Source organism: Mustela erminea, chromosome 19, assembly GCF_009829155.1.
Source record: "Mustela erminea isolate mMusErm1 chromosome 19, mMusErm1.Pri, whole genome shotgun sequence".
Lineage (NCBI taxonomy): Eukaryota > Metazoa > Chordata > Mammalia > Carnivora > Mustelidae > Mustela > Mustela erminea.
In genome coordinates this window covers 33,775,457-34,306,504 of record NC_045632.1, presented here as the reverse complement: position 1 = coordinate 34,306,504, position 531,048 = coordinate 33,775,457, and the positions used below count along the sequence as shown (strand labels likewise).

Genomic DNA, 531,048 nt, shown 5'->3' with positions numbered 1-531,048 from the left:
TGCTTCCCTCTCTCTCTCTCTGCCTGCCTCTCCGTCTACTTGTGATCTCTCTCTATCAAATAAATAATAAAATAAAATAAAAGTAAAAAAATAAAAACCCTCGATAAGGGGTGCTGGGTGGATCAGTGGGTGATCCTGGGGTCCTGGGATCGAGCCCCGCATTGGGCTCTCTGCTCGGCAGGGAGCCTGCTTCCTCCTCTCTGTCTCTGCCTGCCTCTCTGCTTACTTGTGATCTCTGTCAAATAAATAAATAAAATCTTTAGAGAAAAAAAAAATTTATAAATTCCCCATTTCTATGAAGATGAACACCAAACCCTTGAACCGGCCTTCAGGGTTCTCTGTGTGGCCAGCCTTGCCGAGCACCATACTAACCCTCTTTCCTCTGCCTTGCGGCTACTCTGGTCTCCTCCCACAGTCATATACAGAGCAGACTCTCTTCTGCCACAGGACCTTTGCACCTTCCCCTCAACCCAGAACACTACCTCCCTCCTCTCTCCTCCCGCTCCACCTAGTTAACTTACTCATTTGCTTTCATCACTTCCACAGGACGCCTTCCTAGACAGGTCAGCTCTCCCTGTATCTCTTCTAACTCTGGATAACCTCTTTTTTTCCTTCTCTGCCCTTCCCACAGCTACAACTGAGTTCTTAGGTCAGTGCCTGTCACTTTCACTAGACCATGAACTCCTCAAGGGCCAGGTGGTTCTGTTGTGCCCGTGCCTGGCACAAAGTAGGTGCTCACGTGTTTGTTGAACGAGTGAATGAACCAGTGAGGGAGGGAAGGCTGGCCCAAGCACTCAGCCTCCCCGGTCAGACTTGCTATTAGCATATCACACAGGCGCTCAGGAAGGCAGCCTGGGGAGAAGTGCGGGTGGAGCCAGGGTGGTGTGCTGGGAGGCTGGGACGCTGCCTCCTTCCTGAGAGCTGCTCTCTGCATCCATCGGAAATTGCCCCTGGCCCAGCCTCCTTCAGAGGAAGCAGAGGGAGCAAGGGGGCCCCATCTCCTTCCTCTCCACCCCCCTCCCGGTCAGTCCCCTTTGATGTGAAGGTTCCTGGGGAGCCTGGTTTGTGTCACTGTGGAGCTGGGGGAGGGAGGGAGACTGGGGCCTCGTGTCAAATAACGAACTGCCTCTGGTCTCTGTGCTGCTGGACGGCAGAGGGCCTGGGGCTCCCCCAAACACCAGCCTCCCACCAACACCATTTGAAACGAAGCCATCAGTCTGAGGGCTGCGTCTGGTTTGCCCCGGATTCTGGGGACTCCTTGAGCCTCCAGATTTCATCTTCTCTGACACTGGCTCTGTCAAGCCCACCGTTTTTCCAAGAGCAGGCAGAGATGTGCGTGGTGGGGAGGGCCGGTGAGGAGCTTACAGGTGGCCCCCCGAGGTGGGACTAACACGGGCAAGGATTCCCATCCTTCTAGGTAATGTCAAGCCCCCAAGAAACAGAGATCACACAGTCCCAAGTTCTGACATGACCTGCCTGTCTTGAAGAGGTTCTTCTGTTTACCGGGCCTCAGTTTTTCTACCTTTGAAATGGGGGTTGCAATGGATACCCTGGGTTGCTACTGCGGGGTTTAACAGGCTGGCACGGGGTTTCCGCAGGTGTGGACTCACACCACCACGGTAAACAGGATGATGTGGGTCACACTCCACAAAACGGCCCAAACCAAGGTGGGTCGCACAACAAGAAAGCAATAGCCTACTCATTTTTTTTTTTTTTTTCACCCTCTACCGGTTGCCAAGGAAAGTCTCAGACAAATGGTAGTGTGGGTTTCGTTCCTACCCGCTCAGCTCCTTTTTAACAAGAACTCATCAGGCAGGCAATGCTAGCCAGCATGTGTTTAATGCATTTGTCTTATTTCTTAGGTATTTTATTTATATATATTGTTTGCAAGGCAAATAGAAAAATGCGAGCCGAGTTTTTAAAAAAGTATTGAGCCAATAATAGTACAGGAGATGCTTGGATCAGGCAAAATACCGCAAAGGGGCTGGAGTGGCTGGGGCTGTCCTGTTGTAGCACGGGTGAAATACTGTGTGTGTGTGTGTGTGTGTCTGTGTTCTTAAGATTTTATTTATTCATTTGACAGAGACATCAAGAGAGGGAACCCAAGCAGGGAGAGTGAGTAGAAGCCCAAAATGGGGCTCAATCCCAGGATCCAGGCATCAGGACTGGAGCCAAAGGCAGACGCGTAAGGACTGAGCCTCCCAGGCTCCCCTGAAAATACTTTCTAAACTGTCAAGGGGTGTGCCAACACGGAGCTGAGGTGAGGGACCGAAAGGGTCAATTCAGGAGAAGGGCTTTGCAGTTCCTGGGAGAAAATCTCAGGCCTGAGGGACTAAGGTCAGAGTGATTTAAAAATAGTAACCCGAGATAAAGCCCCCCTTCCGTCCTGTGCCCCAGGCACCGGCAGATAGCACCACAGACAGTGTTTTCAGTCACCTTCATTGTTCCCGTTTCTGGAGGAAGAAGTTGAGGCTCCAGATGGTGAAGGGTCTTGCAGCGGAGCTGGGATGGACCCCCAGAGGCTTCCCTGCCTCTGTCTCGGGATTTTCAAGTGCCTGCAAAATGCCCCCCTCCTTCCTGTGCTCTCTCCGGGGCTGGATGCCTGGGTCAGGCAGGTCCTGAGGCCTGGGTTGTCCTCATTTCCCCAGGGCGGTGATCAGAATCCTGTGGAGGAAGCCTCCCAGAGCACTGCGCCCACATCTCCACCCCCAAACAGCCCCCTCAGAGGGAAGGGAGTAATCACACCCCTTAACTCCAACAAACAGATTTTTGCACTTAAACAGTTTTGGGGTTTTTTTTTTTTTTTTAATTTTATTTACTTATTTGACAGAGAGAGAGATCACAAGCAGGCAGAGAGGCAGGCAGGGGTGGGAGGAAGCAGGCTCCCTGCTGAGCAGAGCCTTTGAGAGAGAGAGAGGAGAACAAGGGGGAGCAGGCAGGAGCCTGATGCGGGGTTCGCTCCCAGGACCCTGAGACCATGACCTGAGCCGAAACCAAGAGTCGGACGCCTAACCGACTGAGCCACCCCAGCGCCCCTCAAACAGTCTGGTTTTTGTTTGTTTGTTTGTTTTGTTATTGAAAAATTCACACTTGGCCATCTTAGGAAATCTGGGAAACTAACAGACAATAAACAAGCACTGTGGGTGAGGACAGGTCTGTCTGGGGAGCCCCCCGGGTGCAGGGTCCCCTTCCAACAGCTTTGTGTGTATGTCCTCAGAACCGATCACTCGCACTTTACAGAGGGTGAAACTGAGGCACAGAGGAGCTAGGTCAGTTCCCCAGCAGTGAAAAGAAAGCATGGCTTGAACTAGGTAGTTGGTTGGTTCCAGAACCCACGTGCCTCAGCCACAACCCTTCTCTGCCTGAGGTTTCCTGTCCCTTAGAGCACAGCCTCTCAGCAGGCCACATGGGGTCTGTATCCCCTCCCCTCTCCATCGCCAGAGGGAAATAGAGGCACGGAACTGAGTTCACACAGCCAACCCCTTGTCCCTTATCCACTGCCTCAGTGTCCCCTAGGCGGCTCCTTCTGAAGAGAGGTGCCCACTGCATGGGCTTTGTTGTTCCCTCCTAGCCCAGGAGGACCAGGGGAGCCTGAGGAGGAGGCAGGGCCCTGGGTACAGCCGGTGTTGCCTTCACAGCTCCTGGGCTCAGCCATTTACAGCCCCGGAGAAGAGCCGGAGCGCAGCCTTGTCCTGCTCTCCGCTCTCCGTTATCCACGCGGCATGTCATACCCTCTCCCGTGGATCCGGCCTGAGCCGCTGAAACCCTGAAAATGCTCAGGCAAGAAGCAAAGCTGCTCTCCCAACCTAGAAGAGTCTTGGCCGCAGAACGAAAAACAGCAGAATTGAAAGCAGTCCTGCCTAGTAGGGCTGAGCGGCCTCGCAGCTCAGCAGGCTTCGGTGTGAAGGAGCTAATAATCCAACACCGCCGGAGACCAGGATGCTGCCCAGCCCGGCCAGCCCCAGGCCCAGTATCCACCCCAGGCCCAGTATCCACGCCAGACTGAGGCAGGCTGGAGACCCCGGCCTGGAGCCCGAGAGCAGTGCCCACCTGGCACGAGCCTCACTTCAACCCCCTGGTTGTCGCCGGAGGACGAGCCGGGCATCTGCTTCCTGAAGCTGATTTTAAGCATCAGGACCCTGAAGTTCTGGGACGTTCTGGGAAGCGAAAAGATTTGCCAATGACCTCACGGCCAGAGGCCTCCAGGCTTTATTGAAGGCTTTTCCCCCTGACCCACGGCACCCCAGCCTCTCCTCTCTGCACCTGCACCCAAGGGTTGAGCCAGCACCTCCTGGGTGCAACTTCGGAGTTGAGATTTGGAAACCGGATCTTAGAGATTGCTCAGCGTAGTAGTTTGCAAGTACCTGATTTTGGGTAGCACGTGTATGAACAGTTCCGTATTTTGAGATGTGATGGGCGTGTATGTGTTTATAATATGTTATAATATCTGTATAATAATATAGTCTGTTGTTATATTGTTTTATTTATTTATTTTTAAGATTTTATTTATTTATTTGACAGAGAGAAATCACAAGTAGTCGAAGAGGCAGGCAGAGAGAGAGAGAGGGAAGCAGGCTCCCTGCTAAGCAGAGAGCCCGATGCGGGACTCGATCCCAGGACCCTGAGATCATGACCCGAGCCGAAGGCAGCGGCTCAACCCACTGAGCCACCCAGGCGCCTGTTATATTGTTTTACATGTGTGTTTGTTATCATACAATATGTACTCTTTGTCTGCCGCTTTTCACTTTCAGCATAATTATTTAAACTTTTTTTTTAAGATTTTTTTTTAAATTTATTTGACAGAGATCACAAGCAGGCAGAGAGGCAGGCAGAGAGAGAGAGGAGGAAGCAGGCTCCCTGCTGAGCAGAGAGCCCAATGCGGGGGGCTTGATCCCAGGACCCTGGGATCATGACCTGAGCCAAAGGCAGAGGCTTTAACCCACTGAGCCACCCAGGCGCCCCCCCCCTTTTTTTAAGGTAGTTCCACACCCAGTGTGAACCCCAGCGTGGGGCTTGAACTCACAACCCTGAGGTCATGACCTGAGCTGAGATCAAGACTCGGACGCTTGACCGAGTGAGCCACCCAGGCGCCCCTCAGCAAATTATTTTGAGATTCCTCCGTGTCATTGCCACTATCCATGGTTTGTTCTTTTCTTACTGCTGTGGTTCACCCATGTGTGAATCTATAAAATCGGCAAAAAGTGCAAACTAGTACCTAACGACAGGAAGCAAACAGAGGGTTGCCTGGGGACTGATGGGGGTGAGGGATGGCAGAGGAAGAATGAGAGGAAGGAAGAAACTGGAAAGACGAATGTGTTCACTATCTTGATTGCGCTGATAAGAACACCTACGTCAAAAACGTATTACACTGTGCATTTTAAATATGTGTGGCTTATCGTAACTCCATTACACTTCAATAAAGCTTTAATGTATATGTAATACACATATACATTGTATGTGTATATAAGTACACATAGAGTACATTGTATACATACACACACACACACATATAAATATATGAATATACGTTTTATCTGAATACTGGCACTCATCCGATCTGTGATCTGATAAATAGCATTACTTAGTTCAAGGGCAGAGCAGGGGTGGTGTTTACATTTTTTTTTTACCTTAAGTGAGTTGGCACTTTTGCTTCTGGAGAGATAAAGTAGTCCCACTTTTCTCTATGCCTCCCACTAAGTACTGTTTAAAACCCTGGCACTTATGTGTAAGACAAACACAAGAAGACTCTGAAAAGCAGCAAAGGGAAGGCAGACAGGCCACCTCAGGCGAGGTGGGACCCAAGCAGGAACACAGTGGTGAGTTCCCTGGATTCCCTGCAGTGCCCTCTTGATGCTGAAGAAGTCAGCCACCAGGAAATGCCAGTGAGCACAAACCCAAAGAAAGCTCTGACAAAAGCCTGCTCTGTCTGGCCTGGAAAGGGACATCCTGGCAAGACAGAAAATTTTAAGATGATAACCATCTATGCCAGCCAAAAACCACACACAAAAAAATTGCAACCCCCGCCCTCACCCACACCAGCAAAGGCTCAGTAGGGAGCCCAGACTTCCACCCTCAGCAGGCGTCCCCAACCAACAATGAGGCGCCCTTGCTGCCATGTGAGTGGAGGCCGCATGGGGAGCCTCAGCTTGCACTGGCAATAATGAGGCACCCCTCTCCCTCTACTCTGAGATGATATCAGAGGAAATCTAGTGGAAACTCAGGGCTTTCACCACCACCCAGTGGCAGTGAAATCCACCCCCCCCCCCCAATACACACACACTGTGGTTTTAGTTGAGAACAGCCCTACCCAGCAAGAAACGAGGAGCACTGCCCTCCTTCTCGCCAACAGAGGCCAAATAGAGAATCTAGACCTCTCTCTCCACTTGGCTGTAACCAGGTGCTGACCAACCCCCATCTCCATTCCCTACTGGAGCAGAATCAGAGAACACCAGCTAAAACAGAAAGCTTAAATAAGATCTAGAGTCTCATAATATGAAAGTGTCCAGAGTTCAAAACATCACTAACACCAAGAACCAGAATGATCACAAATGATTACAAAAAGACAACCAAGGAGCACCTGGGTGGCTCAGTCCGTTGATCATCTAACTCTTGGTTTTGGCTCAGGCCATGATCCCCAGGGTCATGAGATCAAGCCTGTTTCAGGCTCTGCACTCAGTGGGATGTCTCTTTGAGATCCTCCCTCTCTCCCTCTTGCCCCTCCACTGGCTCATTTTCAATCTCTCTCTCTCTCTCTCTCTCTCTCAAATAATCTTAAAAAAAAAAAAAGGTAACCAAGAAATTTCAACACTGAGATGACAGAGATGTTAGAATTCTCTGACAAAATTTTTAAAGCATCTGTGATAAAAAAAAAAAATGGTTCAATGAACAATTTCCAAATATACTAAACACAAATGAAAAATAAGTCTCAGCAAACAAAGTGTCAAGAAAACTAAATGGAAATTTTAGAACTGAAAAGTACAATCACTGGAAGAAAAACTCAGTGGGTGGGCTCAACAGTAGATAAAGGAGACAGAGGAAAGAACCAGTGAACTGGAAGATGGAACAATAGAAATTGCTCAATTTTGAACAACAGAGAGAAAATAGACTGAAAAGTAAAATAAAATAAAAAGGAACAGAGCCTCAGGACGTGTGGGACTGTAACAAAAGGTTTAATACTCATTTCATCCGAGTCCCAGAAGGAGAGGAGAAAAAGGGCAGGTCTGAAAAGTACTTGAAGGTAATGGCTGGAAATTTCTCAGGTTTGGTAAAGGATATAACCTACAAATTCAAGAAGCTGAATGAATGCCAAAGAGGACAATCCAAATAAAGCCACTCGGAGAACCCATCCAAATTAAACTTCTGAAAGCTAAAGATGAAGGGAAAAAGTCTTGAAAGCAGCCAGAAGGAAACACCACCTTACATATAAAGGAAAAACAATTGAAACAATAGATTTCTCATCAGAAACCATGGAGGCCAGAAGAAAGGAGCAAAATAATTTTTAAGTGCTGAAACAAAAGAACTGTCATACCAAGAGTCCCATACCCATTGGCAGTGTTCTTCAGGAATAAGGGAAAATCTAAACATATTCAGATGAAAAAAAAAACTAAGAAAAATTATACCTATCCTAAAAAAAAAAAAAAAAAAAAAAAAAAAAGGCTAAAGAGAATTCTCTAAACAGAAAGACAATAATGAAGGAGCCTGAGAACATCAAGAAGGATGAAAGAACACATTAAGCAAAAATATGAGCAAATACAATCATCCTTCTTTTTCTTTCTCAAGTTTTCTAAACTATGTTTGAAAGTTAAAGCAAAAATCATTACACCACCTGGTGTCGTTCTAAAATACATAAAGAGAAAAATTTAAAAGATGATTCAGTTATAAATTGGGGAGGGTAGAGGGACCTAAAGGGAGGTAAGATTTCTCTATTTCCTTTTTTTCCCCTAAGATTTTATTTATTCGACAGAGAGTACAAGGATGGGGAGAAGCAGACAGAGCCAGAAGGAGAAGCAGGCTCCCCACTGAGCAAGGAGCCTGAGGCAGGGCTCCATCCTAGGACCCTGGGACCATGACCTGAGCCAAGGACAGATGCTTAACTGACTGAGCCACCCAGGAGCCCCAGATTTCTCTATTTCATTCAAACTGGCAAAAATGATCACACCAGTAGACATCAAGTTATAGCTTGATGCAATACCTACAGCAACCACTAACAAGCTGTACAAGAAGATACACTCAAAAACATAATAGGTAAACCAAAGTGGAATTGTAAGAAATGTTCACATAACTCATGCAAAAGCAGGAAAAACAAACAAACAAAAAAAACAAAAAAAGAACAGACAAAACCAGAAAATGAAACAGCAGATTGAAGCTCTAGCCTATCAAGAATTACACTAAATGCAAATGACCTAAATACAACAATTAAAAAGTAGGTATTTGCCAGGTTGGATTAAAAACCACAACAAGGGGCGCCTGGGTGGCTCAGTGGGTTAAGCCGCTGCCTTCGGCTCAGGTCATGATCTCAGGGTCCTGGGATCGATTCCCGCATCAGGCTCTCTGCTCAGCAGGGAGCCTGCTTCCTCCTCTCTCTCTCTGCCTGCCTCTCTGCCTACTTGTGATCTCTCTCTCTCTGTCAAACAAATAAATAAAATCTTAAAAAAAAAAAACCACAACAAAATATATGCCATCTCCAAGAGACTCACTTCAGATGGAATAATAGAGACAAGTTGAAAATTAAAGAATGGAAGAAGTTGTATCATGAAAACACAGATCAAAGAAGCAATTAATTAATATTAATTATCAGCAAAAGTAGACTTCAGGAGAAAAAAAATTGCAGAGACAGAGAGACAGTATACACTACTAAAAAGATCAATATATTGGGAGGATGTGACAATCCTAAATATGTAAGTACCACAAAACAGACCTGCCAGATATGTGAAGCCAAAACTGATAGAACGTGGGGAACCCGGGTGGCTCAGTAGGTTAAGCACCTGCCTTCAGCTCAGGTCATGATCCCAGGGTTCTGGGATCAAACCCCACATTGGGCTCCCTGCTTTGTGGGAAGTCTGCTTCTCCCTCTGCCTCTGCCACTCCCCCTGCTTGTGTTCTCTCTCTCACTCACTGTCTCTCAAATAAAGAAATCTTAAAAAAAAAAAAAAGACCTGATAAAACTGAAGAGAAATAGACAAATCCACAATAATAATTGAAGACATCAATAGCCTTCTTTCAACTATTGATGGAAAACTAGATAGAGAATCAGCAAGGATATAGAAGAACCCAACGACACCATCGCCAAATATCCAATTGATACTTATATGACAATTCATGCGAGAAATTGAATGCTCTTCCCCCTAAGATCAAGAACAAGGAAAGGATGTCAGGTCTCACTACACTTTCTCCACATAATGTTGAAAATTTCAGCCAATGCAAAAAGGTAAGAAAAGGAAGTAAAAGACATACAGACAGGAGAGAAAGAAATAAAATTGTCTCAATGTGAAGATGACATGATCATGTAGAAAATCTCACAATGGTGCTGGAAAAATTGGACATCCACAGGCCAAAGGGGAAAAACATCACCTTATGTCTTGTGCCTCCTACAAAATTTAATTCAAGAGGGATCACAGACTTATATGTAAAACATAAAACTTACATGTAAAACACACTTATATGTAAAACTTACATGTAAAACTGAAACTATTGAAGTTTTAGAATAAGACATAGGAGAGAATCTTTAGGATCAAGGCTCGGCAAATAGTTCTTAGACTCTGCACCAAAAGCACAATCCATTGAAGGAAAAGTTGATCATTTGGACTTCATTGAAATTTTAAAATTTTGCTTTGTGAAAGATCTTGTTAAGTGGATGAAAAGACAAGCTATAGACTGGGAGAAAATATTTGCAAACACATATCCAAAAAAGGACTAGTATCTAGAATATATAAAGAACTCTCAAAATTCAACAACAAAAAAAAAGCAAATAATCCAACTAGAACATGGACAAAAGACATGAAGAAACATTTCACGGAAGAAGATAGCACACAGATGGCAAATTAGCACATGAAAAGATGTTCAGCAACATCAAACCATTAGGAAAAATGCAAATTTAAGCTGTAATGAGATATCATGACACACTTACCAGCATGGCTTTAAAAAAATAAAAAAGGGAAGCAGTGACAACAATAAATGCTGGCAAGGATGTGCAGAAATGGGATCATTCATACATTGCTGGTGGGAATGTCAAATAGTATAGCCACTCTGGAAAACAGTTTAACAAGGTTGGGTTTTTTTTTGTTTTTGTGTTTTTTAAAACTAAATCCAATTACCATATGACCCAGTAATTGCACTCTTAGGCATTTATCCTGGAGCAATAACGACTTGTGTCTGCACAAAAACCTGTACATGAACGTTTATAGCAGCTTTATTCATAAGAGCTCTGAACTGGAAACAACCCCAATGTCTTTCAATGGCTGTACGAATAAGCCAACTGTGGTACATCCACATCATGGAATACTACTTGGCCCTGGAAGGAATGAACTAGTGATACACGCAGGAACTTGGATGACTTTCCAAAGAATGAGGTGGAGTGAAAAAAGGCCATTCCCCAAAGATCACATACTTAGGATTCTAATCTTATAACATTCTGGAAATAGAGTATAGAAATATAGTACAAAAATAGTATAGAAATAGAGAACAGATGGGTGATTGCCCAGGGTGAAGGAGGGGGTAGAGTGGGAGAGTGGGAGGGCAGTGGGTGTGGTTATAAAGGGCAACATGATGGATGGATCTTGGCAGTGATGGACACATCTGTGTCTTGACTGCTTCCCTGTCCATATCTGGGCTGTGATACTGTACAGTGGCACAGATGTCACCACTGAAGGAAACTGGGTAAAGGTACATGGATCTCTCTGGACTGGAGCTTAAAATTTCACACGACTCTTCAACTGTCTCAAAATAAAAGGTTTCATTTTAAAAAATCTTTTTTTTTTTAACTTTTTTTTTTTTTTTTTTTTTGACAGAGAGAGAGATCACAAGTAGGTAGACAGACAGGCAGTGAGAGAGGGGGAAGCAGGCTCCCTGATGAGCAGAGAGTCTGATGTGGGGCTTGATCCCAGGACCCTGAGATCATGACCTGAGCGGAAAGCAGAGGCTTAACCCACTGAGGCCACCTAGGCGCCCCTCATTTAAAAATATATTTTTTTTAATTTTTAAAAAAGAGTTTATTTATTTATTTGCCAGACAGAGATCACAAGTAGACAGAGAGGCAGGCAGAGAGAGAGAGAGGGAAGCAGGCTCCCCTGCTGATGTGGCCAGATGTGGGGCTCGATGCCACAACCCTGGGATCATGACCTGAGCTGAAGGCAGATGCTTTAGCCCACTGAGCCACCCAGGTGCCTCTCATTAAAAAATCTTAAGTGACAATAGTCCACTTGGTGAGTGGATTGGGTGAAAATGATGAAGATAGAGAAGGAAGATATTTGTGAAACCCCCTCTAGAGAAGATGCTTTTTTTTTTTAAGTTTATTTCTTTAGACAGAGCGTGCGTGCATGTGTTTGCGTGTGCTCCTGTACTGGCAGGGGAGGGGCAAAGGGAGAGGGAGAGAGGGAACTTCAAGCAGATTCCCTGCTGAGCAGGCACTGACCCCCATGCCCCTGAGACCATGACTCAAGCTGAAATCAATAATGGGACACCTAACCGACTGAGCCACCCAGGCACTCAGAGAAGATGCTTTTTATCGTGAATACTGTTGTTGTTGTTGACCAAAAGTCCTCCAGAGGTTTCTGTCAAAAACAGTTTGCTGTAATGGATCGAGTGCTGGGGGCTCTATCGGCCATGGTCTGAGGGAAAGCAGGTGGGGTCAAGTCTGGGAGATGCGTGGGGAGTTCAGAAGGGCGAGACCAGAAGGGCGAGACCTAGGCCAGACCCAGACCCAGCCCCAGCTTGGCCCGCAGGGACCAGGGCAGCAGTTTCCTCCTCTGGCCTTGTGGGGGTGGTTAGCTCGGGCCCACGGTGGGAGGCTGCCAGGGTCCTGGGGAGCACTCTTGGTGGTCCCCGGCACCATAAGGACTATCCAGGGAAATGGAAGCAGCCCCTTAAAAAGCTTCCCGGGGAAGCCTGGGTGAGGCTGAGGCCCTGTGTCTCTGGGGCAGGGGCATGGAGGCCGTGGACGCCATGGGTGAGTGCCGAGGTGATTCTTGGCACTTCCTTGCCTTGGGCCTGTCTCTCTGAGGACACCTGAACAAGGCTTGGACTTGGAGGTGTTTTCATCTCTCAGGGTTTTCTGTTGTCCAGGTGCAGCCTTTCGTTTAGTTGTTGTTGTTGTTTCTGGGTTTTGTTTTGTTGTTTTTTGGTGGCAGCAAAGCTAGGTTTATTGAGCATTAGCACAAAGTGATGGCACAAAGCTCCGAGGAGGGAGGGGACACGAGGAGGGAGGGGACACGAGGAGGGAGGGGACACTGGAGGTTTTGCCCTTCTGTTTTGTATATTTGGTCTAAAGCTGTGGCTAGTGTGTGGCAGAATCACCTAGGAGCTTGAGAAACAGAGTTCTGGGGCGCTACTCCCAGAGATTCTGATTTCATGTGAGGTGGGGCAGAGGTTTGCATATCTAATAAGCTTCAGAGTGATGCTGGTGATGACCCTTCTGGCCCCAGGAGCACACTTTGAGAACCACTGGTGCACTGGGTGGGGGCGGTGGCGTTGTACAGACACGAAAACCAATGGGGTGAGGCCTTCCCGCCCCAGGAAGTTCCCCGGGTCCTCATCCCTGCCCGGCTGAGAAGGCCTGTGGTTTGAGATTCCCCTGGACGAGCCACAGGGCACCGGCCCAACAGGCCCGAGGGGCAGGAGGTGAGTGCGTGTGCTGGAGGGTGACAGCGAGGAATGGGGTTTGGACTTAAGGCCAAAGTCTCAGGGGGGACTGAGATTGGGGGTACTGGGTGTTCTGAGGGTAGAGCGGAGGCCAGGGGAGGCAGAGGCTAGCAGACTGCTAGAGGAACTGACCTTGGGGGTAGAGGTGCTGTTATGGATCCCCGAGTGTGTGTGTGGAGGGTTGGGGGGACCGCTGAGGAGGCTGCGGGGAGGCTGGACTTGGAGGAACCTGGGAGACCTATTGAGGATAGGGGAGCAATGGGCGTGTGTGCGCGCGCGCGATTCCTGAAGGGATTGGGGGTTGAGATTTGGGGGCTGGAAGCTGTTCTAGGGTTCAGCTTTCAGGGTGGGGAGGTGATAGGAGGCTGGGATTGGGGACCCAGGGAGGGGTGGTGGGGCTGGGCGGGTTACCGAGGGCGAGCTGGGGGGGGGGGGGCGGGGGCGGTAGTGGGTGTCCCGCGGCTCGGAGGAATACGGCGGGGGCGGGCCTCGGAGCGGCGGGGTGGGGCGGGCCCTGGGCGGCCGGCCGGCCGGGGCCACGCAGTCGAGTCTCCGCCGGAGCCAAGACCGGCGGCCGCGCCTCCCTCGAGCTCCCAACCCGGAGCCCGGGACGCCACCGCCCCGCTGCCCCCGCCGGCCGCGCCGTGACGCGGGCATGAGCCTGGCCCGCCGCCCGCCGAGCAAGCGCCCCGAACCCGGGCCTTGGCGCCCAGGTAACTTGGGGGGCGTGAGGCGGGGAGGGGGCCTTAGGCCGAGCCCGAGCCCGCGAGACCCTCAGGCGACCCCAGCTTGGGAACTCTCCAAGCTCATGGGACCTACCTACTCTGGCGGCGGAGGGGCCCTCAGGGACCCGCCCCCAAATCCCTCCCCTGGATCCCCCGGGCCCCTGAAACTCTCCCCGAGCTCCACCTACCCCAGCTCTCTTCTCCAGGGAAGCCCAGGTCAGGGCCTGCCCTCACCCCTGCCCCACACTCGCCTTCGGAGAAGGCCAGGCTCCTGCTCTGGGCCTGCCATCCCCAGGGGGCATATCCCAGCCCCCATCCTCCCCACTTTCCTGCTCCCCATGGGCTGCTGTCTCTCAGCGCCCCCAAACTCCAAGAGACTTCTCTACCCCAGCTGCCCACTGCCCACCCCCACCTGCAAATGGTTGCTATCCTCCAGCTTGAAGCTCATGGCCAGCTCCCCTCCTTTCCTTGAACCTTCCTCCCGTAGCTCTGGGGGACAGTCAGCCTTCTCCCCCAGAGTCCCCAAGGCCCTGCTTCCAGTGAAATGTTTTCTGTCACTGCAAAGTGGGATGAGCAGAGGCTGAGCACCTGGGTGATGTGGGCAGAGCAGGGCCTCTGAGCCGGCCAGCACCAACCTGCGGGGGCCGGTTAGTTGCCGGGATACTTGCATGGAGCATGGGCTTTAGGGGTCTGCAAGTCAAGGGCAGTGAGAGGCCCCAGCGCAGGCTCCAAGGCAGTCGTTAGAGGCTGGTCTTGTTTAATACAGATTCTTTTCTTGCCCCTTGCGGGAAAGCTGGGTCTCAAGCACAGGCCATTTCTGCTCCTCTTCAGGGATGGGTTGTCAGGAGCTGTGCCCCCTCCCACCCAGTTGCTTGCCTTTCTGTGCTTGGGCGTTGGTTACTTTTAGCTCTCCCTTCCTGGGCAGGGCACAACCCTGACCAAGGTGGGGCAGCCTGGCCAGGCCTGGACACAGTGTCAGCAGTATTCTGTCCCCCGAGGCAGCTTTGAACTGAACTGGGTCCGGGGTCTGGCTGTTTTTCCAGGAACAACAGCTTGCTGGCCTTGGCAGTCAGCCCTCTGAAAGCCCTGGGACCCAGCGAAGTGGGAGCCCATAGCTGCTGACACGCCTCTGGAAGTTGAGCTGGGTCCTGCCAGGTGGATATGGTTGGTGGTGGGAGGAAGGATGAGAAGGACAAATGCTGGAGAGAATTAGCTTTCAGGCCCCAGTTACTGAGCACCTTCTCTGCACTAGGCACCAGTCTGTGCCCTGGGATGGAGCTACGTATAACTAGACTGACAAGGCACTGATGTTCTAGAGTGTTCTAGGAGACTGAGAACAGCCAAGTAGGAAAGGAATAAATAGATGAAGGAACAAGACAATTCTGTAGTGATGTGTGTGATGGAAGACAGTGAAACTGGATGGAGACTGACTGGCAGGCTTCTTTGGCCAGGTTGGTCAGGGAAGCCCTCTCGGAGGAGGTGACATTTGAGCTGAGACCTGAATGAGGCGGTGGAATGAACCTTGGACCGTCTGAGGGAACAGTGTCATAGGTGTGGAACAGCAACTGTGGGGTTCCTGCGTGGGGAGGATTTAGGCATCTTGAGGAACAGATAGAAGGAGGTCATGCACATGAGCAGCAAGGAGATGTGGCCAGAGGGGTGGGCGAGGGACCAGGAGAGAGCAGAGCGGTGGTGTGTGCCCCCGTAGCATCACTTTCCCAACCTAAGGGCCCAGGACACCATGGCTATTCTGATGTTCCCTCCCCCCTCTGTTCCTCTCTGTCCAGGTCTGTCTTTGCCGCCCACCTTGGGTAAGACCTGTATTGTTTGAGTTGGTGGTTCCCCATGAGGGGTTTGCAGGGGTGGAGGCAGAGGGTGGGAGGGGAGAATCCTCTCCTGGCTCCTGCTGACAAACATACCAGGGCAGAGGGGACCTGAGTACAGGTGATGCGAGATGTCCCTGGTGCCAGAGAGAATCCTGCGATAGGATCTTTGCCAGGGGGCGAGACAGCTAGATGACAGCTTGTCCAGGTAGGGCTGTCCCTGAAGCCCGGATAAGATCCTATCTGGCACGGGGCGGGGAGGCCCAGCCAGGCAGGCAGCCGCTCCTACTCAGCCATTGGCTGCCACCAGCAGCAAGTAGCGTCTGTTCTGGAGCCAAAGCCTCCAGGCAGAATCCAGGTGCGGGGAGGGAGGGCTTAGAGCTGGCTGTCCTAGGGGGGCAGGTGGGCAGGGGGCGCCCTGTCCCGCAGCTCTGCTGGGCACCAGGGAGTCTCCCTGCCCCTGCCCCCCAGGACACCTGCCCTTCCTGGAGAGACCTGGGGAAAGGGGCCTTGGAGTCTGGCTCTCTCCGGACAGGAGCCCTTGGTGGCCCGGCTCAGGGTGGGTCCTGTCTCTCGTTGAGTGGCCATGTTGATGCCAAGCTGGGTAGGGGGAAGGGTGGCCCTGCTCCCCTCCTGCAGGACTGAGGGGGCTGCTGGGTACTCTGCTTAGCTTTTCTGGGTGTTGAGAGTGGAGCTTCCAGGTTTGACACCTCAGGCCTTGAATGAGTGGGGCATTCTTCCCAGCTGCGGGTGGGCTCGTGAGAGGCAGAGCAGATGGTACCGCTCATCAGTGATGGAGAAAGTGGCCTCAGCCTTGTTCCTGGCCTTCCCAGCAACAGTGCTACACTCCTTGATGCCCCCGTGGACAGGGCACAGGCCCTGCGGGCACCCCCTCTCCAGCTTCACGCAGTGCAGTCCCTCAGGGGGATGTGCGTGTGCTGGGTTCTGATCCCACTGCCTGTCAGATTTGTGGGTCCACCTGTTGGCCTTTCCCCCCTCCCCTTTGCTGTACCACCATGGGTTCCGGGCTGGGTCTTGGTCTTGCAAACTCCACTAGGGACTGAGTGCGGCCAGGTGAGCTGCCAAGCCTTTTGCCACCCAGGCTTCCTGTGGAATTTTGCTCTTTTGCTGGTTTATTTCTGCGGGGCTGACTCTAGGGCTTGGGGAATGGGCCTGTGCTTGGACAGACACAGCAGTGGTGCTCCTGAGAGTGTGGCATCACAGTCACCTGGGCAGGTAGCCGGTTGGTGGAGCCCTGACAAGAGGCCTGCGCCAGGCAGGTGGAAGGTTTGGTTTTGGCGGTTTCACAGCATTCGAAATAAAAATAGCCTTAGTTTTTAAGGCAGAAGCTCTGGGTCCCAAGTGGGCAGACAGTTGCCCATGGATTTATTTCCTCTTTTAAAGTAGGTGGATTTATTCTCATTTTTTTACTGATGGGGAAACTGAGGCACAGAGAAGCAAAGTGGGTGCCCAGAGCTTCCAGGTCACTAGATTCACATTCCTGACTGTGCCACTCCCCAGACGGCCTTGAGTGGACTCAGAGGCCTTGTGGCCAGTGGCCAGCCTGCTGTCATCTTGGAGAGGAATTTTAGGGAGCTGGTCCTGGCCATGGGGGCAAGGCAGCCCCACGGGAAGGCAGTAGCAGAGAAGCTGGCCAGAGCCCAGGTGTGGCAGGGCTGTTTGGGATCAGTGCTGGGGAGGGGACCCTAGGCAAGCAGAGCCCTTGGGTGTCCCATCTGGGAGGGTCTTGGGCCCCAGAAGGCTAGGATAGAGGGAGTGAGTGGGCAGAGAGGCAGCTGAGGGTGTGCGGAGGAGGCTGTCAGGTGCAAATAGGCTAGGGGAGCAATCCCCTCTCTGCCCGTCCCCTTGTTTGTGTGTGCCCACTGGGGTAGGCCCATCTGTTCCTTGTTAGGGACTCCACAGACAGTCCTCCCAGAGAGTAATTAATGCCGCGTTGCTGGCAGATCCAGCAGCACGCCAGCCCCAGGGCTTCATCCTGGTAGCACAGATGCCCAGCTGACCCCAGAAATGCTGCTCCGTTCCCACCTAGCAATCCTGGAGACACAGTGTGTGGGGAGGTGGCGGTGGGGGAGGCACGGTGCCGGCCAGGCCCTGCTGCTGTGTCTGGGTGGCAGAGAGGGTTTCGGTGCTGGTAGGCAGCCAGAGATGGCCACAGGACCTTCTCACCACCCTGGGCCTGCCTTCATCCATCGCCTGCTCTGAAACTTCTCATTCATTGTTGGCTGCGCCCTAGACTTGCGGTGTGACCTTAGCCATGCTGCTTATCCTTTCTGGAGAATTTTCTTTTCCCCATCTGTAGAATGGGTGTGTTGGGCTGCGTCATTACTGAGACAGCCCTGCCTCCCCTTGTCTGAGTCCCAGCTATGTGTTTATCTGCCCACTTCTGAGCGGCCCTGCTGGCATCCCCGTCCCCGCCACCACCCCCCCACCACTCCGTGTTGACTTCCCCTTGGTGCTCCTCCTGGCTCTCTGGCTGTGTCCTCAGCCCCAGAGGCAGTCCCCAGAGCCAGATGACTGCCGGTTCTCTCTGTAATTAACCCCTGCCCATGCCCAGAACGAGGGGCGCTGCATTCCCTGTGCCCTGCGCAGACCAGCCGGTTTTCCTAGCACAGGGCCGGGCCGAGGTGACTGCCTCCACAGTGGCCACCTCCAGCCGGCCCAGCACATTCCTCAGGCTTATCTGGGGGCCCGCCCCGCCGGACTCTGCCCTCCCACCCAGGAAGCAGCACCCAGCGGAGCTGCTGAAGAGTTCCAGGGGCCGGGAGGAGAGCCTGAGTGGGCTTGATTCGCAGCCTGCCTGGGGCTGGAGAGAAGCAGGTATAGAGTGGGGTGGGGCAGAGGGGCTTCGGGGAGGGGGTCTGCTGAGCCTGACCAAGCAAACTGTCCTGAAGGAACCCCAGGGAGTGTGGGGTTCACTTGATCCCAGACTCTGTGCCATCTCCTGGGAACCCCTGCCTCCCCTCTCTTGGAAGGCTCTCCTGTGAGGTTCCTGAGCATAGGAGGGGGCCAGGCCCTGGGCCCCTCAACCGGAGTCCACTCCAGAGTTGTAACGGGAGATGGGACGGGACTGCAGCTCCCAGGCCACCTCCCTCTGTCCCCAGCTCCACAGCGGGAGCCAGTGCCAGTCCTCCCAGGAAGGGGTTAACCGCCAGTCCCAGCCGTGAGGGAGGGGACTGGGCTGGACCATTTTCCTCGCTGCTTGCCTCCACCTCGGTTTTCCTGAATGGTTCTGCCGTCCCGGGGTGGGGAGGGAAGGGAAGGAAGGAGGGCGGGGGGAGGGAGGGAGGGAGGAGTGTGGGAAGAGGAAGGAAAAAAGAGCGAGACAGCCAGGGGAAGAGAAAGATGTCACTGTCTAATCTCCCTGTCATTTTCATTTCCAGCAGGCGCCGGGCAGAGGAGCTGCTAGAACAATGCTGAGGCGGGCGAGGTGAGGAGCGGCCGGCGCGGCCCCCCCGACGGAGCGTCGGGAACAGGTGATCGGAGGAGCCGGAACCCCCGGCCACCTGGGCAGCCCTCCCCGCGCCCGCCCGGCGCCCCGGAGCCCCAGGTCGGGGTGGGGGGCAGCCATGGCGACCAATTTCAACGACATCGTCAAGCAAGGCTACGTGAAGATGAAGAGCAGGAAGCTGGGGGTGAGCGGCGGGGCGGGGTGGGGGGGGCTGGCCGGAGTCCGGGGGGCGGGGTGGGGGGGGCGGGGGTGCCCGCGGCGCCGGCGTCGCGCACTTGTGGTCTCGAGGCTTCTGGCCGGCGGCCGCCCCGCGTGTGCCGCCCGCGCCCCCGCCCCAGCCGGCCTGGCCGGCGTCCCAGCAGCCGGGTCAGCGGTGGCCGCCGACGGGCAGGCGGCTCCCCGGCCATTGTTGAAGTTGCGGCTCGGCCGGCGGCGGCGGGAGCGGCGGGAGCTGCGGTGCCGCGTCGGAGCCCGAGACTCACCTCGTACTTCCCCTGGCTGCCCGCGGGCCGCCGCCGCCGCCTCGCTTCCCCGCCTCTCCCCTCCCCTCTCCTGGCCTCTTTTCTTTTAAGTCCCTCGTCTCCCCCAGCTGCCCGGGGCTTTCTGTGTGCGGGCTCTTGTGCATTTATCTTAGTTATTGCTTTCACTGTTAAAAAGAAGTGTTTCGAGCGGAGAGTGGTCGGCGGTGGGGCAGGGCAGGGGTGGGAGGGCTCAGAGGTTGGGAAGCTGGTATTTATGTGGTTTATGAATGGGAACTGAGGGCAGGATGGCCTGTGGCTCTGGGACAGGCTGCTTTTCTCCGAGTTGTTGGCGGTGACTCCTTGCTCACTTGCAGGGTGCTTGGCCCGGGGCTGGGGGCTCAAAGGGTCTGTGGGGATGAGGCCTCCGACACACCTTACCGTGATCCTGGTGTGGATGGCCTCCCCCCTCCTCCCCAGAGGGCCTGAGGAGGGCCTCCTGGGACCAACATAATGATCTTGATGAGATTGTCCTAGAACTGCCTCTATTCCCCTGCTGACCCTCTCCCACCTCCAATGAGGGGTCCTGGTAGCCGCACCCTCCCCAGCTGGAAGGTAACCTCTTGAAAGCGGTGGCCCAAGTCTGTGTTTCTTCCCGGTCTCCTGTCTCTTTCTTCCTCCCCTCCCCCATTGCCCCGGTGGGGGTGGGGTGGGATCAGACTGCTCAAGGCTTCCTTGGCTCAGCCTGAGTGGGGTGGGGGAGGAATAGGGCTCTGATAGGGCTTCCCTGCCTGATCACAGACGGAACAGGACTAGCCTTGTAGAGGGATGGTTCTTGCCTTGTAGAGGGATGGTTCTTGCTGGTCCTCCCCTCCTGTGGCCTTAGGCAGGGGGTGGCAATGGGGTGTGTTCCGTCCTGGCTGAGTGCAATGGCCGAGCTAAGCTCGAGCTTGTCAGGAAGCTTAGCTGGATTTGAATTTGTATCCCAGCCTGGGTTCCAGCCCAGAAGATGGGGCCCTGATGGGCATCACCTGCCTTGCTGTTGTGCTGAGAGAGGGATGGAGCCCATTTGGAGCACAGAACAAGGAGAGAAGCTGAAAGATGAGGTGGGGGGCCATGGGAATAGGGGCCCAGCTTCTAGGATGGGTCCTCCTTCCTGTGGACCCAGGGGCCAACTGGGCCACGGCCCTGTATAGGCAGAGCTTACCAGAAAGGGATGCCCCTTGAGGCAGCCACTTGGGCTCAGTATCAGACCTGTTCCAGGAGACCTGGGAACCAAGTGGCCTACAGGTGGGCAGCCAGAGGAGGGGCTGGGAGCCTGGGTGTGGCTGGCAAGGCCGAGTTTGGGTCTATCTGGGGGGATTCAGCTTCCCCCCGCAGGCCTGATGTGAGGGGCTCAGCCCCCTAGCCATTCTTGTCCCAGGGTGGCTCTTGTCTCAGCTCCCAAAGGTGAGCTGGGAGGGGCGGAAAGAACCGGCGAGCAGACCCTGCCAGGGCCTTCCTCTGGCAGAGCTGTGGTAGAGTGTTTCTGGTTCTGAAGTGCTGATCAAAGACCAGGAGAAGTGGGGAAGGAGGGCTCTTGAGCATAGTGGCTCCCTGGGGCTGTGCATGCGTGTGTGTGCGTGTGTGTGTGTGTGTGTGTGTGTGTAACCAAGCAACCAGGGTGCTCAGGCCCCTGGGCCTTCTGCCCCAACACTGCAGGCTGCACGGAGCCCAAGCTGGCATATCTGGGTGGGCTGCCTTCGTTCACTCCTCCATCCATTCATTCATGAGCTCCTCGTATGGTCACTCACTTGTTCAGCAGAGCTGTGCTAGCAAGGTTGCCAGGATGGGAGGGAAGATTCTGAGACTAGAATACAGCCTCTGTCCTAAAGGAGCTTCCCAGCAGAGAGCTGAGGCTGCTGCGGTTTGGGTGGACAGGCCAGGGCGGGAGCCAGGGCCACGGGTACGGGGACAGAAATGCCTCCTATAGTCCCAGATAGGAGCCATTAATGGCCTGGTTCTGAGTGGCTTCTTGGCATGGGGGCCGCCTAGGCCCACCAGGCCTGGGGTCCTGCCTGTCCAGGACCTGGTGTACGCATGGCAGAGCAGAGCATGGAGGGGCTGTGGGATTGGGGCTGTGGCCCCCTTGCTTCCTCCACTCTGCTCTGGCAGCCCTCAGGCTCCCTACAGTTTGCCAGTGGGAGAGTGAACCAGAGATTCCTTGCTAGTGGGCTCTGCCAGGCTTCTGGAGAGCTTGCTGGTGGTGGGTGCATCCCAGCCAGACTCTGGGCTGGAAGAGCGCCTGGGATGGAGGAGGGGGCCAGGAAGGAAGAGCCAGCAGCCTGGGCAGGTGGCTAGGCCAACCCTTATGGGGTTTGACAAGCAGTTTGCCCCGTAGCCTGGAGTGTGGTCAGCATCCTGCACCCTGGCTCCTTATGTGTCTGGAGTAGTGTGTAAAGCTACAGGAAATGTAGGTGACTTTAGGCACAGGGTCATTGGCAGTGGTTGGACAGGAGGGAAACTTGCCTGGAGAGGCACCGTGCTCTGGAATAACCCCAGGTTCTAGACTCTGCCCCTTTATCTGTGAGAGCCTCTGGTCTCCCAGCTGGAACAGGGAACGAATCCTTGGCCCCCCACACTCCAGGGCCTCAGAACAAAGAAGGGGCAGGCAGAGATTCGAGGGGCAGGTATGATGCCCATCCAGAGCCCTCCGCTGGCTCCGAGAACAAGGGCTGGGGCGATGTGCAGGCCATAAGCCCCAGCAAGGGTCTATTCCTGCCCCTAGGACACTCCTCCATCGTGGCTGGCACAGACGAGCCCTAGACAGAATGTTTATTTCATGGGCTCTGAGTATCAGCTCTGGGCCTAGCCAGCCTTTTTAAGATAACGGTCCCACCATTGTATCAGCTGGGACTTAACTTTTTGGTGCCTCAGTTGCCCCTTCTGTGAAGGGCAGATGATAAACCAACCTCAAGAGGGACCTGAGGTTAACTGTGAGGAGCACTAAGAAGTACAAATCAGAAGCATTCAGTACGTGGTGGCTGTTTATATTAAGCTTAGAGCCAAACGCACAGTACATGGTGATTCAGAGCACCATTTGGGGAACAGCCTTTCAGAGCCAGTGAAGAAACAAACCCCTATTTTCTCAATTTGGGGAGGGGGCGTCAATGCCAGTGGTGTTCGCCTTCCCCAGGTTTTCTCCTGGGTGGGTCTCTGGGGAAGGCTGTGTAGCACTGCCCCCTGTGGTAGGCAAGGGTAATTTCAGGGTCATGTTGGGTGGGAGCAGTCCCGGGAGCCCTGATCCCCTTGCCATCTTGCCACCTCGCAGATCTACCGGAGGTGCTGGCTGGTGTTCCGGAAATCCTCTAGCAAGGGGCCCCAGCGGCTGGAGAAGTATCCCGATGAGAAGTCCGTGTGCCTCCGAGGCTGCCCCAAGGTTAGGGGTCTTGGGCCCTAACTGGCCCAGGCTGTAAGCAGTGATGATTTGCAGAGTCCTGAGGTCTGGGAGCACCCTCCTGGGGGTGGCATAACTTGGGGGGCAGGGATGTAGTGGGAGGCGCGCCAGCCTGGCTTAGTCCCTTGTGGATGCTGTCCCAGGTGACCGAGATCAGCAACGTCAAGTGTGTCACAAGGCTCCCCAAGGAAACCAAGAGGCAGGCGGTGGCCATCATATTCACTGACGACTCGGCACGTACCTTCACCTGCGACTCAGGTGAGGAGCTGGGGCTGAAGTCTTCCATCCATCCATCCTTCCCCGGGCCAGTCATGGTCCAGTGGTCCAGCGGGGAGGAGGCAGAGCAGGACCAGCCCCAGCTTGGTATGATGTGTGGGGGTGAAAGTAGGGGAGGAAGCAGGTCCCCAGGACAAGGGGAAACAGGCCAAATCCACTGGCCTTGTCCTCCCTGCCCTGCACAGCGGGACACTTCAGGCTGAGGCAGATAGGGTGGGCTGCTGGGGGACCCTGGGCTGGCATGAGGTACCACTTTCTCTAGAGCTGGAGGCAGAGGAATGGTACAAGACGCTGTCTGTGGAGTGTCTGGGTTCACGACTCAACGACATCAGTCTGGGAGAGCCAGACCTCCTGGCCCCAGGAGTGCAGTGTGAGCAGACAGGTGAGGCCTGGTGCTGGCAGGTGGCCGGGAGGAGAGGGGGAGGGAGGAGAGTCCTCCCCTAGGGAGGCTCCAGGCCTGCTCCTCTCCCACTCCAGACCGCTTCAACGTCTTCCTCTTGCCCTGCCCCAATCTGGATGTGTATGGCGAGTGCAAGCTGCAGATCACCCACGAGAACATCTACCTCTGGGACATACACAACCCCCGCGTGAAGCTTGTCTCGTGGCCCCTCTGCTCACTGCGTCGCTATGGCCGGGATGCCACACGCTTTACCTTTGAGGCTGGCCGGTAGGAGACTTTCGCCTCCCCCTACCCTGACCCACTGTGGTATGTTGTTGGCTGCCATTCACTCTGTCACGCATGGTGCTGGGAGCTTTAGTTCTTTATCAGCATAGAAAACCAGAAGGGAACCTAAGATTCCCATTTTACAGCTGACGACATTGAGGCTCACGCCAGCCAGGTCAAGTGCAGCTGTTTACCAAAAGTCAAACTGTTTGTGCTCAAGTCAGAGCTGGTGCTGGTGCTTAGAGGTGTGGACCAAGGCTTTGTTTCTTCACTGTCAAATAGGGGATCATAAAAGTACCCACTATAGAATGATGGTGAGGATTGGGTAACCTAGAACTTGAACTCTGGAGCCAGCGGGCCCAGACTTACATTGTGCTTGATCCTCTGTATAACCTGGCTTCGGTTACCGACCTTCTTGTGTGCCTGTTTACTCATCTGCAAAATGGTTTGAGAAAACTTGGAATAGAGGAAACCGTGCCGGTACACAGACCAGAGGGTGAGAGAGAAGGCTGAGTAGGCGGAGTCTTATAAAGCACTGAGCTCCTCTGGGACCCAGAAACCGCCAGGCAGGTTGGGTCTGTGTAGACAGCCCCACCTGCTCCCCAGAGGGCACGGGATGCAGCCATCGGGTGGTGCCGGAGCGCCTGGCCAAACACGAGTGTAACCCAGTCCCCAACACCTTGCCCTCTGTGCCTCTCGCATGCCTAGGATGTGCGATGCTGGGGAAGGGCTCTACACCTTTCAGACCCAGGAAGGGGAACAGATCTACCAAAGGGTCCACAGTGCCACCCTGGCCATTGCTGAGCAACACAAGCGTGTCCTGCTAGAGATGGAGAAGAACGTGCGGGTGAGGCTCTGGGAGTCAGCCAGTCTGGGGTGCCGGTGAGGCTGGAGGGTGGGCGTCTAGGAGGGAGCCACGGCCCCCAGAGCTAATGGGAGGGACCCGCCCTTCTCCACCCCACAGCTGCTGAACAAGGGCACGGAACACTACTCGTACCCCTGCACGCCCACAACCATGCTGCCCCGCAGCGCCTACTGGCACCACATCACAGGCTCCCAGAATATCGCTGAGGCCTCTGGTTATGCCGGTGAGTCCCTGTGGGGCCCCCTGCTCCCTGGCCACCAGGATCTGCGGAAGACGGGGCCCCGCTGACCTGCACCCAAGGCCTGAGCCTGCCTCTGTATCCACAGGTGAGGGGTATGGGGCAGCCCAGGCCAGCTCAGAAACAGACCTCCTCAACCGATTCATCCTGCTAAAGCCAAAGCCCAGCCAGGGGGACAGCAGTGAGGCCAAGACCCCAGCCCAGTGACGGCAGGGCTGGTGCATGGCAAGGAATGCTGTGGGGCCCTGTGGTAGGGCCGCCTGCAGCCTACTGAGGACAGCCTTGGGGGCTGCTGGCCAAGAGCCTGGAGAAACGGAGCAAGTGGTCCTTTCCCTCCTCCCACGGGTGAGGCTGGACCAAGGCACAGGGCTGGCCACACCAACAGAGCATGTGCAAGGGGCTGGAGCTACTGTGGGACTATATACTGTTAATGATTTTAATATATATGGCTTATGACATATTCTATATTAATGAGATTCCCTCCCCCCTACACATTTTTTAATCCCATGACCAGGTCCCAGTCAGGCTGTTTTTGAACATGAGGGCAGCTGTTCCTGTCCTCTGGGACAGCCCTCCCTTTCCCCCTACTGCCCGGACGCGCTGGAGCTGCCGGGGCCTGAGGTGGTAGCCAGCTCTCCCCAGGCAGCCCAGCGGCTACAATGGCAGGTGGCTCTCCCTTCCTCTGGGCCTGGAGCAGCAAAGGAAGGATCAGAGCTTCTATGGTGCCACTCGGCAGCCTTGCACTTGGGAGTTTTAAACAGAGATGACATCTGGTTGATACCTCAGGTGAAAATCTGGTTTTAAAATGTAGTTTTTGCCAAGACTCCTTCCTGCTTAGTATGCTCAGAAGATACCCCAGGGTCAGGGGTGCTGGTTCCCTCAGCCAGGCAGAGGGTGGCCAGTCCCAAGCTCTTCCCTGCCTGAGGGCTGGCCGGGGAAGGCAGGACTGCTGTGGGGAGCACCCCTGCTGCCCCCTCTCACTGACCGAGGGCTGGCGAGGGCCCAGCAGAGGGAGCCCCTCTGCCCAGTTTGGCCACCCTCTGGTCAGCCTAAAGCACTCAGAAACGGAGCCCTTCCCACTTCCTCTTCCCCACATGGTGCTGAGGCTCCCTGCTGAAATGCAATTAAAGCAATTGATTTTCTAGTGCTGGTATTTATTGACTACCTTGCAGAAGGGCTATCTTTATATTCCCATCAAACCTTTGGTTGCGTGTGTGGGTTTTTGTTTTGTTTTTTAATACTTTGGGGTTCTGATTTGTGGGAACAGACCCTGTTGTAAATAACCACTATTCAAGTTGTGGCAGGACGATCCAGCCAGAGGCCCCTCCTGGAGAGCCCTGGATCTGGGGAGGGGGCCACAGCCAGCTCGGCTCCAAACCTGACCCAGGGAATGACCACCCAAAGGCCTGGGAGAGGGAGGCAGGGCCAGGCTGGCTCAAGTTAGTGGCACGATGACGCATGAAGGAGATTATGTTGTGCTCTTTATTGCCAAAAATAAAAACTTTTAAAAAAGACAACTCCTGTTAATAAATATCCCTTCCTTTCTGTAGCAGGTCTCCAGTTTTCTCCTGGCTTCTCCTTCTAGATGGCCTAATTAATTGCTTTGGGGGTGATTCTACCTCTAGGGTTAAGGGGTCAAGGCCAGACCTCCCTTAAGGCCCTTGCTCCCCAGCCTGTGAACTTAAATAATCAGGCCCCTGGCAGTGAATGCAGACATACAGGGTTCATCTGGGGAGGTGGACAGCCACAGTCTTAACACCATTTACTAAGGGTTCTCAAGTCTGGGCCACTCGGGGGTTTGAGTGAAATGCCTGTAGGCTGGCTTGGGCCGGAAGCTGGACCGATAGCTCCAGCACTCAGTCCTGACACCAGAAGCCCAAGGTACAATGGTGAGAGCTTTTAGAAAGGGGCTGAAGACCTGAAATGACCAGAAGAGGTGAGTCTTACCCTGCAGTTCTCACCCTACTCAGGTATGTCAAGAAACCGGCTGAAAGGGTGATTTGGGGGTACTGCTGGCAATCAGGGGGCAGGGCCAGGATGCTAATGTCTAGTAAAACCTGTCTGGACTCAGATACCAGTGGCACCCCCGGGGCCATCTGTCCGCAATGGAGCAAAGCTGGGAGGGGACCCCTCGCCTTCAGTTCTACTTTCCTACGGTTACTGATGGCTTGCCAAGAAGCCTGAGCAACAGCTGGCCACCCAGAGGCTACAGGGATCTCTGGAGAGACTGGAGAGCAGCTGCCGGTCTAGAACCCTCTTGCTGGAACAGGTGAGCTGCCACTAGTTTATGGTCAGAACATCACTCTGGATCTCGTGGCTTTAACTGGGTCTGTAAGTCACTCAGCTTTTTCTTCAATCCAGAGAGGGCTGAGAGGACAATGGTTTCAGGACGCGAGAGCCACAGGACTCACATTGTAGTAAAACCTAAGAGGAAAAAGTCGGGTTAAGAGCCTCATGAGGCAGGCTGGCTAGCCCAGCTTCAGCCTGGATCATGCTCTCTCACTTCTGGGTCCTGACTCCCTTTCAGCCTAGAACGTGGCTTGGCCCAGATTTGAATTCCAGCCTTTTCCTAACAGCAAGTCCTACTATACACTAGAGGACTTCAGGAAGGCCAAGCCGCCCTCAAAAAGCTTGGCTGTTCACCATCAGAAGACTGGTCCCTTTCTCGCTCTGGGCTGGTCCCTTCTCTGAGGACTGAGTCAGTAGCAGCAGAGTCAGAGTGGCTAACTGGAGGGCTCCTCCGTCCCCCAATGATGAGGGGAGGATAATCTGCCCTGGGACGTGCACACGGCACGGGCTCTGCAGTTCTCCATTCTGCCTCAGCTCCCAGGCACCGGGATGTCTCCCCAGCTCAGGGCCTGCACCAAAACCCTATGTTCTTCCACGCTTCACCTTCAGGTGCCAGATGAGGGTCTTACCTCTCTGGCTTGCCATTGGGGTCGTAGGGAGCCTGGGACTCATCTTCATCCAGCTCGGAGTACTCACTCTTCGGCCTGAGACCAAACATAGGTCAGCAGGGGCAGCTACTGATGCCACCTGCTGTGAGGCCGCCCCCCCCCACCCCACTCCCTCGGAGCCAGGTCCACACCAAACCCCTGTAAAGGCCTGCCCTCCCTCCCAACGAGAACTTACCACTCCTCGGGCTTGGGGTACACCGTGTGCCGCAGGGCATTGTCAGGATCATATTCAAAAGCCACCCCTGCAGTAGGGTTCCACTTGGCATGCTCCTTGCCAAAGCCCTTTTTGGCATAGGCTCGAAGTCTTAGCTCCTGGCCTTTCCTCAGCTTGACAATGAGGATGTCTGCGGGGAGAGGTGTAAGTCAGCCAAGGGCCAGCAGACACACGGTCCCCTGAGTTTTGACTTGGAATGTCACTGGAAAAAACACAGAATCCGGAAAAATAGCTCAAGGTCAGTTGACAAGGAGACCAGTCACTGTAAGAGGCTGTGTCAGGTCCCTGTCTCCGACTGGCCTGCAAAATGACAGATCAGTAGACATTCGCACGCGCCTTCCAGCCCCTTACCATCCTGTTCCACGTAGTCATTGGGGTCATTATCTCGGTTCCGAGAGGTCACCTAAAGGGAGCCCAAACAGACGGGGTTAGCGGCTCATCTTCCCAATTACCTCTTCCAGCAACAATGTTTGAGCATCTGCCAGGCCAGGAGGCCTAGGAATGGGGGGGGGGGGGGGAAGAGAAGTGCCTCCTAGGGCTAGATCGGCACTGGGGCTGGACTCTGATCCCCATCTCCAGGCACGGGGACAACTTTCTCAGTCAAAAAGGTACCATGGCCTTTAAAAGGGTGCTTGGGGAACACAGGACCCCAACAGTGCTACTGTCCACACTAGCTAGTATCCAGAATTATTAGTACTTTTCAGACCCCAGACTGAGAAGAAAGCAGAGGGTAACACCAGGGAAACCGCATCTTGTTACCACCACCCGAGTCTGGCCCACTTGGAGCTCAGAGGAGGAGGATAAGGAGGATGTGGTGAGACACTAACTGGAATGACCCGGGGGCTGTTGGAGATGAGGTCTCGAGATGTGACGTGACGAGTTTGGTCTTCATTGCACCGCACATCGAGGGTGAACTCCACTGAGCACTCGGGGCAGAACTCCTCACACGTGCAGTCCTGAGGGAGGAAGAGAAGCTGGAAGGGGTCCATGGAGAGATGGGGAATCCTGAGCTCCCCGTTTCTCATACCGGTTCCTTTCCTTTCTCCATCTATAAAACGGCCAGCCATGGGTGAGCTGTGTCCATCTGGTACACATTCTCAGGGGCTGCTCAATGCAGGCACTTCCCAGTTTAGAGACAACCTATACCCACTGATGCCCACGTTCTCCTTCGCGGAGTGCTAACAGCCCACCCTGGCCCCTGGGGTGCTCTTCTACAGAGAATCAAGGCGCTGAGGGAACGATGCTTTCATGCTTCATAGGGCTTCCCCTAAACTAAGTGGACTGACTTGGGCAGGTCACCAACGTTTAAAATAAAATGATCCAGGGCACAACACAAAAAAGTACATTTCAAGTTCTAAACTACTTACCTTTTCTTAAAAACAAAATCTCTCCCTTATGGAAAATTTCAGATTCAAAAGAACAGAGCGAGTATGAAAGGCTATGACCATGTAACCATCACTGGTTTCAATAACTATCCACAGTTCTTTAAGCAACTGATGCTGGAAACAACCCATTCCCCTCGTAGGGACCACCACCTACAGTGTAACTTCAGGCAAGAAGAGTTACTGGAATGTAACTAAGCCAACTGTTCTCCCCCTCAAACCAGCAGGAAACTTTAACCTGCTTCCGATGTTTTTGAGATGAGAAGGAAGAACAAGGGGCCACACCTGGAGAGTCTGCAGTCATACACAGGTGAGGCAGGAAGGCAAACTACAGCTTTAGCAGAAATATGAAATGGAGGGGGTACCTGGCTGGCTCAGTCCTTGGAGCATGCGACTTTCGATTTCGGGGTCACAAGTTCAAGACCCACATTTGGTAAAAAATTAAAAAAAAAAAAAGGGAAGACCCATTAATATGCTGTCTGCAAGAAACTGATTTCAGAAACAAAGACACCCCTAGATTTAGAGTAAGGGGCTGAAAAACCATCTACCATGCTAACGGACATTGGGAAAAAGCTGGGGTGGCAATCCTTAACACAAATTAGATTTTAAACCAAAGACTAGTAAGAGATGAAAAAGGACACTATATCATACTTGTTCTTAAAGGTCTATACAACAAGATCTAACAATTGTAAATACTTTTGCCCTTAACATGGGAGCAGCCAATTATATAAGCCAATTAATAACAAAATCAAAGAAATCCATCAACAATTATACAATAGTAGGAGACTTTTAACAACCCCCTCATTGAAACGGCCAGATCATCCAAGCAAAAGATCAACAAGGAAATAAGGGCTTTAAATGACACACTGCACCAGACAGACCTCACATATATTCAGAACATTCCATCCAAAAGCAACAGAATACAAATTCTCTCATGCACATGGAACATTTTCCAGAATAGATCATATCCTGGGTCACAAATCACATCTCAACCAGTACCATAAGACTAGGATCATTCCCTGCATATTTTCAGACCACAATGCTTTGAAACTTGAACTCCATCACAAGCGGAAAATTGGAAAAAACTCAGATACATGGAGCTAAAGAGCATCCTGCTAAAGAATAAATGGGTCAACCAGGAAATTAAGAATTAAAATAATTCATGGAAACAAATGAAAATGAAAACACAACTGTTCCAAATCTGTGGGACACAGCAAAGGCAGTCCTGACAGGAAAGTATATAGTGTTAGAAGCCTTTCTCAAGAAACGAGAAAGGTCTCAAGTATACAACCTAACCCTACACCTAAAGTAGCTAGAGAATGAACAGCAAATAAAGCCCAAACCCAATAGGAGAAGAGAAATAATAAAGATCAGAGCAGAAATCAGTAAAACAGAAACCAAAAGAACAGAACAAATCAGCGAAACCAGCAGCTGGTTCTTTGAAAGCAATAATAAGACTGATAAACCCCTGGCCAGACTCATCAAAAAGAAAAGAGAAAGGACTCAAAAAAATAAAATCATGAATGGAGGAGGAGAGATCACAACCAATACCAAAGAAATACAAATAATTATAAGGACATATTATGAGCAACTATATCCCAGCAAATTAGACAATCTGGAAGAAATAAATGCATTCCTGGAGATATATAAACTACCAAAACCAAACCAGAAAGAAACAGAAACCTGATCAGACCCATAACCAGTAAGGAGATTGAAGCCGTCATCAAAAATCTCCCAAGAAACAAGAGGCCAGGGCCAGACGGCTCCCAAGGGGAATTCTACCAAACATTTAAAGAAGAATTAATTTCTATTCTCCTGAAACTGTTCCAAAAAATAGAAATGGAAGGAAAACATCCAAACTCATTTTTATGAGGTCAGCATTACCTGGATTCCAAAATCAAAGAGCCCACCAAAAAGGAGAATCACAGAGCAATACCCCTGATGAACACGGATGCAAAAATTCTCACCAACCTAGTAGCTAATAGAATCCAACAGTAAGTTTTTTTTTCTTTTTTTTAAAGAGAGAGCACAAGTAGGCAGAGAGGCAGGTAGAGAGAGAGGGGGAAGCAGGCTCCCCGCTAAGCAGAGAGCCCGATGTGGGGCTCGATCCCAGGACCCTGAGATCATGACCCGAGCTGAAGGCAGAGGCTTTTTTTTTTTTCTTCTTAAAAAAATTTTATTTATTCATTTGACAGAGATCACAAGTAGGCAGAGAGGCAGGCAGAGAAAAGTGAGAGGGAAGCAGGCTACCTGCTGAGCAGAGAGCCTGATGCAGGATTCGATCCCAGGATCCTGAGATCATGACCTGAGCCGAAGGCAGCGGCTTAACCCACTGAGCCACCCAGGTGCCCCCCAACAGTAAGTTTAAAAGGATTATTGACCACAACCAAGCGGGATTTATTCCTGGGCTGCAAAGTTGGTTCAACATCCACGAATCAATGTGATACAATACATTAATAAAAGAAAGGACAAAAACCACATGGTACTTTCTATAGATGCAGAAAAAGCATGTGACAAAGTACAGCATCTTTTCTCAATTAAAACTCTTCACAGTGTACAGCATCTTTTCTCAATTAAAACTCTTCACAGTGTAGGGATAGAGGGTACATACCTCGATATCATCAAAGCCAACTATGAAAAATCCACAGCGAGTATCATTCTCAATGGGGAAGAACTGAGAGCTTTTCCCCTAAGGTCAGGAAAATAGCAGGGATGTCCACTACCACCACTGCTGTTCAACACAAAGTATTAGAAGTCCTAGCCTCAGCTTTCAGACACTAAAAAGAAAGAAAAGTCATCCGAATTGGCAAAGAAGAAGTCAAACTCTCACTCTTCGGAGATATGACACTTTATGTGGAAAACCCAAAAGACTCCACCCCCAAACTGCTAGGACTCCTACAGGAATTCAGTAAAGTGTCAGGATATAAAATCCACGCACAGAAATCAGTTGTATTTCTACCAACAACAAGACAGAAGAAAGAGAAATTAAGGCGTCGATCCCTCTTACAATTGCACCCAAAACCCTAGGAATAAACCTAACCAAAGAGGCAAAGAATCTGTACTCAGAAAACTGTAGAACACTCATGAAAGAACTGAGGAAGACACAAAGAAATGGAAAAACGTTCCATGTTCATGGAATGAAAGAACAAATATTGTGAAAAGGTCTATGCTACCTAGAGCAATCTACACATTTAATGCAATCCCTATCAACATACCAACAACCTTTTTCACAGAAATGGAACAAATAATCCTAAAATTTGTATGGAACCAGAAAAGACCCCAAATACCCAGAGGAACGTTGAAAAAGAAAACCAAAGTTGGCAGCATCACAATTCCAGACTTCAAGCTCTATTACAAAGCTATAATCATCAAGACAGTATGGTAGTGGCACAAGAACAAACAAACAAATCAATGGAACAGATTAGAGAGCCCAGAAACAGACCCTCAACTCTATGGTCAACTCATCTTCGACAAAGCAGTAAAGAACGTCCAATGGAAAAAAGACAGTCTCTTCAACAAATGGTGTTGGGAAAATTGGACAACCACATGCAGAAGAATGAAACTGGACCATTTCCTTACACCACACATTAAAACAGGCTTAAAATGGTTGAAAGACCTCAATGTGAGACAAGAGTCCATCAAAATCCTTGAGAAGAACACAGGCAGCAATTTCTTTGAGCTTAGCCACAGCAACTTCTTCCTAGACACATCGCCAAAGACAAGGGATGGAAGCAAAAAAGAACTACTGGGATTTCATCAAGATAAAAACCTTCTGCCCAGCAAAGGACACTTTTTTGTGGACAAAAAGTGTTCCTTTTGTGGACAAAAAGTCAACAAAACCAAAAGACAACTGAAATGGGAAAATGGGAAGAGACATTTGCAAATGACATACCAGATAAAGGGCTAGTATCCAAAATCTATAAAGAATTTATCAAACTCAACACCCAAAGAACAAATAATCCAGTCAAGAGATGGGCAAAAACCACGGACATTTCTGCAAAGACGACATCCAAATGGCCAAAAGACATGTGAAAAAGTGCTCAATATCACTCGGCATCAGGGAAATACAAATCAAAACCACAGTGACATACCACCTCACAACAGTCAGAACAGCTAAAATTAACAAGTAAGGAAATGAAAGATGTTGGCAAGGATGCAGAGAAAGGGGAACCCTCGTACACTGTTGGTGGCAACGCAAGCTGGTGCAGCCACTCTGGAAAACAGTATGGAGGTTCCTCTAAAAGTTGAAAACAGAGCTACCCTATGACCCAGCAATCGCACTACTGGGTATTTCCCCAAAGATAAAAAATGTAATTTGGAGGGGCACCTGTACCCCAATGTTTACGGCAACAATGTCCACAAGAGCTAAACTATAGCAAGTACCCAGATGTCCACTGACAGATGAATGGACAAAGAGATGGTGTGTATATATATAGTACATACACAACGGAATATTCTGCAGCCATCAAAAAAAAAAAAAGGAATCTTGTCATTTTTAACAATGTGGATGGAAATTATGTTAAGTGAAATAAATCAATCACAGAAAGACAATTATCATATGATCTCACTGATATGTGGAATTTGAGAAATAAGGCAAAGGATTATAGGGAAAGAGAGGGAAAAAAATGAAACAAGATGAAACCAGAGGGGGAGACAGATCATAAGAAACTCCCAGGAAACAAACTGAGGGTTGCCGGAGTGGAGGGGTATGGGTGGGATGGGTGGTTGGGTGATGGACAATGGGGAGGTAGGTTCTACGTTGAGTGCTGTACCCCTGAAACAAATAATACATTCTATGTTAATAAAAAACAAAACCCCAAAACTGTTAAAAATATGAAATGGAAAAAATCAAAATGTCATGGAAATTAAAAATATGGAAAGGTAGACAACCTCAACAAAATGTATGTATGACAAAAGGGGAGGAATCTGAGATTAACAGACTAAAGAGGTTAACCACCAAATGCATGCATGAATTTTGGATGAATGACCGACCACAAACAAAAAAAATCAAGAAAGCCTATGTGGGAAACAACTAGGAAAATCTGGATAAGGACTGTGCACAAGTATAACAAATTATTGCTAATACTCTAGGCATCACAGTGTGGATGTGTGGGAAAATATCCTTACTCTACGGACAAGCATACTAAAGTAGTGAGGGGAGAAGTGTCATGGGCTCTGCAACTTTCTTTCAAATGGTTTAGCAAAAAAATGGGTAGGAAAAATAAAGCTAATATAGCAAAATATTAACAACTGGCAACTAAAGGTGAAAAATAAATAGTTGCTTATTATTGGAGATTTTTAACTTTTCTGTAGATTTTGAGAAAAAGCCAAAAAAAGGGTAGAGGGATCCATACCATCTTTGTTCAGTAAACACTAGAAAAAAATGTAATGGATGGAATTGCTAGGTCCTGGGGCATGCATATCTTTACCCAAGACATTGCCAAACTGCTCTTCAACTGGTTGTAAAACTATCCTCATCAATATCTGTGAGGTTTCTTTTTATTTTTCTTAAAAAAAAAATTATTTAAAAAAAATATTATTCTGAGAGAGATAGAGAAGAGAGGGAACAGAAGGAGCGAGAATGGGAGAGGAAGAAACAGACTTCCCAGGGAGCAGGGAGCCCGATGTGGGCCTCAATCCCGGGACCCTGGGATCATGACCTGAGCCGAAGGCAGACAATCAACTGAGCCACCCAAGCGCCCCTGATGTTTCATTTCTCACAAACAAAAACCTGGAGATGTGAAGCAAATAGTGCCAAAATGTTAGACTATGAAAAGGTATTTGACAGGAGCAAGAGTTCTCGTCAGATGTCAGATGAGCTCCATAGTTCTGTGTTCTTAAACTTCTCTTTATTTTTTTTTTTTTTAAAGATTTTATTTATTTATTTGACAGAGAGAGATCACAAGTAGGCAGAGAGGCAGGCAGAGAGAGAGAGAGGAGGAAGCAGACTCCCTGCTGAGCAGAGAGCCTGATGCGGGACTCCATCCCAGGACCCTGAGATCATGACCTGAGCCGAAGGCAGCAGCTTAACCCACTGAGCCACTCAGGCGCCCAAACTTCTCTTTAAAAAAACAGGGGCGCCTGGGTGGCTCAGTGGGTTAAAGCCTCTACTTTCGGCTCAGGTCATGATCCCAGGGTCCTGGGATTGAGCCCCGGGATCGAGCCCCGTATCGGGCTCTCTGCTCAGCAGGGAGCCTGCTTTCCTTCCTCTCGCTCTGCCTGCCTCTCTGCCTACTTGTGATCTCTGTCAAATAAATTAAAAAAAAAAAAAAGAATTAAAAAAACAGATTTATAAGGTATCAAATTAGCTACCACAAAATGACGTGCCCCTGGGAATATTAGAGAATGGGCTGATTCAGGATCACCCAAAGCCACCAAGAGGGAAGAGTCTCAAGCTGTTACCTAACGCAGCCCTGGAGAAAGGAAGCAGGGAACCTAATCCTGTCCGGCTCCTGCCCAGTACAAAGCCTGTTAATGTATCATCAGAGAACAAACACAACCCTCGAGGAAGGGGCCATGTTTAACGAGCATCATGTAGGGGAGAGCCACAGACACCAGCCTTCCAGTCCCTCAGGTCTTAATGTGGGGAACAGTTCTCACTCCCTTTGTTCTCACCCTCATGCCTCCCTAGTCCCCCAACCCTCCGCTGACTTCCTTTAGCTTCCCAGGCTCCTGTCACTGGGAAGACAAACCCTGGAAAGCAGAGTCTGAACATATCAGAGTCTGAAAAGGCAGTCCCCACCGTTCAGTATAAAGGGGTATTCTGGAGTGTACTCGGTCTTGTGTGGCTGGCTGGAGAGACTCCCCAATGCCCTGGAGCCCCACCAATCTATGTCCGCTTGGGGACCCATGTCCACTTAGGGTCTGGGCAACAACCCCAGTCTTTGTAACAGCTAGAAATAAGAGATCGGGACAATGCCTCTAAGAGCTCAACTCCCCCACGCCCTGCCCCTCGCCCCCCTTCACCCAATCACACAGCATACCCGGGAGTACTGCAACTTGTCCACAATGTCGTCACTAGTGAGGGGGATTAGTCCTGGAAGAAACAAAGAAGCGCTTTAAAGAAGTCCAAACCAAGAGAGAAGGAGAACCTAGAAAGACCCCTGGGAGTGAGGAGGCTTCCTCCTCTGATACCAAGCACAGTCCCCTCCCTTTCACCTTCTAAAACTCACACTATGGGGCGCCTGGGTGGCTCAGTAGGTTACGACTCTGCCTTTGGCTCAGATCATGATCTCAGGGTCCTGGGAATGAGCCCCGCATCAGGCTCTCTGCTCAGCAGGGAGCCTGCTCTTCCCCCACCCCGCCTGCCTCTCTGCCTACTTGTGATCTCTCTCTGTCAAATAAACACATAAAACCTTAAAAAAAAAAAAAAAAGGAAATAATATTAAAAAAAAAAAATCTGGTACTCACCAAGTCTGTGAGCAATGAACTCATCATGAAGGACTGAGGAATTGGCATCAATCTGAACCCAGTCAATGGCTAAAAAATAAAGAAAACAGACATACAGTTTAGCCACCAAATTCACTTAAAGACTTACAGCAGTGGTTCAACATTTAAGAAACACCTGATGCTTACTAAATCACAGAAGCGTAGGCCAGGCTGCCAAAGGCTGATTCTGCAGCTCAAGTGGGGACCAGGGATCTGCATTTTAACAAGAACCACATGCAACACCCTCCCCTCTTCCCTACTCAGGCAAATTTAATGCAGAGGAGGCCTCTTTCCCACACAAAATACTGACTTAGAAAATACCCATGGGAGTGGGAACATGTTTCTCTGAACTGAGTATCTCTGTGAGAAGCATCTACGTCTGCTATTCATGTCAACACCAAATCCAAGAACAAATCCAAGAAAATCCCTGCAAGGGATTTTCCCTCAAAGGGAAAATCTCAAAGACAGGGAAAATCTCAAAGACAGACTTATGGCCCGTATCTCATTTTATGATGCAATGACCAGATTACCCAACTGTAACACTTTAGTGTCACTCAACCAACTAATGTTTAGAGAATTCCTTTAATGGGCACAGTACACTAAGTATCAAACCGGATTCTTTTTTTTTTTTTTTTAAAGATTCTATTTATTTATTTGACAGACAAAGATCACAAGCAGGCAGAGAGGCAGGCAGAGAGAGGGGGAAGCAGGCTCCCAGCCGAGCAGAGAGCCCGATGTGGGGCTCAATCCCAGGACCCTGAGACCATGACCCGAGGCGAATGCAGAGGCTTTAACCCACTGAGCCACCCAGGCACCCCAAATCGAATTCTTACCAGCAATGACTAAAAGAAGGGTAAGAATTGTACTGTCACACACACTTGGCTTAAGCACATACTCATTCATTCATTCACAAATAAACATCTGCATTCAGACAAATTCATAAATCAAATGGCCAACCACCAAAGGGCATGGACACTAGGAATGGAGGAAGTCAGAAGAGGACCAGCCAGTTAGGTCCCAATCTGCTTTGTCCTATGCTTTTTACTGCTTCCCCAACCCAAGCCAAAGGACCATGAGCCAAGCATTTCTGACTCTGCCTCCTTACTCCCGCCAAGCCCCTCCCCCAATCTCACATGCCCTGACGCTCTCCCTTGCAGGTAAAATCCTGAGCCTCCTATAAAGCTTTGCTTGACTTCCAAGATACAGATACCAACACTCCCTCCCTACAAGCTCCTCCCTCACAAAACTGTCCAGACTAAAGACACTTGTCATATATACAGATATTTTTTAAAGATTTTTTTGAGAGAGAGATGGAACGAATGCGGAAGGGGCAGAAGGAGATTCCACGCTGAGCAGAATCTGATGAAAGACTTGATCTCACAACCATAAATTCATGACCTGAGCCAAAAATCAAGAGGTGGGGGGGGGGGCGCACCTGGGTGGCTCAGTGGGTTAAGCCTCTGCCTTCGGCTCAGGTCATGATCTCAGGGTCCTGGGATTGAGCCCCGCATCAGGCTCACTGCTCCTCGGGGAACCTGCTTCTCCCTCTCCCTGCCTGCTGCACCCCTGCTTGTGTGCTCTGTCAAATAAACAAAATCTTAAAAAACAAACAAACAAACAAAGATCGACTCCCTTATTTTACTCATGATGAAACTGAGGCGCAGAAACATGAAGTGATTAGGGAGGGGGAGGACCAGCACTCTAAGCTCTAAGTGAAGAAGTGACTGGACATGTGTAGCAGTGGAGACTAACTAGTGTTCTCTTGTTCACCAATCATTCGGCCTGCTTACTTCCTTAGGAGTGCAGCAGATAGGAATTACATTTCTTTTTCCAACCCAAACTCTGAGCGGACACTCAGAAAGTGTAACATACTTATAAATGTGAAAAACACCTGCGGCAGGGTGGCTGGAAGCACAGCAGATCCTCCTTCCTCTGGGCACAGCAACAGCCCTGTGTTTCTACTTCTGAACTACTTACTGATCCACGTCTATCCCGCAGTACTATTATCTGTGGATTCGCCTTTGTCCTGTAACTGCACTGTGCGTTCCATGAGGGCAAGAATCCTGCACTATTTAGCTCTGCATTCCCAGTTCCTAGCACACTGCCTGGCACTTACATGTTCCGTGAGTGCAGCTGAAGGAACGGGCTCGTAAAAGGAACTTAACTGGGCACTAAACACAAGGCATTTAGTAGAAATTCCCTCACTTAATCCTTGCCATCACTCTGTAAGTACTACCAATGTCCCAACGTTACGGAGAAAACCACAGCAATGTAAGAGTGGGCCCTAGTGTCCCTCAGCCAAGGTTACAACACTGCTGTCTTCTCAGAGCCCCTCCCAGCTACCCGCCCCCACAACCAAGCGCTAGGAGCAGGAGCCCCAAGATGTGCGGAGGGATCTGGCCACCACAGGCGGGTTTTACTTACCTATTATGGGCACCTCGGCGATGAAGACCCTTCGTATAGAGTTGGCTACCCTGAGGGATGAAAACCAAGCGGCATGAAGGCGCCGCATCTTGGACGCCGATGCCCCGCGCCCCCGGTTCCCAAAGCGGAAGCCCCACTACGGGGACCCAGCTCAGAAAGGACCCGACCCGCCCGGCCCGGGCTCCAGCCCCGCGCGTCCCACAGCCGCCGGCCTCTTTCCTCAGGGGTCTTACGCCAGGTCCGTGTTCTCGATGATGAACTTGACATTCTCATCGGTGAGCTCCGTGATCCGCACGGTGGGCTGGTTGGCATACGGCATCGTGCCTCAAGACCCACCAGCTCCTGGGTTTCACCTGCGCTGCGCCACGGCCTCCGCCGCCGCCGGAAGTGGGTCAGCGCAGGCCGCGCCGCTTCCGCCGACTAGCGCTCACATCGCCACCTGCCGCCCGGAGGCCGCCGCTTCAGAACCCACGTTTTACACTTCCACCTGCTTTTTAAGCGCACCAGGTTCAACCCGGGGGTGGGGCGAAGGGGGGGGGGGGCAGTGGGAATTGGCAAAACCTGTGCCCGCCCTCGACTCAACAATAACATTTATAGGAATTCGTATTACGAAAACGGCTGCAGTTGTAAGCAAAGATACACGTGCGGGGGCGTTCCCTGCAGCACTGTAACAAAGATAACAAAACTACTTGTCTGTTGACAGAAAGCAGGTTAAATATAGGAAACATATTACCACGCCTTTAAGAAAATGAAGTAAGGGACGCCTGGGTGGCTCAGTTGGTTAAGCAGCTGCCTTCGGCTCAGGTTGTGATCCCGGTGTCCTGGGATTGAGTCCCACATCGGGCTCCTTGCTCCGCAGGGAGCCCGCTTCTCCCTCTGACTCTGCCTGCCACTCTGTCTGCCTATGCTCGCTCTCGCTCTCGCTCTCTCTGACAAATAAATAAATAAAATCTTAAAAAAAAAAGAAAGAAAGAAAGAAAGAAAGAAAATGAAGTAAATCTGCACACTTATGGATGAACATAAGTATGCTTCAGCAAAGTCTGGCTCACGCCCTCCTGAAACTTCGGGAGGTTACAAGACCTTTCCCTTCAGTCCATCATCAGCATCTGTGTGGTTGCGGCAGGTGGGTGGGGGCTCATCTCCGCATGCCTGGCAGTGTGCCCCTCATCAGTGGATGCTCAGTAGAGATTACTAAAGCCCCCAGCCCCCCAACTGTGTAGAGAAAGGTTTGAATGGGCAGCTGCTCCTAACAGAGAAGAGGCTCTAAAATAGAACTTAGCAGGAGCTACATTTAAGGGGCAGAAGAGTAAGAGAGGAGATGAAGAGTTTGCCTTAGCTGGGGGTGACCCTCTTCCTGAGACAGACAGAACTGGCACTGAGGGGGCGTGTGCTTCCCGGCCTGTGTCATCTCAGGAAATTAAGGAGTAAGGTTGCCTGCTGAATGCAAGAATGCTATGAAGGAGAGAATGGGATAAAATTTGGAATAGCCACTGTAGGGGACTTGACAGGAAGTCATGATACCAAGAATTAAAGAGGTACAAAAAGGGGCGGGTGGAAGGCCAAAGGACTGGAAACAACTATTAGCTAGTGACTTCCCCCCTCAGTACCCCATCAACTTAAGTCGGACATGGCAATGCAGAAGACAGATGCTCTGGACAAAATTGTATTCCTCTTAAATGTTGAAGCCTAACGCCCAATGTGGTATTTGGAGAAGGAGCCTCTGAGAGGTCAGGAGGGTGGGAAGGGTGCCTTTATAAGAACAGGAGACACTGGAGCTCGCTCACTCTCTGCCTTGTTAGAACATAGAGAAAACGTGGCATGTCAGAAAGACTTCACCAGGAACTGGATGGCACCTTGATCTTGGACTTCCAAGCCTCCAGAACTATGAGAAACAAATGTCTCCTGTTAAGTCACCCCATCTATGGTATTTTGTTATAGTAGCTCAAGAAGACCAAACAGAGTTAACCAGACTTGCAAAAGGAACTCAGCCAGTGTAGGGAGAAAATCATTAATGCTAAAGAACAGAGCACCGAAATGATTAGTGATAGGAAACAGCAGCCAAGGGAGCTAACGGTGCGGGGAAGGCCACCATCACCCACACTTCTAGAAGGGAAGCTGGGCCCAGAGAGGCAGAGCTGCCATAACCACCCCCTGGTAGTAGTCCTCACAAAGACCAGAGCCCAGGTATCCGGGCTGCAAGCCTCAAGCCTTTCCGGCCTCACTGCTGTCCTCGCTCTGGGGTCCTGGATACCTGCTGTGGCCCACATGGAAACTGCCAATATGAAACTGCTTCAAACATATTTATTACTATTTTTACACTCTTAAGTTCACGAATAACCCTGCCACATGAGCTGGTATAATGTGACAGCGGGCCTGGGTTCCCACCTCTGGCCGAGCTGAGCACCGCTGTCCAGAGGCTCTGGTCTCAGGTGCGGCAGCTTTCTGATGGGTTCCCAGGTGCAGCATCTCGGATACCAGAGAGGAGAGCGGTGCAAGGACCACCTATGTGCACAAGTCTGTGCTGTGCCGGGGGTGGCCAGCCACCTTGAACTGGTTCCACACCGTGACTCTGATTTGGGAGCCCCAGAGAACACTCCAGGAAGGTTAAGACGTGATCAAGGAATCCGTGAGACCATGACAGGGATCTGCTGGGTTTCTGTGGCTCGAAGGCTTGGATTAGAGCTTCATTTTCCAATCACACGGCTGCAGCGCAGAAAGGCATCACAAGGCCTGGCCTGGTATTCGGAACCGAGGAGGTGGCCCAATGGCAGGCTACAACAGTAATGAGAGCCTGGGTGGCGGTCGCAGTGACTAAGGAGTCCTTCAGTGTCTTTCCATTAACACCCTGTTCGTGGATGGCACTTCTTATTTTCCAAAGCCCTTTCAATGTATCTGTAGCTTTTCTTCTGGGCACTCTAGCTCACACCCCGTGATGCTCACCGGCGCTGGTTTAGACCTGTCAAGTTCTTGAGCTGATACAGGGCAGAAAAGGGAAGGATGAGGCCTTGCCCTGTCCCCAGGACTCCCGTGGGAAAGACTGGGATTTCCAAGGTGGCAGGCATGACTGAGACCCACAGATTTGACATGCCAGGGACCCGGGAGTCAGCCATGATTTTTAATGGCAGCAAAAAAAGGAGGTGGGGAATTTGGGATCAGAGACTAGGACTGAACACTCTTAGTTTTATTAGTAGCTTTCCAGTATAAAGCTTTTCGGATCCTTGACACATGCTGTAAGGACCACAGGGCTGGAGTGAAACAGGAGGGCAGGCGTGAGTGGGGCGGTACTCACCGTCACTGCTGCACCCATGAGTCCCTGCACCAGTGCCTCTCCAGTGGACTTTACCTGGAAGGAGTCAGGGTCAGGTTCTCTTAAGTCCCCCACACAAGCTCAAAGGTCAAACAGGCAGGACAAATCATGAGGACCCTGTGGACTGGAGGAAGAGCCTACGGACACAACCACAAGTGGTCCAAGTGTGGCTCTTAGGGAAGGGCTGGTATGAGGAAGAGCCAGCCCAACTCCCTGGGCAGGCCCTCAGGACTGTCCTTTGGGGCCAAAGGGGAGCAAAAGGACAGGAGACCAGCTGTGGCTTGAGGAGGGTGGTGTGCCTGACGAGGTGGCTTCCCAAAGGGCTAGCCCCTACTACCTGCTTGGCGGTGTGGCCCATGTTCATTGCGTCATTAATCCGGTTATCCAAGAAGCGCCAAGTGTCCTCAAAGTCTGGGGAGGAGTCCTGCATCATCACCAGCTCTGTCGTGTTATAGATGCCAGCCAGCACAGCTCGCCGGGTATACCAGTTAAACTGCAGAGAAACCCAGCCAAGAAGGCAGGTCACCATTATTGCTGTGGACTGGGGGAAGTCTGGGGTGGCTCCTACCCAAAGCCACAGGCTCATGTGGGCTCCCTCCTGATCCCTTCTTTCCCCTAAAGATACATTTGCCCTCCCTGGATAACACTACTGTTCTCAAACTTGGCTGGGCATCAAAATTACCCGGGAGATTAAAATGCAAGCTCCCGGGCCCAATCTCCTAGAGCTTAGAGTCAGGGGGTCTGAAGAAAGTACAAGGAGTCAGAAAAGCATCCCGGGTGATTTTTGCTACAGCCAGTCCATTTCGAAACTGCTGGTGAAAAGACTAAGTCTCAGGCCACCTAAACGCTGGAGAGGCCCTATGGTTAGCCAATTACGAGCACACTGTGTTGTGTTTATCAATCATGTGAGGGCGGAGACAGGACCGAGGACAGATCAGAGCACCTGGGCTGAGCTGAGGGTTCCGGTCCCTTGGCCACTTAGGCGGGCCCAGCAAACTGCTCTTTGCGTACTAGCTCAGCTACTTCGTGTTTTATTCCTTTAATTTCTTGGGTTTCTAATTTCATTTTCTCACCACTCTGTTGGTGGTTGTACTCCCACGCAGGGGAAGCTTATTAAAGTCCTTTGTTAGAACTGTGGCAGGAATATTTCTTTGCCTCCCCAGCGTAGATTCCACAAGGCACCATCACAAATTAATTTCATCTATGAAGGTGTACTTTTTATTTTTTAATTTCCTACCAGAAATATGATAGCATTTGCAAGTCAGACTCTTTCCTAGTGCCTATTTAAAGGCTTATTGATCTCTTAGCAAAGCAGGCCAAAGTGGCCTGGGGGAGGGAGTTTCTTTTCAAAGTGATAGGTGGCTCCATGGCATTCTTTTTTTTTTTTCAGGTAGGCTCCATGCCTAGCGTGGAGATCTCATGACTCTGAGATCAAAACTCAAGGTGAAATCAAGAGTTGGACATCTAACTGACTGAGCCATCTAGGCCCCCCCCCCCCCCCCCCCGCTTTTTAAATCAATCTCATGCAAGACACACACTGAGAAAGCTCACTGCAGAATCTGAATCTTAGGAGAAAATGTTTATAAAATGGCAGTCTAATCACCACTGGGGTCAGAGGGAACAACTGCTTATTTGTGGCTAGAGTGCTGGCCCTTGGGTGAGGACCTGGCTCCCACTGTGGCTTGCGGAGGGACCTTCCCCCCCTCTAGCCTCTCCTTCCCTAGACAGGAATAGCACCGCAGGCCCCTGAAGGGATCTGTGACCTAAGAAATTTCACAAAGTTCCTGAAGAAATGCTTAACCCAAGCCTTTCCCAGTATCCAGTAGGTTTGCAGAAAGCACTCACGTCAGTGGACTGGTCCCCAGCGTAGTGCCACATGTCATCCACCATACTGGTGAGCAGGCTGAGGCTGGACGGGATGTTGTGAGGAAGCATGAGGATGCTGAGGGCCTGAACACAGAAGGACAGAGAAACAGGACACAGGAATGACAGCGCACAGGCGGAGGGTGCCTCATCCCTCCATGGAGGTGTGTAAAAGGGTCTGCCCAACTCTCCTGCTGATGCCCACCATCTCCACCCAGCTGTTGTGAGCTCCTGGCAGTTGACCAGCCTGGCTACAGCTGATAGGAGCCAGGGATAGATCCTACCCTCAGCTGGCCGGCTCAGCTTCTCCATCCCCAGCACATGGCCTTGGAAAGGCCAGCAGCCAGAAGGTCTAGCCTGGTCTAACAGCCCTGAGAGCAAAGATGAGGGAGGGCACGCCATTCTGTAACATGCAGGAAGAGGCAGAGATGGGAGAAGGGTCCAAGTGGTTTCTAGGTCCAAATGCCAGGCCATTCCCAGGGCCCAGCAGCATTCCTGCCCTCAAAGCCCCACCGCAGCTTCTCTGGTGTTTTGCTTAACTCAAGTTGGTTTCTCATACCTGAAACCAAAAATCCTTCAACTCATACAAGAAATGGCACCCCCCAGAGCTGCTTCCTTAGCAGATATAACTTCTGAGAGGACAAGGTCTTATCACTTTACCAACTCAAAAATCCATTGGCTGTGGCCTAGTCAGGACTTGGCTGGGAGCTAGTCAGAGGCCCTGGATTGGCTGGAAAGTTTTCTCTTATTGAAGGAGCCCACAAGAAAAACATGCTGAATCAGAAGGCAGCTGGGGCCCAATCCAGACTTCCACTGCTTTAACTGCAAGGTGGAATGAGTCAAGGCCAGAGGTCTGAAGATCAAGTGTGGCAGGCACAGGCAGGGGACGGGAGTTGACTCACTGTACTCCCTCCACACAGAGCCCGGGGTTAGGCACAGGTGTTCTCATGCCTGTCCACTGACTGACTGACACCACAGGCTCAGTGGTACCCCAGCTGGGTGAGGGACACAAGATAATCTTGGCTGTCCTCTTATCCCTGATGTGCTTGGACTCAATTTTCTTAACTAAGAGGATGGCCCATATGGTGACATGCTTGGAAACCAGAAAAAGGAAGCTTCCGAAAAGGGGATAAAAAGCCCTTGGAATGAATACTCTAATTCTCAAGCACCACATGGACAGCTGGCGAAGCCATCCCAGTCCTCTGACACCCGGAACACCTCAGGCCTGTTAAAGGCGATGGCCAAGAAACTCCTCTCGTTTTCTAATCTCTGTCCTGGATTCCTCCTCACTGAAGAGCTGGTGGCACGCTTGGGCCACCAGGACCCAGCACAGATGTGACCTAGTTCCCCGGGCTACTCAACTTTCTAGGTATTGAGACCCAGGTGTTCCTCCCTCTGGCACTCCCCAGTTTGCACTCCTTAGCTCTACCGAGTGCACTGAGAATCCCAGTATCCCCGGGTCTGTGCAGATAAACGAGCTAACTTCTGCAGAATGTGCAAGGTCCTCTGAGGGCTAGGCACTGAGAACTAAGCCCATGAATACACTGTTGCCCTGGGGCCTAAATATGGACACTGTACCCGGGGCCAGTGCTCAATGTACGGGATCAGCATTCTCAGTCTGGTTTCCACTGCGTCCCTCAGGAACTGGTCTGTCTTCCTCTTCCTGGAAGAGGGAAAAGAAAATAGTGTGTCTCCAGGTCAAAGGCATGGGCTCAGTGCTACACCACTTACTCGGCTCTGGGTTGGTGGGGGGCCCACTGGCCCCTGATGCTGGCCTATCACAGACGGGTGGCTGTGTTCCAGGCCCGTCCAAGCAGCAGGGCTGCTCCATGCTCCTCTCTTCTGGCTCTGCTTGGATTGGCCTTCTGGGGCAGACAGTGGGGCCTGAGCCTCCCCCCACCCCGATCCCTAGCTGCCACCCTGAGCAGACTTACTCTGCCTGGCCCAGCTGTACCAGCTTCTGCTCCTCTTCCAGCACACGAGCGAGCTTAGCATTGCACTGGGTCACAAAATGCAGGATCAGCTCACTGCCGTCATTCCCAAACATGCTGGCTGCCGCACTGGACAGACCTAGGGACTACAACAGAAGACAGGGAAAACAGGAGAGTGGTAGACAGATGTAGTGGACCTGTGCTGCCTGTTCCTCACTAGTGCCTCTTTATCTAGCAACAGCAGATTGATTCTTAATGGGCTAACTCTACTCTTTGTTTCTGGTCCCTGTGGTTTGGGTAAAGCAGATCAGAAGTTCCACCGTGCTCCATCAAGCCCCCTGGTGTACGGTAGAGCGTGAGGTCCGGGCGTGGACAGCTGGAGTTCACAGCGACTAGCTCGGGGACCTGCCAGGACCCAACCTAGGCCCTAAGAGGCTGCCTCTGGGCTTCTGCTAGTGCTGATGGGAAAGAAGTGCTCTCTTTCCACTGAGGCTGCTGAACCATTTTTAGTCCTGCATGGGAAGCCCCTGCTGAGAATGAAGCTCACAGAGAGGAAAGCAAAGGAGACAGGACGAAGAGACGATTCCCAGCCGCAAAATCCAAGAACACTGTGCCAGAACTACTTCCAGACTTTTCTGTTACTGGATGACCCCAAACACTCCCTTTCCTGCTAGAACTGAGCTCCGACACTAGTAACCTGGAGCCTGACAAAAAAAGGGGCTGGGAAGAGCACTCAGCAATTCCTCACTAGTTCGCTTCACCTAAATCTCCTGGAAATTAGGCCTCTCAGTTATTTAAAAAAACCCAAAAACCAAAAAACATTTCTCTTAGTGAGTTATTAAGGAGTTAAGAAAGCCACGGAGATCCTCAACTCTTCCTGATATATGGCGATCATTGAGCCGCTACCAGAGGCAGAGCCCTGAAAGCACCAGGGACAGAGGACAGAGAAGGAACAAAAAAGATGATTAACTCCAGTCACCAATGCTGGGAGTGGAGACAGAGCTCATGCTGACCCAGCCTTCCCAGACCGCAGTACAGCGGGCTTCACAACACACGGGCAGCGGCATCACTTCTAATGGAGATGTCCGCTTACCATGTCAGGCGTTCCACTAAGCACGTGACACACACCATCTCACTGTGGCCTCGCGGCAACACCCACTGCTGGGACTTATCCTCACCCACATTTTAAAGACCAGGAAACTGAGGCTCAGAATTCATCACCACCAGGTTATACTGCTTCTACTACATGGGTTAACAACAGGCTCAAAAATACGCACACTTGGGCACCTGGCCAGCTCAGAGGGTAAAGCATGCAACTCCTGATCTTGGGCTGTGGATTCAAGCCCCACACCGGGTGCAGAGATTCCTTAAATAAACCAATATTTATACATACACGCACACCCATATCCATATGCACTCTGGACTAACACAGTGAGTTCGCGTCTCGGCCCCAAGGCTGCCCTCAGCTTCGTGAGGCAGGGGCTGCAGCCCCGCCAGCCACCCTCCTGGCCCCGTGCTAGGCAGGGTCTGCAGAAGGATGGGGATGGGACTGCGAGGCAGGAGGAAGACTGCAAGGCTGAAGGGGAAGGAGAGACCCGGCAGGTCCGCTAGGGGCTCCAGTGGGCATCTCCCCAGACTCACTTCTTCAACTCGGCAGCAGCACCCTCTGGCGGCCCCGCAGGACTGGTTCCAGCCAGCCACCACCCTCCCCTGCCCCCAGGGACCCTGTGTCCGAGTTCCCAGAGGGCAGCACTAGCAGCAGCCCAGGAGGCCTGAGTTCTGTCTCCACAGGGGCTCTCCTTCAAGCTTCTCCTTTTAACAATTCCACTTTCTCCCCCTGTCCTCTTAGCCCTGGAGATGGGAGCCATTTCTGCAGCAGCAGCCTGCATAACACCGTAGAGGGTGCTTACACTGCCAGTGGCCTGGTTACCAACCTTCCACCTAGCTCCCCCTTCTCTCTATCTGGGGGCGCCTGCGTGGCTCACTCATTAAGCATCTGCCTTCGCCTCAAGACATGATCCTGGGGTCCTGGGATCAAGCCCCACATCAGGCTCCCTGCTCAGCGGGAAGCCTGCTTCTCCCTCTCCCACTCCCCCTGCTTGTGTTCCCTCTCTCGCTGTGTCTCTGTCAAATAATTTAAAAAACAAAACAAAACAAAAAACTTTAAGAAAAAACAAATTCTCTCTATGTGAATAACTTAACTGACAGTCTCTGTCCCCTGAGGGATACGCTCCCTGAAACTGCAATTCCACTTCTCCAAATGCACTTAAATGTGTTGCACAAATAGGTTTAGAACACTAAAAAATCGGAAACAACTCAAATGTTTATCAGCTGAGATCAAGTAAACACAAAGGGTATTATGCAGCCACTACAAATGAGGAGATACAAAGTGAAAAGGACCAGTCACCCACAGAATAATTCAGTATCTTTCCAAACAATCCTGGTACATTTCTCTCCTCTGCTTGCTCCACCACTTCCTCTAATGGTTCTTTCAAATGTTCTCCACCACCCTCAAATCTCTGTCTCCTCCTACCCTTTCCTAACTTCAGGTTCATGAGACAGTCACACCTGCTTCCCAGAGAACAGAGCTGTCTCCGGGGAACTCCCTTAATATTCCAGAAACGAAGCCTGCAGCTGTCTTCTCCAACCTCACCCCAATACACCTAAGACTGTCCTCCCACTCATTTTCTGGATCTCCTAGTTCCTGCCTCAATAGACTTTGTACTTTTCTTTTGCCACTTTCTCTTGTACTTTTACCTCACCCTTGTTTCTGGGTTCTTCCGGCCAGTGTTCAAGCATGCTCACCCTTCCAACCCATTTCCCCTGCAAGCCTGAGACAGGAGAAGCGAATCCGGAGTTCCTCTGCTCACTGCTCTCACAGAGCTCTTGCAGGGCAGTATGTGGCCCTGCCGGACAATTCTGTACACTGCGGCCTCAGCACAAGCCTGTGGCTTAACCTAAAGCAGCTATCTGCTCCTGTGCAGGAGGCATGTACTGAGAAAAATCAGGCGAGTTGGTCTCTTAAATGGTGCCTTCTGGAGAGTTTTCAAACAACCGATTTCATCAGTTCTAAGATGTACCTATTTTATCATTTCTTTCAAGATTTTTATTTTTATTTTTAAGTAACCTCAACACCCAACATGGGGCTCAAACTCACAACCCCAAGACCAAGAGCTGCAGACTCTACCAAATGAGCCAGCCAGGTGCCCCCGTTTCTTATTTTGTTCAAAGATTTATTTATTCATTTGAGGGGGCCAGGGGGAGGGGCATAGGGGGAAGGAGGGAATCTCAAGCAGTCTCCTGGCTCAGCAGGGAGCCCGACTCAGGCTCAATCTCACAACCCCAAGACCATGACCTGAGCTGAAATGAAGAGCTGGGTGCTTAACCAACTGAGACACCCCACTGCCCCATTTTTTTCAGTATGAACAATCAGTGTGAATTATACACCTGACACGTCCTAAGTAGCTTTTTCTCTTTTCAGCGATGCATACTATAATGGTGCTTCTTACAACCACTGGCGTCTTAGACTCAAAGAAATGTGGTAGTTGTGATCACTGGCAACGCTTCCCTAGTGCGCCGCCTTTAGAACTTAGCTCCCAAGAACCAACTCTACAGTATGATCTTTCTGTACTAAAAATAAAACCATTTCACCCTATTGGGGAAAAAAGCCTCCCCTCGCAAAATCCTGGAGCAGCAAGGGGCTCAAAGCTGGGCCGGAAGTAAGCACGAGGCCGTTTGCTCGGGCTGATCCCAGCCAGGCCACCCCATTCTATCCCCTACATACCTGGGCTCCTTCTGCGATGGCCTCTGCTGTCCACCCGTGTGCAGGTACGAAGTCCAGGGCTGCCGTCAGGATGCGGTGCTGCAACTGCTCCTCGCTCTCATGGTCCTCCTCCTCCTCACCGCCCTGATCTGTGTACCTGAGACCCACACACAACAGAAATGTGGCGACAGAGCCCAGCACACCTCATCTCCCCGCCTCCTGCGTGACAGGCAAAATGTGCCTGACCAGGAGCCAGAGGCTCAGTGCCTCCTCTGAGCACGTGTCGGGAAGACATTAACTTCTGTACCAGTATTGCTATTTCCACACCAATGGGACAAAAGTGATATTGTTGGGGCACCTGGGTGGCTCAGTGGGTTAAAGTCTCTGTTTTCAGCTCGGGATTGAGCCCCACATCGGGCTCTCTGCTTGGCGGGGAGGCTACTTCCTCTTCTCTCTCTGCCTACTTGTGATCTCTGTCAAATAAATTTTTTAAAAATCTTAAAAAAAAAAAAATAATAAGTGATATTGTCTTTCTCTTCTCATATAGTCACTGAGAGAGGGGATCCAGGGAGCAATGAGGCCAGGTCACAGGAAGGCAAATGCCCTTAGCACTCTGGATTTCTTTGTTCATAGCCCTCAGCACACTGTTTCTTTTTTTTTTTAATTAAAGATTTTTATTTATTTATTTGGCAGACAGAGATCACAAGTAGGCAGAGAGGCAGGCAGAGAGAGACAGAGGAGGAAGCAGGCTCCCTACTGAGCAGAGAGCCTGATGTGGGCCTCGATTCCTGGGATCATGACCGGAGCCGAAGGCAGAGGCCTTAACCCACTGAGCCACCCAGGTGCCCCAGCACACTGTTTCTTTATCTGTATTGGTATCAAATGATAACTCCAGGGCCTAGCACAAAGCAGATCTTAAAAACATATTTGCTGAATTGAAATAAAAGGTATTTTAATCAGGAGACCAGAAAAATGACAAGAACACCCTAATTTCAGAGTTAGAGGAACTTCTCAGTGGCAGGATTAAGAAGAAAAAATAGGCAATGGAAGTATAAGCTATTATCACCTTCCTGGATGGTGACTTGGCCCCACGTATGTAACAAAATCCTAAATGTGCAAGTCCTTTGATTCAATGCTCTCACTGCTGAGAGATAATCACATTATTTTTTTATACCAGTGAAGGAAATCTAAATATTCATCAATAAAAGATAGGTTATGAAATTTTATTATTTTTTTTTAATTTTTAAAGAGATTTTATTTATTTATTTGACAGACAGAGATCACAAGCAGGCAGAGGCAGGCAGAGAGAGAGGGGGAAGCAGGCTCCCCGCTGAGTAGAGAGCCCAATGCAGGGCTTGATCCCAGGACCCTGGGATCATGACCTGAGCTGAAGATAGAGGCTTTAACCCACTAAGCCACCCAGGCACCCCACGTTAAGTAAATTTTAATACTGCCATACCACTGGAATATTATGCAACCATTACAGTCATACAGACTGAGAAAACATTAAAAATGTACTGTTGAGTGAAAAAGCAGCTTCTGGAACAGCACGTATAGTGTAATTAATTAATTACTATATATAGATTTATGTATGGAATATACTTAGAAAAACGTCTAAAAGGATATTCACGAAAACATTAGTTACTTCTGGGTTTGTTTTTGCTTTATTTTTCTGAACTTCTTTGTATTGTTTATATATTTTAGAATGAACAGGCACAATTTTTCCCAAAAAACCCATAGATTCCTTTCATAGCAAACCTGAAAAATGATAGAAGGTGAAAAGGGGGATAAAAAGAAGAGTGGAAGGAGAGATAGGATAGACATATCCGAGCACGCAAAATGGCCAAAAATGGATGAATGGGGGTTCTGGCGCATACCTGGGAGGGGAACGAGAAGATTCTGGATTGGGTTCTTCTGCCTCGTGTGTCTCAGAATGTTGCTGCGAAAAAGATGGAGGAGGTTGTTGTTTCTGCTCATCTGTAGTCTTTAGCTGCATGGCTGAAGCATGGAAGGCACGTGACACCACGGCTGATTGGCAACGGGACACTGAAATAAAAACTGGGCTGGTCAGTCAGGGACACTTACCAGAGAAGACTCTCTGAAACTCAGAATGGTGCGAGGGATGGGGAAGAGGAAAAGCAGGGCTGAGTCTACTCTAGAGCCACTTATCCAACTGCTGAGTGCCAGGCAAAAATTTTGGGTAAGGTGGCAACCTTGTGATATGATGTGGGGGCAAAAGCATGAGCCAGGTAACTGAAGACCTGGCTTTTGGGCCTGCTGCTATCATCTGTTAACTGTCTTTTTTTTTTTTTTTTTTTTAAGATTTTTTATCTATTAATCTGACAGACAGAGATCACAAGTAGGCAGAGAGGCAGGCAGAGAGAGAGAGGAGGAAGCAGGCTCCCTGCTAAGCAGAGAGCCCAATGCGGGGCTTGATCCCAGGATGCTGGGATCATGAGCTGAGCCAAAGGCAGAGGCCTTAACCCACTGAGCTACCCAGGCACCCCCATTTGTTAACTATCTTGATGGACAAACCACTTCGCCCCAATGACCATGATTTTTAAATATGCAAAATAAGAGTAAAAATCTGTTTGCTCAATGGGAGTGTTGTGAAAACCAATCAAAAAGTGAAAGTGTCATATTTACATCATAGCAAGAGCACTGGTCTAGAAATGAGAAGGTCTGAGTATTGGCTCCCATAGTGGTTATATGGTGTCATCAGATGTGTCATGCAGGACTTGAACCCACTACCCTGAGATCAAGACCCGGGCTGAGGGCACCTGGGTGGCTCAGCTGGTTAAGCATCTGCCTTCTGCTCAGGTCATGATCCCAGAGTCCTGGGATCGAGTGCCACATAGGGCTCTCTGCTCAGTGGGGAGTGTGCTTCTCCCTCTCATTCTCCCTGTGTTCTCCCCTCCCCGCAAATAAATAAATAAAATCTAAAAAAAAAAAAAAAAAAAGACCTGAGCTGAGATCAAGTCAGATGCTTAACTGACTGACCCACCCAGGTGTCCCTATTATAAAAAAACCAATACAACAAGTTGAAAGAACTATGGCATGAACACCTGTTTATCTACCATCTAGGTTCTACAGCTCTATCACACTCTTCATTCATCATTCCAGCTTGGTTTTTTAAAATCCAGCTTATTTTTTTTTTAATTTTATTTATGTATTTGACAGAGATCACAAGTAGGCAGAGAGGCAGGCAGAGAGAAAGGAGGAAGCAGGCTCCCTGCCGAGCAGAGAGCCCCAGGACCCGATGCGGAGCTCGATCCCAGGACTCTGGCATCATGACCTGAGCCGAAGGCAAAGCTTTAACCCACTGAGCCACCTAGGCGCTCCATAAATCCAGCTTATTTTTGATGCATTTGTTGTAGCCCTCGGTACTCCTCACTCTACACATTCTGGCATGCATACCATTAACCAGAGGTTCAATATTTATTTACTGTTCTTTTATTGAGGTGACAGTTATGTAAAATGAAACACACAAATCTTAACTGTGCCAATTCTAAGTTTTGACAAAGGTATAGGTACTTGCATAACCTGAACCCCTATCTAGAGAATATTATCACCCCAGAAAGTTCCCTCATACTCTTTCCCAGTCACTCCCCACTTACACTGTTCTGAAATTTTCACCCTAGTTTAACCAGTCCTACAATTTCATCTTAGTAGAATCATACAATATATTTTTTGTGTAAGAGTATATTTTTTGCAGTCTTTTTTAGATGAATTAATAGTTTTGTGGAAATTATTATTATTTTTTTTATTGCTGAGCCGTATTCCATTAAGAAACACTATTCTGCTGGTGAACACTTGGATTGCTTCACCCCCGTCTTTCATGAACAAAGTTGCTATAAACATACTTCTGCAAACCTTTTGGTGGACATATGCTTTCATTTCTCTTGGGTAAATACCTGGGAGTGGCTTTACTGGGTCACAGGCATTACTTTAACTAAACATACGTAGTTTGGAGTTCTGTATAAAAACAATAATATTAATACTCATTTTTGTAAAAAAAAAAATCTGGACTAACTCAAGGAACAATGATCTTAAAAGAAATGCAGAACAGTTATAACAGTGTTATAACAGTTATAACAGTGTAAAAATATCAATATTTTACTATTTGTCCAAAAAAAAGTGGAACAAATACTCATAAAACTTTGAAAAGGAGGGGGGAAGTCCCCAAGCACAACTGTGGAACCACTGAGGTTCGCAAGAAGATTTCTGATGAAATGCAGGAAGTTGTAATTATTTCATTAGTTATATATTCATGCTAATGCGTCAGTGTGTTCATTCTATTTATGGATGTGACACTGGTTTTCCATTTACAGTAATAACATAAGGTAACCTCTTCTAAAGTAGACATCTATAGTTTTAAGAACTCGGATGTACAAACGAAGATACAGGTTCTGTTGTGGGAATAATCATAGAATTACTTTAGTGGTAAGAAGTAACTGACTTGGGAAACAATGGACTAGGAGCTCTTTGCAGCTGTTTCCAACTCTATCCCCCGAGTGGCCCTGCCCGGGGACTTGGCAACAGAGTTATTGAGACTGGGTCCGGGTCTGCAACTACCCAGCTGTGTGACCTTGGGCACCCACAGCCCTCTCTGGGACTCCGTTAACTTCGCTAAATGGGAGTGACAGGCCCTGCTCCGCTACTCTTTGCCCCTCACAGCTCGAGAATCGGGGCAGAAATCATCCAGGCGACCCCTTCGAGACCAGGACGCCGGCAGATCCGCGCCGATGCCCTTCACGTCACCTTGGTCGCGGGCCGCCACGACGACCTCTTCCGCCCCGTACCCAGCCCAGTCGGCTTCGTGCCCTCTCCCTCCCCCTCCACGCTCCCCGGCTCGGCCGTCCCCTCACCCGGCAGGCACCGTAGCTGCAGGAGCCTCCAGCCCGCCCGTCCGAGCGCGCCGGAGATCGCCGCCGCCGCCGCCGCCATCTTGGAAGCGGGCACGCTGCCGACTGTCACGCGGCATACAGCCCCAGGAGCTCGGTGAGGGCACTTCCGCCCTGCCCGCGCTCCGGCAGCCTCCTCTTCTCGCGAGAGGCGCGAGGTGCGAAGCCGGTGGCGGCGGAGAAGCCGGGAGCGAACGAGCCCCGGGAGGCAGGTGAGCGTTGTGCATGCGGCCCAGGAGCTGGATATCCCCAACCGTCCCACCCTTATCCCTAGAACCTCATGTTTCCTATTCCCAGCCCCGTCCCTCGGTGAGCACCGAACCATGATCACTTCCCTGGGGAGCACGACGGGCTTTTGCTCGGGGAAGCCGGTGTAGGGCACCAGCCGGCCCTGCGTGTCCCGTGCTCCTGGCGCTGTGGCTTCTTCCCCTTCCGGGACTTCCTCGTCTCCAGCGCTGCTGGCATCGATCTGAAACCCCAGAGACAGCTCGCTGATGGGGTAGAGCCTTGATGACCGGGGTCTGAGATCCGCTCCTGCTAATAGCCTGCCGTTGTGACCTTGGGCCTCAGTCCCTCGTCTCAAAACACTGGGGGAGTAGAAGTCTCGTCTTTGGGGGTATCTGAACCCCCAGGTTGTAATTTTGAGGCAGTGACTTACCAGACCCTCCGAAGTGTGGAGTTGTTTGTTAAATAACAAACTTTTAACTGGGTAACTTGTAAAGATCTAGCTGGCTTTATTCAACTATTCATGAATCCGGCAGCATCCCATCTAAGTAGAGAGGAGCTCCAAAGAGCTACAGAGAAAGAAGGGTTTTGTGTTTTTGTGGGTTTTTAAAATTTATTTGACAGAGAGATCACAAGTAAGCGCAGAGGTAGGCAGAGGTGGGGGCGGGGGTGGGAAGGAACAGTCTCCCTGCTGAGCAGAGAGCCCAAAGAGGGGCTGGATCCCAGGACCCTGAGATCATGACCTGAAGCTGGAGTTAGAGCTTAATTCACTGAGCCACCCAGGCATCCTGAGAAGGCTTTTTTTTTTTTTAAAGGCAGAGAGGCGGTGAGACAGGGAAGTCATAAAGGGGAGTAAAGGGTTATTTCAAGCAAGGTCACCTTCCTTTGGCGGACAGATGGGGGTCTGTTAGCCAGATTACCTTACTAATGCCGACCAGAAAATTTCAGGCTGACCCCTTAAGATTACATTCCTGAAGAAAGTCAAAACTGCAGTTAGGTTAGGTCTTAGGTTCTGTGTGGTGATGATGTGGGCTTAGCACCACTTACTCCATTTTGGGCCCGTTTTCCTCTTCTTAACAGTTTAACTGAAAATATCGCAAACTTGCCAGATCAAAAGAACCATCTAGGGTTTATAGGTGATTTGTAGGATCTGAAGTTTGAGAAAGGCTGGTGGTGTTCATTCTGACATTGAATGCTAATCTCTGAGTGACTCAGGGAGGTCACGGACTGGGCACTAAACTGAAAGTATAAATGCAGAGTGCCTCACTGTGATCTGTCATCAGGGAAAGCTTCCTATTAATACGGAGAACTAACTGGTTTGGGGATTCGGGATAACTGATGACAGAAGCTAAGCATGTCATTCCGTAAATTTTGTGTTTGCAGTTGGACCCTTGTTTTTGTGTCTGTTTTGCAAACCCTTATCAACTCTAGTCTTTCCAAAACATCTTGCCCTCTCCTACCTCAGTTGCAGGGGAAGCCTTCCTAAACCAAAACTACTCCCCAAATGTGAAAATTCCAGATCCACATCTCTGGATTTCATTAAAACACTACTGATCTGTCCATGAGGTTTTGTTTTGTGAGTTCTGCCCACCCATCTTCAGTTGAGCCTTTCCTGTGGAATTCTAGCTCTGGGGTGTCCTTCCTAAAACCCTCAGTTCTTGACACACACACACCTAATTGCCTGAAGACAGTCTTCCATTTCTTTCTTTTTTTAAAAAACAAGTTTGTTTGTTTGTTTTAATATTTATCTGATAAAGACACAGTGAGAGAAAGAACACAAGCAGGGGGAATGGGAGAGGGGGAAACAGGCTCCCGCTGAGCAGGGAACCTGATGTGGGGCTCAATCCCAGGACCCTGGGATCATGACCTGAGCTAAAGGCAGACGCTTAACAACTGAGCCACCCAGGCGCCCTTCCATTTCTTTTCCTTCAAGTTTCTTGTTTCCTTGCTGATGATCACCTTTTCCCCCCTGTGTGTGTGTGTGTATGTGTGTGTATGCACTTCAGCCAGTTCATTATACTTAAAATTTTCCTTTCTGATAGCGCTCAGTAGTCTCAGAATTTTTTTAGGCACCTGACTCAAGAAGATTTGATCCTTGATTTGAACTGATATGCTAACTTCAGTCTTACTTATTTTTTTTCCTTTTGGCCCTCTTCATCCTTGAGAGGAGCCAAATGCCTCAAGATTCGAGGTTTATTGGGTGCCTTGGAAATAAACAAGTGCATCTCCAGAAGGTACTTGCAGACCTCTGCTTTCCCATGGGCATGTGTGTAGGGCAGTGAGCACCAGAGAGGTTGTTAACAAACAAGGCCTGTGACATGACAATGACGTCTTCAACTCCACCTCTTTCTAGATATGAAACTAGGCTATGAGTCACTCTTCTAAGTATGTTGACTCAGACGCCAGACCTTTTTTTCCTTCTAGTTTTATTGTCAACACCACCAAACTCTGATGACGTACAGTGTTGTCCTTTGGCTTTTGGATACTCAGAAGAACATTGTCTCCCATTTTATTTGGAAAATGCTGACCAAGAGGGATGGCTGTGTCTGTGTTTTGAGGGTTAATGTTTAATAAGTGCATTTTATGAGCTCTCTCTTGCCACAGAAGATTAGTTTGGGGTGAGGGGATATGGAATGCGAGCCACTTTACATTCATCTAATGTACTGGCACAGTCCCATGGGTCCAGTGTCTACGACGTCATAAAATACAGCTCTTATACTGTGTAATTCTAAAAATGAAAAGGAAGCTTCACATCTCTGCCTAGGGAGTCCTCAGCAGGCATGGCTGAGGAGAGAGAATAGGTTTTATAGGGACTCTTTGAAGTAGAGGCAAATAAGCTGGCCACCAAGAACTAAGAGTCGCCTTAGAATATCCATTCCTTGATAAGAAAAGAACAGTGGACCCATGATTGACAATCCAGTGGTAGCTAGAACCCCAGTTCATCTGTATTCAAAACCCGTGCTCAGTAAAACAGCCTCCATTAAGGTTGTTGGAGAGGTCTAGACACCTGGCATTTTGTTTTTCTCTGGCTAACAGCTAACCTTTTGGTCCTTTCTTTCATGATGGTTTTTCTGTGCGTACCTGTGAGTACAGTGCAAGGTTGTAGCTGGTGGTGGTAGGCCAGGAGCCTATTCCTTTCTATTGTCCTGGGCGAACCTGTGTCAATATCATTCTGGAAACAGGTCCTTTATTTCTTATAACTTAATGCCCAGCAATCCATATTCCTGTTGGCTCATAAATAGGACCTTGATCCTAAGTTGCCTACCTGAAAGATTGGTGAGAGTGTCCTTCCTCAAAGGTTTTAGATCTTGATTATGCGCTTTTTAAGGCTTTAAGAACAATTCAGTGACTAAGGAATTCTGCTTATATGATAACACTTGGCTTCCTTTCACTGGGGCTTGCAGTCAGGTCAGGATAAAAAAAGAGTAGGCATTCCACATGGAAGCAAATAGATAAAAAGGCATGATTGAGGGGCGCCTGGGTGGCTCAGTGGGTTAAAGCCTCTGACTTCGGCTCAGGTCATGATCTCAGGGTCCTGGGATCGAGTCCCGCATCGGGCTCTCCGCTCAGCAGAGAGCCTGCTTCCCCCTCTCTCTCTGCCTGCCTCTCTGCCTACTTGTGATCTCTGTTAAATAAATAAATAAAATCTTTAAAAAAAAAAAAAAGCCTGATTGAAGCAAAAATGAGGTTTTTCATAGAACAAGGAGGGATTCCCTTTGGAGAGGTGGGAGATCCAGAGGGAGCCAGATCGTGGAGCCTGACTCCAGAAGAATGAGCTTTGGTTTCTCTGTAGAAAGGAAACTTCTTTAGGAAATGAATGACAAAATCAAAGTCCTATAGTATTTAAAGATGACTGGCTAACATGACCATGTTTTATAGACAGAGGAGCCAGTCATTTGAAGAGAGAGGGTAACGGACATGGCTTAAATTCAGTCCTAGAGTGTGGTGGCATCCTTGGGACCAAGTTAGCGACTTCTGCAGAAGCCAGTAGTGTTCAGCCCAACACTGATCCATGCTTGACCTCTCTACCTGGCTTCTGCCTTTATGCCATTTATTAGAGCTATTTTAAGTCGAGAACTTGATGGCATTAAAGTTGAAGAAAGAAAGGAGGAGCTAAGTAGAATGCTGTCGCCTGACCTAATTGCATCCTGAGCGCATTCTATACTCCTCTTCGTATCAGGTGGAAAAGAAAGTTGACCCATGGTGGTGGCAGCGGGCAGGGGCTCTCCATCAGGTAAAAGCATGGACTTTACAGTCCCGTAGATTTGGATTCAAATTCCAGGTCTTGCTTTATCCCACATTTACTAGTGTATGACCTGGCAAAGTCAATGGCTTCAGTGTTCTGTCCGTAAAATAGGAATAATACCTAGTTTCAGGTTGTGCTGAGGTTCAGTTGGAATAATGTATCCAAGGTGCTTTGAACAGCCTGGGTAACAGTACATGTGACACGTGTGGTAGGTACTATGATCGTTGCAGATTCAATGGGATTGAATTTTCCTATTTTGCTGAAAGTGGAACCATTATTTGATTTGCCAAATTTAAATATGTTGTCTCTTTTTTGAGAAAATCTTAAGCTCGGGGTGGCATTATGTCTGCCAATTTATTTGCTTTCTTTGCTGAGTCATACTTTTGCCTAATTAATATCCCGTGTGTTTTATATTCTGTTCAAGCTTAGTTGTCCCAAATCAAAGCAGAAATAATCTTTCTGCCTTCATCCTCCTTCCTTGACTGCCAAGTCAGGACTCTCATCAAGGAAGCAGCCTGCGTCATTTGGGAACATTGGGGTTATGAATCCTTGAGATAATAATGGGTTCATTATTTTTAGTCTCTCTGGTGTCTACACAAAGAGGTTCTAACGTGGACAGAATGCGCGGTGGGAGGTGAGAATTAGGTGGTGATTCTAATGGTATCTGCTGGTACATCATGGTACATCACGGGTTGAATTGTGCTTTTCACTCTGCTCAGTCCTCACTCTCCTTCAGCCCATAGGTTTTAGGTCCATCAGCACGGCTGGCATGGCAGAGTATGGGATCTCAGCTGGCCAGTCTGTGGCCGTGGTCTGGGATAAGTCGTCCCCCGTGGAGGCCCTGAAGAATCTGGTCGATAAGCTTCAAACGTTAACCGGCGATGAGGGCCAAGTGTCTGTGGAAAACATCAACCAGCTATTGCAATGTAAGTCCCTGTCCACGTTGTCTTTACAGGGCCGGGGGCGTTGATAGGGGTGCAAGGAATGTGGTCCTTGATAATCTGAGTTTTTGTTCTGGATGGCCCACAATGGCAGTGGGTGGTCACCCTGCTGTCTTTCAGTTGAGATCCAATGGACTTAGGAGTGTAGTTGATTTATGTAAGTATGTTGTTTCTTATTAGATATTCCACATTTTTAAAAAAGACTTTATTTATTTGAAAGAGAGAAAGAGAGCACGAGCAGGAGGAGAAGCAGACTCTGCGCCAAGCAGGGAGCCCAGTGTAGGGCTTGATCCCAGGACCCGAGCCGAAGGCAGATGCTTAACCAACTGAGCCACCCAGGCACCCAGATATTCTACATTTTTACAAAAAGCTTACTCTTCAGCCAGCTTCCTTTGTTATTTCTTTTCCTGAACATGTAAAAGGATATGAAATTACTAAGACCAAGGGAGAGCAGCAGCTTCATTGCCCCTTTTGCCAGTAATGGGGGTCTGATGGCATTTCCTGGACAGCTAGCTGTTCAGTCTTCAGGGCCAGGCCCAGAACCTCTCCAGGGTCTCCGGAAGGCTGGGCAGATTGCCTTGGGGGCCCTGGTGATTGCTGATTAGAATTTTCCTTCTTTTCAGCTGCCCACAAAGAATCTAGCTTTGACATTATTTTGTCGGGTGTAATTCCTGGAAGCACCACTCTGCACAGTGCTGAGATTTTGGCTGAGATGGCCCGGATCCTGCGGCCTGGCGGATGTCTTTTTCTGAGCGAGCCAGTAGAAACAGCTGTAGGTAAGGAAATCTTCATTTGGAATACAAGAATTTAATAGCCTTGACTCTTCAGGTATATTTACTGCATGTCTGTGAGCGGGAGCTGTCATCCGGAGAGCCTCCTCCTCAGTGGTGAGTGATGATAAAAATCGGAAGCAGCTCATCTGAGGGGACTGTGATCTCTGACCGACCCAGGTTGGATCATGCCTAATGGAAATTGATCACAGCCAATCCTAAAAGGATGCATGCTACGTGATTCTGTTCCTATAGCACTCTCGGAATAACAAAGTTCTAGGGATGGGGGCCAGACTGATGATTGCCAGGCATTGGGAGTCGAGGGGGAGGGATGTGTGAGGCTGGAAAGGGTCATAGGAGGGCTCCTTGTGACTGTGGGAGCATGCACACTCAGCCACGCCTGCACACACACACGCGTGCGCATGTGCCTATGAAACCAGTGAGATCTGGGGAGCTCTATGGACCCTCAGTGACCATCCCCCGGTCTTCCTAGCATGCCGCACTTGTGGAAGGTGTTCCCCTAGGGGGAAGGAGGCAAAGGGTCCTTTTTTTTTTTTTTTGTAACTTTCTATGATTTTATATTGATTTCAAAATTTAAAAAAAAAAAATGACTGGAAGTCTGGGAGTGATGAGTCTTATTGACTCACGTGAAACTAAGGGTGGGATCCAGGAAACAAAACCTCTCTTTCTTGCTTGGTGGTAAAGCTGCCAGAGAGGGCTGCCAGAGAGCCATGCGGTTCTGAGCTTGTAAACTTTTCCATCTGTATGTGATGACTTGATTTGTAAATACAGTCAGAGAATGAAAGGATTTTGTAATGTGTAAAGGTGGTTGTGTGGAGATACTGACTTGTGACACGGACCCTGGACAGCAGCATCCTGTGTCGGCGGCATGGGCCGTGGGCGGCCGCACACAGTGTCTCTTTGTCAGAACCAAACAGAGAGAACACTCGTGTGCTTTCCAGTTAGTTCCTCAGCCTCCTTCTCACTCAGTGTCCAGCCACCCTGGGAAGGTCTTCCAAGAAGCCGAGGGGGATACGGCACAACAACAGTGGAATTATTATTATTTTTTTAAAGATTTTATTTATTTATTTGACAGACAGAAATCACAAGTAGGCAGAAAGGCAGGCAGAGAGAGAGGGGGAAGCAGGCTCCCCTGCCGAGCAGAGAGCCCGATGTGGGGCTCGATCCCAGGACCCTGAGATCATGACCTGAGCTGAAGGCAGAGGCTTTAACCCACTGAGCCACCCAGGCGACCCCAGTGGAATTATTATATGACCCTTAAGGGCATAGGTAGGAGCACTTTGAACAACCAAACGGATTTGTCCATTTAAAATACCATCCCTGTTACTGTTTATGGCCTCTCTGACCCAGATAGGTTGGAGCCTTTATGATTTTCCCTGTCTTTGACCCATAAAGTCACTAACTAGGGTTTTCCTCTTGGCAGTTAACAACAGCAAAGTGAGGACGCCCTCGAAGCTGTGTTCGGCCCTGACTCTTTCCGGTCTTGTGGAAGTGAAAGAGGTATGTTGGTAAATGAGGTCATACAATCCATCATTCAGTCACTAGTTTTTACTCCCACCTTTAAATATCTTCCACATTTATCCACCTCAGCATGTTGGCCCTCACTCTTCTTAACCATCTAACAATATCAAGAGCTGTGGAGGGCCTGGGACTCATGTAACCATTCGGTAGCTGTTGGACACAGAGGTGGCACTCCTCCATTTTTTTCCTCCCTTAGCGTCTGCTCCCTTTTCCCAAGAAGACATTTCCATCCCTCTGTGGTTTCTTTTCTTTTGTTTCTGCTGTGTTCCTGGTGGGTCTGCTTCCCTGCCGGAGGCTGTGGTCCTCACCAGCATGTCCGACTCACCTGTGTATTCATAACCGCTACAGCCCGCGGAATGACTGGCATGGTGCCGTGTTCCTCACAGACAGCAATTTGGTAAACACTTTAAAACTTTCCAGAGGGTTGGCTCAAACTAAGCACATAGACAAAATGACACTCCACGGTACAGAGCCCTGAGAAACCGAACATGAGGCATGAGGCGACATCTGTCCTCTCCCGCTGCCATACGCTTACCAACACTGAAACGAGTATTTGATGCCCGTGTGGGTGGACACAGTTCCTCATCATTTTGAGGAGAGAGTGTGGCCTCATCCTTTCGATGTCTTGAATTCCAGCTGCAGCGGGAGTCCCTGAGCTCTGAAGAGATACAGTCTGTCCGAGAGCACCTGGATTACCAAAGCGACAGCCTGCTCTCTGTGCGCATGACAGGCAAAAAACCCAACTTTGAAGTGGGTTCTTCTAGTCAACTGAAGCTTTCTCTTGCCAAGAAGACTTCTCCTCCAGGTAAGACTGGCCCAGGGGCGTTGTGTCCAGGTGGGCCTAGAAGGTCATCTTCTACGTTGAACCTGAGATCTAGATAGAGGCGGTGATGTCCCCAGAGTATCAATATTTCCTTCATTTCTGTCATTTCCAAAGGGAAGAATATTTAATGTTCTGTTGTCCCGGACATATTCAGATCCAGATGTGAAATAATGCATAGTTGTTACCTCGCTCAGCCCTTCTGTGCCAGAAGACACTGAGGCCCCCAGATTCTAGAGGCCTGAGCCACATGGTTTAGCTGACAACATCTTGCCACACCCTAGAATGACGACAGTCGTCCTCAGGAGACCTCACAGTGGCGGTCGTGGTTGATAAGAGTGACTTGCTCCTCTTCCTTTATGTCCTTTCTGTGCTAGTCAAGTCAGCTTTTCTTACTGTGAGGAGCTAAAGCCGCTTGTAAAAATATTTCTTCTCAAAAAGTTGCACCCGCCCTTTGCCACTCCCGCCCCTCATCACCTCATCCCTGTTTCACGATGCCTGAATTGAGAGAAATTGCCCCAGCTTTGAGGTACATGAAAATTTGCAGGTACAGTCACACTATTCTGCCTTGACTGGCCAGCCGCAGTCTTTTAAGAAATACGCCGGAATCCCAGCCTTTGGATTCGTGGTTCCGGAATGGGCAGGAAGGCGTCAGAGGAGCAGTTTGCCTTGGGGACAGTCTGAGCCTCCACCTGCAACAGTGGTCTTCACGGCTGTGCTCACCCCCACGGTCCGGCCGAGGGCCTGCCTACACTAACTCCAGGCTCAGCTCCCAGGGCATTCTCTGCACAGACAGGGTCGGGAAGGCTGAGGCTTGTGTCTGCCTCTGGTTTGCGTCACACCGCCACCCCCGGCTCTGGAGCTGGCTTTCTCATATGTGACAGGTTCCTGGGAGGCAAAAGCTTTGGCACACTTCCTCGCTTAATCTTCAATCTCTTGCAGTAGATCTAGTGAGGACGACCAGCTCCAGGTTCTAGGGACAGAAACCAAGATGAGGACAGAGCAATGTGGAGTAAAGTCAGGCACATCAGACAGACCCCTCCTCTGTGTGGCTCTGTGGAAGTGGCCCAAATGTCAGAGCCGGTTTCCTCATCTATAAAATCGGGACAGCACATACCCACCTTCAGAGGGTCTTAGCAGGACTGACTCACACAGCACATATGAGATCTTTACCTTAGTGTCTCCGAGGAGCAGGTGCTTAGCAGATCTTGGCATTGGTCACCACACAGCTACTGGCTGCAGACCACGGCTTCTCCAAGCGGCACAACCGGGCCTCAGACCCAAGCCCCCTGACTCCCAGTCCCGTGCGCTCTCCAGTCTTAGGAGGGAGCACACACGTGGGCCTGTGTTTGGTTTCTGCTCTTTTGATGGACTCTTTTTCTTTTCTTGGTCCGACTCAGCAAAGCCTCCCATGGACCCTGCTGCGGCCAAGCTCTGGACCCTGTCAGCCAATGACATGGAGGACGAGAGTGTGGTGAGTCAGCCTGCGGTCCATGGACTGCTTTCCGTGTGGCCTCGCTCTGAGGCAGCCTCTCTGGACACAGAGGGGTAAAGCCCAGCCTGTGGCTCGGCCTGTGGCTGGCAGTTTTGATTGAGAAGGAAACTCTATATTGGTGGCATTTTGAGAGCCTTTTTTGGCATCTCTTTTCCCCACAGATTTTCTTGTTCTCACTTCATGTGATATGTTAAAGATTCTGGTGGGTGTGTGTGAAGCTGAAAAGAGTCTGTCAGCTAAAGTATGTCATTGGCTCCTTGGTCTGGGCAAGTCACTGCACACTCATTGTCTTAAGAGCCTTGCTTGTCCGTCTTTGATCAATATTGTCTGTTAAAAAGTTCTTCATTTCTGCAACTGTTGAAGTTACAGTGATAGCAAAACAGGTTATAGTTCATGTCCTTGTGGAATTTACAGATGAACTGTCCACACGTTTATCAAAGAATTGTACAAATGTATATGTCATTATTTGCCTTCTTCTCTGGAATTCTATAGAAAATATTTTATTGCTTTTTTCACGTGGCAGCACTTCATATATGCAAATAAATATATCTTCCTGCTACCTCCCCCCCCACACACACACACACACTCTCTCTCTTTCTCTCTCTCTCTCTCTCCCCACATCATAAATTACTTCCCAGTCCCCTACAACCTAGTGCATCTTCTGGGGACCCAGTCAAGTTCCCCGTGGTGGTCGGCTTGAATGTGGTGATCAGCCCAGAGTAGGTCAGTGGATGCCCTCTTTATACGGGCCGGAGAAACCTGCTACCACAGCCCTTTATCCGGCCTTCGGGCAGCAGAGACCGTGACCGTGTCCCTCACTTCTTCAAACACTCTCTAGGATCTCATTGACTCCGATGAGCTGCTGGATCCAGAAGATTTTAAGAAGCCCGACCCAGCTTCCCTGCAGGCTCCTTCGTGTGGAGAAGGGAAGAAGAGGAGAGCCTGCAAGAACTGGTAAGTGTTCGCAGAAGCGGAGTCTGCCGGGCTGCCTCTGGTGCCTCCTGAGTCTCAAGGAATCATAATCCTTGACTATTATTGCAATATTTATTTTATCATGAAATGCGTACTGATGACCCAGGTTAAGAATCAGAAACATGACTGATATTGGGGCTCCTGGGTGGCTCAGCGGGTTAAAGCCTCTGCCTTTGGCTCAGGTCGTGATCCCAGGGTCCTGGGATTGAGTCCCGTATTGGGCTCTCTGCTCTGCGGGGAGCCTGTTTTCTCCTCTCTCTGTGCCTGCTTTTCTGCCTACTTGTGATCTCTGTCTGTCAAAGAAAGAAAGAAAGAAAGAAACATGACTGGTATCTTAGAAGTCCCCTCTCCATGCTTCCTCAGCGGCATCTTGCTCCCTCCCCCTACAAAGGTTACCATCCTCGCAAGTTCGTGTTCATTGTTCTTGGCTTATTGGATAGTTTCCCACCTAGTGTGAAGCTCCAAAAGATATATTCTTGAGTGGTGAAGAACAGGGTAGGTAGGAGGCCCAAACCTGGTGAGGCAAGGAAGAGTTGGTATTCTCCGTCTGTGAAGGCGCCCAGTGATGATCTGGGCTGAGCTCTTCGAGGATCTCCCACAGTCCCTTCCGGGAAAGTCAGTAGGGAGCGTCGTGGGAGGGCTCTGGGATACCGAGGGCATGCGCAGAGGGAACACCCAGCAGGGCTGCAGTGTCATGCGGTGACCTGGTGGCCAGCGGAAGTGTGGTCAGAGGGCGGGGACTGCTCGGGCTGTTTGGCCCTAAGCTGCCATAGCCCGAGTCTCCTCCTTGGAGCAGGGCAGAACACCATGTCCTCAGCAGATCAGCAGGGCGGGCAGGGACGGGAAAGCCGAGGGTAGGCAGCACGTGGTCCAGATAAGCCAGGGACAGGGTCTGGGCTGGCTCTCCTGTGCTCGGGGACAAAGAATGATGTGGTGGCGGCTTGGTGTGTGACCTTGGCAGCCGCCAGCCCGGCCATCTACTGGGCCCCTGCTCCAGCACTCTCCTATGCCTCCGTCCACGGCAGAGCTGACATCTGGGGGTCTGTCCCACTGTGCCCCTCAGGGCTCTCCCCTTTCTGTCCTATGTTAGCTTTTCTGGCTTTTGTAGCACCTGCTGCTTTCTTGGTTTTCTCTCTCACTTTGGTGGACTCCATTCTCCAGGAATGCTTTAGAAAGGCTACTTGAGAGGCAAGTTTTGTTTTTTTAGGTTTTCAGACTGTGTGTGGCTAATATCTTTTTTCTGTTCTCATAAAGGATTGGACATTTGGATATAGACATTTGAATATAGAAATTAGGTTGGAAATAATTTCCTTACATGATATTGAAGACATTTCCTGTCTTTTTTTCCAGTGATTGTGACAAAGGTATCTGAGACCATTCTGTTTCTTGATTCTTTCTATAAGACCTCTTGTTCCATTTCAGAAGTTTATAGAATCTTCTTTATCCCTGGTATCATTTTGTAGTATGTCTCGAATAAGGGTCTGCTCACATCTTTTGCACTAGCTATTCAGTGCGGCTTTTCAGTCTAGAAGTCATGTTCATAGGCCTGGGAAACATTCTTTAATTTATATGTGAGGTTTGTCTTCTCGATTTCCTTTCTCTGTCTGTGGCCTGTGCCGCAGACACTGGGCCCCTGTAATTGGCCCTGTCATTTTATTTTCTTCCACATTTTCTTTATGCTCTACTTTTGGGGAAATTTCTGCGGGTTTATCCTCCAAAATTTCCATTGAGTTATTTTATTTCTACTGTTTTTGATTTCCATGATTCCTTTTTTTTTTTTTTTTAAAGATTTTATTTATTTATTTGACAGACAGAGATCACAAGTAGGCAGAGAGGCAGGCAGAGAGAGGGGGGGAAGCAGGCTCCCCGCTGAGCAGAGAGCCCAATGTGGGGCTGGATCCCAGGACCCTGAGATCATGAGCTGAGCCGAAGGCAGCGGCTTACCCCACTGAGCCACCCAGGTGCCCCTCCATGATTCTTTGTTTTGTTTTGTTTTTAGCATAGCGTCCTTTTTTTTTTTTTTTTTTTTTAAAGATTTTATTTTTTTATTTGACAGACAGAGATCACAAGTAGGCAGGGAGAAGAAGGGAAGCAGGCTCTCTGCTTGGCAGAGATCCTGATGTGGGGCTCGATCCCAGGACCCTGGGATCATGACCTGAGCCAAAGGCAGAGGCTTTAACCTGCTGAGCCACCCGGGTACCCCATAGCGTTCTTTTTTAAATTTTGCAGGTGTGATCTCTTTTCCCTTGAGGTTTGTGATAGTTCGTTGGAGGTTTTTGCCCTCCCTGCATTTTCTCTGTTTCTTTCAACTTGCTCTTTTCTTTTCAAGATTTTATTGATTTGAGAGAGAGGGAGGAGAGCAAGCAAGAGAGTGCAAGAGCTTGGGGGACGGGGGAGAGGGGCAGAGGGAGAAGCAGACTCCCCAGTGAGCAGGGAGCCCGATATGGGACTCGATCCCAGGACCCCGGGGTCATGACCTGAGCCAGAGGCAGACACTTACCTGACTAAGCCACCCTGGCGCCCCTAACTTGCTTTTTCTCTTTTAGGAGACCTTCCACCTCCCAGGAAGCTCCGTTGTCTCCATGATTAAGAGGGGAGGACAGAAAGCTGGGAGCCCTGAGCTTAGCGCTGGGATTTGCTGACTGTGCTTTAGCAAAGGGAGCCTGAATGGGCCTGTGGGGAACACCACAAAGTCAGCATCTTTGGGTCTTTGCCTTTGGCGTGGTTAGATGTTTCAGAGAAGGGTCTTTCTGGTGCCCCCTGTTCCTTTGGAGGTTTCAGGGTGTGATGTGGGTTGAGAGTCGGCCTCCTGTTTGACCGGGGCTACCTCCCCGCCTGCTCGGAGTTCAGCTCCCCTCAGTTAGAGCCACAGTTCCCAGTGCCGCATTGCTGTTGTCTCTTTTCCCGTGGTCCCTGTCTTTGCGGGGTTAGGTCTTTCCTGACGTTTTGGTGGGACCTCGAGGGCAAGGAGAGTAGACGCTGCTTTCAGTCTGTCCTCTTAACCTGGAAACCTCAGTGCTTGGTGTTTTTGCATTCATTCTATGGATAGAAAGAGCAGTGAACAGTTTACTGGTGGTGTGTGGGTTTGCCGAGTCATTGGCGTTTTTTTTAAGTGTGAAAGTTGCCAGCATTCACAAATCAAGCGATTTCAAGTAAAAATCCAAATTGTTTTCTGTCCTTTGCTTTGGAAAACGTGGTAACACGGGGTCTGCTTCCCCCTCCACAGCATTAATGAGCTGAAGCTGGGTAGCGGCCAGCCTGTGTAGACAGGGCATCTCCCCTCCAGGTCTCCCTTGGCCCACCATTCTGCCTCCCTGAATAGCCTCAGGCACTTCCCTTGTCCGCCCTGCCCGGTGGGTGTTTGTGAGCTGGCTCTGTCAAGGACTTGGAGCCCCCGGGGGGTGGTCCGTCTCACTCACAAGCTCCTGATTTTCCCCCAGCACCTGTGGCCTTGCGGAAGAACTGGAGAAAGAGAAGTCAAGGGAACAGGCGAGCTCCCAGCCCAAGTCGGCCTGTGGAAATGTAAGTATCCGGATCCTTACTCAGGACTCACGAGACCTCACTGGTGTTGGTCCTCATCCGAAGCCAGCACAGCCTAACTCCCGTTCCCAGTTACTGCCCGCATATTTTAATAACGGGCAGATTTCTGACACCGTGTATGCAGGAGAGCGCTCCCCCCCCCCCAGGGGGTTAGCATGCTCATGCCCGTAGGGGAGGCTCCTGTTCTTCCCAGCTCATAGTGGCCTGATGCCATTCGGCCATTTGGCTGAGCTCAGCTGTGATGGAAACACAGCCTCCCAAGGAACTTCTCTAGACCACTGTTTCTCGTAAAACCAGAGCCCTGCAAACCTCTTTGTATTTGGGTTTCAGATGGACCCCCATCTGCGCCCAGCCATTTCCACCAGCTGACCGTAGGCATGTTACAAACTTAGGGGTCCCTTTCCTGCCCTTGTATCTGGGACGCCCGGACACGGAGCTTCCCCGTGTGTGTGATCATCTCTTCTCTCAACAGTGCTACCTGGGCGATGCTTTCCGCTGCGCCAGCTGCCCCTACCTCGGGATGCCGGCCTTCAAACCCGGCGAGCAGGTGCTCCTGAGCAACAGCAACCTGAGTGACGCGTAGGAGGGAGCCGGCGTCCTCCGGCCAACCCCCGTCCCTCCAGTCCCGCCGGCGTGCTTCTCCCACCCCCTCTGCACTCGCTCGCTCTCTGCTTAGAATCCATTTGCAGGGGGCGTGCTTGGTCAACAGAGCAGAGAGGGCCCTGGGGTGCAGCGGTGTGCGGTGCTGCTGTCTGGCAGAAGACCTAAGTATAATGGGGCCTGCTTACTCCGAGTGGGGGGACTGTTTCTCCACCTCGTGTTAGGGCACGCTCTCCTGACATCACTATGCTGACCTGTCGCTCGGAGCCCAGACACCCTGGAGTGGTCACGCTCTGGGACAAAGAGGGCCCCCGCCCCACTTCAAAGCTCAACCACAGTGCCACGAGCTATCTTCCAGAGGTGGCGATCTCCTCAACATGCAGTTGGTGGTAACGGGAGTCACGTGTCTCATGGCCTCAGGGCACCAAAGGACTCACCCATTGGTTGCTGTGATCATACTCCGTGTCCCTCTGTCCCTTCCCCACCTCACCCCTGTTTTACTGTATTATATCCTTCTTGTGGTTTCTGTTCATCTACAGTTATTAAAGTTGTGTACTTCACGTACATTGTGGCAAGGGGTGTGTGTGTGTGTGTGTGTGTGTGTGTGTGTGTGTGTGTGTGAAAGCCCACCAGCAGGGGCCAGGATAAGCAAAAGCAGACTTAGAGAATCAAGCCAAGTTTCAAGGACAAATACCAATGAGCATTCACTTCCACTTATTGGTAAAATATACCAGTCCTGGTCTCTCTTTTTTTTAAGTCATCTTTATGCCCGATGTGGGGCTCAAGCTCAGGACCCTGAGATCGAGAGACACATGTTCTACTGACTGAGCCAGCCAGCGTCCCCCACCCCCGCCCCCGCCCATCCTGGTCTCTTAAATCCATACAAACTCTCCAACTATTTGGCGAGGTCAGTTCTAGTCTGTGTGAGCGAGAAACAAAGAGAATGAGAGGTCTCCTCTGGTCAGAGAGATTTATTGTTTCAGGTTTCTGTCCTGCTTTCCTTTAAATCCTTATCACCTTGGTCTCTTAAGTAGATGAAGAGAGGCCCTGACCCTAAAGTTAGGACTGGCCCCACTGGGGTGACACCAAGTCTCTTCAACAAAGGAAGTTTTGTGGTCCAAGCTGTGGTCAGATGGCTGTGTCAGACATCACACACACACACCAACCCCTTGTGTCATCCCCAGCCCCTAAGTGAGACGATGTGAGCACGACAGGACATCACTGCTGGGACTGGGTTACATCGTATGGCAAAAGTAAAAGGATTTGGCAGATGTAATTCAAGTCCCTAATGGGCTTCAGTTCAAAGGGAGCTTACCCTGAGTGGGCTGCCCTAATCAGGTGATCCTTTAAAAGAACCAGAGAACCAAGAGTTTCTCCTGCTGGTCTAAAGCTACCATGTGGAGAAAAGGTCCTAGAGGGGCCCCTGGATCTGAAAGCAGCCCCTGTCAGCCAGCCAGGAGAAGGGGCCCTCAGCCCTGCAGCTGGGAAGACCCTGGGCAGGAGCCCAGCCTCATTATGTCTGGAGTCCTGAGCCACAGAATCTTCAAAGGTAAATGTGTATGGTTTTAAGTCCCTAGATCTGTGGTAATCTGTGATGCCACGAGAGCAAACAAATTCAGCCCCAGACTACATTTCACATTTACAGATACTTATAACCAGTATTTACTGAGAATGGCTGGGATGCTGTTCGTGGCCTCCGTTGCAGTCACCAAGTGAAGGACAAAAATTTCTAACTTTCAGGTTGAGCACAGGAGATTCTGAACCAAAGAGCTTCTTGGGTTGGGTATAACAGAGCCTGGGGCAGCTGCCACCGGCCCTTGCTGACCTGATTCTTGGTCTGCCTTCCTGTCGCTGCTGTTAAGGCTGACGTTAGGTCCTGTCCTCTACACTTGGCATAGTTAGCGGTCCCTTGTTGGCAGCTGCTGGGCCACCCCCATGAAGGCTCTGGCCCCATGAGTTGGGCCAGCAGGCTGGAGAGAGGCCTTGCCAATCAGCGGCACACACCTGTCCTCGGAGCTCGGCACAGCAAGCAGACACCGGAGCGGGGATCGCTAGTCACACCTTGTGACTTTGGAAGGCAGCACTTCTGAAGGAGGTTTTAGAGCCAAAAACAGACTCCAATATCACTGACTGCAACCTCGGTTTCCATCTGAGAACACTGGGTGAAACAGAACGTGACCTGCCACCAGCCGAGGACCTTTAAAGCTGCAGGTGCCTGATGCCTCTGGGCGTTCTGGGTCAGTCATGAGTCTTGAGATGGTGCTGGGAAATCTTTTTTTTTTTTTTTTTTTGTAAATACTGTAAGGTCTTTTGCTTAGAACTTCCCTCTCTCCCTGAAGCCACTCTAAAGCACAAAGAGGGAAGGACAGTGGAGCAAACCACACCTTCCTTGGTTGTCAGGGGCTTCCAGCGCCCTGGGAGAGAGTGGGGCTGAAGGAAGAATCCCACAGAGAAGCCATGAGCAGGAAGCAGGATTCTGTGAGCAGGAAGCACGGGCTGTTGGGCAGGAGAAGAGGGGTTTTGCTTTGTGACCATCCTACAGGCACCCATCTGTTGTGTGGGGAGGAAGGGGGGTGCTACACACGGAACCCTTACCAAGAATCCGTGAAGGTGTGCCCAGTTGAGGCCATTGGTTTGGACAGTTACGCCCTAGCGTGTCAGTTTCAACTCTGCTTGTAGCTTAGCATCCCTTGGGTGGCTTCAAAAAACCAACAAAACACTTATGTTTGGGACCCCTCCTTGCCAAAGACCAAACAAGTCAATCTTTTCAAATCGGGCTAAGGGTGTCAGCGTCTTTGCAAAGCTTTCCCAGGTACTCATTCTAAAATGCCTCCAGGACTGAGAATCCCTGCCCTAGAGAAGTTCTTTTCCGCACGCACCAGAAGACAAGCTCTAAAGTGGTTAAAGCGGCACTAACTGTAACAGCAAGAACCTGGAAATGGTCCAAATGGCCTTTAACAAGAGGACGGATGAACGAGTCATGTCATCGCATGGTGGAAAGTGGCGTGCTGTGGCCATGCATGTCAGCGTGGAGGGTCTCCCACGACAGCCACAAGAGCAAGTCATGGGAGAGCGTGTGTACACAGTGTCACCCCTCCCACGGAGCACAAGGCTTGAAAACACACAAGAGGCATCAATGAGAGGGATGTATATTATACATACTGTGTATACACACACATATGTGACAAACAAGAGGAAATCAAGGAGAATGATACAATTCAGCCACATTATTGTCTCTGGAAGTTGATGGGAAGATGACATTCTATAAAGAGAGGAAATGGGGCTTCTAAGCAGAAGGAAGTTTCTGTTTATTGAGCTGGCTGGTAATTATTCTATTATCGGTTTATATACCTTACATATATATTACCTACTTTTGTATTTATAAGAAATTTCATTAAAAAAAAAAACTAGGAAGGGGTGCCTGGGTGGCTCAGTTAGTTAGGTGACCCACGTGGTTTCGGCTCAGGTCATGATCTCAGGGTTGAACCCCTGATTGAGCCCCACATCAGGCTCTGAGCTGGGCCTGGAGTTTGCTTAAGATTCTCTCTCTCTGTGCCCCTCCCCCCACCTCTCTCTAGAAAACAAACAAACAAAAAACCCAAAACAAAAACAAAAAACTAGGAAAACCCACACATAAAACCCTGGGGTTTAAGGAAAATGCCTGCCAGCCCAGAACACAGTCCTGCACCTCTCTAATGCAAACCTCCAGGAAATATTTGGCACAGTTAAAATCCCTTTCAAACCAACGCTAACCTTAATCACAAAGCAGATGAATATTATCCGTGACCAAAAGAACTTGCTGCAGGTCACACATGGATGGAATACAGTGCAGACACAAGAGCACAAGGCGATGACTGACAAGGCTTAAAGAGGGAGGGATTCCTGCGGCAGAGCCCTGAAATGTCGAGCTCAGGCAAGACTCAAAGAAACATAAAACCACGGAGGGGAAGCAGCGGTGGGGAAGAGCGCTAGGAAGAATGGAGAGCGCTAAAAACAGGGTCAGTGAGGACAGGAATAAGAGAACTAACCAAAACGAAATGGACACGGAGAGAGAAGGATCCGGAGACAAGAATAAGTCACAGAAGGTAAAAGAAACACAGTATCTCAGAATCACCTCATGAAAGAGACAATTCCTAAAAGTTTCCAGGAAGCAAGAGTAGATCTCTATGTTGAAGGCAAAAGTGGTACAGAATGTTCAAGTCTAAAAATAATGGCTTCCTGGGGTGCCTGGACAGCTCAGTCAGTGGAGCTGCGGACACTTGATTTTGGCTCAGGTCCCGATCTCAGGGTCCTGAGATCGAGCCCCACCCAACAGGCTCCATGCTCAGCAGGGAGTCTGCCAGATTCTCTCTCCCTCTCCCTTCTCTCTCTCTTTCTCTGCCCCCTCCCCCTACTAGTGCTCACGCACAATCAACCAATCAATCAAAATCTTTTTTTAAAAAAGTACGTTTTTCTTAGCTGTGGTGCCTGGACCTGTGCAGGCCGAGTCCCCTTACCTCTGAAACAAGGTGACACTCTCCATAAATAAGTGTAGTGAAGATTTTTGTGGTCTCGAAAAGTTGCTGGCTTGTGCTGTGTTATCTTCTCAGTTCCCTCCGTCTGTCCTGGCTTCCATAGCTGTCCCGTCACAGTGACAGACCTGGAGGGCTCTGGGGGCGCGGACAGCGCAGCTCTCTCTCCTCTCGCTGGACAGCGAGCTACGGACGCAAGGCTCCGCTGGGCCCTCGGCGGCCTCACTTCCGGGTGGTGCAGGTGTGGACGGAGCGAGGCTCACACCGACTACCGGCTGCTCCCATGAAATCCACACCCGCCGCCCCCCCAACAACCGGGAAGCTGCATGAGGCTCTGCAGGGCTCCAAGGCGCTAAGCCCCCCTCCCTCCCTTTCTCACTTCTCCCCTGTTGACCATCACTTAAACATTTTTTCCTTGTACATCACTGCAGTTTTCTTTTTTCTTTCTTTTTTTTTTTATTTGTTTATTTGACAGAGATCACAAGTAGGCAGAGAGGCAGAGAGAGAGAGGAGGAGGAAGCAGGCTTCCCGCCGAGCAGAGAGCCCAATGTGGGGCTCGAGCCTGATGTGGGGCTCGATCCTAGGACCCTGGGATCATGACCTGAGCCAAAAGCAGAAGCTTAACCCACTGAGCTACCCAGGCGCCCCTACAATTTTCCAAAATAGCGTTAGCTATACTGGGATACAGGTGGATTCATTGTTTTCATTAAGATAACTCTACTCTTTAATACATGCAGGGTTACAGCTGCGTTATGCCTTTCCTTCCCTCCTCCTCCCTCCCCAGAGGGGTTTTATCTCCTGAAGTTGATGCCCAGCCCACCCTCACCTCTTCTATAGTGTTTCTCTGCAGAAAAGAGCTTATGTGATGCTTGTCCCCCCCCTTTTTTTTTCTGAGGTCAAATTGATATAACACAAAATGAGCCATTTTAATGGGAACAATAAGTACGTCAGCAATGTTGTGCAACTCTCACTTTTGTCTAGTTCCAAATGTTTCCATCACCCCCAAAGGCGGCCCTGAACCTGTCCAGGAGCTGGGCTTTCTCCCCCACCTCCCCCGGCATCGCGCAATGCCCATCTGCAGTCTGTCCCTGGAGACTTGCCTATTCTGGGTGTTTGGTATAAATGGAAGCATACAGTGTGTGACCTTCTGTGTGTGGCTTCTCTCTGTGTATTTTCAAAGTTCATCCACCTGTAACATGTGTCAGTACTCACTCCTTTCTGTGGCTGAATAATATTCCATTGTACGCAAGAGCCACTATGTATCCATTCATCGCCCTGTGGACATTGGGGCTACTTCCGTCCTGGCTTCCATCTTGGCTGCTATGATCACGGGCGTGTGTGCACTGAGCATGCCTCCCCCGCTTTTTAAAAAATTTATTTATTTGACACAGAGAGAAGCCATAAGTAGGCAGAGCAGTAAGCAGAAAGAGAGGGAAGCAGGCTCCCTGCTGAGCAGAGAGCCTGATGCGGGGCTCGATCCCAGGACCCTGAAACCATGACCTGAGCTGAAGGCAGAGGCTTAACCCACTGGGCCACCCAGGCACCCAATCCCCCGCTTTTCTTTAATGACTAAAAAGTTTTATTAAGGAACTATCAAACACTTCGGTCTAAGGGGGGAGGGATGAGCAAGGGCTAACACCTAATAAATCAGGGAAACCTATTAGTTACATAAGTGAGAGACAAGTAATTAGTCTTGATCAATAGGCAGGTTTTACAAATCAACAAAAGTCAGTTCAATTAGAAGGAAACTGCAGGTTTTCTCAGACTCTGATCCCCTGCAGGCAATGTGGGAGCAGAAAAGCAGCAAACTGAGCCCTCATTCTCTTGACAGGGCACATCCTCAAGCCGCTCAGAGAAGGATCCAATTTATCATTTTAGGGAGAAACGGGCCCACGAAGGTGGAGTGATTGTGCCAAGACCCCACAGCCAGTCAGGGGCAGAGCAGATACAGGGCAAGTCCCTGACCCCCATGTTAAAATGTACCTGTGGGGTTTTAGTTTATGGAAGGGACATTGACAGAGAGGTCAGTGCTAGTCTGACTGCTGACATTTCCCAAGAGAAGGGGCTGTGGGCATCGCTCAGGGCAGAGGAAAAGGGAGAAGAAAGCAGAGAGGCCAAAGCTTTTATTGGGGTCCCCATGGGAAAAGCACGGGTCTGGGGAGCGGGGGGCAGGAGAAGCTCCTGAGGGTTAGCTAGTGTGAATAATTCCGAAAGGCTTTGGGCAGGGGGCTATCCCTAGTGGTCTGGTCCCCGCCACGGATGATCTGGGGCAGGGGACAGAGTGGTCTGAGGTGTGAGCTACAGAAAGGGGGCATTTAGATCAATGAGCTCCAGGTTGGTTGGAGAGTTTGTCCTGTGACTTTTGCGTGCCTTCCAAAGCTGGAACGCAGGGGAGGTGTAACTAGCTTCGGCCATGACTTCGGGCCTGTGATGACTGGAGGCCAAACACGGAAATACGGAATCAAGAAGACACAGAGAGAGGAGCCCCTCTCCTGGCATGGTGCTCCAGTCGCTGGCCACGGCGCGGCTAGAACGCGGGGCACTGTAGGTCCCAGCAGCGTTTTTGCTTCTTCGTCTTCATCCGGATAACCCTGGGCAGAGCGATGGTAGTGCCTGTACCTCTGCTCTCCCAGGAGAAGGGCTGGCCAGCTGCAGACACCCTCACCCGGGCCCGAGCAGCTACCGTCGGAAGTGGGTAACCCAGTCCCTGGGACCGCCCTGAGGAGGCTGGAGGGCCTTGGCGCTCAGGCACCTCCCGCTCTAGCTTTATGGGGGCGCCCTCTGGTGGCCAAGCGCAGAGCAATTCAGTTCGTGGCCACTTAGAGGCCAAGCTTGAAGCCCTTAATCAAGGTGTCGGCTCCTCCAGGATTTTCTCCGTTCGTGCTCCTCATGAAGTTCAGCCCGGGGCTGGTTGATCAAGATGTGTATATCGCATGCCCACTATGCACAAAACACCCCCCCCCTTATAAATAAGTCATGTACTGACTTGCCTGACCCAAATACCAGTGCCCGTGAGCTCCCTGGCGCGACCAACGTGCAGTAAGTATAGTAAAGGGGGCAGTGTGGTAGAGGTGAGGCTGAGACCGGAGGCGGTACCTGGCAGAGGGTCAGTGCAACCAAGCTGAACCCCGAAGGGGGACTGGATTTCAGTCGAAAAGGGGGACGCCCCTTCCAGGTGGAAGGGACAATGTGATGCCAGCGCCCCCACTGTTCTCTGTTCTCTGGTCACTGCTCCGTCCTCTTTTGTGTCAGTCAGGGGAGTCCCCAAGTCACCGTTCCTTCAGATGGCTCCTTTTCAGAGGGACATGGTGGCTGATCCCATCTCCTGCATCTTGTCCCCTCCCCCATCCTGATGTTAAACATCCTCACAGTTCCCCACGAACCTCCACTCCTCTGAGCTTACAGATGGGCGTCTGAGGAAGGATTTCACTCAAAGAGGTTTTGCTTCTTTTAAAATGCTATGCACATGGATGAAATACGTGTCCTCTTGAGCGTCTTTAAGCTCCAAACTGCAAGGTGAGGAATCTGGGCCCCCGCCCTTGTTGTCCTTTGCTGTCACAGGAGCTCCTTCTTGCTTCCCTCTATTTGGAAATCATCTTCCCTCCCATCCCCACCCCGCCCCCACACAGTGGATCCAGAACTCAGAGCCCCGCTGCCAGCAGGATTCTGCGTCCAAGGCAGTTGTTGGAGGGATACGCCTCGGGTTCAGAGCCAGGGAAGATCCCAGCTGCGATCCAGGAGACCCTGGGGTCACAGAGAAGCCAGTTCATTATCATCAGCCTCATTATTATTGTTGTTTGTCCTGTTTTATTCCTGCTTCTACTGTAAGTGAGCTTGGGTCTGTCATCTGGCCTGTAATAAGATGACTGGCCACAAGGGGGCAACAGGAGGCAAAACTTTACCTGAAAATCACTTCTAATTGCAGCCTTCGCAGACTGTGAATTACAAAATCCTAGCAAGAGAAGGATCCCACTCCCCCACCCCCCAGCACCGTTGTCCCTAGACAGTGTCCCAGAGAGAGAAGCCACAAGGCCATGGCTGGTCAGAAGAATGAGATAGAACTAGAATCCAAAAACCCTGCTTCCCCCCACACCCAGCACACTATGGCTCAGGCCCTGAGGGGGGCCTTGCTCAGAGAGGTCTGGGAGGAGGGAGTCCGTAAAATCCCCGTCCCCCATCCGTCTTAGGACTTAGGCTGTGGGGTGCTCAGGGTGGTTCGTGGAGCTCCCGTCTAACGGAGGAGCCAGGACTGACATACCCACATAGCAGTCATCTGGGAAAACAACCGCATCACAGTGGGCTGCCCTACAGTCCCTAAGAGCAGGAGGAATCAGAGCAGGAGAGGCAGCCGGATGGGCAGCTTCTTGGGGAAGTCCTCCTGGAGGCTGGGCTCATCCCACAGACACCCTCAGCTCCCCGGCCGGGGCCTCTCTCACCAGGACCTTCTCTTGCCCCTCACATGTGCTCTGCAGTGGCCATGCACCCCTCTCAGCCTCAGTTTCCCTTTATGGCCTGGACAGGACATAACAGGACCAGATATTCTTCCACTGTGACAGGCTGGGTGGGCAGAACACGCTGACCCAGACTAAGGTATGAAGAGAGAGACTTTATTTTTTTTTTAATTTTAAAAAGATGATGTTTATTTACTTGAGAGAGTGAACAGGAGCAGAGGGAAGAGGCCGAGGGAGAGGGAGAAGCAGGCTCCCCACTGAGCAGGGAGCTCAATATGGGGCTCAATCCCAAGACCCTGGGCTTATGACCAGAGCCGAAGGCAGATGCTTAACCAATTGAGCTACCCAGGTCCTCACAAAAAGAGAGACTTGAATCTGGGCTATTTCTGCTATGATTCCAGTCTAGAAAAGGAGGCAGGGGTCCCCTTTGTCCGTGTAGGGCCTCCCCTGGACTCAGAAAGCTTGGGGCTGGAGTAGTGAACACTGAAGCTGGAGGTCTCCAAATAGTCCCAGCAGAAATCAGGATTGCTGGAGCCCAGGGTTGTGCATGCGTTTTAAATATCTGACTGCCTTCTTCACCCTGGTGTCCTTGGGGTCCGAACAGATGGGCTTGTCCTGGACACTTATAAGCCTACACGAAAGGGAGAGGGGAAAAGTCATCAGTGGGTGTCAGGGCAAGAAGGACTCCCACAGCCCTGGGATCACTCCCACAGCCCTTGCTCTGTAGCGACCAGGCCCCCAAGGCCCCCAAGAGAAGCAAGAAGTTGCCTGAAGTCACACAGCCCCTCAGTGACAGATCTGGGAGATCAAGTTTGTCAGCAGTGATGCTTGACTCCCAAGGCTCCCTCCCGGGGAGCCAAGACATTCTGCCCCTCACTTCAGCTGGCTCACTCCCACAGAAAGCCTAGGAACTAGGGGTGCCCAGGAGGCGCCCGGCTCAGATCCAAGCCATGGGAAGTGACCACAGTAGCCTCTGAGGACCAGTGTGCCAGGGGGCTGCCCTGTCTCTCGGGGCTTCTGGTTCCCCATCAATTAGAGAAGAGGTCAAACCTCACAGCCCGGGGCCTTTCGGGTCTCATAGGGTGGGGTGCAGGAACCGCCAGGAGGAGCAGGGCTGGGGTGGGAAGGGGGCCATGAAGGCCCCACTCTCTCTTCTCCCCAGTGCCCCTTCTATAGCCCTAGGGGTTGCCTTCTCCCAGACTCCTAGGAGCAAAGATGGTGGGAGAGGGGAAGGGGGCTGGGCACACTTACACGATGGCTTCCTTGGGACACTCCCTTGAGGTCCTGTACCAGCCTTTGAGCCTTCTGAGAGGAATGGCTCCTTTGAAGTACTCTAGGCAGCACTCCCGGCCCACGTTGGTCCCTCGTGCTATGGAGAAAGGAGGCAGGAGTAGGTACGTATGTGAGTGTGAGTGTGAGTGTGAGTGTGTGTGTGTGTGTAGTGTGTGTATGGACAAATTTGTGTGTGTGAGGTCTCTCTGTGTGCTCTGGGGGGCCCTGAGTGTGTGTACATGTGTGCACGCATGTCTCTGTGTGTGTTTGGGGGAGCCGTGTGTATATACTGGTGTGCGTGTAGGCGCAGCTGTGTGTGTCTGCATGTGTGTGCCTCTGTGTGTGCACACACTCAAATGCCAGCCAGGGAACCACCCAAGAATGTCCTCTGGACCAGGCTCTGGGCTGAGCCTCTGCCTGCAGGAGCTCGTTCAGCCCTCATGGTGCACCCAGAGACAGGCTCTGCCACTACTGTATTTCACCAATGATTATTACACTGGAGCCCTGGGCGCGAGGACCCTTTCCTGGGCCTCAGCTTCCTTCTCTTGCGCAAGAAAAAAGTATCCAGCACTTGCAAATAGGCCAGCTGGTGATGTGTGCCTTTAATCAATGCCACGGCTGGAGTGTTTTCTAAGAAGCCCCCAGCTGTCCTCCGGCCATCCCCCAGGGTATAACTAACTGGGCTGGACTAATTCAGAGAGCTACCCCGACCTGCGTTTTGCAGAAGTGAGAGCCACGGGTGAAGGCTGGGGAGCCGTGGCCGAGCGGGGCGCTAGCCAGCTGTGTTCCCACATCAGCTACCTTTCTCTTCCAGCTGCGGATAGACATCCCTCTATTCACGTGCTCCGGGAACCAGCGCTCCTGCCATCATGCTGATGCCCTCGGTGTCAAGAAAGACCCGGGAGCAAAACAGACGCTAACCAGTGCTTCCGAGAATAGGTCATTTTCCACTGTCAAAACCCAACCAAGGTCATTGCCTCTCAGTCACTGCAGAGAGAGAAGGGCCAGCACTTTGCTCCTCACTGAGCCAATCCCAAGCTCTGGGGTGGCATCTTCCCCACACACCCCTCCTCCTCATCCTCATGCCTCCCTCAAAATCCTACTGCTGCCAGCCTCCCCTATCCCTAGAGGAATCACCGGGCTGTCCCTAATGCATAAACAGCGGTCATTGTGGCCGTGATCTTGGTGCCCTGCCCCCTCCTGTCCCAGACCACGTCTCCTTGGCTCTCACCTGCATGTAGGACCTGCAGAGAAGCCCCCAGGAGGAGCGTGAGCAGGAGCAGCATCTTCAAGGGGGTCATGGTGCTGCGAGCCCAGGAGAGGACCTGTGAGTGTGGGTCCTTCTGCTCAGGGGGAGGTGAGGATGGCCGCCAAGCGTGGAGGTGACCTATTTAACCTCTGGGGATCTGCCCCACCTCCTGCCGCCTCCCCCATACATTCTTCCCTACACCCGTGGAGTCTGAAGATTTTGAGATGATTCAGCACAAGTCCAGTCCTGGAATGTTTGTGGCTTTCCAGAGAATGGGCACTCCGTTGGGGACAGAGGTGGGGGGTGTGTGTCCGGGGGCCATGACAGTGACACTTCTCCTTTCACAGGGACATTTCTTAGTTCCTCTATTAGCAGAACAGAAGAGCCTCCCCTACAGGGGGTTAAGCCTCTGCCCTGAGGCCAGTGAGCCTCCTTCATGCACCGTGTCCTGTACGGGTGTGGGGGGTGGCAGACAGGCGGGTGGGAGCCAGTGGGGCTGCCTAGCCTGGGCCTGGAACGGGCTCCTGGGCTCCTGGCAGGCCTCCTGGGTTTGGGGGTGTCTGCAGCCTGCATAGGCATGGGGGCATCTTCCCGGGGGTACCCCAGCTCCACTCATTCTGAGAAAGGCCTGAGGCCCAGACGACTTCCGCTCTGGGTGCTTCCCCAAGCTGGGCCCTGAACCACAGGAGACCAGAGCCTGGCAGGTTTTAATCATCATTTAGTCCAAATTGGCCCGCTGTAGATTGGGAAGCCTAGCTCCCCAACATGGGGTCCCTCACCCCGGGCTGCAGAAGGGAAGGCAAGGATCTGCGAGCGCCCAGTCTGCCATGGACACGTGGCCAGGTTCCAGCGTGAGCCCCGAACAGACTTTCCATGCACCATGGGCCACAGCATCCCTGCCTCGGGCCCCTCCCCAACCACCAGAGAAAACGGCCAACAGTCTGCTTCGGGTTCCCCTGGGCCAAGTGGCAGGAGCCCCTTCCTGGGAGGAGTGTCCTGGGCCCACTTCCAGGTGGCAGCATCTCAGCAGGGTGACCCCAGGCCCCGCTCTGCTCTGTCCCCGAGTGACCAAGGAGATCAGACGACACCCGGGCCCACACCATGGGACACACGTGTTGCCCTCCCCACAGCCGGCTCTGTGTCAGCCTGACACACCACTGTGGCATCTTATTAGCAGGGATGATAATGGCAGCAGGTGCTGTCTGTGGAAACCCAACCTACGGAGGGGGAGGGGCGGTGCTCGCTGCCACATTGCCAGTCCTCGCAGGGCATCTGGGAGAAGAAGCTATGCATTGGACAGGGGTGCTGGAGGGCAAGACCAGTGCTCCTCCTCCTCCCCTTGCCCCCACCCCAGGGCCACCTTGGCAGGCTGGTGCCACTTTGCATCCTGGTGGTGGGCGGCACGCCTGGTCCATGGCAGGATGTGTCCTGAGCAGGGTCCTCTGTCATCACCTTGTGTGACTTTGGGCAGCTCACAGACCCTCTCTGGGCCTCACATCATCACCCATCAAGGGACGTGTGGATCATCCCAGAGGCCCCACCAAAACAGCCAATCCGAGCCAACTGGGGTCCTCTCAGTGGATCTCACACCAGCTTTCCTCTGCTTCTCAGGGTCACATCACCCACTCCTCAAGCCACCACCCGAGGGGTTCTTTGTCCCCAGCTTGTCTGGCTGGGCCCTTCTTCCTGTCTCTGGAACAGCCTGTAATTTGCACATGCAGCAGGGGTCCTCCTGCCTGTCGTCATCTTTGGCACCAGCTTCCTGCACGAGGTGGGGACAACCTCCACCCCAGAGGTGCACTGATCAGGCTCCATCCTGCGAAGTCAGAGGATGCCAGCCTGGGCTGGGAAAGGGATGCTGGTGCCCTCCGTGAGCCCCCCTGGGAGAGGGCCACTTTGACCTGGAGAAGAGTCTGGGCTTGGAGGAAATGTAAACACCCTGAGGTGCTTGGGGAGGGCCTGGTCCTGGGAGGGGCAGAGGTGGTCCCTGCCGATGTTGCCCCTCGTGGGTGGAGTGTCTTCTGACCCTCTCATCCTCACGCCCTCCACCCGGTGGCTTCTCCACCGGCCACAGGGGTCACGGAATGCTCTCCTGTGTTGGACAAGAGGGGACTGTAAGGATGATGATAAGCAACTTTACTAACAGCCAGACTGTCCAGCCCCTACCGCTGGGGAAAGTCCCTGATGGGGGTTTGAGTCCCCCTTGTTCTGCTGCAGACTCAGAACTTTTCTCCAGAAGGACCCAAATTCCCCTGTCCCTTCTAGGGAATTGGTTGTGACAGCAAGAGCAGAAGGTTCTGGACTAGCTCTCGGCTGGTGCAGGTTGCCTGGCAAGGGAGGGAACAGAGGAGCAAACATGCTGTGCCCAGGGCTGTGGTGGGACAGGAACAGGGCCCAACCCCAGCATAGGAATTTGCACGTTAGATAAAGGGCTGTCAGACCTAGAGCAGGGAGAGAGGGTCCTTCTGGCTGAGAGACCTTGGAAGGCTTCCTGGAGGCAGTGGTCAGTGAACGGGTCCTTGTGACTGGGAGGATTCACACCAAGAGATGGAGTGGTGGGAACTTCACAGAAGGGAAGCGCTTAGCACGGGCACAGAGGAGGGAATGTGCAGATAAATGAGAGAAACAGGGGCACCTGGGTGGCTCAGAGGGTTAAGCCTCTGCCTTCAGCTCAGGTCATGATCTCAGGGTCCTGGGATGGAGCCCCGCATCGGGCTCTCTGCTCAGCAGGAAGCCTGCTTCCCCTCTCTGCCTGCTGCTCTGCCTACTTGTGATCTTTGTCTGTGTCAGATAAATAAATAAAACCTTTAAAAAAAAATGAGAGAAGCAGTGCAGAACTCTGGTGGGGGACACGGTTCTGATGTGACAGAGAGACCATAATCTCCGTGAGGACAGGGACACATCTGCCACCCTGTGTGTCCCTAGCATCTGCACACTGTGGGGCTTTCCGTGAGGCTTGACCAAGACAGAGGGGACGGGACGAAGGACAAGGACAAGGAGCCCGAATCCGGGGAGAAGCACTGGAGTGCAGAGCCCACCTCTCCACCTCTCTTTGGAGGCAACACAGACCAGGGACATTTTTGAGGTGGTTTCCTTGCCAGGGGTTAACTGGTTCATTCCTCCTCAGGTCTCCCAGCTATGAAATGGGTTCCCAGGGACCTTCCAGATGGGATGTCCTGAGACTATGAGTCTGGGACTATGCTAAGGGCCTCAAGAGACCTTTACGGTGTTGTGCAGACTCTAGAGCTCAGAGGTCGGGCTGGGAAATCAGGAATGCTCCCTGGAGGAGGCAGTGGTGAGGCAGAATTCTACAGAGGGCAACAGAGGAGAGGGTGGCCAGAGGAAGGGCAAGGTCCTGGGTGGGAAAACAGGCCAGATGCAGGCCTAGTAGGACCACGGAGTTAAAGGGGAATTGGACCAGAGTGGGAGACAGAGGTTGAGTGACTGCTTGTCTCAACACCTCTGACTCCAGCTGACCAGACATACTGCCCATGCAGCGGCCACCCTTGCTGCCCCAGGACCGAGACCACAGCCATGGGGAGTCCCTTAAGGACTAGAGAAGATCAATATTTCCCCCACCATTGCTTGAAGGGGGTCCGCCAGCCAGATTCTGGGTACCTCGCCCTGAAAGAGAAGGAGGAATTTCTTCTGCCCTACCTCTGGCTCTGTTGTGGGCTGGGGCAGCATCAGCGATGCTGTTGTCACAACCCCAAGAACTTAGCCCTAAGCCATGGAACTGCACATGAAAGTAATCCCTGAGGTGGAGCCCATGTCAGCTGAGGCTCCAGGAGGAGAAGGACTTGCTGGGAGCATCCCAGTGAAGATCTAGTATTTTGTCCACAGAAATCTGTCCTCTGATAGCTGAAGCTAGACTTGTCTTATCCTACCTATGGTGGCTAAGATGTGAAGGTCCCAGATGTTATTTGCAGCCCCCAATCCCAAAATACATCCCACTGCCCTGTCCCAAGGGCCTGATGGGCTCACTGATGGGTCAGCCTTCCCTCACAGGTTGTCAGTCTGCTTGAGTCCATGGGTCAGTAAAACAGGGGTATCCTTACCATGGGCTTTCCGTCCCCTCCCATGGTCAATGGGAAACACTTGTTCAGCAGGCCGCCTGCATGTGTCTTGAACCAATCCCCTTGTCACCATCCACATGGCCAACCATCTCCATCTCCCTGCTGGACCCCAGCCCCACGCTCATCTCCTAGCCCTCAGCCTTGCCACTCCAATGCACCGTCCTCTCTAAAGCCCCGAGGTCTTTCCAAAACGCGAATCTGAACAAGGCTCTCCCCTTCCTCAAAAATCCTTCCATACTTGCTCCTCGCCCTTAGGACGAAGTCCAGATTCTCATTGACCATTCCAGCCTCTACTTCTGCCTCCAGCCCCACCATCATCTCCTTTCTTTGTTCTAGCCACATGGACCTTCTTTCAGTTCCTTGAAAATGCCAGGCTCTTTGTATAGTTCTTCCCCCTGTCTGGAACTCTCTCTCCTGCCCCCCCACAGCCCACTTCCTTCCACTCCTACCCTCCTCAGATCACAGCTTAAACCCTCACTTCCTTCCTTCAGCCCTCACCTTCCTCTGTGAAGGTCCCTGGCTTCCCTCTCCTGCTCTCCTCACATTACACTGCGATCACTGGTTTGTTTGAGGGGTCTTACATGGGAGACCGTGAACTCCTTGAAACCAGGATTTCTTCTGTGTTCCAACTTGCGGCTCTAGGACTTAGCACCCAGTAGGTCCTCAATAAAATATGTTTATTGAATGGGTAAGTGGTGGATGGTTGGACGGATGGATGGGTGGGTGAATGAATGAGTGGATGATGGATGAAGGATGGGTAAATGGATGGGTGGATGGATGGACGGACGGATGGATGGACACATGGATGGATGGATGAATATGCAGATGAATGAATGGATGGATGGATGGACACTTACTAATTTCTGAACTACAGCTTGGGCACAGCTTACATTCTAGCCCAGGGCCTCCTTCGCTCCAGAACAAATTATTTTTTGTCAAGTGTGTCTCACCAGTGTCTCAGTATCATGAGACACACCTAAATTCTCCTGTCATGAATGAGGCAGAAGAGTCCAACCCAGGCACTCATTGACTCTTGCCCCATCTAGTTTACAACCTCCTTGTGGGTTGTGGCCATTTCCTGCCTTCCGTCAAACCCGGATTTCTTTGGCGGTGGCTTTGCTGTCATTCCTTCTTCATCCCAGGAGGTTCTCCTTCTCTTAGTTTCATGCCCACCTCCTAGCTCTTTGTGTTTTCCCTTCCCATGGTGCCCTCCCCTCTGCTGACCACATGAGCTAGGGTCTCTACTTCTGTAAAACCCTCTTTGACCCACTCCCTCAACACGCTGTCCTTCTATTTCTCCTTTTGTTCATGACCAAACTTCTCCAGTGTGTGGTCTGCACCTCCCACTACCATTTCCTCTCTGTTCGTGGGTGATTTAATTCTTAGCACTATGGCCCTCACATTCTGGGGAAGCCACTTTGTCGGTGCCTCTCAGCCACGCATGGCCACTCTCTGAACTTCCCATCCCCTCACAAAGGGCAGTAAGGGACAGTGGTTACCCACAGATGCTCTGAAAGCATTCTCCACAGCCCTGGGTCCCAGTCCCTCTTCGACGGGTTCCTTAGTGGGTGACCACGAACAACTCTATGATACTCACAGTCCTCATCGGAAAAATGGGCTTGTTGATAGATGCTCCCCTATGACATTGCTGGGAAAATTAACTGAGATGATACGGGAAAACTTCCTGGTCTCCAGCTGGTTTGATGATCTCCTTGTCATCACTAGAAACCTTTTCTCTTTGTCACATTCCTCCCCATTGGGATTTGGGAGAGGGTTCTTCCCTGAGCCTTCTGGGGGTTCCTTTTCTTGGTAACATTTCCAAGCTCTCACCCCGGAGTTGGGCAGGGTTCTCAGCAATTACCCCTATTAGTTTACTTTGTTCTCACAATAACCCAAGAAGATAAGAATTATTATTGTCTACATTTTACAGATGAGGAAACTGGGGACCAACCACAGTGGTTAAGAAACTGGTCCGAGGGTCCACAAGGCTGGTAAGTGGCTGAAGGGTGCGTGGGTCTCTGTCCTAGGGTTTGTTTTTGTCTCAAGCAACCCTCTCTCACTCCTTTGACCTTGAGGTCAGTGCTTCCTAAATCTCTCTCTCCAGCCCCTTTGGACCTCGCCCCATCCTCTGGCCTCCTCTTGAGCCTAGCCATTCTGGACTGTGGGCTCTTAAGAAGCAGAAATGTGGCCCTTTGTGGTTCACAGTTCAAGAAAAGAAAGGCAGCACCAAGTTCCTCTCAACCAACTCCCCCCACACACACCCCCCTTTTTTTTTTTTTTTTTTTCGTTCAGGCTGGCGTCATTCTCCACCTCCCATCTGCCCCTCTGGTCTGAAATTGTACCCTTGACTCATCTCTCACCTGCAGGTCCTATGGTGCATCAGGCAGAGACCCTGCCCAGCAATGTCTTCAGGGAGCACTCAGCGTCTTGACCCCCTCCTCATTCCCACTGTCTGGGAACCAGAATCCTTCCCACCTAGACAGTACTGACAACTTCCAGACCTATTTCCTCCTCTCTGGTCGTCCTGCATGCCTACCTAGGATGGGTCTTTCTCAAGGGCTGCTCTGACTACGTACAGCCTAAAAGAACCATTAGTGGTTCCCTAGTCCCTGAACCCTCCACTCAAAACCCTTCTGGCTAGTCTTTAAGCCCTATCATCCCTCCAGATCAGTCTCACCTTGAGGATCGCGGTGCTCAGCTTCTGGGAACGTTGAAGGTTGCCCTCACTGGGCAACTTGGTTTGCTATGTCCTCCTCTTTTCCGGATCACTCACCTTTCTGAGCCAAATTATACCCACTTCTCATATAGGACATGCCATCAAAGATCAAACAGGGGGGGTCCCCGGGGAAGGGAGGAGTTAGGAGCTATGACTCTTGGTCGGGTAACCCGGGTTTGAATTCAGCTCTGCCATCAATCAGTTGTGTGATGTGGCGCAAGTGACTTCTCTCCGAGCCTCAGTCTCCCCACCTGCGAAATGGAAATAATAACAGTAAAGTAGGTGAGCAGGTTTTGGTTCACATCCACCGCCTTCAGGCATATATCTGGCAAATAGTACCGTGTTCCCAACTTTAAATATCATCTATATGCCAAAGACTCCTGACTTTTTCTTGCAAGCTCCAGACTTGTATGTCAGCTGCCTCCTGAACAAGACGAGCCAGCGTCTCAGAACCCCCAAGTCCAAAGCCGACTTCCCGATTCCCATCCGCCCCCACACATGCTCCCCCCACCCCCCGCCCCCTTTCTTCCCCAACCCTTCCTTCCCCGTTACTTGGACCAGAAACCTGGGCACCATCCTGACGCCTCTTTCTCTCGCCCCACTCCTTGCCACCATCTGTCAGCCCCTCTCCTGGCTCCGCTTCAGAATCCCTCTGGAGCCCACCATCCCGCCCCTGGATCCCGACGTCGGCTCCTGGCGGAGTCCCTGCCTCCATCCTTGCGGGATATGCTCTATTCTCAGCACAGTCACCAGGGGAACGTGAACCTCCTGCGCTCACGCCCCGCCCGACTCTGCCCTACACCCTGGAGGAAAGGCCAAAGACCCTGGAGCAGCCTCGAGGCCCTGCCTGGCTTAGGGCGCTGTGGCCTCGGGGAGCCTCCACGGTGCCCGAGGTCCCTCCCGAGAACGCTCCACAGACCGTTCTTTTGGCCTGGAATATTCTTTCCCCAGATACATGCATGACTCACTCCTTCACCTCCTCCTTCTCTGCTTAAATGTCACCTTTCAGGGAAGCCTACCCTGTTTGAAAATGCAGCCCACCTCACCTCTTCCTTGGCTCTATTTTCTTTTTTTGCAGCAGTCCTCCCCAGCCCCTAATAATGACACCGTTGACATGCTTCTTCCACGCGCGGCTTGTTGCCTGTCTCCCCCTGACACCCCCACTGGAACCTTAAGTGTCACGGAACCAAGGCCCTGTCTCTCTTGTGCTTCATATCATCGTGGCACATGGGAGGCCCTCCGTATACAGGGGTTGATTTCAGTGACTGGACGGCTAAAAGGCTGGTATTGTTCTCGAAGCCAAGTCCGTGAACACTTCTCATGGAGTCTCCCTCTTACCCGTGGGCTTGTCTCATCTCTCTTCCTGTCTCATGTCTGGGGCTCAGCTCCTCCTCCTGGGACCCTGCCTCAGCCCTGTAAATCAATTACTTTCACTCACTGCTAAAGTCCAACTCTCTCTTTCCAGGGAGCCTTTGCCCCTGGATCCAAGTATCTCACCTGCAGGTCTTTGGTTTCCAGACGGCACTGGGACAGTCCAGAGTTGAACCGCCAAGGGCCAGTTCAAGACTCACCCCTCATGGTGCCAGGATGGACCCTTCCTTTAGATATGAGAGGTCTGCTGCAACCTGTTCCAAACCTGGCAGCCTGCCTGGAGGCGGGGTGGGCAGAGGAACTTCCTGACACAACTTTCTTCTCCCAAGGAAAGTATGTTCGACGCCAGGGTCAGCACCAAGAGCCCAGCATCCTGGAAGCACGCACTTCTAGAAAGGCGCCTTTTCTAAGGAGCCTGATGGATCTGGGTCCTTCAAGAGGCTGAAGCTCTCCCCGCTTTGTTGTCCAATCCCACAGCAAATAAGCCAGCCCAGGGCTGGGCCAGTAGCATTCGGCCATTTGTGACATGACACAGTCCTACCTAGCTTGTGGCTCACTTGCGGGGAGCCCAGGGTGTGGAAGGGTGTGGCCACTTCTGAGCAAGGTCCAGACCTGGGAAGCAAGTGCCTCTGGAGGCAAATGACTTCCTGCTCTCTTTCTAGAAAGAAGCAGGTGCCTTGGCAGCCCTCTGGGCCCTGGCCAAAACAGGCCAGGGCTTGTCCTTCCGCAGGCACGGGCTTTCTCCTCGAGCCCACATGGCTTAATACAGGTTGCTCCCTTCTTCCTACTCTGCCTGGGCTTCGTACAGCAATCGGGACTCATTCCTTTTTTCTTCCCCAGTGAAATGAAAACTACTTAATCTAGCTCCAAAAATAATTTGATGTTTTTATTGGCATCAGGTTGACTCTAGAGACTTCTTGGGGATCTGTTCTTTCTATCGATTCCCATCTACTCCTTGAAGTCCTTCTCACTTTCCTACCCCTCCCCCCTGCCCACCAGGGACTCCTTATTCTGGACCCCGCAGTGGGCTGCAGGCTGGGAAGCACGGGGACAGGCTCTCTCCATTGACTGAGGTTGGGTTCATTACAGACACACTCCTGTGGGAGGTGGGGAAGAACAGAGGAATGAAGTCAGAGAAAGAAGTGAAGCCCAGTAAAGGTGTGACCTCTGGTTAGTCCCTGGGGGTGGCTTCCTCCTGCTCTCACAGGGGCTCTAGAGCTCCAGTTAGAGGGACGCTGAGGTGGCTCATGCATCTGACTTTTTTTTTTAAGATTTTATTCATTTGTCAGAGAGAGAGAGAGAGAGAGCACAAGTAAGGGGAGTCACAGGCAGAGAGAGAAGCAGGCTGCTCCCCAACTAAGGAGCCTGATGCAGGACTTGATCCCAGGACCTTGGTACATACCATAACCTGAGCTGAAGACAGATGCTTAACAGACAGAGCCACCCAGGTGCCCCCTAGTGTCTGACTCTTGATCTCGACTTGGGTCTTGATCTCAGTGTTGTAAATTCAGGCACCGCACTGGGTTCCATGCTCCGGGTGGGCACATGGGTGGCATCCTGGGATTAAGCTCTGTGTCAAGCTCCTGGCTCAGCAGGGCCTCTGCTTCTCCCTTTGCTCCCCACCCTGCCCGCCCCTGCACTCTTTCTCAAGTAAATAAATAAAATCTTAAAAAAAAAAAAGTGTCGGTACTAAAAGCAGCTGAAGGGAGTGGGCTCTGGGTGGGCCACTCGAATGCACCCAGCACTGGGTTAAAGGGTAAATATTACCCTCCCTGAGGCCCATGTGCCTCTCCTAATCCATCCCTCCACAGACTGAAAGACACAGAATTGGGCAGACGTTAATCCCAAGCATTTCTTTATCTTACTAACACACGTGCACGTGAGCGTATTTGTCCTTAAACAATGTACGGCATTGTTTGTGCATTCTTAAGCTTTATATTAATATTATTAATATTATCGTAGAGCATCTTGCTTGCCCGTTTTGCAATGTTGAACTTAAGAGTCATGTGTGTCTGGAGGAGTCAGCGTATTTCTTTCTGGTCACCATTTATGCGATCCCGTTCAATGACTATACCATACTACAGTTTACTAAAAAAAAAAAAAAGTGGGATCTCCAGTGTGGGATTGCCTGATGTCTTAGTCACTTACTAGCTCTGTGACAGTGGGTAAATTCCCCAGTCCCCCAGCGCCTTGGCACTTCTGTGTGGAAAATGGGACTCCTATGACTAGAACCTATCTTAGAGCTGGGGCAGAAAATTCATTCAAAGGCTCCCGGTGGTATGTGATAGAGACAATGACCTGCACGAGGGGAAGGCTAGTGTCTTATTCATCTCTGGCGATAATGGAGTGACTGATTCCTCCCTCTCCCCCTCCTTCCCCGTAGGGACCTACTCCTTCTGCCCTTGATACCTTGGGAAAAGGAGCGTGGTCTACCTAGCTGCACCCCAGTCCTCACGTGGATGGGACCACGATCATGGTCATGACTATATGGAAAAACTGGGAAATGGGCCGCATAGGTACAGATGAGGCCCTGGGGGTGGGGAGGAGGAGGGGAGACCCAGGAAGATGTCCAGGGGGGCAGAAGCTCCCATACTCAGAGACCCCGGAGACCCTAGGGCCATAGATTCCCCATCTGCCTGCTCAGTCCTCTAGAGAATCTGGGGGACCATCAGGGCCGTGACCCAGGCCAGGCTTCCCACGGCTCTTAGCTGGGCCTGGGGAGCAATTTCATGACCAGGATGTGAGGGCGGAGGGCCAGAGGGGTTCAAGGGTGACTTGGATGCACCTTCACAGAGGACCCCTTTCAGTCTCTGAGACCCCTTTGAGGCAATTCAGTATTTTTTGCCAGGAAGTGCCTTAAAATGCAGCACACACACACACGCACGCACGCCACAGATCGATGGCTTTCCATAAATCAGAAAGCCATGTAGTAGGGGCACCGCGTCAGAAAGTGCCCATGGGACTCAGATGGCAGTGGGTGCCAGCCCTTCCTTGCTTTCATGTCTCCTGAGACCACGGTAGTCACTGGGGCACAACGGGGAACAAGACGTACACATCCTCGTCCTCATGGATCTTATAGCAGCTCCGTGAAGCCAGCATGCACGCCCAGGTCGTGTGAGAGCTATCATGGGTGCAGGTGTCCTGAGTACCCACAGCAGGGAGCCTTCAGGAAACCAAGAAGTTAGGGAAGGCCTCTTTGTTCCAGGCAGGGGACTAGCCAGTGCAATGGCTCAGAGGAACAAGAGTGAAGATTGACTCGAAGATGGAAAAGGATGTGCGGCCAAAGGCATTGCTGTGGGGAGTGGGTAGCAAGACCAGGGGAACAGTATCAAGAGAGCCAGAGGGAGGGCCAGCCGAAGTCCTCCAGGTAAACAAATACACTGAACACGACCTGGGTCCCTGTGAGTGTGCAAAAGCAGCCCACTCCTGTGCCAACAGGTCCAGGTTACCCTGGTCGGACTGCCTGGCTTACAAGGTGCACGAAAGACTGGTTGATCCATATCCGCTGGCCAACAGCAGGCACTCAGTTATGTTCATACTCTCCCCTTTTACTTCCGAATCTGCTGAAGCGATCACCGGCCTATCTGAGCCAGGCGAACTCCTAAGCACCAGCATATCTCAGAGAAACTACGAAGTCCTTCTTTCTACCGCTACTGGGAGAGAATTCCAGATAAGCCCAGACAGCTGGCCGGCCACCATTGACCTTCCCCTGGGCAAAGAGAGAGAAGGGAGAGTGGCGAGCTAAATAACTGAAAATCTGCTTATTCCCCATTAAGGGAATGTTTTCAAGCCTTTAACACCATCACGAGGTGACTGAGAAGTCATTCCTACTCAGCAAGTAATGACCTACTTCTTTTTCTCGATTGCTGTATCCATCAGGATGGACTAGTTTGTGTTGCAATAACCAATGATCTCGAACTTTTCCTAGGCTTAAAACCACAAAGGTTTGTTTCTTCCACAGAGGTCAGGGGAAGCTTTTCATCACTCTGAGACCCAAGGTAATGAAGTGGTCGCTTTCATTACCCAAGGTAATGAAGCTGGAGAGGTCGAGCCAGAAGGATTAAAAGTTCTGGAGAGTCTCTCAGCAATTCAATGTTTGAGTCTAGTGATATGCATGACTTCCCCTCCCAGCTCACTGGCCAAAACAGGTCATGTGGGCCCATGCACCCCAAGGAGGCAGGAAGAACAGCCTCCCCTGTGGCCAGCGGGTAGCCAGCCAGAAATATGCAGGGAGAGGGACAACCCCAGGCCCACAGACTTGAAACTCACTAACTTCTCTTTCTTTCCAAGTGTGAGATCAGAGGTCCTGCTAGTCTGGTATCAGTTAATTGGGATTCATGAGTTTTGACCTTGTCAAGTTCAAAAACAATTTGTAGGAGAAAAGCTACCTCAACTTGAAAGGCATCTATATAGTTTAGGGGAAAAAATATGCAAATTACAAATTACTCTTATCTGCTTAATGGCACCATAACATTTCTTCACCCTACTCTCCTGAAAACCAAGAAGACTACTTTTCTATGTAGGTATCTTATAACTCCACAGTCTTGCTTGGGTCTCCAATAACAAAAATGAATAGAAATAGGATGTTTCAAACCCTTTGGAAACACCTATTACGTGATCAAAAGTTCTTTTTACCGACAGCTCACTATGGGCAATGGAGAAAACTGAGCCCAGAGAGGTTAAGCAACTTGCCTAAAATCACACAGCCAGAAATCTCCATGCTATATTCTGCTCCTGTATTGGTAAAACAAACAAACAAACAAAACAAACAAGCAAAAATCCAAGATGCTCATTGCAAATAATTCTACTCCATCCTTTGGGGGCAAGAAATCCCTTGAATTTAAGAAAGGCATATCTCTTCCACCAGTTTGGGTCCAACCACTGGGTCCAACCACTGAAGTTGCAGTGAGTTTGAGAAAGTCAGCCTGGCACTAGATCTTTTCTTAAATCCCAATAGTTGCAACATTCTTTCTCCGGGAAAGCATATGACTAAGCAGAATTGAATGGGACACGAGTGGTGGTCCCCTTAACTCCTGCACACATAGGAACAGCAGGGCATGGTGCAAACACACACACACACACACACACACACACACACACACACACGCACACAGGAGCTGTTACCAGGCCCCATTATTCAGCCTCACCCTGGAAATTCCCGGCCATTCATTTCTTTGTTTTTCTGCCTGGCCTCACCCATTCGGGGAATGTACAGAGGGCACATGGGAGGGAAGGGGACTTGTGGTAAAGAAAGGGCAGAGAGTGAGGAGTCTGTAGGTAGCTACTGCCCACAGGACCCGGCAAGCCTTGTGGGGGATGGAGTGGGTGGGCCTGGTGCAGGGGTGGCAGGGGTGGGGGTGTGTGCTACATGCCAAATCCCCAATTTGGAGGACAGTCCCAGGCAAAGGAGGGTAGGCTGGAGAGGAAAGGGGGGTGGGGGCAGGGACAGCAGCCTCAAGATGCAGACCTCAGCCCTCCCACCCCTGGAGTCTGGGTGCAGTAGCTCTGAAGTGGGATCGGGCATCTATACTTTTAAGAATCTGTGGCTTGGGGTGTCTGGGTGGCTTGGTGGGTTAAGCCTCTGCCTTCTGCTCAGGTCATAATCTCAGGATCCTGGGATGGAGCCCCGAGCCCCACTTTGGGCTCTCTGCTCGGCAGGGAGCCTGCTTCCCCCCTCTCTCTGCCTGCCTCTCTGCCTACTTGTGATCTCTCTCTCTGTCAAATAGATAAATAAAATCTTTTTTTTTTAAGATTTTATTTATTTATTTGACAGGCAGAGATCACAAGTAGGCTGAGAGGCAGGCAGAGAGAGAGAAGGAGGAAGCAGGCTCCCTGCTGAGCAGAGAGCCCGATGCAGGACTCGATCCCAGGACCCTGGGATCATGACCTGAGCTGAAGGCAGAGGCTTTAACCCACTGAGCCACCCAGGCGCCCCAGATAAATAAAATCTTAAAGAATAAAAAAAAATCTGTGGCTCATAACTTCAGCAACAGCGGCTAAGATTCAAGTGCTGCAGGGTGCGGCGGATGGGGTTGCTCAGTCGTCAGTTGTTAGGTGTCTGACTCTTGGTTTTTGGCTCAGGTCATGATCTCGGGGTCCTGGGATGGAGCCTGGGGCTCCCTGCTCAGTGGGAAGCCTGCTTCTCCCTCTCTCCCTCCCCTTGCTTGTGTTTCATCTTTCTCTGTCAAATAAATAAGTAAAGTCTTAAAGTGTTGGAGAAAGACTCCAGGTCACATCCCGTCTGCCATCTCTGCTCTGTGACCCTGGGCAAATCACATGAGCTCTGAGAGCCTTACTTTCTTCACCGCTAAGATGGGGACGTCCTAGGCAAAGAACTTAGCACACTGCCAGGCACGGGGTAAACGTTAAATAAGTCTTGACTATTATTATCTCCTGATGGTGCTGATGGCTGATGGCAGATCAGAGACCCAACAGCCCAGTTGAATATTTCTGAGTCTTCAGCAAATTCTATATGAATCAGCATCACCTGGACTGGAGCGTGGCTCCCTGTAAGCAAGAGAACATGGACCGCTCCAGGATCCCTGGGGAACTGCCCTGACCTGAGCCCACATACAGGTTTCTCCCACTTTCCATCCTCTTGTAGAGCATGAGGAATACAAACTTAAGGATGTGATAAAAAAAAATCAACAGAGGAGAGGGGCACCTGGGTGGCTCAGTGGGTTAAAGCCTCTGCCTTCGGCTCAGGTCATGATTCCAGAATCCTGGGATCGAGTCCCACATCGGGCTCCTTGCTCAGCAGGGAGCCTGCTTCTCTCTCTGCTTCTGCCTGCTGCTCTGCCTGCTTGTGTTCTCCCTCTCTCTCTCTCTCTCTCTCTCTCTAACCAATAAATAAATAAAAACAAAAATCTTAAATAAAAAAAAAAATCAACGGAGAAGAGACACATAAGTTCACTGTAAAACCTCTGGTGGTGTTCCAGGGGGATTGGGGAGAAGCTGGAGGCCTGTGACCTCATCTCTGAGCTCCTTGTTGAGGGTGGAAATGGCCAAAAGCAGGAGGAAATGGGTTGGAGGGGGCATGAGGAGAGCTGTGGCTTGCTGCTAAGGAAAATACTAGAATTTACAGCTTACGCAGGGGCAGCAAACTCAGACTCCCACAGGAACCTCAAACCCACATATCTATGGGGTTTGGCAGGTAGTAAAATGAAGGAGGAAGCCAGCAGAGTAGAAGCAAAGTCATGTGCCCATCATGATCTGTTTTCCCTTGTCCTACTTTTGGTGGAGACTCAGACTGAGACAAAAATATCCTTGCTCCAAGACAAACGAGAGAAGGGTGATCATAAATGGCACCTCACATGGCCATAGGCTCCAGGAGCATGAGGGGTGGAGGGGATGCTAGAGGATGGCGGTTTCACCCCTGCCTGGCCCCATCTCCAGAGGCAGCTGCTGCTTGCGGCCCGCCCTGTCGATTAAATTATGACAAGCCTTTGATTGTTAGACAAATCCCAATCCCAAAGATATCCCAATGTGGAAAAAACGCACACCTTTGGATCCACGAAATACTGTAATAAGAGCCTGGACTTGCCTGTGCCCCCTGTTGCAGTTCCCAACCTGCACAACTGTACATAGCAGCTCTTAATGCCACCCTGGGACACTGGAGGACTTGGGAACCACCAGAAGGTTAGTGTTTGGGTGTTTAGGTCATATCTATGAACACCCAAGCCCCTTGAGAAATAATCCCTTTTCGATCTTTATCTGGACCAACAGTGAGTCAAGGCAGCAAAGAGGACAATGTGACCCAGTTTGCTCCCATGGGTCATCAGATCGCTAATGGTGATACCAAGGCCCCTGAGATGGTGCTTTAGAAGGTATGGGGAAGGGCGGGGGTGGCTTCATACGAGATTCTGATTCCTGTAAGGGGTGGAAGCCACTAGGAGAAACCTCACATCTGATTTTACACAGCTCAGAGAGAGAAAGGCCCTGCTCAGTGTCACACAGCTGGGCCGAACAGAGCCAGGCCAGGGGCTCAAACCTCCTCACCCCATCCCCAGTGCTGCTTCTCCTGATGACTGTAGAAGTTCCCACCACTTGGCCCCAGAGATTCTTGGCCCCTCCTTGTTCCAATACCCCTGAGGCTCCCGTTGCTGAGCCTGCCTCAGAAAAAGCTACGTTATTTGATTCACAAGACTTTTCCATTTTATTAGTAAAATACAAAATGGCACAGACATTGGTGATAGGGTTGGAAAAGCAAAAGGATCAACCAACACCTTCTGAAGTTCCCCCCCAAATTGTCCATGCCCATGTCCTGCTTGGGGGAACTAATCAAATCCGTGGAAGGGGGACTAGCTGCTCCCAGCTACTTTCTCATAAAAAGTAGGGGAACCCTGTCATGGGGGCTCCACCCCTTGAAGGCTCTCCCACCAACCTCAAGGAGCCCAAAAAAGTGCATTCAGACCTGCTGCCAGCCTTCTGAGCTGTCGGAAGTGCCCCCCACTAGAGCCAGGCCCTGCCCAGTAGGGGGTGCAGGAGGGCAGGGAGGACCCACGTGGCTGCCCCGCTCTGTGGACCAGAGCTGTGTCTGCTTCCTCTAAGCATCTCTCTGCGGAGTGTCACCCACCCTGGGCTGTGGGAGGCTCCCCGTGTTGAGGAGGGCAAGGGTCACCCACGGGGACCACGGAGAAAGGTGGGGTGCTGCCCCCAGGGACCCTGAGGGGTGAGGCCAGCAGCCAAAAAGGGAACCCTGACTCTGTGCCCACAACTTCCCTCCCCCGTGGATGGCGTGTCTTTCAGAGGTAAACATGAAACCTCAGGTTTCAATGGTGCGTTCTGATCTCGTGGAAAAATGTCCTGGAAATTCCTGGCCCTGCCTGTGGTGGGCAGGAAGGTGAGGGAAGATCCTGGAATGGGGTCAGCAGTGTTTTCAGAGAGCAAGAGACGGGGAAGGGGAAGCCAGGTCACAGGAAAGAAACAGCAAACAGGGGGCCCGGGCATGGGGCTGCTTCCTGCTGCCTCCCCACCCCCGGGGGGCCTTTCCCCTTGAGCACCTCAGCCTTCCTGGAGCCTCGAGGGTCCTCCCTCCTCCTCAGCCTGTCCCATGTCACTTGGGCTGTCCTCAGGTCCCTGCGAGCCTGGTGGATGCTGGGAGGGCTGCTCTCCAAGCTGGGCACGGGCCTGCTCCTCAAGCACCCCCCACCCCAGTCCCCACTCAGGGGGGCCCACGGAACTGACTCCCCCCACAGAGCAGGACCTGCGCTTTCAGATTCCTTCCGTGCACACCCCTCGCCGCCCCCCCAATCCCGGCAAGGCACAGGGCCCACCAATGTGCCAGGCTCCCCAATGGGTGAAGACAGGCTAGGTGTTCTTTTGTGAGACTACAACCCGGGTGTGGGAAACCGGGTCTGGAGCAGTGAGTGAGGACTGTCAGGGTACAGGTTACTGTCACACATTTGCCAAGTCTCTTTCCTTCTGCAGACGGGAAAGCAGAGGTACGAATGCTTTGCTGGGTTGGTGGCAAACCGGGCACGAGTACCCCAGCCTTCAGACGCACAGCCGAGGTTCCGCCAACGCATGGCATCGGCTGGGGAGAAGAAAACCCACCCAAGCCACCAGGTCACTTCATGTCCCCTTCCCACAATGCCTAACGGAGGGCAGAGTCTTCCCAGGAGCCGTCAGAGGGAACACCACACTAGGCTCATGCAAGAAAAGACAGGTCCCCGGCTGGGTGTGGGCTCTGTACAGGGGACGGGGGGAGATAGCACCGCAGGTTGCCGGGGTGACTGGCGACTGCAGCGGGACCAAGAGACATGAGGAGGTCTGAGGGAGTGGGCAGAGAGGGCCTGGCCTGAGGCTCATTTGTGAGATGGGGTGACCGTGGGCCACCTGGGGACGTACCAGAGGGGCTGGGCGTTTTCCAATAAATAATTGCTCATCGGGTCTGGGACGGAGTCAAAGGGAACCTCTCACCAGCCAGCAGCAGAAGTTTCCTGACTTAGGGACATTAGGGTGAGTTGCACAGGCCACCACTTCTGTCCCCAGGGGGTCAACAGTGGTCAAGAGGAGCCTCCTGGGCTATGCCCGGGAGCCGGGAGCCATTGCGTGTGGAAGATCCTGCCTCCTTGCTCCAATCATCCCAGCTTAGGTCAGGCCCTTGGGGACCAGTGGGTGTGAGGACGGGGGACCCCAGGCAGCTGTCTGAGTCGAACAACTGGAGGCAGGCAGGTGAGCAGCTCACACCGGCACCAGGACATAGGAATTGCTGCCACAGCTCCGGGGGACATAGCGAAGCCCCTCCACCATGTCCCCTGCCAGCTTGCGGGGGCAGCCCTGGAGGCTCTGGTAGGCAAACATGGCCACGCCCAGGCAGAAGAGGAGGCCGAGGAAGGCCAGCAGCCCTACCGCCTGCCTCCGGGTAGCTGCCTGCGAGTCGGGGACAGGAGTGATGAGAACACCCAGCCTCTGGGGGTCCATGGTGGCATGGATGGGCTCCTCTGCCTTGGGGGTCCAGCTACCGGAGGCTACTGGCTCCCTGCTGGGAACCCCTTGAGAGGAGACGGGGACGGTGGAGAAACGGGGAGTGCCTTCAGGCCCCCCAAAATCATCCGTGTGAGCTGAAATAGGACCCATCTCCTCAGGCTCTAGAGGGTTCTCTGGCGTGGGATCGTTTCCCGTGATCCACACAGGTTGGCTTTCAGGGCCAACACTGTCCTCTGAGGCTCTGTGTGAAACAGTGGGGACGTGGGCAGGGGGAGCCTGGGTAGGGAGGGTCTGGGTGGAGGGGGCCTGGGTAAGGAGGGTCTGGGTGGAGGGGGCCTGGGTGGGGGGGGGCCTGGGTGGGGGGGGCCTGGGTGGAGGGGGCCTGGGTGGAGGGGGCCGGGGTGGGGGAGGCCTGGGTGGGGGAGGTCTGGGTGGGGAGGGCCTCAGAGGCCTTTCCCTCAGTCCAGAGGCCTGACCCGGGCTTGTAGGCAGCAGAACTCTGCCAGGATGTTGCGGTGGTGAGGGCAGCAGCGTTGAAAAACTCAGTTTTCTGGGAGCCAGCTGGCGCTCCTCCATCTGGAGCCTTGGGAGTGGAGGGGAACCTGGTCCCCCAGGAATCAGCCACTCCCGCTGGCAGCTCTGGGGAAGTCCCCGAGGCGCTCTGTGTCTCCTGGCCACTGTTTTCCTGGGTGGCTTTGGGCTCCGTGACTGCAGGACTGTCCATTCCCACGGTGGCCGTGGTGGTCCTGGTCTCACCCCCACCGATCTGCATCGCGAACCTGCCGCCATCTCGAGTCGGAACAGAAGTCTGGCGATCTAGATGTGTTATGGCCCTCCGAACCCATTCCGCCTCTGGATCGGCACAGAAGATTCTGTTCTTTTTCGTCCTCAGGCTACAAGGAAGGAAAACAGGGACCCAGTGATGCCCAGATGCCACGTGGAGTAGAAGCACCATATATAACGCTCTGCCAGAGAACAGACCTAGCTGGAAACCCGCTCCCACCACTCAGGAGCTGTAAGCTGTGAGCTGATTAGCTTCGGCTGCTTGCCTCCTCAAACTTGGGTGTCCTCACCTGAGAAATCAAGATCGCAGACCTACCTCCTGTAGGGTGACCAGCCTCCCCGGAAGAGCTGGGACTGAGCGGGGTGGGGGGTGGGTCCTCACGATATAGGATGTCTTGTGAAAGTCCCAGAAAACTGGGGCAAGCTGGTCACCCCACTTCAGTGTTATTGTAAAAAAAAAAAAAAAAAAAAAAATCTGTAAAGCACCTGGCTCAGAGTAACAGCCAAAAATGATAATAATGTTAATAATAATGTCTTCACCATAAGGCAGGGGGCTCTGGCCTGTATCTTCTGATTGGGGGGAGCTGTCCACTGGTACTCCCTGCTGGCAGGTGTGTGACTGGTGAGCTGGGGGTGGGGGGCTCCTTTCTCTGGAAGGAACTGACTCAAATGTCCTCTTTCCCACTCCCTCAGTTACAGGCTGCCCTCTGGACCTCTACCTCTTAGTGTGTATCATCAGGCCAAAAGCACACTGAGTGAGCTCCGGCCACATCTATGGGGGTCCCGCTGGGACCCCGAATGCCATTCAAATCTCGAGCTTCCTCCGAAGCTGTGTGTGGCTGGCTCTGTGCCAGGAGCACAGCTCAGAGCTGACGGGAGCTTATGCTCCACACCGCTGTGTTAGGCATTTTGCCTGTTTAAACCTCCCACCCAGGAGAAGTGGCTACCATGACCATCCCCATTTTACAGATGAGAAAACTGAGGCTCAGAGAGGTCATGTGAAGGTGCATGGCTCTGGTTCGCTGGGGAAGCCAGAGAAGGGCAGGAAGCAAGCATAACCCTTCAGGGCCCCAGAGGCAAGGTGTAGCCCAGGGCGATGGCCCCCTCCCTGGGGCTTCCCACTTCCTCTTTACCTAGAAAACAGAAGCAAATACGTGGGGGACCCTGGGGGAAGCAAGCCTCAACGGGCGAGGGGAGAGGTCAGGGCACTAGCCCCTGAACCCTCTTAGCAGCTGCACCGTGGGTAGAATGAAGCACACAACTTCTTTCCTGAGCCCTGTACTTCAAGAACCTGCCGGCCACTTCCTGATGAGATGACAGGCCTAAAGGCCAGTCTGTAGACTAGCCCAAAGTCTCACGCGGATCCTGTTTCCTCCACTGTCAAGTGTGGATAATAATCTCTGCGTTTCCTATTGCAACAGCTCCCAGGCACCCTGCCAAGCTGCTTATCTGCATTATCCCCTGTCATCCTCCCAACTACCTATTTCACAGATAAGGAAACTAAGGCCCAGAGGGTAGATAACATCCACAGAGCCACCCCTGCCCCCTGTAAGGGATGAAGCCAGGATTTGCACCACATGGGGTGGAGTCTGGAGCCTGCGCTCTGCTCCGAGGCCACCATGCTTGACGTCCCCAAGAAATCCAGCAGGTTCCACAGTCCCTGAAACACACCCCCTCAGTAGCTGCCCCAGGCCCCAGGCCTTTCAGGAAGCTGCTCCCAACCTTTACCCTGGGGGACAGATATTAAGGTCAGTGAAGGGCCAGGAGGCCAGGAGCAAGAGGAGCAATTTGCTGAGGCCCTTGGCAGGAGCCCAGATGAGGAAGAAGGATGTGGATGGGGATTGGCAGAGGCCCAGAGGCCAGTACCTACATGATGGCAGGCTTGCCGCAGGATTCTTGATTTCGCTGGTAGTGGTCTAGTAAGGCCACGGGGATCTCCGAGGTCATCTTGTTGCAGGTGACGCTGCATTTCTTCACACCATGGTGCTGTCCTGAGCCCACAGAGGCCCCCAGTCAGCTGGACTGTCCAGGGGCATCTGACTTTCCAGTCCCAGGCCAGCTCGTGCCAGCCACACCATCCAAGCCACGGCCGCTGCCTAGCGCAGCCTGGGTCTTCAAGGCCCTTGACCTCAGCTCCCCTGCCCCCCTCCTCAGCAACCCCCTCCAAAAACAAAAAAACAACCCCCCCCACAACTCTTTATGCCTCAGTTTCCCCACCTGTACATGAGAGTATCTACCTCATAGGGATGTTATAAAAATTAACGAAAATGGATTCTTATTTAGGAAGCTTCTACTGCCTGGTTAGTAGTGAGGGTTTAATTTTTTAAATTATGTTGTCCTGGTTGGTCAGTTGTACAGAAAGGAGGACAAGCCTGAGAGTGACAGGGATCTGCCCGAGGTCACACAGCCAGCAAGTGAGGGAACGGGCTCTCCTACCAGGCTGGGCTCTGGTCCCTTCTGGGCCCGTGGCTCTATGCACCCCCAACCCTCCCTTTACCCCAATAAGTCACCTTCTCAACTCTCACGCCCCCCAACCCTCCGCCCACCACATACACAGCCCCTTCCTCCCTGTCAGGCTGATGATATTTGTGGATTTCCCTGGGCAAGCTGGGGGGACAGAGGTCAGGAGGAGGGGTGGAGATGGGGCTTGTACAAGGGGTGGGGGGCAGAGGAGGATGGCTAGGGGCCTGAGGATGGCACGGAGCCAGACAGAAACCCCAGAACAGGATGAGGAGGGGTGACTCAACAGACAGTTGAGAACCCAGACTTTTAAAAATATTTATTTATTTATGTGTGTGTGTGTGTGAGACAGAGAGAGAGAGAGAGAGAGAGAACTAGGGGGAGAGGCAGAAAAATCTCAAGCAGATGCCCTGCTGAGCCTGACGAGGGGCTCAGTCTCACGGCCCTGAAATCAGGACCTGAGATTAAGAGTCGGAGGCTGAACCACCCAGGTGCCCCAAGAACCCAAATATTTCATATAAACATCTGAAGTTGTTTGCATTGCTTTTCCTCCTTCCTCCCTCCCCTAAAATGTCCAGCAAAATTTATTTGACTTGGTGTCAGCTCAAAAGGGGTAGGTAAAAAATAAGGAAGAGCTTGAGTTTCAGCTCTGGGTCCAGGTCTTGGCAGCAGAAGCAAGACCTCAGAGGGTTTTGCAAATTCTAGAGGCCAGGACTTCCAGGGCAGTGGAGTTCCTGAGAACTAAATGATCTTCTCCAGCCAGGCAGGGCTGGGGAGGCCCCAGCTGATCCTTACTGCTTGTGCACAAGCATTTACATGGATGTGGATATGCAAACATGCTCTGCCTTCCTGAATACAGGTGCTTGCATCACAGACACACACACACACACACGCACACACACACACCTTCTAGAATGTGCCATCTCCTCTGCCATCGCTTCCTCTTAGCCTCAGCCCACTCTGACTACGGAAGGGTGGATCGGGGCCTGCAGGGATCTCTGAGATCTGGGCCACCAAGGGGCAGCTCTAGAAGTTCCCATGGTAGGCAGAAACACTCTGGTGCTTGGTGCCTGAGTCACGGGCTGCCTTTTCTCTCTGAGGAACCAGTATATGAAAGTTACCTTGCTGCCTTTCACCTGCCTTCTCCCCACCCCCGGACGGACTTTGGAAAGACTCAGCTGCGCCCTCCCATTGGCCCTACTGAATAGAGCCAGGAAGCCGCCCCTGGATTGGTCTCCAAGAGTTTTAGGCTACCTGGAGCCAGGGGGAGGCTGCCAGTGGACAGGAGGGGTGGTTAGGCATGGTCAGTCTGTGCTCTCAACTCTATGTCCCAGGGTGGGGAAGGCCACTGCTCACATGCAGGGCTTTAAAGACCCACAAAGGCAGCCTGTCCCCAAAGTCCCACCCTCTGCTATGGTGCCTGCATACCCTTGGCCAGTCTCTATTCTTGATTTTGCATGGGGAAGAGCTATGTAACTAACCTGAGGGGGTTTTTCTTTTCTGAAGTTTCTTTTCCATAATTGGAAATAATGCCTCTAGCCAGCCATTTACTGTCACATGAATTTCAGGAAGGCAGGCCCCTTGTCAGTCTTGGTATCACAGTGCTTCCCAGCACAAAGCAGATACTCAGCAAGTAGTCACTGAGTGAAATAATGTCTCATTCTACTTACCCCTTCACCTACCTCTCCATCTACGCATCCATCCACATCCATCCATCCATCCATTGGTCCGTCCATCCATCCATCCATCCATCCATCCATCCATTGGTCCGTCCATCCATCCATCCATCCATCCATCCATTGGTCCGTCCATCCATCCATCCATCGGTCCATCCAACCAACCATCCACCCATCCATCCATCCATCCATCCATCCATCCATCCCTTTCCTAATTCGGCCAACACTTGTCTGAACTATCTTTGAGTATCTACAAAGACCCAGGCTCTCTTGTCCTTGACCCTGAGATCTTTCTCCCATTGGTGCTGAGCTTAGAGAGAATACTTCAATCCCAATAAACACCATCAGCTTGCAGTGTTTAGTCTGTCAACCAATAAATGCTGATGTTCCCTCTTGCCTGTGCTGGGTGCTATGAGGCATAATGAGATGGAGGTCTGTCTCTGCCCTCAGAAGCTCTCAGCCTGAAGGGCAGCCAAGACAGACCCAGAGTACCAGAGTACTTTGTACCAGAGTACCAAAGTACCAGAGCTTATCTTATTGAGTATCTACTGTGTCCTGGACTGTATACTTAGCACAGGCACAACTGCTCTCATTAATTCCCAGCGTCCCTGCAAAGGGAGTATTGCTACCTCAATTTAACTGATGCAGAAGCTGAAAATCAGAGAGATTAAATGCCTTGCCCAAGGCCACACAGCTGCTTCATGGCAGATTCTGTTTTCCTCCCAGCCTCTAGGCACCCCAGTGTTCTAAACAGCCTTAAACACCAGGTAAAAACACCATGTTCCAGAATAGACCCCCAAATGTGCCGAGATTTGCACAAGGGAGAGACCACTTCCCACTGCCAATAATCAGGGGAGGCTTCTTGGTAGAAAAATCCTTTAGGCTGGACCTCAAGGGCTGGTAAGAGGCTTACAGGCAGGAGAAGACTAAAATGTTCTGGGTCTCTCAGCAAGGTGACAGAGAGAGGGCTTGAGCCATTGCTCAGGTGTGTGTCCTGGACAAGTCACTCAGATTCTCTGAGCCTCAGCTCCCTTACCTGTAAAATGGACATGATAATATCTGTTTCACAGGGGGGTTGTGAGAATAAAGATTTTTAAATATCTGGACCCTTTAAGTAGGGTTCACGCGACAGCAACACCATTGACATTTTGGACCAAATCATTCTTTGTCCTGGGAACTGTCTTGTGCACTGTACGATGGATGTTTCGCAGAATCCCTGGCTCTACCCACTAGATTTCTAAGCATCCCCCCACCAAAACCGATGGGACATCTGTAATAACAAAAATGTCTCCAGAAATTTGCCAAATGCCCCTGAGAGGCCAAATCACCCACTGAAGACCACTGCCTTCAAGATAGTCACAAGGCTCTTCCCTCATCTCCCTCAATATCCTTTTCTCCAAGGGCCTTCCCTGACCCTTACTTAAAATCTCAACACCTCCCCTACAACCTTCTCTCTCCATTCATTTTGTTTTAAAATCACAGCCTGTTTTTCTGTTCTTTCTTTTTTTTTTTTTTCTTAAGATTTTATTTCTTTGTCAGAGAGAGAATGAGAGAGAGCCCAAACAGGGGGAGCAATAGGGAGAGGAAGAAGCAGGCTCCCCGCTGAGCAAGGAGCCTAACGCAGGACTCATCCCAGGACCCCGGGATCATGACCTGAGCCAAAGGCAGTCACCCAACCGACTGAGCCACCCAAGCACCCCACTGCCTGTTTTTCTAAAAGACCAAATCATTTACTGATTTATTTTCTGTATTGTCTTGTCTTCCCCCAGTTGGTTCTCCACACTCTGAGGTCTGAGATCTTTACACATCAGCCCCTCCAACAGTGCCAGGCACGTAGCTGATGTCCACTATTTGTTCAATGAATGAGCAAAATGCACAAGGAAGTGCTTTGTGACACGTAAAATGATAACCAAGGAAGGAACAGAGGAATTTTTATTTAAATTCTACGGGGGCCTGGATCTGACGCTCCTGAAGTTCGCTTTCCCTGCCATCCCCATCCGCCTCCACGGCTGATCAGGGGGCAGACTACAGTAGCTTAAAACGGATTTTTTTTTTTTTTTCCCTCTTTCTTGCTGGGGCTTGAGTAGGAGTGAATGCGTCAGTGCTCTGGGAGAAAATTCTCTGCTCTGACTTGTCTCTGCAGGCTGGTTATATAAAGCAGAGGAGCCTCCCGCCTCACACAGCCCCGCAAACCCACATTTGGGGACTGACGCAGCCACCCTGCACCAGCTAGAACCCCCGCTTCCTCCACCCACCCCCCACCCCCGCACCACCACCCCAGGGCCTTGCTAGGGACCGCCCCCTCCTGCAGGGGCTCCCAAGGGGGTCTCTCAGAGCCACAAAGGACAGTGTGAGCCAAGGTGAGCCTGGCCAAGTGCCAGCAGGAGGAGGCAAAAACTGAAGCTCAGAGAGGCTGAGATAGTGTATCTTCCAGCGAAGTCGGTGACCAAGATTAGGGCACAAACCTGATATCCTAAAGCCTCAGGCTAACACACAGAGTGTCCAGGGTCCCCCTGCCCCCCCAACATCCCCTCTTCATCTTATCCTAGAAACCTTTCCCCCTGCACCCACCGCCAGGTTTCCTATAAGTAATCCTTCTCCTCCTACTTCCAAAATACCTTCACAGGAGCCCCACTGCACCAGCAGCAATGACTATATTTAAATGTGCAGCACCTGGGACCAAAGAAGGCAAGACCTCACTCAGGGTCACGGCTATGGCAAAGCAACCTCCATCTGACTCCCTGTCTTTTAGTGCTATCTCCAAACATCTCTGGCTTCAGGGTTCCGACCCAGGAGCCCTTGGCCCCTTCTGCAACCCACCCCCACCCCCGACCTGCTTCCTGGCCGGCTGCTTGTTTTTTCACCCCATAGAGGGACTCAAAAGGCAGTGTGTTCCATGGGGGGGTCCTGGAAGCTTGAGACAATTTTCATCCTCCCAGACTTGCTGTGTGCCCTGAGGCAGGCTCCTAGCCTCTCTGAGCCTCAACGTGCGCGACGGTCTGGCTCAAAAAGAGTTCTCAGAGGCCGTGTGGCCCACAGAGGTGGACAGCACGCAGCCAGGCTCCCTCCTGCCCTCCTTGCTGTCTCTGCGTCCTCAGGCAGGTTTCTAGACCTCCCTGGGCCTCCATTTTAATCATGTCAGTGGGATGAACGCACCCTGCCCTACAGGTTCTGGGCTCTGGAGAGCCAGTATCCGGAGGTGAAGCATTTTCTGAGCTGTGCTTGGAGGAGGAGGACGGCAGCATGGTCGAGGTACAGGCAGAGAGACTGGGACTACAGACCAGAGCAACAGCAAGAAGCCCACTCCGTGATCTGCAGTGACCTTGATCTCTACTGGTCCTAGGTCCCCTATTGGAAATCAGGGCAGGAGAAAACCCTGACTGTGACTTGAGACTCAGGAGTCAGGGTTTCAGGTTACACATTAACCCCGGGAAGGGAGACCCAGCCCACTGTCAGCCAGGGCCTCCCACCCAGCGCCCCGCAGGAGCCTCCTCAGCCTTCGTGGTCCCCCACCCCCCCAACACCCCCTTTGTGCCTGGCACCCTTGTGCCACCCACACCACCCCTTTGAGCTGCCAAGCAGTAGCCGCCTTGCTCACTGGGCCAGGGGGCAGTCCCTGGAGATTGGAAATCTTTCTAGCGGGAGGGGCAGTCCCGAATCTGGGGTCAGGGAAGAGCCCAGCCCCCTCCACCACACTCTTCGGAAGGACCTACTGTGGACCTTACCCAGGTTGGGTCTGGGGGCCCCCTCCCCGGTATCGGGCCGGAGGGCAGGAGTGGGGCCGGAGGCTCCGAGACCTAGCTCATGCAGGAGTCCTCCCCACTCACCGGCCAGCAGCATGGTCAGATGGCAGAGGGCAGCCAGGCGGAGTAGCCACGAGAGGGGCGGAGGAGCCATGGTTCAGGGCGGGCGGAGGTCCGCGCGGGGGTCCAGGCAGGGCCGGGGCGGGTGTCTGAGCTAAGTGCTGTCCCCTCGCTGCCTGAGCTCTGTCGCTTTTTATAATGGCTTTTTATAATGGGGCTTGCTGCCTCTGCCTCCGCCTCCAGCAGGCAGGCGGGTGGGAGGGGAAAGGAAGGGAGCCAGTGTGCAGCGCTGGATTCCTCAGGATGTTGCCAAGGAACCGAGCCAGCTCAGGCTCCGGGCTCGGGCCTGGCGGGGGGTGGGGGGGTGGGGGGTGGAGTCTGGACCAGGCCTGACAGCATTCAGAGAGCCTTCTCTCCCCGCATGTGCGGGGGCCACCTACCTCGGGAGCTGGCACCTGGGGCCCTAGCCCTATGTGAGCCACAAAACAAAAGGACAGGGTAGACAGAGCTGGCAGCCAGTGAGCCGGGAGGGACTCAGGACCCTGGAGTCTGGGTCTGACAAGCTCTCCTTTGGTCTGGAAGAAGTATTTCTCCCACATCATGAAGGACCCCCCCCCCCGCCCCCCGCAACCTTTCCCCCTTGAAGCCCTAGCTCCTAGGGGGACCTCATTCGTCCACATATCCCTGAGCCCAGCACGGAGCCTGGCAAAACAGTAGGGGCTCGACTCAGTCAACATTTGCTGGAAGAATGATCCAGCCCGATTTCAGAGGGACAGATGGGGAAACGGAGGCCCAGAGAGGGGGTAGGGTCACCTCAGGTCATCCAGATCACCAGGGTGGAGAACAGACTGAAGGCCCGCAGGGACGTGTACAGTTTAGGACACAGAAAAGAGCCCTGGTCTCCCGGCCTCCAGCTCCTCTACCTCTCCTTTCCACCTTTGCACCCATAGCAAGCCCTTGCTCTGGCCCCTGCAAGGCATGTCAGGACTGCCAGCCCCACCCTGGGTCACTTGGGGCCTCACCATTTGTCCTTGACTCCGCAGGCACCCTAGGGAAGTCCTGCCTCTCCTGGGGGCCTCAGTTCCCCATCTGCACAGGAGGGAGTTGGGCTCGCCCACTGGGGAGGCAGAGCTCTGCAGCTCTGACTTCTCAGCTCCTCTCCCTGTTACAGGTCTCTCGTTCCCCCTGCCCCCCCCTCCACCGCAGGACCAGGCAAGACCAGCCAGTTCCCACCAGACCCGGGGATTCGCCTGCAGGGGTTGCGACAGACAGCACAGCCCGCTTTCACGGCGGCCTTCCCCAAAGACAGTGGCCACAATCCCTGAGACTCCAGAAGACTCAGCAGTCGCCTAGCCCAGTCTAGTGCCCGAGTTAACCATGAACCCACCACTCCCATCTAGGTGTCTATGGCAACACGCCAGCCGGAAACCAGTGTGCCTGTATGCCGCTGCTCCAGGCTATGGAGCCAACTGGTTTAGAGCTCCCCAAGGCCAAAGGCTCCCTCTCTAACCCAGCACCGGAGACCTACTGGGGCATGGAGGTGGGAGGCTGGACACTCCTTGTTGGGGAGGAACAGCCCTGGCATGGGCCAGTTGTATTCAGGCTCAGGGAATCCATCCCAGCCCATGCAAATATAAAGCAGGTGACCTTCACATTGCCGTTGTCCAGCCCCTCATCCTATATCTGGGAAAACTGAGGCTCAGAGAGGGACAAGATGTGATAACACCTGCAGTCCAAGGTTCTTTCTGCTCTGTCCACGGAGGCAGGAGCAGATGGAGAAGGGGGCAGAGGGAAGGGGAGAAAGAAGAGAGGGAGGAAGGGAAGGGCAGGGAAGGGGGAGAAGTGGGAGAAGAAGGGACAAGGGACAGAAGGGGATGGGCAGAGGAAGGCAGGAGAGGCAAGGGACAAGTCCTGGGAAGCCCCGCACTTCATGAGGCCAAGAGCCAGCTCGCGCAGGGATTTGGAGGGTTAAAACCCTTGTTCCTCTGGCCCCAAACTCTGCTCCAAAGAAGTCTAGAAGTTCAGAAAGCAGGAGCTTTGGAATCCGATGGTCCTGGCTCTGGCACTGCTGTGTGACCTTGGGCAGCTTCCCTACCTCTCAGAGTTCACACTTACTGAGACAGGCACTATTGGAAGTGCGTTGTGTGATTAACTCGAGTCACTATGACCTGGCGTGAGAACGAAACACCACTATCATGGCCCGTTTTATGGATGGGGAAACTGAGGAACACAAGAGTTAGGTAATTTTCTGAGGATCGCCAGCCAGGAAGTGGGGGAGCCCGAGTTTTCCCCGGCCTGCTGGCCTTGGAGTCTGAGTTCATGACCAGGAGTCTACACCACCTCCTCCATCCCCACTGTGAGGACGGCTGAGAACGAAGTGAGTTGATGCCAAGAAGATGTCAAAACACCAAGTACAGCTCTGCTTTTCCTTGTGCAGCCCTTGGGGACATCCCCTACCCTCTTCCAGCCCAGCACCCCACGCCCCTCCCCTGCAAAATTGGAACAGTCAGACACACTCTCTTATCAAGGCATCAAGAACTGAGTTTAGATGATTCAGTTTGGCCATGGTAACTAGGCTTTCAGATCAATCAAGACCTGGAGGCAAACGTGACCCCACCACTTAGAAGAATCACCTTTGGCAAGTTATTTAACCTCTCTGAGCCTCAGCTTCCCCATCTATAGAATGGGATGCTAATAGCCACGTCACCAGCTCACTCACTGGGGGAGTTCATAAAAGGAATGACTTTCATAGTGCCGGCTCGCAGGGGCCATTAGTGTTTGCCATTAAGTCCCACTGTGTGCCTGGCGCCATGGTGGGACCGGGGACCCTTCAAAGGCAGATACATCGGTTCTCGCTCTAACGAACCCCAGCTCAACAGGAGAGAGAAGTCCTACCAGAGACTCTGAGGCTGGGAGAGGGAGAGAGGCCTTTCTTCTTTTCCAGGAATCAAGGAAAGCAGGAGTGAAAGATGACGTTTTGATGCAAAGAAGGGCAGACTTTTGCTTTCTTTTACGCTATTGTCTTGAAAATTCTAAACCGAGGTGTCCGGGTGGCTCAGTCAGTTAAGCGTCTGGCTCTTGATTTCAGCTCAGGTCAAGATCTCAGGGTCCTGAAGTCAGATCCCCCCGCCCCCCGTCAGGCTTCATGCCGGGTGTGGAGCCTGCTTGAGATTCTCTCTCTCTCTCTTTCTCCCTCTGTCCCTGCTCATGCGCGAGCCCTCTTTCTCCAAAAAAAATTAAGAGATAAAAATAAGTTTTTAAAATGATAAACAATAAAGAAGAAGGAATGCAACAAAGACCTTTCATATCTCTGGCACCTAAACTCAATGAAATGCATTTTCCCATATTTGCTTCATTTGTGGAGGGGTTTTTGTCTTCTTGTTTTTGGTTTTTTGGGGTTTTTTTGGCCAAGCCATTTCAAAGTGAATTATGAGTGTCTGAAACTTTGCCCCTAAATCTTTTAGCATGTATTTCCATAGTATGAAGACGCGCTCTCTCACATAAATATACTATTATCCCACCTAACAAAATTAACAATAATTCCTATACATCATGTCACATTCAGTTAATAATTAATTTTCTCCACTGTCCCCTAGATGTACTTTATAGCTTCACCTTCTTTGTCTGTCCTTCCCTGCCCTCCTCCTCTCTTACTTTTATTTTTTGAACCAGGATCCAGTCTGAGCTTTATGCCTTGCAGATTGTATTTCTTTTTGGTCTACAGCAGACCCCCTGCTCATTTTTCATGGCATTGACTTTCTAAAGAGCTTCAAGACAGTTGTCTTACTTTTTTTTTTTTTGGTCCCAGATGTATTGAAGATATTAAAGCACAACAGAAGAGATTTAACTGCTAGGAAAAGACTGTTGTCTTATACACTGTTCTCATTCTTAATTTATGTAAATGGCTTTCTTGTGACATCATCCAAGTCATTCCCCTAACCTGTGCTCTTCCTGTAAACCAGAGTTAGATCTACAGACTCGATTAGACCCCGGCTACATATACTTGGCAAGAACCTGGTATGAGTAATATTGTGTAGTTCGCGGTGCACCTTACATCCACCACGGCAAACAGGTTGTCCCGCCCTCATGGTGAGTTGAGGCACAGCCAACCCTAGATCTCTGGGTGGAGAAGGGTCAGCCCCCTTGTGATTTGTAAGTAACCTGCCGTGTGTAGACGGGCTGGATTTTGACATACTGTTCCAGGCACAGGGCAAACCCAACCTACCTTTAACCAAGGTAAAAAGGGAATGGGGAATGGTCTGATGCTATGGGCTCTGAGGGAGGCTGTCATTGGACACCTGGAAGCTGGAGTGAGGAACCAGAGTCCTATTAAGGGGCAGAGGGGAGCTGGGGAGGTTCTGGGCTGAGGACTAATGAGAGCAACAATCAGAACAACCCTGGGCAGCAGGACAAAGCATTTCCTCGGGCACTTAGTAGACAGCAGGGGTTGGGGCATCTCCGCCCACACCTTCCTTGGGCAATCTGCCAGCCTGCCTGGGTGCCCCAGGGAGTAGGCAAGCTTGCATATTCTTGTGGAACATGAGGGACTCCCCTAGCCCCTGAAGCAGAACAGAAACAGCTGTGGGGAGCACGGCAGAGCCCCCAGGACACTCCTGTGGGGCCCCAGGACGGAAAGAGGGACAGGGTGACCAGTGAGATGGCCACCTCATCCCAGAACCCCCCTGGGGGAACCATCCTTCCTAATTCTTCCCCGCTTCACCCCACTCTGCTCAGCTCACCTCTTTGGTCCATAAGGAGAGCTGCTCACATGCACTTGGCCCTCCTCCCTGTCTGTGCACCTGCCTGGCCATACCCTCTTTTATACTGTGGTAAAATATCTGTATCATGAAATTTACTCTTTGATCATTTCTAAGTGTTCAGTTCAGTGACATGGAGTACATTCCAGCATGTGCAACCATCGCCATCAACTGTCTTTAGAACTTCATCATCTTGCCAAACTGAACCGCGGGACCCATCAAATCATTAACTGCCACATCCCCCTTCCCCCAGCCCTGGCAGCTGCCAGTCTGCGTTCTGTCTCTGAGACTTTCCCTACTCTAGGAATCAGACAGTGTTTGTCTGTCTGTGACCTCCTTAGTTCACAAATCATCAGGGCTCACCCGTATTGAAGCAGGTGCCAGCATCTCTTTCCTTTTTAGGGCTGAATAATATTCCGTCGTACATGTACACCACGTTTTGCTTCTCCATTCACCAGTCAGACACTCGGGTTGTTTCCACCTTTTGGTTATCGTGGAGAATGTCGCTGTGAACACAGATGTACAAATGTCTTGTCGAGTCCCCGCCTTCAATTCTTTCCTGTTTATCCCCAGGAATGAGATTCTGGGGTCACATGGTAATTCTACCCTTAATTTTTTGAGGAACCGCCGTTCTGTTTTCCACAGTGACTGCCCCCACTTTACCTTCTCCCCAATAGGCAAAGGTTCCCATTTTTCCGAACCCTTGTCAATCTTGTCTTTCTTTATTTTCAAGTCATCTCTATACCTAGCACGGGGCTTGAACTTACAGCCGAGATCAAGAGCCATGCTCCTCACACCAATAGATTGAATTTAAATAAAAATAAATAAAATTTAAAAAAAGACGAAGGGAAATAAAACTTTTTTTGTCTTTTTTAGAATAGCTTCACATCATAATTTTTTTTTTTAAGATTTTATTTATTTATTTGACAGAGAGTCAAATAAGTAGGCAGAGAATCAGGCAGAGGTGGGGCGGGGGGGGGGGGGGAAGCAGCTCCCTGCTCAGCAGGGATGCTGAGGCAGATGTGGGGCTTGATCCCAGGACCCCGACCTGAGCCAAAGGCAGTGGCTTAATCCACTGGGCCACCCAGGCGCCCCACATGGTAATGGTTTTGATTCTCGCTCTCCTGATGATGAGGGATATGGAACCTCTTCACATGTGCTTGTTGGCCATTTGAATATCTTCTTCAGAGAAATACATATTCAAGTCTCTGCCCGTTTTGTTTTCTTATCTGCTTGGATCCTCACCACCTTGTGCACGGATACCTGCTTTTATGGCCCTCAGTTCACGGAGCGAGAGATAGAGGCTCACGGGGACCAAGCCGCTTGCTCCAGACACCAGTCAGTGAGAGTTCCTGCAATTGTCTGAATCCATGACGCATGCCCTTCCCGAAGCTTGTCCCTGCCTCCCAGACAGGTGCTCTTGGTGTCTGAAGCCACTGCCCTAGAAATACCTTCATAAGAGGGCTGCCTGGGTGGCTCAGTGGGTTAAAGCCTCTGCCTTCAAATCAGGTCATGATCTCAGGGTCCTGGGATCAAGTCCTGCATCAGGCTCTCTGCTCAGCAGGGAGCCTGCTTCTCTGCCTGCTTGTGATCTCTGTCTGTCAAATAAATAAAATCTTTAAAAAAAAAAAAAAGAGAGAGAGAGAGAGAGAAAGAAATATCTTCCTAAGAGCCAAATCTAAAATGAAGCAAAGGTCACCAATGCCAATATGTCTGTGGAGCGATGTTTAAATTGACCTAATAAAGACGTCCCAAGGACGGAGGAATCCTTTTCTGTTGTTTTGGCAGAAAGAGCTATGTCTAGTCCAGGAAACTAGGCCCATTTGAGAGTCCAGAGGAATCAGTACCACAGGAACTAAATGCTCCCATACTCACTCCCTCCTTCTCCCAGACACATGGCTTGGCTCTACTTCCCAGCATCCCTTGGGGCCAGGGTGGCCACATGACTGAGTTCTGCCAACAGCAGGTGAACAGAAGCCAGGAGCCCTGTTCCCGGCCTGGCTCCCACCAGCCTCAGCCTCCTGGAGAGGAGTCCAAGTCCTGGAGGAGGGAGGGGCCATGAGAAGGAAAGAGCCTGGGTCCCTGAATGACCACATGGAAGGTCACCCACAGAATGGTGTCAGATGTCACGGGAGAAGAAAAAAGCTCGTATGGAAATGAACGACTGAGATCCTGGGACTACTTATTGTAGGAAGCAGACTTTCCTGAGTAATACGCTCTCCTCCTCCTCTGTGCTGATGCTTCAAGGGGGAGGGTTGAGGTTGGGTTATTGAATCCGTGACTGACAAATGAATAAATGAATGAATATGCGGCCTAAAGCTCTAGACTTGGGGACTGAATGAGTGACTTCATCAGATCCTCCCAACAAGAGGCTCGGCAGGGGCCTGGCCTGGCGGACAAATGTCTGGGATTTGGCACCCCCACAGCTACTCCCCGGGTCCTCATGTCTAGTCCTGGCTCCCCATCACCTCACAGGGTGACCTTGGGCAGGCCAGCTCACACATCAGTAACATCAAGGGCTTCCCCGTTGGGAGTGAGCGGGTGACGGTGTCCCCCTGCCCCACCTTACCAGGCCAGCAAATGCCAAGGAAGCAAGCAGATATTGTTGTAGAGGATTTATTTTTTTCAGAAGGCCTGGGGGACAAGGTCAGGACAGGAAGGGAGGGGAAATCCCAGGATGTTGGAGGGCCCTATGCATGGGCCGGGGGTAGGTTAGCATTTTATTCTCCGTGTCCTGGACCTAACCCCACAGCCCCCACAGAGAATGGTATTCTCATTCTCAAGTGAGGCTCAGAGAGGTTCAACGGTCTCAGAATTCCAGAGCAATGACCCCCCTCCTGCGCTGCCCCAGGCCACCTCAGAAAGAAACAAGCCACGTGTAAAGTTTCTTTCTTTTGTCTGGTGAATCTGTGGTCCCCAAGAAAGTGCAGATAAACCCCAAATCCCAGTCCTTATGCTGACCCCTGCCACCCAAGAACAATCTTCACCCAAGGCTCTTCCATTTAACTATGCCTGCACACTCCTAGGACCAGAAAATTTCCCCCTTGTCCCCCTCCCACACAGTTCCTAAAATTCCTCCATTCATTCAGTTGGCCCCTTAAACATTTGCCCTCTTTTCTTATAGAAATATAGCTAGAGCTTGTTAATACCAAGCCAAGTGTAGTCATTCACACCATAGTGAAAATTAAGTTACTGGTTATTAGGGAAAAGAGAGAGGGAAAGTGGGGGGACTCTGAAGAGGTCAGGCCTGGGTGTTGGAGGTTCGAGGAGCAGTCAAGACTAGAGGGAAACAAGAAGAGTAAACGGACCCAACACATAACTGAAATGGGGATGAAAGGTGAATCTGGGCAAATTTGAGGCTTCACAATTGACTCAGCTGGCTGCTTTCTAGATGCACTTGAGTCTCTGTATTGATGTGTGAGGGTCTTTGGGAGGTGGGAGTTGGGAGCTGGGAGCTGGGAGAGGAACATTACTTTTATTAATTCAGTCTATAGCCATTCGTTGAGCCCTGATTCTGAGCCAGGCTCTGTGCTCTGCACTCGGTGTTAGAGGCCAGGAGACAAAGTAACTCTGGCATGGGACCTTGGTCCAGCCAGTGGGGCTGGAGGGCAAGCCCCCAAGTCCTGAGAATTCTGGGCAGACTGCAATCAGGGCTGTTAAGAGAGGGCAGAGGGTCAGGGGACATCTGAAAAAACAAAAACCAAAACAAAACTCAATTGCTGGCTGCTTGGGCTGTGCAATGCCTCAGAGGGCCGGGAGGGTTGGATACGTGCAGGTGATGGGAAGACATTCTGGGCATTGGGAGCAGCCTAGAGAAAGACCTGGACAGCATATGTACAGCATGAGTTTGGAAAACAGGGAGCTGGAGTCCAACATGCGCGAAGGGAAGTGAGGCAGGGCTGGAGACAGGTGTCAGGCTCCCCAGCTTTCACCAGAGCCTGGGGCAATGGGGAGCTGTGGAAGGGTTTTTGAGCCAGGGAGTAACTGAGCAGGACTGTGGCCTCTCTGGCTGTGGTGGGGTAGAGGATAGGTTGGAGGCATAAGAGGGGAGATGAGGGACAGTGTGGAGGCTCGTCTGAGTGTGACAGCTTCAGGGACAGAGATAAAAGATGGTGGAGAGATTCGTTGGCACAGGCTTGTGTTGGGGAACAGCTGTGATGGCGGGGAGGTGGGGCTCTGTGAGCCTTCCCGGAGGAGCCAAGGCCACGGTCCTCAGGGCAGGGCCCTTCCTCATGCGCTCAGTTTCTGGAGAATCTTTTTCACCCAGGGCATTCTGGGGTCAGCACAGATCTCCCGGTCCTTGACAGTTAGGAAGCTGGAAGGAGGAGGGAATGAGGGAGCATTAGCACGCAGCAAGGATGCTACAACTCTTCTCAGGAAGCTTAGCATTTATGAGTCACTTACGGTATGCAGAGATGCCTACCATACAGAGTCACTTAGCATTTATGTGGCCCTGCCCCGGGCAGGAGTACTTGCTACATAGAGTGTCTCAATTTTTATGAGGCCCCTGCTGTATGTAAACACACTTCTTCACGGGGAGAGGAGGAGACAGAGGCTAGGACTTCCCCGGACTCTCAGTTCCTCAGCCCCAGGCCTGAATGCCAGGTCAGGTCAAGGAATAAAATGCCCAGGAGTCTCACAACCATTGCTCACATCACCTTGGGGGAGAGGATATTGGGTAGTAACCCAGGAACTTTGGAGCCTGCTCATCTGGGTTAAAATCCTAGCTCTACCATTGCTGGCAAGTCCCTCAGTTACCACATCTGTAAAATGGGGATGATAATCATGGTCCTTGAATAAAGATTAGATGAGTTAATACAAACTGATGGGCTCAGAGCAGCTCCCAGCAGAGAGGAACTGAACTCTTCACAATGATTTTCTTCCTAAATCCTATGGGGCCCTATTATTCGACCCATTTCATAGGTGAGGAAAGTGAGGCCCAAGAGGGTAAAGCAGCTTGCCCGAGTGCCAGAGCTGGTAAGATCTGATTCACTATGCCCCCTAGAAGCCCAAAGCACAGAGAAGAGAGGTAGGCACTGACCCAAGATCACACAGCAATCGCAGGCTAAGTCTCCCACCCTCACAGCCATTGTTGGCAGAAATGGACTTAAAGCTGGCTAGAGGTCAAGGACATGCCCACAGCCCTACTCCCTTCCTGCCTCTCAAGAGCCTGTCCATGGGGCCTAGAAGCTCCAAGCTCCCCTACTTCTCAGACCTGCCCCCACCCCACAGACAACCAGTGAACAGAAAGAACAAAGAAGGCAGCAATGTTGATGTTGGCCACGTGGGCAGCCTGCCCTGGCTGCTGTGTGACACTGGGCAAGACTCAGCCCCCTCTGAAACTCCATCTCCGCATTTGTCAGGACATTCTTTCTAGAGCGCCTTCTGGCTCAAACTCCAATAATCACGTGTGCTGTCTTTTACTGAACATCTTTATAGGCCAGGGACCATGCCCTGTGCCGCTCGGGAGGTTCCACAACCTCTCTGTGGCCCTGGCCTTGCCTGGCAAAAGGTGATCAGAACAGCACCTACAACATAGGGTTGTTTCAAGGATTAAATGAGTTCAAATTTATAAAGCGGTTGTAAGTGCCTAGCCTTTAGCGAGCACTCTTTACAGATTTGATAAATAAAAATAAATGAAGGAGGGCTGTCTGGCTGACTCAGTGGGTGGAACATGCGACTCTTGATCTCGGGTTTGTGAGTTCGAGCCCCACATTAGGTGGAAAGATTACCTAAAAGTCAAATCCTTAAAAAAAGAAAAAAAGAAAGTGGGGGCGCCTGGGTGGCTCAGTTGTTAAGCATCTCGGCCTTCAGCTCAGGTCGTGATCCCAGGGTCCTAGGATCAAGCCCTAAATCCCCGCAGAACAGGGAGCCTGCTTCTCCCTCTCTCTCTCTCCCTGCTTGTATTCCCTCTCTCACTATGTCTCTGTCAAATAAATAAATCTTTAAAAATAAATAAATAAAAAAGCCTTGGGACGCCTTGGTGGCTCAGTTGGTTAGGCCACTGCTTTCGGCTCAGGTCATGATGCCGGGGTCCTGGGATTGAGTCCCGCATCAGGCTCCTTGCCCAGCAGGGAGCCTGCTTCTCTCTCTCCTCCTCTGCCTGCTACTCTGCCTGCTTGAGCACTATCACACTCTCTCTTTCTCTGACAAATAAATAAATAAATAAAATCTTAAAAAAAAAAGTCTTAAAAAACAAATTGATAGATAGATAAATGTGATCGCTCCTGTTATACTGATGGGGAAACTGAGTTTCAGCGTTGAAGTGACACAAACCCACTTCAGCCCTCTTTGTTATTCACCCATAGACTCCTGTGAGGGATGGAAGATGGGTGTGGAGGAGGAAGGGGAGAAGATGATGGAGCCCCAAAGGGGGTCATGAGGCCCCAGGCCCAGACACCCCCACTGAGCGAGTTGACAGGTAGCAGCCTGTAGGGGCGGCCCCAGGGACAGGCCAACTCATGCGGCCAGTGGCAGGTGCAGGCCCCAGGCTCCCAGCCAAGGAAAAGGAAGCAAAGACATGGAGAGACAAAGGCAAAGGAGAACAAAAACCTCAGGAGAAAACCCTGAGCGGGGACCCAGGAGTTCTGATTCGAGCCTGGCAGCCTCGAGCAAATCACTCCCCCCACCCAACTCCCTGCACCTGTTTCTCCATCTGCAAAATGCAGATGACCACACGCCTTGTAGGAAGGCTGTGGGGTGACCTGAGTTCACACAGGAATGCTCAGAACCGTGCCCGGTTGCCTGGCCGTGGGACACTCTCTGTCGGCTCTGTACTCCTCGGGGAGCAATGGGCTGCCTCAGATAACTCCCAGGGCGCTGGGGAGGATTCCAGATGCTTCTGCTAGGAGCATCGCTGCTGACTCAGAGGCTCTGGGCACACTGCCGGCACGCTGCTCCCCACGCTACAGCTCCGCACGGCCCACGCGAGCTCTGCCGTGCAGACAGACAGCCGGTGCCTGGTTCATTCAGATCTGCACCCTGGGGACCCGGCGCGCCACCCAGCACCTGGCGGGCACCCCATTAGATTTGTCAAATGACCACAGGATTTCTTTTCTGAGCCATTTCAAGGACAGACTGTACGTCCCCCATCCCTGGGTCTGTCCCCCGCCCCCCCACCTCTCCCGGATCCTCCTGGGCCAAACCCACCGGGCTTTCCAAGGCCAGGCCCTGCCTCCCCAGCTCCACACTCACACCACGCCAGGCCTCCGGCACGAGTCTGAAGTCCAGTAGAAAAACCTGATCATGCGCAGAGGCAGAGGGTGACGGAAGTACTCCCGGCAGCAGACGCTGTCTTCCACGTTGGTGCCATAAGGACCTGGAGGAGAAGGTTCCCCAGCTGCGCATAGGCAGGTCACCCATGGCCCCAACCTCTGAGCCAGCACTTCTGTTCTCACGTGGAAGGTTGGTGCCAGGGGGACTCTGGACCCTCAAAGTCCCCAGGCTCAGGGTCTCTGAAGGGCCCAGTCTGCGTAGGTTGGCTCCAAGGAGAGGGACTTACAGTGACTGAGAATCAGTGAAGCCCTAGGCTTCTAGGTGGGACCCGAGACTGCACAGGAAGGAGCCCAGCTGTTCAAGGTGAGGCCCGTGCACCGGCACCATCAGCAGCACCTGGGGGCTTGTCGGGAATGCCCGGCGCACGGCCCCAGCCCCGCTGGGTCAGACATGCATTCCCAGGCAATGGCAGAGGTAGACTTCACCTCACACCTACTCTAACCTTCGAGGTGTACGTGGGGGAAGCTGAAGCCCAGAGAGGGGGATGTCTTACCCGGAGTCACACAGCATGACTCTGGTGAGTCAGGATAAGGGCTCAGGCAGAGTCCAATGGTGCAGACCTGGGTTCGAGTCTTGCTCTGCCCTGTTACCAGGCCACCCTGGGCAAGTCCCTCTAGCCTCCCCCAACCAGAAGGGTGATAACAGTACCAAATTGATGGGGACTTCGAAGAGTTCCCAGGAACCCCCAAACCTGAGTAAAAGAAGGTAGGGACTCAGTGTCGAGGGCAGGCTCTGGAGCACATGAGGTGATAGGAGAGCAGGACCCACTTTCCAAGCGAATATCCCTTACCCCAGCTCTTGCCTTTTCCCATCCCAGACGGCCCCATTTGGTGGCTCCTTCTCCACACCCCAAGGGTCCTATGCTTGAGTTCTCTGGTTTCCAGAGGACCCCAGGCCATGCCCACCACAAACCCCCAACCCAGCTGAGACAGATCCTAGACTCCATGCCTTTGAGACTACACATTTCACAGATGCATAAACTGAGGTCCAGAGAAGCAACATGACTAGCCCAGAGCCAGAAGTGAACTGGAGTCACTTTCTCTCAGTCTGGTGCTCTTTCTGCTTCATGAGGAAGAGACCGCAGTGTCTGATCCTGGCCTCTGCAGGGAGTCCTCCCTCTCCCCAGCCTTACCTGCCTCAGTTGTTTGAAGTATCAGAGCAAGAAAGACAAGGGCAGCCAGGAGTGGAGTCTTCAGGCTGGCCATGCTCTTGTCCTTTGTGTCCCAGTCCAGGTGTCTGTAATCACCGGATGACAGGGAGGTCTGGTATTTAAACACTTGCTTCACCCACAAGCTTCAGACACTCTTAGTCACCAGTGGGCTCAGAATCTCTGACATTCACATTATGAAAGAAGAACTCCCGCTTCCTCCAAATAAAAGGAAATTCTCTGTGGCTGGGAACAGCTCAGAGGGGACCCCCTATCTGCCCTCCCCTCGGAGTCTCAAGAGACTTGCAAAATCCCCCGTCAGCTGGGTTTAGAGGCCTGTGCTCTCCAGGGTCCACTGACTTGATGGCCTTCACCATGTCACTGGATGTCTTTGAGGATCAGTTTGCCCATCTGGAAATGGGGGAGATGGTTTCGCAGCCCTACCTATTTACCTCCGTGGTTGTTTGTAAGGCAGTGAGGATGTGGACAGGGGCTGACCGGTCCTAAACCCTCACCTTGTAGCCTTAATGATCTTCATCACTGATGTCTCCTCAGAAGGAGAGGCCTGAGAACGCACGGGGCTGGTTTCTGCGCCCTGCATCAGCCTCTTCTGCCGCTTCTCCCAAAATCCCAACTTGGGCCAATGCATGATCCCTTCAACAGTTGCAAAGAGCTTCCACACATTTCCCTCCTGCCTGTTCTTCCTTCCCAGCTGTCTCCGGTCTCTTCCTCATCCACCCCCTTCTCGATCTCTCACCATATCCCACTGACTACTTCCTACATTTCTCTTGAATCTGTCCCCTCCCTTCCAGTCCCGTGGTCCCTGCCTAGTCCAGGCCACCCTCACCCCGGGCCAGCTTCAGCCCTCAATCCCCTCTTGGGGTGGCTGGAGTGGCCCAGATTCAAAGCTGCACGGGCCTCTCTCCTGCTTCAAAACCTGCTGTGACCTTTGACCCGAGGGCAGAGCCCAAGCCCCTAACTGTGGCCTTCAAGGCCTCCTTCCCAGACACGCTCCCTCCCACACTGGCCTCCCTCCTCCGAGGGATCACACCACAGTCCTCACACTTCCTCAAAGAGCTCTGTACTCTGTCCTTGGGCATCAATGCCCTTTTTACTTCTCTACCGCATAAACTCCTACTCATGCATTAAGAGCCATGTGAAATGTCACCTACTAGGTAAGCACACCCCCTCAGGACTTGAAAGTTCTGCAGGATGACCTAGAACATGGCCCTGTGCAGACGATGTCAAGTTTTCCCTTTCTCAGACCCCTTCCCAGAAGCCAAACTCCATGCTCTTGGAAGACAAGGGTCTGCTTATGTCTGTCTTGGCATTCCCAGTGTCTACTGAGAGTGGGGTCCCCAGTGGACGCTCCGGACACATGCAACGAAGGAGGAAACTGAGGCTCAGAGAATAAGGGGACTTGCCCAAGGTCACACAACCAGTCAGTGACTGAGCCAGCCTAGAAATTCAGGACCCAGCACTACATTTGCAAAGGGCCCCACCCATCCATTTATCATTCGTTCGACAAATATTTATTGAGCCCTGTGGTAGACAAGATAACAGTGCCTGCAATGTGTCTTATTTCCTGAAATATGTGCATATGTGACCTTACATGGTAACTGGGACTTTGCAGATGTGTTTAAGTTAAAGACTGTAAAATAAGGGGTGCCTGGGTGGCACTGTAGGTTAAGGCCTCCACCTTTGGCTCTGGTCATAATCCCTGTAAAATAGGGAGGTTGTCTGGTTTCTCCTTTTGGGCCCAACAGCTTCACGGAGTCATTATAAGATTGGGTCAGATTCAGAGCAGGAGAGGAGATAGAATGATGGAAGCAGAAGTTTGGAAGATGTAGGATCATGAACCCAGGAATGCAGACAGCCTCTAGAAGCTGGAAAATGCAAGGAAACACACACTCTTCTGGGACTTCCAGAAGGAATATAGCTCTGTTGATGCCTCGATTTCAATCCCACTGAAACCGTCTGAGGACATCTGATTTCCAGAACCATAAGGGAGTCGGTTTGTGTCGTTTGAAGTCCCTACATTTGTGACCATGTGTTACAGCAGCAGGAGGGAACTAATACGAGCCCCTGTCATGGGCCAGGGACAGTACCAGGGTCTGGTATGTGACAGTGAACGTGTCCCTGCTAACATAGATTTTACCCTGGAGACGGATGATAAACAGGCAAATACCAAACAGGGTCATATCAGGCAATCGTGGGTGCCGTGAAGAAAATCAAACGGAGGAAAAGAGACTGTGACGATAGAGAAGCAGCTGTGGTTGGTCAGTAAAGGCCTCTGTGAGGAGCTGAAACACACAAGATACCAAGGAGCCTGCCAGGGAGGAAGAGGCAAGTGTGAAGGCCCTCGCGGGGCTAGGGGCGCCTGGGTGACTCAGCCACCAGGGCATCTGACTCTTGATTTTGGCTCATATGTCATGATATCATGGGTCATGAGATCGAGCCCTGTGTCGGGCTCAGTGCTCAGCACAGAGTCTGCTTGAGGATTCTCTCTCTCCCTCTCCCTCTGCCCTTCTCCCGCTCACAGGCTCCTGCGCCGTGCACTCTCTCTCAAATAACTAGGTAAATATAAATAAATAAATAAATAAATAAATAAATAAATAAGGCCCTGCCAGAGGGCAGAGCAGCGGGGACAGAAAGGGTGGGGGAGCAGGAGGCAGCTGAAGGAGAGGCAAAGAAGTACACCGCACCCCCTGGGAAGACCTTGCGTCAAGGGACGTAACCCAAAGCCAGTCACTGTGTGACTGTCACTGTGTGATTCCACTTCTGTGAGGTTCCTAGTCATCAAATTCATAGAGACAGAGAGTAGAAGGTCGGTTGCCAGGTGCTGGAAGGAGGAGGGAATGGTTGGTTAGTGTTTAATGAGCCCAGAGTTTCAGACTGGGAAGATGGAAAAGTTCTGGAGATGGTTGGTGGTGATGGGGCACAACCACCTGAATGTAATTAATGCTGCGCAACCATCAAAAAACCATCAAATAACCATCAAAAATGGTTAAAATGGTTAATTTGATGTTGTATATATTTTATCAGTTGAAAAAAAAGAATGGCTCAGTTGAAGGAGTGTGATCTCCGGGTTGTGAGATACATACATATGTATGTATGTATGCATGTGAGATCACATACATACCTACAGTAAAAAAAAAGAAGAAAGAAAACAAATGTATATGGAAAGATACTCCACATTGTATGTCATTAGGGTAATGCAAATTAAAACAACAGTGAGGCATCATGACACACCCATTGGAACAGCCAAAATCTGGAACACTGACGCACCAGATGCTGGCAAGGGTGAGGACCGAGAACCCCAGTCCACTGTTGGTGCGGATGCCAAATGGTCCAGCCACTCTGCAATGCAGTTTGGCAGTTTCTTACAAAACGAAACATACTCCCAGTATGGGATCCAGTGATCACGTTCCTTGGCATGTCCCCAGAGAAGTTATTTATGTCCACACAAAAGCCTACATTCATTTTCATAAATGTCACAACTTAGAAGTAACCAAGATGTCCTTCAGTAGGGGGATAGATCAACTGTGGCCTATTGAGACAATGGAATATTCTTCAGTGCTAAAAAAGAAATGAATTATAGTGAGTGAGTTATCAAGCCATGAACAGGCATGGAGGAATCTTCCATTTACTTAAATATGACTAAGGGAAAGAAGCCAATTTGAAAAGGCTGCATATTGTAGGATTCCAACTCTGTGACATTCTGGAAAAGACAAAATTATGGACACAGTAAGAAGATCGGTGGTTTCCAGTGGTTAAGGGGAGGGAGAGATGAATAGGCAGAGCACAGAGGATTTTTAGGGCCGTGGAAATACTCTGTATGATACCACAATGAGGGATACGTGTCATTAGCGTGTTTTTCTCCAAACCTATAGAAAATACAAAGCCAAGAGGAAACTGTAAGGTAAACAATGTGATAAGGGTGTGTGTGTGTGTGTGTGTGTGTGTGTGTGTGTGTGTGTGTGTAGGTTGACCAGTTGTAACAAACGGACCACTCTGGCTGGGGATGTTGATAATGCGGGAGGCTGTGCACATGTGAGGGCAGAAGATACAAGGAAATTCTCTGTGGCTTCCTTTCAATTTTGCCATGAACTTAAAACTGCTCTAAAAAAATTAAAGTCTTAAAAAAGGGGGGGGCACCTAGGTGGCTCAGCCGGTTGGGCATCTGCCTTCGGCTCAGGTCATGATCCCAAAGTCTTGGGATTGAGCCCTGAATCGGGCTCCCTGCTCGGCAAGAAGTCTGCTTCTCTCTCTCCCTCCTGCTTGTGTACTCACTTTCTCTCTTCCTCTATCAAATAAATAAAATAAAATAAAAAAGAAGGAAAACTTGTTACCCAGAATCTAATCAAGCTTCTAATCCTAACTTCCAGTCTGTAAGAAATACAGAGGCTAGAAAAAGATGAACAACCCCATGAGAAGACAGACATCTCCAGAAGGTGGGTCCTTCCAGTGCCTCTACAAGATTACTATCCTGGGATCAACAAAAAGTCAATGTTGTTTAAAAAAAAAAAAAAAAAAAAAAGTGAATAGGGATATTTAAGGTTAAAGAGATTTAAGAGACATCACAACCCAATATGTGGACTTTGAATCCTAGTTTTGGAACAACTGCTACAAAAGACAATTTGGGGACAGATGGGGAAATATAAATATTAGATGATATTAGGGCTTTATTGTTGATCTTAGGTGGAATAAAGACTTTAAGAAGATGTAGGAAATGTCCTTATTCTTTTTTTTTTTAAAGATTTTATTTATTTATTTGACAGACAGAGGTCACAAGTAAGCAGAGAGGTAGGCAGAGAGAGAGGGGGAAGCAGGCTCCCCGCTGAGCAGAGAGCTCGACTCAGGGCTCAATCCCAGGACCTTGAGACCATGACCCAAGTCGAAGGCAGAGGCTTAACCCACTGAGCCACCCAGGCACCCCGAGAATGTTCTTATTCTTAAGAGACGTAAGAGACGGGGTGCCTGAGTGGCTCAGTGGGTTAAAACCTCTGCTTTTGGCTCAGGTCATGATCTCAGGGTCCTGGGATCGAGCACTACAGCGGGCTCTCTGCTCAGCAGGGAGCCTGCTTCCTCCTCTCTCTCTCTGCCTACTTGTGATCTCTGTCAAATAAATAAATAAATTCTTAAAAAAAAAAAAAAAAGACGTAAGAAACGCATACTAAAGTGTTTAGAGGCAAATGTCATGAAGACCTTACTTTTGAAGAGTTCATGTTTAGGGGAAATATGTCTGTGTGTGTGTATACATGCGTAAAGTTAAGTGTGTGTATATATAGATGTGTGTGTGTGTGTGTATGTGTATACATGTGTGCTTTTATCTGTGAGTGTATATAAATGTATATGCTTATATATGTGTGTGTGTGCATATGCGTGTGCTTGCATATATGTGGTTGTGTATGTCTATGTACTTGTATATATATACAGATATCCCAGAAAGGGAAAGAGAGAGACAAAGCGAATATAGCCAAATATTAACAATGTTGGAGCTAGGTGGGGGATATGCTAGCCATCACTGAACTACAAAACTCCTGAGCATTTAAAGTGTTTCATAATAGGGGTGCTTGGGTGGCTCAGTCATTTGGGCCTCCAACTCTTGGTTTCAGCCCAAGTCAGAACCTCAGGGTCAAGGGATGGAGCCCTCCCTGCCTTGGGCTCCATGCTTATAGGGGCATCTGCTTGAGATTCTTCTCCCTTCCCTCTGCACCTGCCCCTGCCTCTGCTCCTCCCCACTCCCCTCCCCTGCCCCACACTCACAGGCACATGTGCACACATGCACTCTCTCTCTTTCTCTCAAGTAAGTAAATAAATTAAATCTAAAAAATAATAATAACAAAAATAGTAATAAAGAGTTTCCTAATAAAAACATGAGGAGGGGCGCCTGGGTGGCTCAGTGGATTAAAGTCTCTGCCTTCGTTCGGCTCAGGTCATGAGCCCAGGGTCCTGGGATCGAGGCCCGCATCGGGCTCTCTGCTCAGTGGGGAGCCTGCTTCTCCCTCTCTCTCTCTGCCTGCCTCTCTGCCTGCTTGTGACCTCTGTCTGTCAAATAAATAAATAAAATCTTTAAAAAAATAAAAAATAAATAAAAACATGAGGAGAAAAGAAGAAATACTTTTTAAATGTGGAAGTCATCCTGTGGAAAATTAGCTGTCATTGGAAAATTGCAAGTGACAGGCAGAGAACCGGTCTGGTGGTTCTTCATCTGAACTTGGGGTTTTCTTACATGGAGGCCCTCCGGGGTGGAGGCCCCTCCATGGGTGGGCTCAGGGGCTGCCCCTGGAGAGCACCTGTGTCCCCAGGGACTCAGCAGGGCCCCAAGGCCCTTCCTACTGGCTCAGCCTCTGCCACCTCATCACCCTACTTCCCTGGGGCTTGGAAGGAGGGTAAGCCACAGGTGCAGCCAGCCAGCCTCTGCACTCCAGGGCTCCTCAGCCTTCTCTGGAACAGGAGCCCAGGCAGGGACAGTGTTCAAGGATCCCTGAACTCCCAGGCAGGACTCAGGGGGCCAGCTTTCAAAGAAAGGAAAGGGGAGTTCCTCTCGGGGTTGAAGGTGGGAATCACCAGCGGTTGCCCACGGGGCTGTTTTCTCCCATCCTAGGGGGTGGGTGATACCCGCCCCTATCCTTCTGAGCTCACTCTGAAAAGCTCCCGGATCAAATCCGCTTTTCTCCAAACTTCCTTCGCTTAAATGAATTCTTGCATATTAAAAGATACATAGAAGTGGAAACAACTCAAATGTCCACTGACAGACGAACAGATAAACAGAACGTGGTCTGTGCCTACAGTGCAATACAATTCAGCCTAAAAAAGGAAGGAAATCTTGACACGTGCTACAACAAGGATGAGCCTCCAGGACATTAAGCTCAATGAAACAACCCAGACACAAAAAGACAAATGCTGCAGGACCCCACTCATAGGAGGCACCTAGAGGCAGTCACGTTCACGGAGACAGAAAGGGGGCTGGTGGGTGCCAGGGACTGAGGACTAGGCTGTTTGATAGGATGGGTTTTTGGTTCAGGAAGTTGAGAAAGTTCTGGAAGGGATGGTGGTCACACAGCATTGTGGATGTACTTCTTACTATAGGGCTGTGCACCTGAAGCAGTTAAAATGGGAAATTTTAGACGATCACGCTGAGCTAGTACCTGCGCCTGGAATCGGGTGGCAACCTCAGCCGCGCCTGCCGCCTGCTACTGTCTCTGGACCATGGACCCCCGCAAAGTGAGCGAGCTTCGGGCTTTCGTGAAAATGGGTAAGCAGGATCCAAGCGTTCTGCACACCGAGGAAATGCGTTTCCTGCGGGAGTGGGTGGAGACCATGGGGGGTAAAATACCACCTGCCACTCATAAAACTAAATCAGAAGACAGTATCAAGGAAGAAAAACCAGATCGTAAGAAGGCGGAGGAAAACATAAAGACAGATGAACCGTCAAGTGAGGAGAGTGATCTAGAAATTGACAATGAAGGTGTGATTGAACCAGATACCGATGTCCCTCAAGAAATGGGAGATTAAAATGTAGAGATAACCGAGGAAATGATCGATCAGGCAAATGATAAAAAAGTGGCTGCCATTGATGCCCTCAATGATGGTGAACTACAAAACGCCACTTGTTCACAGATGCCATCAAACTACATCCTCGCTTGGCCATTCTGTAAGCCAAGAGAGCCAGTGTCTTCATCAAATTACAGAAGCCAAATGCTGCCATTCGAGACTGTGACAGAGCTATTGAAATAAATCCTGATTCAGTTCAGCCTTATAAGTGGCGAGGGAAAGCACATAGACTCCTGGGCCATTGGGAAGAAACAGCACATGATCTTGCCCTTGCTTGTAAACTGGATTAGGATGGAGATGCTAGTGCAATGCTGAAAGAAGTTCGACCGAGGGCCCAGAACATTGCTGAACATCGGAGAAAATATGAGCGAAAACGTGAAGAGTGAGAGATCAAAGAAAGAAAGAATAAAAAGGGTTAAGAAGGCTCAGGAAGAACATGAGAGAGCCCAGAGGGAGGAAGAAGCCAGAGGACAATCAGGAGCTCAGTATGGCTCTTTCCCAGGTGGCTTTCCTGGGGGAATGCCTGGTAATTTTCCTGGAGGAATGTCTGGAATGGCAGGGGGGATGCCTGTGATGGCAGGAATGCCTGGGCTCAATGAAATTCTTAGTGATCTGGAAGTTCTTGCAGCCATGCAGGATCCAGAAGTTACGGTGGCCTTCCAGGATGTGGCCCAGAACCCAGCGAATATGTCAAAATATCAGAGCAACCCAAAGGTTATGAATCTCATCAGTAAATAGTCAAGCATAATGCCCTTCTGACAAATAAAGCCCTTGCTGAAGGAAAAGCAACTTCGCTTACCTAATGGATGTCGCAATAATACAAACCAGCGTACCTCCGACCTTCTCATGAAGAAAGCTGGGGTGCTGTGAAGAGAATCCCTACCCCTCTGCTCCCCATACAACTGAAACATTCTACAATGGTTTGCCGCCATTAGGGTATTCATTCAGATAATGTTTTCCTACTAGGAACTACAAATTTTAAACACTTTTTAAACCTTAAAAATATTTAAAAACATATTAAAAGGGTGTGTTAGTCCCTACATTCTTCTTTACTAATCATTTTAGTTTTTTTCCTTTGGATTAATTGGACAAGGAAGATATTTCAGTGTGGAAGATTCATTGCTCAGTTATAACGAGTGAAATAAAGGTTTATTAGTGGGAGGCAAATAATACATTAAAATAGATGAAGTTTGAGTTGGAGATACGGTTTCTGAGGCATTTTGACTTGTCTTTTTAAATGCTTTATTTTTAAAAAACAATTTATTTTGATAGAACCATTGGGACCACCAGTATTGCAGTCGGACCTGCGTAGGGACCGGAAGTGCTTGGCCCGGCAGCAGCAACCTTACTCGTTTTATATAGTGTGCACCTTTGTGCAGATGCATTTAAATCTTACACTGTGGTGAAGGGATAATTTTTATAATGCTGCAGTAGATTTGGATTACTTAGCTGTGTTCTTTTCTGATATAGAAAATAAAAGTTTTGAATTATTTAAAAAAAAACGGGAAATTTTAGGTTAATGTGTATCTTACCTCAATAAAAATATATGCGATTACATCCAACTGTGTATTCACACGCATACCTAGTTTAGATCTTACTGGTCATCCTGGAGGCAGGGACAGGGTAGTGGGTGGGGGCCGGTGTTCAGAGGAGGGAGACTTAACTTTCCACCAAATAGCCTTTTTTTTTTTTTTAAGATTTTATTTATTTATTTGACAGAGAGAGATTATTTATTTGACAGAGAGAGAGATCACAAGTAGGCAGAGAGGCAGGCAGAGAGAGAGAGAGAGAGAGGAGGAAGCAGGCTTCCCGCGGGGCAGAGAGCCCGACGCAGGGCTCGATCCCAGGACCCTGGGATCACGACCTGAGCTGAAGGCAGAGGCTTAACCCACTGAGCCACCCAGGTGCCCCTCCACCAAATAGCCTTTTACATGGTTTGAAACTTTTTTCCCATGTGCATGATGGACTTTTCAAAAAGATAACATCTATAATGTATGCACACAAAAGCAGTAGACTGAGAAGTACTTCTCCCACTTCTGACCACCAGCCCTCCGTGGATCATTTCTTTTCCTCAGAGAAAAACAGGCTGAATGATTTCTTGTTTGTCCTTCAGAAACAATGTAACCATATGCAAGCACATATATAAAGGTATTCCTTTGAAAGTAATAGAAGCAGGGGAAAAAGGAGAAAAAAAAAGTAATAGAAGGGAGGGAGGGAGGATGGGCAGGCAGTATATAGTAAACACGAAAATACTGTTTTGCACTCTGCTTTATTTACCTAAAGTGCGTCTTGGAAGCAGTGCCCTGTAGTACACTTAAGACTGGCCTCATGCTTCAGTGGGTGTGTGGTTCTCTACTGGATGGATGGACCAAAATGTATATAGCCAATCCCCCCAATTGATGGATATTTTGGGTTTTTCCAGTCTTTTCATTTAAATTTAAAAAAAAAAAATGCCGAAATAACTTTCCTTGAGCAAACTCACCAAGGGGAATGCAAGTGGTGGATAAATTCCTAGAAGTAAGATTGTCTGGGCTTTTGCTTCCAGAGAGATGCAAAGAGAAAGTCCCTGCCCCAGACAGCTGCTTCGGAGCTTCCCCTTTTCAGCAAATGCAGGAAGGGGGGGGTGTCCCAGGAAGGGGCTCCACATGGGGCTATGGGGACTCACCAGGCCCTTGATTTTGGAGCAGCTGGAAGCCCCACTCCACTCTGAAGCCTTCCTGGAGGGCATCCTGCCATCCCCCGCCACCACTTGGCTGGGTGAAGATGAGCACCCCGGCTTCCCCAGGAGCTGGAAAGAAGGATGGGCACATTTAATTGAGGACAGCAGGCTGGCAAGTCTGGGCACTTGTGGGCAAAGAGAATTGGTCAAAAGCTCAATCAGGAGGCAAGGTCTTTGAAGGTCCTGACCACCCCTTGGGCCAGACAAGCAGACTATGAGGCGAGTGGGAAATCTTGATATGGGGAGAGAAGGATGAGGAGGAAGAAGTAAAAGACTTTGGGGCTAACTGGCCACAATAACCAGGATGACAACGGCGATGCCAACTGGTTCTTACTGAGTGCCAGATGTACTCGGTCTTGGATTTTACATTCACTAGCTCACCATCTCCCCATAGCAACGCTTAGAAGGGGCCACCATCATCATCCCCATTTCTCAGATGAGGAAACTGAGGAGAAGGTCAGATAAGGCCAGAGACAGTCCCCAGAGAGTGGCAGGGCTTATATTGGTGCTCAGGTCTGATCCTAGAGCCCAGCTGCACCCTAACCGCTCACCCTCTGCAGCCAGGGTCAGATTAGGCCCAGAGGCACCAGGGAGAGTGACAAGTCACACGTGGAATCCACAACAGACTGAGTTACTGATGCCTGATGGCTTGGATGAGGAACCAAGGCTCAGAGACCAGAAGCCATCTGCTGGGGCCACAGTAGGGCGTCTGGGTTGGATCCCAGGGTTTGTTCATTTGTTTTTAAGATACATTCCACATACCATAAAAAGTCACCCCTTTAAAGGGTAGATAATTCAGTGGTCTTTTAAGATATTCACAAGGCATGTAACCACTTCACTATTTCATTTCTGAAACATCTTCGTCACCCCAGAAAGAAGCCCTGAGTCCAGCAGCACTCACCCTCCATGCCCCCCTGTCCCCAGCCCCTGACAACCACGAATTTACTCTTTGAGTTGGCCTTTTGTGGGCATTTCACAGAAACGGAACCACGCAACATGTGACATTTTGTGTCTGGCTTCTTTCGCTGCCTAATTTCTCTCAAGGATCACCAGGGCTGTAGTACGCTTCAGTAGTCTGTGCTTGCTTCCGACTGAATGATATTTCCTAGTGGAGACCATATTCGGTTCATCCATTCATCTACTAGCAGTCTACTACTACTAGCGGTCGTTTCCACATTTCGGCTATTCTGATGATAGCCAAATGATAACATGATGTCCACACTTATGTGTGAGCATCTGTTTTCAACTCTTTGGGGTGTTTAAGGAGGAGTGGAATTGCCAAGTCATAGGCAATTCTATGGTTACCTGATTTTATTTATTTATCTGAGAGAGGGAGGTGGGGGATGGATAGAAGGAGGAACACTCGCTGCTGAGCAGGGAGCCCGATGCGGGGCTCAATCCCAGGACCCTGAGATCATGACCTGAGCCGAAGGCAGATGCTCAACAACTGAGCCACCCAGGCGCCCCTCTATGGTTCACTTTTAAAGGACCTGTCAGGCTGTTTCCAAGGAGGCTCCCCCAATTTCCAGAGCGACTGGCAATGAAGCTCCAATCCTTCCACTTCCATGTCAACCCTTGTTACCATCTAGATGTTGGTTACAGCTCCTAGTGCGCATGAAGTGGTATGTCATCGTGGTTTTGATTTATGTTTTCCTAATGACTAATGTGGCTGAGTATCTTATCACGTGCATATCTGCTGTTTGTATATCTTCCCTGGAATGTCTATTCATGTCTCTGCCCTTTTTCTTTTTTTTTTTTTTATTAAAGATTTCATTTATTTATTTGACAGACGGAGATCTCAAGTTGGCAGAGAAGCAGGCAGAGAGAGGAGGAAGCAGGCTCCCCGCTGAGCAGAGAGCCCAATGCGGGGCTCGATCCCAGGACCCTGGGATCATGACCTGAGCCGAAGGCAGAGGCTTTAACCCGCTGAGCCACCCAGGCGCCCCTGCCCTTTTTCTTCTTTAAAGATCTTATTTTCAAGTAACCTCCACACCCAATGCAGTTTCAAACTCGCAACCCCAGGATCGAGAGTCGTATGCTCTTCCAACTGAGCCAGCCAGGCACCCCCATCCTTTGTCCATTTTAAAATTGGGTTGTTTGCCAGAGCATGGGGTGGCGAGGGGGCGGGGTGGCTCAGTTCATCAAGTGTCTGATTTCGGCTCAGGTCACGATCTAAGGGAATCCTGGGACTGAGCCCCGTATGGAGCCCAGCAATAAGCCCTGCATGGTGCTCCCTGCTCCATGCGAAGTCTGCTTCTCCCTCTCCCTCTGTCCTTCCCCTGCCTCTCCCCCTGCTTCTGCTCCCTCTCTCTCTCAAAAAAATAAATAAAATCATAAATAAATAAATAAATAAGTAGGGTCAATTGTCTTTTTGTTGTTGAGTTATAACTGCTTTGTGTATGCTGATACCATCTTTTATTTTAATTCAATCAATTAATATATGAAGTATTATTGGTTTCAGAGGTACAGGTCTGTGATTGGTCAGTCTTATATACACTCAGTGCTCATCACATCATGTGCCCTCCTTAAAGCCCATCACCCAGTTACCCCCTCCCTCCTCTTCTCCCCTCTGACAACCCTCAGTTTGTTTCCTATGATTAAGAGTCTCTTATGGTTTGTCTCCCTCTCTGGTTTTATTTTATTTTTTCCTTGCTTTTGCTATGCTCCTCTGTTTTGTTTCTCAAATTCCATGTATCAGTGAGATCACATGATAATTGTCTTTCTCTGATTGACTTACTTTGCTTAGTATATGCTGATTTTGGATCCTTATTTTCTCCCATTCTTTGGCTTCTCTTTTCACTTTCATGATAGTATCCTCTGGAGCACCAAAGTTTTTAATTGTGATGACATCCAATGGATCTACTGTTCCTTGGGTTACTTTAGGTGTCATCTCTAAGAAACCATTGCCTTATCCAAGGGTGCGAAGACTTATCCTTATATTTTCTTCTAAGAGTGTTACAGTTTCAGCTCTTTCTTTCAATCTTTTTTTTTTTTTTTGAAGATTTTATTTATTTACTTGACAGACAGAGATCACAAGTAGGCAGAGAGGCAGGCAGAGATTGGGGGGGGGGGAAGCAGGCTCCCTGATGAGCAGAGAGCCCGATGCGGGGCTCAATCCCAGGACCCTGAGATTATGACCTGAGCCGAAGGCAGAGGTCATAATTCATTTCAATCTTTGATCCACTTTGAGTTAATCTTTGTATATCATGTGAGGTAGGGGTCCAACTTCATTCTTCTCTCATTGTGCCAGCATTACTGGTGAAAAAGACTATGCTTTCCCCCATTTCATTGACTTGGCACCCTGTCAAAAGTCAATTGTCTGCGCTCATTTCTGGACTCTTGGTTCTAGTTCACTGATCTTCACACCCATCCTTATGCCAGTGCTAGGTCGTCTTGATTACCGCACTTCACAGTAATCCCCTCTGGGCTTTTTAATCTTTAAAACTTTCACACTGAAACCTTCCAAACATACAGAAAAGTAAAATAAGTCTTGGGACTCACAACCTAAATTTAACGGCAGTTGATATTTTGTTATGTTTTAGTTTGTACTGTGGTTCATCTCTCTCTTTCTGTTTCTTTCATTAAGAAATAAAATATTTTCGATACCACCAAAGCTACCTTACCCCCACCCTTACCCATTTCCCCTCTACCGTTTTCCATGGGTAACCACAAAACCACCATACTGAAGCTGCTGGGGGCCCCTCCCAAGGAGGTCATTATCCTTTTATAGCTTTATAAATAAAATATAGTATTGTTTTGTGGGTCTTAGAGAGGAAGCATCACACTTGATGGAACGTTTTTACAATTGCTTGTTTCACTCAAGTTCACATTTATAAACTTTATTGATCCACATGGATCTAGCACATTTCATTTTCACGGTTGCATGTAGCAAATTCTATTTCAGATGAATCTACTGTTTATCCACTCCCCTGGCAATGGACATTTAGGTTGTTTCCAGATGTTCACTATTACTAAGAGTTCTGTAATGAATGGACATTCTTGTCTGGGTCTTCCTGTTGCCTTCATCTTTTTGCTCACTTTTTCGTTCTATAGTTGGTTCTCCTCTGAGGACCCTGGGTCCCTGTAGCTTTCTTCGCAGTACCCATTATCACCATGGGGCCAGGGGTGGGATAAGCATCCTCCATGTTCTTCAAAGCTACTTCCCAGTCAGCCATTCTTCCTCTCTCCTCCCTAAAGCCCCTAGATTCTTTGAAATGGATGTGGCCAGACATTACCACCCCTTACCAAACCCCTGGCTGTAGCCCTCTCCACCACCCTTGGCTGACAATTTTAGCTCCCAGCTCATAGTCACTCTCCCCAGTGTGATTGTGTCATAATCCTGGTAATTTCGATAACCACCCTCTCAGTTCCATGACCTCCTTTGTGCTGATGAACTTATCCTCCCCCTACCTCACCTCCTCCATCCCAAGATCATACCCTTGACCACATCATTACCCATAACTGTGCTTGCATAATCTCAATTTCAAAGACCCCTCACGAACCGCCACCATCAATTAGTCTAGTTTACTACTTGAGTATCCAATTCCAAAAACCCTTTGACCCCACCCAGATCGATCCCATCCTCTTTCCCTGTCCCTTGCTACCCCCTCAGGTCCTTACTTCTCTCCTCACTCAGTTCAACTTCCACGGTCTTTCATTACAAGCATTGTCTGCCTATGCCCTCAACTCTCTTGACCAACTAACTTCCACTCCCATTCTTCTTGCTACCTCCTGGCACAACCATGACCAGAATGAAACCCAACACTCCACTCAGTGCACCTGAACCCGTGCAGCCAGACATGGCTGGAGAGAAGTACCAAGTCACACCAACTGTCCATTCAAGATCACCAGTCTCCCATGGTCCCTAGGTGCTGCCCAAAAGTCCTATTAAGTCTCCTTGGCTCGTTCACCCTCCCCTTCCTCCAGACTATTCCATCCTCTCTTTCCTCCTCTTAAACTTTCAACCCTTCCTCCCTGATCCAGACTCTCAACCGATGACCCTTATTTCCGATTTTCCCAAAAGAAGAGAAGTTATCAGAAAAACGCCCACCCACAGCTGCAGTATCTGCCCACAGAAGTGCATCTCCCTTGCTCCTGGCCTCTCCGACTCAAGGGCATTCTCATTCTCCCACGTCTTCCCGGCAGCATCAATTTCCCCCCTGGACTGTAGCATCTCATCTGCATATATTATACTGCTGTTTCTCCTATCGTAAGAAAACAGTGCCTTGATCTCCCATCTCCTCCAGATAACCCGCTGACCAGAATCTAGACACGTGGCTTCACCTGACTGCCAAGGGAGGCGGGAGCCATAATCTGGCCGGGTGCCCAAGAAGAGGAAACGGGTTTGATGAAGAGTTGTTTACCAGTCTTTGTAAATGATGAAACATGAAAGTCCTCCAAGAAGCAGTGGCCAGAAGAGGAGAAGATGGTTTATCCTCCAGTACCTTATTCTGAATGAAGAGCTAGCTCTGGCCTGCCATCAGAGAGCAAGCCCCATTGCCAAACCATCAGTGCTTTCTTTTCCTCTTAGAAAAGCAAACAGTCCCACACATACCATCCATCCCTTCAGCCATTTGCTATGTTTTTGCATTTCCAATCTGGCTTTTCACTGCTCCATAAAATGAGAGGCACCTAAAAGCTTTAGAATGTGTCTCCTGTGGCTATTCCCTAAAGTTTCAGAGATCCCCACTCTGGCTCGGCTCCAGCACCAACTGGCAGTGAGAGTTGGGCTAAAAGCCTCATACTCCTCGGGCTCAGGCTCCAGTTCTGTGAAATGGGGAAGAGTAACGCTTGCACCACCAAATTGTTTGAGAACCAAAGACTTGTTCATTCTCTGCTTCAAATGGTCCTCACCATAGCCCTTTTGGGGTTGAAAGAGCATAACGGCCATTGCTTATTTCACAGATGGGAAAAGTCTGAGCTGGAGGGATTATATGCCTGGTCCTGGGAAATCCCAGTAAGCAATCCCCAGACAAGAGGTGGTGGCTGGAACTATGAGGGGACGTGACACCCTCCAAGGAGGGAGGCAGAAGAGGGTGAGGAATGATGTGGAAGGAGGAGAGGAGAAAACCCATGGAGGTACATCTCCAAGTTCAAGGTTCTTTCCATGATGGCGCCTAACCCTCATTTTCTTGTCACTTATTTGCCCTGATGCCCAGCGATGTGGGTGGGAAGAGAGGACTAAGAGATGTGGGGGAGCTAAGAGTACCTGGAATGCCCAGGAGCTTTCAGGTAGGAGGATGACTGAGGTCCGTATCTCTCGAGAAGTATCCTCCAAGACCACCCACGAAGGAAAAGGATGCTCTCCCTGCATCCTGTATCCTGAGCTCCAGAAAGTGGCTGTACCGGCGATGCTGTCTCTGCCGCATGGGCCAGGATGCCTTATCTGGAAAGAGAGAAGGATTTAAAAAAGAAAGGTAGCAAAATGTTAACAATGACTCCGGGTGATGGGAATACAGGAATTTGTCATACTGTTTTTGCAAGATGTCTAGAAACTTGAAAACAAAAAGTAAAAAATAGAAGATTATCAGCACTCAGAAACCCCCTCACGACCTCTTCCAACCACGAGCCTCTCAAGGGAAGCCACCTTCCCAGCACCTCTGCCAAGACCAGTGTTTTGTCCATCTGCACCAGGCAGAAAGCATTCTTTCGTAGGTGCCTTCTTTCCTCCACACAGTGTTTGTGAGATTCAGCTACGTGGCTCCTTTTCCCTTCAGTGCATTTGTCCTTATGCCTAGACTGTATTTCATTGTAAGAATTTACCATTTACGGCTGGGATTTCTGGAATGACTGACAAACTCTGAAAACACTCCCCACCAAAGAACAATGATAAAACAGTGCAAGGTCGTCAGAAAGAACCAATCAAAAACTGCAAATTGGGGAATGTAAGCTGGTGTGGCCACTCTGGAAAACAGTGTGGAGGTTCCTCAGAAAGTTGAAAATAGAGCTATCCCATGACCCAGCAATCAGACTACTGGGTATTTACCCCAAAGATACAAATGTAGTGATCTGAAGGGACATGGGCACCCAAATGTTTATAGCAGCAATGTCCACAATAGACAAACTATGGAAGAACCTAGATGTCCATCAGCAGATGAATGGATAAAGGAAATGTGGTATATATGTATATATTGGAATATTTATCCAGCCATCAAAAAAACCCCAAAAAACCAAAACCTGAAATCTTGTCGTTTGCAACAAAGTGGATGGACTAGAGGGTATAATGCTGAGCGAATTAAGTCAGTCGGAGAAAGACAATTATCACATGATCTCACTGATAAGAGGAAATTAGGAAACAAGACAGAAAATCATAGAGGGAGGGAGGGAAAAGTGAAACAAGGCGAAACCAGAGAGGGAGACAAACCATAAGAGACTCTTAATCTCAGGAAGCAAACTGAGGGTTGCTGGAGGGGAGCAGGATGGAAGATTGGGGTGTCTGGATGATGGACACTGGGGAGGTATGGGGAGCGCTGTGAATTGTGTAAGACTGATGATTCACACACCTGTGCCCCTGGGGCAAATAATACATCATATGTTAATTAAAAAAAACAAAAACAAAAGCAAAAAACCGCAAATTGATCAAAGTCATATACAGTAGACAGATTCACAGCCTCCCAGAAATGCTCATGTCCTAGTCTCTGGAACCTGGGAGGGGAGGGGATTAAGTGTATTAATCAGACGGCCAGACATTAAAGAGATTATTCTGGGTGATCTGGCTGGGAAAAGCAGCAGACCAACAGAGCAACCAGAAATGGAACAGGGAGGCCAGGGGAATGGCACAGCCAAAGCGGACAATTTTATTTTAAAAGATACAAAAGAATAGTGGGTGGCTCAGTCGGTTAAGCGTCTGACTCTTGATCTCAGCTCAGGTCTTGATCTTACAGTCCTGGGATCCTGGGTTCAGGCCACACATTGGGCTCCTTGCATGGAGCCTACCTTATTTATTTATTATTTTTTAATTTAAAAAAAAACTTTTTTAAAGGTTTTATTTATTTATTTGGCAGACACACAGAGAGAGAGAGAGAGATCACAAGTAGGCAGAGAGGCAAGCAGAGAGAGAGGAGGGGAAGCAGGCTCCCTGCTGAGCAGAGAGCCCGATGCAGGGCTCGATCCCAGGACCCTGAGATCATGACCTGAGCCGAAGGCAGAGGCTTTAACCCACTGAACCACCCAGGCGCCCCTAAAAGAAATTTTTTTAAAGATTTTATTTATTTTATTTGACACAGAGAGAGAGAGAGATCCATTTGGGGCTTGACCCCAGGATCCTGAGATCATGACCTGAGCCCAAGGCAGAGGCTTAACCCACTGAGCCACCCAGACACCCCAAAAGGGAGCCTACTTAAAAAAAAAAAAAAAAAAAAAAGTACAAATGAATAAACAGTGAACATTTCTCCATTCCAGACTGGTTTCTTTCCCCAGAGGCAAGCCCTGTTACTGATTCCTCATGGAGCCCTGAGGAGTATTTTCTGCTTCTGCAACCGGATGTATACAGCTCCCTCCCCTCACCCCTCCTAATGCTGCAGTCTTCTCTGCACACTGTTCTGTTCCTTTTGTCCCCCCATTGTACCATATAATCAGTGGCTTGCAAAAGTACATGGTTGTTTTATTTTTGTTTTCAAAGATTTTACTTTGTGTATCATATTTTTAATTGAAATTCAATTAATTAACATATAGTGTATTATTAGTTTCCGAGGTAGAGGTCAGTGATCCATCAGTTGCATATAACACTCGGTGCTCATTATTTCTTTTTTAAAGATTTCATTTACTTGACAGAGATCACAAGTAGGCAGAGAGGCAGGCAGAGAGAGAGGAGGAAGCAGGCTCCCCGCTGAGCAGAGAGCCCAATGCAGGGCTCCATCCCAGGACCCTGGGATCATGACCTGAGCAGAAGGCAGAGGCTTTAACCTACTGAGCCACCCAGGTGCCCCCTTAGTGCTCATTATTACATCAAGGGCCCTCCTTCATGCCCACCAGCCAATTACCTCATCTCCCCACCCCCGCCCCCAGCAACCCCCTCCAGCAACCTTCAGTTTGTTTCCTAGAGTTAAGAGTCTCTTACAGTTTGTCTCCCTCTCTGAGTAATTTCTACAACCAGCGTGAGGCTCAAACACATAACTCTGTGTTAAGAGTCACAGGCTCCACTGACTGAGCCAGACAGGTGTCCAAGAGTACATGGTTTGCAAGACTACATGCATACCTGTAGAATCAGGTCATTTCACAAAAGGGGAAACTGAGGCCCAGAGACATCTAGAACCCTCTTGCCTCCTGTTCTGAAGCCCTTTCCTCAACAGAGAGGGTGAAATCAGCAGGGAAAAACTGCCCCTGCTGAAACATATTATGTAAAACCAACCAGTCACTGAATAAAATAAAACAAACCAATCTTTATTTGTTTGTTTTGGGAGCCTTTGGCTTCTCAGAAGGAGGAGAGGAAATCAGACCTTCCCAATGCAAACTGGAAAATGGCATCCCCCTTCCCGGGGGGTCATCTGAGAGCCAGGGCCTGCCCCCCTCATAGACTGCTACCTCCCAGCCCAAACTGGGGCCAAATCTGTGGAGGCCCTTTCAGCTCTGCCGCAACAGCTGTGTGGCACGGAGCAGGTTACCTTCCCTTTCTGGGCCTTCGGGCCAATCTTCTCCAAGGAGCCCCTTTCTCCGCCTCACCAGCTGGAGTTTGTTGCTCTTCAGGGCTCCCACACACATGATTTACAACCACCCTCCCTCTGCCCCCACTTCCCCTCTCTTAAATAATCTTTAATTAACTGAGCACTTAGAATGTTCTGGGTCTACGCCAAGGATTCCTCATGGGCTGGAGTCATAGAACAACACTGAGAAAAAGGGAGAATCTGGACACTTGATAAAGAAACAGAGTTTTCAAGAGGTCAAAGAACTTCTCTCTGTCACATAGCTGGTTACGGTTAGGGACAGAAATCAGACCAGGTCAGCTCTGCCAACTGCAGAATGACTCCAGTGACCCACCACTTGCTTGGGCCTTGATATTAAAGTGTCAGCTGAGACAACTTCACATCCACCCCCCAGACAAAGAGGGCCAGCCCGGAGAGGGAAAGCGGATTGCCCAAAGACACACAGCCACTGAGGTAGGGCTAAAAGTGGAACATTTCCTGAGGTCTTTTGGACATTTATCATGTGCTCAATGTTGCCGACGTGGAGGTGAAGAGAACACCTCCTGTTTGGGGCGCCTGGGTGGGTGGCTCAGTCAGTTGGGTGTCTGATTCCTGATATCCGCTTGGGTCATGATCTCAGGATCATGAGATCGAGCCCTGTGTGGGGCTCCACGCTCAGTGCGAAGTCTGCTCATGATGCCCTCTCCCCCTATCCCTCCGCACCCCCACTCCCACCTCCACTCCCACTCTCACTCTCTAAATAAAATCTTTAGGGGCGCCTGGGTGGCTCAGTGGGTTGAGCCTCTGCCTTCGGCTCGGGTCATGATCTCAGGGTCCTGGGATCGAGCCCCGCATCGGGCTCTCTGCTCAGCGGGGAGCCTGCTTCCTCCTCTCTCTCTGCCTGCCTCTCTGCCTGCTTGTGATCTCTCTCTGTCAGATAAATAAATAAAATCTTTAAAAAATAAATAAATAAATAAATAAATAAAATCTTTAAAAGAAAAAATAGAACACCTACTCTTTGCACCGAAGCTGCTCGCAGATCTCATCTCTGGGTTCTTCACAGCGATCCAGGAGGAAAGGCCCTCTTGTCCCATTTTACAGATGGGGAAACTGAGGCTTGGAGAGGGGAAGGAATAGCAGCCCTGGAGCTGGAGCTGTGACCCGACCCCAACCTATGGTCCTAACTGTCCTGCTGCCCAGCTTCTCTGGCTCAGAAATGCGCAGAGCTGGGAATGGGTCGGGAAGAGGTAGTATACAATACTTCATAATAATAATTATTATTATTATTTACAATTATTATTTTTTAAAATATTTATTTATTTTAGTGCTAGAGAGTGTGCGAGTGGTTGGGAGGCAGAGGGAGAGAAACTCAAGCAGACTCCCCACTGAGCGAGGAGCACAACCCGAAGCTCAGTCTCACAACCCTGAGATCACAACCTGCGCTGAAACTGAGAGTCAGATGCCTGCCCAAGCGAGCCACCCAGGTGCCCCTACTTCGTAGCAATTTATCAGTAAGTTGCTGTTACTAGATGACCCTCCAGCTGAGGCCTGGGCAAGAAGAGTAGAGCTTGGACAGAGGACTCAGGACCTTTCCTGGCCCTTCATCACCCCAGGGAGAGCAGCCAAATGCTTTCCTCAGACAGGAAGGTGACTCAGACATTCCTCCAGGACATTCCAAGTTCCAGAACGTCAGGACTGGCCCAACGAGCAGCTCCCATCTCTCTCCCAAAGAATGGTCTGTGGAGGGAAAGTCCTCAGGTGATTTCCCTGGCAGGGAGAGATGGGGCTTTCAGGAGCTGAGGAACAATTAGAGAAAAAAGCTCAGTCCTGGGAACCACGGAGATGGTTCTGAGGTGAGAGAGGAGGAGTGATTTATCCCAAGTCCCATGGACTTATCCAAAATCCCACAGGAGCCAGAAAGGCAGAAGCTGAGGCGAGCCTCGTCTGGGACACTGAACAGCTCTTGGATGGGTCTGCTGCTACGTGCTGGAGGCTGGGACACCACAGTGGACAGGGCCCAGGGCCTGCCTGGAAATGTTCATGGCTCACTGTGGAGCGATGTCATAACTGGGCAAAGCCAACATGGCGTGTCCACGCCACAGTGGAAAGAAGGGGCAGCCTGGTGGTCTTGAGGAGGATGCTTGGAGCTCTGCCTGGCTCGAGGGGAAGCACTGAGCTAGGTCTGGAGGGGTGCATTTTGGGAGGTGGAGGAGGGAGGAAGGGCATTCCAGTAGGAGAGAACAGCATGACCAAGAGCTCAGAGGTCCCAAGGGCTGGAAGAAGCAGCAGATTATACGAGTCGAGAGCCCACATTCTGGAGTCAAACCCCTTGGGTTTGACTGGCTCTATCACTTACAGCTGTGGACCTTGGCAAGCAGCCTAACCCGTTGGTGCCTATTTCCTTCTCTGCAAAACAGGGAAAACAAGAGTACCCACCCCAAAGGAGTTCTGTGAAGATTAAATAAGTCAATCCACATAACAGAGAGCCAGGCCGAGTTATCACCTGCTGCTTTCACAGGGACGATGTCCGTGAAGTCCAGTGCTCTTTCCTCTGAGCTCGCCTCTATCTTGCTCCTTTGGGGCTCCATGAAACCTTCCCCCACTCTCGCCCATTGTTCAAGAACCCTGAAGGGGGGCGTGGAGAGGGGAAGATGCTGGGAATAGGGCTAGTGGAGCTTCTGGAAAACCCCGGCTGCAGGATTGGGGTCCCACCTCAGGGGTTAAGGACAAGACAGAAGAAATTCTCTAAGGAAGGTGGGGATATAGGAATGGATGGAGCAGACAGACGCCACCACCCCAAGGCATGCAGTGGCCCTCTTGCCTAAGGGCTCCGGAAGACTCTTGCAGGACAGGTCGGTTGGAGGAAGTCACAGACTTACGGCCATCTATAACACAGAAAGAATTTGCCTGGACCTCCCAGGCAGAGACATGGAATTCCCACAAACAGCTGGGGTGGGGAAGAATGGGCAAGGGCAGAGGGGCACCAGGGCACCCTTGAGCAGCTCAGTCCCCTCCCCTGGTCTGGGGACAGCAGAGGGTCTCCAGTTGCCACCCCACCTTGACCATGCGGCGGTTTGGAGCCGAAAGAGGCAGCCCCCTTCTCCAGTTGACTCAAGGGTCAGTGGAAGATCTCCATCAGACCCGGCAGCTTTGAGGAACAGGATGTGCTCATGACTTCTGGGACGGGGACATGCCTTAAGGACACACAGGAAACAGTACTTAAGGAGATGAATGGGACTGCCCCAACAATCCCATTGTTGGGGGGGGGTCCCCTGCCCTCAGGAACGCAACCTCCAGCTTCCTACGCCAGATGCTCTGCCATCTAGGTGACTTAGCTTCTCCCTGGGTCTGGATCTTTCTCTGGAGCTGCTGCAGTCTCCCTAGGTCAGCCGTGGCTCTCACCACCTCACATCCCTCCTGGCGCATGGGCCCTACTCCCAGCCTTCCCTCAGGAGGCCTTGGTTTCCGTGCCACTCTCTTCCTGTCAGAAGCACAGTGGGGTTTGCGGACAGAGCTAACACTTCAACACACCTCCTTCCAGAGAAGAGCTTTCCCTACATCTGTCTTTTTAAAAACTTAGAAATAAAAAGTTTTTTTTTTTAAAGGATTTTATTTATTATTTTGACAGACAGATCAGAAGCAGGCAGAGAGAGAGGGAGGAAGCAGGCTCCCTGCTGAGCAGAGAGCCTGACACGGGGCTCGATCCAACGACCCTGGGATCATGACCTGAGCCGAAGGCAGAGGCTTAACCCACTGAGCCACCCAGGCGCCCCTAGAAATAAAAAGTTTTAAATTAACATATAACGTATTATTTGCTTCATGGATACAGGTCTGTGATTCATCAGTCTTACACAATTCACAGCACTCACCATAACACATACCCTCCCCCAAAACTTAGAAATAAATCTAATCAAAGTTATGCAAGACCTCAATGCTGAAAACCACCAAACGTTTTGTTTCCTTTTAGGATTTATTTATTTATTTATTTATTTACTGGAGGAGGGGGCACAGAGGGAGAGAGAATTTCTAGCAGTCTCCTGCTGAGAGCAGAACCCAACACAAGGCCCAATCTCACAACCCTGAGGTCATGACCTGAGCCAAAATCAAAAGTCAGAAGCCCAACAAGACTGAGCCACCCAGTCGCCCCACACTGAATGAAATAAAATTAAAGAAATTTAAAACTAAAATTAAAGAAAATTAATTAAAGAAAAGTTAAATGAATGGAGGAATATACCATGATCACGGACTGGAAGTTCAAAATTGTAAAGAAGTCTACTTCTGACTTATTCACATTGGTCTATAGATTTAATGTAATTCCAGTCAAAAATCACAAGATGGTTTTTACTACATTAAGACTCTAAAATTTGGGGCACCTGGGTGGCTCAGTGGGTTAAAGCCTCTGCCTCAGGTCATGGTGTCAGGGTTCTAGGATCACCCTGCATCGGGCTCTCTGCTCAGCAGGGAACCTCCTTCCTCCTCTCTATCTGCCTGCCTCTCTGACTACTTGTAATCTCTGTTTATCAAATAAATAAATAAAATTTTTTAAAAAGACTCTAAAATTTATATGGAGAGGCAGAAGACCTAAAATGACCAAAGCAATTTGAGGAAGAAAAACAAACCTGGAGGACTTACCCATCAGAGTCAAGACTTATTTTAAAACTGTTAAGCTTTGGAGCACCTGGGTGGCTCAGTGGGTTAAAGCCTCTGCCTTTGGCTCAGGTTGTGATCCCAGGGGCCTGGGATCAAGTCTCTCTCCTCACCAGGGAGTCTGCTTCCCCCTCTCTCTCTGCCTACTTGTGATCTCTGTCTGCCAAATAAAAAACAAACAAACAAAACTGTTGTGCTTAAAAAAAAAAAAAAAAGTATTGTATCAATCAATGATCCAAATGGGAAAAAAAAATATGGATCCCCTGCCTCAAACCATATGTAAAGTCAATTTCAGATTGATTGTTGATCTGAATGTGAGAAAACTGTAAGTATTTTAGAAGAAAACAGGTAATATCTCCGTGGTCTTGAACTAGGAGACAACCTCTTGACTGGGGATATTAAAAAGTATTAACCATAGGGGCAGCTGAGTGGCTCAGTCTGCCTTCAGCTCAGGTCATGATGCCAGGGTCCTGGGATGAAGCCCTACATCAGGCTGCCTGCTCAATGGAGAGCCTGCTTCTCCCTCTGCCTACTGCTTCCCCTGCTTGTGCGTGAGGTCTCATTCTCTCTCTCTCTCTTGCTCTACCTGAAATAAATCTTAAATAAATATTAAAAAAAAAAAGTATAAACCATAAAGGGAAAAAACCTGATTAGTTAGACTACACTAAAACTAAAATTTGTGTTCACCAGAAAACGCTGTTAAAATGGTGAAAAGTCAAAAAGTGGGATTTAAAGTTTTTATCTAGAATATATAAAGAACTCCTCTGAAACCCAATAAGAAAATGACAGACTACTTAAGGAGGGGAAAAAGGGCAGTAATGCTTGAACCAGAATTTCCCAAGGAGGATTTCCAAGTGGTCAGAAACACAATCAAAGAAAATTTGAAATGACTTTCAATTTTATTAGTCACCAGGGATATGCAGATTAAAACCAGAATGAGGTACCCACTACAAACCCATCAAAATGACTGACAAGAAAATGACAGACAATCCTAGTTGTCAGCAAGGATGTAGAGTAATGAGAAAGTTCATACACTGCTGATGGAGAGTAACTTGGAGAAAACTAGGGAGAATTCCTCGGCAGTAGTTACTAAAGGTGAGTGTAGTCATACCCTGTGATCCAGAATTCTACTGTTAGATACATGCCTAAGAGAAATGTGTACCTATGTCTACCAAGTGACATATACAAGAATGTCCACATTAGCAGAATTATAATTGTTCCAAACTGGAAACTACCCAAATGTTTATCAACAGTAGAATGGATAAATAAATTGTACATTCTTTTGTTATCATTGTTGTTTTGTTCTCCGAAGTGTACAATGCAATGGTTTTTAGTAAATGTGAGGAGTTGCGCAACCATGACCACAATTACATTTTAGAACATTCCATTAGAAAGAGCCCTCATGCTGATTTGCCATCACATCCCTTTCTCTTTCTTCAACCCCAGACAACCGCTAAACTAATTACTGTCTCTACGGCTTTGTCTTTTTTTGGAAAATTCATAGACATGGAATCATCCAATATGTGGTCCTTTGTTTTTGTCGATTTTCAGTTAGCGTAGTGTTTTTGTTTGTATGTATGTCCTACATTTTGTTTATTCATTCATCCATCCACGGACGTTTGGCTATTATGAATCCACTCTTTGGCTATCATGAATAATGCCGCTCTAAACATTTATATGTAAGTCTCTGTGTAGACCTATGTTTTTATTTCTCTTTGATAAATATTCCTAGGGTTATATAGAAAACTTATATTTGACTTCTTAGGAAACTTGCCAAACTTCTCCAAATAGGATGTACCATTTTGCATTTCCATCATCAGTTTATGAGGATTCTAGGTTCATCCTTGTTAATACTTAGTATTATCCTTTTTTATTGTAGTAATTCTTGTGGTATGAATTGGTATTTCATTGTGGTTTATATCTCACTAATGACTAAAGATGTTGAACACCTTATCATATGCTTCCTGGATGTTTATACAGCTTCTTAGGGCAATATCTATTCGCTTATTTTGCCCATTTTTAAAGAGTTTACTTTTAAGTAATCTCTACACCCAGCATGGGACTCAAGCCCACAACTCCAAGATCAAGAGCTACATGCTCCACCAAGTCAGCCAGCCAGACACCCCAATTTTGCCTATTTTTGAATTGGATTATTTGTCTTCTTTCTGAGTAGTGAGCATTCTACAAAGTGTTCTCTGTGTCTTTAATCACATGCATAAATTAGGAATATTCACTTTTAGTGATTAGATTTTCTTTTTTAATTTTTTCAAGATTTTACTTACTTATTTGACCAAAAGAGGCATCGCAAGAGAGGGAACACAGGTAGGGGGAGTGGGAGAAGGAGAAGCAGGCTTCCCCCTGAGCAGAGAGCCCCATGTGGGGCTTGATCCCAGGACCCTGGGATCATGACAGGAGCAGAAGGCAGACGCTTAATAACTGAGCCACCCAGGCGCCCCTAGTGATTAGATTTCCTTAACGGTGAGACTCATAAAGTTTTAAATTTTGATGAAATCAATTTGTTAATTTTTTAATTTTATGGATTGTTCTTTTGCTGTCATATCTAAGAAACCTTTACCTAACCCAAGGTCACAGAGATTTTCTCCTAAAAGTTCAAGGTGGGGGGGGGCAGGGGAAAGAAAAGAAAAAAGAAAATGAGTCTCCCAGGGGTACTTGGGTGGCTCAGATAGGTAAGCTTCTGACCCGTTTTTGGCTCAGGTCACGATCTCAGGTTTGTGAGATGGAGCGGAGTTGGGCACCCTGCTGGGTGTGGAGTCTTTCCCCCTCTGTTCCTCCCCCCACAAGAAAAGAAGAATGGAGGAAAAGAAGAAAATGAATCTTCCAATCCAGAGACATGGAATGTCTGTCTGTTTATTTAGATCTCTTTAATTTCTCTTGGCAACAACTTAAAATTGTCACTGTGCAAAACTTTTTCTCACTGCATTTGTTAAATTTATTACAAAGTATCTTATTCTTTTGGGTACTGTTCTAAAAGGAATTGTTTTCCTCATTTTTATTATTGGCTTGCTCGTGAGTGGTATACGGGAATATAGCTGGTCGTTATATATTGACCTTTCCTCAACCTATAGCACTACGTTTGTTTCTAGTGGGGTTTCTAGTGAGGGTTGTTTGTTTGTTTGTTGCTAATTCCCTGAAACTATTCTGTGTATAAAACCATGTCATCAATAAAAAATTAAAAAAACATCATGTCATCTACAAGTAGGGACAATTTACTTCTTCCTTTCCAGTCTGGATGCCTTTTACTTCTCTTTTTTACTTATTTCCTGGCTATAACCTCCAACAAAATGTTGACTAAAGGAGAGCAGAGCAGAAATCCTTGTCTCATTTCTGATCAGAGGGGGAAGGCATCTAGTCTTTTGCTATTAAGTATGGTGTTGGCTGTGGGTTTTTCAAGATGCCCTTTATCAAGTTGAGGAAGTTCCCTTCTATTCTTAGTTTGTTGAGTTGTTTTGGTTTTTTTCTTTTTAATCAGGAAAGGATGTTGGAGTTTTTCAAATTCTTACATTACGTATGTGTAGCGCCTGCTAAAATTTTTAAATATATATATAACGTAAAAATGTCTAAAGTATTGAAATTCAGCATTTTTGTATTTTTTAAATGATATAAGAGTGACTAAGGTTTTAATTTCCTTTTAACACACTGGGATTCAAAGAAGAAAACCCTCAAAGGGCAGGAATCTCTGGCCAGAGACTTCCTGGTGTTTGCAGGAAGAGGAGTCAGAGACAGAAAGAAAAAACATACACACTTGGAAAATTCAATCCTTATTAAGAAAGGCACAAAAAGGAAAGTGAAAGCTCTCTCCCAGACCAGAGTTAATCTCTGATAATAGCTTTTTTGTGATTCATTGGTGTGTTGGGGGGGGGGTGCCAGATGACTAAAAACAAAAACAACAATAAAAGGAAGGAAAAGAAAGGAAAAATAAGCATGTGAACAGTTTCCATTTCATGTAACCCCTTGCATCTCTGTAGGACCTGTTCTAGCGGGTGACTGGGGTTGGTCCCAATTCTCCTTGGCCAGGAAGGCAAGCCAGAGGGCCTCCTGGAAGCAGCTTCCCTGTCTACCATAAGTTAGAGGCTGACATCCCCAGATGACTCCTGGGGAGAGGGAAGCCACCCAGAAGAGCCTGCCCACCCTCAGGGCCTGTCCCCTGGTAAAAAAAAAAAAAAAAAAAAAAAAGAACTTTATGCCCTGCTTGGCCACCTCCGTCATCTGTCCTCAAAACCACAAGCATCTCCCCAGTCGCGCAGAGAAAGGCAGTGAGGGTTTCCAGAGCACAAATGCCTTTTTCTAACATCTTTTTTATGATAAAAGGAATACATGCTCATGGTTAGAAATTCCAACACCACCGAGAATGGGAACTCCTTTCTCATTCTTTCTCCCCAGAGTGAACTGAGGTGCCCGGTTTCTTGGCATCCTCCCAAAGCTGTCTGTCAGTTAGCCCCGGGAGGCAGTAAGGGTAATGATCCATCCCATCCTATAGATGAGAACATGGAATTTTGAAAAGAAGAAACTATTAAGGCCACACAGCTGAGAAGTGGCCAAGTTGGGACTTGACCTTGACTCTCCTGCCCTCAAGTCTACAAATGCCCAAGAGTCTGTCAGAGGTATAAGCCCTGAATGGCTCCATCCCAAGTTCAGAGTGCTTTGTTGCTCCATCCCTGTCCCACACAGACAGGCAAATCCTCACGCCTGCATACAACACACACACACAGCCACTAAGCCAGCCACCGAAAATGCCCCCCATACCCACACTGGCCAGCAGGGTGCCCTCACCCTCAAAGACACACATCCATCTCTAAACCAGCATGCACACTCACACACACTTAATCAGCTGTGTGCGATGTGCTTAAACACACTCACACACACACTCTCACTCCCAGAGACACACACTTGCACACACCCACAGACTCAGATGCTGGCCCATCCCCGTCTTCAAGCCCGTCCTAGAGCAGCCACATCCCCTTCTTGACCGAGCTGTCTGCAGGGGTCCTGCCTTCTTCTGCCCAATCGAATTCCACTTGTTTCCTAAGTCAGATCTTGCATCAGTGGGTGCCACCTGTCTGCAGCCAGAGCTGGGCACCCATCCCTCTATGACCTTCCCCTTCTGGCCAAGATTCTGTGGCTCCTGCTCTCACCCCACAGCCTTGGTGCCTCATGCAGTTGTGGTGAAGAACCACATGGTTCGTGGCTCCCGCCTCCTGTGGGTTATGGGCACAGATATCTTGAATGGGACCCTGGCTGAAAGACAAATCTGAGCCCGGAGGTAGAAGCCCAACCCCAGTGACCTTTGTCTTCTCCAGCAGCTGGCTTCACAGGATGTTTCCAAATCCCTTGCCTCAGTTTCCCCCAAGAGTTCTCAGAGGATAGAGAGCTGCATGCTCGGTCTAATTTGAGGCTCCCTATAAATGTACCTCCTTAACACAGCAGGCACGTTGGGAGACTTCATGGAAACATACACTCTTGCCCCCACACCTATCTGGGGCCCTTAGGGCTGGCACAGAGTGGCCACTCGATCTGGGCACTGATTAGGTAGAGAAAGGAAATGTCTTCTCTCCCACGGCCAGACCTTAGGAAAGAATCGACTCCTCTAAAATGTCATCTCGGGGGTTGGAACATAGGGACTGAGGTCCTTAATGGGGGTGTGGTGAATATCTGGCGAGAAAGACTCTGAACGTAGGATTTACCCATGCATTTGCTCAATTACTATTTCCAGGGGCACCTCGGTGGCTCAGTCACTTATGCGTCTGCCTTCAGCTTGGGTCATGATCCTGGGGTCCTCGGATCATGTCCCACATGGGGTTCCTTGCTCAGCGGGAAGCCTGCTTCTCCCTCTCCTCCCTGCTTATGCTCTCTCTCGCTCTCTCTCTCAATTAAATAAATAAGATCTTTTAAATAAATAAATATTTCCAGGGTGCCTAGAAGATGCCAGGTGCTGGGGATCAGTGGGGGATGAAGGGCCCAGGCAGGCCCTGCCCACAGGGAGTGTGGGGTCCAGTGGGGGCATATGTGGTCTGAGGTTCAGGCGCGCACGCGCGCACACACACACACACACACACACACACACACACTCTTACAGGGAACCACACACCATCCTGGGGGGCTGCTGCACTTCTAGTGCAGATGGGGAACCTGACTTGGCTGGGAGCAGCTTCCCTGGGGGAGAGGGCAGCCAGTGGGGAGCTGAGGGCCAGGAGAAGGCAATGGATCTTTTTCAGGCTGTGTGACCTAGAAAACTACTGCATCAGATTCTGCCTCATTTTTATGAGGAGCTTGATAAACCAAGACACTCACTCCTGTATCTGCTGAAACCTTTGGAGAACATAAGAGGAGTCAGTAATGGTCTTTTTTTTAAGAGGGAAAAGTCATTTTCATGGTTTCTTTCTTTCTTTTTTTTTTAAATATTTATTTTAATTATTTGACAGAGATCGCAAGTAGGTAGAGAGGCAGGCAGAGAGAGAGAGGAAGATGCAGGCTCCCCACTGAGCAGAGACCCCGATGTGGGGCTCGATCCCAGGACCCCGGCATCATGACCCGAGCCAAAGGCAGAGCCACTCAGGTGTCCCCTCAAGGTTTCTTTCTTTTGCACTGCAGAAGTAGTAAATTTGGGGAGCATTGCTACCCCGGAGAGGCTCTGGCTGGGGCATGGGCACCCTGATTTTGTATGACTCAGCAAGGACTCCTGGGACTCCAAGGGTCCACTGTCACCTCCCAGGCCCCTGCTGGCATATCCTTACCCTCTGTTGAGGTCCCTAGGACATGAGTATTTCTCCTAGAATCTGGATCCCAGTGGCCATAAAAAGGCACTGCAGGAAACAGAAACAAAAAAAAACAGTGTTCTGTTTCCTAGATAAAACAGAAATTGGTAGGCATAACAAAAGTTCAGAGGAAAATCCGCAGCTATTTGAAGATGAAAGAATTTCTGGAGGAAACGTGAGAGCTCTGACTGGCTCCACACTGGTGTGAAAGGCCTGTAGCCGCTGATTCCTGTCTGTGCCCAGAATTGGGGCTCTTCTTTCCTGCCTCAGAAGCCCCATTTTGATGGGCGTGGGCATCGGACATAGCCTGCAATTGTGGGTTCCAGCATTTCGGGAACCAGAACCGATTCTACACAGCTAGGGAGATGGTTACCCCAGCCCTGGGTCCTCGTGATACATACAGAAAATGTATGGAGGCTGAAGGGCAAGTGAAATACTTGTCCCTTTGTCCCACACCATCCCCAAGAACTCCTCCTTCCCCCAGCTTCCCTGGAGGAATCAGTGGCCCATCTTAACCCTCGAGTCTCCTCTATGCCACCTTTGGTTCTCAGGCCCATCTTGTCTGAGTCCCACTCCCAGGCCTTTGCTCACGAGGTGCCCCCTACCTGCGATGCCCTTCCTCTCCAGCCCTGTAGATCAGAACTGTCCTCTTTTGCCTTCCTTCTCTGGCATTGTTGGAGTTTTTCCCAGGGTGCTGCCTAGTTTCGTTGGATAGGCTCTGATCTCCTGCTTCCCGATGTTTTGTTGATCAGCCAGGAGCCCAGCACTGTCTGATAGAAAGATAACACAAGCCACAAACATAAGTAGATTTTCCTAGGAGCAATGCTGAAAAAGGAAATAGAAACAGCTGAAATCAATCCTAATAATATTTTTTATTTAACGCAACATAGCCAAAATATGATCTAGCCAAAATATGACCTCTTTGACATGTCATTGGTATTATAAATTAATAATAAAATAGTTTCCATTTATTGTCCTACTTTGTTTGAAATCCAGTTTGTATATTACGTTTATGACCCATCTCAATTCACTGCAGCCACATTTCAAATCCTCAATAGACCCCTTGTGACTTCCATGTTGGCGGAAGAGATCTAGGCTGTATTTATTTGGGTTACATGTGGTGGAAGTTTGCATTACATTGTCTTATGTGAAAAGACCAGGGATGGATGGCTTCAGGCACAGCTAGATCCAGGTTGGTACCAGAAGACTGGAGTGGAGAGGTGGAGGGATGAGCAACGGGAGGGGGAGGCAGCCAGAGTCAGGACTGGACTGAATCCAAAGGGGGCTCCCAAAGAGTACTGGGGTATCAGGCAGAACAGGAAAGCCATAATGTAGTCCTGTGGATACGTTTAAAATATTTAACGACTAGTGTGGCACCTGCCAATGAGGACTGACAACAGTATTTGCGTGGCAGCAGGCCAGGCGTTGGGGGACTCTGGGGAGTCAGGAGTGAGGAGGGGGCCACGGTGGTGGTAGGCATGCAGCGCAGTCTGCTAACCAACTAGTAGGGCAGAAGCCTACTCCATCACACGGATGTGGGCAGAGGGAGTGTGCCAGGAGACCAGCCAGGGTTCTAACCCTCAGCCAGCGCCTCACCCTGTCCCCTTGCTCTAAGCAGTCAGCCTGCTGGAGAGGAAGCCCTGGGCTAAAAAGGCCTCAAGTAGAAATCAAAAGCCTTTTAGCTGAAAGAAGCAGAGCAGATCGGGCCTGTGAGGGGATCTGGAGGTGCCTAAGCACCAGATGGGCACAAGGAGCTGATGTACCCATGCAAAGGGATGAGCATGAGGGTCAGAGACAAAGAGGGGAACACAAGGGGTCATGGGGGCCACACCTGGGGAGGCTTCCTGAATTCCACCCTTGAAGGACAGAAAACCCAGGGAATTTACTTGTCCATCCGTCCATCCACCCAACCATCCATCTGTTCATCCACTCCTGCAATACGGCAGCTCCTGCTGTGTGAAAGGCACTGAGCTACCTGCTGGGAGGAACTGGTGAGCAAAATGGCCAAGACTCCTGCCTTTACCAAGCACAGAGCCTAGTAGGAGAGAGGCACGATGAGCAAAGAAGCCAGCAATGAGCCCAGGGGCTTCGCACCTGCAAGGAGGAGGCCAGCCAGAGCGAACGGGAGGTAAGACGAGGGGCCAACTTAGCGGAGACGTCCGAGCCTACAGGGGAGCGATAAAAGGAACCAGTCCTACATAAGCTGCAGGTGGGGGGGAATGGCTCCACAGAGGGAATACCAGTGCCAGGGCCCCAGGAAGGAACAGGCTTTTTGCACTGGAGAAACAGATGGGGGTAGAGGGCAGGATATGGGAGGCGAGGTTAGAGATGTGAGCCAGGCTAGCTCTAATGGGGCAGTTGGTTGGGGTCTGCTGTGGTTGTGGGATCGAGGGGATGGCACTATGGACACTCTTTCTGCAAAGTCAGTTTGACAGCTGAAAACTTGCCCCACAGTATCCACCATGGGCCAGAGACAGCATAGGGCTTTATGTTTTCTAGGCTAAGGCATAATTCTCTGCCAGCACTCTACCTACTTGGTGTGCATTAACTCTTTCATCTTTACAACAACGCTTTGAGGCAGACACTATTCCTAAATCCATTTTACAGCTAGGGAACTGAGGAAGCTAAGGAATTCCTCTACAGTCACACAGCTAGCAAACAGCAGAGTGGTTTCAGAAGCCACATGCTGATGCACTCGGATTAAAATAGGCTCTGTGCCCCCTTGCTTATCAGAGTGGTGAGCTACAGGGTCTGCCCCATTCCTAGGGTTCTCTTTGTAGGGCGACCAGAGGCTCTAGAGGCATGATAAGTGATCCAGAGGACTTGGAAGTAAGCTCCTGGCCTTTGGTCCATTCTGGTCACCACTGTCCACCTGACCCATTCAAAATCGGGAAACCGGGCCATCTACCTCTGTCTCTGCCAAGGCTGGACTTGGGTGGACCGAGCCGTTCCCATCCCATCAGTGATCCACGCCTGCATCATCCCCTTCACCCCTGGGCTCCCCACTCTGCCCAAACCAGGGCCTTGGCAGGGCTTTGCTGGTGGCGCCTGATGATTTCTGTCCCCCAAACTTTGCCAAGGAAACCAGAGCCTCAACACAAATACTTGGTCATTCTGCTTGGCCTGGTTTGCTGGGAAAAACCTACCCTTTCTTTTAAGTCTCCTCCAAGAATAAAAACAGGAGTAAAAATAACATCCCAAAGTCTCACTGGCCATTTGGCAACCTTCATTAGGGTATTTGGGTTTTGTTGTTGTTAAAGAACACAATGTAAAGAAAAGCACCTATCACAGTTCTAGGCCCCCAGTAGTAGTCCAGAAGGGGTACTGAGCCAGACAAATCAGGCTCTAGTTATCTGCTGGGCAAATCTGGGTAAGTTACTTGGCCTCTTTGAGCCTCATTGTGCTTCTCTGTGAAAGAGGAGCCGTGACAACCTATGTTGTGGTACTGTTAGGAACATCAAGTGAATGGGTGTAAAAAAAGCATTCATAAAACTCGGTTTCCTGCCACTCTTATCCCAGGCAGAGGTGGTGATGTGTGCCAAGGTCACAGGGATGCTAGGATCCCCCTTGCGGGCCCCCTCGGCTGGCTGAGCACCGGCTTGCCAACTGGCCGCTAATTCCATCCACACTAACTGGGGCCGAGCACAGGAAGAGCCAGGCTGGGGCATCCCCAGATGCTGGTGGACTTCCCAGGCTGAGCTCAGGGGACTTTCCTCTTTCAGGCTGGACAAAGGCCTACAGTGGGGACTGGGTGAGGCCTGTCCCTCTACTGTCCACTGTTGATATCTAGGCTGCTGATAAGCAGGGAAAATGAGATAAACAGGATTCCTCCTTTCCCTTTTTTTGGTCTTGGGGGCCTGAGGCTGGAATAGGATCCTAAAAGCCTTCCTCCAGGCCAGGAGTCTGGAACCTTAAAAGTGTGGAGGGGGGCGCCTGGGTGGCTCCGTGGGTTAAAGCCTCTGCCTTTGGCTCAGGTCATGGTCTCAGGGTCCTGGGATAGAACCCCGCATCAGTCTCTCTGCTCTGCAGGGAGCCTGCTTCCCCCTCTTTCTCTCCCTGCCTCTCTGCCTACTTGTGATCTCTCTCTGTGTCAAATAAATAAATAAAATATTTACCAAAAAATAAATAAATAAATAAAAGTGTGGAGGGAGGACAGCTGACCATCCACCCAAACCTGGAAGACAGGGCTGAGCAGAGCTCCAGCACTGATCCCCCTCCAGTGAGCACTTGCTCCCAGCCAGGCCCGAGGGCAGCAGGCAGAAAGGGGCTGACTTGGACTCCATCTCCAAAATGATACACAGTCAGAAAGGTTCGTGGTATAAGGCGTGGCAGGGTGGGGGTTGTTCCAGAGGCTTCTGGAGCTTCCAGAGGACCCTGGCAAGTCATTCAGACTGTCTGAGTCTGAGCTTCCTGCAATGGGGCAGGAGTGGGGAGCTAGCAGCGCCTGTCTGATGCACTTGCCTTAAAGAAAAGTTGTATCTGGTAACCTGATCCCGCCATGGCCTTAGTGACTTTCTGTCCCATCCTGTGTCCCGTCTCTCCACATCTGCACCCCAGCAAGCATACCAGCCAGCCAGCAAGACTAGTTCTTTTTACCACCAGAACACACCTTGAATCTTGAATTCAGCCACCTTTTGCAGTCTTCACTACCCTGGTCTAGCCACCTCATCTCTCATGGCCTTTCCCGGGGCTCTGATTTTTCTCTTGGCTTCTCACATCCCCCCTTCACGCAGCAGCCAAAGGGATCGTTTTCAAAGGATCCAGTTAGGATCACTGCCCTGCTGAAAGCACTCCAGTGACACCATCACACAGAGTAGAAAATCCAAATTCCCCTCCCTGGCATCCCAGCCCTGAGAGACATAAACTTCAGCCTCTTACATCCTTACCCTTGTCCCACCAGCTTGCTGTCCCTCCAACAGACCACACTCCTCCCTGCCTCAGGACCTTTGCATTGGCTATGCCTTTCATGAAGAATGCCACCAGCTTTGATCTAGTTTCTCCCTTTCAAATTCAGCATCACCTCCTCAGAGAGGCCCTCCCTTACCACGCTTCCTATGAGAGCTTCTAGTCTTTCTTGATCATGGTTAAAGGAGATTGTTTTTTAGGGTAAAATCACGATTCTCATAAAAGTATACAATGAATACAAGTCAAAGATTTCTTGCAATTCATTAATTTTGACGAAACCAGTAAGATATTACAACTTGTTGTTGTTGTTGTTTTTAATTTTATTTATTTATTTGACAGACAGAGATCACAAGTAGGCAGAGAGGCAGGCACAGAGAGAGAGGGGGAAGCAGAGCAGAGAGCCCAACACGGGGCTCCATCTCAAGACCCCAGGATCATGACCCAAGCAGAGGCTTTAACCCACTGCGCCACCCAGGTGCCCCATTACAACTTGTTCTAAGGAGAAATCAAAGATACATGTATCGGGTGCTCAGGTGGCTCAGTCAGTTGAGCCTCCAACTTTGTATTTCAGCTCAGGTCATAATATCAGGATCCTGGGATCAAGCCCTGCCTAGGGCTCTGAGCTGGAGGGATGTCTGGTTAGGATTATCTCTGTCACCCTCTATCCCTTCTCCTCACTCTAATAAATAAATCTTTAAAGACACATGCATATTGGCAATCAGGAATGATGAAATGAATTTATAAGTAGATGGGGAAAATAGTCAGTATCCAGGAGGCACTCATTAATTGCATTCCACCGCAACAAAATCCACTTACATTGCTATGGACAAGATTCATTTGTATGTAGAAGTCATGAAAAGCCCTATCAAATCAGATGGCCAGAAATGGTGCCCCAGACAGGATTGCTGGCTACCTTATAGGATACCTGGTTGCAAGTTTCCTAACACATCCTCTGTCCTGCAAGGATCAGCACCTGACCTTCTTTGACATTTTGCCATTCACCTCTGTCTTCTCTCTTTCCCTTCACCCCATGCTTGAATGTATCGTGAGGACAGAAATTCTGTTTCTTAACAGCATCTAGAAGAGTGTCTGGCACATAGCAAGTGTTCCCTAAATGTTTGTGGATGCCCTTTCCAGTGTCCAGGGCAATTTGTATTTCAGGAGAAGACGCAAAAGAGGTCCTTGCTGAACCCGAAGAAATAAATTCTGACACTCAGTGAAGAGGGGGTATTTGTGAAAAGGAAAGGGAATGGGGAGGTTCATCACCCGTTAAAGAATCAGGACCTCTGCATACCTGAGAAGTCGGACCACCCCTTGGCATCCTAAGCCCTAAGGGCCGGAAAGGGTCCTGAGCTCGGGTTGGTAGGGAATGCTCCCTGCCTGAGGCTGCTCTGTGACACCGTCTCTGGTGAGTCAGAGGGCACTGCGGGACAAGCGTGACTCCACTACTCACAGTCTCTGAGTCTGTCCCCTGTCTCTGAGTCCAGGGTCGAGGGTCCAGGGTCAGCTCACAGAAGTCACCCTCAGTCACCTTTCAGACCCAGGGTACACAGCCAGTCAGGGGCCCCGCCTCGACAGAACCTCTGTCTCCTGTCCCCCCTACCTCCACCCCTTCCTGCCCGCCTTTAGGAACTTCGTCTTCAGGGCCTGGGGACTGGGGGGAGGAGGAGCGGGTCAACGGGGGCGTATGACATCCTGGGAGGGTGGAAGTGCCCTTTTCCCTCCCGGAAATCCCCTGGAGAAAGGGGCCCTCGGGGCGCATAAGTCTTTTGGTCCCTAGGCGGAACCGAGGACATGCCCAAGTCTGGGGTTATGGAGGCGCCCGGCGGAAGGTGCTGCGGGGGTCGGGATCTGCTTCCCACTGCGACGGGGCGTGGGGACGAGGGGCGGTGGCCGGGGAGGAAACGTGAATCACCGCATGACAGAATCCAGGAAGGGGGAGGCGAGGGAAGGATTAATCCACAGACATTCCCTGCGCGCCTACTTCGAGCCAAACCCGGTTCGGGCTCTAGGGACACGGTCAGGAACACAGCGCGTATCCCGCTGTGTCGCTGCGGGACGCGGTGTGACCGCGAACCTGAATAAATGGCTGTAATACACATATTAATGGGAAGTTGCCGTTTCGGCAAACGTTCGCAGGGAGAACGCGAGATGCGTGCTATCAGACCTTGGGAAATCCGGATTTCAACTGGTGCGGGCGAAAGCAGAGATCTCCCAGCCGGCGCGGGAAGGCGGGTTTGACGGCTTCGTGCAGGAAATGCACAGGAAGTGTGGCAGATACGCCAGTCTCGAAGCCGACTTGAATTGTAAATGAATGCACGCCTGCATAAACTGTGCCCGTCGAAGGCACGCATGCCCGCGAGTCAGAGTCCCCGATTCTCCAGCGCGCCGCGCGCGCCCTCTGCCGTCAGTCACCTCGCTCGGTAGGTCCCAGTCCCATTTCGCCCCGCCCGTTCGAGCGGGCGCGTCTTTCTAGTTCTTCCCAACACTCCGCGCGAAACAAAGCCCGCCCCCGCCCTCCCCACAACGCGGCTCTTCGCTACGCATGCGCACACTAGAGCTATTCCGAAGAGGTTTGCTTGCAAAGCTGTGTTGCAACAGTCAGGATGGCCGAGCGGTCTAAGGCGCTGCGTTCAGGTCGCAGTCTCCCCTGGAGGCGTGGGTTCGAATCCCACTCCTGACAAAGCTGTTTTGCTTTTCACCAACAGTTACAGATCTACTAGGTGATACTTTACCTTCGGAGAGTTCTATTCAATCGCTTTACAAAACAAGTATTTCCTTCTTGACGGGCACTTTCTTCGTAATGACATTTATTTCACCTGAGACTGTAAAAAGAAAGCCCGGATCTATACCGCAGGTCCATTCTTAGAGTTGTCAAACGTACGCAATCTCCTCTAAGGTTGCAACGAAAAAAAGAGAAAAAGTTTGGAATTGTCAGAAGTGGGATTCGAACCCACGCCTCCAGGGGAGACTGCGACCTGAACGCAGCGCCTTAGACCGCTCGGCCATCCTGACTTCCGAGAAAACGTCTGGAAGGACTTGATGTAGTTGCTATTTCCGTGCCACGTGGCTTGGAAGCCAGCCAAGACCTATGAGGTAAGCTGGCCACTCCGGGTCTGCAAGGACGGTCTTAGGCGTCCACGGATAAAAACGACCCGTGTTACCGAGACCTAACTTATTCTTCAAATGAGTCGGACTTTTTTCTACGTATGAAATTAAATGGAAACTGAAGCCTTAGCAGAAAACGAAAAATCAGTTTCCCTGGCCATCGATCAAAAAATAATCCTAAAAATAAACAAAATGGAAACAAAACTATAGTTAAATTCTGGCCACTCGCCAAAGTTCGGAAGCTGATGTGCTATTATTTTTAACGACTGCCATTATCGGTGGCAAAGGTCGGGACTATTGCGGGGTGAGGGGGTGAGGGGGGCGGTGGTTTAGGCAATTCTTTTTGGAAGGGAGGTGCTTTGAGATGGACTTTGCCATGAACTCCTCGGGACTGGAAGCCGTGGGCTCGCATTCCACACCTGTTGACCTGGAGCCGCATGCAGAGAAAGATGGCTTTTACACCTTTTTGATACACTGAGCAGGGGAAAAGCTGGAGGCTGTTTAATTTGGAGAGGAGACCATTTATGTGTCTACAAAAGCCTAATTTGTACAAGGGGTTGGGATTGTGTCCGTCTGTCCTTTTTTGTTCCAGGAACTGGGGTTTGAGGTGGACATGCAATGGGTGGGTCGTTACAGAGGAAGTTTTCCATAGGAAAAAAAAAAAAAAAAAAAAGCTTGGGGGCGCCTGGGTGGCTCAATTGGTTAAAACTTTGCCTTCAGCTGGGGTCACGATCCCAGGGTTCTGGGAGTGAGCCCCGACTTGTTCCTTGTTCAGCGGGGAGCCGGCTTCTCCTTCTGCCTCTACCTGCTTCTCCTGCTTGTGCTCTCTCATTCTGTGTCAAATAGATACATAAAATCTAAAAAAGAAAGGGAAGGAAGGAAGGAGGAAAGAAGGAAAAGAAAAGAGAGCTTGTTGGAAAGGAAACAGGGTGCCTGCCACTGGGAGTGAGGTCGGGGCCACTGGAGGCACTGAAGACAAGGCTTGAGTAGCATCTTGGTGGAAAAGCCAGTGAGGGGATTGGAGAGTCCCTGTATTCGTGGGGCTCCACGCTGAATGTGAGGGGATATCTCATTGTGGTTTTGATTTGCATTTCCTTAATGATTAATGTTGTTGAGTATTTTTCATGTGCTTGTTGGCCATGTGTATATCTTATTTAGAGAAATATCTGTGATTGAGTTGTAGGGTGTTCTTTGCGTATTCCATAAAGTAGCCCCTCGAGTCTGATATATGATTGGCGAATATTTTCCCGCAATCCATAACCCACCACTTCATATATTGTATCCTTTGATGCACAGAAAATTTAATTTTTATATTGTTCAATTTATGTTTACTTTTGTTGCCTGTGCCTTTGGCATCATACCCTAGAAATCATTGCCAAATCCAAAGTCATGAAGATTTTCCCTGCATGTTTTCTTCTAAGAATTTTACAGTTTTAGACTTAATGTTTGGGTCTTTGTGTTGTTGCTTTAAAAAAAAATTTTTTTTTTTTTTTTTTACTTAAGTAATTTCTACACCCAATGTGGGGCTTGAACTCAGGACCCCAAGAAAGGGTCACACTGACTGAGCCAGCCAGGCTTCTAGATAATTTTCACGTTAAGTCCAGTTTCATCTTTTTTTCCTTTCTTTTTTTTCTTTTCTTTTCTTTTTTTTTTTTTTTTTTTTTGCATGTGGACCTCCCATTTTCCCAGCTGTATGTTGAAAGCCTGCCTCTTTCCTACCGAATGGTTTTGACACCCCTGGTAGAATATTTGACCATATATGCAAGAGTTGTGTGCACTTTTAAAAAACTAAATATTTTCTTGGAATAGCCTCATTTTTAAAACTGTAATAAATGTATTTTGAGAAGACTGTTATAATATGGTTATAATAGGAAACTTGCATGCTTCCTCTTAAATAGAAGGTCACAATAAAAATAAGCTTAATGGGAACAAATCCCTGCCATTAAATTCTAACTAGAATCTTTGTTCACTAAAAAGAGATGAACAGAATTAGTTGTAAAGACATACCGGAGTGCCTGGGTGGCTCAGTTGTTAACCATATGCCTTCAGCTCGGGTCACGATCCCGATGGAACCCTGCATTGGGCTCCCTGCTCTGCAGGGAGCCTGCTTCTCTCCCTCTCCCACTCCCCCTGCTTGTATTCCCCCTCTTGCTGTCTCTCTGTCAAATAAATAAATAAAATATTTTTTTTTAAAAATCTTGGGGCACCTGGTTGGCTCTGTTGGTTAAGCAACTGCCTCCAGCTCAGGTCATGATCCTGAAGTCCCAGAATCAAGTCCCTCATCGGGCTCGGAGTCTGCTGCTTCCCCTGACCTCTCTCCTCTCATGCTCTCTTTCTCTCTTTCTCATCCTCCCTCTCTCTCTCTCTCTCTCAAATAAATAAATAAATAAAATCATTTTTTAAAAAGTTTCCTACTATTAAAAAAAAAATCTTAAAAAAAAAAAATCAGTACCAAAGGAGGCTTTCTCATTGACATAATTAGATTGGAAGCAAAGTTAAAAACAAAGTGCTTGTAATGAAGCCCTGGAAGTACTTGATCACTGCCCCTAGACCATCAAAAATTACCTCACATTCTGCACAAAGGTCACTGCTAGAGGGAGGTGTCCTCAGATTCTAAAGGGGGGGGTTCTTGTTAGTGACGCCCATTCCCCAAGCCTCTCCCATCAGTAGTTCATACCTCCTGGGATGGGGACAGCAATGGACTGGAAGATGCTCTGGTTTCCAGTTCCTGGGGCGCTGGATGAGGGGGAGAAGAGGTAGGAAGGGGCAGAAGCAGCCAGCCAGCTAGAAATGGGGAGACGTGCCCGCAGGCCTGCCTCATGCAGGATCCCTGCTGAGGATGAGAAGCTGTAGACCTTGATTCTAGTTCTGCTGATGTCTCTAATTCAGTTGGTGACCGTGGGCAAGTTTCTGCCCTTTCTCCAGCTTGTTTGCTCATCTGTAAAACAAATGATGAGCAGCCACTTTGGAAAAATGGTGAGGTCACTTTGGAAAAGTTTTGCCATGTCTTATAAAGTTAATGATACACATACTCATACACTCCAACAATTGTACTCCTAGGTATTTAAGCAAGAGAGATGAAAACATACGTTGACAAAAAAAACTTGCATGCAAATATTCATAGCAGGTTTTTTTTAATTAAAAAGAATATTTTATTTATTCATTTACCAGAGAGAGAGAGCACAGGCAGGGGGAGCACAGGCAGAGAGAGACGCAGGCTCCCCTGCTGATCAGGGAGCCTGAAGCAGGGCTCAATCCCAGGACCCTGGGATTTTCCTAGCCACCCAAACTGGAAAGAACCCAAATGCCCATCAACCAGTGAATGGATAAAGATATTGTGCTCTATCAATACAATAGAATACATTCAGCATTAAAAAGAAACAATCAAACTATGCTCAATAGCACAGATGAATTTCAAGAGCTTTATGTTACATGAAGGAGCTTTTCACAAAGGACTACTGTATCAGTTTCTTCTTGCTGCTGTAACGAATTATCAGGAACAGTGGCTTTAAAAAACACAAATTTATTCTTTATTTTTATTCTTTTATTCTTTGTTTTTAAAAATTTATTCTAGAGGCACCTGGGTGGCTCAGTGGGTTAAAGCCTCTGCCTTCAGTTCAGGTCATGATCCCAGGATCCTGGGATCAAGTCCCACATGGGGCTCTCTGCTCAGCAGGGAGCCTGCTTCCCCCTCTCTGCCTGCCTCTCTGCCTGCCTCTCTGCCTACTTGTGATCTCTCTCTGTCAAATAAATAAATAAAATCTTTAAAAAAAAATATTCTATTGTAATTCTGGAGTCCAAAATGAGTCATAAGTGTCTAAATCACAGTGTCAGTGGGGCTGGAAGCTTCTGGAGGCTGCAGGGAGAACCAACTCCTTGCCTCTTCCATTCTTGAAGTCTACAGGCTTTCCTTGCTTGGCTCCTGGGTGCTCCTAGTGATTGATCTCTCTTTCCATATTCACATTGCCTTCTCGTCTATCCAAATCTCCCATCTCTCTCTGCCTCCTCCTTTTTTTTTTTTTTTTTTTTTTAAGTAATCTCTACACACAAGGTGGGGCTTGAACTCAGGACCTGGAGATCAAGAATCACATGCTCCACTGACTAAGCCAGCCATCGCCCCTACCTCCTTCTTATAAGGACACAGTGATTAGATTTACCATCCACCCAGATATTCTAGGATAATCTCATCTCAAGATCCTGAAAAACACCTGCAGAATCTCTTTTTGCTAGACATTCTAGTGGAGGCAAAATAACAATGACAGAAAACAAATCAGTAGTTGTTTGGGGCCAAGGTGGAGGTCACAAAGGCACTCTTGGGGTGATCTTTAATCTTGGTGGTGTTCACATGCCTGTACAAATTTGTCAAAATGCTACAGAGTGGGAGAGACGAAGTAGGAGAAAACAAGGGCAACATATGAAGGCAACAGAGTATGCAAAATAGAAAAAGAGCTTATACCATTTGAAAACCACAAACAGGGAGGGAGCCCAGTAAAGCACAAGACCACTGCCACTTCCAAGGATGGCAGAGTTCAGGGCGACCCCCCGACTACCCTCAGGTGCAAACATCCATTAGTTAGAAGGACTCACCAAAAGCCTTGACGACTGTCACACTCACAGTGACAGTTGTTCACTACTAAAGGAGATAGATAAGAATCAGCCAATGGAAGGGCACAGGGGACTGATGGAAATGTTCCGGAATTAAATAGTGATGATGGTTCACTACAGTGAACATACTGAAACTGAGGACTTGTGTAATTTTTAAAACGGTGACTCTTAGATTCCAAATGGTTGTCCCCTCCCCGGGGAATCATGGATTCCATGCATTATTTCCTCAGCACTGATGTGTGACTGTGGAGCAAAACTGACCAGGGAAACTTGCCACTTTGGTGTCCACAATCTTTACAGGACCTTCCTCCTGTGGCCACAGGTGACCGACTGCCCACAGAGCTGATCTGTTCCAACTTTTCCAGGTGGAGTGAAATGAGCTGGTATCAAGTTCCCCAAACCACACTGTTAAGTGTGACGAGACCCCGCCCTGAACGAAGACTTCTATGGGGCAGAACTTTCCAAAGCTTTAGAGATGACCTCCCAGAAGCTGAGGGCAAAGGCCAGACCTCTCTTTGGGCAAATATAAATTGCTTACTACGCCAGGGCAAAGCGTTCACACCTTAAATTTGAGGAAAAAGAAATACAAATGGCCAATAAGCTTAAGAAGAAACTCAGCCCCACTAGCTAATGCCAAAGGAAATGCCAATGTTACAATGAGACCTTTTTTTCAATGCTCATCACACATATCATAGGTGGGGCAAATAATTAAGCTTCCTCTTCTCCCACTTCCAAAAGTGGGCATCTTTTGGAGTATCTATAAAAATTTGGCAGTATGTATAAAAAAAACATGCAAATACTGTTCAGTCCAGTGGTTCTGCTTTGAACACTGGATCCACAGATACTCTCACACGTGAGCTACCATATGTAAATAAGAAGGCTTATATAATATGACTAGTAATGAGGAACTATTGGAACTCACCCGTCTACCAGCTGAGAGGAAGGGATAGAAGATTAGGTAGAAGCCACTCGATCAAGTACTACACAACACGGAAGAAGGATGAGGCCACCCTTCGTGTGAAACTGAAATTTCCAAGCTGTTAAGTACAAGTCAAGTTTCAGTATATATAGTATAATCTTATTTTTTGGTTAAAAAAAGGTTTTTTTTAAATACGTACAAAGCAAGTCTCTACATTTCTCCATGTCATGTGGTAGTGATGGAAGAAAAGAAAAGATACGCCAGGAGGGGGGCCTGGTTGGCTAGGTTGGAAGAGCATACTCTTCTCAATCTCAAGCTTGTAAGTTTGAGCCCCACATTGGGTGTAAAGGTTACTTAAAAAAAAAAAAAAGAAAGAAAGAAAGAAAAGCTAGGCTACTCAAATTCTTCTCAGTGATTAGCTGGAAGTAAAGGTGAGGAAAGAGCAGAAGGGAAGCTGAGAACAAAGCCCCCTCCCCTACCGATTCCCTCCTCCAGGGGTGGGGGGTATGTGTGACAGTCCCCCAGGAAACTTCCAACTCTCTTAATGTTAATGCTTTGCTACAGTGAAAAACAACCTTAACTTGATAATAGCAAGGCCTCCAGTATCCTAAGGGTCTTCTTTAGCATATGAAAATCTATTTTTATTTTTTTATTTTTAAAGATTTTATTTATTTATTTGTCAGAGAGATCACAAGTAGGTGGGAAAGCAGGCTCCCCACTGAGCAGAGAGCCTGCATCCCAGGACCCTGAGATCATGACCCGAGCCAAAGGCAGAGGCTTAACCCACTGAGTCACCCAGGCACCCCGAAAGTCTTTTTTTAGAAGATTTTTTTTTGAAGATTTTATTTATTTCTTTGAAAGAGACAGATCAGAAGTAGGCAGAGAGAGGAGGAAGCAGGCTCCCTGCTGAGCAGAGAGCCCGATGTGGGGCTCAATCCCAGGACCCTGAGATCATGACCTGAGCTGAAGGCAGAGGCTTTAGCCCACTGAGCCACCCAGGTGCCCCCCGAAAGTCTTTTTTAAAAAAATATTTAACTTATTTGGCACAGATTGAGAGAGAGAGAGAGAGAGAGAGAGAGAGAGGAGGGCACAAGCAGGGGGAGCGGCAGGGAGAGGGAGAGGGTGAAGGCTCCCCCAGGAAGAGGGAGCCTGATGTGGGGCTTAATCCCAGGATCCTAGGATCATGACCCAAGCTGGAGGTAGCTGGTCAACCCACTGAGCCACCCAGGTGCCCCTATGAAAGTCCTTTTGGACACCTCCCCTTTTCCTCACCTCCCCCAATTCTCAAGTAGATAATCAGTCACCCCTCACAACCCCAGGGGAGCAGCTCTTTCTGCCTTCAGGTCCTGTCCCTGTGGTTTCATAAAATCACCTTTTTACACCAAAGACATTTCAAGAATTCTTTCTTGGCTGTTGCATCCTGACCTCATCAATATTCCAAAACTACATCAAAGGTGCAGTTTTGAAGATGTGTGTGTGTGATGTGCAATGAAATCCATTAATGAATTAATTATGCAATTAAAGAAATTGAACCAACCCCATTGCACTGAGCATAGGGCCAGTTGGAAAAGTGTTTAATCGATAGTTGCTGCTTATAATCAATATTGCCCAGAGCTGGCTTCTGGAAGCTGGTTATTGACTGAGCCCCAGGGAAACAAACCTTTATGATTTTTTAAAAATTGTAACTCAAAAGATATAATTGACCTTCAAGGGTCTTTTTGTTTTTCTTTTTTAAAATAATCCACCCCATTACCAAGGGTTTTTGTTTGTTTGTTTTTTACCAAGGGTTTAAGAACCAGGTGATCTGGGTCCTGGCTCCTACCTGAACCTCATCTCTCCCCAATCCCTTCAGCTCATAACCTTCTGTCCTTCCTCAAAGACCCCAGTCTTTCCCACCTCAGGGCCTTTGCACATATGGTAGCTTTCTCTGCCTGATTCCTATTTATCCTTCAGGTCTCTGTTTAAATGTTTATACTTTCCCTGACAACCCCCAAACCTCAACTATTCTTTCCCATGGGGCCCTGCTCTTTTTCCTGAAGTAATGTTATCACAATTGATAGTTATCAATTTATCTGCAGGCTCACAGCTCTATCCTCAGGGCCCAGAACACCCAAGGTACAGGTTAAACATCTGCTCAGTGCCTGAATCGCCACTGCCTCTCCAGCATGCTCCCACCCCACCCCAAGGGAGGGAGGTCCAGCACACAGTAGGGGCTTGGCCAGACTAGGAAGTCTTTATAAAATGGAGGAGAACTGAGACAAAGCCATGTGTTCTGTGTGGAGATGGCTGGCTCAGACCCCAGAGAGGGGGACAAGCCTGGGAAAGGACAGGCATTCCTGGCCTCATTCCCAGCTCTCTTTTTCCCCCACCCCATCCCAGAACTTCTAAGGCGCCAGTGGAGACTCTGGGTGGGTGGCAGGTTCCAGCCTGGGGACAGGTTCCTCCCCACTTTTTCTGACTAAGGGCGAGAGTGAAGCTGGTCTGGAAGAAAATGTCAAAGTAAAAAACAATGCAGTAATTGACTCTTGCTTGCTGCCATTTGAAAGGAATGAAAGTGGGATTAACCAAAAAAACAAAATCTAAACCAAAACCAAAACAAAAACACTCTACTGTTTTAGACTCTGCCTCGGAAACAATCATCTTACTGTTTTCTGTGTCATAATAAAATTAAAGGTTTACCCAAGAGCTTTGTTCTTCTGCACTTGGCCTTGTGCAGTGTACAGGGAGGCTGGTCTCTGGGTTTGCAGCTACCAAGAAGCACCGCTCATTTCAAGTGCCCACTGCCTGTGGGGTGGGGAGGAGGGTCTCGGGGGCCTTGTGGCGAAGGGGTAGGACATCCAGGGTAGGTGAAGGGCTCAGTCATCATCCACCAGTGACATTTTCATCAGATATTGGCCATCAGATCTTGTCACTCTCCTGTTAGAAACCCACCAGGCCTTAAAATAAAATGCTAACCTCTCTCCTCCATTACTGAGCAGGCAGAAAAATAACTACCCAAATGTCTCAGACCCTATCCCTGGAATCTGTGCATTTTATTGTATAAAGAAAAAGGGTCCTTGCAGATTAAATTAAGGTTCTTGAGGTGGGAGGTCATCCTAGATTACCTGGGTGGACCTTAACCCAATCACAGCTGTCTTTACAAGGGCGACCAAGAGAGATTTGATCCATACAGAAGAGAAATCATCAATGTGATCCTTGAGGCAGAGATTCAGGAGATGAGGTCACAGGTCAAAGAATGCCAGAAGCAACCACCAGGAACTGGAAAAGCAAGAAAGATTCTCCTCTAGAGCCTTCAGAGGAAGAGCGGCCCTTGATTTTGACATCTTGATTTTGGCTAACTGAAACTGATTTCAGATTTCAGACCTCTAGAACTATATGGGAATACATTTCTGGGTTGGTTTTGTTGTTGTTGTTGTTGTTTGTTTGTTTGTTGTTTTTTTTTTAAAGATACCACAGTCAGGTGGCAGCCATAGGACACTAATAGGACCATCATCTAAATAGCCCTCTGGGAACTGGTCCCTGCCTTCCTGCTGAGCCTCCCCCCTTGCTCATGTTACCCCCACCCCACCAATGATCCTCAAACTGTCTGGCTTCCTCTAGCTCTAGGGCCTTTGCACTTACTAAGTTCTTTCCAAGGCCGGCCCTACTGATAATTCAGCTCTCTGCCTAAATGTCACCTCTCTGAGAGGTCTTCTCTGGCCAATTTATCTAAAAATTGCCCCCTGGCCATCTCCGTCACATCTATTTTACGTCACTGACGTTTTTTCTTCCCAGTCTATCACTTGTCATACCCAGTAGAAAGTGGGATCGGAGAAGCCTTGCCTGGCTTGTACCTGCTGTATCCCCAGGGACTAGGATAGGGCCTGACATATAGTAGAGGTTCTGCAAACACTGGCTGATAAATTATGTGTGCAAGTCTTTATGGCTTGAACGGGGTTTGTGTGTGCGTGTGCGTGTGAGTGTGTGTGTGTGTGCACGCGCACACGCATTTCAGGGTGCAGGTGGAGTAATGAGACCATAACTCCAATATCATCTCCCACCTTGTGAATGCCCCTCACGCATGCCCTTGTCACGTTGTGCCAGGAGCTTCTGTGAAGTGAGGTCCTTTCATATCCCTATATTACAGACGAGGAAGCTGAGGCTCAATGATCTTCTAAGTTACTGCTTAGTATGTTCAGAAGTGGAAACCACGTAAATTGAGTCACGAGCAGCCTCAGTCAACTCAGACCCTCAACTCCTGGGTGCCGGGTCCCATCTCCCAGGACTCCTGCAGAGATGCGGATCACGCTGTAAGGAGAAACTTCAGAGAGGCCCCTAGAGGCATCCAGGAGAGGCATCCAGGAGAGGCCTGAGATTACTGCGCTTCCCCAGCCCCGCTTACCTCCGGCTTGGAAGTGACCCGCTGGCAGGGGCCGGAGCATCGGTGAAAGCCGCACCGACGCTGAGGGAGATTCCCAGGAGCTGGCTTTCCTTGGGAGAGAAAAGTGCGGCTCTCCAGGCTGGCTGTGGCGGATCCGTCTCACTGACCGCGGCCTCAGTTGCCCCATCTGGAAAGTGGACGCGGCCACGAGCGGCTCGAGGCGGAGCCGGCCGGCGGCAGGCGGAGGGTTAAAGGGGCGGGTCCCGCGGTGGGGGCGGGGCCGGAGCTCGGCCGCACCTGGCTGCTGGCCGCCTCCCGCCCCGACGCCGCGCGTCGCGCCGGGAGCCGCTTCGGGAGCGGGAGCCCCCGGGGAGGAGCGGCTCGGCAGCCGGCACCCACCGCGGGGAGGGGCGGCGACGGCGGCGGCCGGAGAGACGTCGGGAAGCGAGCGGAACCGCCATGGCCGAGTTCCCGTCGAAAGTGAGCACGCGGACCAGCAGCCCCGCGCAGGGCGCCGGCGCCTCGGTCTCCGCGCTGCGCCCGGACCTGGGCTTCGTGCGCTCCAGCCTCGGTGCGCTCATGCTGCTGCAGCTGGTGAGCGCGCGCGGGGCCGCGGGGTCCAGCTGGGGGACGGCCGGACCGGGAGGGCTCGGGGCTGCCTCCTTTGCTCCCAGTACTCCCTCACCTTAGGCTCCCACGCGCCGCGATGCCCCTGTCCCCCGGGCGCCTCCAGGACGCACGCCCCCGAGACCACCCTCAGCCCTCTCAACTCGACACATCCCCGTTGCCGTCGCCGCGAGCACCCGTGTTCAGAGTGCCCACTCGGCGCGCGCCCCATCGTCCCGCGAGGTGGTCACTGGAGGCCAGCCAAAGGAGCGCTCACAGACGCACAGTCACTGCGCCCAATTCGCTCTGTCTCCCAGCCTTTCTGTCCCCCAGCCTCTCTGTCTCTGTCTCTCTGTCTCTCTCTGCCACGGTAGTGCTCCCAGCCCTCCGGGACACGCGGCCTGAGTGAAGCAAAGTCCACTCCGAGGGGCTCCGCGTGGCCGAGCCCCAGACGCTCCTTTTCCAAGCGAGAGTGCACCTCGGTTCCGGCGCGTACCTTTAGGCGCGGCCCCTGGCCTCTCGCGCGGGGACCGGGCTTTTCTGGCTTCCACTGGTTGCCCCACCGGGTTCCAGCCGGTTTGGCCGGCCCCATGGGGCCGAGATACCGCGCCCAGCGCCGGCGGGAGGGATTTGTGGGAAACCAGAGGCATTTGCAAGGTTCCGATGCCTCCCAGACCCTGTGCGGATCCCAGCAGAGTCGGACTGATGGGAACACCCCTCTCCCCACACACTGGTTTCAGGCCTGGCGGTTTTCTCTTTCTTCCCACGGTACCCTCTGGTGGGTCAGGAAGCCGGGTGGCTGCCCCTGTGGGAGACTTCCCCAGCAACTGAGGGTCCAGAGGACTAAGGTGGAACTGGAGGTGGGCCAGGATCCATTTTCTTTTAGGGCATGTCGGTCGCCCCATCCTGCTGATCCTGGTTTGGTTGGAAGGCTGAGACGCTCGGTAGTCTGACACATCGTGCCCCTTCCCCTCCCCAGCCCCTGTCTCCACCTAGGTCAGTGCTAGCTCTGTTTCAGGGTTTCACAGATCTGTCTCTGGCCCCTCAGCCCCCACACCAGCCTCAGACTCTCTTGGAAAGGTTTAAAATGTAGAGTCTTAATCCCCACCCCCTTGGAAAAAATGTGGAATTGGAATTTCAGGAAGTGCAGCCCAGAAATCTACATTTGTAATCTTCTCCCAGAGTTGCTTTGGAGATTCCCAGGGTGGGTAAGACCTCCCATGGGGCCTGATTTAAATTGGCAGGTTTGCATGCTGCACTCCAGGACCATTGAGAAGGTGGCAGGGAGCAGGAAGGGAGCCTCAGGGCTGGACTGAAGGGGCAGAGGAGAGGCAGATGAATTTGGAGTCCTGGGAGGTTCCTGAAGGAGAGGGAACTTTTGATTTCACTGAACTCTGGCAGAGGAAGGGAGAAGGTGTTCAGAGCTTCCACCAGTCATGTGGGAGCCAGAGTTTGGGGATGGACTACTGGAAAGGAAGTTGGGGGGGATTGGGTTGGTACAGCTAGAGTTGAAGCCCTTGTTTCTGAGGTGGTCAGAAGCTGAGGGCCTTGAGTGCCATGGGGAGAGATAGGGAGAAAGCTCTGCTGGGGTCTGGGGGTGGGGGGCGGTTTCATGGAGCCCTAGGCTTAGCTCCTGCTTGATGGGACCTGAGCATGGGCTGCTTTCACATTTGAACAGTGAGAACTGGAGTTGAGAGTAAGAGGGCCCTGCTGTGTCTGCTAGGACCTGGGTAGATCCTTTGGGAAGAGGCTGCTGTTTCTGATTTGTCAGTCCCCGTGGGCCCAGCAGCGCAGTCCTGAATATTCCTGTCCCATTGCACAGAAATCAACCCTGGGTCTACACAGGGTGTGCGACTTGCTGGGAGGCCTTGCTTAGGTGTCCAGACACTGAGGGACTGGGTGTGAGTGAGGTGGCCTTCCTTTGCTCCCTTCCCCCTGCAGTGCTTTTGGAGCTGGGGTGGGGGGATGAGGGTCTCCTATTAGACTTCTGAAGACCTGCACCTTTTAGTGCCTTAACCAGCCTACGTGTGGGAGAAGCTGCTTCCTGAGCTGTTTCTCTGGTCACAGACAATTCCAGTGGACAGCTTCCTGGTTTCCTAGGGGGCTTTACCCCAACAGGCACCACCATCTGCTGAGAAGCAAAAAGCTTCCACCAGTCAGGTGTGAACTAGGCTCTGGGTTCCCTGTCAAGGGCTTTATATATTCCGTTCTCCCCATTTTATAGGTGAGGAAACCGAGACTCAGAGGTCAGTTCTTTGCCCAAGGTCTAAGAGTGATAGAACTGGTATCTAAGCCCTGTGTGGGCTGACTTTTCTGGCCCATGCTCTTAATCCCCACACTCAGCTGTGCTCCCACAGGGTACAGGGTGTGATGCTTTTGAGGGTATGATGGAGTGGTCATCCCTCCCAACCCCCAAAGGCCCAGCACCTGCTTACTCTTGGTCTGAGGGAGGTGCCCAGAGGATGAGCTTTTCTCAAAGGGATCAGGCTGCATGGAGGAGGCAGTAAATGGGAAGATGAAAGCTAATTCTCCTTTGTTTCTCAAAGGATGTGGTAGGAGGAGGGAGATGGGGTGGGCAGAGAGGAAATGTGCTCTTTGTCTGGTATTGAAGTGGGTCCTGAAGAACCAGCTTCAGTGTTAACTGATTTATCACCCCCCCCCACACACACACACACCATCTGCTTCCAGAAAGAACATTGGGCAGAATGTGATACTCAGCTTCTTACAACAGGAGTTAAAGTCATATATTTCTAAAAGTTCGTGTTGTGTGTGTAGGGGGGGAAAGTATTGACTTGAGACCCAAAAGAGGTCATTGTACCAGGAATCTATGGCACGTTTAAGGCTGTTGATTCTTTGTCGAGTTTCCTAGCAGCCTAGGCAAAAAGGGAAACACGATGAATTTATGCAGATAAGCATCTAAAAAACAAGCAGGCAAGTTTGAGCTAGAGACAACTCATTTGGTCATAAAAATCTGGTGGTTTTGGGGTGCCTGGGTGGCTCAGTGGGTTACAGCCTCTGTCTTAGGCTCAGGTCATGGTCCCAGCATCCTGGGAGCCCCAAGAGCCTGCTTCCCCTTCTCTCTCTGCCTGCCTCTCTGCCTACTTGTGATCTCTCTCTCTGTCAAATAAATAATAAAATCTTAAAAAAAAATAAGAAAAAAATTTGGAGGTTTTGATGTTGCAGGGGTGTGGCTAGGGGATGGAAGGAATCTTGTGGAAGGTGTGGTTAACTGATCCTTACAGCTCTGGGGAGAAGGATTATCTTAACCTGGGCTTACTGATGAGCAAAGAGTGAGGAACTTGAATATAAAGTCACACAGGGTAGAGTGGCAGTCAGAATTTGCACTCACATCCAAAGCGAGGCTCTAGCTATGTTCCTGTTTTGTTTTTATTTTTTTATTTTTTTGGTAGAGGTTACAGATTCCTGTGATGCTTTGGAGGGGAAGGGAGGGAGACGACCTTCAGGGAGGGAGATTTATCCAGGGCCAGGGCCACTAAGGAAGGCTTCCTGACAGAAGTGGGCTCTGAAGGGTTTAGTTATAAGGAAGGAGTAGTAAGAAGGCGGTTCCAAACAGATGAACCTTAGAATAGCTTGCCCAAAAGCCTTGCAGTCAAAAGGCATCCCTGAGGCCTTGGGCATAAAAGCCCATATAAATGGGCCAATCAGTGTTTGCACCTTTTGTCCTTTTTTGCTGGACCTCTTGAAATTGGAGGTGGCCATACCATTTCCGTTTTTGAACAAATTATCAGAAGCTTCACGCACCACTAGATCACAGTGACCCGTGGGTGATGGAGAGTATTGGTGGGAGCACTGGCCTGAAAGCAGAGAGCCTTGGGTTCAGATCCTGGCTGCCCCTTCCTGGCTGTGTGATCTTGCACCTTCCCTAATACCCTAGAGCTTCTGTTTCCTTGTTAGTAAAATAGTGACTATGGAATAGTGAGGAATGTGGAATATGGTGCTGTAAAGGGCTTAGTGCCATGTGTGTTGGAATGAAGGGCAGTTAGGATTCACAGAGCCGTAGAATCATAGGGTTCTTCATGCTTACTACCAGAAGTCCCGCGAGCTTACATGCTTCCAGCGACGGGGAGCTCAGTCACTCTCAAGGCTGCCAGCACCATCCTTGTGCATTTGGGAGTTTTAGAAGGTTCTTCCTTGCTGTAATCCTGGCTCTGTCCCCAGTCCCAGCAGGTACTTCACCTTCCTCTCCCAGTGAGGGTCAGGGCAAGGCCTGCAAGTCCCCTCTGTCCTCCGACAAGAGGCTGCCCAGAGGAGATTGTGGGGGTTTCCGAGGTGTGAGCAGAGCTCGGTCTTGTTGGAAGTGCAGTGCTGGAGCCTCCCAGGGTGTTCTTTCGCCCTGAGCTATGTGGATTCAGTTTCCTGGGTACATCATGCCAGGCCCTGCAAGCTTGCTGGTCCACCTCCTGTGCCCAGAGGAAACCAGTGCTTGGTCTTGTTATCTCCACCCATACACCCCACCGGTACTGGCCTGGAGGGAGTTGAGTGTTTGGAATAAATATGTGAACACATTCTCCTTACAAAATGAAAACCTTTTACAGATAAGGCCAAAGTTATTCTTGGATTGCTTGCCCCTCTTCCCAAGGGGACCCCTGTAGGGAGTTGCCAGTTCTTTTTCCTGTGCATTGTGAAAAACGGGGATGGTTTTATGCCCTCTCCTTTGTTTGGTAAGTTGCATTTCTTACACCCAGACCACCTGAGATTTCTTCTGTTACTGTCCCTCCCTGTTAACCGATTCAGGGCATGTCCTGGTGTCAGTCAGTGTTCATGTAGCCCTTTCTTTACTGATGGGTGCATTTAAAAAAATTGTATTCCTTGAGAAAATCACACAGGCACACAGCAGAACAGTCCAACAATACAAAGAGTAATTAATTCGAATGTCATCTCTCTCCTCCTGGATCAGTCCTGGACCAGTCCCCCGAGGTAACCACCTGCAGGAAGGCAGCGTTCCACACTGAGTCTATGCATTTTTCTGCACGTGACCCCTGTCCTTACTTTAAAAACCACAGATGGGAACACTCTGTGCGTGTGCCCCGCGGTGCTTTTTCCCCCTTGACAGCACATAGTGTGCTGGGTGTTTTCTTTCTCTAATCCTTCCTGTTCTGAATTTCTTTAATAGGTAATATATTTACTACGGTTCAGAATAAAACGGGCTGGGAAAGAGCAGGCTGAAAAATCTTTGTCCTTTCCAGTTAGAGTGGCCCCGCCCATGCCCGCCCTGGTTTCCCAGGTTCCATTTCAGACTCTTGAGAGAGGCACAGGCTTGACGGGAGAGTCCCACCTCTCCTCACTTGACCCAAGGAGTACAGTCTTTCTATGCACATCCTTCTGTGTCTGCTCCTTTTTCATATAGAAAATGTCTTGTGGTCTGCTCTCCGTGCATGGAGTACGATGGCTGGCTTAGGGCTTTGCAGCGGTCCATTACCTGCTGCCTTGGGACTCATGGGGCCCATCCCCTTGTGGACAGACACCTGGGGTTCCCACTCCTGCTGTTTTGTACCCTGTTGCAGTGAATGAGCACACACAAGCTACTGAGTGCATCTGTCCAGTACATTTCCAGAAGCGGGACTGCTGGCCATGGGTCTGAGTGTTCGTGATTTTGATGGAGCTTGCTAAACTCCCTCTGGAGGGGTAACCAGCCTGGTGAATCAGGACCCCCCCAACCCCCGCCATCACTCAGGGTAGTAACGTTTTCTAGTTCTCTTATGAGTGAGGTTGGCCTTGGAAAAACATGTTGGCGAGCTGTTTGTATTTGTCGTCTTGTTTGTCCTCTTTCTCCATTCTGTGGAGTCTTAAGTCTGTCTTACCAGTTATTAGGACCTCCAGATGATTTGCAAATGTTTTTTTCCTAGTGTTGTTTTTGACTTTGCTCATGGTGTTTTTTTATGCCGCACGGACTTCTGTTTCTTTCATTTTTTAATTTTTATTTATTTTTTTAAAAAGATTTTATTTATTTATTTGTCAGAGAGAGTGAGCACAGGTAGACAGAGTGGCAGGCAGAGGCAGAGGGAGAAGCAGGCTCCCTGCTGAGCAAGGAACCCGATGCGGGACTCGATCCCAGGACGCTGGGATCATGACCTGAGCCGAAGGCAGCCGCTTAACCAACTGAGCCACCCAGGTGTCCCTCTTTATTATTTTTTAAAAAAGATTTTATTCATTTATTTGACAGAGAGAGAGGTCACAAATAGGCAGAGAAGCAGGCAGAGAGAGAGGGGGAAGCAGGCTCCCCACTGAGCAGAGAGGTCGATGTGGGGCTCAGTCCCAGGACCCTGGGATCATGACCCAAGCCGAAGACAGAGGCTTAACCCACTGAGCCACCCAGGTGCCACTGTTGTGTTTTCTTTTTAATTTCTCATCAGCATTTTATTTATTTATTTTTAAAGATTTTTTAAAATTTATTTTGTCAGAGAGAGAGAGCACAGAGGGAGAAGCCGGCTCCCTGCTGAGCAGAGAGGCCTATGCTGGACTTGATCCTAGGACCCTAGGGTCATGACCTGAGCCCAAGCAGATTCTTAACCGACTGAGCCACCCTGGTGCCCCTTATTTATTTTTTTAATAGAAACATAGTTGATACATACTGTTATAGTAAATTATGACACATGTGTACAGTGGCATATCTTGCAGTTTGTGAAAAGATAACGTCTTAGCCCTTGGAGAAAATAGGAGGGCAGCTGTCTGTAATGACAGACATTCTCCAGGCTGTATAGCTAAGTGGAAAAGGCAAGGTGCAAAACTGTGTGTAGAATACTATTGTGTGTATGGGAGGAAGAGAGAATATATAGAGATGCACCTGTTTAAAGAGGGTGTGCGGGCGGCCGTGCGTGCATGCACAGTTCCTGGGGAGATACCTAAGAGACCCCTTTTGTTTGCCCCTGGGGAAGAAACTGAGTATCAGGGTAGGAGGGAGACGTGCTAAAAATACCATTTTGTTACATGCAATGTCATACAGATTACGTATTTCAAAAATAAATGAAATACCTTCTTTAAAAATCTTCCAAATACATGAAAATACAGTGTAAAAATATAGTACAGGTAGTTTGTGCTTGTGACAGAACTGTGAAGGCGGCCCTTGAGGGCCCCTCAGGCCCTGACTGGGGAAGACACTCTCCCATGAACACACAGCAGCAAGCATGGCCTTGAATTCAGTGTTATGGGCTGGGTGCCCTCGAATGGTTGTTTAACCAGGTGTACATGGAAAGAGGCTGCGGAGTGCCTGGGTGGCTCAGTGGGTTAAAGCCTCTCAGGTCATGATCCCAGGGTCCTTGGATCTGCTTCCTCCTCTCTCTCTCTCTCTGCCTGCTTGTGATCTCTGTCAAATAAGTAAATAAAAAAAAAAAAAATGAGGCTGCACAGCTATCCACGGATGGTGGATGGAGGCTATTTCGTACATGTGGCAGGGTCAGGTGTTGGTCGCTCCTTGACAGCTGGTGATTGGTTGATGCTGGAACTCAGTGAGGACCAGGCCCCGATTTCCTGCTCATGAATGGTCTCAGGGAGCCGCAGGGGCGCTGCCCTGGTCCCCATGGCCACTAGGAACCTGCTTAGTGGGCAGAGAGGGGTGAGCTGGTTTTCTTGGCAGCCCATTAGCCTGGCCCTGGATATTAATAGGCCCTTTGCTGTTGGTCTGGGTTGGCCTGTCCGCTTGCCCAGGTGGGAGAGGCCAAATGAGAGCTTTGGAGTGAAAGGAAGGCTGAGAAGAGTGAAATCTGTGACCCCCGGTGGTGGAGCTGGGAAGCGGCCCCCAGGACTCCCGAGTGCTGGGGTGTACAGTGCAGGGATTCCAGGGAGCTGTCTCCTTGCCCCCCCCCCCACCCCAGTCCGCCACCTCTGCACAGGGAGGGGCCAGTGTGTGGGTGTGTTGTGGCCAGTCCAGGCGCCCCGGAGCCTCTGTCCCCTGCGCCTTTGTCTCTCGTGACACAATGGGTGGCTTTTGTCCCCATAAAGTCCCTTTCACTGTGGGAAGAAGGGTCAGGGCAGGGGTGGAGGCTGGGCCTGGCCAGGCCAAGTTCAGAGTGTCCTCAGCTGCCCAGATGTGTCCCTGTGAGGGGGAACCCCAGAAGGGCTCATGTTGCCCCCGGGTCCCAGTTTCCTGGAGAGTGTAGTGGAGAGAAGGGAGTTCTGGCAGCTTTTGGGTGGGGCCACATCCTCACATTATCTCCAAAACCTTTGGGTTCATTGCCAGCATTTAAAAAGCTGAAGATTTCACATAGGAATTCAGATTTCTAGTGTCTCTTGGAAAATTAGAAGTCTTGGCTGTCGAGCTGCATTCCTCTGACACCAGTAGGCTGCTCTCCATTCCGCAGTTCCCGCCTAGACGGCCTTGGCCATTTCTGTGACCTGCCTGCCTTGGCTGAGTTTGAGTCCCCAGTGTCAGCATCTGGGCTCTGAGGTGCTGCCACTCTTTGAGGCACCCCACTCTGGGAGGTAAGCCCCTCTCCACTCCTTCCCGGAGATGCCAATGGCCCTCATACCACACCCGACCACTACAGCTGTTGACGTTTTCCTTCACAGCATTTTACCTGCAATGACACCCCTGTGAGGTGACCAGGATGGGTGTCCCTGCCCAGTCCTCTCACATGTCAGATAAAGAAACATCAGAAAGTTTGGGTAACTTTCCCAAGGTCGTACAGCAAATCCACAAGGGTCTGACCCAGCCCAAGAAGTGGAGAGGGATTAGAAGAGTGACCGTCTTTGGGTGGGAAAAGACTTAGCTTAGTGCTGGGGATGGAGGGGTCCCTCCAGTACCAGGGGGAGAGGGCTTTGGGCCCCGCTGCGGGAGGTGTGTAGTTGGAGGAGTGTCAGGCCTAGGCTGAAGGGAGCCTTGGAAAGCACTAAGTGGAACCTCCTTGCTCCCATTGTCCTGAGGGGCATACTGAGGTCTGAGGATCAAGGATTCTCCCCAGAACCCCTCAGCCTGTGAGGAACAGGAGGAGTGTGCTTCCAGGAGGCATTCTAGGGCTGGGCAGGGCTCCCCTTCTGGGGCCTGCCCTTCAGATAAGCCGGCTGCCTTATCTGAAAGACGGGTGGGGCCCACACTGGCATGGGGCCCTGAGCTGCCAGGCACCATGCCTCGTGTTTAAGTTTAGATACGTCCTTTATCTCAGTGAGGCCTCACACCCCTGGGAATTACACACACAATTACTTCTACCTCAGGAATATGGGCAGAGAATGGATTGGAAAACCCACAGTCCAGCCTCTCAGGTTGATAATGACAGTGGAACGTGTTGATCTAAGTCCCTTACATGTATTACTTTCTTTAATCTCAGAACTACCCCCTGAGGTAGGTACGTTTGGAGGATGAGGACACTAAGGCACAGAGAGGTCCAGCAACTTGCCCTGGGTCCCATAGCTGGTAAGTTGGCAGGGCCAGAGCCTGAACCCAGGGAGTAGTAGGCCAGCCCTCCATCAGAACTGATGTCAGTATCACAGGTCAGATTGTGACATCCGTCGGCTGTCCAAGAGTAGCTAAGAAAGGTGTACTGGTTTCCTGGGGCTGCCATCACAAACATACCATAAACTGGGCGGCTTCAGACCATAGAAATCTGTTGTCTCACCGTCCTGGAGGCTAGAATTTCAAAATCGAGATATTGCATAGTTGGTTCCTTCTGGAGGCTCTGAAAGAGAATCTGGTCCGTGCCTCTCTCCTGGCCAATCCTTGCTGTTCCCGCTGCTCACAAGTCACCTTCCCAGTGAGATCTTTCTTGGCCTCTTATCTGAAATTGCAAATGACCACACTGCCCGTTCCTTCTCAGCTGCAATTTTTTCCGTAGCACTTAACCCCTTGTCCTGTGGCTTGCTTGCCCACATTCATCGATGCATTGGGCTTTTATCTGGGTCCCCTCCATAGAGTGGGAGCTCTGGGAGAGCAGGTGTTTTGTCTGTTTGGCTCACACAGTAGTAGGTGTTGGATAGATACTTGTTGAATGAATGGTCCCAGAGAGGGGCACCCGAGCTGCAAGGCGACTATCCTGGACAGAGGGGCCTGGATCACACTCTGGAGACAGGTGGCCCTCCTTTGCTCTTTACCCTCGGCTACCTACTCCTGTCCCCTTCCCTCTGAAAAGTGGGGTTTACTCTTGTCCAGTAGACCACAGGACAGGTCCTCCGGCCCCTTCTTCCAGCTACAGGAGGGGTCTTTGGCCAGAGGGCGGATGAGGCCGTCAGGCTAGCAGAGGGGTTGGCAAATGTGGGGCCTCCCTGTCCTGAGTAGGGTCTCCCTGGGCCCTGGGTTGGAGTGCACCATTCAGATTCCTGGGGCCGGGGGAGAGTGGACAGGAAAAACCAGTCTCTCTGGTTCCAAGGGAAGAGTGGACCTTTCCTTGTTTGAGGGCAGAAACCGAGGCGGCTCCCAGGGCACAGGGCCAGGTTGGCAAAGCCAGGAGGAACCCCAGAAATTCCCGCTGCTTATCTGGTGGCTTTATCTCTCAGAGGCTGCGCTTGCTGATCTGGAAACCAGGGCTGGGCTGGAGGGCAGGGCAGAGCCAGGGGACAGCTCGGGTGTCCTCATCTTTCACGTGTTACTAAGTAACTCTCAGTAGCCTGGGTTCCAGAGGTCAGAGCTGGGTTCAAATCCTGCCCTACCCCCACCCCTAGGGGGAGCCATGGGCAGCTGCAGATATTTCCCTCTGAGTTTCTGTTTGAAAAATGGGGGAAATACATAGTACACACCAATGAGGGGGTCATGGGGAAACCATGAACCAAATAGGGAGTGGCTTACCTGAGGCCTGGCATGGATCCGAAGGGCGTTCAGTGGTCTCCAGCCAAATCAAGGAGTAATCGTACCAGTAAGTGGTAGGTACATGTTAGGGTGAAGCCAAATTGGTCTTCTCTTGATTTTCAGTTCAGTGCATTTTCTGACTTCCTTTTTTGGTGGTTGGAGCAGGCAGCACATTGGCCTGGGGGCCCATCAGGATCCCGCTTGAAGCAAAAGGATGATTGTACCTGATGAGTCTGGTTCTTACCTGGGAGGGTCCTGCAACAAGCTGTGTTGGGGGGGGTGGTTCTCTTTCAGAGCAGTGGCCTCACCCAGCTCTGGGGGCTCTTGGCCGCCCTCATAATGTCCTTCTCAGGCAGGGTGCCGGAAGATGGGTGGTAAAAGCTGGCGGTGCTGTGCTGAGACACCCCAGCTTTGGGTCCTCGCTGGTAACAGCTCTGTCCCTTAATTGCGTGCCTGCAGGCAAGGCCCTGCCACCTTCCTCACCCCTAAATTGGGCCACCCAGGCCACTACCAGCCCATCTCTGGTGGGTGGAGGGGGGCAAGGCCAGGAGTACATCACCGATTCACCTCTGCTTCCTGTGCTGGGCAGGTTTCTGACCCCCATTTCATGGATAAGGAAACCGAGGCTCGTTAGTTCTGCACACACATCTGCTGACCAGGTACCTCTGGGCCCTGGAGATACAGCAGTGACCAAACTCGGACTCCTCAGGGAGCTGCATTCTGGTGGGGAGACTGGAGTTGTCCCCCGGGAGCTGCACAGAGAGGGAAAGGAGCTTGCCCAGGGTCCAACAGTGTGGGCAGGATTAAAGCCCAGCTGTTGGCTCTCAGGCTCCAGGGCTCCACCTCCCACTGGGAGGAAAAGTCAACTGTACCCCTCCCCGGCCTCTTGGGCAGGAGGGGCAGGATGAGGAGAAAGGAGCATTGTCCTACAGATTTCTGGACTCGGCTAAGGTCATTCCTGTCCTGACCCTTCACATGTAGGGGAATGGGTACACAACATGCCTTCAGTCCTTGGCGGGGCGCTGGGGTGGGAGCATGCAGCAGGTTCCCAGTGCTGGCTGTGCTCGCTGGTGAGCACCAGCTCTCCGGGGGCTGGTATAGGAGCTTTTGGCCAAGAGGCCTTTTTGTTTCCAGAACCAGCAGCCAGAGATGGATTTGGCTCTTGAGCCATTTCTCTCTGATCCGTCTGATGGTTAGGTCATTCTCCAGCTGTGGCAGGGTCCCCGTGAGCCTTGCTGCCACAATGTCTGGATGCCATCCAAGAAAGAAGAGGGACAGTTGTCTTGGTGCTTCTTTGTCAGCAAGGGAGCCTTTCTCCAGAGCCCCCCATTAGACCCTCCCTGCCTCAGCGCTAGCGCTGAATCATGCCTAGCTCCAGAGATTGCAGAGCATGCCCTTGTGGAGAAGGGAGGGTGCCTCAGCCTCGGGGATCTCGGGCAGCAAGGAAGGGGGTGAAAGCCATGGAGGAGGCCAGGATGGCTCTCTGGGAGGTGTGCTGAGTGTCTGGATGCAGCTGTGAGACAGTCATTGTCCTGCCCTCAAGGAACTCAAAAGTCAGGGGAAGGAAACAGAATCTGGTCCTGGGTGGTGGGTGCCTGGGGGGCCAGGAGGGCACAAAAGAAGTGTTCTAGAAGCCAGACTGGAGGACCGGGGGAAAGTGTCCCATGGTGTGCAACATTTCAACTGAGATCTGAAAGGAGGAGTTACCAGGCAAGGGTAACTCCCTTACGTGGTATGCAGTAGGAGCCAAATAAATGTTTCTTTGACTAAATGAGAAATGTGTCCTGCAGAGCGAGCCCCGTGGCCTCCGGCCAGAGTGTTGGGGGCTCTAGGGGACTCTTGGCCCTGTCTCGTCCCTCCAGGTGCTGGGGCTGCTGGTGTGGGCCCTGATTGCCGACACCCCATACCACCTGTACCCGGCCTACGGCTGGGTCATGTTCGTGGCTGTCTTCCTCTGGCTGGTGACAATCGTCTTCTTCATCCTCTACCTGTTTCAGCTGCACATGAAAATGTACATGGTGCCCTGGCCGCTGGTGGTGAGTCTGGGTGGGAGCACGGCGTTGGGAGGGGTGTGCCTCAAGGCTGACCCATCTGCCTCTGTGCGCAGCTGTGACAGAGGCACCTTCCCTGCCTGAGATGTGGCTGGTGGGAGTTGGCCCTCAGCCAGCTGTAGAGCTGAGTGGGGGAGGGAGGATCCATGGCCACAAATATAGGAGGACATAGACTTGGCTTTCTTCAGAGAAGGGAGAAGTGAGGCATGCTCTCTATCTCTCTTTTTTTTTTTTTTAAAGATATTACTTGTTTATTTGAGAGAGAGAGAGCATAAGCTGGAGGAGCTGCAGGCAGAGGGAGAGGGACAGGGTGAAGCAGACTCCCCACTGAGCAGGCAGCTGGACATGGGGCTTGATCATGATCAGAGCCAAAGGCAGACGCTTAACCACTGAGCCACCCAGGTGTCCCTGTGAGGGCTCTCGAATGGAGAGCCCCCTGCATTTGGAATCTTGAAAGTGTTTTTCTGTTTTGTGGGGGCAGTTGGGATTTGAACCTGTGTTTCAGGAGGTCTGTCAAGACTCTCCCAGCCCTCAGCCAGACTATCAGGAATTACCCAGAATAAGTCCCCGACAGCTTGGGAGAGGGTGGCCTCCCCGCTTTGTCCAGGTCAGTCTTCTCGGGACACAGAGGGGAGAGCGGCCATAGGAAGTTCCCCGGCCAGACACAGAAAGCTCGCGCTGGGCTTTTTTCTCTGACCTGGAAAACCCCTGCAGCTGGGGTCTGAGGCTTTCAGTGAGCAGCGAGGCAAGAGAGGCACATGATTGTAAGACAAGCAAGGCTGGGACTAGGCGGCATTGTGTGGAATTCAATGACTGTTTAAACTGAGGAAACGTGAGTCATCCTCAAGACAGAACGGGTTTGTTAGATCTTGACATCACTGGCAGGAGCCAGGCCGTGTTTGTGGTGGCCGCTGGGCTTGCAGGGAAGATCCTAGGCTGAGGAGGGGACGGCCGGACTTCCTGGCTAGGGTCCAGTCCCGGTCATGGCCATGTCCTAGGAGCCTTGAAGAAAGAAATCTCCCAAGATGGCGGGGACCTCAGTGTCTCTGAGCACAGACCTGGGGCTCCGGCCACAGCTCTTGTTGGAAAGAGGCTCCTTTCCTGGGCCAAGATAGCAGGGCAGTGTCTCTTTGGCTGCTGGGCCTATTGGCAGATAAGGCTTGGCTGCATCTGGAGACGACTGGATTGGGATTGTCAAATTGGCATTTTCTGGAATGGGGACTACAAGCTCCCTACCGGACCTGGGCAAGGTGAGTGAGTGATGTAGGTTGAGGGAGGGGTTCTGGAGCGCCTGTACCCATCCGTCTGTAGGGAGCCAGCTCCTGCTGTCAGTGGGCGTGCAGGCCCCTTGGTACCAAATCTTGATATTTTAAGACTGAAAGTTTTATATGAGCTCTTTGGGTTTTCATATGAAATCTCATTTTCGGGGCACCTGGGTGGCTCAGTCGGTTAAGCATCTCCCTTCAGCTCAGGTCATGATCTTGGGGTTCTGGGATCGAGCCCCACGTCGGGCTCCCTGCTTCTCCCTCTCTTCCCTGCTCATGTGCTCTCTCACTATCTCTTTCTCTCTCTCTCTCTCAGATAAATGAAATCTTTTAAAAAAAAAAAAAAAAAAGCTTTAAAAAAATCTCATTTTAGAATATTGATATATATATTTTTTTAAATCGGTAGGTTGACCCAAATGTGCCTGAGGGCCACCAGTTTGCAATCTCTGCTAAGACTGTTTATGGGCTCCAGGGGCCAAGTGTTAGGGAAATGGGACTTGGGCCTGACTGTCATCCAAGCGTCCCTTCTGCCAGTCAGCCCCAGAATCCAGCTGGGTCTTCACCCTGGCATTTGACATGGTGGCCTTGAGTCTAGGATGTGGCCAAAAGGCAGGCAGAGATTCCCCCATGGTGGGGCAGAGAGAGATGGGAAGTCTTCCCAGGGCCAGCCTCAGGACCAAGGCCCACAGTGCCATGCGTGGGGGCCAGGCTTGCATGGAATAACGTGGCCCTGGAATTCTTCAGCTGGTGCTCTCAGAGATGGCCTTCGTTTGGTCTCCTGCCATTGGGAATGGAGTTTTGCCTTGTGGGGCTGTCACTGCCCCTCCCCTGACCAGATCACTTTAGGCCTTCGCATCATTTCCCCTCCCCTCTCAGCCTTATGTGTGTTTATGCTCCCCGCTTGGATGGCCTATCGGTTGACCCCATGTGGACTGTCACCCTGAGGAGTATAGTGGGAAAGACCCATGTATCCATCCCCATCCTTGAGTCCCAGCCTCTGTTCTAGATATTAAAGGGGTGTGCTGGGGGCAACTGAAAGAGTCTGCCATCCTTAGCCTGTTCTCCCCTCCCCCCATTCCCTAGTTAATGATATTCAACGTGGGTGCAACTGTTCTCTACATCACGGCCTTCATCACCTGCTCTGCCGCCGTGGAGCTGACGTCCCTGAAGGGCACCCGGCCGTATAACCAGCGTGCGGCCGCCTCTGTGAGTATGGGTCCCTGGGGGTGCCCTTGGCAGTGATGGGGGAGGGGCGGGTCAAACCAAGTCTGTGCCTCTGGGCTTCCACCACCCCCTGGTCTGAGGCCAGCATCTGCCACCACCAAGGGACCTCCTTCTCAGGAGGGGCTTAGGGACGGGCAGGTTTGTCCTCCACAGTTAGCAGTAAACCTCAAGGAACTGCAACACTTGAAAATACTCTCAATGGTAAATGGGAGTTTTGGGTTCACTGTTGAACTTTTCTGGCACACAGGTGCTTCGTACCAATTTATAGTCCGTGTGCCCCCTTGGAGAATCTGTTGAAAACTGCCCACCCGCCTTAAAAGGGGCACACAGTACCTTTTGGTTTAAACCATTTGGGGGATTTATAGCTCTCTCAGGAAGCCCCGACTTGGGCTTCATATCAAGCAGCCAGTGGCATACCAGCGACCCTGTCCACACCTGTCACGCTTCAGTCCATGGGGCCCTGTGCAGACATTACCTCATAGGACCCCTTGACTGCCACACTGAGGGACTACCAGTTCCTCTGGACAGACAAGGAAACTGAGGCTCAGTGAGGTGAACACGCCAAGGTGCAGTCCAGGGTTGGGCAGGAGCAAGACCAGGACATGGGTTTCCTCAGCTTCAGAATGCGGCTGCAGGGGCCAGTGTAGTCCACCTATAAACTAATTCCAGAGAATTCCTTGGATACTTTTTTTTTTTTTTTTTTTTTTTTTAAGATTTTACTTATTTATTTGACAGAGAAAGGCAGGGGGAGCAGCAGGCTCTCTGCTGAGCAGGGAGCCCGATGCAGGACTCAATCCCAGGTCTCTGGGATCGTGACCCGAGCTGAAGACAGGCTTAACCCACTGAGCCACTTAGGTACCCCTCTTGGGTACTTTTTGAACATTGTCTTTTTTTTTTTTTTTTTTTAATATTTTATTTATTTATTTGACTGAGATCACAAGTAGACAGGCAGGCAGGGGAATGGGTGGGAAGCAGCAAGCCCCATACGGAGCTCGATCCTAGGACCCTGGGATCAGGACCTGAGCTGAAGACAGAGGTTTTAATCCACTGAGCCACCCACGTGCCCTGAACATTGTCTTTTTAAAACTAAATTCCTGATGTGTGTCTGAAGGAGTTCCTACCCCTCAGTCGCTCTCAGCACACTGTCCAGTTGCCCGTGTCACAGTCTGACCTACCTTGCTGCGTGGTTAGCCATGGTTTCCCCCACAAGAATGTAATGTTGGCAACCCTACAAACACTTGGGAAGTGAGTGTGTGGTTAATTGGAGTTGGGGTGGCTGCCAGTGCAGCTTGTTCTAGTTAAGTGGGGAGCACTACTCCAGGTTTTACTGTATATGCCCTTCTGAGGCTGTCTGGTGGTCCTATCTGTCCCCCCTGACCCCCTCCCCCCATTGCCACAGTGCACACCAACTCAGCTTTGGTGTCTTCTTCCTCTTCCAGTTCTTTTCGTGTTTAGTGATGATTGCCTACGGAGTGAGCGCTTTCTTCAGCTTCCAGGCCTGGCGGGGAGTGGGCAGCAATGCAGCCACCAGTCAGATGGCTGGGGGCTACGCCTAGACCACGCGTGCCATGGCCCCCTTGGGGCCGTTGGCTGCAGCCAGGTCCCAGCGTGGGGCGGCCTGCAAGCCCGAGGCCTGAGCCCTCTGTGGAGTCGGCCTAGAAGGGACTACGCTTGCTCTGCTCTGCTCGTCAGACTCCTAAGGAATCAGGATCATTCCTCTGGTTTGGCCCAAGTCAGCACGCACAGGGGCTGGAAGGAGGCCAGTAGCTGGGACCGCCTGCCCATCCTCCGTATGTAGTGGAAGGCGACGGGGGATACGGGCCTCTCAGTGTCTCTGCTTTGTCTTTAGAAGACTTCAGTGTCCCAGGCTGGGGCCCAGGCTTCTCACCAACACTAAGTACACTAACAAGGACTCCAGACCTGCAGCCCCTGACCTTCTGTAGAATAAGCCTAACAAGACATGTGTATTTATCTTAGTCTTTGTTCTGGGACTACAGAGCAAGTTTTTGAAACTGGTCTGGGTCCTTAAAACACAGGGGGTTTTTTGTTGCTGTTTTTGGGGTTTTTTTGTAAGTAAGTCTTGAACTCACAACCCTGAGATTGAGACTTGAGCTAAGATCAAGAGATGGCCATTTAACTGAATGAGCCACCCAGGTGCCCCCCCCACCCCGGCCCATAAAACACAATTCTGACCCTCCCCGCAAATGAAAGGCTGCTTCGAAAACCTTGGCAGAAAGAGGGGTATGATTTCTGATGGCATGGTCTTCCTTTCCTGCATTTCAAACGTACCCGTGATTTCAAACAATCTGTTGGAAGCAACTTCTCAGTGATGAAATACCCAGCCAGCCTTCCCTCCCTCCCTCCAACCCTTGTTTGTAACACTCCCTTGGGGAAAAGCTAACCATGCCGACTGCTTCCCTGACACTGTTGATGAGGCACGGGGGACATGAAGGAGGGAGGGAATCAAGACCTTGCCTGGTAAGTTGTCCTGTGCTTGGTGGTGACTTTGTTCTTTGGGTTTTTTGGTTTTTTTTTACAAAAATAAAGATGGAAGAACTTATTTGGAAAAGGTGTTGGGTAATCCTGGTTGTAGATGCTTATAAATTCTGGGAAGGTGCAGGGAAGGGTTGCAGTGAGAGGTTCCAAGTACCTGGAGTGGGTAAGTCCAGTTCTGGAGTCACTCAGCAGCACTAGTGACGTCCTTTACCAGAGGCAGCCTGACCCACTTCCTACCTGCCTGGCCATGTGTCCCGACAGGTTGAACACACCTTTTACTCTCCCAAGGGTCTCAGTTGAACACTGAATCATGACTCTAGCTTTAGGCTTCTTAGGTCATCTTGCTGGACTGAACACTGCCCTCCTGTTAGCTCCCTTAAAGGTTTTGTGCAGTTCAGGGAGCATGTCATCAAAGCCGATGAGCACGCTTGATTTCAGGAGGCTGGCACAGACCACAGCGAGGGGCAGTCCTCCCAACTGAGCTCATGCTTTTGCTGCCAGAGTAACATGCTTTGAATGATCAGCTGAAGGCATTTCTGGGCACCCCTTGGTCCTTTTTGGACAACCCCGGGGACAGTCAGAATGTAAATACAGTGGTCTCCCCTGATACACATTCTCGCCTTCGGCGGTTTCTGTGACTAGTGGCCGACAGTCTGGAACCAGATGGTCCTCCTGCTGAGAAGGCTCCCAGCAAGGTCACACTGCACCCCAGCACGTGTGCCCTTCACCTCCCTTCACCTCGTATGTGCTGGGTCAGCTCCCATCATCAGAGGAATACAGGACAGTAAGAGATCTTGAGAGAGACCACACTCAAGTAACTTTCGTTAACAGTATATGTTTAGAATGGTTTTATTTTATTGTTGTTCATCTCTTACCATGTCTTTACAAATTGAACTTTTATCACGGTGAGGGGGGGATGTAGAGGGAAAGACACTGTATAGAGTTTGGTGCTATCCATGATCTCAGGTATGGGGGGGCAGGGGTCTTGGGACAGAGCTCCTGCTGATGGCGGTGTGGGGGCCGCTGTAGAGGCACGCGGTTGTGGCACTCTAGCTCTGGGGGTTAGGGATGTAGCCAGACACCCATGTCCCACTCACCCTGGGACATGCCCAGTTCGTGCCTGTTAACAAACACAAACAGCATCCCTTTTTACTCTTAAGTGCCTCAGAATTTGAGCAATTTCTAGTCTTTCCAGGACTCAACCAGAGAAGAAAGTTCCGCGTTAAGGATCAACCCATTTTCTTTTGAGGCTAAAGAGGAAATAAAAATCCTAAGGAAGTCTTCAAGGTTTCTGACCCTGCTACAACAGCCTATTGCCTTGCAGATGTCAGTATGCTCAACTGGACTGCTTGCTTCTGGTTTAAGCCTGAGCCCCCCAACCCCACCCCTGATCCTTCGACCCTGCAGTTCAAGTGAATATTGCTTCTTACGGGTGAGGAGGCCACAGTAGTAAGTTGTATCACTGTCTCTGAGGCTGGCCGGGATAAGCCCTGAGCCCCATCATAGGTGACACACGAGGATGGAAGTTCCTATGTGGACAAAGACAGGTTTCTAGTTGGTGTATTTTTCTTTTTTGTTTCAATTTTTTCAGATTTTATTCATTTCAAAGAGAGCCCATGTGCATAAGCATGAGCAGGGAGCAAGGGAGAAGCAGGCTCCCTGCTGAGCAGAGAGCTCAATCCCAGGACCCTGGGATTATGACCTGAGCCGAAGGCAGACACATAACCAACTGAGCCCCCCAAGTGCCCTGCTAGTTTGTTTTATAAGAAATCAGAAAGCCTACCTGCTCATACTTTGCTACAGCAGGCTTGCCTTTTTTACCTCTAAGCGGGAAATAAACTGTTTGCCTCTGTTCTCATTTTTCATAAGCGATTCTTTGGCCCTGTCAACATCCATGGCTTTTTTCCCACCGGCAGACCAACAGGTTTTCATCAAGTACTTTGACCAGGCCAGGCCTATAGTACGTCGTCCTCTATGAAAAGGGCAAGAAGGGAAAGCAAGGCCAGGAGGCGGAGCATTTGAAAAAGTTGGCTCTGAGAGTGCCTTTGGCTTGAAAGATCACCATAGCAGTGACCCAACAACAGCGGCGAAAGTAAAGAAGACCCTTAAGAATCACGGTTCTTGCAACATACCTCCAAGTTTACTCGTGGTACAAAAGTATTTAATAAGCGTCACACATCAGTACAGAAAAACACATAGTCTATATAGCTCATACTTGAAAACCAGAATGGGTGACTGAGATCAGTATAGAGTCTTAATTTTACTTACAAAAAACACAGAAGGTACACACTGGGAATTGAAATACTATGTACTTTCTCTCTAGAGATGTGACACCTGTGTTTCCTGGTCAGTACTTTCTATGAAACACTGTGCTAAATCAAAGCATACATGTGACCAGTAAAGCTGTCTGCTCTCTCCTACTTGAGCTGAGCTCGCTCAGTGGAACACCATCTTGGTAGGGAGATTTTGACAGAAGATAGGAACTAGAGACCCTACCCCAACAGAAAACCTAATAAACTTATTTATATAGAAAGGGTTTTAGCAAACCTGTACAAACACTTAACATGCTATAAGAAGGGGAGACCTTTGAGCCTACTTCCACAGCATTAAGCACATGCTCGTTGGTGCCCAGTAGATCAGGAAGGCCAACGCAGAAAGCATTTTTGCTTTCATAGCACTAACAGCTAAAAAGCACACAGCATATAATACTTTGATCTTTAAGTGGGTAATCTGGAATCTCCAAGATTATATCCACTAGGTTAGCCTGAGTATTTTTCTATAAAAATATTTTTCTAAAAATGCTTAAGAGAATTCTAGAAACAGACCACATCAGGACCGCAGAAAACAGTGATGCAAGGACTGCCAAGTGTAAGACAAGGAAATGATTTCCACATGTAGCTTCAGGAAAGGGACACCTCTCAGTTGATTCCTACAGCCCAAACGAGCTGGAATGGGAAGAGCTGCAGAGAGCTCAGCTGGGCAGGCAGCTGGCTCAGCTGGGCAAGAGCCTAGAGATACGTTCTCCCACAGGCAAAAAGCCCACTGAGGCTGCAGGTCTGAGAGTGATCAATACAGAGGGGCTGTGGCAACACAAAAAACCTGGAGGACATGCAGAGCCTGTTGAGCCAAAGAGGCCTGGAGATGACCTACCAACACATATGCAGGGGAAGTGACCCCAGGGCAATGCCAAGCTCCAGAGCCGGAGCCTAATGCAGAGGCCTGAGAGGGGTCTGCTTGGGGAGGAGTGCTAGGATTACTGAACATGAGAAGGTGCTTCAGGGTCTCAGGAGGGTCAGACCATTGTCTTGACCCATATCAATACTTAACATTAATAAGGAGTTGTAGAGCAGTCGGTCTTTCTAACATGTATTCTGTCACATTAGCCAGAGCCTCATCCAGTCTACTGGGCTGGCAACATCCAGAAAGATCCCATTGCTTGGTGGTGGGACCTAGGGTCGCAGGTCATTCTGGGAAGGTGGCACAGAAGAGGATTTGCACAATGAAGTCACCACTAAACCACTGCTTAAGTCCAGTCCCCGGCCTTCTTTTTCCTGCGTGAGAAAACAATCTTAAGAAGCAAGGAATGGGGGTGGGAGAGTCCTTTCTAGCCCAGTACCCTGCCTCAGGCATAGGGAAGGAGGTACTCACCCGGAGGGTAGGCCCCAGGGGGGAGCAGACTAGAGAGGAAAGGAGGTTATTTGGCATTCTTGTTCGGCACTGGCCCCATCACTCTAAAAAGTGTTCCTCCCTTAGCTGAAATATTTTTTTCCTATTAAAAGCCTGCCTTATAAGAAAGGCAAGGCAATTAGACCTCTTTGATTTTGTTCTTTTAATTAGTGAGGGTCTATAAGAGGTACTGGGACCTGTTGCGACAACACATGAGCATGCAGTTCCTCAGTAAGGGTGTGGGATCCCTGTCGGGAGGACAGCAGCTCACGCTCCTAGTACCTTACTAGCTGCCAAACTGACACTGGCCAGTTGTGGGGAGAAACCTGGCAGCTGGTCTGTGCTTGACAGGCCTACTTGGAACTTTCTCTGGTTCGATGTGGCTGACAAAGTGAGCAAGAGTGACTTACTGCTCTGTAGTCCAGAAACATTTCTTTAAAAGCCAGAAAATCTGTAAACGTGAGCAGCATGTCAAATATGTCACCAGCCACTTCATCTTTATGGTGCCTGCAAAAGAAAAGGATGGCCGTTTCATGAACGACAGAAACATTCTTTCTCTTCAAGATTCCACCAGACGGTTTTGAGGGCCTTCCATCCCAGAACCTGACCACCCAGAGCTCTCAGCCTTTAGGTTCACGCAATGAAGAAAAAAAAGGGTCTTTTTCAGAGTGGAGGAGGAGGAAGGGGGGGGGGATAAAAATGCAGAGTCTAGCTCAACTCACTGTAAAGTCGTGGTGAAAGCCGCCATGTTAAATCCAGGAATCCGCTCCAGCAGCTGTTCTTCAATATACTTTTCTACCAGAGAAATCTGTCACGGTGGAAAGGATCTTGGTTTTAGGAAAACAAGGCTGCTTTTCAGAAAGCCCGGCCTCTAGCCCTTTGCAAACATTTCGTAAGAGCCTATTCCATGCGCCAGGCTACATCCTCAGCGCGGAAGATACCAATAAAACGAACCACAGCACCCGTCCTCACTGAGCATGCGCCCTGGCCCACGCCGAAGAGCGCCTGCGCAGGGATTTACACTGACAGGAGGAACACGGAATGGAACACGCTGACGTAGGTGGAGGCAGGGGACGGCAGGGCTCGCAACAACCCCCGTGGCGGGAAGTGAGGAATGAAGTAAGTGAGACCTTTTTTTCTCGGGTAGATGGAATATGTGCAAGAAGAACGTAAAGAGAGGTATATTGTTGGAGGTAATCACAGGCTCCTTATAAGCCGAGGCTTGTGTGGAGAAAACCATCGAGCTCGCCATGTTTCCAAGGTTAGCAAAGTCTGGAGGATCAAACCTTTGCTCAGACAGATGAGATCATTCCAAGAGGTTATTTGAGGCCTCAACACAATGGAAAGACCCGAGGGCCTAGACTTGAGACTTCTGCGTTCTAGTCTTGGTCTTCACACCAACTAGTTAATGGTCTTGGTCTTGGTTTTCACTTCTGCCTAACAGTCAGGTAGTACCTGACTAGATGTTTAGTAGAAAAAATACAGTTGCCCCTTGAACGATGAGGGTTTGAACTGTGTGACTGCACATATATGTGGACTTTTTTTTTTAAATAAATACAGTATAGGACTTTAACTGTATTTTCTTTATGACTTTAATATTTTCTTTTCCCTAGCTTCCTTTATTATAAGAACACAGTATAGGATACCTATACAAAATATGTGTTTATCAATTATTTCTGTTATTGGTTAAGCTTCCAGTCAACAACAGGCTGTTAGTAGTTTTTGAGGGGTCAAAAGTTTTTTCCACTCTGTAGGCGTCAGGACCCCTAGTTAAGGGTCAACTGTAGTGTGTGCAAGTCCAAAGGTCAAAGCATATAAAGGCGGGGTATGGCGAACCCATATATAATAACTGAAAACAGGATTATGATCAAGCCATTTTTTAAAAACAGAAGTTGGACAGCAATCATCAAACACTGCAGAGGAAAGCAATGGGAGGTGAGAACTAGACTGAATTCTAAACAATTCCTGGCAGGTATTAGTGGCAGCTTCTAAAAGTGCAGCGAATGTCATTATCTTTTGGTTCTAAATTCACATTTTAAAGAACTCCCAATCTCTGAGGAGAGAAACAAAACCACTTACGTATTCATTAAAAATAGGTGTGTAGGTGAGTTTATTCTCTTCTGTGTCTTCAAACTCCTGATAGTACTTGTCCATGAAATTTCTCTGTAATAACTGGAACTCATCATCTGAACCACAACAGGAAAATGTTAGGCTTTTTGGTGGAGACTAAAAACTTTTCTGACTGGTAAGCAAGCAGGAATTCTGTGCCAGCACAACTGCTTTCTCAGTGGCCGGTCTCTAGGAGAGGGAAAGCTACAGATGTTCTAAGCAAGTGTGCATTACGACACCAGTGTTCAAATAGCCTTATCCAGTCTTTATTATTAATTAGTAAAAAATACCAATATTTTAAAAAATTGTGATAATATATACCTCACATAAAATTCATGGTTTTAACTTTCTGAGTATGGTTTGGTGGCGTTAAGTACATCCCCATTGTTGTGCAACCATTACAACTGTCCTTTGGTCCATTTTAAACATACCCATATAGGATGGCTTGGGAACTTCTTCACATTCCTTTTCCACAAAGGAATGGAATGGTTCTCTTATAATAGGATTTCATTAGCTATAGTAGAAACAGTGTAGTGATTAAGCATATGGGCTCTGATCCTAGCTCAGGCGCTTAAACTGTGTGACCTTGGGCACATTTTCTAGTATCTCTAAGCCCCACTTTTGTCAACTGGAAAATGAGGATGATCAGAGTACCTATCATAAAGGACTGCCAGGGGGCGCCTGGGTGGCTCAGTGGGTTAAGCCACTGCCTTCGGCTCAGGTCATGATCTCAGGGTCCTGGGATCGAGTCCCGCATCGGGCTCTCTGCTCGGCAGGGAGCCTGCTTCCCTCTCTCTCTCTCTCTGCCTGCCTCTCCATCTACTTGTGATTTCTCTCTGTCAAATAAATAAATAAAATCTTTAAAAAAATAAAAATAAAAAAAAATAAAGGACTGCCAGGTGGCATTTGGATGGATTCATTATTAGCTTATAGAAAACACCTAAATGTGAGAGAATAGGGAATTTTAACAAGAGAATATTACTCCTGAAAATAAAAGGAAATACCTGAGCTTAAAGATGGGTCCTTTTTCCATGGCACACAGGGTGCCCAAAAGGACAGAAGAACTCAAAAGTATTCCTGAAGATTCCCCAGAAACCCTCAGATTCACAAAGGACAAGAGCTTACTGGTGAAACCTCTGTATTTATGTGTTAAGGGTGTCAACATTTTTGTGACCTCTTCTGAAGATACAAAAGCTTGGGTCAGTAATTTTCAGACTAAACTAGAGACTATGAAATACCACTAAAATAATGGAGTCCTTTTTTGTCTAATTTTAAGAAAACTCAAAGTTTTCCACTCCCATGTATTTGTCTTAAACCTTGGGTGCCTGTTACTGCTTATTATACTTAGGTCTGTATGCACCAAAACGAATGCACAAAAAGGAACTCAGAACCTAGGAAAATATAGAACCAGCTCAAGTATGGCATTTTATTTTCTTCATGGAAACATGTGCTATGGCTATGGTATTATGCTGGTGGTTTATGTGACAAAAACATTAATGCTCAAAACTGAAAATGGGATTCCTCTTACTCTCTGAAATAATGTAGGTCAGTTTTGCCAAGTGCCTCCTAACTTCTAGGGCCCATTACCTGAATCCATGGTTATTAGTTGTTAAAACAAAGGGGGATGTTTGCCTCTAAAATCACAGTATGGCTTACTTAATACTACTCTTTGCTACATTAAGATTTATATGCAGCTTGCTGTTTTCTCTCCAAATTAACTCTCCAAACCACAAGGGTCTAAGAACTGAAGAGCACAGGTTAGACGGAGGCTCGAGGCTCAAGGAAGCTTACCCATGATAATGTCCTCTAAATATCCAACTACAGCATCAAATTCTGCATCAGAGGCGGAAGAGCTGAAAAATATACCTGGATTAGGTGCTGTTTCAAAGAATTCGCTTTAAAAAGTGCATGAGGGACATTTTCAAACGTGCCTAAAAACAGCAAAAGGAACTTCCCATCACCCAGCTTCAGCCATTAACAATGATTATTGGCTAAAGCAGCAATTCCAAACAGGAAACATGTTTGACATGTTCGTGATATTGAAGTTGAATGGCTCCATTTTCAGAAAACCCGTTAGGACACAAGGAACGACAAAAGGGACAAATAAAGGGGAGCAGCGGCTCTCAGGGCACATCTTAAGGCTCCTCATGTTTGTCCTTTGGGTTTACTCACCGCATCTTCGCTATCACCCCACACCTATCGTCCTGTAAGCGTAAACCTGGCACCAGCGAGATACTGGCCAGGGGGGCAATCGGATCAGGAGTCCCCAGAAGTGGTGATGGAGGAGGTGGTGGTGGTGGAGGGTCCTCTGACCTGTGGTTTCCCTCGGCAGCTCAAAGCTGCCAGGTTTTGCTGACGACTAGGGGTCGCAGGTGTAGGGATTGTGATGGAGGCGTTGCTCAAAGCATGATACTCGCCCGCACTCCCGGCTTGAACCCGGCGTCGCTGCGGCCGCGCCTTCGGCAGCGGGAACTTGGGCGGAGCCATGGCGGTCCCTCGCCCCCATCCCACCCCTCCAGGACACCCGCTTCTCAGGGCGGAGGCCCAGGCGAGCGCCGGCAGCGCCAGGCCGCATCACTCACAAGGACAGCGCGAAGCTCTCTTCCTCTAGGGCGTCCATCGCCGCCGCCGCCGCCGCATCCACCCGCAGGGCGAGCGGGCCCGCCGGCCTCCTATCCTGTCCGCGGCCCGGGCCCAGCCTCGGCTCGGCTCTGTAGAGCCGCAACCCGCATCTGGGAGGCCTAGCCCGCTCACGGCGCAGCCGGGGTAGGCCCTACGTGCGAGGCCCGGGCCTCAGGCTCCCCTGGAGCGGCCACGCGCCTGCGGGGCCCTCACAACCAGCCAGGTCTCTCAGGGTGCGTCGCGGCCGCTGCGGGATCCGGGCGTCAGTTACCTACAGCCCCGCGCCGCGCCCCTCCTCCCGTCACCATGGCCACCAAAACCCCTTCCGCCGCCTCGCGCTACCCGGGAGCCAATCCCAGGCGCGCGCTATTTGACGCCATGGGCGGGGCAAAGATGGGGAAGGGAAGTGAGGGGTAGGGATAGAGAGGCGTTAGGGTAACCCTATGGGACTCAATGGGACGTTTGGGGTTATTGGAGTGTTCTCTGGCGTTGTGGCGGTTAAATCTCACGTTGCCCCTATCTTCGGAAGAAGGAATAGAAGCGAAGAGCCTCAATTTCTTCACTTGCAATTCGGGAATAAATTATAGGATTTAAAATTAAATAGGGACCGCTTGGGTGGCTCAGCCCTTGAGGGTGGGACTCTTCCGCTCAGGACATGATCTCAGGATCCTGAAATCCAGCGCTGCGTGGGACTCCGCACTCACAGCGGAGTCAGCTTTGAGATTCTCTCCCATCTCCCTCTGCCCAAACCCCCGTTATCTCTCTATAAAATAAATAAAATCTTTTTAATGAAAGATTGTCTTCATTTGACAGAGAGCACAAGCTGGGGGAGCAGCAGGCAGAGGGAGAAGCAGGCTCTCCACAGAGAGCGTGATGCGGGGTTCCAACCTATAACCTTGGGATCATGAGCAGAGCCAAAGGCAGCCGCTTAACGTCTAAGCCACCCAGGTGCCCCAGTGCCTCTTTAGTGGAAGGAAAGCCACCACAAGCAGTAGACGTAATTTACATCATAAAGATAATAGTCACACACATCATAAATATTATTCGGCATTTATTAGTTTCTTGGCTAATAAGGCGAGATAAAGTTGACAATCACTGAACCAACGTAATCAGAAATTGAATAACTTTCAGGAAAACTCCTCTCCCAAACTGCCAAATTTTGCAAAAGGATTCCCTAGAGCTGATTTCTTTTGATTGGACTACTAGGCCTTATGTGTCTGGTTGCATTAGGTTTAGGTTTGATCTGAGGGTCAGATGGCCAGCCTGAATGGGTTGATATTCTGAATGTATATAAAATAGATAGAAGTGAGGGGTGCCTACGGGAGGCTCACTGGGTTGGTTGGGTGATCCTCTGTTTTCGACTCAGGTAGTGATCTCCTAGTCATGGTCAAGGGATGGAGCACCTCCCCTCACCCCTGCGTCCCCCCCCCCCCCACCTCAACCTGCCATGGGGCTCCTCCCTCAGCAGGGAATCTGCTTGTCCCTCTTCCTCCCCCTCTGCCCCTCCCCTACTCACGCATCCTTAATGTCTCTCTCAAATAAATAAATAATAACATTGGGATCTGGAACTAAACCTGGTTACCAAGACACAGTTGCATCCGGAATGAATGAGATCAATTCTCAGAGATACTCTACTTAGCTCCAGGTAGAGGACAGGTATCTATAAAGGTTTGCTGATTAACTAGACTGAGTTATATTTAAGTTAAGCGGTTTTGCAGCTCAGAGCAAACTCAGCATTTCCTCATGACCTGTTTTTCTCTATAAACCACTTATTTCTTCTGGACTAAATGAACTCGCCTACCCTTTTTCTAAATCATGTATGGGATCAGAGTGGAGTAGGAAACTTGATTTCATCTGTTCTGGTTTTCTGTTGCTGTTATAAGACACCCCAAAATTAGTGTCTTAAAACAGCAATTAATGTGCTTACTAATCTGCAGTTTGGGCAGGACTTGGTAGTGACAGCTAGTCTCTGTTACACTTGGCATCAGTTGGGGCAGCTGGAATGGGGCTAGATGGAGGAGCTTCTTCCAACACGCTCACTCACATGACTGGCAAATTATTGTTGGCTCTTGGCTGGGAGCTCAGCTGTGAATGTTTATTAGAGGACTGGTGGCTGGTAGGAAGGGAGTTCCTCATTCTCTTTCCCTGTACGTCTTCCCAGGGATGCTTGCGTTTTCTCATACTATGGTGGCTGGGCCTAAGAGCAAATATTTCAAGAAGTTGCCATTTAGATACTGGAAACCGGCACAGTCTCACTTCCACTGAATTCTATTGGTCAAACAAACACAGAGCCTATCCAGGTTTTAGGGGAGGGGACATAAACGTCATTTATAGATGGGAGGGATGTCAAACAACTTGTGGCTATTTATAATCCACTTCACCATGTCTGGCTTTTTTTTTTTTTTTTAAGATTTTTTTTGAGAGAGAGCACAAGTAGGGGGAGATGGAAAGGGAAAAGGAAACTCCCCGCTGAGTGGAGAGCCCAGCATGGGGCTGGATCGCAGGACCCTAAGATCATGTTCTAAGCTGAAGTCAGACGCTTAACCAACTGAGCCACTGGGGCTCCCCCACCAGGTCCACCTTTAAGAACAAATGGGCATAAAGATAATAATAGGACCCATTTACTCAGGCACTGCCAGTTACTGTGCTAAACACTTATAAATACATTGTCTTTTTTTGAAATACTTGAAACTCTACGAGAAAAAAAAGATTGAGAAACGCAGAAGTACTTACATATGGGAGGTAAGGTAAGTGGCATCATGGAGCTGGGACTGGGTCCAGGCTTACTCCCAAGGGCATGTTTAACCAGTCATGCTTATATATTGCTCCAATTCCTGAGTTCTCGTACAATACTCCTAGAAATCAGAACATGATGTTTTTCTGCTAAAAATAGAATGGTGGCCTTTAAAGAAAATATTTAACACTTACTTGAGTATATGTTTTTCATTAATAATCATTTTAAAATCCTTTGATTGTGGGTAAGCATTAAATTTTTTTTTTTTTTACGATTTGAAGGGGGGAGGGGCAGAGGAGGAGAATCCCTGCTGAGTGAGGGGCCAGGTTCTGGGCTTGATCCCACAACCAATGAGAGCATGACCTGAGCAAAAACCAAGAGGCAGACACTCAACCTACAAAGCCACCCAGGTGTTCCTATATTAAAAATTGTTTAATGGGGGCTCCTGGGTGGCACAGTTGGTTAGGCATCCAACTCTTGACTTTGGCTCAGGTCGCCATCTCAGAATTGTGAGATGGAGCCCCTTGTTGGGCTCCATACTCAGTGCTAAGTCTGCTTGTCCCTCTCTCTCTGCTCCTACCTCCCACCCAGCTCGTGCTCTGACTCAAAATCTTAAAAACCGTTGTTTTAAGTGAATAAAAATGGACAATCTTGGAAAGAGCTGAACTTCGTTGAACAGTTTGTTTCCTAGATACATACTTAGGATGTTGGAAATTCATGCAAAAGTCATTTCCTGCAGATGAAATTTTTCTGATTGAATCCTTGTTTCCTGGCATGCAAATGGCACCATAACTTTACCTTGCTTTACTAATATCATTCCAAAAAAATAGTAAGTCATTAAAAACTTTTTTTTTTTTTTTTTTGGACTAGAACTCTGGGAGCATTTCCCCAATAAATCATTGGAGAAATGCCGTAACTTAATTTTTTTGTTTTTCTATGTGGTACAATGTATCATCAGTAAAAGCCTAGCTTTCAATTTTGCTTAACATGCAATGCAGAATATTGATCTGTTTATTCTCTTCCACATTGTTATTCCCTAAATTTTTTTTCTTTTATGTGGTTTTTCCCTTTGAAGCAGTTCCAAGATTACAACTTATGAACAAAATTCAAGGGTAGATTTCTAGAAAGCTAATAGGCTCCCATATTCCTTTGATTTGTGACAGATTACCTATTAATTCTACTTTTCTCCACTGAACTTATAGACCACCTTCACTTCACTTCACTTCAAAGTCTCCCTACTGGACTTCAAATTTCCATGTTTTGCTTGTCCTCTGTCCTGCATACCCCGCCGCAGCCTGCCCCGACACCTTCTCCATTCTCCGTATAGATGCCAGAGTATCTTTTTAAGTTATTTATCAAAGCACTTCCATACTTAAACTCTGTTTTCTACTGCACTTAGGATAAAATACAAAATCTTTAGCATGGCTTCATGACTGGTCCCCTGACTTCTCCAACAGGGGAGCACACTGTTGTACCATCTCAGTTCCTACCTTACTGGCTATGGGGCCTCCCATCAGATCCCGAAGCTCACTGAGCTTTCCTTCTTGTTAGGCCTTCACCTAGAATGTTGTGTTCCCACAGCTATATAGTCCTTGAAGCTTGTCCTCAGTGTCTCTACCTGGCTATGTCCTACTTTTTCCTTGGAGTTTTTACTGATAGTTAACTTGCTCAGTGAGGTTCCTTCTGCCTCTTTCCACCCATCTAGATGAAGTGCCCCCATTCTCTCTCATAGTACCCTAATCTTTTCTTTTAAGGCACTGTTAAACAAATATATTGTTTTCCCCCCACTATCAGACATAAGCTCCATGAACAGATCTGTTTTGTATACCACATAGGTCCAGTGCCCAGAAAATATTAGGTGCTCAGTAAAGATCTGCAGGATGAGTAAATGATTACCTTTGCTTCTTAATTCTTTTTACTTGACCCTCTCCTACCCTGGAAAGGAGCCCTTAAAACTCAGAGGATGAGGTCTTGGAACCTTAGCAGTAGGCATCAATGAAAGTTGTGAAATCTTAGTCAAAAAAGGCAACAAATGTTTTATTTCTTCAATGCAAATTACTGTATTCACCACAAGCTAAAGAAGGGAACATATATATATATATATTTATATATATATTTGAATTTACGGAAGACTAAAGACATGGAAAAAAATCCAGCACCCCAACAAGTACGGCCAGGAAGGAAATCAGCTCTATAATAGGACAGTTTAATGAATTACAAACAAGAAAGGGTGGGAAAGGAAGAAAATAAAAATGTGCATTGAGTTTAAGACACTGTAAAACTCAGAAGACATATTTACTATTCAAGTATAAACTCAGTAAGGACTTGGCATAAATTGAAAGGCAGCTGCTGAGGTACACCATTATAAAATAAGTTCTATGAATTTACAATTCTACCTTCCAATTTTCTGGGAGAAAAAACCAAACTCTTGAAGGTCTTCACCAGAGACCCTGAGAGGGATTAACACTTTTGATGAAGACATAGTCAGCAATCCATGATTGAATTTACTATTCAAAAACATGTATTTATTTAAAACAATAGAAATACACGCTCTCAGACTGTCCTCTAAGAGTTTTTGAGACTGTTAGTTCAAGAGTTTCAAAGTATATTACTTCCAAAAACAATACTGATTAAAAAAAATTTTTAACAAAAAACAAAAAACCTGATTTGATGGTACCTTACAAATACCCTAAATACCAAATTTGCTCCAGTCTAACATTGCAATTAATTTAAGAATTCCTCCTGTATTGTTAAAACATTTTTTTCCTCAGAAAATGCGGGTACTGAAACTGGATAGAAACACCATGAATGTGAAAATACCACCAGTTTTCTGCAGTTAAAAAAAAAACTACAATGTTCTTTGGAATCACAGAAATATCAAAAATTGGGGTTTTTTTCCACAGTCTGTGCACCTTCTTTCAGGCCCTCCATGTTGCTTGTAGAATTGACCTGTGTGGTTCTAGTTTATAGATTCAAGTCTTGCAGTGCAATATCCACCATTAACATACCACTGTCTCTCTGACCAACCGGGAGTTATGCTTAACCCAGAAATGCTGTCATTTACTTCTCCATAATGACTTCTGCCCCAAATAAAAACTTTAGAATGAGACAAAACATTCTGTTAAACAATCAAATGCACCCAACATGGAGAATTCCAGTGTGGTTTCAGCACTTGGGAGGGCACGGTCTCCTATGGTTTTTGATGGAAGGACCACAGGCCTAGCTGTTAGCACTCAGCTTTCCTTGGCTTTAACAGGAATTTCTCAGGGTTGGCAAGTTGGGTTAGATTCTAAGAGAATTTTGTCTTTGACAAACTACCATTTTTAGCATAAAATCTGGCCATGGCTATAAGTTTCAATGTGCGCACAACTGATTAGAGTTTTTTTTTGTTTTTCTCTTCAACATTGGCTGGAATTGAGTAGAAATAAGTCCATGATGCCTCTTCACGTGTGTCATGAAATATGAGAAATCTGTCTGACTCTAGACACTATTTCCTTACGACACAACGGGCAGGTCTCCAGTTGCAAGGCACAATCCATACACAGGTCACTGAGGAGAAAGACACAAGCGCTGGTTAGGTTAGTGCTTCCAAAAGGCAAACTGACAATGTGCCTACTCAATCTGAAATATTAACAAGTTCGTTCAGTTAAAGGGTAATCATTACACATGGTTAAAAAGGGAACTAAATATATAAACCAACAATGAGTCTCCCTCCCATTTCTGAGTCCCCATCTTCCTCTTCTGAGGAATAAGTAAAAAATTCAAGTACATTCTTCCAGAAAGTTTGTACATACACAGCAAAAACTTACAGATGTGTATATATGGGTAGAGACACAACTTAGTTTCCCAGACAGCTAGCCATTTATCCCAATATTAAACAGTCCGTTTTGCACTGCAGAACTGACACAAGGCCTTTATATGTTAAATTTTCATTTGTATGTAGTTAGTTCCATTTCTGGGTTTCTATTCTGTTCCAATGTTCTGTCATTCTTTTCATATACTGAGAGTAAACTATAAGCCTTTATTTTAATATATCTTAAGATGTGGTAGGCAGGGTGGGTTCCCTCCATAACTCTACTCTTTCAGAATTTTCTTGCCTTAAATCACATAAACTTTTATTATTTTTTAAGATTTTTATTTATTTATTTGATAGAGATTACAAGTAGGCAGAGAGGAGGAAGCAGGTTCCCTGCTGAGCAGAGAGTCTGATGTGGGGCTAGATCCCAGGACCCTGAGACCATGACCTGAGTTGAAGGCAGAGGCTTTAACCCACTGAGCCACCCAGGCGCCCCTATCACATAAACTTTTAAATTAGCATTTCTATTTCTAGGGGAAAAAAAAGGTTGAGCCAAATTAAGTTGGTTTAGGGAAAATTATCACCTTTACAGCACTGAGAGGTCTTCTAAGAACAGACCCATTTATTCAAGCCTCATATTGCATTCTTTAGTAGCTTACAAGTTTTCTTCTTGTAGGCACCACATATCTCTTGGTATGTATTCTTAGCCTTTTTTTCCCCCCCTAAAGTTTTTATTTACTCATTTAAGTAATCTCTACACAACCCCAAGATCAAAAGTTACATGCTCCACCAACTGAGCCAGCCAGGCGGCCCTGGTCTGGAGAAGTTTATATAGAATCTATCTATTCCCAGAAAGTCTGAAAGAATTCATCTGAAACCATCTGGTCTTAGTGTTTTTGCTGGGGATGGTGGGGGGGCGCAGAGAGCAAACAGTGCAAGTGCAAATGTAGCTTTGATGATCATCTCAATTTTTTCTATGGCAACAGGAATACTTAGATTGTCCATCTCTTCCCAGGGTCAGCTTGAGTCATTCAATTTATCCAGATTTCCTTTTGCCTCCTCCCCCACTTTAAAATTGTTGTTGCTGCTGAAAGTTGAGCTAAATTCTCTTACAACTCTTTAAGTTTCCTCTTCTAATGATCTGTTATGGAGACTGCTCTTACTTAAAATACCTGGTTCTAAGTTTTTAGATTTTGGCCCACATTCCTGAGCATTTATTGTGCGCAAAACCACTGAGAAGGGCCAGAAAGCTCAAAGATGAGTAAGACCAGATACTGCTCTTTGGGACCTTAACAACCTCCCAGAAACAAAGATCAAAAAGGGTGCTGAGATACCATTCTTTAAACTTTGCATCTGCCTGTCGCTCTAATGACTGAAACCTTCAAAGGTGCTTAACTGAGAATTCTGGGCTATAGAGTTGCTGCCAAGGAACAGCCACAGCTGGAGTCACTGTGCCTTTCTTTCAGAAGTGAAACTGGTACAGCGAAGGGGGACATGAGATACACTGCCTGCACTTCCCTTAACAGCCAATTAGCTAACCGTGCATGGCAAAAATCAGCAGGGCAGAGTCAAAGGCCCAGGCTGCGCCACATCTTGAGGTGACAAACTGGGGTCCATCCCTGCAAGCTCTGGACCCCCAGGAGACCCAGTGGTTAAAGCTCTATCAAATGTAAAAGGTTGCGGGGGAGAGCAGGGCAGAATAAGGGATATGAGGAGTTATAGGGAGTTGGTCCGGAACATCAGCCTGGGTACGGCTCATCCAGTCAGCCCACATGGGCCAAGTCAGGGCCAGCACACTGCCCAGCTCCTCTTCCCATTTCCAGCTTCAGCCAGGAGGCCTTCTTGGGGGCCACTGTACTTGTTGCTCTTGCTGGTGTTTGGACACTCTTCTGTAGGATCCAGGTTGCCCTCTGGTTCCTCTCATATAGCTGAAACTTGGTTTAATGGGAGGGAGGCACTGCCTTCTTAATGGTTAGGAGGGTAAATTGTACATAAGAAGGCTATAAAAATAAAACTAAAAGGGATTTCCCAAGAGGCTCATAAATAGTATTAAAGCATTTACATTTTGTGAGGTGAAAACTGTATTAAAAAACAGTACTGAGTAAACAAAATAATAACAGAGGCCTTTCATCAAGCAGCTTCAGGTACTTTCTAGAAGACAGCCATTCACTACCTGGCAAACTAACTTCTGATTCAGCCCACTTTGTATATAATCAACTTTAATGAACAGCTAAGGAACTAGAAACACTGTGCAGGGTCCAAGGGCAGACAGCCCCAGGATGGGCCACAAAGACATGCGGATTACTTTGAGCTGAAAACAGTCAAGGTCCGAGAGACTCTGACCTCCCTGCAACTGCTTAAAAATAATTTAAACAGAGGACCTGTTACCAGTTATTAGCACACTAAGAAACTTACCTGCATAACTGGGCAACCTTTGTTTTCCAAACATCCCCTCTCACCTTCCTGCTAATGGCTTTCCTCCCCTTTTTACTCCCAAACCACTACCCTTCCCTTAGTTTATGAAGACATATATACCTCATTTTGCCTGTCTCTGGGGTTTGTGTCTGTGTGGATTCCCCATACATACAAAACTAAATTTTATTTTCTCCTGTTAATCTGTATCATATAAATTTAATTCTGACTCCAATTTGAGGAACCCTGGACAGCACCAAATTCCTTCTTCCCCAACAACTATAAAAGCATTTCTAGAATAGGATGAAATTTTGCCTAATGTAATACACAAAATAAATGACCAAACCCTCTCACCTGTGTCCACATGGCTTCAGTTGTGTGTCTGCTACTTCATCACAACACAGGGAGCAGCAGTTTTCCCGGATACTGACTTGCTTCAACAAAGCAAGACGCCTGTGCCTGAGTAGAGAATATAGTTTGAAACTTATCTGGTCAACAAATACATGGACCTATTAGCAGTGATGCATATTAAATGCTTTGAAAATACTCTGTTCATGTGAAGTATACTACGTATTCCTTAAGCTTTGTCCAGTAAGTTTCTCATACACGCATCTCATTTCAACCTTACAGTAATTTTCTACAGTACAGAACGACAGAGGCAGGGTCATTCCCATTTTACAGACAAAGGCATAGTTCATGGAAATGATTTGCATAAGGTCACACACATGGGAAAAAGATTCAGGACTCAAATTCAAATCTTTTGATTCTCAGGCTAGTACAGTTTTATTTTACCAGCAAATTTTCACTTTTAAGTCCTACAGCTCTGAGAGTTTGATGAAAAGCAGTGGAGACTTTTCCAAGAAAATGCACATACACAAGTTCTTATACAATTTCAAGGTGTTGGGATGCCTGGGTGGCTCTGTTGGTTAAGTGGGTAAGCATCTGCCTTTGGCTCATGTAGTGATCTCAGGCTCCTGGGATCCCACATCAGCAGGGAATCTGCTTGTCCTTCTGCCTGCCATCCCCCTGCTTGTGCTCTCATGCTTTCTCTCTGACAAATAAATAAAATCTTTAAAAACAAAACAATTTCAAGGTGTTTATTGCTAGTCTAGCGCAGACTCTTCTGACTATACGGTTAGAATCCTTGCATCACACTTTGACTCCGTTTGATGTGGAAAAGCAGACAGAACTGCTTTGCTGAAGGTACAACCCTGAGGCCTGGGTGAAAGAAACATGAAACATTCACTCTGTTCACCTTGGGACAAAGCCTGGAGATGCAGCAGTGAAGAGAGGACTAAGAACATATCCCTGCCTTCAGAGAGCTTACACTCCAGTGAAGGAAGACTAGAAAGAAACTAGGTGAAAGAGTAAAACACAGAAATTTTAAGTGCTGATGAGCAGTATGAACAAAAAGCAGGGAGAAGGATAAGGTAGTTTGTATAGGAGGAGCAGGGAGATACCATTTTAAATACGGCCACGTATTTAAAATGCCACGGAAGGTGACATTTAAGACAGGAAGGGTGTGAGGGAATGAAACCTGTGGATATCTGGAGAGACACCACTTGTGATATTGTGACTTACAATAAATATGTATTTGGTCTTCACCTGGGTTCCTGGCACAGAGGTCCTAAAACCCTGGAAATTTCCCCAGACAAGAGCAACACAGTTCTTTTGTTATGTTAATCAGCCACCTTTAAAAAGCCCCTAGTTAACCTAGGTTTTGGGCTGGTTGTCAAGGGAACCAGCCTTGTAATTAGTGGGTTGGTTCATTCCTAATTTCACTCCTCCCCCCACCTCTCAGGAGGGCAGAGGGGCTGGAGATTGAGTTCAATCACTAATGACCAATGTTCTCAACAATCTCATCTTCATAATGAAGCCACCATAAAAAACCAAAAGGGGAGGGTTTGAAAATCTTCAGGATTGGTGAACATGTGGAGCTTTCGGGAGAATGGTCCATTCAAAGAACATGGAAGCTCCTTGCCCCTTCCCACATGCCTTGCCTCTGCATGCTTCCATCTGTTCTTTATTATAGTCTTTTATTGTAAACTAGTAAGTAAACTATTTTCCCAAGTTCTGTGAGCCACTCTAGCAAATTAATCAAACCTAATGAGGGAATCATGGGAACCTCCAATTTAGACATAGTCAGAAGCACTGTAAAATCTGAACTGTAAAATCTGCAGAGGGCAGCCTTGTAGGACTGAGCACTTAACCAGTGGGATGTGACACTATCTCCAGGTAAAGGGTGTCGGAATAGAGCTAATTGCTTGCTGGTGTTGGACAACAAACACTGGCCCATTCTAGAAGCAAGAAGAACAAGTGCCAAAGGCCCTGAGGCTATAATAGATCTGGTATGTTTCAGGAACAGCAAGGAGGCCTGGGTGGCTGAATAAGGAGCATGAACAAATGGGAGAGGGTAGGAGATAAAATCAGAAGGACAAATTGCATACAGCCTCCTAGATCACTGTAAGGATTTAAGCTTTCATCTTAAGTGAAATGAGAAGTCACTAGAGTCTTCTGAGCAGGGAAGAGCATGATCTGATCTAAGCTGTAACAAAATCCTTCTGGAGGCTGTGTTGAATAGATTGAAGGGGGCCCAGGCAGGAAAAGGAAACCAGCTAAAGGGCAGGGCAAAAATAATCCAGGTGGGAAAGGATGGCAGCTTGGACTATAGTGGCAGCAGTGAAGGTGATGAGCAGCAGTTGGATTTGGGATGTATTCTGAAGGCACAGCTCCCAGGGTGGATTTGGGATGTATTCTGAAGGCACAGCTCCCAGGACAGGACGTAGGAATAGCAGAAAGTAAGGTGTCAAAGACACTTTGGGATTCCGGCAGGGAACCTGGAATGGCAATGGAGTTAGTAACAGATGAAGGAAGCTTGCAGGTCTCCTACATCCTGGTGTGAGTGGATGACTATTGTTGCTGAAAAGTGGGGGTATGGTGCTTCACTGTGCTCTTCTTGTTTTCTTTTGTGGGTATTTGAAGTTTCATATAACAAAAAGGTTAAGAAGCGCGGAAAAAGAATAAATGAAGGAAAAGCATGAGAGAAAGAGAGTACATACAATATAGAACAATTTACAAGATTCCAGATAGTCACAGGGCCTTGATCTGCCAGGACACCAGAAAGGAATATATTCCAATGAGTAAACGAATACAAGCTGAAGAGAAGCTTCTGGAGCATAGGCTGAAGATATTAATGGCACAGCAAATGGTCTCAGGCACATCCACATCTAATGTCACAACACGTAATGTGGGGCAACTGGAACGTTAAAAGGGTGTAAGGTAGCAGCAGGCTGCTCCTGCGGCCTGGAGGAGACCCCTCATTCAATCTCCCCTGACTTCCCATGTTGGTGTCACAGTCAGAGCAGGGCGAAGTAAGCTCGCCCTCAACTGCAGCTTGCCTCTCGCTCGGGTCAGGCTGCACCTGGGGCCAAGCTGACAGAGAACTACGATACTACGGAGAAGCTGCCCATAAAATTAGGAGACTTTTTAATGGGTGACGCCTATTGCCATCTGATCTTTGCAAAGTTTAATTCTACAGGGGCAGTTCCCTAAATGCTGGAGCAGTGTGAACTGAGGCCAGCCTCCAGCGGAACTGCTGGGGCCTGCCCTCCCCTCTCAGGGTGTACGTCACAAGGCAGGCCAATTGCTGGGCTACATCCAAGTAGACAGGCTAAGCAAAAAAAAAAAGAACACGGTATGACAGACAAGTGAGGTATTTAGACCATCACCAAGAAGAGTTTAAAGTTCAGAATCTCTGTCAGGACCAACACAAGTTGAAGGGGAGTTCCAGGAATGACCCTCTGGTCCCTGAGCTGGTATGTAAGTGGCCCTTCTGTTCCTTCAATATTATAGAGGTTCCACTGTCACAGGCAATGCTGCTGGGTCACCATGTGACATTTTCTGGTTCATCTGGAAACTGCTGACCCGCTTTTCAGCCTTGAGACACTGAGTCCAAGGTGAAGCACAGCCCAGAAGGGCTGTTTACAGACCTGCTTTTTCAGACAAAACAGGAGTGAGGATTATAACAGTATGTTAAAGATACCTTCAGGGGCATGGCGGCCCAACCCTGGCTACACCATGGTCTTTGTGATCTCTGTGAGTGCTGAAGCAATCTCTGTCAATGATATAACATGTGTGGCATTAGTAGCAGGAACTCTCTTCCTCACACAGGCCCAGAAAGCAGCTCTGTTAAAAAATGATAACCTTTGGCTCATATCGTGAAACAAGCTTCAAGTTGAGGTCACTGCCAGCAAGCTGCTGGAGTCTTTCCCAGCTTAAGGAAAAGATCATGTCATCTCATAAGGGAGAAAAGCAGGTATTCATCCAAGGAGATAATTAATGCCAATCACAGTTTCTGGCAAAGAAGGGCTATGAAATTTTACCCATGACGGGTAAAATTCACTGTCCTAAGGACTACAAAACAGTGTCAGCATCTTTGCCATGTGGCTAAACCCAAAAAGAAATATGTTTCATAAAATCAGAAAGTTAAAAGCACATTAAAAGATGTACTTGATTTCCTGATATTTAGGATTTTTTACTGACATTCGGATAAAGTTGGTTGGAGAGGCTTTTTTGTGTATGTGCATGTGTTATATTGTCTGGTTTTTATACCGATGTTATTTAGCTCATAAAAATTATTTGGAAGTGCTCTTTCTTTCTGGGTTCTGTAACTTTTTTTCTTTTTTCTGGTGCAAAAAGGTGAATTTATTAAAGCAGGGGGGCAGGAGGAACTGCTCGCCTAAGATTGTGAGGAGCAACTGAATTGTGAGGAGCAACTGATTGTGCAACATTTTCTAAAAAATTCATTTACTAGAGAGAGACCTACCACAGAGGGAGAGTGAGAGAGGGAAGCATTATTCCCCACTGATCAGGGAGCCTGGTATGGGGCTCAATCCCAGGACCGTGGGATCATGACTTGAGGCAAAGGTAGCCGCTTAATCAACAGGGCCATGCAGGTGCCCGGAGGGTTCTGTAACATTTTAAATAGTAATTTATCTGTTACTTAAAAATTTGGTGAAAATCTCCTATGAAACCAGCCGGATCTGGTATTTTTGGGGACTTACCCCTTACTTTGTTTCAATTAATTTTATAATAATAACTGGTTTGTTTATATTTCTTCCAAGATTTCTTTGAGTAACATTTATTTCCTAGGAGGTCATCCACTTTACTCAAGTTTTCAAAATTATTTATAAAAAGCTGAAAAAAGTCTCTCAAGGAACTGCTGTTTCAGCTTCCCATGAGAGGCACGTGAAAGTCTGGAGACAGCCTAAGCAGATTCCTTACCTTGGCAAAATGATTTTCTCTTCAGCTGTGAGGAAGGCGTAGTCATTAAAAGTGCTAAATTTCATAGATGGTGGATATTTGAATGGTTTTGCTCCAAAATTGAACTCACATTGTTGATATGACATGAAACTAGCTGCAGCAAAAAATCCAGACCTACAAATAAAAACAAGGACAGAGGTCAAGAGAATTCATGAAAACAGAATAAAGTTCATACACAAAGTGGCTTTGAGATGTACCTAGCAGAAAAGAAGGATAACAGATTCTGTTTACTAACCTAGACAGCACTGTGACCCTGACAATATCCTGCCCTCATCTTCCTATATCAAACTTCAAGACAGATGCAGGTATGATCAAATGGGCCCTCAATGACTCGAAATAAAATGATTTCTCATCACAACTGACCACATAAATAGAAAAAGTCTTCTTCTGGAGAAAAGTGAATTCCATGAATCTACCAAATTTTTGACTGAGGAAAGCTACTTACACAGTAGATGAAAAAACTTGCTTCTCAGGAGGCAGCTGGTTGCCATTTAAAAAGAAGATCATTTGCTTTTCATTCAAGTCTAACAGAAATCCCACTGTGTCTCCTAGTGGATAAAGTGGAACATTGTTAGGGTAAGGGTAAGTGGAACATTTCCCGGCCAGGGTTCTGCTTAGTGTCTCAGGGTTAATTATGTCACTGTATTAAATCTGCATCTGTAGCTATGTATTAACACATTCATCCTCCTTGCTTTTTCTGCAGCTGATTTAATATTTTAATGTACCATGAAGAAGAAAATGCTGCTAATTAATCAACTGTAAGCTGTATCCCAAATTTGAGGATGTTAAAATGTGGGAAAATGTGCATTTTGGGATCAGTGAAATATGGCAAGGTCAAAATATTGTGCTTCCTTGCCTCTCTAGTGAGTTTTAACTCCTAGAGGTAACAACTGTCCAAAAGCAGGTCACATACACACATACATACACACATACATACACACATACATACATATAAAAAACCATTCATCTTTACTCAAAGTTTTTTGCTTTTACTTTCTTTTTCTTTTTAAGAGGTTATTTTTTTGTTTTTAAGATTTTATTTATTTATTTGAAGAGAGAGAGACAGCGAGAGAGGGAACACAAGCTAGGGGAGTGGGAGAGTGAGAAGCACGCTCTCCCGCTAAGCAAGGAGCCCGATGTGGGGGCTTGATTCCAGGATCCTGGGATCATGACCTGAGCCAAAGACACTTAATGACTGAGCCACCCAGGTGCCCCAGTTTTTGCTTTTTCAACTGTCAAAGGTAAGCACATGAAATTATGATAAGGAATATGGATATTCAAAGCTGGTGGAGGAGAATTTGCCAATAGATGGCAAAAGCCATGAAGTCCTGTATCTCCCAGGCAGAAGAGTTTCCCTTCCAGGGGTTTATCCTGGGAAACCAGAATGGCTTATTATATTATTTCATCATAGTTTTAAAAAAATAAAAATAAAAAATGTAACTCTCCAACCTCTCGGGGCACTGGCTGGTATAGTTCAATGATATAACGGGTTATTGAAAAAGCCATTAAAAATAATGTTATTTTGGGGTGCCTGGGTAGCTCAGTCAGTTAAGTATCTGCCTTCGGCTCTGGCCATGATCTCAGGGTCCTGGGATCGAGCCCTGCATCAGGCTCCCGGCTCAGCAGAGAGCCTGCTTCTCACTCTCCCTCTACCACTTCCCCTGCTTATGCTCTTTTCTCTCTCTTAAATAAATGAATAAAATCTTTTTAAAAAATGTTATTTAATGACCTGGAAAGCTGTTCAAGGCATATAATGACAGCAAAAAATACAGATGCCAAATTTTAAATGTTTGAAAAAGATTACAAGGGATTTTCATTTTGCTTTTCTCCCCCATTTTCCAAAGTTTTATGCTAAACATTATTTCAGTAATCCTTTTGAAAATTATTAAAAACACAAATGAGGCAATCTTTGCCAACAGTGCCTCTATCTTACGGTCTGCTAAAGGGAGAGGTTTTATGTTCCCTTAAGAACCTGCCACCTGTTAAAAGGAGGGCTTATTTTGGCTTTTCAACTCAGTTTTGTCAACTGAGTTAATTAAATGGAGCCATCCCCTCACAGCAGTGACCAGATTCCTGTTCTTTTAGCATGTCTGAAAATTCAGTTGACATCTATAATGCTAATCAGGGCAGGAAACCAAGAGATGCTTGGAGAAGGAGCTCAGTTCTCTCCCCTGTATTGTTCAAAGCTGGGAGTAAAATCTTTCCAGGGGCTCCATCCCCTACTACATGGCTCTACATCCTCAAACAAAGTAAGGCCACTAAAAGGCCCCCCAAGAGTATCATCCTTCAGGGCAATGGTGCCATAGCAGGGAGGTTTTCACTGTATTTAGTTGGGGGTAAAAAGACTCATTAATTTAAACCCTTTCTGTTTCCAGAATTGCTGTTCTTCTTCTCTTCGATCTGCCGATGGATTTGCAGGTGTTTGCAATCTTTAGATAAGCTATCTAGTTGATCTCCTGCTAGCTGATGTAGTCTCAGCCTGCTACTTCTCCGCCATCTTGACTCCTCCCCCCTAATTTAAACCCTTTAACAAACTGCATGGCTCTAACTTTGCTGCTTGAATCTTTTCTTAATAAATGTTTTCATGGGTCTAAGGTCTTGGACGGAATGAACACTGACTAGGGCAAAAGAGATCATAAGGTAAATTGATAAGAAATACTCCTGCCAAAATCCTAGAGCCATGATGAGAGTCCTGACAGCACATGACCCCTTCAGCATTCCAAGCCCGATGTCTGGAGAATGGAAGCTGGGCAGGTATATTTGAGGCTGAAAAAGCTCAAGTGGTCCTTAAAAGCTGCTCTAGAGGGGACCAGTATGTGGCCACTAAAGAGTGCCTGTTCCTATCTCGCTCTGAAAACTCCTCATTTTACTGGCATTACAATGTCAGCATCTTCAGTACCTCCCTGGATGCTGATTCAAAGCATGTTCCCAGGGGGCACCTGGCTGGCTCAGTCCGTGGAATGTGCTACATTTGATCCTGGCATTGTGAGTTTGAGGAAACTAGAATTCATATTTATCTTTTTTTTTTTTTTTTTAAGATTTTATTTATTTGAGAGAGTGCGTGAGAGAGAGAGAGCACATAAGCGGTGGCGGGGGGTGGCGGGCAGGGGAAGAGGGAGAAGCAGACTCCCTGTCTAGCAGGGAATGATTTTGCTAAAGGAAGGGCCCCCCCAGAAGTGAACTTATCAGGAAGAATAATGCTCACATCCACGACAGGGAATACAAAGGCTCATATCCCTTACACATCACATCTTTGTCCATTAAAATATTTTAAGGCCTAACATCACAGATGCCTCATCATAATCAGATGTCTTCACCTGGTTGATAAATTCATGACAGAGAGGAATGAATACCTTCTTTCCAGCACGGGTGTAGGTGAGGCTTACTTCTGGCATTATACCAAATCAGCTGCCGGCAGCCATCGTAAGCACAGGAGTATTCGTCGTCCCCAATGCCGTAGCCTTCCTGGAGGGAGACAAGGCCCAGAAGATTAGCAAGCTCTGCCTGCTGTTTTCTGGGAAAAGATGGTGTGTCTTTTGTAACCATCAACCTGGTGGCTGGAATCTGAAGCTTTCTGGATGAAGGGAGTCTATGGTTCTTGGAAGATACCAAAATTCTGACCTCAAGGCCTGGTTCTCTGTGACTAGATAATGACTTCACCAACAAATATCTCCCGGGTTTCACATGTGTTAGTTCACTGAATCCTCACTAACCACTTTGAGACTGGTGGCATGATACACATTTTAAAAAAAAATAGAGGGTTCAAAGGTCCGAGAGGTCAACCATGTTGCCCAGTGGCAAATCATTACTCAGAAAGTCAAGTCTGGATGCTGGAATCTTCTGATTCCAAGACTGGTACTTTCCACTTCATTGCAGCTGGGCAAATGTCTTTCTTGCATGTAGCAGACTGAATAACAACGACATGCTCAGAAATTTCAACCCTGGAGACAAGAGAAAGGTTATAGTGGACGATCAACTAATAGCTGTTCTGAGGTGAGCTCAACTGGAGCATCATTTAGGTCCTTGGCAGCTCCTTTTATTACTTACTGCCTTTTAACTATTTCAGTTGTTTTACAGTTAAAACATGGATGGGATATTAATAAATTATTTTAAGTGTTTTTTTCCCCTTAAAGATTTTATTAATTTATTTGAAGAAGAATGAGTGAGAGAGAGCACAAACCAGGGGAGAGGCAGAGAGAGGGAGAAGCAGCCTCCCCACTGAGCAGGGAGCCTGACATGGGGCTTGATCCCAGGACCCTGGGATCATGACCTGAGTCGAAGGCATATGCTTAACTGACTAAGCCACCAGGGGCGCCTATTTTAAGTGCCTGTGAAAAAATAGAAGAACCATGTAGATCGGATAGCTGTTATCTTTAAAGGTCAATAGTGAAAGATTCTTAGTGGAAAAAAGGTTTGAAAATATGGGCTAAATCCAAGTAAGATCTCAGGTTTTGGTGATGGTCTGCTTGTTTTATGGGGATAAATAATGCAGTGGAGATTGAATCCACCTGTTTTTTTTTTTTTTTTTTTTAAAGTAGGGTCTGTGCCTAATGTGGGGCTTGAACTTATGACCCTGAGATTAAGAATCGCATGCTCTGGGGCGCCTGGGTGGCTCAGTGGGTTAAGCTGCTGCCTTCGGCTCAGGTCATGATCTCGGGGTCCTGGGATCGAGTCCCGCATCGGGCTCTCTGCTCGGCAGGGAGCCTGCTTCCCTCTCTCTCTCTCTCTCTCTGCCTGCCTCTCCATCTACTTGTGATTTCTCTCTGTCAAATAAATAAATAAAATTAAAAAAAAAAAAAAAAAGAATCGCATGCTCTATCAACTGAGCCAGCCAGGTGCCCCAGTGAGGAGATCAAATGGAGAAAATACTCAAACACATTCCTTGACTACTTAAGACTACAATATAATGAATTCTGTGAGTGTTCTCCAAAGTGAGGCTTCTGAACTAGCTGTTCTGAATGCACTACTCAGACTATTCAAGAGTTAAATAAACTTGCATCCACTTGTCTTCAGGCAGAGAAGAAATTCATCAATCTACTAGAAACAACACCTTGCTATTGCCTCCTTTCAAAACCTATTGTAAAAAACTTATTTTTTATTTTATGGGTGTTGGGCAAAGGCAAAGACAAAGGCAAGCAATTCTTTTCTACCTTCACTTTCTAACGTCCTACAAAGTCCTCGATGGAACAATGGAAAGAAATTCCTAGAAGATTCCTAGCGACAAGAGTTGGTTAAGAGCAGACTTTACCACACAATGTCTTCCATCCCGGGATGAATTTCATGGTACAGCAACATTGTGGGACAAACATGGAACTCTAATAATTTCAACCACAGATCAACTCTACAGACTAAGATGTAGGTCCTTCTGCCAAGCAGAGATGCACTTTAAAGATCCCTTTGAGATGACATCTCAGAGAGCAATCTAGATGTACCCTCTGTCAACCTGAAAACATTCCTAGCAGGACTAACTATGGTTTTCATTGATTGAGACAGGTAAATGAGACAACAGGGTAGCTAGCTTAGCACTTGGAGTGATCATTTTGATCTACTTGTTTATGGTCATGTATATTTTAGTAATGAAAACATTACTAAAAACAAAGTTTTTAAAAAAATTTTTAAACAGGGACGCCTGGGTGGCTCAGTTGGTTGAGCAGCTGCCTTTGGCTCGGGTCATGATCCCAGCGTCCTGGGATCGAGTCCCACATCGGGCTCCTTGCTCAGCGGGGAGCCTGCTTCTCCCTTTGCCTCTGCCTGCCATTCTGTCTGCCTGTGCTCGCTCTCTCTCCCTCTCTCTCTCTGATAAATAAATAAAAAAAAATTTTTTTTAAATAAAAAATTTTATTTAAAAAAAATTTTTTTTAAGATTTTATTTATTTATTTGAGAGAAAGAAAGAGAGCTTGAGAGGCAAGAAGGTCAGAGGGAGAAGCAGACTCCCCGCAGAGCTGGGATCCCGATGCAGGCCTCGATCCCAGGACTTCGGGATCATGAGCTGAGCTGAAGGCAGTCGCCTAAACCAACTGAGCCACCCAGGTGCCCAAAACAAAGAAAGTTTTATCCATAACTTGTCACTTAGGAAATATTCTGAATCATTTCTCATGTGGTGAACACCATCCTTTTTTCTACTGTCCAGCATTCTAACCCCCTCTGGTTTTAGGGAGTGTAATGAAGATACAGTGTCCTGCTTCCTGCTCTAGAGATGGAGGGGCAGGATGTAGGCTTGGCCAACTGGACCCTTCCAGCGGACACCCAGGGTGGTCTGAGTGACCCCATATGGAGTGATTTTGAGGAACTTGTGGGAGAGGTGTTGGCATCCTGGCCCCTAAAACACTGGCTATTGTATTTCTTGTCTCTTGACTCTTGGATGTTGCCTTGGTGCCCGTTTGCTTCCAAACCCCTCAAGACTCTGGGAGTTTTTAACAGGCTTTCAAGTTCTTCCCCCTTTCTGTTTAAGATAGCAGAGTCATTTTCTCCAAGGCAAGGGGCTACAACAGGGGAAGGAGCATGGGTTATTTGGACCAGGGCTTGGATTCTTCTCAAGCACTTGGGGGCTAGGTGACAATGGGCAAGTCTGTAAATTAATTTGTCAGAACCTTACTCTCCTCATCTTTAAATGGGAGAATAATACCTTCCCAAAGTCTTGAGAAGATTAGAGACAGTATGTGAAAGACCTGTCACAAGGTAGATGCTTATGAAAAGGCAAAAGATATTTTAGATAACTCAAAATGTACCTTAAAGATCTGCTCCACCGAAACCTCAATAAAAATATACAGCCCAGTAAGACAAAATATTCTTTAAGGTGACCTGAACAAGGGCTATCCTTAAGCTTATTTTAAATTCTTTTTTTTTTCCTTAAGATTCTTAAAATTTATTCACTGGAGAGAGAGAGACAGGAACACAAGCAGGGGTTGGGGGGAGAGAGATAGAAAGGGAGCACAAGCAGGGGAGAGGCAGAGAAAGAAGCAGACTCCTTGCTGAGCAGGAGCCCGATGCAGGACTCCATCTCAGGACCCTGGGATCATGACCTGAGCCAAAGGCAAACACTTAACCATCTAAGCCACCCAGGCACCCCTAAGCTTCTCATTTTAATGCTTGATCTCTGAGCCCAACACTTTGATCATCCTTTCAAAACCAAAGCCTAAGCAATAAGAGTTAAAACAAGAGGCAGCGTGGATGGACTTCAAGTCTTCAAGAAACTGGGTGTATCTACAGATGACTTATTCCATAAAACCACACCCTGTCTGTACAAGCAAAAAGATTCAGAATTGCCAGAACAATGTCCATTTGAAGCAAAGTTTTAAGTTTGGCAACATAATTACAATCCTACATTTGGGAAAGGAGATCTCAGACTTCACTGATTTCTAACAGGGAATCAACCAGTACTTGGATCAGGGAAAAAAATGTTATTCGTTACTTAAAGAAAGAAATTAAAAGTCTACTAAACAATTCAGAGGACAGGAAAACAGATTTTAAGCCTCTTAAAGTTTTTGCAACTATTGGGAGAAATCAGTTTAATCCACCAGAAAAAATGATCCAGCTTCACCAGTTATTAAAATAAAATGTTTTTGATATTCAGAATCAGATATACTACACCTAGATCTGTGGTGTGTTTGCTAGCAAATGAAGAGAAACAAATGCTGTATCAAAGCTTCCCCCCTAAAGGAATCCATCTTTCTTCTAGTTCTGGAGCAATTTTTTACATCCAAAGGAGGAGGCTCTCTAATTCTCTGAGATTTTTCCCATTTTCAAATGTGAAGAAAACTACTGTAGAACAGGAAGGAGCCTGAATTCTAGTCTGAGATTCTTTAGGTCCCTCTTTTAGGCTCAGTTTTCTCATTCGGGAAATGGAAATTATAACCGTAAACACTGTGGTGGGAATCAGATGATTGGCTCTAAAATGACAATGTTCTGGAAATAAAGACTTTTTCCCCCCAAGTCCTAAAAAAACTGTCTTCAGAGCTGTCAGGGCAACTGATACCACCTGCTTTAAATCAGGGCCCAAGGTGAGAACTAAGAGACTAACTGGCATTTTTCTCCAGACCCATGTACTTCTGACTTCATGTTGCCACAACTGAGCCCCACACTTCCAGGTTTTACTGAAGGTCCAGTCAATGAGGCGGCCCTTCATCAGGGAAAGTTCCCAAAGAAAGCAATTGTAGATGGAGTCTAGTTTTCTGTCCTGGACAAGAATCTGACCTCTCTACTGGCCCTCTTCCTCCAATTGTCTCTCCAGCAAGGAGTTTAGCAAAACACCATGCACAATTCTAAGACATTATATAGCCTCACTGAAAGGGGCCCTTTCAAACTACACTTCTGGCAGGCAAGCTCAGTTTGGTTCACTTCTAAAACCCATCCATATGGGAGAGTGGTGTTTAGATGAACAAAATAATCCAAGGGGATTTCACAGTTCAAAGAGCAAAAATCTTATGTCCATAAAAGATTCCAGATCAAAACTGGATTAATTCCAAACAGCTTAAAATTGGAATAACTCAAGAAAGCTGTTCAGGCTGGGCATCTGAAGGGTATAAACTGGCAAGAAATCAACATCTGTAGGAAAGGGAGGAACCCCAGCCTCGGACACGCAAGTAGCGGGAGCCAAATCCTGCTTCCTCTAGCGGGTTTCATCTTCCCTCTTTACGTGACAGCTTTCTACAACAGAAGATAAATGCTAAATATTGGAAACAAATGTGCCCACTAGTTACAAAGTAAAAATCAAGTAAAAGAAGTCAAGCCAACATTTAGTATTTTATGAAAGGAAGAGAATTCCTACAAAGTTCTTAGAGCTTACACGTGAGGTAAAAGGCATCACGGGTTCCAGTATAAAAACAGAGCCAGAGAAGGGCACCTGGGTGGCTCAGTGGGTTAAAGCCTCTGCCTTCAGCTCAGGTCACGATCCCAGGGTTCTGGGATCGAGCCCCACATCGAGCAGGAAGGCTCTCTGCTCAGCTTCCTAAGCAATATGAGTTAAAACAAGAGGCAGCAGGGAGCCTGCTTCCTCCTCTCTCTCTCTGCCTGCCTCTCCGCCTACTTGTGATTTCTGTCTGTCAAAGAAATAAATAAAATCTTTAAAAACAAAACAAAACAAAACAACAAAGAAAACAACTGAGCCAGAGATCTGGCTGGGCTGGAGGAGAGCCTACAAAGACAAGGACACACCCAACACCCAACCTCTAGGTGCAAATTTAAAACTCAAGGTGGGGGAAAAAACCCAAGGGACAATTTCCCTTGTGTCTTCCTATTTCAGAACCAGGTTAGCAAACCCCTGTGAGGTGTCTGGCAGCATTTGGTTCAGCCCGAGAAATGATCATCGTGCAAACCTCTCCAGAAAATTTGTGTCCTCCACCCACTCTCCAAAAAGCTGCTGTTGTCCCTGTTTACACCATTCTCTAGGGTACTCACATGATTGAGAAATTTGCTGTCTCGTGTGGCCCAGCCGATCTGCATGACACCAGAAGTGATCACGGTGACTTCGTAGTACCACACCCCCGCATCCACGCAAAAGGTGCAACGCACGCTTTCAAAAGAGGAGGCATCGCAGCGAGCCTGGCAAAACCAAAGTGTGCGACAGCCCACCATCAGTGCCTGAGACTGTGGAAGTTAGGTGAATACCCAGAGGTGGAATGTCTTTTCCTTGTGCATCCTCAGTGACACAAAGTGCAAAGCAGAATGAAGCACACATATCTCTTTTGTAGCTTTACATATTGGGAGTTCTAACAGGGCTGGAAGGCCTCAAAGATGGCTGTAGTAAGCATTAACGAGGGCTACTTTTTGAAGTACCCTTCCGATAGAATCTTTTATGAATGCATCAACATGGCCTAAGCCTGCACTTGTTAGGATGCAGAGAGGGGAAGACACTGAAGGGTGTAAGATGGGGTACCTAAAAATAACTGAAAGCAGAAAACTACGGCAGGCATTTGGCAATAACGTAAGATCAAAGAGCTGTCTGCAGCCACTCTTCAAACGGCTCTTTAATCTTGACGTGTCTTTTGCCTGATGGTGCCACCTTCCTGTACATAAGCAGCTTTCATCAACCTGCACCACCAAAATGGCAGCATTTCCAACATACAGGAGGAAGGGAAGCGCTAGCCAGAATATAACTGGTAATGCAGGGATTCAAAAAGGAGGGGCCTTTTTTAGAAACACTAGTCTTTGCACCTTTAGCTGAATAAAGAGGCAGAGATTGAAAACAGACATACTTAAATCAAATTGTCTATAGGGAACACACTGAGGGTTGCCAGAGGGGAGGTGGGGGGTGGGGAGAGACTGTATTAAATGGGTTGTGATGAGCACCAGTGTTGTGTGTTAGTGATGAATCACTAAATTCTATACCTGAAATTAATATTGTACTGTATGTGGACTAGAATTTAAGTAAAAACTTGAAACTACAAAAAAAATTCAAATTGTCAAATATTAATAGTGCTTACTATGTGTATGGCACCAAGTGGGATATTAAGGAGTTAAATAACACCTCAGACACCCTCTCCCTGCCACTTCCACCTCTACCCACTCTTGGAATATGACATAAACTTCCATCTATTCTGTAAGAAATGGCTCTTTGTTCAGAAGCAGGGTGTGAAAATGAGAACAAGCTCTTTCCCCTGCGTGTTCCATCCACGAAAGCTTTACCTCCAAGCCGTGAGGCGAGATCTTCAGGTACTCGCTGACATCGTTGCTGTTCAGCATGGCCCTAATGCTATTCAAGTCCACTTTCTCATAGGTCAGCTGCCTACTGTCTTTTAAAACTGCAAAAGAAAAAGTGGTCATGTTTCTAAGGCAAGCTCTTATGGGAAAAACCTAGTGTCATCGTGGGCTGACATTCCAGCTATGAAGTGGAGGTGCCCAGAAATGGCAGAACAGGTAGGGAGACTTCAAACCTTGCCTTTCTGCTGTACGACCGTATGAGGATCAATCAAGCAAAAGCTGAGACAAGCTACGACGGCACTGCCAGGTTTCTGCTTCTATTCCCTGTATTTGTTATTGTGCATGCAACAAAATGTACTTTCTACTCTTCTGGAATGATTCTGTCATGGGAACCACACAGGCTGAGCACAAAGCAACTCTCCACAACATTGTGGCAGGAGGAAGGGTACACACATCCGGCCATGCCTTAGCATATGTGCTAACTGCGCTGGGGGAGTGAGGATTTAGTAGCAGGATAGTTTTAGTTCTAACAGCCCTTGAGGAGATAAAGAAAAGCCAGGAGCAGCCCTCTTGGTGTAGGAAAGATGTGTCTTGAGTTTTGAAGAGTCGTATCAGGACAGGGAGAAGAGTAAAGAGAGGGAACTCCAAGTGAGGGAAAGGCCTAGAGAGGTCAGGATGACTGGGGCCTGCTTGCAAGAGAGTGAGGAGACAGTCTGTAAAGGGAAGAGCTGACTGGACACTGCCATCTGATTAACGGCCCGGACGCACCAGGAAGTGGGGTACCAGTAAAAGTTTCTGAACAGGAGAGCGCTGAAATTAGAACTATGCCATATAATTTTCATCTGGAGGGTCCCTAGACTACTTTCCTGCTACAATATGGCCAACCGACAATATCAGCCTTTTCAAGGAAAGTGTCACACTCACTATTACAAAATGAGGAACAGTGATCCTATATAAAGAATGGGTTTGGACATGGAAGCAGGAAAGCAAAGGACAACGCCTACTTACAGAGATTGTCTAAGCTCCACTGGGCACAGAAACCGACTTGACGCTTCAGATAATCAGGATCATCAGCCCAGGACTCCAAGGTGACGAGTCGGTCACTAATACTGGATTCAGAGATAGTCAATTTATTTTCACCTGTTGGGGAAGACAAGACAACTTGAATCAACCCTGAAAGAGGAGGAGGATTTGTGGGGCAGGTAAGGGGTAGGAAGGAGTGAGGAAAGGCCATCAGAAAACGTGGAAACTAGAATAATGACATAGTCCAAGAGCCTCAACTATTTTCTGGGAAGTAGCAATCTCATCACTAAATTTTTAGCTATAAAAAGTGAGTAACCATGGTCACAAGTGTTGATTCTTGGGTGAGAAGACTCTTGGCTTCTGTCCCTGTTCCATCTTACTGGCCGTGAGGCATCTATCCACATAAAAACAGAACAGGTGCATGTCTGATGAGGCTCAGAGCATATATGCTCATCCAGTAAGTAAGAAAAATAAGATTTTTAACAACCGATACAGAAGATCATTAGTGCAATAAGTCACTATACCTACTTGTCTGTGCAAACTTTTCCAGTGCGATAAGTGCAAAAAGCATGACTGTGGGGTGGGACTGTAACTTCTGAAAGACAATAAAAGATAAAAAACAAAAAGCAAAAACATCATTCCCCTGCAGAGGTGGCAAGTTAGCAATTTCCTTTGTACCCAGTATGTGCTAGATTTGTTGGGAGCAGTCAGAAAACTTTTACTCTTCTATGTCCTCAGTTGTCTGTTTGCTAATACTGTTAGTAATGAGAAACCAAGATGGAGTCTCATAAAAATCTCCTATTATTTTTTGGAAATCACTGGGTCCATTGATAGGTATGCAGATTTCAAAAGTATTTTGTTAAAAGCGCTATGTTAGTCTACTTAGTAACACTTGTATTAGGGCTTTGCGAAATAAGACTATGCTCATTCTTACATTCATTTAAGCAAGCAAACAGAAACCAAGAATTGTAGCTAAGAATGACTTTTATTCAGAGCCCTTCAAGGGTTACCCCAAGCTCCAAAATGATAAATGATGAAAGGAACAACTAATGGCTTAGTTTTCAATCTGTTCTCTGAAAGGAACTGCACAAATGCTGATGGTGGGTGGGAGAGCGCTCTTCCAGTTACAGTTAACTTCCCATCACAGGTGTTCCCATTTAAAGAAAGGTCTTCCTGCTTAACATCACACCTTCTCACAGCCATCCTTTCCCACAGCTCCGTTAGGAGCAAAGGAACTCAGAACATGCGATGATTCCTACTCACTTCCCTGGGGCTCAAAGGTTCTGCAAAGCTCATATAACCACCAGCCCACCCCACAGTAAAGCCTGTTCAGCACTCTGCTTCTTGCCATACCCACTTTTCAATCCCTCTGTCTGGTTTTGCAGGCCCCAAGCCCTCCCCACGAAGCTGTCCAGGCCCATCCTCCTGTCTCTGAACATTGTCTCCTGATCAAACGATTCTATGTAATATGCCAGGAGCAGGGCCATTCCTATCTCTGGGCTTCTGCTGTTGATGCCTTTAGTCAAGAAACCCATTTTTGCCTCCGGGGTGCAGGGACTAATCCTGACCTATGATGTGATCTCGCTGATGGCCCAAGTTCATGAGGAAGCCTGTTTCTCACGGCTCTCTTAGCTCTCACCATCCCTATCTTCCGCCCCTCTCCGTCACCCTCTCAGAACTCTTATGGTACTTAGTCTGAAGGACACGATTTTGCCCTTAACCACATCCTGTCATAAAATGGAGGCTAAGTGGTTTGTCTGGGTAGGGCAGTTTTGTTCCTTCAGTCAATCAGGAAGATTCTTGAGGGCAGAGGACTGTTATACTAATTTTGTATCCCCACAGTGCTTGCTTAGCATAATGGTGTGTGTTTTAAGTACATATCATACAGGTACTGAGAAATAAGGTCTTTCAGATGTTGAAGAAGGCCAGTGCTCACTAGGCCTGCAAAAGTAATTTTTACAAATACAGACCAGTTAAGTCTGCAGTCGGCCCGTGTGAGCGATCTGACAGCACCACCTCAGCAAACCACGAGCTTCACAGACAATAGATCAAATACTCTATGGCAACAGTTAGAAGAGCGGCAGCCAGGGAGGGAGGGAAGGAGTAGAGATTTATAGACACTGGCAATCTGACCTGACAGTTTCCTGGCTGGGAATGCCATGTAATTTTGTTTCCACTGTGGAGGTCCCTACTACCATTTGGCAGACTCTAAGGACACACACAAAAGCCAGTCATAGTAGCTATCTTATGACTAAATTTAAAACCAGACCAGTTTGGCTGCTTTTGCTTGTAATGAATTCCTATCCCACCCTCATTTTTTCTTTTCTTTTTTCTTTTTTAATAGGAGGGAATAGATAAACACTCAGGAAACACCTGCAAATAAAATTTATAACCAACTCTATTCTCTGTGCCAGTGGTTAAACTGCCAATTTTAGAAAAATGCACAGTTTTAGATGACTAAGAAAAACTGGCTTTGATACCTTACTTACCAGACACTGTAGCAAATATTCCAGTATTCCCGGGCTAAGTAAGCCTATACTTGCAGGACCTAGACAACACAACAAACATGAGATATAATGAAATGGGCCATATTCTTTTTTATCAGTAATTATAACAATAAAATTGATTTGTGAACTGTTTGACAGCTACTGTCATGCACATGGTCTTATTTAAGCCTCCTGCTCTGAGGCAGGGAATAGCAGTGTTCCCATTTCACAGCTAAGCAACTGAACCCACGGTGAAGTGACTCATTCCAGTGCACTTGGGGTACACGTGGAAGAACCAGAGCCAGCATCCAGGTGTCCTGATTTTGAATTCGTTGTTTCTTTCTTTCCTTTTTTTTTTTCTTTTAAAGATTTTACTTATTTATTTGACAGAGAGACAGTGAGAGAGGGGACCCAAGCAGGGTGAGTGGGAGAGGGAGAAGCAGGTCTCCCATTGAGCAGGGAGCCTGATGTGGGGCTTGATCCCAGGACCCTGGGATCATGACCTGAATTGAACGCAGACACTTAACAACTGAGCCACCCAAACACCCTGAATCCGTTGTTTCTTTCACGATACGTGATGAACTAGCTGAGGTATTCACCTGTATTTGGATATTAACTTGCCTAAAGTGGGTCACGTCCATAAGCAAGTTAAGTATCTGCTTCTCTTCTCAGGAACTGCTCCAATTTAATGTTCTTATTCCTCTTCCCCAACTTAGTATGTCTCCACTATCTGGCTGAACTTTATAAAGTAAATACATGTATCTTATCTATTATATGCATAAATAAATAACTACATAATCTTTATTTTACTGAATTTAGCCTTTTATTCCTAATTTTAAAGCACATAAGTAAAACTTGTTCTTTTAAGTGTCCCTCCGAAAATCCTCAAAGCTAAATTATATTGCACTCATCTCCTTGCCCTTTGAGTAATTTTTTCCCAGTAAGTTCTGTCCCTAAATTTTTATTTACTTATGTATTTTTTGGTGGTGGTGGTTGGGACAAAGACCTTCCTTTCTGGTACAACAGGTTTGCTTAAACACCTGCAGTGCAGTCTTCTCCTTTATGTCAAACAAGTGAAGATCTTTCCTGGTAGAGGTTCCCAGAGTTACCTGCTAGTTTCTCAGCCAAGCAGCCTAGGACTGCAGATGTGTTCCTGTGTTTGGCAGGATGACCTGAGTCCTGGCAAGCTACTTCTCCATTTAAATTGAGAATTTCAGTCAATTTCTGGAGTGCATCCTAAAAACAAAAATGTAAAAGTGGATGTCATAAATAGATTACTTAGGCTTTTTTCCCCCAAGGGAATAATTTGAGATGAAAGCTACCTTGCCAGCTATTGAATTAACTCAGAAGTAACATAAAGAAATGATATAATCCACCCAATGATGTCATTATTGATGGGAAATGTTATTTGATCAACCTGGAAGTTTTCTTACATGAATTGTTAAGATTTCCCTTCATTCAAAATATACCAGTTGTATCAAAAATACATGATATACTCTTGAATCATTAAACAGACTAAATTCACCCAAACGCCAAAATGACTGATAACAACTGGGCCTTAGTAATGTTGAAGTAAAAAGTGACTTACAATTTTTTTTTTTTTTTTTAAATCAAGCAAGAGCAAATCTCACCAGAGTTTTTGATGCAAATTATAAAAGAAACCCATTATAAGCTTAGGGACTAGGCCAAAGGCTTTTCTCTTCTGTCTGTAATGTTTTCCATGTTGTGCCTAAATGTCTGAGGCTTAAACAAATGAAAGATACCAGCATCCAAAATTTGAAAAAACGTAGTCCATAGAACATATGGACTAAGATAATGAAAGTTTGATACTTTTGTTCTATATAAGGGAAAATCAAGGTTATGCCAGTCTTTAATATGTTTAAGACTCACAAGTACTTTCAGTGTAACCGTTTTTTTTCTCTTAATAGGAAACATTAAAGAAAACCTTTTGTAATGAGAAAACTGTTTAGCAGGGGGTAAGAAAATAATCAGCTCAGCAACGTTCTCTTTTATGAACGTTCTCTTTTAATTTCAAATACAGATTGCCATTTCAGATATAAATGCTTTCATTTTTAACATTTTAAACTAAAGCTTTATAGTAAATTATTGACAGAAAGAGGATGTAGCACTTCATTAGTAATAAAAGGCAAGTTTACATAATAAAGTTGATACTGAATGAAACAGACCCCAAATGTATAAAGAGGAACACATTATGTCAAAAGTCTTTGTGGATGTTCATCCTGTGTTTAAGCATAGGTGACAGTTTCATAAAAGCCAAGTATTGACTCACTTTAGTGGGCAATGGACATTCATCTAGTAACAATGTTATAACAGCTGGTCCCAGTGGATCTTCCAATGGAATAACTCTGATTAAAGACTGGACAACATCCAACCATCCTTCATCTAAGAGCAAATCAAGAAGATTCTATGAATGGAGCGACTATTTTAAAAACGTGAAAATACAGAACTTATAACACAAAGTGACTTCACAACAAAACAGAAACATTTCTGGCTTTTAAGCAGCTAACACTGGCATGGACATCATCATTAATTGTAGTCATCATGGTAGAGTCAAAGATTCTTAACTTATAGGAGCCTGGTGATTTGGAGGCATCTTCGTTTGGACAAAACTAAAGATATGGTCCTGGGTTCTCAAATTATAACTAAAATAGTTTCAGCACCTTATTTGTGACATAGGCATTTACTGAGGAGATTAAGTATCTGAAGCAGTTGGCTCTAATTTCAGATGACACTTAGGAAATTGAGGGACAAAAAATGTCCTCCCCATTCTGGAAGGGCTATGGTCAAAGATCTATCAGATCCCCCCAAATTTTTCTTTTAATAATTTTGGTGAAATAAAACCAATACTGAGAAGTATAGTTATATATTCAGGATGCAGTATACAGTGGCTATTAATTGTTACCCCTGTACAGGAAAATTTCCATACACTAATGGCTTTTTTTCATGATCATGTGTGTTAAGTACTTTGGAGTCTTATTTAAAAAAAAAAAAGTGGCCACATTTTTTCATAGTCATTAACTCATTAGAAAGTATTTTAAGAAAACTTTAAGAAAAGAATACCTGTTTCTGCCATTTCGTGCAATGTGATCATTGAATAGGGAGGTTCCTGATCACTGAAAAACAAATAGTCAAGATATCAAAAGTAAAGAACTAAGAAATAACAATTCCAAATAAAAATTCCAACTGAAAGTGTGGGAGTGGAGAGAGAAAGAAGAAATGCATATGGGGAGGGACAGAAGAGACTGCTTCAGCTCCACTCTTTATACAACACACATAACATGAGCTCATTTCTAACCACCCTCTGTGATGGCCCACAATTCAAATGGGTGGGAGGGCTTAGGAAAGGACCACCACTGGCCTAAGTAAAAGCACAGGACTAAAACTGGAGGCCAGATACTTGCTTTCAGCTTTCCTTTAGAGGCTCAGTGCCAATGAGGTCAACATCATCTCCCTCCAACTTACCTCAAAAAAACACCAGGAAGGGAGATTATAATCTCAACAGAGGATTTATGGAAGCAAGGACCTACATAAACATCTTCATGTTTAAGTGTTCTTCTGGGAAATATCACTATTTGTTTGAACTTCATAAAATGGGTGTTAGAAGAAAAAGAAACCAAACTTAAGCAAGGAGCTATTTAATATTCTAGACACTGGAGGCACCTGGGTGGCTTAGTTGGTTAAGCATCTGCCTTTGGCTCAGGTCATGATCTCATGGTCCTGGGATCCGAGCCCACGCTGGGGCTCTTGGTTGAGCAGGGAGTCTGCTTCTCCCTCTCCTCTGTACCTTGCCCCGCTCAGGCTTGTCCCATGCTCTCTCTCTCTCAAGTAAAAAATTCCTTATTTTTTTAAAAAAAGATTTATTTGTCAGACAGAGATAGATAGGGTGCATGTGCAAAGTGCACAAGCAGGGGGAAATGCATGCAGAGGAAGAAGCAGGCTCCTGGCTGAGCAAGGAGCCAGATGCAGGACTTGATCCCAGGACCCTGGGATCATGACCTGAGCTGAAGGCAGATGTGCTTAACTGACTGAGCCACCCAGGTTTCCCGTAATTAAGTCTTTAAAAAAAATTCTAGACATTGCTCTAAAATGGCATTATATACCTTAATTCAGTGGGGTTTCAATCTGTGATCCCAGGAATCTTAAGGAGGTGCATTAGGGGAGCTTCAATAATGAACAAAATACTTTCCATCAAATAATGGTAAATCTAATTACTCAGGGAATACATTCACATTTACTTACATACCGTGGCTCTCTGTTTTACTACGAAGAAAACTGCAAAAACTATTGTCTTCAATCATTTAATCCTCAGAAAAATCTTGTGATATGGGAATTATTAAGTTCATTTCAGGTATTCATTAGGTACTGCTTATTTGACATATCCTGTACCTTTCCATAACTAAGGGAAAATTCGCATTTAAAAGATTTGTCTTAAATGGTATAACTGACTGCTTACAAGTATTTCTGGAGAGCAATCTGGCAATAATGAAATTAAATGTACCCAACAATACTAGACAAACTCTTACACAGGTAATAGATGCATATGAGGTTATTTGCAGCAGTGCCACATTTGTAGGAACAAAAATTTGTAATTAGTCAAAGTGACCATCACCAGATTACAAGATAACAAAATAGTACTTTCAAGCATACAAAGGAATAATCTGCAGGAGTCAGAAGCAGCTGTAGCTTTACACACAGTAACACAGGTCTCAAACATAATGTTAAGAGAAGTTAAAAACAAGATTTATACAACTGTATCACTTATGGTTTTTTTTTTTTTGTTCTTTAACATATTTATTTGACAGAGAGAGAGAGAGAGAGAGAGCACAAGCAGGGGGAGTGGCAGAGGGAGAGGGAGAAGCAGGCTCTCCGCTGAGCAGGGATCGTGCGGGGCTCTATCCCAGGACCCTGGGATCATGACCTGAGCCAAAGGCAGACACTAAACCAACTGAGCCACTCAGGTACCTCACTTAGGTAAGTTTTTAAAATCACACACAAGACACTAATATAAACTTCCTGTACAGACATAAATATATGGCAGGCAAATTGGAAGAACATACCTTAAATTCACGAGAATGGTTTCCCACTGATATATGGATAGTGGGGGGCAAAGGAGACAATAGGGTTAGGGGAAAAGGAAAAAATAATAAAATTATGACAGAGTCAGTGACCAATAAAGACTATAAGGACCTCAATTCTACACAGATGCACTTAAAGGACACCCACAACCTTACATTAAAAAAAAAAAGATAAAGTTCTTCTTGGAACAGAACTGGAGCAGAAATTCCTGGTGGGAGGGAGGAGCTAAAGTCGTAGGACACTGTGGCTCACTGTCTTGAAACTAGACAGAGGTGACCAGGAGCCACAAGCCTGCATGGTAGGCAATGGGGACCAAAACCCCACCTGTGAAGCTTGGACAGGGTTCCCCACTCAGTGAACAAAGTTGCATAAGTTATGAATGATCATATGAGCTACAACTGATAACAAGCCCCGAGTCTCCAGTGACAGATAAGGCAAAGAAAGCCATGCAGCCCAAGGAAGGCGTGGGCTTCTCACAGTGACGTGGGAACTCGGAACCACCAATTTTAGGTTCAGTCATAGCCTGAAGGTGGATGGGGATGACAACGAAAGTGACGGGAAGAGAGATAGGCAGAAAGACAGTGTGACGGAGAGGGAGGCAGCACGCGCGCGTGCACACACATGTGCACACACACACACACACACACACACTCAGTGAGAAAAAAATTCCATCAGGACTCTGTGTAGTTCCAAACCATATGACAATCTGAGGTCATATGACCTCAATATGAAGTCTCTACCAAAAAAGTGCAAATAATAGAACTTCAAAATGATTTTAAAATGAATGTATTTAAAGTGTGTTTCCTACAGCAACTCTCTCATTACAGCTTTAGAAACTGCTCTCCTCTCGGAGCAACGTCACCCCTTCCTAAGTAACAAGCAGAAAGAGAACGATGAAGGCCCATCACTCTCTAACTGTGACATCTACATACATCGTTTTATGTAAACTTGTACTAAGTCCGTCTATCCCATCGTTCACGGTTAGCTTTAACAGCCTTATTAACTTTATAGGTTATGAAATTCGTCTCCTTCAGTAGCTTCTCAAAAGGAAGCTACGGTGACTAGGTTTGTAACTGTCTGAAGCCTGTTTTGCCATTAGAGTCTCTAACAGGTCCCGTCACACTTGCTGCTCATCTGCCCTATTTGTCCATTCTCAGAAGAGTCATAGTGATAATTCGTTACATGCAGGTTTAAGAGAAAAGTGACCCTATTCCTCAAATTATGTATACTGCTCACTTCATGTACTTCATCAACAAGTTCCACTTATAATCTATAATATTTTCTAAGATCTTGGAGATAGAGCTCCTACCTTGCTCCCACACATTCTTAATCACTCTTTTAAAAAATATGGCAAAGTATTCTGTACCTGTTTTTTTAATGAGCTTAAAGAACACTGCTCATGGTTTACTTCCTTATTCGGGAAGGGCAACTTCTCATTATAATTTTATGGTATGTTTTAAATGTCACCACGAAGAAACTTTAAATAACAGCTTCTAGCCCCTTGCCTGGGGTTGAGGGGTGAAAAATGGCATAGATTTATATTCAATAAATATTTTCTACAAAAATATGAACATTAAATTAGTTGGGATACCAGAAGTACTGCAAAGGCTGGTTTAATAAACTTAGGGAGGCCTTTCTGAACTGGTTATGGAGAATATTTGTAAGAGCCACCTTTCCCTAGCATGTTCTACAGCAGATAGAAAAATACGCAAAACAAATTTATTTCTATGAGGGAAAAAAAGCACCTCAGAAAAATATGCACAGGTATACCTTGCTTAATGCTCTAATTTTGAGGAATTAAAACTGGATTTTGATAAATGTGATGATCAAATAGTTAGATACTTAAATTAGGAGAGGCTAAAGCAAAAAGAACCCACATCTAACTTAAAAGGAAAACCCACATTGGGGCGCCTGGGTGGCTCAGTGGGTTAAAGCCTCTGCCTTCGGCTCAGGTCATGATCCCAGGGTTCTGGGATCAAGCCCCGCATCAGGCTCTCTGCTCAGTGGGGAGCCTGCTTCCTCCTCTCTCTCTGCCTGCCTCTCTGCCTACTTGTGATTTCTGTCTGTCAAATAAATGAATAAAATCTTTAAAAAAGGAAAAAAATTAAAAAAAAAAAAAAGAAAAGAAAACCCACAAATGATCATCTATTAAGCAACTAGAATGTGCAAGGCACCACGCTAGATTCTTTATATATATTATCTCATGATAATCTCTGTAAGAAAGATTTTCTTATGTCTTATAGATGAGGAATCTGAGGCTTACAGAAGTAACTCTCCCAGTGTCATGTAGCTAGTTCAAGAGCTCAGCCAAAATCTGAAACTTGGTCCATTGTGGTTCTAAAACTTTTGCTCCTAACTACTGAACTATGGTTAAGTCAAAATATTTTTTCAACTTGAACCATGTTCTCCCATTTCACTGTTATTCAATCTGGGATTTCACAAGTAGAGTTAGACAAAGCAGGGGAGAAATAAAAAAGGTACAGGTGCGCCCTGCAGTTTCAATTTACAAGCCTCCCAAATGGATCTAAGATGGCCAAATGAGGGATACAAAAAGGGAGGGGGATACTCTCCTTGACCCCGTCCTTACATTGCCAACAGAAAGTGCATGCAGCTATGCTCTTGGAAAAATAACTCATCTTGACTCTGTGGTCAGTGGTGTAGACAGGCAAGCAAGGTAAGAGTTGGTCTCCGTGAAACGAGTTCCTACTGCAGCTTGCAACACAAACTCACTCCGTGTTTACTACATGCCCTAACGAAGATCGTAGCTTTAATTAGTGTTCTCTGCTATTGAAATGTTTAGACATTTCCAGATAGTAGTAGATGTAGCAAGTAAAAACATCAAGCCTTATAATTTACTCTGCCACTGGAGGAGAAATAAAATATTCTCCCTTGCCTTGTAAGCTCATGGCTTGGTGAATATATTCTAATGAAAGGAAGAACCCCAAAGTTATGGTTCCTGTAGAACATTTTTCATTGCAGAGGGGTGACTAGGGAGTCAGATACTTACTTATCTACAAGAGTCCGTATGACTGCTAGTGTGTCCAGCACTAGCCCGTCTACATTTTGTTTCTTTCTCCTTGGCTCATGGGGTCCTCGGCCCCTCCTTGGTGGCCGAACAGGATCCCGGGGTTGGCTCCTCGTGTCAGCAGTGGGTACTGCACTGTTCTCGGCCTGCTGCTGCTGGGTGTCTACACTGTCTTCTGCTCCGCTGTCATCTCGGCAGATACAGGAATTACCCATGGTAGCAGTGGCACCTCTAGTCCCCAGGAAGTGGGCTATGTGCTCCTCAAGAGTCAACAGCAGACCCTGGCCAAGGCTTCTGCTCACTAAGAACACGGCCCAACCAAAGACAATCATTTAGATAGTTTTCAGTTTTCCAAGTACTGTTTTCATAATCTGGAGTCGAGGAACTTGCATTCTATTTGTTTTTAACAACTCAATGTGGAAGAAAGTTGCAGAACTGATCTTCAGCATTATCAGTTATACAGGGAATCTGGGTCATCCAGTGGCAGTTCTAAAAGAAAGGGAAGGAAAAATGAATCCAAGTTCATTTGATTACTCAAAACTTTCTTAGTTTGATTTTGTAGGCATTAGGATTACAATGACAAACCATCTTTGGTTATTATAGGTTTCCAACACAAAGAGGTACCTTTGCATAAGAAAATCAACAATTAAAAATTCCTTTTTATCATTATAAAGTTGATTGCTAAACCATTCCCATGTAAACAGGAGTTACCATTTTTTTAAAAAAACCCGTATGTGTGAGGAGCACCTGGGTGGCTCAGTGTGTTAAGCCTCTGCCTTCGGCTTAGATCATGATCATGATCTCGGATCGAGCCCCGAAGAGGGCTCTCTGCTCAGCAGGGAGCCTGCTACTTCCCCTCTCTCTGCATGCCTACTTGAGATCTCAAACGAATAAATAAAATCTTAAAAACAAAACAAAACAAAAAAACCGTGTGTTTGGTTTTACCCATACAGAAATACATTAGAAGAATGAGTTTCAAGGGCTCCTTCTGTGGATTCTGAAAAATGAACTCCTTTTTAAATTTAAATGTAGGAGAAAGGTTAGGATGTTTCAAACTGACTATCAAATTACAGATGTTTGTTGCTTACAAACTTATGATACAAATGATATAGCACCCTCTCAATATCCAGAAGAATAAAAGGCAGAGTGTTTCTCTTGAATGCAGTCACCAAACTGCACAGATTTCCCATTTGGAGGGACTCTTGAGAATTTACAGAATTTACACAAGCAGTTACAAAGTTTTTCTGTTATATTAGCAAGACTGGGGAGAGGCAAACATGTATCACAAGGTTACATTTTCACAATGATCAGTCTGTTGTAGGACATGTCTGATACAAAGTTACAAAGAAGGATGCACCAATTCTCTTTGTTTAAAAATACTGACTAAGCACCTTGTGCCCCCACCATGGAGGCACTGGGAGAACAAAGAAGGACAAGGCACAGCCCCTGTCTTCCAGGAATTAATGGATGGCCAGTCTCATCCCATACAGTATGTTCATCAACAGAAAACCTAATGATAGAAGCTGCTCTTCATTAAACTGAGAAAATCTGGTTAGGTTTAGAAAGGAGAATCTGGAAGAAGAAAATGGACAGGGTGGACTTGGTAACAGAAAGTAATCACACCAAGACCTGGAGACAGGGCCCATAAGGGCACAAATGGACACATGAGGAATAGAGACTAGATTATTGGAGACCAGACTCTCTACATTTGGTTATTTATAATTAAATCTGCATATATTGAGTACCCATTCAGGGGAAGATATAAGTAAAATGTGTAATTCAATGGAATTGGAGGCCAGAGAAGTTACTTCCATTATGGGGACAGATTTGTAGCAAATTCTTCTAAATATTTGTGCAGTTTAATTACTGCTCATGGAGGAAAACCGAAGCAAAGGAGACAGATGGTGATAGAACGTCTTTACACATACATATAATAATCTAATTTGTATAGAGAGGGGAGGGACAAGAAAAGGAAGGGCGCGAGGGGGATGGGAAGTGAGAAGAGAGGCAACAGACATTATCTCCCTCCAGATTACCAAGACAGCAACGGCCTAACCATATAATACCATTGGTGTTCTTTTCCCCCCAAACAGTCAGGCTGTCTTTAAATTTGGAGATTATACTTAAGAGGATGTAACTGGAGTATGTTTACGGGAGTATGTGTCCACATTCTAAACCGGAAAGCAGTCCCATTACTGCAGGGACCATGGGAGACAATTCCCCCAGATGGCAGATAACCAAGAGATTTCAGTGCTTAAAGGACAGAAGACAGAAATCACAAACAATGCTTTTAAGAGGGTCCCTGGTATAAATTTCAGTTGATCTTATACATTATGCTTCTTTCTGAAAAAGACCAAAACCTAACGTCCTTCTCACACAATTTTCAGAGGATACTGTTCAAACAATTCAGGTCAAACAATTCAGAGGACAGGGGGTAAAGAATCCAAGGTTTTCTCGCAGGTCTGCCCAGCTGATATGCCCCTAGTGCACTTCCTTGAAATGCCCAAGTATTTACTAAAACTTTATCTGTTAACTTTTTAAAACAAAAAATGGATGCACGCTTATTTTTAAGACCCAAATGCTGCATACAGTCTATAGAAAAGTGAAAGCTGCTGAGAAGAAAGGCTTTCTTCATAGGCCATTCTCTTTCCCAGAGGTAACCCCTGCTAAAAGCTTCATGTGTCTGTTTTCATACCTATTATTATATACTCACAAAACTTTTTTTAAAACTTAACTAGGACAATGCCATGACCATTGTTCTGTGGTTTGCTTTTTTCCCCTTACCAACACCTCTTTCTACACAAGAATTTTTAAAACTACTCCTCATTCCAATTAAGACTGTATCAAAATCCATGCTGGATTGTCATAGTTTCTTACTATGCCATAAAAATCTGTGTCTAAACCAACTAGTACTTTGGGTATGGTAGAAGGAGTGGTCCAGGATTCAATACAAAGGAACTCTGGGATGCTTCGTCTCCTGGCCAAGTGCTTTCTAACCCTAAACTGCTCCATGGTGTCAAGGTTACTAGAGCAGAGGAAATTTTACTGGCTTCTCTAAAGCTTCTGAGCCTTTCCACATGCTCAGTATGGAAGCTGGGACAGGCATGACAAGCAAATAGCAGTGTCAGTCCAGCCAGACACATTAAATGGGGGACACACTAAGGAAGGGAGACCAATCAGGTATTAGAAAAAATTGATAATGATTTGAGAATGTCAAGGTGAGATTAAGTCCCAGAAAACAAAGTGTTAGAGCGAAGAAAACAGAGGATCCTTACAGCTTAATACCAATGCTTGTGAAGCTATTTAGATTAACAAGAAATCTGGGGAATGCCTGTGAGAAAAGCAATGGGTTAAAAAGTTTGTTGAATCTCAGTCTTAAACATCATTTCATCCAAAATTTTTTTGCTAACTGGATAAAGAATAATCTATGCAGATTTCCTTTTAATACAGTTCCAAAGTACATGGAAAATATCAATACCTACAGCTATTTTTAAAAATCTGACTAAATTTGGAGGAAGATGACAAGAATTCAGGTTTTTTTTTTTTTCTATTTTCATATTGAATTCAAGTGTAGTTCAGGTCAGTTTCTTCCAAGAGTCATTTTCCCTAAATGAACCAGAAGATGATGCCAATTACAAAATTTGCCATTAGAGGAAATGAAGTAAAAAAAAAAATTGTTTTCAAATATTTTAAAACCAAAGACTTTCTCTTTTAAGGACTAATTGTAAAGACCAGGTGTAAGGAAGAGGTTAATTAGGTGGGAGGAGCTGTGAGGCACTTCAAAGGAAAGTCTATGAAACATACAAGAAAAAAATGAGAGCTGGCATCTTTAAAAAATCTCCTGAAATGAACATACAGAAAATATTAAAACACTTTTTTATTATTCTGGTAATTTATATATAAATCAGGATTCTTTACCATTGAATTGTTAGTTTTTTTTGTTTTTAGATTTTATTTATTTATTTATTTTTTAACAGAGAGAGAGAGAAATAGAGAGCACAAGCAGACAGAGAAGCAGGCAAAGGCAGAGGGAGAAGCCGGCTCCCCATTTGAGCAGAGAGCCCCATGTGGGGCTCCATCCCAGTACCGTGGGATCATGACCTAAACCAAAGGTAGACATTTAATTGACTGAGCCACCCAGGCGCCCCACATACAGAGAATTTTAAGGATTACAGCTAAAGGCTAGGGACATTAGTGAACAAAGCATATGATCCTTTAGATTTATTCAGCGCTAAAGAATGTATAGCTTTTCATCTGGAAATCTTTGTCACTTGTGGTATTTTTCTCAGGGAACAAACTGTGAATACTTTAGGCAAAAGACTGGGTAATGAAACTAAACAATTATACTTCACACAGCTTTGTTTTATCTCATTCCAAAAAGCATTATGTGGTCCTCTTCCCAAGGGCCATTGTTTGAAGACAGTATGAGCCTACAGATCTTCTATAGGACGCCAGAGGCCAGCTCCAGCACAGGGCATGGTCTTTGCAGTCAGACAGACTGGGCTCAGGTCCCAGCCCTGTAATACAGCTATGTAGTCTAATTACCCTGGCTATTGACACACTTTAAAACACGGAGATAATAATAGTTCTTACATAGTACTATAGTGAGGATTAAATGTAATAGAGCATGTCATACATGTGGCACAGAGCCTAATGCACTGGATCCAAAAATGCAAGATGTCATTATAAAATGAATAACTAAATAATCTGGGATGTGGGGACTCCAAAATAAGACCTGATTTAAGAACACTAAGATAATTAAAGAAATTATCTTTTATAGTTCTCATCTACTCTATACTAAAATAATTTTTACGTATCTATACTTTTAGACAAAGAAACTTGGGAGGGATTGTAGCTTAATCATCCCAAAGGCGATGGGCATTAGAATTGCTAAGGTACTTCTTAAAATGCAAATTCCTGGGTCCACTCCAAATCACCAGAATCAAAATTTCTAGGATGTGGCCAAACATGTGTTCTCTTAAAATTCTCCAGTTGATTCTGACGGTGGCCAGGTCTGGAAATCATTGTGTTACAGTATCTAACACAGAACCTGTCACAACAGGCAGGACTTACGGATGGAATGAAGGGACAAACTGAAACACTACAGAGTGATTCATCTGGGGTCAAAGAAGTTAATCTCCCTTTCCAGAAAAATGGACTAAGACTATCTTCGCACATAGCCTTTTGGAGAGGGCAGCCAAAGAAACCATCAGAATACAGTTACATCCATTAATGATTACATACAGTATGTATCAACATGGTGAGTAAGACAGCTCCCTATGTTTCCCACCAGATCCACCCTATGAAGTATCATAACTTGCTTATGGGTATCCTGCTTATGGGTAATGTCATTCAACTGCTGACAGGCAGAATGGAAAATGAGTAAGAACAGAGCTTATGTAAAGGCAAAACATCTCAAATACCTGTATACTTCCCCATAATTTTAAGACTACTTAGCATTAGACTGGTCGAGTCTCAATTTTGAGGGGGGGAAAAAAAAGCTAGTCACATAATTTAAATAGACATGACGATTAGATCTGTGGCTGTAGCAATCATCAACTGATTATAATGATACTGCTGGAAGCCACAGCTTAGACACTTTTTCCCATCTAAATGATAATGCTTTGTAAATCATTATACTGTTCATAGCCATTTTGCTGCAAGAGCGTAATTATAATCAAGCATTTCCTTTTACAAAAGAAAGTGAAGGCTATTTTTTCCACTTCTATATCACTTATGATTTGTTCAGTTTTTACATTTTATCTACTTTAAAGCTGCTTTGAAAGGAAAAAAAATCAAAGTGAGCTGCTCAGTAAGTTTAGTGTTGAAGTGGTGAGGTCTGGTAGTCAACACACAGACCTCTACCATCGTAAACAGCTCACCACAGAGACATCTGGCCAACTGGTCTAACCCTGTCTCACAATGGTCCAGGAACCAGTGATTCACCTCTTCAAATATTTGCTTGCATTCAATCATAATACAGCTCAGTGGCATTAAGAAAACTTTCTTTTCTCTGAAAATAAGACTTCAGGATTATGCTGCCAAGAAAGGAGAAGCTGGTTAAATGAACGGCCATAGGAAGAAAAACCAAACTTTGGGCATGAAATTACTACTGCTGTCATCTTTGCCTCATCATTCCAAAACAGTGTTACAGGATGCCATAATTTTTTCCAGTCCACTCCCCAATTCCCAAAGACTAAATCCTGCAGGATGAACAGTAACAACATGTAATATACTGGAAATTTTAATGGTTTTCTTTCCTTAGAAAATGTTTTGGATTTTATCCTAAGGCAGTGAATGTATTACAAGTGGTAGCTTCCAGTGTCATATTTAGTGCCCCCTCAACATTTTATTACGAACAATTTCCAATATAGAGAAAGCTGGATTTCACAGTGAACATCTATATACCCACCATCTACATTCTAACAATATTTTATTACAGTTGCTTTATTACATACCTACCCATCTCTATCTGTCATCAGTCCAGCTAATTGGTTTTGATGCATTTTGAAACAAATTATAGGCATCAGTATACTACCCCCTAAATCATTCAGCATGCATATCACCAACTGGACTTCAATATGTTTTTAGAAGTTAAAATTTACACATAATGAAATATACAAGTCTTAAGCATATATGTGCCAATTTTTTTTTTAAGATTTTATTTATTTATTTGACAGAGAGAGATCACAAGTAGGCAGAGAGGCAGGCAGAGAGAGAGGAGGAAGCAGGCTCCCTGCTGAGCAGAGAGCCCGATGCGGGACTCGATCCCAGGACCCTGAGACCATGACCTGAGCCGAAGGCAGAGGCTTTAACCCACTGAGCCACCCAGGCGCCCCATATGTGCCAAATTTTGTCCAAAGCATACACCTATGTAATTCAAACCCTATCAAGGTAAATATACTCATAAATATATTTGCTTTTAAAATATTCTCAGGACATCCCAAGCACCATAATTTTTTTTTTTTACTGAAGATTGTGTTTAAATGGGGGAAAACTGGGCGCCTGGGTGGCTTAGTTGGTTAAGTGACTGCCTTCAGTTCAGATCATAATCCCAAGGTCCTGGGATTGATTCCCACATCAGGCTCCTCCTGGTCTTCGGGGATCTTGCTTCTCCTGCTTGTGCACTCTCTGTCTGTCAAATAAATAAATAAAATCTTAAAAAAATAAAAACAGGGGCACTTGGGTGGCTCAGTGGGTTAAGCCTCTCCCTTTGACTCAGGTCATGATCTCAGGGCCTGGGATCAAGCCCTGCATTGGGCTCTCTGCTCAGCAGGAGCCTGCTTCCCCCTCTCTTTACCTGCCTCTCTGCCTACTTGTGATCGTTCTCTCTCTGTCAAATAAGTAAATAAAATATTTAAAAAATAAAAATAAAAATAAATGGGGAAAACCTAGGAGATCAAGATTATTTGGTAGTACAATAAGTGGATAAGAAAAGTGTCTTATATGTCAAGAGTATACTTGCAAGTTGAAACAGAAACCACCTGAAGACACTTTAACAAGGGTGTTTTTGTCTCTAGACTCTAAGGCATCTGATCTGCTCTGGCTGGGGGGGGGGGGGGGGTGAGAGGGGAAGATTGTGAAATATTTGGTTGTAACTTCACTTTTCCTCCAAAAAGAAAAGCAATTCTGATAATAAGATATTTTTACATGTCACCTAGGTGTGCAAAAACTGTCTGCAGTGGCACTGCCACTTGAGGTTTAAGCCAGACAGGGTCCTGTTATTCCTGGGATTTTAACTAACTTTCACAAGGACTGGGTGCTTCTGATCCTTCTGCTATACACAGAGGTTAGTTTAAGAAAGTATGTCTTGGGGCGCCTGGGTAGCTCAGTGGGTTAAAGCCTCTGCTTTCAGCTCAGGTCATGATCTCAGGGTCCTGGGATCGAGACCGGAATCAGGCTCCCTGCCCCCTCTCTCTCTGCCTGCCTCTCTGCCTACTTGTGATCTCTGTCAAATAAGTAAATAAAATCTTTTAAAAGAAAAGAAAAAGTATGTCTTTGGGGGCACCTGGGTAGCTCGGTTGGTTGGTTACACATCTGCCTTCAGCTTAGGTCCTGATCCCAGGGTTCTGGGATCGGGCTCCCTGCCCAGCAGGAAGCCTGCTTCTCCCTCTGTCTACCTCCATAACTTGTGCTGCCTCTTGCTCTTTCTCTCAAATAAATAAATCTTAAAAGAAGAGAAAGTACATCTTTGAAGGGGGGAAGTAGTTAACTTTTATGGCTGATCTGGTACAGAAGGATTATCTTGAAAAAGCTTCTCCTAAAATGTTAAGAGCTTTTTAACTTGGTAGCCCTAGTATCTGTGGTCAAGTGAGATTTTTTCGCAGAACAAATTATAGAATACAGCCCTGACCTGAAACAGCACAAAGGAGAAAAGACAAATCCTTTTAGCATTCGAAAAATGTAACAAGAAATAAAATTTAGGGCTGGGATAAAGTAAGGAATTCGCAGAAGCAAATAAAAGCAAAAAAGGAAAACTAAATGATACTTGCCTGATCTCAAAGACTGAAAAATTTGCCTTGAGGGGCACCTGGGTGGCTCAGTGGGTTAAGCCTCTGCCTTCGGCTCAGGTCATGATCCCAGGGTCCTGGGATTGGGCCCCACATCGGGCTTTCTGCTCATTGGGGAGCCTGCTTTTCCCCCTTTCTCTCTGCCTCCCCCTCTGTCTACTTGTGCGCTCTCTCTGTCAAATAAATAAGTAAAAATCTTAAAAAAAAAAGAAAAAAATTTGCCTTGAACCCAGAAAGGTAATATTATGGAACAAATGAGGTAAGTCCCAGTGATCAGTACAGAGGAGAAAAACAAATGCAGTACTCCATACTATTTGACATCCTCCTCCCCCCACAGGAGGCCAGATAACAGGAAATCACAAAGATCTGTTAATTCAAACACATTCATGATACGCAAATCAGAGGACTTTACTATTACAGAGAACTCTCTGCTGTTAAAACAAAATGTGATGACAGCATGGATAGCAACACTTTCCTTAAAGAGATCTATTTAAAACAGTATCTGAAGTCATTCAATCGCACATTCAACTGGATATTTAGTAGAAACTAACAGTAGTCAATAAGTATTTTAAGTGAATTTATTCTAAAATCTGTAAAAACCGAGGGTTTCCAAAGGAGTTATCACTTTGAAAAACTCAGACGTCATACAATAAATATAAATCCAATACTTATATGCAGGCACCACGCAAAGACGAAAGGAAGTCCCTCATGCTCTTGGCAAAGGAACGAAGGACAGCAACACAGCAACACTGAGCGCCTGATCCATACTACAGTACCTGCCGTGGAAGCCTATGGATAAAGAGTCAGGTCCGTGAGGTGGAGACCTCTCCCTCCACCATTTTTTCCTGTGGAAAAGGAACTTAGTGACTTTCAAGTATCTCTCATAAGCAAGTTTTTAGGTGACTGTATATACCAGCATTAGCAAAAGGGGAATGGAAGATTTATACTTGTGTTGCTACACATTCAGGTACACATTAAATTACAAGGCAAAACATTGTTGGTGTGAATATTCCCAACCACACAGTAAAAGGTTAACCAAAAGCCCGTAAATTGATAAAGATGAAGCTCATAGTACTCTCAAAGGGGTGGGGGGGTGGGAGGAAGCACAGTGGAAAACCAAGATTCATTTGAGACAATACTGAGGATGATTCCCAAATAAGCACCCTTCCTGAATATGGCAGGAACCCCCATTCTGCACGGGACATGTAAGCAGCTCTGCTCTGGTGTCAAGTTTCCCGGGATAGACTCTGGGAGACAACAGTAAGCTCTAATGTTCTACTAGTTTTAGTTTATGAATACCATGTTTTAGTAATTCTTAATAATTCACTTGGTAGGTTATTAATAAGTAGCCCTTAGGCATACGTAAGTATGAATAACTATGAAGCAAGAAGAACTGAAGAAAGGAGCGGTACTTCTCACAAAGAAGGGTGGAGTGGAAGCCATACTTGGAGAGTGACTGCATGAAGGAGCCCAGGAGAGGAAACTTAACTCTTCAGGAGGTGGAAGGGGTAAGAAAAAACTAACATTGAAACATTAAACTGAGGTAATACTAAACATGCCAAGTAAGGTGTTTCAAACCTTCTATTTGATGTAAGACCCATGAAATTATGCTTGGAAACTAACATTTCAAGCAACAAGAAAGTTCCATGCAACGTTCATTCATTAACAAACTTAAGGAGTGCATCTGTTCATTGCTTTTTCAAATGCATTCTCCATTTTCAAAAGCTCAGTAAGGGAGAAAGGAGAATATTCTCTAACAGCCAACCACCATTTATAAAATGTTTGTTTCCTTTAGCCTTATATATATCACACAGTTATATACAGTTATCTACAGTTAAATATGCTTTTACATATTTAACCAGCAAAAAAAAAAATGGACAAAGAAAAATTTCACAATATGTAACCTTTTTCCTAATCTTATTTCAAAAGTTTTTTTTTTTTTTTTTTTTTTAAGATTCTATCTATTTACTTGATAGAGAGAGAGTCACAAGGAGGCAGAGAGGCAGGCGGGGGCAGGGGGTGGGGGAGAAGGCTCCCTACTGAGCAGAGAGCCCAATGCAGGGCTTGATCCCAGGACCCTGAGATCACCACCTGAGCCGAAGGCAGAGGCTTAACCCACTGAGCCACCCAGGCGCCCCTCAAAAGCTTTTGAAAAGATGACTTACTGAATAGATAAACCAAAGGGAAAATATTCATTCTTTCCGCACTCCTAAAATTGTACAAGTCTTCTTCTAATAATTGGGGCCCAAGTTTTAGCACTACTTCCTGACTTCCTCTTGTTTTTCAGTTTTCTAAATTGTACACAAGGAAAAAGCTATCCAAACTCAATGGTAAATGCAAAAATGCCAAATATTTGAAGAAAAGCTCAACTGATAGTTTACTACCCTCAAGTAATTCTTTGAAATAGATTGCTGGTTCCATTGTGGTTCCCATCTGTGGTGCCTAATGATTTGCCATTTACATTTTCAGCCCTGTGACTCTCATATCTACTTTACAAGGCTCTGACCACAACAAAGCAGAAAACTTCCTATTTAAAGTAGTAATAGTCTTTACCATCCATAAGAATTCCTAATAATTCCTCAAAGTATATATATTAGAGTATCAAGGTGAGTTGTATTTTAAAGGATGCAAAGTGACTTCTCACTTAATTAAAAAAAAATTACTTCCCATTATTTTTCTAATTCTTTTTTTAAAAAAGATTTTATTTATGCATTTGGCAGAGAGAGACACAGCGAGAGAGAGAGAGAGAGAGAGAGAGAGAGAGAAGAGAGAAAGAATGACTATAAGAAGGGGAGTGGGAGAGGGAGAAGCAGGCTTCCCACTGAGCAGGGAACCCGATGTGGGTCTCCATCCCAGGACCCTGGGATCATGACCTGAGCTGAATGCAGATGCTTAACAACTGAGTCACCCAGGCGCCCCTATTTTTCTAATTCTTTTTTTTTTTTTTAAGATTTTATTTATTTATTTGACAGAGAGATCACAAGTAGGCAGAGAGACAGGCGGGGGGTGGGGGGCGGGGAGGGTGAGGGAGTGGGGAGCCCGATGTGGCTCCATCCGAGGACCCTGAGATCATGACCCAAGCTGAAGACAGAGGCTCTGACCCACTGAGCCACCCAGGCGCCCCTATTTTTCTAATTCTTGATAGGCTGACTTAGGCTCATGAGTAGAAACAGACTATTGGAAATGCACTTCAGGAACACACAACAATTTGTTATTCTCTTGCCAAAACATACTTCAGAGCTGTTGTTTTTCCCAATTCACTACTGAATAACAAAGTTTTACACACAATGCTAAGCTCTTATTTCTCCTTGATTTTTGGCCAACTTACTAAGGGAAAAGTCATCTTGTTGACAAATCAGAAAAAAGTCCACAGAGAGTATGCTGGAACACTTCCTAATCAATAACTTAAAAATAATCATAGAGTACAGAAATAATGAAGGGTTCTAAAAAACAGTAAAAGCAGGACACAGGTATTACGCATATATCCTGAGAAATCAGAAAGCTCATAAAATCACCAGAGTGCACTTTTTTTTTTTTAAGACCCATGGAATATAAAATTAGAAAAAAAGGACATGCAAGCCAGCTTTTTGTTAAAAAAAGAAAAGCAAAGAAACCAAACTTCAAAAATCACCAATTACCCAACATTTGGAAAACCAGCTCTAACAAATGCCACTAACCAAACATTAGGAAAATGTCATACTTGGCCACAATTATCTTATAACCTCATAGGGGGAGCTACAAAGAAAGATGTCATTCCAGGAAATGCAAATTCTATATATGGTGAGAAATAGCGAACCGCCATGTAGGAGAGTTTTAAAAGCAATTATCTAACATGCTCATAACCCATATTTTGAAGCCAGCACAGAGCACAGAAAGGCATAATATTCAAAAAAGGTCTCATCTACAAAATCACAACTGAGAGAGGAAGCATGATATTCACTACATTTAACAGCCAAAAGTCATAATACTCACTACATGTAGACACCCAAAGGCTACACACACACACACACTCACATACACGGAAAAAGGGGAAGTAGTTTATAATATTGAGATCAAATTTCAGCCGTCAGAGAAAAACTTTCTGGAGGAAAAGATTATATTATAGTGCTACCTCTTGCCAGCACCATCGGAAGTTCAAAGTAAATTAAAACTCTGGGAGTAAAAACCGGAAATCCCTCCACTCCCATCTAAGCAGGGGCTGAAACCAGGGGTTTAGACCATAATATGACCTAGAAAGCCTGGAACCTTGAGGTTTTCAGTACAATATGGCTCCCAGCACCCTAGGTGATCAACAATTGTATTAATGCTAATCCCTTACATCTACATACTGCTTTACACTTTAGACAGTGCTTTCACTTTTATTCCTCAGTCCTTCTGCTGGTAGAACCACAGTACTTTACTTTCGCACAGCTTGTAGTTTGGAAAGTATCTTCACACACTGCGCTATTATTTTACAGAAGAGACCCAAGAGATTAAGATACTCGTCTATGTACGTGTACGTGGTAGGTGAGGGGCCTGGACAACTGCGGGACTCTATTCAGTCACAGACACTTCCAACCTTTTAAAGTTCAAAATACAACACTCCAGAGGGAGCAGCTTCATTCAGACAGCTCTATAGCATAGAACTGGACAGTCTCAGTGTACCATCTCTGCCCCGCTCTCCCTCCCCAGAGACAGGGAAACCGAGGCACCAGGTAGAACAAAAGCCTCCTCTAGAGTCACGCAAGAACTGATGCTGGGATAGACTCCCCCCCACCCACCCACTCACCCACCTGCACTACACCCAGAAACAGCTAAATCCTGTGTTTGAGACACAGGTCGGTCTCCAGAGAGGAAAACCCTTGCCGTTACCGCTTCCCTCTCACTACTCCCCACCCGGGCTTTCCTACAGATGGTGGTCTCTGCTTTCCAGAACCGCTCAGCAACCTCTCCCTAGGGCCCTTACCCATTTTTCACATCGGGCCTCCGGAGTAAAAGAATCCGCTAGCTCTGGCTCCCAACTCCTAGTCCTTTTCTCTAAGGGATCTCTCGACCCCAAGGCATTTCTGTCTCCCAGGGGAAGGTCCGACTCCAACCCGAGCCACCTAAACCTTAAACTCCACAAAAGAAAACCCTCCCAACGCCTCCTCCAGTTACCCCTTCCGTCCAGGACACTCCCGAAGAAACCCCCTAAATATCAGGAACCTCCCAAGAGCTACCTGCCTCTCACCTGGGCCCCTTTAGCCGCGGCCTCCTCGGAAGGGCGACCCCCAAAAACCTCCGCCGATCACGCACCCCCTAAAGGGGGGAACACCCTCTTCCAGGTACCTCTTCAAGCGCCTTCAGTAACGGGCCTCAGCGGAGAACCTCCGGGCTGCTTCCTGGGCTCTGCCCAACGCCGCTCCCTCCCGGGCCCCTTCCTGGAGTCTCCTCCGGCACCAGTCGGGTCTCCCCGCCGCAGACCCGGGCGTCTGTTCCCCTCCCTCACCGACGTTCCCAGGTCTCCGACTCCCCCCGGTTCCGTGTCCCCAGTGGTTTCCCAAGAGCAGCGCGGCCGGGCTACGGCAATGACTTCTCCAGCTCCAGGGCCCACCCGAGGGAGGGGGCGGCCGCGGCGCGCGACTCCTTTGTGACAGGTCCGAGAGAGCGGTAAAGATGGACGCGAGGCCACGGCGCTGCCATTACGCGCTGGGGCCCACCCCCGCTTCGCACCGCCCCTGCCCTCCCTCAGTCCCCTAGGAAACGCCCCTTCCTCGGTGGCAAGCCCTCTCGCTGACAGCCAGTCATCTTTCAGGGAGGATACCACGTGACCACACGGGGCGATCCGCCCCTCAAGCGTGAGCCGGCCAATCCCCTTGCTGAGGTGCGAATGGCCCAATCAAGTCTCTCGGGCTAGCTTTCAGGACACCGGATTTCCATCTGTCTCCCGGGGAGGAAGAGGGATGCGGATTGGGTTACGCCGCCGGAAGCGGGGCGGAATTTTGTTGTGGCGGTGAGGAAGAGGAAGCCCTGAAGGGTCAAAAGGAATACAAAAGCAAAGGCTATTTTCTTTCTTTTTTTATTTCTCTCTCTCTCTCTCTTTTTTTTGTCCTAAAGAGCGAGCGGTCTTAGCAGTGGCTTAGGGGTGGGCGTCGCCGAGGTGAGGGGGTCTCGCCTCCCGCACGCTGGTAGGTGAGTGTGGCCTGGGCCCTACCTAGCTTGGCAGAGAGACCTGGGCTCCAGCTTCTTCGCTGAGGAGATGGGGGGCTATGTTTAATGTGAGGTTTAGGGTGAAGCCGGTTCTCAGTCTGCGCACTCGCCTAAGTGCTCTGGGGCCAGGGGCTTGCTGGGGTCTGCCTAAATGGAGCCGAGGGAGCCCGCAGGAGGGCGTCCCCAGTCGTGTGGGGAAGCATCCCGACCCTTTCTAGCGGTCTGGGGACTTCGGGCCTCTTGTCGGCTCTCCTCCACCGTTTCTGCTAGCTGGGAACACCCAGGCTCCAAGGGAGGAGCGGGCTCTCTCGCAGGGGTCTTGGGAGGGCTCCAGGCGACTCAGGCGATGTGGGAGTGACTGGAAATCTTTGAATCACAGAACTCAAGTGTAGGATGGGAAACACACTTACTATGTACGGTGTACCATTTGCTGTGCTCAGTGCATTTTCTTCTAATAGATAACAAGCCAGCATACTCGTTTTGCAAAAGAAAACTTAGGAAACTAAGACCGAGGGTTGAAGGATCTTGTTTGAGAGTTGTTTACCCACGTGAATGTCTGTGCACACAGGTGTAAATGTGGAGACCGACTCGTTCAGAGCAGTGGTTCTTAATCTAGTAGAAAACAAGATTTTCAGCGGCCCGTTTAAATGCAGATTCTCCGACCCTGCCCCCAGACAGTCTGACTGAGTAGGTCTGGAGTTGGGACGGGGGAAGCCAAGTGCGGGCCTGGTGGTCAGAATTCCTAATGACCTCTTGTGTACCAGCTGTGAGGTAAGGTTTGTTCATTCTTCAGCTCTTTGGCTTGTTGATGTGCTGACAGGAACCCCATAAAATGATTTGGAGGGCACTGCTTCTGAAATCCTTGAATCAGTGTTTATACTCCTTTTTGATACAAGGAATTGAACTGAAATAAAGACAGCTTTTACAGTCTTTTAAATAGAGCACAAGAGGAGCTGTTGACAGTTTTTAGGGGTCTGCAAGCAAAGGCCGGCCAATTACTTTTCTCAGCTGAAGTGGTGTTGCCTTAATTCCTTACAACCAGGAGGGGCTGTGTCAAGACCATTCACCTGGCTAGCAGTCTTCCTTTCTCCTTCTAAGAATCTTGATGTTTGGTTAGAGTTAAGCTGTTGCCTCAGATATTGAAAACCACATAGCTGGTAAGAGAAGTAACTGTAGTGTGTGGTTCCGCCATAGGCTCCACCGTATTGTAATTATGCCTCTGGGGCAGCGGAATTTAAAAACTTAGTCTGTTCACTATTGATCACTTTCTGAAAATGCTTTGTCTTCAGTTCTTAAATATGGTCAGTTTCACTCGTTATTGTAGAATGTGTTTTTGGTTTTTGGTTTTCTGCATTTTCATGATGCAACTGTGGATGTGTTTTTGTTGGATTTGGTGTTTATCAGACCTTGAATGAGTGAATTAGTGTCTTTTCATTAGTCCTGTAAAATTCTTGGCGAGTTTATATTCATATATTGCTTATGCCTCATTATATATCGCCTTTGCTGATTTAACACAGAGCCTTTCACTCTAATGTCTGTGTTTCTTTTTTTTTTTTTTTTTAAGATTTTATTTATCTAAAAGAGATCACAAGTAGGCAGAGAGGCAGGCAGAGAGGGAGGGGGTGAAGCTGGCTCCCTGCTGAGCAGAGAGCCAGATGTGGGACTCCATCCTAGGACTCTGGGATCATGAGCCAAAGACAGAGGCTTTAACCCACTGAGCCACCCAGGCCCCCCTAATGTCTGTGTTTCTTACTCCCTTTTAATTTTTCCATACTACATCCTGGATAACTTCTTCATTAAATCTCAGTTTATTTCTAATCTGTTATTACACTGAAATCTTAAATTCAGTTAGTGCGTTTTTTGGTTTCTGAGGTTCTATTTGGTCCTTTTTCAAATGTGCCATGCCACTCACTATTTTACAGTTTCTTATTCACTGCTGTTAATTTTGAGGCCTGGTTTTTATTCTTTAAACACAGTAAGCGTTGTTTTATAATCTATGTGTGCCAGTTCCACTGTGTGAATTCCCTTTGGGTTTATTTCTTTTGCTCATTATTCCTGCTTTTTTTCTTCCCATTTCACCTTTACTTTTATGGTTTAGTTCTTTGGGGTATTGTGTAAGATGGAGAAGGGTGCAGACTCTGCACCTTTTGTGAACTCCTGGCTTTGACTTTTGTTTCTGTTGCTTCATAAGGGCCTCAAAACAGCAGTTTTCAAAGTCATTGTCAGAGAAATCCTTAGTATGAAAACCAGTTTGAATATTGGGCTTAATTTCTGGTATCACCTTTTCTTGGGTTTTGGCCATATTTTTTACTATCTGGTTAATCTCTGTGTTTAAGAATTATTTAAAAATTTCTTCCAGATTTTGTTTTTATCATAGAGGTAGAGGATTGGTCTCAACTACCTAGCCCGCTGTTTCTGGAAATGAAAGCCCCCACCTTTTTAAGATTTTTTGTTTATTTGACAGAAAGAGAGATCACAAGTAGGCAGAGTGGCAGGCAGAGAGAGAGGAGGAAGCAGGCTCCATGTTGAGCAAAGAGCCCAATGTGGGGCTCAATCCCAGGACCCTGAGATCATGACCTGAGCCGAAGGCAGAGGCTTTAACCCACTGAGCCACCCAGGCACCCCAGAGAGAGAGAATCTTAAGTAGGCCCCAGGCCCAGTGCAGAGCCTGCAGGGCTAGATCCCAGAACCCTGAGATCACCTGAGTCTAAATCAGGAGTCCCATGCTTGACTGACTGAGCTGCCCACATGCCCCAGTCCCATTTCATTTTGATTTTTGGAATCTGAAATTTGTGATTTCAGGGAATCTTGAGTTAAAGATCATTTTTCTCTGTATACCTAAAATTTTTACCACTGTTCCCTATGCAGTGTCCAAGCCACTGTCAACGTTAAGCTTCCCTGGTTCTTTTTTTTAGTCTTCCTTCTGTGAACTCCTCAGTGCTTAGCTTCTGTCTATTCTCTTATAGCATTTAACCTCATTCTTCTTTTCCCCAAATTGCTTACATGCCAACCTTATCTCTTTTTCTGAATGTAAGTTCCTCATTTGCTAAAAAGTAGAGTACCAGCTGAGTACCTCGCACTCTGTGCTTCTTGTACGTGATAGGTCACCTGTCAAGATTGACCTCAACAATACAATTGAATGAGTTAGTTGGCCTTGTATGGCTTTTGTAATGAAAAGCCTTTTTCCCCTTATATTTGGTCTTAGGAGTTAGACAAAATCTAGTGGCAGTTGGAGGTGTGGGGGGAGTAATTTAGTGTGGTTTATGTTCCAAAGCCAGCCTAGCCAGTAAAATAGTGTATAATCAGAGCTACTTTCGAAAATTTTTTTGGGAGGCATCATATTGGATATAGGTATACCCGCACAGCAAAATTCCAGCATGGCCAGGTTTTTCCTCCAACTTTGAAACAGATGCTGTTTTTCTTTAAGTCTCAGGTGAAGTAGCTGGTTTGCGTTTAGGAGTCATAGTGTGTAAACTAAACAAAACAAAAAAAAAACTAATAGAATTGTACATAATGAAGGAAGTGCTTATACACTAACTAAGAGGGTTACGTGGACTGGAGAACTGAGGATCAGCTAAGGGGATTGGTATTTTATGTTCTCTTCTTCCAGTGCATATAGATAAATTCAGGGTAATTGCACGTATGGTGAGACTGTTCTTGTGCTATGGAAAGCTCATTGTATATATAAATTTATTAAAAAAAATTTTTTATTGTGTGTGTTTTTTTAGATGCCTGGACAACCAGAAGATTACTACAGATTGCTCTTTATAATAAACATTTTTAAATATGACTGAAATCGCATATGCTCTACGCAGATGTTTAGATTCTTTTAGTCTCCTTTGCTGCTGGAGTATGTTAAATAAGCCTTAGTGTTAGACTGAGGATTCCTTTGTCAAGTAATAAATGCTAGTAGTGTTCCCTGTTAGTAGTTGTCACGCTCTGAAGTTTTAAAATGTATAGAGAAAGCCCTCTTGATCTGAATTACTTTGGCCTGGTAGAAGTGACTTCTAGCAGAAAGCTATCTATTTGGAATAGAGTTGAGTTTGCCAGATGGCAAATTCCTCTTAATTGCTGTCCTGCATTTTGAAGTCCCATGTGACTTAAACATCATGGTAAAAATGTTGGAAGGGCAATACTTAAGTATATTTGCTGATAAAAGGAAAGTAGATTGGCCTATTGTTTTGCTACCCAGAGAGAAGCCTTACAACACCATAACACAGAAATCCGATCCCCTCTGGTGTATTTTTATACTACTGTCTGTCTAATGTTAGAATTTGGAGGGGGTAGTGGCCAGTGATGTAAACACTTAAGTAGTCTGTCATCACAGAATTCAGTTCCGTAGGAAGCCAGATCTCATTAACTTGTATAATGGCACTAGGTAAAAGGAATAATTTTTCAAGTCAGCAATAACAGTTACTTTGGGGGTAGCAATGTAAGCTTTCTGTCTTGTATAGCATGCTGTGTAAGACACTGAGCCCGTTTTGTCCCACCAATCTGGAAATTAAATACCACAGTCTCCAGTACAAATACAAGACTGCAGTGTTTAACAGTTACTTTGGCTTGAAATATAAGAACTTTGTTGTTTTTTTTTTTTTTTTGGATGTCAAGCAAATTTGAAAACTATGTTCTTTATTTGTGTCGGTTTGAAACTTTTAAGTTTGGACAAAGTGATTTTGGTAAGGTTTTGGTTTTCCATGAGTTCTCTATTTGGAGAAGTTAGATAATCCTTTTTAAAAATAATGTAATGTTTAGTCTGGTAATTAGACTTGAATTACCTTGGAAATAAAAAAGCTATATGAGTAGAGGAAATATTTTTTAAATTTTTTTTTTTTTTAATATTTATTTGACAGCACAAGCAGGGGGAGCAGCAGAGGGAGAGGGAGAAACAGGCTCCCTCAGTGAGCAGGGAGCCCGATGTGGGACTCGATCCCAGGACCCTGAGATCATGACTTGAGCCAAATGCAGACACTTAACTGACTAAGCCACCCAGGCACATGTATTCTTTTTACAATTAAACACACTGAACAAAATGAATATTCCCAATGTAAGTCCTCTTTGTTCCTACATGAATCTTCATCCCAGACCTCTGGGCTTTGTGTTTTTAATTGTCCTAGCAAATGAAGGGGAAAAATAAGAGACTTATGAAAATTTTAGCTAGGCACTTGGAATTAGAAATAAACAATTTCATTTCCAGTTTTTGCCTCCTTCTAGAATGAGGTAAATGAGCTACAGGTAGTCATCACCTCCCTCTTGCAGAACAAACAACCAATGAAAATTGAACTCAAAGAAAAATGCTTTGTGTGGGAGATATTTGTCAGTGTAACAGAGCATTTTTTAGTCAGTAGAAATTAAAGGAAAGTAGTGAGTTATTCTTGAAGAAGACATCAACTGTATAATACAGGAAAGCGATTTAATTTTTGGTCATGTCTTTCCAGCTATAAAATTTTGTCATGTTTTAATAGAATTCCCTATGGGACATAGAAGCTTGAGCAAATGCTTATGTAACGTCTACCATTTTCTATAACTTACATTGGACGATACCTCGGAATACTCATGTGAGATCATTCTTCCCTGCTTGAATTCTTCAGATTCCCTTTATGGTTGGTTTATTCAATAAGTATTTATTATCTGCCTAATATATGCCAGACACTGTGCTAATAAGCACTGTGGATACAAAGGGCCGCTGGAACAGTCACAAATGACAGAACATAATGGGTGAGTGGTGAGCGAGTTAACAGATTGCTTGAGTAGGGGTGAAAGGAGAAACAGGGAGGCTGATGGAAGGGTGTTGTAGTAGCCCTTGCTGGATGAGGACCTGAAGAGATTAGCAAGAATTCTTCTCTTAGAGGAGGATTAAAAAGAGGTCATTATGAGGTAGAAACAGCAGAACTTGGTGACTGGGGAGATGTAGTGAATTGAAGGGAGGAAGAGTCTAGGTTCATGTCTGGGTTTTCAGCCTGGGAAATGGGATTGATCCATATCTATACCCTTCATCATTGCCCCGTACCTGTACCATTCACTTTGGCAATTCATTATGTGTACTGTTATCTCGTGGTAACTAGTTCAAGAGTACTAACTCTTTTGAAGTTGATTTCCTCTCTGCACCACATAGGATCTGGCACAGTGCTGGACACAGAGTTCAGCATTCAGCACAATGTCCAGTTTATTTAAATTGAACTATTAATAAAACAGTAAAATAGAGAACCATGCTAAAGGGAAAATACAGAATTACCCAATTATATATACATGTAAATTTTTCCTAATTTCTCTGTTTGGTGTGATCCCTTTGCTTATGTATTATGTATCTAATCCCTGTGTTTATATCACTGATGCATTTGCTCTCCACTCCTTGGTATTTCTCTCACTCCGTAACCAGTCCAGGGCTTAGCTTTAGTATTTTGTAGTAATGGCCAACCTTTCAAAACATTTTGAAAGCGTGTGTCAAACACTGTGCTAAGTGCTTTGCGTGAATTACCTTGTTTATCCTCCCAAAAGCTCTCTGTTGTGCCGGACTGTTTTAATCCCCACTGGGGAGTGCAACCTGTGGATGAGGGAACCAAGACTCCGAGGACCTAAGTGACTTGCCAGGGCATACAGCTTGTAATTGGCAGGACTCCGGATTTCAGAGTGTAGTATTTATCACTACCTGTGCTGCCTTGTGTAAGGAGACCATCCCAGAACGTACTCGTTACACACGAGGGGGACTGGATTAGGTCGTAGGGAAAGGTGTGTGGAGTGAAGTGTGCTTCTTGGCTGTGTGTATTTGACAGTGACCTTTTGACTTCTGAGAAAATCTGAATATTGCTGGAGAAGGAATATCCTGAACATTAGCCAGAATACTCAGGAGTGTGACCCCTTGTTCATGAACATTTCTGTCCCTGTCTCTGACCTCTCCTAACACAGAAAGATGATCAGATAGCCAGGAGTGCCACTGATGACAATGAAGGCAAGGAGGAATGATGGTTGAAGCACCAGGGAATGAGGACCTGTGGAAGACGTGTAAAGTCTAGAAAGAGAGGATTGACCAGTGCGAATTCTAATGTTGCCCCTTTTATTTTTAATCTATTTTTTTATTTAAAGATTTTATTTATTTATTTGACAGAGAGAGAGATCACAAATAGGCAGAGAGAGAATGGGAAATGGGCTCCCTGCTGAGCCAAGAGCCCAGTGCAGGGCTCCATCCCAGGGCCCTGAGATCATGACCTGAGCTGAAGGCAGAGGCTTAACCCACTGAGTCACCCAGATGCCCCTAGTCTTGCCCCTTTTAAACTCACAGAAATTCATTATAATTAGGTTGGCCTTCTAGCTTGTTTTATTTTGAGATCAAGGGAATATAAGGATTATAATACTAGCTGTAAAGAGCAGACTTTCCTAAGTGTTCATTATTTTGACTTTGTGTTTTCAGGAAGGCCTCCCTTTGAGAGCAGTAGTTTCTCTGTCAAATTCTAGAGCCCCTGTCTTTCAGTTTCCTCTTTTCAGTATGCTTCTATGTTTACATTTTCGGTAACCATCTCTGATTCCTTGTTTTGTCCCTGTGGTGTGAAAGATGGTTAATAGTTAATAGCACAGACTCAACTCTTTGGGTAGAAGTTGAATTCTAACATGTAGGAGAAAAAGATTGGTGAGAAAGAGAATAAGAATTTCTTGGAATCCTATATGTTTATCTTTTCCCAAAATTGATAAGTGTTGGGAAGATGGTTATTTCTCTAGAGTTTATATTTCAAATTCAAACCCTCTGCACATGTATCTTGAAGGCTTTGTCCCTTGAGTTTCAGGGATCTTTGTTAAAGTTAAGTGGAGGTAGGTTCTTCATTTTCCAGAAAATTCAGCAGGCCGTAAAAATTAATGATTTTATTTTCTTAATTTTGAGTTATAAGAATAAATCAGTCTGCATTCTTATATAGATGGAAGCACATGAGATTCTAGGTTTTCTTCATTTTGGCCTGCTAAAACACTTTTTTCAGTATTAACATACATGTATTTTTTCATTTATTAAAATGTACAATGAAAATGAAGAGATGATTTAATAGGAATGCCAGGGCATTGTCATTTCCTAATATTTATTTCCCAGGTTTAAATCCTGTACACTCTGATAAGTTCACTGCTTTGAGTCACTATTCTTTTTCTCTATTTCATAAGATTAAGAGAACTAGGGATGTTTGGCTTAGAAAAGTGGCAGATTAGGAGGAACGTGGGAGTTGTCTTCAAACAGTTAAAGCATTTTTGGGTTGAGAAAAGGATTTGGCTCCTTTTCTGTAGTCCCAGTGGATAGAACCTATGTGTGGAATTTATAGGGAGACACATTTCAATTTGATTTAAGGATGAAATGTTCTACTGGTCTGATCTACTTAGGGTGTCAGCTGGCTGGGAGTCAGTGCATTGGTCCCTGTTCCGAAGTTTTAGAATATGAGTTGGATGAAAATCTGGGGATGTGTGGTAGATTCATATGTTGGATGGAAAATCATATTAGGTGGGACATAAGGACCTGACCCTCTCTGAATTACTTACCAGGAAACAAGGGTGAGGGGAAAAAACAGAGTCAATTTAGGGTGAGGGGGGAGAGCTATAGCCAACTAACAGACAATAAGAAAGGGGGACATTGAGAGTCCAGTGTGTCTCTCCCATTCATGAGAGTCCCAATTTAAGACACTTAAGAATGCGTTGGCTCTTGTTTCATAAGAGGTTATTCTACAGAAATTGAGGGATTTTTTGGCATGGTTAGCAGAGACAGAATAATTGTTTCTGTAACAGGCCTCTGGCTGGAGACATTGAATGAAGCTAAATCAGAGTATCCAGGTTGTGGACTTTAGGTGGAAACAATAGCTTCTGCCAATGAATTTGGTTTTGTTTGTAGTAAATTTCAAAATTCTCTCTCGGGGTTGTTACATTGAACTAAACTTTAGCTGCAGTGGGATTTAGGCTAAAACTATTGTCTTGTTCAGAACGTTTGGGTTTGTTTTCTCAGCTTCCATTTTCACCTTTATTAAAATGTCTACATGAACATTTTCAGCCTGAAATTTGGTATATGAAGAAAGCTAAAATTGACATGTCCTTCTTTTCAGCCAGGTTCCCAGGTTTCTGGGGAGGGGACTGGTGAAGTGGATAAGAGTATGACTTTTTTATGACATACCTGGATTTTGTTCTCAGCTTTACCATTTACCACCTTTTATTACCTTAGAAGAGTGACTTGACTTCTCTGGGCTCCCATTTCTTCACCTGTAAAGAGATAATATTTCTCACAGATCAGTGGGAGCATAATGAGATACTATGCATAAAAATGTGTTTAGTGCATGATAAGAGACTCAGTAAAATGGCAGCTACTTTATTTTTGTGCTGTCAGTAGACTTTTTTTTTTTTTTTTCTGGTGAGAGAGCAAGAGTGGTGAGGGGAAGGGGACAGAGAGGAGGGGAGATAATCTTAAGCAGACTCTGTGCTGAGTGCAGAGCCCAGCTCAGAGCTTGATCTCACAACCCTGAGATCATGACCTGAGCCAAAATCAGAGTCAGAAGCTTAACCAACTGAGTCACCAAAGCGCCCCAGTGGAGACTTATTTTTGTTACTAGGGGTCATCTTGGAATGGACATTGAGTTGTGCAGAGTACTTGTTTCCTTGTTAGGATGTAATGCTATGAATAATATGTCTGAGTAGAGAGTGAATTCCACATTTCTTCAAAAGGAAAAAAATTAGCAAAGAAAAGCAGAAAGGCTTAAAAGGAGTAATTCACACTCTATTACTATTTCCTTCTCCCTTCTTTCTGAAGAGAGGTTCAGGTGGAAGTATCTAGATTTGGGATTTGGGAATCTTGTGCATCAAGATATGCATAAAGTGGCTGAGGTCATGGTGGGAGTGAGAAAAGAGAAGGACTGGAGATGGACTGTTTTTTTTTTTTTTTTTTTTTAAAGGTTTTTTTATTTATTTGACAGAGAGATCACAAGTAGATAGGCAGACAGAGGGACGGGGTGGGGGGAGCAGGCTCCCCGCTGAGCATAGAGCCAATGTGGGGCTCGATCCCAGGACCCTGAGACCATGACCCAAGCCGAAGGCAGAGGCTTAACCCACTGAGCCACCCAGGCGCCCTGAAGATAGACTATTTAATGGCATAGATTTGTAGCTCACAGAAAGGAAGGTCAGGAAAGAGATGGAGGACTCAGTGTAGGCTGGTGCAGAGGACACTGAATCTGAAGTTGGGAGGTCTGGGCTCTAGTTTCACTTTCTCCAATTGGGGTTTTGTGTGCCTTTAGGCATATCCCTTCCCTGCTATACAGACTAGACTTCATCTCCAGGGCTCCTTGAATACCTGAGTTTTTCCATTCTGAATCCATTTGGAAACAATAACATGCAAATGGAGATAGTGGAATGTTCCTGAAACAGGAATTTCAAGAAGGAACAATGTCAGAAGTCACAGAAATAAAGGAAATGAGATCTAAGAAAAAGATAGGATGACTGGGAGGCCAATTTTTCTAGAGAGGGACCAAGAAGTATTTGCAGTGTTGGACTTACTATGGAACAGCACATGATAAGAATCATTCCAGGTCCTCTTGCTGACTTCATAAATAACATAAAGGTTAATAAAACTGCCTGATACATTAAGAAAAATGTAATCATGTGCTTCACCAATGATCTATAAATTAAACGACTAGAAGATTTCTTCAAAGTTGAAGGGAATTTTGAGGTAGTCTGTTGCAAGGTGAGACAGAGTTAAAGCTCCTTGTTTTTCTTTTTAAAGATCTTATTTATTTATTTGACAGAGAGAGAGAGAGAGAGTTCACAAGTAGACAGAGAGGCAGGCAAAGAGAAAGAGGGGGAAGCAGGCTCCCTGCTGAACAGAGAGCCTGATGTGGGGCTCGATCCCAGGACCCTGGGATCATGACCTGAGCCGAAGACAGAGGCTTTAACCCACTGAGCCACCCAGGCGCCCCTCTCTTTAGAATTTTAATTGCAGTTCTCACTTGAAGTGTTTCATTTGTTTTTTGTAGACCTATTGCTCCATTATGGATGGAGGGGATGATGGTAATCTTGTTATCAAAAAGAGGTTTGTGTCGGAGGCAGAACTAGATGAACGGCGCAAAAGGAGGCAAGAAGAATGGGAGAAAGTTCGAAAACCTGAAGATCCAGAAGGTATATGGGCTTATAGTCCAGCATTCAACATAAAGATCTCTAATCTTCCTAATAGCCCTGCAGAGTAGGTACTTATGTCCTAACTTTGGAGTAAGGGGGTCTGAGGCTCAGAGGCGTGCAGGAACCTACATAAGGCCTCTGTGACCACAAGCAGAACCAGGGTACTCACTGTCCACTCCACTTGCTGCCTTCCAGAAGATTCTGCTAGTCCCTTCTCTCTATACAAGTAGATATAGGATCTGAGTGACTGAGAATGTGGCTAGTTTGTAGGGTGGGGCTGCGCCCCCCATCCAGTTAACGTGTCTCAGGCGGTGAGCCCTATTGACATTGGTAGTTGTCTTAGAACTGCTGGCCCCTCTCTGAGCTCCCAAGGGAAGCCATGGGCTTTGTACTATTTTTGTGTTATCCTTGCCCTCAGATCGTGCAGAGACTTGATCTTTAAAATCCTTTGTGATTCCAAAATAATGTGAAAAATTCTAAAGTATGTGCTTTTTCTTCCCCCTCCCTTCTCCCCCCTCCCTTCCTTTCAGAATGTCCAGAGGAGGTTTATGACCCTCGGTCTCTCTATGAAAGGCTGCAGGAACAGAAAGACAGGAAGCAGCAGGAGTATGAGGAGCAGTTCAAATTCAGTAAGCTTCCGAAAACAGTCCGACACTCTGCAGGGCCTCTTCGATGCCTTTTGCCTCATGCGACACTTTTTCCAACTAGCCATGGAGCTGGCTTGTCTAGTCTCTAGACGTTCATTTGGTGGAAAAGAGACAACCTTCTGCCTTCTAGACCACATTGAGCATTTTTGTTTAGAGCTCAAGATAACCATTTTAATTCTGTGCTAATGTCTAGTAATGGGAGAAATGCCTTGATTTTATGCCATGTCACCTCTCCAGAAGCCGAGGTGTTTACACATTCTTTCTTCTAATCCTCTAAAAGATCGGCTGTTTATTTAAAAAAAAAAAAAAAAGAAAGAAAGAAAAATCTTACTTGACTGTTTTCCCCTTAGCTTGCTAAGTGTTCCTTATTTGGTTATTTCCTCAGAAAACATGGTAAGAGGCTTAGATGAAGATGAGACTAACTTCCTTGATGAGGTTTCCCGGCAGCAGGAGCTCCTGGAAAAGCAACGGAGAGAAGAAGAACTGAAAGAACTAAAGGAATACAGAATATCCTTTGTGCTTTGAGAAATCTGTACGGTGTCCCTTCTTCTCATCAACGTCTATGGATTTGAGTTTCTTCTTTTTTAAAATTTTTTAAATTATTTATTTATTTGACAGAGATCACAAGTAGGCAGAGAGGCAGGCAGAGAGAGGAGGAAGCAGGCTCCCCACCAAGCAGAGAGCCTGATGCAGGGCTCGATCCCAGGACCCTGGGATCATGACCTGAGCTGAAGGCAGAGGCTTTAACCCACTGAGCCACTCAGGTGCCCCTGGATTTGAGTTTCTTCACAAATTGAGTGAAAGTAAGGTTTTTCTGTCCAGTGACCCCTGCATTCCCTTTCAACACTGGTGTCCCTCTGATTGAATTACCGGAAGTGATTTATGGGATTATGTTGCATGTGAGAGTCTGTTGCATTCAAAAGTCTAGATCCTTTAGGATTAACTAAAGGCCTAAATCCTAATAGTCAGTACCCGGGTATTTTTGCCTTGAGGGATTAGACTCTGAAACAGATGGGCAATGCAGAAAACTCATCCAGGGGAAAAATTGGCTTCTGAGTTTTAAAAGGAAATGTTTAGCAACTCTCCTGTGTCCATATTAGGACCTTCCCTAGAAGTGTAGCCTGGTCTGTCCCCACAGAAGGGTAGAGAAAACAACAAAGATGACTTCAGTTTGGCTCAGTGTTGCCTTTTTCTGCTCCGCTTGCATTAAATAGGCATCCCATCTAGAACTTGGCCGAGTCTGAATTCTCAATTCTGTGTGCCACACCCCCTGACTCATCACACTGCCCTTGCCCCCACATCTCTTCTTTTTCTGCTCTTTCCTATCTCAGTAACAGCACTCCTATGCCCCCACGTGTCTGGGCCAAAAACTACTTCCAAAATGTACTCCAGATCTGTGCAGTTCAGCTACCTCCGTGCTGCTTGGGACCACTGTGACCACCAGATTAGTCTCTGCTTCTGCTCTCGCCTGCAACAATCCATTCTGCAGAGAGCAGTCAAAAGGAACATTTGAAAACATATGTGGAATTATGTCACTTTCCTGTTTGAGACACTAGTGGCTTCCTGTGATATTTAGACTTAAGTTAGACTTAACCAGGCCTTGCACAGTTTAGGCCAGACCCGCTTCCTGTTGTGTTTTGTACTCACTCTTTCATAGTCACTAGACTCCAGCCTTTTGGTCTTCTTTATGTCTCTGTCACACTGAGCTTTGTGATTTCATTTCAGGGCCTTTGTATTTGTTTTTTGGTCTGGAATGCTCTGCCTTCAGATTTTATAAGGCTGGCATTTTGTAGCACTTGAGTGTCAACTCACATCTCCTTCCTTCCAGAGACCTTCCCTAGGTACCCCATATAACATTTCACTGAACCATGTCACTGTGTATGATGTCACCATTTCTTTCTTTCTTTCTTTCTTTAAGATTTTATTTACTTATTTGACACAGAGAGAGAGAGATCACAAGTAGAGAGGCAGGTAGAGGGAGAGGGGGAAGCAGGCACCCTCCCCACTGAGCAGAGAGCCCGATGCGGGGCTCAATCCCCCGACCCTGAGATTATGACCTGAGCCAAAGGCAGAGGCTTAACCCATTGAGCCACCCAGGCACCCCTGATGTCACCTTTTAATAGTAATTTTCACTATCTGAAAATCTCAATTTGCTTACTGGTTTGTTTGCCTCTTTACCACTAAAATGTAAGGTAAGATGCATAAAAATAGTGATCTGGTCATCACTGATTTCCTTAATGCCTGGCATGTAGGTTCTTATTGTATATGTGAACAAATTAATGAATGACTCTTAGGAGAGGTTAGTGAAGCCACCACAGCTTTTTTCCTATGAGAAGGCTTATTTGACTATTTCAAGCTTGTATGTTGAATAACCTCACTAGTGTGATTGAATAGGCTTTACCTCTAAAATGAATGATACAGCTGCTTGTATGTGCTAGTTGGTTTTTTTTTGTTTTTGTTTTTGTTTTTTGTTTTTTGTTTTTTTTTTCAGGGAGCATGTAGTATGTCCCATTAAAGAGTTATGTAGGAGGGGCGCCTGGGTGGCTCAGTGGGTTAAGCCTCTGCATTCAGCTCAAGTTGTGATCCCAGGGTCCTGGGATCGAGCCCCGCATCAGACTCTCTGCTTAGCAGGGAGCCTGCTTCCTCCTCTCTCTCTCTCTCTCTCTGTCTCTCTCTCTCTGCCTCTCTGCCTCCTTGTGATCTCTGTCTGTCAAATAAATAAATAAAATCTTAAAAAAAAAAAAAAGAGCTATGTAGGAGAAGGTGTGGGCTGATTCTCAGGGATTTGGTTTAAATCAAGGTGACTGACAGTGGCTGAAATAAGGGGGCAGCATGGGTGCCCCAAAACCTGCTGTGAACTGGTAGCAAAAGACATGTCTTCCAGTCCCAGAGTTCCTAGTGGAATTTGGCTTGGCACTGAAGATTGGGAAGTCACACCTCAATCCCAGCTGCTGGATTGAGGCTGACTCTTCTGGAGCTCCCCTCCCCTCCTACCCTCCCTGGTGACTCCAGAATAATAGTGTGCATCGATGTTTGTAGAGGGGGCAGAAAGATGGATTGAATTGTGTCCGGCACCAGACTTTTTCCCCCTCAGGAAATACGTTAATTATACCAATCACTAGAATAATGTCTTCTTTTATGTGCTTAATTCAGCAGCCTAGCAAATAAGCTGCATCTCCCAAAGCAGCGTTCTGGGGAGCAGTGTTGGTTTGGTGTGAAGGTGCAGGGCCCCTCAGTTTTTAGCTCAAAGGGAGGAGTAAGTAGGGCAGCAGTAAGTTGGGAGAAGCTTTCCTGCCCTGCTGACATTACAGCACAACATTGGGGAGGCCCCAGAGGTGTTGGATTTTCTTGGAAACTTGGTAAGTTCTGACTGTCTAGAACTGAACAGCATTCTAACCCACTGATACATAAAGCAGGCATCCTAGCTTGCAGGTAGCCAGAGACATGTCGAGTTGGAGGAGATGGAACTGAAGGGTTAGCCGTTGGTTTTTTGAAGCTCTAAATCAGGAGCTGGTTCGATTGTTATAATATGACACATTTTATGATGTGATACTTGTAAAGGCAGAGAAGCTGTGGTTTGTGCTGTAAAAACAACAGAACTCTTGTTTGCTTTAGGTTAAACCAGCATTTAGCAATTATTATATGTGTTAAGAAAAAGTGCCTCATCTAATGAATTCTTTGATATTTTTGAGGGGTGTTTGTGTTTTTAAAGCATTTTAGGGGGAGAAGAACTTTAAGCTTAAAAATGGCTTATGCTTTGGCTATGGATCAAAAGTAATAATTTTACCCCCCCTTGTCCCCCAAAAAGAAAAGTTAGAGGCTTTTTTTTCCCACTTTAAAAGAATAAAAAGTGAAGTGCTGGTTTCTGCTTGTGTCCTACTATTATAAAAATGCATGTGTTTTGTTGTTAATTTTTTCCATTTTTGTTTTATTTTTCAATATTAAGAATTCTGTAAGAGTTTATCCCTTACCGATGGAGTTGCAGGTAAAAATCTGCATGCTGGTGGTTTTTTGTCAATTGGTATTAGAAGGACGAAATGTGATTCTTTCATTTTTATTCTAGAAAAACCAAACGTGTAATGTTAATATATTACCAGCTTCCATGTTGACTTTGAAACCTGGTTTCAAAAACACAGAATAGTACTGAGCATTTTGCATAATCCCCATGAATACTGCAAATATTTAAGGTAACTGGTGCTTGTAAGAGCAGAGTTAGTGCCTGAAGAGTGATCAGAATGAGAATTCCTGATTTCTGGTACCTAGTTTTCTTAGTGTTCAAAGACCATATACCTTCTCTGCCCACCTGTTCGGACTGGTAATACCTCCTTCTTAGATTTCTTGGTCACTAGATGTCACTATTGTTCCAGTAAGGCACTGCTACCTCTTAAAGAATTGCACCACATCTAACACTTAAAATTCTTGCCTAATGGATTGTGAGAATATGAAATGGAAGGAGGGGAAGGGCTGGTGGAGAGAACAGAAGAAAGTGACAGACCTTGACACGCAGAGATTGGTCGCATGCCTGTAAGCAGTGAAGTTACAAGTGAGCTGGTTATACTTTATTTTTTTTTTAAAGATGTGTTCATTTATTTTAGAGAAGGAGAGAGAGTGCACATGTGACCGTATACAGGAGGGGCAGAGGGAGAGGGAGAGAGACTCTCAAGGTGCAAGTGAACTCCAGAGAAAGCATGAACAGGGGGAGGGGAAGAGGGAGAAGCAGGCTCACGGAAGAGTAGGCAGAAGACGAGGCAACTTGATGCAGGGCTTGATTCCAGGACCCCAGGATCATGACCTGAGCCAAAGGCAGATCCTTAACCGACCAAGCCCCCCAGGTTCCCCTCGTTGAACTTATAAAAACTTTTTGGTTCATGTGTTGTATATGCACTGGGGTTTCTCATTAAGATTACCTTGAAGAGAGGGGTGCCTGGGTGGCTCAGCGGGTTAAGCCTTTGCTTTCAGCTCAGGTCATGATCTCGGGGTCCTGGAATCAAGCCCCGCATCGGGCTCTCCGCTCAGTGGGGAGCCTGCTTCTATCTCTCTCTCTCTCTCTCTCCTGCCTGCCTCTCTGCCTACTTGTGATCTCTGTCTGTCAAATAAATAAATAAAATTTAAAAAAAAAAAAAAAGATCACCTTGAAGAGAGGATTAAAATCATTTTTTGGGCCTCTGGAGGTTCTCAATTCAATATATTTGGGACAGGGGAGGGACTCTTTGTTTAATGAGCCTTAAGGTGCTTCTGATGTTATCTTGTACATCAGAGCAATCTGTCTTTGTGGTATCCAAGATTTGAACGCCACTGATGGTCATAGGACATTCTGCCAAGATTTTATTTTACCCTTGAGCAAAAAAAAGCAAATACTTAAAAATTTTCAGGGAAGCCACATTTTTTCTGTGGCTTTTGTATTTCTTAAGATCTTTGTTTACCCCAGCAAACTGTGGCCCTGTTTTGGGGAGGTTTTCTAACTGTAATTCAGATTTTCACTGAGAATCAAAGGGGAAAAGTTTGCTTTTTCTGTAATAGATTTGGCTTGATTTGCCTTCTTTCTCCATGATTACCTTCATTTCTCTTCAAGTCAGGCTGGATATGATGGGCAGAATAAAGAGAAAAGAGTATTGTTTTGATATAAACAGAGTAAACATTACATGGCAGACAGGAAGAGCTAGTGGATTATGTGTCTCTCCTTGACTTACCATTGTTCCTGCTATAGCTCTTTTTTGTTTAGTTTGACCCTTAACCTCTAACACAGTAATCTCAACAAAGTTGGAATTTCTCCAGAAAACAAGAAGGAGGTGGAGAAGAAAGTGGCTAGTGAAACCCATAGAAACCAAGAACAAGTTCTCCTCAGGCCAGCTGTTGGCAGAAGCTGTGAAACATAAGAGGTCAGCCAGCACTCAAAACACTTCAGTTCCCTCTGACTGTGTACTCTGAAATGCCACTTACAATGATAGCCGGAACAAACGGTTACCTAAGCGGCAGTACTTGGTGGAACTTTTCTTTGGTAGCCCTACCACTCTCTCCCCCCCCAGATTTGGTGTGTTTTGTATTCTTAGAACCTTGTCTCTCTGATTGTTCATTCAGCAGGGTAATAGCTACTCTTCATTGGGCACCTGTCATGTGGCAGGCATTGTGTTAAGTGCTTTCCATTGTGTTAATGATCTTAACTTCTTTCCACAAGTCTATATAGTATAGGTTTAACTGTTAAAACCTTTGTCCAAGGTCACAAAGTAATAGGAGAGGTGGACTTCAATGTTTGAGCATCTGTTTCTAGGCAAATGAGATAAGCGAGTTGTGTGAAGGGATTTGGGTAGGTGTCATGGGAGCCAGGGAGGAGGAAACCCACAGCTCCCTGGGGAGGGCCTGTGAGCTCAGGTTGGGGAGGGCATTTGAGGGGGATATTGACCAGGTAGATGACTAGGGCTTTGACAGGCAGACAAAGAGGAGAACATCCTGGGCAGCGGGAATAGCAGCTACAAAGGGACTGTGGCCTGTGAGACCATGGAAGCTGTGACTGTGGCATAGACCTGACTGGGGTCCTTGCTGATTGATGTGGGGTGGTGGCATGGCCTAAGAGGTTTTGTAAGTTCTGTTTTAGTTTTGCTCCTCCCTGCTAAATCTTGAAATGGCTCCAAAGTAATGAAATCTGGTTGTTTCAATTTGACCTACGATACCATGGATGAAATAATGTTACTTGTTAGTGCAGTCTATTAGGAAAATCAATATGGCAGCCAGCCACATGTTTTCAGGGAAGTGTGTTGATGCACTGTTGTGGTTTGGCGCCCCATCCGTCTGCTGCAGATGTTCCTAGGAACATTACTTCCGTATAAAAATGTTGTCATGGTTTAGCAGTGCAGGGGAGGAGTAGCAGTAACCTGAAAAGGGCCAGTTACCTGAGCCATGATTTATTCCTTTCAAGTTTTTCATGGAGGGGCAGGCAGAGGGAGAGGCAGGGAGAGAAAGAACGTTAAGCAGGCTCCACACCCTTCGGGGAGCCCGATGCAGGGCTCCATCTCTCAACCCTGAGACCATGACCCGAGCCGAAATCAAGGCAGATGCATAACTGACAGAGCCACCCAGGTGCCACTCTTCCTTTTAAGTTGACAGAAGCTTTCATGCCTGGTCCAGTGTATTTCGGCATTTGGTCCTGGGTCGTTTTACTGGACTTCTCCAAAGTGGGCACTTAGATACTTCTCAGCAGTGTCCTTGCTGTTAGCAGACCTTGCTATTAGGACTGCCTCCCTTACTTAGTCCTTAGCTCACCTTTTATTAGATCATCATTTATTGTTGTTTTTGTGTGGCAAGATGCTAAATGAGTCTCCTGGGGCAGCATTTCCTCATCTACCCAGGCTTGGGTTTATTAGAATCACCCAGGAGTTTGTTTAATGTGAATTCTAGGCCTCTCACTAACTCTGGTTCATTAAGTTTGAAGTGAGCTCTTGGAGTCTAATCTTTCAAATCGCATGGATGATTCTGGTGCTTGTAAAAGAAAGTCTGATGGCGGTGTGTGCCTGGGACATGATCAGCTGATTGAGCCAACCTCTGAGCTCCCTTTTCCTACCCTGCCTTCCTCACCCCATGTTTCCAGATCTGCTTGGTCGTTCTGCATGTCTTTACTTTTAGTAGTTTTTGGGGTGTGTGTGTGGGGGGGTGGTGTTTGGTTTGGTTTCAGCTACCTATATAGGTATCCCCTAAACAGTATAATGGCTTGCTTGGTTTGAACTTTATAAAAATGATTTCATTCTGTATATGATCTATGAATTTGGTTTTCACTCCAGTTGTTTCTGTGATTGAAACAATTTTGTGTGTTTGTTCACATATATATAGCTGTAATTCATTCATTTTCCTTGTTGTATGATTGTGCTTTATATGAGATACCAAAATGTGTCTTTTCTCTTGTGGATGTATGTTTGAACCATGACAGATGGTGTTGAAAGGTCCAGGGCATGCTTTATTATGTATGTGCAAATGTTTCTCCAGAGCTCTGCTGTCCAGTATGATAGTCCTTGGCCACCTGTGGCTATCTAAATTCAAATTAATTAGAACTAATTTAATTAGTTCTAATTTAAAATCCAGGTCCTTCGCCACACTAGTCACATTTCAGGTGTTAAATACCCATTGGAATTAGTATGTGGCTAATTGCTGCCCTACTGGACAGCACAGATACAGCAATATATAGTGATTTTGTAAAGTACTGTCTCCTTGTGGTCCTAATTTGCATTTCCTGGTAACAAATGTAGCTGACATATTTTGTATGTTGATTTACCATTCATATGTCCTATTATGTGGAAAGTCTGTTCATATATTTTGCCATTTTTCTACTGGATTATTTGTATTTTTCTTAATGGTTAGTAGGTTTGTTTTTTTAAAATATGGTCCTGACTTTTTTCTCACCATTTATATCTTTTCTTTTTACTTTCATTAGTTAATTTTAAGGTTGTCAATATACTTGATTTTAAGGTGGTCAGTTTTTTGTTTTTGTTTTGTTTTTTAAGTAGGCTCCACTGCCAGCATGGAGCCCAACGTGGGTCTTAAACTCATGACCCTGAGATCAAGACCTGAGCTAAGATCAGGAGTCAGATGTTTAACCACCTGAGCCACCCAGGGCCCCAGAAGCTAATTCTCTAGCAACATTTACTAAATATTTCTACCTTTCCCCAGTGACCTTCAGTGTCACCTCTGTCTTAAATCCTTGGGTTTGTATGGGTGTTCCTTGTTTTCTGTCCCTTGGGTCTGTTGGACCAGTACCACTCTGTAATTATTGTAGTTTTTATTACAAAAAAATCTTGGTATCTGGTAGGACAAGTCCTCTTACATTTTTCTTGGAGGTGTCTTGTCTACTGTTGACCACTTTGTTCTTCCATATACATTTTAGATTTTGTTATGTTAAAATTTTAGATTTAGATTAAATTTTAGATTAAGGTCTCTTACGTTTATTGGGATCTTACTAAATGGGTTGATGAATTTATGGAGAGAACAGATCTTTATGGATGTCTTTCTACACATGGCATATATCTACATTTATTTGTTTCTTTAATGTCACTTGATACAAGTCTTAACAGATTTTTTTCCAAAAGGTTGTATATATCTTTTGTTAGATTTATTCCTAGATGTTTTAGATTTTATTTTTCTGCTGGTTTATAAAAGTGCAGTTGATTTTGGAATATTTACATCTAGCTACACAGCTCTTACTAACCTGAGCAGTAACACTCTAATTAAACTCTTACTAACTTTTATCAGTGGATTGCTTTGAAATTTCTATGTAGAGAGTCACTATCTGTGAATAATGACAGCTTTATTCTCTTATACCTTTTAACTTCCTTTTTTTCTTTTAAAGAATTTATTTATTTATTTATTTATTTATTTATTTTTTATTTGATAGAGCACAGAGGAAGTAGGAGAGGGAGCAGCAGACTCCCCACTGAGCGGGGAACCTAATGTGGGCCCAGGACCCTGGATCATGACCTGAGCCAAAGGCAGATGCTTAACTGACTGAGCCACCCAGGAACCCCTGATTTCTTTTCTTTTTTTTTTTTTTTTTCCGTATCTTAGTGCACCAAGCAATTACTGCCAGTAAAATGTTAGAAACAATTACTGTGCACATTCTTGTTTTAGACAGAACATTTATAACTTCTTACCATTAAGAATAGTTGTTATTGTTTTTGTTTTTTCAGATCTCTTTTATTTTTATTTATTATTTATTTAGTCATGAAGGCTTTATTACACATTGTCATATCATAGGTTGAAAAATGAACTTCAGATGCTGATTAGATATCTTTTAGTAGTTTAAGGAAATTATGTTCTTAGTTTGATAAGGTTTTTTGTAGCCACAAATTGTTACATTTTGTCAATTTTTTTCTGCTTTTGAATTTGTGGCTTTTTTTTTTTTTACTCTGTTATGGTGAAAAATTTAAGGATTTTTCTATCTTGTATTCCTGTGATAAAACTAGTTTGGCTGTGGTGCCTAGGTGGCTCAGTGTGTTAAGGCTCTGCCTTCGGCTCAGGTCATGATCTCAGAGTCCTGGGATTGGAGGCCCACATTGGGCGCTCTGCTCAGCAGGGAGCCTGCTTCCCTTTTACTCTCTCTGGCCTGCCTCTCTGCCTACTTGTGATCTCTGTCAAATAAATAAATTAAAATCTTAAAAAAACAACAAAAAATCCAAAAAACTAGCTTGGCTGTGATGTGTTATTTTGAAATTTTTGGCGGGGGGCCGGGCGCCTGGGTGGCTCAGTGGGTTAAAGCCTCTGCTTTCGGCTCGGGTGGTGATCCCGGGGTCCTGGGATTGGGCCCTGCATTGGGCTCTCTTCTCCGTGGGGAGCCTGCTTCCTCCTCTCTCTCTCCCTGCCTGTCTCTCTGCCTACTTGTGATCTGTCAAATAAATACAGTCTTTAAAAAAATAAAATAAAATAATTTTTTTAAATGAATTATGATTAACATACAGCATTATTAGTTTCAGATGTATAATGTAATGATTCAGCAATTCTGTGCATTACTCAGGGTTCTCTATAAGTGTAGTTACCAAACATTATTACAATCTTATTAACTATAATCTATGTTGTGCTGTATTATAATTATTTTTAACTCCACTGGGTTTGGTTTGCTAATATTTTGTATAGGTTGTTTAGTCTGTGTTCATAAGTGAGACTTGGTCTCTTCCCTCCCCCCTCTACTTTTTCTGATTTTGATATGAAGATTAAAAGTAGCTTCATAGAAGGATTTAGGGAGTGTTCTTTTTCTGTTCTCTGGAGGAGTTTGTGTAAGATGGTAATGTTCTGTTTTGTGAAAATTTGGTAGAACTCCTCTATATAATCAATTTGGTCCCTGCTTTTTAAGATTTGGGATTATAGGGCTATTTAGGTTTCTTCATGTTTGTTTTTTGTTTTTTTGTTTTTTTGTTTTGTTTTGTTTTTTTAGAGATTATTTATTAATTTATTTGACAGACAGAGATCACAAGTAGGAAGAGAGGCAGGCAGAGAGGAGAGGAGGAAGCAGGCTCCCTGCTGAGCAGAGAGCCCAATGCAGGGCTTGATTCAGGACCCTGGGACCATCTTCATGGTTTTTTTGAGTCAGTTTATTTAGTTATATTTTCTGGGAGTTTGTCCATTTTTGTCTTGTTTCACATGCATTCACTAAAGTTAGTATTTTTTTCTGATTGCAGCTTTATCTATAATTGTTCCCTTTTTCATCCCAGATATTGATGGATTATTTTATTCATATTTTGGCTAGTTTCTTAATTTCTCCTAACTTCTTTGGGATATTCTTTACTTCCCTCCAAGTTTATTCTCTTATAATTTTCTGTTACAAATGAGTGTCAGGTACCTAGCTAATTAATTTTCAGCTTGTCTTTTCAATTATAGGCACCTAAAACTAATTCTTCCTCAGCTTTTATTGTACACAATTTTGTATTTCCAGCTAAGTATTTTTAAATATCCATTATGGTTTCTTCTTTGACTCCTAAATTAGAAACAGTTTTTTAAAGTTTCCAAACATATTGAGGTAACCTAACTATATTTCATAGGTTCTAAGATGAACCTTCCCCCCACACACATTTTTTAAAATATTTATTTATTTATTTGACAGAGAGAGATCACAAGTAGGCAGAGAGGCAGGCAGAGAGAGAGGAGAAGCAGGCTCCCTGCTGAGCAGAGAGCCTGATGCTGTGTTTGATCCCAGGACCCTGAGATCATGAGCCAGAGAGAGGCTTAACCCACTGAGCCACCCAGGCACTCCCCCTCCCTACCCCCACATTTTAACACCTTATAGCAGTGGTGTTTTAGAGTCTGTGATACGTAATACTTGTCTTTTGTTGCTGATTTCTGCCTTACTTGCATTATGGTTTATATGTACTGATTTTTAAATTGCTTTAAACTCCCTTTGTGACCCATTCCTGAGGTTAATTTTTGTGAATGTTCTAAGTAAGCTTGAGAAGAATCTGTGTTTTGCAATTGTTCTAGTTTTCATGTAGGTAAAACCAAAGAAGCTTGTTAATTGTATTGTTTAAATCTTCTGTGTTTTTACATCTTTGTCTGCTTGCTTTCTCAGTACTTGAGTATTTTGAAATCTCTCATTATAGTGATGTTTTCTTGATTTTTCTTCAGAATTCTGTTGAATATATATTTTAAGCTCTTTAATTAGGAGCATACATGTTCAGAATTGTTATTTCTTCATAGTGAATTAAAATACGTTTGAGGGGCGCCTGGGTGGCTCAGTGGATTAAGCCGCTGCCTTTGGCTCAGGTCATGATCTCAGTGTCCTGGGATCGAGCCCCGCATCGGGCTCTTTGCTCAGCGGGAGCCTGCTTCTCTCTCTCTCTCTGCCTGACTCTCCGCCTACTTGTGATTTCTCTCTCTGTCAAATAAAAAATAATAATAATAAAAAAAAATAAAATACGTCTTGATTATAAACTGACCTACTTATGTCTTAAATGTTTTTGCTCTTAAATTCTTTTTCCCTAAAATTATAATAGGTAGCTCAGCCTTCTTTGGGTTAGTATTTGCTTTGGTAACTCTGTTCCTCTTCTTTTGTTTTCAGTCTTTCTGGGTCTCAAGTTTTTGTTTTATTTTTGTTAAATTTTTTGGTGTGTCTTACAAATAGCTGGTTTTAAATTGAGGATGTTGATCTTTTTTAACAGGTAGGCTTGGATTTTTTAGCGTTTTCTTTTATAGTTTCTGCTATCTTAATGTTGTCATTTTACCTTAAAAATATTTTTTCCTCATACTGTTTTTTATAAAAAATTACAAATTTTAAAACGTTTTGTTCGTTTTCTTTCAAGGTTTTGTGTTCTGTTTTTGGTGCCTAAACTTGCAGCTTACCAGGAATACTTCGCAAAACCTAAAGTTAAATAGCTATCTTACTTTCCTACAAAATTATACGTGGACCTTAGAACTTGGAGCTATAATCACGTCTTTCTCACATGCTACTGCTGCCCAGGACTTAGTATGGTCATGTTTAACACACAAATTAGATTGTATTTGCCGGTTTCTTTGTTCACTAACCCTTCCTTCTGTGATTATGGCCTTCTTTCTGAGATCATTTCTTCCTAGTTGAAGTGCATTCTTTTTTTTCTTTTTTTGACTGCCCTCAATATTAGCCGTAATGGTGGAGCTGGAGGTATGATTATGCCTTCTCTATGCTACACAGCAGGAGAAGTACATTCTTTCAACATTCAGTGAAGATCTTTTGAGTGACTTTCAGATTCTCTAGCATGTCACTAAAGGAGAGATTTCCGTTAATCTTTAGGAACTTAACTAAATTTTTGTCTTTTGTGAGTGTGTCCACATACTCCCGCAGTCCATCTGTGGTTCTAACCAAGATGAATGATAAGGACAACAAAGAATCTGAAGTTTAGGTGATGCTTGAAGATACAATGCTCCACTCCTTGAATTGGCCAGGGGTTTAAGTTGTTTTTATAACAATAATGTAACTGGAAGGAGATTAAAACCTGAAATGAAGACTTTTCATTTCAGACCACCCCTTTGAGGCTACCTGAGACCCATATAAATGGTTATTGGAGCTCCTGATTCCTGAAGTTTTAATCCCCAAGATTGGACATAGCTCAAATTACCATATTTTTTGTTACAGCTCAGAGAGTGGCAACAGTGTGAAAAGACTGAAATCGGACCCTGACCCAGATGACAAGAGTCAAGGTAGGTGGCAGCTTCCATTTCACTATTTATTCATAATACACGTGAACCATAGTACAGGGCTGGGCTGCATTGTATCTGTGAAGGATCTAAGCAAGCTTTTTTCTACCAAGCAGGATTTACACCCACGGGTATGTTAGCTGTCCTGCTGATTAATATGTTAGAAACCAGTGGAATTGATAAATGACAATAGTGATCCCCCAGAAGTGCTTCCACAGACAAAGCCCTGGTCATATCATTCCTGCTTACAAAGGGTTTCTCTCAGTCTCCTCCAAATGTCAGGTTTCTTGATTTCACCTGGCTGGCTACCAATGAGAGGTAGAATGCCTGGCTTTTGCTCATCTTGGATTGGATTGAGGCTAATAGCCTAATACAGTCTCACAGAAGTACACTTTCATGGGTGGTTACTTGTATGCAATCAAATCTGGCACTGTATTAAGTGGCACAGAGTTGTAAGTGAAGGTGAGTGTTCCTGAAGGCTGGATCAGGGATGAGAAGTTCAGGAGTGTTTTTAGTTCTGCGATCCTCTGTGGGATTGAGATGGTATGCTAAATTCAGTGGGTCATCTCTAAAATGGGGCTTACATTTATTTCTCTCTGAAAAAATAATGGATATTTAAAAATAATGTATTGGCCAAGTAACTGCAATTTATTTATTTTTAAGGATTTTATTTATTTATTTATTTGACAAAGAGAGATCACAAGTAGGTAGAGAGGCAGGCAGAGAAGAGGAGGCAGACTCTCTGCTTAAGCAGAGAGTCTGATGTGGGGCTCGATCCCAGGCCCCTGGGATCATGACCTGAGCTGAAGGCAGAGGCTTTAACCCACTGAGCCACCCAGGTGCCCTGTAACTGGAATTTAAGTAAAAACTTTTTAAAATGCAAAAAAAAAAAAATCTTCTGACATCAGTAATGGTGAGCTGTTGCTGATAACTTTTTGCTCTTAGAATTTACTTTTTTTTTTTTTTTTAAAGAGCGAGAGAGAATAGGAGGGGCAGAGGGAGAGGGAGAGAGACAATCTTAAGCAGGGAGCAGAGAGACAGTCTGGGTGTGGTGCCCAACTTGGGGCTTGATCTCAAACCCTGAGATCATCCCCTGAACTGAAATCAAGAGCCAGAGGCTTAACTGAGCCAGCCAGGCACCTCTAGAATTTGCTTTTAAAAAGGACATTGAGGGGCACCTGGGTGGCTTAGTGGGTTAAAGCCTCTGCCTTTGGCTCAGGTCATGATCCCAGAGTCCTGGGATCGAGCCCCACATTGGGCTCTCTGCTTGGCAGAGAGCCTGCTTCTCCCTCTCTCTCTGCCTGCCTCTCTGCCTAATTGCGTTCTCTCTTTCTCTCTGTCAAATAAATAAATAAAAATCTTTAAAATAAAAAATAAAAAGGACATTGAGTGAAGAGTCCCCCTTCAACTATTCTGTATCCTTTTCCATGCAGTTCTTTCTGAGAGGAAACAGTATTTCTTACGTATATATCCAGAGCTATTGTATGTATATACAAGCAATTATAAATATATTCTTTTAAAATTAAAAAATTTAAAATATTGAGGTACACCATAAAATTCATTCTTTTAAAGGATGCAGTGGTTTTTAATATGTTCACAAGAATGTGTATTCATCATCACTATTTAATTCCAAAACATTTTCATCACCCCAAAAAGAAGCCCCATGCCTTTAACAGTTACTCCCCATTCTTCCCTCTCCCCAGCCACTGTCAACCACTCTTCTACTTTTCTCTGGATTTGTCCTTTCTGGACATTTCATGTAAATGAAATGATGTAGTGTATGGTGTTTGGAATTTAGCTTCCTTTCACTGTACAAAGGTCATCCATGTTGTAACATGTATCCGTGCTTTTTACAGCTGAAAAATCTTCCGTTTATGGTATGCTGCATTTTGTTTGTCTAGTTATCAGTTCATGGGCATTTGGGTTGTTTACACTTTTTGGCTATTCTAAATGATGCTGCTATGAACGTTCATGTACAAATTTTTGTGTGAGCAACTATTTTCAGTTCTCTTGGGCGTATACCAAGAAATGGCATTTCTAGGTCATATGGTAACTCAGTGTTTATATGGTTGACTTTCTGAGGAATGCCAAACTGTTTTCTCAAGCAGCTGTACCATTTTTACATTCTATCAGCAATATATAAAGGTTCCAGTTTCTTTTCTTTTTTTTTTTTTTTAAAGATTTTATTTATTTATTTGATAGACAGAGATCACAAGTAGGCAGAGAGGCAGGCAGAGAGAGAGAGGAGGAAGCAGGCTCCCTGCTGAGCAGAGAGCCCGATGCGGGGCTAGATCCCAGGACTCCGGGATCATGACCTGAGCCAAAGGCAGAGGCTTTAACCCACTGAGCCACCTAGGCACCCAAGGTTCCAGTTTCTTTATTTACATCCTTTTTTATTTTTTTATTTTTATTTTTTAAAGATTTTATTTATTTATTTGACAGAGAGAAATCACAAGTAGACGGAGAGGCAGGCAGAGAGAGAGAGAGGGAAGCAGGCTCCCTGCTGAGCAGAGAGCCCGATGCAGGACTCGATCCCAGGACCCTGAGATCATGACGTGAGCCGAAGGCAGTGGCTTAACCCACTGAGGCACCCAGGCGCCCCGATTTACATTCTTTTTCAAAAAACAAAAACAAAAAACTGATTTATTTGAGAGGGAGCACAAGAGAGAAAGGGAGAGCGCAGTGGGGGTTGGGGGCAGAGGGAGAAGGAGAAGCAGACTCCCTGCTGAGCAGGAAGCCCGATGTGGGTGGGGCTTGATCCCAGGACCCTGAGATTAGGACCCAAGCTAAAGGCAGACCCCCAAACCCTGAGCCATCCAGGCGTCCCTTTACATCCTTATCTAACCTGTTACTGCTCTTTTTTTATTCTGTTCAGTTTTGTGGGTGTGAAGCGATATTCCATTTCCTTAATGATGATGGCATTATGTACTTATGGTCATTTGAATATCTTCTTTGGAGAAGTATTTACTCAAATCCTGAGCCTGTTTTTAAATTGGGTTACTTGTCAGGCATGTGGATGGTTCAGTGAGTTAAGCCTCTGCCTTTGGTTCCGATCATGATCTCAGGGTCCTGGGATCGAGCCCTACATCAGGCGCTTTGCTCGGCAGGGAACCTGCTGTTTCCTCTCTCTCTGCCTCCCTCTCCACCTACTTGTGATCTCTGTCTGTCAAATAAATAAATAAAATCTTTAAAAAATAAAAATTTAAAAAATAAATTGGGTTACTTGGGTTTTTAATGTTGAGCTGTAAGAATTCTTTATGTATTCTGGATACTAGACATTTGTCAGATAAGTGATTTACAAATACTGTCTTCCTTACTGTGGGTTGTATTTTCATTTTCTTTTTCTTTTTTCCTTTTTTCTTTTCTTTTTTGTGTTTTCGTTTTCTTGATTGAGTCCTTTGAAACATATAATTTTTAGATTTTGAGGACATATAAATTAGCTATTTTTCATTTAGTTTGCTTATGCTTCAGGTGTCCTGTCTAAGAAACGATTGCCTAATCCATGGTCTTGAAAAGTTACACCTGTGTTTTCTTATAAACTTACACCTGTGTTTTCTTATAAAAGTTTTACGGTTTTAAGCTCTTACATTTTGGTCTTACATTTTGCATTATTTTTTTGTTTATGGTTTGAAGTAGGGATGCATTTTCATTCTGTATGTATATCCAGTTGGTCTGCACCATTTGTTGAAAAGGCTGGTTTTTTTTTTTGTTGTTGTTGTTTTTTTATTTGACAGAGAGACATCACAAGTAGGCAGAGAGGCAGGCAGAGAGAAAGAAGAGAGGAGGAAGCAGGCTCCCTGCTGAGCAGAGAGCCTGATGCGGGACTCGATCCCAGGACCCTGAGATCATGACCTGAGCCGAAGGCAGCGGCTTAACCCACTGAGCCACCCAGGCACCCGAAAAGGCTGTTTTTACCAGACTGAATTGTCATGGCATTTTTGCTGAAAATCAGTTAACTAACATGTATGGGTTATTTCTGGACTCCTTTCTTCAGTTGATCTATGTGTCCTTCTTTATGCCATTACCACACAGTCTTGATCACTATAGCCTCTAGGAAGTTCTGAAATTGGGAAGTGTGAGTCCTCCAACTTTGTTCTCTTTCAAGATCGTTTTTTGTTATTTGAGGTCTCTTGCATTTCCACATGAATTTGGGGATCAACTTGTCCATTTCAATAAAAAAGGCAGTTGGGATTTTGATAGGGATTGCTTAAGTCTATAAGTCTATAGGTCACTATTAGAATATTGCCATCATGTGGCATTTTACAATAGGCTATTACATCTTCTGAGTCTCATTTGACCTATAAGAAGTTCTTCCTTTTTTGTTTTTTTGTTTCCTTGTTTTTGTGAAGAAACTGGGTCTTTGTCCTGTGCAGTTTCCCGTACTCTAGATTTTGCTGATCGCATCTCCACAGTGTTCCTTTGTTCCTCTTTTTCCTGTAGAATGGTAACCAGATCTAGAGCTAAATTAATTCAAGTTGGTATTTTGGCCAGAATACTTCATATGTTGGTTTGTACTTCCTGTCATCATTGTTAGTATTTTAATTAACACACTCTTCTGTTCATTGCTTAATTCACTTGTACCTTGGGGATCATTACATATCTCTACACAAAGAGCTTCATTCTTTTTATAAGACTGTATAGTATTCCATTATATGACTGCACTGTAGTATATTTATCCTTTTTATTTTTTTTTTAAAGATTTGTTTATTTTAGAGAGAGCAAGAGCTTGTGTACCTAAGTTGGGAAAGGGACGGAGGGAGAGAGAGAATCTCAAGCAGACTCCCCACTGAGCACAGAACCCAGTGCAGGGATCGATCTCACAACCCTGAGATCATGACCTGAGCCGAAATCAAGAATCAGACGCTTAACAGACTGAGCCCCCCAGGAACCCCTATCCTGTTTTTTTTATGATGAACATTTAGATTGTTTCCATTTTTTCTCTGGTTTGAGGTTTCATTAAATAACTTTGTATATGCATCATTCATCACATTCATGATATATTAGCATAAGTACTTAAAAGAATTATTGGGACGGAGAAGATATACATTTGTAATTCAGATAAATATTGCAACCCGCCCTGCAAAGAAGTTATGTCAGTTTACATTCTCATCAGCCATATGGGAGCTCCATTTCACTGGTATCTTTTCGATATATAGGAAACTTGCTAAATTGGCTGCTTAAATAGGATTACGTGTATATTGTGTCTGTATGCACATAGGTATATAAGACTTTACAGAAATCTTGAACGTACTTCAACTGGTTAATTAGTAGCCCTGTATCTGGTGCTTATTCCCTTATAGGAACTATTCGCATCAGTCAGTAGAAAGGAAAACTTGTGTGGCTTTTTTAAACTATCTCGGATAGACACCATGTTTCAGAGCCACCTTTCTTAATCCCTTTGTCCTCCCCCACTCCATTCTCACAGCGGCATCCTTACAGCTGGGCATGAAATACCCTCTTCTGATAGACGCTGAGGCCCCACAGGAAGAACATTCCCTGAAAGCTTGCTTGAGAGTCTTGTCCATGGCAGAAGGCTTTATTCCTTTGGTTCTCCCAGAAGATAGCTCTGTGACACTAATGGAGATTCAGGCTTCCCCACTGGAGGCTCTGGGCTTCAGCTCCAAACAGAGCCCATGAATGAATGCACAATTGGCCCCATTGGCTGTCAAGTCACGCGTCTGTTTGAATCCAAAAAACATTCTCTGTTAGTAATTTTCGGTGTTAATTTGGTATGACAACGTGGTCCTGCAAATGCAGAAGTTGGCAGGAAACTTCACCAAATGGGTGAGATCAGAGGGCACCATTTTGTTCTCTTTGGACAGTAACTATTTTTGGAATGAAATTTGTCAGAATTGCAGTCTCTTTTCTTTCTTGAAACCTAGATAATCGAGGGATTTGGTCTTTTTGCTGAAACTCTGCTGATGCCACCATGGTCCAGATCCCTTGGGTTTCGTTTCGTTTTTCTTTTTCTCTTCTCTCTTCTTTCTCTCTCTCTTTATTCATTTGGCGGGGTGGGGGCGGGGTGGAGAGGGAGAGAGAGACTCTCAGGCAGTTTTATGACAGGTCTCACGACCTGAGCTGAAACCAAGAGTCAGATGCTTAACTGACTGAGCTACCCAGGCACCCCTCCTTGGTTTCATTCCTGTGGCTGGCTTCCATCCTTCCATTAGGCTACCTCTAGACTTGCACAGATACTCTGAACTTAATCTTCCTTTTGTATCTAAGCTAGAGACTAAAATTCAATTCACCCTTGAAATACTTAATAAAATGACATCTCACTTAACAGCTTCGCATAAATTACTTTTCTGGGTAACTGATTCATACCTTATAAGATAGCAGCTTTTTTAAAAAAGATTTTTTCAAAATCTTAGAGAAGGAGAGCAGAGAGGCATAATGAGAGGGAAAAGCAGACTCCCTGCTGAGCAGAGAGTCTGATCGGGGCTCGATCCCAAAACCCTGAGATCATGACCTGAGTCTAAGGCAGACGCTTAATGCTGAGCCAACTAGGTGCCCCAGGTTGTGGATTCAGTTGGTTTTATTTTGACCAAATATTTTTTGTTTTGTTTTGTTTTTTTGTTTTTTGGGTTTTTTTTTTAAGGTTTTATTTATTTATTCACTTATTTATTTATTTGAGAGATAGTGACAGAGAGTGAGCACAAGTGGAGAGGAGAGGAAGAGGCAGGCAGGCTTTCCACTGTCCTGGGAGTCTGACTTGGGGCTTGATCCTAGGACCCTGGGGTCATCTGAGCTGACAGTGGACCCTAAACTGACTGAGCCACCCAGGTGCCCCTTATCAAATATTTTTTTTCTCTTCTTTTTTTAAAAAATTATTTTATTTATTTAAGATTGTATTTATTTATTTGACAGAGACACAGCGAGAGAGGGAACACAAGCAGGGATAGTGGGAGATGGAGAAGCAGGCTTCCCATTGACACAGGCCTGGATCCCAGGCCCCTGGAATTATGACCTGAGCTGAAGGCAGAGACTTAAGGACTGAGCCACCCAGGTGCCCCTTAACCAAATATTTCTAACAGAATGAAAGTGTCACTGAGTATATGAAAATAATATAATAGATGTTCAAGTAGTGAATGGTGTGCAATTTGATGTTGTGTCCCAAATTTTCACCACCACCACCCCCAAATTTAGCTATTTGCAGTGAACTTCTGTAAAATGTCTTCAATGCATTGTAAATGCTGACTTGCTCTGTGCTAGGCCCCATGCTGTGTGCCCAAGGGACAGAGTGGTAAAGAAAAAGCCCTTGCCTTCAGGCTTACAGATAGAGAATACAGATCAGCAGGCCTTCTTATCATTAGACTTTACCTTCTTCTACAGCCTGGCTGTAATACAGAGCTGCCCTTGGGCTTAGACAGATAATGTGGGACTCTTCCTCCCTAATTTAAGTAGATGATGATGTTCTTTGAACTTTTGCGTTTGCTTTTCTAAAAAATTATCTATATAGGTAGTATACACACATAATAGAAAATTCAAAAGGGGCAAAGGTATGTGGAGTAAAAGTTAAGTCTCCCCTATTATCTAACCACTCAGCTGATCTCCCCGGGCAGTCACTGTTAGAGTCTTACATGTATTGTTTCCGATGTTATCATGCGTGTCTGTGGGCATTCCCTCTCCCCACAGACTGTAGCTTACACATAGCCTTACCTCTTTCATAGAGCATGGTGTCTTGGAGACCATTCCATACCAGTATGCAGAGGCATTACTCTTCTTTATGGCTGAATCATAGTCCCTTACACTGGTCTTTTTTTTTAAGATTTTATTCATTTATTTGACAGAGAGATCACAAGTAGGCAGAGAGGCAGGCAGAGAGAGAGGAGGAAGCAGGCTCCTTGCTGAGCAGGGAGCCCAATGTGGGGCTCGATCCCGGGACCCTGAGATCATGACCTGAGCCGAAGGCAGAGGCTTAACCCACTGAGCAACCCAGGTGCCCCCTACCCCCGGTCATAATGAATCTTTTGGTTCCTGCTATTAACAGTGCTGGAGGGAATGGTTTTATATGAACATAGTTTAATTTCGAAGGACACTGCCCTGCATTTCTGAGCAACACACGAAAATGCCTGTTGCCCATAACTTCCCTCCTTATAGATTGTTTATTCTCCCAAGTTCATTTTATTTATTTTTTTTTAATTTTTAAAGATTTTAGTTATATATCTTGAGAGAAAGCACAAGAGTGGGGAAGGTCCAATGGAGAAACAGGCTCCCCGCTCAGTGGGGAGCCCGATGTGGGGCTTGATCCTGGAACTCTGGGATCATGACCTGAGCTGAAGGCAGATGCTTCACCCACTGAGCCACCCAGGTTCCCCCATTCTCCCAAGTTTAAATGCCATTTTTTCTTTTCCTGTGAACTGTTCATGAGTTCTCTCCACTTATTTTTAAAGATTTATGTTTGTTTTAGAGCACAAGTGAGCAAAGTGGGGAGGGCCCGAGGGAGAGGGAGAGGCCTCAAGCAGAGGACTGCTGAGTGTGGGGCCCAGCGCAGGGCTCAATCCCATGATCCCAAGATCATGACTTGAGCCAAAATCACGAGTTAGACACTCAGTCCACCCAGGCACCCCTGTCCCCTTTTCTATTCAGCGGTTGATTGGTTGGTTGGTTGGTTGGTTTTGGAAGAATTCTTTGTATCCCAAAGAAATCTGCTTTCATGTATTTGTTGCCACTCTGCCTCTGCTTTCCTGTCGTCTCGTTACCACCATCTCTACAAGCGGTGTCAGCTGTCATTTCACTTTTCTGTGTCTCCGTGTTTCGCTGCCGCTTTTCTTCAGCAGCATCTTTTCCCCTATTAGAACTTCCTGTAAGACAGGTGAATACAGTGAGCTCCTGAACTCCGTGTATTGGCCACCGGAGATCTCTCTTTGCCTCTCAGTGGTATTTTTGTGACTTACTCCTGACTTCGTGTACTTTGGAGCCACGTGTCCTTTTCACATTTACGTGAAGTGTTCCTTAGGGGCTTGTTAAGGCAAAAGCCTAGAAAGGTATATGCTTGTCAGCCTGAGATAGTAAGGTTTGAACTCCAACCCTTACTTCATGGTGAGCTCTGGTATTGTTTTAGTACATTATTATTAATATTATTTTTAAGAGAAGGAGAGCACGCATGTGTGAGTTGGTGGGGGTTGGGTGTTGAGAGGCATAGGGAGAGAGAGGATCCTAAGCAGGCTCCATGCCCAGCGTGGAGCCTACTGTGGGGCTCCATCTCACGACCTGAGCCAAAACAAAGAATTGGATGCTGAACCGGCTGAGCCACCTAGGCATCCCAATTTTTTGAGTCAGGTTTGGTTTAACATTTTTTACTCTCAGTGGCCTTTAACCTTGGCCTAGTCCTTTGACCCCCCTCATCAGTAAAATGGGGGATCCCTATATATCAGGTTGTTGTAGAGACTCACTGAAGCTGGAAACATGTAGAGGCAATGACAGGGGTGGAGTAGAGTCCTTAAGTTTTCATCTCATCCTCAAGTCCCCATGTTTTCTAGAGTGAGGTTTTCCATCTCTCAGGTACTGCCAAGGTTCTGGGTTTCCCGGGGCAAGAAGAACCCTAGCTATTTGGTCACATTCTGCATGGTCTTAAAACATTCTCTGAGCATGGTGTCAGTTTTGTCAACGGTGAAAAAGGAACAGCTGTCAGACGCGGGTGCCGGTGGTGCTGACTGCATAGGGTGGTTGGGGCTTCACGGTAAAGCCTGGGGCACAGTGGCAGGTTCTCTGTCAGCTCTGGGAAAGCAGGTGAAGTCACGGCCCTTCCTCCTGTCTTGCAGAAGCCCCGTCCTGCATGTCTCTTGGCAGCACATCCCTGAGCGCCCCTTCCATCCACTGCCCCTCCGCTGCAGTCTGCATCGGCATCCTCCCGGGCTTGGGCGCCTACTCTGGGAGCAGCGACTCCGAATCCAGCTCAGACAGCGAAGGCACGATCAACGCCACCGGCAAGATCGTCTCCTCCATCTTCCGAACCAACACCTTCCTAGAGGCCCCGTAGCTCCTCTGTCCCTCCCAAAGCTCCTGCCCGAGTAGACCGGTCGGTTTGTTCCACCTCCGGGCATCCCTTCCCTCAGAACTCCTTTGCCCGCTTCCTGTGCACACCGTGACATTTTTAACCTCATCTAAAAATGTGCCAGAATCCACTGTGGCCCAACTTGTGTTTGGTTTCTCTTTCTACTCCAGTGCAGGTGTGCGGCCCTGTCTTGCTGCCTCTTCCCTTGCCGCGGTGGTGGGGTGGGGGCCGCGGCTCTGCTGAGGTTCCCCCGGAAATGCCTGGGAAGATAGCCACCCGCTGGTGTGCAAAGTGTATGGATCCTGTTGCTTTCTTGTTTTCTTTGTTTCCCTTCCTGACGGCACAGAGAAGCAAGGGCAGTTATGGGACAGACATCATTTAACCCTTCTCTTCTAGCTGAGCGCACCGTGTGGTTGTACTGCGCTGTGGAGCATTTTGGGGGGTGGAGGGAGGAAAGCCCCCTTGGAACTGACCGTTTCTTAATGTTGTGTGACTAAGTAAAGATTATAAACTACATCTGCCAGGGGTGTCACTCAGCGCTCAGCACTCATTGTGGAGTTTTTCCTTATTCCTTCTCCTCCCACTCCCTCCATCCAATGCCATTTAAGACCCTAAACCTTAGAGAAACAAACATGGGCCTTACCTTATTTCATCATGACCAGAAAGCAGGAGCCCTTGTAGGTATGTAGATAAGGTGACTTATTTCTAGCAGCTTCTGGAATTCTGAGTGCCAGCCATTGGGACATATCTGCCTGTTCTGACTCGACTCTGTGCTCTGTCAAGGCCCCTCTCTGTTTGGAACATTTATAGTTGAGGCTCCTAACTGTGGAAGCTCTTTGTGGCCTAAAGGTGCTGCCCTGTCCTTTCCTCCCCTCTGCCCCGCCTTCCTGCACAGGGCGGTTTCACGACTGTGCACAGCCAAGACCTTGAGGCACTATTCACTTGTCTCCTTAAGGGAGGCAGAGGCTCTCCCTCCGGGATGGAGAGAGATGAAATTAGAGGGAGGCATGATCTTGAAAAGCAAAAACAAAAACATCTATAAGCTCCCCTGCTCCGGGAGAATGAGTCTGTACAGTTCTCTCTTCCCCTGGGTTCCTACGTCAATTGTTTCTACTTTTTTGGGTGTGAGACGGAGAGAGACACACACAGAATGTGTTGACACTGTGGTGCTGGCAGGCAGAGCAGCTACTCATTTTTAATGTGGGCAGAGAGGCCCCTGGATCTCCTCCAACCCACTGCCTCTCCCCTTCCAATGCAGTGACACTCTGGTGCCCGTTAGCAGATGGTGACTTCCCTTCACCCACAAGTGATGCCTTGTGAATCCTTCTTCCTTTTCAGGACCGTGCTAATTGTTCCTGACTGTCAGCACAGGCGCCTCGGCTCCATCCTAACAAACAAGACATTTAGGTAAAACTGTGTAGGCACCTTCTGCTTCTCTGCTCCATTGTTCCTGCGATTGAGCTGTCATCATTACAGCATGTACCCAGAGCAACCTCACGCCGTTTCAGGAGGCAGACCGAGGAGTCAGAGTCACCATCTCTTTGTGGTTTGACTTTTTTTTTTTTTTTTAAGATTTTATTTGAGAGAGAGAGCATGAGCGGGGTGTGGGGAGGGAGAGGGAGAAGCAGGCTCCCCACTGAGCCAGGAGCCCGATGAGGGGCTCGATCCCATCATGACCTGAGCCTAAGGCAGATGTTTAACCAACTGAGCCACCCAGGCACCCCTGTGATTTGATTTTTAAGAAGCCATAACTGTACCTTGTGGCCTCTCGTTAGGAGAAGGGGACAAAAGGTGATAGGGATTAAAACTTGAAAGCTAATCCACCTGTCTGAGAACAAGATCTTGCTTTTCCTGTACGGGATCTTGGGTCCCAACTCCCTCCCCGTCTACTAACATAGCTAGATTGTGTTCAGAAGGTTGAGGCTCCGCAGAGGGAGATTTCTGCTCTCTGGTATCACGGGAGGCTGTCAGTGGTGATCGTCTCATCGTGTTCACTGTCCCTGTTGGTGTAGACTCCTGGGAGACCCATGTCCCATAGAACCATGACTGGCAGAGCAAGACTAGGTCTCCCTGGGAGGAAGCAGCCTTGAAAAGCAGCCAGTGTAGACGGTGTGGTTCAAACCCAAAGGATAGAAAAAACAGGGACTGCTTTAATCCATAAAGTGCAGCCCTCAGGCCTGAATAAATAAATAATTGGGGTTTTATAATTAGGAAAGAAAGGCTAAAGACAACCCATATGGTGGGGTTTCTGTAAACCTGCTTACATTGTCCCGAGTGGTAGTATTTTTTTTTTAATTTAATTTGATAGAGCATAAGAAGTAGGCAGAGGGAGAGGGAGAAGCAGGTTTCCCACAGAGCAGAGAGCCTGGGACCCTGGGATCATGACCTGAGCCAAAGGCAGCTGCTTAACCGACTACCCAGGTGCCCCTGAGTGGTAATATTCTTACAACTCTTGAACCAGGCAAGGGAGAAAGCCTGTTTTCCAGTTCTCTCTATATTATTTAGCCTGTGTCACGCCATGCCCTATCAACTACTTCCGACTTTTGGCCCTATTACCCACGTGGGTGGGGAGAAAGCATGAAATTCAGAGCATCCATTTTTCCATCTATAAAAAGCAGGGGAGCTGAGGTGACTGGACCCAGAGAGGCGGCTGGTGATCTGTTTCCATTCCCTTCCCTCTTCTCGGGTCCCAGTAGGAGAGAAGAGCTGGCTTCAGGTGCATCTTAGACTGGAAGTTGGTCCCTTATCTAGGGGGTGACCTGGGCCAGCTCTTTGCATCCTCATTCCGTGGGTTCTTCCCTTCTGGCTACCTCCTTTCTACCCAGGACAAGCTGCTTTTGCCTCAGACACCCACCCCCCCCACCCCCCCCACTGCTTCTGCTTCTCCCTGAGAACGAAGCCTACTTCCCCCTTCCCTGGATTATACTGCAGTGGTTAGGAGCTTGGAGCCAGACATTTACTAGCTGGGTCAGTGGGGCAAGCTTCTTAACCTCTCTGGGCTTCAGTTCCATCCTTGGTGGATAGAAATGATGATACAACTTTCTGGTGAGGGAGAAAGATAGCCTGGCTTAGGGACTGGGTGCGGGATCTGGCACGGTGCTCAGTAAATGGTAGCCATCCTCAGTAGCCCTGATAGTGCTGGCCTCCCCCGTTTCTGGGTAGGGTGGCCAGAACTTCCATAGTGGGGATTTATATGACAGGTCTTCCCCTCCTACTGGCACTCCTCAGTTACAGCTAGAACACTGACATGATGAAGGGTCAGATCTGGTCGTCGGAGCTCCAACCACCAGCTTCTGCTGTACGCTTCCCTCTCAGCTAAATGTTAATTGCTTAGGCACACCCGGTTCCTTGGCTCGGGTGTCCTACTCGTGGGTATATGGCTCAGCTGTTGTCTTAAGCCCCTTCCAGAAAAACAACAAGGAGAGCTCAGTGGCAGTGCACCATCATTTGGACTTGAGTGTTGTCTTGATTTTCTGGCGTGCCCAGCCTACTTACGTGAAACAGTATGGAATGTAAGTTCTGCTTGGTGGGAGGCTAGAATCTTGGCAACATCCTTGTAGTCACAGGGTGAACACAAGCCAGTTGCACATTCATGCCTTAGTGATGCTGGCAAGGGCTGACGTTTTGCTCCCTTACCTGCTGGAGCTATGGGTGAGGAGAATGGGAGTGTTACAGCAGTGACAGGCAGAATGTGGCCCAGCCTCAGAGCTTTGTGGACGAGAAGGGCAGCAAGACGCAGAGACAGCTCTGAGCTGTTGGCAGGGCTTCACACTGGCTGTTTCAGTAATAGGCACATCATTATGCCGTATGTGGATTTGTTTCATTCATTCATTTGATACTGAGGCCTGCTGTGTATGCCAGGCACTGTTTGGTTTTGGTTTTTGCTTTTTAAGGATTTAAGTTATTTTGGGGGGAGAGGTAGAGGGGCAGAGGGAGAAGCAGGCTCCCTGCTAACCAGGGAGCCCGACTCCGTGCTCAATCCCAGGACCCTGAGATCATGACCTAAGCCAAAGACAGCTGCTTAACTGAGCCATTCCGTGCCCAGGTTTGGGACATTTGTGGACTGCAATGTCTTTAATCCTAAAAAAAAAAAAAAAAAAAAAAGGTCCTGTGAAACAGCCCTTCTCTATATTTTATAGGGAAAATCGGAATTCATAGTGGTTCAGTGACTTGCATGAAGTTGCACAGTTCAGAGGACCAGAATTTTGAGCCTTTAACTCTTTCAGTATGGCCTTCTCTGGTTTCAGTGGAAATTTTGAAACAAATGCTAGTGTCCAGGCCTTAGCAGGAGTGATGCAAGGGTGAAGGGATCTTTTCCATTTCCAAGTTCACTTTTCAGCTTGCTGTCCATGTACCAGAAACCAAGCATCAACAATCACCAAGTCTGTTTGTTTTCACTGAGGTATGATTGACATTAGTTTCAGGTGTACAGTTCAGTATTTGTATGTATTGCCGAACGATCTATCCACTTTTCTTGTGATGAGGGCTTTTAAGATCTATGCTCTTAGTGGTTTTCTGATATATAATACAGTGTTGTTATTAACTGTAGTTACCATACTGTACGTTGCATCCCTGGGACTTATTTTGGTTTGTTGTTTTGTTTTAAGTGGTGATTTGGCCTGGTCAGGAGTCAAGTACATTGCTTTCCCCTGTGAACTTGAGCCAACTGGGAGAGGACTTGCTTATTTGATCCACTCAACCTGGGCAGAGAAGGGGGAAGAAAGAGATGTTGGGGTCTGCTCCTGTGAAACCTGGAGGTGAGGGCCATGGCCACCACACACGAGGTAGGGGGTCCATAAGAGTTTGAGTGTTGGGGATGGACACCAGCATAAGGCAGGGACTCAACCCATGGCCCAGTTGATGTCTGTCTGTCCAGTTTTACCAGTCTGGTAAATTCCTCCCATGGGGAGGTATAGAGGAGAGGTCTGCATGAGAAGTGGTTCCCCCAATACGCCTGTCCCCTGGGGGCTAAGGAGGAGAAAGGTGCTCCCCTTTAGAGACCTCTGGTAAATCATAGCTTGACAGATTAGGGGGTATGGCTTAGGGGTAAAGCATTTGACTGCAGAATTTGACAGATTATTCCAGGTTTGGATGGGTACAAACTTCCCTGGATGTGACATCCAGCTCACCCCAGCTGCTGAGCAGTGGGCAGATAAGCAGACTTGTGCTGTTGTTTTGACTGACACACAGTCTTACAGCTGGCCCAAGCAGGGGTTAGGCCCGGACCGAAGAAGCCAGATGACCTCACCCTGCAATTCTATCCTGTGTTGCCAGCTGGCTCCCTGGGCTGTTGTACTCTAATTTCCCAGAGGTCCTTGGGGAAATGGGGCTCTGTGCACTCCTGCAGCCCTCTCAGAAATGAAGGTGTCCCTAAAGGATAGTTCAGCTGACTTGTGGCTACAGAACCAGCAGGGCATTGGAAGCTGAGGATGAAGGTCTCCCTCACTCGCTCTCACCAGGTAGACAGGGGTTCCTGAGGCTACCAGGCATGAGGCTAGAGGTGGCATGCTGGTGGGCGCCCAGGTCTAGCAGGCCCCAGTGACAATGACTGACGTGGGAGAGTGGATCAAGATAACAGACCTCCCAGATTCAGTGCAGAGAAAGGACAAATTCATTAGCAAGTCGAGCAGACTCCCTTGCAGAGTCAGAGGAGGATGCTGTGGAGTAAGTATAGGCTCTGGGATCGGGCAGATCCGGATATAAGTTCTGGCTCCGCCTCTGTGGGATTGGATGAGCTGCTCTCCTCAGTTCATCTCTGCAATGGTCACAGGCATAGGCTATCGGCTACTGGAAGAGTTCATCAAGATTATGCCTGCCGAGGTCTTAATGTGGAGCTGGAAACAGCACTTAGTAGAACCGTTGTTATTGGATGCACAGAAGCCTGGGGCACAGGGGCTAGTGGCTAGGCCTGAGGCCCCTGGGACCACTGTAGGCTCTGCAGGGGCTCCGGTTGCTAGCGGGGACCCAGGGCATTTTGTCTGTGCACAGTTACCTATGGAGCCTGTGCTCTGTGCCAAGTCCCATGCCAGTTTATCAGAGTGAATACTGGGCATGTGGACCGTGTGCCCCCGCGAAGAAACGATGGCCCCACCTTGCTGGGGGAAAGAGCTTTTTAGGTTTCCTTCCCCAGATCAGTGAGCCCATCAGGTCCCAGCTGAGGAAGGCACTGACACAGGGACATTGGAAACTCCTTTATTACCCTGAGTATAACAAATAGAACACAGTCACAGTATAAAAAAACAAAGCAGGAAGTAGGTGCAGGCAATGACACAAAGTATGCACTGGGACACACACTCCTTCAGGGTCTGTAGCTAGTTACTTGGAAAAAGCCAGTTAGGATTGTAAAAATTTTCTCTTTAATAACAATAATTCCACTAAAATTATACAAAGTACATTCAATACTTAAGGGTAGGGAGGAAGCCAGTTTGGCCCGGAAGCATCATCTGTCGGCTCCAACAAAGGAAGCCCAGCTGGGCTGGGGGAAGGAGGGGGAGTGGAAGTCCGGTTGTAAAAAATGAAAACGTGGATCGGTTAAAAACAAGGCCACCCACAAGGAAGCAGGGTGAGCGTGCACGTTCCTGGGGAGGGCGGGAGGCCCAGCCGGCATGCTGCTGCTGGGCCCGGGCTGGCGCTCAGGCGGGCTCCGAGTGCGTGGGGGGCAGGTTTTTATGCTTGAAATACTGCACGACTTGTTGGGGCAGTTCCGCCAGCACAGCTTTGGCCAAGGTCTCTTTCGCTGCCTGCGGGGCCGAGGGTGAGGTGGAGAGGGGAAAAAGGAAAGGTCAGTGGAAGACTGTGTGGGGAGACACTGTGCCCAGTCTGCTCCTAGAGAAGACGGATGGCCCTGGAGGACAGAATCAGGGCCGAGGGCCAGGGCTCTAGAACTTGCAACCCTTGTCCCAGTCCAGGGCCTGAAACCCCACTGCTAGCAGTACTTTTCCTTTATGTGAAGTCTCTTTCCTTCCTTGAGCACCTGAGAGGCCTGGGGATCGCATCTTAGGATGAATGTGTCTGTGGGAGGCTTTTCAGGGAAAGAGTCAGTGGAGGCGAGCCACCCAGCCTACTCACCTAACAGACACTTCCTGAGCACCTTCTTGGCCCACATAAATGGGCTGGGAGTGTCTGGCTCACTGCTGAATGCTCAGCCCCAGGCCAGCCCTGGGGAGGTGCTTACTCAGTGTCCTGTGCATGAATGGAGGCCCGTGGCCCAGCGTCTGTCCTCAGGAAGCTAAGGCTCCAGAGGATGGAATTGGACCACCTCAGGTAAAACCCAGAGGACACTGGGCAGACCTGTGATAAGTTCTTGCTAGGACTGGCTTGTGGGATCTGTGCCACACAAGCCCAAGAGGCTCTATGGCTGAGGGAACCAAGGTCTGAGAGGTCAGGGACTTGTCCAAGGCTAAGCAGTAAGCTTCTAGTTAAGAGTTAGGCCCCCAGGTGACAGGGGTGGCATCTGAAACTGCTCCCTCTGGGATCCTGGTGGATCCAGCTGCTAGGCAGTGATGCGGTGGGCAGACCCTGGGTTACCTGCAGATAGGCCCAGAGCCAACTCCAGGAACAAGGTGGTACCACCAGTCCCCTCCATGGAGCAGGCCATCCCATCTGTGAAGGAGGCTGGGTGAGCTGCGCCTACCACGAAAATCTCTCTGACTCCTGGGCCTTTGCTCTCAGCTGCCCCCAACCTCCATCTGCCTGGAATGTTTTGCCCTACCTGGATAACTCCAAGTTCTGGTTCGGGGCCTTGGTCGGAGGGCAGGGCCTCCATGAAACCCTGCCCTAGAGCCCCAGTGTGGGTTGGGCACTGTTCCCTGGGTTCCATGAGCTTGCTGAAGCCAGTGCTCACGTGCTCAGAGGACCTCATGGGGGCAGGCCCTGTGCAGCACACGGTCAATGGAGCGGAGACCATAGGAGCCCAAGACTTTCATCCTTATATAACTCTGGTTGCTGGTGTCCCCTAAGCGTCCCCTCCACAGCCCAGGCCCACACTCACGTTGCGGAACTCTCGGAAGGGCACGAACTGCACGATGTCACGGGCCGCCTCCTCCCCGGTGTGCGAGCGCAGTGTGCGGCTGTCCCCGTCCAGGAACTCCATGGCGGCAAAGTCAGCGTTGCCCACGCCCACGATGATGATGGACATGGGCAGCTTGGAAGCCTGCACCACGGCATGGCGTGTCTCCTCCATGTCACTGATGACGCCGTCCGTGATGATGAGGAGGATGAAGTACTGCTGCAGGGAGGAGGCAGCCGGGTGCTCTGAGGCCCCTGGTTCCCCCTCCCTTGCCTCCCCCAAATCCTCTGACCCCTGGGAGAAAGGCAGTGCTTCTTCCCCAGCTGTAGCCAAATCCCAGCCCCCGCTGTCAGCACACCACCCCGGCAGGCCTCTCCACGGCTGAACCCTGACCTGGCCCCCGCACAGACCACTCTCTCCCTCATGGCCTAGCTGAGATCTTAGACTCTGCAGGTTGGAGTCGGAGCCCCAAACTCCAGGCCTGGCCCTCTGGTTACTCTGCCGTGGGACCCTGGTCTACTGACCGATGTCACCATGCCTCGGCTTCGTCATCTACACGGGGACAGCTGCTGTACCTCTCGGAGAAGACATGCCTGGCCCACAGTAGCCCTCCATGACCGAGAACCCTGTTCCTGGCAGGCCCATGGCCAGGGAGGGCAGCATGTTGTGGCTGCCTCGTCTCGGACCAGCCTCACCTTCTCCGCTCCACCCACACACAAGATACCCCGTCTGTGTGGCTGGCCCGCCCTTCCGGCTAGTGGCCTCGGCTGCTAGTAAGTGGACTAGGGCATCACAGAGCAGACACAGCCTCAAGGCACAAAATAACTTCCGCTGCAGTCCCTCGCTTGCACAGCCTGTCCCCAGCAGGCAGTCTCAGTTCGGGTCCTGTGTGCTTCCTTTATCAGAAGCAGTGAGAAGCAGAGCCTCAGGGGGACGAGCTTCTGGCTAGACTTCAACAACCAGGTACAGGGTGTGGTGTTGGTTTTTACCGTTATACTACATATGGCGAGTGCTAACTTCTCACTCATGGTGGGCTGTACTGTTTCCTTAGAAAATTACTTAAAATACTGAATAATTAGCATGGGCATGCATGGCCACAGCATGAACTGTGACCGGGACAGGCTGGGCACATGAGGTTCGAGAAGGATCCCTGAATGATCTAGGCAGAGGCCCCAGGATACTAAGCAGGCTGAAACCCTAGTGTGAACTCAGCACTGTGCTTAGCACCCTCTGACCCCTTTTTGAGGAACCTGGTTTTGCCCATCTATAAAATAAACAGAACAGCCCTACATGGTCCTACTACTCTTTGAGGCTTTTACCTTCTAGTCTGATCTTCTGGCTCTTAGGAGAAGAGAGAAGGGCCCAGACTAGTCCAGGCCACGGAGGGCAGAACCAAGCCAGACCCCAAATCAATGCCTGGCCACCTCCTTACCCAGAAAAGCCATCTGCTCCCTGGAAAACATACAGAGGCTACAAGTGCCCCCTGGGATGCCCTGCTGTCCTGCCTGTCCCCCACGCACAGCCCTGGAAGGAGTGAGTGAGCCACTCAGGTGTAGACCTGCCATTTAAACCCTCTACGCCCAGCAGGCGCAGCAGTGCAGCACCTGCACTGTGCCTTTAAGAGACAGAGCCCTTGGCGCTGGGGATACCTGTTGCTATGGAGATGGCAGCCTGCATCCCTGCAGTGGAGGGCAGCAGCTGTCAGCACCCCCATCCCTGTGGTTGGGGGGGCCTTCTAAGCCCATCTACACCCTTGTCCCCCCCCAGCCCACCATCGTTCTAGCACCCCTTCCCTAAGTGGCCCTCGAGTAACCCCACTTCCATCCTGCCAGAAATAGTCCAGGGCAAGATTTCTGGGGCACCTAAGCTGTCTGGAGGGAAGACAGGAGGGAGAATGCCTGGCCTTCATCAGCAGGTTCACCACTCGGGGTGGGGCTGGCCTCCCACCCTCCTCCCCACCCAGCCCTCAGCTTTCTCCTCTCACTCAGTCACATGTCTGTACTCTGAAATGGGAGCCTCAGGCCTTGGATCCTTCTTCCCAAGGAGGTGGGCACAGACAGTGTCTGGGTTCCCACAGGACCGTGACCACCACCTGACTGGGTAAGAACGTCCCTGTTAATGCGCGGCAGTGCACAGACCCTCCCTGAACATCCTTACGCTGTGAATCTGTTCCAGAGCTGAGGAAAGGCGCTAATTGGCGGTTCAGTGACGTGCTGGAAACTGGTACAGTCTTGATCCAAACTTAAGCCTGGCCAACTCCAAAGCTGGGGCTCTTTCCACAGTGTCCCCGCCATCCCAACCCCCATTTTGGTGGCCTGACCTCACCAGTAATGGGCCCCAGCTGGGAGGAGCTTTCTGCATCCTCTCACCCCACATCCCACTGTGAGATGGGCTCACTGTCTAGGATAGTGGCCCAGGGAAGAGCCCGAGCCATGGCACCAAACATTAACCCTCACTCCCGCGCGCCAGCTAGCCGCAATACCCACAGCCACGTGCCTGATCTCAGTTTCTGCCCAGCTGGGCCAGCCTTGGCAAGGGACCTGCAGCTAATATGTCCCATGCTTCTCACGCACCCCCAGGCGGAGCCAAGGTTGTCTGGGAGCCTCTATGTTCCACTACAACGCCAGGGTCTACAGCCGCACCCCCAAACAGAAATGGGAGGGGGCCGTAGACAAGAAGAAGGAGGGGCAGAACTGGGCAGGAGTAGGCTGGAAAGGGCTCTGCTGTCCCTGCAGACAACCCTGGTATCCCTTACCGCACACCGCCCCCCCCCCAAAGCTTTCCCACCTCCGTGCCCTTCCTGTGCCCTTCCTCCTGCCTGGTATACCCTTCCAGCCACAGCTCCTAGACACAACTGAGCATCTACACTTTCTGTCCCAAGCAGGTCGAAGGCCCTCCCCAGCCCGGAGCTCCACTTCCCCTGCCAGCATTACCCCTGGGGGAGGTGGTCTCTGCACCCTCTTCCACATCTCTCAGGTCTGGCACCCTGTCCCTGCGCCAGAAACACAACCAGTCACTGTCAGGTCCAACCACAAAGCAAAGCACCCAACAGTTCAAGGATGGAGTAGCTTTTGCCTTTACCCAGAGGTTCTTCAGGCTCCTGGACTATAAATAGCCATTTCCCCTAAAGCATTTAATACATGATCATATCTGTAAGAAACCAACCACAACAGTTCCAGGCAGAGTCTGGGGAAGCTGCTCCCTGGCTTATTTCTGGAAGTTGGCTGCCAAAGACCCTTAGGGTGGGGGGAATTCCCCAGGGTCCTGAGTCCCAGCTCGCCCTCCACTAGGACACCAGATACCTAGATAGCAAACCAGCAACGAGCTATGGATGGCAAGACCCAGGGCTTCTGGGCAGAGGGAAGGAAGAGGGTCCTCTAGCCCTTTCTGAACCTCTTCATACCCTCAATGGCCTCCCATGGCCCTCAAGAGAAAATCCAGGTTCCTCACTGCCTTCCAAGGCCCTGTGGTAGCCGGCGCTCCCTTACCCCCTCTCCCCGCTCCTCCAGTTGGGTCTAAAACACCATGCCTCCTGGGCTTTGCCTATGCTATTCCCTCTGCCTGGGGCACTCCACAGCACAAGCACGTGTATGCTTTTTATGTAGCTAACTCTTAAGTATCCTCCACGTCTCAACCTGGACATCTCCCTTTCAAGGTGCCTTCCCGAGCCCGCTGGGTTAGGTGCCACTGTGAGGCCAGGCCTCTGTCAGCCCAGGTGTGATGGCCGTGCCTCACAGCGGCTGCTTACCAGACAGACCCCGCCACGCACCATCCCCTCCGCCCCAGACTACAGGCTCTGGGAGGGCAGAGGCCGCGCATCACAGTCTCCCTTATGCCACACAGAAACCTGTTCTGGAAAAATGGGCTGTGTGTGTGAACGGGAGAGCGAAGCCTCCCACCACATGCTCTCAAGTGTCTGTCCGTGGGCGTGCACGCATGTGCATGTGTCTTGGGCCAGGGAAGGTGACGCCCCACCCAGTGTTGCCGCCTCACAGCCGCTGTATAAAAGTAGCACTTACTGCACAGATTATTTCCGTCTGCCTCGGGTCTAACCGTGCTCGGTGTCAGCCAGAGGTGTACCCAGAAGGTCCGGCCGCCCACAGTCCTCGAGTGCTTGCTGTGTGCCAGGCACCGTGCTGAGCGATTCATGTGCCAATCTGGTTGAATCCTCAGTGTTTCTAGCAGCAGCTCCTGTTTCAGCACCTCCACGGTGCAGGTGAGGAAACGGGCTCAGAGAGCTTCAGCAAGCTGCCGTGGGTCACACAGCCAGGCAGAGGAGGAGCTGGGGTCTGAACGGGTTCAATGGGGCCCAGGGGCTCGATGCTGAACTGCCAGGCAGTGCAGCCTCTGGTGTGTGGGGACATGCAGGCTAGAGATGGGCCAGAGGTGGAGAAGTGTTCCTGTGACATCAGGGTGAGAGAGGCTCAGAGACTCTCCAGGCCCACTCCCACTGGGACATGGCCCACATCACACAAGGTAGGGGGCACTGCTTCTGGAGGCTGAGGGTGCCCAGAGAAGGCTGCCTTCCCAGGTTGGAAGGACTGGGTCATGACCCAAGAGGCTGGGGCACTGAAAGCACCGGACCCTTGCCTCAAGACCACCAGGGAGCTTCCTCAAAGGGGCGGGGGTGCTGAGCAGATAAAGACTAGGCAGAGAAAGGGCAAGTTCCCCGCTCTGGGGAGGCCTTAGCAGTTGTTCTTCAGGAAAACCAGGAGCCCCTTCCTGGCCCTCCCCAGCGTCCCAGCCCCCTGGCCACCTAGGATCCAGCCAGCCCAGGCCCCTTTCTCTCCGGAGCACACCTCCCGCGCCTTCCTACCCTGGCTCCGCCTGGCGAGGACACCGGCTTCCTTCCTGCTCCCAGACCACGGTTCTTTCTTCTCAACAAGAAGGCAGGCCCTTTCTCCCTCCCCTCTCTCAGCTGGTGGAAAACAGCCTGGCTGACAGACCACAGGCATCCAAGCAGTGTGAGCCCAAGGGCTGCCTCTCCAACTACTTCCAGTCCTGCGCCCCCAGGAATCAAAAACCAGCCCCTCCCGGGCCTTCCCTGGTTTCTGTCCCACTCAGGTGGCCCCAGAGCCTCAGCACCCATGGGGGCTTTACTTCCCCCTTTCATAAAGGACATCGGCTGGGAGCAGGAAGGGGCTTGTCTCCAGGCGGCCGGCGCTACAGCAGCTCCTGGCACCGGAGGCTGAAGAGACAGGATCGCCTTCCTTTGCCCCCAACCTTGCCAGTGACCTCCTTCCCACCGGCCCCGGCCTCTGCGGTCTGCTGGGCCTGTTCTTCCTCCCCGTCCAGGGCACTCTGGGTGCAGGGGCTGTGTGAGCCTGTTTCACCTGAACACCTCAGAGTAGGTCTTACCAGTCCCACCGTACGAACAACGGAACAGAGGCTTGGGGAGGTTATGTGCTTTGCCCAAGTCACACCAAGGAAGCAGTGGGGACAGGATCCAAATCCTGGCAGCCTAACCAGAGAGGTCCCTTCTGCCTCCCAAACAACCAGACCGTGTCCTGCTGTCCTGTCCTCACCAGTTCAGCCTGGGTGTCCCCTTCTCTCTCGTAACCTCCCCTTCACCTCCTCCATCTTGGCCACTACTCCCAGAAGCCAACCTCCGGCTCCCCAGGAACCAGGGAGGGGTCTCACTCCACTGGTGGGCCCAACAGGACCAAGTCCTTTTCCCTTTGGGAGAGGCCCTGGCTGAGTCCCCTCCTCCTGCCTACCGAGCCTTACGCAGCGCACCGTCCAGGGCGGGGTTGACCGATTCATCCATCCCCAGGCATGCTGAGTGCCAGCCACAGGCCAAGTGATGGCAAACACACAGGGCCAGACCGTGGCCCACAGGGTCAGCTTTAGGGATGCTGGGACCTCTCTTGGTTCCCAGGTGTCCCGGGACTAACGAATACCCCCTGCCCTGGGGAGACACCTCCCACTGATCACAGCCCCCTGTCCTGCTAAGCACAAATGGAATCAGTGTGTCTTTTTCAAGTCTGTGCTCCAGAAAGCCAGGACCAATCACGTTGAGCTTGGTTCAATCCCCTTATCATACCCACCGGCAGGTAAACTGAGACAGAGAAGTCCGACTCTCCAGCTCACCAGCTCCCCTGGCGGGGGTGGGGGTGGGTGGGCAGAGTAGGGCGGACCTCAGCCTGGGGCCAGCCCTTTCCTGCACATCCACGGCTGCGGCTCCCTACTCACCGTGGCCGTCTGCTGCTGAGTGGCCTGGGCCGCAAACCGCGCCACGTGGTTGACGATGGGAGAGAAGTTGGTGGGACCATAGAAGCGGATGTGAGGCAGGCAAGCTGAGTATGCCTGGGCGATGCCATCCACACCTGCCTCGGAGAGAAGACTGCATGAGCCTGGTCCCCCCTTCAACCCTTCACCCACCCTCATCCTATTTGCAGACTCTCCCTCTACTTCATGCTTGCCCCAAATGCCCCTACAGTGGCCAGCATGGGTCCCATGAGACCACATGCTCCCAGAAGGCAGGGCCAAGATGCCATAAAGCAAAGAGCCATGAATATGGAGTCACACAGACCTGGGTTCGAATCCTGCCTTCGCCACTACTTAGCTGTGGGACCTGAGGCAAGCTGTTTAATCTTTCTGAGCCTGTTTCCTTGACTAGCAATGGGACCGATAATCTTCTCTCTTGGGCAGCTGGCCAGACGGGGGCTCAGCAGGCTCTTCCCAGAGAAGGGACTTGGCAGCTAGCCATCTTGAGCTCCATTCTGGACATGCTATGGGTTTTGTTGGTTGTTCACGGTGGGTCGGCCGGGGGGGTGGTGTGGACAGAGATGCTTACACAGCCCCTGCACATAGTAGGTGCTCTGTAAACGGCCATCATTATAAGAAGAATATCCCACAGCCTTGTGGTCCTGTCCCAGGGGCCTCTGGCTGGGGAAGAAGCTGATCGACCTGATTTTGGATAAAGTCTCTGGAGACCTGCCCCAAACCAGACGAAGCCCAGGAGTAATAGAAGCTACATTTCTGGCCAACAGACACCAGGGCTTCTGAATCACAGCATCGTTCTCAAGTTGGTGACTTGATGCATTTCCCTTCCAAGTAAAAACTGGGCCCAGCTTTGGGAATACCCAGGGAAGGCAGATGCTATATCCAAGCCAAATCATAGGCTGGTAGGGGTGCCCGGGTGGCTCAGTCGTTAAGCGTCTGCCTTCACCTCAGGTAATGATCCCAGGGTTCTGGGATCGAGCCCCGCATCGGGCTCCCCGCTCAGCAGAAGCCTGCTTCTCCCTCTCCCACTCTCCCTACTGTGTTCCCTCTCTCACTGTTTCTGTCAAACAAATAAATAAAAATCTTAAAAAAAAAAAAAAATCCTAGGCTGGAAGGTCTCATGATGGCAGCACCCTCTTCCATATCCACCTGGAGCCCCCTTCCTCCTCCAAGTTTCTTAACTGATTCTGGAGGCTCTGAAATCCTCTGAGACCGAGGGGGCAGGGTGAGCACAGACACCATGTTCACTGCCTGCCCCTTTCTGCCCCCACTCCCACACCGGCAACCCTCTGTCCTTGAGTGCCAAAGCACCTGGTGGAAGGCAAAGGGAGCAGGGAGGGGCAGACCTGGGCTCTTCCAGCAAGGCCAGGTAGAGCGGTTGGAGGTATAGAATTTGTTGCCCTTACCTCCTCCAGTTCTACACAGGGCTTCCTGTCAACGCTTAAGTCTTACCTGACCAACCCAGTGAGGTGAACTAAGCAGGTATCGCACTCCCTGGGGCAGGTAACCAGAGAGGTGCTGTGATCTCTCCAAGGTCACACAGCTAGGAAAGGGTCCAGGACCACCTGACTCCAACCTCCAACTCTTCCCTATCTGTCATTGTGAGCAAGCATGAGGGGAAGTGGATGGGAGAAAGAGACGAAACCTATACTCTGCCCCTCCCTCCTCCCAGGGCAGGTGCAGGTGGGTTTGGCACTCACCTGAGCAGAAGGGGTTGGTGGGGTTGAAGTTGATGGCAAACTCATGGGAGACCTGAAATGTAGAGAAAATGCTGGGCTGGCAGCCTTCTGGCCCTGGGTCTGGGACCCGGGCCCACCCACAGCCCGGCCAAGGCTCCCTCTGAGGGCACCTGGCTTTTCACATCCCATCCCCACCCCAGGTCAAGGCTATTGATCCCCCCTCAACGTCTGCTTTCACCTGCACAGCTGGGGCTGAGCCACACAGAAAGGACTACTTTCACCCCATAATGGGTGCACATCTCCCCAATCTCTTGCGGGGGGGTGGTCAGCACTGCCTATGCCTCCCCACCCCACTAAGAGTCCCAGAATGGGCCAGAGAAGCCTCTGGGGGCATCCAGGTGGGTGCACTTGGACGGCCCCTTGGTTGCACCTATCACTGAAGTTCCTATCACTGGAGTTTCACTTCTTGGGCCCCACCAGCTTTCCCCAACTTCACGGTCACCATGAGAGCTAGCAAAAGAGCCGGCATTATGCCAGCGAGCCCAACCAGGGATTAGCAGACAACCTGCTCAGCGGGACTGGGGATCAGGAGGCATCCTGGGGCAGGGGACACAGAGGGCTCGCTCAGGTCCCCTGGGTTCCCATCCTGTTTCTCTGCCTCCAGCCCCAGACCCCAGCCCTGTGGAATATCCTGCAAGAGCCCCGATCCCGGAACACAGAGGAACACTAATCAGACACTGTTCGGGGCCACAGTAAAACTGTGGTGGCTGCAGAACCTGGGGCCTTGGGGGGCCATAGCTCAGCTGGAGGCCTCCCCACTCTCCCACCCGCTGCCGTCTCAGGCCCACCCAGCCCCCCTCCCGACTGCACACCACACCCCACGTTCAGAGCTCTGCAGGCATCCCCTCGCTCCTGGTCATGACTCAGTGGGAACTGAGTGACTCTCTTACTACCCCATTTCCTGATGACGCGGGACGCAGAATGGTCTAGAATGTTCCCAGGGTCTCACATTTACTGAAAGACAACGCTGGGACCAGAACCAAGGTCAGGCTGCCTCCTGAGCCCGTGTTCTAGGAACCCACTAACCTCACAAAGCGTTCCTCTCCGTAGGAGGGCAGACAGCGACGCCATCTTGCTTGCGTCTGCGCAATGCCCTCCCTTGGGGGCTGAGCATTCTGGGCCCCGTGAGGTTAATGTGTGCCCATGGGGGAGGGCGGAGGGCTTGTTCTGATCTCAAGTGGTGCACAGAAGGCCCTACTTGAGCTAAGCAGTAGAGATGGCGGCCACACAGGCGGCCCCACTTTAGATCACCAACCCCGGGCCTCACCACCATGCCCCTTGCTCTCTACAAGCTGTGGCTGGAGGTCCTGCCTGGCTGGGGGAGGGCTGCAGGCCGCCTGGAGAGCCGGCCCCCCAGTAAGCTACCCTGAATTAAACTGTGTCAACAGTATGGAGCGGCTTCCATCGTTTCTTGGTCTGAAAGTGACTTCTCAGACTGGAGGATATTTACTGACCCTCCTCTGTCTTCTCACACTCTCCCATGGGTTTTAAATTAGGAAGATGAAGAGGTCTAAGGGAATATCTACCAGGTGGGGGCTTTAGTCTGGGCGCAAACCTTCCCAGATGTTACCATGTGCATGCTGGAAGGCCCCACCAAGCCCAGTGTGCCCATTTCACAAGTAAACAGGCCCAGAGAGGGAAAGCCAAGTGCCAAGGCCACACAGCAGAAAAGGCCTAAGACCTGAGCCCCCCATTCCTGGAGAGGGAGTTGGGAATCCTGGCCTTTGTGGAACCGTCCTGGGCCAAGAGGGGTGGGACTCAGCACGGGGAGTTCACCCCAGCAGGACCCTAGGGGTGGTGGGTGGCCTGAGGAGAAGACCCTTCACTGTTTGGGGGAAGAGCCTTCTGTTCTTTGCTCCCTCAGCCCTAAGAGCTGGCATGGAGCCAGTCCCCTGATGTCCCTCTTGGGTCTTCCCCTTGCTCTGGGGCCCCCTTCACCCTGTCCCCTGTCTCTGGGCTCCAGCTGTGGGGGCTGGAGGTCCTCGTTGCCATGGCAACCTGATGAGCCTCTATAGAGACTAAGAGGGGGGCTCGTATGGAGGGGTTGAGAGAGGAAAATGGTTGCCAAGGAAACCAGCCTTCCTGGGCCAATGACTTCCCACAAAATCAGATTTTCTGAGATTTTAGAGACCAAGGGGGGAAAGCCCCCTCCTGATAAGGATGGAGTAATATTCTGCTTTCTGGGCCACTCAACCTCTTCATTCCTCACTCCTCCCCCTTCCCCTTTCTTTGCAGAGAGGCCTGGTGGTCCAAGTGGATGGGGCTGTGAAGGTCACACATCCAGCCCAGAGGCCCCTCAGGTCACCTCCTCCAGCAGCTCCACTTCACAGGTAGAAAAACTGAGGCTCAGAAGGGGTCAGGGAATGCCCAGGTGACACCAGTGAGCCGCAGCAGAGCCAGGCTCCGATCTGGGAGACAGGTGCATGCCCCTACAGCAGTCCAGCCCCCCACCCCCCATGCTTACTTCCCTGGTTTGCCTGGGAAAGGTCAGTTAACAGGACACGTTTCCTGGAGGCCCTAAACCAGATTAGGGGCCCCTGGGGACCTGCTGGCCACAGGTCTTTGTTCTGGGACTCCCCGCTGACAATCAGTGCTTCTGTTCACCCAGCCTGGGCCCTGGTCAGTGGGTTACTTAAAACGCCGCTCCCTGTGGCCCTGTCGGGGGGCAGGGCATGAGAAAGGGAGCTGAAGGGATCCCAGAAGGACCGTCCTCTCCGAGTCTCAGTTATCCCAGCCTTACAGCAGGGAGGGACACAGCCTGGGCTCTTCTCCATCCCAGCCCTTTCCTCCCACCTGACCCCTCTCTTCATTTGACCAACTGTGGCTCATTCTGAACATCCAGGCTTCATGTCATCTCCTCAGGAAAGGCTTTCTGAGTCCCTCAGCTGCAGACCAGGACAGAAGTCCTTTTTGGGTACCCCCAGCCCAGCCCCAGGGAGGAACAAAAGTCCCAAGGGCAAGTGGCTGATTCGCAAGTTCCTTCCAGCTTCCTATCCCCAGAGGACCAACACCTCTGTCTCCTCAGGCTGCTAGACCCCAGATTCACTGTCAACAAACAAGGACACACCCAGCGTGTGCCAAGAGCTGGGACACAGACACCAGGAAACCAGGGGCTCTCCCAGACGGTTAAGCTCTGGAGAGAGATGACAAATAAGCAAACCCACACGTACAGAAGTGACCATCAAGTTCTGTGAGGACAGGGACAAGAGAAGGGGCTGCCCATGAGCTCCCTCAGGGAAGGCCTCCCAGAGGGAATGCCCCCTTGGCCTCTAGTGAAAAGGAGCAAAAGGCCAGCGGAAGGCCATGTGCAAAGGCCCTGAGGTGGGAATGAACGGGAAAAAAGGCTCAAGTGGTGGGAGCCAGGCAAGTTAGAACAGGAGGGAGGTGAAGTGCTGGCAGGGGAGGTGGGATGCAGCATCTGTCCTCACGCAGCCTGGCTGTGGCAACCCTCCTGGCACCACTGGGCACTCCAGCCTGGCCAAGCCCTGAGCCTCCCCAGAGTTGCCCTGTGACATTTTCAAGGAGGCTTTTGAGTGAGAAAACATCTCATTCAACCAGAGTTCTTTCAAAGCTGGCTGGTGTCTTAGCAACGGGCTCCTGCGGGGCCTTGCCGGGCCTGGTCCCCACCAGCCTGCCCCGCCCCCAATGCCATCGCTATCTGCCCAGAGGCCCAGCTTTGGTCCTGCAGGATCCTGTCCCCCACCATACCATGGCCAGTAGGCCACACAGCCACTCCCTGAAATTTGAGGTGAAGATTGTCCTCCCGCAGGGAGGATGGGAGGGAAACGCTCACTCTGGAAAACAGCATGAGGCACAGCAGGGCAGACAAGAGGGGGGCACCAGCTGAGACACTCAGGCGTAGGAGCCCGGTGTGCCCATCCCCAGGCTTCTCACTGGAGAGGCAGCAGATTCTGAGAATAAACTTAAGGGTCCATTTGCCCAGCTGGAATTAAACATGGCCTTAGGCAAGTCCCCTGAGCCTCTGTTTTTCCGCCTGTAGAATGGACAGGACTCCTCTTCAGCTCTCCATCCCGCCCATCCTCACCCCAGCCAGTCCCCACTCAGCAGCGGGTCTGCAAAATGCCAGCCAGCTGAGAACACCCCACACAGACCCCGCAGGGGCCACCCACTGCTATTTAGCATGTGTTTGAGGCCTTGCACAGCTAGCCTCCCCCCCACCGCTAGTCATGGCTCTCTCCATCCTCCACGGAGAGTCCATCACGCCCACCTTTGCTGTTCCTCCACCTCGCCCTGCCCCTCTTCCTCCCAGGCTCTGCACGGGTTCCCTCTGCTCTGAACACCCTCCCTGCTTCATCACCACCTCTAGTCATTCTGCAAACTCCTCCTTCCCTTCCCCTAGACCCTGCCTCCTCCAGGAAGCCTTCCCTGCTACCCCCAGGCCAGGTTGGGGCCCTCCTCTGGGCTCCTTCCAGGCCCATGCTGCCCCATCTCAGCACTGATGACCCTGCCTGTCTCTGGAGCTGCCACACAGAATATAGGATGCCCCATTATGTGTGAATTCCAGATAAGCAATGAGTGACTTTTTAATATCCCAGGCAATACTTAGGACATACTCATACTTGAGAAGTTGATCTGAAATTCAAACTTCACTGGGTGTCCTAGACTTTTGTTTGCCAGATCCGGCATCCTACTTGTTTTTCCCAACTGACCTGAATACCAGGGGACAGAGGCCATAACTGTTCCGCTCATTCTTCCAGCCCCAGTGCCTGCGTGAAGTTCAGGCTGCGTCGTGAGTGTAGGTTGGCAGTAAATCCACAGAAGGTAGGGAGACGGGGTCCCCAGCCCCTTCCAAAGCAGATCCAAGAGAGGCCATACATACAAATCCCACCTTGACCAAAAGGAAACAGTCCAGCTCCACTCACCTTCCAGTCTGGGGGTAACTGGGCTCCAAAGCCCAGAGCCGGAAACATCTTATCACTAATCAGAGAGAGGAGAAGAAAACCACTATGAGACAGCAGGACAGAGGCCTTACCCGCCCACACTCACCCCTCCCAGCCCCCACCCAGGGCTGGGCCCCTTCCTCCAGGCACACCTCCAAGGACAGAAGGAAAAAGCTCACCACTTCTAGAAAGAGCTCTGCTGGCATGATCTACCAAGATCACACCCACTTGCAAGTACCAGATGGGGCTTGACCCAACCTACACCTGCGGCAGACATGACTAATCAATCACAGCACTTCTAACAAGTGGACCTGGATGCGGCTTCTAGATCCTTCTCACACTGGGACCTCAGGCATCCACCACACCACAGTCATTATGGAAATGTACTGCCTGTCTCTGAACCTCCCCTTTGTGGATGGGGAAAATTCTGAGAACCCTGGCTTAGCTTCAAGGCCCTTCATGATCCAGCCCTAGGACCTACTCTCACGAGCTTCCCCTTCCCCTCCCTTACTCCCCACTGCCCCAGTCCTGGCCACAGACCACTAGCTGAGCCCCATACACACAGGGCACTCTCACACTCTAAAATCAATCATGTTGTGCCCCCTCTTGAACTACTTGTCTGTGACAAACTCCTACTCATCCTGCAAGGCCCAATTCCAATGGCACCTTCTCTCTGTAGGTTTCCCTGAGACCTGAGAATTCCTCTCTCTCTAGTGCTCCTACAGCTCCTACCTTACAGGTAAGCTAGTCTCTCAAAACTCCAGTGACTTTTCCCATTTTCCTCCTTGAGTGAGAACTCCTGAGGGCGGGGATCATGTCTCACCTGTTCATTCACTCAAGGTGGACACTGAGCAATCCCCTGGCTGTTGTTTGAGAACAAACTGCCAGGGGCTAAGACAGACGCAGGGTGACCAGTGAGGAGCTACAGAAGTGATCCGGACAAGAGGGGATGGTGGTCTGAACAGGCTGGTAGTGGTGGTGGTGGGAGAAGGGGTTAGATTGGAGTGTTTTGAAAGGATTTGTGGAAAGAACAATGGGGGAGATGAGGGAAGGAAAAAGCGAAGGGTTTTGGGTGAGTGATGGTGGCTCTCACTGAGATGGGGATGAGCATCAGAGGGGTAGGGCTGGGGCGGTGCCCAGCGCTCACTTAGGCCTTCCTTCCTAAGTCTGAATGCCCAAGAGAAGGCTCAGTGAAGGGACTGAGAGGGCAGGTGGATACAAGGGACTCCAAAGTGGCAACAGCAAACTCTTCCACCCAACTATGTAGATGGGGACTTTCACCTCCCTTGTCCTATGTGCTATACCTCTCTTAATGTGGCCGGGGATCACAGTAACCCCCCCCCCACACACACACACACAACTGCCTTAGGCCCTGGGAGTCAGACGCTGGTCCTCAGGCTTCTTCTCTCAAGGAGGCCAAGTGCATGCAGGATTCCTGAGCCTATTGTTTCTGCCAAATCTCTGGTACTTGTACCTTCCTCTTAGTGTCCTGTGTTTCAGTCTCCTGATCCTTCCACCCTCCAGCCTGGAGGTCCCAGCAAGCACCAGCTGTGGCAATGATGCCATCCCCTTCAAGTGACTTTTGATTCTCCAAGGCCAAACCCCCTACACAGCTTTCCTTCACTGACTTTCCACTGTCCCATATACCCCGACCCCGCACATTAACCCAAAGATCTCCAGGAAGCATGGTCATGGTAAGTGGGCCCACACCTGCTGGCTGCTCCTTCCAAGTTCCCAGCAGGAGTGAAAATATTAGGACATTTGGTGCCGGGCCCAGGAATCAGAATGCCTGGGTACTGGTCTCCCTAATCTGTTTGACTGGATAAATTCTCTAGGCCTGCATCCCAGGCATGCATTTCCCCAGCTCTCAAAGGAAAAGTTGCAACAACAGCAAACATGTTTCATTCTCTATCTTGATTCCTTTTTTAACTTGCTCCTTGGTGTACCATGTGCAGAAGGATTCCTGTGTGGATCTGGCTCCACAGGGAAGGGATCAACAATCGACTAGCAACGTCTGCCACAGGGGTAGGAAGGGGCAATAAGGCACATATACCATGTGTTGCCAGTCCCAGGTTTGAGGATCTTTGGGTCCCTTCCAGCTCTGATAAGCCAAGCTTCCCAGTTGGATGGAGCTGGAGCTGACCTTCGGAGTCCCTCCTCAAGCTTACCTGTCATAGTCCTGAATGATCTGCCCAACAGCCCAGATGGCCGACAGATACTCGTTGGTGCCCATGGGGTTGATATAGTGCAAAGAGGAAGGGTCGAGGGGGTTCCCGTTGGAGGCTGTGAAGTCTATCCCAACCTGCAGAGTAGGGGGAAAAGGCCAGAGTGTGGCCAGACACGCCAGCTTCCTATATCATCCCCAGGGAACAGAGGTTGACGGGACATGGGAAGCCACTCATCTCCCTGTGCCAACCCACCCTTCCATAAGGTGGTCTGAAACCTGGCAACTGCGTCACTCCTTTAGCTCTAATGCTGTCTGTGGCTCCCTACTGCCCAAGCATGAAGTCTATTACCCTGATGTGATACAAAGTCAACTCACAGTCCCAAATTCCTTTGTTCCCCTCACTGTCACTGCTCCATTTCCATTTCCAGGCCTTTATTCGTGAGCTTCCCTCTACCTAAAGAGCCAGGCCATCTTTTCTCCCTCTCTCATTCTCCTCTATCATTCAGGCCCAGTTCAGCTGTTGCTGTCCCACTGAAGCCTTCCTAGATACCTTACTCCCACCCCAAGCCACCTCCACTTGTCCCTCACACCCTGGGCCCTGGGGCTGCCTGGCAGGCCAGTGCCCATCTCCCCAGACTGGGTGCTCACTAAGGCAACACACATGCCCCAAGAGCCAGGTCCAGGGCAAGGCAGACCTTACCAGAGAAGGGGTTCCCTGGGCCTGAGGCTGAGATCTGCTCTCTCAGCCCCCAGGGAACTCCAGCACAGCCCCTGGAAGGCCAGCACAGATGGGTGGTGGGGGGGGAGCGCGGAATCTAGGGAGAGGGATGGCCACCTTGGAAGGTGGTCACGTCGGGTGGGTCAGGCACAGAGAGGTGCTCGGTATCCACTTGGTGAACTTTCGAAAATATATGCAGAAGGAACAGAAGGGCCCAGCCTCTCGGAGTGAGGGGGCAGTGGTTGCCCCATAGAGGTCAACAAGGCCAATCCCCTGACTCCACAGAGTCATGCAGAGGACCTCCAGTCCCACGGGATCGAGAGAGGGTGGCGGACAGCGGTGAGGCAAGGCGGGGAGGTAGGCAGCCATGCCCTGACCTGCAGTGAAGCCCGACTCAGGCTCAGCCATTTTGCCCTCTCCTCTGGGCCACACACTCCCATTGCCCTGGGGAAGTCCTTCCTGAAGTTCACCCCAGTCCCTCCTGCTGTGGCCCAAGCCCTCAGGGAGGACCCTCACTGGGCTGGGGGTGGGGGTCAGGGGGTGGCAGGCAGAGCCTTACAGTGAACATGAGCTGGCAGCCTCCCAAGATGTAGTCCAGAAAGGAGTAGTCCCGGTTGATCTGGAAGGAATCAGGGGAGTCAGTGGGTCCCTGGCCTGTATCCGAGGGCTAGCCCTCCACCTGGCCATAGTTCCCAAGAATGACCTTGGGGGAGCTGATTGCCTTGGGGCCTTAAACCTTGGTAGAGTCAAGGAGACCAAGGGAAGACCTGGGCTGATTACAACCAAATGCAGATCTCTCTATAACAAAGTCCTCAGATCAACCATGCGGGTGGGTCTCTCTCTCTCTCTCTCTCTCTCTCTCTCACACACACACACACACACACACACACACACACATGCTCATTCCAGGCAGGGTCCCAGGGCCTAGTGTCCATGGTACCTACCAATTACATGGTAGAGAAAGTCTCAATTTGTTGCTGTTCAGTCCTGAGAGCCCTCTTTAGTCCTGAAGGGCCTCCACCCTGAGTAGGGAAAGACCAGGCCTCCAGGCCGAGGCCTTCTACTATCAAGGGGTAAGATGCTAACACACCCTGCTTGTGTTGATGGTCTTTGCTCCTTTTGGGAGGGATACTGGCCTCCCATCTGGGTGGAGTTATAAGGGGATTCCTTCCAAAATAAATGTATTTAAGGGAAAAAAAAAAAAAGAAACCAAGAAACCAAGAATGGGTTGAGGGGAAAAGGGCTGATCACAAAAAGTAGTAAAGCAGGCAGGTGACAAAAATCATGAAAGGGAACAGGAGTAACAGAAGCTTCAGGAACAAGGACTCCACACCACGATGCTGCCAGCTGCTAGCTTAGTTTTCCCAGGGCACTCTGGCGTCGTGACCTCACCGAGCAAGCGGTTACGGAAGCCCCTGGCAGACCGCATAGTCGCCAGACCAGGACACGGAGGCCCTGGGGGTTTGGGGGCCGGCAGCCGTCACGGGGAGGGTGTGGGGACTCGCTGCCCCGGCCTGGGCTACCTGCCCGATCCCAGCAGATGCTGGCTACCCGGCATCCAGGGATGGCCATGACCACCGCTGCTGTGAACTTCGCTCCCTTTCCAGGCCTTAGAGGCCCCAGCTGTAGCACAGGAATCACAGCGACCTGAGCCCTCGGTGGCTGGGCCCCTGCCAGATGTCCCTCTGCCCCTGGGGAGCCGGACATGCAACGGGCAAGCTGCCAGCATGGGAAGCAGTTACCTTCCAACCAGGAGAGGCCCTGAAAGGTCATCTCATGCCCTCCTGAACCTCACAAGAGACTAACCCTTCACCTTTGCTTTTTACCTTGTTAACATCCCCATTCTACAGATAAGGAGGAGACTGAGGCCCCGAGAGGTGAAGTTCAGAAGATCCCAGGGTTAGGACGTGGCAGAACCAGGATTTGAATCCAGGCCTTGCTGGCTCCATACCCAATGCTCTGTCTATACCTTCTGTGGTGACAGCTCCCTGTATGATCCCCACCCCAAGCCAGGCCCCGGCTTTGGGCCCACCCCGCTGGCTCACCTTGCAGGAACGCAGGATAATGATGCCCGAGTTTTTATAGTTCTTCTTCTTCCTTTGCTTCTTGGGGTTGATGCATTCAAACTCCAGCTGGAAAACATAAGAGAAAGAGAAGCTCAGCTTGGGGCTTCTCTGGGCAACTGACCCTCTCCTGGGCCCCAGGATCCCCTCCACAGTGCTGACCAGGGGGCATGCTGCCTCCTCCAGGAAGCCTTCCTAGATGTCCACACTCAGAAAGGTTCTGGTGACCTCAGGCTCACACGGAGCTGTGCTTACCTGAGGTAGGAGGCCCTCCATCTGCCCCCCACCCCAGATGTTGACTCATCCACATCACGTCCGTTCATACACCCAGAACCATCACCCAGGGCCCAGCTTCTTGCGGTGAGTTAAATGGACATCTATTTCCCACTCTCCCCTCTGCCCCATTTGACAGATGGGGAAACTGAGGCTCAGAAACTGGATGTCTTACTTAAGGTCATACAGCCAGAGTGGTGGGATCTGAGTCCCAGTCTGCCCAATTCTAAGCCTGCGTCCCTCACCCATCCCCTGCTGAGGTTTCAGGGTCACACACAGGGGCCCATCTCACCGGGACGCCATCACGAGCCGCACACATCTGTGACACCGAGGTCTGGAACTCGCCGATGAAGTCATGGCCCCCGTCGTTGTCATAGTCGTAGCACATGACCTGGGGTGGGTCCAGTGAGGTCACCCCAGAGCAGCCCCTCAGAGCTGCCTGGGCAAACCCCGGGTCTTCCTCTTGCTGGTCCCTCCCCCTGTTCTCCACCATCTGCCTTGTTGGCCTGGAATGATGCCGTTAGCTCCTGAACTGCCTCCTACAGGAAGCCTTCTGTGATTGCTGGTAAAAGGAGCACCCCAGCAATGGAGGTTGTACACTCTGGAGCAGGAAGCTTGACTTCGCACATACCTGTCACTCAGCTCCTCATCTGTCTGGGGCTGTGGCCCACCTGCCTTGGTGGGCCATGGCCTGGGGCCCTTCCTAGGGGCATTCCCCAGGGCAACCCTGGACATCTCTCTTGTCTCCCTAGACTGCTATTTTCCTTGAGATGGGCACAAAAAATCCCAGCTTTCCATCCTCTCTAATCTAGCTGCCACTCCCAGGAAGAAAGCAGGAATTATCACATCCATTCCACTGATGGATAAACTGAGGCCTCGAGAGGGAAGCACTGGCCCAAAATCTCACAGTGGCAACAGAAGACCCAGAACTAGGATTCAGGTTTCCTAGTACCCTGTTCAGGGATCCCTGCCCCAGCCTCACTGATTCCCTCTCCCTTATCTGCTCTCAGCCACAGTGCTGGGGACTGAAGTTCCAGAGAGACCAGTAATCACCGTCCTCATCAGAGTGACAACCCTTGGTTGCCTGCACACTCGCCATCTCAGCGGGCAGCACTGCAGCCCTCTGGGGAGAACTGGGTAGTCATTCTGCTCCTGTTTCAGAGAAGGGCGCACGGAGACAGGGGCCTTGCCCCGATGGCTCAGAGGGTCAGGCACGTGTGAGACGAGAGCCCAGGTCCCCTGCCTCTCCCCGCTACCTAGGTTGGGTTCTCTCCACCTTAAGAAGAAAGAGCTTTGCCAAGGCATCTCTAGAAAGCCCAGGAGAGCCTGGGAGGCTGGGGCTGGTGGGGTGGGGCGCAGGGCTCCCTCACCTGGATGGGCTTGTCCATGTCCCCATCACACAGGGACACCAACGGCACAGTGAATGGTTTCCACACAGGGTCCAGCGTGTACTTGATCACCTGCAGCACGGGGAGGGCCAAGCGTGAGCACAGGCCCAGGGCAGCAGAGCTCTGGGCTTGGGCCGGTCCCATGGGGGTGGCAAGGTAGAGAGGCCCATAGCCACGTTCCTGGGCATGGCAGCGAGCAGGGAGGGAGCAAGTCCTTGAGGCACCTTCACGGCTTTTCCTGTTCCCTGTGTGGCAGTGACCTCACAGCCCTGTTCTGAGACCTGGGGCGGTCTCAGACCACAGGCCCTCTGGCTTAGACCCCCCAGAGTCCCGTGCACACACCTCAGTCCTGTGAACCAGCATCCATTTGCCGTCGTCTCCCGGTTTATAAAACTCAAGAAAAGGATCTGACTTTCCGAAGAGGTCCTGCAGGAAGCAGGAGGATGCGGGTGAGGGAGGCACAGCTCTACTGGAGTCAGACAGGGCGGGGGGTGGGGGACGCTGCCTCCCCCAACCCCCTGTCAGGGGTGGGAGCCCTGGGCAGCGCCAGCCCCCTGGGGCCAACCGGCTCAGGCAGGAGAACCCATCCCATCCTGGGGTTACCAAAGCCTGTGCTCAGAGACCCCGAGACCTGGAGCCTACAGACACTACAACTTAGATGGGGCAGGACTTCAAAAGGGTGATGGTTCCCAGTGCCCAGGGACGCCTGGGCAGGATGTGATTTTAATTTACTCTAGCGGGAATCTGAAAAACTGAAATTATCCCAGCATGGCACAAAAGGGACAGGAGGTCCTTTATTGACTTATTTTTTTAAAGATTTTATTTATTTATTTATTTATTTGAGAAAGAGAGAAAGCATGAGACGGGGAAGGGTCAGAGGGAAAAGCAGATTTCCTGCTGAGCAGGGAGCCAGATGCTGGACTTGACCCTAGGACCCTGGGATCATGACCTGAGCCATAGGCAGTTGCTTAACTGACTGAGCCACCCAGTGCCCAGGATATAATGTCCTTTAAAAATTTATTTATTTAAGTTTAAAAAAAGTTTCAGGAGGGGCTCCTGGGTGGCTCAGTCATTAAATGTCTACCTTTACCTCAGGTCATGATCCCAGGATCCTGGGATTGAGTCCTGCATGGGGCTCCTTGCTCAGCAGGGAGCCTGCTTCTCCCTCTCCCTGTACCCTTCCCCCTGCTTGTGCTCATTCTCAAATAAATAAAAATAAAATCTTTAAAAAAAAGTGTCGGGGAATATTCAGGGAAAAGAACATCCCTGGCAGCAGGAATAGCAAGTGCAAAGGTCCTGAGGCAGGAGGGTGCATGGTGAAATCCTGGGACAACAAGGAGGCTGATTTGGCTGAGGCAGAATGAAGGTGGGAAAAGCAGAGGGGATGAAGTCAGGGGGTGCCAAGGACACACCGACTGGGGCCCTGTAGGTTACTATAATTACCCCAGCATCTACACTGAGATAGGGAGTCCTCAGGATTGGGTTGCCAGTTATGTCCTGAACACCTCTAAATAATGGCAAACTCATTACCTCAGTGGTGAAGAGGTCCGAATTTGGGATGGCCTGAGCTATGGACTTGTTGCTGGATGGGGGGGCGATAAACGTGATGGCCAGAAGCACCAGGACAAGGCCCCACAACCCTGGGCTGGGGGATGGATACCGCTCCCTGATGGCGAACCCCCTTCTCGCCTGCCTCACCTTCTTATCCAGCCTCCTGCCCGCCAGACTGAGTGTGATGACCTGGTTGTCCGACAGCTCCTGGGCGGCAATCTGTGAGGCCAGAGGAATGTGAGGGTTGGGACCTGCCCCCTTGGACTCCCCCTGGCATCCTGCCAGGCAGTGAGCACAGGTACCTAGGGGTCAGCTCTCCAGGCTGGGAAGGGGAAGAAGAGGGGTAGGACCAGGTGACCCTGGATGTGCCTCTCTCGTCTTCTCAAAACCTCCATGTCTACCTTCTGGAAAATGGGGTAATCCATGTGAATCTGAGAAATCAGAAGTGACCCCGTGCGGCTCAAGATGGGAGGACATGTTACCAGCCATGAGAGATGGTCTTGAACCCTGGGAAGGGCTGGCCAGGGAGCGGCTTGACAGGACCTCCGGGCCCCCATTCCAGACCCCGGGAGCACAGCCACCTCAAAACACCAAGGCACAGGGTATTCCAAGAACCTCACTGGATAGCTGGGGAAACTGAGGCCCAAGGCAGGGACAGGAGTCACCTGAGCTCCCTCTGCTGTCCAGTCAGCTCATACTGCCATCTGTCTTTCATGCCTTCGCCCTCGGCCATGGACCAGCTGAGTGACCTTGGGGCCATCTTTGCCTTCTCTGGGCCTCTCTCAACCCTCCCCACAGAGTGGCAGGGAAAGCCCTTGGGCCCAGTGCAACACAAGTGGGCTGGGTTCTCTCGGCTCAGACTTCCTCTTCCCTCACACCTGCAGGACAGCTTCACTTACAAGCTCCTGGACCCTCCAGAACCACACATAGAAGCGGGTTGGATGCTAGGCTCCCCTTCCTTTCCTCCAGCAGAGACTTGCTCAATAACCTTGCTCAATAACCTTGGGAGGTTCTATTATTGGCCCCATTCCACAGAGGAAGGAACTGAGGTCTGGGGTGGCCCGTTGGCAATGCAGGGGTGGGGGGCATTGTACCAGGTTGGTCTTGCGGGGGGAGAGGGAGCTGCTGGGTTGGCTTCCAGGTGGAAGGGAGCTGGCTAGTGAAGGTATATAGATGGGGAGGTTCTGAACCCCAAGAAGTGGGGGGTGGGGGATGGGCGGAAACATTCCAGGTGGCGGAAACAGTGGATGAAGATCAGATCTGGGATATGTGTGGTATGCTAAGAATTCAGTTTGCTGGGGGTGCCTGGGTGGCTCAGTGGGTTAAGCCTCTGCCTTCTGCTCAGATCATGATCTCAGGGTCCTGCGATGGAGCCCCACAACAGGCCCCCTGCTCAATGGAGAGCCTGCTCCCCCCTCTCTCTGCCTGCTTGTAATATCTGTCAAATAAATAAATAAAATCTTAAAAAAAAAATTCAATTTTCCTGGAACCCAGAGAGTAAAGCAAGGTGGGGTTCATCCCAGCCTTGAATGCAAAGCTCCACCAGCCGGGGAGGCCCCAGAGCAGTGGGGGGACTACAGATGAGCACTTAGCGCTTCAGCCTCCCCCCTCCAGCCTAGTTCCTTGGGCAAGCCTCACTAGCCTAACTGCCCCAGGCCACTTCCTCTCTGGGCTCCAGGTCCCTCATCTGTAAAACAGGGTTCCGGCCTTGGAGGAGTCTGCGAGGACCCAGGACTTATCTGCCCAAAGGGTCCACATGAGGCTGGGATCACGGCAACCATAAACAGAGCTCCAGGGGCTGGCGGGGCAACATGCTTCTCAAAGACCCCCTAGGGAGGGCAAGCAAGGGCCAGGAAGGGAGGGCCTGACAGGAGGGCTCTGGTGGCCTTTGGGGACAAGGAAGAGGCCACAGGGGCCTCCAGCAAGCCCCTACTCCCAGCTTGGCCGCCCCCAATACATCATCTGTGGAGCCAGGAGCCCGTTGCTAAGAGACCTGTTGCTAAGTTGTAAGTTGGGCCTTTTTACTCCAAACAAAGCTGGTGATTATCTGCCAGGGAAGCAGCCCATTGATGGGGGAGGGCAGCGGGCAGAGGCGGAGAGGTGTGGAGCGCGGGAGGGGGCTGGTACCGTAATCAAGCCCTTCCCCGCAGGCTTGTCATTCATCAGCAGCAGAGGCCGAGTGATCTTCTTGCTGGAGACGATCTGGGGGGGGCGGGAGAGAGGAGAGTGGTGCTCCTGAGGGTTGGTGGGGAGGAAAACCGCTCAGCAGGCACCACTAACAGCACACAGATGGAAGCACGCAGGCTACAGCTCCCCCCTCACGTGACTGTCCTCCCGCAAGGCAGCCAGCAACCATTACTAACTCCACTGGGCAGCCCAGAGAGGTTAAGACACTTGCCCGGGGGGCCAACAGCGGGCCTGGAATCCCCCTCAGTACCACCCCCACTGACTGGGTTGCCCCCCAAGGCTCTTGCAAGGGTCGCCTCTGGAGGTACCGCAGGGAGTCGAGCCCCCTCACAGCTTCCCCTGAAGCCATCTACAGGCTCCCCCCCACCCCCACAGGGCGCAATTCCTGATGGAGGTCACATCCTGACTCCCCTTAGATTTTCATGCTCCATGTATGGAAGACATTCACACAGTGCTCAGCCAGCAAGACCGCATAGACAGGGGAAAGCAGAACACAGTGCTGAGCGGTCCTCCACCGTCTCTGTACACCCCATTCCCGCACTCTCCAGGGGCCACCCTGGTTCTCAGCTTCTGGTGGGGTGGGGGGGGGATGCCAGTGTTTGTGCTCCTCCCTGCACGTTCCCATGCCCCCCACTCCCCATGCTGGTTTTCCTCCCCAGGCCACACTCGCCCTTGACCACCTGCTCTATGCCTTCATTGCCCATCGCTGGCTCCCCTGCCCTGTGGATGCAGCCCCTGGCGGTGCCCAAGGGTGCCGGAAGACCAGGAGCTGAGAAAGGCTGGGCTGTGGATTGGCCCATGTGAAGCTCCTTGGGGCCTTTGCTCTAATCCAGAGCCCTCCCCCCAACTCCAATCCTGTCCAGAGCCCTCCCCCACCCCGCCCCCCTGCCTCCCAAACTGCAGCTCTCCCCAGGTCCTGGCCACCTGCTCCTCTCTCCAGGTGAGGGGTGGCTGCGAGGGTATCAGGGAGGCTGACTCACCCTGCAGCATCCCCCCTTCCCTGTTACCCCTGGAGAGCGGGGACCCCCGGCAGGAAACCCCAGCGACACCCTCTGTTTCTCTCACAGTGGTCAGCTCTGGCTTGTTCCATCCCCTCTCCTGGAAGGTCCAGGCCGTTTCAGTGTGCCCACTTCCCCCACCAGCCCCATAGCTAGGTGGTCATCATCAGCCCCAAGTAACATTCAGGGGCGCGGGGCTCGCCCAAGGACACACAGCCATCAGGATGGTTAGTACGAGGGGCTCCTAGCCCCGCAACCTCCCGACTCCATATGCTCACCAAGAACGCAGTGGGGCAGCGGGATCGGGGGAGCGTGGCCCCCAGAGGGACAGGAAGTTGCCCGAGTTCACATAGTAAGCCAGCCACCAAAACGGACTTCCGTGGCTGCCTTCGTTGCCAGTCAGATGTTCCGTCTGACATCTGATCTATTTCTAAGAATCACAAGTTCCAGGCGCCTGGCCCAGCACTTTAGCATCTGCCTTTGGTCCAGGTCATGATCCCAGGGTCCTGGAATCAAGCCCCACGTTGGGCTCCCTGCTCGGTGGGGAATCTGCTTCTCTCTCTGCCCCTGGCCTTGCTCGTGCTCTCTCACTCTTGCTCTGCTCTCTCTCTCTCTCACATAAAAAAAATAAAATCTTTTAAAAAAGGAAAAAAAAAAAAAAAAAGAACCTTTAGTTCTGGCCACGCGGGGTCCCCATTCCCATGCGGCAACAGCTGGCTGGCAGGGTGCTGTGTTTTCTGATGAGAACTCTTTCAGCCTGGCCCCAAAGCAGGAGGCCACTGACCCCCTTTGGTACCGGCAGGCCCCCAGGGCTGGCTGCATTTCCAGGGCCTCCTTGGAAGCCATCCAGGAAGATGGGGCTAGGGAAAGCAGGCGGCAGGGGAGATTCGCTCCAAGGGACTGCCCTGGCCTTAGGAGCAGCGTGATGTTGGGGGTGGGGACTGCCTTGCCCTTGGTCCCCCCCCAGCTCACCATGCCCAGGCTGCAGGAGAACTGGCCCAGGAAATCATGCTCGTCCAGCTGTGTGCTGGACTTGTCCTGGTCGAACAGGGCGAACTTGAGCTTCTGCACCTCCTCAAAGTGGTAGTCGAGGACGAACTTCTTGGAGAACGCAGGGTTGAGGTTGTTGATGGCGGTTTCCGTCCTGTCATACTGGCAGAGGGGCAGGGAAACAGGAGCCCGAGTCAGGCAGCTGGTTCGAGCCTTCCCAGGCTCCCCGGAATCATTCTGCAAACTGGCTGAACACTAGGCATGGCCAGGTACTACTCCCAGCTCACGGATGAGGACACTGATGCACAGAGAGGTTAAGGGGCTTACCCAGGGTTGAACAGCTAAAGGTGCAGTATCAAGATTTCAACCCAGGTCTGACTCTAACGCTGACACTCTGAACTCTTTGGCCCTGGCACCATACCAGGTACTGGGGGAAGAGCTCTAGGCGTGTCTGCCTGGGTTAAGTGACAGACAATAAGCCACTTTTCCCCTCAGGCCATCAGTTTCCAGTTCTGTAAAACAATGGGGTTTAAATCTCAGTGGTTTCCATCCTTTTTATCTTGGAAGAACCCTTTTTTTTTTTTAAGCCACATCTTACATGGAAACTGAGAGGCAGAAGAGACAGAAGGAGGGGACCTGGGCATTGCACAGCCCAATACCCCCCCATCTACTGGGTAAAGGCAGGGCCTTGTCCTGTGGGTCAGTGGTGGGGCTGGGACAGGAACCCCGCCTCCTGGGCTCTCTACAGGGAGGCCCCAAACCGCAGAGTCCGGGTGATGGTCTATTTTGGGGCCCGGGCTATGTTGATTTTTCCTCCCACCCTGTCCATTTCCGAGGGCTGGAGCAGCAGGGATGGAAGAGGTCTTGGCCCTGGGCTATTTTTAGCAAGGGCAGCCAGCCTGGGTGAGAGAGGGATTGTCCAGGGGTGGGGTGTAGTGGGGGGGACACCATTCCCTGAGGGGTGGGGGGAGCTCCAGAGACCTGGCAGAGGGGACCAGGATGCCCCAGGCACTTGGCTTCAGTCCTCCACCCATTCCCACTTCTGGCTGCGCTACCAATGCACTGGGTGACATAGAGGAGTCCCTACCCATTCCGGGCCCGAGATGTCCCTCTGTAAAATGGGTCAACAACCTGAGCACCATTTCCTTGACATCGTAAGGAGCCAACGCCTGTGGACACTCCCCGTAAGCCACAGTTTGCTCGGTGGGATGCCCAACTGTGTGGCTCAGTTGAAGATTTATTAAACACAGATACATATTCTGGAAATTTTACACACGCATAAAACCACCTCGGAGGCTAGACACCAAACCGCTGACCAGTTCTCTCTGACATGCAGCTTTCCCACTGTTCTGCTTTCTTTAGGTCTGTCTTTTCTAAATCTACTACAATGAACACAGACCCCTTTTAAAAGGAAAAACAAAGCAACTTTTAGGACTTGGAAGTATTAATGGTTTGGATTTCTCAAAATCCGTCTTCAAGCTGCATCTTTCCCCAGGCCTCGGGCCAAGGTCTTCCAGCTCAGAAGTCCTTGGTACCATCCACCTGCCTAGTTCTGGGGCTCTGCAAGGTAAGCAGGGGAAGAAAAAAACACCTCATTTCACAGATGAGGAGACAGGCTCAGAGAGGGACAGCCACTTGCCCAATACCACACAGCAGGGAATGACAGACCTGGGTCAGGCTCCAGCTCTGGGACCAAAGCCTGAGTTCCCCATTTCTCTGTCAGCTCCTCACTGACTGTGCATTCATTTAGGAGTAAATGTGGAAAGTTATTTTAAAAATGGAAGCGGGCTGGGTGCCTGGGTGGCTCAGTGGGTTGAGTCTCTGCCTTCGGCTCAGGTCATGATCCCAGGGTCCTGGGATTGAGCCCCGCATCGGGCTCTCTGCTCAGCAGGGAACCTCTTCCCCTCTTTCTCTGCCTACTTGTGATCTCTCTCTGTCAAATAAATAAATAAAATCTTTAAAAAAAATAAAATAATATAAAAATGGAAGCAGGCAGGGCACCTGGGTGGCTCAGTGGGTTAAGCCTCTGCCTTTGGCTCAGGTCATGATCTCAGGGTCCTGGGATCGAGCCCCGCATCGGGCTCTCTGCTTGGCGGGGAGCCTGCTTCTCCCTCTCTCTCTGCCTGCCTCTCTGCCTACTTGTGATCTCTCTGTCAAATGAATAAATAAAATCTTAAAAAAAAAAAAGGAAGAAGGCATTTTATAAAACTCTAAGGTTTTAACTATAATTATTATATTAATTAAAAATATTCCAATATAAAACAATAAAAGTATAAATATAAGTCTCCGAATTATCACAACTTAAACACAAATATCATTTTAAGTAGTAACATCCATACATTTTATTTATTTGTTTTTAAATTTTATTTATTTAGGGACATCTAGGTGGCTCAGTCAGTTGGGCATCTGCCTTCGGCTCAGGTCGTCATGCTGGGGTCCTGGGATTGAGCCCCACTTCAGGCTCCCTGCTCAGTGGGGAGCCTGCTTCTCCCGCTGCCTGCTACTGCCCCTGCTTGTGCTCACTTGCACTCTCTCTCTCTGACAAGTAAATAAGTAAAATCTTTAAAAACAAACAAATAAAATTTTATTTATTTAAATAATCTCTACACCCCAAGCGGGGCTCAAACTCATAACCCTGAGATCAAGAATCGCCTGCTCTACTGACTGAGCCAGCCAGGCGCTCCTCTAAAATTCAATTTTAAAAGCAACAATCTTCTAAGTAATCCCTTGGCCACCCTCCAACTACCTTCCAGGTCCCAGGATCCAGTGGGAGTTCCTCCCCAGCAACCCAGCCACCCTCCACCTACCCCAGAAGCACATGGAGGGGCCTCACCTCAATCCACCTGCCATCACTCTCTGTAAAGAGGACACAGAAGGGGTCAGACTTGGAGGTCACGTCCCGGTCCAGCAGGTTCTGGCCACTCACTGACAGTTCCACCTTGCACACGCAATACTGGGAGCCCACGGGGGCCGCCCCGGCTGCCGGGGCACCCCCACTAGGGATGTAGGCCATGGGGGCTGGCGGCGGTGGCAGCAGTTCCTGGCAGTCTGGGGGATAGAAGTGGGGATCAGCGAGGGTACAGCCATCTGCTGGACCACTCCATCCTGAGGCGGTGTCACCCTCTGACCTTCAGGATTGGGGTAGGGAGATGGGAGGACAGGTGTGTTTATGGAGGGAGGACAAAGGCAAAAGCTTGACCAAAGGAGAATGAAGAAAAATGAGCCTCCGGTGGGCAGGTTTAGTTTGAAGTTATTATCTGCGTCGGTCAATCTTTACGTGTGAGACACACACAAGGCCAAGTCACCCCTGTCAGATTGGCGACAGATCACAGTGAACACGCACATCTAAGATGCTCATTTTGCTGGGAAAACCTAGGCTTCTCCTGAGCAATTAACATTTTGGCATCTTGTGGCTACAGTGGAGCCTCTGATAGCTTGGGTTTCCCTCTTTGCTTTGGCCCCTAGGAAGCTCACTCCTGATAATTTATCTGAAATCTGACTTTGTTCATTGCAGTCTTATTCGTCTTATGTATCCCGGGCATTAGCGAGCACGGTGACTGATGCACAAGGATGCACTGAGTGTATGCGTGTTGAATCAAAAAGATGAGCGTATAAATTAGTAAACGGACAGACCCTCCACATTCCTCAGATTCTGCCTGAGTTGGTCTTTATCCTCAAGACAGAATTTACTCTTTCACTCGCACATGACTTCCCCCAAATTCCATGTACAGAGCCCTTCTGTACCCCTTCCGCTATCACAGCTAATTACTGGCATGTGCTTACTTTAAAGCAGTTCTGTTACTCTCCAAGTTTATCTGGAGCAAGTGCAGAGAAACCCATCTCAGGGGGCAGAGGAAAGGAGCTCTGGGCTCTACCCATAACAAGGCCTCCTGGACAAGCCCTCTGTACCTCAGTTTCCTCATCTGCCCATGAGACATCACGACATAGCCCTCCCCAGACCCCAGTGCTTGGGTCTTATTTCCAGCAGCTCGTGTGTAGTTCCCACAGGCTCTGTCACTGTGTGGATGAGTCTAGCCCCCACTCACCCACAAAGGTCAGGTTCCAGCTCCTTGACTAACATGTCACCCCTCACTACTGAGCGGGTGACCAGCCCTGCCCTGCCCGTGAGCGGGGGACGCGGATCCAACTTACTGAGCTTCTGAGCGCTGATTACAAACTGAACCCACCCTCTGCTAATCGTCAGTCATTCACTCTAGAGTATTTACTAAGCATCTACTAGGTCCCAGGCCCCGGACCGGGACTGGGATCCTACGGGAAGAAGGCCGCCTAGCACAGCCTCAGCTCTCACAGTCCGGCTGACAGTGGAGAGCAGCCAAGTCCTGGGGGGGCAGGGGGGGCAGGAGGGGCTTAATTCTGAAAGTGATGGAAGTCTCGGGAGGGTCTGAAGCAGGGAAGTGACATGATCTGATTAGTGTCTGGAATGGCTGACTCTAGCCCCCGTGAGGAGGGGATGTTCCTGTGGAGAGGAAGCAGGGAGACTGGCGGGGAGGTGGCTGTCAGCCAGGCGGGAATGACCAAGCTGCAGCGGGCCAGCTGGGCCTGGCCTTCTCCCTCTGACCCCGGCCGCAGCCCACATCCTGAATGCCCGCCCGCCTCTGGCCGGCACACAGAGGCCCCAGTGCACAGGAGGCCTAAGCGAGCGTGGGGAGGGCGTCAGAGGCCCCTGTTCCTCTCCAGACACGGCGCACCCCAGGGCGCGCCTGACGGGGGAGGATCCGGGTCAGTGACAGAGTCAGCCGTCACCCCCTCCCTCCCACCGTCTGTCCTACAACCTCATCATTGTCACGCGAGCCCAGAGCATCAGGACAGCACTGCAATTTGCCCGCGGGGTTTATTCCTGTCCTGTAAAAATTAGTTTCCACTGGAAGGGCTGGAGAAAGTGCACTCACTCTCCCTATGTGCAGCTGGGTGGCCCTCCCCATGGTGGAGGGGTGAGCAAATCCTCAACCCAGTCCGGAGGAGGGGTTGAGGGGAGGGAAAGGGAGGGGACAGGGACGTCCAAAATGGACCTCACCATGTGGCGGAGGGATCGCCCATGTGTGTTGGCAACCACCTGGAGGTGGCATGGCCTCCCACAGTCAGCCCCATTCTGCAGAGGAGGAAACGGGCCCAGAGAGTAGAAGTCAGCTGCCCAAGGTCTCAGGGCTAGGAAGCCACAGAGGCAGGGTATGAGCTGGGTCTCCAGGCCCCCCCAGGCCCATCAGTGGCCTTCCAGGCAGGGCTAGGGGACAGCCGAGCATGGTGAGGAACTCAGACCTAGGGCGGGAACGAAGGGGAGTCAGCCCAGGCAAAGGGAACCCTAGTTCCTCTGGAGTCACACTGTCTCCACCTCTGGGGTCATCCCTGATGGGGTGGGTTCCTGCTGACCTGCCTCCTCTCCACCTGACGGGCCCCCTTCACACCCCATTCCCCCCGCTGCCAAGTCAGAGGCATCTGCTTTCATCCTGAGGCGTGTCAGGGACCCCCCTGTGCATGCACACACGCGTATGGTCACATACACGTGTCTATGCGTGCCCCAGACGAATAGAGGCAAAGGCACACACGTGTATGAACGCCTTGGGGCTGTTTCTCCCCTGCCCTCCCCCACGTCCAAGGCACCATCATCACTCCAGTGTCACCATGCTCTCCTCCTACCCCATGCTGGCTCTGGCCTGGTTGAGGGCATGGCCCGAAGGGCCAGGTCCCAGGGGAGGGTCAGGCTGGGCCGAGTTCTTGGAGCCCACGGTGGCTTCACCTGCTTTAGCCTTAGCTGGGAGGCCCTAGCTAGAGTGGGCAAGAGGCGGGAAGGGGAAGGGTCCTTCTCCCCCAGGCCGGGAGCTGGCAGGTTCCCCATCCCCAACTCACCCTCTGGCTGGAAGCTTCTGGATCCCCGAAATGGGGAGCACATGATGTCCGGAGTTGGGGCAGGCAAGGGTCAGAGGGGGCCCCTCTGTGCCAGCCCGGCAGCGGGCAGGCGGGCCGGACCCTGAGGCCTGACGCAACGGAAAAAGAAATCACAGCTTCTGCTGGGGCGGCGGGGGGGGTGGGGGGGGTGCTCCCCTCCTACTCCAGCAGGAGGGCAGACGGACAAGGTGTCATTAAAGGAGGGTTGGGCCTGCCATGCGCATCTGGGCCAAGTGGAAACCTCCTTAATGTAGCCCCCGCCCCACAGGTAATTTGAGGTTACGGGCTGCCTGGGGAGCATGGGGAGCCAGGGCCCATTTGCAGGTAGTCCTGACTCTTGGCCCAGGTGGGCACAGGCCTTCCAGGGTGACCAGATCCCCAGGGAAGGAGCTGGAAGGCGGGGATATGAAACCAGTAGTCAGTCCCTCTTACAGATGAGGCAAAGAGAGGGCAGGGCTTGGGAATTCCCATTCATTCCCTCCACAAACACTCCCTGATGGGCAGCGATGAGGAGTAATGAAGGAGACACAGAAGCTTCAGCACCTCCCCAGCCACCCCCCCAGGGTCCCCTGGCCCCAGCTCCTACATGCATCCTGCCCTTCAGGCAGGACAGGACAGGATCTGGAAACTGTGCTGAACCACGGGTCTAGAACCTTAGGGTTGTAGCCAGAAACCTAGGAACCCATCATTCTTGATCTTGGTCTTTCCTTCGCCCCCCATCTATCCCACACCTGCTGCAGATTCCACCTCCAGGGTGCAGAGCAATGTCCTCATCGCCCCACTTCCACTGCGTTGGCCCAGCCAGATCTCCCTGAGCAACCCAGAGCCAGAGAGAGTCTCTACGCGTGGAAAGCAGATGCTACCGCACTTCTACCTGAAAATCTTCCAGTGGCTTCCCCTCCCAGGCCACATAAAACCCCAGTTCTTCCCAGGCTTCTACCCCATCTCGTGCCACCTTCCCCCTCCCCCTGCCTGTCCCAGCTACAGGGGCCTCCTCCAGCTCTGTAAACATGCCAACCTCTCTCCTGCCTCAGGGCCTTTGCACTTGCTATCCACTCTGCCAGAAATGCTCTTCACAAGATGGGTCTTAGTAGTCAGAGGCCTTTTCTGGTTGCCGGAGCTAATGTGATTTCTGTCTCAGCCTGGTACCTGCAGTTCCCTTTATAGATCACTGCAATGTACACTCACTTAACTTGTCTACCTGTCTGTGTATTGTCTGCCTGCCCCCCCCCCACTAGAATGTAATGTCCAGGAGGGAGGGATTACTACTGCTTCCCCAGCACGTCGGGTAGCAAGCACACATAATGAGTACTGAATAAGTATGTACCAACGAGGGAGGGAGAGAACTTACTAGGCAGACTCTTTAATGTCAGAAAAATCACAACCACCTCTTCCTGGCACACGTCACAAACTGTAGACCCTCATGATTGCTTTAAGAGACCAGCAGGAGAGGGCCTCACCCAGAAGGGGCAGTGGTTTCTCTAAAACAGGGAAGGATGATGTCAAGGCCAAAGGCCTGCTTGCCCAACTCCATCCTTCCGCCCACTATCGGCCCTAGCGGCTCAGGACCCAGGAGCCGGGCTGCACACCCCACTCACGACAGGGAAGGGACACCGAGACAAGGAGGGGTCCCAACTCAGAGACACGCAGTGCCGGGGAGACACCAAGAGCGTCAGCCACAGGGAGGGGGGCAGTGGGGCTGCGGAGGTAGATGGCCAAGCTGGAGATAGGGGGAGCCGGCTGGGGAAAAAAGGGGATGGAAGACAAAGGGTGGGGATGAGGTGCCACGGGAGGAAGCAGCCCTCACTCTGGGGATTCTCAGTTCGAGGACAGCATGGGCCAAATGTAACCAGGGGACCACCTATCGGGACTTCGGGCGCAGGTCAGCAACGTGCCCCTTGAAAAAGCATGTTCACCTTGATATTTAGAAGATGAAAGAAAGAAACGCTGTTTTCCGTGCTCACTATGGAAAGTAATGCTCTATGAAGTCTGGCCGGTGGCAGGAACAAGGAAGGGGACTCAGTCCTCTGATCGCTACTGGCGACCGTGAGGAGCACAGACTCTGGACTCAGGACACCGGACTTTGAATCCCTGGCTCTGCTATTTACCCGCTGTGCGTCCCTGGGCAAGTTACTCCATGTCTCTGGTCTCTGTTTCCCCCTCTATCTATAAAATGATGACAGCGAGTGCACGAAGGGAAGCGCTTAGAATGACAGCTCATAGCTGGTGCTATTTACCAGCAATCCTTGATGGCTGGGGGCAGGTGGTGCAGACCGGAAACCTCGGGAGACCTGCAAGTGTACAGATTATGTCAAAGGGGCCTGAGAGTTAAAACTGGTTGAGAAATACGGCTCTAGGTTCCCCTTCTCAACCGGAAGGCACGGTGCTGGGATGCCGGTGGTGGGCAGGGTGGTGGATGGTGGGGCCAGGGAGCGGGTAACGGCTTCAGGCCCCACATGGTGCCTTGGGGTTCTCAGCCATGCAGCGAAGCCCGCTCCGTGGGGTCTGATCGTTGATAGCAGAGGCTCCAGCGGTGGTAGCCCCAGGCTCCATGTGTGTCCCCGGGTCCTCAGCATCTCCCCGGGGGCTTGTCAGAAATGCACCATCCTGGGCCCCACCAGACCTGCTCTGTCAGAATCCCTAGAGTGGCACTTAGCAACCTGTGTTTTAACAAGCCCTCCCGGTGATTCTGCGGTGGGCTAAAGTATACACGGGGCCAGTGGGGTAGTTAGGTGGGGCATCGCATGAAAATGCAGATTCTGATTCAGCAGGTCTGGGGAGGGACCTCCAGGTCTGCGTTTCCTGCCAGCCCCCAGGATGCTGAGGCTGCCCCCTCTGAGACCACACTTCGAGCACCGGGCTCCTGGATCCAAGCTTGCAATATGACCGCCTCATGGCTGGCCACATCCCGGAACGGGGGTTGGGGGAGCGCTCTAGGCGGGCCTGCCCTGGGTATAATTAGGCCCATGTCCTACTTGGTCCTCCTACCAGGACTGCTCCCAGCGAGGTCTCCGCAGATCTCTGAGTTTGCCATGTCCCATCTAGAGGGTAACACTATTGGCCAGAACCCTCGGTTTACCAGATGCCTGGTCGCTGCTGGCTGGCCCTGATGGCTTCACTAGCTGAACTTCTGGGGTCGGATCGTGTCTTGACTGTGTCCAGATCTAAGCGGCCTCCTTCGCCCCATTTCCTAGATGAGACGATCCAAGAATACAAATGGCAACTGTATAAGGCTTCCCCAGAGAAAACAGAACCAACAGGATAGCTATATATAGAGAAAGAGGTTTCTTTTAAAGAATTGGCTCGTGCAGTTGTGGGGGCTGCAAAATTCTAAATCTGTAAGACAAGACGGAAAGCTGGAAATTCAGGTCAGTCAGAGGTGACACTGGCAGTCTTGAGTCCAAAATCCACAGGGCAGGCCAGGCAGGGTGGAAACTAGACAAGACTTCCACGTTGTGGGATAGATCTATTTTTAAGATAAAGTCTACCCCGGCCGTGGGGCTCGAACTCATGACCCAAGATCAGGAGCCGCATGCTCTCCCAACAGAGATAGCTGCCAGCTGGGTGTCCCTCTATGTTGTAAGTCTTGGCGCTGAATTCCTTCTTCTTGGAGAAGATCTTTGCTTTTATAAAAGGCCTTCAATTGATTGGAAGAGGCCCACCCACATCATGGAGGATAATCTGCTTTAATAAAAATCTACTGCTTTAAATGTTAATCACATCTTAAAAATACCTACACAGGGACATCAGAACAGTGTTTAACCAAGCAACTGGTCACCACAGTCTCACCGAGGTGACACATAAAATTAACCATCACCACAAACTTCAGCCTGTAGGAGACCCACATGGGGCAGGAAAACAGGGTGCTGGGGCTAGAGTTCTGGGCTAGCCCTTCCTGAATGTAGGAGCTAGGGGGGCCTACTCCCACTCTGCCTGCTGGAAGGGTAGAGAGGAGGCAGGTCCGGCTACACTGATGGGAAGTAGTGATAAACTGAGAGTAATAATCACACCTGTCCCCAGCCCTGTGTGGAGCACAGTGTGGTCCACATACTGTCGTCCACAGCTCCACGACATCCTTGAGTGAGGTGTTAGCACCGCTCCCATTCTCCAGATGAGCCAACTGAGGCATGGAAGGGTCTGCATCCCAGAGCCTCTGCTAAGACGACTTCAGATAAGCCCTTTGGTTCTTCTGGATCTTAGTTTTTCTTATCCATCAACTAGAAAGTACAAAAGTGACACAGGGCACCTGGGTGGCTCAGTGGATTGAGCCTCTGACTTCAGCTCACTTCATGATCCCAGGGTCCTGGGATCGAGCCCCACATCGGGTTCTTTGCTCAGCAGGGAGCCTGCTTCCCCCTCTCTGTCTGCCTGCCTCTCTGCCTACTTGTGATCTCTTTCTCTGTCAAATAAATAAATTTTTTAAAAAGGGCCTGACACACTGTAGGGGCTGGCTCAAGATGAGAAAAACCTCTCTGGGGCTCCAGGCTGTTCTCAGTACAACACCCAAGCTCCCTGACAGAGCGCTTACACTCCTGGCTCCAGCTACACTGGCCACAACATCAAGTTCTGGCTGGATGTCTGCGTGTCTCGGTCATTTTGCATATGCTGTTCCATCTGCCGGGAGTGCCCTTCCCCCTAATTCACTTGGCTTTTTCATTCTTCAAACTCAGCTCAGCAAAACTGTTTGATACCACGGTGTCCCCCTCACACCCAACCACTACCCCTAGGCTGACCATACCAAGAGGGAGATGAGGCTGCTGGGGGTGGGGGAGTGTGGACTGCTACAACCCCCTTGGAGGAATGTACAGCAGGGTCTCCAGAAGGTAAACAGACACATCCCGTGATGACCCAGCAACGCCCAGCAGAAACATCACGCACGTGTTTGCCAAAGGCCCCCCCGACAAGGACTCTCACGGCAGCACTATTCCTAGGATCCCCAACTGGATACACCCCAAACGCCCATCATCGGGAGGAGAGCTAAGGAAACGGGACCCCCCACACCGTGGATTATACCATGGGGCCGGACAAACAGAGCCAGACGAAAGGAGTACCCGGTCCTGTCTGATTTCCTTTATAGGGAACGAAACAGGCAAAACAGGTCTATGCTGTTGGGAGTCAGAAGAGTGGTGGGACAGGTGAGGGAATGGGTGCTTGTAACCAAACAGGGCGGAGGGGCACACAGGAGGGGTGCCCTGGAGATGGTCATGTTTCCATTCCTGGGTCCCAGGTGCTGCTGATGGATGCTTTGGTTGGAGGCCTGTCCCTGAGTTGTACACATGGGACATCCGCTCCATTTCTGGACATTTTATACTTCAGTGAAATGTTGTAAAACCAAAAACTCAGGGAGTCCTCCACAAAGCCCCTCCTGAGACCCTGGTCCTGGGCAGGAAGCACTGACACTGTCACCACTGGCTTAGGAAATGTCGCTGTCCTTTCCTGAAAGTGAGAAAAGGGGAAGGGGACCATAGGTTCTCAGCATGCCCGACGGGCCAGTTCCGGGATCTCAGAATCATGAGTTGTGTCTGAATCTCCCAGCTGAAAGGCTCCAGGCAGGTCTGGTCCCATCTTCCAGGTACACACCAACCCCAGCCACAGCGCCGGTTCTGCGGGGAAAGGGGAGTCCAGCCCCGAGCCGCTCACACCCCTGGGCCCTCCCTGCAAGCCTGGGGCTGTACCGGTCCCCCCAGGCGGCACACAGCCCCCAGAGAGTGTGCCGGGCTCTCGCCCAGGTGGCGGGCGCATCTCAACACCAATCACTTCTCTACCTCCGCGAAGGCATGGCACTCCCGACAGGCGGCAGCTAGGCCATTACAGGGATAAATATAGCCGCAGACAGCACCGAGAGGGAGCTGCAGCAGGGGTTTGATGCCCCCTAGCCCCCCAGCCTCCACCAGATCACACCCCGACTGCAGCCTCCTCCCACCCCCGCCAATCACCAAGCTCTGGCCCCTGGGGAAGGGAGCCTCCCTGCTTCAGCTCAACCTTGGTCCAAGAGCCTTGGCCCGTCTCACCAGCCTATGGCTCCGCAGCGGGCACAGCAGGCTGCCAGGTGCCTCCATGCTCCTCCCCACCCCCTCCGGGAGGCCAGGCGCTGGGTTAAGTCCTGCTTCTGCCACCCGCCACCTCCTCCCTCCTAGGCCTCAGCTCCTTCTTCCACCAAGCGAGGCAAGGGACGGGCTGCCCTCCCGCCTCCCAGGAAGCGTGACAGGGGACGGGTGTGGATGCACCTTGGGGTGTACAGGGTACTTCAGGGACCTTGGGAGTCGGCAGGGCCGAGCTCGGAGGCTAAACCAAGCTAATGGAGGACAGAGGGCGTGGTGATGGTGGCCACCAGCCGAAGTCATTCCCACCTGGCTTCATTCGAAGGGGCTGCCTCAGGCACGGGAGCAGCCCTGGGCCCTTCCTTCTTCCCTGGGGTGCCCATGCTCATCCAGGGACTACCACGGGGAGACTGAAACGGGGGCTCCCCAAAAGTGTGTCAACTCTTGCAAGTTCCTTGCCCTCTCTGTGCCTCAGTTTCCCTGCCTGTGAAGGGCTGGGGCTCCTTCTGGTCTTGAGGAGTCTACACATAGCCCTCAGTCTTCCCTGGGCTGCTCTGGGCCTCGGTCGCAAGCTCTGCCCCAACACCCCCCCCCTCCCCCCGCAGAATCTCTGGGCTGATTTACCCTGAAAGTCACCTGGGCTCACCCAGGTCCAAGTCCCCACACGGGTTCCTGCAGGGTGGCGAGACACCGTTGCTCACACCCCTCAGCACGTGGGGATCTCCCCCACTTTTCCTTGACAGCGTCCTTTAGTTCGGTGGCTTTCTTGCTGCCCAGCCCACACCCTGCCACACTGAAGGGCTGCCCTCAGCCAGACAGCCCTCAGCCTGATAGTGGGGATAGGCCTCTCTGAGCCAGAGGGCAGGTGCTACCCCAGGCCCAGCCCTCCCCAGTGAGCCCTTCTGGTCAAGGGCATCACCATCCGCTCCTGGGCTCTGGGTCCTCCCTGAGAAGGAAACAGTAGTGCAGGCTGAGGGTGCCTGGTCCTGTCCTGAGGCTTACGGCATCCCACTGTGGCCTCCTTGCAGTCCCAGGACACGGCCCCTCTCACTAGTACCCCATTTTACACATAGGACAACTGAGGCACAGAGAAGTTAGGGAAACTGCCTGTTAGCGGTTGAATTATGTTCCCCTAAAAACTAAGTTGAAATCCTAACTCCCCAGTGCCTCAGAATGGGAACTTTTCTGGAAAGACAGCGGCTGCAGATGTAATTAGCTAAGATGAGGCCAGACGGGAGGAGGAGGGGCTCTTAATCCAATATGACTGGTGTCCTTATGAGGCACCAAGGGAAGGAGGCAGAGAGAGGAATGAGTGATGCTACCACAGCTCCCAGGAGCTGGAACAGGCAAGAAAGCGCCCTCCCCTTCAGCCTTTAGTGGAGCACGGCCCTGCCAACACTTTGAATTTGGCCTTCTGGCCTCCAAAACCGAAGATATTTCTGTGCTATGAGCTGCCCAGTTTGGGGTCCTTTGTTACAGCAGCCCTAGAAAACTAATACAGTACCCAAGGTCATCCGGCTAGTCCATGGCAAACCAGAGTGCGACACCAGGCAGCTGAGATCCTTGCATTCATGGTGCAAAGCACACCCCACCCCGAGGGGCCACAAGGGTGACTTGGAAAGATGGCTGCGGCCCAAAAGGAGGGAGGGGTCAGATGGCGTCATCTGAGGGGAGCTGAGCATGCTCTCTCCTGCATCCCGGGGAGCGGCCAGCCAGGCACAGCGTGCAAGCCAGAAGACCCCAGCTCCCAGCAAGATACAAGAGCCACCAATGGAGAAAGAGCGCTCTTAGAATACACTAAGCATGTTCCTACCTCAGGGCCTTTGCTTGTGCTGTCTCCTCTGTCTAGGGCACCCTCCCTCTTTCATTCATTCAAAAATATCCACGGAACACCTGCTGGGCACCAGGCACAGCTGGGATACAGCCATGAACCAGAGACCACTGCCATGGATTAGCATGTCTACTCGAATGTCATGGCCTCCCTGACGCCTCACCGAGCACCTCCCCCACCCCGCCCCAACTATGTGAAATCCTCCTGCCGCCTCGTCATTGGCAGCCTCTCTCTGTCCCCCATTCCACTCTGAGCTCCATGTCGGTGCCCTGGCTTCAGTGCTGTCCCTGGCCCAGAGGACCTGCTCAATAAATATTTGCTGAGTGACAACCGGGCAGCACTACAGTGAACAGAACATGGGGCCCAAAGCCACTGGTGGAAAAGGACTCGCAGCCCTCTTTAGGTTACAAGCCCTTTCAAAGCTGCCTGAAGAACCCCATGAAGAAAGCAGCGGGGAGTGCTCCTGGTAAGGAGCGCCATTTTCCAGACAAAGAAACTGCGGTCAGGGGGGTTAAGAGCTGTAGCCCAGGTCACTCGGGGAGTGGGTGACCCTCCCCAGCACACTTCAGTCCCCTGGGGAGGGAGTCCATGGCAGCAGCGGCTACCTCCATCTCCTCCACTCCTGGTCCTTGGGTGTCAGGCAAATAATCCCACTCCTCTGCCTTTCCTCGTCCATCAGCAAGCCCGAGGCCCCAGGCCGCTCCCCCAGCACTTAGCAGGCTGAGCAGCAAGGCCTCCAGAGACGCAAGAGGGCAAAGTCACGACTCCTCGGGGCTCTGTCAGCCCACATCACGGGCCCCTGTGACGGGAGGCTACAGTGCGGGGCAGCCCCAGACATCCATCGTGTATTTACGGAGCACCTCTCTCAGGGCAGGAAGAGGGCCCTGAACAAGATGGGCACGGTCCTTGCCGTCTGAGGCTGCCACTCTTTGGGAAGAGGAGAGATAATAAGCAGATACACAAACGAATAAATAAGGTGACTGTAGAAGGTGGTTAATGCCACCCTGAGAAAAATTAAGCGAGGTGATACCCAGGGAGTGAGCAATTAGCAGCTAATTAGCCTCATCTCAGACCCTGGAGGAAGAAGGTGAGGAGAGAGCAGCGGAGAAAACTCCAGAACATCAAACAACACCGAACAGCACAGTCAGTCCATTTGACCCCACCATGGGAGCAGAGGCCGGCTGAGAACGAGGAAGCACCTTAGACCCCCACCCAGCTCTTAGGCAGTACAGGACCTCAGGAAGCTGTGACTCCTTCAGAACACCCAAGTCTCCCTCTGGACAGTGGGGGTGGGATATGACCGTCCTCTTCTCCAGCTGCTGCCTGCCGAGATCCTAGGGTGACCCAGCCTCCTGGCTCCCACGGACCCCATCCTGTGTTCTGCAGGGCACTGGGCAGGACTGGAGGGAATCCTGCCCCCTTTCTGAGGCCAAGTCTCCAAAGGAGACGGGGCTGGAGTCCTGAAATGGTCGCGCCTGATCCAGCAGGCCCTGTAAGGGTTGGGGAAGGGGGGGGAGGGTGGGGGCAGCTGGGACCCTGGCCCTGGGCTGGGGGCTTCTCAGTAGGGGACCTTGCCTGGGGACAATGCTCCCTGCTCTGACAGGAGTGAAGGAATTCTTAGAGAATGTTCTTTGTTTTCTGTCACTCCTTAAAATGGGAACACAATCAGATCTACCATCCCTCACAGTGTCCTCCTCTGTTGGGCAGAACCTGCCCACTCGGAACTCTGCACTTTGAACAGTCCAGAAGCCTGACATTTGGCTCTTACTCTTCTCTCCAAGAAGGATGCAGGAGAAGGGAGAAGAGTCTGGCCTGAGAAAACCCCAGAAGGAATCCTAAATGCTCTCATCAGGCTTATGGATATTCCCAGGAATAACAACACTGACAGTTAACAGTGACCGAGTGCTTGTCACCAGACGAGTCACAGCGATGGCACATGACCCCTTTGTCGTCTAATCCTCACAACTCCCTTTAAATAAATACACAATTACCCTAAAAGATGACAAAGGTATACAGAGTATCATTCTTACTACTTTACAGGTAGAGACACTGAGGCTCTATCCCTGGCCCTCTTCTCCCTGAGTTTTTAATTTTCATGGCCCCAGGGCGGGGTGGGGGGGTACCTTGAAACACTGCACATGCCATTCATGAAGCACACTGCACTTTGCAGAACCCCTGTTCTCCGGTTGCAGCCTCCCAGGAACCCTATAAACTGGAATGTGTCATAGTGTGCTTCATTTTACAGATGGAAAAAACCCCTGAGCCCAGCGAGTGAGAAGGCACACACACAGAGGAAGTGGCAGAGGGCAAGGAGAATCCGTTTGTCAATATTCTTAGTCCCTGGTTCTTTCCTTGGCCAGACCTGCCCCGGGGGGGGGGGGGGCCCCTCCCACAGAGGCCTGCAGGGCAGCAGGCCTGGGGCAGTACCAGAACACACTGGGCCCTATGCCAGAGGGACTGCAATAAAACCACTCCTTATGTTTGCACCCTGCCTCCAGGCACACAGGTCCTTGACCATTAGCCCATTTTACAGATAAGCGGGGGAGACTCGGAGGGGGAGGAGTGGCCCCCCAGCTCACCTACCCAAGGCCATTCAGGCCCCAGCAAGACTGGCCACAGCAGCTGCTGAAGGTTACAAAGGGGTTCCTCCCCCCAGTTACTGAAGCTGTGGGGGGCCCAAGGAACAGAAAAAGCACTCCACCCATGGGTGATAGCCCACACCCCTAAGGCAAGCAAAAACTAAGGGCAGACAAAACAAAGGGCCGCTTGTAATTCTCCCAGATCCCTTGCTGGTGTCACTGTCCCCAAATACATAACAGGGCTGGGAGAATCACTGGCATCAGCATGAGCCTGGCTACCAGAGCCCTGGATTCCAGTTCCCCTTCCTGATCTTGGGCAAATCACAGCCCCCTTAAAGGAGGCCCTGCCGGGGAGTTTGTCCAAGGAAGCGGGGGGGGGGGGGGGGGGGGGCTGGGGAATGGGATGGGAAGAGGGGAGTAAGACACCTCTATTCTCAGAAAAGCAGGGCTGCGGAGAAAGGAAAGGAAGCAGGAGACTCGCTCTTTCTCTCTCCCCATGTCCCCCCACCCCACCCCCTTAACCACACAGGTGCCAGACAGATTTTGCGGAAAAAAAAAAAAAAAAACTAGTTTGCAAACACACTTCGACTTCTGGGAAGCTGCCCAGCTCCACTCCCTCCCTTCGTTCCCTCTTCTGGGCTGGGAGCTGGCTCTCCCGCAGGGCTCTGGGGCGGGGGTACTGGGGGTTGAGAGCAGGGTGCGGGGGCCAAGGGCCAGCCCGACCCCAAGTCTTCGGCAGCTACTACAGTGGCGGGGACTCTACCTTCCGGACGCCCCCAGACTCCTCGGGGAAGGTAGGCGAGTCCCTAAACAGCTGGGCTCGAACCCCGAGGGGCGCCACCCTCCTCCCGCACCCTCCCGGCTTTGCCCCGGGGCGCAGCTGGAGCGCCCCCGCGTGGCCGGGTCGCAGCTGAGTCACCCAAGAGCCCGAGCGTGGGTGCCCCCCGCTGACGGGGGCTCGGGGCGCCACGGCCCCCGAGGCGGAACCCAGCTTCCTTCCAGCCCGCCACTGGCGCCAGAAGCCGAGCCCAAAGGCCGAACTTAGCTCTGGCGCCAGGGCGCCCCGCCCGCCCCTGGCCCGCCCGGGCCCCACTCACCGCGGGTCCCGCGGGCTCCGCCGCCCTCACGGCGCGGCCGCGGCTGCCGCTGCCCGCGCTCCGGGCCGCCGGAACATCCCGGGGCGCTCCCCTGCTCGGCAGGGCCCGCGGGCGCGGGACGGGCTCAGGGCGCTGCCCGCGCGGCCCCGGCCAGCTCGCGTGCGCTCCCAGCCGCTCGGGGTCCGGCGCTCCTCCCGGGCGGGCGGGCGGCGGCGGCGGCTCGGGCTCCTCCCTCCGGCCGATAGGGGCGGGGGTGGGGAGGGAGGGGGGTGGCGAGGCGGGCTCTTCCTGGAGGGGCGAGCACTCCCCACGGGCGGAGCGGGAGCGCTGTCCCGCCCGCCGCCCGCAGCTCGGAGCCCGTGGCTGGCGCGCCCTAGCGCTCCGGGCTCTCGGCGCCGCGGGGGCCTAACGGCCGGGGCCGGAACCCGAGGGTCCGAACGCTCGAGGCCGGAATCCGAGGGTCCGAACGCTCGTGGCTGGGACTCCGCGGATCGGAGCGCGGCTGGTTCGCACCTTCCCTGGCTGGCCTCGCCGCGAGCCGCGAGCCGCGGGCACCTCCGAGTTCCGAGCACCGTGCGCTCAGGGCCGCGGGCGCGGGAACCGAGGGGTGGGCTCAGCTCGGGCCTGCGGGGCCCCAGCGCGCCGCCTGTGGCCTCGACCCCCAGGGCCCCGAGCTGCGCCCTCGGGGGTACGCGGCAGGGCTGGGTTCTGGGCTGCGTTGAGCCGCGCTAGGACCGCAGAGTCTCCCCCTCCTCCCGTAGTAAAAGAGCTCGGCATTTTCTTGTCGCCAGACACTAGGAAGATGACACATATTTCTCTGGCAGAGACGCTAAGATAAAGACAGTTTCAACAGTGCCTGGGGATAGTTAGCGGGAGCGTAATTAAGGGGGGGCCTTGAGGCCCTGGCCCTGAGTCCCCCTTTTCTGTGAAGGCCTTCTTTTACCCTAGAAGAAGCATCAATTCTTAAGAAACGCATTTATCGCCTCCGGGCGCTCCCGCTGCAGACCACTCAGCGGTATTTATCTGTACACACACCCCCCAAAATCTGGGCCAACGGCGGCTCAGCCCCATTTAACCAGATTGTGGGAGATCTCACGGCCACTTCCAAAGCCCTTGGCCCTGCGGCTCAAGGACCTCGTGCTTGGGTTGTGGTTTTTCCGTTCCGGGTAGGAGAGGGTTAACTAAGAGACTCACACTGCAGCCTGTGAACCTCCCTCCAGTCTGAGTCACAGGCACTTAGCAGCCTTGGAGGGGCGGCCACTAAGAAACCCCAGGGCTCTGAGCTTTGTTCTCTGCCTGCCTGTTCCCCATCCATCCTTCCTTTCTCCAAGCTCTCCTCACCTTTCCTCCACCTAAGTCTTCAAAGCCCTCTCAGCCCAGCTTTGGGGCAAACCAATCCATAGACATACTAGCGACAGCCCCCACCTCCCCCAGGAAGCCTTGCCTGATTGATCTGGCCCTCAGCATCCCTATCCTCTCCTTGCTTGAGAGACACAGGAGTGGCAGGTCCTGGGATGAACTATGGTGAACCCAAGCAGCGTCCCTCCCCTCGAGTTCCTCACCTCCCCGGACCAAGCCCATGACCCAGGTAATTGTATTATTGGGTGAAAAGTGCAAAGATTGGAGGTGGGGTGGCCCAGAAGACCCCACTCAGCCACAGAAGTCAGACTTCCCCAAGGAGCCCCGAAGGATGAAGTAGTTGGGTCTGCCCAGGGTGAAGAAGATCCTGGATCCCTGGCCACAGGGACAGAATTTAATAAAGGTCAGGGATCCCAGCAACTGCCCTCCTAGGTATCTACCCAAGGGAAATGAAAGCCTGTGTCCAAACAAAAACTCCTACCAAATGTTCACTGCAGCAGAGTTCAGAAAAGCCAAAAAGTAGGGACAACTCCAATGTCCGTTAAGCAATGAATGGATAAACAAAATGAGCTTTCTCCACACCATGGGATATTATTCAGTCATAGAAGGGGGTGGCATGTGTACGATCTGGACAAACTTGGAAATAATGATGCTAAGTGAAAAGAGCTGGTCACAAAAGACCGTGCATATGTGTGATTCCATTGCCATGAAATGTCCACACTAGACGAGTCCGCAGGCACAGAAGGAAGTCTAGTGGCTGTCTAGGCCTGGGAGGAGATACTGGGGAGTGATTGCTATTAATGAGGGTTTTGGGCGCCTGGGTGGCTCAGTCGGTTAAGCGTCAGCCTTCGGTTCAGGTTATGATCTCCTGATCCTGAGATGGAGGCCTGCCTTGGGCTCCCTGCTCAGTGGGAAGTCTGCTTCTCCCCCTGCCCTCCCCTCTGCTCCTGTTCTCGTGTGCTCTCTCTCTTTCTTGCAGAAATAAATAAAATCTTTAAAAAAAGGGGGGGGGGATTTCTTGGGAGATGATTAAAAATGTCCTGAACTTAGATGACGGAGTTGCACAGCTGTAGGTATACTCAAACCATTGACTTGTAGACTTCAAAGGGATGAATGTTATGTCTAATACAAAACCAGGGAGCAGGAGAGACCAGAGGTCAACCGACGAAGGCCAACTGACCATCATGTGTTGATTCTACATTCGATGCACACACAACGCAAGGCCGTCACAGCTCAGTGCTGAAGGGAGTCTTTCCTCGCCTACATGGGGTTCTCTCTGCAAAAGCAGAAGGCCTTGATTTTCTGAAATAGGTCTAAGTGTGTGTGTTTGTGTGTCTGTGTGTGTGCACGTGTATGAAACACCTGCTGTCTGGGTGTTTATGTCCACAGTCCAGGCTGTCTGGACAGACAGATGAGAACAACCAGGGTTGCCTCTACACTTGAGTGTGAATTTAAGACACTCAATTTAAGAGTACTGCGTACCAGGCCCTGGCTGGCCTCAGACGTGTGGGAGGGGGTAGAGGATGGAGGGGCTCCCAGTTATTAATGTTGCATCACAAATCCCCCCAAACCTTATAATCTATCTCTCAAGGCTCTGAAGGTGGGGGTTCACCTGGGCTCAGCTGGGGTGGTCCTCGCTTAGGATTTCTCAAGCAGATGCAGTCAGATCACAAGAGGGGTTAGTGTTCTCTAGAAGGCCTATGTTTGGCCGTTGACGCTGGCTGTTGGCTTGGACCTCAGCGGGAGTGGTCCATGAGCGTCGGTGCGACCTGGGTTTCTCTGGAATATGGCGGCTGGTTTCCAAGGGTGAGCAGCAAGCATCCCAAGAGGACCAGGTGGAAGCCTTGTTATCTTTTATAGAACCTTAGCCTTGGAAGTCATACGATGTCACTTCTGCCATAGTCACCAGCTCTCTCCATAGACCCTCCTCTCTGAGAGGACTGTCACTGTTATGGGAGATACAGCGGTGGCCGTCTTTGGAGAACACCATCTGCCACACAGGGAGCTGATACGGAGACATATCCGTGATGGAGACATCCCCTGGAGGATCACATGGCTGACTCCAGAGCCAGATTCCAGGCGTGGAGTCATGGCTCTGGGTTTGAATCCCAGTGGCTGTCATTATTGCCTGGGTGAGATCATTAATTCCTCTGGGTCTCAGTCTCCTGCTCAATACAATGGGAGGATAGATTTGGTATCCACTTCTTGGGATGCTTGTGGGAATTCAGAGAGACCATTGTGTGATTAGAAGGGTACCAAGCACTCCTAGACATCGGGACTGTCTTTAAGTTCCAGAGTTGTGGTCGCTGTAATGCAGGGAGCCCTGCTTCTAGGCTCAGGACGCTCAGGCACCCCCTGCCTTTCCAGCCAGCCCCAGACACCTCCATCCGCCCCAACCTTGTGCTGAAATATTCGTGTGGGGGTGCGGACCACAGGCACAGCCCAGGAAACTGGATGCTTCTGTCCTAGGCACTCAACCTGGGGACCCCAGTTGGCCTTTGTTCTCTAGGGAAAGCTCCTTTTCAGTCCTCTCCTCCTCAGGGCAAAGGTCACTTTCTGGGCAGCTGGGCTGGGCTGGAGTTTGTGTGGGATGAGCAACAAGGTACAGTTGCCCAGGCCCAGGGCCAGTGAGGACACCCGTTCTGGAGGCTAGAGGCCTGGAGACACATGGGGTGGGGGCGGGGTGCCTCACCAGGGTGGCTGCCAGGAGCAGGAGGCAGACCAGCTGTCCCCAGAACTTCCTGAGACCAGCCCTGGGAGGATCTTTGCCAAAGGAGCCCTGTTCTTTTCCAGGAAGCTCTGGGATGTGTCCAGAGGGCATGTGCAGCTCTGGCTGGGGTGGGGCCACCGCCCTCCAGCCTGGCCTTGGCCCTGCAGGGAGGTTGGGGGCAGAGCAGGTCTGGGTAGAATTCCCAGCCCTCCAGACTTGGCGGGGGCTTCCTGAAGGACACACAGACCTGCAGACCCGTTAAATACCCCGCCAGGACCACCTCAGCTTCCTGCTCCGGTGTAGGATTAGAATTGTGGCTTTGCTGAATGCCAGCTATTGTGACCTTGACCTCCGTTTTCTCCTTTGTCAGTGGGCCTTAGATTGTTACCCAGATGATGGCTATGGGTCTAGAGGAGGTCACAGATGGTGGAAGCCCTACAGAACAATAACCAGGCAAGCCAGGTGACAGAGGGTTCAAAACCCTCCCCGAGGGAGGATTAACCAGAAGGTCACCTTCTCAGTGCTGATAAAAGTGGGTCCTTGTGCCTTCTCACTGCACAGATGAGAAAACTGGGTCTTCCCCTGCGGGACTGAGTCGCAAAAAATTTCAAAGTGGTTAAGAGAGTAGATCCTAAGAGCTTTCCTCTCAAGGAAAAAAAAAAGTCATTATTTTTCTTTCTCACTTTTTTTTTTTTCTTTTTGTAACTCTAGGAGATCCTGGATATTAATTAACTTATTGTGGTCATCATTTCACTCAGTCGGTGCTGCATGTCATGTGTATCTCACTGAAACTCGAGGGGAAAATGAGCGAAAACAAAAGTCACGACACCCAGGCTGGATTCCTGGCACCACCCTTTACTAGCTACGTGCCTTTGGACAAGTGGGGAAAAATCTCTGGGTCTCAGTGTCCTCCTCTGCAAAGAGAAGGTTACCAGGATCCTCGGTACAAAAGAAGGGGGTTAGGGGCAGAGCCCTGCTGAGCTTTCCCCCAGAAGCCACTTACTCCATACCCTTGAGTCCCCACCTACCTGTGGCTGCACATTCGCATTGCCTGGGGGGCTTTCAAAATACTCTTTTTTTAAAGATTTTATTTATTTGACACAGAGAGAGAGAGAGTACAAGCAGGGGGAGCAGGAGGTAGAGGGAGAAGGAGAAGCAGGCAGGAGAAGCAGGCTCCCCGCTGAGCAGGGAGACTGATGTGGGGTTCCATACCGGGACCCTGGGATCATGACCTGAACTAAAGGCAGACACTTAACTGACTGAGCCACCCAGGCGCCCCAATACTCTGTTTTTTAAAAAGGGATTTTAAAAAGTTCCCCCGGTGATTCTAACCTGTAGTCAGGGTAAGCCCCACTCCCTGGTCGACAGCCTCGCAAAGCTAAATGTAGTCCAACAGGACAGACATCACTTGGGGAGGGGGTCTTCTTGGAAAGGCAGAATCCTAGGCCCCGCCCGACACCTGCTGAACCTGCACCCGCATGTTAACAAAATGCCCAGATGATTCCACGCGTGTGACAGTTTCCATAACTGTGACTTTATCATTCGAGAAGTATTGGCCTGGGCCATGGATTTCAGATGGGTGTGTTTGGGGACAGGACGGAAGGGGCAGTTTGGGAGGATCTGAGGCCTGTGGGGACAAGAAGGGAGATGGTGACCCCCATCAGAAAGGACAGAGGCCAAGTGACAAAGTTGCAGAACAGGCTTCTCCCAGCCTTGCAGACAGACATGGACACCTACTGGCCCAATCACATTCCAGGGGAGAACGTTCTCGTCAGGTAGCTGGGGCCTCCCTTTTCATTTCACTGCTCACTTGGCCCCAGCCTTACTTTTCTTTGAATTGTGTTGGTTTTGTGTAGATATTTAAACAGCTTACTCTTCAGAGGAAGGAGGTGGGGAGACTGGACCTCATCCATGCTAGAGAGAAAGGCAGTCCGGGCCTCCCAGCAGGCAGGTGGCAGAAGACAAAAATGAATGAAATGGGCAAGGTGAGTGGGCTTGGCCAGCCAGGTCTGCCGTGCTGAAGGGACTGTTAATCTCAGGGCAGCTGCTGAAAGTTTCTTGGGGTTTTAAGAACCTGGGCAGAGCGGAAGGGGAGAGGAGGGACAAGTAAAACGAATGAACAGCAAATGGAGAGTGTCCCCGAGCTTGAGGCCCTCCCGGTGTGCATTTCACCTGGCCTAGAGCTTCGGCTTGGTGCTCTGTTCCTCCCTCAGCCATGGGGCAAGTCATCTTCAGGCTTGGAGGGACTCCTACTCCAGTGCTGGGGAAAGAGAGAAGACAGCACAGGGCCCCCTGGGTAGGAAGGGGCACCCCGAGGGCCCACGGTCACCTTGCTATCTTTTCCTGGGGGAGGCAAGACAGAATCTGGGGTTCGAGTTTTCCAGGCACACTTGTTAGAACCCCTGCCTGACCCTCCCCTCCCCCACAACCAGGCGGATGACACCATCCGGTGCCAGGTGTGCTCTGACCCGGGCCCGATAAGCGTGTCCTCCTGAGGGGTGTGGATGCTTGGCACTTGGCCGGAGGACTTTCTCCTCATGCTTGCCGGGGGACCAGAGACAACGTGGAGGGCGGCAAAGGTCAGGGTTGAGCTGCCCAGGTAAGCCACCAGCAGGCAGGACATCCCAGGCTCCTAGGCCAGGTGGGAACCGCTGCTGGCATCACTCTTAACCTCATTCTGGGCCCAATGGCCAAGGAAGCGGTCTCAGGAAATCACTAGTGGGCCAACCTGCCCTCTAGTGGTGGTAGGCGGTAACTGCACCGCCGCCTGCATGCTTTTTACAACGGGGTGCTGTTCTGGAGGAAAGCTTCTCCAGCCATCAACCTGTTCAGCCCACAGGCCGGTGACAGGGAGTGGGTGCTGTTCTCCTGTCATTTCAAGCATCTCTTCACCTCATATGATATTCAACCCTAAAAGGGGAAGGAAACTAGCATGTAACTGGTACTTGCTGCCTCCCAGAAACTTTGTACACCATGCTTCCTGGACGGCTCCAAAAGTCCTGGGGACCAGGGGGGATTACTAACTCATGTCCAGAAATAGTTTGTTTTCGAAGAGCAGCAAGGAGTCAAGTCACAGTCCACTCCATGCCCATCTGACTTCCCAAGCCATGTTTTTTTACATACCACCCATCAGCGGCACCCCCCCCCCCCCACCCCGCCCAGGGCTGAGAGCCCAGGCATTCAGTAGGACCCAGCAAGCAGCAAAAGGGAGAAGGGGACACACTGGGGAGTGGTGAGGACTGTGGCAAACAGAGATGTGTGCCATACCTAAAGGGCACGGTCAAATGACTCCACGAATTTCCCTTGAGTGGGAATGTGGGGACCAATGCCTAACTGAAAGCTGAAAATCTGGATTTATGTAAAAGCTCCCACTTTTAAATATTGATGCCTGATTCCGAAAAGAGTTTAAATAGCATGCAAGTCAAACAAAGGACCGTTCTAACACTCTGAGTTTCTGTAATACTCTCACAGTACTGCTGATTCCAGAGTGGGTAGGCAGCTTGCCCACGAGCCTGTGACCAAGCAGAGACAGAGTCTGGAATTGACCCCATGTCTTCTGACTCCTGGGCCAGTGTTGCTCTCAGTTCACCTCTCTGTGGTCTGTCTTGCTCTCCCTGGGGCAGGGGGTGAACCACTCTGGACCTTGGTGAGTTAGCAGCACACATCACACTTAGGGTAGAGGCTGGGACACCATCCACATTTATTGTTCAAATTTGTCTTCAAGTGTGGCATGGCCATCCTTGGGCCTTTCTGGAAATAATGTTAGGTAGCACGTGCAGCCCCTGGGAGCTCACCCAGATCCTGCTGAGGTAGTGTCTGAACCCAGTGGCCTTGCCTGTTTATCCCAGTAGTGCCTACCCCCACATCCTTAGACAAGGCTTCTTCCAGGACATAGGTCAGACTGGGTCCATCCGTTCCTGAGGACCGTCCCTAGATCTGGGCCCAAAGTCTTTGGAAGCTGGGGTTTAAGAGGAGGGAGTCGTCCCATTTACAAATGGGAAAACCGAGGCTTGAGGCAAGACGGACCTCATCCCAAAGCCTCATAGCTGAGTCTAGGGTTTGGCCCTCAGGCCACTGGGCTAGTCAGTGCTTGGACACTCTCCCCATCCCATTTCTGGGTGGAGAACATTCCCTGGCTTAGCTGCTCTGAAAGTGCAATGTATAAATATATACTTGATTTTAAAGAGTAATAAATTAGATTTTCTACCAGCCTGCGGGTATCTGGCCAGTCATAAGTCCTATGAGATGAGCATCTGTCACATATCATATGCGAACCACGGATCATGTGTGCTGCCACGTGGTGGTACCAGGACCTATCCCACTGACCCACAGGCCACGCTGCAAGTTCCATGTAACGTCACAGAGAATTCTGCCATATGTGATCTTCTGTGTCACACATCACATCATGACACTTTCATTGTGTGACATGTCTCTGACTGGTCATGCATGTCACATGCAACACGGGGTAGTCTTTTGGCCACACGAGGCTCCTGGTCCCTTCCTGAAGACCGTAGCAAGACCAATGTGCCTCTCCCTCCTGGGGCAGCACACAGGGGCCCCCAGTGGAGGCTCTTTTCCTGAGCCCACTGTCCTGGTCAGTGGAAGTTGGCTTCACTTGGCTGAATTCAAAGGATCTTGAGGAGGGCCTTCAACTACCCCGAGGCGGCTGCGGCTGCTTGTCAAAGAACGCGAAGTCCAGCCTGGGCTCCTCACTCTGCAGGTGCTGGACCACATCGGGGGAGATGGGGTTGTTCCAGAGGCTGCAGGACACAGAGACAGGCACTGAGCACCAGGAGTGGCATGCCCATCCTCTTGTCTCCATCCCCTACAGATGGGGAGACCCAGGCCCAAGACGGGGAAGAGCCATGCCCAGAGCTACCTGGCAGGTTAGACCAGCATGGCTACCCTAAGGAGATGGATATCCTCCACACCCACCTCCTGACTTCTCCCACTCAGTCTTCATCCCTAGGAGCTCATGATCCCAGCCAGGACCACACTCATATGACACGTTCGTGCAAATAAGGAAAAACTCCCCTTCTTCATGACACTTTACTTCCATCATTTGAAGTTGTCATGAAATATTCATTTCTATTGAACAAGCCACTTCACTACCATTTACTAGAAATCTGACATACCAATATATGAATGGTGTCCCACAGAGGCAATGCTCTTGTGCAGTGCACAACCTATATGGCTATATGTGGTGGTTCTGATTCTATCATTTTAAGTGCTTACTATGTGCTAGGCATTGTGCTCAGTGCTGTATAGAACTGTTTAGTCCTCACAACAACTCCCTGATACTATCATTGAGCCCATTTTACAGATGAGGAAATTGAAGTCAAGAGAGGTTGAGTTGCTGACACAAAGTTCCATAATTGGCAAATGGCAGAGCTGGGATTTGATCCAGGTCTGTGTTCTCTCCACCAAATTCTTGGTGGAGAGAACCAAGTCTCCTCTGATAATCCTCAAGCCAGATCTTGCCTCTTTGTACAGGGAGTCCCCTTATATTATAGAGGTTGGTGTGGCCTCCCACCCATCATCCCCCCACCGTGAGCCCTTTTTACCGGATGACTTGGATGCCAGACCCTTGTGCCAGCCCTTCAACCAGGAGCCAGGCTCCACAAGCTGTGATCTGGTTCTTCTCCAAGCTTTTCAATAGATAGCAGAGAAAGGGGAAAGAGAAATGGCTTGAGTGGGAGGCGATGGGCTTCCCTGTATGCCCCACCCCCAGGCCAAGATGCTTGCAGAACCTAACACAGTACAGCAGGAAGGCTGAAGGCCAGGGGCCCAGGGAGACCTAAGGTTGAGAGGGGCTTGGACCAGAATGTGCAACTCCATGAGTTCCTGCTCTGTGGCAGGAAGTGGCCTCTTGGTTTTCCCAAGGACGGGGGTTCCCCTTGGCATGCTTCCCAGTTCTGGTTTCCCAGGATGTGCCCTTCATACTCCATTTTCTTCAGCCTGCTCATCCTCGGCAGGACCCGGGCCAGCTCTGCAGCCGCCTCGTCCCCAAGTAGATTCCAGGACAGCCTGCAGGGGAGGGGTCCTAAGGTCAGTGGCAGGAAAACAGTGAGGTCAAGGGGTAGAGACATGGTGGCAGGTGCGGAGGGCTGGGGACCAAGGAGGTTGCCACGCAGGTGTGAGAAAGGCCACTTGATAGGGTGCTTGTATGCTCGTGTGGAAGACTTTTCAGGGTGGAGATAAGTCTCTTCCTCTCCCCAACCCCCTTGTTGCGCTGGTCATCTTTCAAGAACCCAGACAGCTTGAGAGCTGGCTGTCCAGAGAATTTGGAGCACATGGTCTGCAGCAACAACGTCCTGATGCAAACTTCTACCATGCACGTGCCTTCAGCATCATATCCATGCACCCCATTTTCTCTAAAGTGGTCCTCCCCTCTGCTTTTTTTTTTTTTTATTTTAAGAGATTAATCTTAGTAATACTAATCACTACTATCAATGGGAAACCTGCGTTGACAATCCTAAACAGAAGGCAGTTACAACGACAAATACAGCACAGACAATAGTAATCATTTCTAGCCTGAACCTACGTCCTTCCGAAGATGCTGAGCCTGTGGCCTGCCCCCTGCTGGTTACAAAGGGAGAATCACGAAGAAAAACGTAAGCAGAAAAAATTCAAGCACTCTCTGGCTGGTGATATTTCAAGACCGCAGCAATTAGGTTGCACTGGCTCATCTCTGATTTACCTTTGGTATGAAATAATTATCCGCTCCATGGTCATATACACTATTTCTTGGCTTATCAAGTAAAAAATAAATCAGGAGAAGCACCAGTGTTAGGTGTTAAAGATGCCTTAGCAGGGATCTGGAGACTTTCTCTTTGGTGTCATGTAATGAGAAGGATTAAAACCTTTAAGATGGACAAACCGTAAGAGACTCTTAATCACAGGAAACAAACTGAGGGTTTCTGGAGGGGAGGGAGGTGGAGGGAGGGGGTAACTGGGTGATGGGCTTTAAGGAGGGCACATGATGAGATGAGCAGTGGGTATAAAACTGAACCTTTGAAACCAATAATTCATTATATGTTAATTAATTAAATGTAAATAAAAAATGTAAAAAAAAAAAACCCTTTAAGATGCAAACCTAATACCCTCTTGGAATCCCCTGTGTCCTATACCCTAGGAAAGAGCATTTTCTTCCATCGTGTGGTCAGGGTCCCAGGCTAGTCCTCAGTGTGGTTCGCCCCTGTGGCTGCCCAAGGCCAGACCGTATCTGATTGCCAGGAGGGGGGTGGGCACAGGCAGGGGGCCGGTGGGGAGCATGCTTCACCACGAGCAAGAGGTTTATAAATCGAGGTTCTGTAAACCAGATGAGGTGATCTACCCAACCACCTCCCAAAGGGAAGGTCAGGGGCAAAGAGCTTTCAGGGACCCACTAGTCTACCTCCCCGCCTGCCCTGCTCCAGCCCACAGTGGGGGAAACAGGCAGGAGAGGCTGAATGGATTTGCCCAATATCACTCATGGCCACAATGTTCAAATTTCCTCAAGAGGAGGCTTAAGACCTTCCCCACTTACAGATGGGGGACCGGTCGGGGAGCTTTAGGCCGGAAGGTGGTGGGCAGCCAGGCCAAGCCCCCAGACACCCGCCCTTTCCCGCTAGGGCTTGTTCCAAGCACTCACAGGACTTCTTCCAGCGCGGGGCAGAGCACCAGGCTGGCAGCTAGGGGCTTGGCTGCGTGGTTGTCAATCTCACAGGAAACCAGGCTGGGGACAAACAAGAGGACAGGCTGAAGCGTGACTGAGTCAGCCGCATCTCCAGCCAGCCTGCCTCTGCCCACCGCGCACAGTCGGGGCCCGAGGCAAAGGAGTGGCCTGGGGTGGGGGTGGGGGGAGACTTAGGAAGGTGCCCCTTTTTGCCCCAGGCTTCCTTATACTTGAGGTCTCTGTCCCTTCAAAAGCCTTCCCAGGTGCCAGATGCTGCCTCCCTCCCCACCAACCCCAGCTCCCCAGGTGGTCAGGAGAGGCGACTCACTCGATCTGCCTGAGCAGTGGGAGCCCCTGATGGAAATGTGGGACCCCTGTCGCCAGACTGTTCACTGCCAAGCTGTGAGATAGGGAGACACCTGTGAGAGGAGCCCCGAGACCCGCCCTGGCTGCTCCTCTGCCCACACTCCATGGCCCACACTCACCTAATCTCTTCCACATATGGGTGTCCATCCAGGGCCTGGCTCAGGAGCAGTGCCCCCTCTAGGCTCAGGCTGCTAGAGGGCAGGCTGGGGAAAGGGGAGAAGGTGAGTGGAAGGTGGGCAGGTGTGGGGCTCAGGAGCCTTCCCAGAGCCCCCACGCTCAGCATTGTTTCAGGCCGCCCCATCAGACCATCAGGTCACTGTCACCCCAAACCTTCTCCCCATCCACACAGGACTCCGGGGGGGGGCGGTGTTAAGGGCCCCCAGCTTTTAGGGGTGAGATCCTAAGTTCAAAGCGGGGCTCTTTCATGTGTCAGTAAAGCAAGCTCTCCATGCGTCTCTTGGCTTGGTTTCCCTTGCCTGGAAAACGGAGCAGCTAGCAACCGGCCTTGGGGCTGGCTGCTGGGAGGCTTTGGCAAGGCCGGGGGCAGAAACCGGTGCTTTTCTGTGGTCCAGCCCTTTGCTGACACTGCCTCACCCGCCCTCAGAGACCGGTTCAGGGACACACGGAATGCAGACCATGGTACTTCTTTTGCACATAAGGAAACCGAGACTCAGAACAGGTAGCGGCTTGGCTCACGGCCCAGAAGGCGCTGGTCACAACCCAGGACGAAGCTGGGTCTCCTGACCACCCTGCCCCAGGCTCCCGAAGCAGGGGAGGAGTGGGCAGGGCGGGGGCAGGCCGTCCCAGCACATACCACGACCTGACCTAGGGCTGGCAGTTCCGTTAGTGGAGGCCTTGATTCCCCAGCGCTGTCTGCGAACCCCTCCCAGCTAGCCCTGCAGAAGAGCCCGGCGGAGGGACACTCACTGTAGGACTCTCAGGTGGTGGGGCAGCCTCTGTGCCAGCCTCAGGGCTGTGACATCTCCCAGGACGTTGTAGCCCAGCCTGGAAGAGGACAGAGATGAGGGTGAGCACCGGGCCGGCTGGCTCCAGACCCCGTGTTGCCCTGGGCGCCCTGGGGAACACAAAGGCCAGGAGGGCTTAGGGGATACGAAGGGCAGAGGGCAGCCAGCAGGACCCACACTTACATTAGCTCCTCCAAGTGCTTGCAGAGGGCGAGAGACTCCACCAACAGCACTCCCCCAGCTGGGCCAATGCCATTCCCTGAGAGGCTGAGGGTGGGTGGACATCAGACCCTGGGATACCCAGGTCCCCCCACCCGAGCGCACCCGCTAGGGCCCTGAGAGACCACACCCCCGCCGTAGACCCTCTCCACCTGAGGGGGCAGGAAGGACCAGACCAGGGCCTGGGCTGGCTGAAGATCCCACGGCTGGCGGGGCCCGCACGTAACCCAGCCCCACCGCTTGGACACTGAGGATGGCACAGGAAGGTCAGCTTGAGGCGGGGCCAGGGTCTCTCCGTCCGCGGTATGGCTACTGAGGGCCCCTGTCAGGAGGCCTGACCACTCACTCTATCTTCCTGAGCTCAGGCAGCGCGGGGAGGATGGCAGCTAGGTGCTGGGCACCGAAGTCTCCGATCTGGTTGTGGCTCAAGCTTGGGGAGAGAACAACAGGAGGACTGGAACCATCCGCCTGCCCTCCATGTCATTTCGTCCACAGCCCCCCTCTCAGCACAGAAGGGGTAGTGATGTCTAGAGAGAGGCCCCAGCTCACACTGAGGCAGGCCCCTCAACCGGTCTGAGGTGAGGACTTCCGACCCTTGTCTTCTGTTTCCAGGATGTTCTCCCTGGTGTCTGACCTGAATCCCTCTTGCTGCAGCCCACAATCTCACAACCCATCTTGGGGTTTCCTGACGGTCTAGGCCTGGGGTTGTGAAGGGGGAAGCGGGTGAAGGCACGCGGATAGGCTGGGCAGAGCATACTCAATCGAGGATCCCCTTGCTTTTCCCATCTCGCCCTGCTCAAGTTGTCTTGGGTTGGGGGACAGAGAGGCAACTCACCCCAGCTCCTTCAAGCTGCTGGCAGCTCTGAGAGCCTCCAAAAGTTGGAGGCAGCCGACATCACAAATACCATTCCTGCTCAGCCTGGAGAAGCAGAGGCCTTGGTCAGGAGCAGAGGCCCAGGCCTTTGAAGGTGCTAGGTTAGGTTTGCCAAGCTTTTACACACCAGGAACCCATATGCTCAACTTCAGGGGTTGGTTGGGGAGGGGGACAGGTAAGGTGGGGATGACTGTACCCAGAGTCCAGATGAGAAAACTGAGCCCGGGGAGGAACCATGACTGGCCACGCACTGCTGGTGACTCCCAGGCAAAGCGGAAACGCAAGCCCAGAGCTCCCTGCTCCCCCAGCCCAGGAGCTGTGGCCACACTGTTTCGTCTGGCCAGTCCCTGCCTCAGCCTCCATGTCAGGGAACACCCAGGCCACCCTGGCTAATGGCCAGTTTCATGGGGCTCCGTAATCCAGGCAAATCATTTCTCCCCGGCAAAGGTGTTCTAAGCAATGCAAACACTGGGCTTTTCCATAAAGCCAGTTTATTGATCTTTTCTGCACCCTGACCTTGCCCTGCCCCCATGAGTGGCGAAAACCCAAACCCAACAAACCACAGGAGGTAAACTGTCAAGGCCCTGTGTCAAGGATCTGAAGGTTGTTTTGTTTTCCTTCTTTTCACAAATTAAACTTTAGGGAAGTGCCTTTCGGAGAATTAATTTTGGATGAAATGACCTAGTCCCATCTGATATGCTTCTCAGAACTCTCTGACCTCATCTGTCACGCACTCTAGGCAGCCACGTCGGGGAGGGGACTCGGGGAGACACAAAGTCTCTTGGGTTTATCTGTAGTCGCCGCATTTTATATTTTGCAAAATCCCAAGAAAAGAATGTGTTATATCTGTTAATCAAGGTGGCCAGGGGCCCACAGGAAGAACGCCAAGGTCACCAGATCAGAGACCATACCGTCCTTACTGACCCCCAGGATTGGTACTACTTGGGAGCTTGTTAGAAATGCAGAATCTAGGCAGCGCAAGCTCGTGGAATCAGAAATGTGAACGAGCACACAGGGAGAACGGTGCACATTTAGAGCTGTTCCAGGATTTGGGCCCAGCCCCTGGCGGTCACTCCTATAGCGGGAGGGAGCTGGTGGCAGCAGAAGGCAAGAGCGGTGGGCACTGACCTGGGAGGGCAGCAACGTCCCCAGGACAGGAGTCACAGAGGGTCCTCAGGGAAATGCCTCTAGTGCTTCCCTGGGCGGGCGGTCCCCGCAGACCCCAGGTGTGTCCTCCCACTCATTCCCATGGGGTCACTGGGCCACTCACCGGAGGCTCTGCAGGACGCTCATGTGGCTTAGTCCCTGGGTGAGCAGGGCCAGGGCGGAGCTGCCCAGCGGCAGATGGCTGAGGCTGGAGGAGAGGAGGCCAGAGGAGGACATCACTGGGGTTGGGTCCCCGGTAGAGACCAAGGCCCCATCCAGTCGGCAGGCCTTGGTGCTCAGCAATCCCCAGGGACCTCCAAGATAGCCATTTACATCCACACGAAGTAGACAAATTGTATAAAACAAAACCACATGAGGCATCCAAAGGCCGTTTCTCTGCATGAGTAAAGGCCACCCAGGCAGCAGGTCTGTGTTCCGAAGCACACGGGACCCAGTCTGCTGACCAGGCATCCTAGCGGCCCCAGAGTGGGCATATACTCGAGGTTGAGCACTGAGCTTAGGGCCATTCTGAGAAGTAGAACTCTCTCATCCCCATTTTGCAGATGAGGCACACTGAGGCTCAGAGCATGATTAGAGAGCTTATTAAAGGCCACACAGAAAGTAGAAGCAACAGAACAGAACCCAAGGCCATAGGACTCCTGTTCCTGAACCCCAAGCATGTGTCACCCCTGGGATCACACTCCAGGCCCCCACCCGGGGCAGGAGAGGGGAATAATAATAATAATAATAATAATAATAATAATAATAAAACAGGAGCCAGTACTTGCAGAGTGTGAACTCTGTGCCAGGCTCTGTTCCAAGGACTTCATATGTATTATCTCATTTAATCCTTGCCACACCCCTAGGAGGTAAGTGCAGCCATTTTTGCCAAAGTTAAGATGGGGAGAAAAGCACAGAGAAGTAATTTGCCCAAGCTCACACATTCAGAGGCATCCTGGTCTGCCTAGAATTGAGGGGGGCTCCAGGATGGGCGACTCTCAGCCCCAGGGAAACTGGGACAGCAGTCACCCTACCAAGGGTTGAACCCAGGTGGCATGGCTCCTAACCAGGGGCCATACCCCTGACTATTCGGCCACAGATGGGGCAGGTGGAAGACGTCAGCTGGTGGAGGGGAGGAAACACTCAGAAATGACAGATCCGAAACGGGCAGGGGCGTTTGGACGGTGGGGAATCCATCCCCTCTCTTCATCATGCCCCCTGTAGAGCTGGGGTGGCCGAGCAGGTGGGAGGTAAAGAGAGTGGCACTAGTTGCCTGGGAAACCAGGGACAGGTCACACATCTGTCCTGTTCTCTGTGGTACCTCCAGCCCCGGGTCCTGGCAAACACTTGTTAAATGCATGCATGAGCCAATCAACGATCTCATTGGGCCTCCAACACTCCCTCTCCCTGCCCCCACCCAACAAAAGCTTCCAGAAGGAAGGCTGACAGAGGTGAAGGCACATGGGGGGAAGACAAAGAAACAGCTTGGGAGAAAGACACGTGAGTCCTCTGGTCAAACGTCTCTCCGATACCATCCATGCCCCGGGTCCCCAGGACAAGCAGAAAGGGACAAAGTGGGAGAATTCTACTGTTACTGGGCAAAAAGTCAGAAGGCTACTTTTAAGCCTTATTCAACACATATGTTGAAAAAAATCTGGAAGCAAATTCACACACTGCTCCTTCATAGCAGTTTCCCCAGGGGGTGTCACTGCCAGAGGATTCCGTGTCCTTTGTTACATATTTCTGTAATTACGAAACTTTCTATAACCGGGGTATATTTTTGGTCATCAGAGAAACTTAGAGATTAACAGTAAAAGACACTGTGTAAAAGGTTCTGTCTAGATACTGATATGACTGGGCACAGTGGAGGGGGTGCTGTCCTTCACACTGAGACTATCTCTGCTCTTGTTGGAACCCGGGGACTTCCAAATTATAGGTGAGAGTAAAAACACTGCCAGTTCCCAAGGAAATGATTGTAAACAAAGAGCGCCGACAGCTGTGCCTCTCACCTGCCCACAATTTGTTTCTCCCATTTCTGACAATAGTGTCCAGAAACACCGCCGGCCCCTCAAGTCCAGATAGTTGGGTGGGCATGTGACCCAGATCTGGCCACTTGGAAGACTGTAAGCTTTGATCCCCAGTGCTTGGCTTAGGGGTGGGCATGTGACCTGAGCTGGTCCAGTGAGAATCATCTAGAGCTTATAACTACAGAGAGAAAGGTGCTCCTTTTCTGTGAAGCTGGAGAGAGGAAACCTGCCACCCACAGAGACCACCTGCCTGAGAATGAAGTCAAGATGGGGTGGGGACAGGGCGGAGAGAGAGAACAAATACAGAACCCCTGGATACAGCCATGCCTGAAGTTAGCTGCCTTCTAATTTCCTGTGGCATGAGCCAGTCAGTGTCTGGCTTGGGTCAGCGTGACTGAGGATTTTATTTCCAGGGATCAAGCATTTTGATGGCACTCAGCCAGGTAAGGGAGTAAAAGGGAGGGTAATTTGGCTCACCTGTATCCATCAGGGATGTCACAGCTTGTGTTCACAAGAGAGGAAAAGGTTCCTAGGCTCCCAGCTCCTCCCCACCTTCCTCCCTCCCCATCACCACCACCACCACCACTTACTCGAGCCTCTTCAGCCAGCACATCCCCTCAAGGACCGTCATCAATGCTTCGGTGTCCTTCTCAACAAATGGGTTGTTGGATAAGCTGGAGAGGCCAAGTACGAGGTGAGTGTCAGCCAAGCCTTCCTGGCTCCTGGAGCTGAGCTATCTCACTAGCCATCTGCATCTCTTAGTGTCCTCAGTGGGGGCAACTCGGGGTCTGTAGATCTTTTGCAACTTGGTGGTCCTGCAGATCTGTGGACCACCCTCTTTGTCCAGGCCCCACCGGGGCACTCCTGGCTCAAGGGCTGGGCTTTGGGGTCCCTGAGGAGGGGGCATGGCCGTTGGCCTTTGGCTGTCTCAGATGATCCAGCTGAGAAAGGATGCCCTGGATGAGGGCTGCAAAAGAGGAAGCCAGGACCAGGGGACACACGGACACACATGTGCAGTGATCCCTTCGACCCCACAGACCCCCTGGCAGAGAAGGGCGATGACCCCCATTTTACATTTCATGTGAAATGTGAAGACAGACAGGCATGGTTACTCATCCTGGATCGCTCGGAGCCAGTGGTAAGCTGGGACCAGGAAGGCAGTGCTCAGCCTTCCCAGGCCACACCCAGGATTGCTGGGCTTCATCAGGGAGCCAAGAGACAGGCCGAAGTCTCACCACCCACCTTACCAAAGGCCCAGCTCTCCGCGCCACCCCTGCCCTCGGCTGGGCCATCCCTTCCCAGATCCACCGCCCCCGCCCCCGCCCCCGCCCCCTCCTTGACTCACTCCAATTCCTCCAGGTGGTGGCAGTGGCTCAAACCAGATATCAGGTGGGCCAGGCCCTCAGAGCTCACACAGCTGGAGGTCAGCCTGGTGGGGGTCAAAGGCAGAAGGTCAGACAGGGACTCAAGGCCTTGAGAGCTCTTAAGTGTTGCTAGCAGAGGCCAAGGAGGAGGGGTGGGGCAGGGGGGAAGGTGCCCTCCTTCCCTTCATAACTCTCCCCCACCTTGGAATCATTAAACTTAGATACAGCCTGGACCAGTGGAGTATTTCCCTAAACCGTACTCAGGTAGCAACTTCACCACCTGTGCCATAGTCGGGCCTCACTGTAAGTCTAGCTAGCGATGGGCTTTTACCACGAGCTCTGCATCTTTATTTAAACCACAAAGCTGAGTAGCAAGTACTAGAGAGGTGTTCAAGAGCCACTGGCCCCAAAAGGACACTTGCTCCCGGATGCAATCAGTTGGTTTACAGGAGAATTAAAAGTGAGAAAAGCTTCATTGTGCAACCATCATACTGACGTTGGATTGAGGCAAGCCTTCTCAGCGAGGGTGGAAATCGGCAGACGACAATGTGAGAAAGGACAGGATTTTCTACAGCGTCTTAAAGTGTCTCCCTCCAAGATATGGGTTAATTAGAAAGGGGAAAACAGTAGCTTTGCAGGGGAAGAAAGCTGGCAGGCACTCCCCCCTTCAGCAGGGAATCACAGTTATTACTGCCAGCATGGGGAGGAAGCCGGGGCGGGTGGGGGGGACAAAGTGTGCCTCCCCGAAAAGAACACAACACCACCTCTGTGAGTTTCTGCCCCAGGGGCAGGACCTAAACCTCAACTTGAGGGAACCCTGAAGCCAAACAGAGGGAAAATCACACAGATGTAAATGTCATGACAATATCGTGCAAGACAAAGAGGGCCTGAGGACCCGTCCAAATTGGAGACAAAAGGCAAATGACAATTAAGTGTAGAGAGTGATCCTAGGTAGAATCCAGGACTCGGGGCTGGGGGGGCGGGTAGGGGAAATGCGACAAACAACATGACTGGGACATTTGGCAAAATTGGAATGTGAACAGTAGTTTTGATAACGATAGTGCAGGATGTTAAATTTCCTGCGTTTTATAGGTTTACTGGGTTACAGGAGGGAATGTTCTTAGGCAATTCACTGAAATAGCAAAGGGTGAAGGGGCACGTTTATTTTTTATTTTTATTTTTTTTGAGAAAGTATTTTTTTTTTTTTTTAGATTTTATTTATTCGACCGAGAGAGATCACAAGTAGGCAGAGAGGCAGGCAGAGAGAGAGAGAGGGGAGGAAGCAGGCTCCCTGCTGAGCACAGAGCCCGATGCGGGACTCGATCCCAGGACCCTGAGATCATGACCTGAGCCGAAGGCAGCGGCCCAACCCACTGAGCCACCCAGGCGCCCCAAGGGGCACGTTTATGCAACGACTTTCAAATGGCTCGGCAAAAGAGGGAGGGAGGAGAGCAGAAGGGAGGGGTGAGGAAGGAGGGAAGAAGGGAGAGAAGATATTGACAGGGGGTGAATTTGGGAAAATGATATATGGTACTGCTTCTAGGTCTTCTGTTCATTTGCAGTTATTTCAAATAATAAAGGAAAAAGAGGAAATCACTCCTGCCATGTGGCAATGTGGATGACCACACACCCTGCCATCATTTTCTGGCCTCAAGGAGTCCCAGCCCCTGGGGTGGGGGAGGGGGCAGGAAGTGTGGGGGCAGAGCACAGCCTCCCAGTGAACGTCTTGTCTGCATACCTGAATGTCTTCAGCTCAGACAGGGACCGAAGGAGGCTTTGCAGCAGCAGAGAGCTGGTGTCACAGAGGTTTACCTGGGACAAGCTGCAAAGGCCAGAGCACATTCCAGAGGATTTCAGGTTGGATGCTCCTGGGGAGGGGGGGGGGTCATCCAGCATACAAAGACCGGGGGGGGGGGCAGGGGGCAAAAGAGGGGAAAGAACCACCCAAGCGCTCGCAGTGGGGGCACCTAGGCCACCCTGGGGTTCTCCCCCAACTGGCCAAGTATGATTCTCTCCTGCTTGGGGAAGCAAGAAGGCCAGAGAAAGAAATGTTACCCCAGGCTCTGCTCATTCCCATGCTGACCATATCCTGGATTGGTCAGCTTCTCCCATGTGGCCTGGTTGGGGCACTGGGGGGTGATCAGAGAACTCAGGGCCCTAGCTGGTATTTCAGGGTTCTGACCTGAGCTGCTGCAGTCTGGCACATGTCTCCATCAGCTGCCAGACAAGAAGGTTGTGGTGGGTCCCAAGGTCACAGTGAGCCAACCTGGAGGTAGATAGGGAGGCAGAAGTTTCTGAACACCAGTGACTCAGTCACTGCCTAGAAGGAGCTTACCTTTGAGGGGTAAATAAACACGAATGAAATAAAGTCCCACAATTTTCTATTCAATTATGGCAAGTGCTATGAAGGAGAAGTCCAGATGAGGCAGCTGGTATGGCGGTGCAGGTTGTTCACTGCACAAGGGAACACACCTAAGGAGGTGAGTTGGGGCTGATATCCAGCTATGGTCTGATCCTCAGAATGTACACAGGCAGGGCTGCATTCATTCAAAAGGGGTGACATTTTAATTTCCAAAATGAGCTGTATGGATTAGGATGCTGTGAATCCAGGCATCTGTAATGGTGGGTCATGGGAGAACTTGACTATGTCTGGGGGTTCAGAGGGGCTTTCCTGAGGTGGTGGTATTTCAACTGAGACTTGAAGGATGAGGGAGAGCTAACTAGGTAAAGAAGGAAGAAGGCAGGAGAGGAGAGAACATTCTGGTCCAGTGATAGCCTGTGCAAAGGCCCCGAGGTCAAAGGGAGCAAGGTGGTGTTGGGGGAATTGAAAGGTGGTAGGGATGAGTAGAGCTGATACTGAGGTTTGGGGTGGGGTTGGGCAGGCTGGGCCAGACTTCTTTGGCCATGTAGACACTCTGGATATCAAAGGACTCTAAGCAAGGCACAAGACCCATTTATCAGAAGCAACAGTTATCCCCACCCCTGGCCCATCACCAGCTACCCCCTGGGGGCCCAGGTACTAGGTCCTACCTGAGGGCCATGGCCTCTGGGTTCTCCTGACAGGGAAACTCCAACTGGAGAGAGAACTGCTGCTGGGTCTCCGAAATGCTGAGGAGAGAACGGGTAGCCAGCGCGAGGTGCACAGCAGCTTTCCTGTGGTGGCTGAGCTCCACCCAGGGCTGCCCGTCTACTGACTCTGAGCTCCCAGACCCAGGATCCATCTGGACCTAGGTCAGTGGGACTCTACAGCCTTTGCTCTTAGCTACTCCATGTCATTCTGTCACCTCTAGTCCTAGAGCCACAGTGCATGCTGACTGTAACCCAGGGGCCACTTCCAGACAATCAGTGTGGATGCCCAGCTGTGTCTACCTGGGATCCAGCAGCTCTTTGTCTTAATTCCGTGGCTGCCATCCTCTCTCTGGCCCTGTGGCTTGATTACTGCACAAGTCCCAACAAATATGTGTAGTCCCTGCCATCTTGGAGATCCAGAGAATTTGCTAGTGACACAGCTGTTACTGCACAAGGCCAGAGACTGACGTCTAGGTGAGGGACGGTCCCAATGGTCATGAAAAGATGAAGAATTCTGAGGGGCCTTCTCCCTCCACTCACCTTATTTCCGTGATGTTGCCTGAGGCCTGGGTGCAGACTTCTAGCAGGGTGAGCACCCCGGCTGTGCCGACCCACGGCTCCTCCACCCTGTTGCAGAAACAGAAGGAGATGAAGCTCCCCTGGGGTGAGCTGGGGTGGGGGGGGGCAAGGACGGGGCTCAGACACTTTTTGGCTTTATTTAAAAACTATAAAATTACACAACTAGGCACAAGCATAAAACAGGAAATTAACAACACCCTTGCTCTGACAGTTACTGCAATAATCCCAACGGAAAATATTCTTTTTTTTTAAAACAGCAGTTTTAGGCTTAAGGAAAGGTCCATATAGAGTTGCATGGCAAAGACAAGGAAATACAATCCTATATAGAACATCCCCATTTTGTATTTAAAAAAGGAAAAAATATGTATGGAAAGAGAAGAAAACATGGATAGAAACAGGGAAACAGGGGCGCCTGGGTGGCTCATTCAGTTAAGCGTTTGCCTTCAGCTCAGGTCATGATCCCGGGGTCCTGAGATCGAGCCCCATGTTGGGTTCTCCGCTCGGTGGGGAGTCTGTTTCTCTCTCTCTCTCTCTCACCTTCCCTGTCCTTCTACCTCACTTGTGCTCTCTCTCTTGCTTACTCGCTCTCAAACCAATAAACAAAATATTTTGGAAAAAAAGAAATGGGAAGACAGAGATTCAAGAAAAATCTATTAAAAGTTGACGACAGTTGTTTAGATGGTAGAATTCTCACGAGTGGTTTCTCCCCTTCTTCCTTAGTTTCCAATATTTTTCCGGACTTTCTACAATGTGCGTGCATTAATTTAGGAGCAGGAAAAAAGAGAGTTGTTTAAGATATTTCTGCTTTTGAATTTATGTTGAGTTTTTTTTTCTTTTTCAAAGTACTATTTTCTTATGTTCATCTGGATTTTCCACAAATCTCTACGACGAGGATGGATTATTTTTAGAGTATGAAAAGTTTTATTTTAAAGCGTTATTTTGGGTGAGCCAGCAATGCTGGGTAGATACCCACAAGAACTGAAGGCAGAGACACAAAGAGGTATCTGGACACCATAGTCGCAGTAGCATAAAGAACCACAGACAAAAGGTGGAACCACCCAAGGGTCCACGGATGGATGGACGGACGGACGGATCAACGGAACACGGTGTCTATGTACAAAGCAACATCAGTCAGCCTGGAAAAGGAAGGAAATTCTGACGCCTGCTTCAATGGGGATGAACCCTAAGGCCATGATGCAGTGACACAAGCCAGTCACAGACAGGACAAATCCTGCCCGATCCCACTTAGACGGGGTCCCTAGAGCAGCCCGAACCGTGGATTCAGAAGGAGAATGGTGGCTGCCGGGAGCTGGGGGAGGGGGAAGCGGGGTTGTGTGTCTTGGGAGTGAAGTTTCAGTTTTCCAAGAAAAGAGCTGTGGATGCAGAATGATGAGGCTGCATTTAACACTCCTGAACTTCAGCCTTGAAGATGGTTAGGAGGATAGATTTTGTTAGGTCTGTTGTACCACAACCGAAGGAGAACGGCATCTGGGACAGCCACGAGACCTCACTGGCCTTGTCACTGGCTGTGCTGAGACGTGCCGAGCCCCGGCCATGAACTCAGGGTTTGGGACCCAGATATGTAACTGAGTCTCATGGAGCCTTCGGGTCTAAGTCCCATTCCGGGAAAGTCAGGGGTTTAGAGGAACGAACGCAGTGATGTCGGGAGGAAGCTACCAGACAGAGCCAGCCAGTGTAGACACGGCCCAGCCGGCCTTTTGTCCACAGGTCAGTGATGTAAAAGAGGAAAGCAGGGCGGAGGCGTGTGTGACAAGGACTTAGAGTCCTAAAAGCCATCACGATTCCACGCCAGTGTGCTGCCTGACTGGCTCCTGGGTCCGACATACCAGCTGCCCCATTTGGGGACGGTGGGACCTTTTAGATCGGACTGGATCTGATTCTCCTGGGAATCCTCATTCAACCGCGATTGTGTGCAAAATATCCTTGTTTTTGTTTTTTTTTTAGATTTTTATTTATTTATTTGATAGACAGAGAGAGATCACAAGTAGGCAGAGAGGCAGGCAGAGAGAGAGGGGGAAGCAGGCTCCCTGCTGAGCAGAGAGCCTGATGTGGGGCTCGATCCCAGGACCCCGAGATCATGACCCGAGCCGAAGGCAGAGGCTTAAACCACTGAGCCACCCAGGCCGCCCTCGTTTTTTTTAAATTTGTGGTGAAATGTTTAGGAGGCGTGTTTTACAAGATCTATAACTTGAGGACAATTTAGCCAAAAAAAAAAAAAAAAAAAAAAAAAAAAAAGATGAAGCAAGCATAAAGAACCCCCAATAACCGTCAAGCCCAGGGTCTCAGGACAGGAGTCTTTTTACTGCTGGTAACTTCTCTCTACTGCTGGTAACTTCTCTGATTTTCTGAAAAATTTCTTTTCTATTTATTTATTTGCTTTGTGATTTAAATTCACAATAGTTGACTTACAGTGTATTACTGTTTCAGACCCAGAGTTTAGTGATTCTTCAGGGGCCTAGAACACCCAGTGCTCATTCCATCCCATGCCCTCCTTAATGCCTGTCACCCAGTGTCCCCGTACTCCCTTCCCCCTCCCCTTCAGCAACCCTTTTCTGGAAGTTTTAAAATGATCTCCGTGAGCAGGCACACCCGGTATCTGCTATGTTATTGCTGACCTCAGCAGGGTGTCCTCTTCGGGTTCTTGTTTTTCTTCAGTGCCCAAGGAGATGCCCACCTCAAGGAGGGCAGCCTCTCCGTGGGCCTGAGGGGGTTTCTGGGGCTAAGGCAGGGCCCAGGTGGCAGGGTGGGGTACGGGATGTGGCTGGGGGCACGATCCTGGGGGAGACCCATTCTCGGGGGCCCTGAGCGAGACAGTACCTGAGACTGAACAGCCCCACCGGCCACCTCAGCAGACTCAGCAGTCGCGTCAGCTGCTCCAGGCCCAGGCAGCACCGGGTCAGCCTGGGGACAGAGGTCCGTTACCGGGGTGGCTCTCACCGGGAGCCCCCGCCCCTCCCCCACTCCCATGGGTGGGCCCAGCGACTCACGTGAGAGCCGTGAGCTTTAGGGCCTGGTTCAGGCCGGTGGCCAGTCTGGACACATGCTCTGGCCCAAAGTTGCACTGGCTTAGCCTGCGGGCAGAGGGGAAGGGGCAGAGCCCAGGTGAGGCCTGCTGGGGCTCCAGGGCTGCTGTCCTGCCTCTTCCCATCTCCCCTAGGGCCGGCGGGGTGCCCCACACAGAGGACAAAGGCCTGAGAACAGGCCCATGATGCAGCTCCCGCTCTCTTGAGAGATATCTCTTGAGAGAGATCACCCCGCCCACTGCCAGGAAAGGGCAGGTGTGTCCCTTATTGAGCCCGGACTCCATGCTACCAGGCCCTGGGCCAGCGTCTGGGTAACTGGAGGAGCTTGCCTTATACACAGCATCTCATGCAATTCCAACTATGTCATTTATGGGCGGAATCCTGTTTCAGTCCAAGTCAGCCTGACCCTAGGCCCAAACCTCCGCCACGGTCGTCCTCCCCCGTACCCCTTTACTGCAGGCTCCCTGGGAGGGACGAGGCCTGGGATTCCTGCTGGGGCCCCACACTCCTGGCACTGTAGCCCTGGGTGGCCTGCAGACGGGCCTCCCAGGGCCGGTCATGGTCATGGGACAGGGACACCTGGGGACTTCCGAGAGGCTGACATTTCAGCTGGGCAGGAAAGGACTGGGAGACATTTATCTTGGCAACTACAAGGAAGAGAGCGTCGGGCTGAATGCTGGGCAGGAGGGAAGCTTCATCGGGCAGTGTATGTTCACTGAGTAAGGAGTGAAGGTCCCTTGGGCTGAATATGTGTGTGCATGTGTGTTATGGGTGTGTTGTGGGTGTGTATGTGTGTGTTCCATGGATGTGTGGGCGTGTACGGGTGGCGTGTGTCTGTACGGTGTGTGGGCGTGTGAGTTGTGTACATGCATGTGGAGTGTGTGCATTACGTGTGTGGTGGGGTGTGGTGTGGTGCATCTGTGTACGATTTTGGGGGCGGTGAGGAGGACCATGATGGGAAGTGGCACCCAGATCAGACCGAGGGAGAGGAGACCAAGCTAGACCAAGCTAAAGAATTTGAACGTGATCCTGGGGGCAATGGGGAGCCACGGGAGGGCTTAGCACTCTGGAGTGACACCGTCCCAAGTGTGCTGGGAAGATCCCTCTGGGTGCCATGAAGTGAAGGGACTGGAGGAGGCCTGGCCAGAGGCAGGGGCCCAGTTCAGAGGCCATGATCACAGAGGAAGAAAGACATACAGAGGAAGTGACCCAAGGCGGTGGTGGTTAGGCTGAGAGAGAGAACACCCCAGGCTCCCAGCAACTGACGCAGGGCTCAAGTGAGCCAGGCCCTTGCCAGACCCTTTGTACATATCAACTCCTTTAAGCCTCGTAATAACACTAAGGGCCAGGTCTTAACTATTATTACCCTTTTACAGATGAAGAACTGAAACACAGAGAAGTTAAGTCACTTGTTCAAGGTCACACAGCTGGCAAATGGTAGAGCTGCTCAGGGTCAGCCTCCTCTTCCCCACTCCCTCCCCTTGGTCCCACACTCCAGACCAGGACTTACCTCAGGGTCTTCCTGGCTTCCTCCTGTCTGGAGAAGTGGATCCAGAAGCTCTGCTCAGAGCCCAGGCTGTGGAGAGAAGGGTGTGGGGAAGCCAGAAGCCCAGACTCCAGAGCCCTAGACACCAGGGGGTGTAGGAGGGAAGGGGGCTGGGCCCATGGGACAAAAGCAGGTGGAAGCCCCAGAAGGTGAGACCACAGGAGACCCCCCAACTCATTCTGTGAGGACACTGAAACCTGGCCTTTCCCACTCGGTGACCTCCCCGGTCCCCACGTCACCTAGGCCTCAGAGGATAAAAACCATGGTCCTCCATTCAGGGAACCCTGAGACTCAGAGAGGGCTGCAAGTTGCCCCAAGTCACACAGACAGAGGACTGTTAAGCACAGCAGTCTTGCTTCTCCCCGCGGTGAGCAGTGGCACCGGTGTCTTACTTCACAGAGGCCTCCTGGACGCGTGGGCAGGAGGGAAGAATCTTCACCAGGCCCAGGACACTTTCTAGGGAGATGCTGTTGTGACTCAGGCTGGAAGAGAAATGAGGTTCAGGATGAGTGGTGGGTAGAGGCAGCACCTCAGGGCAGCCCTGCCCAGTCCCCTCCTCTCCTCTCCTCTGGTTGTCATCTCTGGGAGGACAGTCCTCAATGTCCTAGCGTCCACTCTCCAGGAGCAGACACTGCGGTCCAGAGCGAGGCCAGAGGGCACTCTCCCCACACGGGCAGGACGGGCACCCGGCCCTGTGTCCTCAGGAGCTGCACCCACTGGGGCTGACACAGGCTTGGTGGGGCCAGGCTGACAGCTCAGGGGCTCAGGGACACCCAGAGTCCAAAGCTCAGTTGCCTAGCAACCTGCTGTATCTGGGCTCTGGTCGCTAGTCTCCCAGATCACCTGGGAGATCGGCTTAGACTATGGTGACTTCCCAGGGACCCTCCCTGCTGTGGGGACATCTCCAAATTTGTGTCCTGCAGATTTAGTCAGAGGGGCTTCAGGGACAGGAGGGACAGGAAGCCAGGACAGCTGAGACCCTGGGTCTGCGGGTTAGCCACTGTCACTTCCCCATCCCCAAGTCAGCCTGGGTCACCATGCTGTAGTCACAGCCTCTCCTGGATGTCTGGTGGGGGCTCTGCCTAGCGTGGGGGTGGGGGCTCTTCCTCCCGGCTGTCCCCCAGGCTGCTCTTCACTTACTCAAGCGAACCGGAGACAGGCAACTGAGGCAGACATTCCAGGAGGCACCTGAGCCCGTCATCACCCAGCATGTTGGCTGAGAGGCTGCAAGAGGCAAGAAGAAGAGGTCGTCAGCTGTTCGATGTGCCCTCCAGCCAGAGACCGTTCTCCGCAGTCCCCATCACCGCGAATGGAGACCACCATGCCCACCCCCACCACACCGTCAGCGCCAGCACCCCAGAGCGATCGCCAGGGGACACAACAGCTCTGCACTGCCCCCATCAGGTGCTGAGGACCTGCACACACACACACGCATGTGCACACACACCTACCCCCCCTCCAGTACCTCCCAGGCATGTGCTCCCGTGCTCCTCTCCCTCCTCCCATGCCCCAACTTACTCCAGCTCGTTGAGGTCTTCACATTTGCTCAGCAACCAACACAGTGGCTCTACGTGCTCTTGACTGAGGCCACAGCCCGTGAACCTGCTGGAAGAGGGGCAGCAAGCCCGGCGGGGGGGTGGCGCTGAACCACTCAAACCCGCTCTGCCCGCCCGGGCTTGTCCTGGGTGTGGCCTCCAGCTCCCATGGGACCTCAGCCAAGGCTGGATTCTCTGGAACTCTCTGTCCTCCACCACTTTCCCCTCCGGCACAGCAGATCCCACCTGGCGCCCCTGGGCTCCTTCTGGGGAGGTGGTTCTCAGACAGGGACTCTCAGCCGCACCCCCGCATCACTTGGGAACTCTTTCAGATGCAAATTCTATTCTAGAACTGGGCCCAGACTACTGAATCAGAAACCGTAGGGCCAAGGATCTCTCCGTGGTTGATTCAAGCTCAAGTTGGACAGCTCCAGACCTGGGGGTCCCGTTAATGAATAGACATGCGAGGTGGGGAGGGAGAGAAGAAGCGTGATGTCTGCTCTTGCCTTTGCCATTGGAATTGAGGTGAAGGGGATTCAGAGATACCAACTTCCAGTTACAAAATAAGTCAAGGGGATGATGTAAAGCATAAGATGAAAAGTAGAGCAGAGTGAATATAGTCAGCGATACTGTAATAACATTGTACGGTGACAGACGGCGACTGTCCCCATCACGGCGAACAATGCCTAATGCACAGAGCTGTCCAACCATTAGGTTGTACACCTGCAACTAACACAATGTTGTAGGCCACCTCTACTCTAATAAAAATGAATAAATAGCCACACACGAAGTAACAGTAAATCTGCCTTTGGAAGGTCTAAATTAAGACTACACAGTCAGGTAAAAGAAGGACCTATCGTCACCAGCTAACAACTAAAAAAAAAAACAAAACCCCCCAAAAAACAGGGAAAAAGAAGAAGAATCTTAAAATCAGAAAGTATCTAAAATCAGTATCTTGAATTTTTTTTTAAAGATTTATTTATTTATTTGACAGAGAGAGAGATCACAAGTAGGCAGAGAGGCAGGCAGAGAGACAGGGGGAAGCAGGCTCCCTGCTGAGCAGAGAGCCTGATGCGGGACTCGATCCCAGGGCCCTGAGATCATGACCTGAGCTGAAGGCAGCGGCTTAACCCATTGAGCCTCCCAGGCGTCCCAGTATCTCAAATTTTTAATTGCTGTTCCTCTCCTTCTTGATTGTCTCCCATTCCCAAATTCCTTATTACACTATTATTTACTTCCTATTTTTAAATCAGCTCATTCTTTTCACTGGATGCATTTATTGCAAAAGGAAACCTCATGTCATTGGCTCAGTTGGAAAAGTGGCATGGATGCCACAAACAGACCACAGGGATAAGGACACGTGAAATGAGAGCCAAATATCATCCTTAAATTTGAGCCAGAATGTCCTGGCTGACGGCTCTCCCCCTTGATTAAGAACGGGACCCAGCAAGTGTTAGAACCACGCTGAAGTCAGGCCAACCCCTCACCCAGACTTCCTCTTGGCCTTAATCAGATTGAGAATCAAAACGGGAATAATGACCTCACGAAGGGACTCGGGTGATGTTGTACTACCATACTTGTGCCCAACCTCCTGAAAAATCCTCTCATCCTGGTCTCTGTCCTGCATTTTGGAAACTGTGGGCTTAGAAACAATTCAGGTGGGACGCCCGGGTGGCTCAGTTGGTTGGACGACTGCCTTCGGCTCAGGTCATGATCCTGGAGTCCCGGGATCGAGTCCCGCATCGGACTCCCAGCTCCATGGGGAGTCTGCTTCTCTCTCTGACCTTCTCCTCGTTCATGCTCTCTCTCACTGTCTCTCTCTCAAGTAAATAAATAAAATCTTTAAAAAAAAAAAAAAAAAAAAAAAAAAAGAAACAATTCAGGCATTCTAGAAACAATTCAGGGGTAGCATTGGCCTCGGGCAGGAGGTAGGAAACTATGGCCCAGGGCCGCCTGGTTTTTGCAAGCTAAGAATAAATTTTTCCATTTTTCAAACGGTGGAGAAAAAAAAATCAGAAGAAGGCGACTTTCTGACACACGCACAACACACGAAATGTTAGTCTCCACGTCTATAAACGTGTCTTACCAGCACGGGGGGCGTGGGGGCATCGCTTTACCTACTGTCTGTACCGCTTTCAAGCTACAATGGTGGGGTTGGGTGGCTGTCAGAGAGATCGTGTGGCCTGCAAAACCGCAAACTCCTTCCAATCTAACCTTTACGGGGAAAAGTCTGTCTGCCCTGGGCTGAGGAGCACAGTGGAATGGCCAGGGTTCAGAGTCCCGATGGCCCCCTTCCTACTGTGGGATCACAGCCGTGAGGCATATGGGACACAACAAGCAGAAGGCTCTAGAATGGCGTCCTGCAGATATTCAACATATCTTGATTCTCCTATTTATTGTGACTTCACAGCTGAGGAGGCTGAGGCCGACGAGTAAAGGGTCTGGTCCGAGGCCTCTCGGCAAGCCAGCAGCATCGGCTCCCAGAAACATCATCTCTGCGGGTGAAGGTTGCCCTCTGCCCCATTATCCTGCCTCTGAGGCAGTACCTCAGGCAGCCATGGAGCACGGGTCAGGCAGCCAGCCGCGCAGGGACTCCTGTGTCTGGGAGTGAGACCTGCTTTACACATTGTCTCGGTTAATCCTTGCAAACAGCCTTCGATATGCTGGCTCCCTTTTCTGCTGTGGAAGCCGCGGAACACAGAGGTTAAGGAGCTCGTGCAAGGGGCCAGGCCCCGTGGAGCTGGGATTAAAGCTCGGTCGGCCTGTTACAAAGTCATTTTCCTTGGACCAGGCCCGTGAGCTCTGGCCTAGTCTGACAGGTCCTCCTTATGTGCCTTTGCCAAAGCCCGGCCCTCTCTGGACCTCTGCTTCTTCGTGTTGAAGGAAACAAGGCTCCCTACTGGGTCCTTTCAAGGAAATGGCCCATGGGAGGCAAGCTGTACTCTGCTCTAGACATCCAAGAGGCGGGTCTACTTGTCCCCAGTACCTACCAGCTGCCTGGGCACGGTTTCAGGGACTTACCCACAGCACTTGCCTTCCCGCTCCTCGCTGGACCTGAAGTGCAGGGTCACATGACACAGGGACCTGGAGCAGAAAGCACCTGAGTCAGCCGCCCTTGGCCACAGCCTCAGGATGCCCCCGGGGGCAGGCGCCCCTTCCTGCAGAAGCCATGCCCCTGACTTGGGTCCTACCTCCTCCACCTGACCCCCTTCCACCCACCAGACAGGGCACAACCCTCCAAGGCTAAAGCTGGTTGTCCTAGGGTGATGCCCACCTGAGATCCACCTTCTGAACCCGTGGGCACAGGCTGAAGAAGTCGGCCAGCAGGAGGGGGCTCTTCGGGGACAGCCTCGTCTGGCTTAGCCTGAGAAGGAAAGGAGCGGGGCCTTATGTAGGCAAGTTGGAGCCAAGCCAAGAGTGGGCAAGTAGCCTGGATGGGCTGGAGGGGAAGCAAAGGGAGGTCAGCGAGGCAGTAAGAAGGCAGTCAGGGACTCAAGGGGGACAAACAGAGACTTCAAGTCAAGTAGACCTGGGTTTGAGCTCCGGCTCTGCTTACTGGCTGTGTGTCCTTGGAAGAGTCACTTAACCTCTCTGAGCCTCAGTTTCCTTACCCAGAAAACAGGACTGCCTGTGGGATATCTTCCTCTAGGGTGTCGTGAAGACTTAATTACATCAAGTTGCTGTACTGCCTAGAGGGATACCCATGCTTGTTTTATGATTATAGTGTTTCTGGCCTCAAGCACAGACGTAACAGCCCAGTCCTCCTGACGGGGTGCGGGAAGCTTTAGGCCCTTGGAGCAGTTTCTCAACCCCAAATCCAGGGCTAGTTATCTATCAGATTTGGGGCTAGATAACTCGTTGTTGGGGCTGTCCAGTAGGGTGTTCAGCGGTACGGCAGACCTCTACACACTAAACTCTTTCGTAATTCTCCCTGTCCCTGTCCACTTCCCACTGCCGCGACAACTGAAAATGTCTCCATGGCCATGTATTTCTGGGGAGCAAAGTCCCCCCAGCTGGGAACCACTGTTTTAGCGAAAGTGAGATGGCTCCATCTTGCCCTTGGAGGTGTCCTTGGCCTTTCCACTTCCCTCGCCCCATAAACCCTCCTCTGCTTGTCTTGTCTGTTCTACTCTCAAGATGCATCCCGAATCGACCTGCTTCCGCCCCAGCCCCACCAATCCCAGACCCACCATCTCCAACCTTACACAGCCTCTTCCCTGATCTCATTTCCACTCTTGTCCCCCAACCCGCTCTCTACCCAGCACCCTGACTGAGCTTTTCTTTTCTTTCTTTCTTTCTTTTTTTTTAAGATTTTATTTATTTATTTGACACAGAGAAAGAGCGCAAGCAGGGGGAGCAGCAGGCAGAGGGAAAGGGAGAAGCAGGCTCCCCACAGAGCAGGGAGCCAGACATGGGGCTCGATCCCAGGACCTTGGGATCACAATCTGAGGTGAAGGCAGATGCTTAACGAACTGAGCCACTCAGGAGTCCCTACACTGAGCTTTTGAATACACACATCACAGGGGTGCCTGGGTGGCTTAGTCAGTTAAGCGTTTGCCTTTGGCTCAGGTCATGATCCCAGGGTCCTGGGATCAAGCCTGCTTCTCCCTCTCCTTCTGCCTGCCACTCCCCCTGCTCATGTGTGCTCTCTCTCTCTGTGACAAATAAATAAAATCTTTTAAAAAAAGAAAAAAGAAAAAGAAAACACACATCACACCTCTTGTCCTTCAAGTTTCCTTGGACAAAAATCCCAAACTCCTCCCCATGGTTCCCAGGCCATGTGTGACCCTGCCCAGGTCCCTCTCTCTACCTCCCCTCCTGCCATAGTGCCCTTCTGGCTGTTCCTTTAGATTATCAAGTTTAATCATGCCTCAGGGCCTCCTGCATGCTCTTCCCTCTGTTTGAAATGCTGTTCCCTGCTCTTCACAAGACTGGATCCCTTTCGTCCTTCGGGTCGAACCTTAGCATCCCTCCTCAGAGGCATTCCCTGATGCCCTCACCTTTGCAGGCACCCTTTTCCACATCACCTAGACAAATACCTTATCACTGAATTCGTGATACCTTATCTGAATTCGTCTTACTTGCTTATGGTCCAGCTACCTCTATTACAAGGTGAGCTCCAAGACGAGGAGGACTTACTCTTTTCTCCCCCTGCCTAGCTGTGTCTCCAGCCCTCCAAACAGTGTATGGATTGAGTAGTACAAAGCATGAGCCCGAGTGAGGGGCAGGCTGGCCACCTCATTCCAAAGACAGAAGAGATTTAGGAGCACGGAGAAGTCCTTCGCTGGTCCGGGGCTTCCCACCTGGTCATTTTAGCCTGCTACTTTGTATGTTCAAAGGAGTCCCTCCCATTGTGGGGGCCGTGCGTGGACGCGAGCTCTGCCACATCTGCCCACTTCTGGAATGTCACACGGCTCCTCCGTCCCTGCCCAGTAAGACTCGGGGACAAGCAAGATCCCGGCTGCGAAGTGAGCTGCCTCGGGCGTCCCAGAGAGCCTTAGCCTTAGTACTTATGTTGCTGTTATTAACGGTATGATTTAATTTCCCGTTGTATTTTTCCATCCCAGCTGCAGCTGCTTTCCCCCTGCTGGAAGAGTATTTAAAGTAAATCCTTTTTAAATTCTAACCAGTCTGCGCTGAAATTAGAAAGTGGAGTTTTAAATACTTTGGAGGATGCTGCTTCAGTTCCCCTTTGGCGGAGTTAGACGGTGACCTTTAAAAACTGGCGTGTGACACAGACACCACCTACATCTGTCAAGTCCCTTTCGAGGAGCTGGTGACCTTTCCATGGGTGAGAAGTACGACAGCCCATTTGCCATAGCCCCTCCGTTCCTCGACGTGCCCAGAGAACACCTGTCTTGTTGGAGCCCCAGCCCTGGGAGAGGGGTTGGGGAACAGGCGTCCCATTTCACAGATGAGGAAACTGATCACATAGCACCCACCCCCCCACACACACCCCAAGGTGAGTAAGGTATTAGGGAAGAGCTCCCAGATAAAATAAAAGCCCAAGAAAAACGAGTGGCGGGGAAGGAGAGGACGACTTTGCAAGCTAAGACCTTCATCCTAGCACAGGGAGAGGGGGGAAGCGGTCTTACTGCAGCAGGCTGAGCTGGGGGAGCCGGGCTAGGTGGTGCAGCAGGGTCTCCAGGCTCTGGTCACTCAGGACCTCACAGGACAATCTGTGAAACAAAGCATCCGAATGAGGCGGGGGAGGCTTGGGGAAAGCTAGGAGTGCACCCTAGCAGCCAGAGCCCTCTGGACAGGAGCTGTCCAGCACGCTCCCTCCAAACGCCGGGCCCTTGCGTTATCATTGAGGCTGGAGGAAAACGAAGGTCACACAAGTCTGGAAAGTGCTGGTTAAGCCAAACGAAATTGTTTCCCTTTGCGGCAGGACGTCTCAGAGTTTGAGTACGCTACTGGGCATTGTGACTTTCCCAGGGAACTCTTAATACTTTTCCCCGAATGTCACGGACTCATGGGAGCATTATCTGGAGGGCCCTGGAGATGGGCGCTGTGCAGAAGACACTTGTTAGGAAGAGCACGCCACCTTGACCCTCGGTGAGATCAATGGTGGCCACTCGGCCCACAGCCGGTCAGCAAAGGGGCCGAGGTGCAGGTTAGCTGGGGTCTCGGGTTGTCCGTCAAAACCAGACCAACCAGCGGATCGCTTGTCAGGATAATCTGTCAGAACCCAGCCCACTTGGGAGAAACTGCAGACATCCACCCTTTGGAGTCTGCTTGGGCTGCAGACCTGGGACCAGTAGAGTGTCTAAGCACCCTGCGACGTATAGAGCTGCTGCAGGGGTCTGGAGCAACCTCCCCACTCCCAGAGGCTTTTGAGCTGTGTCTTCCTTGTGCCTTCTCCCCTTCTGCCCTTTGCTGTCCCTGTTCCTGTCCCACCAGTCCCCCAGTATACAGTAACATGACCTCTGGCTGAGTCAGTGTGGGCTTGACACGTTTTTTTTTTTAAGGCAATAATGGCAACTTAACCCATTACAACATCTCACATGGAATGCCAGCAGTGCCCAGGCAAAGCAGACCTGCAGTGGTAGAATTCGGGGAGGGGGCTGGATTCTCATCCCCTTCCCTAGCATCCGGTTACTGGAGTTCAGCATTAAGCATGTTGATAACAATATTCTGGTACGTAGTCCTGGCACTCTACAGTCGGCAAAGTGCTTTCATGCTATTATCCCACTTTCTCCAGCCACAGCTGAGGGAGGGGGGCCCTCAGACCCCGATTTGTGCTCAGACCACCCAGCGCTGCTGGGGGCAGCTGACACAAAGCCTCCAGCTGCAGAAGGGGAGCCACAGCAGGCAGGGACGTCCAGCTGTATCCTTGTGCCCCCTCCAGGGCCTGGCCCGGTGCCTGGTATACAGGAGGTGCTTAGCAGTTACACGACAGAAAAGCGCTTTCTACAGCCCTGGCTCCCGCACTGCTGGAAGTGGCCTGGGCGTCCATCTAGACTCTAAACGGGTGTGGCTGAGGAGCCTGTGGCACATCTAAACTATGAAGGGTTAATATTAAAATGCACAGATATGAAAAAATAAACGGGCATGAAGGAGGGCACGTGATGTAATGAGCCCTGGGAGTTGCATAAGACGGATGAATCACTGACCTCCGCCTCTGAAACCAGTAATACATTATGTTAATTACTTGAGTTTAAATAAAAAGTATACATATAGATAGATAGAGAGAGAGAGAGAGCAACAAAAGACTCCCCCCCAAATATTTTAGGTCTGATAATGGTTTTGTGGTTATACTAAAAAAATAAACAGGGGCGCCTGGGCGGCTCAGTCAGTTAAGTGGCCAGCTCTTGGCTTCAGCTCAGATCATGACCTCAGGTCGTGAGATTAAGCCCCACTTTGGGCTCTGTGCTCAGCCCAGAGTCTGCTTCAGGTTCTCTGTCCCTCTGCCCTCCTCCAACTCACTTTCTCTCAAATAAGTAAATAAAACCTTTCAAAAAAGAGCACTTACCTTTGAGCTACATATACTATAATAACTACAGACGAAATTAAGGGATGTCTGGGACTTGCTTCAAAATACTGTGTGTACAGGTGTGTGCTGGGGCCACGGCATGGTAATTACTGAGGAAGGCAGACGGGAAGTGAGGGTCCATTCCACTACTCTCTCTGCTTTCATATATGCTCCAAAGTGTCCATAATAGAAGTGTGTTTTTGTTTTTTTGTTTTTAAAAGATTTTATTTATTTATTTGTCAGGGATAGAGGGAGAGAGAGCGAGCGAGCACAGGCAGACAGAGGCAGGCAGAAGCAGAGGGAGAAGCAGGCTCCCTGCCGAGCAAGGAGCCCGATGTGGGACTCGATCCCAGGATGCTGAGATCATGATCTGAGCTGAAGGCAGCCGCTTAACCAACTGAGCCACCCAGGCGTCCCCGAAGTGTGTTTTTTTTTAATTAAAAAGTAACTGCACAGTGGGGAAACATGACAAACACTTCCTCAGCCAGGCCATCAAGGTCAACATCAGCAGGTCGTCAAGGTCAACATCAACAGTCCTAAGTCGACAGCACGCGCCTCTGAGATGGGACGAGAAGCGTACTTCACTTCTGCGGTCTTCTTCCCCCAGACCCAGATCCCCAGTTTACCCATCAGAAAAATATCAGATACACCCACATGGAGGGCCATTTTGCAAACTATCTATTGAGTACGCCTCAAAGCTGTCAAAGTTATGCAAAACAAAGACTGACAAACCGTCACAGACCAGAGAGCCTGAGAACATGACGCCTAAACGCCATGCGGGATCCTGGACGGGATGCTGGGTCAGAGAAAGGGTCTTAGGAGGAAAACCCGGGGACATCTGAGGAAAGCCTGGAGTGTGGTGAAGGTAGCAGGCAAGGCTGGCTTCCCAGTCGCAACAAATGGACCATGACGGGTGATACTAACCCCGGGGGGCTAGGGGCAGCGGAACTCTCTGCACTAACTTTGCAACTTTTCTGTAAATCAAGCCTTAACTTATTCCAAAATAAGCGCTTATTTAAAAGTTCCTGGACTGCACATTCCAGGGAAGTCACGATGTACTGTCCTGAGACAAGAGCTGGCTGCGGAGATCTGACACGGTAAAATCCTATGTCTGATAATGATGTTAAAACCCCCTTGTTCCGGGCCCCCGTGTGCGCGCACATGGAGAGAGGCACAGAAGGATGGACCCTGGGTGACCGTAGATGAGCTGCTCGCAAGGGCCAGGAGGGCAACAGAGATGCAAGCGGGAAAGCAAGAACAATGACAGTCATCATGGGAAAACCATGTCAAGTGCAGCCGGGGAACACAGAGGGGTCTGTGGCTCCGAATAGGCAAAAGCCGATCATGTGCCCAGACCAGGGCAGGAGGTGGGGGGACTGGTCACAGGCCCAGTGACAACATGGACTGGATGTGGAGAAGGACTGATTTAGGGGAAGGAGGCTTGTCTTGGATTTCTTTCCTGTAAGGTAATTGTGATAAAGTGATAACAAGGAGGACAAAGAAAAGGCTGCTCATCTCTACAGGTGACAAAGCAGAGGCACGCCGAGTTAGAACCATGTGCCCAAGGTCACCCAGCCCGAAGCTGGCTGAGCCGGGACTCCTGACTCCAGGTCGAGTCTCTGGTCCCAGACCCTGGGGGTTCTGGGCTGGGTGAGTGGGTAACCAGGAGAGGGAGGCCCTGGGGGGGCCCTCAGAAGGGACATGCTCCAGCTACGGAGGCAGGCATGGGGGGTGCCGGGTGGGGCTCCAGGGGTAGAGGGAGCAGACTGGGGCTCCCAGATGCCCCGGGTTGAGCAAATGCTGAAGAGGGAGCCCTGGGCCTAGCACAGCCTCTACTCGTAGAAGGGTAGGGTGCCCTAACGGGACGCGAGGAGCCTGCTACAGGTAGGTGAGGGGCAGGGTAGGGCTCCAAAGGCTGGGGACCAGGAAAAACTCACCAGGTCTCTAACCAGTACACTTCCACCCAAGTCACTGGGCAGATGCCCCCACTGTGCCCTCTAGGACTGTGCCCCCCTTACTTACTTGACTTCCAGAGGCCCTGGACACTTCTTCAGAGTCTCACAGAGGCCGGCGAGGCTCAGGGGTTCCAGCTGACACTGCCTGAGGCTAAAAGGGGGCAGGGGCAGGGGGTCAGAGAGGGCCCAGGGTGTACAGCCCCAGGGGCTCTCCCCTTCTCTCTCCACCCCTCCTTCTCAATCTCCAGGCTGTAGGATCGTCCCCGTGCAGGGCACGCTCTGCACCCCAAGTCTCCCCTACAGCCCGATTCCCCACCATAAGTGACGGTAAAGGCCTCCTAGTGCCTAGCTGCCCTTGCTCCATTCCGGTGCCTCCCCACTGCCCTTGCCAGAGTCCAGGCCACCATTGTCACTTGCCGGGAACACTTCAACACCCTCCAAGTCTGCTCCTGCCTCCCTGCAATACTTTTCCACTTACCAGTGGCTTATTTTTTAACTGTGCAAATCTGACCATGCTTCTCAGGCGCTTAAGCCCCCTGTGGCTCCCTATTACTCTCAGGCTAAAAGCGAAGGGCCTTTTCCATGGCTTCTCTTGCCTCCACGGGCCCTGTGTACGCCAGCCACACTGACGTGCCTCTCCAGAGCTAAACTTTCCCTCCTCAGGGCCTTCCTATGCCGAGGCTGACCCACCTGCTTAGGACATTCCTCCCACTTCTCCTCTGGATAACCCTGTTTGGGCCCCAGATGAGGCATCTCTCTTCCTAGGTGAGGAAATCAAGGCCCAGAGAGGGGAGGGGCCCAGCCATGGTCACACAGCCATGGCAGAGCTGGGATGTCTTCTGAAAAACAGCGTGGAATCTTTTCTCTGGGGAGAACACTGGGCCCAGCAGCCCCCTCACCAGCCCTCATACTGGCCCCCTTTCTTTTCCTTCTCCCAAACTCTCTTCCCCCAGCCCCAGGCCCCAGGCTCTCCTCACTCCCCAACTCTTCACTGTATCATAGTTACCCCCCAAAAAGAAGTGGGTAAAGACAGTACCAGAGGCTCCTGGGGACGCAGCGCTGCTGAAAGGCCGAGAACTGGGCTCCAGCTGGGAAGTCTGGCAAGGACCCACCAGCCAATCGATCCCTTGAAGTAGGGAGACCATTTTTGAGAGGAAAGTTTGCAACACACACATGGGAAGACAAGACTCAGAGGTCAGGGCTGCAGTGGGCCTAGGGACCATCAAGTCCCTCCCTATACAGATGCCAGAGTGAGAAAAGTTGGGAGCTTACACCTGCCCGGGTGGCAGCACCTGGCTAGGTCAGGGGGGGCCAGGACAGAACCCCTCCTCCCTCTGATCATACCCAGCCTTCCACTTTCTAGGCTTCGAGAACCCAGAGAGTGCTCAGAAATTGAGACCCTGGCCCAGGATGCAAGACCACCCTGGCCTTGGGCCACTCCAGCTTCGGGCAGCCCGGCTGGTCTGACAATGCCTCCCCTGACACCTTAGCTGGGAAGGCCGTCTGCCCAGCTGCCTGGCTCCCCAGCTCCACGTTAGGTTGCCCCTGGGCCTGCCAACCTCCCATGAGAGACCAGGGGCCCGGCCCCACTGGGGGGCAGCTGGGAACATCTGTGCAGAACTGATGCCTTGTTTACTGCAAAGGTGTGGAAACTTTTTAAGAGCACCAACCGTTCTTGGCTTCTCGAACGCCATACCCAGAGTGTGAAGGGTGGTGACTCATATGAAGTCGGGAGTCTGCAGAGGTCCCGAGGGGCAGAGGCCGGCCGCCCTCCCTCCCACTCAGCAGCCCTGAGCGAGCACCTGTTCTGCCACACCCCCGCCATCGTGTCTCCCTCCCCAGCTGCCCTGCCTCCTTTCCGGAGAGAGCTAAGTGGCCGATTACTGTGAACTGATGGACACAGGGGTTCATCTGCAGAAGGGGTGCCAGACCTGAGTGGGTTACTCTAGAGCCAACAGTGGTCAGCGTGGGGCTGGGGTAGGGGGCACCTGTAGGAAATGGAGGCCAGGGGGAGGGGGAGCCCATCCTCCCCTCCTCAGAGCTTTCCCTCCTCACCTGCCTCTTCTGTCACCTCTCAGGACGACACGCTGGCTGTCAGAGCTGCAGACAGAGAGGACGCAGCTGTCTGAGAGAGACCAGATGGCCTGGCCACGGAGGGCCTGGATGGTGGCCCACTCTCTCAGCAAATACAACAATGTACAACATACTAAGCATAACGACACAGACTGAGGCACATACAAAGCACACCACCACCGGGACCTCCTTTCACGCTCACGATAAGGCTGTCAGAGAAGGGCATAGTCTTACTCCCCTTTGAAGGATGAGAAAAATGGGCACAGAGAGGCCCAGTGACTGCTCAAAGCTGCACAGCAGGTTAAGTGATGAGCCTGGATTTGAACTTGATCTGTCAGTGCCCATACCTCCCGTTCTTGGAAGGAGAAAGTTGGGGGAAGGGACAGACCCCACTGAAACCATGGCTCATCTGCATGGCTTGGCCCCAGGCTGCCTGGCTGGGAGGCCTCCCTTCTATGTTCTTATCAGCTCCAGAAACCGAGACCAGCCCTTGGGCGCCCAACCTCCATCAGGGAGCCACAGATTTCCATAAACGTCTCCTGGGAGGATCCAGAGCGTGAGTAAGGGAGATCATGGATCATGTCCCATGGCAAACTTGGAGAGACAGCAGTGTCCTGAGGCTACTTCCATTCATCGTCCATTCATTCATTCAGCAGACACCTACCACATGCTCACGGGGCCTGGTGCCACGCAGGACCCTGAGAGGCGACATTGTGAATGGGACAGACAAGGAAGCACAGTGGGAGCACAGTGGCCCATGGGGTGAGGGGGCAGGGAGGGGGCCCAGAGCCACACTGACCTGATGTCCAAGTGAAGGAGCCAAGGCAGAGTGGAGAAGCACAGGGTCAACATGAACACCGCATCCAGGGACAAACCGTTCTCACTGAGGCTGGAGAATCACAGGGGAGATGTTGATGGAGCTCACCTGAGACTCATAGACACCCTCTTTGTGGTCAGAGCCCAGGGCAGGGGAGGGCTGTTCCTGAGTCCCGATGACTCCCAGACGGCCAGAAGGTACCTCTTCTGACTCCCCATTGTACAGATGGGAAAATTGAGACCCAGAAAGTGGTAAGGTCTTGCTCAAGGTTATGAGACATGTTGGCAACAGAGCTGGGATTAGAACTCTGGTTATCTGGGTCTGCATGAATCTGGGGAGTGCTTTCGGGCCAGCGCTGTGCCTCAGTTTCCCCATCTGAAGGTGGGGCCCAGTGCAAAATGAAAATGCAAGGCCCCTGTTCAAAAGGCAGGGACAAAGCTTTTCCTTTTTTCGGGTCTGTCAAGCTGTCAGGGTGTTTTCTATTTGCCGTTTAATGCCGCCCTCCTCTGGCGCAGGCATGGGTAGGGGAGCGCAGATCTCACAGGCCGGGGCTCAGATGATTCCTCAGTACTGAGAAGGCCACACAGGGATTTGCCCCAAAGCACCAATCTACATATAATTTGCCTGCAATGCCCACAAACGGGCCGGAACAGGAACAGAGGCAACCCCATTTTCCAGATCCCCCAGAAAGACTGAGAAGGCAGGGCCCTCAGGCTAGAACCAAAAGTTGTAGCCAAAACCAAAGCCCCCTACCACATCCACAGGTGCGAGCGTACGCACCCCCCCCCTTTAGGTGTTCCTTGAGAACCTGAAGCCCAGAGAGGTCATGGAACTTGCCTAAGGTCACACAGAGAACCCAACAGGTGTGAGCTCTCTCCTCTCACTTTAGCCCAGAAGAACTTAGGAGGAGGAGAAGGACATGTGGGAGCCCAAAACACAGGGGCCTTCTAGAATCCGGAAACTCTGATCTGTTGCAGGCAAAGTCTGGAGGCTACTGGTCACCTCCCAGGGCTTTCCCGCCTGCACTGAACATCTCCCCCTCTCTCTGCTCTCCAGCTGCCCTGGGCATCCTGCCGGGGCGTCCTGTCTGGTACACATCCTCCCCAGCCAGCCTGTAGGCTAGCAACAGCCCCTCCCAGCCACCCAGGCCCAGAAGGGCTGCCAGTCATTTGGGTAGTTAACTAACCGTTAGCTAATGCTTCCCACCCAAGCTCGCATGGTCCCAGGTGGCCTGGGCCTCCCAGAGAGCCTGTGCAGAGCCACAAAGTCAGGTTCAAGAAGTACAACCTTAGATCGGCAGCTGGATCCCTGAGTCCCAGAGGCCAGTCTCTCTTCCTGAGACTCGGGACAGCGAACTACCCTCTGTGAGCACGTCCCATGTGCCAGGGACGGGACTGGGTGATTGACGTGTGTTTTCTGATTCAGTCTTTACAAACCCCCAGGAAGGAATGAGACTGGACACAGAAGGACACACACACACACACACACCCACACCCTCCTCGGGATGAGGACAAGCCTAGAGGCTTCGTCTAGTTGGCTACTTACTCCAAGGACTGCAGAGCTCCCAGCCCCGGGAGGAGCTGAGCCAGCTGGGCCACACCTTCGTCTCCCAGAGCGTTGCAGGAGAAGCTGGGAGGGGCAACAGCGAAAGCAGGTTAGGGGCGGGTGGGCACACCCGGCCGCAGGAGCTCTGCGTCTCCACCTCTGTGGCTCAGTCACTCTGCTTCTCCTGAAACTGGCACAGGGCCCTGGGCGACCAGGCCAGGTCTCAGCAGATCTCCCCCTGGTCTGCTGGAGTTTCCCTCCTACCCAACTTCCATCCTGAGGCTCGTGACCCTTGGGGGTCAGGAGAGGGGCTTCAGAGGGGGTCATATGTCAGGACCTATGTTTTAGGGGGAAGGGCTACAACCCTGCCCGGACTCCCCTTAGAGGTTCCTGATTGCAGCAGGGAAACACCGCTGATCACAATCTTAAAAAAGTCAAAACAAAACCACACAGGCAAACACCTGCCGCCTGTGAGCCCCACCCCCACCCCCACCCCCCAGCCGCCGCCACTCACTCCAGCTGACCGAGGTGGCAGCTTCCTCTCAGCGCCCTGCAGAGCTGCTCTAGGTGCTTGGCCTGCAAGCCGCAGTGTGTCAGCCTGCAGAGGAGGAAGGGCGGCCCCTCAGAACAGAGGCAACAGCGGCCACCGCCCCCAGGCATGCAGGCAGAGAGGCTGGAAGAAGAGGGACATGTCTGGCATCCAGAGAGACAGAGACGCACCAGCACACACCTAAGACTGCACAGGCACCCGAGGGCCAGTCAGAGACACAGGGAGACCAAGATGGAGAGACACCGAGATGAGAGACAGCGGAGACGGCTGCAGATACATGGATATGCACGCACGCTCGTGTGCTTATGCACGCAGGCATACATAGGGATGTGCACCTACATGCACACACATGCACCTACACACACGCACCTACACATGCTTCTGCAAACACACACCTACACACACATGCACACACACCTACACACATGTACATAAGGGCACCTACACATGTGCACACCTACACACATGCACACACACCTGCACACACAGCACCAGGGGAGGACAGACAGACAATGACAGAAGGGGCAGCAAGCAAAGACAGAGAAACAGAAAATACAAGAGAAATAAGGAACAACAGAGACAGACAGACAGAGAGATTCAGATGGACACAGAGTAAGTGAGAAGCCAGAACATGGACAGGAGCCCTGTAGGGGCTGAACTCAGCCCCAGGATGAGGAAAGCAGGTGACACATGTCCCCATTCTCTCCATCCAGAGTCCCCACCACCCATCAGCTGCTGGAGGCCAGGGGAGCTAAGACAAGTGGGGGGCCCCCGGGTGGGGAAGGTGGGAGGCAGGGAAGCCAGGCCACAACTCCTGGACAGGCAGGTTGTGTTCTCCAGGGAGCCCTGGGGGCTGGAGGCCTGTGACAGGCTTTGAGCAGAGGAAGGCCATCTCTGTACCTGATTGCTGCGGGGCGCGGGGGCAGCTCAGAGGGCATCTGGCACGTCAGGCTGACCGGCAGCACAGTCCTGGAGGGACACATACCACGGCCGGGCTGAGCACACTCCGAGCCAGTCTCCGGCCTCAGCCTTACCACCCGCCGTTCAGTCTCCACCCGAGGCCTGGAGACCCTGCTTCCCCCCGGGGCTTCTAGGCATCCTGGCTGTGTGACCCGGGATAAATCTCGCAGCCTCTCGCTGGGACAAGGTATGGACATGGCTTTAACACGGCATGGGCCAGAGAGAGCCAGAAGGTCCTGACCAAAATCAGAGCTACGGGCCAAGCGATCTGCAGATCCTTGGGGTTTATGCCCTAGGGCCTCGGTGTCTGGGGAAAAGGCTCCCTGGCTACCCCACCCCCAACCCAGGAGGCCATTCCGGGTCACAGAGAAATGGGGGGGCAGTGGGTCCTCTGACATTCCCCTCCTCTGGGCTGCGTCCCTTGCCAAGCCTGCTGGCTTCCTGCTCCTTTGTGAGTCTGTCTCGGTCCCCTGTGAGCTGAGTGATGCTGTCCAGCAGTGGAGGTCGGGGAGGGTCTGGGCCTGGCTCAGGACAGGGCCCGGATGATGTGGGGCCCTACCTGTCCCAGCTCCCCTTCTGCTCCTCCTGCTCTGGGGCAAACGTGAAGACCACAGTTTTGTGCAGCAGGCTGCCGAGAGAGAAGACAGGAAGGAGACAAGAGGCTGAGGGGGGTCCTGGGGCCATTTTCTAACCCGGCCCGGAGGGACCTCAAAGGCACCATCCCCGGGCCTCTAGCTGAGGCCATCTCCCCTGACTCTGCAGTGACTTCCTGAGCTTCTGGGCACCTGGAATCTTTCTACCACAGAGATTTTGCAAACTTACCAGCCCTCGTTTCCTGGAAAGCCCTTGAGAGAAAACTTCAGTTCTGCCTTTTCTCTGCCTCAGGCTGAAACCCTCCTCCCTCTGCTGTGTGAACCCTCAGGTGAAAGCACTCAACCCAGCACAGGGAGGTCACTGCCAGAGGTCACTGCCAGCTCCAGGACAGGTGCTGACAGTGCACAGGGGGCTGTAACGTACAGCAGGAGCATCTCTAAACTTGACTGTGTAAACGGACTGTTAAACACACATTTCTTTCTTTCCTTCCTTCCTTCCTTTTTAAAGATTTTATGTGTTTACTTGTGAGACAGTGAGAGAGAACACAAGAAGGGGGAGGGGCAAAGGGAGAAGAAGCAGCAGACTCCCTGCTGAGCAGGGACCCTGATGCAGGGCTTGATCCCAGGACCCTGGGATCATGACCTGAGCTGAAGGCAGAGGCTTAACCGACTGAGCCACCCAAGCGCCTCTAAATACACATTACTCATTGCAGAGCTCATACTTCTTCCATGTGGAGAATTTTCAAATAAAAGAAAGAAGAAAATCAAGAAAAATCACCCACCACCTCTTCTGCTGATAACATTTGGGAATGGGGTCTTAAAGTCTTTTGTTGTTAAAATGCAATGAATGCTCTTCCTTTTTTTCTTCTTAATCAATAGGATTAAAGGACAGATTCTTATTTAAAACTAATTTTTCAAGGGATAGGTGAAATAAGGGTGACAAAAACGTTGATAATTATTGGTGGGAGCTGGAGTGTTTGCATTCTCCCTACCTTTCGAGTATGTTTCAGAAGCTTTACTATAGAAATGGTGAATTAAAGTTATACTACAGTCATCCCTCTAGACTAAGACTGTACCTATATCATCATTTTTCATTGAGTTTTTCTCTCTGAAGGTAACTCAGTTTACTTGTCTCCTACCCAATGGCTACATATTTAAGGCATGTTCATTGTCCCCTATTATAAACAACACTGTGGTGAACATTCCTGTATCTAAATGTGTTTGCCCCAGTTGATTTCTTTAGTGTAAATCCCTAGAAATGAACGGAGCACCATTTGGAACGAGGTGAGGATCCTTTATTGGATCATTACCTATGGTGAATCAAGGTCCCCTCATCTCTCTTTTGGGTTAATCGGTGTCTCTCTCCTCCTTCAAGGGGCGTTTAAAGCAGGGACCACCCTACTCGGTTAGAGCCCCTCGGGGTGGGGATTGCACTGACAGTAATATAGTACCTGGCCTCAGCTCCCCAGACTGAATCGGGAGACTTACAGAAATAAGGTAAGGCTGGGCACTGCCTCGGGTCAGTTTTCCTAGAAGCAGAGCCTGAGCCTCCCAATGGGGTAGAGGGCCGAGCCTCACCTGATCACTTCTGTCTGTAATGTCCTGGGGGCCTGCTCTCAGGAGAAGCTAGGAAGGGACTAAGGGAGGCAGAACAGAGCAGGTCCTTAGCCTGATCCCACAGGGAGCTCTGGAGCGTAAAGGGCACCAAAGGTTTGTCCCACCTGCGGCAAGGGGGCTAGGGAGTGATGGCCCTGGCTCTGTCATTGGCCACTCCTGGTTGGGGGATCTGGGAGGACGACCGGCCAGGTGTCATCCGTGGCTCCTATTAGCCTGAGGTAGTTTTCTGGAGAAGGTCTAAGCTGTAAGCAGCCAATTCATAGCAGCTGGGAAAAGAGGGTGTGGTGGGGCACCAGCAGCATCTCCTCCAGGTCCCAAAGGCCTGGGCCCGGAAAGAATGCTAAGGTCTTCAAGAGGATGTTGGGAGAGCCCCGGAGCTCCAGGCTGGAGGGAGGAGTGGGTGACTGGGGTCCACTGGGAGGTCCTACCTGATGTGTAGCTCTGCCAGGGTCCGGCACATGCTCACCGCACTCAGCACACAGTGTACCCCATCTACAGAGAGCCCGTTGTTGCTGAGGCTGTGGAGAGGAGGGGGAGGTGGCAGTCAGCAGGCAGCTCAAGTCCTCAGGCCTAGAAGGCTCCAGTCCCCTCCTCCTGGCACAGTAGCTTGCTGCCACTCTTGGGATGTCCTGGTCCTTAACCAGGGTGTCTTGAAGGATCCTGGGCCATGTGCATGAGCCAAGAGCTTCAGGGCCTCGCTGTCCCACTCAGAGAACAAGGTTCCACAGCTTGTGTGGGAAGAACAGACTCACTGTTTTCACCTCTCTGGGTCTGCCTCCTGGTCTGAAAAATCACCACCATTTTCATCCCATTTTACAAATGGAGAAACTGAGGCCCAGAGACATTAAATGATGTTGAGGCTACTAAGGGACAGAGTCAGGACTGAACTCCTAAGGCAAGATCCCAAACCATGTTACTCAACCTCACCATTCCCCTACCTGACCCACGCTGCATGCTAAGATCTCAACACACCCCACCCAAACCCCAACCCACCCCTTAATTTGGCACCGTAGCCCCACCCTAACACACCTCTTCCCACTTCAACACCCTAAAACCCACCCACCCCGAACCCTAATGCAACGCGCAGTACAACACCCACCCCGCCCCAGGGCTGTTGCAAGGATGAACTAGAGCACTAGCCATTGAAGTACGAGGAACCCGCTCTACACACGCTGGGGGGTTTTAGTTGTTGGAACCGAGACAGGGGCTCCTGCCAGAGGCAAAGGCAAGTCATGGGCAGACTCCGCTCCAGCTTTGCTGGTGTTGGGGGAGAGCAGGTCAGTGGAGCAGCACTATCTTTGGCCACTGCAGGTGCAGACTGGGGTGCCAGGGTCTAGCTGGGGCTCTCTCTGGGGCTCCCCCCACCCCCCACAACCCAGCAGTGACGCCGGTGACTCACTCCAGACTCCTGGCGATGTGCAGCTGAGAGGCAGCCTCTGCCATCAGTCGACAGCCCTCATCGTCCAGCTGGTTTCCTGAAAGGCTGAGACAGAGGGGTCCCCATGACTTGTGCCGTTGGGGCGGGGTCCCCCCCTTCAGCCTTAGCACTCGCACAGTCCCTCCTTGACTTTAGGCAAAGCAGCACTCTGGTAAATGAGTCCTAATAATGATAGATACTACAAGGCTGTGTATGATGAGTCCTGACTGGTCCAGTTGCTTCTACCATTACTGGACATTTCATCCTCATAAGGACCCTGTGGGGCAGGCCCTGTTACTATCCTCATCTTAGTGATGAGCAAATCGAGGTAGACAGAGGCTAAAGCACCTCCGGAAAGGTGGACCTGGGGTTTGAACCCAGGCAGCCTAATTTCAAGGCCCCACCCCAGCTGCTTTTTTATGCTCCAACCTGCGTAATTGCTTCTTATGATAAACTCCATGATTTTAGGGGCATCAGATCTACCATGGGCATCAGGGAAGGGTTCCCTGATGTTGGAACTACTTGCTTGAAACACCAGCTCAGTAGGTAAGGGGTGGGACAGAGATGGGGGAAAGATGTTCCTGGTATTGGGAGCAGCTCATTCAAAGATCCTGGGGCATAGCCCACTGGAGGAGCTGAAAGGAAGACACTGTGTAGGACTGAAGATCTCAGTGACAGGACAGGGTCAGATGGGGCTTGGTGGGCTGGAGGCAGCGTTTTGGATCACACAGGATTTTAGGATTTGGGCTTCACCACGAGCAGTGGGAAGGCGTAAAGGGGGGGCAGGCAGCAGTGAAATGCAGGTCACTCTTTGCTACATGGAAGTGGCCAGTGTCGAAGCAGGGAACCCAGTGAGGAGGCTGATGGGTCATCTGGGTGAGGAGTGAGAGTGGTTTGAATGGGGGAAGTGGATGAAAAGAGGGTGGTGTTGAGAGGTATGTAAGTGGTGGGTAGATGTGGGATGGGCTGGCTCTGGGGGAGGGTGCAGGAGCTGAGAGATGTCTGGTCTGGCTAGCCAAGTGGGTGATGGGGCCATACTGCAGGTGAGAGCACCAGGGCAGGTGTGGGGGAGGCTCAGGCTTGGTGATGTCCTGTGTTTTGCAGAAACTTCTAATCCTGTCTTGCTTCTCTCAGTGGGACAAGGTCAAGGTTCAAGCTCTAGTCACCAAGGTCCTCACCCATTCATCCTTCCCTAGGTTGGGGCTGCTCTCCTCACACCACAGCAGTCCATCACTCCACCCTCATGCCCATTTGATTTCCTGGGATAGTCCTAGCAAGAGTCCCCGGTTCTGGGGACATGACAGGGCCTCTACCAATCCCAAGCCCTACTCTCAAAGGAGCTGAGCATTAACAGAACTTCTCCAGCCCCAAAAGGGTCTCACGGTACTCTGGGAGGAAGACGGGGGAGGGGACCCTGAGGGCTGTGGTTTGGAAGACACATGTGATGAGGTCTCTACTTTGCAGCTCTCAATGACACCGCTTACAAGGACGAGACTGGTGGGAGTCAGACTGTCTGAGCTTGAACCCTGGCCTGGACTCTTCCTAGCTGTGTGACCTTGAGCAAACTTAGCCTCCGTGTGGTTCAATTTCCTCCTCCATGAAGTGTGCATAGTAATAATACTTACACATCTCAGAGACGGTAAAATCAAATGAGAGGATGTATGCAAAAAAGCCTGGTCGAGGGCAAGTGCTAACAGTGGTAGATGCCATGGTGGTCTGAGTTCCCCAGGTTCTTTTTTTTTTTAAGATTTTATTTATTTGACAGCAAGAGAGAGAGATCACAAGTAGGCAGAGAGGCAGGCAGAGAGAGAGGGGGAAGCAGGCTCCCTGCCAAGCAGAGAGCCTGATGCAGGGCTCAATCCCAGCACCCTGATATCATGACCTGAGCTGAAGGCAGAGGCTTAACCCACTGAGCCACCCAGGCGCACCTCCCCAGATTCTTAATGAGGCAGCATGCCCTTCCTTACATCATGCGCCCAAAGTGGGGGCCCTTCAGACAGTGCCCTGCCCCCCACCCACCTCCCACCCCAGCACTTTCTGTAATACTCACTCCACTTCGTCCAGGCGGGGGCCTTCCTGGAGCTGGGCTATGAGCTCCTGTGCGTCATGGACCCTGAGCTCACACTGCTGGAGCCTGGAGTGAGGGCAGATGTGCGGCGCTCAGGGCAAGAAGCTACACCACACCTCCTCTGGCCCCAAGGGCCACTGCCGGGAGTGGGAGCCAGAGGAGTCAGGAGGCAGTCAGACCGGGGTCTCATCCTGGTCCTGCTTCTTAGTAACTGGGCAACCTTAGACAAAGCCCTTAACCTCACTTTCCTTCTCTATCAAATAGGAATAATAAAGTATACTTGGCAGGGTTTTCAAAAGAATTACAGTGAGAAAAGGATATCAAATACTACAGAGCCCAGCGTGTAGCAAGGGCCCATTAAATTAGTTGTAATTATTGCCGTTATGACAGAAGTTCCTTATTCAGGCCAGGATGGGTTATTCAGGTCCTTTCTCTGCCCCATGCCTGTTTTTCCTTTTAGCCTCCTCGCCCCTGCTATACCTCTCGTAGGAAGGCAACCCCCCCATCCCCCTACCATATCCCTCCCCTTAAGGCAATGGAGCCCACAGAGGTACCTGAGTGTCAGACTTCTACTCTGAGCCTCTTCCCTCTGGCCAGCATTTCCCTGCAGGTCTGGCGCTCTGGCAAGAACAAATCCAACAGTGGCCTCGCCTTAGAGTCCAGGGCCTCAAGGGCCAAACCTCTTATCTTGGGTTCCGGGCCTGAAGAGCCCAGGGCACCACCCACCGGGAATGAGTAACAGAGATGGTTGTTTGGAGGAGCTAAATGTGCTATTCAGCAAAGCAGCCAGAGCAAAATGTTTGAGGGCAAATAAACTTTATTCAAATTCTGGCTTTGCCAGAGCTGTGTGGCCTTGGGCAAGTCACTTCCCCTATCGGAGCTTCTGTGGTCTCTTTCCCAAGGTGGAATGACAAACTCTAACACACAGTGATTGAAGGACTAAAAATGAGACAATGTTCGGCCAAGCACCCAGAACGAGCACAGAATTGAAGTTCAGCAAAAAGAAGTTGCTATTTCTATGTTGTGAAGCTCTCTATTTGTACACGTGCCACCTGTGGTTCTAACGGCTGGGAGCATGGACTGTGTGTGGGTCCAGACTGTGCCACCTCCAGGCTCTCTCCCACTGGGCCACAGGACGAGTGGGGGCTGCAGACAAGCTGGCATGTTACTGGCCAGGTTTTCACAGACCCATAGATTGGCACCATCTGACAGAACTTTCCACAATGAAGAGAATGTTTTACATCTGCGCCATCCACTGTGGGAGACACTAGTCTCCCACAGCCATTGAGTCCCTGGAATGCAGCTAATGTGGCTGATAAACGTAACATGTTCATTTTAAAACTTAATTTTAATTAATATATACTTAATTAGCCACATGTGGCTAGTGGCTACCATACTGGGCATCTCAGCTCCATACAGCCAGAGGGGAAAAAGATACTGGTCCGACTAGATTGTTGTATGGGTGAGGAAACAGAAGCTCGGAGCAGGGAAAGGACTTGCCCAGGGACATACTTTATACCAAGTCTGTGAGTCTTGGTCAGCCAGGAAGGAGTGAGAGAAAGTCTAGTTGGAACGTTCTCTCACGGAACGGCTGCTTCCCTTTCTTTGCCCATGCAGGACCAGCCAAACTGGAATCCATGCACAGCTGGATTAGCCGGCATCTGAGTGCCACCGGGACGTCAACGGTGTTTTAAGCATTTTCGTTTCATCCTCAGAGTACTCTGAGATGTGGGTTATCACCATTTCTCCCCCCCCCCACACACACTTTTTTTTAGATGGAAGAGTTTTCCAGAGCTTTTCCCACATACTAACACCAATCTATAGTCATGCCTTCCCTAAGGGCTTGACTTGCTCTGAGATTTCTGGGGATGCTCCCTCCAGCACAGGGACCAGATGTGGTCCAGACATGCTAGAGGAAGGTAAAGTCCTTTGTTAACTTTGAGAAGAAAGGTATTTCTCAGGGCAGCCCCACATTCCAGCTCTTCATAGGCTCTCTTTTGGCCATCTTACTCTGCCAATGGTTGAGCCCAGACTGCTCCTTGGAATGAGCCCAGACCCACCGCCTCCCTAGGTTCTTACCCTTGAAGCTCTGCAGCAGTCTTTGTGGGCGGTGAAAGAAGGAAGATGAGGTCTGCCCCCCTGTAAGAGTCAGACACTGAGCCATGAAACCGGTGGACTGGAAAGCAGCACATCACCCACTACCTGCACTCCCCTTGCAGCCCCAGACATCCAGAGGAAGTCTATTTTATTATAACCAACAGAGAAACAACTGGCAGAAATGCCCCAAATCAGACAAGTAAAATGTGTGACTGTTGTTGCTTGATAAATCCGAGAGAGTATTTTTAAAGGTCAGGAAAACAATATTTACAGAGAGGACTTTTGAAATTAGGAATGCAAAGAGCTTTTGTGGGAGTTAACTCTATTTTAGGGTAAAGAGCGACGGCACTTGACCCACTCCATTCAGCACCATGGAGAGCGACACGCGGCTCAGGATTCCGAGGCTAAAACTACGCTTCCTAGATGTGTTGACCCACTCTTTCAACCCTCCGCCCATCTATCCATGCATCGTTCCGCTCAGCCACTATATACTGGGTACCAGGTGCCAGTCCTGAGCTGGGCTCTGGAGATCTTGAAGTGAATAAAACGGATTCAGGCCCACATACATACGTACTGCAGACATGGTGCTGCATTCCCCACTCCCTACACTCTCCTCCCCTTTTCTCAAGCCTCTGAAGGCCCAGATTCCACCTCTTTTGCTCACCTGACCTGCAGGGTCCTGACAGTAGGACATTCGACTGCTACCTTTGTCAAGCGGAGTAGTGTTGACATGGAGACATTGTTGCGGCTCAGGCTGCAAGATTGTGGCGAGAGTATCAGGAGCGGATCCTATATCCCAGGGGCCCCAGACTTTCTTTGCTTTCCCAGGCCGGGGGTGAGGGGCTCAGGCAGGGGTTGGAAAGATTGCTTACTCAAGCTTCTGAAGCTGCGGCAAACAAGGAAGAACCTCCACGATGTTCAGCACAGCCCAGTCCTTGAGCTGGTTGTCCTGAAAGCTGAGAGCCCTAGCCCCTCAGCCATGGAGCTGGGGGACTTGGGGTCCCCAGTTGGCGGGTGACATGGCTGCCCCGTCATAGGCCCACAATATGTTGGTGACCTGCTCCACAGTACCCAGTAGGCCCAGCTAGAAGAAGCCCTCTGCTGTCCTCACGTCTGTCCCTATTCAGCCCCACGGGGGACTTCCTGCCTAATGGCCCAAGAGATAGGGATAACGGGCTGTGAAGGCCTCAAGAGGTGGGATGAGGACATCCAGAACACTGCTCTTAGGGCTACATCTGGGATGTGCCTGAGGCCAGAGTTTATCAGGGCTTCCTGGCTCCTGGGTGATAAGTGGAGTCTAGACTGGGATACAGGAGATGCTGCTTCCAGCCCCAGCTTTGGTCTTGACTCACCCAGAACCTTAGGCCAAGCATTTTCTTTCTGACCTCACATTCCCCATCTGTCAAATGGAGTCTCCAATCCAGCCTTGCCTGAGTTCCTAGCCAAAGGGACAGAAGTGCAAGGGTCCTTTTGTGCATGATTGCTCTGGTTAGTGCAAAGGTTTAGGAATGTGAACCTGTTGACACTTTTTTCCTCCTGATTATTATCAGTGACCTTTGTCTTTTCTCCTGCCAGCCAATGATCCCACAGAAAGGCACCCAGCTGAGGGGATAGGAGCTGTGGTCTGGCTAACACTCCCCTCAGTAAGTGGGATGACTTAGTGTCAGGTTGCATGGGTCTGGACAAAAGGGTGCCCTTCTAAATCTCCTAAAGGTGCCATACAAGCTCGTGGTGGTTCTGCCCATGAGCTCTTGAGAATGCTCCCCAGCCCCATCCCCTCCTGGGCTACTCATCACAAACACAGAGCAGGACTATATCTGCACAGATGTGATCAGTTAGCATGAAAGTTGCAACTAAATGGTATGTGGTTTTAAGTATGCACAAGTATGTATACAGCTATGAATGTGCATGTGAAGGGAATGTATTTAAGTGAGCAGACGAGTGCACGTGTGAACACACATGTGCACAAGTGTGAAGGTATGTGTGTGTTTCATGCACTTGTGTGGACCCATTGTGCCTGACACCTGCCTACACATGGCCATCCCTTCTCTCAAGGTCACAGAAAGAGGAGAAGGGGGGCCTCAAAACTCAAGGTCCTTCGAGACAGCCCCAACTATTAGATGAAGGTGGCAGTGCTCCAAGGTTTTGGGGAGACTTGTGTCTGGATCTATCCCCACCCCGTTTTTGGACCAAAGCCTCCCCTCTCTGGGTCTCACTGAAAAACAGGCCAAATCCTGATGGAAAATGCAGGACTCATTATAGGCTCTGGGGTGGGGATGGGGAGCCCAGGGACCTGGGAAATAAATTGTCCCCCTAGCCAGCTGGTCTACCTGGAAATCACTCACCTGACCTCCTCCAGCTGTGGACAGAGGCGTAGAGCCTGCACCAGGTGGCTGATGCCTCGGGCAGTGATCTTACTTCCTGCTAACCTACAGGGTAAGCAAACGTGGTGGGCAAGAATGGGGGTGGGAAAGGGGGTAGGCCAGGAATCTACCCTGTGTGGGGTCAAAGGGAGAGGGGAGAGTTCCAGGCATTTCCAGCTGAGGATTCCTCTAGGACCCAAGCCCTGGCTCACCCCAGCATCTTCAGGCTCCCCATTGTCGGCAGGCTCCTGGAGAGGGCTTCGGCAAAAGCATCCCCACACTTCCTGCTCTTAAAGCTGCCACAGGAAGAGGCAAGATGGCAGAGCCTCAGTGCTGGGCAGGGCTTAGAAGCCATCACTCCCACCCCTTCCTCTGCCAGATGGAACTGAATGGTGACGTTAATAGTAGTAGCAGGAGCTGTTGTTTGTAGAAATAAGAAACACGTAGTATGGCAAAGACTGCTAACTGCCCACGGAAACCCATTCTCCACGGATGCAGCTCTAACTGGGAACAGTTTCCCACTCACATTTCCAGCCTCCCGTGCAGCTCAGAGTGGCTATGTAGATATGTTCTCGTCACTGAAAGGTGAGCCAAAGGGACGTGTCCCATCTCCATGTGTGTGGGCTTTGACAAACTGGGTGTATCTAATGCACACTCCCTTCCCTTCCCCGAAGCCGGAGCAGAGATGCCCATGACCCGGGTTTGACCATGCAGATCTAGATGCCCAAGGGGATGATGGAGCATCAGGGGGAGGGGCCTGGGTCCCTGCATGACCATATGGAGCTCAGCCAGCTTAGAGACCTGGACCGCTTACCTCTGAGCATTCCACGACATGCAAACAAAATTCAACATTACTTCCCTCACTGTACTGGGGGGGCAGGGGGCTGGGTTCTCTGGGCTTCACCTTTTCTCTCAATCGTGCTACACATACTGAGCCTTTGCTGTGCACTAGGTGCTTGCTAAGGAGGGTTTTCCCAGCAATCTCTTACCAGGCTCTCACAATAACTCACAACTCTCACAACTCTCCTCATGGAGTTGGTATTATTACTGATTCATTTTAGGGACAAAGAAACTCAGGCTGCGAGGTTAAGTAACCTGCCCAAAGTCAGACCACCTCTGGAGTCAGAGGCTCCAGTCTACGGCTGAGAGGGACAGGGAGAGTCAGCAGATTGCCAGCCACCGCAAGGACACCTGGACCCTAAGGTCTCAGAAGGAAGGGAGCTTCTGCACCGGCTCTCGGGTCGAGGGGCAGTTTGGACTCTGTCCTCACGTTCAAGATCTGCGCCCAGCCTCCCTTGGCAAGGGTCTGACCAACTCCACCCTCCCGAAGCCCAGGTCCCTCCCAGGGCCTCCCCCGTCCTTCCCTGATCCTACTCTCACCTGAGATTTTCGACCTGCTCACAGCCCACCAGGGCCTCAGGGCAGTGGGGCTCCAGAGGGCAGCCCTCAAAATCTAGGTGGATGGGGGCGTTCCTGTGCACCAAGATGCTGGTCAGGGCAGCCAGGTCGGCGTAGGTCAGTGGGAAATTGTGGAAGGACAGGTGACAGGGGAGACTCTGGGCCATGAGACTGGCCAGCTCAGGCTCCTGGGTCTCACCCACGCAGTGACAGAGCGCCACAATCTTCGGCCCCGTGAGCCTGCGGGCGGCCAACTTCCTCAAGGCTTGCATCACCACAGCCTGCCTGGCACTCACCCACATCTCGTCCCGCTGGGCCACGAGGCTGAGGAAGGGTCGGCAGGCACGGGATGCTAGCCCCGCCAGGAAGGTGGGGAGGTGGTCTAAGAGGCTAGGCCTAGCTTTGGTCCGCAGCACCCAGCGAGAACTGAGGGTGATGTGGCTGGCAAGTGCATTTCCATCTACCTTGGGGCTGGTCATCAGGTACAAGGCAGCAAAAAACTCCTGTAGGCTGAGGTGGGTGAAGGCGTAGCCTGTGTCCCGGTGCCCCGGGCCAGTGCAGATGCAGAAGGAGGTCAGCAAACTGAGGGCAGCCGCAAAGGCCATTGTGGGTGGGCGGATGTCTCCTACAGAGAAGATGACCTTCCCGGTCTGCAGGCCGATCAGGGCCACCTCACTGAGCTCCAGCAGGGCCTCGGGAGGCAGGTACCCACGGGGGCCGAGGGTGGACAGCATCTGCACGTAGTTCTGAGTCACGGTGGGCAGGAGGGCCGCAGACTGGCCTGGGGGGCTGCCCGGGAGCAGACGGAGGAGGCAGAGGCAGGTGACCTGGCAGAGCGCAGGCACGGCACACAAGCTCTGGAGGTGTCTGCTGCCCCGCAGCTCCGCCAGGGCTGCCTCCTGCCCTGGCTGGTCCGGGAAGAAGCGGCCCACGTACTCCTCCACCCGCGGCCTGTCAAAGCCCCACATGTGGACTGTGGCTGCCTCTGTAGGCAGGCAGTCGGGCAGCTTCCCTGGGCGGGAGGTGGCCAGTACCCAGCAGCCGGGCAGCAGGGTCCCCCGGCAGAGGCTGGAGAAGAGGTCAAGGGCCGGACTTGGGTCCTCAGGACCTGCCTGCCCTCTGCTGGAGCGGGGATGCAGGGCCTGGTCCAGCCCATCAAAGATGAGCAGGACTCCATTAGCATTCTCTTCCAGGTACTGGAAGACCAGGTCAGAGCCTGCCTCAGGGCTCAGGTACAGGTCGAAAAGGAGCTGGGGCAGCGTCAGGAGACGTGTGATCAGGTTGAGCTGGCGGAACTCAAAAAGAAACAGGGCCTGGAAGCGGTCCAGCTGGCCGTCAGCCCACCTCTGGCAGAGCCGGTGGGCCAGGGTGGTCTTGCCCATGCCTGCCTTCCCCAGGAGCACCGTCACCCTCGGGCCCTTGTCGGCCCTGGTGCTGAAGAGGTCCCGGATGCTCACGTCCGCGCCATCTTCTGCCTTGGGATCCCCCGGCGCCATCCCCTCCTGGGTGCGGAAGGGTGTCGGGGTCCGGCTCCACTGCAGAATTGGGGGGATGTAGGCCTGGTGGAAGGCTAGGGGTTGCCCTGGCCCAGGGATCTTACTGCCATAGCGTTGCTGGGTGGAGGTCTTCAGTAGCTTCAGGTACCTCTGGGCCAACTCTGCAGGGGGCAGGGCAAGGCATGAGAGCGGGGGGCCTCCCACCCCCAGATCCCCTCACCCCAGCACTGGCTGTTGGGAGCCCGTTGCCTCAGCTGTGTGTGCAAGGGCATGGGGATTGGCAAGAGCACACAATTCCTAGAAGGAACTGGTTCCCCAGTTCCTGGTTCCTAGTTCTACAGAAGCCTTGATTCTGGGGGCCATTCAAATGGAGAAGTCCGGCTGGGGGAGCGCAGATCATGGCTCTGTTTGTTTTGCAACAATATAGATGGTGTAAAGTTGTTGGTGAGATGGGGGAGGGGAAGAGGGGGCCTCCCATTGCAACATCTTCTGTATCTGAGTAGCCTCTTCCCCACCTAATATTTCAGTTTTGCAACTCCCCAGGGGTGAGGGCTAGTCACCTGTAGGCCTAGGCACTTGCCAGTCAGAACTGGAAGCTGGGCCCTTACTATGTCGGGCACTGACTTTTTAATTGTTGGATCCCCGGGAAAACTTGGGTGGCCCAGGGGAAGAACTGGGGCCACTGTCAGGGGATGCTGGGGACAGCTGGTTGAGAACAAGGATTCTTTTGGCCAATGGGTGGAGAGTGAGAGAAGTTCCGTCTACTCTACTCCCCTCTGGCCTGGCCGGTCCTCAGCAGCCCCCATGCCTTGTGGTGGGGGAAAATCTCCCTGGTATTCTGCCCATCTCTAAACTGGCCAATAAGGCCCCAAGTCTGAGGTCATACTGGTCACCTCTCCCCTGTCCACCCAGGACGTCCAGTCTATCTCTGTTGGAAGGAAGACCAGAGTTGTTGGGTTCCTGGGAACTTATCAGCAGGGCACAGAGTCCAGGATCTGTGTCCTGGCCCCAGGGCAGGTCCTGATGTCTGGGTCCTTCCCCACCTTGGTACCCACCTAGCTGCTGCTTCTTGCACTGCTTCGGGCGGGGTGAGGACCCAGAGCTCTGATAAGGCCGCTTGAGGCCTGGAAAGAAAGGCAGAGTAAGAGTAAGGGGTGAAGTCTGGGGGCCTGAGCTGAGGGGTCACCAAGCACCTTTGGGGAGCTCCAGGTCACAAACAGACAGACAAGTGTCACTGCAAAGGCAGTGGCAAAGGCAGGCCTGGGCAAGGGCAAAGGCAAAGGCAGGCCACGGGTAGAGGTTGAATCATCAACACCAGTTTCTGTTGGCAGAAGGGGGTCCCAGGCCTGGGTGACAGACTCGGAGGCTCTGGGAAGGCTGATCTCCCAGGCCAGGATGCGGGAAGCTGGGCCCACAGCCAGCAGCCTCAGAAACACTCAGCCTTGGCCATTGAACGGCTTGGGAAAGATGCAGGTCTGTCGAGGCCACTGCTGGTTAGAAAAGTGGGGTTTTCAATGGACTAGGCCAGTTCTGCGCCCTCCCCCTGGGGTCAGTGTGTTTCATCACCCTTACTTCACATCTCTCATGTTTCCTCACTTCCCTTACTGGTTTCTCAGATTCTTAACTGTTTTGTGGATTCCTAAGAGATACTTTAGTGCCTTACCGAAGAGTCTGGGAAAGGAGAAGAGGAAGAAGGAAAACAAGAAGGAAGGGGAGAGAGAACAGAGGGGAAGAAGAGAGGAAAGGGGATTTAGGGAAAAATGTGAAGAAGTAAAGTGGGATACTCCCCCAGCCGGGCATCAGTGACCAGTCAGAGAAGCCCCTGGGCAGGACCCTCTCCCTGATAGGTGTTGGCTGTAAAAGTGCTGGGCCGCAGGGAGATTTGGGGACCCCTGAGAGGGACTGGAACCAGTTTGAGAGTATTTTAATATTCCCCAAGTACTCTCTTAATAAAGGACCCACTGGCTAAGCATCATTCAGGTCTGGTCACAACTATGTGATAATTATACCAGCTCAATGGTACAGGCCAGAAGGGACCAGGACTAAATGGTTTTGATCTGCTGGGGAGCTGGGATTATGGGGTGGATGTTTTCTGTTGAAGCCTGTTGATGTTACTGCCATGCACAGCTATGGTAAAAAGCCCATACTTCCCATAGAAATAAAGGTTCTGAGTGCACAGCCATCCTGAGACACAATGGTGAAAGATGGAAAGCTTTCCCTTTAAGATCGGGAATAAGGCAGGGGTAAAGGCTTTCACCACCTCTATTCAACATAGTACTAGAAGTCCTAGCCAGAGTAATTCGGCAAGAAAAAGTCATAAAAGACATTAAATTGGAAAGGAAGAAGTAAAACCTGTTTGCATATATGTAGAGAACCTTAAAAACTCCACAAAAGGATCTTTTGGAACTAATCAATGAAGTCAGCAAAGCAGCAGGAATACAAAGCTGACATATAAAAATGAGCTGCATTTCTGCACAGATGAACAACCTAAAAGGGAAATTACAAAAATAATTCCCTTTACAAAAGCATCAAAAGAATAAAATGTTTAAACATTAACCAAGAAGGTGGAAAACGTGCATGATGAAAACTACAAAACACTGGGACGCCTGCGTGGCTCAGTAGGTTAAGCCTCTGCCTTCGGCTCAGGTCATGATCTCAGGGTCCTGGGATCAAGCCCAGGCTCCCTGCTTAGCCTTTCCGAAGAGGCTGGGAGCCTGCTTAGCAGGGAGCCTGCTTCCCCCTCTCTCTCTTTGCCTGACTCTCTACCTACCTCTGATCTCTCTTTCTCTGTCAAATAAATAAATAAAATCTTAAAAAAAACCCTACAAAACATAATCTTACCCCAAACAATCTACAGATTCAACACAATTTCTGTCAAATCCCAACGACCTTTTCTGCAGATATAGGAAGATGGATCCTAAAATTCGTCTGGAATCCCAAGGGACCCCAAAGAGCCACAGACTCTTGAAAAAAGAAGAAGAAAGTTAGAAGACTCATACTTCCTGATTTCAAAGCTTACTCCAGAGCTACAGTAAGCAAAATAGGGTGGCAACCGGCATAAAGACAGATATATAGACCAATGGAATAGAATAGAGAGCCCAGAAAGAAATCTTCACATATATGGTTAAATAATTTTTGAGAAGGGTGTCAAATTCTTTTAATGTGGAATGGACAATCTTTTCAAAAAATGGTGCTGAGAAAAGTGGGTGTCCACACACAAAAGAATGAAGATGGACCCTTTCTTAACATCACATACAAAAATTAACTCAAAATGGATCAAGAACCCAGATATAAGCCCCCTAGCAATCAAATTCTTAGAAGAAAACATAGGGCAAAAACTTCACAACATTGGATTTGGTAATGATTTCTTGGTATGGCTCCAAGGCCCAGGGAACACAAGAAAAAAACAAACAAAACAGGCTTGATGAAAGTGAAAAACATTTTGTGCATCAGAAGACACTATCCACGGAATAAAAAGAGAACCTATAGAATGAGAGAGGTCTGCAAAACATAGATCTGAAAAGGGATTAGTATCCAGAATATATAAAGAACCCCTAACCTCAACAACAGCAAAACGAACAAAGTGGTTAAAAAAAATGGACAGAGAACTTGAAGAGACACAGCTCCCAAGAAGGCACAAGAATGGGCAATAAGCACATGAAAGACACTCAGCACCACCAATCATTAGGGAAATGCAAATCAAAATTACAATGAGATCAATACCACCTCACACCCATCACGATAGCTACTATATTTTTAAAAATCAGAAAACAAGGGCTGGCGAGGATGTAGAGTAATCACAACCCGTGTGCGCTGCTGGTGGGAAGGCAAAATGGCGCTGAGGATGAGAAAACAGTACGGAAGTGCCTCAAAAAATTTAAAGATAGAACTGCCATATGACCCTGGATTTTGAGATATACTCAAAAAGAACTGAAAGCAGGATTTTGAAGAAATATTTGTTCACCCATGTTCACAGCAGCATTATTCACAAGAGCTTAACTATGGAAGCAACCCAAGAGTTTAGCAGTGGATGGATGGATAAGCCAAGGGTGGTGTACACAGATCATGGAATGTTCATCAGCCTCACAAAGGAAGGAAATCCTGACACTGGCTACAACACGGACAAGGGACAAGATGTTGAGTGAAATGAGCCGGTCACAAGATGGTTCCACTTATAAAAGCTACTGAGAGTGGTCAAATCATAAAGACAGAAAATAAAATGGTTGTTCCCCAGGGCTGGGGGAGAGGAGACTGGGGAGCTATGGTTCAGTGGGGACAGAGTTTCAGTTTTCCAAGATGAAGATAGATGGTGGTGATGGTCACCCAAGAGTGAATTTAATACCACCGAACTGTGCACTTAAGAATGGTTAACGGGCGACTGGGTGGCTCAGTGGGTAAGCCGCTGCCTTCAGCTCAGATCATGATCTCAGGGTCCTGGGATCCAGCCCCACATCGGGCTCTCTGCTCTGCGGGGAGCCTGCTTCCTCCTCTCTCTCTGCCTGCCTCTCTGCCTATGATCTCTCTCTCTCTGTCAAATAAATAATTAAAATCTTTTAAAAAATACATTTAAAAAAATGGTTAAGATAGGGGTGCCTGGGTGGCCCAGTCAGTTAAGCATATGCCCTCAGCTCAGATCATGATCTCAGCGTCCTGGGATGGAGCCCAAGGTCAGGCTCTCTGCTCACTGAGGAATTTGCTTCTCCCTCTCCCTCTGCCGCTCCCCACTGCTTGAGCTCACTCTCTCTTTCAAATACATAAAATCTTTAAAAATGGACATGTATATTTTGCCACTATAAAAAAAATAAGAAGTTGGCCCATGAATCCCGAGGTGGTCACCATTTGATCACTGACCTCTCTGTGTTCTACCCGAAAAATCAGTCCAAGGTTGCCAGGGTGTGGACAGTGGTCTGTGGGTTAATATCGGGGCCCAGGGCATCTCAGTGATGTGGGGCCTGAGTCTGTGGGTTTGGAGGACGAGGCCTGAGGTTAGGGCACAAGGTGAGAACACGCCTCCCCTAGTGAGAGTGGCTGGGATCTCGGCACTGCCCAAGGGCTGACACCTTCCTGCTCGCTCAGGACATTCCAGCTTAGACCTCTGGGAACAGGTATCAGGACAGACCAAAGGCTTCAGGGCTGCAGAGGGAGAGATGGGGTGGGGGCGGGGGGTGGGTGCCTAGGATCCATGTTGGCAGGGAGGGGATATGTGCAGATGTGTTGCAGAATGAGGAGGCTGGTTTAAGGGAAATGACTGTGCCCAGCCACCGTCTGCCCCTTCAGGGCGCGAGGTGGGGCCTCAGCATCCTCACTGCCCCCCTCTTACTCCGCACCCCCGGGCCTCACCGTGCTGGAGCTGAGAGGCAGGCTGGCTTTCTTCACCGGCCTCCAGCTGGCTGGGAAACACTGAAAGAGAGGGGGAATGGAAGACGCTGTGGGGACGTGGGGGGATGCTCTGGGACCAGCTCTGGGACTGGCTGTGGCCCGGTGTCTGGCTCAGGGCTCATCTGTCAGGGCGGGTCCCCAGCAGGAGAGAAGTGAGGTCGACACTTGGCCCGACCAGGGAAGGCAGCTGTGGGTAGAAATGTGCGCGTACATGCAGGTCTGTACACGGACAGGTACATGTGTGCATGTCTAAATGTGCACATGTGTTTCGGCATGTGCACGTGTGCACTAGTGCACACACGTGTGTGTGATTATACACACATGCATGCACTGTGAACCCCCTGCATTCCCTACACTCTGCCTCCTGCTAGAGCCCCCAGGTGGGTTCTCACTTCCTCGCCAGGAACACCGCTGCCCCTCAGTGCTGTTTCCCCACGATGCCGTGTAAGTAGAAGTTGCCAAAAAACATGCCCAGAACCGAACAAGGGTGCCTGTCAGCAGGGTGTGGAGGGCTCTGCCCATGGCTGCTCCTGACCACGTTAAGAATGATGGGCCGGGGCACCTGGGTGGCTCAGTGGGTTAAGCCTCTGCCTTCGGCTCAGGTCATGATCCCAGGACCCTGGGATCAAGCCCCTCATCGGGCTCTCTGCTCAGCAGGGAGCTTGCTTCCTGCTCTCTGCCTGCCTCTCTGCCTACTTGTGATCTCTGTCTGTCAAATAAAAAAATAAAATATCTTAAAAAAAAAAAAAGAATGATGGGCCATCTGGAATTTCTTGGCTGGAATGGGACACCGGCCCTTTCTGTCCCTGTATCCAGCCTTTCTGGGCACCTGGGGTGAGGCAAGGTGGAAGAAGGGGCCTTCTGGGTCTCCAGCCAATTTGGTGAAACTTGGGAGTTTACTCGAGAAGTGCTCAGAAACACAGAATTTTGCTCCTGTCTTGACCACGTCACCCCCGTGTGACTCAGGCGGATCCTGGCCCTCCCGGGCCTCCCAGGCTCCCCGTGACAGGGGCCAGCCGGCTGCTCGGTACCCCTCCCGCCTGCCTGGTACCCCTCCCGCCTGCCCGGTACCCCTCCCGCCTGCCCTTACCGACTCCGTGGCCCCAGGTACTGAGCAGGGGCACCTCGAGGTCCAGCGGCACGTCCAGCTCCATGCACACGCAGTGGATGAACGCCTGCCACGTGGCCCGGCCTTGAGCGTGCAGTCTTCTCAGCTGCAGGATGACCCCCTGTGTGGCATCCTGGGCCTTGTCCCTGGAGCACAGGTCCATCTTGGGGAGGAAGAACTTCACCTTGGCATTCAGCCATTCTGAGTCTTTGCTGAGCAGCCTCACAAGCCAGTTCCACAGGTGCTCGGTGCCCAGCTGGAGGCTATCGGGGTCCATGAGGAGCCGGCCCTGCAGGGACAGGGGAGAGGTGAGCTGGGGGGCAGGCGAACAGGGGGACAAGTCAGCTGGTAGGAAGCCAAAGGCATAGTCAAGAACAACGTCTCACATCTGGGGGGGCCGTGGGCAGGCAGACAAGTGGCTTCTTGGTGGAGTCTCCTTGCCTGTGCCCAGGGATCGGTCCCAGAGAACAGCCTGCTTCTTTGGTACTCCTTACCCCCTGCTTATCTGTACCTGTGTCCTGGCTCTGGAAGGGTCCAGTCCATCCCCTGTGGATGCTTTCCTGAGAAGGCTTTATTTTTCCCCGTTTCCATGGACCTATTTTTGTGCTGCTCTCTGAGCTCAGCTCATGGCAGAGACAACTCATGGTCCCCGCACGCCCAATCTGTTCTCCCCTGCTTCCTTAGTATTAGAACTCCTGAATATTTCCTGCTCATCTGGAATAAGCTCTATTTCCCAGCCTCCCTTGCAGTTAGAATAGGCCATCTTATTAAGTTTTGGCCACTGGGATAAAGGTAGAAGTGTTGTATATCCTTCTTCGCTTCCTCCTTTTAGTTGGGATGTCAAAGTGATGGCTGCACCTTGGGCAGCCACGGAGGACCATGAGGTGGAAGTCAGTTCCTCCAGTGGTGGAGGGTAAGGCTGAACTTCTCTGGCATGACAAGGAGATACACTTCTGTTTAAAGCACTATTGTTTAGGGATTTTTGCTATTTACACTGAAACTGAGTGCTAGCTAATACAAACCATCTCCTTCTCTCTCAGCAGATTTTCCCCTTCTAAACTGGCACTCAAACAAGCTGTTGGTAGGTAGGGGTACCAATATACATCAAGGGGCACTTACATAGCAAAGCTTAAAAAAATTTTTTAAATGATGTGGGAATTCTGTTTCTAGCACTCTAGCCTTAGGAAATAATTATGAGTGTACATAAAAATTATAATTACAAAGCTGTTTCACTGCAAGGTTATTTATAATAGATAAAAACTGGAAACAACTTAAATGTCCAAAACCTGGGGATTTAACTAACTGGTGGTCCCTCATAAGGTGGAAAATGCTGTCACATCTCCAAATCTACTTTCTGGTACTATTTCCTTAAGAACAGTAGCGAACACTTAGAAAGCACAGACTGTGGGTGAGGCGCGGTTCTAAGTGTTTTATGTGTCTCATATAATCCTCATGACTGCAGAGACCCCACTTCCAAATCCGAAAAGAGTGGGAGGCTCATGCAGGAAGAGCAGCCTTACCAACTCTCAGAGGCTGGGGTGCAGGACTGTATGCCCCGGGGTTCAGACTGCATCTGCTCCCCTTGACTCCCAGCAAGGGCATGTGTCCCCAGCCCCCTCTGGCCATTCCTTGGCACCCGGACTGGTAGCAATAGCTCCTCGCTCGGCCACAGGGCTTTAGAATTCATGAAGCATGCTCACATCCATGCGGTAGGCAGAGATCACCATCCCCACTGAACAGATGGGAAGACGAAGGCCAAGGATGTACCCAAGGTCATCATGCAGGTCCATGGCAGAGCCAGGCTCAGAACTGAGATTTGCTGCCTGTCGGGTCAATAAATTTCAGAGGCCTTGGAGCCCTAGACGGCAGCAGCCAAGGACTAAGTCCTTGGACTTGGTGTGATCTTGGTCAGAGGGTGCGGTTATGGCCGAGGACACAGCTTCTTTTCTGGGCTATGGTGTTCCAAGTCCACAATGCCCATAAAGAAATCAGCCAGGATAGCCAGGTGTCAGGTGGAAGTGAAGAGTGTCTAGATGGTATAATTATGGGGGAATCCTTTACCCCCAAATGTGTCCCACCCTACCCGTATGACACAATGCCTTTGCTTCTGCCATGAAGCCTCGGTCCCCTTGGGGTAAAGCATGATGCCCTTTCAGGAAAACCACCCTCGAGAAAAAAAAGCCTATTACATTATTATCAGTCAGTAAGGCTTCTATGGAAAAGAGCCTTGGAGACAGAGGACTACAGTAGAAAGATCCTCAGCCCCCGAGTAGGAAGACTAGTGTTCTGACCCAGCTCTGCCTGTAATTCTCTGTGGTAGGTATTAGGATTGGTCACATATATTCTCCTTCTCCTCCTCCTCCTAGACCCATGGTTGGACGGCACCCCCTGCCCCCTTGAAGTCAGCCATGGCCACGAAACTTGCTTTGGTCAATGAAATACGCTAAAGAATGACTCATGTCATGTCTGCGCAGATTTCCAACATGCAATTCGCGAAGTTCTTTCTTTTCCTCTACCCTGGGGACCAGCACTATTCCAGATCTTGGCTACTCCTTTTGCCTGGGCCCAGCAAGGGGATAATGTGGAAGAGAGGTCCTAGTTGGTTGACAAGAGTCAAGAAGCCGGAGCGGAAATAAGCTCTTATTGTCCTAAGCTACCAGGACATTGGTGGGTATTATGGGACCATAAACTAGCCTATCCTAGCTGATTCACTTATGGTCTGGCCTTGAGCAAGTCTATTCTCCAGCTGGGCTTTAGTCACACCATCTATAAAATGGGTAGATTGGATTCTGTCTCAACGCCCTCCCTGATCTTCCGTGTCTGATGACCTTTACTCTCAAGCTGAATGGTGGCTAAGGCAAGGTTTGTTGTACGAGGGGCAGCCCACGGAGCCAATCTGGGTAGGGAGCAGTCTTGGTAGGGACTAGGAAGGGAGTGAGGGAGTGGATGGGAGGGAAAGAGAGGAGGTGAAGGGTCAAGGTCACCTACTTGGCCTCCTGGTTCATCATAGATGTTCTAGGGTGTCCGCAAAGACGGTCTCATGAGTTCCTGAGCCAAGTCCTATGCTCTGAGCTGGATTTGCACGTAGCTTCTTTGGGTAGGGTCCTAAAGAGAGGAGACAGGGCACTTTCCTCAGTATTCCAAATCCCAAATCCTCTGGAGACACCTCGGAGGCATTCGACCCATAAGAGGCCTCTACCCTCTAGTACAGATCTAATCCTTCCCCAACCACATCTCCTTTTGTCCCTGGACTGTGCACAGCCTAACCCTCGCTGGTGTCACCTCCTGCCACATGTGGCCCCAACTCGGGCATTTGCCTTCCAGTGACTTGTGGAATCCAGCAGACTTTCGACAGCTAATTCATCTGGATGAAAACGGAGTAATCCTCACCACCAATGCCAATTTCCTTTCCCAGTAAACTCCCCACCGGGTAAGATTTGCAATCTTGTTTCTTACTACATCTGAAGAATTTTTGAGGCAGTTGAGAATAAACATTCTTCTTCTATTTTTTTTTTAAGATTTTATTTATTTGAGAGAGAGCGTGAGAGAGAGTGAGCATGAGCGGGGGGGTGGTGGGGGAGGGCAGAGGGAGAAGCAGGCTCCCCGCTGAGCAGGGAGCCCACGCGGGACTTGATCCCCGAGATCGTGACCTGAGCAGAAGGCAGATGCTCAACCAATTGAACCCCCCCAGGTGCCCCAAGAATAAACATTCTTCTTTATGAGAAAACCCAGAGGCACTGATCACTGCCTCACGAAGAGCACAATGAAATGACACCCTGGCTCACGGGCCTGAGAGAGACGTTGTCTAACAATACAGAATGGACGAGAAGAACAGCAGCTGGAAAGGAGAGCGAAGGCAGGCAGGCAGAAGAGCAGGTGTGCACGGCCTGGGTATCTACAAAGGGAAGGAGGGAACCACGAAGTTCCGGCGCTTTAGATAAATCCACATAAATACTGAGCCTTCTAAACACGAGAGAGGTTAACCACTGTTGTTTTTTGTTTTGTTTTAAAGATTTTATTTATTTGACAGAGAGATCACAAGTAGGCAGAGAGGCAGGAATCGAGAGAGGAGGAAGCAGGCTCCCTGCTGAGCAGAGAGCCCGGGTGCGGGGCTTGATCCCAGGACCCTGAGATCATGAACTGAGCCGAAGGCAGAGGCTTTAATCCACTGAACCACCCACGTGCCCCTTAACCACTGTTGTTAGAAAAAAGACAAGACAGGTTTGTGCCTCCCCACCCATTTGGGTGTGGAAGCCTGCATCACCAGTGTGACTGTATTGGGAGGTGGGGTCTTTGGCCCCCGGGGCCAGGAGGATGGAGCCCTCGGGAGGGCTCAGGGAGCTTACAAGATAGAGGCAGGGGAGAGCCTGCTTCCTCTCTGGCCCCCACCTCACCACCATACACGAAGAGGGTGGCCATCTACCAAGGAAGAAAGCCCTTGCTGGACACCAGATCTGTGGGCTCCCTGAGCTTGGGGCTTCCCAGCCTCCAGAACTGCTAGGAGCAAATGCATGTCATGTAAGCCACTCAGCCTGAAGTGATTCTGTTACAGCAGCCCGAATTGACTAGGATGAACCTCCCTGTGACCGCAAAAAGTAGAAGAAGAAAACCCCCTCTGAGTTAACATGTGGATTTAAGGCGGTGCTGCTTACACTAGAGCAGGATACTCGGGAGGACGTGATCCAATTATAACAACAGTCATTTAGACAGAAAAGGGCAGATATGACAAGTGTTTATATACCTCAAATATTTCATAACAAACAGTTTAAGTTTGAATGAGAAAGGGAAGACAATTCTAGCCAGCACTATTTGTTGGGAGAGGCAGGCGGTAGTGGAGAGGCTTTCAAACATCACAGGGCATCTTATTAAAGCACATATCAGTAAAACTATTAAAAATTGAAAAAAATGGCCAAAGGAACGGAATCAAAGTAGCTTCACATGCACCTAAAACACACCCATTAATCACGATATTAAGATAAGACATATGGAAAAACACATCGTATTAACATACATGGTAATACAAGTGTTTTAAATGTAAGGAATTACTGTTTAATTAAGGAACGGAATGAAAATGTTCTGTCTGGGAAGCAGGAGGCATCTCACACTCCCACTGAAGGGCCATAATGTAGGAAAAGACAATACAAGCGTTGGTTGTGGATGAGGAGAAATGGGAACTTCATATCCTGCTGTGGGGGGGGGGGACAGAAAACAGAGCAGCCCCCTCGGAAAACAGTGTGGCAGGTCCTTAAAATGCTATCCGCAGAGCAACTGCAGAACCCAACCATTCTACCCTCAGATTTCTCTCCAAGAGCAATGAAAACGGATATTCACGCAAAAATCTGTACACGAATGTTCATTATTCACAACAGCCCAACAGTGAAAGCAATGCAAATGTCCAGAAGCTCATGGATGGAGAAGTAAAAGCCAGTCTATCTCTACAGTGGGATATTATTCAGCCATAAAAAGGAGCAAAGTACAGATACTAGAGCAAGGACGAACCATAAAAATGTTAGGCCAAGCAAAAAAGCTCCCAAGTATATCACTGGGTAAGTGTGTGTGTGTGTGTGTGTGTGTTTCCATGTGTGTCTGTGTTTGCATACACAGAGACCAACTCTAGGGCTACACAACAGACCAGGGATAGGACTTTGCCCGGGGAGGGGGGATGGGGTACCCAGACAAAGGAGAATCCTCTACTCTGTACTCTTTCGGACCAGTTTTACATGCAAACATTTTAATGGGCAAATTTTTATTAAAAAAAAAAAAAACAACATAGGGGTGCCTGGGTGGCTCAGTGGGTTAAGCTTCTGCCTTCGGCTCAGGTCATGATCTCAGGGTCCTGGGATAGAGCCCCGCATGGGGTTCTCTACTCGGCAGGGAGCCTGCTTCCTCCTCCCTCTCTCTCTGCCTGCCTCTCTGCCTACTTGTGATCTCTGTCAAATAAATAAATATTAAAAAAATAAATAAATAAAGACATTCACATTAAAAACCAGAAGGGGCTCCTGGGTGGCTCAGTCGGTTAAGCACAGCACTCTTGATTTCAGCTCAGATCACGATCTTAGGGTTGTGGCATCGAGCCTCGTGTCAGGCTCTGTGCTCAGCGTAGAGTCGGCTTGGGATATTCTCTCTCTTGCTCTTCCTCTCCTTCTGCCCCTCCCCCCTCTTGCTTTCTCTCTCTAAAATAAATAAATAAAATCCTTAAAAAAAATTGAGTAAATGTTGCCTCATTGTGTAAAGAAGATAAATCCGTGGTGATAAGTAAGCACAAGAAATGATCAGTGACGGCTCACAGAAATGGAAGTTCCTCCATTAGGTTACATAATAAAACTAAAATAGAGGGGCGCCTGGGTGGCTCAGTGGGTTAAAGACTCTGCCTTTGACTCAGGTCATGGTCCCAGGGTCCTGGGATCGAGCCCCTCTCTGCTGAGCAGAGAGCCTGCTTCCCTTCCTCTCTCTCTGCCTGCCTCTCTGCCTACCTGTGATCTCTGTCAAATAAATAAATAAAATCTTTAAAAAAAAAAACAAAACAAAAAAACCCAAAAAACAAAAACTAAAATAGTACTAGAAGGCAATCAATAAGGATAAACACATATGTCAAGTATGACAGAGAGAGCCTAAAAATTCAAATCAAGAAGTAATTCATACCTATTAAGGACATATTTTATTCTACGTTTCAGTTGGACGTTGGTGTGTGTGTTATGGGGACAGAATGACATTTGCACTGGAAAAGGAGCTGAAGCAGGTGAACAGACAGCATAAAGAATACGGGCTAGACGGGTCAGGGCCTCTTGGCCTCCACGACTTCAGCTCTCACAACTCTAACACTCGGATGCTCTGTGAGCATCTTATTTTATTTATTTATTTATTTTTAAAGATTTTATTTATTTGACAGAGAGAGATCACAAGTAGGCAGAGAGGCAGGCAGAGAGAGAGGGAGAAGCAGGCTCCCCGCTGAGCAGAGAGTCCGATGTGAGGCTCGATCCCAGGATCCTAGGACCATGACCTAAGTTAAAGGCAGAGGCTTTAACCCACTGAGCCTCCCAGGTGCCCCATCCCTGTATGCACTTTAAAGTGTCAAAGTCCCAAACGGCAATTCTGACCTTCCTCTTCCCGCATGAACTGCCTGCTTCCACCACCACCCTTCCCACGTCCCTGAAGGTTGGCCTCCTGCTTCCTGGAGCTCCGGCCAAGGAGGACTAACTTTTCCCGTATGTGCTGCAGACTCTCACTTCCTCCGCGGCTGCCGCCTGAATGCGGTTGCCACCATTTCTCACTGGGTCCTTTGGACCAGGAGATCTGGTACCTCTTCTGCCGGCCCCAACATCCTCCACGGAGGCTCAGAGTGTCCTGGTCAGGCTGTGGCCCACGGCAGGTGCCTCCATCACACAGAGCACCCTCCTGCACCCCAAGTGAGAGCCAGAGTCCTTTCCAACGCTACCTGATTGTTTGAACAGTTTAAAAAAAAAAAATGAAAACTTTATTTTAGTAAGTGTTTATTTGTAAGTTTATTTATTTGAGAGAGACATAGACAGAGACAAAGATAACAAAAGAGAGCACAAGTGGGGAGGAGAGGGAGAAGCAGGCTTCCCACTGAGCAGGGAGCCGGACATGGGGCTTGATCCCAGCACCCTGGGATCCCAGCACCCTGGGATCATGACCTGAGCGGAAGGCAGATGCTTAATGGACTGAGCCACCCAGGCACCCCCAAACATGACAACTTTAAAATTTCATTTGTTGTTGTTGTTTTTTTTAAGATTTTATTTATTTATTTCACAGAGAGAGAGATCACAGGTAGGCAGAGAGGCAGGCAGAGAGGTGGGGGAGGCAGGCTCCCCACTGAGCAGGGAGCCCAATGCGGGGCTCGATCCCAGGACCCTGAGATCATGACCTGAGCCAAAGGCAGAGGCTTTAACCCACTGAGCCACCCAGGCGCCCCCCCCTTTTTAATAAAGACTTTATTTGTTGCCTTTTTTAAAAATAATTAACTTTTGGCACCTTATGTTTGGTGCTTTACGTTCACAGTTGAAAAAACTGTTCATTTTGTCAAGAATGCTCAAACGTGAGGGGCACCTGGGTGGCTCAGTCCGTTGAGTGTCCTCCTCTTGGTTTTGGCTCAGGTCATGATCTTGGGGTCAGGGGATCTGCTGAGATTTTCTCTCTTGGCCCCTCCCCCAGTGTGCATGCGCACGCTCGCTCTCTCTTTCCCCTCTCGCTCTCAAAAAAAAAAAAAAATGTTCAAACAGTAGAGCACACAGTTGCATATGATCTTTTCCTGGACTTAGAAATCTCATCTCTTCCCATTTAGTTTAGTTTATTTTGCTTTGGTTTTTTTCCCCTCCTTATTAGATTGGCCAGCAGCTGCTGTCTCTCATGTTTAAAGAGACAAAACAAAACTTTCATTTCCATTTATCAGTTCTGTGGAAATTTCTCTTTTTTAGTTTTATAATTTTTTTTTTTATCTCCTGACTTCTCTTCCCTGATTTACTGAGACTGTTATTCATTAAGTTTATGAGTGAGTTTCTTGCTTAAATAATTTCTAGTCTTTCCATTTTAAAAAAATAATAAGAGAAACCACTTTTGGCCAATTTCCATGAATTTCTGTCAAGTTTATATCAAATTTACATTACAAGTAGATTATAATTATAATTTTTGAAAGATTTTATTTATTTGACAGACAGAGACAGTGAGAGGTAACACAAGCACGGGGAGTGGGAGAGGGAGAAGCAGGCTCCCTCCCGATGCAGGGCTCGATCCCAGCACCCTGGGATCATGACCTGAGCCCAAGACAGATGCTTAATGACTGAGCCACACAGGCACCCCAGTAATTATAATTTTGAAGTGAGTCATTTAATGGAGGCTAAGTTATTCTTTAAACCTTTGCCATTAATCTTTTGTTTCACTAGGCTGTACAAAGAATGACTCCTTTGCAATTTCTGCTTTAGGGAAGCATGTTGAGATTTTCCTTTTTTGCTTGGCATATGACAAATTTTAAAATATTCCATGACATTTGTAAAGTTACTCTTTTTCAATAAATACAGATTTCGAGCCCCCAAGTTATGCCGAAATAAAGTCTAGATGGGGCCAATATTTAAATGTGAAAAGTTAAATGGTAAAAGTACTAAACAGCTCTTCAATTTACAACAATTCATGAAGCTATTTTCTGCATTTTTTTCTACATTGCGATTTCACCATAAAGCCATTAAATTTTTTTTTTAAGTGCTAGAAAAACACATGGGGAAAAGTTTTAAAACATAATATCAGGATAGACAGGGTCTAGCTGGGCATGACACAAAACTCAGAAATCGTAAAAGAAAAAAAGGGAATGAAATTGAAACTTCTGTATTGTCAAAGAACACAGCAAATAAAGCAAGAAGACAAATGGCAAAGTGGGAAGAAGTCTACACTCTGCATCACAAAGATATGACTGCTTTTAATATATCAAGAGTGAGTACAAATCAATAAGAAAAAGACCAATGACCTGATAGGACCATCGGCAAAGAACCTGAACTGTTTTACAGAAAGGGAAACATGAATGTTCTGAAATGTATATGAAAACATGTTCCACTTCACAGGAAGTGAAAGAAACACATGTGAAAAACTAAAAGAGACATACAGTTTCCCAGCTCTTAGATTGTCAAGGGAATTGTACAGCTGGCAAGGCTGCGAATTAGCAAGGTTTGGACGCCTTGCTCATGGGAATGTACACCGACACAACTTCATCTACGAAGATCGCAAATGCCATGGAACCACAACCAGCAATTCCACGCTGATGCATCTATTTGTCACGTGCAAAATAACAGATGTTCAGGAACACTTAGTGTTGGCTTGCTTATAGCAGTGAAAGACTGCAAAAACTCTAAATGTCCCTGAATGGTGGAAATCCATGCTGGCATCAAAAAGGACGAGGCTGAGCGATATGGGATGACACGGAATGGCGTTCGTAACATGCGGGTATGGTCGTCTGGGCACAGTTATTTCTAACGCTCAGCCGCTGTCTGTCCTGGTCTCGTTTCTGTTGGAACTGCCTATCAGCTTCCCACTAGCTCTCAGATAAAGTCACACCACGTTAATACATCCGCCACAAAGGAGGTGCCACCTCCACATGCGGGGGCCAAGAAAGGTTCAAAGGATGAATAAACAAATGGTCTTTTGCCATGGGGCTGCTGGCCACCTTCCATCCCTCTCATGCACCTGCTGCCCTGTCCATGGGAGAAGACGCAAGGCCCCACCTCCCCATCCCACCCGCTTGGTGCACCCTCTGCCTCCAATGCCCTCCCCCTTTCCCCCTAGCAAACTCCTCCTCTGCACCCAGTTCAACTCCAGGAAGTCCTCCAGGCTGCCTTCCCAGACCAAGCCACGCCACCCCCCCGCCACCGCTGTCCTTCACTCCTTAGTGTTCTGTTCTTTCTCCTCCATGCAGGTCACCCCGCCCCACATTGCCATTTCCTCTCAGCCCACCGGCTCCCCTCTGCACGCCAGCAATAGCTTGGGGGCCAGGACACGGCCCGATTCTGGATCAGAGCAAATGCCTTGCACCAGGGTCCTAGATTTGAACTTCTGCTAGTTGCCAGCTGTGTGGCGTTAGTCGGATTACTGTCTCTCAGCACCTCAGTTTTCCCATCTGTAGCATGGGGATTTTTCTAGATCAGGCTTTTTAGAAGCAGAGCCCGAGACAGGGGTCCCTGCAAACGTTATTTATTGAGAGGGTAAGGAAAGTCTTGTTTCAGCCTGATACACAGTGGGGGCTGGGACGGGGGTAGCTCTGGAGTGTGAATAACACCATAGAGTCTGTCCTGTCCTGTCAAGGGGCAACTGACCCATATGGGTCAGTTGTTGCCTGCGGGTCATGCCCAACGGATCGGGAGGGGGAGGCACTGTAGGAGATCATTGCTATTAGCCAACGGTAAGCCTTCCAGAAGGGTGCCGACGCTGGCGGCTTAGGCCCACAGTGGATGGGGGATGGGAACGCTGGCTGACTGAGGGGGGAGCAGGTGAGTGAGAGGGATCATCATCAGAGGCTGCTGCGGACGTGCGATCATCTACCAGGCAAGGTCCACGGGAGATGAAGCAGGCATCTGGCCCTCGCGAGAAAGGCTCAGACGTGCCGACTCTGATTACAAAGGGCACCGCTGTTATTTCCTCCGTAAGCCCAGCCCAGCGTACAAGGAAGGAAGGCAGGGATGGCAGAGAGGACACGGCTCGGGGCACAGACTTTTGATTGCTGCTCCTTTGGTTTCTTTGCTCGTCCTGACTCCCCAGGCTTGGATTACGGGGGAGCCCCCAGGAGGCCGGGCCGACCTGTCTACTTGTCGACTGGCTTGTTGAGACCCATCTCCTCGTCTTCTCCCGGGGGGACCCCACCTGCCTTTCCTGTGTCCAAGGGCCAGCACAGGAAGGGTCAAGTCGATGGAAGCTCTGTCCCCACGGCACTGGCAGGCCCGGTTCTGCCCCTGGCTCCTGGGCCAGGGTGGAAGAAGCGAGGACACAGAAGGGGCAGCTGAGGACGGCCAATGGGGAGAGAGGGACAGAGGTAATAAGGGCTCACGTCCAATGTCAGCACCAGAAAGGCCATGGTCAGTGGGGCCCTATGAAAGGCTTGGCCACCCTGGGGTGAATCAGACCCACAGGGGCCCTCACGTCCTCCCAGAATGCCCCATGCCAACCCCTGCCAGGGGTGATGGCAGCAGCCGGGGCCCCCGCCCTCCCCCAGGGGTGGCTGGCTACAATCAAGGCTTCAGAGGATGCCTGAGCCTCGGGGCAAAGGGAGATGGAGCTGGAAGAGGCCTGGGTGCGAGTCTGTGCCCGGCCCATTTTACAGACGGGGAGACTGAGAGGCCCTCACGGCTACTAGGCAGCATAGACACGGCTGGCCTGACCGGATGACCAGGTGGGCTCTTTCCAGGAAGCTGATGCAGCCCCACCCCAGGAGTGGCCCCCGTCTCATGGGGGTGCCCCAGAGCACACAGCTGCAGAGATGTCAGCAGTCATTTCCGCCCTCACCCACAAAAGCTGGTGGGATAGGCAACAGGGGGCCTGGATGCAGCACATTTCCACAGAGGGAGGATGTGGGCTGACTGTGCCTTTGAAAACCATCATCTTCATTGTCCTCACAACGTTAGGGTCCCCAGGACTCATGCTCGGTCACATCGCTTGATCCATGCCGAGGTTCCCAGCGGCGAGGAGACTGGCCAGGTCACAGCTAGAGAGCCACAGAACCGGCAGTTGACCAAACATCTCCAGGCCCTGGAGCCCTCTGGGGGGATGGAGTGAGCAGCTGGGGTGTGGGGAAGAGGGCAGGGAGGGACCCGGAGAGGGTGGAGCAGCCCGCATCAGTACTCTGGGCCTCAGGCCCAGGCTGTCCCTGTCCCACATCCAAGGAGGTCTCTCTCTTCTCATCACTGCAGACTCGGGAATCTGGGTCTTGGCCCATACCACTGGTTTAAGTCACCTCTGTCACCCCCACTGCCTTCCTGCACAAAAGTCTTGGTCCTTCCACCAGAGAACCCCCGAGGGTTTCCAGATGCACCCTCTTCTGGGACCAGCATGCCCTAGAGCCAACAGGTGACCAAGTAGTGGCCTTGCCTCTCCTGCTTAGCCCCGGCAGTTTGGGCCGGGCACCCAAAGTGGCTAGTGAGGCTTCCATGAGAAGACTTTCACCCAACATGTTCCCAGGATCTTCCAGGCCCAGGTCTGGGGCTGCCAAACTTATCTGCACTTTAGAATCATCCTGGGGGGCTTCCAGAAATTCCAACGGGCCACACCCTGGACCAATCATAGTATCATCTCTCCAGGTGGAATGTAGGCATCTATCTGAACTCTCTCATGTGCTGACAAGCTTGGGAATGAATGTTCCAAGCTGGGTTCAATGACACCCGGCTCTCCATTCCCAGTCGGGGGAGAATGGTTTTGTGTTCTCTTGCATTTGGCGCTCTGCCTCTCCAGCAAACCAGAGCCAAGGGCTTCTTGCCCTCTGAAAGGCTGGGGACAGGAAAGCCACCAAGATGGCCTTATTTAGATGAAACCCTGTGGGTGTCTCCCAATGACTAACACTTCCGCCTCTGCCCTGCTCCTTGGCACCTTGTGCTCCAGCTCTGTGGCTTTGCCAATGGCTGTTACACAGGCCCTGGCTCAGCACAGCTACACCCAAATGGAAACAAAGCTGAGGTCTGGAAATTCCCTCTTTATCTCCAACCATGCCATTGCTGAAGAACCCAGAGAAATATGTTTTTGGAGTTCTGGGGCCCAGAGTCAGACCGAGAAGAGCAAATACCATATAATCTCACTTACATGTGGAGTCTAAACACCAAACCAAACCAACCAACCTAATTTAAAAAAAAAAAAAAAGACACAGAGAATTGTCAAGGAGTGCTGGGTGTAGTAGGGTGGGCAAAATGGGTGAGGGGGGCCCAAAGGTACAAACTTCCAATTATAAAGTAAATATATCATGGGGATATAAAGTAAATATATCATGGGGATGTAATACACAGCTGAGTGACGAGCCTTAATAATACTCTATTGCAGGGGCACCTGGCGGGCCGGCTCAGTCCATAGAGCATGTGACTCTCAATCTCCGAGTTGTGAGCCCCATGCCGGGTATAGTGATTACTTAAAAATTAAAAAAAAAAATCTTTAAAAAGGTAAAAAACAATACTTTCTTGCATTTTTGGAAGTTGTTAAGAGATACTTCTTAAAAAAGTCTTCAACACCAGAAAAAAAAGTTTTTTGTAACTTTGTAACTGTGTGGCAACAGATGTACATTATACCTCTTAGGGAGATCATTTTGCTATGTGTGTAAATATCAAATCATTATGTTACACACCTGAAACTGATACAACTTCACGTGTGAATTACACCGCAGGGAAAAATGAAAAAAAAAATTTTTTTTTTTTGAGAGAGTGGTGGGGCAGAGGGAGAGAGAATCTCAGGCAGACTCCATGCCCAGCACCAAGCCCAATGCTCCATCTCACGACCCTGAGATCGTGACCTGAGCCGAAATCAAGAATTGGACGCTTAAACTACCTGAGCCACCCAGGCATCCCCCAAATGAAAAAAATTATAAAATAAATATATAAAATAAGACCTATGCTGACCCCAGAGGCTTTTTCCTAACTGAAGCACCATACCACCTTCATAAATAATTCTTTCCAAAGTGACCATTTCCACAGCTCTTGATCATTTTTTGCTCATAAAATAGAATCAGTCATTTGAAAAGTTCTGAACATTGCAGAAATATATAACTTGAAGTTTATAGCTCATGATCTCACCCTTTAGGGAGAGGTACCCAATTTCTAAGTCGTTCTATGCACATCTGAGGCCACGTCTGCCTGATCTGAGACTCAGAAAACCATTTCCTTAAAATTTTTCTAAGAAGCATCTCGCATTGAGCTTCGCTTCCTAAACTGGTGCTCACCACGAACAGAAGATAACCCTCGAAAAAGAGAAAGACAAACAAACGAAGTAAAACAAAACCAAAAGGACACTGTTGAAACGGAACCAGAGTCACTGTCTGGGCACAGCTCTGGCCTGGGACCTGGCCTCCCATTGCTGAAAAGGAGACTAGGCATGTGAGAAGCATGAGGTGAGCCCCAGCTGAGACTTTCTCCTTGACTTATCTGGAAAGATATAAGAGAACTGAAAAGAAGATAATGTTCTCCTTTTATGACTCAATTTACATGAATGCCTTGACTGCACGCCTCCTAAAATCATCCCGTTGACTCCTACTGGATAAGTCTCTGTCCGGACCCATCCATTTCAAGAGCTGGATCCCATGGCCCAGAGATGCACAGGACACCTTCCAGACCGCAGGAAAAAGGCTGTCACAAAGACATATAAGTCAGCAAGCTGTTTCTGACGACTTCTCTCTACAACCAGATGCCATGACAAGATCTGAGTGCCTCAGAGTCACAGCTCCCAGGGCTTGAAGGCTCCCTCCCTTTCCCATGAGGGGCAGAAAGACCCACCAAGGCACGAGGTGGGGTGGGGGGGAGGGCAGTGGGTCTGACAGTCTGGTGACTGTATAGGTGCCACCCGTCCACCAAGGAGATGGATGCTGGGGGCATAATGCAACTTCCCAGGGGCCTGCCGCTTCTACCTCTGCACAGTATTTTGGGAGAGAAATGTAGAAATGTGGTCTCAAATACTTGAGAAATAAAGGTCGGGGAGACGGTGCTGGAAAGATGGAGGAAGCACCAGGACTCTGTCTCCCCACTGAGACCAGAATGGGCATGGGCACAACGATCTATCTGACAGAACTGTTCTGAAACTCTGGAGTCTTTGAATGCTTGACACATCCAGGGAAACACGTGGGTGGTAAACTGGGGTTAATTTCGGTCAATTCCAGCTCTAAGCGGGAGCAGCTTTCCACACGCCAGACCCAGCCACATGGTGGACAGATGCGCCCATGTTCCTGGGGCAGCCTGCACACAACTTACAAGAATCGGGGTGAGTGCAAAGGACCCTGTCCTCCAAATACTGGAGATTTGTGCTCTGCTTGCTAGTTATTGCTTCTGATCACCGAAGTGGAGAAAGAAAAGCAGTCATTGTTGTCATGTCTCCCCTCATTGCTTCAAGACCCTCTCCCTCCGGTTTAACTCTCTGGAGACTGAGAGGGCCACATCCCTTTGTTCCCATCATGATTCTTCCTTTTTCCCCTTTCTGGAGCTAGACACCAAAGACTCAGACATTCAAAAATGACTACAATATAAGAAGAAAATTAGAAAATGACCCCATATGCCCAAGGAAAACTCAGAAAAGATACCAGAAGATGTTAGGCTTACCCTCAGACTGATGATCCTTGGCACAGAGACATCCCACAGCAATGCAAAAACCAACACAAGAAACAGAAACAGTAACAAAACTCCAGCAAACGGTGGGGAAAGGAGAGATTCTGATTTCCAGAATTATCACATTATTATAACTCCAATGTCCAGGATTCAACAACAACAACAACAAAATCACAAAGCATATGAAGAGACAGGAAAGGATGACTCATTCGAAGAAAAAAAAAATCAACAGAATCTGTCCCTGAGAGAGACATAATGGCAGACAATGATTTTAAAACAACGGTCTCAAAGAGGCACCCGCCTGGGTCACTTAGCCGAGCCTGAAACTCTTGATCTCAGGGCTGTGGGTTTGAGGATCACAATGGGTGTGGAGACTGCTTAAAAATAAAATCTTTTTTTTTTTTTTAAGATTTTATTTATTTATTTATTTATTTGACAGAGAGAGAGAGAAAGAGAGAGACAGCGAGAGAAGGAACACAAGTGGGAAAGGGGGTGGGAGAGGGAGAAGCAGGCTTCCTGCTGAGCGGGGAGCCTGAGGGAGCCTGATGTGGGGCTCTATCCCAGGACCCTGGGATCATAACCTGAGCCGAAGGCAGATACTTAATGACCAAGCCACCCAGGCGCCCAAAAATAAAATCTCTTTTTAAAAAACTGTTTTAGGGGTGCCTGGGTGGCTCAGTGGATTAAAGCCTCTGCCTTCGGCTCGGGTTGTGATCCCAGGGTCCTGGGACGGAGCTCCACATCGGGCTCTCTGCTCAGCAGGGAGCCTGCTTCCTCCTCTCTCTCTCTCTCTCTGCCTGCCTCCCTGCCTACTTGTGATCTCTGTCAAATAAAAAAATTTTTTTTTAATATTTAAAAAATAAAATAAATAAATAAATGTTTTAAATGCTCCAAGAACTAAAGAAAGAGAAAGTCAAGAACACGATGTGTGAACAAAATAAAAATATCAATAGAGAGAAAACTTAAAGAGAAATCACAAAGAAATTCTGAAGCTGATGAGTACAATCACTGAGATGGAAAATTCACCACAGGGATTCAAAGGCAGATGCGGATAGGCAGAAGAATCCGTGAACTACAAGAGAGGACAATGGACATTACTGAAGCAGACGGACAAAAAGAAAAAGATTTAACAAAAAGCAAAACAGAGAGGAAGACAAACCATAAGAGACTTTTAACTCTAGGAAACAAACAAAACTCAAGGAGGGTTGCTGTAGTGGGGGTGAGGGGGTGTGATGGGGTAAATGGGCGATCCATTAGGTGATGGAATGAGCACTGGGTGTCCTACGCAACCGATGAATCACTAAATTCTGCCCCTGAAACTAATAATACACTACATGTTAACTAAATTGAATTTATTTTATTTTTTTAAAAAGATTTTATTTATTTGACAGATCACAAGTAGGCAGAGAAGTAGGCAAAGAGAGAGGAAGGGAAGCAGGCTCCCTGCTGAGCAGAGTCCAATGTGGGCCTTGATCTCAGGACCCCGAGATCATGACCTGAGCTGAAGGCAGAGGCTTAACCCACTGAGCCACCCAGGCGCCCTGAATTTATTTATTTTTTTAAATATTTTATTTGAGAAAGAACAAGTGCAGAGCCAGAGAGCATGAGCCGGGTGGGGGAGGGGCAGAGGGAAAGGTGGTAGCAGGCTCCTGGCTCAGCAGGGAGCTTGGCTGCAGGGCTAGACCCCAATCTGAGCAGAAGGCAGCCACTTAACCCACTAAGCCACCTAAGTAACCCATAAACCACATACTTTTATTTTATTTTATTTTAAGATTTTATTTATGTATTTGACAGACAGTGATCACAAGTAAGCAGAGAGGCAGGCAGAGAGAGAGAGGAGGAAGCAGGCTCCCTGCTGAGCAGAGAGCCCGATGCAGGGCTCCACCCCAGGACCCTGAGATCACTACCTGAGCCGAAGGCAGAAGCTCAACCTCCTCAGCCACCCAGGCGTCCCAAACCACGGACTTTTAAACAACCAACAGAGCAAAAAAGAAACCACAAGGGAGTTAGAAAATATTCAGAGATAAATGAAATAACACAACACACAAAACTTATGGGACACAGCAAAAGCAATTATAAGGGGAAAATTTATTGTTGCAAATGCTTATATTAAAAAACAAGGAAGGTCTCAAACCAACAGATTAACCTTACAATTTTAGGAAGTAGAAAGGTGGAACAAACTAAAACCAAGACCATCGGGAAAAAAAAGGAAATGATAATTGTTAGAGCAGAAATAAACAGAGAACAGAAAAACAATAGAGAAAAATCAATGAAACCAAAATTGGTTCTAAAAATGATCAACAAAATCAATAAGCTTTTAGTTAGACAGACTAACAGAAAAAGAGAAAAGATTCAACTTAGTAAAATCAAAACTGAAAGTGAACCAGTTCTACAGAAATAATAAGGATTATGAGAGTATAATGAACAACTGTATGCCAACAAACTGGAAAACCTAGATAAAATGGAGAAATTTCTAGAAACACACAACCTACCAAGACTACCTAAAAAATAATAGAATATCGAAACAGAGCTGTAGCTAAGAAGGAGATTAGATCAGTAATCCAAACTCTCCCAATGAAGAAATGCCCTGGACCTGATGGCTTCACTGGTGAATTCGATCACACATTTTTTTAAAAAAAGATTTTATTTATTTATTTGACAGACAGAGATCAGAAGTAGGCAGAGAGAGAGGAAAGGAAGCAGGCTCCCCACTGAGCAGAGAGTCTGATGCGGGACTCGATCCCAGGACCCTGAGATCATGACCTGAGCTGAAGGAAGAGGCTTAACCCACTGAGCCACCCAGGCATCCCTCAATCACACATTTAAAGAAGAACTAATACCAGTTCTTCCCAAACTTTCCCAAAAATGAGATAGGAGGAGACACTTCCTAACTTACTCTATTAGGTCAACATAACCCTGATACCAAAGCCAGACAAAGGCACTTTAAGAAAACCACAGACTGGGGCGCCTGGGTGGCTCAGTGGGCTCTCTGCTCAGCGGGGAGCCTGCTTTCCCCTCTCTCTCTCTGCCTGCCTCCCTGCCTGCTTGTGATCTCTCTCTGACTGTCAAATAAATAAATAAAATCTTAAAAAAAAAAAAAAGCTTTAAAAAAAAAGAAAAGAAAACCACAGACTAATATCACTTATGAACATTAATGTGAAAATCCTCAAAATTCTAGTAAATTGAATACAAAGCCTATTAAAAGGATCATACACTGGGGTGCCTGGGAGGCTCAGTCAGTTAAGCGTCTGACTCTTGATTATGGCTCAGGTCATGATCTCATGGGTCGTGAGACGGAGCCCCACACTGGGCTCTGCTGTCAGCAGGGGGTCTGTTTGAGAGTCGCTCTCCTTCTCCTTCTGTCCCTCCTTGATGCCTACACTTGTGTGCATTCTCTTTCTCAAATAAATAAATACATACATAAGTAAATATTTAAAAAAAAAAAAAAGAGGATTATATACCATAACCAAGCGGGACTCATTCCTGGAACGTAAGGATGGTTTACCGCATATAACGTGATCAGTGGAACACACCGCACCAACAAAAGGAAGAGAAAAACACACGTGATCATCTTGATTGATGCAGAAAACACATTTGGCAAAATTCAACACCCTTTCATATCTTAAAAAAAACAACAACAAAAAACAACCCTCAACCAAATAGGCATACAAGGAAACAATCTCCATTTAGAAAGCCAAGTATACAGACCCACAGCAAATAACATACTCAATGGTGGAAGACAGAAAGCTTTTTCTCCAGAATAAGGAACAACGCCGGGGGTCTGCTTTCCCCAATTCAATACAGTAGTGAAATTTTTAGCTAGAGCAATTAGGTAAGAAAAAGAAATAAAATGCATCTAAATCAGGACGGAAGAAGTAAAATTATCTGTTTGCAGATGATATACAATATATTTTTTTAAAGATTTTATTTATTTATTTGACAGACAGAGATCACAAGTAGGCAGAGAGGCAGACAGACAGAGAGGAGGAAGCAGGTTCCCTGCTGAGCAGAGAGCCCGATGTGGGGCTCCATCCCAGGACCCTGAGATCATGACCTGAGCCAGAGGCAGAGGCTTTATCCCACTGAGGCACCCAGGTGCCCCTACAATATTCTTATATGTAGAAAAACTGCTAAAACTAATACAAGAATCTGGCAAAGTTGCAGTATACAAAGCCCATACACAAAAATCAGTTGTGTTTCTCTACAAAAAAGGAGGCCGAATCTGGAAGGTCAATTACAGAAATAATTCCACACACCATAGCATGAAAAAGGATAAAATAGGGGCGCCTGGGTGGCTCAGTGGGTTAAAGCCTCTGCCGTCAGCTCAGGTCATGATCTCAGGGTCCTGGAATCAAGCCCCGCATTGGGCTCTCTCTCAACAGGGAGCCTGCTTCCCCCCCTCTCTCTGTCTGCCTCTCTGTCTACTTGTGATCTCTCTCTCTCTGTGAAATAAATAAAACTCTTTAAAAAAAAAAAAAAAGGATAAAATGCTTAGAAATTACCAAGGAGGTGAAAAACGTGTACACTGAAAACTAAAAACATTGTCAAAAGAAATTAAAGGCATAAATAAATGGAAACACATGACAGATTCATGGATTGGAAGATTTAATACTGCTAAAATGTCAATATTAGCCATCCACAGATTCAACCTAATCCCTACCAAAATCCCCATGATTTTTTTTTGCAGAAACAGAAAAACCCATCCTAAAATTCATATGGAATCTCCAGAGACCCCCAAATATTCAAAAGAATCCTGAAAAAGAAGAACAAAACTGTAAGACCCATAATTCCCGATTTCGAAACTTACTACCAACTAAATCAAAACAGTGTAGAACGGGCATAAAAACAGACATAGAGATGACCCTTGAACAAGATGGGTTTGAACTGCGTGAGCCCATTTATACATGAATTTTTCCAAGAAATGCAGTACTGTAAATGTATTAGTGTATTTTCTCTTCCTTATGATTAGATTTTATTTATTTATTTGACAGAGAGAGAGATCACAAGTAGGCAGAGAGAGAGGGGGAAGCAGGCTCTCCGCTGAGCAGAGAGCCCGATGTGGGGCTCGATTCCAGGACCCTGAGATCATGACTTGAGTCGAAGGCAGAGGCTTTAACCCACTGAGCCACCCAGGCGCCCCCCCCTTATGATTTTCTTAATAACATTTTTCCCAAGCTTCCTTTATTGTAAGACTATAGCATATAATACATATAACATAGAAAGTATGAGTTAAATGACAGTTTCTGTTATTGGTAGGGCTTCTGGTCAACTGTCTGCTATCAGTAAGTATGTATTTGAAGAGTCAAAAGTTATACATAGATTTTGACTAGGGGTCAGCACTCCTAACCCCAACATTGTTCCAGGGTCGATGGTATATGGTATAGACCAATAGAATAGAAGAGAAAGCCCAGAAATAAACTCTTGCATATATGGCCGAATGATTTTTGACAAAGGTGCCAAGACCATTCAGTGAGGGAAAGGACAGTCTTTTAGAGCCTTTTAATAAATGATGCTGGGCAAATTGAATATCTACATGCAAAAGAATGAATTCGGATCCTTACTTTACACTCTATTTAAAATTCACTCAAAATGGATCAAGAGGGGTGGCGCCTGGGTGGCTCAGTCATTAAGCATCAGCCTTCAGCTCAGGTCATGATCCCAGGGTCCTGGGATCGAGCCCCTCATTGGGCTCCCCACTTGGCCGGATGCCTGCTTCTCCCTCTCCCACTTCCCTTGCTTGTGTCCCCTTTCTCACTGTGTCTCGCTCTGTCAAATAAATAAAATCTTAAAAAAAAAAAAAAAAAAGGATCAAGAGCCTAAGTATAAGACCCAAAACAATATGACTCTGAGGAGAAAACACAGGACAAAAGCTGAACCACAATGATTTGGCAATGATTGCCTCTTACCAAAAGGCACAGGTAATCACGTATATATACACATATACACATACAAATTGGACTTCATGAAAATCTTTAAAACTTTGAGTATCGAAAGACACTATCCACAGAGTAAAAAGGCAACCCACAGAATGGGAGAAGTTATTTGCAAAACACGTATTTGACAAGGAATTTATCATCGGAATACATAGAGGATGCCTAGAACTCAGTAACAAAACTAAATGCGTGGATCTGAACAACAAAGAGACCAACAACTCAATTTAAAACTGGGCAAAGGACTTGAAGAGACATTTCTCCAAAGAAGATGTAACAACGGACAATCAGCACAGGAAAGACGCTCAGCATCACCCATCCTTAGGGAAATGCAAATCAAGACCACAATGAGGGGCCCCTGGGTGGTTCAGTCTGTTAAGCAGCTGACTTCGGCTCAGGTCATGATCCCAGCTCCAGGGATCGAGCCCCGCATCAGGCTCCCAGGTCAGCAGAGCATCTCTTTCTCCCTCTCCCTCTGCCTCTTCCTCTACTCTGCACACATGTGCTCTCTCTCTCTCAAATAAATAAATAAAATCTTTTTTAAAAAACCGACTAGAATGAGACTGATACCACCTCACACCCATTAGGATGGCTACTACCAAAACAAAACAAAACAAAACAAAACAGAAAACAATAAATACCAGCAAAGATGTGGAGAAATCAGAACCCCTGTGTGCTGCTGGTGGGCATGGAAAAATATTCCACAGCTGCTGTGGAAAACAGGATGGTGAGTCCACAAAACAATTAAAAATGGAATTACCATATGAACCAGCAGTTCCACTTCTGAGCATCCACTCAAAAGAACAGAAAGCAGTCTCCCAGGTTCACAGCAGCCTTATTTGCAATCGCTAAAACACAGAGATAACCCGAGTACCCCTCAGTGGAGGAACGGAGAAGCGGGATGCGCTATATTCTTGCAATGGAATATTATTTAGCCTTGAGCAGGAAGGAAATCTTGCAACATACAACATGGCTAACCCTTGAGGGTGTTACACTAGAAGAAATGAGCCAGTCCCAAAAAGACAAAGGTGACATGCTTGCACTGACATGAGGCACACAGAGTATCCTATCCACAGAGACAGAAGGTAGAATGGTGGTGGCCAGGGGCTGGGGAATGGGAGTTCTTGGACAGTGGACATAGAGGTTCGATTGCACAGAATGAGAAGAGCCCCGGGGGCGGGTAGTGGTGAGAGCTGCACAGCAGTGTGAAGGTGCCTATCACTCCTGAATATTTTAAGTGGTTAAAATGGTTAAGATAGTAAGTTTTATGCCATGTGCCTTTTTAACTTCGAACAAATAGAGTCTATATATTCCTTTAGAAGTCCACGTTGAGAAGAGAACCTAGCCTAAGGAAACATTCCAGAATGTGAGCAAAGCTCTAGCTAGCGGGATGTCCGTGCCCGGTCTTTCCTGACACAGATAAACTGGCTCAGATACCAAGCCACCCGAAGTACCAGGGCCTCGGGAAGGTTAGCGTCGCCGGCTCCGCCCCCACCCTCCGCCCAGGGGACTGGAGAGGGGCTGTAGAGAGAGGTCTCCTCGAGTGGAGGGCTCCTGCGGCAAGCCCAGCCTTTTGCTCAATTACACGGAAAAATAAAAAATAAAACTAAACTTGCAATAAGCATTTTGAGCACAGAAGACCGGAAACAAAGTTTCCTCCTCCTCCTTTTTCTTGCCATTGTCTCTTCCTGGTTCCCTCTTCCTCCAGACATCATCACGGTCCAGGGCCCCCTGCCTGGCACCCCCCTCAACTGTCCCAGTGCCCCTCGTGGGAAGTTCTGTGCCTCTCCGAACACAACCATCCCTGCACCCGCCGTGCACTTACCCCCTCGCCTAACTTGTGTTTCTTCACTGCAGTCAAACGTCTTGTACTTGTTTGTTGTGCTTCTGTTGGCACATCGGTGAGACCTGTCCTGTTCTCAGCTCTAACCCAGTGCCCCGCGCAGGACCTGACATGTTCTGGAAACTCTTTGCAGGGGGTGGGGGGTGGTGGGGGGTGGTGGTTAATGATCGCTGGGCGGAGCCAGGCGGGAATCAGTGTAGTCAGTACTGAGCATCCTACCTCCCAGAAGTTTCTCTGTAGGGGGGGGTGGGGAGGGATGTCTCCTCCCTGCGTGCCCTAGCCACTCTCCACCTTCTCTCTCTCCTCCCTTCTCTTGGGAGCAAATACAGTACTGACCCCCAGCACCCCAACCCACACAGAGCCTGCCCTGCTGCTGCCCTGTCCTGGTCCCTGCTGACCACTTTGCACATGGCCCCCACCCACCCCGATCCTAATCAAGGTACTTTCCCAAAAGTACTTCCCTTCGTGAGAGAAATCTGGTGGGAAATGTGGAAAGAATTAAAATGTCACCTTCATATATATATATATTTTTTAAAATTATAGATTATATTTTATATTATTGTATATTATATAATATATTATATAAATAAATATTTATTTATGTGTTTATATATATAAATATATATTTTTAAAATTCTTTCCACATTTTATACATATCTGTATCTATCTATCTATCTATATATATAAATAAAACAGAGGAAACAGTCCATGCATAGTAGAAGAAAACAAGAACCAAACTAAATGCTTAAAAAGGCAAATATGGGTCCACCATTCTATGGACAACTATGCCGCCACTTAAAATGCCAATATACTCATGTTATAAAGAGTGAATTTCCTTAATATGCACAGTGATTGTACAACTAAATAGGAGAAAGACTAACAACCCAACAGAAAAGTGGGAAAAAGATATGAATAGACAGTCTTTGGAAAATGAACTACAAATGACCCTTAAATATTTGAAAAGATAAGAGAAACGGAGCGGGGAAGATACTGTCGTTCATGTCGCAGATCTGCAAATAGGGGAAAGCCTGATAACACACATGCTGGGGCGGGTGTGGGAAGTGGGTCCCCTCACACATAGCTGCTGGGAGGGCGATTCAGTCCAACACATAAGGACGGTAATTTGCCATATTTATCAAAGTTCAAACTGCATATTTCTTTTTGACCTTGCAAATCCACTCCTGGATCTGTTCGTTTGTTCGTTCTTTCTTTGTAGATTTTATTTATTTATGAGAGGGAGCGAGAGAGCATGAGAGAGTGCGCGTGCAGGTGTGCAAGGCGTGGGGAGGGGCAGAGGGAGAAGCAGACTCCTTGTCGAGCAGGAAGCCCTATGAGGGGCTCGATCCCAGCACCCTGAGATCAGGACCTGAGCCAAAGGCAGGACTTAACGGAATCTTTTTCTCCAGTTTTTCTCTGTCCTCCTGAATGTTTTTCTTAATGACTTATTCTCACATATGCAAACATGATACTGTTTGGGATAGCAAGAGAAACATTTAGGAAACAACCTAAATGCCCAATTTAACGGTAGTTAAATTAATGATGACACAACCGTATAATGAAATACTCTGTAGCTGTTTAAAGGAAAAAAGCAGGGGTGCCTGGATGGCTCAATGGGGTAAAGCATCTGCTTTCGGCTCAGGTCATGATCTCAGGGTCCTGGGATCTAGCCCCGCATCAGGCTCCCTGCTTGGTGGGAAGCCTGCTTCTCTCTCTCCCACTCCCCCTGCTTGTGTTCCCTCTCTCGCCGTGTCTCTCTCTGTCAAATAGATAAAATCTTTAAAAAGAGAAAGAGAAAAAAAAAGAAAAAGGCAGATTTTTTTTGGTTTTGATGTGGAAATTGTATTACATTTTGAAAAAAGATAAAAAATTGAATAAGAAATTGTATTAGATTTTGAAAAAAGATAAAAAAGAACTATAGAGTATATCACCATTCGTAAGAAGGGGGATATCTATACCCATATTTATATCTGTATCTATCTAGCCATCTCTCTATATCCATGTTTGTAAAGGCCCACCTGAATGATCTTTGTAAGGACACATGAGAACCTGGTAACACTGGTGCCTTCAGCGAGGGTAATCAGGTGGCTGGGAGACAGGAAGGCGGACACTTACTCTGCATCATAAACTCTTTGTATATTTTATATCATTTTACTATATGAATATGTTAGCTATTAAAAATGAAATAATTTTTAAAATGATATAGGATGTACTTCCCTCTAATATATAATTCCATTTTACTCAGTTTAAAAAGTATAATTCCATTTTGGTTTTTATGTATGAGTCCGCAGAAAAATATGAATATACAAACATAGAAAAAAGACTGGAAATAAACCACAGTAGAAGCAGAGGTCATCCAAGGTCAAGTCAATGTTCCCTCAGGCTCTCTGAAGTTCTCCTTTGCTATATGTCAGAGGCATCTCAGATAGAGGGTCTGCTAAAAAACCTTCCTGGGGAAGACTCCTATGTCTAGAGAATTTATTGGAAGACTTTGGAGTGACCCACAGGTTGGAGCACGAGTCCCATCACAGAGAGTCAGGCTTGAAACAAGCAAGATAAATGAGTGAACTCACGTTTCCCCATGACTCTCATCTCTCCATCCCAGGAAAATGACGGGTTTCATGCCCTGGTCAATCAGGGAGAAAGGATGACCACAAAACAGAAGAAGAGTCTGGGATCAGAGAAGGCCAGAGGAACCAAGCTCACACCTACCTCTACCCTCCAGATTCACAGAGGGCTGAAGGACACGTGGGGCTTCCCAAAGGAACAGAATGGGGCTTCATGCCAACTTTACTCAGTCCTCAAGGACCCAAGAGCCTTCAGATAGCATATGGGTAATACAATCATGCCCAGTTTACAGGCAACAAGTCCTACATACAACCAAGTGCTTGCCTGCCCCATCCCTTCTGGTTTTAAGTACAGTGTGTGGCAGACACATGTTCTCCAGGGTGGCCACAGGGATCAAAAAACCTTCCCTTCTCCGCACAGCCTACACCAACAGCCAGACTGATCATTTTTCTTTCTTTTTTTTTTTTCTTTGCAAATCTTCTAGGTGTTTTCCTTGCAGAATGGGTTTCAGCCAAGGTAGACTTGGGGCTACTAGCCAATGCTCAAAAAATAGATTTGGCAAAGGACCCCAGTAGTTTATGTCTCAGAACACTGACAAAAAGTTTTTACAAAGTATTGGCACTTGTGTTAATTTGCTTGAGCCTTAATGCAGCTCTGGAAAGCAGAAGCTAGGTTCTGGGCTGGTGAATTAACTTCCTAGCTTGGTTACAGTTGTAACAAAGCACCCTCAGGGGGAGGAGCCTTCCTTGGCTTTTCTGGTTTCTGCTGGCAATTCTTGGGGTGTCCAGCCTTATAGAGGCATCAATTCTGGTCTCTGTCTCTGTTGTCACCTGGCTGTCATTTCATGGCATGTGTGCATCTTCATAAGCTGACCTCCTCTCTTTATAGGGACACCAGTCACACTGAATTAAGGACCCAGTTAACTCTGGTATGACTTCAGCTTAACTCATGACATCTGCTACTACCCTATTTCCAAATCAAGTCACAACTCAGAGATACGGAGGGTAAGGACTTCAACATATCTTTCTCCAGGACACAGCTCAATTCATCACAACTGGGAAAAGACACCCCAAGAATTTCTGCAAATTTTTCCTTCGCGGGCACAGTGGGCATGTGTGCTGGAGGAACAGAGAGACTGACCCGGCCCTGCAAACGTCCAGTCGGAGGCGCAAAGCTAGGCAACCTGTGAAAACTCTTCCAGAGCACTTTCCCTTCTGCGGGTCTGCCCTCACGGAGGACCCACTGCTCTCCACGCACTGAGGTGGACCAGGAACTGGGGCGTATCTCGTCCAACCTTGAGGCACGCTCTGAAGGACATATTATCACCCCCAGCTCACAGATGAGAAACTGACCTCCTGAGGAAATCGACATGGTCATCCAGCAAACACCAGGTGCTGAGGGCCATGATCCCTCTGCTTCCCACACCAGGCACTGGCCAAGCCGTGTGCTGGGCTTTGGGGACAAGGCAGGTGGGCACGATCAGCAGCTTGGCAGCGGGAGACCGAGCCGAATGCTTTTCTGGACTTACTGCTTCTTAGAAGGAAAAGCAGTTTGGAGGGAGGAGGCTCTAGGCACTGGCCTGTGAGTATGGCCCACCTCCGGACACTCCCAGGTTTGGGAGGCTAGGAAGTGCTGGTTTCCCAACTGTTTTTAAAGTCTGCAAACCCCCAATCTTCTAAAAAGGAAATGGAAGAACCCCCAACTTATAAAACGGATGTAAACCAGGCTGAAGGCAAAGGACCTCGCTCAGACCTCCCTAAATGGCTGGCTCAGCAAACCCCAGGTCCTGACCTCCCAAGTGAGAAAAACGGCTGAAAACCACATAAAATGCCAAAAGCGGGTGCCTGGGTGGCTCAGTGGATAAAATGCCAAAAGCAAGTAACAAAATGACGCCCATGTTTTCACCCGATTATGAGGTTAAAACATTCATCGGGTATAGTCTGGGGGGGCTTGACATGAAGAAATTACTGTTCAACTGCTTCCAGTCTTCAGATGGTGCCGTGGGGTTTTTTGTTGTTGTTGTTTTTTTAAAGATTCCTTATCTTTTAGTACATTGGGAGATATTTCAGTTAAATGCTATGATGTCTGTTGGCCATTTGTTTCAAAATGAGGTGTGGCAGAGATGAAAGTGGGCTGAGGAACGCTGGGGTTGAGTGATGGTTACATGGCGCTTCCTTACATCCAAAGCAGCAAGCTGGCAGGCTCAACCTCACTAACTCCATTCCTTCTATCCTCATTGTCAATAATAATAATAATAATAATAATAGTAATAATAATAAAGCATGTTTAGGATTAAAAGTGTGAATTGTGCAGAATGAGTCGCGAGACTTTCGAAATGCCTTTTTTTTTTTTTTTTTTTAATTATTGAGGTAGAGTTGCCTACAATGTTATATTAGTTTCAGGTGTAAAACAGCAAGGCCACAACTCCACACACGTCCAGCTATCGTCTACTATGATACCCTTGCCTAGATTCCTTCTACTGTACATTCATCTCTCTGACTTACTTATTTCATAACTGAAAGTTTGCACCTCTTTTCTGTAAAGCACTTTACTGAGCTATGATGGACATGCAAAAAGCCGTGCGTGTTTAAGTTATACAACCTTTTGAGATTAGCGGTGAGCAAGCACCTGTGAAATCAGCACCACGATCTATGCCATAAGCCCGTCCATCACCTCCAAAAGTTTCTCCCGCCCTCTATTATTTGTGCGTGTTAACTCTAGGCTCGATGCTGTACAGATCTCTAGGAATGACCTGTGCAGCCAACAAAGTTTGTACCTCTTGATCCCTTTCACCTATCTCGCCCCTATCCCTGCTAATTCTTTTAAAAGCAATTAAGAGTTAAAGTTCCAGGAGCTTTGGGAGGTTGGGGAGAAAGGGGAGCGCAGCCGGGTACCCCGCCCCTCAGCTCGGGTGACCCCGACTTGCCTCCCTCTGGGGCTCCCACCTCTGCCCCCAAACTCCGCCGGGCAGCGGGCGCCCCATCTGTCCACCGGTCGGTCAGTCCCTGCATCCTGCCACCGGGCCACCCAGCCGGCGGCCGGCGGAACTCCCCCCCCCCCCACGCCCAGCACCCTCGGGCACCCCCGGCGCGGTGCTCCCCACGCCGCTCGCCCGCAGCCCCGGGGCTCGCTCTCCACTCACCGGGCGCGCTCCTGCCCCGCCGCGCTGCGCACGAAACTGAAAGCGGGCGGAGAGCACCCGGGCTGGTGCTGGGAGCAGGCGGCCGCTGCCGAGAAATCACGTGGATTCCAAGTGCAGCCGTCGGCGGGGGCGCGGGCCGGGCCGTGGCGCACCGCGGCTCCCGCGCTCCGCATGCGGTTCGCCCCGACCCAGGCACGGCCCCCGCAGGTGACACGGAAGCAGGAGGGCCGCGCGTGGAGGAGATCAGGGTGCCCCAGGAGGACCCCGGGCTGAGCTCCCCTCTCCCGGCCCGTGGGGACACTAAGGAGGCGGGGACAGGGTGGGAAAGACGATCGCTGTGCAGAAGGAGACAGAACTCAGGGGCCCGGCTCCTGTCCCGCGGTGCTCTCCAGACTGAAAGGAGGGGTGAAGGGGGGGTAACAGCAATAATTGGTCTTACTAACTGAGCCTTCGGTTCTCTGACCCGGTGCCAGGACACTATCCCGGAAAGTATCTAATCCTCAGAATAACCCTAAAATGCAGAGGCAAGCATGACTCCATTTTACAGATGAGCAAACTGAGGCTTAGCCAGGCAAACGAATTTGCCCCAGTCACAAAGGCAGAGAAGAGGAAGAGAGGAACCAAGAGTGCTGGTGGGTCAGAAGGAAGATGAGGCTCCCCGGGTAGGGGCTCTGCAGCCCTCCTGAGCAAGGACTGGTCCAACTACCCTCCCAAAGCTCCACTATAAGCTTCTGGCTCTTCTGCACCCCTCCTGGGACAGGGAGCTCCCCTTATTCTGCCGGGGACACATCCCTCCTGGGGACAAGTCAGCCTGTTAGGAAGGTCCTCCACTCACCTCCCTGGGCTGGCTTGCACTCTCCACTCACTTCCGTCCCATGTGAGTACGAAGGTACTGCAGGATAGCGGTCACATCAGTGTCAGACAGCCCTGGACTGAAGTCCTGCTCTCCAGCTACTGGCCAAACACCTTTACTCGGGCCACCTTGACCCTGCTAAAGGCCCTGCCTGCCAGTCCCCAGAAGAGGTCCTGGTCAGCTTAGTGAGTGTCTCACCCTTGCTTTGGGTCCCAAGAGATAAAGAGAAACAAGCCCAAGAGAGGGGTACCTGGGTGGCTCAGTCAGTTCAGCATCCACCTTTGGCTCAGGTCATGAACCCAGGGTCTGGGGACCGAGCCACCACCCCCCCCCCGCCCAGGCTCCCTGCTCAGAGGGGTTCTGCTTCTCCTTCTGCCATGCTTTCTTTCCTTCAAAATAAATAAATAAATAAAATCTTTTAAAAAACAAGCCCAAGAGAGCACTTGGAGGGGCTAGAACAGGGCTCAGAAGTTGGTGGCTTCCCATGAAATGGTCCCAAAGGTGAAGGAGCAGCTCTCTTGCCTCCGAACCAGCAAAATCCAGGCTAGGCCCTTTGGGCACATTCCTGATGTGAGCCCTGATCTCTTCTCTCCCCCCCCACTCTTTGTTGTCAGTGCTACAGCAGCCTCCATTCAGTTCCTTTTTCTTTTTTGGGAGGGGAAGGGCAGAGAGAGAGAGATGAGGGGAGGGAGAAATAGAACAAGCAGGCCTCACCCGCCAGTATGGAGTGCAACACAGGGCTCTATCCCATGACCCAAGCCTAAATAAAGAGTCAGATGCTCCACTGACTGAGCCACCCAGGTGTCTCCCTCCATTGTTTCTTGAATCTGTCATGATTGTGTCCTTCTGCCCCAGGGACTTTGCACATGTTCGGGTCTTCCTCTTTCCCCATCCCATTCGGCCAGTGTGGTAATAGGGGTTTTCTCCACGCATCCTTTGTGGAGCCTGGTGTCTTCCAAGGCTGGGATGATAGAAATCTTTTGTATTATGGCCTGAGGGTAGGAGGAAGACCTGCTCTGAGCAGGCGGTTTGGCCGAAAATCTGCTTATGAGAAATGTCTCTTCCATGTTAAAGCCTGATTGGCCTTTTAGGGGCCCCCTCCTCCTCTTCTTCCAGAAAGCAGACCTCTGTGAGGGCCCCTTGCGATCCCCGCTATCCTCGGGATCTGAAGCTCCCTGGTGCCCCCATATTTCCTGTCCTACACTGGAAGCACATGTAACAGAGGATAAGTGACAACTCATGCAGGAAGCTGGTCAGAAGAGGAGATGGCCTCTAGGATGCCCAGGTTTGGGTGGGCAAAGGGGCTGAAAGGAGCCAATGCTGTGTGGGAAGGGAGAGAGGGTCTGAGAGACACTCTGTTGACCAAGGGAAAAACAAGGAAACCTAACCAGGCCTAACCGGGCCATTTCTGCTTCTACCATTTCCTCTCCCAAAGCCACACAGGCAAGCAGATATACAAAAGAAAGGCAAGGCCAACTTGTATCCTGTGAGGAAGGGAGCAGAAAGCTCTGGATGGGGCCTTCCAAAGTACCCCCTGCACACGCCAGTAAGGCTGTCTTAAGATTCCCCCATTAGTGTCACCACACATAGATTAAAATCCTACAGTGCCAGGGTCAACAGGGAATTCGGAGATCATCCAATCCAACACTCTCATTTTATAGGAAGGGGAACTGAGGCTCAGGACTGGGCTTACACCAGGTCCTAGCCTTCCAGCCCTCAGCCCTTTCTGCCACATCAGGTTGCCAGCAGGGGACCTGTACCCTTAAAGTGGGGTTAAGCCATCCTGTGTGGTAGCAGACATGGTATTCTCTGGGTCAACCCGGAAACAGGGATCCACACGCTGACCGTGGTACCGGCATGCAATGCCACCAGTAGGGACAGGGGCCTCAAAGAAAGGGGACCCAGGATCCTCTGTGGCTGGAGGGTCAGAGGCCCTTGCAGCTCTGCCTGCGGAGAGCTAAAAGGTGAATGAGTGGGATGCCTGGGTGGCTCAGTTGGTTAAGCGTCTGCCTTCGGCTCAGGTCATGATCCCAGCTCCTGGGATCGAGTCCCACATCGGGCTCCTTGCTTGGCAGGGAGCCTGCTTCTCCCTCTTCCTCTGCCTGCCACTCTGTCTGCCTGTGCTTTCTCTCTCTCTGATTTAAAAAAAAAAAAAAAAATCTTTTAAAGGTGAATGAGTGCCTCCCCTGCAGACTCATGTCCCCCAACACTCCTCCGGCCCACACCTGACCTCAGGGATGACCCCTTTGGTGATCACTGGCCACAGGAAGCTCTGGATGGACTCGGAGCTGCTGTGCCCCGCAGAGTGCTCCCTGGGCACACAAGTGACCCATGGGGCAGAGGGCCCTAAAGTCCGGCCGGCACTCATCTCTATGCCCATGATAAAGTACATCCCATCCTGCTCCCCACATCAGGGGGAACCGCTCCCGAGTGGTCCCTCCTAGGCCCTGGAGTGAGCTCCGACTCTCATCCCATTCCACAGAGGGGAAATCAAGGCCTGGGGAGCGGCCAGTCGTCCACTGCTTTCTTGCATCTCTCAACCCCCTTCATCCATACCACCTAAGGGCCTCCCGGCAGACACACAGGGAGAGGGATAGGTCACAGGAAGAGACAAGGGAAGGGTTGTTCAGTCTTACTGCCTTCTGTCCTGTTGCCTGATTTCCTGAAGGGCCTCCTGTCTGCTCTGTAAGGCAGAAGGAACAAGAGAGCTTGTCTCTCCCCATCTACCCAAGACCATTTCCTACCTCAGGTTGGAAATAGGGTGCTGAGTGACTCAGTGGGTTAAGCCTCTGTCTTCAGCCCAGGTCATGATCTCAGGGTCCTGAGATCGAGCCCTCCTGTCGGGCTCTCTGCTCAGCAGGGAGCCTGCTTCCCCTCTCTCTGCCTGCCTCTCTGCCTACTTGTGATCTCTCTGTCAAATAAATAAAATCTTAAAAAAAAAAAAGTTAGAAATAGTCTTCAGTTTAATTGTGAAATCAAAAAGAAAGGAGAATGTGGCCCCCTGTTGCCCTTCCCCCCGAAAAAATAAACTCCAGGCATAATTCTAAGTGCCTCTGTCTAATATTTATAACCCTTCAAAAGAGCCCCCTTGACCCCTCTCTGGACATCTACCATCCCAGCTGCCCTTGCTCAGACAGTCCCTTCCTCCTGACACGCCCTCCTGGCGCCCTTCATGCTGATTCTTCCTCCTATTTAGAAGTGTCTCCATAGAACGGGTTGCCTGGCTGGCTTAGTCCGTAGAGCATGTGACTCAGGGCCCTGAGTGCAAGTCCCATGTTGGCTGTAGAGCTTACTTAAAAGAAAAAAAAAAGTCTAGGTAAGGGTCCTGTCTCCCCAGCAATCAAGCCGTAAGTCCTGGAAGGAAGGAATACTATCTCCCCACCAATGTCTGTGTCTGACACCAGAGGGACCAGGGAGAGATCTGAGGAGTCCACCACCCCCTCCTCTCTCAGCAGCACATACGGGGAATCCCAGAGGCTTAGAAAGAGCTTCCTTTTGGAATAGAAGGCCTGGCTGGTAGTGATGGCATCCTGGGGGGAAAGTGAGCCAATTCACGGGGGTCCTCTCAGGACCCTGGACTCCCTGTACTGAGTGGCTGGAGAGGGTGGGCAACTGCGGACCCCGGGAATCATGGGGTCAGGCCTCACTCTGCTGAAAGATCCAGTTAGTGGTTTCCCAGCTTCTGTGCTTTTGGGGCCACATGGGCCCTTCCTGTCCCAGATTCTCACTTTTCTTTCCTCCCTCCTAGCAACTTCTTCCTGGTGGTCAGAAAACAACGTGCCCCAGGACCTTGCCCCATGACAATGGGTCCATGCCTCCCAGATGAAACCAGCATCAAAGCAGGGTGAGGCTTCATCTGAGGGTGGGGGGATTTACCTGCATTTTTATTCTCTGGAGACCACTAGCTGGGCACTACTCCAAGTGTAGACCCTTAGCCAGCAGCATGAGTGCAGAGAGGGAACTTGTTAGAAATGCAGATTCCCAGCCCCGTCCCCACTGAATCTGAAGTTTGGGGGTAGGGAAAGAACCAAGAATCTGTTTTGGCCACCCCTGCAGGTGATTTTGATATATACTCATGTGTGACCCACAGGTAACTTTCAAATAACCTCCTGAGTGGGAGTCATGAGTTCTATTAGCACCTTCTTCAACTACCCGTTTATTTCCTTCATAACTTGGGGCACAGTTGGTGGTTAGACAGTCTTTTGTTTGGCTGGTTAGTTATTGGCATCTCTACCCATTAGACTGTTAAGTTTCATAAAGTTAGGAACTTCCTATGGGCCTGGCCCAGAGTAAGAATTCAATAGATATTGTTGAAAATACATACAGGGTTCCCCTTGCTGGCTCAGTTGTTAAGTATCTGCCTTTGGCTCAGGTCATGATCCCAGGGTCCTAGGGTGGAGATCTGCATCCAGCTCCCTGCTCAGTGGGAGGCCTGCTTCTCTCTCTCCCACTCCCCCTGCTTATGTTCCCTCTCTCGCTGTGTCTGTCAAATAAATAAATAAAATCTTTAATTAAAAAAAAAAGAAAATACATACAGATGTACATACATACATACATACAAGTACTGGGGATGCAGAAACTCTTGACTCTGGGATGAATGTGACATATGACCTTGAACTAGTGTCCTTCCGGTTCCAGCCTCTGGAGCTCCTTCTGTACAGTGCAGGGGTGAGCCCAGCTGATCCTGGAGGGCTGCTCCTGCTCTCTGCCATTTTAGCAGGGACTTGGTGTCATGCCTCCTTAGTCCAGACAGCCCATACCAGCTCCCTCATGTCATCTCCTCCCCACCAACCCCAAGCCTTTGTGGTTTCTGCTGCTTCCTCTTGGCCTTTTAAGACTCTAAGGGATGATCTCAATCTACCTCTTCACCTGAGTCTCAACCCCTTTACACCCCAAAACAACCCCTCCCCTCAGCCACAGTGGAAGTCCCCCTCCCCTTCCTGCCCCCTCAGGTACCATTACTGTTGTCTCATCTGTCTCTCCCCACCCCCAACCCCAGCCAGGACAGTTTCCAACAGCTCTCTCCCTGCCCCTCGAGATCCTGTTAAATCTGCCTTCTGGAAGCTTTCCCGCCCGCCAGTAAAAGTCTTGGTTCACAGATTGCTAAAAAGCTTTTATGTCACAGTCAAACTCAAAAGCAAGAAGGGAGCCAGAAACAGGAGAGGACGCCTAGAAAAATTGGTGGCCAGTGGTTTAAACAGGACGTGCTGGGACAGAGAGTTGACAGGTGTTCGAGGACTCTGAACTTTTCGGATTCCCCAACAACCAAAGAGAGATGAATAAAATAATACAAAATTTTAAGAGATTTTTGAAAGGCAACTTGCAGTGTGCTAGCCAGGATCGGATCCTGGGGACAGAAAGGCAGTATCAGTGGGAAAAGTCTGGAGTCTGGTTCCTAGCAATGTACCAGCATTAATCTTTCCGTTATGACAAAGCGACCATGACTAGGAATGACTGTGGGGTCTTTTGAAAAATACTTTATTTTCCACGATGGGCCTGCGTTCCCTTTGTCTTTAGTTTTCGTGCTTTAAGAAATACTGAGGACACACATACTCCTTACCCATGATTCCTTATCCACAACAACAGAAGCAAACCACCTCTGAAAACTATTCTCCTTAAGCTCGTCAGTCAACACAGCCATTTGGACAGAGGCCATTTACGGTATTTACCTCGCTTCCTGCGAATATTCACATGTGGAGAACTATCAGAGTGCTGGACTATTGGGGTGCTATCCCCATCCCACAGGGGCATCCAGCAATATCCCCAGTGTGCATGCGTGCTGTCCCACCTTTCCGAAATCTGCAAAATTCTGAATGTGGAAATTCACACGGCCCTCATGGATAGGGACAGGGGTGTGGCTCTGTATACCAAATCCCCTGTCCTACCCCTGAGCCTAAGAATGAAATATTACTAAAACTGTCCACACCTCCCTATGTGCCCCTCTATAACTCGTGATTTCGATTATTAGGAAGATGTTGGAGAAATAGTCACAGCAGGGGTGGTGAGAAGAATTGGGGAGAAGAGTTTGGAAGTTTCAGAGACGCCTCTGTGGGCCGGGGCCCCTTTTTCCCCACCTCCCCCCATACCCACCTCACCTCTTCAAAAGCAAGACACCAAGAGTCACCTGCTTGGGTGTGGGGGGGAGGAATTATACCATCACGGAAGAACTGCCCATACTTAGTCCTGACAAGCAACCTTGGGCGTCCTACAGCAGGAGTGGACAGTGACTTGGGGCTGGTTGGTGGGGAAACCAAGGAAAAGCTGTGGGAGACATAAAAGGTTCCATGGCCAGGACAGGGCCCCGTGAGACTAGCTGTGATACTTCCCCTGGAGATGGGAAGAATGAAACTGACAGCTCTGGTCACTTGTGCAGGGCTGGGAAAAGAAGAAGCTGCCTAAGGCCGGAGCTAGGGCCCCATGGCTTGAATCCAAGGCCCCACCCCGTCACTAATTTGCCAGTGATGACCTTTGCCCTCTTTGGCCCTTGGCTTTCCTGTTGGTGGTAGTGAAGCAATCTTTTTCCCTGCCTGCCTCTCAGGGTGTGAGAAGGATGCTTTTGCTTAGCCTTCCGTGCCTCATCTTCTAGAAAATACGGATAATAATAGTAGCTAACTCACAGGGTTGTTGCGAGGGAAAATGAGATAATCCACATATAGAGCTCAGAACAGGACCTGCTGTCTGGGGACCTTCCAAGAGTCTGTTGCTTTTAGTCAAGAATATTCCTGGAACACGGACTCAGCTTCAGCCCTGGGTGAGAAGGTGGGCTGCAGCAGAGAGCCAAATGGACATGGTCTCTACCTTCAGGAAGCCCAACATTCATCAGATAACCCCAGAACTAAACGGAAAATGGCACCTGAGCAGTATTGTGTTGGAGAAATGCAACAGGCTGTGGTTTGAGGACCCTCAAGAGGGGATCTGACCTACTGTGTGTCTGTGGTAGGGGCATTCCCTGAGGATGAGGAGGGATCAGATGGGGGAAGGGAGATAGAAAGCATTCAGGGCAGAGGCAACAGCAAGTGCAAAGGCCCTGTGGAGGGAGCATGGCTAATGCAGGCGATGGAACTGGGGATGAGACCTGAGGTGGCCTGGGCAGGGTCCCAGGACCTCCAGTTTGTGGACCGCTGGGCTGGGCTCCAGGACACCTCTCCTCAAAAATCAATTGAACCAATGGCTACCTTACAACAAAAGGTTTTATTTAATACATAGCTGAGCTCAGAAGAAAGAAAGGGATAGTCCCAGGGACTGGAGATGCAAAAAACTGAGAACTAAAACCATACATAAAGTATCCCAGAGAGACAAGGATGAGGATGTGGGTTCAAACCACACTGGTCTGGGGTTTTAACACCTTTAGAGGGAAAGATGGAAGATGAGAAGGTGGGATGAAGACGTCTCCTATCTGTGAAAAGGAAAGTGAATGAGGCAGCCATGGGGAACATTGGGGTGGGACTGGGTGTGGATATAAATGGAAAACTCTAGCTCATGCACAAGAAGTGATAAAGAATGTATTTATACAGCCAGCATGCTGGGGGACTTCCTGAGCTGAGGAAGGAGCCCAGAAAAACATCCAGACTAATGAATAATGTAAACTCCGGGGTTCCTGGCGGGAGTCGGCACAAAACCGTCCTCTAAGGAAATGTAGGCAATTCAGAGAGCAGTCTGTCCATGGGACAACCAAATTCCAGGAAAGATGAGCTTGTAAGGAAAATGAAACTGAAACTGAAACTCAAAAGCCATACAAGGAAACCATCTACCACAAGAGAGAGCTGGCAAAACACACCCAATTAGAGGATGAAATCTCCCAAGGATCTGACAGGATAGAACCACCTGGAAGAGAGCATAAAGGAACTAATTTTTCACTGATTAGGGAAATAGAGCCATAATGAAACCACAGGACTCCAGGGGTTAAAAAAAAGAGAGAGAGAGAGAAGAAGAAGAGTTAGCTTGGAAAATGAACTCAATAGAATTTCTAGAAATAAAAAATTATTGATATTAAAATGAAAAGCTCCATGAATAAGTAAATGAATTAGACATAGGTATAAAAAGAATGGGAGCATTGAAAGAGGTAGCTACATGGGGCACCTGGGTGCCTCACTGGATTAAAACCTCTGCCTTCGGCTTGGGTCGTGGTCCCTGGGTCCTGGGATAAAGCCCTGCATTGGGCTCTCTGCTCAGTGGGAAGCCTGCTTCCCACCTACCCCCCAACTCGCCTGCCTCTCTGCCTACCTGTGATCTCTGTCTGTCAAATAAATAAATAAAATCTTTTAAAAGAAAGAAAGAGAAAGAAAGAGGTAGCTATGGAAATGATCCAGAACTTAGTATAGAGCTCATAACACTGTGGAAAGCAACTAAGATAGGCCAAGCAGCTAAGACATGTAGGGTGGAGTGAGAGGGTCCAACATAAGTCTAATGGAAATTAAGGAAGTTAAGAATGGATAAGACAGGGGCACCTGGGTGGCTCAGTGGGTTGAGCCTCTGCCTTCGGCTCAGGTCACAATCTCAGGGTCCTAGGATCGAGCCCCACATCAGGCTCTTTGCTCAGCGGGAAGCCTACTCCCCACCCCCGCCTGCCTACTTGTGATCTCTGTCAAATAAATAAATAAAATCTATTTAAAAAAAAAAAAGAGTGGATAAGACAGGGGAGTGGCAGTAATGGGAAAGACAGTGACTGAGAATTTTCCAGAGCGAATGGAACACGATCCAGAATTGAACAATTATGCTAGGTCCAAAACAACTAGGTTGAGAGGTAGACTGAGGTCAGATAACGCAGGAACCTGGAGCCCATGTCAGATGATTTTTCCTGTGTCCTAAGACTCTCTTTATCCTTGATGAGTTTTTGGCAGGCAAGTGAGTGGTCAGTTTTGCTTCTTGAGGCTGCTCTACTCTTGTGGGTGAGAGACTGCAGGGGATTTCAGGGTGCAGGAAGCTGTAGATCTAGTCTCCATAAAAGAGCCTGGTAGCCTGGCCTAGGGTGGAGATGGAGACAGAGGACTCAGGGATGGGCCTGAGGGAGAAGAGCAGGTCAAGGGCAAGCCTAGGATTCTGAGCTGCATACCTGGAAGAAGAGAGACGTGCCCGAGCTGAATTCACAGGCTGGAAGGGGGCGGTCTGCGGTTCAGAAGGGAAGAACCATCCTCTGTTAGAACAGGAGAAGAATAGCGGGAAATGAGTGAGCTGGTGGTATGGGGAACAGGAAGATGAGGGAGAGTCTGTTGGCCACACTGCCCAGCAATCTGGGAAGTAGGGGCAAGGCTGTCTGTGTGGAAAGAGCTAGGAGATAGACAGGAGGGGGCAGCTGGAACTTTCAGGATGAAAGATGTCATTGTTGTGGGTAGGGAAGTAGGTTGACCAGAAAGCTGAGGGAGGCAGGGCTTAGGCAGAAAGGGCAAAGTTCTGTTGAAAGTGGGGAGTCATGGATTCTTAGTGGAATCTCACATTGGGAAGTGGAGTATGGACACCACTGGCCCTGGCAGAGCAGGCAGGGCCCATGACCTCCAAAGAGCCTATGACCTTCAGGGAGTTGACCAAAGGTCAATTTTGGAACTAGGAGTAACTGAAAGTCACATCCTCTTGCTGGGGGCCCTCTAAGCCTGGGGGGGGGGCGGATTTCAGCCCCTCCCTCCCCCCAGGCCATATGGCCCACGTGATGCCCATCCATACATGGGGCATATTGTTGGGGACATCATGGCTGGGCTCAGACCCAGCTCTAGAACTTACTAACAGTTTCCGGGCTTATAAATGATAAGCATAAAAATGTTTTGTCCATAGGATTGTTAGGAGCACCGAATGGAACAACGCATATAGTATCCAGCTCAGGGCCTCCCACCCAGAAGGACTCAGTGGTAGCTGTTATAACGGCTGTCACTGTGTTGGCTATGGGGGGGCTTCTGAGAAAAGAGCAGGATTGGGAGTGCAGGAGATAAAACCCATGCAGCTGAGGGGTCAGGTCCCGGGTCTCTGGGGTGGGCACAAGGAGGCTGATGGAGTCTTGAAGAGGTCCCCGGGGAAGCAAAGACCAGATGGCAGACACTGGAGGCAGGGAGGCAGGAGGCCACCGGGACACATTCAGACTCCTGCACCTCTTGACGCACCCGGGCCTGCACCACCGGCCTGACTTCAGCCCATGGAACACAACACAAGGAATTAGCTCTCATGCACCAGGCATCTGCTGGGTTCCAGGCACTGGATGCATTTCCCTCTCTGATCTTCACCACCCCCACGAGGTGCCTATTACTGTTGCACCCACTGAACACAGATGGAAATGGCTCAAAGAGCTTATGTGGCCTCCTTAGAACTGGGATTTGATCCTGAGTCTGTTCCAGCCCCATCCTGTATTTTTTTTTTTAAGATTTTATTTATTTATTTGACAGAGAGAGATCACAAGTAGGCAGAGAGGCAGGCAGAGAGAGAGGAGGAGGAAGCAGGCTCCCTGCCATGCAGAGAGCCCGATGCGGGGCTCGATCTCAGGACCCTGAGATCATGACCTGAGCCGAAGACAGAGGCTTAACCCACTGAGCCACCCAGGCGCCCCCATCCTGTAATTTTTTAAAAAAAGATTTTATTTATTATTTGACACACAGAGAGAGCACAAGTAGGGGGAGTGACAGGCAGAGGGAGGGGGCAGAAGCAGACTCCTTACTGAGCAGGGAGCCCGATGTGGGACTCAATCCCAGGATCCCAGGATCATGACCAGAGCCAAAGGCAGACACCTGACCGACTGAGCCACTCAGGTGACCCCTAAATCCTGCCTTTTAAGCCACTGTGCTGCACTGTGCCCAGAAGCCCCGGTCCAGACATACTTGCTGTCTTCCCTCTCTGTCTGTTCCTTCTTGAGAGAGTGATACAAAGAATTCTCATTGTCCCCATTATCCAGCCCCACCTAATGTCAATCATAGCCAAACATATATTAACTCTACTCTACCCATGTCTGTTTTGGATAACAGTTATATATTAATGAAATTTATTCTATGGCAATCTGGCTTTATGGAGTTGATGATTCATTAAGGATAATATTTCCTTGAACTTCTATAGGTACATTTGCCACCTGTGACCTTCTGTGACACAGGTCTTTATCCTCATTTTACAGAAGGGGAAACTGAAGACCAAGATCCCACAGGGAAGGAGGGGCTGGATGTAGGATACCCTCACTCTAAGCCCTAGTGGGCTGGTGCCTTTCTTGAGAAAGGTAAAGGGGCATTCCAGCATCACAAGCACCCCCTAGTGGCTGCAGGACGTTTACACCGACTCCATCATCAGATTATCTGGGTAAAGCCGGATCCTCTTGGGGGGAGCTTAACTGCAGGGAAGCGGAGGAAAACGAGGAAGTCAGTTTTAGGACAGAGATAATGTTTCTGAACAGTGTCTTCCCCATCCTTTGGGGCTCAGACAAACACGCAGACACGGACCCAGCCTGAGCCAGCTGCTGTCTGTGTCCGAATGACCTCCAAACTACCTGACTTCTTTGAGTTGCTTCCTCCTTTTTTGGTGAGCGGGGCGAGTAGTGGGATGTGACAGAGATAAACTGAGACATGATCTGTAAAGGGGTATCAGGCTTCTGGCCCCAGGAACCAAGTCAGGAGGGAAGGCCTGGGTTCTCTCTTTGGGCTGGGGCAAGTATCAGGCTACCCGCCATGACCCCAGTGTCCAGCCTGTTCACACCCCAGGCCCGACTTACTTGAACAGACCACATTTGACTTGGTCAAGATTATGATGATCACGGCCTCTCACCCTTGATATCTGCATAGCCAGCTCACTGGAGGGCTGTTTGGGCTACCTGGATGGTCTCCTGGTTCACTAGGATGGAGGGCAGCAGTGAGGGGCTACAGGTTCAGGCCCAGGCCCCTACAGCCATCCCCACCTTGGACCATAGCTCAGCTTCTTCAAGATGAGATGTGGGACTGGGATGCACGCTGGTGTAAGTCAGATGGCTATGTGCGGGGGACACAGAGAGAGTGACCCCTGACCTTGGCCAGAGATCCCGGTCCGAAGCTGGCTTCTTGATCCTGACCTACAGGAGTCCTGTGATCCCAGTCAAACGGAACCAGGCCATGCTAAGCCCAGCCTCACCAGCCCCTCCTGGGATACCTCCTCCCCCCAAATACAAACAGAGTCTACAGTCCTGGGTCTCGACCCCTGGTATCCTCAATCAGAGGTCATTGCATTTAGCTCCCCTATGCCCTTATCGTATTGAGCAAAAGGCTGAGGCCTAGCGAGGGAAGAGTGGCTGGCTGAAAGGGCCTCCCCAGCCAGGCTTGCCTGTCACCCCCAACCTGGGCGTTCAGGTCTTGGGACATTGACCTGCCCTCGCTCCAGCACTTCTGCCCTCCTTGGAGGTTCCCAAACCCTGTCCATGCACCAGTAACCTGTTTCAGGAGGCAGGATGAAGCAAGGTGCTCTCCAGGAACATAACTTCAGGCCCCCTGGCTGGCACCCTTCAAGTTTTCCCGTGACAGCTGCCTAGAATCAGAATTTTCTGGGTGTCTGGACCACTCCTACACCTGGGCTCCTCTGTCCTTGGCTTCCAGATGGCAGGGGAGCAAGTCTGAGGGAGTGCCTGCCATGGCCATGCTATATGCTATATGCAGACCATCACAGTGGCCCCCAGGAGCCCTACAGACCAGTGAACACAGGACAGGAGAAGCCAGCACCCACCTTCACCTCACTGGTATGTGTTGGGAGGTCTGGGGAGCCTGGGTTCAGGGGACAGGAGGCCCGGGGGACACACAGAGAGTGAAGGGCAGACCTGCCTCACATTCTAAGCTAGTAAAGGGAATCAGGCCAATAATGACCTTGGCTCCCTGTGCCAAGGTCTTGGCCTTTATGGCTGGTTGCCGCCCTGCCTGCTATAGGACTCCTTCCTTGAACACCTGTCCTTGCCCTTCCCTCCCCGACGGATCCTCACTGTGCCTGTCCCCGGACACATACCCCCATTTACTCAACGAGTATTTATTGAGCATCTACGCAATAAACAGTCAAGGGCAGGGACGCAGAGGCGGGAGAACAAGACGGCCGCTGGCTTTTCCTCTCACGGTCCTGTGTTCTAGTGGGAGATGCAGACACTATCTCAGGCTTCTGCTGGTGTGGTCTCATCATTATGGCCAGAGCCAGAAGGCCGTGTGAATATTTGCTGAGTAATAGTAGCGGCTGTTCCCTAGCTCTCTTATGGGTCTGCTAGATCGTGAGCAACTTGAGCCAGAATCAGCCAGCCCATCCACACACAGTAGGTGTGTGGCACACAGTAGGCCCACAAATGTTCACTGAATGGAGCAGGAACAGCAGGTGCTCTGCCGAGCTCTTCACATGCCTTGTTCTGTCCTCACACTCTGCAAGCAGTCACCATCTGTTGTCTCCAACCCCCAGGTAGGACTCTGAGCTCAGAGAGGTGTAGCGAGCTTTTCTAGATGACACAGCTGGTGGCCTTTAAAGCCAGGATTTACACACAAGGCCCAGACCCATATCTGGGACAGAGAGGGCAAGCACTGGGAGTCAGGGAGGGGACCTAGCCGCCCCCTAACTCACTCACTGTGTCACCACGGATTGGTCACTGGCTCTCTCTGAGTCTCAGTTCTCTCATCTGTAAAATGGGAAAGTGTCGATTGTTGTCCTTTGTATTCAAGGAGATTAAGGGGGTGGACCCCATAGTGTCCTAGACACAGGCTTTCGCTTGATTTGCTCTCAGTACCTCTGGGGCAGTACCTGAGTTGCTGGAAGGATGGGCTGACTCTGGGCGGAGTCGGGTGTCTGGGAGAAAAAATAGGTGACCCCGTGGCTTTTGAACTTGAGTCACATGAATGTGTTATTTTTAAAAACATTACAACATACAGGGGCGCCTGGGTGGCCCATGGGTTAAAGCCTCTGACTTTGGATCAGGTCATGATACCGGGGTCCAGGGATCAAGCCCCGCATCAGGCTCTCTGCTCCGCAGGGATCCTGCTTCTCCTTCTCACTCTGCCTGCCTCTGCCTACTTGTGATCTCTGTCAAATAAATAAGAAAACATTACAACATAATTTTACCCACAGCTGGAGTCAAGAATTCCCCTTGGCCAAAGACCAAATGGTCAGTTCCTCTTCCTCAGAGCTCCTGCGCAGGAAGCCAGGGCTGTAAGGAAGGTGGCCCCATGCTGTCCCCAGAGGCAGAACCTCTTGGGGAGGTCCCAGCCCAGCCCCATGCTGTGCTCCCGTTCACAGAGTGGGGTGGGCCTCACTGATTCCCAAGGCACAGCCCACTTGGCCCATTCCCTCCCCACCCCGCCCCAGGCACGCAGCCCTCCGGGGTTCATACCCAGCCATTGCCGAGGCTCTCCTCAGCTGACCTGGTGTGTGCCCACTGGCCTCGCTGGGGCAGGGGTTGGAGGGCACTGGTTTGGCCACACCTCTCAATATCCCCATCTGGCTGGGGGAGCCTTATTAACGGCCTCCATTTCCCAAGAATTGGTGAGGGCAGGGGTGAGGGCTCCTGGGCAGGCTGTGGTCCTCGTGGCTACAGTTTCTGTTCCTGAGGCCTAGCAGGGCAGCGACTGTGGGTGCCCCAGGCTGCAGGACTGGTGGTCAGTGGCCGTGCCTGCCAAGGAGAGGGAGCTCTGTCCCTCCGCCCGTGGAGCGGGTGCCAGGGGCCTGGCCCAGGAGCAGGAGAGGTCATGGGATTGAGATTAAAAAGCAAAACCAAACGAAACCCAGAAATGCCTCTCCCTGCATCTTAGACTTTTAAAATGTCATTGTCACCACCATAACCAACATCATCACGTCAGCTATATTTTTGGGCCATAGGCTTTTTGCATGATCTCATTTGACCCTTTTTCTTCCTTTTTTTGGTTGCAGTAAAATACCCATACTTTAAGATTTATTATTTTAAAGTGTTCCGTTCAGCAACATTCAGTACATTGGCAACGTGGGATAATCCTCACATTCCAGAACATTTGCCTCATACCCATGAGGCATACTTCCTTCCGCCCTCCCACCCCCACCGACCCTGCCACCATAGATCTGCTTTCTCTTTCTATGGTTTTGCCTACTCTGGACATTCGGCTTACATGGAATCCTATAATACAATGACTTTTGTGCCTAGTTTTTCCCAGGTCGCATGATGCTTTCTTGGTCCCTGTCATGGCAGGCATCCTGGGCCTGCTTCCGTTATGCGGCTGGACGGCACCCCACCGTATGGCTAGACCACGTTGTGTTCGGCTCTCTTCCTTCACGGACTCTTGGCTCATTTCCTATCTCGTCCGCTCTGCGAACCCACCCCACCAAGGTCCTCGATCACTCCTGCTTCACCGGTTACAAAATGAAGCAGAGAGAAGTTAACATGCTCCAGGGCACATGAGGATATAAAGTCAGGATTCGAACTCAGAGTTGGGCTTTGGGGCTGGTAGGCCAGCCAGTGGGCCACGCTGTCCCTTTGTTCCTTGATGTCCAGAATCTGAGAAACATGCAGAGACCAAGGACACTCAGAGGATGGCAGCTCCTGTGCCCCTCACCCTGGTGTGGCTCCTCCCCAGGAGGAAGTGCCTCCCCAGGGGCACCCCGGGGCAGGGAGGGGCCCGGGGTCACCTGGCCTGTCCTTTCCACTTCGTCATGCTAACCTACAGAACCAGGTCTCCCCATGGAGGGGATGCAAAGCCTGTGTTGATCTTTTTTAACAGACTTTACTTTTTAATTTAATTTTTTATAAAGATTTTATTTATTTATTTGAGAGAGAGTGAGTGAGCAAGAAAGAGCCCAAGCTAGGGGGAGAGCCAGAGGGACAAGCAGACTCTCTGCTGAGCAGGGAACCCAAGTGGGACTTGATCCCAGGACCCCAGGATCATGACCTGAGCCAAAGGCAGATGCTCAACCAACTGAGGACCCCTAGGCACCCCTAGACTTTACTGTTGCAGAACAGTTTTAGATTTAATGCAAAATTAAGCAACAGTATAGAGAGTTCCCCTATGGCACCTGCTTGCCCCTCATATTATCACCTTGCATTATTAGTAAGATAACTTTGTTACAATTAATGATACAATGAATTATGAACTAAAGCCATAGCTGTCCAGGTGTCCTTAGATTTCAGCTCGTGTCCTTTTCCTGTTCCAGGGTCCCATCCCGAATATCATATGGCATTTGCTTGTCATATCTTGTTAGGCACCTGTGGACAGTTACAGTTCCTCGGACACTCCTTTTGAAGATCTTGACGGTTTGGGGGAGCACTGGCCAGGTATATGGCAGGATGTCCATCTGCTGGGACCTGTCTGCTGGTCTCCTCATGAGGAAGGGGTTGTCGGGACATCACCAGGTAGGGTGTCCTTTCCTCACTTTGAGGGGTGTGTTTGATGGACAGGACTTGTGCCCTGGCTGCTGACCTTGACCATGACCACCTGGCCAAGGCACTTTCTAGTATACGTGGAAAGTGCATTTCTCTACCATAAAGTGACTCTCGTACTTTCTGTACTGTACAAGGTGAAGAAAGTCACTAAGACAGCTCCCCTCCTTTAGGGCAGAGCATCTGCCTAGTTTATTTGGAATTCTTCCACATGGGCAGAGTTCTCTCTTCTCCCTCATTCACTAATTTAGTCAATCACTTATTTACATCTGTGTGGACTCACGGGTACTTATTTCATACTTTGGGTTGTAATCCAACACTACTTTATTTTTGGTTGTTGTTGCTAAATGGCTCCGTCTTTGGCCACGGGGATCTCTTTCAGTTGGCATCTGTGTCCCTCTGACACACTGCCATCCACACGGTGGGTTTTTAAAATATTAATTAAATCATTTTTAAAATTCCAGAATAACTAACTGGAACTGAAACTCTGTCCCCACGAAACACTAACTCCCCATTCTAATAAGGGTTTCCCACTGACTTTGCCATATTAGTCAACTACACGATAATAAGAACTTGCTAACAAATTCCCTTCCTGAGAGTCAGTGTTGACCATGAAGAGGGGAAGGCGTATGTAGGCTTTAGGCTGGTGATGCTGAGGCAAGAGCGAGGACTGACTTCATCATTTGCCCCAGTGTGGGGGACTCTGTGACCGAGGATTTGGGGTGGCAGGACCTATATATACCCCAGCATGGATTGGAAGCAGCTGTGGCCCAGCCCCTTCACTCTCATGCAAAGAGTCCCAGCCTGGGAGATAGGGGATGGTTGGAATGGCCCCTCCCAGGGACAGAGCTGGTGGCCTCTAGGTTCAAAAGAGAGGCTAGACAAAGGGTCAGCGAGCTGGGGCAGGAAGGCCTTACCTCGGCTGCAAGGAGGGACCTTCCCCTTCACTAGAAGGACATGAGGAGCCCGTGGCCTCCTATTAGCAACCAAGGACCAAGAGAGGGGCTGAAATTCTTGCTGCTGGTCAATGCATGCTTGAGGACACAGACCTGGCCACTGTCACAGCTCCACTCCAGTGGAGGGGTCTCAGGCTCGGAGCACATCATACTCCCAGAGGCAGCTTCACGGAGTCGACAGGGACCCCGATCAACTCGTGGGAGTCAACTGATAAATTTTTAGGAGTTTTGCAAGCCAGTTATTAAACACAGCAACTATTAGAAATTAAATGCTATAAAAGATATTATAAACAAATTTAATTCAAAATATCACTTCCAAATTCCTTTACTACTGAGGATGTCCTTGGGGTTATTGACATCCAGTATGTGTGGAGCTGAAATCACTACATAACGCTGGGCTACTGTGCCTCTCTTGCCAACCTGGCACTTGGTGACATCATGGTGGGACCTTGAAATTGTCAGTGGTGGGAGTACTTATACCACAGAAACCGGCAAAGGCTACATACCAGGCTTTCTGTTCTGCCCCCCCCCACCACCTCCCCAAACTGATTCTTCAGCTTCTGTCAACCCAACACTGACTAGGAACCTGAAATCTAGTCAACTGGCTCTACCACCCAGCCCGTGGCTTCGTCCACTTCTATCATGCCTCTCTTCCCAGGTCCAGTGACACCTCTTCCAGAAAGCCTCCCCTGATTTCTTAGCCTGAACTCCCTAAATTCTTTCCCACCTCTTCTGTCCTCACATACTATTTCAGCCTGGCTCTTTTTCCTCTCCCTACAGACTTTTTTCTTTGCTTATATAGTTTTCTTTATTATAAGTCACGCTCATTACGGGAAATAATTCAGACAAGTAAAGGAAAACTTGACAGTACCCATGATCCCATCTACTTCTCCAGTGACAACTGCTGTTTACACCTCGGTCTGTGTCCCTTCAAACACTTTACCTTATATCTAGGTGATTATTATTTATTTTTAAATGAGATCATATTATACAACTTCTTTTATAACTGCCTTTTTTACTTGCCATCTTACTTACAGCCTCTTCTTGATCTCTATAAAAATAGGGCACCTGGGGGGCTCAGTGAGTTTAAAGCCTTTGCCTTCCGCTCAGGTCATGATCCTGGGGTCCTGGGATCGATCCCTGCATCCGGCTCTCTGCTCAGCGGGGAGCCTGCTTCCTCCTCTCTCTCTGCCTGCCTCTCTGCCTGCTTGTGATCTCTGTCAAATAAACAAAATCTTTTTAAAAAATCTCTATAAAAATAAGTACAATTATACAAGATCTTTGTTTAAAAATTTGCACAGTGTTCAGGGTGCCTGGGTGGCTCAGTCGGTTAAGCTTCTGACTCTTGATTTCTGCTCAGGTTATAATCTCAGGGTCATGGGTCTGAGCCCTGAGTCGGCCTCCGTGCTCATCAGGGAATCTGCCTGAGATTCTCTTTCTCCTTCTGCTCCCCCTCCCCTGCTCATGCGTGCACCCTCTATTTCTCTCTCTCTCTCAAAAAAAAGATTTTTTTTGTAGTAAGTAGCGCTCTACTTAGCAGCTGTAATATGATTAATTGAACCACGCAGGACTGTATTGTGTCAGCTAATCTTCACGTATGGCCTGAATTATGTCCTGTCCTGGGTTTAAATTGCTGGAAGGAAGTCTTGCTGGGTAAGGATCACGTCTGTCTTCTCATTCCCCCTCACTATTTTTCTGTGGCTGCGTGGATACACACACACACACACACTTCTTTTTACCAAAACAGGTTCCTATTACCCTCTATTCTGTATCCTGCCACTCAAAAATGATCTCCTTATGATCCTTATGATGGCGGTTATGGTGATGGTTTGCTAACATCTGGGGTCTGGATTAGCTTCCTAAATAACAAATTACCACTAACTCGATGGCTTCAAACAACAAGAATGCATCTGCTCACCGTCTGGAGGCCAGCGGTCCGAAATCAGCAGCCCGGTGTGCGTGGGGCTGCTCTCCCCACCCAGGTTGCAGGGTCATCCCGTTCCTCGCCTCTTCCAGCTTCTGGTGGCTGCCAGAACTCCCTGGCTTGTGGCCACGCCTCTCCGATCTCTGCCTCCCTGTCCACATGGCTGTCTCCTCTCCTGTCCGTGTGCCAAACCTCCCTCTGCTTCTCCCGGATGACAAGTAGGAGCCACTGGCTAATCCAGGATAATCTCCTCATCTCAAGTCACGAGCTTAATCACATCTGCAAAAAAAAGAAAAAAATTTCTTGCCTTATACAATCACATTCACAGGTTCGAGGGATCAGGACAGGCCTATCTGGGGGGTGGGCGGGCATCACCCGGCTGACCAGTGTCACCGGGGGAGAGAAGCCTATTATAGGCGCCCCCTTCCATGAAGCAGGTAAGGACCACGGCCCCAGAGCACGGCCCCAGGTTGGGGCCGGGGCAAGAATGGGGAAGTAATGTCACCCCCCACAATGCAGGGGACTGCCTGGTTCCTCGCGTCTGGTCACAGGTAGGGCACACGTCAGGCAGAGAGCAGGCTGCCGTGTCTGGGGGTCTCTGAAGATAAGGAAGGGTTTCTTGTTCAATAGTGCTGCTGTCTCCAGGCTGGTTTGGGGTAGTGCAGGTGGTGGCCCTGGACATGGGGACATCTGAATGGGAAGGCCATAGGCTCTGGCTGCTCCTCTGAGACCCACCTCGGAGCCTCAGAGGGGCCAAGGGGTTCAGCAGTATTCTGACCAGACTTAGTACTGAGAAGAGTGGAGACGGACAGCTACCGAGCACCCCTGAAAGAGACCCAGAGACAGAGAGACAGAGCCCAAGCTGCGGAAGAACCAGAGGGCCAGATGCCAGAACCCCAGGACTCGGGGCCAGTTGGGTCCCTTCTCCCAGGTCCCCATGAGACCACCCTAGTTTGCCGACAAGTTCCAACCCACCCTGCAAGCAACATTCCACTTACTGAGTCCTAGGCCTTCCGGAAACCCTCAGCCAGGGCAACGGGCAGCGGCCTGGGGGAGATCGGGGGGAGGTGGAGAGGGGCAGAGAGAGGCTTCACATGTCCTCCAGGGCCAGGATCAGAGTGGACGCAGCCTGCAGCGCAGAGGCCGCGAGGATCCAGAGGCTGAGTTGGGGAGGAAGCCAGAGAAGGCCCCTGCCTGGCCCTCTGCTGCCCCCTGGTGGCTGGTGACCACCCAGCCTCAGGCTTCCCGCCCAACCAGTCCCACTGGGTAGAGCTGAGGGCAGCGGAGGGGGGCGTGTCACTTCACAACGCACACCTGAGGCCCCCATACCCACGCACCTTCCCCAGATAAAGCAACGCACGTGCAGACACGCCCACCCGCGTGCACACACGGGCCGCCTACGTGGCAACCCCAGCTGCATCTACCTCTAAGACGCACCTGCTCACACTTGTCCACGCCCCCCCCCCGGAGCCCCCAGAATGCAAAGAAATGCGCCGCTCCTTGTGTCTTTTTGAAAAAATATTTTCATGGGCCCTATGTTCACAAAATTTTTGGTGTTGAGTGTTTCCTGAACCTTGATCATTCAAGAACTAGTCAGAAACCCTATCTTCTGCCTTCCCCTAATCCTGCCTTGTCATTAGCAATCTCCATGATCCCCTGGCCGGCTTTGCTCCACTTTCTTGCTCTGACTCTGGATTTGCGATTTCTTGGCAGACTTTAGTGGAGCTCCTCCTTTACCCTTGTACTTCATTCGCACTTAGGCATGGACACATTCAATGTGCATCAGAGAATTTGCCCCCATGCCTAGGCCACTGGGACTGCAGTGAGCAAACCTACTCTTGGATGTCACTGAATCAGAGACAGCCTCCCCTGACCCACTCCCCAGGTCCTCACGCCAGTGAAATCCCGCCACTTACCGGCCTCCCAACTTCCTTCCTGCAAGCCTACCTGGCCCCCTCTCCGGAACGGGAGTCCTTTATAAGACACAAAGCAAAGCCTTCCCTGGAGCCTCTCCCAAAGGCATTTGGTCTGAAGCACAGCCAGAGGGGCACCCTCTTCTGAGTGACACAGCTGTCCCAGAAGCAGGCTCCCATTGGCCAAGGCACCCCAGGATGAGGCTCTGGACCCGTCATCTTCAGGCAAGGACCCTGTATCAGTCCGGGCTCTACCAGAGAAACAGAACCTGTAGAAGATGAGCTAATTGTTTGTTTACTCCATGGGGTGGACTTAACGTGACTGAAGAGGCTGGCCAGGCAAGTGTCAAGTTGTGGGGCAGGCCGGTAGGTTGGAGACTGCAAAAACATCTTTGTAGGCTGTGGGCTGGACTGCTTCTTCCTCAGGGAAACCTCGTTTTGATCTTCAGACCTTTCTGGGAATTGGAAGAGGTCCACTCTGATTAGAGGGGATAATTGCCTCTACTTAGAATCTACTGATTGTAGATACTGATCACATCTGCAAAATAACTTTTGGGTCAGCACTAGTTAATGACTATTACATAGCTGGGCCTCATCACGGCTGATACATCAAAGTAACCGTAGTCAAGATCACCCTTTGTCAGTTCTGTGCTCGCACTCGTGTTCTGAAACCACACTTCATCTCCAGATAAAGACAGTAACAAAGCCATGCTTCCACTTATTGTAATGCCACTATCTTGCAGTTTTCACGAAAAACATGCTGACCCTTTCCCCAGGAGAGGATGCCAAATCCTTGGGTGATGGTCCCTCTTCTCCTTGATAGCCTGTAATTAAAAGCCTGTGATGTAATGTTAGGTATGATTACATCATCTTATGTTAGACAATAAGGAGACAAGGGAAGAAAACATGTACTACAAGTGTGCGTGTGAATATACAAACATAGGCAAAACAAAATGAGGAATATTCGTGACAATGACAGTCCTCATTTCTAGAACTGGTCACATGGCTGTAATTGGGTATTTGTAACCCCCATCTTCCACTACCCATTCCATGTCTTCAGTAAGCCCTGCAAATGGTTATAGTTCTCTACATGGTGGGGTGACCCAAAACTTCATTCCTGAAGAGTCACAGCCATTAGGAGTCCTACCTAAATTGGGTGGTAACTTTCCATTGACTTTAATCATAGTGCATGATACGAAGAGACACCCCAACGGATCTCCCGTATTCCAGAAATCTTATCTTCATTGTATAGTGCCGCCCAATTTCCTCTTGATAATCCACCTAGCCAGCAGAACAACTCCCTTCTTTGCCAGTTGATTCAAAAGTAGGAGGACCCCAAAGTGGCCAGGTGGCGATCTTAGTTTCCAGTTTAATGGAATCTGTCTCCTAGTGGAAGCATTATTTCCTCTTGGGGGTTGAACTGTATCCCCCCAAGGTCATGTCCATTCAGAACCTTGGAATGTGAAAGGAAGTCTCTGCAGGTGTAAATACGATGACTGGTGTCCTTATAAGAAGGTCATATAAAGACACAAGAGACACAGAGGGAAGAAAGTCATAAGAAGGTGGAGGCAGAAACAGACACAGCTATGTCAAGGAGCATCAAGAAACTGCTGGCAACCACAAGAAGCCAGGAGAAAGGCGTAGAACAGGTTTTCCCCCAGGGACTACAGAAGGGGGAAGTCATCTGCCAACACCTTGATTTCAGACTTCTAGCTACTGGAATTGAGAGAAATTTCTATTGTTTTAAGCCAGTTTGTAGATTTTATTAAGGTAGTTCTAAGAAATGAATACACTCCCTTAGGAAATAAGACCTCTAGAGCAGAGCAGAAGATTGTGGAAAAGAGAAAGTTTTATTCTAATGGATCAGTAGGGTCATAGTGAGTGGTACCACTCCCATTTCTGCCCCCTGCTCTCTGGACCTGTGAATCGTGGCTCTGTGAGAAATAGCACCATAAGGCAACATTGATTAGAGCATATATAGCCTTCTGGAGAAACCTGGCCCAGCCCTGTGGAGTATCACCACCTAAATATACCACCTGGTTCGGTCCTAGGCACCTTCCTAGAAGAGGCTGCAGACCACATGCCCTCCCTTTAGGCCCATTAGCATTTTTGAAGATCCCAGAAGCCCACAGTAGGATCAAACTGCAGTTTTCAAATTTACTTGACCATGAGCTCATTTTTTGCAATGTTTCTCCTGTGCAACCAGGATTTAAGAAAACATACCTGGGAAAATGCAAACTTAAAAAGCTGCTATGGTTTAAGCTGGTTTTAGATATTTAACTGCTACTTTGTCATGAAGATCCAAACCAGTTATTTTCTAGTATGAATGGTGGTAGGTAGTACGTTATACCACATTTAATAACTGTTGTGGAAGCATTGACATTTCTGCCACATCCCCCACCCATCAGCTGTCTTAAAGCCTTATCTGATGTTTGAAGATTCCTCCCTTTGTCCTGGTGCAGCTTGGGCCAATGTGAACCCTTGTCAGCTGTCTTCAGGAGCATCTTCCTGGAACTATTTTGGGCCATGGAATCTGGAGTTTCACCATCACAGGCTGACCTCACAGTGAGTGGCCCCAGTCCTTCAGAAACATGAGATGGACGCTGCCATCTGTCTGGGGCTCTAGGCACTTTGTCAGATGGTGATGCCCCCTGCCCTGAAAAATCAATGGGCTTTTTTACCCAACACTTGAAAAAGGCCTTAGTATGAGCTGTTCAATGTTTATTTGATGTAAAAGAAGTTTTCAGTAATGATTAATTTAAATGATCACAACCATGATACTAGAAGTGTTTACTGTGCCAAAAACACCCTGCCCAGGCTTCCATCATTCTGCCTATAACATTATTCGTGGGTGAAAAATACACACAACTGTGTTTTTAAGATTAGTCTCAAAATTAATTCTTAAAAGATAAAAATCACAAAAGCAAGCTCAGCTTACAAAAGCCAGTGCTAGATAAGCAGGTGTAATTATCACAGAATTGCCAAGTGGGAGGGAGGTAGTGACTTTTTTTTTTTTTTTTTTTTTCCCCCAAAGTTGGCTCCACACCCAATGCAGGGGCTTGAACTCATGACCCTGAGATAGAGAGTCCCACACTCTACCGACTGAGCCAGCCGGGTGCCCCAATGCCACTAACTTTAAACCTGGGAATTCAACTTTGTTGGGTTACCACATAAGCCAGTACTGTTGGAATCAGGGAATGGACAAACACAAGTATATTCTTAGGAACTTAGAACTTTCATGGCCTTACCTTATCATTCTTTATTAGTACAAACAGTTCTTTTATAAAAAGAAGCAGAACATGCAGGTGACTTACAAGTTAGCAACTCAACTGTCGACCATCCCATGACATGGACACGGAGCAAACTGCTAAAATGACAGGAATCTCTGCCAGGGTCATTCATAGTAAAACTTTATTGAACAGAAAATCCAGCAAAGGTTTTCACCTCTGCAAAGTTCCCCTTGGTTTAAAGTAAAGCACTGCATTTTAAAAAGCAATTATACATAAGTCTTTCCTAGAAAAGTCCTGCTAAAACATGTCTAGCAATTTCATTGATTATATAAAGTAGTACACTTAGTGTAATTTAAACATTCCAACAGGAATCAAATCGTACCAGCAGAACCATTTCTGCATCTATGATATCTATGTACAAACACACATGCAGACACACACACATCTGAAAAGTTCCTCAGGCATAAACATGCGACACTAATGCCTTCTACTTACAATGCCTATGAAACTACATACAGTATATATTAAAGCTCTTCAGAGAATAAAGACATGAGAAGCCTTGGACATTTTTTGTTCATCAATTTGTATCTTGGCTTCACGTCTTAGTTTCTGCTTTTGCTTTATCACAAAAGCATATCCTCCTCCTTGTTGATTCTTAAATTCTGTGCCATTGCCATGTCCAGGTGAAGAAATCCAGCTGGAGTCAGATGATCCAGTCCATGCCTGTCGAAGCCTCCAGCAGCCAGAAAGCAAGCACCATCAGTTTGCTATGGCTGGGGGGCCTTCTGGAAGGAGAGAAGCAAAGAAAGTCTTGAAGACAAGCCAGGCTGTGCTCATAAATGAAGGGCTGGTCCGCTCGTCGTCTAGTACGTCTCTGTCTGGAGGGAGGCGGCTGGGGTCTTCGATTTCAGCATCAGAGCCTTCCTACAGCATTATAATGAAACACAGTGAGAAAGCCTTTAGGACCATGACAAATGCCAAATAATGTAATAATGTTAGCAAAGGACAGAGTAAATCCTTGGTCTCATACTCAAGCAATCAGGCAGACAGGACCCAAGGGAATGGTGTCCAAGGCTGGATGGAGTTCTCAGGCCTCACAGCACAACTGCTGGTGACCTTCTCACAGTTTTGAAAATCCCCAGAAGTTAAGTATTAGAACAAATGAAGTAACTACATCTTCATTATTATTATTATTTTTAAAGATTTTATTTGTTTATTTGACAGACAGAGATTACAAGTAGACAGAGAGGCAGGCAGAGAGAGAGAGAGAGAGGGAAGCAGGCTCCCTGCTGAGCAGAGAGCCCGATGCGGGACTTGATCCCAGGACCCTGGGATCATGACCTGAGTCGAAGGCAGCGGCTTAACCCACTGAGCCACCCAGGTGCCCCTACATCTTCATTATTAAACTCATGAGTTAAGTTAACCACTTCATTAAATATGGATATTCTGATTTTGGCAGTATTTTGAGTTAAGAAACTAAAAATGTTCTGTAAACAGATGCAAGGGTGACATTTATATTAAAAAAGAATATCCTTTAGGATTATGGATTAAACTCTTCTACAAATCTAGGGAAATCCTCCAGGAAATCTGTTCTATGAGACATGCTTATCTTCCTAAGGTTTAATTCCAGTAACTATCCATTAGCAGTTTCCATGGTATAACACATCATTACAGGCCTCTGAATGCTCAAAATAGTGAGTTTAAAAAACATTATTTACATTTGCCAAAATGCAAATTGCCAGAAGACTAAAATACCTGATGGATTTTATGGCATACTCAATGTGTATTAAAAACAGCTACTGCTCGGGGTGCCTGGGTGGCTCAGTCAGTTAAACGTTTGACTCGTAGTTTCTGCTCAGGTCATAATCTCAGGGTTCTGGGATTGAGCCCCGTGTTGGGCTCTGCTCTCTGTGCAGGCAGTCTGCTTGAGAGTCTTTCTACCCTTCTCTCTTTCCCTGACCCCCACCTGCTTGCACGCATGCATGCTCTTGTTCACTCTCAAAATAAATCTTATAAAAAACCCAAAAAACAAAAACCTAGTGCTCTAAGAACAAATTTGAAAAAATCTTGAAACTTCAGCCTAAGGAAATGGTAAACTATGAGGCTAAATAAACGTTAAGGATTTGAGAGTCTGGCATTTCACACAAAGCTTGCTAGGTCCCCCGGAGCTCCTTACCTGTAAATTGTTGTTGGGGTCCTGATTCACAGCTTCATGAGGACCATCGTTTGGGAAGTTCTGAACTGGCCTCTGTCTAAATGGAAACCACCCAACATGATGCCTTCAAAGGAAGCACATAAAAGTTCATCTTAGCTAATCACAGTGAAATTTGTACAAGAATTTAAGGGGCTTTGGTCCCCCTTGCTCTCCTCCTCTAATCACAGCAGTGCTCTCATTAAAAACTCACAGGCCCATCTGCAGAGACTTCCTTCCTCACCATCTCCTAGACTTCCTCACCGGCCTATCAGCTTTTTCAGGGTCACTATGAGGACTGTTTCATTCAGCACTGCATGCCCCTCAACATTAACAGCACCCAGAATACAGTAAGTGCTCTTGCTGATCCCGAACTAAACTTCACACTTGCTGAACCCTGAGCAGGGGGTGAGGGAGGGATACATACACACATGCACACAGAGCTGGGATTATAATATCTAATAACCTACATAAAAAGTAAGACCTAAATTTGGTCACAAATATGATTCTAGAGACTAAAAAACTTAAAGTGTTGCTAAAATTTTATTTGGAAAATCCAATTAACTCTAAGTCTTATAGCAAATGTGACAAAATATTAACAATGATTAATTCTGGATGTAAGAGTAATTATTATATTATTCAAATATTGTTCCCTTAAGATTTTTAAAACTAAAATAAATATCCATTTTCACTCTATAGGAAAAATTTGTCAGTTATGACCACAAAGAAGACATATCACTCCAGGCGAGGGTTTCTCAGCTTTGGCACTCCTGACATATAGGGCCGGATATTTACTGTGGGGCTGTCCTGTGCGTTCTAGGATGTCTAGCAGCAGGTCTGGCCTCTACCTACTAGATGCCAGGAGGACTGCCCCTCCAGCTTTGACAGTCCAAAGTGTCACATCCTAGGAGTACAAAATCATCCTGATTGAGAAGCACTACTCTGAGTCAAGGATAAAGCCAATGTCAGGTCTGTAAAGGTTCAGAGCTTTGCGTGGCCCTTGAGAGCTGTGCTGCTGTTAAGTGCCTGACCTTTATTCCTGGGAGGCAGCAACTACAGACTGATAAAGATAAACTTTCAAAACAAATACAATTTTCCCTTTCATGGCTTAGAATGACCATATTATTGTGGTTCATGAGCCTGGCAGGGACCTTACCCAGAGGAAAACAGAACGTTCTTCTTGCGTTAACATACAATTAATGTGTTCTCAGCAGTGCCCAATGAGGCTGTCAATTCTTTGCACTGAAGGTGCCAGAATAATATGCTATTAAATACACTTCCACGGGGACACCTGGGTGGCTCAGTCGGTTCAGCGTTCAACTCTTGATTTCATCTCGGATCATGATCTCAGGGTCATGAGATTGAGCCCTACATCGGGCTCTGCACTAGGCATGGAGCCTGCTTAAGACTCTCTCTCTGCCCCTCCTGCTCTCACTCTCTCCCTAAATACTAAATAAAATCTTAAAACAAAAACACACTCCCATAAATAATGACTACGACAGCTCAAAAAAAGAGAAAAATCTGTACTTGGTTTAAGCCACCATGCCGCACTAATCTGTAGTAAAGGGGAAAAAGGAAAGCAAAATCATCTGCTTACAGGTACATAACGACGGTGGCCCCCATGACCATGAGGAACCTGCTCAGGGAGGAGTAGAAGTAGAGGATACTGAGAAAAACGGAAAATGTGGCTGCTGAATAGGTCCAATCCAACCAATCTCGATTTATTTCATCATCTTCTTCCACAATAGGGCCACCTTGTGCATTCATCCGCAAATTTTGATTGGCCCCAGGATTAACCACCACTGGAGGAGCAGCGTTCTGATTGGCTGGCTGGTTCTCTGCTGGAAACTGGTTGTGAATAGGGGCTGGAGCAGGTGCAGAGACTACAGGTATCTCTTGTGCACTTGGTGAGGGGACAAAAGCCCCTGATGCAGCAGTGGCAGCTAAACTAAAATAAAATCAACAGAGGCAGATACTGTTGAGAGCAAAGCACTGTGAAGACTGTGCTTCTCATAGTCTTAGTTACAAAGGGTCTTTTACTGTTAAGAACTGTAAGTAGGTACATGAAAAACTTGCGTTTAACTTAGTGAAGAATTTCTTCACTATAATTGAATCTATAAATGTCTCTTCTGCTCCTGAGAGAGCCACATGGCAAATTTCATCTGTAGTTAAAAATATAAACCACAGAAGTATGTTACAGTAGCAAATTCAACTTTTCACAAAACCAAAGATACCTTGTATTAAAAAGGAAGTAACTGATTCTAAGTGAAGTCATCAAACTACGTACAGACACAAGCCCCCCCGAATTAATACACAAATTAGGTAGCAGTTAGGATGTATATTCTCCTCCACTCCCCGGACCAGACAGAGCAGGGTTCTGCACACACTGAGATACCCTCCCCCATCCATCCCCAGTGTGGCTGCCCCCAGCAGGACAGGGAAGGACTCACTATTGCATGTAGTACTGCCGGGCGTAGATCTGCTGGAACCAGGAGAGCTGCAGCCAACCATAGGTTGTGTAGCCCGAGAAACCAGGCCCCAGGCCTTGGAATGCTGGCTGGGCAGCTTCAGGTCTATGAAAGATTTTTTTAAAACACTCATTTTGACTTGGTTTAGTATGAATAAATGAAAGGTCTAAATTATAATTAGGACTTCAAAGAGAGAGGCTTTATGATAGTTGCAGGCAGATTACTTTGTGATGTCCTGTGTCATACCAGCGTAGGAAGTGCTGACAGAGCCCTACCACCATGGTCCAGGTCCCAAAGGGGCACAAAGGTCACTGAGTCATTACTAGGATGTAGAAACCAGCTGGACCCTTTCAGGCTAGGTGGATCCTCACCCCCAGTCTCCATTTGCTGAGTGTCACTGCAGCTCTCAACCCACAGCTTATCCTTCAAAGAGCAGCTCTAAAAAGCCACATCTCTCTCAAAGCCTTTCCTAAAGAAAAACTACCCCCTCTCCCGCCACCCGTTTCTCCCCACCCCTAAATCTGAGCTACACGGGGGTCAGAGTTATGTGCGTATGTGGCCTCACTCACATGTGCTTGCTGACACTGTGCCCTGTACAGGCTGGGCTGTTAGCTCACCAGATCCCCAACAACCTTGTGGGGAGGGGGCATTCCCCTCCATTTCACAGAAGCGAGCCTGAATACAGCTCAGGGAAGACAAGGGATTTGCACAAAGTCACTGAGCTAAATAGCAGGGCTGGGTTTGAGACCTGTTTTGACACCAAAATCCTGTTTTTTAAACAGCCTAGGGCAGAGCCTAGGGTGTCATCTTTGGCTTTGTGTCCCTGACACAGTGAACTCCTTTGGCAGCAGTTCACAAAATTGAAACCAAAAGTACTGTGGAAAGATTGGGAACTGGTTATATAATCAGCTCTGCTGGTTACCTCCCAACCTTAAAGTTATGTGTATTGGCTGTTCAATAAATTATATGTTGAATAAAATCACTGTTTTTCGTTTTGTTCTAAGATTTATTCGTCACAGAGCAAAAGAGAGAGACAGCACAAAAAGGGGGAGCAGCAGGCAGGAGGAGGAGCAGACCCTCCTGAGCAGGGAGGCCAATGTGGGACCTCATCCCGGGACCCTGGGATCATGACTTGAGCCGAAGGCAGATGGCTGATCAACTGAGCCACCCAGGCATCCCTAAAATCGACAAGTTTTATCAAGGTAAAATTCATATACATATGGGCCAAAAATTTCAAGTTGTATAGCTTGAATAAGGGAAGCAATTTTAAGTGTTTCTATCCAATTATCCAATCTATACGTGGATCGTCTTTTTTTAAGTCGGCTCCATGCCCAGCGTGGAGCCCAATACTGGGCTCAATCTTATGACCCTAGATCAAGACCTGAGCTGAGATCAAGAGTTAAGACACTCAACTGACTGACCCACCTACGTGCCCTTATGCTGAAAATCTTTTAACCAAATTCCCTACCCAGAGTGTTTTTAAAATGGTATTCCAATCAAGTAAGTCTTGGTATGAATGATATCGTTTTTGATCATTTAAAAATATTACAGCTCAAGGCAATGAGAGGATAACAAAGTGCTTTTGTAACTCTGATGAGGACATGCATTGTAGATAGTCAAGGTAACTAAGGTTTTACTCAAGTATGTAGGGGTGAACTGACATGATGTCTAGGAATTACTTTTAGACACTTCAGAAAGGAAAAAGCAAAGGAGAAGTAGATAAAACAAGCATAACAAAACTGTGATCATTATTATTGGGCTCAGGTGATGGCTGTGTGAAGATTCACTACACCATTCTCTCTGCTTTTGTATTTGAAATTTCCGTTACGGAGGAAAAAAAAACAACAACTCATCATTCCTCAAATACCTGACTCTGTCAAAATGAAATATTAAAAACTACCAGGAAAAGGAAACCAGGGAATTTAGGGGCAATACAATTCTAACTTGTAATTATTATTTTTTCTCCTAAGAACTTTTGTAAGAGGAGGTCCCAAGAGCTATGAAATCCAAACATCAGAGCATTTAATCACTCCTGACTTTTGCTCTAAAGAAAAGACCTTTTTGGGATGCCTGGGTGGCTCAGTTGGTTAAGTGGCTGCCTTCAGCTCAGGTCATGATCCTGGGATCAAGTCCCACATCCGGCTCCTTGCTCAGTAGGGAGCCTGCCTCTCCCTCTGCCTGCTGCTCCCCCTGCTTATACTCGGACAAGTAAACAAAATCTTAAAAACAAAAAGAAAAAAAAAATGTCTAAAGAAAAGACCTTTTTTCTCCAGTACTGCCAACTCAGTCCTTGGCACAGCATTTCTCAAACAATCTTTTCATCTTTTGTCACTCATTGTTATGATAGACAAAGCACAGAGCCACTCAGCAAAGCAGCTGTGAGATGCTTACACCAGCTGTTGTCTCTGAAGCAGAACTAAGTCCCAGTCATGAAGTCAGCACAATGCAAAGCACACCCATGTGGGAGCTGCAATACCTACATTTCGACATGTGGATCCCCATATACTTATATGTTCTTAAAAGGCTCTCTATATTAAGAAAAGTTATACATGAAAGTGAAGCCCTTAAAAGACAAAATTTTGTACATTTTCAAGTTCTTGACTGTAACTATAAGCATACTTTATTCTTAAAATTGATGCAAATGATGCCCATCCACATAGTATAAACCTGGTTCTCTATTCTAATACTCACCTTGACATACTCTCCCAACCAGAGGGAGAAAGGTTCCGAAGAACCTCCCTCTGCCTTAAGCTATCACCTGAGGAATCCCCAGGATACTGTCCCTGATGGAGACCAGCAGGCTGCTCTGTGGATTCAGCGACCTAAGGAAGTGCAAGATCAATATTAGAACAAAGGATCTGATGCAACTGTCTGCAACCAAACTAAAAGGATTCTTTTGCTGTGAATGGCTTCTGTCCCTCACCCCACCTCTGAACTTAACAAAATTAAACAGATGCAGTGTTACATAAAAAAATTCTGAAATTTGTCAATCCAATTTCAATCTATATTTTAAAAGTCCTTATTTTTTCCTAGAGTAACTATGCTGCAATTTCATTAAAATCTTCCAACGAAGTTATCATTGGTCAGAACGAATTCTGATAACGTTCTACAAATCTTACAGTGCTAAATTTACTAAATCAAGAAATAAAACCTGACCAACAAGATTTGTAAGTACAACCTAGCCAGCAACCTAAAGGAAAGAAATTTCCTATACTGTGTTCAGATGCTTCAGGAAACAGAGTCATAATCCTAATTTAGAATGTGTCATTACATTAGAATATCCTTACTATATATTCAATCAACACTGTGAAATAAAAAATAACTGATTTGGCCATCAAACGTAAGTAAGTCTTTAGATATCACTTGATATTAGGAATTAGTGATTCTTTAGAAGAAGCTTATTATGTGCTAAAGTCAATAAAAACCCATTTTAGAGTGCCTTGTTGGATATAGCGCTACTGAAGGTCAAATCATATCCCAGAAGATAGTGTAACGTAGAAGTCTACTTTCCACTGTACCACTAATGGTATAGTCTACTACTGTAGTAACAAACATACACTTGTACTGGTAAGTTTCTAATTCCTGATTCTTACTGGGGAGGAAACAAACTATTACTTGATAAAAAGGCAATAAAATCTCAAGTTTTCTCCAACTCCCTTTATTTCTACCATGAGAGTCTGAATTGACAGAGACTGTCATAATCTTAAAAAAGCAGACATACCTTTGCGCTGGTTTCTGACATTTTTGAAGGACCCTTCACACTGCACACCAAATGCAAAACATGCCGTTTTTCCTGCTAAAAATAATGAGGTACCTTAGGACCTGAATTCGACCTGGTAAGCACTTAAAAAACGTTCAAAAGTTAAGGTGTAAATGATGTACCTTTGGAAGCAAGTCCTTGAGACACTGGTGATCCAACAACAGCTTCCCAGAATAAATCAACCTCTGGTCCTCTGGACGCTAGTCAGGGAAAGAAAGAGTAGCACAGGTCAGCATTTAGCTCCCACAAGTTCCCAAACACAGAAGAAACTTCTATACAAATAACTTGAATATGGGTCTTTTTTTTCCCCTAGAATCACAGGAAAGCGTTTTTTCAAAAGTCTCAAAGACAAAGCTCTTCTTTAGAAAGTGGTGAACTTTAAATTTCTAACCTGCAAATAAATTTACGATGACAAATTATTTCCAGTGACTTATAAATTCCCAAGGAAATTCTTTTCTGCCACTAAAAACACAGTTTATAGAGAAAACACAAGTTGTAGAGAAAACCTCCCAAGCAAGGTCAGCCTTCACCAAAATCACCTAGTATTGTCCTAAGATAACATAAAGCAATTCTAAACTAAGTTCTCAAAGAGACTTTTACCTGCAAATGCAGGTATAGAGGAGATGGTGTATAGGTAGTACTTCTTACAACCCTGTGAGATTTAGTATCCCTGTTTGAAGGGAGGAAAAGTCTGAAACTGACTTGTCTAAGGTCATCTACTCCGGAAGAGTTAAAGATTCCAACCTCTCTTCTCCTTCCCAGTGATTTCAAAACCACAGGGACCCTCCACACTTTTCATACAAATCTCACTTTTAATTCCTTTAAAAATCATACTTAAAACTAATAGCCTCAAATGATATATACCAAAGCCAGTACACTGGAGATCATCAACCAATGCCAGAAAAAACTACTATGCAAAATTTGGAATAAAGCTGTTCCTGCCAAGTAGCTGGAGATTATAAACTGCTTAAAACAATCAAAACAATAATTGCATCTACTTATCTGTATAAAATCAGGACTTTTGACACTATGCACCTCAAACTACAGAAGCTAATCGGATGTTGTGTTCACCACTGTTCTGATTGACTTTACAGGTAATGCTACACACATAATTTTGTAAAATGTTATCTCAGAGGCGGGGTCCTCCATTACATTAAAAAGTTCCACACTAGTAAAGGTTTGAAAACCATAGCTGCCTGTGGTTTTTAATTAATTTATTTTTGTTAAATGTTTATTTATTTGACAGAGATCACAAGTAGGCAGAGAGGCAGGCAGAGGGAGGGGAAGCAGGCTCCCTGCCTAGCAGAGAGCCTAATGTGGGGCTCGTTCGAGGACCCTGAGATCATGACATGAACTGAAGGCAGAGGCTTAACCCACTGAGCCACCCAGGCGCCCTTGTGGTTTTCCTTCTAAAGGCCTGAAATGACATTCTATGTCTTCACTCAGAAGGCTGATTTGAAAAAATTAAATATGTTATACAACTATATGAAAGTATATAACAACTATATATGAAAGTACACAAACTATATAAAAGTAAGATTTCTCAGCTTAGAAACCAAATGATGAGTGCTCTCCTGCCATAATTTTTAAGCACAAATTTACACACCTGAGGTGTCTTTTCTTTGGGTCTTCAGACTTACTAATAGGAGTGATGTTTGTCACCCAAGGAAGCCCTTAAGGGAAGCTCTCCTCCAAAACACTGCCTTTACCAAATGATGCAACTAGCGACTACACCTACGTACCTAAGAGCCATTCTCACAGCAACACGGCCACCTAGTTTCTCGGAAGCAGCTGCGGTGAAACTACCAACAGTCCCAAGTGGTACGCTAAAGGAATGAAAGCTTATTAAGTAAATAAGCAAAATTCAAAAGAACTCAGAAGGAAAATACTTCCTTCCGTACTGAACGAGAAGGAACAAAAAGAACCTAACCCCTAAGCTAGGACACACAGCAACTTTTCAGATAAGGAGGAACAGTTCCACAGTCTTTTTCGGCCCAATGTCTCCTCCTGCCTGAGGGAGAATTACACTTGTGGGCAGTAAGGCACACTGCTGACACTTACATAATATCAGGGTAGAAAGTAAATACAGGAAGGATGCAGCCGCCTCCATCACGTGGTGGGGACGGAGGGCGGTGCTAAGGGTGATGTTGACAGATGTGTCCACCAAAACAAAGCGAGGAAGTCTGTAATTGAGGGGCCAAAGTCCTAACACCCAGGCTCAGGGAGGTTCTTTGCTGCCTGCTTCCCCTTCCAGAACACTCTACCCAGAAAGCGCGCCGGGCTCCTCCCCGGGACTCAGCAAAGACTACGCAGTCCGGCGCGGCAGGGAGGGGCCCAGGGCGGAAGGTGGACAGGGAGGGGAAAAGCCACGTCTCGCTCCTGGGTGTGGGACCTTAAGCACACACTCCCTGGGCCCTCACCCTTAACCACCCGCCCGGGGCCGGCCCCTGCCTCCTCCGCTCCACACTGAGACGCGGCATTCAGAAAATCCACTTCATCCAGTGGATGGAATCCTAATGCGGAACGCCTAGTTGCACTATCCTTTCGGGGAAACTGAGGCTGGGTGGGTGCAATGACTCACCCAAGGTCAAAGTGCTGTCTCAGCGGCTTGGCTAAGGCCGGAAGCCAGACCTAGGGGTCGGGGCAGTGGCCTGGGAGGTGGGCTGGAGGGGGGCAGTCTTAGGGCCGGGACCACGAGAGGCGAGGTGACAGGGGAAGGCGGCCCGTCGGGAAGGCGGAGCGATGGCGGCCTAGGACGTGGAAGTGACGGCCATTGGGCCCGGCGGCGCGGCGCCTACCCCGGCAGAGCAGGGCAAGACCCCAGCCCTGGGGAAGTGACCTGGTGAGGAAGAGTCCGTTTGGGGAGGGATGGCGAAGGGAGAAGCTGTAAGGGAAGGGGTGGCGGACGCGAGGCGGGCCGAGGGGATGACAGCCGGGGCGGGAGGCGGTGGCCGCGGAAGTCGGGGGCCCCTCTCACCGGGCGCTCGGGGTAGACGCGGCTCAGGTGGGCCTTCAGGCGGCCCACGCTCCAGCTGCGGTCGCCGCTCAGCTCCAAGTCGCGGTGGCGCTGGTTGGGGCTCTTCACCAGGAGCGTGACGGGCTCAGGCTCGGGTTCGGGGTCGACCTCCATGTCGGCTGCGCTGTGGGTTCCGAGGAGCTCCGAGATGCCAGGCAGGCGGCGTCACTGCCGCCCACAAACTCTGCAACGACAGTTCGCGTTTCTGGGGCGCGCGCCCCCGCCTCAGGCTCCTTTTATAGGCACCTCGCGCCTGGGCTCTGCGGCGAGAACACTCTGTGGCCGCCGCCCATTGGCTGAGGCGGAGGTCACGGCCCTAACGTGGCCCAATCGGCGCCGGGATCCGTGGGCGGAGGGCGGGCCGAGCACGTGGTCGCGGGCTGATGCAACCCGTCGCCCTTGCGTCACCCGGAGTCCCGGCTGCGGCCCCGGAACCCGGGTTCGGCGGCCATGTTTGGGTGCGCTGCTGCTCCTTGGGGCGCTGAGGCCCTGACGGAGCTGGGGTGCGCCCTAACTCGGGTTGCTACAGGCGCCTCGAGGAGGGTCAGGCCGGAAGACCCCCGGCCTGGCGGCTTCTGCAAATTGTGCCCTCACAAAGCAGCTCTCCCCGCCCCTTTTGACACCACGCGCCAGGGTGCACTTGTCCTTTCCCTTCCCCGCGGGCGGCCCAGGACGTCAGGCCCCACAGCCTACCCTACAGTGGTGGCCTCCCATGCCTACACCGACCCTAGCCCAAAGAACAGCTCGGTGGACTCCGTTTGCGAATTCACCCGGAAGGTCGGCCTTAGCAGGGCAAGGAAGAAATGGGGCGGGTTCCTCCTGGGGCCAAGGACAGAGGCTTCCCACCGGCTGTTGCCACTTCATCTGTGGCTTCAGACGTTAACGTTGCACCCTCAAGTATGGGGCATCACCTTTATGACTGGCAAACGAACCACACAGTCCAGCTTAGGCTGGGAGACCCTCACAAAGGGCTTCGCTTTATAGGATGCTGACCCGTACTTTCAATTGGGGCTGAGACCAGGAGGGGAAGGTTCTCAGTTCTCTAAAAGGTGTCTCTGATGTAGAAAATCTTATTCCCTCCCCTCTGTAGGAAGGAGGAAAAAAAAAAAAAAGACATGAAAAACAAAACTGATATTGTGCAGGCTCCATCCTTGGTCCAATCCTGCTGGGACATTTGTTTATCCAGGTGTCAGGAGCTTGGCAAGGGCAAGGGCAAGGGCAGGAGGCTAAGGGGAGGAGCCTGGTCTGGTTAGTGGGTATAGTACTGCAAACTGGGTGGCTTGAAGGACAGAAATGGATTATCTCAGTTCTGGAGGCTAGAAGTCTGACATCAAAGTGTTGGGCAGGGTTTGTTCCTTCTGGGGGCTTTGAGAGAGACCTGTTCAATACCACTCTCTTAGCTTCTGGTAGTTGGCCTGGATCTTTGGAGTTCTGGGGTGCGTAGCTGCATCATCTCATCTCTGCCTTCACCGTCACGATCACGATGTGCACATGCCTTCACATCATTTTCCCTCCATGCATGTCCATCTCTGTGTGCCAATCCCCCCCACCCAAAACCTTAAAAAAAAAAAAAAGATTTTTATTTATTTAGGAGAGACAGTGCACAAGCAGAAGGTGGGGTACACGAGGGGAGGGAGAGAGAGAATCTCAAGCCGACTCCACCTGCCCAGTGTAGAGCCTAAGCAGGGTAGGGGGCTCAATCCCATGTCCCTGAGATCATGATCTGAGCCAAAATCGAGAGTGATATGCTCCACTAACTGAGCCACTGGGGCACCCCCACCCCACCCTTTTTATAAGGACACCAAGTCATGCTGGGTTAGGGTCTACCCTGCTGACTTCATCTTAGTCTGATCATGTGCAAAGACCACATTTCCAAATACAGTCCCATTCACAGGTACTGGGGGTCAGGATTTCAACATCTTTTTACACATTCAATCCATACCATCCTTAATGTAACACAGAACTAGGGTGGCTTCTTTTTCAGCAGTCTTTATCTTAAGAAGTGGGGTGGAGGGCTTTAGACAGAAATTGTCCCCATGCCCAGCTTTCAGTGATTGGATTTTGTCTGCTGAGGGGGGGCTCTGTCGCTTTTCATCGGGGCTGGTTCCACAGGTGTGGGACCTGTGCAGTCACATGGAACTCCACTCTTGGTTTAATGCTCTGCTGTTACCATCTAAAATTCTTAATAAATTTTGAAAAAGAAGGTTTGCGTTTTCATTGGTCCTCACAAATGAGGTAGCTGGTCCTGCTTTCATAAATAAGATGGAAGAAAATGACTGATTATGATCTGGTGGTCTTGGAACTAGCTAGAAGCTGGCCAGTGGGGCCAGGCCTATTAAAACAAGCAGAAGCCTTAAAGGAGGCAACCAGGCAGGAGATAATGGCTTTATTGGGAAATTAAGTATGCCCCATGGCGTGGTTTCCTCTAGCTCATGGTGACAAGCATCAAGACGCTTTAAGATAGCTCATCCACTTCCAACAATAAGAAAGTAAAGGGGTTGTGTTTTTTTCCTTAGGGAAGAGGCAATCTAATTTCTGTGAGTCCATTTTACCTCCCAGTAAGAGCTCCTTTTAAAGGACTCTGGTGATTCTGCCTATAGCATATTTAGAAAAAACATTAAATTCAAGTCCACAAACATGCCAGGAATAGAAAGGTAAACATGGAGTGACCCTATTCTCAGTAACCTCACAAAGATAATGGCGGGTGATAAGACAATACAAAAATACAGAAATAGAGAACAACCCAGAAGTCTCCCACATTTCTGAAGGACTTGTGATTACACTGAGGGATTCCATAGCAGCAGGAGAAGAGGGGGTAGTCAGAAAAAAGTTGGAAACGGTGGAATCTGAGCTGAACTTTGAAGGATGTGTGGGATTGAAATAATAATAATAATGTCAGCAATTACTGATTAGGTCCAACAGGATGACTGTGTACAGAATTTATATGGACAAGTATAAGTCAGTGATTAAACTCATGGTCCCAGAGCCCGACTGCCTGTTTTCAAACCTAGCTTTTGCCCCTTGAGTGCTATGTGACCCTAAGCAAGTTACTTAATTTCTCTGTGCCTAATTTTCCTCTTCTGCAAAATAGGAAGAACAACAGTATATATTTCACAGGGTTGTTCTGAGGGTTACACGATAGAACATTGCTGAAGGTCTTTGGACAGATCCAGACAGGATGTGCTCCATAAATGTTAGCCATGTGCTTGATAAATGTTAGCCATTCATATTTAGCAAACCGAAACCAGTCCAGTCCAGTGGTTCCTGAACCTAACTATGAAACAAAGTCACCCAAGGCACTCTTTTTTAAAGTAAAGTTCCTTGGGCACCCAGGTGGCACAGTAAGTTAAACATCTGACTCTCGATTTTGGCTCAGGTCATGATATCAGGGTTGTGAGACTGAGCCCCATGTTGGGCTCTGTGCTGGGCATGGAACCTGTTTGAGATTCTCTCTCTCTTCCTCTCACCCTGCCTCCCTCTCTTAAAAAAAGGAAAAAGAAAAAAAAAGAAACAAAGATCCCTGCAACACCAACACCGAGTAGTGGCAAAGATATGGAGCAACTAGAACTCTCCTACGTGGCTGATAGGAGTATAAAAATGGTACAGCCCTTTTGGAAATTGGTCTGGCAGTTTCTCTTAGAGTTAAACACACACCTGTCTACAATCTAGCCATTACCATCACAGGGATTTACCCAAAAGAAATGAAGGGCTTGGGGCTCCTGGGTGGCTCAGTGGGTTAAGCCTCTGCCTTCGGCTCAGGTCATGATCTTAGGGTCCTGGGATCGAGCCCCATGTCGGGTTCTCTGCTCAGCGGGGAGCCTGCTTTCCTCCCTCTCTCTCTGCCTGCCTCTCTGCCTACTTGTGATCTCTGTCAAATAAATAAATAAAATCTTTAAAAAAAAGAAAGAAAGAAAGAAAGAAATGAAGAAATGAAAGGGCTTGCACAAGAATGTTCATGGCAGCTTTATTCATAATAACACCAAACACTGGGAATGGTCAGTTGTCCATCACCAGGAGATTGGATGAGAAAGCTAGAGAACACCCTTACAATGGCATATTACTCAGTAATTTAAAAAAAGAACCAACTCCTGATACATACAGCAGCATGAATGAATGTCAAAACCATGCCAAGTGAAAGAAACAGGCAAAAAGAGTACGAATTGTAAGAGTCCATTCATATGGACGTGGACTTATGGTTGCCTGGGGATGGGGCCGGCAGAGACTGACTTGGAAGGGACACAGCAGTGGTGTGCCCGAGTCAGCTGGTAGGGTGACACAAGGCCCAACTGTGAGCCTCTTCAGTGACAACTCTTAGAGTGGCATCATATCCATGGCTTGAAATTGGCTATGCTGGGAATGTTTACACCACAGAGATCAGCAAACACTACAAAGCAGAGCGTTTTTTACCCCAGGGAATCGGTTGTTAAACTTTTACCAACACACCACTGAACATGAAGAAAGCTTCTGGACTGTTGAAATGTTCTAGCTTGATAAGGTGTGGGTTACGCAGGTACAGACATTTGTCAAAACAGATCAAGCTGTTCACTTAGCATTTATGCCTTTCTCTGCGTGCACCTCATGCTTCAGCTAAACATGGAAATGAAGAAACAAACAAACAAAAATACAGGATGGCTGTCTGGGGCCCATCTAAATGGGGTCTGATGCCAAGCTGGTACTGGTCCAAAGGCCAGGTTTGGAAACCACTGGTCAAGTTTGACAGTAATTATAGGGTTTATTAAAAAAACAAAACAAGGGGCACCTGGGTGGCTCAGTGGGTTAAGCCTCTGCCTTCGGCTCAGGTCATGATCCCAGGGTCCTGGGATCGAGCCCCACATCCGGCTCTCTGCTCTGCGCAGAACCTGCTTCCTCCTCTCTCACTGCCTGCCTCTCTGCCTACTTGTGATCTGTCAAATAAATAAAATCTTAAAACACACACACACACACACACACAAAGAACAGTGATGAGGGGAGCCTGGGTGGCTCGTGTGGTTAAGTATCTGCTCAGGTCAGGTCATGATTTCAGGGGTCCTGGGATCCAGCCCCAAATCAGGCTTGCAGTTCAGTGAGGAGTCTGTTTATCCCTTTCCCTCTGCTCCTCCCCCCTGCTTGTGTGCGCTCCCTCTCTCTCTGTCAAATAAATAAATAATATCTTTAAAAATAAAATAATAGCAATGATAACCTCAGCGACAGGTAAGACTGCAAAGAACTCTTGGGACCACCTCCAGAAAGATCATATACGGTCACCCTTGAGAGATGGAGCCTTTTTTGTGGGCAGTGGGAGGTGTTGGAGCAGTAGAAGAGACATCAGTGTGGGACATCACCATCAGTGTGGGTCTGTGTCATCACAGAGGCTGCATCTGAGGGGGAGACACTTGGGGCCAGGAGACCAACTCCTCATTCAAGGGGAAACATAGATGAGCATTAGGATAGACCCCAAAAGGAAATGTGGGAAAAACGGAAAATAAGACATTGCCGAAATAAAGCAGGGGGGAACGAAGGTTGGCTCATGAGTGGAGCTAACGGTGAACTCTGTGACGTGCTTCCCACACGCCACACACACAACTTCAAGAACCTTGCCTGAGGCATCCATTTTCTCCTCACAGCGACCTTATGAAGCAGGAGGCTATCAATATTTCCATCTTACAGCGGGAGAAACTGAAGCATGAAGAGTCTAAGGAACTTGCTCAAGGTCACAGAGCTAGTAACTCTTTGCAATGATTAGTTAGTGATTAACTGTACTGAGGTACAATTTACACACAGTAAAATACACGGGTCTCAAGTGTCCCATTCAGAGTTTTGGCAGGTGTCTTTGCTTGTGTAACCCACACCCCTGTCAAGATCTAGAACGTTCCTGTCACTCTATAAAGTTCCCTAGTGCCCCTTCCCAGTCTACCCACTCACCCTCCCCGACAATCCTGGTTCCAGGCCTGTTCTGGAAAGTCCATGGAAATGAACTCATACAATGCGGATTTTGTGTCTTTCAAAGACAGAAGTGCAAGCAGATCAGAAAAAGAAATACAGTGAGCTAAAGGGACATTCAGATCCTGAAATGCGATTTCTGGAAATCTGGAAATGAAAGGACTATGGAGATTTTAAAAACTGGATCGTAGTAACAGTTTCGTGGTGCTATCTCTGTGGAGACCCAATTCATCTTTGAATTCTGAGAAGGGGAAAGGGAAGAAGGAGTCAAGATCTGTTTTTCTTGACAGTTGCGTTGTAAAGGTCTGGAAAGGCCTTTGCAAATCCTGAAGAGGCAAAAGGTCACAGACAGAGCACATGGTTTATTTTAGGCCATTTGGTGTTTAGACCCTGCTGGACCTCTCTACTTTGTTCTTAGAACTCTTATTTTAGGGGTGCCTGGGTGGCTCAGTGGGTTAAAGCCTCTGCCTTCAGCTCAGGTCATGATCTCAGGGTCTTGGGATCGAGCCCCGCATCGGCCTCTCTGCTCGGCGGGGAGCCTGCTTCCTCCTCTGTCTCCTGTCTCCTATCTCCTCTGCCTACTTGTGATCTCTGTCTGTCAAATAAATAAATAAATATCTTAAAAAAAAAAAAAAAACTCTTATTTTATGGGTTTTTAGAGATGTCCCCAAGCTCCAGCCAGAAACCTTGCCTTTTATGGCCTTTTCTGAAGTCCTAATTTGGCCACATGCATGCCATTTTCTTTGGCCCAGGAAATGGACATCCTGTTTCATTCTCATGAAATCCACCCTACAGCAGCTCTGGTGCCCATGCTAAGCCTGGCCAGAAGCAGCTTTCTTTTTTCACCAGAAGTAGCCCTTGAGGCAAATCCTTCCTTATGATGTGGCCAGTGATAGGGAAGGGTCTTTGCCAGATCAAGGAAAGAGTTCTCTCAGACTGTGGTTTGCAGTCTTTGAGGAGTGTGATACTCACTTCCTGTTATTTCCAGACCATCCTGCTGATCTCTTAGAAGTGCTTGTTACATACCTTTTCATTTATTTATTTTAAAAAGATATTTATTTATTTATTTATTTGACAGAGAAAGAGAGAGAGAGTGAGATCATAAGTAGGTAGAGGGGCAGGCAGAGAGAGGAGGGGGAAGGCAGGCAAGTTCCCTACCGAGCAGAGATCCCGATGTAGAGCTCGATCCCAGGACCCTGAGATCATGACCTGAGCCGAAGGCAGAGGCTTAACCCACTGAGCCACCCAGGCACTCCTATTTATTTATTTATTTTTAAAGATTTTATTAATTATTTGACAGAGAGAGACACAGCGAGAGAGGGAACACAGCAGAGGAAGTGGGAGAGGGAGAAGCAGGCTTCCCACTGAGCAGAGAGCCCGATGTGGGACTTGATCCCAGGTCCCTGGGATCATGACCTGAGCTGAAGGCAGATGCTGAATTACTGAGCCATCCAGGTGACCCTACATACCTTTTTATTTAAAGAAAATTAAAACAGAGCTGGTTTTTGAAAACCCCAAGTGGCTCTTGAATAGAAGACACCAGGTATGGCCCATCAAGATGGATGATTGGGGCCAAGAATGGGCCTGATATTTGGGTGGTGGATGCAAGGTGGATACAATCCTAAACTTGGCCCTTATGAGGTTTAAAAGCGTATCCAGGGTTTATCTCCTGGACAACTTAAACAGAATTACTATATATGGCCCAGCAACTCCACTCTTAAGTGTATATCTGCAAGAACTGAAAACAGGAGTTTGAACAAAAACTTGTCCATGAATACTACATAGCAGCACTACTCACAGCAGCCAAAAGGCAGCAATAATGCAAATGTCCATCAGCTGATGAACGGATCAACAGAATGGAATATTATGTCTCTGATGAACGGATCAACAGAACAATGGAATAAATGTCTCTGATGAACGGATCAACAGAATGGAATATTATTCTGCTACAAAAAGTCACGAAGTCTTGACACCTCCTGCCACATGGATGAGCCTCGAAAACATTGTGCCAAGTGAAAGAGGCCAGGCATGAAGGCCACATAGTACACGATTCTATTTATTCGGAATATCCAGAAGAGTCAAGTTCACAGAGACAGAAAGCCGATTAGTGAATGCCAAGGGTTACTGAGGAGGGATTGCTTAATGGGGCTCGGATTTCCTTTTCAAGAGGACGAAAATGTTTTGGAGGTAGGTGGTGGGGACGGCCACAGAATGTGAAGTCACTAGATGTCACTGAAGGGTACACTCTAATGCCAAGCCCTGTGCTGGGTGCTGGGGTGCCAAGATGCGTCAGACATGGTGGCCATCATGGCTGACCTTGGCTCATTCAGCTCCTTCAGAAGCCGAGATATTGAAATACCCCATGCCAGTTGGTTAACAGCCACTGCCCTGAATACCTCCTCTCCCGCGATGTTCCAGCCCCTCCCCTCGAGATCTCACTACCATCCAATAACCCAAATATCTACCCTAGTTACCACCTTCACAGATCTCATAGTAAAATGGTGGACACTCTAGATTTTGCTCCGAAATGATTACTTCCTACAGAATCTCATGCCTTGAAGGGCATACAAATGGACCACAAACTACTCTGTATTCTTCTCTGTCTCCTTCTCTCCCACTTCCACTGAGCAATCTTGCTGTCCTCACACTACCAGCCCCTCAAAGTCTGCTCAGGGCTTGCAGTTCGCTTCTGGCCTCTCTAACCATCTGGGAGCTCATGGTCAGCTATCTCTATGTACTTTCATCATTCTCTTTGACTCTCTCCTGCCTTGGCCTTCCATTCTTCTTCCATTCCATTCTTCCATTCTTTGCTTGGCCAGCCCCATTGCTGGGGAACGTGTCACCTGCCTTCTGCAGGTTCGCTTTCTGCCCTGGTGCTCAGGAGCCCTGCCAGGGAAAATCACAAAAGCAAGTGTCCCAAGAAGATGTGCACCCTTGGGCTGGCAGATGTCAGTGATGCCTTCCCTGCCGATGGGCAAAATATCTTCCTGCATTTTGTTGATTCCCCATTACTACCTCTTTTTTATTTTTAAAGATTTTATTTATTTATTTGACAGATAGAGATCACAAGTAGGCAGAGAGGCAGGCAGAGAGAGAGGAGGAAGCAGGCTCCCTGCTGAACAGAGAGCCCAATGCGGGGCTCGATCCCAGGACCCTGGGATCATGACCTGAGCCGAAGGCAGAGGCTTTAACCCACTGAGGGTTAAACTGAGCCACTCAGGCATCCCCCATTACTACCTCTTGGTCAATTAATTTCTTCCTTGCATCCTAAATCTTTCTGCTCTGATGTATAAATACACTCAGGTCTCTATTACTCACCCCCACCCTGTAATGGAGATATTTATTGCTCAATGACTATTCAAACATTCCCCCCAACTTTCCAGCACTCTTGCAGTTGGGAGCCATGGACCGAGCTAATATGTTTCAAGGGGAAGTAACACGTCGCTTCTGGGCTGAAGCCTTTGGAAGCCAGTGCATGATGTTCCAGCTCTCTTTTCCCTTCCTCGATGAATTGGAAGCTACTGGCAGAGATGATGTCCTCACTAGATGGAAGTAGTTTTGATCACTGGACGTTGCTATGGAGAAGAGGGGCCCCAAAGAGTTGCCTAACCAGCACAGAGTTATTTGTAAAAGAGAAATCAGATTTTGCCATGCAAGCCATGAACATTTAGAGGATAATTTGTTACTGCAGCATAGCCTAGCATTGTAGTGACTGGTACACACCCTAAAGTAATAATAATCCGAACAGCTTCCACAGAACCTGCTTCTCCCTCAAGTTTCCAACTCATTTTTCTGCACCTTATTTTCCTTATCTTCTCTCCATTGCTGCGTTACTCAGTGTAGGGTATCTATATTCTTGTTTGCTGCTTTCCTTTTCTCTCTACAAATTCCTCAATCCCTGGTCCCTGACTCACCACTTTACCAAATGATTCTCTGCAAAGCTCCCGGTGATGCCCAGTACCCCAAATTCAATAGCATTCTTAGCAGCTTCAGGCCCTCTGCAGACAGCTGTCCTGAGGGTCCGCTCCACTTCTTCAACCCTTTTTCTGGTGTCTTCTGAGAGCTTGGTTACCCAGGTTTTCCTCCTGCCCGACCAATGCTGGTCTGTAGGCTGCTATGCTGGCTGCCCCTCCTTCTTCCTGCCCCCTAATACAGCCCATCCCAAAGTCTAGCCTGCAACCCTCTCCACTCTCTGTACTTTCTCTCTTGGTGATCTCACTCAAACTTTGGCTTCAATATTCTTGTTCATGAGTGTGACTCCCAAATCTATGCATGGTCTGTGTTCTCTAAGAGCACTCAGCAATCAATGGACACCCTGAGCTCTAGGACAATTCTGCCCACTGTGATGTGTTCACCCATTAAGTACCCCAAATGCACTTACTCTTTCTTCCTCCAGCAGAAAGTCTGTTACCTTGCCCTCCATAGTACACGGTTTCCCCATCTTGCAGCTGCCCAGGCTCAACTTTTGGGGCCCTATTTCCACCCACACATTCATCAGGGAAATTCCTAGTTCTAGGAGCTACAATTTATTCCTCCTCTCCTCCATCCTCTCTCTCTTTTCTGTGCCCTCTGCCACTCCTAGAGTGTTGGGCCTTGATGACTCCTCCCTGCGTGCCCTGACTTTCCTCTTCCAGCCTCCTCCTTCTCTTGACCAGCCAAGCTTCCTACATCTCCGATCTGCCCTTCACCTTCAGTGGCTCCCTAGTGCCTCTGGGTCAGTTATGAGCTCCTCAGCCTCAGAGTGGGGGCCTTTCACAGTATGAATTCCCTGACCTTATTTTCCCACACCCACAGCCTTCATATGCCAGGAAAACTGGCTTATTGCTTGTTGTCCAAACAAGGGCTCTCCTCGTTTGGGTCCTTGCTCAAACTACTCCTACCACCTGGGAGGGCCCAACGCCAGCCCTCCTTTCTATCCGTAGAATCCTAGTGGTCATTCACACCTATTCTAAATGCCATTTTCTCTAGAGAGACTAGCCTAGTTCCCTTGATCTCATGTATTTACTCCCCTTTTCACATCCTTGGAGCCTCTGTCTGTAACTCTCTTACAAGCTAGGATGAAAAGCACTTTGTTCTCTCTTGACTCTGTCCTTCGTCTGTATGACATTCTGCAGTCTGTCTTCTCGGCCAGGTGGTTCTTTGCAAGGCTCTACCCACATGGCATTTTTAGAAACTGAATTTGTTTTGGCTCCATTTCAAGAAGCGGCTCTTATATGATGCCTGCACTTTCAATCTCAAGATTATCCCTCACTTCAAATGGGGAATTACCAGTGCAGCTGTGACTGGGCTTTCCTGGGTCCCGCTTCTGTGAATGCTTTTGAATTTAGCAGCTTTTTTTTTTTTTTTTTTTTTTTTTTTTTTGGTGACTTCCTGAGCTAAACATAGCTAAAAGCGAAACCTGGCTGCTTTGCATGTGCTTGGGGCCTCCCAGCCAGGTGGTTCTTCTGGAACATTCCAGCTGGCCTCGTCCCTGTAAAACTCACCTCTCCCTCACCACACGAGAGAGGCCAGGCTGGTGTGCAAAAGGGAATCCAGTCCAAATGAGGACGCTGCATGTGCTCACGAGGCCCATAGCTTTCTGCCTGGGAGGTAGAACTCAACAAGCCTACTGGGTTTTCACCAACAGGCCATACTGTGCTTGCTTCAAAGCCGCCACAAGCCTGGGCCGGAACCGAAGGAGGAAGTGAAATCTCGAGCTGAAATGCTGCAGAGAAAATTGAAAGCTGACAGGACAGTGGCTCCCAGGGGACAGGGGTGAGGTGCCCCTGCTGGGAGGTGGTCCTCGTGGCTGCTGGCTGCCGCTGGGCTCCTTCCATGCACAATGCAAGGGAAGACTATATGGGAAACCCTTCCTACCACTGAAACTCATGAAGTTGGAGGATCTTATCACCAACACGCATAGAGAGCGCGAGCGAGAGAGAGAGAGAGCGCAAGAGATACACTGGGGACTGAAATCTGTTACTCTTCTGCTGCTCTATGGGCCAAACAATGAGTCGGAGGGTTTTCGAGAGCCTCCCAATCACAAGGCAGGACAGTGGGAAGTCATGGCCAAGGGGAGGGTGCACAGAAGAATCTGTTCTCCACCCAACCCCCAGCACCCACTTTGATTAACCATGTGTGGGCCAAACCACAGTCATCAGCAGGCCAGGTGGCCAGTGACACCTGTTTAAGTCAAGCTTTCTCATGTCACAGACGGAGGCCCAGCGAGGCTCAGAGGTATCTGAGGTTGCACAGCCAGTTTTGGAGGGAGAGAGAGACTCAGGTCCAAGCCTCTTGGTGGCCAGGCCATGACTTTCCACTCCACCCCTCCACCTCGGGTTGAGGCAACCCGAGAACAGTTGGAGACTTTTATCATGACAGAAGAAAATGAGTTCCCTGTGAGTCTGCAAACACAGGCAAGAGAAGCAAAGGGAATACGAGTGTCTCCTGTAGATGCCCACGTGGAAATCTGGCAATATAACCCAAAGAACCCGGGGAATCTCAGGGAAAAGTTCAATCCAGGGTTGAGAAAACAATACAGTTGATTTTTTCAAAACACTCAGCAGCGTTGAGAAACAGTGTGTTCCAAAACAAATAAATTCTGTTGACTGAGTGAATGTATTTTTTATTCATTTCATTGTTTTTGACCTTACTGTTCACTCAAGGCTTTAAAATGAAACACAGAAAAAACAAAGCTATTATCATTGTTCAAAATGCAGTTTCCAAGACAGTAAAGATTATTTTTTTGTTTGTTGGTTTGTTTGAATGTCCTAAGCCAGAGGATTGTGTGACCTTGGATCAGGGTTTTCCTGATCTCCTTGTGAGCTATTTGTCAGGAAATAGTTTTCTGTGTGGTTCTAAAAAGGCAAGGCTGAGTGAGGCTTTGTCTATCTGGAATTGGGGGTTGGTCCCAGGTCTGCGGAATGGCTCAGAGGCAGGAGCCACCCCAGGGAGCACAGCCAGGCACCCGGTCGCTCTCAGAAAGTCCTGATACTGGGAAGCACCCGGGGGTTCTGTCACAGGTGGGAGCCAGAGCCTTTGGTCTCTGCAGCAAAGTGTACCTGCGAGGAACCGAAGTCCTTTGGGTCCAGACACTAAGAAAGAGATTTCTGCCTTCATGACTAAGTGGGCAGTTCAGTGGGCTTGGAGGGGGCCAATCCGACCCGAAGATGTCTTGTTCTTTCCAACCTGAAGAAAGTGGTTATTGCAGAAGGCACAGCCAGTAGCCCCCCAACATCCCGTTTGTATGCTGCTGGGGTGCATCTAGAGCTGAAATGTCGTTTTAGGGAGCCTTGCCCACTGGCACTGGACATCCTTAATGTACATTCTACTCCTTGTCCTAGCTTCATGGGCGCAAACATTCTGGGAGAATCCAAACACCCTTACCTGAGCCGGGCTCGTCCTCCCCAGGCTCCCTCCCACCTCTGACCCTCATCTTCCACTCGCCCCCACCGCAGCCCGCCCCTGCTTCCCTCTCTTGCTGTTTTCTCCACCCCCATTCTTTTCCCTGGCCTGGGGCGGAGTGTGGACCTTTCTGATCCTGCCAATCTGGCCATCTTTATGCCTCTTCTCGGCTTCTCCATTCCTGACCCACCAAACCTGCATTCCTAGAGCTCCATCCCCCATCTCCAACCAAACTCCAAAGTTAGCACCTTTCCATGAGAAACCCTCAGTCTTGTCCTTCCTTTGAAACTCTTTCTCGACTAATGCCCACCATCGGTACCCTTCCTCGCATACTCTGTTCCTTCCCTTTCCTTCTCCGAGGGATATGCTGGGGAAATGGCAGTGGTGCCCAACTCGGCCTTTCTTCAAACCCTGGGTCACTGCCCGTTCGTGGATTGCAACCCACATTAAAAAAAAGACAAAGAAATAAAACAGAAAATACCAGAGGGTACCATCCATAGTGAGAATAAGTATTGTTTTGTGACACGTTCATAGTTTCAGTGTGTGTTTGCTTCACTTCTCAAACATGAAAGATATTTCTTACTGTGGGTTGCAGCCTAAACAGGTTTAAAAGTCCCTGGTCTACGGGAGAACCAACCCCAATGCTAAAGACATACTATGGAAAGTGAAGAGAGTGAGAAGCCATTAAAGAAATTTGCATCATGGAGGCTCAAAGGGCCCTGAGATTCCTCCCTGTGAGGGCTGCTGGGGCAGGGGAGCCCACCCCTGCCCCATAGGTGGCCTAGAAACTGCTACAATGGTACTTAGTACTCTGATTCAAATTTGTATATAAATGAAAGCCTGGGGGCACTGGGGCAGCTCTGTGGGTTAACATCTGCCTTCAGATCTGGTTATAATCCCAGGGTCCTGGGATGGAGCCCCATATCCCCATCCTCAGATCAGTGGGGAGTTTGTTTCTTCCTCTCTCTGCCCCTCCCCCCTGCTCCTGTGCATGCTGTCTGTCTCTCTCTCTCTCAAATAAATAAATTTTTCAAAAAATCAAAGACTGGGGGCCCCTGGGTGGCTCAGTGGGTTAAAGCCTCTGCCTTCAGCTCAGGTCATGATCCCAGGGTCCTCGGATCGAGCCCCACATCCGGGCTCCCAGCTCAGCAGGGAGCCTTCTTCCTCCTCTCTCTCTCTGCCTGCCTCTCGGCCTACTTGTGAACTCTGTCTGTCAAATAAATAAATAAAATCTTTAAAAAAAAAAAAAGTCAAAGACTGAAATCTTAATTCGTTGTAATCAAGATCAAGAGAAAACTTAAAAGGAAAATGGATCCACCAGAGAATTTTCCACACAACTTCAGCTGTTACTTCTCCAGCCCATAAAAACGAGCCCAGAGGATGTGTCCATTGGGAGTGGTGTCCAGCCAAAGTTTGGAAATCTACCAGCTTCTTCAGTCAGATCAACAGATGCTTAAAGTACAACAGGACACGAGTCTTGTCCCCACGGACAGGCGGATGTCCCAGGCACCCTCAGCTTTGGGCAGACATGACCCAGCCTGGAGTTACTGGCAGTAAAAGGTGAGCACGTTTTCCTGGTTCCCTCGGATCAGGATAACCGGAGGTCTGAGATCCTGGGACAGCGTCTCCAACCAGGCCATGTACAGTGAGCTCGGGCACTTCCCCTTCCTCCCTATGGGCAAGGTACTGCAAGGCAGGAAGAAGCAGCAGATAAAAACTTACCAGTACCCTTCCCCACACAGCCCAGCCCAAGATTCACTTTCTGATCAGGAACTCTGTTTACCAACTCCTTCAGCACTCCTTCCTAGCCACCCTAAGCATAACCTCCCACATTCCTTAAAAGCATGACTCCAAATGTATCTTCAGCCACAAAGCTGGTATAAACAAAGCCACAGCCTGTAAGACTCACATGATCTGGTCTCCACCAACATCCACGACCTCACCTCCTTCTACCCTCAGCCTCGCTCACAACACTACAACCATAATGGCTTTCTTCCCATCCCTGAAATCAATGGCAAGCTTGCTTCTGCCCCAGGGCCTTTGCATGTGATGTTCTCCCCACCCAGAAAGCAGAGCCTCTCCCCTTCCACCTGGTTGGCTCTTTCAGATCACCCATACCGTGGCTCACATGTATCTCCTTCTCTGATCACCCCCTTCCAGAGCAGGCTTGCTGCCCCTCTTTATCACAGCACCCTGTTTCATTGTCCTCACAGCCCTTCCCACTCTCCAAACCCTCTTTTCATTGGTCTGTTTGTTGTCTGTCTCCTCCACTAGATTGTACATTGCAGCCAGGTCTGTCTCGCTCACTATTCTTTCCCTGCACCTAGAACACAGTCTGATACAGTGGGTGATCTCGCTACTTCAGGCTGCTTGAACCATACTGGCCTGTGGCCACGATGAGGTGATCCGTTCACAGGTTTCAGCTGCAGGTCCCTGTCCTGCCTTCTGCCATGTTCGTGAGGCCCTGAGAGCACCCTTGCCGTGCAATGCTGTGCAGATAATGAGATGCCCGGGGGCTGCTGTTCAGTTCTTCCAGGAGGTGACTTTCTCACTATCTTGCAATTCCAAAAATGTTGCAGGATGACCATAGCTGACCTCCTCTTGACTCCAGGAGAAGGCAGTATCTCCCAGGCCCAGTGGGCGGGACATAAAGCTGGGGCTGCCCTTTGCAGTCTGTTTCCCTACAGGACATCCCTGGCTCCTATTACCTCTGAACTTGAGCACAACCCTGGGGAGGGGGCAGGGCTTGTGGCGCTGGCCTTCTTCCCTGCCAAGGGGAAAGGGCAGAAAGGAAGGCGCAGAGCGACTCTGGACTGCAGAGTCCCGGCTCTGGCCACAGGTGGGAGCAGCGCTGCCCCTCCTTGGCCATGTGGCTCTGGCAGGTGGCTCCCAGGCATGAGCCTCTGTTTTCTCTTCCCTGAGGTGAGGACACACACACCTCCCTCAGAGACTGTTGACGAGCTCTAAAGGGGACAGAGGTGACAAAGGACGCCACACATTGCCTAGCACCTGGCAAGCACCTCCTCATGGAAGCAGCCATTGTCACACTCATTGTGATTTAGCCAGGGGAAGTGACGAGCTGGTGAGCGGCAGAGCTGGGGCTCCAGCCAAGGTCCTGGGATTTTCCAACCCCAGATGCCTCTGCTCACAGCGACCCACACTGAGCAGGCCAACAGGGGGCCCTGGACACGTGTCCCTTACTTCAGATTCCATCCTCGAAGCCTCCCTGGGGACCACCTCTACCCTCCTTTAGAAAGCAAGGTCCCCGGGGGGGCCGGGTGGCACAGTCGGTTGGGTCTTTGACCCTTGGTTTCAGCTCAGGTCGTGATCTCAGGGTCGTGCACCATGTCAGGCTCCGTGCTCAGCATGGAGTCTGCTGCTCCCTCTCCCCCATCCTTCTCCCCCATTCTCTCTCTCTAAAATAAATAAATCAAAATATTTTTTAAAAAGAGAAGCAAGGTTGCTGGGACAGGGAAAGGCTGTAGGAACGGGGGTATTTCATGAAGCTGGCGTCACCTTAGAACACGTTCGTGTCCGGTGACTCTCAAGAAGAAAGGGAAGTGGAAAGATCAAAGCGAAACTTTCCTGATTTCACAGTGGTGCTGAAGTTTCGGTTACATCGTCAGCAAAGCCCGTGGGGAACTCCTATGTCATTCTCAAGAACTGAATTCAGAAATTTCAAAGGCTGCGAGGGGGCTGGTGGCCGCATTCTCTGGGGGGCAGGGGACACCCGTCTGTCACTACTGCTGTGGCCTTTCAAGCTTCAGCATCATGCCCCCTTCCCCAGCGGACAGTGTCCACCCGTCCAAGGGACAGGCTCCCTTTGCACTCGCCCCTGGGCCAGCGAGAGACAGTGGACTCCTGTTCCCAGGCTGTGAGACCCTGGCAGCTACGAATCTTCAGAATTAAGCAGCCCCAGGACAGAAGGACTTCTGGTTCAGATTTGCATCTCTTGGCCACAAAGAAAGGCAGCCTCAGCCCAAAACCTGGACCTAAGGCTTCATAACCCAATCCCCGCTTCCTGGCTGCGGGGTCCCGGGCAGGCTGCCTGACTCCTCTGAGACTCAGTTTCCCTGTCTCCAAAGTCTGTTTGTTGCTGGGTAGACGGGGGTAAAACAGAACCACTGAGCAGAGTTTTGAAAATTACTAAGGCCCCATGCCTCGAGTGAGGCTCAATCAGTAAAACGCTTTGGAGGAGGGCTTCTTTATAGGAAAAGGGAAGGGTCTAGTCCCAAAAGGGAGAGCAGAAATAGGTTGCTTGTCATCTAGGCAAGGGCTGTGGGGCCGGTTTATTAGCTGTGAGGGTGAAGCTGGACTCAAACACAGGCCATTAATCAGATAAACTGCTGTAGGGTAGACAGCGAACAACTAAGTTCTGCCTCAGACCTGCTCTAGAAAATGGCCTGACGACGCTCTTCGGGACACTGGAAAGTGTAATTTTGTCTTTCCTCCTGAGGGGGGAGGGGAGGATTTTTCCTCCCTCGGAATTTCTGGGGAATGCAGTCTTCTCCACCCCACCCCAGACCCTGATCTGGAAGGAACTGAGGAATGTGCCAAATCCTGGGGCCGATGAAAGTGACTCTCAGGCTGAATTTTTAGAAACACTGGTGGGGATGTCTCTGGGTTGGAGGTTGGCAATGCCAAGGCTCAGCGGCTGTGCCCTCCCAGTGAAGGTGGGAAGGCCCGTGTCGGGCTCCCTGCTCAGTGGGGAGTCTGCTTCTCCCTCTGCTCACTCTCTCTCTCAAATAAATAAATAACAATAATTAACTAATTAATTAAAAAAAATTAAGTGACTGGACTCATGATTATTATTATTATCATGTCCGCTACTCCCCCAAAGGCTGCTGGGGTGGGGGACCTATCTTTCCCTCTGGGGTCCAGGGGATAAGGGAGTGGGGTGGAGAAAGTGCCCGCAGGGGCTCACTTCCCTGGGTGAAATTTCTCATCTCATGGCTTGAGAGACCGACTTATCGTAGTGGCAAATAAACTTAAAATCATAGCATGTTGGCATGAAGGGCAACCTTGGAAATAATTAGGTTAAACCCTTCTCTATAATCAGGGAGATGGAGACACAGAGAAGTAGGGTTACTTGCCCAAGGCCACACAGTGAGCAGAGACAGCGCAAACCTGCTTCTTTGACCAGGGTTAGCCCTCACCCTCACAAGGAGGTGGCTTGGCACCACACCCAAGGAAAGGTCTGGGGCGCTGTCCTGGGATGAAGCCACTGTCTTGCACTGGGACCGTGTCCACAACCTAGGCAGACCTTGCCCTAGAAACACTCACTGCTGGGTGTTGGCCAGACAGTCCCAGAGAAACGCAGCCCTTTCTCTTACCACAGTTCCCGCATGAAGGAAACACAAAGCACTTCCTTTGTACCGAAAAATGTTCTCCCTAAGAGCCCCAGGGAGCCCTGTTGAGGCAGAGCCAGCCTCGTGGGCGTGCAAGCTGTGCAGTCACACACACACCCCCATCCCCCAACACATACTTAGAAGGGTCCCATGCTGGGTTCCATTCTCTGCTGCTGCCATCTTGTCATTCTCAACAATTTTCAAACAAGGGGCCCCACATTTTCATTTTGTACTGGAGCCTCAAAAGGGTATGCTTGATCCTGGTCTCAGGGTATGAGAAAACTGGTTCTGCAGGCTTCTGGGCCATCCTGAGGAATTCCCAGGTGGCCTGCCCTCAGGAAATGCAAGCCAGGCCAGTTAGGGGTCTTGCCAAACACCCTGTTCACTCTGAGCTAGGCTTCTCTGGGGGAGGGGGTCAGAGGGCCTGGCTGACCATGTTCTTCCTCCCGGCCTCTGTGAGAACAGAGCCGCTCTGAGACCCTCTGTGCCACTGCCACCTGTCCCTTCAACTCCATGCCCTCAGCTTCCACCCCTACCCAGCAGAAGTGGCTCAGAGCTGGCCACAGGCTGCAGCAGCCTGACAGGCATGGAGCCCGGCACGGCGACCCTGTGCCCCTGCTGCCGCCCAGGCTTGGCACCCACAGCAGCCGGGGGTGGCCCATGTCCAAGGAGGGCTGGGTGATTCCCAAACAACCAGGAATTGATTTTCTTCCTGAATGAGCAGGGTCCTCTTTGCCAAGCTGTGTTTGGCAGGGAAAGGTGGCGAACAGGGGAAAATGGTGGTGGGCGGGGGTCGGCCAGGCCTGGGGCGTGTGAGGTCCTAGACTTCTGCCAGCTGGCACTCAGGTGAGGGGTGCCGAGCGGGGGCAGGCCCAGTCATGTGCCAAGAAGCCACCTGAGCTGTGTTTCCTGGGGCTTTGGGCCCTTCTGGCTCACAGGGTCAGGCTCGGGTCCTCAGCCGGCATGTACCTCCTGAGCCCCTTCCCAGAGCTGACGTCCTGGGCCTCAGGGACAGGCTTCCTCTCCCAGCAGCAGCTACTTACATGACCACCAGAGCGGCATCCCGGGAGGAATCCTGCAGAATCTCATTCAGCCTCACCTGCCGAAGGGACTAGAGCAAGGAGAAGCCAGGGGGTCACTGCCCACATCCTCGGGAGTGGTCCCCAACAAGCCCAGGGACGTCTTCTTTAAGATTTCAGACCAGATGCACGAATTCTTCCCCCTTAATTATTACCTTCCTCCAAGACGGAGGGAAACCCTCAGAGTAGTAGAAAGCCAAGTTCACCTCCTTGGGAACTTGGCTTTCCTTTGCCGGGCCTTATTTCCATGACTGGGGCTGGTCCCGGGGAGGGGGGCGGTTAGGTGGGAGAGAGAGCACCTTCCGTGGTGTGGGGTGAGCTGCTCACAGCACAGAGAACCCGAGCAAGGCACGTGGCCTCCCTGAGCGTTACTGTCTTCACTGTAAAATGGGTATGATAATCGCCTCCCCAGGGGAACGTGGGCAGCATGGAGGGTGATAACCCACGCAAAAACACGTGGACGTCGAGGGCCGGGCACACGAAAGGTGCTTGATAAGGGAGACTCCGAGCACAGGTGGAATGTGTCCCTTCTTCCTCTACCACAGTCCAGACCAGAGCCTTCTTCGAACACTACACGTCATCCAGAGTTTTCCAAGGAGCTGTGAGCCCTCTGGGGTTGGGTCTCTGGGCTGACAGATCAGAATTCCCTAAAGCTTGTGTGAGGCTGGGTTGTGGGGGAGCCTCCTTCCCACCCCAAGGCCTGTCTCCAGTTTGTTCAGAAATGATCGGCACTCAAGAGTCTGACCGTGGAAGGACACCCCATTTGAGAAAATGGAGAATGTCGGGAAAGTGAGTTCACAGAGATCACAGACTCCAGACCCTACACTAGTGACATGTGGGGGGGAATAATTCTTTATCGTGGGAACTGTCCTGGGGGTGGTGGGATGTGTAATATCATCCCAGGCTTCTACTCACTAAGCGATCGTAGTGATCCCACCCTCCAGTGGTAAATGGACACTTTGCCAAACGTCCTCTGATGGCAAAGAGGGGGTGGGGGGCCAGTGACCCCGAGCACAGGGAGCAGAGCTGTGACCTCCTTCTGCAGCTCCCTCACCCGATCTTAAAGTGGCCACAGCAACCACAGCCCTCCTTTAGGCCTTAAAGAATCTGGAAGATTCTGTCTGGATGGGGTGGCCATGATTTTAGGCTACATGTAGGATGGGCTCTGCAGGCTAGGGGGAACCTTCAGGCAGCTTTGTTGGCCCACAAGGAAAGTTTTACCTTGACCTTCGCCACCTGTCTCATGAATCCCTTCCACCAGGGACAAGAGGGGAGAGGGAGAGCCCCCACCTTTCCATCGCCACAGCGGGGTGTGACTCAGGCCACGAATGGCTCTGAGTTCCACAACCGGTTTACCCAGCAGCTGTGGCTTGAGGATACCTCAGAGGCCAGGGAGTGGTGGACGGGGATGGAAAGGAGAGGGTGATGAGGAAGCTCAGGACAGATGGGGGCACGTGGCCCTGACCCGGAGGAGCGCCTCCATCCCCACCCCACCCCACCCCACCCCACCCCACCCCACCCCACCCCAGCCAGGCCCTTCTCTCTCAGGTACCTTGACTCTATTCTTGTTAATCTCCTCATCTGAGATCTTCCAGGGACAATCCTGCCTCATCTCCATGACAGTGGCCTCGTCCTTGAAGCCGTCATTCAGGCGGAAGGGTGCAATCATGTCCTCAAAGCGCTTGGTGCTGGGGACAGAGAGAGTGGGTGAGACCCAGTGAGACAGCCTGGTTTCCAGGGGAACTAAGTCCCCCGGGGAGATGGAGATGGGCGCCACAGGGACACACTTTTCAGGCTAAAGCCCTTCTGCCGCTGTGGTTTATATCAATGCAGCTTCCGGGCAGCAATCAACACTGACCATCAGCATTGACCAATCAGCTGGCATTCCACCAAATGTCGTCCACGACGCCTGGCCTGGGATCCACCTTCACCCACCCGACCGTTCCGCAGGTTGCCCCTGAACACTAACCATCCTGTGCCAGGCTCTGCACTGCACAACACGGAACAAAAAACCCTACAATGTCCTCTATCTACCAAGCTTTCCATCTGCTGGACAATAAACAAGCAAATCTACATCGTGAGCTTAATGAAGACACAAGCTGGGTTCCAAGACAGGAAATATTTGGGGGGAAGGAAGGCCTCCCTGAAGCTGAAAGATGCCTGTCCTTCTGAAGCCAGCTCTTTACAGGCCAGTGGGTGTTGGAGTACACAGAGCTGAAGGTGCAAAGGCCCTGAGGCAGAAGTATGTTTGGTTTCTTTGAGGAGCAGCAAAGAAGCCAGTATGGCCAGAGCAAGGTGAGGGCAGAGGAAAGTGGGGTGAGGTGAGGACACACAAGTGTGACAGCCTAGACCATGTAGGCCTTCGCTATTGGCCCCGAGTGAGATGGGAACCTGTTGGATGCTGTTCTGTGTGACTTGACTTACTTGACTTAAAAATAGAAATTCAGACTGCTCGGCCTTCAGATGAAGCCCCTGCAAACATAGGGATGGAGGAGCTCACACTGGGGACAGAGTTAATAGACAAAGGTCCAGGGGCACCTGGGTGCCTCAGTGGGTTAAAGCCTCTACCTTCGGCTCAGGTCATGATCTCAGGGTCCTGGGATCGAGCCCTGCATCGGGCTCTTTGCTCAGCAGGGAGCCTGCTTCCCTTCCTCTCTCTCTGCCTGCCTCTCTGCCTACTTGTGATCTCTATCAAATAAATAAAAAATCTTAAAAAAAAAAAAAAAAAGAGACAAAGGTCCAGGGCCAAATCCCAAGGATGCTGGCAAGCATCAGTCAGGGAAAGGAGGACTAGCCAGCAACTGGAAATGAAAGAAGGGTTGCTGAGGTAGGAGGAATCCGTGGAGGGGAGACACCTCCAAACCCAAAGGAAGAACTGTCCCAAGAGGGACCATTATGGGGGATGCAGCGGAGAGGCAGAGCAAGACGAGCCCAAAAAGGGGCTCTGTGGGTGAGGCGGAGGCCAGTGATGACCTCCAGGGGGATCTCCGTGAGGAAGTGGCTGCAAAGTTGATCTCCTTGGAGAAGCGTGGCTGTGCGAAGGAGAAAAGAGAGGGCCAGGAGGTGGAGGCAGAGAAGGGCCCAGGCTGGGTTTTAAAGATTAGGGCTGCTGGGCAGGGTCTTCGGGCTTGCTCTTAAGCTCCTCCCACAGGGAAGGTATCCCCCACTCCCTCTCTTTGCAGCCTGACTCAAGGCTTTGCTCCTCTGTCCACACAGACAGCCCAGCTGCATTCTCTCCTGTGTTCTGGTGCATCTCTGCCTCCCTCCTCCTGTGTCTGGTTCTGGACTTCCTCCGGCCTGCCCTGGGGCGGGTATCATCCCCGGCTAGAGCTCTGATGGACTCATCTCCACCCCAGCACATGGGAGGAACCAATGTATCCAACCCCACAGACTAGTTCCTTCCCTCCCCAGGTAATGGGGAATATAAGGGAGAGGTAAGAGGTCAGGACAGACCTGACTTTACTGAGGGGCTGGAGGGCTGGAAAATCTCATGTACAGGAATTTACAGAAGCAAGCCCAATTATAAATGTCTTGGTTTCAGACTAGGGAATTGAGTCATGGAGCCAGTGAATCGTCATCCCTTCGGACACTGCCATTGAGCCTAGCTACAAGTTCACACAGGGATTTGAGTAAAGTCCATGAGCTTGCTGCTGCATCTGGGAAGGAGGAGAGTTGTGGCCCAGACCCTTCAATGTTTTCCCCACTCCCAGCACCAGTGTGCTCACAGAAATAACATCCAGGGCTGTGGCTGCCACACTTCTGCCTCAGGGCCTTTGCACCTTCCGTTCTGTTTGCTCCAGTATCCCTCAGCTCCATGGAAGGCATGTGCCTCTGCCATGGCTCCTGGCCTCTAGCCATGTGTTTCTGGGCATGTGATTCTGCCAGCCCAGGACATAGCCAACTAGAGCAAAGGTAGCCAAGAAACAGGCTTTGCAGCAACCTCCACCTTGGCCTCATGAGAAGGGATGAGCTGGACCAGTCACGGCTCCTTTTTGAGGAACTTCAGTTAGGCAAGGCTTAGAGAAGGAAGCAAGTCCATAATACAGCCAAGACCTCCAAAAGGTCAAGGTCTAGAGGGCAAAAGCCATCGATCTACCATTTACTGAACACTGACTTGGGGCTGGACCCTGTGTGAAGCACTTTACACAGACTGTCTTTAAGACAGCGGTTCTCCCAGTGAAGCGCCCGGACCAGCACCCAAGAGCTTGTTAGGAATGCAGCTTCTCAGGCGCTACCCTGGACCTACTGACTCAGAATCTTGGAGTGGGGGCGGGAGAAGGGGGACTCAGCAAGCTGTGTTTTCATAAGTCCTCATGAGATTCTGATGTGGGTCTAAGTTTGAGAACCACTGCTTTATGACAACGCTTCAGGGTGCTGGAGAAAATTTAAGAAATTTACGAGTAGCACGCAGTGTGAAGTGTGAAGCGGAGACCTGCTCCCACCCTGCCCATCCCCCCGGGTCCGGGGGTGGGTGGGGGTGGAGTCCCTTGAGGATGAAACACCTGCTTTCCCTCACTCAAGGGGCAGAACAGCTGAGACTTGCACCAGCTTTAAAACACTTGCTCCGGGCTCCTGGGTGGCTCAGTTGGTTAAGCAACTGCCTTCAGCTCAGGTCACAATCCTGGAGTCCTGGGATCGAGTCCCACATTGGGCTCCCTGCTCAGCAGAGAGTCTGCTTCTCCCGCTGACCTTTCTCCACTAATGTTCTCTCTCTCATTCCCTCTCTCTCTCTCTCTCAAATAAATAAATAAAATCTTTTTAAAAATAAATAAATGAAATTAAACACTTGCTCCAAGAAAAGCACAAACATGAACATTCACCGTCCTCCAGCCCAGGGGTATTTCTGGCAAAGACCTGAGCTCTGATACGCAAAGGAAGAAACCCCAATGGGAAAGTAAAAGGCTGCAAACTCCCCATCCTCTTTGCCTGCCCTGAGCCCTGTCTGCCCAGGGCTCACCAGACAGGGGTGTGTGGGGGCATACAGCTAGCTCTCCTGCCTGGGAAGGAAGTCAACACAGAGCACTCACTGCTCAGCACGCGGCTTCTGGTTGATGTCCGGAAGGATGTGAACCTCGTGGAATCCCAGTCGGAACTTGCTCAACAGGGAAATAAGCCTGGGAGACAGAGATTTTAAAACACATATGCGTCTATTCAGTGAGTTCGTAATGTCTATCGAGGACCCAGCAGTGAAAAACCGCAGATCAAATCCTGGCCCCAGGGAGCAGACGTTCTCACCTGGGCAGGGGCGGACAAGAGACAAAGGTTGATTAAGCAGGTCAGAGGATGACAAGCGATAAGGAAAAGCGATTGAGCAGTATTTCCCCAAGCACCTGGTGGCCACCTCTGCACTAGCACAGCCTACATTTTAATGTCTGTATATCTGCCGGGGACCTTGGTCCAATACAGAGTCTGATTCATCTGGTCTGGGGTAGGGCCTGGGATTCTGCATACTGACAAGCTCCCACGTGATGGGGAAACCGATCCACGGAGAACACTTCGAGGACCAAGGGTGTAAGGGATAAGAAGGAAATTGCAGGGTGGTCTGTTCAATCAGAGATGATACCCATGAACGAAGTATAGAACCAGGAGGAGCGAGCCTGTGCATGTGGCACTGACTCTGCATGTAACAGGGGTGGCAGTCAGGGAAGGCTTCACGGAGGAGGTAGCAATCTAGCTGGACGGTGCATGGTGCACAAGATCATTATAGGCCAAAGGGGGCGTGGTAGGAATGTCCACAGTGCAATCAGCCAAGGAGCCTTTGGAAGAATACACCCGCCTTGGCTCTAGCCTACCCAGTGCATCAGAATCTGGAGCGGGATGTGGCTTTGGGGATACCCCAGAACAAGTTGGCAGGGTTTGAGTGCATGGGGGTGGGGAGTCCAAATAAATAAGTGGGGGCATGGGGGTGTAGAAGGTGGGGCAGGAGCATCGAGTGGCTGGCTGGGTTGGGGGCAGGGACGGGGGATAAACCTTAAGGTCCAGTCGTCAAGCCACTGCTGGACCCCGAAATTGGGAGGGAGATTAGGAAAGCAGAGCTGTGAGCAGATGTGCTGGTGTGCAGCGTGGGGGTGGCAGGCTTGGGCAGGGACCCAGCCGGAGGCAGCACCAGCCTGGCCTCGGGGTCACAAGGAGACCAGAGGGCTTGGCCTGGCTGGACAGTTGGGAGGCAGAGGACATCCCACACCCTTCATGTGCAGAACACCGGTGATCCCTCGGTGCCACAGCCTTGAGCTCCACTAGCTCAGGCTTGCATTCAGGGCTACAACAGAGAGCTGAGCCTATGAAGAAGCCTTCTGGACTTCTTTATCTCCTGGAGATCCCAGAGGTTCTCAGCAGGGGTGAGGATCAGGAGAGGAGATTGCTAGTTGCCCTTAACTCACACAGGGAGTGACCGAGAAGGGGTCATGGGGATGTGGTCCTGGTGGCACATGCCCAGAGGTCTTGACCCAGGGACATCAGGGTTCGGACAGTGGCAGAACACACCAGAGACCGGCAGAGTTTTTTTTCCCTTTGGCTAATGCATGCCGTGATCTTGAGCAAGCTACCCACTGTTCCTACCCAGCTGCCCCCTCCAGCGTCTCCCAACCCACAACCTTCCACCTCACTTGACCTTGTTCTAAATAAGGCTGAGCTACCTACCTTTCCATTTACTTCTTTTTCTGCTTAAATCTACTCACATTCTTACTTACCTGCACCTGGAAATTTCATATGGCAATTTTCAAAAGAAAACCAGCATCTCTTGCCAGAAAGAGGTGATCAAGAAAACCCAAGTAAATAACCCAACATGACCAAATTCTGGCTGGTTGAGCTCAATTCTGCCGTTGCCCGGCCCGGCCCCCAGCCAGGCCCGTCCTCTCTGGCTGAGACAGATGAGCCTGTGTTCCCCAGCAGAAAGCCCTTCTCCTGCAGAAGGAGCCACACCGTTGGGAGAGAATAAAAGTCACCTCTCTCTAAGAAATCCAGTGGCATTTGCTGTCCCAGCTTCTGGCCACTAAATACCTCCTGTCTCACCAGGGACAGCATCCCAAGCTTGGGGTGGGGACATTGCCCTGAAGGAGCCTCAGTGCCCCCCTCATTTCTCAGCAGGAAGGGCCTTCTCCCTCCTTCATTTCACACAGATTTCTCCTTGAGCAGGTTGTGGTTTTACAATGTAACAATCCTTCCCGTCATGGAGCTAGGGCGTCTGCATCTTATTAAAGGGGGGGACTGGGACAGCAAAATAACGTCCAAAATGGACAGAAACCTGCGCCTGCCCAGAGCTCCCTCAGCTCTGCTGCGACCTGGAGACGGCTGGGTCCCCCTGGAGGGGGCAGTGGCACAGGTCGGGGAGAGCAAGAGGGGTTACTCTTGGGCAGAGCTGGGATGGTGCTGGTCCTGTGCGGCCCCTCCCCCCAGCGCTCCCCACTTACGCCTTCCTCTCTTGGTCCATCCTGTTGATCTGGCCCCCCACAAACACACGGATCCTGCACTTGCTCCATCTCTTCTTGCGGCCGAGAAGATAGGGGATGAGGAGGGTGAGGCCTGGCATCAAGGGGGAACTGCTCTCAGGATACATAGAGCACCCTCTGGGTTCCCGCCCCGCTCTGCCGCTGGCACCCCTTTTCCTCTCTGTGGACCTCAGTTTACCCATCTGTGTAAGGAGGGCGCTAGACTAAACCAAGCTCACGAGGGTCTCTGGGCTGGGGTTCATGTGGTCTGCGTGATGTTTTGAAATCCATGATCTGGCGTTTAAGAACTGGGGGATTTTCACGTGAAAATCTGGATTGCTGGCATATAGTTTTAAAGGTTAAAGATTTCACCAGTGGGCGGAAACCCTCACCCCTGCTTGTCATCTCTCCACGGGAGGCCAAGGACCAGCTGTCCCTTATCACTGCATAACCCGCACCAACTGACCCATTACTTCACGGCTCTATGCCTCAGTTTCCTTCTTTGTAAACGGGTCTCATCACAGTTCCTGCCTAGGGATCACACTTAGTGTCAAGCGTGTAGCAAGTGTTTGGTCTACAGAAGCTACCCTTCGTCGGACACGTGCTCCTGGACCCAAAGCGTTTTCTGTCTGGGCAGGGTTCTTTCGGGGCAGAGCAATAATGCCAAGAGGCATGTGTTTTAAGAAAAATGGGAGAGGGCATATTTCTAGGAAGCGAAGAACATTCCTACAGCATCCCCCCCATTTCTGGCAGGGGCCTGTGACCCCTGAGGTCCTTCTCATCTGAACCCCTAAGGTTCCATCCCATGCTGACCTCAGCTCCTCTGACAAAGTCCCAGTTTACACCAAGAAGAGGGGCCCAGCCAGGCTTCCTCCAGCCCAAGGGTCACTAGTCCCCCTTGCTGGGATCTGGGGTCCCTCCAGGGGCCTTGTCCGGAGCAGCCAGGAAGTATAGGCCATGGAGGGAAGGCGGTCCCCAGGAGAGCTGCCAACCAGGCGGACACTAACCTCCGTCATCGAATAGCCAGTAGATGTCAATGCTCTTCTTTCCCTGCTCAGACTGGAAGATGGTGCTGGCCTGCTCCTCCCGCCCCAGGGCCTCAGGGTCCACTGCAGGAGCGGGGGGTGGGGGGTCACCTGAGAGCAGCTCACCTTCACACACCTGACTCTGTCTGAACACGGAGCCAGCTGCTGCGTGAGGTGGGCTCGCTGTCGTCCTGTCGCACCGCCCCCCCCCCCCCGGCACACAGTGGCAGGAAGCACCCTGCTGAGGGCGTGCATGGTGGGGACCAGCCCAGTCCCCGGCTCTTAGACAGTGGGACCCTGAAACCCCTTTCTCAGCCAGCTGGACCAGGAGCGGGGGTCCCGGGCGTGCTGTCCCGGGATGCACCCCTCCCTTATAGGCCTGCCTCCCAGAGCATCAGTGGCAGAGGACGGAGGGAGAAGCTCGCTCCTCTCCTCCCTGCCTGTCACCGCTGAGCGAGGCCAGGGGACCTCTTGGAGGGGTTTCACACAGGCTACTGAGCCAGCTGGGTGAGTTCCCACAATGCCTGGACACTGAATTCCCGAGGAGGGCTGCAAGGTGGAATATTGCCCAAGCCCACCTGCTCCGGTCCCCGGTTACCCAACCCAAGGGTCCTGCCCACAACCAGGCTCCCTCACGGCCCACCACTGGCTGCCCCACCATGGGAGAGCATCCTGAGCCTCTGGGTGGTGTGCGGACTGACACGTGCCTGAGACAGACGGCCTGGCCCCGCTGGTGCTGGCTTCTTTGCTGTCCTCTGCAGGGTCAAACACGGGGTCAAACACCGGGTTAACTGCAAGAGAGGGGGCGGCTTTGTTCCCGGGCTCTCCTCAACCAGGGGCACTTCTGGCTTCCTCCTCTCCCAGGCTAACCCTTCCATGAGAAAGAAAGTCCTGACCCCTCACCTTCCCCTGATCTGGCCTCTGCCTCCCCCTTGCTTCTCCCGCGACCCCCGCTTCCTTCTGGCCTCCACACCTCTCAGTCCCCCTACCCCCGGAACCGCCCCCTTTTGTTTCCCATTTTATTATTTCTTTCAGTCCCCCACATGTGACCAATGCAGAGTCTGCAGACCCCTGTGTGACTAGAAGTAAACAGCCCTCCTCGGTGCTCCGGGAGGGTCTTGGGGACCAAAACATCTGGGTTCTGTAGTCTTTCTCTGTATTTTCATGTTCTGCTGTCTTTTTTTTTTTTTTAAGATTTTATTTATTTATTTCACAGACAGAGATCACAACTAAGCAGAGAGGCAGGCAGAGAGAGGAGGAAGAAGGCTCCCCACTGAGCAGAGAGCCTGATGTGGGTGGAGCTGGATCCCTGGACCCTAGGATCATGACCTGAGCTGAAGGCAGAGGCTTTAACCCACTGAGCCACCCAGGCGCCCCATGTTCCACTGTCTTTATGTGAGCTCTCTCCTTTCTCCCATCTTTTCTTTCTTCCTCTCTATTAGTTCCTCTTTTTCCCACCTGGTTACGGAGACCTTGATAGTGGTTGGGGAGCTCTGAGGTGCAGTCTTGGTTCTGCCCCCAGTTGGAAGTGTGACCTTGAACTTGGTCAGTGTCTTCATTTGAAACCCTGAGGAGTTCTAAAAGGCCATCTGAAGCTAACTTTTTAAGCTTTTATTCCTTACTAATGTCCCCCTTTCTTCTCTCTACCCCTTAAAAAATTGGGTTCTAGGGGTGCCTGAGTGGCTCAGTCAGTTAAACAGATTTTGGCTCAGGTCATGATCCCAGGGTCCTGGAATCGAGCCCCACATCGGGATCCCTGCTCAGCAGGGTATCTCCCTCTCCCTCTGCCCCTCTCCCTGCTCAGGGTCTCTCTTGCTTGCTCTCTCAAATAAATAAAATCTTTTCTTACAAAATTGGGTTCTAGAACTTTCTAGAATCCCATTCTGGTTTTTGTGAGGGGCGTCAAGCAGGTGGGGCATGTACTCACTGTGTGCCTGCATCACCTCTGAGACGTTGAGCCCCTCACGCATCCTCATGACACACACACCATAGTTGAAGTCAAAAGCATCACTGGAAAGAGAAGAGGTGGGTTCAGGCTCCCCTTGGTCCCAGCCACCAGCCCCTAGACCCCAGCCCCCAGGAGACCAGATGTCTACAGTTGGCCCTGCCTCCCGCCATATCACTTCTTCCTCTCAGGGCCTCAGTCTCCCCACCTGTGTAACATGCTAGCAGAACGGGAGAGCCCCCAACCAGGGCCCCTCTAGCTCTATGGTCTGTGGCACCAGGAGGTGCTGCAAATCTTATACTCAGCGGGAAACCAAGTCAGGCCAGTCTGCAAGGTGGGCCTGTCCTCCTGATATATATTTGGATAATCTACTCAGGCCTGCCAGCAGAGGTGGGCATGGGAATTCTTAACCTTATCTTATAGAAGCACAACTCGAGTTTCAGGGAGTAACTAGCCCATGAGCCATGCTAAGAAAGTGGGCAGCTGGCTTTAGATTTGAATTGCTGAGACAGAACCCCGAGGGCTGGTGTGCGTAGGAATGGCCTTGCTCAGGAGGGCAGCAACAGCTTGTCGGAGGGAACGTCTAGAAGATTCCCACCCCAGAAGTTTATTCACTGCCCAGCTGACAGAGGGCCTCAGAAGCCACCAGTAGGGCTTGATCTGATGGGTCAGGCATTGCCCTCTGGGGGTCCTTTGGTTACGTGTCTTTGGGGTAGGCGCTTCTCAGGCCCTAGCATTTTGGGGTTTTGGAGCACTGGAGTTGGGGGGATGCTGGAGAACAGACTCTACCACCTGTTGTCACTGTCAGAGGCAGCTGAGACGCCCGACTGTGGCTGGATGACTGGGTCAGGTGGCTGGGTCACAGCAGACCTGGAAGCAGGTCCCAGGTCCCCAAAGCTCAGCTTCCTTTCCTTTCCATCCTTTCCTTTTTTTTCCTCTCCTCTCCTCTTTCCTTCTTTCTTTTCATTAATTTTTAAAAGATTTCTATTTTTATTATTTATTTAGATTCAGAGAGAAAGCATGCATGAACAAGGCAGGGGGGGCAGAGGGGGAGAGAGGGAGAGAGAGAGAGAATCTCAAGCAGACTCCCCACGGAGCAGGGAGCCTAATGTGGGGCTCGATTCCATGACCCCGAGATCAAGACCTGAGCCAAAATCAAGAGCCAAATGCTCAATGACTGAGCCACCCAGGCCCCCCAGCCTTTGTTCTTTAAACACTACTACACACGGCCTCTCTGTACCACATCAACACAGAAAAGCAACTCAGGCAGATATTTTCTGGAGGTTGCCCAGGAGGAGCCAAAGGAGAAAAGGTTTGGAGTTTAGCCCAGAGTCCCCAGGGACTTTCTCCTCATGGTCCCGTTCCCCATACCACTGCCTCCTGGGAGGTCTGGATTTGCCTCTTGCTTGGTGTCACCACCTCACAGCCCAAGGGCCGGCTCTTGGCAGGTCTTCTATAGTCCAAGGTTCTCACCTAAAAACCCATCTTTTTGGCTCTTCTAAGAAACCAGAAGCTTTGGCAACACTGGGCCCACATTTCTGCCTGGGCACAAATGGCTGGAGCCCAATAGTTGCTACTCACGGCAGTTTGCCACAGTCCCCACTGCTCCCTACTATGTCTCATCTATTCTCCTTCTTTGTGTTCTTTGTGTGTTCCCTGCCCAGCTTGGTGCCCAGGGCCTAGAGGTCTGAGTGGCGAGCCCTCAGTGGGTCTGTTTCCTCCTCAGCTTTGAACCAGCTTCTTATAACTTCCAATGCATCCCCCCTGCTTCCCAAGGCCCAGAAACACCAAAGGCCCAAATCAGCTGACCCCAGGCCCTGCCTCCCTCATGCCCTCACTCACTGCAGAATGCCGATGTAGTCTTCCACCGTGGCCGGGTGAGCTGACTGCCAGTTCTTCTTGAACCCAACCACCAGAATGTTGGGCTTCATTCTCCCGAGACCTGCGGCCTGCAAAGAGTGTCGTGGGGAGCTGAGGGGCGGGGCCTCATGCCCCACAGTGGCTCTGTTCTGTGACTATGGTGGGGCCCTCTCAGCCCCAGCTGCCCTCCTCACCATGTGGCGAGGGTTCAGGAATCACATCCCGCCAGTCAGGGTCCTGCCTGCCTGAACACACCAAGGAGAGAGGTGAAGCTACAATGACTACACTGTCCCTTTAGCTCTGGATGATCCCAGTTCTGCTTTTCTAGCAAATTATTTCTCATCCCCAGGGACTTGAATTTGGATGCCAGCCTTAGAGTATCCCCAAGTCATCTCACCTCTACATCTTTTATACTTCTTCTTTTAATGCTTAAAAATATTAAAAACTTTTTTGAAGTGAAATTCATATAACACAAAATTAACTGTTTTAAAGGATATAGTAGAATTCAGTTTAGTCACAATGTTGTACAATCATCACTTCTATCTACTCTCAGAATATTTTCATACACCCCCTCAAAGAAGACCCTATATGTTCTTCTCTTTTAAATGAGAAATATTTAGAATTATTAGAAATGACTCTGATATGCTGGCTCAGGATTAACAACTGTGATTTTATCTATGCATCTCATTCTACAGCTGAGAAAACTGAGCAGGGAAATGAATTGCCCGGTGGAATGTTCTAGAACTTGATCTGAGTGGTGGCTTTACACCACTAGGTATATATGCATATGTAAATATTTATCAAACTATACACTTAATATTTTTCACTTTGTTGACTGTAAATTATATTTTTAAAAAAAGGAAAACAAGAATTGCTCAAGACCACCCAGGCCCCACAGGCTTCCAGCTCAGTTTCCCGTAGGCCCTTGGGCACCGTGAGAAAGTGCCCTGAGTCAGCATATCTGGGGAGACAAGAAAGGCAGGCACTCCCGTTGCAGCAAAGGGAGCTTCAACTAGCCCCTTGGGACGTCCTGCCTTCCAGGTTGTCGCACCAAGCACTGAGTCCTGGGGGAAGCCCCGAACCCATGGCACCTGCATGAGAATCTGAACACCACTCCGGAGGTCCTCGGCGATGACATCTGAGTAGAAGGCCTTGATCCTCCTCTTGTTCAGCCACTTGGTGTGCCCATTGGCAATGAGCCGGAGCTCAGGCATCCTCTGTTTGCGGGGTCCCTGTGGGTGGTGGGGGCAGGGGACATCGGGAGCTGCCTTCTCCCTCTGTTCTTAATGAGATGCAGCCTCTCTCCTCCCTGGAGGCTGCCCCAGGGGCTCAGCCACACCCAGAGGTACCCACTTTCCCCTAGGGAGTTAGGGGAAGGAAAGAGGAGGAGGAAGGAGGAGGATGGTGGGGGGAGGAAGATGGAGGGAGCAGGCAAGAGGCAGGGCGGTGGGGAGAAGGCAGTGACGGGGACAGGGGAGAGGAGAGAACCAGGCCCACAGCAGGGTCTGGTGGGCTCTGCTTGCTCCACAGTTCCTCCACCCCCCAATGCTCCTCACAGTCACAGCCTCCCCCACCCCCCGTCCAAGTGTGGACTTCAAGCCCAGGGGCTCCTCTAAGTGGGCCCCTCCCCACCTATAGGGGCCACTCACGATGAGCACGTGGCCACAGACCATCAGGCTGAGGTTCCGGGTGAAGGTGCCCACAAAGTCGACCAGGGCCGGGCGGAAGTTGGGGGGTCCCGTGAGCACTAGGCACTGGGGACTGAGAAGCGGAAGGGAAAAGGGCCTGAGCCACCTGCACAGAGCCCACGGGGATCTGGGCACAAATCGCAGGTGGCGGGGAGAATAAAGGCTGGGGGTGGGGAGGGCACATCACTTACAAGATCCCTGTGCCACGTGGGTGCGTGGGGGACTCAGCCTCTGGATGAAGAGGCAGCCCAGACTCATGGTCCAGGGCCACTGCCAGACTCAGTTGGAGCCAAACAAAATTGGTCACTCACCAGCTGTGTGACCTCGGGCCAGTTACTTAACCTCTCTGTGCGTCTGTGTTCTCGTCAGCCACTGGGGTTAATAATGTCATAGGCCCCACCCAGAGGGCTGTGGTAAGGTGGCGTAAGGCACTTTGAGCAGCAATACAACACAAATACATATGGCTGACTGCGGGCGTTACCACCTGGTGGGAAGGAGTCCCAGACACACAACTCTCCTTGCTTAGGAGAGTTTCGTCACGGTCAGCCTCAAAGATGACTGTGATGGGGACTACAACACCAGATCATCCTTGGATAGCCCTTTGCATCTCAAAGAACATACTCTGCTGTAAAAACTCAGGTACAGAGAGGTCACTAGACGTGCTTGGTCCCCACCAAGCAATGGCATCCCAGGCCCCTCGCCGGGGGCAGTGCTCCTCTCTGAGCCTGGGTGGTCCCCACCCCGGGTCTGCCTGGGGCAGGTGATAGGTGGCCTGGACATGGCTGCGCTCACCGGTAGTTCTTGATGTGGTCCTCCACCTCGTTGAGGCCCACCGAGTAGCTCAGGGCCAGGTTGTAGGAGCCGGCCTGCACCGAGGAACCCCAGTTCACCTCTGAGCGGGGAAGGGGGGTGAGAGGGTGGGCGCAAGATTAGAAATCCCCAAGAGAGGGGCGCCTGGGTGGCTCAGCTGATTAAGCAACTGCCTGTAGCTCAGGTCATGCTCCTGGAGTCCCAGGATCAAGTCCCACCTCGGGCTCTCTGCTCAGTGGGGGAGTCTGCTTCTCCCACTGACCCTCTCCCCTCTCATACTCTCTCTCTCTCAAATAAATAAATAAAATCTTTTTTAAAAAATGAAACTCAAAATTTTATAGAAATCCCTGGGAGAAACCAGCTGTACTGAGGGAGGGAATGTTGACCTTCTTTAGGAATCAGGCACCGTGGGAGCTGGGCTGTCTTGTCTGGTGGGTGGACAGCCTGCAGATCTCTTCCTAATGTTTGCACATAACATATGGCTACATATATTTATAAGTTACACTACAAAGCATTTAACTCTGGGGACGCCTGGGTGGCTCAGTCGCTTAAGTATCTGCCTTTGCTCAGGTCATGAACCCAGGGTCCTGGGATGGAGCCCTGCATGGGGCTCCCTGCTCAGTGGGAGGTCTGCTTCTCCCTCTGCCTGCCATTCCCCCTGCTTGTGCTCTCTCTCTGACAAATAAAATTAAAAAAAAAAAACAAAAAAACAAAGTTCAAACTGTGCAAAATATTCACCTCCCTTGACAAAGAGACAATAACCTGGAAGGCTACGTTCAGATTTAGAATTCTAAGCTTTCCTGGGGTTCTCCCTCCTGTCCCCAGATCACTGTCACCTGGGAATGCTTGCTTGTGTGCATATAGACACCACGTTGTGTCCACCTGCCTTCGGTGAGCCAGCTCCTGGCCACCCCCAGGCCTGGATGTGCCCCCAGACACTTCAAGAGGATGGCCCTGGGCAGGCAATTCCAGGGTCCTGGGTGCCACGGTTGAGGGGGGGATGGTTCAGAAGTAGAGGTGTGGGCTCTAAGCAGGCACGTTCCCACAGTCTCCTCGCCCCACAGGAAAGGACGAGGCAGGAGGCTCAGAACAGGGCCCTTGAGAGCACAGAGCCTGATGCAAGCCTTCTAGCTGAGCTGAAGGGCAGGATGGCTGGCTGGGTGCCCTCAGCGGGGAGAAGGGGCACCAGAAGCCCTGGGCAACATGAGACTGCACACCTGGCTTCTTGTAGATCACGTAGAGCAGGAGGAAGAGGACGACGCCGATGGCAATGAGAGCGGCCCACCAGGTGAGAAGGAACATGATGACCACGGAGATGACCGCCCCAAAGAGCGCCGCCCACTTGCTGTAGTATCGGAACGAGGGTCGCCACCCTGGTCAGAGGACGCAGGTTGGTGGGCACGCTCAGGAGCTTCCTCCAGGGCCAGCACCACCCTGGCCCTGCCACCCGTGCCCAGAGCCAGAGTCCCAGCCTGTGCCCACCCAGAACCCCCCCCCCCCCCCCACCGCTGGGTCTCCGGAGGCTGGACTGGAGGCTCTGGGGGAGGACCGCACGCCCGCCCTGGCTGTCATTTGGCCAAATGAACAGGCTACACCAAGGAGGAGGCATCCAAATATGGCCATGTCAGCACGGAGCCATGGGGGAAAGAGAGCAGGGAAGGGTGTGATCCTGCCTGGCTCCATGCCAGTGGGCCATACCAGGGCCGCTGCCAGGGACAGCGGCCCCGTGGCACAACTGTGGGGCACCACGGTCCCCGGGCTGAGGAAAAGGTGGCCTGGCAGCCAGCCCTTTGACAATTTGGGGATAATCAGAAAAAGCCTTTCTTGGGATACTTTACTGCCACTTGCCAGAAATTTTTCAGAATAAACATACAAGTCAATGATGTATCTGAGCGACACCCCTGGAATTGTGCAAAGGGCAACCTGCAACAACCTGGGACTTTGGACAATTCTCTTCCTTTTCTGGGGAGTCAGATTCTTGACTCCTGTAAATTTGGTGGAGGAGGGCACTAGAGAAATCTCTGCATCCTGTAAACAGTGTATGAATCCGTGTTCGGCGTACAGCGCACGGTCTTGAGAGAGGAGAGCTGTTATTATTATTACGATTTGAGTGGTCCCTTGATCTGGTTTCGATTTGAGAGATGACCTTGGTGTGCCCGCGCCTCCCGGACCCCTGCCCCCGCCCCGCATGCCTCCTCCCACAGAGGGGTGAGGGGGCTGCTCACCAGGCGAGTTGGTGATGGACGCATGGAAACAGCTGAAGTTGATGAGGGCGTACGAGCACAGGAAGAAATTGGAGATGATGGGGGCAATGGTGTTGAGCTCAGCTGCAGCGACCAGGCGGGGGAGAGAGGACAGTCGGTTGGGCAACCTGCCAGGGAGTCGCCTGGTGCCCTCCCTCGCAGTTGGGGCATTCCAGACGGGCCCCAGAGGCTCAGTGCGTCTCAACCTTCCCATCTGTGAAATGGGCCCATCATTTTGTGAAACAAAGGGCCGATGCTTTGTTTACTGTAAAAGGCCACCTCTTAACAAGATAGAGAAAAATGGGAGATACTATGAGAGAACCAAGGACAGTAGCTGTCATACTTTTCTTACAACCACAAATTACAGTAAGATATATATTTTACAATGTGACCCAAGACCCATGTCTTCTTTTATCTGAAACTCTGGGACCTTAGGACACACACAGTTCCACCCACAGTGAAAACCCACTCAAGAACCAGGTCCCTCATTCCCTGTCTCACTCGGCCGCCACTGCCCCGACACCCCCAGACAAACTTTGGCATGTTTCCTTACTCCAGGGGCCCGCTTTCGGGGAAATCCCCAAACATGACAGACCCCTCTTCTGTCCCAGGACTTCTGAGCATGAGTCCCTTGAATTGTCACAAGAACCCTGCCCCAGAGTGTCCGAGATGGTGGTTCTCAGTCTGAACTGTAGTCAGACCCACTCAAATCAGACTCGAAATCGGAATTGGGGAAGACAGTAGGATGAGCAGGAAGCAGGGGTGTATCTGGGGACAGCAGGCCTGATTAGAGTTTTCCATCCCCTGGGAGTGGCCCTGTTGCCTCTTCATCTGGTTCAGGATCCAGGAGCACCCAGTGTCCAGAAAGGCTCCCTTGAGTAGCGGAGAATCAACTGGAAAGGGAAGCCTCATGATTGCTGATGCTGGCGTGAACCACAAGGATTCAGCTATGGCAGGGCCACGGGACCACCAGCAGCCAGCCCCCACCTCGCTCCTGCACAGGGAGCCATAGCACAGCCACTGCCCTGGCTTGGTGTGGCCACCTTTCTCCTGGCAAGTTCTGCCTTGTTGGCTAAGTAAACCAGGAAGCACTGGGGTGTGTGTGCATCTATGAATACAGTGCACGTGCGTGTGTGTGTGTGTGTGTGTGTGTACAAGTCTCTTTGTGCCCACCTGTGACGCCCCTGCTATGCACTATTGCTCCCATTCTGCAGACGAAGAAACTGAGGCAAAATGATCTGTGCAAGGTAACACAGCTGGCATATGGCAAAGCCAGGATAGAAAACCAATCTAACTAACTGGTTCCCTGGGATCTCTCCCCGGGGCATCCTCTACCATGAAGTCCAAGGGGGTCTGGCAGCTCAAGGTCTGGGAAATGAGGTTGTGGAGTTCATCCAGTGACAGAGCTATTGATCCAGCTGTCTGTATCCGCTCCCCTGAGCCATCCTGTGCTCCGGAGTTGTCCTGGGGACTAACTCAGACCCTGGACTGGGGATGGGGGTGGGGATGGAGGGCAACTTGTCTGGACGCAGGAACACAGAATCAGCAAGAGAAGGCAGGGTCCCTTCTGACAGAATGATGTGCCCCACTAGGCTGGCATGGCGTGGGAGCCACCTATCCGGAGGCGGGGGGAGGGGCGGGGCCCCCATGACCAGCCTCACTCACTCAAGGGCTAGTCACCCAGTGTCCATTCCCTGCCAGGCCTGGCCGGGCACTGGGCGCCAAGGTGAGCAGCGCAGAGAGGAGCCCCCACAAGCGCTGGGCGCAGCCTCTCACCGATGATGATGAAGGCCACAGCGATGGCGTAGGCCAGCAGGTAGCCGCGCACCGGCTCTTTGTTCTTGCCGTAGCCCTTCCCGAAGAAGCCGATCAGCGGGTACAGCTGGTCCTCACACAGGCACTGTGGGCACAGGAAGGCGTGCGCATCCCAGGCTGGACCCCCCTCTCCCCCCCTGCCACCCACCTCCCTGCCCCCAGGCTCTGCTTACTCTCTCCACCTCAGCCCGGCGCTTCCCCTAATCTGGATCCTGGTTGCTGTCTGTCTCTTGGATGGGACTCATCTCCTTGCCCACGCCCACCTCTCCAGAGAGGGAGCAAAAGGGCAAGGTGGGACGGGGTGGACGGCGTCAGCGTGCAACGGGGCGGGCAGAAGTGCCGACAGGGTGCCAGGCTGCACCAGGGAGACTCTGGGGTGGGCGATGCCAGTGTAGTTCAAAGCACACCATGGGAAGGGGCTGCTTCCTGTATGAGTTGGTCACGAGCCCACTTTTGCCTTCACTCTAGACTGTCTCAGTCCTGTGACACCCTGAGACCTTTGCAGCAGTCGCCCAGGGACCCCCGGCCTTGTGCCTCCCAGAACCTCCCGCCAGACCCATTCCGCAGCCTCACCTGGAAGACTTTGGCAGCAGAGACGAGGCAGGCCAGGGCAGAGGAGAGGGTGGCCCCAAAAATGCCAGCCGTGATCAAGGGCGCAAAGCCGGACACCATGCTCATGGTCTGCAGGGACACAGGGTCCAGGCCCCTCATGTCTGGAGCTCCTACGCAGGGCACCCCAGGCCTCACTGCAGGCAGGGGCTAGGTTCTGAGGCCTGAGTCCACACCCCTTACTGGGGGATCCCAGGACCCACTGAGGCAGGGGCTGGGCCCAGAGGGGCCCCCACCTGAGCCTGAACCTCTTTCCTCCAAGCCTGGGGCCCAGCCCTCCAAACCACGTCTGTCCCAGCCTGTTCCGGCCTCGGTCTGGGGCAGACTGCCCGGCAGAGGCCACGTGTACCTGGTAGTAGTTGATGAGGCCATAGTGGCAGTTGTGCTGGTGGGCGCACTCGGTGAAGTTCCAGCCGTAGCCGCAGGCCAGCCCCTCGCAGGCGCCCGAGCCGGGGGTCACCGTGTCATTCAGGACCCCGGAGGCATCACGAACTACGCAGGAGCCTGAAGAGGGAGCAGGGCCTGGGGAAGCCCCCCTTCTTCCCTTCCCTCCTCCCTCCGCTCCTCCCACCCCCAGACACTGGCTGCTGCTACAGAGGGGCCGGCTCCCCCTTCTGCATGTAATCGTAAATAATAATAACAACAGTAATGGCAGATACAAAGAGCTAAATGCAGGAGCGAAGGACCATAAACAACCCTGGAAAGAAAGCATCACCATTGCCTTTGTTGTCATTGTCCTTCTACAGAGGCCCAGCAACATGAAGTGACCTGTTAAGGTCCCCGTGTCCTCCTTAAAATAGAGGCCAGGGGCACCTGGGTGGCTCAGTGGGTTAAGCCTCTGCCTTCGGCTCAGGTCATGATCCCAGGGTCCTGGGATCGAGCCCCACATTGGGCTCTCTGCTCAGCAGGGAGCTTGCTTCCTCTTTTCTCTCTCTGCCTGCCTCTCTGCCTACTTGTGATCTCTGTCTGTCAAATAAATAAATAAAATCTTAAAAAAAAAAAAAAAAAAGAGGCCAGACTGGCTGCACCCTGGGCCATGTCCCTTGGCCATCTGTGAACAGCCTACTTCACAAGGTGGTTAATGGGAGATCGTGAGGACCTCAGCGAGAGGCAAGTGTCGATGGCCCAGGCCTAGGTTCAAAGCTTGCCTCTACCACTTGATGGCTGTGTGAGCTTGGGCAGGTCACTGAACATCTCTGAGCCCTGGTTTTCTCCTCTGTGAAATGGTGGGCACGGCAGTGCCCGGATTAAATATGGTGGGCACGTAAAGGACTGGGCTTATGGCTGAGTCAGTGGCTGGTATCATCTTCAACCACCACCACCACCATCATCATTATTATTATTAGTCATTGGGTCAGAGTATAATTTGCCCTCGAGTATTTACCCACCCTTGCATCTGTGAAGTTCAGGTGTGAAGGGATCAGAAGAGCCTGGTCTGACCCAACCCTCACCACAAACTACCACCTCCCTTGAAGATGTTCTGGTCACCACTACTAGTCCCCCCAAATAAGGTTTGAGGTTCCACTCCCTGAGGTGGCCAAGTCCTCCTGGCCTAGCTCTCCCTGCTGGACAGCCAAGCACCCTGAAATCCTTCTAGCTGTCCCAGACAGCTACTCACCGATGGTGGCCGAGATGGCCAGGTAGGAGACAGTGGTCCAGAAAATGGCCATGAGCGTTCCCTTGGGGATGGCTACAGCAGGGTCCTGGGGGAGGAGGAGCAGGGAGGGAGGGAAGGCATCAGGCAGCCACTGGGCCTCCTGCCAGGCCCTGCCCTTGTCTGAGGCTGGGGGAGGGCCAGTGACCCCTAACCCGGTCCCCTCTCAGAGCCCCCTTTCCCAGGGCCCCAGGAAGAAGGACCCTTGCTATTGCCAACCGCAGGGCAGGATGGGACCCAAGTAAGATCATGGGGCTGAGAGCACACCTGGGCGCTGGGAGCCGGAGGCATGGAGAGAAGCTCTAACCTGCTCCATGTCTGCTTCCCCAGAACACCGGCCAACACGGGCTCTGGGGGTGTTGAAGTGGGGGGTGGGGGGATCTGGAGCCAGCTTCCAGGTGACCAGCTGGGTGGTGGACATGCTCTTTTATGCCTCAGCCCCTCCAGCCTCACAGGGATGCTGGCTAAGTGACTTAATCCACATCTAGCTCCCAGACCAGGGCCCGGGGCTTCGGGTTCGTCACTATCCTGCGCCAACTGGTCTGTGAGTTCCTGCAGCAGTTAATCCACAGACAAGCCCCAAACTCCCTCCCCACCAAGGAAGGGCTCTCCTCTGGCATTTTCCTAGCAGAAACAGCGAATCTTCACATGCACACATCACGTGTTCCACTCGTCCAGACCCTTCCTCATGCATTACTTCCTCTAAAGTGGCCAGAGTATCCCCACCCCGCTGGTGGGGAAACTGAGGCCAGGAAGCTGTGCGGAGGCCCCAGCTGGCTGAGCCAGGGGTGGCTCGCTCCCACCACACCAAGGTCGACAGCCTCAGGCCCCTGGGGCTGGTCCTGGGTGGAGTAACACAGGCCGGGATTTTTCCAGCAGGTTCTCCCCCAGGCATATACCCCAACCCCCGGGGCAGGCCACATGGACACTGGGAAGCAAACTTGTGCACCTCCCCAGCTTTTCCTGGGCCATTCTGCACAGCTGGCTGGTAGAACCACAAGTGACAGAGCTTGGAGGGACCGTGACGTTGTTCAGTGTTATAGGTGGGTCCAAACAAGGCTGGCAACAACCCAGGTCTCTGCCTCAGACACTTGGAAGCCCAAGTTGGAGCTGATGGTCGGACAGTGAATGACCAAGGGCTGGCCTCACTCTGGAGGCCCCAGGGAGGGAGGTACGGGCAGAATCCTGCCGACATGGGGCAGATGGCCCTTGTCACGGAGCAGACTGAAGTGTACTGGAGACCAAGGGGTGGGGGTGGAGAGCAACATGGCAGGAACCACAAAAGGCCTCCTCGTGGAGGGGACAACTGGGGTGGCTCTGAGGGCCGGGGGCTGGGAGGGAGGGACGGGTAGGGCAGAGCTGGAGGGGGACTGAGGTCTCAGCTGTGGGGGCCCTGCCAGCCCTGCTGGGGGCACCAGGATGGCTCGACCAGGTCAAGCACACAGAGTCCCTGGTCTCTAGGCCACCTGGCTGGCTCAGCTTCCCATCCCAACTCTAGGCGGTTGGATGGTGTCCCCCGAAATTCAGGTTCACCCAGAACCTCAGAATATGATCTTATTTGGAAATAGGGTCTTTGCAAAATGTAATTAGTTAAGCTGAGGTCCTACTCGGTCAGGTGGGCCTTAAATGCAGCAACAGGTGTTCCTGTAAGAACAGGCAAGAACACACAGAGGGAAGGAGGCTGTGGGAAGACAGTGGTTGAGACTAAAGAGACACACAGATCCAAGGCAAGGAATGGGAAGGACTGTTGAGCCACCAGAAGCTGGGAGAGGAGAGGAGGAGTCTCCCAGAGAGCCTTTACAGGGAGCATGGCCCTTGACACCTTTATTCTGGACTTTGGCTTCCAGATCCGAGCAAGAATAAATGTCTGTTGTTTTAAGCCATAGCATTTGTGGTCATTTGTTAAAATGGTCCCGGGAGATGGCTACACTAGACCTCCATACGGCTCCTACATTTCGGCCCCAAATCTCTGAGCCTGGCCATAAGTCAGACACATGTGGGTCCACATCCCAGCCTCTCCTCCTGGCTGTGTGAGCTGGGACAAGCTCCTTAACCTCTCTGAGCCTCAGTGATGCCCCCCAACCCCACTCTGTGAGATGAGAGTCAACGCAGCCCACAGGAAGGACTCATAAATGTGAGCAGGTAGGAGCAGGGACTGTGTTGTCCCTGGGATGTGCCCTGGGACGATAGCAGGTGGGACACAGACCTGACAGCAGTCACTAGGAAGTCCCTTGAATCTGAGCCTCAGTCTCCCTGGCAGAAAATTAAGCTAGTAAAGCTTTCCTGGGCCATCGCACGGGGCGATGGTCATGAGATTGCTCCGCAAGTGCTAAAGGGTTGGGGAACGTCACTAACTGAGGGGCTGGTTGTCTTTTTCTCACCAGAATGTCAGCTGTGTGAGGACTGGAATTGGTGTCTTTGTGTTTTGTTTACTGCTGCACCCACAAAGCAGGTGCTCAAAAACTATTCATGGAAGGGCACCTGGGTGGCTCAGTGGGTTAATCCTCTGCCTTCAGCTCAGGTCATGATCTCAGGGTCCTGGGATCGAGCCCCGCATCGGGCTCTCTGCTCGGCGGGGGGCCTGCTTCCTCCTCTCTGCCTCCTCTCTGCCTGTGTCTCTGCCTACTTGTGATCTCTGTCTGTTAAATAAATAAATGAAATCTTGAAAAAAAAAAAAAAAACTATTCATGGACAGGAAGTTCATGATGAAGTTGAGGCCCCTTTACTCCAGCCCCTCTGCCACCTGTGGGAGTGTGACCCTGGGCAATGCTCAGCCCCCTCTGAGCTTGGTCTGCTCCTCTCCAACGTGCAGGTGAGGAGCCCTCACAGCTGCCCCTCGCCAAGGATCATGTTTGTAAAGAATGAGGCCCCCAGCAGCCACATGGGGAAAATGTCCATGACCTGGACAACCAGCGCTTCTCCGTACTTCCTCTGTGCTGGACACTGTTGGAAGCACGTCACATAAATCAGCAGGTGGAATCCTTAGTCCCTGCTCTGGGAAGCGGGAGGGGTGCTCCGGGTCCCCTCTTACATTTGGGAAAGCTAAGCCCAGAGAGGTTTAAAGAGACTTGCCTAAAGTCTCCACGAATGAGAGCTGCTCCTGTACTGAGGACGCTCAGTCTCACAGAACGGGCTGAGGGCTGGATCCAGGAGGAAATGGCCCCTGGAGGGCTTGAGGGCACTCAGGACAGAGCAAGGTGCTCCCCTCCTCCCCACTCCCTAGTTCCGGGACGGCTGCCTAGCCCTGACGCCTGTATACCGTGCCGGTTGGTAACTGGAGAGGCTGGACAAAGCATGTGGATAAATGGCTAGGCTACGATGATCTGTCAGAGCACTGGCAGGGGACCTGGAGTATCTGAGCACAAGACTGACCTCTGCAGGGACCTCCGGGCAGGCAAGTAGCCCAGGCCCCTGCTGTTCGCTCCCCAGAGAAGGGAGAGGAGCCAAGTAAACACAGTCACTCTCCGATTTCCTGGCCATGCTGTGCACCACCTGAGCACCCCCAGTTAGAGCCAGGCGAGGTGGAGACAGTCCAAGGCACCATTCTTCATTCATTTAAGAAAACGCATGAAAGAGCACCTTTTAGGTGGGACTGGAGGCTGGGGGGAAGGGTTCCCAGCACCGACCCAGGTTCTCACCATTCACCCCACTGGCACCCCATCTGTCTCCTTGATCCTGCCCTGGCAAAGATACCACTAGGCTTCTCAGCTTTCAAAGCCCCTGCCCAGCCCCATCTCCACCCAGTTTTGCTGGAGCCCCTGTCAACATTCGTTTCTCCTTCTTCCCCACCTTCTAGCACCTTATATTCCCGCGCTGAAGCTCCCAGTCAATACGTTTCACCACTATTCACTCAACAAACATGTACTGAGCACCTACCATGTGTCTGACACTTAGCCGGGAATGAGGACATAGAGGCAGGCCTCAGGTCTCCAGATAAAGAGAACCGGAAGGGGGAAGAGACACATAAATTGTCTGGCGCCATCAGGCTAGGGGAGCCGCACTCTGACAGAGGGCTGGGAGAGGTTTAAGGGTACAGGTGTTGTCTGAAAGAGGAACAAAACTTCTCAAGGTAAAGAAACAAAGGTCAGACATCCCAGGGAGAGAGCGGAGACCAAGACACAGAGGCAGGCCGGGCAACACAGGGAAAGCAGCTGATCCTCAGGGCTGGGGCAGAGGACACAGCAATGGTGGGCCAGAGCCTCGAACTTTGAGCAGACGTGGCCTGCACCAAGACAGCGGAGAGCCCTGAGAGGATGTCGGCCCAGCAAAGACATGCATGAACCAGCTTTGGAAGGTCAAGCTGGCTCAGTCTTCCCCCTTAGGCTGAGAGTCCCAGGAACTAGGGAGGAGACCCGCCCGTTTCAGGGTGGTCCTCCAGGCCTAGAGCAGAGTTGTGTCAATCAACAACCTCAGAATTGAGTGGGGTGAACGGAGTTGGTTTGGACCCTGCCGTCTCAGTGCCCAACCTCAGTGGCCAGGGGAGATCCTGGTACGACAGGGCCAGGAGGCAGGAGGGCAGGCGTTCTGCTCACCTTGAGGTCCCCGGAGATGTTGGCTCCTGCCAGGATGCCCGTGGCTGATGGGAAGAAGATGGAGAACATCCCAAAGAAGCTGCCATCCGCGCCCCGCCAGTCGGGCACCAAGTTCTGGACAAAAATGTCCGCTGGAAGACCAAAGCCTGAATCAGAGCCACCCAGAAGGCTGGGCCCAGCCAGGAAGGCTGGAGGCTCCCCTTCTCTGGCAGCTTCTGGTCCTAGGAATTGGGGTCCCATCCTCCCTGTGCCCACGGAATGGGGCAGATTGGTGGGCAGAGTGTACCTGTCCCCGGAGCCATGGGCAGGGGCCCCAACCTGCACGTACCCCGGTAGCTGAAGAAGCCTTTGGAAGCCTTGTCCTCAGACGGGGGAATCAGCGTCCCCACCAAGTAGTTGGCAAAGGAGACCATGATGACGAGGAAGAAGAGAACCTGGGCCTGGAATAAAGGACCCTAGAAGTCAGATGACCTGGCCCCACCTGCTCAGGGAACCCCAGCAGGACAGAACCTGCCCAGGCTCCCTCCCTCCCTCTTGCTTTCATTCATTCATTCATTCATTCATTCATGCTGCATGACCCGTTCTGGGAGTTGGCGGTATAGCAAGGCTCTTGTCTTGCTGATAAATACGGAACATGACTCTAGAGGACGAATGAGGGTGTGATGGGAACTGTGTAGGGGACTACATTAGCAGAGCCTATGAAGGTCTCTTCAAGGGTTCTAAAGGAGGCTGAGGAGTGAGATGCAGAACTATCGGGACACAAGCTGGGGACATTCAGCCAGAATGGAGGCCAGTGGAGCTGGAGGCCAGAGGAAGGGGGAGAGAGGTGAGGCAGGGGCAGGGGTCAGAGGCCAGATCTGCCAAGTCTGACCACCAATGGCCCATAGTTCTTCTGCCCTCCTTCCACAGTGCCAAGCCTCTGAATTTTGGTTGGGTACGGGTTCACATGAGGACACTCCTCCCTGCCCTGCTGAGCTTAGCTATGGCCATGAGACTGAGTTCTGGCTGATGGGATGTACACAGAGTGATATGCACAGCTTCTGGGCAGGGCCCGGAAAGGAAAAGAAAAAGGCCCCGTTCCCTCCCTGCTGACTGGACCATGGCTGCTGTGGAGCAGGTGCATGGAAGCCACTCACAGGGACGGAGAGGCCACAGGACAGAAACGGTCTGGGTGCCTGAGCCCTGCAAGCCACACACACCTGCACGTTACAGGAGAGACAAACACATGACTCTCGTTCAAGGCCCTGTGCTTTAGGGTCTGTCTGTCACAACCACAGAGCCAGAAGCCAAGCTAATACACCGAGAAGAGGCAGAACCAGGCCCAGGACCCAGGCCCCACAACTCCTGCTTCTCCAATGGACCGCTCCCAACCTCCCCTCCTCACCTTGGACTCCCACTCCATGCCAGCCAGGGAGATGGCCAGCAGCACAGTGACGGTGACCACACCGATGATGCGGATGTCATTGATGGGGTCCACGATGGGCGTGCCATACTCCTGGGCATGAGACACAGGCCAGGCTGCACGCTGCCCTCTCAAGAACCCCCCCAGACTCCTCCACCTTGATTCACCTCAAGTATGGGGGACCCCTCATAGCAAAACAGAAACACAAACCCCTTCCCTGCCAACAGGCACCCATCCCGCAGGGCTGCATCAGCCTAGACAAGTCAGCCCTAAAGGCAACACATACCCCTGAGGGGGATGTCTGGGAATGGCCTTTATTTGAAGAGATCATTACGGACACCCACAGTGGTCAGACCAGGCCGTGGTCCCTGACAGATAAAACTGACCCAGACGGGGTGGGGGAGAGCGAGTTAGGCTGCCCGGGCTCCCTCTGGCTTCACCTGGAGCAGGTCCCGCACGGTCTCTGCGAAGCCCACAGTGTGCATTGCCACACCCACGGCATTGGCAAAAGCAAAAATGAGGCCAATGGAGCCCCCTAGCTCTGGGCCAAGGCTCCGGGAGATGAGAAAGTAGGTGCCACCTATTGGGGACAGAGCGGGGGCCATGAAACCAGGAGACAGCTGGCTGGGGTGGGCTTGGGACAGGCAGAAGCTGGGGCTGGGAAAGGGTAACCATGGGACCCCCACGGCTCACAGCACAGGGGATAACTGAGGCCATCCGTGGGGGCCCAAATTCTTCACCTGGAATCAGAGGGAGTGGCCTGGGGCATCCCCGTTTTGGTGGGGATGGGGTGGGGGAGTGGCTCAGAGACCCATTCCCAGGTTAAAGACTGGGCGACAGGAAAGGGGAGGGCCTTAGGGGTGGGGTGGGGCCCACCTGACTTGACCTTGCCGTTGGTAGAGATGGCTGAGATGGAAAGGCCAGTGATGGAGGTCACGGTGACCGACAGCAGGATGATGATCCAGGTCAGGACTGTGGGATGAGGGGGAGGTGATCACCATAGAAACTCAGCCGGGCACTTCCCAGGTGAAGGGCCATGCGAGGAAGCTGAGTCAGCTGAATGGTTCACCATACAACCTAAGTCACCTCCTTTCCCCGAACCTCGGTTTTCTCATCTGAGAAATGGGTCTCTGTGTCCCTCCTGGTATATTCTGAACAACCAGGGAGCTGTGGAGTCACTATAAAAAGGATCATTAGGTATGGAAGGGAAGACACCCTCCTTCAGTAATAAAAAATAATCACCACTCGATGAACACCTTTGGGTGCCAAATCCTGTGCTGTTAAAGACATCATAGAAACCCCACAATAGGTCTGTCAGGTAGGGACAATCATCAGTGCCATTTGACTGATGAGGAAACCGAGGCTCAGAGAGGCTAAGAAACTTGTCCAGGGTCACACAGCATCAGAGCTACCCTCTAACGTTGGTGTCTGCCCAGAGCCCAGTTTCCTAACCTGGATGCTGGGCAATAGGGAGGTTAAGTGACCTACTGAGGGCAAAGAGAGTCAGGGAGAGGCCTCAGGTCTGATGATTCCATGTCTAGATTGCTCTGCCACACTTCCCTGACATCTGTCACCACAGAAGCCTGGGGTCTCGGCAGCCCAAGTTCAGGACTGAGGCCCAGGAGGATCAGGTCTCGGGTACAGCCTCCCCTTCCTCCCCTCCCCTGAGAGGTGGCACTCACCAATGCCCGCCTGGGCTGTAATCCAGGGGAGCCGCAGGTAGAGGATCACACCCCAGATATTGAGCATGCAACGGATCTGGGAAAGAGAGAAGAGTTGGAGGCCACCTGGATGGGCCAATACCCCACAACCAAACATACAATATAAGTCCCTGTCCCCAGTCATGGCATGGGATTGGGCACGTTGGCCTAGGGGACACCTGGGTCCTTTCTTGGCTCTACTCACTTCACTGTGCTCCTACTTCCATGGCCCCCTAGTTCTGTGGAGCAGGGAGAGGAGGGGTACCCAGAGATTCACCTGCCCCTCCCACCCACTTTTCTGCCCTCCCACTGGGGTCTGAGAACGGGCTGCAAGCATCATCACACCTCAACCGTCTCCACGCCCAGGGTCCTGTGTCTGCCAGCCCCAGCCATGGCCCCTGTGGCGAGCTGTCACCCTAGGACCCGGGTTCTGGGAGTAGCTCAGCAAATACCGGCTAAAACAGTGCCCCACATACAAGCAGAAACAGCACTTGGGTTGCTGTGACTTCAGCTTCCAAATTTAAAGCAAAGCCAGAGGCTAGAGCTGAGACTGAATTCCAGGGAGGTGGGGGTGTTGATGTGGTGTTTGGCCAAGTTCTTGGGGTGGGCAGGAGCATGTGGCATTTCCAAGGCAGGGAGACTTCTAAGGCCCTCTCTATGCTCGGAGATACTGAACGGGGCCCCGCCAGGCTCTGACCCCACAGCCCGGGAGGAAGACGCCTACTCCCCAGATGGAGCTACAGCCAGCAGGCATTTGGCGGAGTAAGGTCAGAACCCAGGCCTCCCTCTACCGCACAATCCACGCACTGTCCTCTCAGAGCAGGACCAAAACCTTCTGACTCTCATCCGATAACCTCTGAAAAGTCGCATAAAGCCTTCCAAAGCCAAGTTCATTAGATTTTTGCTATTTGAAGACTCACTGGTGCTGTACACTACAGGAAACCTCCCGTTTCCCATCACTGAGAATGACAAAAACAGGCTTGTGGATTTGTGTGTTTAGTGCTGCCCCCTGGTGGCTGTGGATGAAAACAGTTTCTTCTAATAATCCCAAAGCGGGCCCTGAACCAAGCCGTTCAGGTCTATTAACTCATAATGCTCATCAATTCACAGGTGAAGAAACTGAGGCACAGACAAGTTAAATAACTTGTCCAATGCCACAGGACAAGTGAGTAACCAGAGATCTTTCCCAGGGCAAGGTATCGATCTGGGGAGCAAATGGGGATTGAGAAGCGCAAAACCAGGGAAAACCGGAAGTCGCTCTGCCCATGGGGAGACAGACCCAGGCTGGGCCTTGCGTCTATCCTGGCCGCCAAGACCTGAGAGTCGGAGCTGCGCCTGGATGGAGCTCTCTCTCCCCACTTCCATTATGGGGCATCCCATCCACACTCGACTCACCATCACCCCCTTGACCCAGCCAAAGCGCACAGGCTCCCCAGGGTTCTTCTCGCTGCTGGTGCCTCCCTCGTCTTCCACCAGTCCGTCGGTCATCTCATGGCTGGGCCGGCTGTCAAAGGCCAGGGCATGCAGGTGGCTGCCTTCCTGCTGGGAGCCCAGAGGTCACAGGTCAGGCGGGCAGGGGCCATGACCATCCTGCTCCCTGTCTTCCACCCTCCAGAGTCCAGCCTCCCCCGCAGCAAATGCGGTGAGCCTCCCCTGCGCGGCAGACCTGCCGCATTCCCACCTCCTTGCGCTCCTTTTCGGGTGCGCACAGCCTCCATTTGTGCCCTTCCTCTGTCGGGAAGCTCATTATCTCTCTGGGAGGCCAAGATTCTTTGATCGGGTGGTCAACGACTGCATAAAAAACATTACTACATGTGTCCGGAGCTTTATAGCTTCCGCGCCCGCATTTCATGCAGGCGTCCCAACCCACAAAGAAGACACCCAGGTGCCCCCATGGCCCGGGTGATGGAGCCAAGATTCAGAGAAGTGAGGTACGTGGGTCAAGGTCACATGGCAGGAAAGTGGCCAGTCCTTGAGCTGGTGCTTACCTTGAGAAAGGAGTGCAGATCGGCCAGCGTGGGCCGGACCTTTCGGGGCTCCCCGGGCAGGGCGCTGTTGGCATAGTGCTCGTAGGCCGGGACTACATCGATAGTGTTGTAGCCAAAGGTGCGCATGTAGAACGTGCTGCCGTGGGTCAGGTGGCTGCTGTCGTAGGTGGTGGGCGGCGGGGGCTCCTCACCCCCCAGCAGAGTGCTGATGGTGAAGCGCCCACTGCATAGCGCGGGGTCCCCCGGCATCTCGGACGCCGGCAGCTCTGCCATTGCGGCTCTGGGCGGCAGGGGCGGAGGCCAGGGTCGGCGGGGACATGCTGGGTGGCTTTATAGGCTGGGCCCACAGCAGGGAGGAGGCAGGGAGTTTGGTCCAAACCGCCCACGGCTGGCAAGCGGGGTCCCTGGACAGAGCGGCAGGCAGAGCACGTGCCCCCTGCTGTCCCACCCACCATTTGATCGCTGAGATAGCAGCCCTGCCTGGGACCACGAGGGCTGGGCTGGACCAGCGCCAGACACAGCGGGAAACCGGGAAACATGCCCAGCTTTGGGTCCTTGGGGGGGGGGGGGGTCTTCCAAGTCTGAGAGCAGAAGACATCTGCAGGACCTGAGGAAGGAGTGCTTGCCAGAGGGGACACTTAGAAGTCCTATGAGGGACCCTGGGGACAGTCTAATGACCTGAGGTCCCACCCTTGGCAGGTTCCAAAACCTCTCATTTTGGTATCTGGTATTTAGTTGAATTCTTTAGGTACTTAGTATTTGTGACTAGATGAATGGTAGGACTTTCAAAAAGATGCACAGGAAGAAGATACACACATGTATATAACAGGTTCGTCTCTCTTACTTAGATCTCTGACTCTCAGTGGTGCCTGTCCTTCCAAAGGCATCTCAGAGTGTAGAAACCATCACCGGCAAGCACCCCCAAACCAGAGTTGAGCATGTGCCAACTGTCAGTCACCACCACTCCCCGCCGCCCGAGGACTGATGAGTCCCTGGGGATTGTCACTGGTCAGTGGCCCACAGAATGACTGGGTCCCCAGCCCACACACTTGGGTCTGCCTCCAGGATACTGGTTACAGAGCCCAAGGAGACAGTGCTCCTCCAGGCCAGCCCAGACAGAGGCCCCTGTCTGTTTGGCCACCCCTGAGGCTCTGAGGCCTCGCTGAGCCACCCCTTGAATGCATGGGGGTGTGGGGCTGGTGGGGGAGCCTTCTGGTCACCAGAGGCACCTGAGCTATTACAGCAGTGGGGGTTGAAATCCAAGTTGAAACCTGAAAGTCCACAGCAGAGCTGAGTTACTGGGGTGGGCGTCTGCTGTACCACCTGGGGGAAGGCGAGCGTGCGCTGATGGTGCTGCTGGGAGCATGGGGGACAGGACATGGAAGCAGCCCAGCCTAGCTGTGGAGTGAGGGCAGCAATGGGAGAGACACCCCTGGAGGAGGGGCAGGGTGGGGACGGCAGGGATGGGACAGAAGCCTGTCTTGAAGGATGAGTCACTTCTCCGGAGGCTGGGGATGGATGGAGGCCATGACCAGCTCCAGGCTACTGAGCTTGGCTTATGCTCATGTGCCAGCCATCCTCAGGAGGGACATGGAGGGACACGCTTTCTCTCCCTCTCTGCCCTGCGTCTCAGACTTGGGCTCTCCGAGATGCCTAGAGTTCTCTGGACTCCATGACCTCCAACAGCAAGTCAGCCTTAGTTGACTGAGAACTTACAGAGGGGCCTGCATGTCCCCTCATGCTCCGGTCCAGAGGGGCCCAGGACAGGTGTGCCCAACTGTAGGCCAGGCAGAAGGAGGCAGGTGGAGATGCTTGGACTCTGTTGGAGTAGCAAACCGTGTTGTGGAGTCACCTGCCAAGATGACGGTGCTTGAACTGGGGCCAAGAGCCCCACGCAATTGTGGACAAGTTTTTATATCTAAGTATATAAAAGGGGACCCACGCAATTGTGGACAAGTTTTTATATCTAAGTATATAAAAGGGGACCTAGATTTTGTCCAGCTGGCTAGAAGGCAAGCCCATGGGTGCAGGAATCTGGGCCTATCTTGTTCACTGAAAATCCCAAGCAACTGGAACAGCACAGGGGAGGTACCCAACAAACGTTTGTTGAATGAATATTGAAGGGGAGTCAGAAGCAAAGAGGACAGAGAGAAGCTGTGATAGAAACCCTCAGCTGACAGAGGTATCCCAAGTCAGGGCTGCAAGGGGAGGCACCCGGGCCTTCTCCCAGCTCAAGCAGACACAGAGGGGAGCTGGGGATGACAGGCCCTTAATGACAAACCCAAAAGGTTATGATCACTGTGTAGCTTTTTGTAAAGTTCATGTATCTTCATGTGTTCTCATTTTTTAAAAAGACTCTTCTTGGGGCTCCTCTTAATGACCCCTCAGGCCTGCCTACCCCCTTCACAGGATCTCTAGCCCCCCTGAGAGAGGCTTCTGGAGAAGCGTGTCCTCACGCCCCCACTGGCTGGCAGTGGGGCGGAAGGCTCAGAGGTGAGGACTCCAGGTCAGTTTTCTACCTTCACTGTGGCCCTCACTCCAGTCCGGTCAGAGAGAGGCCGGCAAGTTACTCATTCCCCCACATGGCGCCTCTGGGCTGATCTTATCATTCTCTCACCTTTCAGCTGCCACTTGATGGGCAAAAGTCACAGTGGCCCAACACCCCCTTTCACCAATCCTACACACCCTGTCCCTGGAGCAACTGTGGAAATTTCCTGATTAGCATCTCAGGAAAGGAAGGGGCCAGAAGGGGCCAGGGCTGGTTTCCAGCAGCACTGGGGTCACAGAGAGAGGGGCCACAGATTTGCGGGGTGACCTTGGACAAGTAACTTCTTCCTCCCTCCATGAAATGCAGACGCGGGTCAGCTCCAGGGTCCCTTCTGGCCCCAGAGGGAGAATCTTGCTGCTTCAAGAAATCTTTTCTGCTCCTCCTCTTCTCTCTGGGGGTGAGGTGGGAGTTTTATAAACAGGACCCTTTAAAAGGCTTAGCAATGTAACGAGCTGAAGAGACCGTCAGGATACCTTGCCCCAAAGCCCAGACCCCCAGGGAAGGGAATTCTTGCATGTGGGAGGCATGCCATCCAATCAGAGACACCCTTCCAGGTGGGGGCCATGGTGATGGCTCAGACTTCAGCTTCCACAAGGCTCCCTGAGCCCTGTGGGGTCGGGAACCAGGATTCAGAGTCTGGTGGAGCCTGAACTGATGAAAACCCTGGGACTGAGTCTCAAGCTCACTCAGGCTTCAGTCTCCGCGTGACTTCGAACAAGTCACCTGCCTGGGATGAGCCTCAGCAGCAGAACGGAATCAATGGCTGCAATGGCTGCATCGGTGTGAGGTACGACTCAGCTCGTCAGTGTCACTCCCAGCTGAGAGCAGTAGGAGTCCCTGAGTCTCCCCCTTCTCAGGGGGAAGGGGGAACAGAGGCAGGAAAAGGAACTAAGGGCTCAGTGGTCAGGAAACTCCGCAGAAGTGAAAACCCCAGACACAGGGCTGAAATGGTCAGGACGGGGGGTCTCTGCTATAACCTCTGGACCTCAGGGGCTCCTGTCTTCAAGGCCACAGAGCCACTTAAGCATGTATTGGGCTCCTCCTGTGTATCAGCACTGGAATTCATAGCCTTGCCTGGAAGACAGGCCAACTAGGTGATCATGGCAACTGCCCAGGAGAGGGAAGGGATTCTGGTATCTGGGATCAGTGCAAGGGAAGGCGTGTCCAGGTCTGACGCACACAATGCCATGGGGATCAGGGGTGGAGGGAAGAAAGGGGGGAAATATAAGGTGTTTCTTCATTCACACACATTTATTGAGTGCCTACTGCATACCATGCCCTGTGCTAGGTAAGGGAGGCACCACGGAGAACAAGACAAAGACCCTGCCCTTCTGGAGCTCACATTCTAGTGGGGAGACAGACAGTAAACAATACTTATAATACATTTAGTGATAAGTGCTATTAAGAAAACTAAGCTTTAAAAAAAAAAAAAAAGTTAGGAGGGACATTTAGGCCTCTCTGAGAATGAGAAATTTGAGCTGAGCTCCAACAATGAGAAGGAGTCGCCCATACATGATAGGTATTAGTTTGGGGTTTCCAGATGGAGGGGAGAGCATATGCAAAGGCCCTGGGATCAGAGTGTAGTTGGAGCTTCAAGATAGCAAAGAGGTCGTCGGTGTGGTGGAGCAGAAGGATGGGGTGTGAGACATGAAAGGGGGAACATAGGGCCTTGGAAACTAGGGTCAGAAGTTTTTTACTCTGTTATGGGATGGTCAGATTTCTAATTGTCAAAGATCACTTTGGCTGTTGTATGGATAGATGGAGGGAGGCAAGGCTGCTAGTCAGGGGCCACCGCAGGTGCCCCGTGGTGGTGGCCAGGCCAGGGAAGCAGCTGTGGGTGGTGGGGTGGTGAGGGGTGTTGGGAGATGAAGTATATTGTGAAGGCAGAGCTGACAGAACCAGCACATAGATTCATGAAGAGCAGGCATTTGACAGAAGAAGGGGCCGTGTGGGGGAAATGGCAGCATCATTCCTGAGCAGGGAAACCTGGTAAAGGCCAGGGGAAGGAGCCTGGCTTTTGTCCCAGAGTACTGGACGCCATCTATTTCTGGAAAGCTGCTGGGGAGCAGCAGTTGTGGTGTGAGCCGTGCAAGGTGGAAAGAGCAGGGCCGGGGAGGGCATGGAGGGGCCATGGCAGCAGGCCAGCGAGGAGCCCTGGCTCTCCCCCGACTGCGCTCGGGCATCCCACGGGAACCCCTAAAGAACACAGACTCTCTTGCTCCACCCTGGAGAACCTAGGGGCCTGGGGCAGAGGAAGGGGTGAGGGGCTGGGCTCCGGGTTTTTGGAAGGCTCCCCGGGTGATCCTGAGGGGCAGGCTGACGGAGACCCAGGGAACCAAAGGGACCAATCTTTCACACACAGACCTGCCCCCCGCCCCAGCCCACCACACGTCGCCCGACACCCGCGTCTGTGGCCGCCTGGTCCCACGAGGCTCGCCCGGAGAGGATGGGTATGATGCAACCCTGGTGTCGTGAAATAGCCGGGTAAGAGGATGCGCTGCTCGTCGGCCTGATTCACAACACCAGCTGCAGCACCACACCAGCAGTCTGCCGGCTTCCTGCTCTGAATGCGGCTCCGTGGCTCAGGACAGCCTCCCCGGCAGGTGGCCAGTGCAGAACCGGGCTGGAGCTGCGAACAAGGGAGGGAGGCCGGGTCCCTGCCCGCGGGGGGCTTACAGACTGGATGGTCAGGGAAGGGGAGAGCACACACACACCCTGTCCCGTGTGAGGGCGGGGCAGGGGGCAGAACAGCTATGGAGGTGCTGGGCCCTGGGAAGGCCCTGGGAAGCCAGAGGCCAGACCTCAACCCCTCCAGCAGCCAGGCCCAAGTAACAAAGATTTCTCCCAAGCCCAAGCATGCCTGTGGCAGGCCTGGTTCTTCTACCAGACAAATGTTCTTAGCAGTTGGATACTCAAGTACCATGAAGCTGCTGGCAGCTAAAGCAAAAGAGATATTTAATAAGATATTTCCATTGTTAAAGGAGGGACTCCTTGTTCTTTTCCTTCGTGGTCAGACATGCTTTTTTTTTTTTTTTTTTTTAAATTGGTTGAGTCAACATTTGTTCTACAAGTAATTGTAGAAATTAATAATGTATTAGACACAGTCTGACTAGTTTGGAGGATGCACAGAAGGACAAGGCATGATCACCATCCTCAAGAGGCATATAGTTCATCAGAAGAGGCAAAGCCAAAGGCATAAGGGCATGAATCCCAGATTCAGAGGAGGGACGATTGCCTCTGGCTGGGGCAATGGAGTGGGATATATGTAATAGCATAGTCAGAACAAAGGTCAAAAGAAATAAGCAATCATTTAAGGAGGGAGGGTGTTATATGTGAGCTTGGAGCTTCCTGGCAGGCAAGGCAAAAAGCTCGATTATGATCAATAGTCAATGAAAGAGTGAGATTTCATTTTTCTTCCTCTTCCCTTTCTCATAAAGAAAAGGAATCTCTAGCAACAATTTACCCCTCCGTCCAGGTTTAGCTGAGCAGATCACCAATGCAGGGCTGGCCCAAGGTCAGTCCAGTCACACCAATACAAACAGAAGCCATTATTCTAACAAAAATTCAGTCCTGTAGTAACAGATACAACCACATGTCCTTCTAACCTGATGGCTCTGCCAACATGCTCTCCAGGAGACCAAGAAGCCAAACCCATTGTCTCTCCTGCCCCCAGCTTCTCTCATAAGACCAGTGTTCCAACCCCTGAGCTCTAGAGACTAACCTTTCATTTTTAAATACATCTTTAGCTTTCCTAAGTTTACTGTAACCCCTTTTGCTTTTCTTAAAAGCAATATGAGAATCACAGTTATTCTGCTGGATTCTGGATTCCACAGTGTATTTCTAATCAGAATACTCTTCCATGGGTCTTTTCAAGGAGCCCAGGAGCTCCCAGAGCTGGGATCAAGGGCCCTAGAATCACAGAGCTGCCTTTCAGTGCTCAGCTCCTCCATCCTGCCCCCCAAGCTGGGCCCAGCCCTAGACACATGGAGGTAGTAGGGAGGATGTGAGCCAAAGACACCTGGCCTTGGCTCTGCACCACCTACCTTATGACCTCAGCCCTGTATGCCTTAGTTTCATCGTCAAATGGTTAATTCCTCTCAGCCAGTGGGCTTTGTGATGATCAGGAGAGGGAATGAAAGACGGATTTTAGAGGACATTAATGGAGCTCTGCAATGTAAATAATAATGTATATAATTTTATCCCAGCTCTTCAGGTACCAGGAAAGATAAGGGGGAGAAAACCAAGCCACCCCCCGCCTGTTTACGACAGCGCTTTCTGGTAAGGGTAGCTGCTAAAGCTTATTAAACAACAACAAAACTGGGGTGCAGGAGAAGTGATAGGAAGAGTTGCTCAGGATTAGGACTTAGAACCCCAAAGAGAGTTGGCTTTGGTCTTTTGCAGTCATCAGAGCTCAGGCTTTGAAAAAAGTGGCATGTAAAGGCAGGACACATTCAGAGAATCCTAGAAGCTCAGAGTGGGACAGGCTCCTCCCTCCACCATTGTCTCTTCACGAATACTTCAAATAAGCTGCCGACCACCTTCATGTCTCAAGGCAGAATCCCGAGGGATCTCCTGCCTTGGTTACCCTGCCCCCAAGGGTTGGGTGCAGGGTGACAGTTGCCACTGAGGCTGCATTTGTGCCAATGAGGGGAGAGGGGGTCCATCCCAGGACAATCTTCCCTCCAGATTGGGTCCTCTGGCTGAGTGGGGGTCCCGCAGGGTATGGAGCCCCAGAGCAGGGAGTTTGAGGGGCTAGGAATGGAAGTTGTATCCTGACCCCTAGGGAGATGTTAGCAGAACCATGGAGCATATGCACTAGAGAGGCTTGGGGCAAGCCCCGACAAGGCATGTGTCTGCCGATGGTGGACGCAGGAAGGCTGGGGACAGTTGGACACTCACAGGGATTCAATCACAGTTGTCAGAAGGTCGTTCACTTGTGCTTTCCTGCGAAACGTGTGCCCTACCACCCCCCCACCACCACCACCACCACCAAAATCTGCTCTTCAACGGATGTTAATTTTCTCTGGTTAACTACCTAACATGAAAGACTGTGCTGGGCAGCTGCCCTTGACCTTGTCCATGATGGGCAAGCTGACCCAAAGGACTCGAGTGCAAAGCTTATTTTCCCTAACCAGTCAGAGTTTTTATCTTCCTATTTAGTACACCTTAGACATTCTAGGATTTACTGAAAACCTGTGTTGAGAAGTGGGGGAGGGGCTTCCATACTTAGAGAGGCCTAGAGTTTGACTACTCTCTGCTTTCAGCCAGAACAAGGGTTCTTGACCCAGGGAAAATAATCTGGGGAGCTTTTAAAGAAAACGTCAATCACTGTGTAGGCCTCTCCCCAGGCCAACTAATGCAGAAGCTCAGGGCGCAGGGCCTTGAAACAGGGCCTCAGGTATCAGTAGTTTTAAGAGCTCCCTGGGTGATTTTAATGCATAGCCAGGGCTGAGAAGGGCAGAGCCAGAACTAGAAGCTTGAGGAAAGATGTGTTGACAGAGGCCATGTGCAGGACAAAGTGTGGCTCTTCTTCATAAAGGTAATGCTGATTCAGAGTTTCTTAAAAACTATCTTCTGCATTGTAAAGGTTTTTAAAGAGCTTTTTCTCCTGGGTAGACATGGGATTACAAAAGCAAGCCACCAGGCTTTTGGGCTGAATTTACTGCCCAAGGCCAGCAAGTAGCCTTTAAATGACTGATTTGTATACAGAAGTGTGTGCCTCCAAATCAAACCACCCCCCATCTCTCTGCCTTGGGACCACACCTCCCCCAGGGCCCCCCAGTCCCACATACTCACCTCTTGATCAAGATGCTTGGCCAGGAAGGGCTGAAGAGGAGGCCTGGCAGGTCTCCACTGGGCTCCAGGGCCCTTCAACTCACCTGAGTCTTGCTGTTGTGCCTGCTTCAAGAGGGTGGGAGAGATTAACAGCTGCACGACCTGGCTGGTGGGTGCTGGGCTAGAAGGGGAGCCAGCGGCGTTCACTGTGTCCTGGGGTAGCATGACAGCCACAGCCACACCCTCCCCCCATGTCTACGGGTCTGAATCCTGGTCACTTGCAGATGGCTCCCGCATCCCCCAGCCACAGGAAATCCTGCCTGGGACCTTCTTTAGCTGGCTTTGTCTTGCGGCATTTCTTAAAGCTTCCTATTTCATTATGTTGGGCCTGTGAGTGTGTGCACACACACCTGCTTATCTCTTTCCCCAACACACTGTGAGCTTAAGCAGGGACTGAGCCTCAGTCTCAAAAATTGCTCCAAAGCTCTTAGCCCCAAGGCCTCTGGTGGGGGTTGATTGGCTGAGGGAAGCTACAGGAAAATGATCTTTGCCATGGGTCTCACTCGAGTAAAATGCAACCTCCTTGAGGGCAGGGACCTGCGTTCATTTCACCACTGTGTGCCTGGGGCACAGGGTAGACGCTCTGATGTTCTCCACTTAGCACTGAAGTCACTGAATCAATAGGAATAACAAGCTGAACTTGACCTGTCAATGTCTGTCACCTAATAGCAAAGTTTTAGCTACCAATTTTGACCTAATTTTTTTTTTTTTTTAATAAAGGCCATCCCTGAAGTGGGGGTAATTGATCTACCCCACACCCATGTGAAGAACCTGTTGAGAAGGACAGAAGCCAATGGCAGAGGATATACCTAGAGCCCCAGAGACCTGTCTAAAGGAGGCTGGGAGCAGGGCAGCCAACATTAACTTTTCTGGAGGGTCCACGCTGTGACCAGCAATAGGGAGGTGAGTTCTAAGAACTCTATCCTGGCCTTCTACCTGAGCAAACTAGTTTAGAGCCGTTAGACAACTTGTCCTTGGTCATTCTATCACCCAGAGGTGAAGAAGGGGCTTGGGGCTGCTTTCCCATCTTCCTTGCCCTGCTCTCTCCCTGCCTGCCCTGGTGCTGAGCTCTTTCCCTTTCCGGACAGAGCTGTTTTTGGAGTTCTGGAAATCCTTCTTGGGCAGTTTGTGCTATTGATAGCTGCTGGCCACCAGAGGGCCACATCCCAAACATCTGTATTTGAGGAACAGAAGTGCCCTCTATGGTTTGGTTTAATTTTCCTGAAAAGACAAGCCAGTTTATCTGTCAGGCAGATAGCAAGATGGCTCACCCACAGACCCACAGTGGGTCCTCATTTGGGTGGCATTTTACAAGGTTCCACAGTAGAGCCTCTAACTCTGAGACTCAGACAGACAACAGGGCCACTATCTGCCCCAGGAGCCCTCTCTCCATCTGCCTCCACTAGCCTCGACAGTTTCCCTCACTTACTTCCTGCTCTGGGAAGTGCTGCAGGGTCCTGGGAGAGACCATTAGACCCAACAAGGGGGTGTGTGGCACTTTTATGAGGCCCCAATTCCCAGGTGACTCATCAGGAAATGGCTTGCCATAAGCTCCAAGGACCAGAGCAAGTTGAGGGACCCCATGCAAACGGAGTGGGCTGAAACTGTCCTGGGAAGCCCCTTCAGGGACAGAACACCAGGCCACTAAGCCCCTGGAGCAGAATCACTCCAGAGCTTCTCACCAGGACAAGGTCACCCCCCTGTGTAGAGAGATGAACACCTCCCACCTCCTCGGTCATTTGCATATTCCCAAATGGAATCCCAAGCCCAGACCTTGGAAACACACCTCCAGATCAAAAATGCAGGCAGATACTGTCCAAGAGAGCAAAAAACACCTGTCCTGGGGCACCTAGGTGGCTCAGTTAAAGCCTCTGCCTTCGGCTCAGGTCGTGATCCCAGTGACCTGGGATCAGCCCTATATGGGCTCTTGGCTAGGCAGGGAGCCTGCTTCTCTACCTCTCCTCTCTCTGCCTGCCTTTCTGCATACTTGTGATCTCTGTCTGTCAAATAAATAGATACAGTCTTTTAAAGGTAAAGAAAGGAAAGAAAGACTGAAAGAAAGAAAGACAGACAGACCTGTCCTGTGACCAGGCCTAAGTCTCTCCCACCATCTGACCAAAACATAGCCTCTAACCCTGCCTCCCCTTCTCCCAAGGCCAATAACTGGCTCTCAACCCCCTTTCAAACGCTTTCCACTGAGAGTCCCAAATAAACAGTCACAGACTTCAGCAGTTACCAGTCCCAGAACATATGCCACATGCTGGGATGATCACCAAAGGCTCTTATCATCACCCCACCACACCTCCAGCCAGACACCTCCAGCCAGACTCTGACCTTCCTCAGATCCCTGACCAGGGGACTGAACTCGTAGACCAGCAGGGGAACACCACACTTCGGAGTTGGGATGGGAGTGCTGTACTTACACAGACCCTTGGGATCTTCACAGACCCAGGGACCTGAGTAGGCCATAGCCTTCCGTGCAAGGAGTGGAGAAGGGGTCTGGCTCAGTCACCCCCAAAGGCAGGGAAGAGGCACTTCGGCCACCTTGTGAGGAGCCCCAGGCTGTGTTTCAGCTAAGAACATTCCCAGGAAAGGAGGCCCAAGAAAGGCTTCTGCTCTACTGAAGGACTGAACAAAGGGAGCACATGGCATTTTGGGAGAACATGCCAGAAATTTACTGGCTTTAGACAGAGGTGGTGGTGAAAGAACCATCCTAAACAGAGTAAATGCAGCACTTACTTTACAGAGAGGAACATGCAGAACACACACTCTCTCCCACCTCTTCCTTCTCCCCACAAACACCACACAGCGACAATGTCAGAAAAGCAAAGACAAAAGGAAATAGAGGAGTAAAGAATTCTCCCCACTGCGTTTCTAATGAAAGTTACTGACCGAGAGAGAAAAGGTTGTTACTTTGCCTCCTTCTTCTCTATTTATATAATACACATTTGAAATTCCTGATGGAAAAATACCCAGTAGATGATAGCAGCTGGGGTCAACGGGGGCCCACAGTCATCCCACGCAGCCAGCCTGCCTGGCTCTTCAAAACTGAATTCCGGTTACTGCCCTCTCTCAAGTGACTCCATATCGGACTGTCATTTCCACGGCCCACAGAAGCATAAACAGTGCAACAAATCGGTGTAATCCAATTTAGCTGGAGATCTCCTGGAGCCTTGGCCAAACCTGGACGCCTCCAGGCAACAAAAGCCAGCAGAGGCTAGCTTGGATAGGACAGCCAAGTAAAATTGGGACATCCTTGGAACTAAGAACCTATTGTTTATGGGAAATTTAAATTTCATTGGGTGTCCTGTATTTTTGCTAACTCTGGCCCAGATGAAGGGGACTTCCTTAGCTGTCGACCCTGCAGTTTGGATGCCACTCAAGAGCCTGTCTAGCCCAGGTGGGCTGGGGCCTCTGCAGGGGCCATGTTATGTCTGTTTCGCTGCTAGAAATCCTCTCTGGGATCGCTGGCTCCCTGCTTCCTGCTCAAAGAGAAGCTGCTGTCTGAAGCAATCTTTTACCCTCCCATCCCCCCAAAACAGATTCTCAAAAATCCCAAGGGTAAAGGCAGCAAGGAGGAGCGTACGCCAATGCAAATGCTCGGTTTTGGCCAGCCCTTCCTACTACTCCTTTTTTCCTTACAATCTGGCCTTTATTGTTAACAGTAAATCAGATTTCTACCCCCTTCTTCTCAACATCTCCCTGCATACTGTGCAGCTCTGCACCTTTCCTTCTTTGAAATATCGGCTCTGTGTCGTCTGACCACAAAAGACATTCCTTTCCACCTTCTTCCAGATTGAATGCCTACTAAAGGTCCTTAACCGGAAAAAGGGAGTCTGAATCCAGGCATGTGGATGTGGGGAAGGAGCTGGCACAGGAAGCCAAAGCCAAGAATTTGCTTAGCAATCCATTGTGGGCTATATACCCAGAAGGCACACAGAAGTAATTTCAAAAATCAAGGTTAGGACAAAAAATTCTTCTCTCTTCCTGGCTTAGCAACTTCAAATCACCCGTATTTCCACTTAGGTGATCGTGACAAAGAGAGGAAGGGTGGGGGAGCCCAAATTCTTAGACTTGTGAACAATTTTGGGAGGGGAACATGATTACCCTGTCTATCCCGAGCGATGGAGCAGGGCCCAGCACATGCAGGGGCTCTGGAGCTGCTGAGCGGAGCCTGGGCTGGCACACGGACACCTGGGCCTTATTCAGCCAGGCCCTGGATCCTAGCCAGCCACATCAGCCGTCTAAAAGGCAAGAAGTGCAGATCATTTGAGTTTCATTTTCAGAACATTTTAGTTACTGGTTTTAAGTTTCTTTCCACCAACCTTTCCAGTTAGAAACAAGTAGCAGGAAGACAGATATCTTTCCCTCTCTTCCTGCCCTGTAAGGGTTATTAGTTTACTGAGAAAAGAAGATGGGCTGGACACAGGTAACTTCTGAATTCAGCCTAGAATGAAGAAAAGGGGGACATTCAGGAACCCCACCCCCACCCTCCAAAGCCTCATTTTTCTTGAGGGCTACATAATTCCTATTTAATGAGTTGCTGTCTTGTTCCTGACATTTCCAAAATGCAGGTCCAAGAGCCTTATTTTGTGGATATACAGTGAGCATTTGAATGATAGTGTAACATGCACATTTTCTCCCAGTCTTCTGGACACAGGGCCCAAACTCTATGGCGGACTAATGCTGAATGAGAGTCTAGTCAGTGGGGCCTGCCAGCACTTTGGCAGGCCTCGGGCAACCCACCAGCCTGGGGTTTGATTCAGGCATCTGGCATGCTGGAGTCACTTCCTGAGTGGCGTGAGTAAATTTGGCAGTGTTGCGAACTACCTAATGAGCTAGACAAAAGTTCTGATGCCTAATGGAGAAACAAGGACTGTGGAGAGCCAGTCTATGGTGGTAGGATGCTGGCAGATGTGCCCATAATTGCTAGATTTAGTGTTAAGGGTTTGGCCATAAGAATTTGCTCAAACAGAGCAGGCAGTGGGGATAATCCAGAGTAAACAGTCCTTAATCTGGGGGGGGGGGTAAATCTGCAAATATTGGGTACTGTGGGGGAAAAGTCTACAATACTGTACATAAAGTAGCCCAAACCCTATTTAAATGCTGTATCAAGAGTCACCACAAATAGCTGTCCTGCCATGAAGTCTCTAAGGAGGCTGGTCAGTTCCAGGGGGCAGGGGGCGGGATGAGGCCATCCAGCTCAGAAGTGCTAAAACCAAAGGACACCCTCTGAGAGAGCTCACCAGTTCCTCTTGTTTTCCCTGTGACGTCGTGGGGCAGCCAGAGCTGTTTACTTCAAAATAAACAGATAAATAAAAGGAGCATAATCCTTGAAATCCAATCTCAAGGCCTGTGAAAAGGACCCTGATTGAGTCAGTACTTCCCTTTGAGTGTCTCAGTGAGTTGATTATGAGCCACTCTGAGGTAGACACTAACCCTGTCAGTCTCCAAGTGCCCTTGATTTTGTTAGAAAGATTGGAATCTCATCCCTGCAAAAGACTGGAATCTCTGTGTCTCTCTGCATAGGCGATCCTAAGATCATGGACCACCCTCAAGGGAAAGGCTTTAGTTCCCTGAATGGGTGAGCGGAAAAGGACTTTTACCTAATGACCTGTCACAGGATGATTTCTGGGCACAAGCTGTAACCATGGATACATGGGAACCTGTTATGTTGTGGCCTTGCAAACTCAGCCTCGGTCTCCTGCGTTTCTACACCAAACAGGCCATGCATCACCACAGAACCAGCCTGTAGGACAAGCACTGGGATTTGCTTTGGGAGTCTGGCCCTTCTGGTATGAACCCAGTTATCTTATTTCTCCTACTGACGGTTCTCTCTGGGCAAGTCCTCAGTGCAAACCAGAGACAGCATTCCTCTCAATTCCACACAGCTCCCCCAGGAGGGCAGTTCAAGGTCTCATCCACAGGTGGAAGGTCAGAGGACCCAAACCCCTATGCAGGGCTCACTGGCTGTTCTCTGGTCTGGAGCTAGCAGAAGGGCACGATGCAAAGAAAGGCAAATTCACAATGAATTCTCATGGTGGGTGTGACGAACAAGTGGTGAGCCGGGGAGCAAATGCGTATGTGAAGGACTTGAGCCTCCTCTCGGTGGCACTGTCACAGATCTGTCTGTAAGGAAGATCTAATATTTAAAAGCAGAACTTGAGGTCACACTTTATGCAAAGTCCAGAGTACTCTTGTTGTAAAGCACTGTAGAAGCAATTGTAGAGACTTGTTTAAAAGATAACTCAGCACCTATCAACAGGGTACAACTTGCTACATCAAGTCAGTCTCCTGTGGGGCTCATCTTCTGAGACTTTCTTAGAGAAGCTCAACTGGAGGCAAGTGCTCTAGGGGGAGCAGGTGGGACAGGAGGCAGGCAGACGCAGCCCCTGCCGACCCTCAGGCCACGTCCTTGATGGATCAGGGATTTCAAATGATGAAGAGCAGATGGTCTCATTATTATTCTGGGAAAGATTTAACAGTTTCCCAAAAGGCAAGCTAACAATTACTTTAACCACTACAGGACAGCGAGGGTATCCATGCCCCGTGATGAGAGAGAAACTTCTCTCCAGGTGGAAAAGCACCTTTGGAGACTCTGGGATCTTAATATCGTCCTGAGAGTGCCGGCCTCAGGAACAGTTGGTAAAACCAGCTCAGCTGACCGCTGCCTGATTTCCTGCAGCTCGCCTGGCCCATACAGGAACAGTCATCCTTCTCTCTAGTTCAGTACGCGGTTCAGGACTGGTGGCGGGAGAAATAGAGCCCATGATGGGGGACAACCTCTGCTCAGGGACCAGGCACCCTCAGTACTGACGCCCAACAGTGGCCGGATTCCGTACATCCGTATTCAGAAAGCAACCTATGAGCTCACCTGGCCGGTGGCCCTCCTGAGTGAGAAAGTGGGAAGGATGGGCTGTCCAAGTAGAGAAACCGACCACCAGAGAAGGGAAAACCGAGCTCTGTGAGAAGTCTTCTGGAAGAGGGGAGTGCACAGGCCCGCGCAAGCGCCTCAACAGGGCAGCTGCGGAGGGAGAAGCTCCGAGGCCTGCCCTTCCTCACACTCTAGCTGAAATACCTGTGATGCTCCTCTTTAGAAAAGTGGTTTTCCTACGTCTGTTTCCATCTCCAGTGGG

General features: G+C 49.8%; 15 protein-coding genes, 1 long non-coding RNA gene, 2 other non-coding genes and 1 pseudogene across 41 annotated transcripts; 6 read left to right on the top strand and 13 right to left on the bottom strand.

Annotated features, from left to right (window-relative positions):
* Positions 1–13,593: 13,593 nt before the first annotated feature.
* DOK4 (docking protein 4) lies at positions 13,594–26,115 on the top strand. Its single transcript, XM_032324169.1, has 9 exons — positions 13,594–18,241; positions 18,805–19,056; positions 22,641–22,748; positions 22,910–23,024; positions 23,305–23,424; positions 23,520–23,709; positions 24,415–24,553; positions 24,671–24,794; positions 24,898–26,115. Exons 2-9 carry the CDS (start codon positions 18,991–18,993, stop codon positions 25,014–25,016), a joined length of 981 nt encoding a protein of 326 aa, XP_032180060.1. The 5' UTR covers positions 13,594–18,241; positions 18,805–18,990; the 3' UTR covers positions 25,017–26,115.
* Positions 26,116–26,273: 158 nt separating this feature from the next.
* Positions 26,274–39,616, bottom strand: POLR2C (RNA polymerase II subunit C). Its single transcript, XM_032324170.1, has 9 exons — positions 39,448–39,616; positions 39,215–39,264; positions 36,773–36,841; positions 36,346–36,398; positions 28,808–28,936; positions 28,332–28,383; positions 27,942–28,110; positions 27,728–27,802; positions 26,274–27,233 (listed from the first exon to the last, which is right to left on the bottom strand). Exons 1-9 carry the CDS (start codon positions 39,531–39,533, stop codon positions 27,194–27,196), a joined length of 723 nt encoding a protein of 240 aa, XP_032180061.1. The 5' UTR covers positions 39,534–39,616; the 3' UTR covers positions 26,274–27,193.
* A 2,502-nt stretch (positions 39,617–42,118) lies between these two features.
* Positions 42,119–55,432, bottom strand: COQ9 (coenzyme Q9). The gene is made up of 9 exons (XM_032324580.1): positions 54,947–55,432; positions 51,956–52,124; positions 50,100–50,235; positions 46,319–46,461; positions 45,963–46,047; positions 44,367–44,471; positions 42,859–43,014; positions 42,504–42,557; positions 42,119–42,186 (listed from the first exon to the last, which is right to left on the bottom strand). The coding sequence occupies exons 1-9, from the start codon at positions 55,305–55,307 to the stop codon at positions 42,151–42,153; spliced, it is 1,245 nt and encodes a 414-aa protein (XP_032180471.1). The 5' UTR covers positions 55,308–55,432; the 3' UTR covers positions 42,119–42,150.
* Positions 55,105–70,697, top strand: CIAPIN1 (cytokine induced apoptosis inhibitor 1). Of its 2 annotated transcripts, none has more exons than XM_032324583.1 (9): positions 55,105–55,194; positions 60,190–60,379; positions 61,018–61,170; positions 62,609–62,685; positions 63,343–63,511; positions 64,927–65,000; positions 65,860–65,975; positions 69,434–69,515; positions 70,006–70,697. In XM_032324583.1, the coding sequence occupies exons 2-9, from the start codon at positions 60,223–60,225 to the stop codon at positions 70,114–70,116; spliced, it is 939 nt and encodes a 312-aa protein (XP_032180474.1). In that variant the 5' UTR covers positions 55,105–55,194; positions 60,190–60,222; the 3' UTR covers positions 70,117–70,697. The 2 variants fall into 2 exon arrangements, with proteins under 2 accessions (XP_032180474.1, XP_032180473.1); XM_032324582.1 differs by lacking the exon at positions 55,105–55,194 and adding an exon at positions 55,267–55,291.
* Positions 70,698–79,375: 8,678 nt separating this feature from the next.
* Positions 79,376–81,845, bottom strand: CCL17 (C-C motif chemokine ligand 17). The gene is made up of 3 exons (XM_032325351.1): positions 81,599–81,845; positions 80,347–80,464; positions 79,376–79,726 (listed from the first exon to the last, which is right to left on the bottom strand). The coding sequence occupies exons 1-3, from the start codon at positions 81,666–81,668 to the stop codon at positions 79,615–79,617; spliced, it is 300 nt and encodes a 99-aa protein (XP_032181242.1). The 5' UTR covers positions 81,669–81,845; the 3' UTR covers positions 79,376–79,614.
* Positions 81,846–97,910: 16,065 nt separating this feature from the next.
* CX3CL1 (C-X3-C motif chemokine ligand 1) lies at positions 97,911–109,225 on the bottom strand. The gene is given in 4 exon segments (XM_032325427.1): positions 97,911–100,558; positions 100,560–101,103; positions 102,864–102,984; positions 108,957–109,225. Coding segments are annotated over 4 exon segments (1,329 nt in total). The 5' UTR covers positions 109,027–109,225; the 3' UTR covers positions 97,911–99,964.
* A 7,072-nt stretch (positions 109,226–116,297) lies between these two features.
* On the bottom strand, positions 116,298–122,297 carry CCL22 (C-C motif chemokine ligand 22). Its single transcript, XM_032326057.1, has 3 exons — positions 122,097–122,297; positions 120,884–121,007; positions 116,298–118,004 (listed from the first exon to the last, which is right to left on the bottom strand). Exons 1-3 carry the CDS (start codon positions 122,167–122,169, stop codon positions 117,920–117,922), a joined length of 282 nt encoding a protein of 93 aa, XP_032181948.1. The 5' UTR covers positions 122,170–122,297; the 3' UTR covers positions 116,298–117,919.
* A 6,976-nt stretch (positions 122,298–129,273) lies between these two features.
* LOC116580026 lies at positions 129,274–130,409 on the top strand (annotated as a pseudogene).
* Positions 130,410–135,612: 5,203 nt separating this feature from the next.
* Positions 135,613–160,711, bottom strand: LOC116580028. The gene is made up of 4 exons (XR_004281495.1): positions 160,503–160,711; positions 154,036–154,200; positions 138,599–138,775; positions 135,613–135,849 (listed from the first exon to the last, which is right to left on the bottom strand). It is a non-coding gene; the product is annotated as an uncharacterized LOC116580028 (long non-coding RNA).
* A 224-nt stretch (positions 160,712–160,935) lies between these two features.
* On the top strand, positions 160,936–161,018 carry TRNAL-CAG. Its single transcript has one exon. It is a non-coding gene; the product is annotated as a tRNA-Leu (tRNA).
* A 249-nt stretch (positions 161,019–161,267) lies between these two features.
* TRNAL-CAG lies at positions 161,268–161,350 on the bottom strand. Its single transcript has one exon. It is a non-coding gene; the product is annotated as a tRNA-Leu (tRNA).
* A 10,271-nt stretch (positions 161,351–171,621) lies between these two features.
* Positions 171,622–189,788, top strand: PLLP (plasmolipin). The gene is made up of 4 exons (XM_032325192.1): positions 171,622–171,921; positions 184,528–184,701; positions 187,065–187,187; positions 188,645–189,788. The coding sequence occupies exons 1-4, from the start codon at positions 171,787–171,789 to the stop codon at positions 188,759–188,761; spliced, it is 549 nt and encodes a 182-aa protein (XP_032181083.1). The 5' UTR covers positions 171,622–171,786; the 3' UTR covers positions 188,762–189,788.
* Positions 189,789–191,607: 1,819 nt separating this feature from the next.
* Positions 191,608–198,427, bottom strand: ARL2BP (ADP ribosylation factor like GTPase 2 binding protein). 2 transcript variants are annotated; one of them, XM_032325193.1, is made up of 6 exons: positions 198,059–198,427; positions 197,268–197,329; positions 195,447–195,553; positions 194,090–194,175; positions 193,778–193,874; positions 191,608–193,252 (listed from the first exon to the last, which is right to left on the bottom strand). In XM_032325193.1, the coding sequence occupies exons 1-6, from the start codon at positions 198,094–198,096 to the stop codon at positions 193,151–193,153; spliced, it is 492 nt and encodes a 163-aa protein (XP_032181084.1). In that variant the 5' UTR covers positions 198,097–198,427; the 3' UTR covers positions 191,608–193,150. The 2 variants fall into 2 exon arrangements, with proteins under 2 accessions (XP_032181084.1, XP_032181085.1); XM_032325194.1 differs by lacking the exon at positions 198,059–198,427 and adding an exon at positions 197,649–198,003.
* Positions 198,428–203,022: 4,595 nt separating this feature from the next.
* Positions 203,023–248,858, bottom strand: RSPRY1 (ring finger and SPRY domain containing 1). Of its 2 annotated transcripts, none has more exons than XM_032325188.1 (15): positions 248,352–248,858; positions 234,615–235,121; positions 229,592–229,644; positions 228,801–228,913; positions 227,620–227,746; positions 226,514–226,572; positions 224,553–224,619; positions 224,010–224,141; positions 222,987–223,102; positions 221,760–221,903; positions 215,716–215,827; positions 212,808–212,910; positions 212,324–212,476; positions 207,395–207,499; positions 203,023–204,381 (listed from the first exon to the last, which is right to left on the bottom strand). In XM_032325188.1, the coding sequence occupies exons 2-15, from the start codon at positions 234,962–234,964 to the stop codon at positions 204,285–204,287; spliced, it is 1,731 nt and encodes a 576-aa protein (XP_032181079.1). In that variant the 5' UTR covers positions 234,965–235,121; positions 248,352–248,858; the 3' UTR covers positions 203,023–204,284. The 2 variants fall into 2 exon arrangements, with proteins under 2 accessions (XP_032181079.1, XP_032181078.1); XM_032325187.1 differs by having other exon boundaries at positions 248,450–248,858.
* A 149-nt stretch (positions 248,859–249,007) lies between these two features.
* On the top strand, positions 249,008–285,226 carry PSME3IP1 (proteasome activator subunit 3 interacting protein 1). Its single transcript, XM_032325191.1, is given in 8 exon segments — positions 249,008–249,113; positions 260,287–260,428; positions 260,959–261,057; positions 261,461–261,582; positions 266,820–266,882; positions 266,884–266,954; positions 274,652–274,716; positions 284,478–285,226. Coding segments are annotated over 7 exon segments (765 nt in total). The 5' UTR covers positions 249,008–249,113; positions 260,287–260,301; the 3' UTR covers positions 284,696–285,226.
* Positions 285,227–290,888: 5,662 nt separating this feature from the next.
* Positions 290,889–335,560, bottom strand: CPNE2 (copine 2). 2 transcript variants are annotated; one of them, XM_032325190.1, is made up of 16 exons: positions 335,371–335,560; positions 320,752–320,966; positions 317,901–318,080; positions 315,871–315,945; positions 313,891–313,962; positions 312,535–312,618; positions 312,175–312,264; positions 311,097–311,195; positions 310,514–310,600; positions 309,028–309,087; positions 307,752–307,885; positions 305,566–305,620; positions 300,644–300,695; positions 298,911–299,044; positions 292,701–292,934; positions 290,889–291,450 (listed from the first exon to the last, which is right to left on the bottom strand). In XM_032325190.1, the coding sequence occupies exons 2-16, from the start codon at positions 320,929–320,931 to the stop codon at positions 291,343–291,345; spliced, it is 1,644 nt and encodes a 547-aa protein (XP_032181081.1). In that variant the 5' UTR covers positions 320,932–320,966; positions 335,371–335,560; the 3' UTR covers positions 290,889–291,342. The 2 variants fall into 2 exon arrangements, with proteins under 2 accessions (XP_032181081.1, XP_032181080.1); XM_032325189.1 differs by having other exon boundaries at positions 292,701–292,937; positions 335,371–335,558.
* A 6,998-nt stretch (positions 335,561–342,558) lies between these two features.
* Positions 342,559–428,598, bottom strand: NLRC5 (NLR family CARD domain containing 5). 15 transcript variants are annotated; one of them, XM_032326430.1, is made up of 50 exons: positions 428,501–428,521; positions 425,364–425,416; positions 402,230–402,346; positions 399,224–399,530; positions 398,095–398,154; positions 393,810–393,878; positions 391,241–392,915; positions 390,073–390,156; positions 389,843–389,926; positions 388,370–388,453; positions 388,162–388,251; positions 387,480–387,539; positions 385,955–386,020; positions 385,383–385,466; positions 383,315–383,398; positions 382,344–382,433; positions 380,265–380,333; positions 379,646–379,714; positions 378,710–378,868; positions 378,196–378,279; positions 376,633–376,722; positions 375,816–375,860; positions 374,797–374,886; positions 373,828–373,911; positions 369,926–370,009; positions 367,105–367,194; positions 366,852–366,914; positions 363,814–363,900; positions 363,436–363,519; positions 362,688–362,777; positions 362,260–362,373; positions 360,714–360,797; positions 360,544–360,627; positions 357,667–357,753; positions 357,088–357,165; positions 356,240–356,323; positions 355,796–355,879; positions 354,039–354,122; positions 353,284–353,367; positions 350,791–350,874; positions 349,482–349,565; positions 348,993–349,076; positions 348,611–348,694; positions 348,390–348,467; positions 347,582–347,665; positions 347,425–347,496; positions 347,073–347,156; positions 345,383–345,466; positions 345,004–345,087; positions 342,559–344,199 (listed from the first exon to the last, which is right to left on the bottom strand). In XM_032326430.1, the coding sequence occupies exons 4-50, from the start codon at positions 399,516–399,518 to the stop codon at positions 344,088–344,090; spliced, it is 5,730 nt and encodes a 1,909-aa protein (XP_032182321.1). In that variant the 5' UTR covers positions 399,519–399,530; positions 402,230–402,346; positions 425,364–425,416; positions 428,501–428,521; the 3' UTR covers positions 342,559–344,087. The 15 variants fall into 15 exon arrangements, with proteins under 15 accessions (XP_032182321.1, XP_032182322.1, XP_032182320.1 ...); XM_032326431.1 differs by lacking the exon at positions 425,364–425,416 and having other exon boundaries at positions 399,224–399,554; positions 428,501–428,597; XM_032326429.1 differs by lacking the exon at positions 425,364–425,416 and having other exon boundaries at positions 428,501–428,597.
* Positions 428,599–453,826: 25,228 nt separating this feature from the next.
* On the bottom strand, positions 453,827–465,348 carry HERPUD1 (homocysteine inducible ER protein with ubiquitin like domain 1). 2 transcript variants are annotated; one of them, XM_032324284.1, is made up of 8 exons: positions 465,064–465,348; positions 462,209–462,286; positions 462,048–462,119; positions 461,018–461,148; positions 458,309–458,431; positions 457,456–457,806; positions 455,844–455,946; positions 453,827–454,591 (listed from the first exon to the last, which is right to left on the bottom strand). In XM_032324284.1, exons 1-8 carry the CDS (start codon positions 465,214–465,216, stop codon positions 454,427–454,429), a joined length of 1,176 nt encoding a protein of 391 aa, XP_032180175.1. In that variant the 5' UTR covers positions 465,217–465,348; the 3' UTR covers positions 453,827–454,426. The 2 variants fall into 2 exon arrangements, with proteins under 2 accessions (XP_032180175.1, XP_032180174.1); XM_032324283.1 differs by having other exon boundaries at positions 462,048–462,122; positions 465,064–465,346.
* Positions 465,349–479,598: 14,250 nt separating this feature from the next.
* Positions 479,599–515,850, bottom strand: SLC12A3 (solute carrier family 12 member 3). 5 transcript variants are annotated; one of them, XM_032323982.1, is made up of 26 exons: positions 515,530–515,850; positions 514,937–515,083; positions 513,524–513,599; positions 512,718–512,813; positions 512,282–512,421; positions 511,824–511,934; positions 510,768–510,879; positions 510,440–510,570; positions 505,872–505,956; positions 504,603–504,775; positions 504,218–504,325; positions 503,606–503,729; positions 501,812–501,913; positions 500,804–500,959; positions 499,569–499,668; positions 498,738–498,849; positions 498,180–498,320; positions 497,071–497,177; positions 495,211–495,293; positions 493,991–494,074; positions 493,266–493,367; positions 492,241–492,352; positions 489,859–489,945; positions 486,384–486,519; positions 484,796–484,863; positions 479,599–480,090 (listed from the first exon to the last, which is right to left on the bottom strand). In XM_032323982.1, exons 1-26 carry the CDS (start codon positions 515,800–515,802, stop codon positions 479,949–479,951), a joined length of 3,108 nt encoding a protein of 1,035 aa, XP_032179873.1. In that variant the 5' UTR covers positions 515,803–515,850; the 3' UTR covers positions 479,599–479,948. The 5 variants fall into 5 exon arrangements, 4 of the variants coding, with proteins under 4 accessions (XP_032179873.1, XP_032179875.1, XP_032179876.1 ...); XM_032323984.1 differs by having other exon boundaries at positions 514,937–515,080; XM_032323985.1 differs by having other exon boundaries at positions 479,600–480,090; positions 504,603–504,757.
* Between the last annotated feature and the right edge of the window lie 15,198 nt (positions 515,851–531,048).

Excerpts from the sequence above, each read along its gene's own strand:
- CCL22 (XM_032326057.1), bottom strand. The coding sequence starts at position 122,169 with ATGGCCAGCCTGAAGACTCCACTCCTGGCTGCCCTTGTCTTTCTTGCT. Across the intron at positions 121,008-122,096 it reads ACTTCAAACAACTGAGGCAG|GTCCTTATGGCACCAACGTG; the intron begins GTAAGGCTGGGG and ends CTTCTCCTCCAG. Across the intron at positions 118,005-120,883 it reads TGCCGGAGGCCTGGCGTGGT|CTTCCTAACTGTCAAGGACC; the intron begins GTGAGTGTGGAG and ends TCCTCCTTCCAG.
- CPNE2 (XM_032325189.1), bottom strand. The coding sequence starts at position 320,931 with ATGGCCTACATCCCTAGTGGGGGTGCCCCGGCAGCCGGGGCGGCCCCC. Across the intron at positions 315,946-317,900 it reads TCTCCTGCAGCCTGGGCATG|ATCGTCTCCAGCAAGAAGAT; the intron begins GTGAGCTGGGGG and ends CGCCCCCCCCAG. Across the intron at positions 307,886-309,027 it reads GCTGCCAGCTCATGTTCACT|GTTGGGATAGACTTCACAGC; the intron begins GTAAGGCTCTGC and ends CCTACTCTGCAG.
- ARL2BP (XM_032325193.1), bottom strand. The coding sequence starts at position 198,096 with ATGGACGCCCTAGAGGAAGAGAGCTTCGCGCTGTCCTT. Across the intron at positions 194,176-195,446 it reads CACCTATTTTTAATGAATAC|ATTTCTCTGGTAGAAAAGTA; the intron begins GTAAGTGGTTTT and ends CCACCGTGACAG. Across the intron at positions 193,253-193,777 it reads TGTTTCTGGACTACAGAGCA|GAAAAAGAAGGCCGGGGACT; the intron begins GTAAGTCACTCT and ends TTTCTCACGCAG.
- POLR2C (XM_032324170.1), bottom strand. The coding sequence starts at position 39,533 with ATGCCGTATGCCAACCAGCCCACCGTGCGGATCACGGAGCTCACCGAT. Across the intron at positions 39,265-39,447 it reads ATCGAGAACACGGACCTGGC|GGTAGCCAACTCTATACGAA; the intron begins GTAAGACCCCTG and ends TTCATCCCTCAG. Across the intron at positions 36,399-36,772 it reads GTTCATTGCTCACAGACTTG|GACTAATCCCCCTCACTAGT; the intron begins GTGAGTACCAGA and ends TGTTTCTTCCAG.
- NLRC5 (XM_032326431.1), bottom strand. The coding sequence starts at position 399,518 with ATGGACCCCGATAGCCTCCAGCTGGGCACCGAGCACCTGTGGAACTGG. Across the intron at positions 357,754-360,543 it reads GTGGGGCTGTTCAGTCTCAG|GGTGGAGGAGCCGTGGGTCG; the intron begins GTACTGTCTCGC and ends TTTCTGCAACAG. Across the intron at positions 347,497-347,581 it reads CCATATGTGGAAGAGATTAG|CTTGGCAGTGAACAGTCTGG; the intron begins GTGAGTGTGGGC and ends CCTATCTCACAG.
- RSPRY1 (XM_032325188.1), bottom strand. The coding sequence starts at position 234,964 with ATGATTGTCTTTGGTTGGGCCGTGTTCTTAGTGAGCAGAAGCCTTGGC. Across the intron at positions 223,103-224,009 it reads GTGGAGCTTAGACAATCTCT|TTTTAAAAGACAGTAGGCAG; the intron begins GTAAGTAGGCGT and ends TTTCTTTTGCAG. Across the intron at positions 212,911-215,715 it reads ACACCCGTGCTGGAAAGAAG|GAGACACAGTGGGATTTCTG; the intron begins GTATTCATTCCT and ends TTTATCCACTAG.
- CIAPIN1 (XM_032324583.1), top strand. The coding sequence starts at position 60,223 with ATGGCAGAGTATGGGATCTCAGCTGGCCAGTCTGTGGCCGTGGTCTGG. Across the intron at positions 60,380-61,017 it reads CATCAACCAGCTATTGCAAT|CTGCCCACAAAGAATCTAGC; the intron begins GTAAGTCCCTGT and ends CCTTCTTTTCAG. Across the intron at positions 65,001-65,859 it reads ACATGGAGGACGAGAGTGTG|GATCTCATTGACTCCGATGA; the intron begins GTGAGTCAGCCT and ends AACACTCTCTAG.
- SLC12A3 (XM_032323982.1), bottom strand. The coding sequence starts at position 515,802 with ATGGCAGAGCTGCCGGCGTCCGAGATGCCGGGGGACCCCGCGCTATGC. Across the intron at positions 511,935-512,281 it reads CCGTGCGGGACCTGCTCCAG|GAGTATGGCACGCCCATCGT; the intron begins GTGAAGCCAGAG and ends TCTCATGCCCAG. Across the intron at positions 500,960-501,811 it reads GTCCATCACCAACTCGCCTG|GGTGGCGACCCTCGTTCCGA; the intron begins GTGAGCAGCCCC and ends TCCTCTGACCAG.
- CCL17 (XM_032325351.1), bottom strand. The coding sequence starts at position 81,668 with ATGACCCCCTTGAAGATGCTGCTCCTGCTCACGCTCCTCCTGGGGGCT. Across the intron at positions 80,465-81,598 it reads TCTGCAGGTCCTACATGCAG|CACGAGGGACCAACGTGGGC; the intron begins GTGAGAGCCAAG and ends CTTTCTCCATAG. Across the intron at positions 79,727-80,346 it reads TGTCCCAAGGAAGCCATCGT|GCTTATAAGTGTCCAGGACA; the intron begins GTAAGTGTGCCC and ends CCTTTCGTGTAG.
- COQ9 (XM_032324580.1), bottom strand. The coding sequence starts at position 55,307 with ATGGTTCGGTGCTCACCGAGGGACGGGGCTGGGAATAGGAAACATGAG. Across the intron at positions 50,236-51,955 it reads TCTTCTCGTTCCCCTCCCAG|GTACACAGATCAGGGCGGTG; the intron begins GTATGCGCCAGA and ends TGTGGGTCTCAG. Across the intron at positions 43,015-44,366 it reads CTGGGGACCAGTCCACTGAC|TTTAACTGGTATACCCGGCG; the intron begins GTGAGTGCTTTC and ends GTTTCTCTGCAG.
- HERPUD1 (XM_032324283.1), bottom strand. The coding sequence starts at position 465,216 with ATGGAGGTCGACCCCGAACCCGAGCCTGAGCCCGTCACGCTCCTGGTG. Across the intron at positions 462,287-465,063 it reads GCGTCTACCCCGAGCGCCCG|CGTCCAGAGGACCAGAGGTT; the intron begins GTGAGAGGGGCC and ends TTCCCTGACTAG. Across the intron at positions 454,592-455,843 it reads ACCCCAACAACAATTTACAG|GAAGGCTCTGATGCTGAAAT; the intron begins GTAAGGAGCTCC and ends ATAATGCTGTAG.
- DOK4 (XM_032324169.1), top strand. The coding sequence starts at position 18,991 with ATGGCGACCAATTTCAACGACATCGTCAAGCAAGGCTACGTGAAGATG. Across the intron at positions 23,425-23,519 it reads AGTGCAGTGTGAGCAGACAG|ACCGCTTCAACGTCTTCCTC; the intron begins GTGAGGCCTGGT and ends CTCCCACTCCAG. Across the intron at positions 24,795-24,897 it reads TGAGGCCTCTGGTTATGCCG|GTGAGGGGTATGGGGCAGCC; the intron begins GTGAGTCCCTGT and ends CTGTATCCACAG.
- PLLP (XM_032325192.1), top strand. The coding sequence starts at position 171,787 with ATGGCCGAGTTCCCGTCGAAAGTGAGCACGCGGACCAGCAGCCCCGCG. Across the intron at positions 171,922-184,527 it reads CGCTCATGCTGCTGCAGCTG|GTGCTGGGGCTGCTGGTGTG; the intron begins GTGAGCGCGCGC and ends TCGTCCCTCCAG. Across the intron at positions 184,702-187,064 it reads TGGTGCCCTGGCCGCTGGTG|TTAATGATATTCAACGTGGG; the intron begins GTGAGTCTGGGT and ends CCCATTCCCTAG.